General features: G+C 34.5%; 3 protein-coding genes and 1 long non-coding RNA gene across 4 annotated transcripts; 1 reads left to right on the top strand and 3 right to left on the bottom strand.

The window, feature by feature from the left end:
• Nucleotides 1–67,808: 67,808 nt before the first annotated feature.
• LOC149797860 (uncharacterized) lies at nucleotides 67,809–72,107 on the bottom strand. Its single transcript, XM_089962879.1, has 5 exons — nucleotides 71,928–72,107; nucleotides 70,798–70,933; nucleotides 70,187–70,331; nucleotides 69,659–69,832; nucleotides 67,809–68,871 (listed from the first exon to the last, which is right to left on the bottom strand). The coding sequence occupies exons 1-5, from the start codon at nucleotides 72,102–72,104 to the stop codon at nucleotides 68,163–68,165; spliced, it is 1,341 nt and encodes a 446-aa protein (XP_089819005.1). The 5' UTR covers nucleotides 72,105–72,107; the 3' UTR covers nucleotides 67,809–68,162.
• A 44,566-nt stretch (nucleotides 72,108–116,673) lies between these two features.
• LOC149797858 (uncharacterized) lies at nucleotides 116,674–454,917 on the top strand. Its single transcript, XM_089960811.1, has 29 exons — nucleotides 116,674–116,991; nucleotides 157,774–157,968; nucleotides 201,126–201,411; nucleotides 202,566–202,697; nucleotides 240,268–240,411; nucleotides 241,288–241,352; nucleotides 242,247–242,479; nucleotides 250,330–250,462; nucleotides 253,749–253,883; nucleotides 278,051–278,154; nucleotides 286,085–286,209; nucleotides 289,562–289,818; nucleotides 291,844–292,044; nucleotides 300,065–300,232; nucleotides 324,890–325,072; nucleotides 366,203–366,410; nucleotides 381,415–381,546; nucleotides 391,955–392,098; nucleotides 396,225–396,477; nucleotides 400,463–400,595; nucleotides 404,036–404,274; nucleotides 412,004–412,128; nucleotides 417,003–417,247; nucleotides 421,761–421,961; nucleotides 423,818–423,988; nucleotides 430,916–431,057; nucleotides 437,194–437,355; nucleotides 448,822–448,976; nucleotides 453,787–454,917. The coding sequence occupies exons 2-29, from the start codon at nucleotides 157,783–157,785 to the stop codon at nucleotides 454,360–454,362; spliced, it is 5,238 nt and encodes a 1,745-aa protein (XP_089816937.1). The 5' UTR covers nucleotides 116,674–116,991; nucleotides 157,774–157,782; the 3' UTR covers nucleotides 454,363–454,917.
• LOC149797859 (uncharacterized) lies at nucleotides 234,943–238,062 on the bottom strand. Its single transcript, XR_016421891.1, has 3 exons — nucleotides 237,802–238,062; nucleotides 237,016–237,160; nucleotides 234,943–235,230 (listed from the first exon to the last, which is right to left on the bottom strand). It is a non-coding gene; the product is annotated as an uncharacterized LOC149797859 (long non-coding RNA).
• A 9,960-nt stretch (nucleotides 454,918–464,877) lies between the features above and the next one.
• On the bottom strand, nucleotides 464,878–540,475 carry LOC149797857 (uncharacterized). Its single transcript, XM_089962878.1, has 10 exons — nucleotides 540,325–540,475; nucleotides 538,036–538,071; nucleotides 515,972–516,079; nucleotides 510,467–510,694; nucleotides 507,227–507,286; nucleotides 505,556–505,681; nucleotides 495,732–495,848; nucleotides 491,119–491,293; nucleotides 487,061–487,311; nucleotides 464,878–465,855 (listed from the first exon to the last, which is right to left on the bottom strand). Exons 2-9 carry the CDS (start codon nucleotides 538,046–538,048, stop codon nucleotides 487,119–487,121), a joined length of 1,020 nt encoding a protein of 339 aa, XP_089819004.1. The 5' UTR covers nucleotides 538,049–538,071; nucleotides 540,325–540,475; the 3' UTR covers nucleotides 464,878–465,855; nucleotides 487,061–487,118.
• Nucleotides 540,476–559,408: the final 18,933 nt, after the last annotated feature.

Below are 559,408 nucleotides of genomic sequence, written 5' to 3'. Positions count from 1 at the left end.
AATAAACGCCTCAGCGGGTAAAAAATATCTACTTGTATCCTGAACCTGTAATTCGATTCTCCCCTGCTGATTTGGTTGTCTTGCGTCATAGGAATAAAATTGATAATCACGTACCGATTCATCTTTGAGGACCGGTACATCCATGTCAAATGCTGGGTCGGACATGCGTTTAAACATTTTATTGTAATTATCATTTTTCCAAATGGTGATCTAAAATTATCATCGTCGACGAAGACCGCTTCCTGCTATTAAATTTGCTGTTATATTTCTTTCTGCTTCTTCAGATAATTCCGATAGTTTTTGATTTGCAGCCTGATTTATTATTTTACTGACATTTGCTGGCATAACCTCAGTACTTGGTAATTTTACTGGTTGTTGTTTTCGTCTTATTAATCGTGCTAGTCTATCTTTGATCGCTGAGAATGCCTTACCAGCAACATTGACAATGGCACCAGGAGCTTTTTCATGAACAGCCTCAATTGCCTTCATCCCTAATTGTTTTGCAATCGGTATTGCTTCTGGAGCCATCCTTCTAAATAGACCCTGAACAACATCACCAAGTCCATCTCCGTAAATTACTTTGTAATTTGGCAGTCGTGAGTTTACTACCCTGGCCATGATCGGTCCACGTTGAGCAGTGTGTATAATCATTTTTATATACTGATTAATTAATTGTTTAGTCGCTGTGATAATCATCAGCAATTTCATCAATAAGGGAACGATAAATGCTGCGATCCATAATACTGCCTTGAAATAATCTTCGACAAATATCAGATATTTCATTAGCAATTTCTGTTGAGTTATTTCTGGCACGTTTTCCCCCTATGAGAACTTCTGACCGTGACACATCATTGAGGATATTATTAGGACAAACAAAATTATTTCCCAAGCCACTGCCAGTAGCTCCTTCTTCTGTTGTTTTCTTAAATAGTCTTAAAGGTGATCTTTCTTCTGTTGTTTTCTTAAATAGTCTTGAGGGAGATACTTCTTCTTCCTCACTTATTGTTCTGAGAGATTGTGATATTTTTGATTCTTTTTGTGCAAGATACATGTCTATTTTTCTGCGATAATCATTATATACCTCATCATTGGAATAACTCTATCTTTATTATAATATATACGATATATCCATTTATACCAGATTTCGGGATTACTAATACGAGCGGAACTATATTCGAGTTTTAAAAGTCGTTCTTTTTTATCCTTACTTTCTGCTGCAAGCTTTGATAATGTATCAATATCCCTAATTTCTTTTATGAATCTGATACCCCCCTTGGTAAATTTATTGCTCAGCATAATCACTTCCCTTTCATCATGTTCCTCTTCTTCTGGTTTTATTAATTCACGATCTTTCATATCACCTATCTCAGTACGAAGTTTTCCAATACCTTCAAGTATTTCTTCACCAACAGGTGGAGGTTGAGCTGCAGCTATGTCAGTTGGAAGATCTCGTAAAATCCTTTTTGTTTTTTTAGTTCTCGCTGCTATTTTTCAGTCTGCACTGCAGTTTATTCTAATACTGGAAAAATACCCTTTTTTCTCTTCTCATCATCCTCAATATCTCCCCATATAGTTTTTTCGACAGCCGCTGAAGCTTTTTCAGTAGCTGTAGCGACGGGTTTAAATAGTTTTTCAATGTCTTCTTCGTACTCAACTTGTGCTTTTTGATGTTCTTGCAAGTTTTTTCTAAATGAATCTCTAACAGGAAGAAATTTTTTGATTGCTTCTAATCGTTCTCGAGCTATCCTTGCAGTATGAGATTCCAGATGTACCATTTTATTATAATATAATGATTTAATTATAGCAGCAGAGGGGCGCATGACCTCAAGTTGGTTCATTTTTTTTGTAATCTCATGAGTTTTCTAATTAACCGGAGTTCTCAAGCAAATGTTCAGCTCGAAATATTTTTAGTTAGAAGCCTTATTTCGGTTTTTGGACGCTCCCAAAGTCGGTCTGTTCGCCCCCTCTGCTGCTATCTCCCATACAGAAAAGAATTGAAAGTTGAATGTCAATTTTGTTTAAAGAAACTTGGCATTTTATGTTGCTGTGAAGTACGCCTAGATGCTGATGGACATGGCAGATGCTGTAAGAAATCCATTTTGCCATCATTTTTGCTGTTCATTGATGATGAGTGCAAATAAGAACATGTATAAAATATGCATGTGATTTAGATAGTTATAAAATGTGTCTTGTGTCAAATAATCCAACATTTTCTCGAATGCACGGTTATTTTACAAGGAATTAAATGAGGAGAAAATTTAGCAGTATTAGAATTATTGAACACAACCCCTATTTAGGAACTAAATTATACTGTGAGCACATGCATGTATATAGTGGATAAGGCATAACCATAAATACTCTTCAAAATGGTTTTAATTTATCTGTAATTCGGGTCCAAAATTGGTCTGTATTGGACCATGACCTTTATACAAATGATACCTATTTTTGTACATTCCTTCTCAAAATTCCATAACAATTTTCCATATATTTTGGGATTGTTTTCTTTTCGTTTTCTCTTTGCTTGTTGAATCATTTTTCTAAGTACATGTATATTTATCCAGAGTTTGTATTGATCTTATTTACCAACAGATTTTAAGTGGTTTTGTCTTTTCTGTCAGCCATGATGATACTCAACTCTTTATGTCTTCAAAAGTGCATGCTTATTAACAACTTCCAAAAACAAGTGCTTAAAATATCTTCATCATCAAAAATGTTTTATAATATTGCAGGTGAATTGCTCTCAATCCTTTAAGAAATTTTCATTATTGAGAGTTTTAAAAGACTTGTATGTAATAGATTTATGAACATTCTTTTCTCCTCATTGTTGTTATTATTTCTTCTGAGAAACCAATTTTTGGAACAGAAATTCTTGAAACATTTTCTCTAGTATTTGTACATTTTGGTCCATAAATATTTTTGAATTGGATGTTACCCTCATGGGTTCATTGATTAATTTCAAAATCTCAAAAGGTACAACAAAAAATACAATCAAGGTTTCTTTATTTGTTCATTTAGGAGGTCCCTTTCTGTGTCCCCTAGTATGTAAAATTCATCTTGATTTATTACTTGGTCTTGTTTTTCCATTATTACATATGCTTGCTTGGTAAAATGGTCAATTGTTAAGTTATGTAAGCCAGGTGATTAATATCATACTCACTTGGGCCCCTTGGTGATTTTTTCCTGGGGCCAAGTCACATGAGCAGTATCATACTGGTATGTGTATCTATAATTGTTGTCACTCCTTATATATGATGTTATCTCATTTTTGTTATTTGTATTCATGGCTGCAAATTGTACAGATTATCTTTTCTTGTTGGCATATGTGCATAGGCTCTGTTCTAAGATGTATTAAAGAACGCAAAATTTCCTTGGACATATAAATAGATGCTTATGTATGTCTTGACAGGTCTTAATAATTGAATTGTTAGTAAACATGTTTGCAAGATTTGGCCTTTTTGCCATTGGACAAATCGGTCTCATGGTATCTTTGAAGATTTAAGGTAATTCTTTATGGATGAATTAGGTTACATGAATAGGTATTTTGAAACATTAGAATGAGTAGTATGATCTGTTACATGGGGGTATGTTGTGAAACTGAGTTGTAATAGAAGCTGTATATAGGGGAGAGAACTGTGCAATCAATATTCATTCCTATTTTTTGTAGTTATTTGTATTTGTTGTGTTTATGTTGAAAAGTCAAGTTTGCAGACATGTTTTATGTTGTACTTAGATATTATTTAAGATGAAAAACATTTGTTTGGACTGTTCAGTGGAAATAGAAAGTGCTCATTTGTTGGACTATAATTTTATTCTGAAACTGTTATGAATTGTTCAAAGGCATTCTTGAGAATGCCCTTTTGACAATGTCATGATTCTTTACAGACTAGTACATTTCCAGTTTTGAAGTTTATATGAAACTTCTCATTCGTTTTTGCTTTTATATAACTCTTTGAGGTTTATTTTATTTTCACTTCATAATACTGTAAGTTCATTGCAGTTTCATTTTATAACACTGTTAATTAAATTATTTGTTAAAATTTGCAGAACATTTTGGTTTTGCTTTCTGTGGTTTAGTTTATGACCATAGAATTGTAAGAATACCTCTTTGGTCTTCATGTCATATGTAATTCTTGAATTAGGGCCAAATCTAAAGGTGTCTGAATTTTATGAAACTTTTACGGGGTATCTGCCGGTTGTAACTATTGGTTACCCAGATACCCAATCACACGGAAATCATATTACATGTGAAGCAGCTGAACTGCTTTGTTGTTGGTTCATTCATGTCAACTGCCAAGAGAGGTAGAAGCATAACAATTACTAATACATGTATGTGGGAAAAAAGCATAATCTGAGCCTACAAAAAGCAGTCTATATATTGCATGCCATAATGACAGAAATTTGTATGACAAACATATATTTCTTTTTGCTACTTCCCTGGGAGCTGTAGTTACAGTTCTTGCCAAAAATCAATTAAATCCATGTGTATTAGTAGTTAGTATGAGAGTAAAAGCACCAGACTGATAAATTATTTATGCATAACACTCATTTTAACTACATGACTAACTTTGCTGAATGGGCATGAAGTCCACAAATAATGAATGCTGTATTACACCTCTTCCAAATTATTCTTTCAAAAGTTGTAAAGCGATATTGATTTGTTCTTTTCCTGATGTATGATGTTTTTTAAGTTTGACAAAATCTCTCTCCTCTAAAATATTTCAGTTATATAACATCCATAAGTCACATCAATATAGCCTGTTTCTTGTAATATGCGACACTTGTTTTTCAGTTTAGATTGGTTACATATGTGTATCAAAATATAATGAATCTGTGACAAATTGTTTCACATTAAAGAAACCTGTCTGTTTTCTTAGAACTGTGTCATGTTTGGTTACTATAGATAAAATATAAGGAAGTTAGACTGGAGGTCTAACATTGGATAAATATACAGCAGCCAATAGTCGCCTGACATCAACCTCGAACCGTGATGATTATTATGTCTTGCTTGCTCCTGATGTCTTTGATCTGAACTGAGAAACATTTTTTAAAATTTGTTTTTACTGGGTACCTGGTTGCCCATTTGATTATCCATGTTGTTATCAATTGGTTAGTACCTGGGTACCTGCTGAAAGCTTTAGCCAAGTCTGATGGACATGGGGAGATACCAGAGATATTACTGTCTGCTTTAATGACAGCCTCTAAATACAAAGGATTATCTATCTATCTATCTAGCCTAGGAAAAATAATGTGAAGAAAATTAATAGACTACAGCTTCAGTAAGTGCAAATTTGTGTCTAAAGGTTGACATGTAAACTACAGATGTGGGCAATATTACAATTACTTTTCTTGTTTCATTTGATTTTAGGAAGATGTGAAAATTAATTTGAAAATTCTGTTTTGGATTATTTTCCAAATTGTTTCACATAATCAAATTAATAAGTTGAAAAATCTGTCATAAAAATGATGAACATATTTAAAAAAATATTTTTCCTTCACTTAGATCCCTTGCTGAAAAATAATAGCATAAGGTTTATGCTAAATGCTAGTTGTTTCTATAAATAGATTACTCTGTTATCAATGTTTTTACAGCTAGTTGCTTATCTGAAATGTAATAAACATTAACAAATTAGATGTATAAATCCAAGGTCAATAACAATTTTTTATAAATAATTAGCAATACAGAGATATGTTTATATTAATGTCACTGGAAAAAATTATAGTATTTTGAGTGAGTGTGTGTGTGTGTGTGTGATTTGGATTTTAATGTAGCTTTAAAAAATTTTCAGTCATATCGCTACAGTGTCTGCAGCGTGGCAATTCATAGTGATGTCTAGCACTGGGGCATCATGCTGCAGACATGTAGCATGATGTCCCACCCAGTCACATTATCCAGACCCCAGACCCACCAGTCCTGACACTAACCTTTTAATGCCGAGTGCCAAGCAAGGCAGCTGTTAGTACCATTTTTGTAAGTCTTTGGTATGGCTCGGTCAGGGATTGAACCTGTGACCTCATGCATCTGAGCAGTTCACAAAATAGAGTAAAGTCTCATATATGATACAAACAGCAGTGTGTAGGCATCAGAGGTCTGCTGCTATTGGCTTGTGTATGATGTTATTGGCCTAATTGGCAGACGTTATGATCTGGGATAGTACAGTTGTGGTTGATATTAAGTACATATAGTAGTATTTTGAACTCTGCTTGAGCCAGTAGTGTCCTTTGACTTCGTTTTGTTGATTTTGTGTTTCTTTATTATACACCTCTCCCTCAATAACTTGTGCACATCGGGGTCCAAAAGCACAGACTGCACTGTAAGCAATGGCACAAGTTACCGAGAGACTTCCAAAAAATCTGCTTGACATCCAGAGAATTGCAGGGTTGGGGAGGGCAGACTGGGCTGTTTAATGACTGAATCCTCGTTTTATAATTGTCAAGAATAAATGTCAATAACATGCTTTTCCTGATTAAGTTTTTCGTTATTCTGTATAAATTGCATTTATTTTCAAAATGTCTAACATATGGAAGATCGATAAGATGATTCCAACTGGTTTCAACAACACGCAAAAACATTAGTGTATTATGTCTCTGCTTTTCATTTTGTTGACTAGTCTGGTTACCTGACTGATGTTTAATAGTGTTTTGCAAAACAAGGAGTCTACAAGCAGGGAACCAGGCTAACTGTTGATACACTCCCAAACAAGATTCCTTTTTATCGAAAATGCACAAAATATATTTAGTGAGACAATCATCTATGTCAAACTTGAGTTTTGTATTGTTCAATAAGTAAAATATTGATGCTGTGATTTCAATGCAAGTAATAGTGAAACTTCTTATCATCCTTGAGGATATCCCAATGTGTGAATTCAGGAATTCTCTGAAACTCGTTTTCTGCACAATTATCTGTATCTGTGAAACGAAGCTCTTTATTGTACAAAGTACTCATTTTGCTTGGTTGCCTTGCTATCTTTAATTACAGTTATGATTGAGTAGGCTAATTTAAGATAGTTTATTAAGATAACATAATAACATTATTACTATGTTCAATTGATTGACTGAAATGAGTTACCTGACATACGACTGTATAACCTCTGGTTCTTAATAAAGCCTCTAGGATTTGTATGCCTTTTAGCTTTTTTATTCACTCTCCTTTATTTGATTCAAAAAGCATAATTAACATAATAATGGAAAAGAAGGCCTGCTTTTTATTTAGTGCAACAATACAACAAGTGCTTCTGCTAATCCAATGCCAAAACATGGTAGGCACTTATTTACGTTCTCAGAGAACGCTCGCAGACATAGCTGTTATAATTGATTGACATATTTTATGTTTAATTACAAGAGGACACATTGTTGCATTTATGATGATTACACTTAAAAGGCACTAAAAGAAAAACCTAGAACACAAATTTCAATTGATAATTATTTTTATTTAGTTTGTATTTATTAATTAGGCATGAGTGACATTTTCATGTATCAAAATTACTTTGAATATCGTTAATTGTGGTGTACTAAGAGTGTTGTTTGGAAGGAAAATATGACAAATTATATGACTTCTTAAAAAAAGTTAATATTTCATGAGGTTGATTAAAATTTTCAGGTCCTATCTACAGTTTTCGATGATAAAATTAGTGATATATCAAAGTTTCCGTTACCAATTTTGAATGTTAATTTCTTCAAGTTCAACAAATAGGGCTAAATTTTGGGGTATTTTTGGGTTTAAAAAATGCAGTCCACACCTGACCAGCAGGTTTGCAAGTTATCAGGACATGAGTTATCAAGCGTGTAGTGTAATTCCAAAGTTAATAGTATAGAAAAAAGTCTAGGAATCTGTCATTAAGAATCTGTTTCTGTATTCTAATATTTTATATGACTCTTACACATTATTGTTAATTCAAATGTTACATTCAAAGTCAGTTAAAGTGCGCCATTTGCACATGAAAAACGGCTGAAGATTTTCGGCTTTGAAAACAAGACAAATGTATTTATTTTGAAAGAACTATATTTGAACAATTAGAAAACACAAAAGGTAGCTCTTGAATAACAAATTCACACCAAGAAAAACATGAATATACATGTGGGGGTATTTTGGATGGTGAATTACGTTACTTCTTACTACTGTAATCATATCAAATCTATTTTATCGTAAAAAGAACCACAATTGCATATAAAACACATTTATATGATAGATATATGATTGATTTACCAAATAAAACATTTAAGAAACAATACACTAACCAACTCTAAAACATATCGGTCAACTCATTTATACTTAAACAATAAAAAGGAAAATAGACGCTTTTAAGAAAAAGTGGCTATTTTTCAATGTTGATACCCTTTTATTTTAAAGTCTAAAGACCATTTAATTAAATCTGTGCATTTGTTAACCATTTAAGATAATACTTAACAATTAATATGACTTGAAACTTTACCAAACAGATATTTATTAGACTTTACAGAAGTAGTACTGTTTGTAACGTAGTTCACAAAAGTCCATAAAATATATATCCTTGTTATTTATGTTTAAACTGGAACCATTGTAGAAAAAAAGAACTTTTGGGTTATGATTATTTTTTGTTACAATGATTTGCAATATCTTTGCAACTATATTAACACATAAAACATAAAATCTTTTAAAATGTTACATTAAATTCCCAACGCGAAGAAATATTCAAAAATCCCAAGTTTCACAAATGAAATTGTGCTGTTCACAACGGTTTGAACAAAGATAAACAATGGGCTATGATCATTTTACACCATTAAATGTTTTGGAACAAATGATTGTGTACTCAATACTGTTATATTGCTTGTATAAAACACAAATGATGCTGTAACGTAATTCACTAACGTTTTACTGCACATGGTCGCTTCAGTATATATCCTGTTGCATGTTCATGATGTACAGTCAAAGTCTGTCAAATAGATTTCTGACCTTCTCAAGGTCTCGTCCTGAGAATTTAAACATATTGCGGGTCTTTCCTTGCTTTATCGGCTCATCCAATGAGCACAATACGTCGGAACTTGGTATCCAAATCTGATCTGGTTTCGCAGGCCATTTGAAAGAGTTTTTTTCCAGCCACCATGAAATTAATATTATATTCCTGGTCGTCTTCGTCGTATTCTAAAACTTGTCCAACGTACCACCTGCTTTCATAAATCGCTGCTACGTATGTGTTGACTTGATAAAGTTCATCTGTGTTTATTTTATTGCATTCCATTAGTTCTGTAGCCTGCTGTTCACTTTCATCATGTCCTGTTGTTTGTTCAGCTTCTGAATTTTGGACTATGTTGGTTTCGCTCATCTGATGTACTGTCCATCCATCACATGCTGGTACTGGTTTACCGTCGACGAAACACTTATCACAAAAGCATGACGTATTCCTCACAGCAATGCTGCCTTCTCCAAGTGGAATAACTGCATGTACCTGTATAGTACCCTTCACTTGCTTTCCGACAAGATTCGAGAGTTCTTCATGGGCTTCTGTACATTGAGACTTTGGGACAAATATGTACTTAAGTGCGCTATTTTCCTGTGTTTTCCCCCATTGGAAAAAATCATCTGCTGACTGAATTATTGCCGAGTGTCTTTTGACGGCCATATCAGCTAGTCGTTTGGCAGTACCCCCGACCCCGTCACAGGGGCCTTTCCCATGTCCAGCTTCAAAGTATAACCAGGAAGCTTTAATACCGGGAAAGATCGTATCATGATGTGCTACTATAGAAAAAATCTGCTTGTTTCTATACTGTGACGTAGGCGAGTCCGTCATATAGTGAACCATTTCAACATTCTGTAATACAGCTTTCACTTCTTTTACAACATGCTTCATGATTGCAAAGACTGTCGATGAAGTGTGAGACAACTCATCAGATACTACTACTAGTGATTTATGCTTTACCTTTACCTCATCTTCTTTATCCTTGGTATAAATTACAACTGGATGCAACGTGACAGCATTCTTATCAAAATATGCTGACTGGATTTCTTCCGCAAACCCACAAGTATAATTTTCTGCGAAATCCATGTGACATATGGCATGTGTTGTCGGCAGTATGTCTTTCAAACGTCTTGACTGACCGTATTGTTCTTTGACTCTGTGAATACGTTTCCTAAATTCTGTCAGTTCTGATCTCAAAAGTGCAACAAAGTCTGTCTTACTTTTCTCCACTGATACTATTTGCATTCTTTTAAAGAACTTTCCGTTTTTCTCAACGTCTACCCTCTTCCATTCTGAAAACTTGATCTTTTCTTTGCTGATACTTTCTATTCCTTCGACGATTTCTTCGTCTGACCTTTGCTCAACGTAAACATCTGGATTTTCGGAGGTCGGAATGCCCAAACTTTTAAGTGCCTTTAACTTTAAAACCATGTTTTGGTGTCGTTGACATAAACATGTCTTTCTGTTGCTAAATTTGACAACGCTAATATGTTTAGGTCTCATTCTTCTAAATGTTGTCAAGCTTATCTTTGTGTCGCTGTTTTCCACTAAAAACTTTCTGTGCAAGTTATAAATATAATCATTCAATGTTCTTTTCTGTTGGTGTTCGTCTCCTCTATTGGCATCTTTCTTCCCTGGCAGACATGTGCTGTTATCATCCCTCTCCATAAACAGCCTAACTCTTGTCCTCATTGATTGTCGTTCAGCATTAAGTCGCTGTTTTTTAATGCTCTTTCCTACCCTTGCTTTAAGCAACTGTTTTCTATGTACTCCAAGCCTTCGGCTAATCTGCCTGCCCATTCTGTATCGGTGAATAAGTTTACCACATATAACTCCCAATGTTGTTCTTATTTTAGCTTTTCCTTTCAATCTCTGTGCTGCCTCTTCAGTGTCTCCAACTAAACAATTTTGAAAAAGGAGTTTTTGTCGTACTTTCTTTCTTGATCTTGGAGTCATATTGAGTTGATTTACTTCTGTAATAGCTCGACTTTTCGGTGTGGTAGTACTAGGAACACCTGTTTCAGTGTCAGTACTTGGTTGTGGAGTTCTAACTGTATCTACACGTGATGAAGATTTATTGAGTTTTCTATTCAATCGTTGTACTTTCTTTCTAAGTGTAGCATTTCTTGTGTTTAGTGTCTTAACTTTCATGTCTAAAGTCTTTATCTTCTTGTTTGCTCTTGATAGAGATTTATTTGTTCTCCTTTTACGCTTCTTTTCGTTGAAATTCATTTTGACAAAAAAAGGCTGTCCAGGGGTTGATGTGCTTGGTACTTCCCTATCTGTTGTTGAGTCACATGGTCCAGGTTCTTCGTTAGATCTCATTTCTGCTTCGTTCTGATCTTGCTGGCGGTGCTGTGTGCTTTATTTTCCCTTGACGATGTTTTCGCATGCATTGTCGTATCTTCTTCCGTCTTTTAGACAATGATCGATCAGAAAGTTCTGTTGTCGGTACATAATATCGTTTCACTCTTTGTACCTCCCTTTTTAGGTATTCTTCGCCTTCTTTTTCCTTTTTCCTCTCTCTGTATCTTTTTTGCCGTTCAGCATTGCTCATTCTAGTCATCTCCTGAAAGCAGTTAACGAAATATGCAAATCATTAGATGTTGGTGAATTACGTTACACAATACTAATAGTGAATTACGTTACACTAAACTGTGTGCCTTCACGTGACGTAAATACAAATGGAATCAATATTCCATGTTCACAGTTCTTCGGTATATTATATATTTTGTCGTTTTATAATGATTTTCGCTGACAATTGATGTTATATACTAAGTGTTCTTCTTGTTAAATAAATGTGTACTTACGAGTGATGGTAATGTTTACACCAGAAAATGTTTTAAATGTCTCCCGCTTGGCAACTTCCGTTTTTCAATAAACGCCCGTATGTTAGGCGGTGTCAGAAAATAATGTTTCCAGGTAATTTGTTCCTAGGAAATAGTTTTAAACCATGTTTACTGAATATACCGTAACGTAATTCACCACAACGTAATTCACGGACACAAGCATTTTCAAATATATGAGAAATGTTACAACAGCTAAAAGCAATGTTTATATGGCAATTATGGTTAACATAAGTGTGTTTATAACTCACAGTGTTTGACGCATATACCATATACTTATTATGAGGTAGGTACCGTAACGTAATTCACAATTAAATGCAAAAAATTAAAAATTGAAATCAAAGACTGGTTTTTAGGACAAAATTATTCCTACACCTTTAAATCATGATTTATAAATATTTCGAAGCATTAATGTACATATTTGTTCTGGTACCATTACTGTATTAATCAAATATGTTTGCAATACGGCTATCATAAAATTGTAACGTAATTCACAGCATTTTATGGGACACAAATAATTTGTTGTTTTTTTTTAAATTCCAAATATACTGACATAAAAACAGAGTGTTTTTATCAAAATTCAGACAATTCTCTATCATAGAAGACTTATTTCACTTATTTATTTCGCTACAAATTTTCTTGCCATGTAAATAAATTTAGTACCCCAAATTTGTGACACAATGGTTTTTACTGTGTAGGCTTCAAAATGAGTCCGTGTTGACCAATAAATGAGTCAAACAGAATGTTATTGTTATTTTTTCAACTCGTTATTGCCTAGGGGTTAACTTAAATGTCAAATTCCCATCAAAAATATACTATTGGTCATCCAAAAAACGTCTGTGACCCCGATATTTGTAATTGGCGCACTTTAACTGACTTTGAATGGTTAATAATAGTGTATTGTATGGTATGTTTCATACCTTTTAATTTGTAGCTCAGGGAAGTAGTCATACGTCTTCACTTGCTTTGGGTTGTTGATCCACCATTTTATAAATACACTATTGGCCTGCAGACAATGAATAGGTGACAGTTTACAATGTATGTAGGCAACAATGTGGCCAAGAGAGACTGTTTAGATTAAGAAATAAATCCAGATCATTTATCTGCATTTTTTCTTTTATTTTTTGTAAAGCAAAACTAAAACATCAGATTTTTCATGACATTATAAGTAATACCATTCAATAATCCCCTTCTTCAAATTATTTCTTTAAAATCTGCTGCATTTAATGTTATGTGTACATGTTACTAAAAAAGTTGATGAAACTGAAACAAATGAACAGTGATATTAATGAATATTGTACTTTTACTGGATTTTATTGTTGATTTCTTAACTATAATGTTTCTTTGTGATTTGTATTATTTTTCATGTTATGATCATATTTACCTGAGTACCAGTATACTTGAAATGTTAGAAAAGTTGAATATAGATAATAAATGCAATTAACTCAGTATGATCAAGGTAATTTAAATAAAAGAACTATTATGATTTGTTTCTTTTTTCTTTTCTACTTTTGCTGTAAAGCTCATTCCTCAATGCACCTCATATGTATTTAGCTGGTCACTCCCAACTATTCCAATTAGAGTTTGTGCTTAAGAATGTCACAAAACAAAATCAGCAACAGAGAGAGAACAAAATATAATCTACCATACAAATAGGAATTGGCATTTAACATGAATTTTGTTTAGAGAAACATAAAATGGTGTTTTGAGTATGAAACATTGTTAATTGGTTTATATCTTATAGATCTTGGAAGACTTTAATAATTAGCAGGAGACTGAATCTTAATAATGCCATTTTCTTAAGAACTTTTTGTTATCATCAGGATATAGTCAATTAGTTAATCAACACAGGATATTAAAAGTATTTTAAACTTCTATTTTTTTAAACACAATTTCAGACTATCATGAAAATATTTACGTCATAAACATGAGGTACAAAGTAAGTAAAGGCATAATTTTTCCTTCACTAATTAGCCCTTGAAACAAAATTCTATGATATGGTTTGAGCTAAATTCTAGTTGTTGTTATAAATAGAGTACTCTGTTATCCGTTCTCTACAGGTAGTTATTTACCTGAAATGGAACACACTAACCAATTAGCTATATTGTTTTGCAGGTAGATCCAAATACAACATTTATTTTTTAAAACTTAGCAATGGAGATACATGTTTATATTTTTTGCTAAATGCCATGGGGGGAAAAGAATATTATTTTGAAAATAGCTTAATTATATAATATTGTATTAAAAATGTAGTGTGGCTTATGAAATAATGTAAAGTCTAATTTATATTGGAAGTAGCAGAGCGGACACATCAGAGGTCAGCTGTTACTGGCTTGAGTATAATATTTAGGCTTTGTGACAGATATTAACATCTTAAATACATATCATAGAATCTTGAACTCTCCTTGAGCCAATAGTGTCCTTTGACTTCATTTTTGTTTTTTTAAATAATAAATGTACCTTCATATGGTCATGGTAATGAAAAAATACACATATCTCACCCAGGTGTTCCAGTTGTGATTTGCATTAAAGAATTTTGCCTCAAAACAGAAAGAGAACAAAAATCTCCCATACAAATCAAAATTGACATTTCAATATTAATTTTATTTAAAGAAATGTGGCATTTTATGTTGTTGTGATGTAGGCTCAGATGGTGATGGATGTGGCAGATTATCTCAGAAAAAAAATAAAATAATAATAATAATAATAATAGTGCTTTATCTATAAAGGGTGACTCATTAGTCAAGGACTATTCTCCCTTGAGACCCTCTTAAGGAGAGTATAACAATTCACATTATATGAAAATAGAAATGATTACTGTGTATTTTAACATGTTTAGTATTAAGATACTAAATTCCATTATCTATTAGAATATATACATGCTCATGATATCTCTTCTTAAATACTGTAATATTTTCAGCAGATTTTACATGTAGTGGAAGCTCGTTCCACAGAACTGTACCATAGTATCGGAAGCTCTTTTTAAATTGCTCTGTTCTTGGTTTTGATGCCAGAAGTTTTCCATGTGATATCGATCTCACCTGGTATTGTGTTGAAAAAGACCTGAATAAGTCCTGAAGATACTCTGGTGCAGTTCCATGTAGACATTTATATAAAAGAACTGCCTTGTGAAAATATATCCTGTTATATATTGTGAACCATTTGAGTTCTGTAAATAATGCTTTTGAAGGATGATCAACAGATGCATCTAAAATTACATGTGCTGCTCATTTCTGAAGTTTATAAATCCTGTCAAGCTCAGATTTAGCACAGTTAACCCATACATTTGAACAATAATCCATTGTTGGGAAGAATATCTGACCTGTAGTATAGATTGTGAGTTTCCATAGGTAAATATTTCTTGATTCTGCTGAGTAGAGCAATTTTGAATTACAGTGTTTTACAAAGCTTATTAATATGGTCATCCCATAATAACTTTTCATGTTTGACATTTTCTAACGGATGATTATGTATTGCAAGAGATAGTTTGGGGTTCCCTGACTTGTGTAGCTTTTGTGATGTCCCCAAAATCATACATTTTGTTTTTCCTTCATTAATTTCCATCCTACATGTATTTTGTTCCTCCCAGTGTTGGACTCTAATAAGGTCTGAGTTTAATCTCATTTGGACAACTTTGTTATCATGACTAGATGTATACATAGTTGCATCATCTACAAATAAATCTGTATGTGTGGATTCATTATGTAATGGTAGATCATTGATATAGATAAGGAAGAGGAAAGGGCCTAAACTGAGCCTTGATGGGTCCCTGAATGAATAATGCAAGTTTGAGAGCTAATATTGCCAATGCTTACTTGATGCATTTTATTTTATCTTCATTTTTCTGTTTGTGAAAAATGAGCGAAAGGAGATGTTTAAAATTTGCATATGTTTTAGAAAGTTATAATGAGTCTTGTGTCAGAAGATCAAACTTATTCTTGAATGTGGGGTTAGTTTTTGAGAACTTTGCAGAGGTGGAAATCAGACTAATTTTTACTATTTGAATAAATTACAGCCCTATTTAGGAACAAAATTAACTGTTAATATGACACTGTTTTATTATATGATGAGTATATATGTCACAGTTGAGATATAGTTGATATGACATATCCATAAGTAATACTTATCCATGCACTTTAATTTCTTGCTAATTAGTGGGCCAAAATGATGCCAATCTGCCATTAGGTTTGGTTTTTGTTACTAAAAACAGATTGTTCTATCATAACTTGCAAAATAACTTCTTTAGAGAAAGTTCCTTCAAAGAAATATATGATCAGAATTTAACCATAGGTGATTGAAAACACTGGGGTCCCAGGTGACAAGTAGTCTAAGGCGCTTACTTTACCAGCCATTGCCATCTGCCTGGGTTTGAGTCTCAGCCATGGCAAATGTGGGGATGTGAGTGGCTTATCAATAGTTTCCCATGAGTCAGTGTTTCTTCTTGGGGTTTTCGTGGGTTCTTCCTCCACAGTTACACTGGTTACCATGTATAGTCTACTGTTTGCTGAAAAATGATTTTAAGCCCATAAAAACAACAACAACAACAAAGTCCTGAAGACCTTTACCATTTATGCAAATGGGTTCCATTGTGCCATTGAATTCAGCCACTATTACTGAGTGTAGAAAAACATTTACAAAACTTTGTCTAAAATAACTGATAACAAAATTTGATTAAATTTCACACAAAGCATCCTGGCCTAGAGGTCCGACAAATGATGGTGGTGTGCCAGTAGAGGTGAATGAAACAACAAAACTTGAAGAGAACTTGTATTATTTTGTTTTCATTATATATGTAGTGAACTGCATCAGAGACATCTTATGCAGAGTACATCCTCCAGACCCAGAGTTCTTCTCCAACTAATTCTCATGCATTTTGCTATCAAGCAGATGTTAGCCAGGTGAGTGGTCTCAGGCTCACTTGTGTGTCTTGTTACTTTCTTTGCTTTTTTTTTTTGTTGCACCAAAATGCTATTATTTGGTTTGTATTGCCAAGTGTGCCTCCCCATCCACAGTAATATTGTTAAAGTCATATTATTTAAATCAGCATTGAATTTATTAATTTTTATCAAATGAGCAATATTATCTTTTTCAAACCAAAATAAAAGATTACCATGGTCAGTTTCTCAACTAGTCTTTTTTTGTGATGTAGCATACAGTGCAGACTAATACTGAAAAAATACAGATTATTATGCAGCTATAGGAAATTTGCAGGTGTCAGTATTTGGTGTTACTTATGATGTTGTAATGTATTCATGTGTGAAGTTTCAATATCTCATTATTTTGTTAAAGTTTTTCCATATGAAGAAAAAGAACTATTTAAGATATTGATTTGTCAAGGATTCTGGTTTTTTAAATCTGACTCTTACAACCATTGAGAAATCCACCCAGAAATAACAAATCCACACAGCTAAGAAGTGGGACTTTGACCAAAATATTTAAATTAGAAGTAAGTGTTCCATGTTTTTTCTTTGTATATACAGAGAATAATGACATGGATTCTGTTTGGACAGTGACTGATCCTGTGCCAACGCAGATTCCATATAGGCACAGATTCTGTGTCAGTGAGATTTTCTTCCAGACATGGGTTCATGGTGATGGGATGGTTTCTGTCACTGGCATCAGTGAATTTCCTGTGACACTGGGAATGTTTTGGACTATACCAACATGACAATGAAAGTTTAAAATATTCTATAACTGTGTTTTACATTTTAGATTCAGCTATATTCAACCTCTGAGGAAATTGTCAAGGAGATATAATATCCCAGAAGTCTATGCAGTATTTATCTTTTTAAATGTATGAATGAAAAGTAAATTGCAACAGTCTAGATCAGTGGATTAAACATGACTCAGCACATAAATTAAAGTGTCATTTGGTTTATCCTTTTTGTAAACTCTTTTTAACTATCTTTCTTTCATAATAATAACTCCTGCTATTGCCTCATTTATTGCTCTACTGGGGCCTTTAAAGTTGTTCGCTTTGCAGCAATATCTTACATATGGAACATGTTGCAATATCTATGTGACCTTGCGTGTGCATGTATCTATATTAGGCAAGTGAAAATGTGACTGAAATTTCATTGATATTTCATAAGTATTTCAGTGAAATCTCACAGAAAGTTTTGGTCAAAATATTAGTGTGACTTCTGAAATGTTAGGCAAGATGTCGTGAAAATATCACTAAAATTTTGGTGACATTTCACACATTTTTTGTGGAAAGTTTGATGTAATATCAGTAAAAGTTTTTCCATAACTTTGTTTTGTCTGAAATTTTGACAATTTTCACTGAAATTTGGTGAGATCTCACTAAAATTTCATTAACATTTTGTTGAGATTTCACTAAAAATTTTACCAAACCTTTTATTAAAATTGAATTAACAGTGAAATTGGACTGATAGTGAAATTTCAGAGTTACTACAGACATTTTTTACCGACATTTCAACAGGTTTCAAATGAACTAATGGTTACAAATTATACTCAGATTATCAATCACAATACTATTTTAATATAAGTGAAACATAAATATACTGCTGTTACAACACAAGATACAGAAGTTGCAATGTAGACTAGAGTTTTGAATGTTTAAATTGTGATGCTGTTGTGGTCGCTTGATGTTGAATGAGCCCTCAATCTGTAAACTGTGACTTTTTTTTATGATGCAGTTAGACTGAATTTCCTCAGAAATATAATACAACTAGAATATTTTGCAAACATAAACAGTAATATTTAATACCACTCATGTCATTGAAGGATGATTCTACTTGTGTGCCATGAAAACAGCTCCACAAACCATTATGACCATTATTAATAGACAAGGGTATCTAGCAAAAATACGATTACTTTCACAACAGTCATCTTTACATTATGCCTCCTTAAACTCTGGAAGGGAATCTATTTGAAATTGGCTCCGATTTCTTCTATTTCACACACTACTGTAGAGTTGGTAATAGTAGTTCGTAATCTTTATGGCAAAAATCACAAAATGCTAGTTTTTGTACAAATTTACCAAGTACATTTCATGATTGACTTTGCATTCAAGCCATTTTCATTTCCACACATTTTCTAGATTGTTATTCATGTTAATGTCTTACTAGAAAATTCAAAATCTGATGCTTAGCAAATGTGCTCATTCCCATCCGTTTCCATTATGCAAGGAGTCAATTTAGGCAAGTAAAAACTTTTGACTAATCTGAAAGGTCTTTACAGGGATCATCTGTTAAATAATATACAGAATGAATGCTATTATAAGGATAGTTGCCAAATTCGATCAGACTGACCATTATTTGAAACAGTGTTGGAGAAGAAAAGTCCATTTCAAGGCAAGTTGAACTCACATCGGGATACAAGAGGACATCTGCTTTAAAACAGTTAACAATCTTCACATCTGAGGGCAATTTTTAAACCCAGTTTAAGTTATAAGAAAGGAAACATTAGCAAGGATTTAGGATTTTTTTTTACAAATTGTCAAGGAATGGCTAAATTTGTAATTTATGTGCACTGTCAATGCACAGGGGATTAAATATGCAAGGAATATTCAAATTTAGTGACCTCATCAAAATGCACCCATGAACTCATTAACCCCTAGAGGTTTTTGTCGTTTTCACCTGAAATGCGAGTAGGAAACACATTTTGTGGGCTATTTCTGAATACATCCTAATACATCAACTTCCAAGTGATTTTCCATTAACCTAATTCCTAGTGGTGTTAGAAACATCATTTTTCATTGGCTCTTTCGCTCACTCATGAGCAGAAGGGTAAAAGTTGGAGTTCTTTTTTTTTTTTTCATTTTTGTATCGAGACCACTCTTTATTCCAAATGCCCATCTTATCCTACTTTATGCAAAGGTTCATCTGTTTGTGTGCAGTTCAGACTGTCTGTCTTAGATCTGAGACCAAAAAGTCTAAAAAATCAGGACACAAAATCGGATTCTGACCATGGGCGAATTTTAGGTGGAAAAAAATCGGGTCCAAAATTTAGGTTTTTCCCTCTGTATTGTAGTGCAACTAGAACTTCACAATTATTTGGTATCATTATAGATCTACATCTGCCTACTTTTCTATAATACCACCCACTTTAGTATATCATACATGATCTTGACACTACATAGCTTGGCAGTAGGCTACCACCTCCTGCCAAGTAAATGTGGTGCCAGGGGTTAATGAGTTTTAAAAAAATGTGGAACGATGAAATTGAGCAATAAAATTAGAGATATGAAAAATGGTAGATATGTTTTGCTGAAAATCATTTAAAATATATTAGAAGCAAAAAATAAATTACATTAAAATTAAATAAAGGTGAGTTTCTTATCAATGAGTATTGTTGCCCATTGATAATTTTTCAATAAATTTTAGTGAAATCTAAATAAAAAAATCTCATATATTTTCAGAACTTTGGTGAAATACAATTATTTTGGTGAAAGAATACTGAGATTTCACTGAAATTTCAGACACATTTTCACTTGGGAATTTGATGAAGAATTTCGGTTTTCCATGAAATATTGGAAAAGAATACAATCAGTGTTTGTCAAATTAAATTCTTCAGTTTATATTAGAATAAACCATTAAACTTTTCATTTGTTTTTCTTTCTCTTGTTGAATGCATTGGTATCTTCAATTTTTTTTAATTTGTTTAAAGACTGTGTGTGAAATTTTGTAAGCTTTACATCTGACTGCAAAAATTTAACCATGTGATCGTTGTACTTCAATGCATAAACTCCCTTCTTTCAGCAAATTTCCTAAGTTCATATTTCCAAGTCTAGATCAAGATGAAATTGCCTTTTCCCCTTTTAATTCTATGTCATGAGCAAGATTTCTGCACAAGAGGGGGAATCCTGTTTATGGTCAAGCACCAGGAATCCATTGCTTAAATTACGTGTCCTGCTTATGCAAAACTGGGTTTATGAACTTTTCTCCAAAATCCACATGGATTTCATGTATAAGCCATAGATGGGTAGATTCTTGTTCATGATTTCATATGGGTAATGAAAGAATCTGGAATTCTGTTCTTTGTGTAGTTTTAAACCAAGTATAACAATCAGTATCACAGAATATTTCTCTGTTTGATAAATGAGGTCTCTTGCTACAACACGTTTTCCTTCACTGATAACTCTTTTGATTTGTCTCCCTTACATTACAGTTTTGATTGGATATGAGTTATGATAACTTCTAAATGACTGGCTACTGCTATAAACAGAGTTACTGTGGTATCTCTGTTATGAAAGCCTCCAGCTTCTCAATGTTGATGTAAGAGACCTCAACAAATTAGCTGTATATTTTCAAAATAAATCTAAGTAAACTGTAAGCATATTTTAGTTGAAAATGGGTACTGAAGTTGCATTTTTATATTCTTTGCTAATTAAGTATCATAGAAGAAACAGAATTTTATTTTTAAAATAACCCAATTAAATAATATGGTTATAATAAGTTACTTATGAATTGATAAGAAATGTAAGGTCTGATTTATATTATTAGTTGCAAAATAAGGCTATTGGAGGTCTGTAGGTAATGGCTGACTCATGCAGTGAAAACATTTGTTGTGGATGGTGAGTGTTCAGAATTGTAGTGATTTGGTTGTCATGGAGTATATATGGTATTGGAAATAGTACTGTACATGGACTAAAAAAGTCAATAATGTCCCTTGGCTTTCTTATGCTCTTTTATTCTTTGTTTATTTGGAAGCTCCAACTGTTATTATTTATATATATATATGTATATATATATATATATATATATATATATATATATATATATATATATAAATTCAAAGCAAATAATTCTCCATAAGTCTTTCCCTGCTAAGTACCAAGCAAAAACAATCATTTACTCATTTTTTATTAAAAGTATTTTACAAAATACTTACAGAAAGTTGAGGTTTACCCAAATTTGTTAAGTAGAGAAGTGATGGACTCCTGTTCAGTCCATCGAATATGGCCATTATTGTTAACAAATTTAAAACCTTTAAATAATTTCTCCTGAAAAATGTTCAGCAGAATTTGACCATATTGGATGGAATAACCTTATGACAACCAGGTATAAAAATAGAGAAAGTTTGAAATGACTTCTCAAAATCTGATGAACAGAATTGGATGAAAATTTTGATCAAAAGCTTCCTGGCATAAAGGCCTTTCAGATTTATATGAATAATGTTGATCTGTTATCAAACATGGCTAGCAGTATTAAATATAGAGAAACCCCAAAATGGGTTCTTGACAATTGCTGAACAGAATTTAACAAAATGTGACAAAATTCATCATGGCAGTGTTCAAATTTCTAGATGATGTCACCATAAGGCCATTTGAGCTTAAGGTATGGCTATGTGTTTGCATCTTGCACGGGTCTGGTTTCATTCAGTGGGTGGCATTTATTTTCCATGTATATTTGTAATGTTAAAGTTGTTCTCATTAAAAAAATCAGGTGGACCAGTTTCCATCAACCTTTTTTTTAGAAAATGACCTATTATGAACGGCTAAAAAATTTACACAAAGATATCGGTTCATTTAAAAATATTGCCACCATTACTGAAATGTTTACATTTATGCTAAACTGAAACGTTTTTACATGTATATACAGGGCCTCTAAATTTCTTTAACTAAATTAACTATTATACTCACAGTACCTACCACTGAAGTGCAGGCAGTGTACATGTTACTGGCATCATAGTACATGTACAATGTTCTGTCAATAGGACAACATGCCATTTGTTTACTGTATTCCAGTACAGCTGGCTTGAAAAAAAAACGACACTGTTATATGCTGATTTAAGGCTTTTAGATTCAAAATTTGGTTCCTGATGTTTCTTTTTATGTATAAAATGCTAGGAATCCCAGGTGGCTGATTGGTCTGAAGCACTTGTGTTAACCATTCTATGCCATTTCACCTCTTTCTTTATGGGTTTCGGCCCCAGGCTTGGGCTTACCTGTAGCTTCCTATGGGTTGGTGGTTCTTACTGGGTTTCCCCGGGTTCTTCCTCCACAAGTTATACTGACTGCCATGTATAACATAGCGTGTACTGTAAAATGGCTTTAAGCCAGCAAGAACAACAACAGCAACAAGAAAATGATAATCATCAAGATTCTTGTGTATATGTTAATCAAGCAACAAGTCCCACTGTGGTCTTTGTACTATAAATAGATTTCACTTGATGTTGGTTTGCAAAATTGATGATCCATTATATTGCTACTGCATAATTTTGGACATAGTTTAACAAATTTAATCCCCAAAATCTATTGGACAGTCAAGATTCCATGATTATTCCTGCAAAGCTAATAGCATCCATTTGCTTTTATAGGAATTTTAGTTGTATTGGCAATTAGGATTTACCAAGTTGCCTAAGCACATCCTCTGACATAAAAGAAAGTTCCTAAAAGACTTTTAGCAAGACAGAATATCTGCATTTCAAAATGACTTTGAAAGTGTAAGAACTGTATGGCTATAAATATTTTTTCTATTTTCTTAAAGGTTGGTGCATTGAAAGTATTGGACACAAGCTGGACTTCAGCACAATCACACAAGTTGAGCTCAGTGGCCATTTAAGAAGTTTCTCCACTTAGGCCCAGTCTATAAACAAGGAATATAATAATAATTACTTGAAATATGTTCGCAGAGCCTTAAACAGGAATTTAAAAGACATTGGAAAAGAAACTGACTTTTTCAAAAAGAAAGAATTCATAAATGTTAATTCAGTGTTGGATTTTCTACCAGAAATATTTTGTTCATGAAAGACCATAAATGTTCACAAAACTTTGAGTTGCAGATGTAGTAATGAATAAAAACAACTTCCCAATTCAGTTTTAGAAAATATGGTTACTGTTCAGGTCAGGCTCTCTCTGTCAGCCCCTGACACCAAGTGAAAGGTGGTTTCACTTTGGATGAAAATCTGAACTCTGGTAAGTGTTAACGCTGTAAGTTTAAAGGGCCTTGGTAAGTGTTAATGTTGTTGCACCTGATAGAAAGGTTATTGCTATGTAAATAATTTTCATTACTGTATTTCCTTTATTTGGTAAAGGATTGCATCATCCTGTTCATATTTCCCAGTTGTTCATTGATAAAATCCATAATTTAAACATTGTTTTTGCTTGCAAAGTTCAGTTGGCACACACTCTATATCAGCTATCTGTATTATCTGAGATCGTGGTCATATGACATAGAAGAAAAGAACTGGCTAAAAATCAACAAAAATGTTGTTCTATTTTTTATATATAAAATGAAATGTGCAGAAACCAAGGGCAGCCAATGCCAAACATGTAAAATATAATGTTTCTCAATAAATGTAAATTTGACAGTCATCAACATGTTGTTGTGATTTTGTATGGGTTAGGTATTCTGGGACCTTGAGAAGCGGTTAATGTAAGAAAACTAGGTGCTACCTAAATTCAGATATTTTATTGTCAGAATATACTAATTAGACAAGACCGCTCCAGTGACCAAAGTGGTTGGAGCATCTGCCTTGGATGTGGGAGATTGCAGGTTTGAACTCTGGCTGAGTCATACCAAAGACTTATAAAAAAGGTACTAACAGCAACTTCACTACACACTCTGAGCATTAGGAGGTTAGTGTTAGGACGGGTCTGCCTGGTGTTAGGATAATGTGATTGGTTCGGACATGATGCTACATGTCTGGCATGATGTCCCAGTGCTTGCCATCACTATTAACTGCCACAGTGCAGACATCGTAGCGATATGAATGAAACATAAAAGCTATGTTAAAAATCTAAATCACACACACACAATGATCTGACAACAGTAGGAACAAAATTGGAATTATAAGGATTTATAGTGGCATGGTATTTATTAAGGTGTAAATTTTACCTATTCCCTCACAACAAACTTTAAGTTAACTTTTTAGGTAAAATTCACACTTTGATGTATACCCACTACCCAATATCATGACCATTTAATCCTATAATGCAGGGGTGCATAACCTGTTTTGACCAAGGGCCAGATTGCATTTTCTAAGACCACTTGAAGTCTGCAAACACTCATTTCTTTGGTATAATTTCTTTGATATAATTACTGTTGACAAGCCAGATTTCTGTGTTGTTTTAATTTGCACTGAGGGCCAGACAGAACACATTTGCGGGCTAGATATGGCCCATGAGCTGGGGGTTGTGCACCCCTGCTTTAATGAATATGGTAGTGAGATGTTACAGATTAAAAACCTTGGACAGAATACCTTTGATAAAGTTTCTTCATTATTTTCAGAGCTTATGGGATGACCTTTTGTCTACTGTGTGACCTCTGTGCATCTGCCAGAACAAGTTTGTTATAGTTACTTTGTAGAAAATACTTGTTACCTTTCTTTACTTCTCATCCTGTAAATCTTGGTATGGAGGACTTCAGTAATTAGCATGAGACTGAATGTTGATAAAGCCAATATCTTCAAATTTTTTAAAAATAATCTGGATATAGTAAATTAGTTAAATTCAACACAATATAAAGTTTGGGAGATAGTTTACTTTAGTGGTGTTCTTGCAATACATACTACATAAGCCTGCTTAGTGAAATGATCAACTGTTAAGTTATGTAAGTGAGGTGAGTAATATCATACCCACTTAGGCCTCTAGTTTAGTTTTTGAATTATGGCCAAGTCTGATAGACTAGGAGAGATCCAGGTCACAATGCTGGTTGTGTTAATGACTTCCTTTTTATACCAAGAATATATATATATAAAACTTCAAAAAGTTCAAACACAGCTGCTTGGATCATACTTAGAGTACCATGATCAGAGCACACCTCCCCGCTGCTCTGAACCCTACACTGGCTATCCATTTGATCCAGAATCAAACACACAATTTGTTCTCTGTGCTACGTTTCACTGACGGACTCTAGTCCAACATACCTATCTGACCTCATCCATGTGTACACACCAGCAAGATACTTATGCTCCTCTTCTGACAATCGTATACTCATTATTCTCACTATGAAAACAAAGTCATATGGACAGCGTTCTTTTGCATACCAGGACCCAGCAACATGGAATGAAATGCCAACTGAACTTAGGCACAAAGACACAGTGATCCCATTCAAGAGTGCTCTCAAAACTCACTTATTTTGACTGCAAAAACAAATTTAAAGACCTAATAATCTTTCCTACCTTAAATATTCTCAGCATGTTTTTTTTCTATGTTTTCTAATTTCATGGTGTTTGTGTTTGTAAACATATCATTATATAATTTTTTTATCTTATATGTGTTGTCTAATGTTGTAAAATGCTTCGAGCTTCTAAAGATTAGGCACTATACAAAGTCCTCATTATTACTATTATTATATATATATATATATATATATATATATATATATATATATATATATATATATATATATATACATACATACATACATACATATATATATATATATATATATATATATATATATATATATATATATATATATATATATATATATATATACACATACATACATACATATATATATATAGAGAGAGAGAGAGAGAGAACCATCCAACCATAATTTAAGAGCTGTAAGTAGTACAACCAACCATAATTCGATCGCTTCAAGCAGTACTGGTAATTGCCTAAGGTTTGGGGGCTGATTTATATCAGACTGGGTCTATACCACCCCAAATAAACAACATAGCTCCATATCTGCTGGATGATGACCTAGCAGAAGAAGGCAATTTCTTGTAGAACTTGTAGAAATAATGGTAACAGCATAATCTGGGTCTTTGCCAATTGCAGCTTCATTGCAAAGGTGCAGATGTGAAATTAGTATCAATTTATTTTAATGCAGTTATTGCCAATTGTGAAGTGACATCTTTTTCCATGTGCTAATGCATGTAAGACGAAATCTTACTTTATCCAGCAGTCTTCTGCAAAGAAACAGATATCGTCTTCATAGCCACTTTTGACTTATAATAATAATAATAATAATAATAATAATAAAGACTTTATTTAGAGAAGATGATTCAATTAGTTACAGAACTAATCTACCTTGAGGCCTTCTATCTGTTAATTACAATATATACAGTATATACAACATGATGTGAAGAATCTGGCTTGACATTAAGTAATTAAGTGATTTTAAAAGTCAAAGTATCAAGCCAGGATCACATGTACAGGTATCTGTGAACACATAAACATATAAAAAATATAAAATATCATGCTGCATTGAAAAATTAAACTGAAAATGATGCAAAATTACAGAACAGCAGGTGGTATTTATTGTACTAAGAACTGTTGAATTGTCTAAAGATTTTATCCATTTGAGACATTCTGAAAAAAAAAAGAAATGCTATGAGCTTACCATATGTCACAGGGAATGTTGTTCCATACCAGTGGACCAGTATATTGAAAACTTTTTTAAATTCCTTCTTTGGCCTCGGTATAATGTGATTTGTACTCCTTATGGATCTTAAATTTGGAGTACCATCAGCATCACTTTGGTAAAAGATATTGCTTAGATAGACAGGAATGGCTTTTCTGGACACTTTATACATCAATTTGGATTTTCTAAGAAATATTCTTTCATGTATTGTTAAGATCTTTATATTATTCACTGCATTATTCATTGCATCCTGGAAATTGTCTATACATGTACATTGATTTAGAATTAAATGGCAAGCCCTCTTTTGGAGTCTTAAAGTGTTGCTATGTTTGAATTAGAGGTATTACCCCAAATTACATTACAATATCCAGATATGGCTGAATATAACGTTTATAAAAGATGACCCTGTAGTGAAGAGGAATGTATGTTTTGATTTTCCTCAGTAACCAAAGATAAGAATTAACCTTTTTTGAAATGTGTTTGATATGAATAGACCAAGTAAGGTTGTTATCTAAGAATACATCAAGAATTTTATCCTGAGAGGTCATATTAAGGCTCACATTGTCAGATAGAACCTGGAGTTTGTCGCTATCTAGCTTTGCTCATTTTTGTTGAGTTGTAATTAGTAGGGCTTACATTTTTTCTGCATAGAGGTCAGTAGAAGAAATTGAAGTTCCAATCTTAAGAGGTAAGATGTTGATAAATAGAATGAATATTAGAGGTCCAAGAATAGAGCCCTGTGTTACTCCACAATTAATATTTTTACTTTGAGAAAGCTACCATTTAATCATACTTTTTTCACTCTTTCGGTTAAGTAAGAAGTAAACCAGTTTAGGGAGTTCTCACTGCATTGATAGAGTTTTAGTTTTTCAAGCAAAATTTCATGGTCTACCAGATCAAAAGCTTTATGAAAATCAACCATAATAGTGCCTACCATTTCTCCTTTTCTCTAAGGCTTTCAGCCATTTATCAATCAAAGATACAAGTGCAGTTTCACAGGAGTGATTCTGACGAAAGCCAGACTGGTTATCATGAATAAGATCATATGTGTTCAAATAGTTGAGAAAAGAATCATGTACATGTTTTTCTAGTAATTTGGAGAGACAAGGAAAGATAGAGATGGGTCTGTAGTTATTTACATCATCTTTTTTTCCTGCTTTATGCAATGGTGTAACCTTGGCAGTTTTCCATGTTTTTGGAAATTTATTAGACCTAATACTTTCATTGCAAATGAAAGCTCTCTACAATTGTAGGTGCAGCTACCTTTAGTAGCCTTGGTCCAATCATATCATGTCCTGTTATTATGAGGTTGGTATCTGTTACTTTTTTATTTTTTTTAAATATCGGAATGAGGTCCCCTTGGGAATATTGGTAACTAATAACAACAGTAATTTCAGCTTAATTATCAGAAAACATACATTGCCCCAAGGGGACTTCATAATTCATTGCCAACATAATCTTGTGAGTGATAAATCTGTAATAAAGAAAATATTGCAGACTTTTTACACTTCTTTTATTATAGGAAAACGATTTGAAATTTGATCAATAAAATTCTCACCAGTGTAGCTTAAAAGCTATAAATGACAGGATCTTGCAGAGGAGGAAATTAAACAATGTAAAGTTGCCAAGTCTGTTAGTGTTGAGTTCAGGTTATTGATCAGAACCCTTGTTAAGGAAGAAAATGGTTCAGACTATTAGGACCACCTATGTGACAATCGATATGAACTGAGTAAGAGTACAGGAAATTGTTGTAGTAATTGCAGCCATACATTATGACTTTGCATTTTTTTCATCTGCAAGCAGTTGGATCCTCAGGAATGTGCAGTGGACATAGGGTGTCTATTTTGCTTTGTGAGCAAGTTCACTGCAGTATGTATTGATTTGGAAAACTCATCAATCAATCATCCAACCAACCAACCAATGAATTAAATCAAATCTATTTATTTATTTATTCCTTATGAAGATTTGTAACAGGTGAAGGATGTTTCGATTTTTAAAAGCAATGCTTTCTGTGCATCTGAAGATGGTGTGATTAGTAGTTTATGAAGCCATCAATATGAACAGTGTTTGTAGTGCTATTAACTTGGAAGAGAGGGTGTAAAATGATGTTGTTAAACGTGTCTCTTCATAAATAAATCAAATTTCAAATTCACAGTGAATTTAGACCATGGAAAATTATTAGCAATTTTTAACCTGCTGTAGATTGGCCACTCTGTGTTTTGTGAAGGACTGAAGTGATCTCAAATACTGAAAAAATTCAGACATCAACATACCCTTTTCTTTCTGCAGTTGCTATAAAGAGGAATCTGTGCTCTTCAACTTGTGCAGATTTGATGAATTTTTTAATTCCCATTACAAGCTTTAGACAAATGAGACAAGGTATTTTATCCATAATTTTTTTAATGCCCATAACAAGCTGTTAGACAAATTGAGACAAGGTTTTTCATCCATATCCATGAATTTTTAAATGCTCGCTACAAGCTGTTAGACAAAGGGAGACAATTCATGAGTTTTTAAATGCCCATTACAAGCTGTTAGACAAATGGAGACCAGGTACTTCTTCCAGGAACTTTTAAATGTACATTACAAGAGGTTTAAACAAAGGGAGAAGGGGCACTTCATCAATTCTTTTTTGTATAACGGTCCTTACTTCCCAACAGATAGTCACCTATGATAAGCACAGTAAAATGCTACTCGGCTGATTGGTTTGCAATGATTATGGATTACTTCAAGCCTTAGCTGGTCACAAATAAAAGCTTAATTATAGCATATTTCACTGTGTGTAACGCATGTATCTGTCATATTTATAATCCAGTATCAATCAAACTTAATGTATGGGTATGATAATGGGTGAGACTGATGCATATTTATAAGGTGGCCTTCAAGACAATTGGTTATTGTAGTTACCACTCTGGAGGCCATATTTTTTTATCTGACTTTGATCACAGTTGGAGTAAGTACTTACCAGTATACAATTAAAACCTTGAGTAACTCTGTTCAGTATCATTTGAGATCCACATATGATGTCATGATACATCTAATTGGTTGAGCAATTTACCACTCTGTAGGTTACATTTGTGATCCAGTTTTGATAAAACTTGTATGCTTGTATCATGAAGATGACTGATGATTTTGATAATGGGCAAGATTCACACATACTAATTAGATGATCATGCATCTGATTTTACCCTTCTAGAAGCCATATTTATGATCAGATTTTTAACAAACTTTTATAAAAAGCTTTTATCCTTAAGATCTCAGATCAATTTGATAATGAACAAAGTCCATGCCTTTTAATGAGGTAATCATGTTTTTGATTGGTTGACCTTGCTGTCACTGTGGTAGCAGCAAATTAGCAGTTAGCATGTTACAACAAGGAAAATAACTCATGATCAGACCTATCAAAAACATTCATTATATGTTTCAAAAACATTCATTATATGTTTTAAAGAGAGTTCTCCCCCAAGACAAACATTTAAAGCTTAACACATTAACCCCTGGTGACGAGTTTACGTGGCAGGAGGTAGTAGCCTACTGCCGAGCTCTGTAGCATCAGGATCATATATGATACACTAGAGTGGGTGCTATTATAAAAAGTTAGACAGATGTAGCTCTACAATGATACCAAATAATCTGGAATTTCTAGTTGCACTACAAAATACTGAGGGAAAAACCTATCATATCTGATTATGCTTTACCCTGAACAACTTTCATTTTAATTACTGTCATCACCCCAGATATACAGTGCCTCCAATTTTCTGAGTGCTGGCCATAAAACAGAATTTAAAAAAAACAAAAACAACCTGAAACAAAATTTCCAGATTTTCTGAATGATATGAGATGGCATTTCATTTAATTGATAGGTAACAGTCTGAGGGCTAATGCTTGTTTAGATGTTTACTCCTGATATAAGTATTTACTGCACATGGCATATAAAGCATGATTCAGCTAACTTTACATGTGGTCTGCTGATCTTGGCTAGTTCATATTTACAGGAAGTTATTTCATACACAAATTATTTCAGTAATTATATAGTGTGTATATCTGTCCATCCTATAAGACTGTGCTCTTGAGTAATACTGATACAGTCATTTGTGAAAGGAATAAAATTGGGTCAAATTATTTCAATAATTATATAGTGTGTATATCTGTCCATCCTATAAGACTGTGCTCTTGAGTAATATTGATACAGTCATTTGTGAAAGTAATAAAATTGGGTCACATGACTGTGGTTCACATTTTGGTGAATGGGGAGGGGGAAAGTGAGTTTAGAAAAATCTAACCATTCAAATTTGTTTTAAAATGAAACCAGAAGAACTCTTATTTTCTTAGGTCTCTACAGACCAATGTGGCCAGTAAGTGCTCCTTTTCACTCCAGTTTCACTGTGTCACTGTATAAAGTTGGTTTGAAAGATGGAGACAAAACTAGATTTGACAAACATGCCATGCTGAAACAATCTGGAAAGAGTATTGTATTCTTTAATGGCTGCCTAGTCACAGTGGTATAAAGGTTAATGTCAAGGGCAGATAAAGCTGCCAAAGCTACCACACAGTCATCTGTTCCCAAATGTAAGAATCCATATACTTATACTTACTTATACTGACTTATTTCAAATTTTGTATCAATGAGCATGTTCACTGTATTTGGCAAAATATGTGGAATTGAAACAATGCAGATAAAATTAAGAATATTGACAACAAACTGATAGAGAATGTAATTGTCTACTGTTAATCAAGTTGCAGAGATGAAGTGGTTGTATGCCAATTGCACTTGTATGTTGACTTCTAAAGGGTAAACCTTGACCTAATATGTACCATGCCAATGTACACAGTACATTTCTTTTCAAATGTGTTGACTTAAAGACTGAGACAGAAATATTTTGATGTGAGCTGCTTGAAGAAATGTATAAAGTGTACTTCCTAAGAGAATATTGGACTTTTTGATGGAATGTTGTTGCCTGCATTCATTGCTCTACAAACATGCCCCAGCTACCAAGTACAGAGTATCAATTCAAAAGTGTTCTCCATGGTACAGCAGTATTAGGGACCAGCTTCACACAGCTAAAAGAGACTGTCGTAAAGCTGAGAGGCTCTGGCTTTCCACTTGACTCACTATTCATAAGCAGATCTATGAAGCCGCTAAGAAGAATGTCACAAATATAGTCCATGCAGTGAATTCAGCCCACTACACTACTAAGATCATGGAAAGTTCCAGCTGCATAGAGGTCTTCGAGATTACTAACAAGCTAATGTCAAGGAACAAATCTACACCACTTCCAACTACCTTCTCTCCAGTTGACCTTCTGGACATGTTTGCAAATTTCTTTTGTGACAAAGTACAAGCCATTAGAGATAAGCTTGACACGACAATTTCAATTGACTCATCATCACCATACAGTTGGGATACAGAATTTGAGCGGCAACCATTAGCAGCATTTGAACCTGTCTCTATGGATTTCGTACATACAATCCTGATGAAGAGTTCACCAAAGTCATGTGAACTTGATCCAATTCCAACATCACTGCTGCTTGAGTGCTTAGATCCAGTATTGCCTTCACTAACTGATGTTATTAATACCTCTCTCTCCTCCGGGGAATTCCGATCATTTTTCAATACTGCCATTGTAAAGACTCTGCTGAAGAAACCAACACTAGACCATAACGATTTAAAGAACTACCACCCTGTTTCTAATCTCCCATTCATATAAAAATTCTTAGAAAAGGTTTTTCTATCCCAGCTTGTATCTCATCTGAATTCAAACAGTCTTTTTAGCAATGTACAATCTGCATATCGCCCTTGCCACAGTACTGAAACTACTCTTCTAAAAGTAGTTAATGACATTCTGTCTGCGTTGGATAGTGGAAAGATTACAGTCCTCACCCTCCTTGATTTGTCTGCAGCATTTGACACAATAGACCATGACATATTACTTCATTGTGTCCAGCATGTATTTGGCATTCATGATACAGCCTTACTGTGGTTCAAGTCCTACTTGGTCAACAGGACACAAATTTTGTCTGTAAATGGAAAACACTCCAGCCCAGTTGATCTATGTTGTGGTGTTCCACAGGGGTCTGTTCTTGGACCTGTTCTCTTCATTCTGTACACTCAGTCGCTCTAAAGTGTCATATATCATCATCCAGTGTCTCACCAATTGTATGCTGATGACACCCAAATATACAAATCTAGCCACCCAACTGAAGTTGATGCTACCATCCAAGGTGTAGAGAGGTGCATTTCTGATGTGAAGTCATGGATGACGTGTAACAAGCTGCAGATGAATGATGATAAAATTGAGGCCATTCTGATCACAATACAAATACTTTCTCATTCACACCATATACCTCAAACAATAAATATCAGCAACACCAACATTAAATTCACGCTATCAGTACAAAACCTAGGTGTTACTCTGGACAGTACTCTCACATTGCACCAACATGTCATGAACATATGCAAGGTGGCATACCTTAAGCTGAGACGCTTCAGCGCCATTCGCAAATATCTTTCAGTTGATACCACAAAAAACACTTGTGTGATCATTAGTACTTTCAAGACTGGACTATTGTAACTCAATTCTGTCTGGTTCATCTCAATATCTACTCCAAAAACTTCAAAAAGTTCAAAACACTGCTGCTCGGATCATACTTAGAGTACCACGATCAGAGCACACCTCCCCGCTTCTCTGAACCCTACACTGGCTATCCATTCGATCCAGAATCAAACACAAAATTTGTTCTCTGTGCTATGTTTCACTGACGGACTCTAGTCCAACATACCTATCCAACTTCACCCATGTGTATACACCAGCAAGATACTTACGCTCCTCTTCTGATAATTGTATACTCATTATTCCCACTATGAAAACAAAGTCATATGGACAGCAATCTTTTGCGTACCAGGGCCCAGCAATTTGGAATGAATTGCCCACTGAACTTAGACACAAAGACACAGTGATCACATTCAAGCGTGCTCTCAAAACTCACTTATTTCGACTGCAAGAACAAACTTAAAGACCTAATAATGTTTCCTACCTTGAATATTCTCAGCATGTTTTTTATGTTTTCTAATTTCATGGTGTTTGTTTTTATAATCATATCATTATATATGTTTTTTATCTTATAGGTGTTGTTTGATGTTGTAAAGTGCTTAGAGCTTCTAAAGATTAGGTGCTATACAAAGTCCTCATTATTATTATTATTAGATAACACTAAAATATCTGTTGAGGATTTTGCATGTATTGCCTGTATCTTTTGTTTTAAATACAGTTTAAAGAAACTTTTACACTTTTATAATTTATCTTGTGGTACTTGACATTTACAATTACTTGGAAGGATTTATCTTCCTAAAATGCTATGCAATGCATTTATACATTTTTCCAACTATACCTTTAGTTGGCACCAGGTATCCACTATTGTGCTGAGGTGCTATAAAACATTACTACATCTATACATATTCACAACCTTCCATATGTTTGTTGCAAGATGATTGATATCAAGCCTACTTGGTTCACTTGTTTTAAAAGTTAAATACTTCCAGCTTTTCACAAGTGATCATCCTGAAGAATATTTCTTGGGCAGATGAGATTCTCTATAAGAGAATCTTCAGTATTACTTTGAAAATTTTGCCAATTTTTTTCAATTGCCTGCTTTGTGCAGGTTAAAAATTGGTTGATACGTAGACTGTAAATATTGCTTAACTTGTGTAGACTATATAAATTACCTGACTTGTGTAGACTCTAAAAATTGACGTGTGTAGATGTAAGGATGCAAATTTAGGTCGATCTATGAAGGGCACATTAATTTGGGCCAGAGAAAAATTAATTTGATTTACGGGGATGGGTGCTTGTTAAATCACTATATTGTAATGATTTATATTGTCTGTGTCGGGAGAGGAAGTGATTCTTAATTAAGACTTTATTTACTTAACCGTTCGACAACTAGAAAAGGGAAGGTTGCCTTTGATTTTATATTGGAACTGTCAGACTTGAAATTTTCCAGATTTGTTGTTTGGAATTCTGCAAGTCATGCTGATTTCAATTTTGGCACCTAGTTATAAAAAGCAGTAAATATATTTAATCCTGATTGGTTACACTAAATTAGGGGCATGGTTCCCACATGAAAATTCTTGCGGTTAAATTGCCCTCAGTCTGCAATTTTCCTGCAAGACTGAAAATATAATGGACTCCAAGAGTGAATTTGGAAGGAATTCTCTCGTAAAACATTGGTCAATGGGACCAGATGTCTGGAAAAGTCAGCAGACACAATTTTGGTGGTAGAAGCAAACAAAGCTTGAAAGCACAAGGTATTTGCATCAGTTTTGTGTAGTTCGTTGATACCAATATAATGATTTGCTTGAATTGTTTATATTTGGATAAATTTATTTGTTTAGATCCATAGATCAGTTCTCTTGAAATGAGTGTAACTGTGTTTGAGTTAATCTATCTGAATCTGTACAATGATCTTCTTTATATAAGCTTGACAAATTGTTTGAATTTGTCATCTCAATTGCTAAAGGAATCAAAGGATTTCATGCATTACTTTAGTTGATATCAGTTATAAGAATCTGTTTGAATTCACTGATCTTAGATGATTTTATGTATGCTAAAGACTTGAATGTGTGTATTTGCTGAAAATAATGTAGTTAAGCTACGTCATGAATTTCATTCATTCATTTGTGTAATTGAGACGAGAAAGAAACTGTTATGTCTCGTGTAATGTTAATAGGTATCAGTGATGAAATAGCCATTAGGAAGTACATTAATCTTGTGAAACTAGGTTTGTTTGTGGTCTGCCTTGTTTAGCTTGACCAGATAGCCTTTGGTCTCTTTGAATTCTGATATAACTATATCTGACATAATGAGAGGGGAGTAATGATCTGTTCACAGTAGGACAACTGACAGAAGATTTAGGTTGCTTCTCTGTTTATTTTGAAAGGGAAATTAGCTCAATGGACATATCCACTGAAATATCCAAAGACGTATACATTGAAGTATCCATGGATGTATCCACTGAAGTATCCTCTGACATATCCTCTCACCTCTGTCTGCGTGGGTTTGAGTCTTGGATTCGGCCAATGTGGGTATGTGAGAAAGCTTGCCAGTAGCTTCTCATGGGTCGGTTGTTCTTTCTGGGGTTTTCCCGGGTTCTTCCTCCACCATTAATACTGGCCGCCATATATACAGTAGCTTATTGTGTGCTGAAAAATGGCATTAAACCCCATAACAACAACAACAACAACTAACATATCCATGTACCTACTTATCCAAGTACAGTATCTACATATCTACGTGGGGGCCCCAAGTGGCCGAGTGGTCTAAAACACTCTCCGTTATGGATCACTGCCACCTCACCTCTGTCTGCATAGGTTCGAGTCTCGGATTCGGCCAATGTGGGTATGTGAGAATGCTTGCCAGTAGCTTCTCGAGGGTCGGTGGTTCTTTCTGGGGATTTCCCGGGTTCTTCCTCCACCATTAATACTGGCCGCCATGTATAGCCTACCGTGTGCTGAAAAATGGCATTAAACCCTACAACAACAACAACAACATATATACGTACTTACGTATCCACCTACCCACATAAAGTTTGGAGGCCGAAAAGGGGAAAGACAGTAGGGAGGTCGGAAAAGGGAAAAAGTGAAAAGGACCTAGAGGAACCACCATAGTGAAGTTGGAGTGGACCAAAATAAGCAGGTTATGAAGTTGTACAAGGCAATGACTTTGATCTTTGATTCTAAAACAGATTGGCTATTTATATGAATATATTTGTGTTTTAAATTTGGAGGAAAATTTATTTAAAAAAGAAGTGCATCTTCCTAATGTAATGTATTATCCCCATTGTTCTATATATCTGCTCAGATCTCTATTTATTCCATCTATAAGTATCACGCTTTATTTTAATATTTACTTGATCTGAGCAATAATACTGAGGGCAATCGCCCTCTAGATAGTGATAGCCAAATAAAGCAGACACCTTGTATGAAGGTACAACCTTACAACACCACCACCAGCAGCAAACGCTACAGCAGACAATAGAAGTTGCTTGACATATAGACTATATAAAGCATGAGATGTGTTGACTGAATAAAATGCCTGACATATGTAAACTGATTAAATTGCCTGATGTGTAGACTATAAATTGTCTGACATGTGTAGACTATATAAATTGCCTGACATGTGTTGACTGTATAAATTACCTGATGTGTAGTATACAGAAATTGCTTGACACGTGCTGAATATATATATATATATATATATATATATATATATATATATATATATATATATATATATATATATATTTTTGGCCTATGGAGGATATTTACTTTTGGTTCACCTTCTTGGGGATTTTGGCAAGATTTAAATAGCCATGACTATGTTGGCGTGCCAGTAAACCTAGTACACATGTACATACATAAACCCAGTACACATGTACATACATAAACCCAGTACACATGTACATACATAAACCCATTGTAGGGAATATATAGCAATGACACAATTTGCAATATATTGATTTTTATGTCTGTTTTCCAATGCAGATCTCCTGGATGCACCTGATTATATCACTAGCCTTGGCAGACAAGACTGCACAAGAAGCAGATGACATGTTGTTTCAAGCTTGATAAATTGGACTGAAGCAGTAAATTTCATATACTTTTTATCTGATAATCTGATATCAGACGTTTTTGTGTCAGGGTCACAAAGGTAAGATACAGAATATGTCCTGCATTTTTAGGATTCAACAATTTCAGTGGCACTTTTTTAAATTTTTTAAAATGAGGCCTTTACGATGATGCACCACCAAAAGAAATTCTTGGACATTTTTGAGGCAATGTGGTTTATATAAAAAATGTTGATCCAGTATTTTAAGGCTTTTGTACCTTTACCGTTATTTGATTTTGCGTACCTTTGACAGAGCTTTATAAGATCTTTATGGTTTATCTTATCTCTTGTTGCACTAGGTGTTTTGTTTATTTGAAAGAGCTTGTATTTCTGAAGTTTTTCCTTTTCTGCTATTCTTTATCTTTGTGTTTTTTGAACTTGTTATTTAATCAGCATCAAATAGTCAGTATTGTGTTGTTGTTGTTGTTGTTGTTGTGGGCTTAATACCATTTTCAGCTACATATGGTGGCTTATGTAACTGGTGGAGGAAGAACTCAGAAAACCTCTGGGAAGAACGACTGACAACTTTCTTGCATACCACATAGGCTGAGCTTAAGACTTTAACCCATGTGGACAGAGGTGAGATGGAAGTTATTGGTAATGGCAATTGCTGTACACTACTTGGCTGCCTGAGCCACCAGTATTGTGCTCACATAATGGTCAATATCCAGGGCCTAATTCATTGTTGCAGAAAATTATTCAGCAAAAATTCTCTGTTTGCTTGTTAAGTTGGTTTTGATGGCACTTTTAACACATTGTTGGCTGTATCATTGCTGAGGAAATGAAAGCCAAGTGTTGGGACACACAAAGGCAGCTGACTGGGGTTGGCCTGTCAAGTATTGAACCTGCTACCCTTTGATTATGAGTCTGATGCCCTATGCACTGAACTTCCTCATCTTCCAGTGAATATAGGAGAACAGTCAGGCTTTTCTCAGAAAATCCAGTCTGTAATAAGAACACAAATATTACTTCACATCTCCAAAGGAAGTATGAAGAGCTGCAAGATTGTGTCAGTTTAAGACTATGTCAAATTATTCCACTTGTCCAGTTGATTTTAAAGACAAAAACTTGGTGTATTTTTTTTACATCTCTGGTTATTATTGTGTGTGTTTGTGTGTGTGCATTTGTATTTGGTGTAAACCGAAGACATTCATGGGATTACACACCAACATATCGAGGACACACCTCCTACTGACGATGTCCTCAGTTGGAAAAATGGTAAAATCTTCCTTCTTCCAACTATTTTATCCTAGAATAACGATAAATGATTTGCAGAAAGGTCCCTGTTTACATGCTTGGTCCTTGTTCATGATTTTGGAGTGTATCTTTCTTGCAAAGCTGGTGATACACCCCCACCAAAACCATGTCCCTTGATGCCTAGTGGAAAGCTTGCAGAGAGATCTCCGCTATCAAATTACATGTTGCAAAAACGTATTGTCTCCCTTTAGATCCAAGCATCAGATACCAACTACTTAGCTAAACTATAAGAAGATAAGCTGGTGCATATAACAGTCCCTAGTATTTGTTATTATTTCATGCACATGAGACAATTGTGTTGGGAAACTCACGATACATTCATACCATGCATGTCCAATACAGGCAAATAAATCTACAACATATACGAAAGAGATACATCAAATGCTATTGAAAATATGCTTGAATTCATTGCAGAGTTGTTCTGAAATTGCCTAATTATCCAATCCATCTGTAAAGTTAAAATGTCCTGTTTGTGGCGAGATTTTACACACGTAAATATACTGAAAAGACATCCTCAATATCCAGTGTTTATTTTATGATATTAAATGAGCTGTATTCACCCCAATTTCATCATTTGCCTACTTAGTATTCAAACAGGAGAGAACAGATGTGAATCAAGTGAAAAATCCTGTTACGGTGAGATCGAATTATCGCTAACCAAATTTGGAAGTTACATGCACAGAACTTCAGTAAATATATAGAAAGATAAATATATTATACAACGGTCAAACACTTATCATCAAGATGATCAGTCCCAAAATGAAACATTTAATTACAGCAATAGGTTTTTCATTATCTTGCTCTTAAGACCTGTGATTACACGTGCAAGCAATGATAAACTGTTGAATGCATTCAGTGTTCTTTGAAATGTATATACTTGCTTCAGTTGGTGATTTGATGACTTTGCTTAACATATCATGAGTTATATTTGCATCGATAATTCTGTTGTAATGAAGTCTTACTAAAACAACACACAAAATGTAAAAACAAGGCATCAATCTATATTGTTTTCCCAAATTTAAAGAGGTTTTTAACAATAGCCAAAATGCTCAGGATGTTCTACATGACCAACTTGTATTTATAACTTAACGCATTATCCCCTGGAGGTTTTTGTAGTTTTTGCCTGAAATTTGAGTAGGAAACACATTTTGAAAGCTATTTCTGAATACATCCTAATACTACATCAGCTTCCAGGAGATTTTCCAATAACCTAATGCCTAGTTGTGTTAGAAACATCAATTTTCATTGGCTATTTCGCTCGTGCATGAGCAGAAGGGTATAAGTTGGATTTCTTTATTTTTGTTTCTTTTTTTTAATTATTTTTATATTTTTTTTGCTTAAGGGACCCATCATTTTCATATCGAGACCACTCTTTATTCCAAATGCCCATCTTATCCTACTTTTTGCAAAGGTTAATCTGTCTTTTTGCAGTTCATACCAGTCTGCCTTAGATCTGAGATCAAAAAGTCTAAAATCCAGACACAAAATCGAATTCTGACCACAGGCGTATTTTTGGTGGAAAAAAATCGGGTCCAAAAAAAGAGGTTTTTCCCTCTGTATTTTGTAGTGCAACTAGAAATTCCAGATTATCTGGTATCATTGTAGAGCTACATCTGTCTACCTTTTTACAATACCACCCACTCTAGAGTATCATACATGACCTTGATGCTACAGAGCTTGGCAGTAGGCTACTACCTCCTGCCATGTAAACTCATCGCCAGGGGTAATGAGTTAAAAGAATGTTTATTTAGAGCTGCATTAGACTGTAACATTCTTACTGTCTTTTTCAGTATGTTTTATACAGAAGGTGACGTGGGGAAAAAAAAAACTGTTTAAATCTTCAAATCAGCGATACAAAACACCTTTATGTGGTACCTTGAATTAGGAAATGTATAAACTAAGTGATTTGGAAGGTGAACCAAGCGAGTGTTGTACCATTAAAGTATATTCTTGTTCATTCATGGCTCCAAAACAATAAAACAGGATAAATTCTTTGTGAAAAGATATTAAAAAATTATCCCCATCCACTAACTCTATAAATACATGTACCCTCATAGAACTCTGTTCTTCACTTCTGCAATTACTGAACTTTCTAGCTATTTAGGAGGTTTCAGTTCAGTTAACATAGATAAATTGTTGTTGTTGTTATTGATGTTTTAGTCTATCATTATTCTTTGTGTTGAGGTTGAGATAAAACACTATACAGATTATAACAGAAATAATGTTGTAAGCATCAACGATTTATTTTACCAAAGTGACTTGAAAAATACAAAGTCTCTGTGAAATACACAATATGGGTAGCACAAACATTCGTTCTTTTTTTCAACATTACATCTGCACATGCCCGAGAGAGAGGGAGAGAGAGAGAGAGAGAGAGGGAGAGAAGATTATGCATGTATTATGCAACAAAGATATTCTCTATTTTGTCAAAAAGTGAATAGTCATTGCCGATAAGGCGAGTTTCCTGCCATAAATGCTCAAATCCAGAAAGATAGTATTGTGACAAGCTAGGGGTATTTGCTCGACCAAGCAGTGTCAAACCCTGGCACGATTCCACTAGAAGTCATAAGTTTCCCCAAATTTCCAAAGACTTCCATACAACTTCAGTTGTAAATTAGAAAGACTGACATGTCTGTTCTATACATAAATTTTTGGCTAATCAGTGCAAGACCACAGATCTCAAAACTTGCCAAATATCTATCAACCGCATATCTGCATGGTTTCTCTTCATCAACTTTCCGTACCATCAGCAGTTCATGCCATAAAAACTATATATAACTATCCCCTAACACAGGGAACTATTTTTACTGTGCCACCTTAGGCCAGTCAATTCACGGTTTCCAGGCACGTTTCACCAGTACAACTGCATCACATTTGCCACCATGGCAACATAAACGATAACTGCAGAGTCACTTCTTGTTTATTCCTTTGTGTAATTTACCGATCTCTTACTGTAAATACTGTTATATTTACCTAAACCAAATTCAGAGTTTTATAAGAAGAGTTTTTCTTTTTGTGGAGTCAAACTGGAATTCCATACCACCATATATAAAGTTATCTGACTCATGCCAAGCTTCTAAAAAAGCTATCTTAATCAACATCTACAGACCATTGATTTTTGTTTGATTTTATGTAATTCAGTACTACTGTTTAAAACAATGTACATTCATTCTATTCTACATGCCTGAAATATTTATTCTCTTTCTTTTGTTAAGTGTATATTTATTGTTTAATGTCATTTCATATGTTAATGTGATTAGTGGCACATTATTTTAGATGTATTTTTAGTATTTTTAACCCAAATGCTTTTTCTTGAACAAAGTATGAAGTTAATTTTGCTACCATTATATGGATCATCCTCCAATTTTCCGTGTGTGAACCCTATAAATTTTCAGACTGCAGTCTGTAATCATGGTCAGTGTACACTTTTTGCAAGACAGTAACAGCTACTTGTGCAGACTGTTGTTGGTTTACACTGACAGCAGGTTATATCCAACAAATGCAAATTATTTAGGTTCTTATTTAGAGTGTGTGTGTCCATCATAAAACAATGTATTCTTGAGTAATACTGAGAAAAGCTTTTCAGAGAAGGAAATAAAACTGGGTCATGCAAACATGGTTCACATTTTGTAAATGGAGGGGGATAAATGAGCTTTAGAAAGTCTTGATCACCCAATCCATTATTTCAGCATGAAGCTGTAAATACTTCTAGTTTGTTAGGTCTAATAGACAATGTAGCAGTCAAGTACTGCCTGACTTGTTTTTCACACACACACCCAAGTTTCACTACACATTTGTATAAGCTTGCATGTTAGTTACTCAGATGAGCAGCATCTGGCCCACTTAGCCATCTTGGTATCTTTCATACTGCCAAGAACTGGTCGAAGAAGCATAATTGTAAACAGTGTTATAAAGCTGACTTTTTGAATATCCCTTCCAGATGGCCTTTTACTGAAGAAAAACAATCCATTTTGGAGAGGAAACCTTTTAAGATGAAATAGAAGTGATTTGAGATGTGATCATTTGTACTGCTGAATCCAATGAACAACAATAAATTTTCCACCATGTTTAATTTGTAATGTGGCAGAATATTTGAACTGTTCCATTATTGTATAAATGATTATGGGCAGAATATTTGACACAATTGACAAATACATGTACATAAAAAAAATGGATGCCAAGTGGGTTTATTGTCTGGCCCATTGCTGGTACATTCATCAAAATTTTCTGTTGTTGATTTCTTCTAAATAAAACACAAAAAACACTGGACCTATTTCAACCAAACATGGCACAAAACATCCTGTTATGAAAGACTATTAAAATTTAATCAAATGGTGTTGCTCTGCCATAAAATACTTTAAATACAAAATCTTTAAGCGACCTTTTCTAATAAAAATCTCTTCAGAATTTGGCCAAATTTGACAGAAAGTACCCAGACATAATGGGCTTTTTAATTATGCAGATATTGCCAATTATTCATCAAATTTTATGGCCAAGACTGAAAATAGAAAACATTTAAATGACTTCTTCTGAAAATCAGCTGAACAGGATTTGACCAAACAGCTTAATAGAAAATTAACAGATTTTACGTAAAACATCCTGGTATAGAGTTTTCAAGCTGGATTGTCTTTTACAGAAGTCAAGTTAGTGTTGATTCTTTAAATTTTAGGAATTGTTCTGCAGACACCTGCTTTTACAATATTATCCAGGCATTTCAGTTTGGTAAAAAGTGCAATTGTAGTAATTGTCATCATTTGTCATGCAATATCTAGGGCCATTTTTATAATCTTGAAAACAGAAGCACTGTGAAAGACCAATTACAATCAGTCTGCAGGGCTTTTGTACTATATGAAATAATCACATCTTATCATTTACTGAATCTCTGTAGAACTGACAAGCTCTTGCATCATTACTAATTACTCAAATATTCATACACAGCAGCATCTCCTTGCCGACAGTCATAGTTCAAGCTTGGCTATTTCTAGAAGTTCAATGTAATGATCTGTATTTAGCTTACAGTATTTTTTCTCATGACAGTGCCAAAAGAAAGGGTTATTATCAGACAGATATTCTTTCTAAACATTTATGAACATTTTACAGAAACTGGGGGGGGGGGTCTAAATTATTGTCATGCTGGATACTTCATTGGATAAATATGGCAGTAGTTGACTTTAGAATGTTTACCTCATACTTTTATTGTAGTACACTTGATACTTGATGATGTTCATTCTGCCATAGCTATCTACACTGCCAAAGGTTGGGCAGTTAATGCTACCATAAATCATTCAGATTTCAGTTCTCTTATTTTTTTCAAGTAGAGGAAGAAGACTGTATGTTATCTGAGCTTGTTTTTAGCTAACTGCAGATGAAACTAACTTTACTGGCTGACCTATGAAATACTTGCTTATTGAATTCTTTTTAACCCTTTTCATTTTGAGGCACATTCAGACAGGCAGATGTATAGAACTGTCAATTTGTCCAGTCACTGGTGTATCAGTATGAGAGAATCCTTTGATGTTTGTCAATCTGACTTTACAAGTTTTTCCCAAAATATTTTAAAGTTATGCAACATTTTAAAAAGCATGATATTTTCTTTACATTAATATTTTTTTAATCACAATTTTCAGAGCCGTTAACTTTTTTTACATTTTATATATTTGGTAATTCATTCATTGCACTTTCAGAAGCTGGTTTTGTCTAGTCTGGCAAAATTCATTTTCCCTATTTTAATAGCTGCTATGTAAAGTGTACTTTAAACTAATTCAGGATGATTTTTTAACACAAGGGAGCAGTCATTTTAGTTAGCAGTGTGCTTAAATCATGTAAAATTTCCAAAAGTACAATATCCAAAGAAATATCATCCACATTACATTAATGTAGCATAGAGGTATGCCAACATTCTCTCCATTGTGCATGTTTTAAATGTGAACTGCTTCACCTTACATAAGTCACTCTGTCAAAAGTACATATTAACTGGTGAGCGCCCCCAATACCGTAAAAACTGAATTGTAGTTTGCTTTGATGAAAGCGACCTTACAAAATACCTGTCAACTTTCACGCGAAGAGGAAGAAGAAGAAAAAATCTCCACACCTACCTCCTGATTTTTGCAGAGAATTCCTGATTATTATATTATGTCTTCGATTTTCATTTCTTCTAAACAAGAAAAGCCCTACAAGTTATGTTGTATCACCTGTGAATTATTGTTGTGATGAAATAATTTTTTTAGTATAATGAATTTGCTTCTTCACTAAATAGAAGTTAAGTTTAAACATTATTCACATAAATTAATGCTTTTTTTTACCTCTACAATAGTATAAAAATTATAAAAAAAACCAGAACAAAAAATAAACCACAACAATAAAATTGTTCACAATTAATTTCAATCCCAAGAATGATCACTACGAATGCTGTAACTCCATTCCCATGTAAGAAACTTACGCAAGTCAACACCTGGCATTTTTATACCGTATACACCAATGTTAAACTGTTATAGTTACTGGTCAAAATGTCCTCTTATCACAAGCCATTTTCAGGGTTTTAATGATTAACTGGCCTGTATTGCTGTTGCAAAATGAAAGACAAATTCACCGACTATCAACATAGAAATCTGACAACCAAACATCAAACTTTCCATTGTGTGGAAAGTTATGTTTGTTCAGCTAAAACAAAACTAAAATTGATTAATGTTGATCTTAGTTTATCTCTATGACAATTTTTGCCTTTATTATTACCACTCTTCATGAATATGTAAATTATGATGGTTATGTGCCTTGTACAATTAAACGAGCGTACCTTTTTAAAATTATTACATCAATTTGTAGGATCGCTTATATCATTGAAAATAAGTAACTCGTGAGCGCGTGATTTAATGTAAATGAAAAAACTATTAAGGACTAGCTGAAATGTTATCTGAAAGAATGCAATTTGGTCGAAACAATGAATAAAGCAATATCTGCATCAATGTTTGGGAATAAGTAAGGATTTAAGTGACACTATGCATGCTTTGCACTGTGTAAGTACTGTACATTATAGTTCAGCATGGTCTCCCTGGTAAACTCAGCCAGCCCTTGAATTATGAAGTCTGTATTTACCTTTATTTAACTTCATGTTGGAGAAATCAGAAGATATGCACATGCAAAATAATAGCAAAATCAATCACAGAACTTTATAAGAGTTTAATAATTGTCGGGTAACAGAAAGTTACTTTTTTTTTTACATGCCTATGTCTTAGGACACGGAAAAAATTATTGTTTTGTGTCCCAAGATTTACAGCTATTAAAGTATTCAGCAAAAAGACCTAAAGACTGTCAAGTTTACACATTAGCCCGCAGATAAGCTGACCCCCTCCTCTTCCAGACCTTTATTTTTTCCTAAATTATTCTGCTTATACACAAGTATATATGGTATGTTACCTGTTTTCCTGTTCATCAATTCTGTTATCTTCATCTGATGTCTGAGGGGAAGTTGGTGGTTCATAGTCACTGTCTGACAAGTCATCTTTCACTGGTGACAAGAGTGGTTCCTCAAAACTGTTGGCTGATGCACTTTGTTGGAAAATGTTTTTAGCTGTTGGTGTGGTATCAAACTCAAGTAATTGGGATGGACTAGCTTGGAATGCATCGCTCATCACTGGTCTATTATCAATAAAATTGGTCTGCACTCCTAGATAAATGAAAATAGTTTATAAAAGGAGAACAATTTTACATACATAAATATAAGGTTTTTTTATGCAATTTTATCTACATAGGGAGTTTAAATATTGTGTTTCCAGTACAAAGATAATTTTAAGGTATTAAACTTAACTATGAATTTCCTGGTATACTACAAAGAACTTGACAAAAGAAATACTAGTCATGTGTCATCTAAATTCTTTAAAATAGTACTCGTTTAACAACAAAGCATACATTTAAGTTTGACTTACTAATAAATTGGATATATGGACATTGTTTATGGTCATCATACCATTAAGATCAGGCTTACTTCATGCTTTTTCCAAATGGCTTTGATTTCCTGTTTTCAACTACTACCGGGAAAAAATCATAGCCAAAAATGATTATCTGAAAGTATATGAGTACCTGTGCTTATCATCTTCACTGCAGTCTGAGTTGTAGATTTTGGCACCTTAATATAAGACTGGCATTTCTTAGACCACATTTTTATCTTTTTGTTGACTTGGCAACCAATGGATGCAGTCAGAGGCTTCACTTTATCAATTTCATATTCATCTACCTGATAAAGGTCAATTGCATGAATTTTATTAGTTTTAATACTGTACCTTGTTTGGGCAAGTTATTTTAGCATTTAGAAAGTTTAAGAAGATTATTTTTTTGATAAAGAAAATAGTTCCCAAATTTCCTATGATGAATTCAATAAAAGCCCCTATCCACCATAACAGAATGTGTTTGAAACGTATAAAAAATGCATTTTTAAATACCGACATTTTTTTCTCCTTATGATGAGCAAACCTATCCTTTTCTCCAAACGTTTAAGCTGTAGTTCTTCCTTTAATTTATTTCTAGAAATCTGACATGCATTTTGTTAAAACATATTGTTAGAATTGTTACTCTCGTAAAAATAGGGACACACACACACACACACATATATATATATATATATATATATATATATATATATATATATATATATATACATACATACATACATATACAATGAAACTAAATTTTATGTACCATATTTCATAATGTCAAATGAATTTTCTAATCCTTGATCCTGAGTTGTCTGTTTGTTGTGAACATTGTTCCTCATGTGCAGAAATAATCTAAAACAAAATGTACCTTATGAGAACATTCATCAGTAACTTATACTGATGGCTATTCACTGACTTCCTAAAAATAATTACAGTCACGATACGACTGAAAAATTGTTAAACATGACAACACCACCACCACCCAAAAATTCATAATACAATATTAAAAATTTCTACTGCATATTGTTTTCTAGAGATTTATATTAATTGGGGATGGAAATAAACCTCATTATGTTTGTAAATATCTATATGAAATCTGATTCACACATTTGTCCAACAATGAAATATATATCTCAGTTCATTTTAAATGTCGTGATTATCATGAAACCACCACCCCACTGCCTAAAATATCAATTTCCCTGACAAAATTTTCCATAATTTGATAAAAAATCACTGTCATCATTTGCTTCTTTAGTGCTATCCACCACTTTGATCTCTGCAAATTGCAATTCAGTTTTATAATCAGATTTTCTTTTAAACAGGTATTATAATCTTTGTTCATTGTGTCCAAGTCATGACGGTCTGCTGTTTCTGAAAATTAATCCCCCACAAAAATTATTACATTTTTTACAAATCAGAATCCATATCACTACCATCCCTTGCCGCTTCAGTACTGTCCACAAAATTGAGAAAAATAAGGTGTTACCTTTGCATACACGTGTTCATAGGGTTGTAAATCCCAAATTGGAATTATTCAGAGATTATTGAAGATGGTGAACTTCATGACATTTGTTGTCAGGACAGATGGATTCGTCCACACAAATATGGTGACTATGAGTAAGGAACTTTCATTTGGTTTTAAACATGAATAAGAATTGAAAATTTAGTGTTCAGAGATGACATTTTTAGCTCCCACTACTCCTTCTAAACTACATGGAGGACTGACATGAAATTTTACACATGCATTCATCTCCTTGTCTAGTTGGTCCTAAATGAAAATGTTATCACTAAATATTTAGGTCTGCCACTGTGGGGTCGTCATCTTGAAAATCTTGTTATCATTACTCCTCTTGAATGGATTATCATATCAACATGACGATTTCACTAACAGAATTCATGTAATGACTAGTTGGTTCTAAATGAAAATGGTGCTGTTCAGACATTCATTATGGCTGACAGTGGTCATCTTGAAAATCTTGTCACTACTTCTAATGAATCATCAAGTTGGCCATAAAATGGTACTCTTTGAACATCCAGTATCATCATCACCAAAGTCATCTTAAATATCTTGTTACTGCTACTCCATTTGAATGTATGGTCATAACAGTATTAGGTTTTCCATTAAAAGGGTTATATAATGTCCATGCCTACCAACAGCGATGGTTTTTTGGGGTGGGTTTGAGACTTGGAAAGTGTGCTTTGAGATCCAAAAAATGAGCAGTGCTACTGAACCCCAAAAATGATGTCAAACAATTGAGAAAAAGTTAATTTGCATAATTTAATCCTATAGAAAATTACTGTAAAGTCAAATGCGAAGAAAGGACCATAAAGGATATTTTCTTTGAAGCATTTAATAAACTTTCATATTGAAAATAATTGGTATTATTAGAGACTGACAATTTAATTTTGAGGGGATTTTCATCTAAATGGGATTTTCTTAAACTTTTTTTTCAATTAATATAATGGATTTAATTAGTTCTATTTGCTTACAAATGAGAGCAGAATATTTTGTATTGAGATCTCTGGAGGGCAGAAATTCTTTTTCTTCAAGAAAGCCCAGTCCCCAAAAATTAAATTGTCTGTCTCTTAGCATTGTCAGATATCATTACCACAAACATTATATACACACACTCGCAGAATCACAGATAATTAATAACCCAAGAACAGAAGGGTTTTTTTCTTTTGTGAAAATCCATTGAACACATGAAATTGCCATCTTAACTAGATGAAGGTGATGCAAGTGTCACTTGAATTCAACTTTGAACTGACCAGAGACCAGGTGTTATTTTTATTCAACTTGTGCAAAGATGTCATTGATTTTTCTCAGAACAAAGTTAAAAAAATGCTTGCCAGTAGCTTACCATAGGTCCATGCTTCTTCCTGGGGTCTTCCTCCATCAGATTTACTTCCCACCCTGTATAATGTATCATATGCTGAAAAATGGCTTTAATCTCCACAAAGCCAAAAACTGATGCTGTAAAACAAATCAAAATATTATTCAAATCCATTAATGTTTCTAAGAAAGAATGAAAAGACTCATAATTCACAACAGATTTATTCTGAGAACAATGACCAGAAGAAGCTGAAGATTGTTGCAGCAGCATAGAAGATTAATGATACAGAGAGCATGCCACTGTAGTTGTCATGTAATGCCAACAATATTGGCTATGAGATGAGCTTGCTGGTTGATGAAACTTTCTTCAGTTTGCATTGACAGTTGGTTGCTACGGGATTAATGCCATTTTTCAGCAAATGGTAGGCTATAAAAGGTGGCTTGTATATTTGGTGGAGGAAAATGCCAGGATAACCTGTGGAAGAATAACAAACCAGTGGGAAGCTGCTGGCAAGCTTTTTAATATACCCATGTTGACTGAGCCCGAGACTTGAACCCATGCAGACAGAGGCGAAATGTCAGTGATTTGTAAATGTGAGCACCTTAGACTACTCTGTCACCCAGGGTCCCTGCTTTGACAGCAACAGGTTTCTTGTCATTCTTAGAATAAATATGTAGGAAACTGTGTCTTTTTGTGTTTTTTTTAATTTGTTTACAAACATGACATGACTTCCATGTAATACTTTCAAACTATTTGCACAAGATTGGGATGTATTTTTTTTCATTGGTGACATTTGACTGTTAGACTGCTGATGTTATGGACATGCAGGTTGCAAGATATGAACAATAATGCAAAACACTGAGTATCAAGGGAAATCTTGTCAGCACTGTAGTTTTGTATTTTCTATCAACCAGTTAAAAACATAACGAGTGTTATACTTCCAATTTCTGAAACAATAAATCATCAATGTAAGGTAGTTTAAATTTGCTGGGCCCAGTAATAGGTGACTACCAAATGCCAATAGTGAATACTGTCAGTGAATTCTATCTTTTCCATAGGCAATGTTCTGTGACCCCATACCCCAAATTAAATGTTAAAATATTTAAAACGGAGAGGAAACTTGAACTGTTGTCAATCCATCCATCTGTCTGTCCAAAAATTCTCTTTTCCTAAACACCTTTAAATTCATCAGTCTTGGTACTTTAAGGTTAACCACATTATAGCCATCTTAAAGATGGTATGATGTTTGGGGTCCTTCCCCTGCAGTTCCTGGGAGGGTGTCATGCAATGGCATGCAATTATAGTGACATTTTTTAATGCTTTTTTTTCTACCAAGCTTCATATTAACATATGCAACAGGAGGACGTGCAAGATGTGCAATGGATTTCAAGAAATTACCCAAGGTCATGTCATGGAGGAGTGTCATGGAAGGGGTTGGGGGGAGCAAGCATTATAGAAAGCAAGATAGAAGTAGATCTTAAGTTCTGTCTTTGCCTGTTATTAATTTATATTTAATGGGTCTATTGAGAAACAATAATTGCATTCAATTTCAAATATTTTATACCATGAAATTAGATGATTTGCCAGCCCAAATCCAGCTTTGTGTCTGCAATAATCCCTTTCATAGATTGAAGATCTGCCTGAGTCACATTCATGTGCACTGTTTCCATATGTTCATTTAATTGAAGGGAAAAATTTACAGCAATAGAAATGACATCATGAAGCTATATGTGATGCATCATGCCACTATCGTTGATGCATAACAAATGGGATGACTAATAGAAAAGATTAATGCTTGAAGCAGTATTATTGGAATTCTGTTGATGAGAGCATTTGGAAGGTCAAATCTATTAGGAAATGGGAGCAGTGTAATTTAGGGGTAGTTTTTTTTTGAAAAAACGTAGGTCACAATTTTATGTGTGAAGTCAAGGTAGGGTGCAATTATAGATTTTTACAGCTAGGCTATGATATTCTGTGTAATAGCCTTTTAGAGGGATTGTTTTAGTAAGCAGTATTAATTGTGATTACAGTGCTTTCTACCCAGTGGTAATATTGGTTGCCCCCTAATGTTCCAGTCTCATTAGAATCCAGCTTCCATATATCTGATGTCTTTTGAATCTATGCAGCACTACTATACTGTGTTATGAAGGTTACTACATTAAAAAAATTAATAATACATACAATATTACCTGTTATATCTTCAACTTTTGCAGGTTAATGCCTATTGGATAATTGACTATAAAGCATGATTCAGTAATTGCTATCTTTGCTTGCTGTTTGCTTTTCATGATCACGTCATTGTTACAGCAAGTTACACAAGAACAAAATTGGCTTTTGCAACAGTTCACTTTTGGTAAATGTAGGGGGATACGGTTTTTAAAAAATATTAACCTAGTCCAATCCAAATTATTTTATGGCATGAAACCAGAAACACTTGTTGTTTGATAGGCCTAATAGACAGTGCAGCAGATGTCAAACTTTCATGTGGCAACTAAGTGCTTTCAAACTTTAATGTGGCAACTAAGGGCTTTCAAACTTTCATGTGGCAACTAGGTGCTATCAAACATTCATGTGGCAACTAAATGTTTTCATATTTTCATGTTGTAACTAAGTGTATTAAAACTTTCATGTGGCAACTAAAAGCTTTCAAACATATGGCAACTAAGTGCTTTCAGACTCATGTGGCACCTAAGTGCTTTCAAACTTTCATGTGGCAACTAAGTGCTTTCAAACATGTGGCAACTAAGTGCTTTCAGACTGTCATGTGACAACTAAGTGCTGTCAAACTTTTATGTGGCAACTAAGGGCTTTCAGACTGTCATGTGGCAACTAACCGCTGTCAAACTTTCATGTGGCAACTAAGTGCTTTCAGACTGTCATGTGACAACTAAGTGCTATCAAACTTTCATGTGGCAACTAAGTGCTGTTAAACTTTCGTATAGCAACCTTGAAATATACCAAACTAATTTCCGCTGCACAGTTTCACTATGAGTATAACATGTATGCCCTTTTCTTTCTTTTCCCCAGCCAAAAAATGATTTAAAAAAGTCCACCAATAGGACATGGCTCTTTGTTGGTACATGGATATTTTTTTACAATAATGTGGTGCCTTTCATTGAGAGAAGGAATTTTCTTAAAATTTCTTTTTTATTTTTAAATTTAAGAAAATGCACAAAAATTTATATCAAAAGTGAAAGGAAAAATGTAGGATGGTGATGCAGACTGAAACAGATTAATATATTGTAGTGATGTTTCTTTTGCCATTAGTGACAAATGGTTAGGGGTTGCATAATTTTTTATCACAACATTGCACTTGTCTTATATATTCTGAAACACTGACACACACACACATACATCTGCCCGTAAGTTGGGTCAAACTGCAAATAACAAAGACCTTTACCTACTGTATATAGGAGTTTAGACAGCAGAAATGGAATATGCCAACATGAATGTACATTTATCTTTTTTATTGACGTTAAATCTTCCTCTCTTTTAAGAATGTTAAATAATATTCTTTTAGCTGTTCTTGTCTTGTTATAAACTTGCTTTACTGCTGACAGGTTTTTACTCAGCAATACTAGAAGAAAGAGGATTACATTTCTCAGGATAGATTGTTTTGTTGAGACAAGGATATCTGTGGATATTGATTTTGTTTTATTCTAAAATCTGTTGCCACTTTGTGAATTTGTTCAGTTTGTAAAACAGCTTATTAATATCTCTCTTTTTTAATGAATACTGAAATTCTCTGGTTATATACATGTACTTGTGCTCAAAAGTAAGTCACTACCATGGCACCCATGTCACTTTTTAGAAATGGGGGGGGGTGGATTCCAAAATAACAACACCTCACCTTCTTAACAAAAATGCTTTAGCATTCAGAATGTGTGGTCATTTGATTAAAAGGAGTCAACAGTGTTGTTCATTTCAAAATTTATAATCCAGATGGTATGAACAATATTAATTGAAGTTAATACATTCTTTTAAAAGAATAGGGTAAGATATTATTTCTAAAGTGACATTCAGTTGAACTCTAAAATTAATCATTTATTTAAAAAATACTATTTAGCTGTTTTGGATGTTTTACATGCCTACTATAAGACATAGCATACACTGTTCTTACATGTGTCAGTCCATCGATTACCAGTTTCATTAATGCACAGTACCTAGACTTGTCCACCATTACAAAACTTTGTAGATGACTTACACTTGGGGCAAGGAAGAACTGTATCGATTTTGGAGCCCAAAGATGGATCACTGGAAGAAAATTAGTTTTTTGCACAATAATGCTGGTTCTACATTTCACACTTGGACCAGTCTGTATGAATGGCTTGAACGTGAAATAAGGAAGAATACTTTATTGATTTTGGGATCACAGGTCTTATAATTCTGGCCACTTACTGTAAGAAATAAAATCTGGATTTCTGGACAATAACATTATTTCTGTGTCAAATGTATTTATTAAAACTTGGTGAATATCCTACACTTGGGATAAGGAAGAAACATTTATTTGGGGGCAGAAAGTCAAAGGTCAAGGTCACTGACTAAGCTAACAGTGGTTTTGAGACAATGAATTTAGTTCTGTATCACACATCTGGACCAGTCTTAATGGATTGCTTGCACTTGGAAGAAAGGAAAACCCTATGGAATTCAGGGCCAGAATGCCAGAAGTCAAGGTCATTTTGACGGAATGAACAGAACTCATATGCACACAGTAGGATATGTTCTATAGTGCAGACCTTGACATGACTTTGTGGATGTCAGTAAAATGGTTTCTGCACAAATATTTTAGCTCTTGATAATGTACCCTCACCAAAGTTTGTAAACACCTTTCATCTTGGGTGAGAAAGAAACCTATTGATTTTGGAGTCAAAAGGACAAAGATCAGGGTCACTAAATGAAAGAAAACCATGATCCAGCATAGAAAACTATTAAACATGTGGATGGCATATAAAGTGCCATTCTTGTTTGATTGTGAATGTTTGGCTTTTGTTGGTTATAATAGTATTTTAAACACAATGGTAGCTATATCATGCTGAGGAAATGAGAGTTATGTGCCTTTCCCAAGGACAGACCAAGACATCCAGTCTGGACTGGCCTGAGTGGGTGTAGCAGTATTCTTTGACCCTTGGATGCTGCATCCATAACAGAAACACTGAAGACAGCCAGAAAGGCAGCACATGTGATTGAATCAGAGTAACTTGTGAATCACTGAGATACCATTTTATACATGTGGCTTAAATCTATTGATTACAAGGGGATGACCCCAGTGGCATTATACAATGAATAAAGTTGCCCCCTTTAACATACATGTGCAAAAATTTATACTACCTGAAATAATGACAGGGGGATATCTATAAACAAAAACGTTTTCACCATTTATGAATGAATGATCAATACATTATTTTAAAAGTAAATTATATAGAGGGTCTAAACATTTTTTTAAAGAGGGCGAAGGGCAGATGGCTGATGAATTGGTTGAGTACTAGAGATGGACAGCTAGGAAAATTTCTTTAGGGTACCTCAGGTCCAGGTACCTAGTTGGGTCCATTGTTTGTACTGGATAGTGCAAAACACAGCCTAGGGTTGGGTGACAGGGCTTGTAGCTGTTCATCCTATATATAACATTCCCTTGATAACTCACACCTTGATAACTTGCAGACATGCTTATAATGCGGTGAATGGCATCAATTCTGTTTTTATAAAGAAAATGTAAAAAAAATAATTGGCTCCTATGTGTTTAATGTGAAGAAAACCATGATCAGAACTCGCAAATGAAACTTTGGTAAAATTGCCCATTTTATCACAAAAAATAATGGTTTATGACTGAAATGTTAGAATCAAAATTTTTGAAATTATTAAGTTTTAATAACAGGGTTAGATGTGGACCTCGAAAACCTCAAAAAATATTAAATTTCATTTTCACCTTTTCAAACCTACAAGAAGCCTTAAAAACTAAAGAAAACCGAAATTTAAAGGAAAAAAAATAAAAATTGGAAAAAAATTATGAATGGCTCTAACCTGACCTACAGAATGCTTTTTTAGACATGGTGTTTCATTCGACATGCCTTGTGGTCAAAAAAATGTGCAGATTTCTTAGCACTTGCAGTTGCTTGTTTTTTAATTATTTATTTTCAAATTATCCTTATTTTCATTTTCTTTTTAGAAACAAAATCTAAGCAAACTTTATGAAATATTTAATAACCGTTATGATCACCATAAAGATAATCTTATAACTGGTTTGTGTCATGAACTGCATTTTTTTTTTAAAACCTTGAAGAAAAAAATAAAAAGACTCAAATTTTAAAACAATTTCACTTCTAACCCTGTAATAAGAAATCAGATGTTTTGTTAGATTTTATTGGAAAAATAATTTCTCAAAAAACTGTAAATAATAATATATAGTGAAATAGCAATCAATGAAAAATTCTGGTCAATGCTAACTGGTGGCAACATTGAAAAAAATGCTAACAGGTAGCAACACTGAAAGAAATAAACACCAATTAAATTGTCAGGTGAAATATGTGTTTTAGTCTTTTAATTCTGTTGCAATGTAACAGTATAATCAAAGCATGTTATCTTCTATTAAAACACGAAAAGAGTCAATCGACCATGACATTGATACCTGTCTGATAACTTAATTAAAGTGCCAGCTGTGTTTTGAGCCCCTGACTGGAGAAGTATTTGTTGCATTGTAAAAATTGAGTAAAAAAGATCTGTGTTGTTTTATCACATTAGGTATGTCTTAGTTGACACAAGGCTGGTACAATAAAGGCATGCAAATCCTATTTGCATAAGCTCTTGTGAATACTATTATGTCCCAAAACCATTCCAATTTATTTGAATACTATCATGTCCCAAAACCATTCCAATTTATTTGAATACTAACATGTCCCAAAACCATTCCAATTTATTTGACCAGTTGAACATGATTTCTAATATTATGTACTTAACATTGTTAAAGTATTGTTGGGAGGGAGGGATCTGCTTACCAAATCAGGCAGTGAAATGTTAAGTGATATTTGTTAAGTGTGTAATAACTACAAATACTATTGTTTTCATTTGTATTTATAATTTTTTTTTTATATAAAACCCATTTAATTCATGTTTGGTAATGATTAACCTTTGTGAATTTATTTATTATAATTAAATCTTTGTATTGATTGATCTTTCTAACTATCTAGTGACAGAAGAATCACAAAATGGTAACACAAGTTTTGATTTATCTTGAAATGATGTCAGTCTTTTTTTTCTTCAAAAAGAAACCTCTTGTAATTCTGAATGAACAATACAACAAACATATCTAATTCAGCACAAAAGCAGTGATATAATAATGTGTTTAGTGGTACACATGTTAAGTGTATGGAAACTATGTATAATAATGTTTTTAATGATCTCTTCCGTATAGTTTATCATGGAATTAAATATAATTTATGAAGAAAAACAAACTTTACATTTGTAAAGAGATATTTATTCACAGTTAATTTCAGTACAATTATAAAATGAGTATGTCACACCCTCACCCCACCCCCACCCTCATGATGTATCTTTCCTACAGACACATTATGCGATGGCAGATCAGGGTATGTGAGGTCTGCATTTGGATATAACAAGTGACCACATACGATACTTCAGGCTAATTTAAATGTAAAGAAGAAATACCAAATGAGTCATAGTGAGGTGGAAAGATAAATTGGGATAGAAAATCAAAAATGTGTATATAATCATCATAAGCCTGATAAACTGCTAATGAAAACTTGTTATTGCAGTCACACTGGTTCATCATTTCATTGTGGCTTGTAGTAATAAAAGCAACATCTTAATTAAGTTTTCTGATCAGCAAGATTAGTTTTCAAATCAATTAGGTGATATTTACCTCGTGATGTATTTACTATAATAATATATGCTTGTTGTAAAAGTCACACAGTTGTCACTGGACTTCAAACAAAGTTTGCCTTTTTGTCTTGAGGCTGAGACCCCCGTACGAAATAATTAGGCAGATTCCACCTGGAACTTAAGCAGAATCCAGGCGGAATCTGCCTAAAATGTTAAAAATCTGGTTAATACAAAGGCGGACATGGAAATTTGATAAGTCAAAGATGAATCCATCTAAGAGTCCGTCTAACTCTAAGATGGACTTTTGTCAAATTCCTGCTATAAATACATCTTTAGGCATAATTTTGGACTTGGTTGATTTTCTATCCACCATCTAGGTGGAATTAGGAACTTAGTCACTGGCATCTATTATATGAAAGGAGGAATCTGGACTTAGTTTATTTTCTAACCAACATCTAGGCAGAATGAAGAACTTAGTCATTTACATCAGTTAAAGAAGGCATAATTAGGACTTGGCTTTTGTGTTCTGTAAAGTTAAATGACCGAAAATATAGTGATATTTTGTGATTGTAATATCAATGACAGTTCAATAAAAATATCAATAAGATATAATAACATTTATTGTTTCTGGTACAATTTGAATGATTTTCAGCAGCATTTATATTTCCTGTTTCTGATAGCTGTAAATTTTTATTGTTTATTTTGGGCACAATTTATAACTTCTTTCCACAGCTTTCCTTGCTAAATTTCTTTTTCAAATTTCTTGTTGTTGTTGTTGTATATTTGTTTAATTTCAGTTGGATTTAACTGCCCTCAAACAAGTTTTCATCTTGTTTTCCGTTTTAAAACATAATTTCGCTTTTCTCCTGACCTGAATTTCCTCAATATGGACCCATTTTTTAATATCGTCTCCGAAACTTTTTTTTTTTAAAATAATGCTCTATCCGGTCCCATTCCACAACGAGCTTTCAAATACGTATTTGTTCCGTTTATTGTTTAACAGAGGATCGTTGTATAAAGTTTTCTGATTGGTCAAAATTTTGCAATTGCCCAATGAATCGTCGCGTAACAGAAACTGATGGGAAAGAGCATGTTTACTAAACATGGCGATTCGAATTTTCGAGCGGGACGAGAGATTGAATAACCATTTGAAAAAATGTGCGGCAGTGAGAATACCCTGAACACAAATTTGGTGGGAACATAACTGCTCAATCTGTATGAAAACTGAACGCCAGGACAAGCATTTTGCTTTTTGTGCCATAAAGAGCTTTACAGTAGCGGCTAACGTGCTAAATATGACAAGGAACTGAATCGTCAATCGGGATGATTTCGAAGTAATATACAACTCCAAACTGATTAACTTCAGAATTTAAGGAGGGACAACGTGTAGATCACTGGTGGGAATTGTTGCCAGATAACCATGTCTATCAAAGATAGTCATATCTTTGCGGAATTTTCTTGGCCGAAAAGTAGAATCTACTTTCAATCTCGTGAGGCATTATTGTATATATTATCAAAATATTCTTGGTGTGTTGGAATTCAGAGTAAACTAAGAGTTATTATATCATGATAAACGTTTGTCACTGCTGCTTTTGGAACAAGGACTAATTCGAGAGACCACAACAGCATCATAGTTTGTGCAATCAAAAATCCAGTCTACAGTACAAATGACATAAGACAGGCACCTAACTTAACTGCTTCTCATAATCAAATTGTCTCAAATGGATGCTTTTCTGTAATTTTGCATTATTTTCACGGCTGAATTTTTATATGCAGATTAATATTTTAAATTTTATATATGTTAAATGTGTTCACAGATGCCTGTGCATATGTTCCAGGCTTGATACTTTGATTTTTAAAACCACTTAATTATTTAGTGTCAGATACTTCATATCATGTTGTATTATACTGTATATGTTGTACATCAGATAGAAGGCCTCAAGGTAGATTAGTTATGTAACTAATTGAATTACCTTCTCTAAGTAAAGTCATTATTATTATAATTATTTTTATTAGTATTAACTCCCATTTCTCTTGCCTTGGATGTCATATAATTACAACAGCAGTATAATTGTTTCATGCACACTTAAATATCACCTTGGTTAATAAAGTCCTGTTTAATTCATATCCATTATTTCTTTGAAACCTGCTGAAATGTCTGAAACACTTAAAAAAAACTTCAGTAAAATACTATATAATGATCAAAATTTTAGTGAAAAAAATTTGAGACCTCAACATAATTTCAATGAAAGTTTTGGTCAAAATATGTGTGAAATCTCAACAAGCTTTAAAGTGAAATGAAAAATACTATGTGATGCCATGTTGGATTAGATTTTGTATGCAAGAAAGAAAATGGCATTGCCCCTTAGGACAAGTAAAACCTAAATCTTATTTGATAATGTCTGTCAAAATAAAATTTATGATCCATTTTAAATATTACTGTGAATATTTATCATTGATTCCCAATAATATCTAAAAATCATTAGACAGTTTAATACATAATAGAAATCTGAAGTATATTTTTTATGGTTTAGGCAGAAAATGCTTTAAAAAACCCGTCTGAAATCTGCCTTGACATTTTCATTATTGGATGGGGTTTCTGCAGGTATTTCCATGTAATTAGGCAGAAATAAAGATTCCACCTAGTAACAGTCATTTCAAGCAATATTCCACCCTGAATTTGCCTAAAAGTGATAATAAGGGGAATCTAGGCTAAATAAGCGGAATAAACAGATTCCGCCTAGTAGCGGGAATAAACACATTCCACCTAGTAGGTGGAATAAACTAATTCCGCCTAGTAGGTGGAATAAACTAATTCCACCTAGTAATAAACAGACTAATTTGCATATTTCAGGCTGTATTCCACCCTGAATCCGCCCTGAACCCACCTAAAATTTATAATAAGTGGAATCTAGGCTTTAAGGGAAATCTGCTTTAAAATTCCACCTGGAATCTGGTTAAAGTCAGGGCGGAAGTTTTCATACAGACCCGCAACAAAAACAGAGGATTTGGCAGTTTATCTGTTTGTTCATTTTTGTAGCTCTACTGCCCTTGGGAGCCAACAGGATTAGTATATGGTCCATTGCCTATCATCTTCTGATACCCATCTATCTGTTTGTGCAAGTTTGTGATAACCATTTCTCCTAAACTACTTGGAGGATTGCCATGAAAGTTTGCAAACACATTCATCCTGAATGAAAATGGTGCTGGTATGACCACAGATATGAACAATGAACATGTTGAAAATTGTCACTAGTTCTCCTGATTGGATGATCCTATCAAGATAGGTTCTTAACAAATGTCTTCTAATTGTATCTTCTTTGTCTTAAAATAAAAATGATACAGATGTTGCATCCAAAGTGACTGCATTTCTGGCTAATTTGCAAGCTCAATGCTGAAGAATATCCCAGATGGTTTCAATATTCAGCCCTTAAAGGGGCCCCAAGTGGCCGAGTGGTCTAAAGTGCTCTCCATTACGGATCACTGCCGTCTCACCTCTGTCTGTGTGGGTTCGAGTCTCGGATACTGCCAATGTGGGTATGTGAGAAAGCTTGCTGGTAGCTTCTTGTGGGTCGATGGTTCTTTCCGGTGTTTTCCCGGCTTCTTCCTCCACCATTAATACTGGCCATCATGTATAGCCTATCATGTGCTGGAAAATGGCATTAAACCCTACAACAACAACAACAGCCCTTAAAAAGAAGAAATGGTCTTTTTCCTGAATTTCTGGAAATTCTTTTTGGACATAATGCTTTTTATATTGAATTGTTTGATTCTTTGTTCATTATCACCTCTATATCTTGGATCCTATTTCACCTACATATCAAACTTAGTATGTGGATGCATTTCAAGAAAAGTAACTTATACATTTAATTATTAGGTCAATGTTGCTTATATTTCATGCTTAGGTGATTATAATATCAACAGCTATCCATTTGTTAGCTCACCCGGCTGTAGGACGAATCAAGCTTGTGGAATGATTGTGCATTACATATTGTCAGCTCTTCACCTTGATGTAAGACCAGTTAAGCTTGTGGAATGATTGTGCATTACATATTTTCAGCTGTTCACCTTGATGGAAGACCAGTTAAGCTTGTGGTATTATTGTGCATTACATATTGTCAGCTGTTCACCTTGATGGAAGACCAGTTAAGCTTGTGGTATTATTGTGCATTACAATTTGTCAGCTGTTCACCTTGATGGAAGACCAATTAAGCTAGTGGTATAATTGTACATTACATATTGTCAGCTGTTCATCTTGATCTAAGACCACTTAAGCTTGTGGTATTATTGTGCATTACATATTGTCAGCTGTTCACCTTTATGGAAGACCAATTAGGTTGTGGTATCATATCAGCTGTTCACCTGGCTGTAAGACCAGTTTAAAGTTTGGTCTAGTTGTGCATCACATATCATCAGTAAAGCAAAAAGGGTTAAATACCAAATTACAGCCAAGTAGATTACCCGAGAGATCAATGAGGCTAGGCACCTAAGAGATTATTTCTACAAGAAAAAAAGACATGAAAAACTATAAAACGTGGAGGAATAAAGCTAAGCACCTGATAGATAAGGCAAAAGAGAACTACTATAAATAGGCTATTGATGAAAGTAAGAGTACCAATATGTTGTGGAAGCATCTAAAAGAGCTGAACCCACCCAGGAACAGTTGTCTTCCCCCTAGACTTAAGCAAAATGATGATATAGCAACAAGACATTGTGGAAATGTTCAACAATTTCTTCATAAACATCTCCAGTAATAGTATTCAGAACCAGACTAACATCCCAATTGAACTTCATGCTCTTAGAGCCAACATTCCTGATGATTATTTTTCAACTAAGCTAATGTTAGTGAAGCTGATGTTTTTAATATGCTAATTAAGGTGAATGTTAATAAACCCTTTGGATTGGATGGTATTGGTCCACAAATTCTTAAAATTGCTGCACCAGTAATAACATATAATGAGTGGTAATTTTCCAGAAACATTGAAATGTGCAAAGGTTACACCTATCTTTAAGAAAAGAGAAAAGAAGGATCCAGGGAATTACAGATCAATATCAATTCTACCTGTATTGTCAAATTTATTTGAAAAGCATGTAGCCATTCAGGTCAATACATTTTTTGAAACTTACTCTCTAATTCATAAAGCACAATCATTATTTAGAAAGTACCACTCATGTCAAACAGAACTTACTAAATTAATTGATCTTTGGCTTAAGGAAATGGATAATGGACATATGACTGGAATTATTTTCCTCGACTTCAAGAAAGTCTTTGATCTTACTGATCATGAAATTCTGCTGCAAAAGTTGAACAGATTCAACAATCCTTTTTCAAACTGGTTTAGATCATACCTAAACCAAAAGTCTCAGCAAAGTATTGGCAATATTAGCTCTCAAACTTTCCCTATTCATTCAGTGGTCCCTCAAGGCTCAGTTTTAGGCCCTCAAGCTCTCCTCTTTTGTTTTCAGACAATGCAGCCTTGTATACATCTAGTTCTGATACTGAAGTTATCCAAATTAGATTAAACTCAGACCTTATTAGAGTCCAAAACTGGGCACAACAAAATAGGATGGAAATTAATGAAGGTAAAACAAAATGTATGATCTTGGGGACATCACAAAAGCTACACAAGTCAGGGAACCCAAAACTATCTCTTGCAATAAATAATCATCCGTTAGAAACTGTCAAACATGAAAAGCTGTAGGTGTGTCCGTAGAAAATAATTTATTATGGGATGATCATATTGATAAACTTTGTAAAACAATGTAATTCAAAATTACCAGCTCAGCAGAATTAAAAAATATTTACTTTTGGAAACTCGCACTCTATACTACAAGTCATATATAATTCCAACAATGGATTATTGTTCATGTGTATGGGGAAGCTGTGCTAAATCTGAGCTTGACAGGATTTATAAACTTCAGAATTGAGCAGCACACATAATTTTAGATGCATCTATTGATCATCCCTCAAAAGCATTATTTACAGAACTCAAATGGTTCCCAATATGACAGGATAGATTTTCATAAGGCATTCTTTTATATAAATGTCTACATGGAACTGCACCAGAGTATCTTCAGGCCTTTTTTAACACAATACCAGTTGTGACCAATATCACATGGAAACCTTCTAGCACCAAAACCAAGAACGGAGCAATTTAAACAAGAGCTTCCAATACTCTGGTACAGTTTTGTGGAACAATTAGCTTCCACTACATGTAAAATGTGCTGAAAATATTATAGTATTTAAGAAGAGATATCATGAGCATGTAATGTGTTTCTAATAGAAAATGAAATTTAGTACTTTAATACTAAACATGTTTAAATAAACAGTATTTATTGCTATCTATATAATGTGAATTGTTATACTCTCCTTAAGAGGTCCTCAAGGGAGAATAGTCCTTGACTAATGAGTCATCCTCTTTAAATAAAGCATTATTATTATTATTATTATTATTATTATTTTATTATTATTATTATTCCTTTGGAAGGCCTTTATTTATACTCCCCAAGCTGTGCATACAGCAAAATCAATGTTAAAGTACACAGACATCTTTGGATGAAATGAACCTAAAGATGTGATCCATTACAATCCTGATTGAATGTGGTACTGTTCGGTGATGTCACTACGAAAGCTTTGCATATTGATAAACAAATTTGTACTACCCTGTGTAGTGACAATTCACTAGCTGACATGATCTTTTCTTGACTTGAGTTTTGATACATTGCCACCATTGTAAAAGAATATAGTGATTGGTAATTTTCATCTGGAAGTTTCCTGATGACAATTAAGGTGCAGAGCATTCAGTAATCAGGATTTAATAGACTTTGGCTAAGAAAATTAGTGTTAAATTTTAAAAGAAGTTTTTTATTTAATTTAAAATGAGTAAATGTGCATAAATGACCCATGTGACTTTTACTATAATTTCAATCAGACTTGGAATATGGGTTTATATGATCAAAAGTTTGGTTAATGTGTTACCACTGTATCTGATCTGATTTGTAACAAACTTGGAATACATCGGTACACTTATATTATTACAGTCCCAAAGGAGCTTGATCATGGGTCCACATATTAATCATGCTTCTGTTTGAGCTTGTTATTACTTGGGTGGCAACCTTTCTTATCTGATTGTGATGAAATTTGGAATATGGGTTTGTGTCATTAGGATGTTCATAATGGGTGAGATCCATTCATACCAATGAGGTGATCTTTCATCTGAGTGGCTTTTGATTTTGCCTCTGGAATAAATTTGACATGATAGAAAGTTGCAGGATTGTTTCCCAGTGTTCTTACAATACTATGTTGGCTTGCTTATTGAAATATAGGCAGTTGTTAATTTATGTAAGACCGGTGAGCAATATCAGACCCACTTGTTATACTTGATATCCTGGAATCACTTGGTGTAATTTATATCCTGGACCCACATGGTATACTTGATATCCTGGACCCACTTGTGATACTTGATATCCTGGACTCACTTGGTGTAATTTATATCCTGGACCCACATGGTATACTTGATATCCCGGACCCACTTGTTATACTTGATATCCTGGAATCACTTGGTGTAATTTATATCCTGGACCCACATGGTATACTTGATATCCTGGACCCACTTGTTATACTTGATATCCTGGACTCACTTGGTGTAATTTATATCCTGGACCCACATGGTATACTTGATATCCTGGACCCACTTGTTTTACTTGCTAACCTGGACCCACTTGTTATACTTTTTTACTGGACAATATTTCATTTTCAATTATGAAAATTGGTATGTGGACACATAATATGGATAGTAATTCAGTGATTCAGAAACTAGGTCTCTGAAAATTTCACACTTTAGTGAACTGAATTTTTATCTTTCCATTCATTTCACCCTCAAAGCCTTGGACTCTGTTTCACCTACACTAGATAACATTAATAAATGGATGCATTTTAAACAGTGTAACTGAACTAGACCTATATATCATGTTTCAGTGAAGTGTTTTATTGTCAGCTTTTTGTTCATTATGATATCAATAATTTAGACCCTAATGATTTTTTTTCTCATGGGTATCAATTTACATAATGACATGAAGAATAACAGTTTTATAAGTACTTAAAATCGTGGTTTAAAGACAGGGTACTGTTGAATTGACATAAATTCATGGTTTAAGGATGAGGTGCTGTTGAATTGCCATAAATTCATGGTTTAAGGATGAAGTGATGTTGAATTGACAAATTCATGATTTAAGGATGAGGTGCTGTTGAATTGCCATAAATTCATGGTTTAAGGATGAAGTGATGTTGAATTGACATAAATTCATGGTTTAAGGATGAGGTGCTGTTGAATTGCCATAAATTCATGGTTTAAGGATGAAGTGATGTTGAATTGACAAATTCATGATTTAAGGATGAGTAGGCCGATAAATCAGCCCTTCACCCGTTACGATCTTGATGTTGGGGTTAGGGGCTGATTTCATGTATTCATTGAACTCTGCAATTATCAGCAGACACTTTTGGCTGCACAAATATGTGTATATTTCACACACTTACCGGTATTTTTCGCGGCTGTTGAGCTCCCGTCGGCTGAAGAGTTCATTTTGCGATATGTACAGCATATTTCCGAATCAAATCCTACGTTTGACAACTTGTAAATCCAAGCAGAATAACACAACCCTAAAATACCGTTGACATTTAAGTTTCGTGATCACCATACTACACAGAGCAACCAATCCGATGCGACTTCCGCTCGTTCGCTCATTCGAAACACTCGGTACGTTTGGTCATGTGACTCGGCTGTAGCAACGTGAATGTGACTATCACGTGATTCAAGCAGACTCCGAACAAGACAGGTAAGAAACATCCTTTGTAGTACCATTCTCGTACAGTTAAGTTAACGCGTGATTAGAACGAAATGAATGCAAAAAATTAGACAATGGCGGAAAATACATGCTCGCTTTGTGGTGTTCACCTGGGCGCAAATCGATCCAACAAAGTTCATTTACATGGAAAACTGAAGAGACAGACAGAAACAGCTCAAGATGTGCTACATGATCATTTGGGGCTAACATTTACTCCAGACAGAAGTGCATATATATGTTATGCTTGTTCTACTGTGATTAGCAAGGTGAAATGACAAACTTCCAAGTTATAAGGGTCCCAATAATGGTGCATTTAAATCCAATTTTAGAGATTCAAAACAAGAATATAAAAAAATTACAGCACTTGTTTACAAAAAGTGTTGCCACTTTTTCTTTATTTATTCTATAGTAGTGAAATTAATAATTAAATAATTAAATATTCACTTAATAATCAGTATGACACCCAACATTAGGAAAATCTCATTAAACAATGTTGACCCTAAATCATAATGCCTATGCAGATTCCATATCATAAACATCTCTCTCTCTCTCTCTCTCTCTCTCTCTCAATGTTATTTGTAACCTTTGACAGTAAATTTCAGATACATATATTTTTTTAGAAAAATAAACAGTAGTGAAAGGTATCAATTGATGCTTGAAAAGAAAGAAAGATAAAATGTTGATTAAAGTTTTGTATGGTTTTAAGAACTGCCCAATTCCTATAAAAACTATCAACACAATTGTGATATTTTAATAATTATTATTTAGATCAATAAATAAAGATAACAGACTTGAACTATAATATCTTGAATTAACTATTTGTAAATAATAAAAATATGTCATACAGTTTATTTAATTAATACTATAATTCAAATGAGATATTTTCATTTAGTTCTTTAACAGATAATTGTTATCTGTGATGGATGCCAATAAATTTTGATGCGTTTGGACAGGTAGTCTCTCATTAACATAAATAACAATATGCAATATATTGCTAACAAATGTATTGATGTATCTGTGACTGACTGTAAACCAAATATATATTTGTTATTTACAAGTACATGTAATATATAGTTTACATTAGGTTATTTAGCATAGAATGTGCTGATGTGTTATTGAATTTAATACAGTCCAAATCCACTGTAATATATGGGATTTTACAGCCATGATATGTTGACGTGTCATTTAAATAATGTCTGGGAAGTCTGGAATGGAAAGTGGAGCACATGGCTAGGCATTTTTTAAACATGTACTTCTAATCAGCTTTTTCTTAAATGTCAGCTTGTTTCCAACAGAATGATGTGTCAATGAATTATGTGCAGTCCACTTGTTAGTCACCAGTTCATGTAGTAAGCCTTGAATGTGATGATATGCCAATCAAATTTCTATGCATTTTTCATCTTCTGGTAGTTTCAGTGTTGTATAGCCCAGTATGTGCTGAAACATCAATGAGTTACATCAAAATCCACTTAAAATGGTAATATAATATATACATGTTACTGTACATGAGTACCGGTACATGCAATTTTTGTATGACTCATTGTTAGTATTTGTTTCCTGCATTACTATATATATATATATATATATATATATATATATATATATATCAGCAGATAACTTTAAACCAATCTTATGTAGTAATTTGTTCTAAATTAGGTTAGAGAGCCTTGAATACTGTAATGTTTCACTGAATTACACATAGTGCACATTCCAATCTGTTAATATGTATTTCAACCAGAACTCTACAACCGATCAATGACATTCACAGGTTTTCCCGCACATCCACATCTGTACATGCAGTTAACACAACACATACAGGCTTTACATTCACACCAATCACAATCCTCTTGAGTACACATTCTGGACGATGGTAAAGATGATTGGTCCATGTTGGAGAGAAGGAATTGTTCCAGCACACAACGTCTCAGACAGTCAGATGTGTTACAAAGCTTCTTCATATATTCATCTGAACAGCGGCTAAGAGACCTAGGAAATATGTAACATAATCCAAGTCCTTTACGCCCATCCCTAGAACATCTTCCAACTTCTTGCCAATAGGAGAGAACTGAATTTTCAACCCCCCAATGTACTACAACATCTATATCCTCAACCTGAATTCCTATACCAAAGGCAACGGTAGATATAAGAACTCGGATGGAACCCTGCAGCTTCACAAAATCTTGCAGAATTCTAGTCACTGATTCGTTATCTGTCCTGCTGTGGAACATCTCAACTAGACGATTATTGGAAGCTGACTGTTTATCCTTGTATGCATTCTCTGCCAAGTCTTCCATGAGCCACATAAAAATGTTCTGGCAATCCCTCATGCTTTGGCAATAGACAACTATCTTCTGGGACTTCTCCTTCCTGGACATGACATGATGTGGCAACCATGCAAGCACTTCCTCATACTTCTCTGAGCACTTCTCCATATGTATGTAGATATTAGGTCTGAAAGAGAAACACTTTTTTAATACTAGTGTTATGTTGCACAAGAAACAAATACAAGTCAGGACATTTTGTTTCACCTTACGTTTTATTCAATAATTTTTTGTGTCTGTTTAAATGCTCATATTTATCTGACAGAAAGCCCATGATCACTATTTATAATTTGTTGGAATTCATCACACGAAAACTGAACACTGCATTGCAAAAAGTGCAGTCACTTTAAGCAGACAGCAAATGGTTGATAAGAGAGGTGGCAAGTTTAGATAGGTAAAATATGTATGTAGAATGAAGAGAATGAAATTTGTACCTTGCTTGAATATAAGAGGTTTTCATCAGTGGAGAAGGGTGTGTGTATCACCACTATGGGAGTATGTGTTGAATATTATAGAAGTTATGCTATAACAACTTACATTTCCCCTATTTGTTTCAAACAAAACAAAACTAAATAATGTGTTAACCCTATTTCTACTCAAGTATCCCTTGATTCTTGCACTTACCACTGCTAGTAGTTGTTTGTATTTGTATGTCAGTTCTTTATCGGATAAAAGTTTAATAGCATGTGAATAGGTCGGTAAGATGTGCGTAATGTTATGAATATCCACAACCAATGTATAGTTTTACTGTGGTGTTGGGGTTTATTTCAGGCAAATACAGCTAGAGACAGGTTTGTACAATAATTTACATATTTCTTGAAATAGTAATAAACAGACAAACAAAATACTTAAAATATAAGTGAAAGTGAATGGTCATAAAAATCATAGAACAGATGTTAAATAAAAGAATGAGGTACCGGTCTGGAAGTCTGGCAATGGTATGTGTGTCCCCAGTAGGAAGTGCAAGTAGAGTCCTCAAATCCTTCTCCACTTTTTCTGTTGCTGTGGCAGTAAGGAGAAGAGATGGAATGTGTTGGAAATGAGTCACCAGCTCAGCCACTTTTCTATACTCCGGTCTAAAGTCAAGTCCCCTGTTATGGAATAATTAAACTTGCTATAAGAATGATTGTACTGAACTTGAAGTAAATGACCCAAGGCACTAAGAGCTACATGAGTACATGCAATTTTTGTATGATTCAGATTCAGAGGTAGTATTTGTTTACTGCATTATTATTTTCATAATGTCTCATTTGAATTTAGAGAGCTATTTTATCTGATTTGAAATACACACATCAAAGTCTTTAAATAACAGAATTTTACTGCATGGAAACAGGGACAATATTGTATTTAACTCCTATAAACGAAAGACAGACTCTGTGCCAGATGTTACACAGTATTCTATTATGTTGTACAATAAATTTTAGTATAAAGAATATAATAATCACCATTGTGAAATGCAGTGAGCCTCATCAAAAGCAAGGAGACATAGCTGTGACCACAAAGGTTCTTGATGTACAATCTGTAACCATTCCTTCTTCATGATAGCCTCTGGACTGGCCAGAATAACATCTACATTTCCATCTTTGATATCTGTAGAAATGTGAAATTTGATTACTATCCTTTTCCTACATTAACAGTTTTTACTTTATTATTGTGTAATAGATTTGTTCTACAACTTGTCTTTGTAAAAGAATAACAAAAATATAAAACAGGTTATGTTTAAGATAAATACAGATCTGAATGAAGAAACTACTTCTTGCACCAAAATAACTTAAGGTTTCTTGTATAAAGATAGTCTACCATTAGTGTATGATCACAATATCCCATGCTAAATATAACAGTTGATTTATTTCTTTCAATAATTATTTGTATTACCTTGATTGGTATGTAATAAGGACAAGAACAGAAATCAACACCATCATAAATCTCTTAGTATATTAGATACTTTGTGGAAAGTTATTAATTGGTTTGCATAAATTTTTGTGCCAAATTTTAATAAATCATTTTCTTTTACACACACTGTTTTATATATGCATGACTGTCAATGGAAAATTACCTTGAATGGATTCCTTTGGCATGTCTTTTATAATGCATTGGGCTTTGATGCTGTGTGTCTTCATTATTGCCTGTTGGTCTAACATCAAGGCCCGTAGTGGTGATATAACCAGCACTGTTTGGTGCTTACCGGTCAACTGAAGATCAAAAGAACAGAAAAACTATTATTTCATGCATGTTTAAAAAAATATTTTCTGAATTGTACTTATCATTTTTTTATACAATGTCACATTTAATATTTTTGGCTTCCATGCACCAGTAATAGCCTTATCACAATGACAATATACAGAAACTGTTATGTGATCATCTTTATATGTTGTCAATGTGTTCTTACTGAATGCATGTTTCATTATTTAAATTTTCTAGACAAAAACACATACTTGAATAATTTATTATATTCATTAATAAGAATAAAACAAAAGAATACTGTCATTTAACACTGCTATGAAGATTGATAAAGAATTTTCATGAATTGTGTGGTAATTATGTTTTATAATGTAGACAGGCATTCATAATTTATATGAATCAAAACATCCCATATTAGGTCTCCAAGAGAAACGGCATAATCAGTAAGATTCTGTCTAACATTCCATAAATCAGTGTATCCATCCAACACTTTCCAATGAATACTGGCAAGATTTAAATATCAAAACTATGAAAAGGACAAAAGAAATTATTATAACTTCATATTAATCCTATCAATCCAAAAAATGATAATGTCATACTGTCAATAATAATCATAATAATTTTATCAATGACTCCTGCTACATAATACTTTAGATCATCACAAATCTTGCTCCACAGCTTTTATGGTCACACTTAAATCCCCTTGTTTGAATACTGTGCAGTATATAGCTATATAACTTATATCTGTAAAATGCAATAATTATTACTTTTATGTATATTACTTCTTATAACTAAGATGTTCTTTTGTTACGCACTATGACATCTTTTTTGTACCACATGATGTATGGATATGTATCTTGGGTTAGTGGCCTAAAACACAAATAAATATTATTAGTATCACCAACACAGCTCGCCCAATCGATTATCACTATTCTCACATACAAATAACTCCTACCTCAATAAAGAGCAATGTCATTTTATCAACATTTCCTAAATTCACGTTACCTTTCTCTTGATGATAGGGAAAAGAGTATATATCAGGCTTTTCCCGAAGCCGGTGGGTAAAAAAGCAATAACATGCTTTCCCTCAACTAATTTTAATAATGCTTCTTGTTGTTCCACCTTTAATCTCACGTCACAGCCCAATTCGTCAAGAACACCCGCAATCATTTCGTCCATCATACTTTAGCGCTTTCCAGCATAACAACCGAGTCACATGACCAAACGTACCGAGTGTTTCGAATGAGCGAACGAGCGGAAGTCGCATCGGATTGGTTGCTCTGTATAGTATGGTGATCACGAAACTTAAATGTCAACGGTATTTTAGGGTTGTGTTATTCTGCTTGGATTTACAAGTTGTCAAACGTAGGATTTGATTCGGAAATATGCTGTACATATCGCAAAATGAACTCTTCAGCCGACGGGAGCTCAACAGCCGCGAAAAATACCGGTAAGTGTGTGAAATATACACATATTTGTGCAGCCAAAAGTGTCTGCTGATAATTGCAGAGTTCAATGAATACATGAAATCAGCCCCTAACCCCAACATCAAGATCGTAACGGGTGAAGGGCTGATTTATCGGCCTAAAGGATGAGGTGCTGTTGTTTTGACCTAAATTCATGATTTAAGGATGAGGTGCTGTTGAATTGCCATAAATTCATGGTTTAAGGATGAGGTGCTGTTGTTTTGACATAAATTCATGGTTTAAGGATGAGATGCTGTTGAATTGACATAAATTCATGGTTTATGGATGAGGTGCTGTTGAACTGACATAAATTCATGGTTTAAGGATGAGGTGCTGTTGAATTGACATAAATTCATGATTTATGGATGAAGTGCTGTTGAATTGACATAAATTCATGGTTTAAGGATGAGATGCTGTTGAATTGACATAAATTCATGGTTTAAGGATGAGGTGCTGTCGTTTTGACATAAATTCATGATTTAAGGATGAGGTGCTGTTGAATTGACATAAATTCATGGTTTAAGGATGAGGTGCTGTTGTTTTGACATAAATTCATGGTTTAAGGATGAGGTGCTGTTGAATTGACATAAATTCATAGTTTATGGATGAGGTGCTGTTGAACTGACATAAATTCATGATTTAAGGATGAGGTGCTGCTGAATTGACATATATTCATGATTTAAGGATGAGATGCTGTTGAATTGACATAAATTCATGGTTTAAGGATGAGGTGCTGTTGTTTTGACTTAAGGATCATTATTTGTTATGCCTTTAATTTATTGGTTTGTAAAAGGAACAAAATCCATGAAAACTGGCTTTCCTATGAATTTTTTTCACAGTATTTCACCTCACTTACAAAACTGGCATGTTTATGCATCTCAAGGAGGATAACTCAACCATGCCTAAAATAGGTCAGTGTGACCTAACTTTCATACTAGAGTGTACTTTTGGCTGGCTATCTGTTGCAACCTCAATATACTGTACCTTATTTCACCTACTCTCTTGTTAATTGATATGGATATGCTTTATGCATGTAGATGCTTCTCAGGAACATATGAATATATTTGTATACAGATATAGCCACTTTGTATTCAGACATAGCCAGCCTTCTCTAGACCAGTCTGTATACAGATATAGCCAGCTCCCTCCATACCAGTTTGTATTCAGACATAGTCAGCTATGTCTATATCAGTTTGCCTTCAGACATAGCAAGCCCTGTCTATATCATTTTGTATTCATAGTCACATCTATTATCAGTTTGTATTCAGACATAGAAAGCCCTGTCTATATCATTTTGTATTCAGACATAGCCAGCTCCATCTATACCAGTTTGTATTCAGACATTGCCAGCCCTGTGTAAATCAGTTTGTACTCAGACATAGCCAGCCCTGTCTATATCATTTTGTATTCAGACATAGCTACATCTATAGCAGTTTGTATTCAGACATTGCCAGTCATGTCCATATCATTTTGTATTCAGACATAGACAGCCCTGTCTATATTATTTTGTATTCATAGTTACGTCTAAATTATATTTTATCAGTTTGTATTCACACATAGCAAGCCCTGTCTATATCAGTTTGTATTCAGACATAGCCAGCTCCATGTATACCAGTCTGTATTCAGACATAGCCAGCCCTGTCTATACATGTATTAGTCTGTATTCAGGCATAGTCAGCTACATCCATAGCAGTTTGTATTCAGATTCAGACAAAGCCAGTCATGTCTATATCACTTTGCATTCAGACATAGTTATGTCTATATCAGTTTGTATTCAGACACAGCAAGCCCTGTCTATATCAGTTTGTATTCAGGCATAGCCAGCCCTGTCTATATCAGTTTGTATTCAGACATAGCCAGCCCTGTCTATATCAGTTTGTATTCAGGCATAGGCAGCCCTGTCTGTATCAATTTTTATCATATTTAGCCAGCCCTGTCTGTATCAGTTTGTATTCAGACATAGCCAGCCCTGTCTGTATCAATTTTTATACAGATTTAGCCAGCCCTGTCTGTATCAGTTTGTATTCAGACATAACCAGCACCCTCTATATGAGTTTGTGTTCAGGAAATTGATTTCATACAGAATGAAAGTAACTTGGCAATCAAGCATATATACGTGAATGATTGTGCCAATGTATTATTGATGTATATAGCTGCTAATGTCTTACACTGAGAGAAAAACTTGAACTTGATTTATTAGAAACACTGTGATTTATGGACACTTATGTCCTTGTAAATCCCTAGATCAGCAATTTCTGTTCTTTTGATTTGCCCCCAGATACAGCATATTTCATGGGTGATGTTTGCAAAACTACTCCTGTTATGATCAGCCTTCAATTATTATTATTATTACATTATTATTATTATTATTATTTAGTTATAGAAAGAAACATTTTAACAAAGTGCAGATATATTTAGGTGTATCAGTTAGGGTTTTCACATCCCACTTAACTCAGTGTCTGAGATATAATTTTGAGACATTATAAGTTCAGTGTCTTTCAAATGTATTTAATTGTATCTTGTACCTACAGTATTCCTATAGAAAAAATGGATTGTTTGGAGAGAGAAAGAGCAAGCAAGAGATGAACAAATAGTACTGTGACAGTCAGAAGATGCATTTGAAACAATGTTGCCATATTTTTCTTATACCCTTAAATTCATTAATCCATTAATGAAATCAATAATTTGTTGTCCTCTTATTGTTAGCTCATCTGGCCTTGAGATCAAGTGAACTTATGATATATAGCAGGGGTCTCAAACTCAAACCACCCTGAGGGCCACATGAGGGCATTTTTGATGGCCCAAGGGCTGCACCACCATTGTTATCTCTCATGATATCTTGTGATGTCAATCATTTTGCAGACCGCAGGATACAGCTTGGTGGGATGCATGTGACCCACAGGCCATGTGTTTGAGACCCCTGGTATATAGCCATTCATCATGTGTCTGAACTGCCTGTCAAGATTCAGCTAAACTTGGTACACAGCATACTGGTATAAGGCCTTTCAGGCTTTTATGATTCATGCTCCTCCACCATCAAAATTGGCTACAATTACTAAAATACAAAATGTTTAAATAAATCACTGAAGAGATTTTGGTTAAATTTGACAGAAGGCAACCTAGCATGAAGCCCTTTACAGTTCGTACAAATGGTGCCAAGGTACAAATGATGTCAGTGTACAAATGATGCCAATGTACAAATGGTGCCAATATGCCATCAAATATGGCTGCAGTACCAAAAACAGGAAAATGTCCATCATCCATAAATGAAATTGCCATTTCAGCTTCTTTCTTAAAACCAGTAGATCAGTTTCAAGTTGAGACCAGCTGCAAACAGTATAGACCCTGATATGCCATTGCATAATTTGCTGGCAGATCAAGGTCTGTGTTGTTTGTTAAACTGATTATTTCTAACTCAAGAGATCCAGATCTACCAGTGTAGCATGTGATGGCAGATCTGGGTCGATGCATTTTGCAGTTGGACTAAACTTATAATCAAGTAAATTATGGTAGTTGTAACCTAAACCCAAGTGTTCTTTAGCCTATATATTTTTGGAGGAATGGTGTCTCACCTGCTCCCCTGTGGCATAATTTAGAAACTTTGCCAAGTTGCTGGAGTAAATGAAGTAGGTCACTATCACCTATTCTTGCCCATAATGGATACTATGTTACAAGGTGAACATGCCAGTCAATAACATCAACTTCAGAGAAATAGAGCTAAATATACAAACTTAACATTGACACCTATGCCAATAACGGTGTTATTGGAAAAGTGATCACTGTTTCTTGTCAGGGCTTTAAAGATGAGGCAATAAATGCCATTTGCAACTAACTATATGCCAAAAGCCTTATTAAGCTTATCATTTATTGTAAGTTGCTTTTTTGCATGGAAAAATGTTAAGAAAGAATTGTTTGATTGATTCTGCTCTTAGACTTAAAAAAAGAAAGTTAGTTAATATACTATTAAATAATGCTCAGCAGGTGTATATTTTAAACTTTTAATGTGCAGTTTTGCTTGACACAAAAAGTGAAAGACAAGTCTAGCTTTTTGTCTTTAAAGAACATTGAGACTTTGTAAATTGTGTTTTTACTTTATATGATGTCATGACATGATCTTGCATGTGTGTGATATAAAAATATGACATGGCTTCTTTTATGTGGTGTTTAGTAGCACTTCAGCATACAAAAGGCTATATAATACTTGAGGCAAAGAGTCATATGGCTTACTTAGAGAGGTGCCACAGCATCTGACCTGACCTGATCTGGGTAGGATTCAAACTAGTAACCTTTTGCTTGCTAGACCAACATGCTAACTTGCTGAGTACTGAGTCACCAGATCTTTCCCAGTACTAAAGATAACAGTCCTAAAAATTTTGACATTTTCATAGAAGAACCAAGTGGTTAAGACTAGCTAAACACCTATCTTGTGTGGAATGAATTTTCTAAACTCTTTTGTGTATTGAATTACGTTTCTTGTGATAATCATTGATGTTAGTGTGAAAGAACTATTTTATGCTAGACTTCATTTCATGGAGGTAAATTAATCTGAATACAACAGACACTTGTTTATCAAAGCTTCCGTTTGTGTACATATATAATGGTTGATGATGGAAGCTTGATTGAATTATCAAGTTATGATTATACCAGGCCTGGCTGTCCTAAAACTTCTCAACTTGAGTGCATACTCAAGTGCATTTTTTGCCCTTCTCTGAAATTTGTATTAATTAATTAAATTATTCCTTACCATGTTACCAGATTATTTCAAAATGGATTTAATGCAAGTATTGCTTCATAATTTAGAGATTAAACTCGTGGAGAATTTTAGCCAATTACTTGTGGTTGAGACATTTTATGAATGTTGGACCAGATCTATGAGTTCCTGGGACATCTATAATAATAATAATAATAGTTAAAGCCTTCATATTATGAGGGTGAACAATTAGTACAAAAACTAATCTCCCTTGTAGCCCATTATTTGTAATTACATATGTACAGGCAAATATATAAAATACAGTTGGGAAACAAACATACAGAAAGGTATAATGGATATGTGTACACGTTAGTAACTTTGAAGTTTGGATTCAGCACACGGAGCATTGTGTACACCAGCATGCATGATTGAGAACTTTTTCATTCACACACACACACACACACAAACACACACACGAAGACCAAGAGACATTTTATATAATATATACATACACAAATATACCATAAAGTTGGCCATAACCAGTTTTAGACATTATTTGAATTACATCCATTTCAAACATCTGTCATGAAGGCATTGATGCTTCTTTGACATCTTTTTTGGTAAACAGTTCCAAATGATGGGATCCAAAGACAATCAAACTATTTTTATACAAATCAGTTTTGGGCTTTGGAAGATTTTGTTGTTGTTGTTGTTGTAGGGTTTAACGCCATATTTCAGCACACGATAGGCTATACATGGTGGCCAGTATTAATGGTGGAGGAAGAACCCGGAAAGAACCACCGACCCACGAGAAGCTACTGGCAAGCTTTCTCACATACCCACATTAGCCGAATCCGAGACTCGAATCCACACAGACAGAGGTGAGATGGCAGTGATCCGTAACGGAGAGCGCTTTAGACCACTTGGCCACTCGGGGCCCCGGCTTTGGAAGAAGAAAATCATTAAATGACATAGAGTGTATTAACAGAGTAGAAACTATTGATATAATTTTTGTCTTTTAATGAACATGTCATTTATATAGTGGAGCAATGAACCAATAGAGACTTCATTCATGAATTTAGCTTTTCTCAAATATATTCTTTCTTAGATAATCCTACTCTTCTAATCATTCATACATTCATAGACATTACACTGGTCAACAGTGAAATCATTACTGACTTGAAAAGGCCCTAATCTGTAGTATTTTGGTGTGCCGAACACGAATATAACCGTGAAAAATTTGTATTGGCTCTCGTTTTGAAGATATTCATATACCTCATTTTCTATGTTTCACTGTGTAAATTTCTCCAGTAGGACTGCAGCAACATCCGGAATAATGATGTAACATTGCATAATACCATCATGCTCACATCATCCACAGTTGATTGCATCATTTTCTGATGCAATGCAATACTAATGCCATGCGGCTGCTGAAGTAAGTTGACGTCAGCAGTGTACTATACATGTGTAGGCCTATTATACTAATGCCAGGCGGCTGCTGAAGCTGACGTAAGCAGTGTACTATATAAAGCCCAATCAGATAGGTTCAGCATTTAAAATATTTTAGACGTTGTGCGAGACAGTTCAAGCTACTGTTACATAAAACTTATTATTTTATCCATTTACGTACAATAAAGAACAGTAATGCCTCGAAAGTGTGTTAATACCGCGGACAATTTTTGCTATATTTGTGGGGAAGTGACATTTGCCAACCAGAAGAAAAGTATCAATTCTCAAGTGAAGAAGGCATATCATCTTTACTTCGGATGCAAGGTTGGTGACCAAGACAAGCCTTGGGCTCCGCATATATGCTGTGCTACATGTACAACACAGCTTTCACAGTGGTTGAATTGCAAAAGGTCATCAATGCCGTTTGCAGTCCCAATGGTGTGGAGAGAGCCAAGCAACCACCTAAATGACTGTTACTTCTGCTTGGTTCCTCCTCTTTCCGGCGGAATAACGAAGCGAAAGAAGTCGAGAATAGTCTACCCAAACATTCCGTCTGCATTGAGACCAGTTCCACATGGTGAGGGACTTCCTATTCCAGAACCTCCAGCAGAATATTCTCTTGATTCATCTGACGAAGACAAAGGTGAGTCGACCTGTTCTTCTCCTGGTCCATCAGCATGCAGTGATCCAGATTTTCACTGTGGTGCATCATCAACCCCACACAGAATAACACAGGAAGAACTAAATGACCTGATTCGTGATTTGGACTTATCAAAGAACAAGGCAGAATTGCTAGGATCAAGACTCCAACAATGGAATCTTCTAGAAGAAGATGTCACAATTACTGCATATCGAAAGCGCCACCAGCAATTGGAGCCTTTCTTCAGAAAGGAAAGTAATCTGATATTCTGTTCCGATATTGAGGGCCTCATGAATGCTTTAAAAATCACTCATGACCCACAAGAATGGAGACTATTTGTGGACTCTTCGAAACTGAGTCTCAAGGCTGTGCTTTTGCACAATGGAAACATTCTTCCATCTATTCCAGTAGCGTATGCTGTCCACATGAAAGAGACATACGATAACTTAAGGCAGCTACTGAATTCCATTGAGTATAACAAGTACAGCTGGCACCTCTGTGGTGATTTGAAGGTAGTTGCCCTTTTAATGGGACTGCAGCAAGGATATACAAAATACATGTGTTTCTTATGCGAGTGGGATAGCCGAGCAAGGGAAATGCACTACATGAGGAAGGAATGGACTCACAGGCAGAATGTAGCCATTGGAGAGAAGAATATCCAACACCCAGCTCTGGTTGAGGCTCAGAAAATCTTGCTACCACCCCTTCACATCAAACTAGGTTTGATGAAGAACTTCGTGAAAGCCATTGACCGGACTTTGCCAGCATTCCGATACCTGCATGAAAAATTCCCTCGACTCAGCGAAGCAAAGATTAAAGAGGGAGTTTTTGTGGGTCCTCAGATTCGAGAGCTTTTCAAAGATGACCGGTTCAACAACTTGCTGGAAGGTGACGCGAAACAAGCATGGAATGCTTTTCGCCTAGTTTCTACAAACTTCCTCGGAAATGTTAGGGCAGAAAACTATAAGGTACTAGTAGAAGACATGTTGATGAAGTATAAGAAACTTGGCTGCAATATGTCTCTAAAGATTCACTTCCTTCATTCCCATTTGGATTTCTTTCCTAGCAACTGTGGTATTGTTAGTGATGAACACGGCGAACGTTTTCATCAAGATATCGCAACAATGGAACAAAGATACCAGGGAAAATGGTCCACTACAATGCTGGCTGACTACTGCTGGACACTCCTCAGAGATGCTCCCGAACAGCTGTACAAGAGACAGGCGAAGAAATCTAAGATGTAGTCAATGACTTGATTTTTTATAGGTAGGCTATTACAGTTGACCTTTTACTATTGGAATGCATTTCGTTATGTAAACATTAATTTCTTGCAGATTACAAAAAAACTAGAGCCAATTTTGCAATTTGACTGTCATATTCATGTTCAGCACATAAAAATTGATAAGAATTGACTAATTTTATTTCAGTAACATGACTTTTGTAAAAATTTGTTGTCCAGTGTTATCAACTGTTAAACTTTCTGATCAGAAACTGATAAAGTTGGGTGTTCCACAAGGATCAGTTCTTGGACCATTACTCTTTCTGCTGTACATCAACAATTTACCATATCACAATGAGCTATCCACCACCACCATGTTCACAGATGATTCGACATTATATAATGTTGGATCAACAGACCATGAGATTAGCACTAAATTTAATAAAGATTTGGTAAAAATAAATAACTGGTGTGAACCACAGTGGTATGAAGATAAATGCAGTCAAATCAAAAGCCATGATCACAGGTAGTCGAGCAAGAGGAAAAGCTGAGAAAAATTATTTCAGAGTAATGATAAAAGAAATGTATATACAACAGTCTGAAAATGGAAAACTACTTGGCATTATGATAGACCAGATTTTGTGCTGGAAAATACAAATTGATAAAGTCATTAAAAAAGTGAATTCACTGCTTTATCTCATGAACAGAATAAAATCTTATCTCCCTCAAGAACAGTGAAAGATATTCTACAATGCATATATCATGCCACCTAGAATATGTTTGTTCTACCTGGGGTAATAGTGGTATATAAAATTAGGAAAGATTACTGAAATTTCAAAAAAGAGCAGCTAGATTTATTCTTCATGCTGATTTAGATACACCATCAACAAATCGTTTTAAAACCCTAAAGTGGCTTCCATTTCAGCAGAGAACTCAAATTCAGAAGGGTTTACTAGTCTATAAATTCTTACATGGTTTGCTCTTGATTTTCTTAAATGTAATTTTAAATTTGTTAAAAATGTAAACATGTATGAACTAAGATCCATCTCAAACAACGTTATATTTACTTAAACCAAATTCAGAGTTTTATAAGAAGAGTTTTGCTTTTTCTGGACTCAAACTATGGAATTCCATACCACCTTAAATAAAGTCAGCTGACACATGCCAAGGTTTTTAAAAAGCTTTTTAGTCAACATCTACAGAAACTATCATTTGTATGGTTTTGTTTAATTCAGTGCTACTACGTTTTAATACATTGTTATCATGTACTCACCTATAATGTTTTACATATGTTCACTACTACTATTTGTTTGAATCCTGTAGGTACCCATCTTTGAATCCTTGTACATATTTTATTGTAGCAGTTGATCAGTTGTTGAGTTTTTAAGAGCATCTGTTGTCTAAAGACACCTTATCTTGTAAAAAGTGTGCATTTTATATATATATATATATATATATATATATATATATATATATATATATATATATATATATATATATATATATATATTGTAATAGACTCAGGATTAACCAGTTCTGCACCATAATGGGGTTGCACCATAATGGGGTTGGGGTGGATTTTACTACTGTATGTGAATTCTCCATATGTTATTAGAGATGTTTCTTTTAAGATATTAGTGATGCATGTTTAGCTCATTGGACCTAGGGCAGTGCAGGAGCATGTAGTTGTGGCAAATTAGTTGCTTTGTGGTTACATGAATTTTTACGTATAACTGATCCCTATTTTCGATAATGCGCCACTTCATAGGCATGTTCTCAGACTTCCTGCGCTCCATGGAGTCAGATTATACTGAATTACTAGTTAGGTAATCCCATATTTATTATGTAGGTTGGAAATCTCTGTCAATACGTTTTAGCTATTACCATGTTGATCATTATATTACACTTCGCTTGTCAAGGTTTGACATTTTACATTCAGCACCGTTTCTTGCACAAATTACATGCTTGTGTTACCTCATTTAATACCATATGTGTTTTTCCATCATGTGGTTGCTTGATGTGAACATACGACACGTGTAGTAAATATGAAGTTTCAGGTTGTTCGTGTTTCGCGGTAAACGAACTTTTCGACGATCGAGTCAAGTTCTTATGGACGCCATCTTTGTTCGTTTGTGACCCATGACCTCGATGGTTAGATATTACAGGTATGTGATTCACATACATTTACACTTAGATGAAGTCACAGTGAACTTAATGCCGAAAGTAATATCTTAAATATACCGACTTTATATAAAAACTGTTAGATTTATTGAGTAATGTAATTTGTGTTGTGCATAGTAGCAACCTCCCCAGCAACCGCAATTATTTTAGTATCATTATACCCTGTCATTGGTTTGCCACAGTTTATCCATTCGAGAACTGTTGTTTTACTACTGAAAACTATATAGAAATATTAGGATACAGTGTTTTTGTCTCAGAGTTTTGTACAGAATAAGATATAAGATATGAGAATATTTTATATGTTGGAATATATTGAACCTTATTCATATGTGATCGATATCCCAAGATCTGCGATAGACTGAGGTTTGCCAGTTTGCCACATCTGATTCGTTGGCGGATTCGGTCTGCCATTTCTGATTGGTTCAGTACTGTCACGTGGTATAAAACCGAAGGTTATATATTGGAGTGGCAGACAGTACTTGTCAGATAACTACAGAGCGCGGTAACCTTCAAAACGATAATAACATCTGTGAAGTCCAATACTCCTTTTAGGTAATGACATATATAAATTGCTAAATAATAATAATAATAGTATAGGACTGACAAAGTAATAATAATACTCTGAATTATGTGGACATTAATTAGGTAAAAAGCTAGTAAAATAAGCAATACCTGGAATATTTAAACGTCCATGTTTTTAACAATATGCAGAGACAAGCATTCTGGAAAATTACGTAGAAATGTTGAGTAAGTAAATTAATCTTCAGAATTATCGTGCAGTTATCTCCCACCACATTGGTAACCTGGGTTAAACGAATACAAAGCAAATCTTCAACTCTCGTCTGTTAGGGTCACTCTATGATTTCCAATTATTATTTAATTTATTTAACATTGAAACGGACTATTATGTGCTGAGACATTTTATTGAAAAGATCCTGGAACAAGACATCGGAAATTAATGTCAGTATCAAATTGTTACAATACAAGAGTGCAAGCAACGAGTGTTTCAGGAGTATATTTGTCTTATTCCGAATGAATATTGTGTACTGGTAACAGTTTTCCAGTGTTTTAGCTATGTTACTTTCATTAAACATTTTTGGTTGACTTTACTGTTGAGTGGAATTTCTTCAATTAACCCTCCCTAGCAGAGAGGAATTTGAGGTCGCTTACAAATTGGTGTCAAGAAGTGGGATGCTCTATTTTTAACAGCATCCAGTGATTCGGACCCAACCTAGCTTCGATTTGTGGTGGAACTGTTTTTGTGAATATAGTTGAACCAGTTTATATTGGTTGTGTTGTTGCACTTTGAATTTGTTATATCTGAAATTTTCGAGCAGAGTTGTATTATGATCTGTAGTTGATAAAGGATAATGGCTTCTTCCCCTGACCCTGAGATCAGCTTTAATGGTGTACAAGAACAAGAACTGAATGAGTCTGGACAAGGTGATGCCGTCCATGACAGCCAAATAGATGATGAATTCACTGATACGGCTGAGAAAGAAGAATTGACTCCAGATGAGAGAGATGATTTTCATGACGCTGAAGAATATGATGATATGTTGAGAGGGCGCAAAGGACGGGATGGGCCACATTCAGAAAGACCAATCGTTATGATTGGTGGATATCCTGGTCCAGTGCCGGGACGATTTTATATGAAACCTGATCATTTCAGTGGAGATGAAGATTGGGATGAATATATATCACATTTTGAAAGTTGTGCAAAACTCGGTCGATGGAGTCTTGAAGAAAAAGTCCTTACACTGGCTGCTTGTCTCCGCGGTGTTGCAAGAACATTTTACGTCAGTCTCACCACAACGGAGAAGAGTTCTTATTCAACGCTCAGAGTAAATGGTTGGCACTTCTGGAATCAAGAGCACGCAAGAGCGACGAGTCCATTGTAGCATTGGGTGGTGATCTAAGACAGCTGGCCCAGAAGGCATATTCAAACTTAGACGCTAAGTCTCAAGAAATGCTTGCAATGAATCAGCTTTTCAGAATACTTCCATACGAGATGAAATGCCGTTGCATTGATAAGGAGTGTAAGACTGTAGCTGAAGCAGTCGAAGTTGTGCAGAGGTATGAATCTCTGCTAGGTGATGAAGTCACTAAAAAGAAATCCAGTGTTCGGTTGACCAATGGAAGTTCTAGCTCTGATTCTAAAAACATAGGCAGTATCCAGGATACTCTTCAACAAGTTGTTGAACGTCTTGACCGTCTAGAAAAGAAGGGATTGAATCCATCTGGCCCTGACAGATCTTTCTCAAACCATCAGCAAGGAAACAAAGCATGCTTCTTGTGCAAGTCTCCGGACCATTTAATCCGGAAGTGTCCCCTATACAACAAAAACAAGGCTGAAAATGGTGGTTATAGACGTGATCAAAGAAACCGAGATGTCGTGCCAAATGATAATAAGTTCAACCAACAAAAGCAGGGAAACGATTCTCCGTTAGCTGTCTAGGCCAACAGTTGACGGATCTTGATGGGCCTAGTCAAAACAAAGCTAAGGATTTGAGTACAGTTGATGTCAGAATTGGTCAAGTAGGTGACAAATTAAATAAATGGGACAATGGTCTTTATGCAGTTGGACATATCTGTGTAACTCAAACTCAGTTTCTTATTGATAGTGGTTCTACATCTACACTGTTGTCATACAGAGTCTTTAAGAAAATAGAAGCAGATAACAGACCTCAGTTGAAGGAACAAGCAATAACTGTACGAGATATCAATGGTAATCGTTTACACGTGTATGGTCTAATAGATGTAGACATTACAATGGATGAAAAGACATTCAACCATCAGTTTCTTATCTGTGATGTTACTGAAGAAGGTATCATAGGCCAAGACTTTCTCCTAAAATTTGTTGATAAAAATGACTATAAAGGTCTTAGACTCATAACTGGGAATGGTGACATAAGTTGTTGGATTGGTGGAGAAGCTGAAATGATAAGTCGAGTCACCGTAAGAAGGACGACACAACTGCAAGCAAACACCGTTACGTGGGTTCCAATTCATGTCCTAAAGTCAGAATTCCTAGCTGAAGATGGCATTTTAGAAGTGTCACACAGGGTTAGTGAGACGCAGAGAGTATGTCTGCTCAGTGGAATCATCAATACAAGAGCTGATGACAAATACATTCAAGTAATTAACTTTGGTGACTCTGAAATTATCTTAAATGTGAACACTGATATAGGCATCTGTGAGTCCTATTATGAACAGAATCAACCTATTCATAGATGTGCCAGCATAACAAATAAACCTGGCATCCCTGCAGTAGATCAGCTGCCAGACCATCTAAAATATATGTTTGAGAGAAGTTCTACTGAACTTGATCCAGATGAAAAAGAGGCCTTTGCAAAACTGTTGCTGAAATATCAAAATATATTTTCGAAGACTCCTGAAGATCTTGGCAAGACGGACAGAGTACAACATCGGATAAATACAGGACAAGCTCTGCCGGTACGACAACCTCCTAGGAGACAACCAATTGGCAAACGTGAAGCAGAGAAATCTGAACTGGAAAAGATGTTGCAGCTAGGTATCATTGAACCATCAAACAGTGCTTGGGCCTCGCCCATCGTCCTCGTCACCAAGAAGGATGGAAGTACTAGATTCTGTGTCGACTATAGGAAACTTAATCACCTAACTGTGAAGGACGCCTACCCTCTTCCTAGGGTTGATGACTGTTTAGACTCATTGTCTGGTTCAAAATGGTCTTGTAGTATGGATTTAAATTCTGGGTATTGGCAGATAGGCATGAGTCCTGAGGATAGAGAAAAGACAGCGTTTGCTACAAGTTTTGGCCTTTATCAGTTCCTGGTTATGCCCTTCGGGTTATCCAATGCACCATCTACTTTTGAACGTTTGATGGAAAGTGTTTTGAGAGGATTACAGTGGAGTGAATGCCTTCTTTACATGGATGATATAATAACCCCTGCATCAACCATCAGGCAATGCCTAGAAAGGCTAGAACACGTTTTTCAACGACTGCAAGAAGCGAATCTCAAGTTAAAACCTTCCAAATGTGTTTTCTTTAAAAGGAAAGTAAAGTTTCTTGGACACATCGTGTCTGAGGAAGGAGTTCAAACGGACCCTGACAAAATTGATGCAGTTTGTAACTGGCCCATCCCAAGAAATGTTAAACATGTTCGAAGCTTTTTGGGACTGTGCTCATACTACAGACGCTTTGTCAAAGACTTTGGAAAAATTGCACGCCCTTGCACAGGCTGTGTGAGAAACGAGTACCCTTTCTCTGGAACGAAGAGTGTCAAGAAGCCTTTGAAAGGTTGAAGCAGTTTCTGACGACTGCTCCTGTCCTAGCATATCCCTGTGCAAACAAACGTTTCATTCTGGACACTGATGCAAGCAACACTGCTGTTGGTGCAGTCCTGTCACAGGAGTATGATCAAACAGAAAGAGTCGTAGCTTATATGAGTAAGACTATGAATGTTCATGAGAGGTCATACTGTGTGACAAGGAAAGAATTACTTGCTGTTATTACGGCTCTAAGAAACTTTCATTCATATTTATATGGACAAGAAATATTTTTGAGAACGGATAATGCAGCTATTAGCTGGATTAAGAACTTGCGTAACCCTACTGGACAAGTTGCAAGGTGGCTTCAGGAACTGGGCACATACGATATCAGTGTATCACATCGCCCTGGACAGAAACATTCCAACGCTGATGCAATGTCGAGAAATCCATGTGTCACCTGTAGGAGGCAAGAGGAAGTTCAAAGAGACGTTGATTCAGATGAAGACAGTGAGCACAAAGTGATTGAATTTAAACCAGTGTCAACACAGTGTGAGGAAGAAACTGATAAGAAAGTGGGTTGTTCAGACACAACAGAGCAAGTTATATCCAGAGCTATTACAAGAAATCAAACTGCTGATAAAGAGTCTACTTTCTCCACAAACCAGGAGGTGCTCTGTGGATGGGAACCATCAGAGGTTAGAAATCGGCAGCTAGAGGACCCAAATATTGCACCGATAATGGTAGTCGTGGATGAAGGGTGCGCTCGTCCGGAATGGCAACGTATATCTGAAAATTCTTCCTCACTGAAAACCTTATGGCGACAATGGGATCGACTTGAGTTGCATGGTAGAATGCTATACAGAAGATGGTTTGATGACACCAAAGTTTGTTCCAAGCTGCAGCTGATAGTGCCAGAGGCACTCAAATGTGATATTCTCAAATACTTCCATGACATTCCAACTGCTGGTCATCTTTGTGCTCAAAAGGTATTGGGAATAATTAAACAGCACTTCTACTGGCCTGCAATGAAAAAGTATGTTGAAGATTACTGTAAGAGGTGTGACAAGTGTGCCGCACGTAAACCTTCCAATAAGCGGAATCGTGCACCCTTGGGACAATATCTAGTTGGTGAACCTATGGAAAAGGTTGCCCTTGATATCTTAGGACCACTTCCCTGTACAAAGAATGGTAACAAGTACATAATGACACTTTGTGACTGTTTCACAAAATGGACAGAGGCCATACCTCTACTAGATCAAGAAGCACTAACAGTAACCAAAGCCTTTGTCAACGAATTTGTCTGCAGGTTTGGCACTCCACTCCAGCTCCATTCAGATCAGGGTAGATGCTTCGAATCAAAGATTTTTCGCGGCATGTGTGACTTCTTGTCCATCAATAAAACAAGAACAACACCACTAAGACCTCAAGCAAATGGCCTTGTGGAAAGATTTAATAGAACACTTGCTACCATGCTTACAATGTATTGTGAAAAGGATCAAAATAACTGGGACTGGTATCTGCCGCAAGTGATGATGGCATACAGAGCATCGACACACTCAAGTACTTGCAAAAGCCCAAATTTGATGATGTTGGGTAGAGAAGTTACACTGCCGATGTTAGCTGTTATTGGGGAACCTGTCCATGAAAATGTTGTAAAGAGAATGCATGCCGATGATTACATTGAGGAACTGCAGGAGAAAATGAAACAAGCTCACAAACTTGCACGGAAATACCTAAAACAAAATGCTATTTACCAGAAAAGACATTATGATATAAAGGCAAAAGAAAGGTCATTTAAGGTGGGTCAACCTGTTTGGCTTCATGATCCTGTGCGTAAAGTAGGTGTATGCCAAAAGATGACATCACCCTGGAAGGGTCCCTACCTTATTATTAAGAAAATTGATGACATAACTTATATGGTGAAGAAATTTCAAAAACAACCAGCTAAAGCTTTGGTTGACTTTACTGTTGAGTGGAATTTCTTCAATTAACCCTCCCTAGCAGACAGGAATTAGAGGTCGCTTACAATATACAGTGTAACCCCGCTATAACTCGCCCCGATTTAACGCGAATTCGGATATAACGCGGTTGTGGCGTGGCTCCCGAAATTTCGTATATTCGCACATGAAAAAAATATTTTTTTCCCCAAAGTACATGAAATAGTATATAAATAAATTAGTATCATTATGGAGAGGAGATAGCGTATGGATTCCAGTTTAATATGATCGTGGCGTGGTTCCTGAAATAGGGTGTAAAACGTTTATTATCATTTTGGGGGAAGAGTTTGCGTATAAATTTTAATATAATACGATCGTGGCGTAGCTTCTGAAATTTAACAATATCACCAGGTTCTTAAAGTGCTATGCCAAAAATAAACATTATAAGAAATGTTACTTATTACTGATCCAGTAAAAAAAAAAAATCCGCCAGCATGTTTGCTGGGCTTGGTGGTGTTATTAGACGCAATCAGGTGACCAGTAAATAATGTCCGCTTTATTAGCTGGAAATTGAAAGGGTATGAAAAATATATAAAAGTAACTCGTGACGTTTGCAGGCCTACTACACTTAGTTCTCGGGTTTTACATGTGCATGGGGTTGGCTTATGAACTCATTATTAATTTCCTATTTTTTTATAAAAATATTTTACCGTTATGGAAAAGCAAGTTCACAAACGCAATTCGTTCTCTGCACTTTGCGCAAAAAAAGTGATTTTCATTTTGGGAAAGAGATCGTGTATGAATTTGAATACAATACGATGTATAATACGATTGTGGCATGGTTCCTGAAATTTTAAATACATGTACGTGTATTTTTCTCGTACCCGGAAAAAAATACTTTTTTTTAAAGTAAGAGAAATAGTGTGTAAAACGTTTGCTATCATTTTGCGGAAGAATTCGCTTATAAATTCAAATATAATAGAATCGTGGCTTGGCTTCTGAAATGTAACAATTTCACCAAGTTCTTGAAGTCTTATGCCAAAATAAACATTATCGGAAATGTTACTTATTACTGGTCCATGAGTAAAGCCAGTAAGTTGTCTTTGTGATTGTCTTCAATTAATTCTGTATACAATCATTGCTCAAACAATATCCGACATGTGTTTCTTCTTTAACTGCATACACAACCAATCAGCAGACAATGCGGTGGTTGATAAAAGATTCTCACAATTTAATTAACATCAAAAAACGAAAGCTGCCAACATGTTTGCTGGGCTTGGTGGTGTTATTAGACGCAATCAGTTGACCAGTAAATAATGCCCGCTTTATTAGCTGGAAATTGAAAAGGTATGAAATTGTACATGCGTTCAGCTTTACATTTTTCTTTAAAAAGTGACTCGTGACCAATGCAGGCCTACTGCACATAGTTTTCGGGTTTTACATGGGTATGGTGTTTGTTTATGAAGTCGTTATTAATATCCTATTTTTTATAAAAAAAATATTTTACCGTTATGGAAAAGCAAGTTCACAAACGCAAATCGTTCTCTGCACTTTGCGCCATGATTAGTATAGTAGTTATCACACGTTTCTTTCGATATTCACAAAATCTGAAGTAAAAGTTACATGTACGCTGAAAGCATGTGTTGATTTGTAATTATTCGGTTGTAGTAGTTCAAACGAATGTACAAGTGTTAATTATTGGAAATTTGCAATGGATAAATGTACACGGAAACGTTTTTCCGGGTTCTTCCTCCACCATTAATACTGGCCGCCATGTATAGCCTATCGTGTGCTGAAAAATGGCGTTAAACCCTACAACAATAACAATAACAATGTACACGGAAACGCATATGAGAAAATTTTAGCAGTATGAAATTTGTACAGACACCGTTCATATATCCTGTAACGTAATGAACCGTACACGTGCTTCGTCTTTCTTAACCTAATTTTGCTGTTAATTTTTACCATTGAATTCAGACACATAATGATGTGTGACAAAATTATTGAATAGTTTAAATATGTATGCAATTTTTGCAACGGAATTACACATTTTATGGATTAATTTCAAGCCCCGACGGTACGATATCAGACGGCAAGTAAACGGTGTTGATACTATGTTTATGCTATATATTAGACGTTGAATTCAGATACAATGATTAGGGGAGAAAAATATTGAATATTGTAAATATGTGTGCAATTTTTAAGTGGAATTGCATGCATTATAGATGAACTGAATGCCACGACTGCACGATAGTAACGGTTTTGATACCCTATTCATCATATACCGTAAACATGAATACATGTATATGTGCCAATGAGTTGTTCTCTCAAAAAAGTAGTACTGCAAAACCACGCATTAACGCGACCCCGATATTAACGCGATCCAATTTTGTGGACCCCAATTATCGCGTTATAGCGGGGTTCAACTGTAGTGCCGTTTTCATGATATTTGTGCTTGTTGCCTGTCTTCATCTTCGTTATTGTGTTCATTATGTATTGGCTGTTAAATTCGTATGTGTTTCTTCATCTCCTTAGTTTGGAAACGAGAACAATTCAACTTTTTCTCAGCTGTCTTGCTCCACTGTTTTTGAACAAACCGCCATCACATGATACTCGCCAGTCAACCCGTTATGCTACGATGGACCCTCATTAATTGCTTTAAATGATCACTCCTTGGCTCTCCACACTACACTGTGCTCTAGACTAAACGAACTGGGACTACATTCATCATTACCTAAATGTAAACAGAAGAGAAAAAAGAAACATTTCAAAGCTGGCTGGCGTAGAACAGGAAGAAGAATCCCAGTTATCTCCCTTATTTTGGCACAACCATTAAAAAAAATTTGTTAATTTAGATAACCTAATTCAAATCCCTACTAATTCATCAACCTTTGTGTAAACTATCCAAGAAATACTCTGCTCATTGCATTATCCAATGTCCAGTCAGTAGGACCACCGGAAAAGCGCACAGAAATAGTTAATTTTATCAACGACCAGAATGCTGGCATATTTTTCCTGACAGAAACATGGCTAAAAACATCAGATGATGAGAGCCCAAGTGTGCGGATCTAACATCCACTGATTACTCCATCAAGTCGTTCCCCCGTAATTCTCGCAGAGGTGCAATTGCTGTCATCACAAAGAACTCCATCATAAAATGTCTTAACTACACCACAACGTTCAATTTTGATCACACATCGTTTGAACTAGTCCAAACCACACTCACACTGGAGCAAAGGTCAGTCCATTTTTTTCTGCATATACCGCCCTCCTCCTAGTAGAAAAAAAAAACAAGCTGGCTGACTTTCTCTTTTTGGATCAGTTTCCGAATCTCCTGGACTATGGAATTTCGATAGGTGGCAAGCTGATTATTCTTGGAGATTTAAACTTTCACTTTGACTGTCCCGGAAACTCAAATACATCAAAACTCATAGATTCCAATAATATTTTCAACCTCAGTCAGTTAACCAAGCCACCCATAAACATGGTCACATTTTAGACTGGATTCTTCATAGACCTGATGATAACATTGTACGGTCCTCCCTGGTATCCCATGACCTTGCATCAGATCACCTCTGCATTATATGCCATCTTGACGTATCAGTCCCTAACCATCCACCTTTATCTGCTACTAAGAGAAACCTCCATATGATAAATAGAACCAAACTAATGCACGACATCCAAGCTAACCAAACAACTTGCTTACCTCCTACCGCAGAACAACTCTATAACTGTCTGCGTTCATTGCTTGACAAACACGCCCCAGCTATCAAGTGCAGAGTATCAATTCAAAAGTGTTCTCCATGGTATAGCATTGTTAGGAACCAGCTTCGCACTGCTAAAAGAGACCACCATAAAGCTGAGAGGCTCTGGCTTTCCACCAGACTCACTATTCATAAGCAGATCTATGAAGTTGCTAAGAAGAATGTCACAAATATAGTCCATACAGCAAAATCAGCCCACTACACTACTAAGATCATTGAAAGTTTCAGCTGCAAAGAGCTCTTCGAGATTACTAACAAGCTAATGTCAAGGAACAAATCTACACCACTTCCAACTACCTTCTCTCCAGTCGACCTTCTGGACATGTTTGCAAATTTCTTCCGTGACAAAGTACAAACCATTAGAGATAAGCTTGACATTACAATTTCAATTGACTTGTCGTCACCATACAGTTGGGATACAGAATTTGAGTGGCAACCATTAGCAGCATTTGAACCTGTCTTTATGGATTTCGTACATACAATCCCGATGAAGAGTTCACCAAAGTCATGTGAACTTGATCCAATTCCAACATCACTGCTGCTTGAGTGCTTAGATCCAGTATTGCCTTCACTAACTGATGTTATTAATACCTCTCTCTCATCAGGGGAATTCCCATTATTTTCCAATACTGCCATTGTAAAGCCTAGGCTGAAGAAAACAAAACTAGACCATAACGATTTAAAGAACTACCACCCAGTTTCTAATAAATCTTAGAAAAGGTTTTTCTATCCCAGCTTGTATCTCATCTAAATAGAAACAGTCTTTTTTGCAATGTACAATCTGCATATCACCCTTGCCACAGTGCTGAAACTACTCTTCTAAAAGTAATTAATGACAGTCTGTCTGTGTTGGATAGCGGAAAGATTACAGTCCTCACCCTCCTTGATTTGCCTGCAGCATTTGACACAATAGACCATGATATATTACTCATCGTCTCCAGCATGTATTTGGCATTTGGCATTCGCTGTGGTTCAAGTCCTACTTGGTCAACAGGACACAAATTGTATCTGCAAACGGAATACACTCCAGCCCAGTTGATCTATGTTGTGGTGTTCTACAGGGTTCTGTTCTTGAACCTGTTCTCTTCATTCTGTACACTCAGTCGCTCTAAAGTGTCATAGATCATCATCCGGTGTCTCACCAATTGTACGCTGATGACACCCAAATATACAAATCTAGCCACCCAACTGAAGTTGATGCTACCATCCAAGGTGTAGAGAGGTGCATTTCTGATGTGAAATCATGGATGACATATAGCAATCTGCAGATGAATGATGATAAAACTGAGGCCATTCTGATCACAACACAAAGACTTTCTCATTCACATCCTTTACCTCAAACAATAAATATCAGCAACGCCAACATTAAATTCACACTGTCAGTACGAAACCTAGATGTTAAACTGGACAGTAGTCTCACATTGCACCAACATGTCATGAACATATGCAAGGCTGCATATCTTGAGCTGAGATGCATCAGCTCAATTCGCAAATATCTTTCAGTTGATGCCACTAAAACACTTGTGTTTTCATTAGTACTTTCAAGACTGGGCTATTGTAACCCAATTCTGTCTGGTTCATCTCAATATCTACTCCAGAAACTTCAAAAAGTTCAAAACACAGCTGCTTAGATCATACTTAGAGTACCACGATCAGAGCACACCTCCCTGCTGCTCTGTACCCTACAGTGGCTATCCATTCGATCCAGAATCAAAAACAAAATTTGTTCTCTGTGCTAGGTTTTACTGTCGGACTCTAGTCCAACATACCTATCCGACTTCACCCATGTGTAGACACCAGCAAGATACTTACGCTCCTCTTCTGACAATTGTATACTCATTATTCCCACTATGAAAACAAAGTCAAATGGACAGCGTTCTTTTGCATACCAGGGCCCAGCAACATGGAATGAATTGCCCACTGAACTTAGACACAAAGACACAGTGATCACATTCAAGAGTGCTCTCAAAACGCACTTATTTCGACTGCAAGAACATGCTGAACTTAAAGACCTAATAATGTTTCCTACCTGAAATATTCTCAGCATATTTTTTATTTTTTAACGTTTTTCTAATTTCATGGTGTTTATTTATGTAATAATGTTATTATATGTTTTTTTATCTTATAGGTGTTGTCTAATGTTGTAAAGCGCTTAGAGCTTCTAAAGCTTAGGTGCTATACAAAGTCTTCATTATTATTATTATTATTATTTAATCCAGATTTTGTTGAATAACATGTTAACTCTGATTTTTCAAAAGAGTGTGCCTATTAAGGACAATTTAAAGAGTGAACACCAAGAATCTAAGGTATCATTGACATCATCAAACATTTGAATAATATCCATGGAACATATTTTACTTCCTGTTGGAATTTGTCATTAAAGTTTTTTAAACCATCTACATGAAATTTTATGGTGAGATGATTTGGAGATGAAAGCATTAGTCTGAGGAGAGTTTAAAAATGTGAGGTAATGATCACTCAGGCCAGTGGCATTGACCTCAATAAAAATGCGTTATTCAAGGAATTTGAATAAATATGGTCAATTAGAGTTTGTCTTTTTCCAACAAGAAAACCTAGTAGATTCCATAACATGCTGAATAATTTGTATGATGCTTGTTTTGTGTCCTCAGTTTTGTTTTTTTTGTTCTTTCAAGTAGGGGCTGTGTTATATTTCCAGTTTGATGCTAAGATAAGGTGTGAATTACATTAGAACAATCTTCCCCTGCGAAATAGAGTTCTTGAAATAATGAACAGTTCATGAACTTTATGAACTATTCTTGAACTGAACATGAAATGTTCTTCAAATCGGTTTTTTGGCTGTTCATGAACTACAGTTCTTAAACAGTTCATGAATAACTTTAAGAACAAATGAAGTACAATTCAAGAACAATAATACATCACAAGAGTTCAAGAACTGTTAAGAACAGTTAATGTACTAAAAGAATTTAAATAGTTCATAAAAAGCTTATGAATAGTTCTTGACAGAATTCTAGAACATGTTAAGAACAGTTAATGTACTAAAAGAATTTAAATAGTTCATAAAAAGCTCATGAATAGTTCTTGACAGAATTCTAGAACATGTCAAGAACAGTTAATGTACTAAAATGAATTTAAGTAGTTCTTACAAAGCTCATGAATAGTTCTTGACAGAATTCTAGAACATGTCAAGAACAGTTAATGTACTAAAATGAATTTAAATAGTTCATAAAAAAACTCAAGAATAGTTCTTGACAGAATTCTGGTCTATGTCAAGAACAGTTAAAGAACTAAAAGAATGGCAATTAAATTAAATTAAAGAGCTGAAATGTTTATGATAATATTTGGAAACAAATCAGGAATAGTTTAAGCACACAAAAGTTACAGCTGAAATAACTGAAAACTTCATATAAATTTATGTTCATTTGATTTTGAATACAGCACCATTCAATGAAAGAGACTATTTTTGTCATAAACTTAACCTTTTTAACTGCAAGATCACTCCCTGTTTTTAATATTACTTGAAATGTTATAGGCAATTATAAAACCAGAGGACTTCTGAAAAGATGACAACAGGAACAAGAATCTAATATGTAATTCTGTATGGCCTTAGAGTTAGCAAAATAATGAAATCAGAAAGTAATATTATATCCGTGCAACTCATGCTTTATGATTCTCACATACATGCAAAGTAACCCCTAGCACATGATACTGTATTATAATTACTATTTAAAGATGGAATGTCCATGATGAGTTGGCATTTTTACAATGTAAGTCTCTGCTGGTTGATTTGGTTGGGAGTTTGTTCGAATGAAGACTAAAGTGTCAACAAGTTTTCTTGCAGCAACTACATCAACAAATGGTGAGGCTTTTACTGAAAACAAATGTTTTCCACCTGTAAGTCTTGATAGTGACATGTTCAGTTCTCTTTCAAATCGATGAATAACAGCATAGACTTTGTTTTCTGACTCATCCAACACAAAATATCTAATAAATCTTATTTTACTGCTATCATAAAGCATAAAACTGCAAATTCGTTTTTGCATCCTTGAATTAAATCCGATGAATAAAATTTTGCACAATTGACGGTTACTCTGTCCACCTTTCTCACTTCTTATAAATTGATCACTTCAAGCTATTTTCAAATTTCATTATTAAGCTGATTCTGTTTAAAGATTTTTTTGTACCACAAACTGCACAATTATTTGCTTCATAGGTCACTTTCCAGCTGTACATTTTACCTTGATTCAACCCTTTTCTATGGATACAGTCTTGTGCTTGCCTGTATCTCATTGCTTGTTTCAATACAATGCCAGTTCCATGCACTGACTGCAGAAGCATGGAATTTGTCCTCAAATGGAAAACAGCTCCAAGCCCACAAGGGTCCCCAAAGCTTAACATAGGACACCAAATGAACACTGACATTATGGACATTAAGACCACTTGAACCATCTGCATACAGATTCTGGAATGTATCCAAAAGAGTTTCTGCTCTTTCTAGAGAAGATGGAGTTATCTTATCGCCAAGCCGGATATATATTTTTTCAGATAAACATGCCAGATTACTCATGTATTCCTCTTCTAGAAATCAGTTGAGGCAAGGAATGGCATACTATAAAAGCCATGCTTGTAATTCCGTTGCTTTAAAATGATTGTAATGTTTTTCAAGGTCACGTGGCAATCTTTCAAAGCTGCTTGGTGGTTTTATATTTTTCATTCTACTTGAAATAGCTTCAAGATCTTTACCAATAAAATACTTATTTTTCCTTTCTATTGGGAAAAACATTTATTTAGCAAAGTCTTGGTGATTCCAAGAAGGACTCCATGCATGTAATCTGACACATTTCCTTTAACAATGTCATATGACTGAAGTGATGCAAGACTTATGTTCCTTTAAATCCTTTGCAATGTTTTTCATCCCTTCCCACTTGCATATGTGAAATCACTAACTGGTGAATTCTATATTCATACTTGGATTCATTACTTCTATACAGATAACACCTTGCATTTCCTTTTCCTTGCTTTACAACCATTCTTGGATCTTCACAAGCAATTCAGGCTTCGGATCCATTCAAATATGTCATACAAAGCATATCTGGCTTTGCTCAGAGATCAGCAATCCCACAAACAACTGCTAGATTTACATTGATAAAACGCTCGTCATTTAGTTTAACATCCACTCCATTATTGTATAAATTGTTCATGTATTCACTAAAAACAGTCAGGTATTGACTAAATAGTGGCTTCCCCTTTCCTTGCCATATGCCTACAAGCAACATATTGTCATGGGCAAATCTTAATTTTGAACTCGATTCATTTATGGCCAGAAATACATTTTAGATGATGAGTATAAACTCACTCCATCAGTGTTAAAAATGGCTTTAAGATTGTTAGGATTTTTTGAAAGAAATCCTTGATCACTCAGTAACCCTCGATATGCTTTTCCATCGGTGTTTGATGTCCGTTTTGATGTCAGAACCTTTATTCTTGTATGAGAATGCTTTACATTTCTTGATGTCTTCCCATATTCCTGAAAATGTAAATATTAAAAATGTTAAAGGAAATTGAAATGCATTTTGTGCAGTCTGCTTATTTGTGTAGCATTCTAGAAAACCCCAAGTTAAACTTTTTCTAAATTTTTTTATTACCCCATCAGGTCATTTACAGATATGTTTCTTTTTCCTTGAATTAATGACTAATGGTCTATTGTTCAACAATTAATATATTAAAAGTTATTAGAATAATAACTACTTATAAAGCTACTATTAAAAAATTTGAAATTTTAATTTTGATGGACCATATTTACCTGCATTTTGCAGCAGGCTAATCAAATGTTTTTCTGTATCAGCCATCACAAAACACAGTTTTGGTTGCCAGCCTTTCTGTAGCTGTCTTGACTTTGGACCCTTATATTGAAGTCCTTCACAGTTCTCCATGCTACATCTGAGTTCATCATTATCTTCAGGGAAAATTGTATTGCATACAATGCAGTAGTGTACTTCTTTAATTGGACATTTATGAGAATAGGAAGGTATTTGTCCAAAGTCTAAAACAGATCCTGCTTTTATATTAGAAAACAGTCGCTTCATTGTATCAAGAATATCCTTGCAAGCACTTGATGATAAATTATTTCTTAAGAAACAAGACAGAATGGACAAAGCCTGCAATTCCAGCTCTGGCAATTTCACATTTTTATCTGCAGAACAGATATCAACATTTTCATTTTCATCCTCTCTTGATGGGAATTCATCGTCTTCAGTTTCATCTTCATCTAATAGGGATTCATCATCATCAAAGTCTGATGAGCTTAAGTCAGAGTCATCAGACAAGTCAACAGACACATTACTGCCCTCCGAGTCTGAATCTTGGCTTTCAGTATGAAGAGGTGAATACAATTTTTGTTACAGGTGACTGTTGGCTAGAAGGTGATGGTGAATTACCTCTGCTAATACATGTACTCAATTCTTTATCAAGACATTCAGATGAACAACCTTAAAGAAAAATAATAGAACTGAATATTTCTCTATTTTCTGAAGTTTTGTATTTTTATCAAAGATACAGGAAACTATCAACGCTGGTTTTTTATATCTAGTATGGTGAATTCTATATCACTATAGACAAAAAATCTTTTGAAAGAATTAAGAGCTTGACTATACATGTACCTTTAAACACGAAGGAAAATGACAACTAGAAATGGATTTTTAAAACATGTCTCCCCCACACCCATATATGTATAAAAAGGCAAAGGGTTATAAACCTGCCAAAAAATGATGTCTCAGCATGATAATATGACCATCTTCCAATGATGACAATTCACCATGCTAAATATCAAATCTATTCAATAAAAAAAATTTGGTCTAGGTGTTGTTGCAAGATTTTATGATGGATAGATGGACAGACATTACCAAAACAATATGTCTCCCCCTGGAAGGGAGACATAACTAACAACTGCTAACAGTATAATTCAAATGGATCATATTTTCAAAACAAGTTACTTGCCTATAAACCAAAACAGACAACTGAAAATGTTCTTAATTTAATTTCCACTTTCAAGCAGATTTGGAAATGACATGTACAAATGTACAGTATAAAGTATTATATTCTAAATATGTTGAACATTATACAGTATCATATCTGCATCAGAAGAATCTGTGGCTGGCAATAACACATCAGAATGTTCTGTGGCTTGAAATACAGGTTCAAAGTGATTTTCTTGTATTGCCAAAGTTTTTTTTCTACCTAGAAAGAGTTCAAACATGTCATCATCTTGGTACAGTTTTCTGCTTCTTGTTGGCGCTGACAATCCCCCAATAAATGAATGTACTTGTAAATTAATTGTGTGTTTAAACAAACAAACAATTAAACAACAACACTAAATACCAAATACATTTTTCATATTTTTTACATGTGATATAACATATAAGACTTTATGAAATTAAACATTTTTTACTTGAAGTTTCTTCTTTATATTTTTTAATTAATATGACAAATTTCTTTAAAGTAAAAATCACAAGACTGCTAATTTTTGAATTTACTTGAAATGAAGTGTCCTCAGTATTGCCCCAACTTCTGATTTGCATACTGCTTTTCCTTAAGCATCAATTGGGGAATTCCATAATTACAGTGTGATAGATTGAAAAATACAAAGTCCAAAATTATTGATTTGAACTGTTTTAGACTAAAAGGTCAATTTAGGGATGTTTTAGAAATAAATTGGACAATATAATATGGGCATCCTGCAATAATCATATTTGCATTTCAACCATGGACTTAGATTACTGTTTATAGTTTTTACACCCAAGTACAGGACAAATTGCCCGACTGATCCAGTTTTATTAGATTGATAATTTTCAAAATTACCGCACACATCATATCGGGAAACCAACACTTACTGAGGTTGTGGACTTTATGAAAATGAAGTGGAATATTTTGTTTTGATGCCAAACATCTCTTGCAAATCAAACATTTGTAATTTCCTTCTTCTGTTCTTTGAAAATTTGTTTTGCTGCTGGAGCAGCCCTGTACAACTTCGTCTGCCATGCAGATTTTTACAGTCTAGATCAAAGTGATACTTTAATTGCACGGTTAATATGAAACTATATTGGTTATTAGGAAAAGTCTATGTTGATTGATTGATTACTTGGATTTACATTGTGTGCACCCAGAAGGGCATGTGCAACGGGCTTATTCCTGCACAGTGGGATGCTAAATGTTCCTGGGGGAAGGAATTAGTGCCACATCCCCAGGCGTTTGTGTGCTCAAGGAGCACTGCTAATTTAGCCATCAGGTCGTAGGACTATATGTCTCTAACGACCTGAATGAAGGGCTTTCACAAGTGGGAATGGGCACAACACACACTCATGTTAACAAAGAGTTGATTTCAGTCCGTTAATGACTGTACCAGGTGTCGACCCAAGCATTATGTAATGCTCGTTGCGATTAGTCATAATGATGACATCACATCAGGACACCTAGCTTTAGGCAGGTGGAAAATCTTAAAAATTCTAGTACATAGTGTACGTTGTAGATGCCCTACAATTTTTTAATAACTAATATGTCTGAGCAACATATAAAACATTTGGTCAGTTAGGTCATAAAAGGTTTTAATTTTGAACCGGTGGATTGAAGAATCAAGTTAGTGTACATAATAGTTTTATCGAAATGGGATATCAAGCCAATATGGTTCCCTGGATAAGAGGCAATATTGATAGCCCTTAGAAGGGCTTTTTAAGCAGAAGTTTTTCTTCTACTTCTTTACATTTCCCTGCATGTCCTTTTTCCTCTCGGATAATTTTGGGGGAAATGGTAGCTGCATAGCATAAAAATGTAGTTAGCTGCTTCTACTAGCTGCTGGACTGGGTAGTTCTTGTAGGCCTCTTGATAGAATTGTGTAAGGATTCTGACACCATAGTGCCACTCACTATTCATTTATTTTTGCTTTATCTTAGGTAGGTAATTTTTTTTTAAATTCAGTTTTGCGACCGATCTTGAAACAAGTTTTGTTTGGTTTTTTTTCGAAAATTTCTATTCTTACATTTCTATAAAATTAAAATTGATTGTGAGAATTTGAATGAAGGTACTGTAATAATGCAAAATTGGCCATCTTGCAGCATTCGCAACATCGAGGTCAATCGTACGGGTCATATGTTACATCTCAGAAATAGCCGAGATAAATCCAAATAACAGTTGCTGAAGTGGTTGGTCAATTTGAAATCGAAATATTCCGCCAACGGACATCGTGCTTATTTGCTGAATATTAAAGGAAATGGATTCATTTGATAGAAGGTTGAAAATACTGTTTGCTGTTTTGGTATTACAGTGAAAGGAATTGGTCAATACAAAGCGTCACTACAATACTGAAGCCACGCTGTGATGAGTACAGAAAAGTCGATTTAGTAATGGCTAAATTTCAAGGGAAACCTTACATGCGGCTATCCTAGGAATTGAAGGTAAACTATTTTAAACCATTTCTTGTAAAATAGGCCTGACCATAGACTCGTTCATGATTGCTTAGGGCCTGTAGTTTTGGTTAGTAACATAACAAGATTTACCATCAAAATGAAAACGTCATAATCCTAAGTAAGTAATAATTGATTTTTTAAAAGTATTTTGCGTGAAAAGGTATTATTCAGTCATACAACAGCAGTAATCCTGAAATGGTCTCTTGAGCACAAAGGGTTCCAACTGGACTGGAACCCTTGCACCAATCCCCGTCCCCCCTTCCTCAGAAAATATCTTTAAAAAAAGAAGGTAAAAAGTATGAATTTTTGAGGCCAGATTATCACCCTTTTTTTGGAAAAGACTGGACAATTTTGGTATAATCCCCACCTTTTCCTGAAAGTTTCAATGGGTTCTTTTGTGCATTAGATATTTTTAAACTACAGTAAAAAGCAGTTATTGATAAATCTTTTGAGACTTGTATGTTATGTGTGGATTTTAAAGTAAAATATAGGCCACTTCTAAATTACATCTACATGGGACACACATTTCCATCTGCACAGCAAATTGTGGATACAAAACGTGAGACAGTCAACATTTTTTTAAAATGCATTTTGAAAATGTATAAAATTTTAAAATTGATTGAGTAAAAAAAAAATCATTTTCACTTCATGAGAGATACATTTTATAACCTCATGCATACAATCCAAATAAAAAAATAAAAGGTTACAATGTCATAAGATTCAGGACTAACAAACCAATAATCATCAACTAAAGTGAATTATGGTTTGTAACCATAAAATGACTGAAAGTGTTTTAACCAGAAACATCAATGGACTTCAGATTTTTTTTGGAGGCTAAAGTCATGTTGGAAATTCTTTTGAAGCAGCCAGATTTAACACCAGAGATGGTGATGAAAGAGATGGGGATAGAAAATATAGATCTAATCAAAGGTAAAATTTCCAAGGAATTTAAATTTAAGACAATTGCCAGTAAAATAAATGAACAAATAGATTTTTTTAAATCAAAGTTATCAATATACATTTGCCTCAGTAATATTATGAATACCTAAAAATTTGATGTAACATGTCAGACCCCCTTTTTAAATACAAATTAATTTTCAGTTTACTTATATGAACTTAAGAAGTCATTATACAGGTATATTAAAAATATTAAATGTTATTAACTTGATGATTATGAAACTTTGTAAATTGAACACAGATGATTTTGTTCAAAAAACAGTAACGGTTGACAATTTTCTTGATCATTTGGCAGGCATTTATACTTAATATATATATAGCCAAAGGGTAATCAAGACTTGTTTGTTGGTTTTCTTTTAAAGCTTGTGAAGTAAAAATGTATCATAACTTACCTTTAACTTTTGTCCATTGCAGTTGTTGAGCCAGCCAATAAAGCAGAGAATGCTCAGACAAACTGGTTCAAAAAATCATCCACCACTGTGGCTGAAGTGGCAACTTTCAAGGCTTCTGATCATGGTACAGCTGTAAGGAAAGCCAGAAGATCTCTTGATCAGGATGCAAAAACACCGAAGTCAGCTGGAAGAAAGGCTTTGGGTCATGGCATAAAAGTCATTGATGAAGATGTACAAACAAAGAGAAGCCTAACCAGAGCATAAATAACCTTCGGGACCTGGACAACTAGTGTTCCGATTATTGATTATAATCGATCATCAGTTGGTTGAGCAAACTAATAAGATAATCGATTGTGAAACTCCATAATCGATTATGTGTAAAGGGAGATTACTTTTTAGTTGTATGCAAAGGGAGACTACTTTTTAGTTGTATGCAAAGCACAAAGGTTAGAAAAACTCCCAGCCACTAAAGTTGACCTGAAAATTATTAATTCCCTTCACAACTACAAATATAAAACCATATGATATTTCATAGGTGCAAAATTTCATAATTAAGAACATATAGCCATTATTACATGATCAAGTTGTTAAATAGTTGAGTTAAATAAATTTAAACACATTTTGATGATTTGTTTCAGTTTTAAATGCAACATTATTTGTAGTATTTGTAAACAATGACAAACAAGAAAACCATGTCCTTCTACACTTAAAATTATAGACACATCACATATGCATGAAAGGATTTTGGGGGATTGTAGCAGTATTTCAGTTGCATATGACTTATCAGCCATAAAAAGTTGCGTTCATTTAACAAAGATGTAGAACAAAAATAACACACAACACAATAGACAAAAACGTAATATTATTATCAGGTTAAAGTATACATGTCATTAAAAGAGATTACTCCAGTACATTTACTAACATATTGAACTATTGATCAAAGATATAACTGAATAACAAACAAAAATTAAAATTTGCTCTTAGTAACCGATTATGATCGATTATCAGTTGGTTAAGTGGAACCAATTATCGATTATGAGTTTCTAACCAATTCCCATCACTACGGACAACTATATGCATGTTTCCGAAGAAAGCATGTCAGTTGTTCCAATTAGGTGAGAATTACATTTCTATTCAAATTGAGATACACAGCATAAATCTGCTGATTTGAAGGAAATCTAATGATTTCTTTTTCATAAAGAACATTATGTTGGCATTTAATCATATTTAAGTGCGGGTCAGATATGTTATATTTATCTAGGGGTTATTAAATTAGTGGCAATCTAGTTCATTTTCATTTTACTTCACAAAAAGAAGAACATTACAAGAATTCAAAGGGGGTATAGTACATTTGCTCATTATTATTAAAGATCAAGGAAAAAAAATATATAAAATCGAGCTTTCATTCTAATTATAATGAAAACGAAAATGTGTGTATTCATGGAAGTCAGTTTTCTACATATCAGCATGATATTTTTCAATTAATGCCAAATGTAAATAAAAAAAAGTTCATATCTGCTTCACTTAAATTTTGTTTAAAAAAAACAAGCAACAGGTCACTTTTAAGTAGAGTATGTTATTGTCTTGTAACAGCACATTATACTGTTGTTAAACAACAATTTTTACATGGTCATTTGCAGAACACTGAACAGCCAGTATAGATGTTGTATGTTTATTCTTCCATTTTTGGCAACTGTCCTTGTATGACCTTCACTTGTTTGATAAAAGACAGGAGATATTCAGTTCTTACTAAATCACTCACTCCTTTACTATAAATTGCAACAATTTTTAATGGATACAGTTTTTATTTTAAGTCAAAAGAGTGGTAAATTTGGTCTACATATCAATAATTTTTGGTGGAAAATATATATTGGTAAAAGAAGGGGTTGAATTTATCTAATTTTTTTAATCCTGATTTTACAGTAACCTAATGGACTATGATTCAATGAGGAAAATCAGTCTGGACTACAAGAAACTTTGGTGGGTGGGGTGTTGGGGTGGCAAAACATATCAACTCATGTAAGATTAGGACAAGAACTCCCACACAAAGAAAAACTGGAACGAAATCAGGTGCTTTGGAATGGTTATGATAAAGTTATCATTTCCTAATGATGCAGCACTTGTCATGAGATTGTCATAAGTGGGTGCATAATGCATCTGAACTACAATTTATGACTTTACAAAACATAGTCTTTTGTTTGCTTTTTAAAAAAATCCCTTCACCAATTAGATTTTATTTTACTCTTTTATTGCAACGTAAAAAAAAGTCTTCATTATCCCCACCATGCATAAAAGATTAATTGAAGTGCCTTTTTTCCACCAGGATAAAAAAAATGCAATAACTTGGAAAAGTTAAATGCCCTGATCTTTGACTAGGGGTGAAATGATTCATCGATATATCAGTGCATCGATTCTTTTGCCATATCAATACATGAAACTATACAAGAGGGGAAGAAGTGATACAAAACGATGTCTACCCTGGGCAAAAGTGTATCGTTTCACTCCTATCTTGGACACTCCATTATCTACCAGTTCATAATGGCAAAAAGTAAACACTTTAAAGATGTAAAAAAATTCTTCTCTTTTTTAGTACACTGAAGCACATACGAAAATTGGAAGATGAGGTGGAGGCCTTTAGAACTGAGCTAAGAAGTGTGAGAAAGGAACTAAAAAAATTTGCGGAGACATCTGAGGAATCGACCATGCAAGATTCAGATGCAAAAAGTCCTCAGGAAGAGGACAGTCAGCTGGATAATTATTTAAAGAAATTACAGCATTTGTCAGCCAATACTGAGAAAGAGATAAATGATATCATCAAGAGAGCAACCTTTACAATATTTACTCGATCTAATCAACTGCTTTCATACAGGGAAAAAAAACATGAAAAGTGGGGACACAGTGCAACCACGCTTGAATGATGTAAAATTTAAAATCCTTGAGCAGGTAGTTCTAACAAAATGTCCTACAATCACACAGACAGTGTTCATAAAAAAATTTGAAAATATCCAAAAGGTTGAAAGGCGTAAAGCGGTCAGTACACAATCAGAAAATGTTACAAAACAGGACAGTAAAGTTGTCTGAACAGCAACATTTTTTCCTACCAAGAAAATATCATTATTAAAGAAGTGAAAAATTTTTCTATGTTTGTTTTATGTTAGTTCAATCATTAATGGCATAACTGTGTTTAAGTATCTACTTTAGGTGTATTTATGAAAGGTTCAAAAGTTTTTATCTGGACTGTGATTCACTGTGACATAAATGAACAATTCTGGAATTATTCACTAACTCTTTTAGAACACATGTTCATGAAATATTAATAAAATGCACCTGAACATTTCATGAGCAGTTCATAAACATTAGATGGCCAAATTTTTAAGAATTTAATTTCAACAATTGTTTTAGAATATTAGTTCTTGAACAGTTCATGAACAATCCATGTTAAAATGTTCAATGAACTGTTCAAGAACTTGTGTTCTAGAACAATTCATGGATAATTCAAGAATTATTCATGAAATTTTCACAGGTTGGATGGTTTAGGGATTGCATGCTCTTTTGGTATAATGTTGATTGATGGGCACAGATCATAACAATAGCTGTAGCAATAGAAGTTTGTTTCCTTAATTTTAATAACTTCAGATGTGAGATTGTTTGACTGTCACTTCAATGATGTAATATGTGTTGAGAGATAGTGAATGGTTTCCATAAGACTAGCCATCTGTTGCTCAAGGGAAAGTTCAAAGCTCACCAAAGGGGATAGTGCTTGTATGGGGAACAATAAGGCAACAACAATTTGTTTGGTCATGGCAGGGGTTACTACTGTAATGCTTGTCATCTGAACTGGAGAGGAGGAAATTTTCTTGAAGAGGGAAAACTAATTTTGCCAGTTAATCTTTTGTACAGATTCATTGAAATTCTTGTAAAATATAGATCCCTCCATACTTTTTGTCCTGGTCTTGATATTTTAACAGTCTTACTAGATCATTCCCTGTACATGTATGGTCAGAGTTAATGTCTTTATTCATTACAGCTTGACCAAAATATTCCTGACCTAGCATCTTTAGAAAGAAATATAAGATGCAGGAAATAAAAAGATCAATATATCTACATCATTAGCAGTAGATTTGATATTAAAGAAAGTAATTTCAGTTTATTTAGTCTTTTCAATTTCAAAGGAAAAAATCCTGAAAAAGATCAGGTCTGGTTAAATTGTTAGCCTGGATGATACTAATCTGATAATCAAGGGGTACATGTTTTAAGCATTTTGGGATGGCCTGTGGTGCATCTTCTGCCCATCCATTAGTACAAGTCTGTTATTTATACTCTACCTAAACTCTAGTAGCATTTTCCTGAGACTTTACAAATACACATTCATCTTAAGGTCTTGTTAATCATAAATGAAAATGGTGCTGATCTATATAATGTTCATTATGGCCACCAGAAGCATCCATTTTTTGAAAATCTTATTATTGCTTCTCCTTCATAATGGAAAGTAATACTGGCATGGGTTTATCACCAGAAGACTTCTTATAATGTTTAGTTAGTCCTAAAATGAGAATGGTGCTGCCAGGATATCCATTATGTCCAGCAGAGTAGCCATCTTGAAAATCATCTCATCACTGCTCCATGTCAATGGATGGTTATATGAAGATGTAGTTTTTACTAAAAGACTTATCAGGGTGTCAAGCTGAATATGAATGAAAATGGTGCCAATTTGACAGTAATATGGCCACCATGGCAGCCATTTTGAAAATCTTGTTATCACTACTCCTAAATGGAAAGTCATATCAGTATGAGCTTATCACCAGAAGACTATTTATGATATCCAGTTGGTCCTCAGTGATAATAATGCAAATCTGACAAATGTGTCAGCCGTGGAAGCCATCATGAAAATCTCCTTTTCACAATTACTTTCATCTTAACAAGGGTGTTTTCACCTGAAGACTTCTTATGGTGTTATGTTGGTACCAGATGAAAATTATACTTATCTAATAACCAACATGACAGCAATCTTAAAAATCTTGTTATTGCTACTGCTCCAGAATGGATGATCACCTTGACTTTAGGTTTATACAAGCAGACTTATTGTGGTATTTAGTTGGTCCTCAATAAAAATGGTGACCTCCAGACACACAATATGACTGCCATAATAATAATAATGACCTTGCTTAAAGAGGGTAACACAATTAGCTAAGAACTAATCTACCTTGAGGCCCTCATACAAAAGAATTTAATTTAGCTGCATCTCTGAAGCCACTGGATATATTGGGTTTGGAAGAAGGAATTTAGAGTGGGCATTTCTAATCTCAACTGGAATACTATTCCAGAGCAGAGTTCCAGAGTACTGGAAACTTTTTTTAAAATACAACTGTAACTCCTTATTTGGTTTGGGAATTTTATACTGTTTGGTAGACATGGATCGCAGGTGGGGAGTATTACCAGGTAGCCTATACTGGAATAGTGATTGTAAATATTCAGGAGCACTATTATGGGATATCCTGTACATTAATTTGGCTTTTCTCAAACAGATTCGGTCTTTAATAGGTAATATTTGTAACCTGCCAGCTAAATTTTCCTTGCTTTCTTTCTGGATTGATATTAGCCCAAATGCTCTTTTTTGAAGATGCGCCAGCTTTGCTGTTTTTATCATTTGAATTACCCCATACTGTATTACAGTAGTCTAAATAGGGTTGTATGTAACTGTTATAAAATAGTTTTCTGTGCCTTTCAGGGAGAAAATGTCTTATCCTACTGAGAAGCCATAAACTTAAATTGACTTTTGTACTGATATGTTTGATATGTCCATGATAGGTTATTATCTACCAGAACACCAAGTAATCTATCATGACAGACCATTTGCATTTTTTTTTATCCTTCCATGTCAGACATTGTTGATCACTATCAAGATTTGTCCTTCTTTGCCATGTTGAGATAAGTAATATTTTAGTTTTACCAGTATTTACCACCATGCCATTGCATGTGCACCAGTTTTACAGTTTGTTTAGGGCATTCTGTAAAGAAATTTCGAGTTCATGCTTTGTGTTTTGGATGTCTGACAATGTTGTGTCATCTGCATAGAGATCTGTAGATGATATTGAGTCTCTTAGTAAAAGTGGTAGGTCATTAATAATCAAAAGAAATAGTAATGGACCTAGACTTGAGCCTTGTGGTACTCCATATCTAATTGTTCCAGGTTCAGACAGAACATTATTTATGTAAACATGTTGTATTCTCTCACTTAAGTAAGAAGCAAACCATCTAATTGTTCTTTCATCATGAACTTGTCACTAATTCTGCTAAATTGATGGTCATATTGACATGTGATTTTGACAATAAGTCTGCTAACGGTGTCTGGTTAGTTCTAAATGAAAATGGTATTAACCTCACATCCATTATGGCCACCACAGCAACTAATTTGAACATCTTATTACTCAAGAATATCAGAGATGGTTGAATCATTCTTTGTTTTAAAAGAAGAAATGGTCTTAACTTAAATTACTGAATTTTTTTTTAAATGGATGGGTGTCAGTTCTTTTGAGAGAATCTTGGTTATAGTATTTTTTTTGTGGTGGAATTGTGGTCCATTTGTAGATGTGAAGGGGGGAGCATTACAGGGACATTGTAAACTGTTTTAAAATAAATGAATGGGATCTTTAGAAATGATATTTTCAGAAACAAGAAAATTGGAATAAGAAAAAAGAGGTTTGCTCTTTGGTTTTAAAATATTTCATATTAAGAAAGGGAGCCATTTTGTGGTATCTAACAACTCTTTGGGGGAAAAAATTTTAAGGATATCTTCAAATTAAACAAAATTGGTAAGAGCTTCTTTGCTGTAGAAAGTTGTTTGGTCCCACGTTACTTTCAATACACCAGTTGATTTTGCTCAGGCTATGCAGTTGAAATCAACCCAAATGTTCAAGTTGATGTCTTTGTTGATTGATGAAGCTACTATCTTGGATGCATGCCTTATCAAAATGGACCTTGATATTTATGTTCAGTAACTTAGATAACCAATATTTTCTTGTTAATGTCAAAATCATCAGTAGGACTGTAATTAACTGAAATCAAAACATACTCTGCAATAATACTTAAAAGCAGTCTTCTTGAGGTTATTAGGTACTCATTTTTGGGAAATAAGTTGATTTCCACAGTGTGTGTGTGTCTGTGTGTGTGTGCATGTGTGTGTGTGTGTGTGTGTGTGTGTGTGTGTGCAGCTATAAATGCTGTAATGACATTTTGCATCCTTTTAATGATTGAAGTGAATGGTTAACAACATTATTGTTAATGTTCTTGTCTTTTTAAAAATCTACCACCGCTATGTTTTACACTTTCATTTTTTCATACACTATTGCTTTGATTATTGGGAAATTATAATTAAAATTTATCCTGTTTTATGTGTTGTCTGTTTTCTTTTTCTTTTCATATTGTGTTTTCTATTATGCTTGTGTTTTTTTTGACTGAAATAACTGATGAAACTTTGCCATGTGACTTATAGGTAGCTTGATGTTTCATGTAGGTTTGACTTTGCCATGTTACTTACAGGTAGCCTGATGTTGCATGCATAGGCATGACTTTGCCATATGACTTATGGGTAGCCTGATGTTGCATGCATAGGCATGACTTTGCCATGTGACTTATGGGTAGCCTGATGTTGCATGAATAAGCTTGACTTAGCCATGTGACTTATGAGTAGTCAGATGTTGCATGCATAAGCTTGACTTTGCCATGTAATTTATGGGTAGCCTAATGTTGCATGCATAGGCTCAACTTTGCCATGTGACTTATGGGTAGCCTGATGTTGCATGCATACACTTGACTTTGCCATGTAACTTATGGGTAGCCTGATGTTGCATGCATAAGCTTGACTTTGCCATGTGACTTATGGGTAGCCTGATGTTGCATGCATAGGCATGACTTTGCCATGTAACTTATGGGTAGCCTGATGTTGCATGCATAGGCTTGACTTTGCCATGTGACATGGGTAGCCTGATGTTGCATGCATAGGCTTGACTTTGCCATGTGACTTATGGGTAGCATGATATTGCATGCATAAGATTGATTTTGCCATGTGACTTATGGGTAGTCTGATGCTGCATGCATAGGCATGACTTTGCCATGTGACTTATGGGTAGCCTGATGTTGCATGCATAGGCTTGACTTTGCCATGTGACTTATGGATAGCCTGATATTGCATGCATAAGCTTGACTTTGCCATGTGACTTATGGGTAGCCTGATGTTGCATGCATGGGCTTGGAGTTTTTGTTCATATTGCTTGTTTGAAGACACTGAAGACAATTTTTTTGTTTTTGGACAGCAAGAAATTACATATTTGTTTGCATTTTGAAAACAGAAATAAATGGTAATGATTTAAGGTAATGGATATATTATAGGTGAAACTGGGTTTAATGGCTATTTTGTATGATGAAAATGGGTTTAATGGTTATTTATCAGATGAAAATGGGTTTATTAGTTATATATGTATCTCAGATGAAAATGGATCAAATGGTTTATTTTAGGTCGTTAACAATGAATGTAGTGATATTGACAAGATGGAACTGCAATTAATTAACCAACAATTTGACAGACTGAGCACAAATAGGTAATTGTTATTCCAATTACAGAAGTCTCATTTGTGTTTCAGATCTGCAGAATGTTGACTAAATAAGGACATAATTGACAAAGTTACATCTGACAGTTTGTTGTAAGGAGACAAATTTTAGTGGTTGATGTGTAAACTTCACTTAGTAATGAATCAAATGAGCAGGGGTGGGGGTGTTATAAGGGTACAATCAAACTTGTATTTTCAGTTAAAGTAATACAGAAATTTTACAAATTGTATACAAATCACACCAGAAACACATCCATCTCTTTTCAAACCTCCCCAACCCCAGGCAAAAACCCTGCCCAACCCCAAGCAGATACCTTCCCCAACCCAAAATAAAAGTTCATAATCTAAGCAATTCTTTATACCAGTAGGAATTGGTACAAAAAGTATGTGACAATTTTTAAGTTATATCAGTTATGATTTCTGAGCAAATATATTGTTTCAAGAAAGCATCAGACTTTAAGCAAACAGTGTTTATGGTGCAGTGTGTTTTATAAAGAAATTTTTTCATACTTGTCAGTTGTAAGGAAGTGGAACCAATATGGTACATTAGTTTGGGAAGAAGATCATTAATATTGGCAAACACCATTGGTCTAAACCATCATTCAGCCATTTTAATTCTTTGAGCTACAAAAGAATTTAGACACTGCATAAACTGAGGTTCATTTAGTATCTGCCAAGAAATTTTTAAAGAAATCACCATCATTCTTCCATGGCAAGTCAGTGCTTGTGAGAATTCCACTCCCACTTTTACAAACTTTAGAAACGTTTTTTCATAATTTCTAGAAGTTTAAATGAAATTTGTGTGCCCATGTTGATCCCCTTCTCCAATGTCCTTTCAACTTCTTGAGAAAGTTGCAAAGTGCCTCACCTCACCCCCTCCCCAGACATACAAATGCAGAAATGCTGTAATTCAGAATCAAGTTAAGTCTGAACAGTCATATCTCAATAGATGATTATGTCTGGAAATAATGCATGCAATCAGTGTCCTAGTATAAATTCCCTTATTCTATCAGAATCTGCTGGCAGACTTTGTTAGAGACTGAGTGTGAAAAAGTTTTGGAATAGCAGATGATTGGCTGTAGAACTCCTACCCCTACCCCCACCCTCATATCCTGAGGTTGAATTCTTTATCCTGAACAATGTAGAAGGAGCAGCATAAAATTACAAATGGCTATACACATGCAGAGTAGTATAATTACTACACAAAAACACACACAAAACCCCCAGGGATGAGAATCTAATAACTCTTGCTTGCTGTATGTTGGCTTCTGTTGTGATGTCTGTTGAAAGGTATTTGAAATGCTAATGTTGTATTGTTCTCTTGCATTAATTCATTATTTGAAAATGACTTATATTTTCTGTTAGGAAAATATCTCTTTACACATATTAGTTTCTATTCTTCAAAAGCTGCTATTAAACCACCACAATATAGCAGAAACCATTTTTCACAGACTGTATATGTGGGAGGTTGGGAAATGTTTATCTTCTTTTGTATGATTGAAATTCTTGTGATAACAGTCTTACACTGTTATCAAATAGCTGCATTATGTATGAAGCATTTGCAGCTGTCTATACAGTCTCCAGAGTCAGTTGCTTGTGTGTTTAGTGTAACACAAACATCTTATAAAAATTATATATGCATGAGATGTTCACCTACATAATGAAGTTTATAATACATTATCAGCTTAACTCTTAATTGTTTTTAGGTCACCTGGTTATATGGCCAAGTGAGTGCTGTATCTGTGATATGTCAAATTAGTTCAGTATTGAGCAAGAGTGATGTAATGTTGCATTTGATTGGTTAACCTTGTTACACAGGAAGCATTATTTCTAATCCGATGTTTATAAAATTTGGAATTTATGCTTATATTGTTATTTTTGATCTGACCTTTATTAAACATGGAATATATCCAAATACATACATGTGACAGAACCAGGATATCAGATCAGTTGATTAAAAAAGTTTGATCAGTAGACTGGCTACTAATCAGTATTATTTTTTATTGATGGAAACTGTCATTTTTAAGTGGAGAGTATATAAAACAAGTGCATCTTTTTGCCATAATATGTATTCTCTGATTTTAATAAAATACCAACTTTTGAACAAGAAACAGATTTCAGTGGCAAATATTACAATGATAAATTAATTAAAATGAATCAGGGTATTATCACTAAGATTATAATGAATCTGCAGTCTTAAACTAAGTAACAGATAGAAGCAAAACCAACAAATTTTGTAAAAAAATTAATAAATAATATATTTCTTCAAGTTACAAAGTGAAAATTTAAGAGAAATTACAGTATTGAGAATTAAATCCCAAATAAACTTAAAAGTTCTATTGCAAGGCCAACAGTAAAGAGTGTTTCGTATAAATTCCAATATTGAATGTGCTGATGTACCAGTAATCTTGAATAGGTTCATGTACCAACAGTCTTGATGTATCACAGTTATATTATACAGAATGTTTTTGAATGAATTCACCACAATCCCAAAATAGTTTTAGTCCAAAAGGTGAATATGCACATGGTAATTCCAGTGAATAATTGAAATAAATGATTTCTCTCAAGTTGTATCTGAACACAACATTAAATAATTTCACAGACTAAACTTAAAATGTGAATGAAAATTTTGTTTGCCCCACCCTTATGTAAACCTAAAACACAATAAAATGACCAGGGGATTCGGGTCTGAAGTTCGCTTCTAGAACATTAAAAGTTTGTAGATAAGGAAAGATATTGAACTTAAATATGAGCAAACAACTTTTATTTATAAACTTACACAAAAAAAGCTATGTACACACAAAAACTCTATCCTCAATCATCGACAAAGGTCAAGCACACAAAATAAATTAAATATGCATAACAAGATGAAAATGTATGAGTTGAATATCTTGCAGCTCACTGCAAAGATTTTTTTTAAAAAACTCACAAGCTATTAGTTCACGGGTAATGTTTGCTGCTTGATGACCAGTGATGACATCAGTTATGATCATCAAGTTTCACACTTCACAGGCTTGCAGTAATTTCCTGGTTAGATTTCCCTTGAATCATTCCGTATTCTTCAGAGAATGGAACATGTTCTCTCCAGTACAGGTATGTGGTTGTGTGGGAGTGATAGAACTTTTGATCCAGTCTCAAATAAGGCCTTCAGTGAGAGTGTGTTTGTTACAGAAGAATTGCTGTCCCTATGTGATGGTGTTGGCATAAGCTTGGTGATATCATTTAATTCCCAAAAACTCTTGAAATCAACTTTGTAGCACACAATGTTAACTCTGGATCTTTGCTACTTGCTTTCACCCACTTAAACACAGATTTCCAAGCATTGTTGAACTTGTTGGAATAGTTCTTAGCCATTGGTTTGTTTAGTATTGGAAGAAAGTATACATTTCACATGAATTGACCATCAGAGACTCCAGTACAAATTCCTCTTAAAATATCCTGGAAAACACAGTAGAATTAAACAAGACAGAAATATTTTATATAATATTTGCAAGATATTTGCCAAAATAATTTTCTGGTTCATCCCTTCTTCTTGTCTCACCTCTGCCAAAGGTTATCCAATTTTTAATGAAAGAGACAAATTGGACAAACTTTGATCTCTTTTTTATTACTTTTAGCACCTCCATAAATATCTCACTTTGGACTTGAACTTGCCAAATTCTAACAAGAAAGTAATCACTTTCGACCAGCTTTTTGTTTACACATGTTATTCATTGGTGGACAAATTATTTGTTTGCCAGGGTTTAATATTATATTCAGCAATGTTAAACGCACACTTTCAAAGAACCCAAGGAAATTATTCTGATAGTCTAAACCTATATACACACCAATAGTATAAATGTAATGCATTTGAACTTCTATACTGTTAATAATGGGCACATGAAACTCTGGTCACTGATAATCTGATTGTGCCAATTGATTTGGAATTTCAAGTACGGTCAGTTAAGTTACTGTTACATGTTTTCAAGTTTTAAGTGATAGAGGTACTGGTACCATGTTTTCAAGTTCAAAGTGATAAGAGATACTGATACCATGTTTTCATGGTATAATCAGTGATATATTGGTACAATGACAGGTACTCTAAATGAAAAAGAATTATTAGGACTGCAGGCTGTTGTCATATAATTTCACACTGCTTATTTATTCAGCATAAATCAAGAAACTATACAAAGAGTGAATACTGAATTAGTTAAAGACCTGTACTGTAGATTATATTATTCTCATTTGGCATAAAATTTTGTGTTTTTTTTCATCTTCAAATTACATTTAATTGGTTTCATATTTGTTACATATGTGGATTGGAGACTGGGAGGGATTCTTATTATTTCCATAAATGAATTTTTCTTAAGTTCATGACCTGTAGAAACCAAAATATCTATTAAAACTTGTCCCCACAAACATTCTGATTTTTTTTGTTGATATTTGGTATAAGTGAGGGACTCGTTTTTCAGTTCAAAAAGTTTGCCAAAATTGCATTTTTGCTTCAAGTCTATTTGCAGTACTAGATTGAAGCACTTTGTAGAAGGTGGCAAGTATAGTCAGAATAATTAACTTCAGAAAGCTGTCTGTACAGTGAGGAAAAGTTAGGATTAAGAGCTGTCACTGGAATTGCATGTTACAGTTTGGCACTGGGTCTAATACAGGGAGCAATACAGTACATGACTTAGCTACACTCCTTGTGTTAGCAAGTGTATGGCCAACAAAATTTGTTGCCTGTTGAATGTAGTGTTGAGCAGTGACTCTTGAGAAGTCTGCTGCATTTAATATTAGCATTGGAAGAATTATTCAAGATCCCTCAGATCCCAGTTGATTACTGTTTAGACAGAGACACTGCTGCATTTTAAACCAACAAAGAGCAAATACTTGCCAGTATCTCTATATATTTTAGTCTGCTTGTGAGAATTTACAAGAATGACTGTGATTTAACAATAGTCTGGCAAATGAATGGTTCTCAGTTCTTGTTCAAAGATTTTATTTCATTGATTTTATGGGTGCTACCAGCAAGTACATAACAAGTGCAGTTGCAGATGTCTGGATTATAATGAAATGAACCACTGATACTTTAGCTGTTTAACAGGTAATTAAGATATATCTGTTTTCATTTCTTCCTTCTTTTCTTATCTTTTTTACCAGGGGATGTGCATTGCTTCTTTGGTTAGAGTGCTGGCTTGGCAGTGGGTGGGCTGTGGGTTTGAATTCTACCCAGGTCAGCTGTCATTGTGTTTTTGGGCAATGCATTATATTCTACTGTCTCAGCACTAATAATATTTACTGTGCTGATCTACTGTTAAATACCAGCCATCCAACCAACAGATTTTTCATTATTTCTTTTTTTTTTGCTTGTGTGAAATCTTCATGCTTGTATTACATTTCACACTACAAGAAAACATGTCACCTCTGGGTTGTCAGCAGGAATGAGTATATATTAATTTTTATGCAAGCCTAATACAGAAGGTATTATTATCACACTCAGTGTCTGTTATCTTTCTGAAGTGTGTGTGGGAGAGCTCTCTTGTTTCTTAATGTGCTGAATCTTTTTTCTTTCTCTATTTTAATGTTTTTATTCTCAGTTTTGGAGCTGTTTTCATTTTGTCACCAGTATCACAATCAGCTGCCTGTTGCTTCATAAAGTGAGTGATGCTGTATTGTTTGTAACATTAGTATATTGTTTAAAAAAGACTCAAGTGTTAAGATAATTATATGCATAACATTATTTATCATTTTCCTACGTACCTCAAGTGTGGATAATTTTAATGAGGAGTATAGCTCACAGTAGTACGAAAGTACAGTATTTTTCTTCAGGCTGAGGCATGGGGTCTGACAAAATTGGGGAGTACATTATTTTTCACCCATCTGCGAGGCATGAGGTCTGACAAAATTAGCACAGTATTTTTCACCCATCTATGAGGCAAAAGGTCTGGCAAAATTAGAGTACAATACCTTTTCCCATCAATGTGGCATATAGTCTGACAAAATGTACAGTATTTTTTATCAGTCTATGAGGCATGATGTTTGATGCAATTACAGAGATTACAGTAGTTTTCACCAGCCTGAGAGGTTCAAAATCTAACAAAATTATATATAGTACAGTATTTTTTACCTATCTGTGAGTCAAGATGTCTGACAAAATTACAGCTAGTATAGTATTTTTAATTGGTCTAGGAGGTCTGACATATTCTTATAGATTTTAACCATGTGACTATTCCAGTGCTATAATCTATAGGAAGGGCATAGCATTGTCGATGTCACATATCATGTCTTGTCCTGTCACATCATGTTCCACCCATCAAAAAATGTTATTTCTATTAATTAGTTTTGGAATCACTGCATGGACTGAAGCCAAATTTAGTAAAGTTTCATTACCAAGACCAACATCAAGTTACATTTTCATCATTTTGCAACAAAATTTAAAAGATGGCATGAGTTTGACCTTTGAACTTTTCACTAATATGAATTATATTGGTGGGGCAATCTGTGTTATATCTCATTCATTCATTTGCAGTGATTTGAAATGGAAACAAATTGTTGGTCTAGTTAACACATTAACTCCTGGAGGTTTTTGTCATTTTCGTCTAAAATTCGAGGAGAAAACACATTTTGAAAGCTATTTCTGAATACATCCAAAAACACCAACTTCCAGGTGATCTTGCAATAACATACTGCTTAGTTGTGTTAGAAACATCATTTTTCATTGGCTATTTGGCTCACGCAAGAGCAGAAGGGTGCAAGTTGGAGTTCTTTTTTTTTTTTTGCTTAAGGGACCCATTATTTTCATATCGAGACCACTCTTTATTCCAAATGCCCATCTTATCCTACTTTTTACAAAGGTTCATCTGTCTGTTTATAATTCATACTGGTTTGCCTTAGATCTGAGACCAAAAAGTCTCAAATCCAGATACAAAATTGGATTCCAACCATGGGCGAATTTTGGGTAGAAAAAAATCGGGTCCAAAAAATGAGGTTTTTACCTCTGTATTTTGTAGTGCATCTAGAAATTCCAGATTATTTGGTATCATTGTAGAGCTACATCTGTCTACCTTTCTATAATACCACCCACTTAAGTGTATCATACATGACCTTGACGCTACAGAGCTTGACATTAGGCTACTACCTCCTACCACTTTCACTCGTCACCAGGGGTTAATGTGTTAACAAGGAATCACTAAATTTGTAATTTATGTGCATTATCAATGCACAAGTGATTAAATATGCAAGGAATATTCAAATTTGGTGACGTCATCAAAATGCACTCATTAACATGTTAACCCCTGGAGGTTTTTGTCATTTTCTTCTGAAATTCGAGTAGAAAACACATTTTGAAAGCTATTTCTGAATACATCCAAAAACACCAACTTCCAGGTGATCTTGCAATAACATACTGCCTAGTTGTGTTAGAAACATAGTTTTTCATTGGCTATTTGGCTCGTGCATGAGCAGAAGGGTGCAAGTTGGAGTTCTTTGTGTTTTTTTGTTTTCTTTTTTGCTTAACAGACCCATTATTTTCATATCAAGACCACTCTTTATTCCAAATGCCCATCTTAGCCTACTTTTTGCAAAGGTTCATCTGTCTTTTTGCAGTTCATACCAGTCTGCCTTAGATCTGAGACTAAAAAGTCTAAAATCTAGACACAAAATTTTGGGTAGAAAAAAATCGGGTCCAAAAAATGAGGTTTTTCCCCTCTGTATTTTGTAGTGCAACTAGAAATTCCAGATTATTTGGTATCATTGTAGAGCTACATCTGTCTACCTTTCTATAATACCACACACTTTAGTCTTACATGACCTTGGTGCTACAGATCTCAGCAGTAGGCTACTACTTCTTGCCACTTTAACTTGTCACAAGGGGTTAATGTGTTAACTTCAACAGACTTATTAAGTTAACATATCAAGTGGTATATAGAACGTGATCCCCCCAAAACACATCCCTGGGATTGTTCCTCACCCTGTAAGCTACCATATGTAATGCTGTGGTGTGTCTGATATAATTCTGAGACTATCATGAATACAGTAAGGCAGAAGTGTACAACATATGACCCACTGACACATTTTGTGTGGTCTCTGTCCTCACTTCATGTGTATTTAAACTTTAATTATAGACACAAATCTTTTGCAGTTTGGCATGTTTACCATATATACTCACTTATAAATCCATACCAGCTGCAAATAGCACAGACCTAGATCTGCCATATCGTAATGCACCAGCAGATCTGAGTTGGTGCAGTTTGTTATGAATAATTAGTAAAACAAATAAGATAGACCCTGATCTGTGGGTGCATTATGCTACAGCAGAGCAGAATATTTGTTTGCAGTTTACTCGACTTATAAGCAAATATATATGGTACTTCCAATCAAGGTTGATTCCTGTCTGCTTAAATGTCTGAGTTGTGCACCACTGATGGATCATGTGTCCAAATGTTTAATTGTATAAATTCTTTGTTTTCCATCTCTCCAGTTTTTGTATCCAAACAATAATTTTAGTTCCAGACCAGATACTGTGACAAAACTATACGGAAGTATTGCACTTGGGTTGAGACAGAAACCTATTGATTTTGGAGTCAAAATGTCAAAGATCAAGGTAACAGTGCTGCAAAGAAGGAAAATGATTTTCACACAGTTATTTTACTTCAAAACCACCTACCTTAAGTAAATTTTGTTGATAGATCGAGGGCATTTTGGGTTACGGAAATAAACTTAATCATCTTGGACAAACTTGGTGGATAGACTTGTGTATAGGGTAATAAAAAACTAATGTGTTTTGATTCAAATTACCAAAGGTCAAGGCTACTACAAAACAAAAATGTGGTTTCCAAGCAGTAACTTTAGCTTCAAAGCATTAACCTTGACTAGACTTAATGAATGACTTGTACTTGAGATAAGAAACAATCCCATTGATTTTGACCAGACTTAATGGATGACTTGTACTTGAGGTAAGAAACAATCCCACGGATTTTGAGGTGAAAATGCTGAAGTTCAATGTTACTGTGACTTGAGGAAGAAAAATTGTTTCAGTAACTTGACTTGTAGACAATGTTCCTTTAGCTAATTTGGTGGATGTCCTGCACATAGGGTATGAAAGACACCTGTGGGTTTGGGGATCAAAAGGACAAGGTCACTGTAAGTCAAGAACAAAACAATCAGAAAAAGGAAAATGGTTTCAAGACAACAAATATAGTTTCAGCTATGGAGCAAGAAAGAAACCTATTGATTTTGAGTTCTAAAGGTCAAAGATGCATGAAAGGCAAACAAAGAAAAAGTTTCTATAAAATATAGTGCAATTCACATAATGATACCAAACACTCCATGTCAGGATGGACATAAGTTAGATGCTGGGCTACACAGCTTAAAGCTTAAGGTGAAAATGACCCAGATAAAAACATATTGTATTCTACTCTGTCCTTTTTTCTTTAGATAATTCATAATAGGTTTGTTTTTTGGAGAGATCTGTTGCATGCAAGATTAAAAAAGTAAAGGTCATGGTCAATTATTGATTTAGTAGATGTTTTCCAGAATTGTTTGTGTCCAGTTAGTGCAAACATAACCTATTCAACATGAAATGGTCATATATATGTAGACTGCATTTCATTCGTTTTCAATATGCTAATGTTGTTTTATAAAGGATTGTTTTCTAATTCATAATTTATTCTTTATACCTTTTGCAGAATTTTAATATTGTTACTTCTATGTTATTTTCTGTTATTATACATTTAAATGGTACCATATAGCCAGTAGTGGGATAATATGCCTTTGAACTACACACACACACACACACACACACACACACACACACACACACACATCAGAGATAAACAATTTCAGCATAATTTATAAACTAGCTAAAATAATCAACAGAATGTGCAAATTTAATACTAAGTAATTAAGCCCAACCTTTGATTATTTCATGTAGTTGTTATTTTTATGAACATCACTCAGTCTTTTCCAGTCTGCTTAGAGCTATGAAAATGTGATGCATAGACTAATGGTTATCTCCACATGTGAGAAAATGTTACACTGTATATCAGGTATAGTTAATGAACCAGGATAAAATATTAGATATTGCTTTGATGAATATGGTGTTTAATGCCTGACTGGCACATAAAGCAATCACTGCATTCAATTTCCTGATATGCAATGTTGTAATATAACCAGTCTCAATTTAAAGGTGTACACAAAAGCATGGTAAACAACAGTTTTGGTTCTCTTTAACACAGGCAAAGAACCCCAAGTACATTCATAAAAGCAACATGCACTTTTATTTTCCAAGCCAGTTTACCATCATCCCAGGATGTATCCAGGAAGAACAGACATGGCTAAAATGCCATTTAAACTATACATACATACATACACACATGCATACATACATACATACATGCATACATGCATGCAAATATGTAAAACCAACAAAACGGGACGTGATTTTTACCATCAAAATGGAGACATCTTTATTTTAACAAATTTCAGTTAATAAAGATCAGCTTTACTATGCATTTGATATATACGTGTCTTTTATAATTGATTTGTGGTTAATTTCTAAGAAACAATGTACCAGAATTTTTACCATCAGAACAGGGACACACAAATATACACAGAGTGTCAGAAATTATACTGTCAAATCGTTGACATTCCATAAGAATGTATTTTGATTCTAATTGAGTATCAATTTCATCAAAGTACTGCAGTAATCTCATCTGACGCACATAGTTCTCTTCCATATTAACAAACTAAATTGAAATATTATGTTGAATGTTTACATTATGTTTGATGTATATGTAAGTAAAAATGTACATCAGGAGTTTTAAGAAACTGAATCGCCAGAGTTATGTGAATATAAAGAGAATGTGTTTCTTATTTGAAATGAAATAATCAAAGATCTGCATGCCTATCTTCAGTTAAGAGAATTTTATGGCAATTATACACTTTAGAATTTAAAGATACTAAAATAAATCATTTGTTACTAAACTTGGAGTATCCAAGGTGTGTCTGTAGTAGAGTTTGTATGGTACATTCTAGAGGGATGAATGTACATTTTAAACAAGCAACCAAATGATGCTAGTACAGTCCTGAAAATATCTTGTAGTAGTGTTAAGGGGATAGTTTGAATTTGTTCTGTTAAATTCCTTAAAATTGATCTTACATTACTTACCAACACTAATATAATTTCCTCTAGTTATGATATATATATATATATATATATATATATATATATATATACGAGAAATAAAAGAGATTTTGAAAAATGTATAATGATCATAGAATAAAATAATAATCAGTGAAAATATAAATTATGTCTATGTTTATTAATACATTAAAAAAAAATGTGAAGAATAATTAAGTAGGATTTTAATCTTTAATTTGGGGATAAGTGTATCACAAATGTACAAGAAGAAAAATTCCTTTGATTGTCAGTTGCCTTAAGATGGGATAAAGCATGCAGACCAGGTGACAGCATTGTATGGCATGTGTGCCAAAATTGGCACTCCAGACCATTTGGAAAGGCATTTATATTGTATATATCAAAAATGATAATTAAATTAAAGGGACAAATATGACTTGGTATGCAGGAGACCCTGAATTTGCTTAGTTCTCAGTTTTGTCCTCTTTCATTATTATTATTAGTGTTTAGGAAGTTACGCTAACTGTTGAATTATAAAAAAAATACAGGTTGTAGGGGTCACTTTTATACCAAAACATTTTGTAAGCATTCTTGCAAAAGCAAAGATATAATGCAACATAATCTGGATAGCCTACTTAACTGGCTGGCTGGGCAGATCAGAGGTAATTTATCTAGACAATATATTCACATTAAAATGATTATTTGTATTAGTGTACAAAGTACCTTGACAGAGTGAAAATATAATGTTTATTTAATGTTAAAATTGTGATTAAAATCAGTCATGTATTCTGATGTGTGATTGGTAAGCTTGTTAACACATTAGATGCTTCATTTCTACACAGACTTTGAGATAAAGGCTTCAATCATGATCATAGATTAGTTTGATGACATCAATGCATATTATTGATCTTATCTTGTATCTGAGTGGCTGACCTCATTACCAATTTCAAGATCATATTTCTGATCAGATTTTGATTAATCTGATGGTATCTAAGCGAATTTCATTAAGCTCTTGGACAAATTTGATAATGAGATCTAGACAGTATCATACTAGATGATTTGTCATCAGGTTATCTTAGCCTTTATCTCCTTGAAGGCTTGATATTTTAACAGAATTAGATAAAAACTGATATATTTCCTTATGTAATTACTATCTAGCACGAGTTTGATGAGCACCATCCATACATATTATGGAGGTGATTATGCATCCGATTGGCTGAGCTTGGTTGTGTTCTTCAGATATAATTTTTATCAGACTTCATACATTATGCTGATACCATCTATATCTGAGACAAGTTTGATAATGAATGAGATATATGCATAGGTGATTTGTCATCAGATTGGCTGAGGTTGTTTCCATGATAGATTTCTGATTAGATTTTGATTTGCACATAAACTTGGGCTACTATAAGACCTTGTATTAGTAGCAACATCCAGGTATTCTTGCCACTAAATTGCCGAGTTTGACACCACTAAATTGAAAGAGATTATAACAGTTTTTATCATCAATATCATGGACAAGTTTGATGATGAGCATAATTCTGCATATTCAAGAAGTGACCGTGCATCTGTTTGGTTGGAATTGTTGTAATTCAGATCTCAAATGCTGAATATATATTTGTTCAAGTTTGTATATCAGCTCTGATGTCATTAAGGTCTCATACTATTTTCATTATTAGATAGAACTATATGTATTAATTAAGCATTATCTAGCATATTTTGTGCTACCATTCTGGCATCTGTATTTCTGATAAAATTTGGATCCAACTTGGCTATCAGCCTGCATCATCAACATCTCAGATAAGTTGGACTGAAAATGATATCTTCCCATATAAACAAGGCAATTTTGGCAGGTTGTAACTGGCTGAGTATGTTGTCACTCCAGAGATTGTATTTCTGATAATATTTTAATCAGACTTGGCATGTATGTATGTATGTATGTATGTATGTATGCTATGATGTATGCACACATGCATATATGTATATGTGTGTATGTATACATGTATCTTTGTATATGTGTGTCTACATACACACACACACACACATGCACACACACACACACACATATATATATATATATAATCAATGATTAAGAGTGGGAAGCTGAGAATTGGTCCAGTGGTTTGCATGCTGGACTAGCTACTCTGACTTCTTTAATGAGCTTGATGAGCATACTTCAGGCCTAGTTGGGCCTCTTGTTACAAAATATATGGTGCCTTTTCTTTGATTTCTTCTCTAAATCAGTACATAAGGTAACAGTGCTGATGCAACACTATTGGAATGAAGTCTGACGTGTATTTAAATGTGGGTTGAAGCTAGAGACCTTCCTTAATCATGATTTATAAGATAGTATTGGATGCTGTGCCAATCTTACTCTTGGTAATTAGTTAATTAAGCAGGTAGGTTATCAAATATGTTGCTATATCATTGACAATGATTTGATTTTCACTGCAGTAAAATTGAACTGAGACTACACTATCTGGTTTTCATCTTGGTAGAAATTTAATCTTTTTTTCATACTCCAAGCATGTGCTTCACATTTACTCTTTCAACTACAGTCTACTTGTGCAGCTTGAGTTCACTTAAATTGATTATTAGAATCGTCAGAATAAAATCAAAACAAAAAGGATTGTTTTCACTATGTTATTTTTAAATTGCATTTTAAAGTGGAATCTTAAAAGAGTTGTACTTTTTTTTTAAATTATGAGTCTTTTAGAATTCTTAGAGAAGAATGTTGTAGGAAAATTGGATCTGATAGAAAAGGGTCTATTCTTGAACTGAAAACTTATGGGAGAAATTACCTCCTCATTGTGGGAAAAACTCTGCATTATTTTCTAAATTCATGCAGGGTGGGTTTACAAGGTAAGCAAAGGTAGGGTATGTTGATATATGTATTAATGATGGAACATATGTCCTGATGTTCATCTATGCCTATGTATGTGTTTTTCATTCCATTTCCATACAATAACTCTTGTTCTCCACCATCTACCATTACCAAACTGTGCAAGGAAGAGCTGGTCAATTCACTTGTGGCTCCAGAGGCTATAGGTTTACGGTCACAGGGGTTGAAAGAATAAACTCTTTTATCACTTGGTGCCTTTACTTGTATTTCAGATTCCTTGATTAGTTGGGGTAATAATGCCAAAGGTCAGCTCTCCTTTACATTTTGGTTTCTTCCTGGTCATCTTTGATTAAACTGTGTGCATGACTTGCATCAGAAACAGGGAAGTTATGTATTTGTTTTGAAGTTGTCAGAATTTAGGTTCACAGCTGGTAGTGAAAGAAGGAAAAACAATGTCTTAAAAAGACTGTGAAGTTCAGTATTACATTCCCTGACTGAACTTTGTAGATGACTTGCATTTGAGACAAGGAACTCTTGTTGTACTGACAAGTCTGTTTATGTCCTTGAAAGGTGGGTCTTTGTCCATTTTCAGAGTTGTGAATGAGGACCTTGTCCCCAGATGCAGAGAGGGACCCAAGGGAGAATACTTTTTTCAAGCTGTGAATGGTTATTTTATGGATTTTACATTAAATTTTTATATTATTTTCAGTGGACATTTTACAGAATTTTATCATCTTTATCTTTTGTATTTTATCTTGTAGTACTTCATGTTTGAATTTGTTCTGAAGAGTTTATCTTCCAAAAGTTTGTGTGTAAGTCACATTTACATTTTTACAGCCTACTTTTAAATAATACCATGTAGCCATTGGTGTGCTGATGTATCATTGGGAGTTAGTACATACATGCATGTTGAACCTCAAGCAGGGTGCATAACCTGGCAGTTGACCACATGCATGCATGCATTGTATGTATCTGTGATTTGCTGTGCCTTGGCACAGTAGTAGCTGTGTGGTGCAAATTGGGAGTGTGTCTAAAAATGTAAATGTGAATTATTGAGTGTGATGATTTCAACCCTGTGAGGAAAAGAACTCTTCATGTAAACTCATTAAAGCATTTGTTACACATATTTTCAATTTTTTTATTGGGGGTTGGCTATGACCCAAGTGGCAATGTGTGCTGTCTGAAAATTTCTTTATAATCTCCAAAACTGCAAACATTATAAACTTGTACCAGATAGTAAAATGATTTGCAATTAGGAATGGTAAATTGTGACCAGATACTGTCACAGATTTTCAAAGTCTCTACAAGTTCCATTTGATCTATTTTTGATTAAGTCAGAAACAAGGTCAGCAGAGTGGGTGTGTATGTTACAACAGCAGAATGAATGCTCATATGCAATGGTGTCTGCATATGGCTTGTGATATCATTTCTTCCTCCATATGCTACCCAGTATATTAAAGTCCACTTTGCATGAAACAGTGCAAACATTGGACCTTTGCTACTCACTTTGCATGAAACATACAATGCAAACTTTGGACCTGTGCTAATCTCTTCACATGAAACACACAGTCCAAACTGTGCTACTCACTTTGCATGACACATGCAATGCAAACTTGGGACCTATGCTAATTACTGCACATGAAACACACAGTCCAAACTCAGGACCTGTGCTACTCACTTTGCATGACACATGCAATGCAAACCTGGGACCTTTGCTACTCACCTTGTATGAAACACTTAATGCAAACTCTGAACCTTTTCTACTCACTTTGTATGAAACACACAATGTAAATTTGGGAGCTTTGCAACTTGCTTGCACACACTTGAACTTGGATTTCCAAGCATTGTTAAACTTGTTATAGTAATTCTTAGTTGGTGGGTTTTTTCTTTAGCTTTGCAAGGAATCACACTTTTTTGGCATTTTGACATGAATATACCAAAAGAAAAAGATAAAGTTTGCTCTTGAATATTCCTCCTAAACAATCAAAATACTTAATTAAATGTTTCTGCTGAAATAATTTTTTGGTCAGTCTCCTTTCTATCTTTCCTACACCAAAATTAAATTCCACAGACTTTTAATCAAAGATTCAAAAGCCATCAATGACCGAATTGATCAATGACCGCTTTGATATTTGTATTGCTTATAACACCCCAAAAGATTATTTTGCCCCTGGCTTTAAATGCTTCAAGTTACAACAATAGGGTTTAGAGTTTGTTTGTTATGTATGCATGTTTGCTGTTCCAGTCCCCAGTACAGTCTACCAGTCCTTCTGGCTGGTTTTTGTAGTATATGGATAGAATCCATTAAAAATAGTTTTTCCTTTCTTATTTAAAATTTAAAAAAAATTCCTTTCATTTTCAAAAGCAGTAGATTGTATTTATGAAATGGTATGTGTGGTAGATAACCTTTAAAATGGTATGTGTGGTAGATAACCTTTAAAATGGTATGTGTGGTAGATAACCTTTAAAATGGTATGTGTGGTAGATAACCTTTAAAATGGTATGTGTGGTAGATAACCTTTAAAATGGTATGTGTGGTAGATAACCTTTAAAATGGTATGTGTGGTAGATAACCTTTAAAATGGTATGTGTGGTAGATAACCTTTAAAATGGTATGTGTGGTAGATAACCTTTAAAATGGCACTTTTGTCCTATTGCTGGTAGAATCACATATATAGAATTATGGATCCCAGCTATCATGTTGTAACATGATTTCCCTGTAATTTGATTATATTGCTGCCTTGTATATCAGCAAGTTCCCAACAAATTGGAAGTTTGGTTTTCATTTGAAAAATCACCATGTGCAGTTTAACTGATGATTGTTCTAATGATCCAATTATGATATTGTAAGAAAAAGTTGAATTGCTTCTTACTGATACCAGTTCTATAAAAAGACAGAAGTAGCCTCCACTCTGTCATTACTGTATTTCATTTGCTTTAAAAGCTTTAAACCTTAAATTAAATGGTCTTCTAAATACATTGTAAAATTTCAGTAAAATTGGATTCAAAACAACAAAGTTATGTTCTAGAATTTGTAAATTGTATCATGATGCTCTACATGATCCAGCAGGAGATTGTCCTGGGCAGCATCCATTGGAACCTCTGCTATGTGATTGCAATAATTAAATTTCACTCTTTTGGCTGAGGTGTCTGTTAGAACCCTCCTGCCTAGAAAAAAAGGTAATACCTAAATCTGTTGTTCCACATACAGTTCTTGAAATTTATCTCTGCTTTGTATGATTACATAAATTTTGTTAATTATCAGACAGTTAACCAAAGGAAAGTTATTCCTTGATGAATGTAAACCTACTTACTTGGCTGTTACTAAATGTCATATTTCTACATATTAAAAAACTTCACAGCAAATCATTTTTGTGGATTTATTATTGCTGTGTTTTTATATTATTTCTTGCAAAGTTAATTTGTAGCTATCTATTTACTTAGATGCCATCCTCTTGTAAACTTCATGGGAACAGATAGATAAAAGATATAGATTTACAGTAAATGAAGGTAAAGTGTATCTTAAAATCTAATTTGCTTGGTCTAATTTTGAAATTCATCCAATAGTAAAAGACACCTGTGTCTGACTAACTATGATGTATGTCAGGGTCTTTGGGGAGGTCTTGTGAAGGATTTCCACTGCATGCATGATAAAGGTTTCAAAAATCAATAGTCCAAATCAGGATGATGGTCTTGGATTTTGATAGCATACATCTTGCTCAGATAAATTGTCTGCAGCTATCAGTCTGGTTTATCATTAGAGGAAAAAAATCTTTACAAGGGTGTAAATAAAATGCAAGGCAAAAGTTAGAGAAGGATGAAAATTTTGATTTACCATCAGAACTTGTGTCTGGACTTATATATTTTATACCCAGAAATTAGGATGGAACTTAAGTCTTATTTAAACTGACAGATCTTATGCTGCATTTTAAAACTTAAACTTCATGATATTGGAGTATTAATTCTGTTTAAACCTGAGAGATAAGCTTTGGTAAGATTCAAGAATTTGAGTCAATGAAGGACTTAGTCATTCCAGGCTTAATGCTTCAAGTCAGTTACAGTACATTTATTTATAAAATATTAATTTGTATGAAATACAGTGACCATTAGCAAAGAAAGTAATGCACAGTGACCCATTTGCAAAAAAGGTAGTGCACAGTGAGCCATTTTCAAAGAAAAGTGCACAGTGACCCATTTGCAAAGTTGTTGTTGTTGTAGTAGGGTTTAACACCATTTTTCAGCACACGATAGGCTATACATGGCGGCCAGTATTAATGGTGGAGGAAGAACCCGGGAAAACCCCGGAAAGAACCACCGACCCACAAGAAGCTACTGGCAAGCATTCTCACATACCCACATTGGCTGAATCCAAGACTCGAACCCACACAGACAGGTGCGATGGCAGTGATCCATAATGGAGAGCGCATTAGACCACTTGGCCACTTGGGGCCCCCCATTTGCAAAGAAAGAAGACATATTATTGCAAGCTATGGCTACAAATATGCTGTGCTGTTATTGCGGAAGTTTGTTAGGGTTTGCAACAATGGGGAACACCTGGATCTGACTTGTATTTTGTTTTATTATATAAGGTTTATGTTGTTCACTTGAAAAAGTATATTGAAGTAGATTAGACAGCACAGACCTGAAAAATATTGTGACTGAGTGACGTAAAGTCTAACAATCTCGTGACTTGCTGATCACACGTTGTTGAAAGACATAGTTGCAAAAGAAACTAAACTGCTAAAGTGTCACGAAGAACCAGTATGAGCAGTCATGACAGGTAGAGTCTTGCAGACTAATCCAGATACCAATCTAGATAGTGTCAGATGCACTTTGAAACAAAGCTAACTGCTCTGTAGTAATTATCTCTGATAGATGTTTTCACATAGGCGAAGTCAAGTCTGAATCAAGATAAATCGCTGATTTGAAACCTTTTTATCACCAGCTTATCTATTTTCTCATTATCCATGACCATTGAGAATATTGTCAGTTACGGCCTACTCAAGGTTTCATTAAACTTCTCCAAATTTATCCTCAGATTTTAATAAACTATATTGCTTATGATGCTTCAGGCATCATTATTTTTGTCGGAAGTAGATCCAGTGCAATGAATGCAGAATCACTTATAAAATTTAACCCATGGAATCCTTTTTAAATCTTGAAAAGAACCCATAATGAATGGGTTCATCTTATGCCAAAGGTCAAAGGTCCCTTCCAATGAGAATACCACTGTAAAGAAGCTTAGATACTGGATTGATCATGTAACCTGGAACTTTAAATAGATTGGCCGAATTACCAGTAGGTTACATCCCAGAGCTGGCAGGGAAAGGGGGACATAATCACACTTTTAAATTTCCTTAAATGAGCCATTTATTTTTATGACTGTATTTCAATCCCAAATGTCTGCTGAATGCTCTGTGAAATAAATCATTTTTATTATTTGAAAGCAATAAGAATCATATTCAGACATCTCAATTGGAGGAATTAATTGTATAATGTTAAGTGATACTAGGGCCTGGTGTGTTCGGTTATATCAATTTTCAAAATATGGGACAATATGATACAGGAAATGTATTGTACCAGTACCTTTGAGCTAAAACATGGCTGTGAAGTTCTTGATTTTGTGTGTTGTTTTAATGATTATGTATTGGAAACTGCCAGATTTTGGTGATCTGGAATCTTATAAAAAAAATTGAAATAAAGAATTTTAGTGCTGATGTCAAGCATATTAAAAACAGGGTCAGAGGTTTGGCATGTAGCAATTGAAGGACATAGTTCCAAAATTAAAGAACATTACAACTGCTCTGTATAGCACAACTTGCTACTTAATCTCTTAAATCAAGGAAATCTTGTCCAATTTTTTGTTATATTGGCAGTCTGTGATTACTGTTAGTACATTCACAGTTTCCTTCTTTCCTGCCTGCCTGCCTGCCTGCTTTATCTTCTTACTCTTTCTTCTTCTTCTTGTTTTTATGTGTTCTTCTATACAAGTCTTGAAGAGCGGAATTGTTTATTGTGACAAAGGAGCATATCAAAACCTCTTTAAAACTGTTGTACCATAATTTGAACTTTCACTTCACCTTGCATTAAGTACAAATAAGCTTATGGTGATGTTCATCACTGATTCACAATTTTAAGTAAATTCTTGAAAAACTGCTTGACCAGTTTGCACATAATTTTACAGGGAGCATTTGGCAAGAAGCCTTTCAGATTTCATTTGATGCCTATTCATCATCCAATATGGCTACCATTACTTAAATTAGAATAAAAGAAACAAATTTGAAACTGCTTCTCAGCTTCTTAACAGGGGAACTGATGGGTATGTGTAACTGTTAATAAAAAAATGGTTTTGGAAAATACTTAAAGGTAATATTATTCAAATCTGTCAGATATATAGCTTGTGAACTGCAAAAAAATTTTATCAGATTTGCTCAGGGCTTAGCAACAAGATCTCATACTGGCACTTGTCAATTCTTTCAAATCCAATTGTTTTTTCATAAATGTTATGTATCTCAAAATGTTAATTTATCAACTGTATATCTGTTGCAAACAGGGATAGGTTCCCTTTTTACTCAGAATGTTAATTTATCAACTGTATGTCTGTTGCAAACAGGGATAGGTTCCTTTTTACTCAGAATGTTAATTTATCAACTGTATGTCTGTTGCAAACAGGGATAGGTTCCCTATTTACTCAGAATGTTAATTTATCAACTGTTTGTCTGTTGCAAACAGGGATAGGTCCCCTTTTTTACTCAGAATGTTAATTTATCAACTGTATGTCTGTTGCAAACAGGGATAGGTCCCCTTTTTACTCAGAATGTTAATTTATCAACTATATGTCTGTTGCAAACAGGGATAGGTTCCCTTTTTACTCAGAATGTTAATATTTCAACTGTAAAACTATTGAAAGCTGGGGTAAGTTCCACACTACTGAACACATTCTCTCTCTCTCGTTCTTGCTGACAGTTGGGTTCTGTATTCTATGTGCTGAAACGTAACTTAATTTAAATAGTCATTTGATACTTCCTAACATAAGTAGTGTGCATTGACTATGACAAGTAAAATTATTGTGAGTAAATTGTTATGGGGCAAATTTGCTTTTCCTTCACCTTGGATTTGTACTGAATATAATAATATTTATACAGTATTAAATATAATGGTGTATTGTGATGTGTGTATGTGTGTGTGTGTGAATGAGTTTTACCTATTTACTGGGAGTCATGTGATAATTAATTAAGGATCACAGTGGAAAGAAAAGGTTTTATTCATTTACTTTTTGCTATATCCATTGTATCTTTGATATAAAAGCACATTGCAATTTTATTTGTTGTGTTGTTTATTAATCTATGATTAATAAATCATTAATGTCAACAGAATTTTGTCAATTTTACAAAGAGCATATAATGGCTTGAATAGGTCTTTAAACTTTTTTTAAACGATGCTGATCCACCATATATCTTCTCCATGGCTTTCAGTTTTATACTACTGATGCTGATTCACCATCAAATATTGTTGCTGTTGCTAAAATTAGAAAATTTGATGAGAGCATCATGACATTAAGAAATTTTAAATTTTTACAATGCTGCTTCACCATCAAATATGGCTACCATTATTAAAATGGAAAAACCTTTTAACAAATTGCCTAGTAGAATCTGGCCAAATTTAAAAGAAAACATTCTTGCATGAAGGTCTTTAAACTTTGTATAAACAATGCTAATCCACCAACAAATATTTTCAGGTACTTAAAAATAGAAAGAATTGTAAACAACAACTTGTCCAACACCAATCAGCTGACTTTACGGTAACCAAGTTTGACAGAAAGCATCTGGGCCTAAAGAGCTTTCACTTTTCTACACATGATAATAATCTGCCATCAGATATGGCAGACATTGCAAAACAAATAGTTGAAGCTAAAATGACTGTTTTCTTCTCCAAAAGAGACAATGATCAGAATCAGCTAAAGCATTCTGGCATCAAAAGCTTTCAGTTGCTTAAAATTGATGCCAAATCTGTCATCAGATCATCATTATTAATAAAGATTCTTTATTTAAAAAATGTCAAAACAACTAAAAATGTATTTTTAAAAAACACCAGCAGAATTTGACGTTTTGGTTATATTTAGAAATTGACACAATGAGCAAAATGAGATTGATGTCCTGTCTTAATTTTTTGTTTTAAATTACCAGTAGTTGAATATATTTTTTTGCCCCCCAAAAATGTTAACTTAATTTTTTAGTTACTAAAAAAGTAAAAAAATATTATTATAAATGGATAAACCATTGCAGCATGAATTAAAAAGCTGTACTGTTCAGCAACTAGTTTTAGCATGTATTTTTGTAAGTAAACAGATTGAGGATTACAGAAATTGCAAAGTCAACAGTGCCAGGGTTAAAAAACTAATGCAAAATACATATATAAATCTGTTAAGTCTTATCAGTTTTGCCAATTTTCACTTTTAACATAACAGAGTCAACTGTCAAAAATGTAAAACAAACCCTTTCATGTCTGTAACTGTTTTAAAAAGATAATATTCAATTGACGTCAGAACTTTGATACTGCACTCTTTGCTCTATATGCATGTACATGGATTTATCATGCAATAACTATATACGTGTCACAGGTGCTTGTATTTTATCTTGTGAGGAACAGAAATGGCAGATGTGCATCTGTAAAGGATTTGACATACTATCACATTGGAGCAAGGCTATAATAACATTAAAGGGCAGAAGAAAACTAATTCAATTCCCACAAACTGTAATGTTAATGTCTGGCCAAAATAGCATACATTTATGGTAGGATAGACAAATCTTGTTTACATCCTACAAATGGTCTTTGAGTTAACTTGAAAAATATGAAACCAGTTTGCTGCTCAGCCCATTGTTGAGACAGGTTCTATTGTAGGTATCCATTCTATCAAATTCAGCCTGGCAAGATTTCCCCATTGGTGAGAAAGGTTCCATTGTAGGCATATATCCATTCCATCAAATCCAGCCTGGCATAATTTCCCCATTTACATATTATTATTTAGTTATCATGTGTAGTGCACTCCCAGCCATTTAATGGCACTATCATCAGCAAGGTGCAGAGTATGCAGCAGTCCGATGGGGAACTTTGTCACTGGGCAGTTGTTCTGGTCTGCACTGTACACTGGTCTACACTGTATCAATGACATACATTAAATATAACATGTCATTTAAAGTATTGGTATAAAGCAAATTAATATACCAATACTATTGGTATATCATATTGTGAGCTGCCCGTGGCATTATATTATGAATATATAAACATTCTTTCAACTGCAGGCCTATAGATCAATGATGAATTTCTGCTTATTCATTAATCATAGATGACATATGAAAATAACGATAAAAAAGTAATAACAGTCCCTGTTTTCTAAATGAAATTAAAATGGTACACAATTTCATCAGAATCCTTTTTTTTCTCCCATTCCCCTCTCCCCTCTAGTGCATAAGAGACAAAAATCTGGAGTGAGAGAGAAAAACATATTGCGCTTGATGAAAATATTAAAACTGAACTTTTATCAAGTAACCTACAGTACTCTGGTTTGTCATGACAGTATGTTTAGGCTTTCCTTGGGATCTGTCTACAATGTTCATAATACCAATGATACATAGTTGCAATAGCCAGTCGACACACACTAGGCCTATATGTTAAATTTGTCAGTTACGAGGCACACATACTGTAGTGTATTTAATGCTTTGTTGTTGTTTCTTAAACCTAGAATAATGTTCTAAAAATCAATGATTAATTATTGAATATAAAAATGTCCAAATGGTCACCCAAACTCTCTCTCTCTCTCTCTCTCTCTTAAAAATCAATGATTAATTATTGAATATAAAAATGTCCAAATTGTCACCCAACCTCTCTCTCTCTCTGGATTATTGTAGTTAGATACAGGCAAAAACATTTTGCTTGTGTCATGCAATGATGTCTTTGCATCTATGAATGATGGTAAAGTTTAGTTAAACCATCCAAAGAAGAGAGAGAGATACAGAGAGAAAGAGAGAGAGAAATTTATAGTCTTTAGAAATGTTAATTAAAGCAGAATAATGACTTAGATAAACTGTCAATATATTAAAATATTTTAATTACCTCTTGTTGGTTTGTCATTTCGCTTACGTGAATGCCTGAGAGTTCAGGTTCAGTGTGCAAAAAGCTAACCATATTTGTAGTGCACAACTTTCTTCATCAAAACCATATTTCATGTTTAAATCATATGACTTGTATTGATTTAATAAATGTGAATAAAAATAGAAACTTGAAAAGAAAACAATCAACTTATCAATTTGCATATGTGATTATGAACAACAAGAAAAATTGTAGAACTACATTTTGTAGTGGACACACTCGCAGGGGTGTGAGGAGTTCATTCACTCTGTCCATACACAGTTGCCCAGGGCATATTGTAACTCCATTCAAAGTACAAATATGTATATCTCTATGTGATATAAAAAAATATGTCTATAGTATGTACACTGTATCAATGACATACCACTCGTATAAATTTACATTTCATATCTCATTGATACAGCATACATACTATATATATATATATATATATATATACACACATATTAGCACCTGTATTCTGGGGTCCCAACTGGCCAAATGGTCTAAAGTGCTCACTGCCATCTCATCTCTGTTCACAAGGGTTCGAGTCTTGATCTTGGCCTATGTGGATATGTGAGAAAGATTGCCATTAGCTTCCCATGGGTTGATGGTTCTTCCTGGGGTCTTTCTAGGTTCTTCCTCTGCCAGTTATACTAGCTGCTATGTATAGCCTATCATGTGCTGAAAAATGGTGTTAAGCCCACAATTCCTACAGCATCAAAGCACCTGTATCGACAGCCATAAGATGAAAATGGTTTGGGGTTCAAGCCTACTATTGAATAGAATGTACCCATACAGAAGCTACATGTACTAAAATTTATTCATTATTTCCGGTAATTCTTTTCAGCAAATCATCCTTTTAAATACGGTATTTAATATACCACTTCCCATAGATTGGTACTGTTGCTTATAAAATAATTAGTTGCCAGAGACCTAAAATCAAATTTTGCTTTCATAATAATTATTCATAGTCATAAACACTTTTCTGTGAAACCTACTGACATTAAAATAGTTCTCTTGCGAATACATTTTTGAAGTTGCCAGGTTATTTATTTTTTTATTTTGGAGCCTACTGTTTTGATAAATCAATAATATCTAAGAATTTTTAAAAAGAAGTGTTTTGGTTCATATGTGATTATAATGTGTATATTCCAAGATAAGTAAATTTTGATGCACTCTGCAACATGGCTCTGACAAAGGGAGGATATCCATGATTATTGCATAGTTGCTGAGTTGATTTAAAATACTAATCATTTTTTGCTGCTTTTCAAAACATTACTCCATGTCATTTGAAGTACATACATAAAATCAGATATCATCAGGCTTTCTTTAAAAGGGCATATCTGGCAGATGTTTGTATGAATGGAGTGCATGTAGTTTAAAAGGGCACATCTGGCAGATGTTTGTATGAATGGTCCATTTAGTTTAAAAGGGCACGTCTGGCAGATGTTTGTCTGAATGGAGTGCATGTAGTTTAAAAGGGCACGTCTGGCAGATGTTTATATGAATGGAGTGCATGTAGTTTAAAAGGGCACATCTGGCAGATGTTTGTATGAATGGAGTGCATGTAGTTTAAAAGGGCACATCTGGCAGATGTTTGTACGAATGGAGTGCATGTAGTTTAAAAGGGCACATCTGGCAGATGTTTGTATGAATGGTCCATGTAGTTTAAAAGGGCACATCTGGCAGATGTTTGTATGAATGGAGTGCATGTAGTTTAAAAGGGCACATCTGGCAGATGTTTATATGAATGGAGTGCATGTAGTTTAAAAGGGCACATCTGCCAGATGTTTATATGAATGGAGTGCATGTAGTTTAAAAGGGCACATCTGGCAGATGTTTGTATGAATGGAGTGCATGTAGTTTAAAAGGGCACATCTGGCAGATGTTTGTATGAATGGTCCATGTAGTTTAAAAGGGCATGTCTGGCAGATGTTTGTATGAATGGAGTGCATGTAGTTTAAAAGGGCACATCTGGCAGATGTTTATATGAATGGAGTGCATGTAGTTTAAAAGGGCATGTCGTCTGGCAGATGTTTATATGAATGGAGTGCATGTAGTTTAAAAGGGCACATCTGGCAGATGTTTATATGAATGGAGTGCATGTAGTTTAAAAGGGCACATCTGGCAGATGTTTATATGAATGGAGTGCATGTAGTTTAAAAGGGCACATCTGGCAGATGTTTGTATGAATGGTCCATGTAGTTTAAAAGGGCACATCTGGCAGATGTTTGTATGAATGGTCCATTTAGTTTAAAAGGGCACGTCTGGCAGATGTTTATATGAATGGAGTGCATGTAGTTTAAAAGGGCACGTCTGGCAGATGTTTGTATGAATGGAGTGCATGTAGTTTAAAAGGGCACGTCTGGCAGATGTTTATATGAATGGAGTACATGTAGTTTAAAAGGGCACATCTGGCAGATGTTTATATGAATGGAGTGCATGTAGTTTAAAAGGGCACATCTGGCAGATGTTTGTATGAATGGAGTGCATGTAGTTTAAAAGGGCACATCTGGCAGATGTTTGTATGAATGGTCCATGTAGTTTAAAAGGGCACATCTGGCAGATGTTTGTATGAATTGAGTGCATGTAGTTTAAAAGGGCACATCTGGCAGATGTTTATATGAATGGAGTGCATGTAGTTTAAAAGGGCACATCTGGCAGATGTTTGTATGAATGGAGTGCATGTAGTTTAAAAGGGCACGCCTGGCAGATGTTTGTATGAATGGAGTGCATGTAGTTTAAAAGGGCACATCTGGCAGATGTTTATATGAATGGAGTGCATGTAGTTTAAAAGGGCATAGAAAGGGGAAATAAATAAATCTTGGAACCCATACCTTCTTCACAGACTTCAGTTTGCACAATGTTTGAGAAACCAAGTGATCCCTTTTTCTGGGGTTATAGTAATATAAAGTTAAATACTTTGCAAATGATCAATCCACTTATAATAAAATGTAGCTGTCAAGAAAAATAGAATGAAATTGTGTAAAAATCTGCAAAATAATTATCATAAATGTATATCCATGTTACACATAAACATGATATAATGCTTAACAGATCATTTCAGGCAATTTTATTTTGTGGACCAGTTTTGTTTGGCCATGTGTACCAGGTTTGACAAAATAGACTGTGATGAATTTATTATCTTGTACAACTTTAGTATAAAGACTACATTTTTTAATCCATAATCTTTAATAACAGCAAGCATTTAGTTTCGAAAGTTGAGATGTGTTAATCATACATTCTTGTGCTTGAATTTATGACAGATTTTTAGAGACTCTTCTTATTAATAACACTGCTGTGAAATGCTTCTCACAGCTTTCTATTTTACTATCTCAGGATATCTGTTTTTAAAATCCAGCAGTACTAAAATTTGGTGTTCTAAGTAGAACATCTAAAATTTGTATAGCAGACTGCTTATTCATTTTCCATAGACCATAGTGTCAAAGTCTGACCAAAAAGGTAAGACTGACAAATTATGCTCAAATACTATGAATGTCCTATCAAAGAGGAAACTTTAAACATTATGAAAATGACATGTATGAGTCTTTGAGAAAAATTCCTTCATTAAATACCCATGATACAAAACCCAGACCTAGTGAGATCTCCCCGTTTACATCCAGTAGTACCTGTATTAAGATGAAAATGGTTTTAGGTTTAATTAGTCTACTATTGTGTACAAGTTACCTATATGTAGCTTCTAAAAACATATGTTGATTTTTTTGTGGAAATTATTTCCAGCTAACAGCAGCCATTATTCTTATAAACATGATATTAAATTACCACCATAGATAGGCTGGTTCCTTAGCTCATACAGCAATGTTGCCTGTGACCAATTGGGTCAAAATATCACATGTTAACTCGAAATAAATAAATAACTACTGTATGTCAGTGTAAATAGAAAGCAAATTGAATAGCTGATTGCTAATGTAAACAAAAAAGTCAGTGTTTGATTAGCATCACTGTGGCATTATTAGGAGTAATTAAGTCATTGATGAATTGATTTCATGACTTGCTTGACCTTTGTGAAAGTTGGTGTTCCAGATAGCAGCTGGCTGAGAATGCTGATAGATTTTCTTACATTTTATGGCTTCTTGGCATTTTGAGTGATAAAATTCCTAAATAAGAACAATTTTCATTTCAGTCTTTAATTTGTCTGCATTTACATTTGCTTATTTAAAATAAATAATCTTGCTATACCATGAGCAAATAACTCAACAATGTCTTGTATTACATAAATCAGTATATAATATGCCCTCCCAACTGTATACAATGCAGACAGATGCATCATTGTATAATATGCCTCCAAGTGTAAACATTCTAGACAGATGCATCATTGTATAATATGCCCCCATGTGTAAACATTCTAGACAGATGCATTAGTATTTAATTATACCCCATATACAAACATTCTAGGCAGATGCACCAATGTATAATATGCCCCAAGTGTAAGCATTCTAGACAGATGCATCAATGTTTAATATGCCCTCAAGTATAAACATTCTAGACAGATGCATCAGTGTATAATATTCCCCAAGTTTATATATTGTGGACAAATGCATCAGTGTATAATATGCCCCAAGTCTAAACATTCTAGACTGATACATCAGTATTTAATATGCCCCCAAGTGTATATATTGTAGACATATGCATCAGTGTATAATATGCCCCAAGTGTAAACATCCTTGACAGATACATCAGTGTTTAATATACCCAAGTGTAAACATTCTAGACAGATGCATCAATGTTTAATGTGCCCCAAGTGTAAACATTCTAGACAGATGCACTAATGTATAATATGCCCCAAGTGTAAACATTCTTGACAGATACATCAGTGTTTAATATGCCCAAATGTAAACATTCTAGACTGATACATCAGTGTATAATATGCCCCAAGTGTAAACGTTCTAGACATATGCATCGGTGTATAATATGCCCCCAGGTGTATATGTTGTAGACAGATGCATCAGTGTATGTGTCCCAAGTGCATATATTGTTGACAGATGCATCAGTGTATAATATGTCCCCAAGTGTAAACATAGACAGGTGCATCAGTGTATGATATGCCCCAAATGCATATATTGTGAACAGTTGCATCAGTGTATAATATGCCCCCAAGTATAAACATTATAGACCGATGCATCAGTGTATAATATGCCACAAGAGTATATTTTGTAGACAGATGCATCAGTGTATAAAATGCCCCAAGTGTTGTTGTTGTTGTTATAGGGTTTAATGCCATTTTCAGCACAATATAGGCTATATATGGCAAACATTATAAATGGTGGAGTAAGAACCTGGGAAAACCCCAGAAAGAACCACCGACCCATGAGAAGCTACCAGCAAGCTTTCTCAAATACCCACATTGGCCGAGCCCGAAACTGGAACCCACACAGACAGAGGTGAGATAGCAATGATCCATAACAGTGAACGCTTTAGACAACTCGGCCCCAAGTGTAAACATAATACACAGATATATCTGTGTATAATATGCCCCAAATGCATATATTGTCAACTGATCTATCAATATAATATGCCACAAGTGTAAACATTATAGACAGATGCATCAGTGTATAATATGCCCAAGTGTTTATATTGCAGACAGATGCATCAGTGTATAAAATTGTCCCAAGTGTATATATTGTAGACAGATGCATCAGTGTATAAAATTGCCCAAAGTGTACACAATGTAGAAAGTTAACTATTATTGCCAGACCACGAGCCTAATAAAATGGGTGGGTTATAATGTGCCCTTCAAGATTAATAATCTGAGATCTTTTGTGCACACCTGTCATAGGAGGACCAATCTTTTGGAACTTTCTGGGCCCCAGTAATAAAACTGTTCTGATCTGCAGCCAAACATAACTCTTGTGTATTTGGTGCCTTGGTTCAAAGTAATTGGTACATGTCGGACAGCTCCAGAGGGAACTATTGAGTGGTTCAAAAAAATCAGAGGACCTTTCAGGACAGAAAGCATTGATAAAAGTGAAGTGGGGTGTATTTACTGATTCACATACTGATACACTTATCTTATTTCACTGTCCCTAACCTTCCGGCTGCTGATCAGATAAATCTTGCTCAGTGCCTTTGTCATGAAGAATCTATGAAGATGAAATAACATTTTATACTGAATTGTATCATTGGTGATAAGAAGAATAATATTGGTGCAAAAAGATGACCATATCAAGCATTAAACTTACTTGAATATTATGTACAGTAGGGCTGAGCTAAAGGCTTGAAAGATTTATTAGAAGACTCCAATAAGGTTCACACTACTTTCCTTTAAAAATAATGATACATTATTTTAGTGGATTTCAGTTCTAAGTGGTGGAAGTAAATGAGATTCCTCAGCCATGCTGACAGATAGAATGATCAATCTGACTAATGGTATCAATCACTCAGCACTATTGTAAAATGAGCATTGTCTCCCCACTCCCACACTTTGGTTTTGACTAGATTTGTCTTTACAAGAGTATAATTTCACCCAGACTGAAAATGTATAGTTAATATAAACATTTGATGCAAAGATAAGTTTCATTTTCAAATGTATAACAAAAAATTGTCGCAGCAGCATACTTTTGCTAAACCACTTAAAGTAGACAATAACAATTGAATTTAAAGTACATATGCATGTTTGCATCCATATGTAAATAATCTGATTTTTATACCCATATTTAAATTTTATATACATACATGTATATATGTTTGAAATTTTGTAAACCTATTTACAGTAATTGACGCATGTTTTTCAAAAAAGACAAATCCAGTTTTTATCTGATTATCAACATTATGCTAAGTTATGTCAAAATGTACTCATGTTTTGGGGTGAGTTGCCAGAAGGTATTCTGAACAAAGTTTGTTGCTGACATTTTTCTCTCAGATCATTTCTAAAAATATTTTTGCTAAAAATGTGTCAAAATGAACCTGGATGATGAAAGTTAATAGTTTGGTTTCATTTTACTGCTGTTTAATGCTTCACTTGCATTGTTGTATAATTGAGAAATACATGTCACATTCCTACAGTTATGGCAAGATTGTTTATAAGCATATAAAGAAATAACATTATTAGATTTTCAGACTACTAGTCTAAGAGTTATTTTTGTATATTCTCCATAAGGCAGGATGTATTGTGTTGTGATGTTTTTGCACAGCAACTCTAGTTCTTCACCATCTACTTTTGCCAAATTTTTTGTGGATTACTTGTACTTGGAGTAAAGGAAGCCTATTGATTTTCATGTCAGAAGGTTGAAGGCCACGGACAGTGAAAGAAAAATGAACTTAGATTTAGTACAAAACATTAGTTCTGCATGACATACTTGGACCAAACTGAGTGGAAGGCTTGCACCTGGGGCATAATAATAATAATAATAATAATAATAATGCTTTATTTATAGAGGGTGACTCATTAGTCAAGGACTATTCTCCCTTGAGGCCCGCTAAGGAGAGTATAACAATGCACATTATATGAAGATAGCAATAATTACTATTTATTTTAACATGTTTAGCATTAAAATACTAAATTCCATTTTCTATTAGAAACACATACATGCTCATGATATCTCTTCTTAAATACTCTAATATTTTCAGCAGATTTTACATGTAGTGGAAGCTTGTTCCACATACTGTACTAGAGTATTGGAAGCTCTTTTTAAATTGTTCTGTTCTTCATTTTGGTACTAGAAGGTTTCCATGTGATATTGATCTCAACTGGTATTGTGTTGAAAAAGGCCTGAATAAGTCCTGAAGATACTTTGGTGCAATTCCATGTTGACATTTATATAAAAGAACTGCCTTGCGAAAATCTATCTTGTCATATATTGTGAACCATTTGGGTTCTGTAAATAATGCTTTTGAGGGATGATCAATAGATGCATCAAAAATAATGCATGCTGCTCGTTTCTGAAGTTTATAAATTCTGTCAAGCTCAGATTTAGTACAGTTTCCCTATACATTTGAACAATAATCCATTGTTGGAAGAATATATGACTTGTAGTATAGAATTTGAGTTTCCAGAAGTAAATATTTCTTGATTCTGCTGAGTAGGGCAATTTTGGATGACGGTGTTTTACAACGCTTATCAATATGGTCATTCCATAATAAATTATTATCTATGGTCACAACTATAAGCTTTTCATGTTTGACATTTTCTAATGGATGATTATTTATTGCAAGAATATGGTCATTCCATAATAAATTATTATCTATGGTCACAACTACAAGCTTCTCATGTTTGACATTTTCTAATGGATTATTATTTATTGCAAGAGGACTATAACTATTGTGATTTGAAAGTTAGAGGTCAAGGTCACTAACTGAAAAAGAATAATAGTTTTGGTACAAAAAAGCTCAGTTCTTGACAATAGTCTCACAAATCTTGTGAATTATTTATGCTTTAGGTAAGTAGAAGGCATATCCAGCTTGGGCCAAAACAGAAAAAGTCAAGGTCACTATGACTCAAAGAGGAAAAATGGTGTTTACATAAATCTTTAGTTCTAGACTGCATATCATGACTAAAATCTGTGGATGGCTTGCACATAAGTATTGAATACAGCTGTTGATTTTGTGGTCAGAAAGTCAGAGGTCAGTGTGATTATGGTTTAAAAAACAAATGGTATTTACAGAATGAATTTATTGTAGAGTAAGTTCCTACAAAACATTTAGTAATTGGCTTGCACATGGGTTAATAAAAATACTTGTGGTTTCTGATGTCTGAATGTCAAATGTCATGGTCTTGGCAAGTTCAAAAGAAAATATTGGTTTCTGCACAGAAGTTTTCTTGAAGACCACATCCTTTAACAAAAGGTCATGGGCATTCAGATTCATTTGTCAATAATCTCCACTGTTAACTATGCCCCACTAGTGCCTACTTGGAGGAATGTTAAGCATGGGTGTACAATATGCTGTTCACTGTACTGTTGTTCAGTTATTTTTCAATTTTGAACAATTTTGGATAAGGCCGATTAAGTTTGATATGCTTAGGAGCATTGACAAGTGGATGTCATGCTTTTTTTCTACTCAGCCTTTTTGGGCCTCTAGCAGGGGCATATGTGTTTTATGAGCAAAAATATAGTTTGTGATTATTTGGTAATAATTAATTCTTTGATTGTCTTGATTAGGAGCTCTTTATGATGTAACAGAAATTGAAGAAGCATTAGCCCATGCTCAATATACTTGTATTTGATTCTCTATCAAAGGAAGCACAGCATTCCTTGTCTGCACTTCCTTATTGTTTATTAATACCTCTGTAAAATGAGGTTCAAAATGTAAAGAATTTGCAGGCAGAGTGATTACTTGAACATTCATTGTCATTTGCTTACCTTTAGAAGATGTAAGGCAGTGGTAACCATTTCCATTTAGGCACACCCTAGTTTTTGAATCATTATTTACAAACCAAGAAGTTTTTAAACTTTGATTTGTCTATATTCATCACTAACATAATGATGATGCTGATGGACTTGTAGAAGATTTCCAAAATTTATTAAATTTATAGTACACTCCATCAGGTTAAGTTCCCTGAATTGCCTTAAATGATCTTGTAAACAAGTAAAACAAATTTTTACTTGGCTTTTACTCCAAACTAAAGTCAGCTTGTAATACATGTACTTGGATTTTTATAGTGTGTGTGTGTATATATATATATATATATATATATATATATATATATATATATATATATATAATGCTGGCTGATCTGGGTCTATTTAGTGACTTAGGAGTAATTAGTAGAATAATCAACACAAACCCTGATCTGCCAGCATATTTTGTGACTCTATTTACAAGTGAGTATAAGCAGTACTTTTAGTTTGGGGTAAGTTACAATTGCCTGCATTGTTGGCTGTATGTAACAACAACCTCAGTCACCTAAGCTTAGGACAGGTTTATTGGAAGCTTGATCTATTAGATTTTCTGCATCACCAGTTTTAGAAGAGAGAGTTGAAAATTGGGCTTTAGGGCATTGTATTTAGTACTATCACCTTTTTAATCTCTCATTCTGTCCATTCATTGACATTTCTTGTATCACAGATCTGCAAGCCTTGCATGTATGCAGTTGGGGATTTTTTTGCTTATTGCATGTAGATAAGCCTTTTAATGGTTTAATCTTTCAGGTTCCGATTTGATAGAACTATTGCCCTTTTTCTATCAATTGTAAATATCTACATTACACTGGATCATAGTAAATCATAGTTCAGGATATTGTTTTTATATATTCTGATGAATTTGGTGTTGACATTGTCTCATATACCTAGATGTGTTTTTATAAGGATTTTGCCTATTCAGTCCTATTTTGGATGGTGTTATGGCCCTTGAGAATCAATTAACATCTACACATGGAATGTTGCTTGTAACTGGCATAGCTAAAAAAAACATTCAACATATTCTGATACAGTTTGACATCTGGTCCTTTCTGGACAAATTTATATCCCATGTTGTGCATATTCTTGTCTTCACATAGAAACTTAGAATATTGCACATAGTCCATGAAAACCATTCAACACATTGTGGAATTTGATCAGAACATTGTCTCTGCAACCTAGTTGTGGTAAAGATTAAATAAAATGATGATAAATCAAGCAAAAACTAAATGTATGGTAATAGCCTCATCAAAGGAATTAACATTCCACTTCTGAGAAACTGCTAAATCTGACAATAAATGGGCAACTCACTGAAAAAGTGATGGTTGAAAATGACTTAAAGTGGGACAAACATTTTGACTACATCTGTAGATCTCTATCAAGTAAAATAACTTTATTAATTAAAATTAGGAAACTCCTTTCCATACAAGCCAGAAAAAAGTACTACAGTGCCTATATTTTGCTTGGTATTGATTATTGTTTGACAATATGAGGAAACTTCACCAAGAGTCAGTTAAAGAGTATAAACAAGATACAAAGGAGAGCAGCTTGCCTTATTCTGAATGTTCAGTTTGACACACCATCCAAGACTTTTTCATGAACTGAATGGCTTCAGATAAATGACAGAATAAACATTCGAAAGGCAGTACTTGTCAACAAATGTATAAATTGTAAATAGCCACTTGAAAACCCTAACCCAAACAATTTTGTTATAGTCTTAAATAGTTTGGAATGAAGATATTAAATTCTTTGCCCAGAGATAAGCCACTTCTGTTGAAAGACATAAAGTAAAATACCTCTAATACTTGAGACTTAATTGTTAATTCATTTCTATATGTCATTATATCTTGTAAAATCTCCTGTTTCTGTTCCAACTGTCTTGTCTTTGTGCATGTTAATGTTGTATCATCAGATCATTTCTTCTTCTTATTATTATTGCTTTTGTCTCATTTAGAGGAATCACATCTGAGAATGCTGCGTTTTTCTACCAGATATGCTGCCTCTGCATATAGCCTATCTTGTCCTGAAAAATGGCATGAAATCCCACAAAACCAAACCTTGGTTTCCTAACTTTGGTTTATAGCCTAGTCAAACAAACTCAAATGAACAGGAGATATTAAGATGCACCCTTCGCTTATAGTACTATTTAAGTATCACACTTTTTGTCTAGACATCAATACATGGAGGATGAGTGAAATAAGGTCAGACAGATCTTTCATTAGAAAATGTGCCAATTTATTTTATTTCAATGAAATTAATGCAGATTACTTTAAGTTAATTTAAAAACATAGGCCAGATAATGCACAGTAATTTTGCTTCCAAGTCAGAGTATTGATTCTTGATCACAAGGACATGCCAAAATAACATGTTATCTTAAAAAGTAACCTTTACTCAGAAATGAACATTGAAAAGATTGAACTCATTTCCTTATCTGAATTATGATATGGTAGGAGGGAAGAGCCAGTTAATACAATAAGTAAATTAATTACACCAGCAGTTTTTGTCTGAAGGAAAAAGAAGACATTAATTTTGTTTGACTTCTCATGCTTATCATATGTAGAGATAAGAGTGAAGCTTTGCAATACATCCAGAACTGATAGTGAAAAGTTTAAGTGAAAAAAGGGTCATAAATGCCAGAATTATTTGTGGTCAAATCCATATTCAGTAAGTTTCTTTAGGCATTTGAACAAGTGGCCTCTTAAGACAAGTGGCAACTTTTGCCAGTCCTTTTTTCCTATACAGAGGAATCTTGTTTACCATGTATACTTACTTATAAGTTGAATCCAATTCTAAACTGCACAGACCCAGATCTGCCATTGCATAAGGTGCCAGCAGATTTGGGTCTTGGCAGTTTGTAAGGAATAATCAGTAGAACAAACAATATAGACCCTGATCTGCTGGTACAATAAAGATTTTGGGGGTCCTTGTTTAAAATGATAACTAAAACTGGTTAAAAAGTGTTGTAATTATTTTTTACTGCAAAATTCTTGGATTGCAGTATTGATAATGTCAATAACTCCTCCCCCTTCCTCAAAAGCTACAAATTTAATTTTGCAAGTATATGTTTGTTCTCCACATAGAAAAAAATGCATGTAATAAAATCATTTAAATTTGATCCTGTCAAAAGCTGCTAGAAATTCAACATGTTTTATTTGCAGCCACAGTAATTGTAAGAACATTTAATAATTATATAACATTAACATCTATGGCTGTGTGGTCTTGGACATTCAGGTCTAAGAAAGAGGTAAACGGGAATCAGGCAGTAATGGGTGTCAGCATGCGCTAAGGCTAGGTTTTCATCAAAACAACATTTACAACAGAGTCCTAAGATCTACAGTGACAACAACATTACAGCAGCAACAACAACAACAACAACCCTTGGTTCTTATTGCAAGTGGCCACAGGTAAAAATAAGCCAAACTAAAGCTATTTAACTCCTATTAAAAAAACAATAAAAGCTTGTAAGACATACAGATGACTTGTAAAGATGTATATCTGACAAAAGTACTAGTTGATAATACTTTAAGGTTTTACATAAAATGTTTGATAATATTTTAAAATTGTTTGAGCATTCCTTTCATTTAGAGCACAATTGTTAAAAGCCTAATACACTGTATTAGGAAAACATGAATTGACTTACATTGTTTGGTTTTATTTGTTAATGGCATTTTCAGCATCGTATGGCCTATATCATGCCAAGGGAAGTGAAGCAAAGTCCCCTTCCCGAGGACACATTAAGACAGCCAACCTAGGCTAATCTGACAGGGTATTGAAAGTGTGACATTTGCATTACAAGTCTAGCATTCAACCAACTGTGCTACTGTGTCTTGACATTCATCTATTGATTATACCAATATCTTTTATTCAGCCATTGTTTCTATTTTAGATTTTCTTGATCGATTTACTGATAAACCTAACCAAGAACTGGATTTCCTGCGCCAGCAGGCTAATATCTGTTATGATAAATTGATGTCTGGATTCTTGGGAATTAAGATGGAAGGCAGACAGCATAAAACAATTATTGGGCAATCATGTTTCAATAACAGAAGAAAGTTTGGTTGGAACTTCCAAAACATATCTAAAAACTCAATTGTTACAAACAGATGACTTGCTTTAGCTGTGAATTTCATCCTGAGGGTGGATATGTTACTAAATTCATTTATTTACTGGGCATTGTTTCTCATACAGTGATGTCCAACTATAATGCTCTCAGTGGGAGAATAAAATTATGCCATGCTATAGGTGACGTCACCTTATACTGGAGTACATTAGATATAGGATTGGTATTACATACTATAATTGGATCAGAGACCATATGACATATACACAAATTTATTAGTGACAACTGTTATTTTTTCCATTTTTTTCATAACATGCTTCGAGTGTAGTATATTTATTGTAATGCTTTCTGTGATCACATAAATGTGAACTGGTCTAAGAAGGGCAAGAAAATTTTGTTGCTAATTTCAAGCAGCATGAATTAACAGACCTTTGATGTTATCATCAGAGTCAGTTGACTTTAGTGTTTAAAGTTTATCAATATGGCATATGGTGTATGTGATCGTAAGTAAATCTGAAAGAATTGAAGATGTTATTTAATTATATGGCTGGATTAATAAACAGCTCAGTTAGCTTAAAACAAATTACATTGGTTCTCTCCGAAAGTTGTTAAAGGGGATTATAATCTATACTCTGTGTGATCAAAATAATTCTGTGATGAGCAAAAGTAATTTACACAGGATTAAAGATTTTAGTTTTATTATTGCTGGATTACCAAAAGCTTAAGTGTCATAAAACACAGTCAGTTTGGCTGCAGTGTTTACATTTTTATTGGGATGTCTAAGCATGCATTATCTTCCAATGTTTCAATGCCCAGATCTAAGCACTCAAAATGTCACAAAATTCAATAATGGATCAAAACGGCACTATCAATGGCTGCATTCAAGTTCAAAGGACATGAATATGCATTCTGCCCATATCCCATAAAACTGATTCTAAAATCTGCTATGGTGGCCTGAATGACATGTGCAGGAAGCCCATCTTGTGAAAGCGTTGTTGCTGTAGGGTTTAACGCCATTTTTTAGCACAAGATAGGCTATACATGTCAGCCAGTATAAATGATGGAGGATGAACCTGGGAAAACCCCGGAAAGAACCACCGACCCACTAGAAGCAACTGGCAAGCTTTCTCAGATACTCACATTGGCCAAATCTGAGGCTTGAACCCATGCAGAGGCGAGACAGCAGTGATGTGTAACAGTGAGCACTTTAGACCAATCAGCCACGGGGGGGGGGGGGGGGGCGTGAAAGCATATTAACCATGACAACATATACGCCATCACTGGAATCTATGTTCACAGAATTTAGCCAAACTTAGTCTCTAGTTTATGGTAGCAAATCATTTATTTTAAGAAGAATATCCTTTCTTTTTCTAAGGCCTAAATTCCAGGCCATATATTTTGAAAATCTCCTGCTTTGTCTGTAGTTCACTTCTGTGTTGTGTCACATTATGATTACATTCTAAAGTAGGACCCATGGCCATATTTACCTTATACTATGGTACATTGTACATAGTATTACATAGGTGGTGCTATACAGTTTCGCATTTTGCATAGGTTTAAGATTTTAAAGAAAAAGAATTTCCCCGGTTTTCCTCACTGGTTATACTGGCTATTTAAAAAAAGACCCTGTATATCTTAGGTATAATTAAAAGAACCTTTAATTCCCTTTATTTTGATTTATAATTGATGGGTGTACTGTGGGTTATAGAGTATACAGCTTGGCCTTACTTCAAATGTGAACCTTTCAAAAAAGTGCTAGCTCTACTTGGTCATTTTCACTTCCTGAACTTCAGAGGTAAATTGTAAAAAAAAGAGCTGATAACATTTTTTACATTTTACATATTTGGTAATTCATTCATTGCACTTTCAGAAGCTGGTATTTTCTAGTCTGGCAAAATTCATTTTCCCTATTTTAATAGCTGCTATGTATAGTGTACTTTAGACTAATTCAGGCTGATTTTTTAACACAAGGGAGCAGTCATTTTATTTAGCAGTGTGCTTAAATCATGTAAAATTTCCAAAAGTACAATATCCAAAGAAATATCATCTACATTACATTACTGTAGCATATAGGTATGCCAACATTCTCTCCATTGTGCATGTTTTAAATGCAAACTACTTCACCTTACATACGTCACTCTTTCTAAAGTACATATTAATTGGTGAGCGCCCCCATACTGTAATGAGCTCCATGACTATATATACCTAATACTGAGGTACATTATACATAGTATTACATACTGTAGTGGAATCCATGACCTAATACTACCTAGTACAATGTACTTCAGTATTATACACCTAATACTACCTAATAATGAGGTACATTATACGTAGTATTAGTGCATAGTAATACATACTGTAATGGAAACCATAACCATATATGCCTTATACTGAGGTACATTGTACATAGTATTAGTACATGGTATCACATACTGTAATGAAAACCATGACCATATATGCCTTATACTGATGTACATTGTACATAGAATTACTACATGATATTACATACTGTAATTGAAACCATGACCTTATCTGCCTTATACTGAGGTACATTGTATATAGTATTAGTACACAGTATTATATACTGTAATGGAATCCATGACCATATCTCTCTTATATTAAAGTACATTGTACATAATATTGTACATTGTACATAGAATTAGTACATGATATTACATACTGTAATTGAAACCATGACCTTATCTGCCTTATACTGAGGTACATTGTATATAGTATTAGTACACAGTATTACATACTGTAATGGAATCCATGACCATATCTGTCTTATATTGAGGTACATTGTACATAATATCAGTACATAGTATTACATACTGTAATGGAATCCATGACCATATCTGTCTTATACTGAGGTACATTGTACATAGTATAAATACATAGTATTACATTATGTAATGGAATCCATGACCATATCTGTCTTATACAGATGTACAGTGTATATAGTATTAGTACATAATGTTACATACTGTTATGGAATCCATGACCATGTCTTTCTTATATAGAGGTACAGTGTATATAGCATTAGTACATAGTATTACATAACTGTAATGTGATCCATGACCATATCTACCTTGTACTGAGGTACATTGTACATAGTATTAGTACACAGTGTTACATACTGTAATGGAATCCATGATCATATCTGTCAGGTATATTGTAAATAGTATTACATACTGTAATGGAATCCATGACATCTGCCTTATACTGAGGTATATTTTAAATAGTATTATATAATATGGGATCCATGACCATATCTACCAAGTGTACAAGGGACTTTGTGATACTGCTGTAAGGGGACCCCAAGTGGCCGAGTGGTCTAAAGCGCTCACCGTTATGGATCACTGCCATCTCACCTCTGTCTGCGTGAGTTCGAGTCTCAGGCTCAGCTAACCTGGGTACGTGAGAAAGCCTGCCAGTAGCTTCTCGTGGGTTGGTGGTTCTTCCCGGGGTTTTCCAGGGTTCTTCCTCCACCAATTATACTGGCCGCCATGTATAGCCTATCTTGTGCTGAAAAATGGCATTAAACCATACAAAAGCAACAACAGTTATACTGCTGTACCTTATTAGACCTGTGGCAATAGATGCTTCCTGATAAGGTCACTAGCAGACAATATTTTACCCATTTTACCTGGACAATGGGTAACCTGGCAGTTTCCCCATATGTGATCAAAATTTACCATTTTTAACAAGGCACACTGAAGCAAAGTCAAGTTATAAATCACAATATAGATACTAACAGAAAGCTTTATTTGTGTTCCATTTATGCGTGTAATTTTCATAAAAGTATCTTGAAATTCAATGAATATATTTAAACCTCCAGACACCACATAAAGTCAATGGTAAATCTAACAGCTGACCATAAATATGGCAGCTGATGACATCATTCGGGAACTATCTATACAGTCTAGAATGCTCCATTGCTCTCTGTTGCTAAGTCTGTGCAGATACACGTGGCAAATCTAGGTTGTCATTTTTTAAAGGTCTGTTGCCAGTTCAAGTGATAGTGTTGACAGGAAGGACTCTGGCATTCAGCTCTTATTGGGGAAGCAGCAGAGGTATGGAACTTTGTCAGCTTGAACAGTCAGAATAACTTTGGAGAAACTGGTGGTAGAATTATCATTAGTAGGCAGGCCAGGTGACAGAACCAAAGCTCGACTAGGATGAGCGACTTACTGGAATTGACCTGTTACATTTTTTAAGCATCTGATGACTGCCACCTGTCTTATTTTATGGTATCACGGTACCAATTGTTTTTCCATATACCTCAATGCTAATGTTTTGTGAAATAAATATACTTTCTGTCCTACTTGGGCATGCATGTCACACACTGTCATATAGAACAATGCTAGATTGTCAATTTGACAATGACATAACCAGGTACTCCATTGCATTTAAGAGAGATAACTCTACTGGAACTAGACAGGGGTAAGAGTTATCTAGTCACAACAAGCACATTTTCAGCCATGTGTACCATATTTTAAAAAAATCATAAAAAATACAAAATATGATCAAGATAGAAATTAACACAAACTCACATGTTGCCAAGAGGCTCAACATTTTTTAAGCCAAACAGAAAGTACAACTCTTACATAATGCACCAATCACAGCTAGTGTTGTTCTTTAATTCTGAATACAATGTTCCATACACCTTAAGCTCCGCCCACCTGGACTTGCGCAATTGGTACCGTTATACCTATAGCAAACCTTAATTTTTCCAATAATCTGTGAAATAGTTCGGGACTGTATAAGTAACAAATATACTTAGTCTCACTTGTGAAAAACAATTTGATGAGGTACTAAGCTATGTGTTATATGAATGTGTATAGAAATGTTATTGAGCTGTTTGAACTATTGTTTTCATACTTTTGCTTCACTATCAAAATCATCTTTTGAAATAAAATGAATTCTTTCAACTATGAGTTGTATCTTATTCATATCAGCACTTATTGAACTTCACATAGGTGATATGGGATAAATCACATTATGTCATATTATGTAATAACTAGGTCAAAGGTCAATGTACCAAATAGTATGTACCTGTCCTACTTCAAAATGTACAATTCACCTAAAAGAAAGGAATTTATATTTGTTTGGTAGGTGCAGAACTTAACATCAGAGACAGGTGGACATGACCCAATCTTATTATAAAGTATAAGCTTTGACCACTTTACACTATCTGCAGATACAAGAGGTCACTAACCACCAGTCCTCACACAAAAGTCCACCTACCCATCCTCTTTGTAACACAGATAGTAAGCTTTCCTCCTTTGTAATGTGAATAAAATTGTTTCAATAAGCCAATCAGTCACCAAATATAGTAAATCGCAGCTTCTAAGTGGTTATGTTGGATTGGGGGTGAAATTAGGGGAATAAAATACAGAAAAATGCCAAATATAAACACTAAGTATAGCACATCAAATGGAGTTAAAAACAGGAGGAAAGTGTTTATCTAAAAGGGAGAGGTAGCTTATGATAAAGGAATTAAAGGAGGCAAAATCAGCAATGCGAAAAATGAGAAGTGAAAGTTTGATGACCTTACCTTGGACAAATATATGGGGCAGGGCCCAACAGGTCCAAGGACAGCCCAAAGGCAACTGTGCTATAACATCCCTTACAGGTACCCAAATTTCAAGTGAAGTTGTGTTCATTTCCATCTAATATAAAAGGGTGAATAATTTAGATAATATAGATACATATAATATAAAGTATATTTCTTCTACATAAGAATTTAAAAATAATTGGCATAAGATAGAGAGAAACTTATCTCAGATCCAAGCAGAACATACCTTATCAGTTTTTAAGCTTGTAAACTTTATTGTGAGAAATTATTAAATTGCTTCTACTTACATTTGCATCAAGATTGAGGGCTAATATAATACTTCACAAATCTTCTCTTTATTTTCATAACCAGTCACTGAAAAGGTGAGATTTTATTTCCTTGAAATGTTATGACTGGTGTAAGGGAGATAACTGAATGATATACATAAGGTGTGGTAACCTCTAATACATTATCCATGTAATTGTGGTAACCTCTAATACATTATCCATGTAATATAGATGAGTTCATCAACAACCTGTATTAACTTCATTGCAATTAAATTATCTCAAAATATATTACTGATAAAGTGAGAACCTAACATTTAGACTCCTATATTTAGTGGAGACCTCAAGAGTCATGTAATTTTAATTTCTAAGATGACGCAGCTCTTTCATATCACATAATTCACATTTTCTACAATGCCGGCATGTAGAGTGCAGCCTTCCATAACCATGCAGATATCATCTCATGCCAATTTGGATTCTTGCGATGGGATGCAAAGTTTCAAGAACAGTGTGGATTTCAATGGAATGAATACGCACTGTGTGACTAAAATGGTTATCATTCTGTAATGTTGGACCAAACATGGAAATTCCACAAGAGCAGCTTGACAGAAAGAAATAGGATTAATTGAAAGTCAATAGTAGATTATAATTGGGCTTATACAAATGCTGACTTAAGGAAACTGTTCTTGTTTGTTGGTATTCACTGCTTCTTCAACAAAAGGGAATGCAAGAGAACTGAACTAGGTACATGAACAATTTCAAAGCAGGAGAGTGTAAAAAAAAAAAAAAGGACAATTAGAGCAGGACAATTCAAATCAAAATGGGAAGGAATACCATATCCTTAATAAATTACCTAAAAATTACTCATGCCAGAATATCCCACATGGTACAAGTGATCTATGTACTTAGAGTGTTCTCTATCCTGGTTTATGGCATGCCTTACAAGAACAAGATAGCTGTTTTTGTACGCATGATTTTTCATCTTTTGCAGGTAAAATAGCCAATATTTGGCCAAAATCAACTATATTATGTTTACATAACTTATTTTATTGCATGCATTCCAATCTAGGAGGTAACATCACGTACATAAAGGCATCAGGTAACACAAGCCTATATCTATCATAGCTATAGTTATCAAAAGTCCCCATCCAAAGCCATCTTGTGCTATTTTCTGAAGATTTCATACATTTTATTCTTAAAGAACTTTCAATATTTGACCAAAAGTGTTCAGCACACATTTGTTTTCCTACATCAAACTAGTATAGTTCATAAATGCCGCCCACATGTATGTGTTTCTATGGATACACTGTGAGGCTATTCTTTCCTTTAGGTATCATGGTACCAATTGTTTTTCCAAATACCTCAATGCTAATGTTTTGTGAAATAAATATACTTTCTGTCCTACTTGGGCATGCATGTCACACACTGTCATATAGAACAATGCTAGATTGTCAATTTGACAATGACATAACCAGGTACTCCATTGCATTTAAGAGAGATAACTCTACTGGAACTAGACAGGGGTAAGAGTTATCTAGTCACAACAAGCACATTTTCAGCCATGTGTACCATATTTTAAAAAAATCATAAAAAATACAAAATATGATCTAGATAGAAATTAACACAAACTCACATGTTGCCAAGAGGCTCAACATTTTTTAAGCCAAACAGAAAGTACAACTCTTACATAATGCACCAATCACAGCTAGTGTTGTTCTTTAATTCTGAATACAATGTTCCATACACCTTAAGCTCCGCCCACCTGGACTTGTGCAATTGGTACCGTTATACCTTATGTCACTATTACATGGTTTCAAAAATCATGTATCTAGTTTGTTGTCTGACAGATGAATTTCTTTGACTATGTCTTCTAATTCAGCAATAAGAGGGAATATCAGTCAGTAGGGTTAGCCTTTCATTATGAGACAATATGCAGTAAATAACAGTTTAACTTCTTTTTGGATTAATGTTTTGCATAACTGATGAAGAATATTGTCATTGTCAGTTTTGGTTTAATCTTTTACTCAAACTTTATATTCAGAATTTTCATTTTTGGGAGTGACTATGTAAGGTACAAATAAATTACCAGTAATTTTGATTTTAAGGATGCCAACTTCAGTGTAGTGCCTAAATTAAAATAATTTAGTTAAGAAGATCTTGGCTTTTTCACAACCTTGTTGGAATTACCCTGGTAAGTGGAATAGTGTTTTGTCAATTTGATTAACAGGTTTTGCCAATAAGAAGTCAATGGATTTTAGTACGACTAAATGCATTACGTTATTTGTATTGTCGATTGAATGTTTGTGTCTCTGTTCCCATCATCATAGCAAGGATTGACTGTGAATACATTTTTCTTTTTACTTCAGTCATTATATATAATAGTCATATAATGATTATCATCATCCTTAACTTCCAAAGTAACTGTTTTATTAGTGTTAAACGTAGTTACTTAATTCACCATTATTATTATCATCCTATTTTTTTTCTCAATGTACTGGACAGAATTTTTTTTCAATGTTCAGGAGAGAAAAATGAAGATACCAGTGAGTGGAATAGGTGAAAAGCCAGCTAACCAGTCAGCTGCTTCAGCCTTTGAATACACCGAGGTTATGGAGACCAATGAAGAACTGGATGAAGATCAAATCCATGGCTCAGACATGGATATGGAGGTGGAAGGAACAGATGATGTGTTTGAAATTCCTAAACCAACACTACAGGTAGGACATAACAGATGATGTGTTTGAAATTCCTAAACCAACACTACAGGTAGGACGTAACAGATGATCTTAGAGCAGTAACGGTATATAATGAGATAATATATGTAGAAATAAAATATGAACTCTTCCTGATTCCCTAATTCTGTGAGTGTGGCTATACACTGATACAATAGTACTTGAAGGTAATGTATCATAATATATCTATTCCAATTTAGGTAAGGCTTCAAGAATTGCACCATTCTTTGTGAACTTATTTAAATTCCATTAATGTCAGTACTTCTGAATGTAAATATGGTCTTGCTAAATTGAAAAAATGTACCAAGTAACTTAATTCCAATTTTTTTTTAAGAGGACTGTTTAAATATTTATTTTATCCTGTTAATTTGTTGAAGTATAGATGATGTTGATAGTGAAATGTGGCACAGAAAAAAAAATGAAATTGACAAAAATTGGGTTTACTGCACATTTTACAATGCATGAAGTTGATGTACAAATAATGATGACATATATTTCTTGGAACTTTGGCCTAATTGTTACAGATATCTGATTTAATTCATATTTATTTTAATTGTTTGTCAGTTTTAAATTTTTTATTCTATTATATGCTATTATAATGTAAATTTATTCACTGGAGATGATATTTTTCCAGAAAATCAGTTGACCTGAATCATTTTTTCGTAAACAGCAGGTGTTGATCTAAGCTCAACCTTGTTAAATTTTAAAAAGCTTGTTGTTTTCACTCTTTCTGTGTTGCTGTTTATTCCAGCCTAAACATATAACATACTAAGTATCTTTCTAAAATGATTTGACCTAATATGTATCTTTCTAAAATGATTTGACCTAATATGTATCTTTCTAAAATGATTTGACCTAATATGTATCTTTCTAAAATGATTTGACCTAATATGTATCTTTATAAAATGATTTGACCTAACATGTATCTGTATAAAATGATTTTCAACACCACAACTTTCCAATAGTATGATATATATTCATATGAAAGTCAAATCCAAATGCAGACTGTACTGACCCAGATCTGCCATCACATAATGTACCAGCAGGTCTGGGTCTGTGTGCTTTGATAGAAGTAATCAGTAGAACAAATAACATAGACTTTGATCTGCTGGGTCTATGTTGTTGATGCACCATTTGCTTGCAAATGAAACCAGGTCTGTTTTAAAGGAACAAATCTGATAAGGGCTAAATTTGGCTCCCAATCATGTGAAACTTGTATAGATACAAGTGGACCCTCCCTCTTTCCAAAATATGTACTGTATTTAAGTCTTATAAAAGAAAATTGAGTATTAAACAACCAATGGTTTGCTCTTCTGTTATGGAACCTGTTTTTGTGGATTATAGACAGTATGGCTAACAAGCCCCTCTGATTGCCAAAATAGATGCACCTAAATTTCTGCATTGGCATACAGTATGCATAATAGTCAATGACAGTAAATATATCTTCTTTTTGCAAGATTGTTTAAATGATATGCATGTATATTTACATTAAGTACCATATTTCATGTAATTTTTCATACACAAAAAAAAATTATTATTAATTTCAGTGTACAAAAAATGATATGTAAAATAAATAATTATCATTTGGTGGTACTGACTGTGTACTAAAAATAAAGGGATCGTACCTGAACAAATTCTACAGAACACGTGTTGACATTGAGTGATTGAATACTTGGTCTTTTTTTTTAAAGGAGCAGAATACTCCAGAAAAAATATAATTTATGCCAGAAAGATGTCTAAAATTTGAAAACTGTAGTTCCAGGTCTTGAAAATATCTGGAACAAAAAATGTTTTGAAAAAGTCTGAAATTCTCATTATTACAGAAACCAGTAACATGACTGCTCTTTTGTGTTTTGGCCAGGTTTTAGTATGCAGATAAAATCTTTAAGTTAGATTAAATACTTTTTCATCTCTAAATTCTAAATACTTTATTTGCAATTTTTAAATCATTTTGCCTTTTCAGGTCAATAAACATGTCACATTGTTTGGTCAAGAAATGTTTATTTGCTTGGTCTAGAAAAGGCCTGAAACATTTTTTGTCTTCAATTGATGTCAGGAACCCAGGATAGATACTTATAAATCTATGGCTGCTTGGTCACTTTTCAGTGCAGAGTTCTGTGCTTTGGGTGCCTTGATAACAAATATTGCGTTTACACATATAACTTTTCTTTTTGTAGCCAGCATTCTGCTGCAACTATGCAACATCCGGTAAACCAACCTTGGTTCATTCAAACTTCAAACAATCAGGTACTCCCTTAAATGATTACTCAGTCCAAGAGTCATTGACCCTGAAAATGTGATACAACTGAGATTTCTTACAAAAAATTTAGGAATTTTTAAAGTGGTTTTTTGGGGGGGGTTGGGGTTGGCAAACCATTGGTTTAAAGTCATTTTAATTAATTTAAAGTTAAAAACTACTTGATGCAAATTTACCATTTAAACATATAAAAGGTTATTGTTTCTTTGTGGGTTTTTTTAAACTAGACACTTTCCATTCTATGTATGCTTTTTCTTTTTAATGCCATAGCTTAGCTATTACATGTGAAAAGATTTTTGCCACAATTTCTGTTTGGAAGGGGGAAGGGGTGGCAGCATTTTATATATGTGCAGTAGAACTTTGATTATCCAGAACATGATTAACCATCAGTCTCTGTTAACCATCAGGGCATTGTACATCAAAATATTAAAAACAGGTACACATTTGTAGATATTGTGATTTTTTGATGACCCAGTCTATTGTATAACACTTTTAATGTACATATTCTATTTTTCATCTATTCTCATATCTGTCATGGTCTTGGTCCCACACCCTGATGGATAATCAAAGTTCTACTGTACAGATGGGTCCTCTTTTTAGTAGTAAACTCGGGAATATAATTATGGACTTGTAACATTGGGTGTTCTTGGAGTGTGTCACACTTCAATTATGTCCTAACATTGTGTCTTCTTGGAGTGTCACACTTAAATTATGCCATAGCATTGGGTGTTCTTGAGTGTGTCATACTTTAATTATGCCCTAGCACTGGATGCTCTTGGAGTGTGTCACACTTCAATTATGCCATAGCACTGGGTGTTCTTGACCTGTGTCACTTTAATTATGCCATAGTGTTGGGTGTTCTTGGAGTGTCACACTTACATTATGCCAAAGCATTGGTTGTTCACACATTAATTATGCCCTAGCAGCACTGGATGTTCTTGGAACCTGTCCCACTTTAATCATGTCCTAGCACTGTGTGTTCTTGGTGTGTCACACTTTAATTATGCCATAGTGTTTGGTGTTCTTGGAGTGTGTCACTTTCTAGTGGGTTCAATGATTTGGTCACTTTGTCTTGTTTCAATCTAGTTTCTGGTTCTTTCTGAGGTTTTCCCAGGTTCTTCCTCCACCATTTATACTGGCCGGCATGTATAGCCTATCTTGTGTTGAAAAATGGCATTAAACCCTACAACAGTAACAACAATAATAATCATGTGTTCCTCATTTTTTAAGAGTGTTTTTTATGGTAATAAAGAATTTTAGCTAATAATAGAAAAAAAAAAGAAATTATTAACAACAAAAAGCATCATATTATGCAATAATAGTGCTTTTCAGAAAACATTAAAATAGCATTATCATTGCTTTTTCAGTACTGTTCTGTTTTGTAATGCGAAATAGTAAGTATAATTTGTCAGTGTGCAGAGTTAACTTTAGGTCAACACCTTATCATGAAAGACCCACACTTTTATTGATTTCTGGAAAATCAAAATTTTACCAGAAGGGTTGAAAACATGCTGCAGGATTAATACTAATTGTAATTGACATTGGGTTATTTGTAAAATATGTCACCTGGACATTTTCCCACATAGGGGATATAGAATTACCAGATGTTCTTAGAATCATATTGATTATGAAAATATAAAAGGGTCAATAATAGGTGAATTAAAGATGTACATGAGATATTGAGGAAACCTATGGAATCAATTTGAGGGATTTGGGCTACAAAGTTTAACAAAGATTCTGCAGCATCTTTAAACAATGGTTTGAGCAGTTGGCTGAATTATAAAATAAGAAACACAATGAAGAAGAACAGAACCAGAATGAACTGAATTGGAATGGGAAAAAAAACAACACAACATTATTATATGTATGCCCAATAATTAACAATTGTTTCCTTTTTTTTAATAACTTGTATCAGTGTTATGGCAAACTGAACTGCAGTACCCAATTCATTTTTAGCTGCAATGGTCATTGACCAGCAGAGCTTATGGAATGACCTCTTGTTTGTCATCCATCATCCGTCTGTCCATTACTACAAATTTTTTCTCACTACTTTTCAGAACTGCTTGGAGGCTTACCATAAAACTGTATACATGCATCCATCCCTAGATTAAGTTCATCCTGAATGAAAACAGTGCAACTCAGAAATACAGTTTGGCCACCAACATGTCCATCTTGAAAATCTTGTTTCCACTACTCCTTCAGAATCAATAGGCATATCAGTATGAGGTTTTAAACAAAAGACTTTTTATGTTGTCCACTATGGCAGCCATAATGAAAATCTTGTTATTGCTTCTCCTCTAGAATTGATGGTCATACTGACATAGAGTTTTCATCAAAAGACTTCGTATAATATATAGTTGGTCCTTAATGGAAATAGTTCCAAGCTTGTATCAAATATGGCTGCCATAATTGCCACCTTGAGAATTTTATGCACATTTTCTTCTGATATGATGGTCATATTGTTATGGGTTTTTCAGCAAAAGTCTTCTAATGATGCCAAATTTGACCTAAACAAAAATGGTACCAATATAGCTTAGAACAATAATATTGTTAAACATAGGATGATGAATGAACTGAGAAAGTGTCTAGTCAAATTGATGCTTATTTCCCACATTGTTTTGCTATATGCATGCAGATATTTACAAGATCATCTTCATCACCATCATCATGTTTTATTAGCAGTAGTAATAGCTGTGATAATAGTTGTAACAGTCGTAAACAAGGAATGATGAAAGACAGACGATTGTGATAATCCTCACGTATTCCGACCCTACCGTATTCCATTATCAATAAGCACTGCTAAATCAAGAATTCATTTTTGTATTAATTGTGATGTACATTGTCAGAACAACCATATGGCTATGCAGTGTTATTTACATGGTAATTAAACATGCTTAGCACTTTGGTTATCCAGTTGAAACTAGACTGAGGGCAAGAATGGAAGGAAGAGGTCAAATCAGTGAGGCTGCCAGTAGGGAAATTAGACTCTCTTTAGGGAAATGAAAATCTGTCCATGTGCTATTTAAGCCGTTGTCCATGCAGCAGATGTTATAAGTACAAGCAATCATATGCATTACTTGTTATTCGAACTCACCAATAAAGATAATGGGGGGTATATCATAGAATAGATTAGTAATAAAATGTTAATTATATCCCAGTCAAAACAGAACAAGCACTTAAAAGATAGTATCTGTATATATATGAATCGATTTAATGGAGTCCGTGACCTTCAAATTTACAATGGAAAATTAGAAGGTTTTTATATTTTATGTTTGTATGGTTATAACGAAACAATAAGACTAGTAGTTGACCAATGGTCTGTGGTCTTCACTTTAGCATGTACTGACATTAATTTCTGTTGAATAAGAAAACATCAAAGGGCTTGCAAACTCATTTTAAAATGCATGTGGTGTTTTGTTACGGTGATGGACTTAATAAGGAGAACTAATTAAGGATAATACTTAAATGTATGGTTTATGAAGTCCTTTGTCCATTTGTTTATAAACACCAGTAGATATTGACAATAAGAAAGCTTTTGCACATGGGTGCCTGCATGATTTTTTGCAGTGGAGGGGGTCAGGATTTTTGCAGGGGGGAGGTTGGTCCGTCACGGCCAGGGGAGTTGGTATAGTAAGCAGTCTGAAACTAAAGTTGATATTTACGAAGTGTTTTGAACTGACTCTTGTGACATATTTTCAGCTTCATTTGCATAATTAACTTGTCAGAATCTATATATATATATATTCATATATATTTACAGCATGATTTCGGGGAGGGGGATCATGTGATCCCCTTTGACCTATGCTGCAGGCACCCATGCTTATGCATCAATCATTGTATTTTCTCACCAACAATTAATTATTAATTTTTGTAAAAACAAAAGGGCAATATGGTATTTTCGATCCTTTTTGCAAACATAAATCTTCTTAGCATAAATTTATGTCCGATAAATTAATGGATTTTTCGAAAAATACAAAGTTATATGTATGAAAAATTATGATACATTAAAATAATTATTATTTTAATAACTGGATTGTGTACAAAAAATTAAAGAGAACAAAAAAAACATGATTGATATCTCTGACATATTTTCACTTTAATTTTAAAAAGTAATGCTTATGTTTATGTTTAACACTGACTTGCTTGTCAAAATCCTTCCATAATTGTCACAAAATAACAATTTATGTTTTTTTTTTTAAACATAAATAATCACAGGAAAGCTATGCTAACCATTTGCACATTAGTAAAAGCCAGATATTTCTACAGTGTATAATGAAGTACTGTACAGAATGTTCAGAACATCAATAAACAAAGAAGGGTCATGTCTGTATCCTCGGGGGAGACTTGCATTATATTTTATTACCAGTTGATAAAATTATTCCTTGTATTGATCAGTGATGATTCTTAGTTCTTAGACATTATTGGGAATCAATGATAAATATTTACAAAATTTTTTAAAATGGATTATCTTGACAGACATTATCAAATAAGATTTAGGTTTTTCTTGTCCTCATTTTCTTTCTTGCATACAAAGCCTAATCCATGATGGCATCACTTAAATCTTTTTCATTTTGCTGAAAAGTTTGGTGAGATTTCAAAAATACTTTTACCAAAACTTTCATTGAAATTGTGATGAGATGTCACTAAAATTTCACTTAAATATTTGTGAGGTTTCACAAAAAATTTGACTAAAACTTTTGTGAGATTTCACTACAATTTTGATCATTATATAGTATTTTACGGAAGTTTCAGTAGTTTTTCAGACATTTCAAATTAATAATGGTTATGAATTAAACAGGACTTTATTAACCAAGGTGATATTAAGTGTGAATGAAAACAAATGTACAGATGTTGTAATTATATGACATCCAAGGCAAGAGATATGGGAGTTAATAATAATAATAATAATAATAATAACAATAATAATAATGACTTTATTTAGAGAAGGTAACTCAATTAGCTACAGAACTAATCTACCTTGAGGCCTTCCATCTGTTATGTACAATATATACAGTATATACAACATGATGTGAAGAATCTGGCTTGACACTAAATAATTAAGTGATTTTAAAAATCAAAGTATCAAGCCAGGAACACATGCACAGGCATCTTTGAACACATATATAAAATATAAAATATTTATCTGCATTGAAAAATCAAACTGGAGATAATGCAAAATTACAGAAAAGCATCCATTTGAGACATGAAAAGAAGAAATGTTAGGAGCCTGCCTTATGTCACTTGTAGTGCAGAATTGATTTTTGATTAATGTACAAACTGTGATGCTGCTGTGGTCTCTTGAATTAGTCCTTGTTCCATAAGCAGCCGTGACAAACATTCATCATGATATAATTACTCTTATTTTACACTGAATTCTAACAAACCTAGAATATTTTGATAATCTACACAATAATGCCTCATGATATTGAAAGATGATTCTACGTGGGCCAAGAAAATTCCACAAAGATATGACTATCTTTGATAGACATGGGCATTTGGCAACAATTCCCACCAGTGATCTATATGTTGTCCCTCCTTAAATTCATTCTGGAAGTTAATCAGTCTTGAGTTATATAACTTGGAAATCATCCTGGTTCAATTCCTTGTCCTATTTAGCATGTTAGCTACTAAAGTAAAGCTCTTTATGGCAGAAAAAAGCAAAATGCTAGTCCTGGCATTCAGTTTTCATACAGATTGACCAATTACATTCTCATCGACTTTGCATTCAAGCTATTCTCAATGCCACACATTTTTCACATGGTTATTCAATCTTGTATCCCGCTCGAAAATTCGAATCGCCACATTTAGCAAGCATGCTCATTCCCATGAGTTTCCGTTATGCAATGATTCATTGGCAAATACAAAATTTTGACCAATCAGAAAGCTCTTTACAGCGATCATCTTTTAAATAATAAATGGAACAAATACTTATTAGAAAGCTCATTGCAGAATGGGACTGGTTAGAGCATTATTTGTAAAAAAGTTTTGGTGACGATATTAAATAAAGGGTCCGTATCGAGGAAAATCAGATTCAGATGTGAAAAGCAAAATTCTGATTTAAAAAGGAAAACAAGAAAACTTGTTTGAGAGCAGTTAAATCCAGTTTAAGTTAAACAAAAATACAACAACAACAACAACAACAAAATTTTAAAAAGAAATATAACAAGGAAAGATGTGGAAAGAAGTTATTGTGCCCAAAATAAACAATACAATTACAGCTATCAGAAACAGGAAATATAAATGCTGCTGAAAATCATTCAAATTGTACAAGAAACCAATTTTTTTAAAAATATTATATCTTATTGATATTTTTATTGAAATGTCAGTGATATTACAATCACAAAATATCACTATACACCACTCTCTCGATAACTCGCGCCCTGATAACTCGCGAACCCGCTTATAACGCGGGGTCATGCGTGGATTCCATTTTTTATACCAGAAAAATACCCCAAAAATGTATCCCTATCTGTTGAACTTGAAGAAACTCATGATCAAAATTGGTAATGGAAACTTTGACATATCGCTCGTTTTCTCATCGAAAACGGTAGATAGGACCTGGAAATTTTAATCAACATTATGTAATATAAAATTTAAAAACAGGCCATACAATTTGTTTACATTTTCTTTCCAAACGACATTCCTAGTATACCGCAATTAGAGATATGTAAGGAAATTTCGATCAATGAAAATGTCACTGACGCCGAGTGGAGGCAGTACTTTAATAAAGAAATACAAATTAAATAATTTTCTTTTCAATTGAAATTTGTGTTCTAGTTCTATCTTTTAGTTCCTTTTAAGTATAATCAGCATAAATGCAATGTGTCCTCTTGTAATTAAACGTAAAATGTGTCATTCTACCGTAACAGCTATGTCTGCGAGCGTTTCTCTGAGAACTTAATTAAGTGCCGACCGTGTTTTGATAACTGAATTGCGGAAGTATTTGTTGCAATCTTGCATTGAACTAAAAGCTGGCCTCCTTTGTATTATCACGTTAATTATGTCTTTTGAATCAAAGAAAGGAGGTGGAGTAAAAGAAAAGTTAAAAGGTACAAAAATCCTACAAACTTAAAATCTAGCATCCCCGGTCGAATGTGGGGTGAACTCACTTAATTTGATCAATCGAACACTGTTACAAATGTTATTGTGTATGTAACATAAACTACCTTGAAATAACCGACTCTTTCATAACTGTGATCAAAGATAGCAAGGCAGCCAAGCGAAATGAATACTTCGTAAAATAAAGAGCTTGATTTCACAGATATGGAGCATTGGGGGCAAGCAAGTTTTCAAGAATTCTTGAACTAGCACTTAGAGATATCCTCAAGGATGAAAAGAAGTTTCATTATTACTTCCAATGAAATTTCCACATCAATAATGTACTAATTTAACAATACAAAAATTGAGTTTCAACGTAGACGATTGTCTCACGAAATAAATGTCGCGTGTTTTTTTTGTTTTTTTAAAAAGGAATCTTGTTTGGTGGTGTATCAACAGTTAGTCTAGTTCCCTGCTCGGTGGACTCCCGATTTAGCAGGATACTATTAAACATTACTACAGGAACCAGACTCATCAAAACAACAAAAAGCAGTGACGTAATACACAGATTTTTCGCTTACATGTGATGGTTGTTGAAACCAGTTAGAACGATCTTTCACATGCTGGACATTTTGAAAATAATGTTATTTAAACAGAATAATGAACAACTTCATTAGAAAAAGCACGCTATTAAAAATTATTATCGACGTGATTGTAAAATGAGGATTCAGTCATTAAATAGCCCCACCCACCACCACCATGGTTTTCTTGATATCAAAGTGATTTTGTTTCAATTTTTGGAGGTCCCTCAGTAACTCGCGCCATCACTTATACTGCAGTCTATGTTTGTGGACCCTATTGTGCGCGAGTTATTGAGGGAGAGGTGTATTTTCAGAATTTTTGACAAACTCGCAGTGAAATTTGAATCACAAATTCCCACTGATATTTTCAGAAATGTTGGCAGTCAGTGAAATTTAAATGACAAACTTTCAATGATATTTTCAAAAATTTGGGTAATATCTCCTAAGATACCATAATTTTAGTGAAAAAGGACATTTGAGTGAATGTAAAAAAATGTCACTGTGATTTGGCTGAAATTTCATTCACATTTTCACTTGGGCATGATTTTTATAGAGCATATTTTAATAGGAAGCCAAAAATAAAATGTTTTAGAGTAACATCAAATCAAGCCCCAAATCCACCTTGCACCAACTTTTCTAAGTCCAAAGATTGATCTATGCTTGTACTACCAGATATTAATTTTCTGATCATGTTTACATTTTCTCTACTTTTTTGGTCATGTCTTTTTGTCTGTTTTTAAACATCTGTGAAAATAAATTAAAGAAAACTGACATGCATGTGTTTCTTCAAATTTATATGAGTATCTATTCACCCTTCCACATCAGCTACACTGATATATACATGTACTCGAACTCCCACCAACATTTCTATTTGAATCAGGTAGTTTAGGTTATTAATTCTTCAGAAGGTATTTTCAATGATGCTATAATACATGAGCCTGCTTTCCATATGGAATTTTCATTTGCTGTGAAGTACTTATGGAATTGATATGGAATAAACTGTCTGATTCCATAAGTTTTTCAGTCCATATCTCTCCCGTACGGATTCCTGAAGTATTCCATATGGAATCCATGAGAAATTTCTGTATGGGAGGACCTTATTTATTTTAATGAATGAGCTACGAATTTAAAAAAAAATTTCATTGTGCAGGATTTATTATTATTATTATTATAAGATGTGTGATAAAATGCAGACAACACTGCTTTTGATTTCTTGTGCTATTGAGTTGGTCCTTAATGGAAATGGTGCCACTTTCACATCCAGTATGGCCACCACAGCAACCATCTTGAAACTCTGATTACTGCTACTCCTGATGATTGGTGATATCAACATGGGATTTAACTAACCAACTTTGTATAATGTCTAGTTGGTCGTAAACTTATCAACAATAGTCAATGAATCCCAATGATTTTGCTGACAAAGTGTTGAAGGTCACAGGCCATTCTCTAACATTTTTCTTTTTACATCAGATTTGCATTACATTATTAAAAGTAGTTATACTCCAGAAAAAGGATAAAAAAAATTATAAAGTGTAAAGTAGAAATAATAATTTAATTACTCAAAATAGAAGTATAAAATGCTGTTACTTCCCCTTAGCTACAATTTCCCACCTATAGAGGATGCCAACTGGAAATATGACATACAATTATCACCACAAGACGAAGTACATACATCTTGTTGTTGAAAAATAAAACACTATAAACTATTGATAGGAAACATTTAGATGAAACTATTGAAAATGAATTTGCTGTTCATCTTTATATCGATGTGTGTGCATGACTAACTAGATTGTGTCACTTTCAAACTGTTCCATTGTTTCAATTTTTTTCTAAAATTCCAGTAATACAGGTAACAAAGGAATCAGCGATGGCTTCTCTATGCCAGACAACTTTATTAAAAAAATTTTTTGCACACTTAAAAGAATTCAAAGTCAGCTTACTGGGTTGGCTTGCTTTGTAATAAAATAACCTTTGTATTTGATATCCTGTTGGTAAGTTTAAGTAATGTGTTTATTGCTCACAGCCAGACGTGTTTATTCACCACCTGGGCTTCAGTTTGTTTGCAATATGTAATCATAATTGGTACAGGCAGGGCATTAATGCTTGCAGGGTAAATAGTATACACAGCAATAACTTGCTTTAATAATACTTTTGTAACCCATGCTAGCGTAAAGATTATCATTTGCACTCTCATTGAAAGTATTTTCAAATAATGGTTTTTATTTGCGAGATACTGTTGTATAGTTAAGCTGGATAGAACACAATCTTGGTCATTTTGCACCTTACACCATATCATGTGTGAATGGCAGGTTCCTTCAATTAGTCAGTTGTTATTCCCATCTCGTTTGTGATTTTGTTATCTGATATAAGTGATACACACTACAGTAAGGATGCATACACCAGCTGACATCCGTTACATATACAGAGTTCATGGATATATATGTTTCTTTAATAAATTTCACGCGATGGAAAAAAAGGAATAAATGGTAACAATCCAAGGTTAGTTTCTTTTATTTTATTTTCAAATAAGTGTTTTATTTATCTATTTTATTGCACTTTGCAGTTGGGGGGGGGGGGCACAAATTCAACACAAAATTATTTCATTTGTTAAGTCTTGGGACACATACCTTGATAAAAAAGAGTTTCACCATAAGTTCTGGGACAGGAAAAACAAAATATTTTATCCTGTCCCAATATATGGTGTATATATATATATATACAATTATATATATATATATATACATACATACATATATATATATATATATATATATATATATATATATATATATATATATATATATATATATATATATATTGAGAGAGAGAGATGACTGACTGATTCTAGAGACTTGTACACCTATAAATGATAAACGTTCTAGAGTAATACCTCATTTCTTTTTTTTAAACCCTTTTGAGTTCATTTTGGTCATAATAATGCTAAATGAAGAGTTTGATCAAAAAAAGTCTACACTCTGCATTTTCAAAAAGTATTATGATTATTTTAAACATTAATATTTTACATCTGCAGTAACATTACAGTGCTGTAATCCTTCATTTGATATATTTTACATATGGTCCTGAGTTTTGTACGGGATTTAGGAGGTCCAAACTTCTCGGATGATGGAAGGATTTTTTTTTCTTATATTTGACAGTCTTGGGGAAAATTGTCAGCACTGCTGTCTTTAACAAATTCAATTTCATCTGTGCACCAATGGGTTTCATCAACAAAGGAGGGTGTAGAAAGCAACTGTCCTCAAAAGTTTGTATGCACAAGCGGGATATTGCTGTTGGCATTAATGGTACAACTTTCCCATCCCTCACCCTATTCGATGCCACAACTTAATCCACTTTTTTTCTGGTAAACAGGGTCTTTTGATAAAAGAAAGAACCCTTTTGTCCATCATCACTCTTTTGGTTACATAAGTATACAACACTGTGCACCATATTTACTGTACAAAAGTATGATCATAAGATATATCGCATAGAAATTTATGTGGGGAAATTAAGAACCATGTATGGCTAGGTTGAATAGAAGAGATAAATGTATGTCATGTCCATTTTTGGCAAATGGAAATTTCTGATTATTTACAGAGATTGTTAAATAATGCTTTCATTTTAAAAAGCAGATTTTTAAGTATAATTAAACAATTTTTTGGTATACATACATAACAAATGCATTTTTTTATGACTATAATAATATCACACATTTCTACAATATATGTGGCCAGTGACCTTTAAGGATGTTTGGTTGTCATACTTGCTGTGATATATAACCTCTCATCATGTAGATCAAACATGTCATGACAGCACAAATACAATCGGTCTGCAGAACAAAAAATCTGAGGGTTTTAGTTTCTGATCTAACATGTATTAAGAACAGATGGGTTAAAATATCCATTAATAGTGTAATTACTAATAACTAATTTTTTTCTTGCTACAATTTATCTTCAAATGATGAAATTTGGAAATTCCTGTTTTTGTACATTAACACCAGTGGCAATTATGAGAGAGAGAGAGAGCAATATATACCAGAGCAAAACGTGCTATCACTGGATCATTACACAGAATATTTAATAACATTAGGTGAATTTCTAAATATGGAGAAATAATATTATCTCATGGGCTAGAGAACTTTTAATGTATACTCTATAGGGATTCAAACCCTGGTCTGTGGGTTACAGTGAGTGAAGGATAGGCAATGAGTGATTTGCCTACAGACCTAGGTTTGAATCTCCAGAAAGAATGTATTAAAAATTCTCTAACCTGTATGATAATATTATTTCTTCACATATATACATATATATCTATATATCACACATACACACACACCCACACACCCACACACACACACATATATATATATATATATATATATATATATATATATAATTTTCTGCTTTCAAGCATTTCACAGATTCTAAAATCTTTATCTTTCATTCATTAGCTTTTCTCAAGGCCATACAATATTGATAACTTTTTAATGCAATGGCCTTGACTGTTTGATTTCAGAGATCAGTTTAATGTAGTTTAACAATTGTGATTTCAGTTCAGAGTTTTTAACACTAATGCTGTTTGGTAGTGCTGATCTTTAATTAAAAGAGGTTATCTAAAAATAACATGAACCTCATATTAGTTCTAGTGAACTTCTGAATAAAATTTTGACCAAGCTTGCTCTCTGAGACATGATGCCAATCTGCCATTAAATGTTGTAATTCTCAATAATAAACTGATATGCCTATAATTCCTGATAATGAATATATATCCCAGGCTCCATTAAATGCAATTCTTGTAATTCTCAATGATAAATTGCTATGCCAGTCTGCCATTAAATATTAAAATTCTCAATAATAACCTGATAACCCAGTCTGCCATTAAATATTAAAATTCTCAATAGTAACCTGATATTACCAAGTCTGCCATTAAATATTAAAATTCTCAGTAGTAACCTGACATTACCAAGTCTGCCATTAAATATTTAAATTCTCAGTAATAACCTGATAACCCAGTTTACCATTAAATATCAAAATTCTCAATAGTAACCTAATAACCCAGTCTGCCATTAAATATTAAAATTCTCAATAGTAACCTGATGTTACCCAGTCTGCCACTATTTATCAAAATTCTCAATAATAACCTGATAACCCAGTTTACCATTAAATATCAAAATTCTCAATAGTAACCTAATAACCCAGTCTGCCATTAAATATTAAAATTCTCAATAGTAACCTGATGTTACCCAGTCTGCCACTATTTATCAAAATTCTCAATAATAACCTGATAACCCAGTCTGCCATTAAATATTAAAATTCTCAATAGTAACCTGATATTACCAAGTCTGCCATTAAATATTAAAATTCTCAATAATAACCTGATAACCCAGTTTACCATTAAATATCAAAATTCTCAATATTAACCTAATAACCCAGTCTGCCATTAAATATTAAAATTCTCAATAATAACCTGATAACCTAGTCTGCCATTAATTATTAAACTTCTCAGTTGTAAACTGATGTTAGCCAGTCTGTCATTAAATATTTAAATTCTTAATTATAACCTGATAACCCAGTTTACCATTAAATATCAAAATTCTCAATAATAACCTGATAACCCAATCTGCCATTAAATATTTAAAATCTCATTAATAACCTGATATTACCCAGTCAGCCAATTCAATATTTAAATTCTCAATAATAACCTGATAACCCAATCTGCCATTAAATATTTAAATTCTCAATAATAACCTGATGTTACCCAGTCTGCCATTAAATATTTAAATTCTCAATAATAGCCTGATAATTTACCCAGTCTGTCATTAAATATTTAAATTCTCAATAATAACCTGATAACCTAGTTTACCATTAAATATTTAAGTTCTCAATAATAACCTGATAACCTAGCCTGCCATTAAATATTTAAATTCTCAATAATAACCTGATAACCCAGACTGCCATTAAATGCAATACATATAATTCTCAATAATAGATTGATATGCTAGTCTGCCACTGAATACTGTAATTCTCAATAATAAACTTGTATGTCAGTCTCCCATTAAATGCTATACATATAATTGTCAATAATAAACTGACATGCCAGTCTCCCATTATATACTGTAATGATAAATCAATCCCCTACTTTTAGCAAGTTTGACACTGAATTTTAGGGTTTACTAATGTGTAATTACCTCAAAAGTTTATGCCTTGGTACCTTGGTCTTTTATTTTGGTTTAAAGAGGCAAAACTACTAGACATCTGGAACATGTTTAAATTGTATAGAGGGCAGGTGAGCAGTGAGATTTTTGCAGCACATCCTTGCCTCTCACACAACAACAATCTGCAACAAGTACTTATGGCAGTTAAAATTGATTAGAAGTTCAGCACCTCTGTATATGATGAATGAAGAGAGAGACTATATATATTGTTTTTAAGCAATAAATATACCTTAGTATTTTATCCCTAGTTAATACATTTTGTAGGAGTGCTTGTGCAGTCTGTAGGTGTCAGCATTGTTGACAATAGTTAAGACTAAGTATCTCTTCACAAAGTAATTGAGCAAAGCAACATTTTTAACTGTAAATGTGAAGAACAAAAGACTTTAATCATGTTCCCCAATCTGGTGTAGATTTTATAACTGTGTAGATAAAAGAAATGCATAATTTAGGGATTGAGAACTTCAATTTAAAATAATCTGTATTGCCAAATTACTTGATCATCTCTAGACAATTTGATTATTTTAATCTCTCAATCTCAGCTTTCATTTTCCCGCTAAAGATGTCAAAATATTAGAAGTTAGCCAGGTACCCATTGTTTCTAATGATTGGTTACCCGTGTACCCGATCAAAGGGAAATTATATTAAATGTGAACCTGAACTGCATTATTGTAAGTTCCCCATAAGGTGCCATAAGATGTTGTTCATCAGTCCATATCTATTTGTCTGTTTGCATACTGACTCAAGTTCTCCATCATATGCAGTTAACAAGCTTTGTGGGATGGCAAGAATTCAGGGAAAGGAAGAACCCTCTCTAATTTGTGGTCAAGAGGTCAGATGTGAAGGTCACTGAGTGAAAGAAGAAAAATGGTTTCCACACAACAACATTACTTCTAAATCACAGTCGTTGACCAAAATATGTGGATAGCTTGCACTTAAAATAAGGACAAAGCATAATGATTTTGTGGTCAAAAGTTCAGGGTCAGGTTGACTATGACTGAAAGAAGGACAGTGGTTTCTGCAGAGTAATATTTAAACTCTGCATAACAGACCAGTACCAATCTTGATTTTAGTTAAGGATTATTATTCCTATGAATTTTGGGGGTGAAAGATCAAGGTTATTGACTGGATGAAGAAAAATGGTTTTTGTACAATAACATTTGTACTGCATCACATATCTGTGGATGGCTAAGTGCACTTGGATGATAAAGAAAGCTAGATATTCAGAGGTGTAGAGGTAGATGTTGTGCTCATAGTAAGTAAGATAAGAAAGTAATTGTCTCTGCTCAGTAACTTTAATTCAGGAGAGCATACCTAGACCAAAGTCCAGGTCACTGATACCCATTGTCATGAACTATTAAAATTGGACTAGCATATAATGCACCATTTGCAGTACTCTTGTACCTGTAATTACCTTGGTATATTCAGATTCATACATGCAGCCCTCAATCATCTTTGTTAGACAGGCTCGGACAGACAGCCTTTAATCATCTTTGTATATTCAGACTCATATATGCAGCCTGTAATCTCCTTTGTATATTCAGATTCGTACATGCAACCTTTAATCACCTTTGTATATTCAGACTTGTACATGCAACCTTTAATCATCTTTATATATTCAGACTAATAGAGACAACCTTTAATCATCTTTGTATATTGAGACTCATACAGAGAACCTTTAATCACCTTTGTATATTCAGACTCATATATGCAGCCTTTAATCACCTTTGTATATTCAGACTTGTACATGCAACCTTTATTCATCTTTGTATATTCAGACTCATAGAGACAACCTTTAATCATCTTTGTATATTCAGACTCATACAGACAACCTTTAATCACCTTTGTATATTCAGACTCATATATGCAGCCTTTAATCACCTTTGTATATTCAGACTCGTACATGCAACCTTTAATCAACTTTGTATATTCAGATTTGTACATGCAACCTTTAATCACCTTTGTATATTCAGATTTGTACAGACAACCTTTAATCATCTTTATATATTCAGAATTTGTACTTGTAGCCCTTATTCACCTTTGTATATTCAGACTCATAATTGTAACCCTTAATCACCTTTGTATATTCAGACTTTAATCACCCTCATATATTTAGACTCATACAGGCAGTCTTTAATCACCTTTATATATTCTGACTTGTACATGCAGCCTTTAATCACCTTTGTATATTCAGACTCAATTCAGACTCATACCTGCAGCCCTAATAATTACCTTGGTCTATTCAGATTCATACATGGAGTCTTTAATTGTCTTTGTAATACAGGCTCATACAGACAGCATTTAATCACCTTTGTATATTCATACTGGTAGCCCTTAATCACCTTTGTATATTTTGACTTGGACATGCAACCTTTAACCACCTTTGTATATTCAGACTCATATATGTAGCCCTTAATCGCCTTTGTATATTTAGACTCACACATGCAACTTTTAACCACTTTTATATATTCAGACTCACACATGAAGCCCTTAATCACCTTTGATTATTCAGACTCGCACATGTAGCCCTTAATCACCTTTGTATATTCAGACTCGTACATGCAGCCTTAATCAGCTTTGTATATTCAGACTAGTACATGCAACATTTAATCACCTTTGTATATTCAGACTCATACATATAGCCCTTAGTCACCTTTGTATATTTAAGCTTGTACATGCATTCTTTTATCACACTGTATATTCATATTTGTACATGCAGCTTTTAATCACCTTTGTATATTCAGACTCCTACATGTAGCCCTTAATCAACTTTGTATATTTAGAATTATACATGCAACTTTTAACCACCTTTATATATTCAGACTCACACATGTAGCCCTTAATCACCTTTGTATATTCAGACTTGCACATGTAGCCCTTAATCACCTTTGTATATTCAGACTCATACATGCAGCCTTTAATCAACTTTTTATATTCAGACTCGTACATGCAATCTTTTATCACATTGTATATTCAGACTTGTACATGCAGCTGTTTAATCAGCTTTGTATATTTAGATTCATACATGCAACCTTTGTATATTCAGACTTGATTCAGACTCATACATGCAGCCTTTAATCAGCTTTGTTTATTCAGATTTGTACAGATATCCTTTAATTATCTTTGTATGTTCAGACTCATATATGCAGCCTTTAATCACCTTTGTATATTCAGACTTGTACATGCTTCATTTTATCACCTTGTATATTTAGACTCGTACATGCAGCCCTTGATCACCTTTGTTTATTCTGACTCATACATGCAGTCTTTAATCACTTTGTATATTTAGACTCATACATGCAACCTTTAATCACCTTTGTATATTCAGGCTTGTACAGACAGCCTTTAATCACCTTTGTATATTCAGGCTTGTACATGCAGCCTTTAATCACCTTTGTATATTCAGATTCATACATGCAACTTTTTAATCCCCGTTTCATTATTCAGGCTTGTACATGCAACATTTAATCAGCTTTGTATATTCAGATTCATACCTGCAACCTTTAATCACCTTTGTATAAATCAGGCTCAGACATGCAATCTTTAATCACCTTTGTATATTCAGACTCATACATGCAACTTTTAATCCCCTTTGTATATTCAGACTTGTACATGCAACTTTTAATCACCTTTGTGTATTCAGACTCATACATGCAACCTTTAATCACCTTTGTATATTCAGACTCGTACATGCAACTTTTAATCCCCTTTGTATATTCAGGCTTGTACATGCAATCTTTAATCAGCTTTGTATATTCAGATTCATACCTGCAACCTTTATTCGCCTTTGTATAAATCAGGCTTAGACATGCAACCTTTAATCACCTTTGTATATTTAGATTTGTACATGCAACCCTTAATCACATTTGTATATTAATGAATATACAAAGGTGATTAAGGTTTGCATGAAGAGAAGCCTCAACCTTTAATCACCTTTGTATGTTCAGGCTTGTACATGCAACCTTTAATCACATTTTGTAGTTATAGAAAGTCTTTATTTAATCATGATTCACACCTTGCAATGTTAAGTAAAGGGTCCAGCTTGCTTTGTCATATGCTGTGAAAGATATCACAAGTGCCTATCTGACATCACACATTTCAAGGGGAGGCTACTCAGAAGCAGCGGGGGGGGGGGCGAATCCGACATTTTGTCCAATCGTCATTTGGCTTAATTATTACTTTCTGCACTCAGCGGATCCGGTGTAGTCAGCGCCTGGTAAAAAAAAAACGACGACGGTCCATCCTACACGACGGTGACGTCATTTGGTTTAATACATTTTCTGCGAGCCGATCCCAGCGTCGTCAGCGTCCGGTAAACACAGCGACGACCGCGTCGATGTCATTTCCCCCCCTTGCTGCTAAGTGGTTATTTACAATGATCTTACAAACAGAGTGATTACTAACTCCTCCTCTTGTAGATCAATTAGGTTATTTGACTGATCGGTAAGTCTGAAATTAATTCTCGTTAAAAACCGATTATGGCATCGCATATAGACCGGATTAATCGGGCTCTCAACGATTAAGAATCCGGGAGGGGCTGTTGGTGAAAATGAATAAAGGATATACCCCTGCTGAGCTTGATTTGATTGCTTGGTATCTACCTGGTAACTCCCTTCGATAACATCACACACTAGATTGATTGCTATCACCGATGCGATATTTACGTTGTATGGAGCAATATGCCTACCACCATCTCCGTTATCGTGTCTGAGGATAATTGATGGACCGAGAAAATCATTAAGAGACTTTCTTAGTTCTGGCGCGTTGTATCCTGGAAACTTGAAATCGGGTAAATCGGCTTCTGTGATATTATACTCGGTTAGGAATTTTTGTTTATTACCATCGTTGTTATCGGATATTATTTTAACGATTCGCTCATTAATATATTCCATGTCTGATATAAGTTGATTTAACACCTCAACGTGTTTTCGTGCTTTTGTTTTCCGTAGTTGTTCTAGTTGCAATTGGTAATTACGATTAATCTCGATAAAAAAACTATCGATATCATTTAAAATAACTGTTAATATGACGATCGATTCAGGAGTTTTGTCATACCGAAAATACCACTGCATGGCATTCCTGTTTTGAAATATAAACCAACTGGGTAATAACGTGTTTTTCATAATAGACAATTTATCTTGATAACTGGGATTAATTTCATGATACGATTGCGCATTCGTGTGCAAGTCCACGGGGATTTCATTAGGTGGATTCTCGGGCCAACCTAGTATGGTTCTTATTGAACTGTTATAAATATCAACCATATACCCCGGTGTGCTTATTTCAATCGTCGACGATAACGTCGGTTCATGAACCGTAAGAGCGATTTTTGATTCTTTTCCTGTGATCGATTTTATCCTGCGTTGAAATTCTTTATTGATTTGTTCTACTTGGTATGACCCAGTTGGTATTGTAATCTCATTCCAGTCTGGGGTCCCATCGGGTTTATTTGTCCATGCAAAAACCAGCGAGTTATTAGGTTGTTGTCCGTTAAATGCTTTCGCTCGGATATTAGGCCAACTGTGATATATTCGCAATTTTGCCAGCGCTATTTCCTTTACTGGAATCGGAGAAGGGAAGTTTACACTGAATTCTGGCTTCGTTGATGTTATCGATATCATATTTGTTTGTACCGGAGTGGTGTTCTCCGCGATCCGTTGAAGTAATTGCAACCCTTCGGGGTTCAGCGACATTATTATTATTCGCTGTTTCTAGTGTTTAATTTCAACACCGAATATTAACAACCTGCTTGTTTTCAGGAGAATGTTTTAAGCCCATTGAAGTGGTTTCAGGAGAATGTTTTAAGCCCATTGAAGTGGTTTCAGGAGAATGTTTTAAGCCCATTGAAGTGGTTTCAGCGACGTGGTTTCCAGCTTCCAGTTGAAAATCCTCGATTTTTGACATCGCGTTGTCATACAACTGGACCATCGTGGAGAATTCAGCATCGGATATAAACGAATTATCTATCGCCAACGAGATCAACCCGGATAATTTCGAGTACGCGTCGGATACTATTTGATGTTTTACTGTATACTCGTTGAGTTTTTTCTGAGAACACGATGATATCTTTCTAGTGATTGCGTTGGCGACTCCAGCAATTGTTGTCGCCGCGGAGATAGCGATTGGAACAGCGATCGGGGCCATCATGGTCACCGTGGATAAAATAACACCGGTACCGGCTACTATACCCGACACCGAGTACACGACCGCGTCGATCGTGGTTATTTTTCGGCGGTATTTTTTTATTTTTACACGGTATTGTTCTGAAAGCGTTTTCAAATTCGCGGAGAATTCTTTTACGGTATTGAATCGATATTGATGTGACGTCGGTGATACCTCTGATTCAATTACCTTGGTGGTCATTTTTATTTTAAAAGAGCTAGTGTTTTTAATTACTTAGATCCGCTACAAATTCCACATACCATGTAATGTTTGCGCTGGTTAAATTCTTATCAACGGCTCTAATTGTAAACGGTTCAGTTGCGTCCTTGTCTATAATTGTTGATATTGTATTGTTAACCCCGGATGAACTCGACGATGTTATATTAAACTGCATCATTGAAACCAGTGTCAATCGATAAATACCCTTAACAGTTGCGGTGATTTTTACTGTATTCTGTGTAGGAGTCCAAGCGAATGATTCATGCCGAATCGTGTATACTGTGTTGATGGTGTTTTCATGAGGGATTTTTATTTTTGTCACCTCCGGTAGTCTGTCTTTAATCGCTGTAACATCAGTTTTGATTGTTCCTATTTCCTGTGTATGCGCGTCTATACTCCTTTTGTTCGCTATAATATTAACGCTGAATGCTTTTATGAGCACTTAATGCGCGTTTACAGCAAATTTGTTCTCTTTAACATCATCTTTGATTGTTTCTATTTCCTGTGTATGCGTTTCTATATCCCCTTTGTTCGCTTCAATATCAGTTTTGATTGTTTCTATTTCCTGTGTATGCGCGTCTACACTCCTTTTGTTCGCTGCAACATTAACGCTGAATGCTTTTATGAGCACTTCATGTGCGTTTACACTCTTTTTGATCGTTTCAACATCAGTTTTGATTGTTTCTATTTCCTGTGTATGCGCGTTTATATTATTTTTGTTCGCTGCAACATTAGTTTTGATTGTTCCTATTTCCTGTATATGAACGTATAACCCCGCTTTGATCGTTTCAACATCAGTTTTGATTGTTCCTATTTCCTGTCCATACGCAGTGATATCATTTATAGTTATTGTAATTTCATCCGGTCTGGTATTTTTTTTTACCAAAGAATTTATCAATGGTGTTATCAGCCCTGTTAAAATTTTTTTCGTAACGTGTAAAATTGGCCCGACAGCGTTGTAAACTCCGAAATAGTACTTTTTATCCCCACAAGATTCGGTTCGGTTACTGTCGGGGTTCCAAAAAAACTAGCAGTAGTGAGTTGTATATCGGTGACAGACTTTTGTATCCCCTCGAACTGATTTGCTTGCGCGTTAAATCTATCATACAAATTTTTTAACGAATCTGACATGGTTATATAATTGTCGCCAAGTGTACTTATTTTTCCATTTATCGTCAAGATGGATTCACCTGATTTAAGTCGTCCGTCATCGGTATACAACACGATAGTGTTCACGGCGGCATCACGCTGTCGTATTAAAACGTCATTCAGCGACACATTACTGGATTTCAGTTTACCCTGGCGGTCTTGAAATACAACTATTTCGCCCGGGTCAACACTGGTTAAATTTAACGTATGAGCGATTTCATCCTCGATTAGTTTTTTTATGTCATCGGTGGCGAGCGTTTCCGTGGATTCTTTCAGCGCCGAAACCGTTCGTCCCCAGATATCAATCATTATTATTGTAAAAAAAAAACAGTGTTTTTAATTAACCCGCCGGGCCTCTACGACCCCACTAGTGTATTCGTTTACAACCACATGAGGTGGTTTCCGCGATGATGAAATCGCCGCGAGTACGTTCAATACCTCACGGCCGCATATCGGTGGGTCACTTAATTGTTGTGTTGGCAGCGTGGAATAAAAAACCGGGGCTGAACACGCCCGGATATACCGCATGAACTCGTTTGGCGGGGCTAACCCGTATGAATCAAAATAGACGATCGCACGCGGATCAATTGCGTATGCAACCCAATGAGTTCCCGCTCCGGAGGATTTATCGAGGTTAATTATACCGGTTTCAATATTCCTTGGTTTTGTCGGTAATTGATCCCTCATAAAAACACCTCTGAAGTTTTTTTATCGCTAACGCGTTTGCGGCATCTATTAAATCAAAATTAGACATAGGAGTTAATAAACGGTTCCCGGTAGTCTTAGACCCTTCCCCGAGTACCATGAATACGGGGTTCCCGGTAGTCTTAGACCCTTTCCTGCTACGGGTCGTTTTTTTTTATAGCCTTTCCCGGTTGCCTTCTTCAATGCCATTCCCGCCGCGGTACCAACGGCTCCTAACGCCGCCGCCTTCGCCACTGCTGGGGCCGCCGCGGCAATCAACGCTGGAATCGCAGCTAACAACGGAAATATCCTACCGGTCTTTTCCATGTTTTTAATCGCTGCGGCTGAAAAATCTATTTGAACACCCTTTTTATTCTTCATCGCATCATTGAAATGTTTTATTTGACGCGCCGTTAACGATATCTTATGATTACCACCTGCCATCTGTGACGGCTTTAACGTTATTGTGGTTCCACATTGTTTAGCCGACTTTGATCGTAATTTCTTGACTTGACCGTCGGTCAACTCTACACCGACAACACTATACGACATTTTTATTGTAAACGCGTTTATGTTTTCAATTACATGTTTTCCACTGGTGCATCAACGATTCTCATTCGTCCACCAACACCTTCCAACAGCATTGATTTATCGCTGAGAATGACAGCAACCGCTCTATAATTAACACCACCCGGGTCTATACGAGCTCGGAAGTGTATATCAACGACGGACTGTCTCGTTAAATCAAGATGTTCCAACGAAATGTAATAAATCGGATACAGGTTTTTAAAATCAAGTTGTGATATTTGCAAACCGGTGTCGACGTTTTGATCACGACCCATATATGACAGCAATCGATGGTACACACGTGCGACATGGTTGTCGCCGTAATTAAGCTGTATATCCTCGGATGGTTCCTGTTGTCCGTTTATTCTCAGCGAAACCTCCCTGACTCCTAATTGATCAAATATCATATGACTGTGTTCTTGATTATTCAATCGATCCCTATTCTGTAACGCAACAAATATATGACGCGGGGCTGAAACGCCTTGTTTTGATGCCAGGTGCCATGTAAATGTATCGGCGACATTATCCTCTTTAGCATCAGTTGTTACCGCTAGCCAACTCAAGAACGATTTCCCCCCCTGTTCCATAAATGATAACAATCGTGCTTCCGTGGTAACTGATGGAGTTAACACCGGCATCCACAATGCTATTTTAGTTAAAATGACTTTACCGGCAGCGACACCAGCAGCATGCCATATTGCATTGTTATCATCGCCCCTTCGCGATAGCGCAATTGTATGCTTAGCCCCATAGATAACTTTTCTGACATTTCTACAAAATCCGAATATGTGATGGAGTGGAATCGCGCATGAAAACTGTCGGCGTTGTCCTTGCAACATCCCTAATCGTGTTGCAAAGCCTAGATTAAAATTATCGTTAGTACTTTTTATAACAGTAAATTCAGCGCCTGGTCTTGCTCTGCGGTCTGGGTTGGCTGCTTCAGCTTGATTAGGAACTGAAGTATCTCTTTCCGCCAGCACATTAATGTACTGAATATGATCAGCGTTATCAGTGGTATCCTTCGCGAACATCATAGATGGGCCCGCCGATCTTGTATAATCATCTGAGTATCTCGCTAGCCCGATTATCGTTGTTGCAACATCAACATCGTTTTCTATTGATTCAATTTCTCGTCCGTCAATAAGATATCTGGCGCTCTCAAATAACGCCATGATACCGTTGTTGACGAAGCCAACTCGAGTACGACCGTCATTTGGGTATGGTGCATTATCGGCAGCATTTGTTACAAGTTCTCCCTCAATTTCGATAAACGCTTCACACGGCAAAAATATTTACTGGTATCTTGGACTTGAAGTTCAATTCGCGATCGTAGATTCGGTTGCATTGCATGATAAGAATAATATTGATAATCACGGACAGAATCATCCCTGCGCACTGGGGCGTCCATATCAAACGCGGGATCAGCGGTTTGCGCAAACATTTTATTATTTATCATGTTGATGTTTAATTCATCAACGTCGTTTTCGTCGTAGGCCACTTCCCGCTATCGCGTTCATGAGCGCGTTGGTTGTTGCATCGGTGGATGACTGAGCCGCCAATGACTCTAGTTTTTCTTCCACGGCGTTATTTATTACTTTACTGACATTTGCAGGCATCACTGTCGTTGATGGCATCACCGGTGGTTTCTGTTTTCTTTTTCTCACGAACGACATTAGTTTGTCCTTTGCTGCAGAAAACGCCCTTCCGGCGACATCTCCAATAGCACTAATACCCTTATCACGAATAACATCAATGGCCTTCATTCCTAATTGTTTGGCTAACGGCGCCACTTTTGGAGCCATTCTTGTAAATAACCCCGCAATGGTGCTACCGAGACCGTCTCCGTACCACGCGCGGTATACGGGCAATCGTGAGTTTACCACGTAGACGCTGACTGGTTTATCATGGTTGTAGTGTATAATCATCTTTATTATAAAAAACACCAGTGTTTTCCAATTAGTGATTGATCACCTCCCCTCCCCACCACCGAATCATAAATTTTGTCAAAAACATCGATTTTCTCTAAATGATTTCCTGGGGTTTTCATCGGCGGTAAAAATCCACGGTTTTTGTCAATTTTTGTCAATTTTTGGTCGTTTTTTGTCGATTTTTGGTCGTTTTTGGTTGGTTTTTGCCGGTTTTTGGTAAAAAACATCGATTTTCTCTAAATGATTTCCTGGGGTTTTCACCCGTAAAAACCGACCAAAAACGACAAAAAAACGACCAAAAACGACCAAAAACTGACAAAAAACTGACAAAAAACGACAATTTTATAATTTTTTTAATCATCCACTAACTCGTCTATGAGCGTTCGATATACATTAATGTCCATGATACCACCGGCAAATAACCGCCTGCAAATATCAGCGGCCTCATTGATTATTTCCGGAGAGTTATTTCCGGCTCGTTTTCCTCCGATTAGTATTTCTAGCCGTGATATATCACTGAGAACAATACCAGGACAAGTAACGTCTTTACCAACAGAGTATCCTTTTCCGTGTTTTGGTCTTTCACTTTTTACTTTATTGTGGAATATTATATAATTATTATCACGCGGTGGTAATTCATTTTTATATTTACTTGCCAAATACACTATTCTTGTCCAGTCCTTTAACGACCTTATATTTTTCTCGTAGCCGCTATTGATATGCTCATCTCGTGTGTCCTTAGCAAAATTTGTAACAGTAAAATCAACTAATTCTTCGTAGCCGAGATTTCTAATTGTGTCTATTGTGCTCTTTTTAAGCACATTACGGGGTATATTCCCCTCTTTCTCTATTTCTTCCGGTATTTCTTCTTCTGGTTCTCTTGCGGTGGCGCCTAGTTCTTCTTCATCGGCTATTGTAACATAAGGTTCTTGTGGGTCCGTTATAGCGAGTGGTGGCGGCCTCCCTGTTGTAGCAACCGCTATTTTCGCAGGGAGTGTTTCCAGAGACTTTTTTGTTTGTTCGGTCTGAGCCGCTATCTTTTCAAGCGCACCGAGGACGGGCACAGTTGCCGCCGTAACATCTTTGGTCGCTTTAGTTACCGGAGCAAAGAGCTGTTCGCTTCCAACAGCAAAATCAGTTTGTAGTTGTTGCCGCGTTTGAAGTTGTTTTCGGACCCTGTCTCGTAACGGTATGAACTTTTTAAGCGCTACTAGCCGCTCTCTGGCTAGCCGAGTAGTAAGTGATTCGCCTACTATTATTGCAATTGCTCCGTAGTTTCTAATTTCCCGCCGAGTGTGGCGGGGGGGGGGGGATATATCCCAGGGGCTCCAGGGAGTTTTCGTCTATAATCCTTCTAATGTTTTTAATTTTATTAGAGATTTCTCGACGTCGTTCAAAAGCCTGTCCGAGTTTTTTTCGTACTGTCTCAACGGCAGTAAATAGTCCAATAAATGCATTTACGTCATTGCCATACAGGTTTTCATTGATCGTATATTGTAATCGCTTTATAAAAGAATACTCGCGTGGCAGGGTATATCGACCTTTCTTTGATTGCTCATTAATAATTTCATAATCGGACAATATTTTTTGGTTATCAAGCTTATCAGATAATTCAATTCCTTGATTTTTTAATTTTAAAATCTCGGTTAATATATTATTGATGTCTTCGATATTCATATTCTTATAAAACATCTTATTTCTAATATCAAAAAAAAAATTATTTTACAAAATGAACCCCGCGTATCAATCCCGAGGTGTCTTAACATTCGATGAAACATAAAACAGAATATTACAGTTGTTTGTAAAGACAATTTATTCCATCAGTTTTCTTCCGGAAGAAACAATTTATTAATTGTAATAGACTGTAGCGTTCACACTGTCGGTAACTTTGTCACTCGGTGATATACCATCACGAGTTATTCCCCTTTGATGTTACATATGAAAATCGAATTCTGCGCCCGGTCTTTTTTGAGATCGCTGAATTTTGTATTCCTTCTGCAACAAATTGTACTGCGGGCACACAAATATCAAAATATCTACTGGCTTCATTCATCGACTGAAAAGTTTTTTCTTCGTGCGTTATTGTATCAAATGACTTTACGGGTTTTGCTTTTTTTGAGTATTTACCGGTTCCGCCTTTTTTGGTATTCTGACTTTGCGAGATAGCTTGCAAGATTATAAGAGAATTATCAGTCTTATTATTATTAATATGATCAATCACAACCCCATTCTCGATTAATCCGTTAAATACTTCAAATACAATCCTGTGAACATAATAGCTTTTTCCTCCCGCAGTAAACATCAAATACCCGCGATTATTTACGGTACCAACCGGCTTCTTCAGTCTACAATTTCTAACAACGCCGTCGCGAGATGCCTCGTAATTAACGAGCACGGGATGCGGCTGAAATTCTTGGTTCATTTGTATAATAATACTACTTGTCTAATTCATTATTTGGTTTAATTATAAACCTTGCAATGTAGTCCTGAGGAGTTTTGATGACGAAGTCTGCGGTGGGGTTAATGACGGCGTTTTTTATTCGCTTGTCGTAATAACGTTTTAACTCTCTGTATCGCTTTCCGCCACAATTGATACATAATTGCGATTTTCCTCTTACACCAACGTGGCAAACCAAGCACGGTAGGGGGCCAAGAGAACCATTACGAACGCTTTGTAAATGATACCCGCAGAATTCACCTCTACATGATTTATTGCACGGGGTTGTCGACCCAATCATCAACCATTTGCAGTGATTCATTATACTATATTCTTTCATTTAAATACTTGTTTTAATTATATGGAGGAGTTCGAGAGATTAGCAGCAATTAAGCCCTGGAAAAATATTAAGTTCAATCTCGATAGAGTCCTCAAGGACGCACCAAAAGCGTTAATAAACGATAGAACCCTGTTGAATAAAATACGCGACTGTATCAATGAATTCAAGCGTGATGGTGCATCTCATAGTTGGTCAACATTTCGAATTGATGGTGTTGTTGATGCTACCATGAACGACAACCGCGCGGCAACGATAATATCACAACTTGGCTCCAGCAAGTATTTCTTCAGAGTAAAATTCATTGTCCGGGTGGAATCAGGTAATTGGATCATACGTGATAAATTTGAACCGGTTCTCAGCGACAAGAAAACAGTCATTGTTAGCCGCGACTCCAAGCCAGGGCTGTTAACCGGAATTGACAGACCATACTATGAACGAGCGTATCCTGAAACATCAGTTGTCTATGGAATATACCCGTTAAATAAGAAACCTGATATCGGAAAACTAGCGCCGATGAAACAGTCAACGGGGATAAATTGTGTAGCAGAACGAGTAATAGAGCATTTTACAAATGCGTGTCGAGGAAATAAACTGACCGATTTACGACGTAGCAAAATAAACCAATGGGAGGAGACAGTGCGCGAGCGAGGAGCAACCATCAGCGACATAGCGAAATTAGAAACGTCGCTGAGATTTCCAATAACCGTTACAACGATAACCGGTGAAGTATTATATGAATCAAAGTATAAATCAAATGGAGCCCCAATCAAAATTATTGATCATAACGAACACGCGTGGACGCCCGCGGTCACAATATTTCCACGGGATAGAACAGTAAAGTATATCCCGGGGGAATTCCTGGAAGAGGACGGTTTTCTCGCGGAGAGGAAACTATTTGATGCTATTGCCTACTTGTGTAAAAACGACCCCGTATCAGTGTGGTTACTTCGCAGCGCTGAAAACGACATGGATACCTTTGATCAGTTTGTAAGACCAAACGGTGAATTATATCGCACTGAAGCGTTTCACAACAAGATGAAAAAAACCGCCATGGAATTTGAAGAGCATGATGAACAACTGCTAACAAATTGTTTTACGATTCCATCGGTTGCGGCTCATGTTGCAGCAAGGAAAAATGCGTGGAGACCAACGCGCAAGGAATTTCTACCGGATGTACAATCCAGTTGTTTGGAATATTATCACGGTGGACTATGGAACACTGAATACAACCGCGACGCTATGATCTCGGTTGATATGGTTGCCTGTTATCCAGCGAGTTTTCTCGGGTATGGATCCGCCGCTGAGTATTTCAAACGATTTGGACACCCCAGACATGAAATGACTCGTGTTGCTATTAATGGACCACTGCCTGATTTTGATTTAACCGGATTCGCTCGCATAGTATCATTTGAATTCGCGGCAGGACTTCATCGCTGTTGTTATATTTGGATCGGTAGACACATGGCTGAAAAGAAGTGGCTGCCAATAGCGCTGCTACGGTATATGATTGATTGTAGCATGCTTGTATCGTTGATTGTCAGTGACGCGATTATATCATACCGGGCGCAGACTGAAGTCTGGTTACCAGAACCAGAGCGTCTAGATAGCATAATTGACGAGTCCAGAGCACACATTGATGCCAACGAGGAATATATCATCGAATGGTCCAAAAAGATATTCAACCAACGAAACCGCGAGGCAAAAGATCTCGGTAGAAGAATAATTGGTAAGTTCACACAAGGTGGAAAAAACTGCGACTACAAACGATATTGCTCACGGCTGATTATAGATGACGCAGAATATGATTTCGTAATCAAGGACGCAGTGGCAAAAAATAGATACGTGAACTGCAAAACAGCTTTCTTGTCCAATGGAACAAAGTTGGGTACAGTTGTTACCTACAGCGATGGAGACAGCCCGGCATATCCACATTTGAGGGCGTCTATGCTGGGTTACGCCGCTATCAATTTATTCTCGATGATAAATAGATTTCCCGACACCGCGGTTAGAGTAGCCGTTGATTCATTTTATATAGACGTAAAGTACAAGGGAAACTTAGCCGAGTTTACTAGTCCGGACGAGAGTTGGGGTATATGGAGAATTAAAAATGAAATACGACGCGATTATTCCCCGTCAGCAGATGTCACCGTTGAAAATAATTACTTACGCGGTGATAATTTATCAGAATGGTCTAATGCACCACCGTGTTCTGATCCAATTTGTAGATATAAAACAGTTTATTTAAGCGGCTGTGGCGGGTCAGGAAAGACGACTCGGGCAATTGAATTATTTCGAACGGGGGCAAGTATAATCGTGCTTACACCGACCCATAGACTAGCGCGAGAGATAAAACAACGAAATGTTGACGCCGTTACTTATCACAGCTTTTTTCGATACAGCGGCGGTGAGTGGACTCCTGATCGAATGGAGGAAAAATTTATTCCCGAGGTTATCATCTGGGATGAGATATGTACTGTTTCGTTAGATACTTTACAAATGTTTCTTGAGTGGTTGCTGCGCGCGAATACAGCGGTAATCATGTGTGGCGACCATGGCCAACCACCACCATTTGTCGGCGAGGGTCCACATGATTGGTTAAAGGGTTTTGTGGACTATTATGAAGAAACCGATACTGATTACCGAGCACTTGATGAACAACTGCGCGAGGTTAAAAAATTAATCAGATTACAGCCGGATAGAGTTCAATGTGAAATAATCCGCGAGGTGATTCCGGAAACGCCGTTAAATGAATTCTGGGAAACATGGAGACCAAACGATTTGATTGTAGCGAGTAGAAAGATAGTCAGAGACACACTTCAGCGGAAGTTGTTTACGTTGCATAAGGAAAAGTTTCCAACGCGCCCAGTGCCGTTATGTTATAGACCCGTGGACACACGGCGGCAGAACATTGAAGTTGAAATCCCGGGCCCGACAGCGTCAGGGACAAAAAAACAAATTCTCGTGCTGAATGATATCGTGCTCGTTGATATCAGCGTCGTCGAGGACGCGCTACGTGCTGATAAATCCCCGTGGACGCTAGGATACGCAACGACAATACATTCCTCGCAGGGACTGACTATCACGGATACAATTGTTTGGATAGTTGATAATCGCATCGAATGGTCAAATCTAGTCTATCTTGCAGTGTCCCGAGTACGGAGAATGAATCAGCTTCGAAGAATTGTTATTGACGAAGCCAGTGACAACGATGACATTATTGATGCTAGCGTCATTGATAGAAAACTCTCGGGTTACCGCCAACAGGATAAAAAAAAAACAGCGGCGTTTTGATATTGATGCCGAATTAATAATTGCGTTACGACAACAACAGAATAATCACTGCGCGAGTTGCAATTGTGTAATGCGCTGGCGTTATTCGGATAAAGACGCTCGCCAATTTACCGTGGACAGGATCGATAACAGTCTCGGTCATATCCGTGGTAATGTGAGGTTAACTTGTCTTGAGTGCAATAGACGCAACGGCGCTAGTTAAGGCCACGTGGGGGTAATTGAGTATCGTCAGGTATCACTTGTAGTTGCTCGCGTGTAAACCCCCGCTGTGGGGCAGTTGAATCCAGTCTATAGATCGGTGGTCTACCAGTTGATCGTGTTATCGTTGATATGTTATGTGTGGTAACACTCCAAATAGGATCAGTAGCTCTTTTTTTACCGCCTTCAAGCTCTCCTGGTTCATACAGATATCTAACAGTGACATCGCCGAGAATCAGCTTGGAAACGCTATCTATTTTTGATCTTCCGGGTATATACTTTTTTTAAATCGCGTCGCTGGGCTTCATGTTGATTGCTCGGGTAATCTCGTTATTTAACGCTGCAATTACGCCTGGTAATCTTTTAACCCATTCACGAGATCGTTTTTCCTGGATGAATTCTTTCGCGTATTGATATCCAAATAACCGTTCAGCAAGAGTCCGATTGAATCGTTCAACAATTGCCTGATCACGATGTAGCGCAGTATGACCTCGTCGTATCGCGACGCTATGATGTTTCAGCGTTGATAAAACAGCGCCGCGAAATTCATTGCCAGGATCAACTTGTAACAGATTTGGCCAGCGCAGAGGACCCCTTCGGTAAATCCGCTCAAACGCATCGGCTACTTCAGTTGCTGACTTTGTTTTTAACGGCTCCGCTTGTTTGTATCGACTCGCAACATCAACTACGGTTAGCGCGTATTTGTAACCGTTGTCATGCGGCAGAAATAGTATATCAGCCTGATGAACTTCATTGGGTACGCTGACATCAAAGCGCGAAAAGTTGATTTGTTTAGGCGGTGGTAGATAAATTTGCCATATAGCCTGTTTGGATAACCAATTAGCCGCAGTGGCCTTTGTTACCTTTGCAGCGCTTGCGAGTTTACCAATTGCGGCCTTTCCTTTCCAGTATCCTCTCGGAGAATAATAGATGGATTCCATGTTGTTATTATAAACGCTAGCGTTTTCAATTATCAGCGCGAGAAGCTCCGCTTCCAATCATTAATTTACCTTTCATAGCCGATTTTACCAACCATGAAGCCAATTTTTCTTTGAATGATTTATCAGGAATAGCATTTAACGCGTGAATTAATTTTACATCCGCGATATGACGCTGTTGCAGATCGCTACTTTTGTAGTAAGCAACATCATGAGCATGACACGCCTTATCGATAGCGTTTATTGGATACTCACCGGGTTTGGGCTGATTTTGATCATCGAGTCTGATATCTAATCGTGTTCCGGGGCCACAGTAGCTATATCCTGGGAGGTGCTTTTCTCCTGGATACTTTGCCCACGGTGTTCCGGGGAGTTTTGATAACTTGGCTGCAATATCAGCTCCTCGCTTTTTTTTAAAGCATCCCCGGGTCTAGCAGAAATAAATCTAAATTTCTTTGTACCGCATTGTACACACTTACCAGTAAGCGCCGATCTGTTATTTCTTGTTGTAACGGTTGTCATATCATTTGTGCCAGTACGCACTCTACACTTCACACAATATAAATCCATAATTTATATATATAGCGATATGAATATAATTGATTTTTCGGCGACTAAAACGAGAGAACCAGTTAGGCATGTTGCAGCGTTACCAAACTCGATCCGGATGATTATCATCGGACCATCTGGATCCGGCAAGACGCAATTGTTACTTAATTTAATAATGAGATGGATGAAGTGGGATAAGTTGTATTTAATCGCCCCTAGCGTAGATGATCAACGATGCTACGAGGTGTTGAAAGATTTCAACGAGAATGCATCAGCGTCGCTGAAAAAAATGTTATTGAGTTTATTACAGATATCAGTGATGCACCAGGTATTGATGATATTGATGGCGACGTTAATAATCTAGTCGTGTACGATGATGTTATGTTAGACAATCAAAAAACCCAGCTAGGATATTTTCCAGAGGCAGGCATAAAAACACCGACGTGATATATGTCACTCAACGATACACTCAGATTCCAAAAGTAATCAGAGACAACTGTAATATTCTTGCTGTATTCAACGGCGTTGATACACACACGCTACGAAATATTTGGCAGACATGGTGCGGCGGTGACATGGACTTTAATGGTTTTCGAAACTTTTTTAGTCATGCTCAGTCGACCCCACAAGGATTTGTAACGATAAATTTACATGATCCTCGGACACGATATCGTATCGGACTTGACCAAATATTCGGTTAGTTGTAAATAATTTTCATTGTAAATAGCCCCTTAGCAGCGGGGGGGGGGGGGGCAATGACATCAACGCGGTCGTCGCTGTGTTTACCGGACGCTAACAAAACTGGGATCGGCGCGCAGAACTAAATGACGTCACCGTCGTGTAGGATGGACCGTCGTCGTTTTTTTTTTTACCAGGCGCTGACTACACCGGATCCGCTGAGTGCAGAAAGTAATAATTAAGCCAAATGACGATTGGACAAAATGTCGGATTCGCCCCCCCTGCTGCTTCAGATGTACACTAACTACCACAGTGATAGGCAAGATGGCAGTGTACTGTAGTCAGTTATATGAAGCTGATATCTCTTTTATTGTTTGAGTAAAATATGTCATAGTTAAGAAATTATAAGAAACGATATTTCTACATCAAAATTTATCATCATCATCAAATTCCAAACATCCCCTTTAAACAAGTTCTATCTATGAAAACAAAGTCATATGGACAGCTTTCTTTTGCATACCAGGGCCCAGCAACGTGGAATGAATTGCCCACTGAACTTAGACACAAAGACACGGTGATCCCATTCAAGAGTGCTCTTAAAACTCACTTATTTTGACTGCAAGAACAAACTTAAAGACCTAATAATGTTTCCTACCTTAAATATTTTCAGCATGTTTTTTATGTTTTCTAATTTCATGGTGTTTGTTTTTGTAATCATATCATTATATATGTTTTTTATGTTATAGGTGTTTTCTAATGTTGTAAAGAGCTTAGAGCTTCTAAAGATTAGGCGCTATACAAAGTCCTCATTATTATTATTATTTGCATTGATATTGTTATGCAGCTGTATGTATCAGTCTGACTTTCCAATATAATATAGCATTACTGTGTTATGAATTTCACCTTTTACTAGAAGAAATGAAATGTTAGCAGGTATCTCCAGATGGTATATTTGAATTTTTATGCCATTTAAGATGGTGAAAAAAATAGTAAAAGTCCATTAGGTATGTCAAAGGTTATTAGAATTTTAATAAATTTAATCGCATGAAAATAAGAGAGCAAGCACAAGGGATCTTTATGAGATAATAGACAGAGCTATTTTGTTTCAGTACTTTCATTCCACAATATATTGTAAAATTATCAGTTTTGTTGGTTTATTTTGGACTATTTCCAGTAAAACAGTAAAAGTTCATGATAATATACATATCTTTTATAGTCATTACAATTTCATCATTTAGAAAATGTGAGTTCACTTGATTTAGTCTGAACATCATTTTTGTTGTCCCCAATAGTTGTTCATGAGAGACATAAAACACCCATGCAAAAACATAAAGAAACAAATGGCATCATAGTTTGAATATTAATTGACATCCATTTTGGTACATAGGGTGTGTGCTACTGTTCTATGCAAATAATTTATTTTTGTAACTAAATGTCACCCATTTCAAATCAAAATAATAGCATGTTAAAGCTTTGTCTGGGTGTTGAATAAATGTCCCTCCAACCTTGATATGTGGGCAGAATTTATAAGCAGTGAAGTTCTCATATGTCCAATTAGCATGAAAACCATCAAAAACTTCATCATCAGTATCTCCTAGGTGTATTTTGATCATCGTGTGCAGAATATTTTCCATGGAATATTTATAAAACCCCTGAAAATTATCATATTTTTGAAGGTTTTAGTTTCTTTTTCCATGGTTTTTGCAGGGGTTACATGATGTGTACGGTTGAATAATAATACCTTGGACAATATTCCATAGAAATTTTACAAATTTACCATGGAGGATTCTTAGAACCACCACAATAACTTGGAAAATGATTTGAAAATTCACACTGAAAATTTTTTGAGTTCTTTTTTCAACTTCTTAAAAGGTCTCAAAAATTACTTCAGAAAACCTCAGAAAATGAGCCATGATGATAGCATTCAAACATGGGGCATGAAATTGATGGTAGCATACAAACATGGGGCATGAAATAGGTGATAGCATTCAAACATGGAGCTTAAAATTAATGATAGCTTTCAAACATGGGGCTTGAAATTTATGATAGCACACAAACATGGGGCTTGAAATTAATGATAGCATTCAAACATGGGGCTCAAAATTAATGATAGCTTTCAAACATGGGGCTTGAAATTTATGATAGCACACAAACATGGGGCTTGAAATTGATGATAGCATACAAACAAGGGCATTGAAATCGATGATAGCATAAAAACATGGGGCATAAAACAGGTGATAGCATTTAAACATGGAGCTTGAAATTAATGATAGCTTTCAAACATGGGGCTTGAAATTGATGATAGCATTCAAACATAGTGCTTGAAATTGATGATATCATACAATTAAGGGGCATGAAATTGCTGATAGCATACAAACATGGGGCTTGAAATTGATGACAGCATACAAACATGGGGCTTGAAATTGATGATAGCATTCAATTAAGGGGCATGAAATTGCTGATAGCATACAAACATGGGGCTTGAAATTGATGATAGCATTCAATTAAGGGGCATGAAATTGCTGATAGCATACAAACATGGGGCTTGAAATTGATGATAGCATTCAATTAAGGGGCATGAAATTGCTGATAGCATACAAACATGGGGCTTGAAATTGATGATATCATACAATTAAGGGGCATGAAATTGATGATAGCATTCAATTAAGGGGCATGAAATTGCTGATAGCATACAAACATGGGGCTTGAAATTGATGATAGCATTCAGTTAAGGGGCATGAAATTGCTGATAGCATACAAACATGGGGCTTGAAATTGATGATAGCATTCAATTAAGGGGCATGAAATTGCTGATAGCATACAAACATGGGGCTTGAAATTGATGATATCATACAATTAAGGGGCTTGAAATTGATGACAGCATACATGCAAGAGGCTTTAAATTGATGATAGCATACACACATGGGAATTGAAATTGATGACAGCATACAAACATGGGGCTTGAAATTGATGATAGCATTCAAACATGGTGCTTGAAATTGATGATAGCATACAATTAAGGGGCATGAAATTGCTGATAGCATACAGACATGGGGCTTGACATTGATGATAGCATACAAACAAGGGCATTGAAATCGATGATAGCATAAAAACATGGGGCATAAAACAGGTGATAGCATACAAACATGGGGCTTGAAATTGATGATAGCATTCAAACATGGGGCTTGAAATTGATGATAGCATACAAACAAGGGCATTGAAATCGATGATAGCATAAAAACATGGGGCATAAAACAGGTGATAGCATACAAACATGGGGCTTGAAATTGATGATAGCATTCAAACATGGGGCTTGAAATTGATGATAGCATACAAACAAGGGCATTGAAATCGATGATAGCATAAAAACATGGGGCATAAAACAGGTGATAGCATTTAAACATGGAGCTTGAAATTGATGACAGCATACAAACATGGGGCTTGAAATTGATGATAGCATTCAATTAAGGGGCATGAAATTGCTGATAGCATACAGACATGGGGCTTGAAATTGATGATAGCATTCAAACATGGGGCTTGAAATTGATGATAGCATACAATTAAGGGGCATGAAATTGCTGATAGCATACAGACATGGGGCTTGACATTGATGATAGCATACAAACAAGGGGCTTGAAATTTATGATAGCATGCAAAGAGGGGGCTGGTAATTAATGATAGCATACAAACATGGAGCTTGAAATTGATGATAGCATAAAAACATGGAGCTTGAAAGTGGTGATATCATACACACAAGTGGCTTGAAATTGATGATAACATACACACAAGGGGCATGAAATTGATGATAGCATACACACATGGGGCTTGAAATTGATGATAGCATACACACAAGGGGCTTGAAATTGATGATAGCATACACACAAGGGGCTTGAAATTGATGATAGCATACACACAAGGGGCTTGAAATTGATGATAGCATACATGCAAGAGGCTTTAAATTGATGATAGCATACACACAAGGGGCTTGAAATTGATGATAGCATACATGCAAGAGGCTTTAAATTGATGATAGCATACACACATGGGAATTGAAATTGATGATAGCATACAGACATGGGGCTTGAAATTGATGATAGCATACACACAAGGGGCTTGAAATTGATGATAGCATACAGACATGGGGCTTGAAATTGATGATAGCATACACACAAGGGGCTTGAAACTGATGATAGCATACACACAAGGGGCTTGAAATTGATGATAGCATACACACATGAGGCTTGAAATTGATGATAGCAAAGTAGCAGTTTGCTTTTTTCTAGTGATATTCTGTATTTAAAACATGAAATATGCTAGTGGAAATTGAATACAACCTTTTGTTTGCTAGTTGAAAATATTAGAACTATAAGAATGCAACTAGTAATGATAAAATATTAATTTTGAGCCCAGACACAAGTTGTTTGTTTTTTGTTGCCAATATTTAATGACCGCTCTGGTGGCCTAAGTGGTTAGAGCGTCTGCTTCAGATATGGGAGGTTGCGAGTTCGAGCCCTGGCCAAGTCATAAGTGGTACTAGCAGCTGCCTCGCTAGGCACTCAGCTTTAAGAGGTTAGTTTTAGGACTGGTCAACCTGGTGTTAGGACATTGTGACTGGGGGGGACGTGATGCTAAATGTCTGCAGTATCATCAAGAGTGCTAGACATCACTATAAACTGCCACACTGCAGACATCGTAGAGATATGACTAAAAAAAATTTAAAGCTACATTAATAATCCAAATCACACACACACACATACACACACACACACCAGTATTTAATGTAAAAAAATTCCATCAACCAAATAGGAGAGCCATACTATTAAATCATAGAGATCTCAACACAGCTAGAGTCTATCTCTTGGCACTCTGTGAGAGGAGCTGTGCTAATCTATTAGCATCCATCTGTTTTTATAAATCCAGTTTTCCAAGTTTAATTACATGATCCAAAGCCACAAAAAGCTCTTGGGTATTGCAGTTTTAGAAAATTAAACTAAAAATAGAAAATGGAGTAATTTATCAATGGCTTAATTTAGAAACCAGCAGGTGATTTTGTAATGCCAGCACATCATGCATATGAAGAATCAAGGTTAGAACAGTATAGCCTTAAAATACTTCATGACATCCAAGTTTGATTTTGAATGCATATTAAATAATAATTTGAGTTATTAAATTTACTTGATTGATAGGAATTAGTATTTATAATGAAACCCATTTCCCCATTAACCAAAAGCACTAAAATTCACTATGAGAGAATTAATGAGTTTGATAATCAGTTATGGAAATCTGCTCAATTAATTAACCCTATTATATGTAAAGTGTATAATGTTATGCAAGTAAGACAGCTAATACTGAATTATATTGCAAGCAAGACTGTGTCATAGTAATGCATGGTGAATACAATGGGGATGTTTGCTTGTATCGAGTGATTAATATTTCATCAAGTGGATGAAAAACTTTGTATTTTCACGAGTGGCAAAGCCAGGAGTAAAATGACTTGGTCAGTAGAGAATCAGTCTCTCTGAGTGACTAAAGTTTCAAAATTAAGTCTATAAAATCTATAAAATAAATATATTTGTTTTATTGAAAAGAGGAAAGGTATTGATCATGCCAGGAATAGCACTCAAACTAAAAGGAGTGCATTTTGCAAGTTGCAATGCAGCCATTGCTCTAGAGAGGAAATACAGATGGTTGACAGATTATTTGAAGAGTTTATGGGTTGGTATGCTGCATGATAGCAGATCATTTCTCAAGGATTTTAAAAGATGATGGCTGCCAGACAGTTGATTGCTAGTTCATTGTTGCAGGTCAGACTAACTTCTTTTCAAGTTGTTTGTATTTTAGAATTGCAAGTTAACATATATTTGTTGGCTACCATTCACTAAAATGCTAATTACCATTCACTACATTCACAAAAATGGTCTGATTACCATTCACTATGTGATGATTACCATTCACTAAAATGGGCTAATTATCATTCACTATGTGATGATTACCATTCACTAAAATGGGCTAATTATCACTCACTATATGATGATTACCATTCACAAAACTGGGTTGATGAGCATTCACTAAAATATGCTGATTACCATTCAGTTTGTGCTCATTATCATTCACTAAAATGGGCTGATTATCATTCACTAAAATGGGCTGATTATCATTCACTAAAATGGGCTGATTATCATTCACTAAAATGGGCTGATTATCATTCACTAAAATGTGCTAATTACCATTCACTAAAATGGGCTGATTATCATTCACTAAAATGGGCTAATTATCATTCACTAAAATGGGCTGATTATCATTCACTAAAATGGGCTAATTACCATTCACTAAAATGAGCTAATTATCATTCACTAAAATATGCTGATTACCATTCACTTTGTGCTCATTATCATTCACTAAAATGGGCTGATTATCATTCACTAAAATGGGCTGATTACCATTCACTAAAATGGACTGATTATCATTCATTAAAATGGGCTGATTATCATTCACTAAAATGGGCTAATTACCATTCACTAAAATGGGCTGATTATCATTCACTAAAATGGGCTGATTATCATTCACTATGTGCTGATTATCATTCACTAAAATGTGCTGATTACCATTCACTAAAATGGGCTGATTATCATTCACTCTGTGCTGATTATCATTCATTAAAATGGGCTGATTATTTTTCACTAAAATGTGCTAATTACCATTCACTAAAATGGGCTGATTATCATTCACTAAAATGGGCTGATTACCATTCACTAAAATGGGCTGATTACCATTCACTAAAATGGACTGAATATCATTCACTAAAATGTGCTAATTACCATTCACTAAAATGGGCTGATTATCATTCACTAAAATGGGCTGATTACCATTCACTAAAATGGGCTGATTACCATTCACTAAAATGGACTGAATATCATTCACTAAAATGTGCTAATTACCATTCACTAAAATGGGCTGATTATCATTCACTAAAATGTGCTAATTACCATTCACTAAAATGGGCTGATTATCATTCACTAAAATGGGCTGATTACCATTCACTAAAATGGGCTGATTACCATTCACTAAAATGGACTGAATATCATTCACTAAAATGTGCTAATTACCATTCACTAAAATGGGCTGATTATCATTCACTAAAATGGGCTGATTACCATTCACTAAAATGGGCTGATTACCATTCACTAAAATGGACTGAATATCATTCACTAAAATGTGCTAATTACCATTCACTAAAATGGGCTGATTATCATTCACTAAAATGTGCTAATTACCATTCACTAAAATGGGCTGATTATCATTCACTAAAATGGGCTGATTACCATTCACTAAAATGGGCTGATTACCATTCACTAAAATGGACTGAATATCATTCACTAAAATGTGCTAATTACCATTCACTAAAATGGGCTGATTACCATTCACTAAAATGGGCTGATTACTATTCACTATGTGCTGATTATCATTCACTAAAATATTCTTATCTCTGCTCAAAATAAATGGATGGTTATATCAAATTGAGTTTTCATCAATAGGTTTCTTAGTTTGTTTTAAATAAAAATGGTGCTCATCATGTATCTAATATGTCTGCCATGATTGTTGTATTGGAAGTCTTGCTGTCACTACTCCCCTTGAGTGGAGTGTTACTTTGACATAGTTATTTTGGCCAAAAGACTAATGATTCCTGGCTGGTCCTAAATGCAATTGGTGCCAGCCAATCAGACATCCAGTTTGCATAGGAAAGCAGCTAATATGATAATCTTATTATCACTGAAGAATATAAGAAATAATTTCAACACTCAACTTTTGAAATGAAGAAATATTTCCTCTCTTGAATTTCTGGAAGTTCCTTTTTGCTCAGTAGAGCATCAGTCCTGTTTTATGTCATAATTATCATGATTGTCTTTTGTTGTAACAGGATCCAGAACTCTCTATCCTTGACAAGGATGATATATCAGAACAGAAGCCAATTCCACCCCCACGTAAGGATAGCTACATGGAACAGAAGCCAATCCCACCCCCACGTAAAGACAGCTGTATGCAGCGCCACCTGGTGGACAAAATCAGTACTTATGCAGAGGAGCCAGAAGAAGAACATCAGTACTGGGATAGGCAGTTTAAGTATCTTCTTGCCTGTGTGGCCTTTGTCAGTGGATTGGGTACAGTCCTCAAGTTTCCTGGTCTTGCTGTCCAGCACGGTGGAGGTAATAACAACAATAATCATCATTGTAATAATGTCTTCAAGGTGCCATATGGTCTAGAATGGGCTGCAAGGCTGAAATCATATTAGGTCTGCAACCAGGTAATTTCTGTAGTCCAGCAGACCAATGAATTTGTGACAATTTCTTATATAAAATTCTCCAGTATGAGCTGGCAGTACTTGATCTTTCAGCTCCCATATCAGTGTAAAATTGAGAGCAAACAAATAATCTTAGTGTCAAACTGGGAGTCAGATTAAAACTACTATTTTTTTCTTTGATTTTGATAAGTTTCAATATGTCATTCTATCCACCTGACAAATTCAGCTACACAGTAGTGACAGGTTATGTATTGCTGATATTAAAATGTCATTTTTTTTTGAGGGGGGACTAATTTTAATTATGCAGCACTTAACCATCGCTATTGCTGAATGCCCTCCTCCCACCCTGCTGTGATGTCCAATATTAAAAAAAATCATCATCTATGAAAAGGTAAATGTTCTGTTCATGGGCATGCAAGCTGCATGAGAGGAACATGTCTCATTGACAATTCTCCACTCTGTGCCATGATCTCTTTATACTGAATGGGTGAGAGTTTTCTGAGCAAAAAAGGAACAGCTGTGCAATGGGTAAGTATTTTAAGTTTTGATTTTTATCTTTTACTATTATTATTATTATTATTATTCCATTGCTGTTTAGAAATTTTCTTTGCAAATATCATCTGCAAAGGACATTTCTTAAAGGTAGTTTGATTAGACATGAATATCCCACAAGATATCAATGTGCTGATAAATTATTTTGCACTGTTGCCAGCGATATGATTGGTTGGAAGCCTAGTTGAATTGGCATGTGTTAGGGTTTGACTGTCATAGTATGAAAGGTTAATTTACATACTAGGTTACAGTTAAAAAGAGAAATAACATATATATGGAGTTGAGTGCTATTTAGACTAAGATCTACTGGCATATCAGTGTGTATAATGTTTTCTTCATGGCATAAGCAGAATTAATAGCATACACCCTGTTGTCATTGATCTTTATATAACAGTAGATCTTGGTCTATGCAGTTTGCATAGTGTATTAAATACAGACAAATATGATAAATAAATGGCTCTAAAAAAAACAAGTTGAATTGTATGTGTGATGCTTTTCTTCCTGCAGGTGCCTTCTTTGTAGCCTACATGGTGATGATGTTATTTTGTGGGTGTCCCATGGTATACCTGGAGACGACATTAGGACAGTATTCCACTGGTGGTCCAATTACGGTCTGGAAAGTTGTACTCCTCTTTAGAGGTACAGTTTAAGAATTTTCACTGTCCTTAGTAATTACCTTTGTTTGAAAGATTGTTTAGTGTGATCAAAATCAGATACCAAACTATGTAGATATGTATATGGTATACTGTTAGGATTGTTTAATGTGATCAAATCAGATACCAACACTATGTAGATATGTATATGGTATACTGTTAGGATTGTTTAGTGTGATCAAAATCAGATACCAACACTATGTAGATATGTATATGGTATACTGTTAGGATTGTTTAATGTGATCAAAATCAGATACCAAACTATGTAGATATGTATATGGTATACTGTTAGGATTGTTTAGTGTGATCAAAATCAGATACCAAACTATGTAGATATGTATATGGTATACTGTTAGGATTGTTTAGTGTGATCAAAATCAGATACCAAACTATGTAGATATGTATATGGTATACTGTTAGGATTGTTTAGTGTGATCAAAATCAGATACCAAACTATGTAGATATGTATATGGTATACTGTTAGGATCGTTTAGTGTGATCAAAATCAGATACCAAACTATGTAGATATGTATATGGTATACTGTTAGGATTGTTTAGTGTGATCAAAATCAGATACCAACACTATGTAGATATGTATATGGTATACTGTTAGGATTGTTTAGTGTGATCAAAATCAGATACCAAACTATGTAGATATGTATATGGTATACTGTTAGGATTGTTTAGTGTGATCAAAATCAGATACCAAACTATGTAGATATGTATATGGTATACTGTTAGGATTGTTTAGTGTGATCAAAATCAGATACCAAACTATGTAGATATGTATATGGTATACTGTTAGGATTGTTTAATGTGATCAAAATCAGATACCAAACTATGTAGATATGTATATGGTATACTGTTAGGATTGTTTAGTGTGATCAAATCAGATACCAAACTATGTAGATATGTATATGGTATACTGTTAGGATTGTTTAATGTGATCAAAATCAGATACCAAACTATGTAGATATGTATATGGTATACTGTTAGGATTGTTTAGTGTGATCAAAATCAGATACCAAACTATGTAGATATGTATATGGTATACTGTTAGGATTGTTTAGTGTGATCAAAATCAGATACCAACACTATGTAGATATGTATATGGTATACTGTTAGGATTGTTTAATGTGATCAAATCAGATACCAACACTATGTAGATATGTATATGGTATACTGTTAGGATTGTTTAGTGTGATCAAATCAGATACCAACACTATGTAGATGTGTATATGGTATACTGTTAGGATTGTTTAGTGTGATCAAAATCAGATACCAACACTATGTAGATATGTATATGGTATACTGTTAGGATTGTTTAATGTGATCAAATCAGATACCAACACTATGTAGATATGTATATGGTATACTGTTAGGATTGTTTAGTGTGATCAAATCAGATACCAACACTATGTAGATGTGTATATGGTATACTGTTAGGATCTGGAAGAGTGGCACTAGGCATAAGGTGCAAACGATTCAATAGTTGATTAATTCTGATTTTTGCAGGCCAATCCAAATCTCATTTCATACCCTATTTCTTCCCTGAGGTCAGATGCAATCATTTCAGTATTATACATTTCACAGCATTGTTTTGATTGGCTAATCATACACCATTTTAGTTTGTGTATTACATGCACTGCCGATCTCTTCCCCAAGTGCAATTGTTTTGACATTAAAAATTTGATAACACTGTTTGATTGGCTAATTAATTGATCATTCAGACATGACATTCAAAGAGTCTGGTAAAATGTTTCACTGATCACTTTTCCTGATAGAATGCACTGAAGTAAAACATTGTAGAAGTGAAACTATGAAGACATTTCTTGCCATGTCCACATTTTTCAAAGCATGCTTTTTGTAATAGTTCAAGTTGAAATAATATTGTGATCATAAAATATCTCATTACAAAGAGAAGCTGGTGATATGGAATACTGTCTTGAATGGCCATTGACAATGTCCATTTTGACATAAACCATCACTTTACAAAGAGACATTGATAAAAGAATACTGTCTTGAATGGCCATTGACAATGTCCAAGCAGCAGGGGGGGGCGAATCCGACATTTTGTCCAATCGTCATTTTGCTTTATTAATACTTTCTGCACTCAGCGGATCCGGTGTCGTCAGCGCCCGGTAAAAAAAAAACGACGTCGTCGTCGGTGGGTCGTCCAATCGTCATTTGGTTTAATTAATACTTTCTGCGCGTCGATCCCAGCGTCGTCAGCGTCCGGTAAACACAGCGACGACCGCGTCGATGTCATTGCCCCCCTGCTGCTAAGTGGTTATTTACAATGATCTTACAAACAGAGTGATTACTAACTCCTCCTCTTGTAGATCAATTAGGTTATTTGACTGATCGGTAAGTCTAAAATTAATTCTCGTTAAAAACCGATTATGGCATCGCATATAGACCGGATTAATCGGGCTCTCAACGATTAAGAATCCGGGAGGGGCTGTTGGTGAAAATGAATAAAGGATATACCCCTGTTGAGCTTGATTTGATTGCTTGGTATCTACCTGGTAACTCCCTTCGATAACATCACACACTAGATTGATTGCTATCACCGATGCGATATTTACGTTGTATGGAGCAATATGCCTACCACCATCTCCGTTATCGTGTCTGAGGATAATTGATGGACTGAAAAAATCATTAAGAGACTTTCTTAGTTCTGGCGCGTTGTATCCTGGAAACTTGAAATCGGGTAAATCGGCTTCTGTGATATTATACTCGGTTAGGAAATTTTGTTTATCATCATCGCTGTTATCGGATATCATTTTAACGAATCGTTCATTGATATATTCCATGTCTGATATAAGTTGATTTAACACCTCAACGTGTTTTTGTGCTTTTGTTTTCCGTAGTTGTTCTAGTTGCAATTGGTAATTACGATTAATCTCGATAAAAAAACTATCGATATCATTTAAATTAACTACTAATATGACGATCGATTCAGGAGTTTCCTTATACTGAAAATACCATTCAATGGTATTCCTGTCTTGAAATATAAACCCGCTGGGTAATAACGTGCTTTTCATAATAGACAACTTATCTCGATAACTGAGATTAATTTCATGATACGATTGCGCATTTGTGTTCAAGTCCGCGGGGATTTCATGAGGTGGATTCTTAGGCCAACCTAGTATGGTTCTTATTGAACTGTTATAAATATCAACCATATACCCCGGTGTGCTTATTTCAATCGTCGACGATAACGTCGGTTCATGAACCGTAATATCGGTTGAAATTCTTTATTGATTTGTTCTATTTGGTATGACCCAGTTGGTATTGTAACCTCCTTCCAGTCTGGGGTCCCATTGGGTTTATTTGTCCATGCAAAAACCAGCGAGTTATTAGGTTGTTGTCCGTTAAATGCATCCGCTCGGATATTAGGCCAACTGTGATATACTCGCAATTTTGCCAGCGCTATTTCCTTCACTGGAATCGGAGAAGGGAAGTTTACACTGAATTCTGGCTTCGTTGATGTTATCGATATCATACTTGTTTGTACCGGAGTGGTGTTCTCCGCGATCCGTTGAAGTAATTGAAACCCTTCGGGGTTCAGCGACATTATTATTATTCGCTGTTTCTAGTGTTTAATTTCAACACCGAATATTAACAACCTGCTTGTTTTCAGGAGAATGTTTTAAGCCCATTGAAGTGGTTTCAGCGACGTGGTTTCCAGCTTCCAGTTGAAAATCCTCGATTTTTGACATCGCGGAGTCATACAACTGGACCATCGTGGAGAATTCAACATCGGATATAAACGAATTATCTATCGCCAACGAGATCAACCCGGATAATTTCGAGTACGCGTCGGATACTATTTGATGTTTTACTGTATACTCGTTGAGTTTTTTCTGAGAACACGATGATATCTTTCTAGTGATTGCGTTGGTGACTCCAGCAATTGTTGTCGCCGCGGAGATAGCGATTGGAACAGCGATCGGGGCCATCATGGTCACCGTGGATAAAATAACACCGGTACCGGCTACTATACCCGACACCGAGTACACGACCGCGTCGATGGTGGTTATTTTTCGACGGTATTTTTTTATTTTTACACGGTATTGTTCGGAAAGCGTTTTCAAATTCGCGGAGAATTCTTTTACGGTATTGAATCGATATTGATGTGACGTCGGTGATACCTCTGATTCAATTATCTTGGTGGTCATTTTTATTTTAAAAGAGCTAGTGTTTTTAATTACTTAGATCCGCTACAAATTCCACATACCATGTAATGTTTGCCCTGGTTAAATTTCTATCAACGGCATAAATTGTAAACGGTTCAGTTGCGTCCTTGTCTATAATTGTTGATATTGTATTGTTAAACCCGGATGAACTCGACGATAATATATTAAACTGCATCATTGAAACCAGTGTCAATCGATAAATACCCTTAACAGTTGCGGTAATATTTACTATATTCTGTGTAAGAGTCCAAATGAATGATCCATGCCGAATCGTGTATACTGTGTTGATGGTGTTCTCGTGAGGGATTTTTATTTTTGTCATTTCCGGTATTCTGTCTTTGATATCTGTAACATCAGCTCTGATTGTTCCTATTTCCTGTGTATGCGCGTCTATATTCCCCTTAATCGCTGCAACATTAGTTTTGATTGTTTCTATTTCCCGTGTATTCTCGGTCATACTTTTTTTGTTCGCTGCAACATCAAGTTTGATTGTTCCTATTTCATATGTATGCACGTCTATACCCTTTTTGTTCGCTGCAACATCAGTTTTGATTATTCCTATTCCCCGCCAATACGCGTCTATATTTTTTTTGTTCGCTTCAATATCAGTTTTGATTGTTCCTATTTCCTGTGTATGCGCGTCTATATTTTTTTTTGTTCGCTGCAACATCAGTTTTGATTATTCCTATTTCCTGTGTATGCGCGTCTACATTATTTATGATCGTTGTAACATCAGTTTTGATTGTTTCTATTTTCCGTCCATGCGAGTCTACATTATTTATGATCGTTGCAACATTAGCGCCGATTATTTCTATTTCCCGTTCATGCACGTCTACACTCCTTTTGTTCGTTGCAACATCAGTTTTGATTGTTTCTATTTCCTGTCTATACGCAGTGATATCATTTATAGTTGTTGTAATTTCATCCAGCTTGGTATTTTTTTTACCAAAGAATTTATCAAAGTTGTCATCGATCCTGTTAACATTTTTTCGTAACGTGTAAAATTGGCCCGACAGCGTTGTAAACTCCGAAATAGTACTTTTTATCCTTTCAAGATTTGGTTCGGTTACCGTCGGGGTCCCAAAAAAACTAGCAGTAGTGAGTTGTATACCGGTGACAGACTTTTGTATCCCCTCGAACTGATTTGCTTGCGCGTTAAATTTATCATACAAATTTTTTAACGAATCCGACATGGTTATATAATTGTCGTCTAGTGTATTTATTTTTCCATTTATCGTCAAGATGGATTCACCTGATTTAAGTCGTCCGTCGCCGGTATATAGCGCGATAGTGTTCTCGGCGGCATTACGTTGTCGTATTAAAACGTCATCCAGCGACACATTACTGGATTTTAATTTACCCTGACGATCTTGAAATACAACTATTTCGCCCGGGTCAACACTGGTTAGATTTAACGTATCAGCGATTTCATCCTCAATTAGTTTTTTTATGTCATCGGTGGCGAGCGTTTCCGTGGATTCTTTCAGCGCCGAAACCGGTCGTCCCCAGATATCAATCATTATTATTGTAAAAAAACTCAGTGTTTTTAATTAACCCGCCGGGCCTCTACGACCCCACTAGTGTATTCGTTTACAACCACATGAGGTGGTTTCCACGATGATGAAATCGCCGCGAGTACGTTCAATACCTCACGGCCGCATATCGGTGGGTCACTTAATTGTTGTGTTGGCAGCGTGGAATAAAAAACCGGGGCTGAACACGCCCGGATATACCGCATGAACTCGTTTGGCGGGGCTAACCCGTATGAATCAAAATAGACGATCGCACGCGGATCAATTGCGTATGCAACCCAATGAGTTCCCGCTCCGGAGGATTTATCGAGGTTATACCGGTTTCAATATTCCTTGGTTTTGTCGGTAATTGATCCCTCATAAAAACACCTCTGAAGTTTTTTATCGCTAACGCGTTTGCGGCATCTATTAAATCAAAATTAGACATAGGAGTCATTAAACGGTTCCCGGTAGTCTTAGACCCTTCCCCGAGTACCATGAATACGGGGTTCCCGGTAGTCTTAGACCCTTTCCGGCTACGGGTCGTCCTCGTTTCTTTTTTTTATAGCCTTTCCCGGTTGCCTTCTTCAATGCCATTCCCGCCGCGGTACCAACGGCTCCTAACACCGCCGCCTTCGCCACTGCTGGGGCCGCCGCGGCAATCAACGCTGGAATCGCAGCTAACAGCGGAAATATCCTACCGGTCTTTTCCATGTTTTTAATCGCTGCGGCCGAAAAATCTATTTGAACACCCTTTTTATTCTTCATTGCATCATTGAAATGTTTTATTTGACGCGCCGTCAATGATATCTTATGACTACCACCTGCCATCTGTGACGGCTTTAACGTTATTGTGGTTCCACATTGTTTAGCCGACTTTGATCGTAATTTCTTGACTTGACCGTCGGTCAACTCTACACCGACAACACTATACGACATTTTTATTGTAAACGCGTTTATGTTTTCAATTACATGTTTTCCACTGGTGCATCAACGATTCTCATTCGTCCACCAACACCTTCCAACAGCATTGATTTATCGCTGAGAATGACAGCAACCGCTCTATAATCAACACCACCCGGGGCTATACGAGCTCGGAAGTGTATATCAACGACGGACTGTCTCGTTAAATCAAGATGTTCCAAAGAAAAGTAATAAATCGGATACAGGTTTTTAAAATCAAGTTGTGATATTTGCAAACCGGTGTCAACGTTTTGATCACGACCCATATATGACAGCATCCGATGGTACACGCCAGCAATATGGTTGTTGTCGTAATTAAGCTGTATATCCTCGGATGGTTCCTGTTGTCCGTTTATTCTCAGCGAAACCTCCCTGACTCCTAATCGATCAAATATCATATGACTGTGTTCTTGATTATTCAATCGATCCCTATTCTGTAGGGCTATGAATATATGACGCGGGGCTGAAACGCCTTGTTTTGATGCTAGGTGCCATGTAAATGTATCAGCGACATTATCCTCTTTAGCATCAGTTGTTACCGCTAGCCAACTTAACAACGATTTTCCCCCCTGTTCCATAAATGATAACAATCGTGCTTCCGTGGTAACTGATGGAGTTAACACCGGCATCCACAATGCTATTTTAGTTAAAACGACTTTACCTGCAGCGACACCAGCAGCACGCCATATTGCATTGTTATCATCGCCCCTTCGCGATAGCGCAATTGTATGCTTAGCCCCATAGATAACTTTTCTGACATTTCTGCAGAATCCAAATATGTGATGGAGTGGAATCGCGCATGAAAACTGTCGGCGTTGTCCTTGTAATGTTGCTACTCGTGTTGCAAACCCTAGATTAAAATTATCGTTAGTACTTTTTATAACAGTGAAATCAGCGCCTGGTTTTGCTCTGCGGTCTGGATTGGCTGCTTCAGCCTGTGGGTCAACTGCGGTATTTTCTTTCATCAGCACATTAATGTACTGAATATGATCAGCGTTATTAGTGGTATCCTTTGCGAACATCATAGATGGGCCCGCCGATCTTGTATAATCATCTGAGTATCTTGCTAGCCCAATTATCGTCGTTGCAATATCAACCTCGCGTTCTATTGATTCAATTTCTCGCCCGTCAATGAGATATCTAGCACTCTCAAATAACGCCATGATGCCGTTGTTGACAAAGCCAACTCGAACACGACCGTCATTTGCGTATGGTGCATTATCGGCAGCATTTGTTACAAGTTCTCCCTCAATTTCGATAAACGCTTCACACGGCAAAAAGTATTTACTGGTATCTTGGACTTGAAGTTCAATTCGCGATCGTAGGTCGGCTTGTGGTGGTTGATAGGAATAAAATTGATAATCACGGACAGAATCATCCCTGCGCACTGGGGCGTCCATATCAAACGCGGGATCAGCGGTTCGCGCAAACATTTTATTATTTATCATGTTGATGTTTTCAATTGCGAAACTCTTTGAGTGGAAAATCTACGATTTTCATCAACGTCGTTTTCGTCGTAAATTCTTTAAGCCACTTCCCGCTATCGCGTTCATGAGCGCGTTGGTTGTTGCATCGGTGGATGGCTTTGCCAGAGCCGCCAACGACTCTAGTTTTTCTTCCACGGCGTTATTTATTACTTTACTGACATTTGCAGGCATCACTGTCGTTGATGGCATCACCGGTGGTTTCTGTTTTTTTCTTCTCACCAACGACATTAGTTTGTCCTTTGCTGCAGAAAACGCCTTTCCGGCAACATCTCCAATAGCACTAATACCCCAATCACGAATAACATCAATGGCCTTCATTCCTAATTGTTTGGCTAACGGCGTCACTTTTGGAGCCATTCTTGTAAATAACCCCGCAATGGTGCTACCGAGACCGTCTCCGTACCACGCGCGGTATACAGGCAATCGTGAGTTTACCACGTAGACGCTGACTGGTTTATCATGGTTGTAGTGTATAATCATCTTTATTATAAAAACACCAGTGTTTTCCAATTAGTGATTGATCACCAGTGATTGGTCAATCGCTGTAATGACCGTGGTCCACGAGTTCGTCTATGAGCGTTCGATATACATTAATGTCCATGATACCACCGGCAAATAACCGCCTGCAAATATCAGCGGCCTCATTGATTATTTCCGGAGAGTTATTTCCGGCTCGTTTCCCTCCGATTAATACCTCCAGCCGTGATATATCACTGAGAACACTACCAGGACAAGTAACGCTAGCGTTGAAACCAGAAGAGTTTCCAACGGAGTATCCTTTTCCGTGCTTTGGTCTTTCACTTTTTACTTTATTGTGGAATATTATATAATTATTATCACGCGGTGGTAATAGATTTTTATGTTTACTTGCCAAATACACTATTCTTGTCCAGTCCTTTAACGACTTTATATTTTTCTCGTAATCGCTATTGATATACATATCTCGTGAATCCTTATCAAAATTTATGGCAGTAAAATTAACTAATCCTTCGTAGTCAAGATTTCTGATTGTGTCTATTGTGCTCTTTGTAAGTACTTTACAGGGTATATTCTCCTTTATCTCTATTTCTTCCGGTATTTCTTTCGGTATTTCTTCCGGTATTTCTTCTTCTGGTTCTCTTGCGGTGGCGCCTAGTTCTTCTTCATCGGCCATTGTAACATAAGGTTCTTGTGGGTCCGTTATAGCGAGTGGTGGCGGCCTCTCCCTCCGTTGGTGTGTTGTAGCAACCGCTATTTTCGCAGGAAGTGTTTCTAAAGACCTTTTTGTTTGTTCGGTCTGAGCCGCTATCTTTTCAAGCGCACCGAGGACGGGCACAGTTGCCGCCGTAACATCTTTGATCGCTTTAGTTACCGGGGCAAAGAGTTGTTCGCTTCCAACAGCAAAATCAGTTTGCATTTGTTGCCGCGTTTGAAGTTTCTCTCTCACTCTGTCTCGTAACGGTATAAACTTTTTAAGCGCTGCTAGTCTTTCACGTGCTAATCTCGTTGTAAGTGATTCACCTACCATTTATTATAAATAAAATTCTTCTAATTTTATAATACAAAACCCCAACACGTCATTGCAATTACCAGGTCAAAGTAAACTAGTGGTTAGATGATAACACCATGTCGCAGTAATCAGTACGCACATAGTTGTATAGGAAAATCCAGATTGATAAGAATTCTTGGAGGAGAAAATATACCTGCATACGTATATGGCAAAAAAAAAAGTTGTTTTAACGTTTTACTTGTACACACGAGTATAATCGGTGATTTCAATTGAGAGTTCTCTCCTCCACAGCGTCTTCGTCTAGAATCTTCCTGATGTTTTTAATTTTATTAGAGATTTCTCGACGCCGTTCAAAAGCCTGTCCGAGTTTTTTTCGTATTTTTTCAACGGTAGTAAACAATCCAATAAATGCATTTACGTCATTGCCATACAGGTTTTCATTGATCGTATATTGTAATCGCTTTATAAAAGAATACTCACGTGGCAAGGTATATCGACCTTTCTTTGATTGCTCGTTAATAATTTCATAATCGGACAATATTTTTTGGTTATCAAGCTTATCAGATAATACAATTCCTTGATTTTTTAATTTTGAAATCTCGGTTAATATATTATTGATGTCTTCGATATTCATATTCTTATAAACATCTTTATTTCTAAATAAAAAAAAAATTATTTTACAAAAATGAACCCTGCGTATCAATCCCGAGGTGTGTTAAGTATTAAACAGACAATTCGTCATGGCGACTTCGTCACGGTGACAAGGATTTATTTATATATGAAAATCGAATTCTGTGACCCGTCTTTTTTGAGATCGCTGTTTTAGTTATATTTTCTGCAACATCTCGAACTGAGGCTCTACAAATATCGAAATATTTTCCTGCCTCATTCATCGACTGAAATATTTTTTATTCGTGCCTTGATGTATCAAACGATTTGACACCCCTTGCTTGCTTTGAAAACTTACCAGTTTGGCCTTTTTTATTATTTTCACTCTGAGAGATGGCTTGCAGGTTTATAAGAGAATTATTTAGATAATCAGAATCAATGTGATCAATAACGAAACCATCCTCGATTGGCCCCTTAAACGCTTCATATACCACCCTGTGAACAAGATACTTCTTCTTTCCGGCACCAAACATCAAATACCCGTGATTATTTACGGTACCAACTGGTTTTTTTAGTCTGCGGTTTCGAACAACGCCGTCGCGAGATGCCTCGTAATTAACGAGCACAGGATGCGGCTGAAATTCTTGGTTCATTTGTATAATAATACTACTTGTCTAATTCATTATTTGGTTTAATTATAAACCTTGCAATGTAGTCCTGAGGAGTTTTGATGATTTTGTCCTTGACGGAGTCAGCGGTGGGGTCAATGACGGCATTTTTTATTCGTTTATCATAATAGCGTTTTAGTTCCCTGTATCGTTTTCCGCCACAATTGATACACAACTGTGATTTTCCTCTTACACCAACGTGGCAAACCAAGCACGGTAGGAGGCCAAGAGAACCATTACGAACGCTTTGTAAATGATACCCGCAGAATTCACCTCTACATGATTTATTGCACGGGGTTGTCGACCCAATCATCAACCATTTGCAGTGATTCATTATACTATATTCTTTCATTTAAATACTTGTTTTAATTATATGGAGGAGTTCGAGAGATTAGCAGCAATTAAGCCCTGGAAAAATATTAAGTTCAATCTCGATAGAGTCCTCAAGGACGCACCAAAAGCGTTAATAAACGATAGAACCCTGTTGAATAAAATACGCGACTGTATCAATGAATTCAAGCGTGATGGTGCATCTCATAGTTGGTCAACATTTCGAATTGATGGTGTTGTTGATGCTACCATGAACGACAACCGCGCAGCAACGATAATATCACAACTTGACGGTAAAAAGTATTTCTTCAGAGTAAAATTCATTGTCCGGGTGGAATCAGGTAATTGGATCATACGTGATAAATTTGAACCGGTTCTCAGCGACAAGAAAACAGTTATTGTTAGCCGCGACTCCAAGCCAGGGCTGTTAACCGGAGTTGACAGACCATACTATGAACGAGCGTATCCTGAAACAGCAGTTGTCTATGGAATATACCCGTTAAATAAGAAACCTGATATCGGAAAACTAGCGCCGATGAAACAGTCAACGGGGATAAATTGTGTAGCAGAACGAGTAATAGAGCATTTTACAAATGCGTGTCGAGGAAATAAACTGACCGATTTACGACGTAGCAAAATAAACCAATGGGAGGAGACAGTGCGCGAGCGAGGAGCAACCATCAGCGACATAGCGAAATTAGAAACGTCGCTGAGATTTCCAATAACCGTTACAACGATAACCGGTGAAGTATTATATGAATCAAAGTATAAATCAAATGGAGCCCCAATCAAAATTATTGATCATAACGAACACGCGTGGACGCCCGCGGTCACAATATTTCCACGGGATAGAACAGTAAAGTATATCCCGGGGGAATTCCTGGGAGAGGATGGTTTTCTCGCGGAGAGGAAACTATTTGATGCTATTGCTTGTTTGTGTAAAAACGACCCTGTGTCAGTGTGGTTACTTCGCAGCGCTGAAAACGACATGGATACCTTTGATCAGTTTGTAAGACCAAACGGTGAATTATATCGCACTGAAGCGTTTCACAACAAGATGAAAAAAACCGCCATGGAATTTGAAGAGCATGATGAACAACTGCTAACAAATTGTTTTACGATTCCATCGGTTGCGGCTCATGTTGCAGCAAGGAAAAATGCGTGGAGACCAACGCGCAAGGAATTTCTACCGGATGTACAATCCAGTTGTTTGGAATACTATCACGGTGGACTATGGAACACTGAATACAACCGCGACGCTATGATTTCCGTTGATATGGTTGCCTGTTATACAGCGAGTTTTCTCGGATATGGATCCGCCGCTGAGTACTTTAAACGATTTGGACACCCCAGACATGAAATGACTCGTGTTGCTATTAATGGACCACTGCCTGATTTTGATTTAACCGGATTCGCTCGCATAGTATCATTTGAATTCGCGGCAGGACTTCATCGCTGTTGTTATATTTGGATCGGTAGACACATGGCTGAAAAGAAGTGGCTGCCAATAGCGCTGCTACGGTATATGATTGATTGTAGCATGCTTGTATCGTTGATTGTCAGTGACGCGATTATATCATACCGGGCGCAGACTGAAGTCTGGTTACCAGAACCAGAGCGTCTAGATAGCATAATTGACGAATCCAAAAAACACATTGATGCCGACGAGGAATATATCATCGAATGGTCCAAAAAGATATTCAACCAACGAAACCGCGAGGCAAAAGATCTCGGTAGAAGAATAATCGGTAAGTTCACACAAGGTGGAAAAAACTGCGACTACAAACGATATTGCTCACGGCTGATTATAGATGACGCAGAATATGATTTCGTAATCAAGGACGCAGTGGCAAAAAATAGATACGTGAACTGCAAAACAGCTTTCTTGTCCAATGGAACAAAGTTGGGTACAGTTGTTACCTACAGCGATGGAGACAGCCCGGCATATCCACATTTGAGAGCGTCTATGCTGGGTTACGCCGCTATCAATTTATTCTCGATGATAAATAGATTTCCCGACACCGCGGTTAGAGTTGCGATTGATTCATTTTACATAGACGTAAAGTATAAGGGAAACATAGCCGAGTTTACTAGTCCGGACGAGAGTTGGGGCATATGGAGAATTAAAAATGAAATACGACGCGATTATTCCCCGTCAGCAGATGTCACCGTTGAAAATAATTACTTACGCGGTGATAATCTATCAGAATGGTCTAATGCACCACCGTGTTCTGATCCAATTTGTAGATATAAAACAGTTTATTTAAGCGGCTGTGGCGGGTCAGGAAAGACGACTCGGGCAATTGAATTATTTCGAACGGGGGCAAGTATAATCGTGCTTACACCGACCCATAGACTAGCGCGAGAGATAAAACAACGAAATGTTGACGCCGTTACTTATCACAGCTTTTTTCGATACAGCGGCGGTGAGTGGACTCCTGATCGAATGGGGGAAAAATTTATTCCTGAGGTTATCATCTGGGATGAGATATGTACTGTTTCGTTAGATGTTTTACAAATGTTTCTTGAGTGGTTGCTGCGCGCGAATACAGCGGTGATAATGTGCGGAGATCATGGCCAACCACCACCATTTGTCGGCGAGGGTCCACATGATTGGTTAAAGGGTTTTGTGGACTATTATGAAGAAACCGATACTGATTACCGAGCACTTGATGAACAACTGCGCGAGGTTAAAAAATTAATCAGATTACAGCCGGATAGAGTTCAATGTGAAATAATCCGCGAGGTGATTCCGGAAACGCCGTTAAATGAATTCTGGGAAACATGGAGACCAAACGATTTGATTGTAGCGAGTAGAAAGATAGTCAGAGACACACTTCAGCGGAAGTTGTTTGCGTTGCATAAGGAAAAGTTTCCAACGCGCCCAGTGCCGTTATGTTATAGACCCGCGAATACACGGCGGCAGAACATTGAAGTTGAAATCCCGGGCCCAACAGCGTCAGGGACAAAAAAACAAATTCTTGTGCTGAATGATATTGTGCTCGTTGATATCAGCGTCGTCGAGGACGCGCTACGTGCTGATTAATCCCCGTGGACGCTAGGATACGCAACGACAATACATTCCTCGCAGGGATTGACTATCACGGATACAATTGTTTGGATGGTTGATAATCGCATCGAATGGTCAAATCTAGTCTATCTTGCAGTGTCCCGAGTACGGAGAATGAATCAGCTTCGAAGAATTGTTATTGACGAAGCCAGTGACAACGATGACATTATTGATGCTAGCGTCATTGATAGAAAACTCTCGGGTTACCGCCAACAGGATTAAAAAAAAAACAGCGGCGTTTTGATATTGATGCCGAATTAATAATTGCGTTACGACAACAACAGAATAATCACTGCGCGAGTTGTAATTGCATGATACGTTGGCGTTATTCGGATAAAGACGCTCGCCAATTTACCGTGGACAGGATCGATAACAGTCTCGGTCATGTCAAAAACAATGTGAGGTTAACTTGTCTTGAGTGCAATAGACGCAACGGCGCTAGTTAAGACCACGCGGGGGCAGTTGAATCCAGTCTATAGATCGGTGGTCTACCAGTTGATCGTGTTATCGTTGATATGTTATGTGTGGTAACACTCCAAATAGGATCAGTAGCTCTTTTTTTACCGCCTTCAAGCTCTCCTGGTTCATACAGATATCTAACAGTGACATCGCCGAGAATCGGCTTGGAAACGCTATTTATTTTTGATCTTCCGGGTATATACTTTTTTTTAATCGCGTCGCTGGGCTTCATGTTGATTGCTCGGGTAATCTCGTTATTTAACGCTGCAATTACGCCTGGCAACCTTTTGACCCATTCACGAGATCGTTTTTCTTGGATGAATTCCTTCGCGTATTGATACCCAAATAACCGTTCAGCAAGAGTCCGATTGAATCGTTCAACAATTGCCTGATCACGATGTAGCGCAGTATGACCTCGTCGTATCGCGACGCTATGATGTTTCAGCGTTGATAAAACAGCGCCGCGAAATTCATTGCCAGGATCAACTTGTAATAGATTTGGCCAGCGCAGAGGACCCCTTCGGTAAATCCGCTCAAACGCATCGGCTACTTCAGTTGCTGACTTTGTTTTTAACGGCTCCGCTTGTTTGTATCGACTCGCAACATCAACTACGGTTAGCGCGTATTTGTAACCGTTGTCATGCGGCAGAAATAGTATATCAGCCTGATGAACTTCATTGGGTACGCTGACATCAAAGCGCGAAAAGTTGATTTGTTTAGGCGGTGGTAGATAAATTTGCCATATAGCCTGTTTGGATAACCAATTAGCCGCAGTGGCCTTTGTTACCTTTGCAGCGCTTGCGAGTTTACCAATTGCGGCCTTCCCCTTCCAGTATCCTCTCGGAGAATAATAGATGGATTCCATGTTGTTATTATAAACGCTAGCGTTTTCAATTACCAGCGCGAGAAGCTCCGCTTCCAATTATTAATTTACCTTTCATAGCAGATTTTACCAACCATGAAGCCAATTTTTCTTTGAGGGATTTATCAGGAATAGCATTTAACGCGTGAATTAATTTTACATCCGCGATATGACGCTGTTGCAAATCACCGCTACGATAAGCTATATCATGTATCCGACATGCTTCGTCGATAGCGTTTATTGGATACTCACCGGGTCGCGGCTGATTTTGATCATTGAGTCTGATATCTAATCGTGTTCCGGGGCCACAGTAGCTATATCCTGGGAGGTGCTTTTCTCCTGGATACTTTGCCCACGGTGTTCCGGGGAGTTTTGATAACTTGGCTGCAATATCACCTCCTCGCTTTTTTTTAAAACGTCTCCGGGTCTAGCAGAAATAAATCTAAATTTCTTTGTACCGCATTGTACACACTTACCAGTAAGTGCCGATCTGTTATTTCTTGTTGTAACGGTTGTCATATCATTTGTGCCAGTACGCACTCTACACTTCACACAATATAGATCCATAATTTATGTATAGAGATATGAATATAATTGATTTTTCGGCGACTAAAACGAGAGAACCAGTTAAGCATGTTGCAGCGTTACCAAACTCGATCCGGATGATTATCATCGGACCATCTGGATCCGGCAAGACGCAATTGTTACTTAATTTAATAATGAGATGGATGAAGTGGGATAAGTTGTATTTAATCGCCCCTAGCGTGGATGATCAACGATGCTACGAGGTGTTGAAAGATTTTAACGAGAATGCATCAGCGATCGCTGAAAAAAATGTTATTGAGTTTATTACAGATATCAATGATGCACCAGGTATTGATGATATTGATGGCGACGTTAACAATCTAGTCGTGTACGATGATGTTATGTTAGACAATCAAAAAAACCCAGCTAGGATATTTTCCAGAGGCAGGCATAAAAACACCGACGTGATATATGTCACTCAACAATACACTCAGATTCCAAAAGTAATCAGAGACAACTGTAATATTCTTGCTGTATTCAACGGCGTTGATACACACACGCTACGAAATATTTGGCAGACATGGTGCGGCGGTGACATGGACTTTAATGGTTTTCGAAACTTTTTTAGTCATGCTCAGTCGACCCCACATGGATTTGTAACAATAAATTTACATGATCCTCGGACACAATATCGTATCGGACTTGACCAAATATTCGGTTAGTTGTAAATAATTTTCATTATAAATAACTTCTTAGCAGCAGGGGGGGAAATGACATCGACGCGGTCGTCGCGCTTTTTTACCGGACGCTGACGACACTGGGATCGCTGAGTGCAGAAAGTATTAATTAAACCAAATGACGATTGGACGACCCCCCGACGACGACGTCGTTTTTTTTTTACCGGGCGCTGACGACACCGGATCCGCTGAGTGCAGAAAGTATTAATAAAGCAAAATGACGATTGGACAAAATGTCGGATTCGCCCCCACTGCTGCTGTCCATGTTGACATCAATCATCACTTTACAAAGAGACATTGATAAAAGAATACTGTCTTGAATGGCCATTGACAATGTCCATGTTGACATCAACCATCAGTTTACAAAGAGACATTAATAAAAGAATACTGTCTTGAATGGCCATTGACAATGTCCATGTTGAGATCAACCATCACTTTACAAAGAGACATTGATAAAAGAATACTGTCTTGAATGGCAATTGACGATGTCCATGTTGACATAAACCATCACTTTACAAAGACACATTGATACAAGAATACTGTCTTGAATGGCCATTGACAATGTCCATATCTACATAAAACATCACTTTACAAAGAGACATTGATACAAGAATACTGCCTGAATGGTCACTGACAGTGTCCATATTTACATAAAACATCACTTTGTAAAGACACATTGATGCAAAAACATTGTCTTGAATAGCATTGAAAATGTCCATGTTTACATAAAATATCACTTTACAAAGACACATTGATGCAAAAACATTCTCTGGAACAGCATTGAAAATGTCCATATTTCCATAAAACATCACTTTACAAAGACACATTGATGCAAAAACATTGTCTTCAATGGCCATTGACAATGTCCATATTTACATAAAACATCACTTTGCAAAGACACATTGATGCAAAAACATTGTCTTAAATAGAATTGAAAATATCCGTATTTACATAAAACATCACTTTACAAAGACACATTGATTCAAAAACATTCTCTTGAATAGACATTGACAATGTCTATATTTACATAAAATATCACTTTACAAAGACACGCTGATGCAAAAACATTGTCTTCAATCGACATTGACAATGTTCATATTTACATAAAACATCACTTTACAAAGACACATTGATGCATAAACACTGTTTGGAATAGCACTGAAAATGTCAATGTTTACATAAAACATCACTTTACAAAGACAGATTGATGCAAAAACATTGTATTCAATAGCATTGGAAATGTCCATGTTTACATAAAACATCACGTTGCAAAGACACATTGATGCAGAAACATTGTATTGAATAGCACTGAAAATGTCCATTTTACATAAAAGATCACTTTGCAAAGACACATTGATGCAAAAACATTGTATTGAATAGCATTCAAAATGTCCATGTTTACATAAAACATCACTTTACAAAGACACATTGATGCAAAAATATTGTATTGAATAGCATTGAAAATGTCCATGTTTACATAAAACATCACTTTACAAAGACACATTGATGGAAAAACATCTTCTTGAATGGCCATTGACAATGTCCATGTTTACATAAAACATCACTTTACAAAGACACATTGATGCAAAAACATTGTATTGAATAGCATTGAAAATGTTCATATTTACATAAAACATCACTTTGCAAAGACACATTGATGCATAAACATTGTATTGAATAGCATTAAAAATGTCCATATTTACATAAAACATCACTTTGCAAAGACACACTGATACAAAAACATTGTCTTAAATAGAATTGAAAATGTCCGTGTTTACATAAAACATCACTATACAAATTCACATTGATTCAAAACCATTGTCTTGCAAAGACATTGACAATGTCTATATTTACATAAAACATCACTTTACAAAGACACATTGATGCAAAAACATTGTCTTGAATCGCCATTGACAATGTTGATATTTACATAAAACATCACTTTGCAAAGACACATTGATGCAAAAACATTGTCTGGAATAGCACTGAAAATGTCAATATTTACATAAAACATCACTTTACAAAGACACATTGATGCACAAACATTGTATTGAATAGCATTGAAAATGTCAATGTTTACATAAAACATCACTTTACAAAGACACATTGATGCAAAAACATTGCATTAAATAGCATTGAAAATGTCCATGTTTACATAAAACATCACTTTACAAAGACACATTGATACAAAAACATTGTATTGAATAGCATTGAAAATGTCCATGTTTACATAAAACATCACTTTGCAAAAACTCATTGATGCATAAACATTGTTTGGAATAGCACTGAAAATGTCAATGTTTACATAAAACATCACTTTACAAAGACACATTGATGCAAAAACATTGTATTGAATAGCATCGAAAATGTCCATATTTACATGAAACATCACTTTGCAAAGACACATTGATGCAAAAACATTGTATTGAATAGCATTGAAAATGTCCATATTTACATAAAACATCACTTTGCAAAGACACACTGATACAAAAACATTGTCTTAAATAGAATTGAAAATGTCCGTGTTTACATAAAACATCACTATACAAATTCACATTGATTCAAAACCATTGTCTTGCAAAGACATTGACAATGTCTATATTTACATAAAACTTCACTTTACAAAGACACATTGATGCAAAAACATTGTCTTGAATCGCCATTGACAATGTTGATATTTACATAAAACATCACTTTGCAAAGACACATTGATGCAAAAACATTGTCTGGAATAGCACTGAAAATGTCAATATTTACATAAAACATCACTTTACAAAGACACATTGATGCAAAAACATTGTATTGAATAGCATTGAAAATGTCCATGTTTACAAAAAACATCACTTTGCAAAGACACATTGATGCAAAAACATTGTATTGAATAGCACTGAAAATGTCCATGTTTCCATAAAACATCACTTTACAAAGACACATTGATGCAAAAACATTGTATTGAATAGCATTGAAAATGTCCATATTTACATAAAACATCACTTTACAAAGAGACACTGATACAAGAATACTATCTTGAATGGCCATTGATAATGTCTGTATCTACATAAAACATCACTTTACAAAGAGACATTGATACAAGAAAACTGCCTGAATGGCCACTGACAATGTCAATATTTACATAAAACATCACTTTAGAAAGACACATTGATGCAAAAACATTGTATTGAATAGCATTGAAAATGTCCATATTTACATAAAACATCACTTTGCAAAGACACATTGATGCAAAAACATTGTTTTCAATGGCCATTGACAATGTCCATATTTACATAAAACATCACTTTGCAAAGACACATTGATGCAAAAACATTGTCTGGAATAGCACTGAAAATCTCAATGTTTACATAAAACATCACTTTACAAAGACACATTGATGCACAAACATTGTATTGAATAGCATTGAAAATGTCAATGTTTACATAAAACATCACTTTACAAAGACACATTGATGCAAAAACATTGTATTAAATAGCATTGAAAATGTCCATGTTTACATAAAACATCACTTTACAAAGACACATTGATACAAAAACATTGTATTAAATAGCATTGAAAATGTCCATTTTTACATAAAACATCACTTTACAAAGACTCATTGATGCATAAACATTGTTTGGAATAGCACTGAAAATGTCAATGTTTACATAAAACATCACTTTACAAAGACACATTGATGCAAAAACATTGTATTGAATAGCATTGAAAATGTCCATATTTACATGAAACATCACTTTGCAAAGACACATTGATGCAAAAACATTGTATTGAATAGCATTGAAAATGTCCATATTTACATAAAACATCACTTTACAAAGAGACACTGATACAAGAATACTATCTTGAATGGCCATTGACAATGTCCGTATCTACATAAAGCATCACTTTACAAAGAGACATTGATACAAGAAAACTGCCTGAATGGCCATTGACAATGTCAATATTTACATAAAACATCACTTTGCAAAGACACATTGATGCAAAACGTTGTATTGAATGGCCATTGAAAATGTCCATATTTACATAAAACATCACTTTGCAAAGACACATTGATGCAAAAACATTGTATTGAATGGCATTGAAAATGTCCATGTTTACATAAAACATCACTTTAGAAAGACACATTGATGCAAAAACATTGTATTGAATAGCATTGAAAATGTCCATATTTACATAAAACATCACTTTGCAAGGACACATTGATGCAAAAACATTGTATTGAATGGCCATTGACAATGTCCATATTTACATAAAACATCACTTTACAAAAACACATTGATGGAAAAACATTTTCTTCAGTGGCCATTGACAATGTCCATATTTACATAAAACATCACTCTGCAAAGACACATTGATTCAAAAACATTGTCTTGAATAGACATTGACAATGTCTATATTTACATAAAACATCACTTTATAAAGACACATTGATGGAAAAACATTGTCTTGAATGACCAATTACAATGTCCATATTTACACGAAACATCACTTTACAAAGACACATTGATGCTAAAACTTTGTCTTGAAAAGCATTGGAAATGTCGATATTTACATAAAACATCACTTTATAAAGACACGTTGATGCAAAAACATTGTCTTGAATCGCCATTGACAATGTTCATATTTACATGAAACATCACTTTGCAAAGACACATTGATGCAAAAACATTGTCTTGAATTCCACTGACAATGTCCATATTTACATAAAACATCACTTTACAAAGACACATTGATGTAAAAACATTGTCTTGAAAAGCCATTGACAGTGTCCATGTTTGCATAACATCACTTTACAAAGACACATTGATGGAAAAACATTGTCTTGAATGACCATTGACAATGTCTATATTTGCATAAAACATCAATTTACAAAGACACAATGATGCAAAATCATTGTCTTGAATGGCCATTGACAATGTTCAAATTTACATAAAAAATCACTTTACAAAGACACATTGATGCAAAAACATTGTCTTGAATAGCATTGGAAATGTCCATATTTACATAAAACATCGCTTTACAAAGAGACACTGATACAAGAATACTATCTTGAATGGCCATTGACAATGTCCATGTTTTCATAACATCATTTTACAAAGGCACATTGATGCAAAAACATTGTCTTGAATGGCCATTGACAATGTTCATATTTACATAAAAAATCACTTTACAAAGACACAATGATGCAAAATCATTGTCTTGAATGGCCATTGACAATGTTCATATTTACATAAAAAATCACTTTACAAAGACACATTGATGCAAAATCATTGTCTTGAATGGCCATTGACAATGTTCATATTTACATAAAAAATCACTTTACAAAGACACATTGATGCAAAAACATTGTCTTGAATAGCATTGGAAATGTCTATATTTACATAAAACATCACTTTACAAAGACACATTGATGCAAAAACATTGTCTTGAATGGCCATTGACAATGTCCATATTTACATAAAACATCACTTTACAAAGACACATTGATGCAAAAACATTGTCTTGAATAGCATTGGAAATGTCCATATTTACATAAAACATCGCTTTACAAAGAGACACTGATACAAGAATACTATCTTGAATGGCCATTGACAATATCCATATTTTCATGAAACATGACTTTACAAAGACACATTGATGCAAAAACATTGTCTTGAATAGCATTGGAAATGTCCATAATTTACATGAAACATTGCTTTACAAGGACACATTGATGCAAAAACATTGTCTTGAATTCCATTGACATTGTCCATATTTACATAAAACATCACTTTACAAAGACACATTGATGCAAAAACATTGTCTTGATTAGCCATTGACAATGTCCATATTTACATAAAACATCACTTTACAAAGACACATTGATGTAGAAACATTGTCTTGTATAGCCATTAACAATGTCCATAGTTACATAAAACATCACTTTACAAAGACACATTGATGTAGAAACATTGTCTTGAATAGCCATTGACAATGTCGATGTTTACATAAAACATCACTTTACAAAGACACATTGATGCAAAAATATTGTCTTGAATGACCATTGACAATGTCTATATTTACATAAAACATCACTTTACAAAGAGACACTGATACAAGAATACTATCTTGAATGGCCATTGACAATATCCATATTTTCATGAAACATGACTTTACAAAGACACATTGATGCAAAAACATTGTCTTGAATAGCATTGGAAATGTCCATAATTTACATGAAACATTGCTTTACAAGGACACATTGATGCAAAAACATTGTCTTGAATTCCATTGACATTGTCCATATTTACATAAAACATCACTTTACAAAGACACATTGATGCAAAAACATTGTCTTGATTAGCCATTGACAATGTCCATATTTACATAAAACATCACTTTACAAAGACACATTGATGTAGAAACATTGTCTTGTATAGCCATTAACAATGTCCATAGTTACATAAAACATCACTTTACAAAGACACATTGATGTAGAAACATTGTCTTGAATAGCCATTGACAATGTCGATGTTTACATAAAACATCACTTTACAAAGACACATTGATGGAAAAACATTGTCTTGAATGACCAATGACAATGTCTATATTTACATAAAACATCACTTTACAAAGACACATTGATGCAAAACCATTGTCTTGAATAGCATTGGAAATGTCCATATTTACATAAAACATCACTTTACAAAGACACATTGATGCAAAAACATTGTCTTGAGTTCCATTAACAATGTCCATATTTACATAAAACATCACTTTACAAAGACACATTGATGTAGAAACATTGTCTTGAATAGTCATTGACAATGTCCATATTTACATAAAACATCACTTTACAAGGAGACATTGATGCAAAAACATTGTGTTGAATGACCATTGACAAGGTCTATATTTACATAAAACATCACTTTACAAAGATGCATTGATGGAAAAACATTTTCTTGAATGGCCATTGACAATGTCCATATTTACATAAAACATCGCTTTACAAAGACACATTGATGCAAAAACATTGTCTTGAATTCCATTGACATTGTCCATATTTACATAAAACATCACTTTACAAAGACACATTGATGTAAAAACATTGTCTTGAAAAGCCATTGACAGTGTCCATGTTTGCATAACATCACTTTACAAAGACACATTGATGGAAAAACATTGTCTTGAATGACCATTGACATTGTCCATATTTACATAAAACATCACTTTACAAAGACACATTGACGTAAAAACATTGTCTTGAAAAGCCATTGACAGTGTCCATGTTTGCATAACATCACTTTACAAAGACATATTGATGGAAAAACATTGTCTTGAATGATCATTGACAATGTCTATATTTACATAAAACATCACTTTACAAAGACACATTGATGCAAAAACATTGTCTTGCATGGCCATTGACAATGTCCATATTTACATAAAAAATCACTTTGCAAAGACACATTGATGGAAAAACATTGTCTTGAATTCCACTGACAATGTCCATATTTACATAAAACATCACTTTACAAAGACACATTGATGTAAAAACATTGTCTTGAAAAGCCATTGACAGTGTCCATGTTTGCATAACATCACTTTACAAAGACACATTGATGGAAAAACATTGTCTTGAATGACCATTGACAATGTCCATATTTACATAAAACATCACTTTACAAAGACACATTGATGTAAAAACATTGTCTTGAAAAGCCATTGACAGTGTCCATGTTTGCATAAAAAATCACTTTACAAAGACACATTGATGCAAAAACATTGTCTTGAATTCCACTGACAATGTCCATATTTACATAAAACATCACTTTACAAAGACACATTGATGCAAAAACATTGTCTTGAATGGCCATTGACAATGTTCATATTTACATAAAAAATCACTTTACAAAGACACATTGATGCAAAAACATTGTCTTGAATAGCATTGGAAATGTCCATATTTACATAAAACATCACTTTACAAAGACACATTGATGTGAAAACATTGTCTTGAATAGCCATTGACAGTGTCCATGTTTTCATAACATCATTTTACAAAGACACATTGATGCAAAAACATTGTCTTGAATGACCAATTACAATGTCCATATTTACATGAAACATCACTTTACAAAGACACATTGATGCTAAAACATTGTCTTGAATAGCATTGGAAATGTTGATATTTACATAAAATATCGCTTTACAAAGAAACATTGATGCAAAAACATTGTCTTGAATTCCATTAACAATGTGCATATTTACATAAAACATCACTTTACAAAGACACATTGATGTAAAAACATTGTCTTGAATAGCCATTGACAATGTCCATGTTTACATAAAACATCACTTCACAAAGACATATTGATGTAAAAACATTGTCTTGAATGACCATTGACAAGGTCTATATTTACATAAAACATCACTTTACAAAGACACATTGATGCAAAAACATTGTCTTGCATGGCCATTGACAATGTCCATATTTACATAAAACATCACTTTACAAAGACATATTGATGTAAAAACATTGTCTTGAATGACCATTGACAAGGTCTATATTTACATAAAACATCACTTTGCAAAGTCACATTGATGCAAAAAGATTGTCTTGAATGACCATTGAGAATGTCTATATTTACATAAAACATCACTTTACAAAGACACATTGATGCAAAAACATTTACTGGAATAGCATTGAAAATGTCCATGTTTACATAAAACATCACTTTACAAAGACACATTGATGCAAAAACATTTACTGGAATAGCACTGAAAATGTCCATGTTTACATAAAACATCATTTTACAAAGACAAATTGATGTAAAAACATTGTGTTGAATGGCCATTGACAATGTCCATGTTTACATAAAACATCACTTCACAAAGACACATTGATGCAAAAACATTGTCTTTAATAGCCATTGAAAATGTCCCTGTTTACATAAAATATCATTTTGCAAAGACACATTGATGAAAATATATTGTCTTGAATGACCATTGACAATGTCCATAGTTACATAAAACATCACTTTACAAAGACACATGGATGAAAAAACATTGTCTTGAATAGCCATTGACAATGTCTATATTTACATAAAACATCACTTTACAAAGACACATTGATGCAAAAACATTGTCTGGAATAGCAGTGAAAATGTCTATGTTTACATAGAACATCACTTTACAAAGACACATTGATGCAAAAACATTGTCTTGAATGGCCATTGACAATGTCCATATTTACATAAAACATCACTTTACAAAGACACATTGATGCAAAAACATTGTCTGGAATAGCAGTGAAAATGTCTATGTTTACATAGAACATCACTTTACAAAGACACATTGATGCAAAAACATTGTCTTGAATGGCCATTGACAATGTCCATATTAACATAAAACATCACTTTAGAAAGACACATTGATGCAGAAACATTGTCTGGAGCAACATTGAAAATGTCCATGTGTACATAAGACATCACTTTACAAAGACACATAGATGCAAAAATATTGTCATGAATGGCCATTGACAATGTCTATATTTACATAAAACTTCACTTTACAAAAACACATTGATGCAAAAACATTGTCTTGAATCGCCATTGACAATGTCCATATTTACATAAAACATCATTTTACAAAGACACATTGATGCAAAAACATTGTCTGGAATAGCATTGAAAATGTCCATTTTTACATAAACATCACTTTACAAAGACATATTGATGCAAAAATATTGTCTTGAATGGCCATTGTCAATGTCTATGTTTACATAAAACATCACTTTAGAAAGACACATTGATGCAAATCATTGTCTTGAATGGCCATTGACAATGTTCCTATTTACATTAAACATCACTTTGCAAAGACACATTGATGCAAAACATTGTCTGGAATAGCATTGAAAATGTCTATATTTACATAAAACATCACTTTAGAAAGACACATTGATGCAAAAACATTGTCTTGAATGGCCATTGACAATGTTCCCATTTACATTAAACATCACTTTGCAAAGACACATTGATGCAAAACATTGTCTGGAATAGCATTGAAAATGTCTATATTTACATAAAACATCACTTTACAAAGACACATTGATGCAAAAACATTGTCTTCAATAGCATTGGAAATGTCCATATTTATATAAAACATCACTTTACAAAGACACAATGATGCAAAAACATTGTCTTGAATGGCCATTGACAATGTCCATATTTACATAAAACATCACTTTACAAAGACACATTGATGCAAAAACAGTCTGGAATAGCATTGAAATTGTCGATGTTTACATGAAGCATCACTTTACAAAGACACATTGATGTGAATACATTGTCTTGAATGGCCATTGACAATGTACATATTTACATAAAACATCACTTATAGCATTGAAAATGTACATGTTTACATAAAACATCACTTTACAAAGACACATTGATGGAAAAACATTGTCTTGAATGGCCATTGACAATGTCCATATCTACATAAAACATCAGTTTACAAAGACACATTGATGCAAAAACATTGTTTGGAATAGCATTGAAAATGTCCATGTGTACATAAAACATCACTTTACAAAGACACATTGATGGAAAACATTGTCTTGAATGGCCATTGACAATGTCCATGTGTACATGAAACATTATATTATATGGTCAGTAGAACGATTTGTTAATCACTTCATGTCTCCTATCAATCAGATCACTTTTCCAAATTTTGGAAACTTTATTATTAGTGGACACTTTTTTGACAGGTGTCATGGGGTACCTCAGATGCTTTAATCTATCCATAATTTATGTAAACCACTTGAATGATTAAGCTTTTGCATAGTCCAGAAATATCATCCAGCAAATGACACCCACTGAATGTGAAGAGGACAACCAACCTCATGAGTAGTCCAAACAATTGACACAGAAGTATAAAATATAAAATTCTGATAATGATAATAATAATAATAATAATAATGATTTTATTTAAAGAAGAACCTCATTTGGTCAACTGATGAATCTTCCATGAGGCATTCTATAATTAAAATTTGTACAAATATATATAATGCACAACTTTTTACAAGATGAGGTGTCTTTCAACAAGAAATGCTATTAAAAACTAGAGTTGATCTACAAAAAAATATGCCAAAGGTTTTAAGGATGACCAAGAATGTTTTAGACATGTGTCATGTGGTATGGAACTCTATCATCTGGCTCCAAAAAAGCAAAACACTTCTTATAAAACTCTGAATTTGGTTTAGGTAAATATAATTTGTTGTTCAAGATGGGTCTTAGTTCATGCATATGCACATTTTCAACAAATTCAAAGTTATGTTTAAGATAATCAGGAGCTAGTCCATCTATGGATTTATAGACAAGTAAACTCTTTTGAAACTGAGATCTCTGCTTCAGTGGAAGTCACCTTAGGGTTTTGAAATGATCTGTTGATGGTGCATCTTAATCATCATTAAGAATAACTTTGCTGTTCTTTTTGTATTTGCAAGAGTTGTTGCTGTTTTGGGTTTAATGCCATTTCCCAGTGCAAGATAGGCTGTACATGGTGGCCAGTATAACTGGTGGAGGAAGAACCTGGGAAAATCCAGTAAGAGCCACCAACCCACTGGAAGCAACTGGCAAGCTTTCTTGCATACCCACATTGGCTGAGCCCAGGAATTGAACCCATATAGACAGAGGTTGGTTGGCAGTGAAAGGTAAAGGTGAGTGCTATGGACCACTCAGCCACGTGGGAGCAGAATAATCTGTGCCTTTTATAATTTATTTTTTATGTATTGTATTAGTAACAGTTAACTACTAATACATATGCAATATTCCAAGATCTGCTTCAAGTTTTTAAGAAATGTAATAGTGCTATTTTTCATGCTATGGTACTATTTGTTAGCTGCACAAATGAAAATAAAATGCTTTTTCTACCATACAGTTACAAAATAGTTGTGTATTTTTTCTTCAGTTTTTCTGTATAAATTATTTAAATCCCCCAAAATACAAATCATTCAGATCATAATAAAAGCTGTACGGTGTTTGTCCCTATGTTCTCCCAAGGCTGCTTAGAAAGGCTGTTATATCAACAATTTCAATGCAATGAACAATAGGATAGCATTTTATGTTCATTTTTTATACTTGTCATTTTAGTTACTTGTGTTATAATTACTGCTGTTACTGATTAACAGAAAAGTCAGATTTGGCCTCTGTGATGCGGAAATGAATCGTTGAGAAACTGGACTAAGGGGGGGTAACTTGGCCTAAAGGGAGGTAACTTGTACTAAAGGCAGGGCTGGTAGGTGAATAAGAGTATGCATTTGCTCAATCATTTTAGATAAGTGAATGTATGTCTGTAAAGGTTTTATTTTTCAATAATTTACATAAATTTAGTAATAAATTTCTTTGTAAAATATCCCTATTTCTTTCCCTTTCCTTTTTATGAAAAGTAGTCCTACTTTGACCCTACTTTTTCACCCAGGGAAAGATTGTCATTATTGTTTAATGTTATTAGCAGGCTGAAACTGAGAAGTAGATGGTAGATTGCCAATTACTGTGCAACTGCAAAAGTGATGTTTGAAATAACTGTGAAAATTGATGGCAGAGATGGAAATGTAGATGGTAATTTATCCAGCAGGTTGGTCATGAGAAGACTGAAGTTGAATGAAATTATAATTCCTGATCTGCCTATATATTATGCTGCAGCAGACATGTGTCTCTGCTGTTTGTACACATGTGAGAAGTCCAGGTTGCCAGTGCAGGAGATCTATTTGTGTTTTCCAGTGCAGGAGAATGGCATTTCATATTTTTCTTGGTAGTTTGACCTCTCTGCAAATTACTTTCTTTCACCCAAATTTAAAAGTTGGTTTAGATTTTTGTGTGAGGAAAAAAAGAAAAGAAACTTGTTGAATAATTATATTAGCTTATTGGGGAAAAGAGAAGAATGAACATAGTACATGGTTGGGTCCAGTTACATCAAAAGTCTGTTTGTGGTGTTTTAGGTAGCTCCTGCATTTAAATGAGCAAATAATAACAGTTACTGCCCACTTGGCACTCAGCATTAAGAGGTTAGTGTTAGGACTGATTGGCCAGGTGTCAGGATAATGTGACTGGGTGGGACATCATGCTACATGTCTGCAGCATGGTGCCCCAGTGCTAGACATCAATATAAACTGCCACACTGCAGACATCATAGTGATATGACTGGAAAATTGTTAAAGCTATGTTAAAAAACCAAATCACACACACACACACACACACACACAACAGTTACTTCCCTTTTAAGCTCTTCTCATATTAGACCAGAATAGCTTAGGTGGCGCTTTACAGTTTCATATTTTACATAGGGTTAGGATTTTAAAGAAAAAGAATTTCCCTGGCTTTCCTCACTGGTTATACTGACTATTAAAAAAAGACTTTGTATATCTTAGGATAATTCAAAGAACCTTTAATTCCCTTTATTTTGGTATATGATTGATGGGTGTAATATAGGTTATAGAGTACAGAGCTTGGCCTTACTCCAGATGTGTACCTTTCAAAAAGTGCTAGCTCCACTTGGTCATTTTCACTTCCTGAACTTGAGAGGTAAATTGTATAAAAAAAAGAGCCGATAACTTTTTTTACATTTTATATATTTGGTAATTCATTCATTGCACTTTCAGAAGCTGGTATTGTCTAGTCTGGCAAAATTCATTTTCCCTATTTTAATAGCTGCTATGGATAGTGTACTTTATACTAATTCAGGCTTATTTTTTAGCACAAGGGAGCATTCATTTTAGTTAGCAGTGTGTTTAAATCATGTACAATTTCCAAAAGTACAATATCCAAAGAAATATCATCCACATTACATTAATGTAGCATAAAGGTATGCCAACATTCTCTCCATTGTGCATGTTTTAAATGCAAACAACTTCACCTTACATACATCACTCTCTCAAAAGTACATAATAACTGGTGAGCACCCCCTTACATGGTGGCTATATGTTTGTCTGTCCATTATTGCTACTATACATAAACTGCATCTTTTTGGCCATTTCCTGGAAATCATTTAGGTTATTTGATTAACATTTCTTTTGCATCAAGGCTACTCTACCTAAACTGCTTGTAGGTTTGCTATGAAACTTTACTCACACATTAATCCCATTGTCCAGTTTGTCCTAAATGAAAATTATGATACTGTCTAAGCCAGATTGGCTGCCACAGTGGCCATCTTTAAAATCTTGTTATCACAAGTTCTACTGAATGAATGTCCATATTGACATTTCTAATGATGTCTTCTTGGTCCTAAATGAAAATGCTGCCAATCTGACATTAGATATGGCCACCACAGCAGCTAATTTGAACATCTTGTTATTGTTTAGGAATTTCTGAGACGATTTCAACACTCAACTGCAGTTAAAAGGAGCAAATGGTCTTATCTTGAATGCTTGGAAATTCTTTGTGGCCAGTAGGGTGCAAGTCACTTTGTGTGACTGATCTTTCCTCTAGTCCAATCTTCAGCAATTAGTGAACATTTTGGTTATCACAAGTGAGCTTGAAGATGATACAGGAAAAAATAACACCTTTTAAGATTCATTTGATTAGCCTTAATGCAAAAGATTTCCATGAAATGGCAAAAGAAAGGTAGTTTATGCAGAGTATCCATAATGGACAAACAACTGGCCATAAGATGAACTCTTGTGGTTTATGACCAAAGAGCTGAAAAGGGTAATAACTCTAGATAACCTTTTCTTTTAAATACAGAAGCTATCTAAAACTAAATTTGCAGGAAGTACATTTTTCTGAATGAAAACTGCATAAATTGACATTTGATATAACGTGGCCATATTATATATGTAAGTAAAAAGAGTATAATATGAACATTCCCCCACACCAAAACTGCCTACCCTTCTGCACATGAGATTCTCACGTGAGATCTAACTCAGGTTAGTCTCATGTGCAATTTAACATGCAAATTAGGTAGAACTCACGTGAGCAAATAGATTCTAATAAGAAAATCACATGTGCAGGAATTATTAACAAGAGCAATATCTTGCTCACATGAGCCACACCTTGCTCACACGAGCCACACCTTGCTCACATGAGCCACACCTCGCTCACGTGAGCAAGATCTGCTCACGTGAGCCACACATCGCTCATGTGAGCAAGATTTTGCTCATGTGAGCAGCATCTTGCTCACATGAGCAAAAACAACAAAAAACAACTATAGTATTTAGTTTTTACTGAAAACAACAATTAAACAAAGATCAATATTCAAATCTAGTAATCATAATCATATAATTTGAGTTTGATTAGTGATTTTTTAATAAGGTAAGCAACTAGAGTATGTATGTATGTATGTACCTGTTATATTAATACATCACATTTATTCTAAACACTTTAAGGTCATATGGAAAGATACTGCTGGAAATTTGCTTCACATGAAGACCATTCTTCACTGTTCCAGAAAATTTGAAGCAAACAAAACGTGTAATTGACATTCCTGCTTCTGAATTCATTATTTGCCAGTCTGCAACAATATTTTCACTTGGAGATTGTTCTCTTTGAATCAATGCACTTCCTGTTGACCACTGAATTTAAGTTAGCAGGCTCAGTTTTGAACTGCTGAAAAATGAAACCTGAAATGGAAATGAAAAAGTTGGTAGAAGTTTTTTTTCTTCTGATCACAGCATTTGAGACATTATGTAAGGTTGATTTTTAAAGATTCATTTTGCAAGGTAAAGGCAAAATACATAATTGTAGTTTGGATTAGATGGCACTTTATCACACTGTGAAAATAGGAGCCAACTGTTTTCCCAAGGACACACTTACGCAGCCAACCCAGTCTGAAAATTCATCCTTTGGACTATGAGTCAAATAGCTCTACCAACAGAATTACCATAGTTAAGTAGCAAACATATAAACTGCACTGTTGATGAGATACCTGCAAGTCATGTTGCATATTCCAAATTTGACTACTTCTGGATAAAGATGCCAATGTGTACCCGGGTATTCTCCCTTAGATAATAACCTGGGTAATAAAACAAACAATTGGGTACGCGTTGAAAAAAAAGTGTTCACAGGGGCTCATATGGTTGCTTACAATTTACTTGTCATGCGTAGTCTGTATAATAATACAATCCTTTCTCAAGTGACCTATTTAAGAATCACCGCTGATATTTCAAGCCTGACCATCCTAACTTCATGCCTGTCCATGGTTCATGTGCCATTTTTCTCATGACTTAAAACACTCTTGTTTTCAGATCCTGGTGACATTATCTGGGTCAAATAAAATTAAGCACAATATGAATGTCTGGTTTAACATGGCTACTGTAACATGCACTTCTTATACCACCATGTTAGGACAAAAAATGAATGAAATGGACAACTATACAGACTGAAATATAAAGATAAAAAAAGTTTGCTACTTAATAACAGTTTTGAAAAAATCAAATAAAAATTAATGCATCTGTAACTTCTGCATGAATTTTACATCAAACAGTTCCAAGAAAACAGACAGGTTCTTGAATGTGAAACCATTTGCTCTAGATTCATTCTATTATGATACTATACACATAGCAGTCCAGCTTAAATAGAAAATAAATGGCACCAGATATCATTTTTGAAAAAAGAAGAAAAAACAACAAAAATAACCCGGGATGTATCAATGCAACTGATGGATGTTATGTAACTGAAAAATGTTAGAGAAAAGAGATTTTGTTAAACTTAAAAACATGTTGCACTGGACCGTCGTTATGGGATGAACCATGGCAGGTTGAGGATAATACAACAATCAACATTTATGGACTTTATGACGATTCGCGAAAGTTACTGTAGGCATGTACACTAGTCGAAATGACTGTTATGCACAAATAATTTATCAATTTCTTTTGTGTCTATTCTCATCCATACTACTAATCCACACGAGTTCAGCTGATTTGTGACAAAAATTATAACTGCATATACATTTTTCATACAGTTTTCTGTAATAATGGCATGTAATTTATACTCGTTGTGCTCAGATTATGATTTTTGCCACTTATATTAGTAATAATTATGCTTACAGCTCTTTTTGGGGTTGGAACATGTGAACCTACAACAAAGCAGTTCAGCTTCACATTTAATACAATTTCCTTTTGATTGTATACTCTGGTAACCAATCATTAGGAATGATGGGTACACATTAGAAATTTCCAAAATACTGACATCTCTACTTCTGGAACAGTGCTCTGGAAGATTTCTCCAAAACTTTTAGGATACATTTTTCCAAAATATGTACATTTGCAATATATATAGAAATTCAAAATCTGGTTTCCAATTTTTATTTTTAAAAAAAAAATGTATTGGGGGTCAAATTTTAGAGCCTGAAATGCATATGTTATCATGTGTATTACATCAAAAGATTTGAAGCGTCTTATACATACCCTTTACTGGAGTTGAAATTTCCTCTAGCATGGCAATGCAGTTTTGTCTGACTTCTTCCTGTTGCTGTCAATGTTTTGCACTTCTTTCAAATGATCGCTAACTTTGTTGTGTTCATTAAATTTTGTTACCTTCATGAAATTTAATCTGTAAAAAGATAAAAATTAGTATAATTGATCTTTTTTTTTAATCAATGCAGAACAGAAAGAATGCACTGAAATGAGAAAACGATTTGGTTGGCAAAAGAGTCCTAGTCTATAAGTGTATATAAGCATTAAGAAAAGCTGTAATCCTTATCCAATTAAATCTATTTTAAATTTACCAATCAAAATATTTGACAGACAGGGCAAATGGCTTTTAGGAATAAAATCGTGAATTAAGCTACTGCATTTGGTTCTCAATCGTGTATGCTTATCTTGATCCACCCAATCAGCAATAAAATAATACGAAGAACATTTATGTTTGTACATATTGTTTCAATCGGTAACGCAAGTGCTCCTCACTGAGGCGCCCGCATTATTATTGGGGGTGGGGGTAAGAGCCAGACATGGTTGCACAGTTGAATTGTGGAAGGCTTAAATATTCGATGATAGTGTGGTGTAGATATCATTTTTAGAAACAGGAGGCTGAATTATTATCTTTAAGTAAAATCTGAAACAAATCCTTGGCTCAATTTTAAACGACCATGCGAATTTATGCTTATGCTTATAATGTCGATGATTCAGGCTAACCACTTTGATCATTCTAAATGCGAAAATTGTAAAAAGAAATGAGTAAAAGTAACTTACATCTTTCTCGGCAAAGAACCGGTCTTTCATAATCCTTGAATCTTCCCTAACAGCACGTCGACGTCTTCTGTTTCGTACTGGACATTAACATCTTTAGATGTTGGTGTTGGTTTCTATATTTTAATAATGTCCACACTCTTGCTGTCAGAATATTGTTTTAAGAGCAAACATGTTGCAGGAGAATATTAAAACTTTCTTCATAAACAGCGTGGCCCTGTCTAAGAGAACATGGCCCGCGCGTAAATTTCTGTCTGTTCGGTTTAAAAGTGCTCTTCTACATGTACACTGTAGGTCAACATCCAGCATCTGTTGAGTTTATCTGAGGCGCCATAAAGGGTAAATTATTAGTAAACACGTTGTTGTACGCATATGGGCTTGTATCATTGATTACAATATAAAAGTCAGTCATACATTTAGTAAAAAAAATAATACTTTTATTATTTTGTACTACTGTATGACTGACATTTAAATTGTAAGCAAGGATGCGAGCCCTTCTGGTTTTACACTCCTTTGTACACATGTACTCGGGTATTTCTTAATGTTATATTTTATGTATCAAATAAATGCTATTTTATTATCTGATGTTTCATAAAAACTGAGCTATACGTGAATTCATATCATTAATAAGTTATTTAATATAGACCAAGTTAATTTTGATGTTTTTACAGTAGCTTGTGCCGAGCCATGCCCCATAGGACACTCTAATGGTTCTAACAAGCCGATTCTTCCACCGTGTACTCTGATAACCTGGGTCACAGGAAAGTTAACGGAAACGTCAGTGATTTGTTTTGTGATTATTTCAATGGGAAATTTCTTTTATGAACTTTGAAATGACACGATCAGAATATTTAAAAGGCTGCAAATAAGCAAAATTTTCCATTGCCAAGAATATACACGTGTAAAACAGTGCGAAACAGCTACACAACCAAACACGACTAGATTAGGCAGTTTCTTACGGATTTATTAAATTTTATGTACAGTACATGTTTTTTTTTTTACTGATAATGTACATATGCATAGGAAACGGGGTTGGGGTGAAACCTCCATAATAATTTGTCTAATACGTAACCTGTTCGACTGTTCAGTTGGCATTTGAATTTTGGCGGACACTAGACAAATGTTTAATGTTACCCCGCTTATTTCTTTGATGCCAGACATTCAACGTCGGTGGACAATATTTTATTAAACACGTTAATATTATTAATCCTGTATGGTTTCTGCGTGGATTAAACATAGGCCGTTTTATAGAATATGGGGAGGGGTGCGTCAAGCGTACGTACGCGGGGGGGGGGGGGGGTAAAAAATATGCATGCGTGGGGGGGGGGGGGTCAAGCTTTGCCAGATTTTTGCGTACGTACTAAATGGATGACCCCTAAGTCGAATTACACAATTCAGTAAGTATAAGATTGTATTAACTTTTTGTGCGAATATTAGGCATGGAAGAAAACGATATAATTTATGTAATTCTCCAATTTTGCTGGAAAATGACTTGAGAGTTTATTAGGCCAAAAGGACTGTGCATCAGTGTTTATTTTTTCCCCAGATATGTGGCTATGTATTTGTTTTACAGTTTTATAGTGGGGTTTTAGAAGTTTGTGAATAAAGGAGTTGCATCATATGTTTATGGAACATAGGATTCATTTTAGGGCAAAAGTTTTATTTCCTTTTTATATTTGTAATCTGTGTATTTTGGGGAGAGAAACATTTCACCTTTTTACGGATTACTTTATTAAACATTAACCACGATCAGTATGCAAGTTATTAACTCTATTCTTTGACAGCTGTTAAAGTTTAATGGGTAGTCTGGTTATACGAGACCTTAATTCTGAATTGTTTCGTTTTATGAACAGTGAAATGAACCCTAATATGTTCAAATACAAGGAGCCTGTTGGGTCAAAATAAGATTAAAACTCACTGTGAGAAAATAAGTTGAAGATGTTTTAAAATTTAAAAAATACAACAAAGCAACATGAACAAGTGCAAAATAGAAATGATGTCTATTTGACAATAATGGGGATGCTTGACATTCAACATTTACACAAAATATTTAAGTCCAGATTGCTCATGTGATAACTCACATGAGAAAATCCAACTTTGAATAAATTTGAAATAAGTGTTTAATCAGAATCAAAGTCCAAATTTCTCACGTGATAACTCACGTGAGAAATTAGAACTCTGCCTTATTTTCAAACATGGTTGTATGTAATGGAAAAGAATGTTTTCTAAGTTCTACTTTCTCATGTGAAAATTTAGATTCTCACGTGAGCAAAATCTGCTCACGTGAGAATCAGGTTAGTTTTTCCTTGGCTCACAAGATCTAACAAACTGCACACATGAGCCTGCAAAATCTACCCAATTTGCATACATTTCTAACAAGGTTCTCATGTGCAGGTTATGAGCAGCTCATGTGAACTGGTGAGATTTTTCTGTACGGGCCAACCTGAGAAATATTTTGATCTTTTGCAGGTTTGGGAACCTGCATGTTGGTGGTGTCGGTCTTCTTGTCTTTGTACTATGTCATGGAAGTGGTGTGGGCCATAGTTTACCTCAGCCTCTCGATTTTTGGCTGCATTCAGGGTAAAATGCCATGGATGAATTATACAACATCAGGTAAAATTGTTTTAATTTTCTTTTCAATTCTTCCTGACCAATAACTGAATGCGTTAGTTTCATATGGTGAAATTTTCTTTGGAGATAACTCCATATTTAGTTGACTTGTTTATAGAGGATGATGCTGATGAAGATCTTTAGGTAATTGAACTTGCATATCTAGCCTGTATTTAAAGACCTGTCCACAATTTATATGGTCAATTGTATATTTAGACTGTAAATAAAGAATATCTGTCTACAACTTGTATGGTCTGTTGTATATCTAGACTGTAAATAAAGAATATCTGTCTACAACTTAATGTACGGACTATTGAATATTTAGTCTGTATGTAAAGGGAACCTGTCCACAAATTGTATGATCTTCTGAGTGTCCATTATTGACAGGTTTCATCATACTTGAGAGAGATATCTGTCATTAGAAACACATGTGAAAAATCTGAAAACCAAGCCTGTTTTTTTGGTTTGTTTTTTATTTGGGGTGGGGGTGGGGTTGTGTTGGTTTTTTTTTTGCAATACTGGGACCAGTTTTTGGTTTTCAGTTCCAAACATAGGAGAATATTTAAATACCTTCTCCAAATTAACCAGAAAACAGAAGTTGACCAAATTCAGAAGGATTGTTTCAAATAAAGGAAATCTGTACAAGCACTGATTTCAATCTCCTGGTTGGCATCTGCCTCACAGGCACATACCAAAGCAGTTTGCCAGGAAATCTGGGTTATTAAGACTTTCTGAAAGTCTCTTAGTAATGGCAGCAATGTTGGTGAAAAATTTGTATCATTTGTGCAAAGTTAAAAGGTCTTATACTTACAGCTGTCTGTGAAATTTGAGCAATGTGGCCCTTTTTCATAAGTCACATAAAGGTTTTCCTATATTTAGTCACAACCAAGTTCTTTCTGGCTATTGGAAATTTAGGAAAGAAATTAAGGAACAACAGAAAGAAAGTTAGAATCAGGCTGTGATTCCACATTTTCCAGCTATTCCTCAAATATAGATTTTGTGTTGGTTATTGTTCTTGAAACAGTATTGGGATTTGTTTTCTTCTTGGCAGTAGAGAAAGCAGAAAGGACAAAGAATTTTAGACCGTAAGTGTGCTATGCATCCCGGTGAAGTTTTTACCGGTACGGTAAATTGTTTTCTTTTATTTTATGTTGGAGAAATAAGAAAAAACATGCAGAATGCAAAATAAATAATGACAAAACTTACAAATATAAACGCAGTCATATTAGTTTATGACAATTTATTGACATAGTAATTTAACATGAATTTGTACTTCTATGTGACCTGTTTTCAATTATGCTGATTATAGAGCAATGTCAATAGCATACCGGATACTGTAATCCATATATAAGTCGATGCAGTTTCAATGACACAATCCATATATAAGTCGATTCGGAGTATAAGACGAAGACTGAACTTTCAAGTCAAAAAGTATCAACTTATACGCCAGAAAATACGGTAGTATACCTGAGAATCTTTTTATTTCTAAGAAAACGGTTCAATGATTTTTTTTTTTCTTTGAGAAAATCTTCACAGGCCTTTGCATATGGAGTCGAATAGTTAACATGTGTTCTATTTATAGTGCGCTGCACTTTGTAACTATGCTCTATGAGGTAAAGGGTTAATGAATAAAACACAATTCTTCCAATTTAAGGTGTTATGACAGCAATGTGATTCATCATGCCTTAAGAATGTTAAGTGAAAAATTATACAAAATTAAGAAATATATTTAGACACATCCATTTGAGGAAGAGTTTGCAGGATTTCTTGTGAAACTGGCATTGTATGTTTTGACATTTTTCAAATATCCCTGTCAGAAAATGTATTTTTTCACTTAGACATATATGTCAAAGTTTGTTTTAATTGAGTTACTTTATTTATTAATTCATTTGATTGGTAACTGCTGTATTAATTCCTTTTTTGTTTGTTCAACCCTTTCAGGGGATGAAAACATGTATAATCTACCTCAGGTATACAACAGATCAGGAACTGAAGGTTTGACCATATCAAGTGTGAACTCCACTAACTTTGAACATTCCAGTTTGGATACCCCAGCTCACCACTACTTCTAGTAAGTTCAACTATCCTAGTAACTAGTATTACCTGCCCACACCATTTGGTAAGACATATAAACCATTTATGCTCACTTGAAAATCAAGTCCAGCTGCAAACAACATTGACCCTATAATTTTTGGCCACAGATCAGGGTATGTATAGATTGTTCTAATGAATACTCATGACAATACTGTACTGTATATACTAACTTATAAGATGATTCCAGCTGCAAATGCTTAGACCCAGATCTGCCATTACATAATGCACCAGTAGATATGCATCTGTGCAGTTTGTAAGAAGTAATCACTAGAACAAAATATATGGACTCTGATCTGCAAGAAAATTATGTGACAGCAGATCAGGATGTTTGTTTTTTTGCAGTTTACTTGTTAGCAAGTGTGTATGGTATACAGATCTGTCAGTGCAGTTTGCAGTGGGACTTTTAAATGAATATTTATGGTACCTGCTTGCATTCAGGAGAATGTTTTGGGTTTATTTGAGACACGAAAAGTGTGTTTTGTGTCCCTAACAGATGGGGCGGGGGCAGCGCATGCATACATGCCAACCATTATGCTTTTTGGTGTAATGATAATGTTTTTTCAACCTAATTACATCTTACGCCTGCATGTATTGGATTACCCATGTATATTGATGACCTTTTTTGGTACATTAAAAATGAAATAAAGAGAATGCAATAAAAGATTTGTTTGTTATTTTTAATATCATCTCTTTACTACTGTATAAGAATAGCATAAGAATACATTTGTCCTACAGAGACTTGCATGTAGTTTCCTTATTTTCAATTTTTAGCAGCTACATATAACACATATCCAAGAAAACTGATAGGTTTCTTCAATTTAAAAAGTTTATCACCAATTCGGTATATTTTGATAAGATATTTAGGAAGCATATAAGTCTGTACTTTAAAAAAAATTGCCAGATGTGAAGCAAAACAAGCTTTATCAATTTGACACATGTATGTTATATGGCTGAAAAATATTAGAGGAAATGGATCTTTAAACTTCAAAACATGTTGGATCAGAAAGATGACAACTTGAAAATGCTTTACAAATTTATAAAAAAAAGAATATGAGAATGAAGTAATACAGAAATCAGATTGAACACATTGTTGTGTTCATAGCAGAATTTGTGGACTTGACTCCACAATCATTCAGTGAAAGCTAGACATGGAGACTGGTTCATGTGAGTGTTAATAAATAATTTGCCAGTATGTTTTGTGTTTGTATTGTGGTACTAATCCAGATGGATTTTGCCTATTTGTGACAAGCATTTTAACCAGCTGCAGAGATTGTTATTAACAAAAATAAATAAACATTTTTTTTATACTATTATACTTTTTCCTGTAAGTTTGGCATTTACTATATAGATTACACTTTATATTCTCAGATTACACTTTTTATGCTCAGATTATGCTTTTTTGCTACTTTCATTAATAATTTCATTAATAATAATTACATTTAAGCCTCAAAAGGGGTTAGCATGTATGTATGTGCATGTGACCTAATCAGCAGCAATGTATAATTGAGAGTCAGTTACTGTATAACTTTTAAAATCGAATGTAAATTCAGATTTGAAAAAATAAGTATGTTTTCATTATATATTCTAATAAACATATAAATAGATTGTATATTTAGCATTGTCATATATCATCACCACACACACACACACACACACACACACACACACATGCGTACACATAATCACAACCACACATTAAATAGAAACTACACCAAATTTCTGTCTTGAAAATCCAATGGACAATTGAATAGTTTTAACTTGTAGTTACTGACTTTGCTGATCACAATAGTCAACTGGAGGATTTTAAGATGATACAGATGTCATTCATGCCCATCTTTACACTCTATAGAGACTGTATGGAACTGTTTCCTGTTGATCTTGTCAAATTTTTCTCTTGCAGGAAGTATTATTATGCTAACAGTGTCATGTACTATGTTGATAATGTTATATACTGTGTTGACAATGTCATATACCATGTTGACAATGTCATACTACGTTGACAATGTCGTATACAGTGTACATTATTTACAGGATCATATAATATGTTGACAATGTCATATTATGTTGAAAATGTCGCATACTGTGTTGACAGTATCATATACCATGTTGACAATGTCATACTATGTTGACAGTGTCATATATTATGTTCACAGTATCATATACTATGTTGACTGTGTCATACTATGTTGACAATGTCATATACTATGTGGACAATGTCATATTATGTTGACAATATCGTATACTCAAAATGAATAAATTGTCAGTATGATACTTACACTATATAAAACTCTCCTTGCATTTCATTTCCTCTGTTCAGCCTTCAGATGACTCTGAAACTGAAAATTAGAAGGTTTCAACAACGTGCAAAAAGTGGTCTTTGAAATAACAGAAAAATGGACAGTTTATTTGGAAAGATTGACAGTAATTGAGCTGCCAGCTGGTTGATAATGAGAAGGCTTTATGTTCATTACTCTAACTGCTGAAATAATCCAGTTTTGTGTATAGATTAAAATCGGACTGGAAAGAAATGTTGCATCTGATCATGAACTAATGAATAATCTGTAAGAAAAAAATGGCTTAAACATTCTCATTCAAGCCAACAAATTATAATAACTTTGTTTCTTCAGCAGTCATCTTTGTTTTATATAACTTCAAACAAATTGGGTTATTTCACTTGTGTACTTCATCAATGTAAATTAGCTTGATGGGCTCTCCCATGGCATTGCTGAAGGGACTAGCAAACAGAAAATCACTTTAGTCATTGCCAGTCAGCTAAGTAATCAATGGAATGGTGGTTGTTTATCTCTAACTGCTTTTACCTTGGAATTGCCACTATGATAATATATGTTTAGACTGCCTATAGATGAAGCTTTCCTTGAACTTTAAGTGTGAATCTTTGTGAATCATGCCCGTTTCCTGTTTGAAAGGTTACAGATATATACATCACCATGTCAAAAAAGCTTCTCTCGTATCATACAATTAACTGGAAATCATGTATTTGGGAGACAAAAAATGTGTTTTTGTGTGACATTTTGGGATCAGGATAATATGAACATACTATTTGCATTTCAATATGCCCAGTCTTTTGTCTACCTGTCTGCACTTCGATGCTTGCCTGATAAATTTGAAACCTTTTGATGAATCTTGGTATACCTACTAATCATCATTCAAAGATCCATCTTCCATATTAAGGTCAAAGCTCATTGTTTTATGTATTTCAATACACTTTATGTTTTGCTCTCTAATTTCCAGGTAACCTGAGATTAAGAGATGGAACTTGGTATACCTTGAACCCATTATTAGAATATGTCTTGCAAATAACATTGGTGGTCATATTTTCAAGGTCATGAGTCAGTATTTAAGTTTTCCATCACTTTTCATTCTGATCTATACCCTTAAAGCCATCTGAAATTCAAGGTTACAATATGGTATGCTTACACATCTTCACTAAAAGTGCGTCATGTTCCATAGGGTTTCTGTCTTCAGTGTCAAGGTCACAGCTTTCTGTTTCAAGTTTTTATAACACTTTTTTCAAATTGTGTAATTTTAGAGCATTTGAAATTCAATGACTAAAACGTTGTCTAATTATAATCATTATCATCAGAATGTGTTTTGAATACCACCTTGGTTTTTGTGTTTGAATAAAGGTCATGGTTCAATCTTCATTCACATTTTCCCTTCTGATATATAGCTTAAAAGATTTGTTTCTGTTAATTGGATTACAATGGGTGTATATGTACATTGTAACTACAAGATGTTTTCATCCACAATTTGATCCTTTATAATATTTAGGCATTCTTTTTACAACCTTGACAGATCCTTGAATTTGTGAGGTTGCCTCCAAATTATTGAGCTTTTGAAACAGTTGAGAAAAAAATCTTAAATAAGTTGATATTTTCCACAAACTCCTTGAACTTGTCTGATGGAGTACAGAATGTTTAAAATGAATATATCACTTTTAACATTAAAAATGTTTGTATTTTATGTATTTTCAAAAAATATAATAAAATGGGATAAAGTTGGGGGGATCAGTTGAAACACAAGTAATATTCCTTTATTGTTGTGACATGTATTTTTGTTCTGTTTTGAATTCAACTTTAATGTTAACCCATTGATGTGTCATACAGTGACAAAGTAACATAAAAAGTCAAATTTCCATATGGAAAAATATTCCTATAATACTGTTGGAATTGTTTATAAACTCCTTGAAAATCTACTCCTTGGAGTTGTTACCACACATCACTATTTGAAGTTCTCTTTTGTTTCTGCTTCTTTTTGAAAGCTGTTTGATGCATTATGGATGAACCATTTTGCACTTGTATTTTTTTTTAATGCCATCTTGTTTATGACAGTCAAGGATTTATCTTCAAGGTTAAGGTCACTAATCAATTGTTTCACCTTTTCTGCACTATTAGTCTGTAATTTGAGATATGACAATGAAATTCCCATATCTGCCCAGTAAGTTTACAGTGCTGTCACAAAGATTACACGCAGATTCCATCACTGTATACTGTTGATGACTTTATCATCTAGGCATGGTAAAAACCTCTATGAATTCTCTTTTTCTTTAAAGAATTGTAACTCAGCCAGGGATGGGGAAGTGAGAGAGTGGGGTATTTCAGTCACAATGATATGTTTTAGGTGGGAGCCTTCCAATCTAAATTTAAGAATTTGAAAGCTTTGGATAATTTTTTTGGTTGAAGATGTCAATAAATTGAAAAGAAAAATGTAATGCCTCAACAGAACAAATATGAAAGCAGAATTTTTTAGATAGTTAAGATTCCAAGAAATCAAGAATCATTTAGAAATTAATTTTTTGATTGCTTTCATGTGCTACTCTTAGTTGATTATCTTTCCTCAAGTAAGTGTCATTACATAGAAGTATGGAAAAAGTCCTTGTAACTAAATTGTCCCCAAGTAAGGGTCATTATGTAGAAATATGGGGAAAAGTTCCCTGTAACTGAGTGTCCTTTAAAAAACAGCTAAATAAGTTTTTAAAATCCAGCAGATTTGAACAGGTTGAGGATCATATTAGATTCATATTACCGTATAAAGAAAGAAAAGTATGTTTGTGTTGTAGGATTGAGAATGTCATTGTTAAATGATAGTCATAGATATTTAGCATATCTGGCCATAAACCATATATGGGTGTCATGAAAAAATGTAAGTACAGTAACTAATCTTGAGCAAGTCATGAAAGACATACCCTAACAGCAACAAATGTCATGGAAGAGCTACCCTTAGAGCAAAATGTCATGTAAGAGCTACCCTTAGAGCAAAAATGTCATGTAAGAGCTACTCTTAGAGCAAAAATGTCATGTAAGAGCTACCCTTAGAGCAAAAAAGTCATGTAAGAGCTACCCTTAGAGCAAAAATGTCATTAAAGAGCTACCCTTAGAGCAAAAATGTCATGAAAGAGCTACCCTTAGAGCAAAAATGTCATGAAAGAGCTACCCCTAGAGCAAAAATGTCATGAAAGAGCTACCCTTAGAGCAAAAATGTCATGAAAGAGCTACCCCTAGAGCAAAAATGTCATGTAAGAGCTACCTTTATAGCAAAAATGTCATTAAAGAGTGACCCTAACAGCAAACCATGTCATAGAAGAGTTACCCTAACAGCAACAATGTCATGAAATAGCTACATTAACAGCCAAAATGTCATGGAAGAGCTACCCTTAGAGCAAAAATGTCATGAAAAAGCTACCCTAACAGCAAAAATGTCATGAAAGATGTACCCTAACAGCAAAAATGTCATGAAGCAGCTACCATAATAGCAAAAATGTGATGGAAAAGCTACCCTAACAGCAAAAATGTCATGAAACAGCTTAAGTCCCCAAAATATGGAAAACTGCAAAAGTAACTCCTATTCACATATCTGGTTCTAAGGATGATGCTGATAACTACATACCAATTTCAATACTACCAAACTTGTCAAAATTGATTGAAAAACATGTCCATGACTCATTCATGTCATATTTAACTAAACACTTGCTGTTACACCCTAATCAATCAGGATTTAGACAGAAACATTCCTGTGAGACTGCCTTGATCTCCGTAACTGATAAATGGCTTCAAGCACTTGGCCAAGGTAGAATAATAGGATCTGTATTTGTAGATTTCAAGAAAGCTTTTGACATTGTGGATCATGAAATCCTTTTGAAGCAACTGAAAATCTACCAGTGTGATGAAAGAACAATTAGATGGTTTACTTCTTACTTAAGTGAGAGAACACAACATGTTTACATAAATAATGTTCTGTCTGAACCTGGAACAATTAGATATGGAGTACCACAAAGCTCAATTCTAGGTCCATTACTATTCATTTTATTTATTAATGTTGTTGTTGTTGTAGGGTTTAACGCCATTTTTCAGCACACGATAGGCTATACATGGCGGCCAGTATTAATGGTGGAGGAAGAACCCGGGAAAACCCCGGAAAGAACCACCGACCCACGAGAAGCTACTGGCAAGCTTTCTCACATACCTACATTGGCTGAATCCGAGACTCGAACCTACGCAGACAGAGGTGAGATGGCAGTGATCCGTAACGGAGAGCGCTTTAGACCACTCGGCCACTCGGGGCCCCTATTTATTAATGACCTACCACTTTTACTAAGAGACTCAATATCATCTACAGATCTCTATGCAGTTGACACAACATTGTCAGACATCCCAAAACACAAAGCATGAAGTCGAAATTTCTTTACAGAATGCCCTAAACAAACTGGAAAACTGGTGCACATGCAATGGCATGGTGGTAAATACTGATAAAACTAAAATATTACTTATCTCAACACGGCAAAGAAGGACAAATCTTGATAGTGATCAACTATGTCTGACATGGAAGGATACAAATTTGCAAATGGTCTGTCATGATAGACTACTTGGTATTCTGGTAGATAATAACCTATCATGGACTGAACATATCAAACATATCAGTAAAAAAGTCAATTCAAGTTTATAGCTTCTCAGTAAGATAAGACATTTTCTCCCTGAAAGGCACAGGAAACTATTTTATAACAGTTACATACAACCCTATTTGAACTACTGTAGTACAGTATGGGGTAATTCAAATAATAAAAACATAGCAAAGCTGGCACATCTTCAAAAAAGAGCATTTGGGCTAATATCAATCCAGAAAGAAAGCAAGGAAAATTTAACTGGTAGGTAAAAAATATTACCTATTAAAGACTGAATCTGTTTGAGAAAAGCCAAATTAATGTACAGGATATCCCATAATAGTGCTCTTGAATATTTACAATCACTATTCCAGTATAGGCTACCTGGTAATACTCCCCACCTGTGATCCATGTCTACCAAACAGTATAAAATTCCCAAACCAAATAAGGAGTTATTTAAAAAAAGTTTCCAATACTCTGGACTCTGCTCTGGAATATTATTCCATTTGAGATTAGAAATGCCCACTCTATTTCCTTCTTCCAAACCCAATGTATCCAGTGGCTTCAGAGATGCAGCTAAAATAAATAAATTCCTTTGTATGAGGGCCTCAAGGTAGATTAGTTTTTAGCTAATTGTGTTACCCTCTTTAAATAAGGTCATTATTATTATTATTATTATTACACTGACAGCAAAAATGTCATGAAACAGCTACACTGACAGAAAATATGTCATGAAACAGCTACACTGACAGCAAAAATGTCATGAGACAGCTACATAGACTTCAAAGATGTCATGAAACTGCTACACTTCGAGCAAAATGGGAAAGGCATAGAAAAATTAATATTCAGAATTCATGAAGTTTTTCTCTTGCATATGCAAATTACTTTCAGATTTCTAGACTTTAACTTTATGTTTAATTTTCTTACAGTACAGAAATTTTGCACTTATCTCATGGCTTGGAGCATATTGGACTGCCACAGTGGTACCTGGTCCTGAGCTTGCTTCTGGTTTGGGTCATTATTTTCTGCTGCCTTTTCCATGGGGCAAAGTCACTGGGAAAGGTAAAATTCTTTCTTGAGTTCTATTGATTATAATGATGGCTTCATTAAGTCAGATATAGGCTTGATGTTGATGTAGGTGAAACTGATTTTTGATAATTTATCAAATTCAGATGATTTAGTGAGGTATGTGTAGACAACAAGAATGTCAGCAATGGTTGGTCACACTGCTTCACTGATTTGACAGTGAATAAGTCCTCTAAAGATCTGAAAGCATTTTGTTTTTAAATACATCTTTAAATATCAGATTTTGCTCTTCAATCTATTTTTAGATGATACTACATGTGTACAAAAAAGGATAAAATAGTTCAAATTTATGTTGAACTTGACATACACTATGCTTGAAATTTTACAGGCAGGCCATTGTGCATCAAGTCCTATAGGTAACAGGTGTTCTATAGGACACACAGTACTAATGCTATGGAAAAATGTGAACCAACCCAGAAATGGGTGAACATAAAATATGGGTATATATGGGTTTGGCTGACCAGGATGAGTTAATAATGTAGGTTATGTTTTAGGAAAAAGAAACTTTTGAGAGCTTAGTTGTTAGTGAAAACAAATAGAGACATTGTTTTATTGATGGAATTCAGTCCTTTAACAGTCTTGAGTTTGGAACACTCATTACTGAAATTAGCACCTGACTCTTTGGTGCAGAACTGAAAGCACATGTTTCAAACACATACAGGTCCAAAAAATGCCACAGCTCATATCCTTTCCTCAACACAGAAGCTGACATCCAGGTTTCATCTATATTGATAAATATAGGTTTGATCATGAGCACTCAAAAATTTTAAGTTATTGAATTTTTAATATCACGGTGTTTACATAGGTTTACTATGGGAACTGAATTAGTACCATGAGTCCTTTATATAGCACACTGCATTGTGTGACTTGGGGACATGTATATCAAGAGCCTACAGAGCAATAGACTCTATGAGGTAGAGGGTTAAGTTTAATGATAATAATAATGATTTACTTATAAAGGGTGTCTCATTATTCAAGGACTATTCTGCCTTGAGGCCCTCTTAAGGAGAGTATAACAATATACATTATATGAAGATAGCAATAATTACCATTTATTTTAACATGTTTAGTATTACAATACTAAATTCCATTATCTATTAGAAACACATACATGCATGTGTGTGTGTGTGACTTGGATTTTTAATGTAGCTTTAACAATTTTTCAGTCATATCATTACAACGTCTGCAGTGTGGCAGTTTATAGTGATGTCTAGCACTGGGGCATCATGCCACAGGCATGTAGCATGATGTCCCACCTAGTCACACTATCCTGCCACCAGGCTGACCAGTCCTAACACTAACCTCTTAATGCTGAGCGCCAAGTGAGGCAGCTGTTAGTACCACTTTTGTAAGTCTTTGGTATGAGTCGGCCGAGGATCAAACCCACGACCTCCAACATCTGAGGCGGATGCTCTATCCTCTAGGCCATCGGAGAGGTTCACATACATGCTCATTATATCTCTTCTTAAATACTTTAATATTTTCAGCAGATTTTACATGCAGATTTATTTGTTTTCCCCACTTTACATTAACATAATCAGATAAATGAATGATATTTGGTAAATAGGGAATATTTTCTTTTTCTATGTAAATGCTCCATATATTTCATCATGTAGTAACAAAAAACTTGATATTTTAATGAGTTCTGAAGATGAGTTAAAATGCAATGTTTTTGGTACCACAAGATGAACTATATCCATTATTTATGTGGGAAAAGAAAATTTTCTTTTTAGTATATATCAGACTTGTTCCATAATTTTAGCTTTGAAGATTAAACTTGCTCTTCACCACAACACCCCACCCCCTCTCATAAATCTTTCATAGGCTGATGATATAAATATCAGTGACATAAGTGAGCTGTAGGTTTGAGATGACCTAATCTGTTGCAGTAATTTATGTTTGACATTTTGTAAACTAGTTCATCATGTCCTACCAGAAATCATGTCTGATTTAGTGACAGCAGGTTTATCCCTGTTGTCAAGGAAGTAAAGAACTTCATAGAGACACAAACGATATTATATCAGATTTCTTCAGCAAAATTTAATTTCCGTGTCTGAAATGTAATGCAGTTCTTATTTGTTCTAACTCATTCCTCATTTTGGTTGTTGCAAGTTTAACTTTTATAGGCACAGACAATCAAGTGTCGCATGGCATGATGAGAAATCTTACATTTTCACATGTGAAAATATAAGGAAATATTTTTCACATGTGAAAATGTAGGAATGAAAAAAAGTACATAAATTATTTGCCTGTAAGTTTTTATATTTTGCTAAGTATGTAATATACACATTTATTTTCACTAGAAGATGCTTAGAATCTATCCTTAAAGTCCAAGTCAGAATTGATTATCTTTAGGTTTGTTTTAATTCTGCTTTATATTTTGAAAGCTCTTTGAGGTTTAGAGGTGAAACACTTTAGCATTATGGTACACTTGTGCTCCGCAGATGGATGACATATTGTCTTTTGTTTCAGATTTACTAGTCAAATAATATAAGGGACCCAGGTAAGGTACTTTTAATATGGAATAGTCACCCATAGATGCGTTTAGAATTTTGTATTGTTTTCAGATGAACTCTTTGGGTAATCTGAGTACCCCAGCATATATTTTCAAAAAGTGCCTTCCCTGGGTACCATGTATGTTTAAATGGAATAACCCTGATAAGTTTTGTTACCCTCTTTGCTGCATTTTCACTTAAATGCCAAGGCAGGACAGTTTAGCTACTTTCTATGTGCATTAACTCTGCACCTATGTCACAAAGGCCACCTTAAGATTTAATTATTGTGAACCTCCTGCTGGCCTCCTTAGAGTAAGCCAGGAAATAAAATCACAGAATTTGCCTGTTGTACTTATTCTAAGAGAGGTTTTGACGGCCAGGTCACTCATTTTGCTTACCACTCCAGTGGCCCAGTGGTTAGAGCGTCCATCTTGGATGCATGAGGTCGGGGGTTTGAATCCCTGCCGAGCTGTGCCAAAGACTTCTAAAAATGGTACCTACAGCTACCTTGCTTGGTGCTCAGCATTAAGAGGTTAGTGTTAGGATTGGTTGGCCTGGTGTCAGGATAATGTGACTGGGTGAGACATCGTGCTACATGTCTGAAGCATGATGCCCCAGTGCTAGACATCACTATAAACTGCCACATTGCAGAGACATCATAGCAATAAGACTGAAATTTTTTTAAAGCTACATGTAAAAATCCAAATCACACACACACACATTTTGTGCTTCGTTTTTCTTTATAATTACACAGTTTAAAATTGCAGGTGGTGTGTGTAACTGCCATACTTCCATACCTTATACTGCCAGTGCTATTTGTATTTTCCTGTCTTTCACCTGGATCCCTGAATGGAATAAAATATTTTCTCAACCCACAGTGGCGTATGCTAGGTAATCTTCAGGTTAGCCGACTCATACATATTGCATACATTGATTTTCATTTGATGTGCACAGTATTTATTTTTTAAATACATTATAATTTTTCTTTACTCTTCTCTTGTACAACTGCAAATGTTGTTAAGATTTTATCTAAATTCTCACAAGTCAGATCCAACTGCATAGACCAGATTTGACATTGTATAATGCACCAACAGGTATGGGTTCATGCATTTTGTTATGACTAGTCATTATGCAGTGGCAGATCATGGTCTTTGTTTTCAGTGGACCTGACTTGCACATGATTATATATGGCATTGACTGCACATAATATAATTGCACATAGTGTAATTTTCTAACAAAATCTCAATAGGTAAGAAATAGCATAACACTCTTTTACAGTATGCTGGACCAACTATTGTTTAGAAGGAAAAGGAAATAATCTAATCCTTCTTGACTATAGGAATATGTACACTAATCTAATTGGCTGTAAGAATATGTAAATCTAATCCAAATTGACTATAAGAATATGTAAATCTTACATCCTAATTGACTATAAGAATATGTAAATCTTACATCCTAATTGACTATAAGAATATGTAAATCTTACATCCTAATTGACTATAAGAATATGTAAATCTAATCCAAATCGACTATAAGAATATGTAAATCTAATCCTAATCAACTATAAGAATATGTAAATCTCATCCTAATCAACTATAAGAATATGTAAATCTTACATCCTCATTGACTATAAGAATATGTAAATCTAATCCAAATCGACGATAAGAATATGTAAATCTAATCCTAATCGACTATAAGAATATGTAAATCTAATCCTAATCGACTATAAGAATATGTAAATCTAATCCTAATCAACTATAAGAATATGTAAATCTAATCCTAATCGACTATAAGAATATGTAAATCTAATCCTAATCGACTATAAGAATATATAAATCTAATCCAAATCGACTATAAGAATATGTAAATCTAATCCTAATCAACTATAACAATATGTAAATCTAATCCTAATCAACTATAAGAATATGTAAATCTAATCCAAATCGACTATAAGAATATGTAAATCTAATCCAAATTGACTATAAGAATATGTAAATCTAATCCTAATCAACTATAAGAATATGTAAATCTAATCCAAATTGACTATAAGAATATGTAAATCTAATCCTAATTGACTATAAAGAAATGTAAATTTAATCCAAATTCACTATAAGAATATGTAAATCTAATCCAAATTGACTATAAGAATATGTAAATCTAATACAATATAGACTATAAGAATATGTAAATCTAATCCTAATTAATTATAAGAATATATCTAATCTAAATAGACTATAAGATATGTAAATCAAATCCAAATTGACTATAAGAATATGTAAATCTAATCCAAACAGACTATAAGAACATGTAAATCTAATCCAAATAGACTATACGAATATGTAAATCTAATCCAGATTGACTATAAGAATATGTAAATCTAATCCAAATAGACTATAAGAACATGTAAATCTAATACAAATAGACTATAAAAATATGTAAATCTAATCCAAATCGACTATAAGAATATGTAAATCTAATTCAAATCGACTATAAGAATATGTAAATCTAATCCAAATAGACTATAAGAATATGTAAATCTAATCCTAATTGACTATAAGGAAATGTAAATCTAATCCAAATAGACTATAAAAATATATAAATCTAATCCAAATAGACTATAAGAATATGTGAATCTAATCCAAATCGACTATAAGAATACGTAAATCTAATCCAAAAAGACTATAAGAATATGTAAATCTAATCCAAATAGACTATAAGAATATGTAAATCTTACATCCTAATTGACTATAAGAATATGTAAATCTAATCCAAATGGACTATAAGAATATGTAAATCTAATCCAAATTGACTATAAGAATATGTAAATCTTAAATCCCAATCGACTATAAGAATATGTAAATCTAGTCCTAATTGGCTATAAGGAAATGTAAATTTAATCCAACTTCACTATAAGAATATGTAAATCTAATCGAAATAGACTATAAGAATATGTAAATCTAACCCAAATCGACTATAAGAATATGTAAATCTAATCCTAATAGACTATAAGAATATGTAAATCTTTTCATAATAGACTATAAGAATATGTAAATCTAATCCAAATTGACTATAAGAATATGTAAATCTTAAATCCCAATCGACTATAAGAATATGTAAATCTAATCCTAATTGGCTATAAGGAAATGTAAATTTAATCCAACTTCACTATAAGAGTATGTAAATCTAATCCAAATTGACTATAAGAATATGTAAATCTAATCCAAATTGACTATAAGAATATGTAAATCTTAAATCCTAATCGACTTAATAATATGTAAATCTAATCCTAATTGAATATAAGGAAATGTAAATTTAATCGAAATTCACTATAAGAATATGTAAATATAATCCTAATTCACTATAAGAATATGTAAATCTATTCCAAATAGACTATAAGAATATGTAAATCTAAACCTAATAGTCTATAAGAATATGTAAATCTAATCCAAATTGACTATAAGAATATGTAAATCTTAAATCCTAATCGACTATAAGAATATGTAAATCTAATCCTAATTGACTCTAAGAATATGTAAATCTAATCCAAATAGACTATAAGAATATGTAAATCTAATCCAAATAGATTATAAGAATATGTAAATCTAATCCTAATTGACTATAATGAAATGTAAATTTAATCCAAATTCACTATAAGAATATGTAAATCTAATCCAAATCGACTATAAGAATATGTAAATCTAATCCAAATTGACTATAAGAATATGTAAATCTTAAATCCTAATCGACTGTAAGAATATGTAAATCTAATCCTAATTGACTATAAGAATATGTAAATCTAATCCAAATAGACTATAAGAACATGTAAATCTAATCCAAATAGACTATAAAAATATGTAAATCTAATCCAAATCGACTATAAGAATATGTAAATCTAATCCAAATAGACTATAAGAATATGTAAATCTAATCCAAATAGGCTATTATAATATGTAAATCTAATCCTAATCGACTATAAGGAAATGTAAATCTAATCCAAACACACTATAAAAATATATAAATCTAATCCAAATAGACTATAAGAATATGTGAATCTAATCCAACTCGACTATAAGAATATGTAAATCTAATCCAAATAGACTATAAGAATATGTAAATCTAATCCAAATAGACTATAAGAATATGTAAATCTTACATCCTAATTGACTATAAGAATATGTAAATCTAATCCAAATGGACTATAAGAATATGTAAATCTAATCCAAATTGACTATAAGAATATGTAAATCTTAAATCCCAATCGACTTAAGAATATGTAAATCTAATCCTAATTGCCTATAAGGAAATGTAAATTTAATGCAAATTCACTATAAGAATATGTAAATCTAATCCTAATCGACTATAAGAATATGTAAATCTAATCCTAATTCACTATAAGAATATGTAAATCTAATCCAAATAGACTATAAGAATATGGAAATCTAATCCTAATTGACTATAAGAATATGTAAATCTAATACAAATTGAGTATAAGAATATGTAAATCTTAAATCCTAATCGACTATAAGAACATGTAAATCTAATTCTAATTGACTGTAAAGAAATGTAAATTTAATCCTAATTCACTATAAGGAAATTAAATCCAAATTCACTATGAGGAAATGTAAATTTAATCCAAATTCACTATAAGAATATGTAAATCTAATCCTAATGGACTATAAGAATATGTAAATCTAATTCAAATTGACTATAAGAATATGTAAATCTAATTCTAATTGACTGTAAAGAAATGTGAATTTAATCCAAACTGACTATAAGAATATGTAAATCTAATCCAAATCGACAAAAAGAATATGTAAATCTAATCCTAATCAACTATAAGAATATGTAAATCTAATCCTAATCGACTATAAGAATATGTAAATCTAATCCGAATCGACTATAAGAATATGTAAATCTAATCCTAATCGACTATAAGAATATGTAAATTTAATCCTAATCCACTATATGAATATGTAAATCTAATCCTAATCAGCTATAAGAATATGTAAATCTAATCCTAATCGACTATAAGAATATGTAAATCTTATCCAAATCGTCTATAAAAATATGTAAATCTAATCCTAATCAACTATAAGAATATGTAAATCTAATCCTAATCGACTATAAGAATATGTAAATCTAATCCAAATCGACTATAAGTATATGTAAATCTAATCCAAATCGACTATAAGAATATGTAAATCTAATCCTAATTAACTATAAGGAAATGTAAGTTTAATCCAAATTCACTATAAGAATATGTAAATCTAATCCTAATCAACTATAAGAGTATGTAAATCTAATCCAAATTGACTATAAGAATATGTAAATCTTAAATCCTAATCGACTTTAAAAGATTTAAATCTAATCCTAATTAACTATAAAGAAATGTAAATTTAATCCAAATTCAATATAAGAATATGTAAATCTAATCCAAATTGACTATAAGAATAGGTGAATCGCATCCTGATTGATTATAAGAATATATCTAATCTAAATAGACTATAATTTATGCAAATCAAATCCAAATTGACTATAAGATTACGCAAATCTAATCCAAACAGACTATAAGAACATGTAAATCTAATCCAAATAGACTATACGAATATGTAAATCTAATCCAGATTGACTATAAGAATATGTAAATCGAATCCAAATTGACTATAAGAATATGTAAATCTAATCCAAATAGTCTATAAGAACATGTAAATCTAATCCAAATAGACTATAAAAATATGTAAATCTAATCCAAATCGACTATAAGAATATGTAAATCTAATCCAAATAGACTATAAGAATATGTAAATCTAATCCTAATTGACTATAAGGAAATATAAATTTAATCCAAATAGACTATAAAAATATATAAATCTAATCCAAATAGAGTATAAGAATATGTGAATCTAATCCAAATCGACTATAAGAATACTTAAACCTAATCCAAATAGACTATAAGAATATATAAATCTAATCCAAATAGACTATAAGAATATGTAAATCTTACATCCTAATTGACTATAAGAATATGTAAATCTAATCCAAATTGACTATAAGAATATGTAAATCTTAAATCCCAATCGACTATAAGAATATGTAAATCTAATCCTAATTGACCATAAGGAAATGTAAATGTAATCCAAATTCACTATAAGAATATGTAAATCTGATCCAAATAGACTATAAGAATATGTAAATCTAATCCAAATCGACTATAAGAATATGTAAATCTAATCCTAATAGACTATAACAATATGGAAATCTAATCCAAATTGACTATAAGAATATGTAAATCTTAAATCCTAATCGACTTTAAGAATATGTAAATCTAATCCTAATTGACATTAAGAACATGTAAATCTTAAATCCTAATCGACTATAAGAATATGTAAATCTAATCCTGTTTGAATCTAAGAATATGTAAATCTAATCCAAATAGACTATAAGAATATGTAAATCTAATCCAAATTGACTATAAGAATATGTAAATCTTAAATCCTAATCGACTATTAGAATATGTAAATCTAATCCAAATTGACTATAAGAATATGTAAATCTAATCCAAATAGTCTATAAGAACATGTAAATCTAATCCAAATAGACTATAAAAATATGTAAATCTAATCCAAATCGACTATAAGAATATGTAAATCTAATCAAAATAGACTATAAGAATATGTAAATCTAATCCAAATAGACTATAAGAATATGTAAATCTAATCCTAATTGACTATAAGGAAATGTAAATTTAATCCAAATAGACTATAAAAATATATAAATCTAATCCAAATAGACTATAAGAATATGTGAATCTAATCCAAATCGACTATAAGAATACTTAAACCTAATCCAAATAGACTATAAGAATATATAAATCTAATCCAAATAGACTATAAGAATATGTAAATCTTACATCCTAATTGACTATAAGAATATGTAAATCTAATCCAAATGGACTATAAGAATATGTAAATCTAATCCAAATTGACTATAAGAATATGTAAATCTTAAATCCCAATCGACTATAAGAATATGTAAATCTAATTCTAATTGACTATAATGAAATGTAAATGTAATCCAAATTCACTATAAGAATATGTAAATCTGATCCAAATAGACTATAAGAATATGTAAATCTAATCCAAATCGACTATAAGAATATGTAAATCTAATCCTAATAGACTATAACAATATGGAAATCTAATCCAAATTGACTATAAGAATATGTAAATCTTAAATCCTAATCGACTTTAAGAATATGTAAATCTAATCCTAATTGACATTAAGAACATGTAAATCTTAAATCCTAATCGACTATAAGAATATGTAAATCTAATCCTGTTTGAATCTAAGAATATGTAAATCTAATCCAAATAGACTATAAGAATATGTAAATCTAATCCAAATAGACTATATCAATATTTAAATCTAATCCAAATAGACTATAAGAATATGTGAATCTAATCCAAATCGACTATAAGAATATGTAAATCTAATCCAAATTGACTATAAGAAAGCAGCAGGGGGGGCGAATCCGACATTTTGTCCAATCGTCATTTTGCTTTATTAATACTTTCTGCACTCAGCGGATCCGGTGTAGTCAGCGCCTGGTAAAAAAAAAACGACGTCGGTCCATCCTACGCGACGGTGACGTCATTTGGTTCTGCGCGCCGATCCCAGTTTTCTCAGCGTCCGGTAAACACAGCGACGACCGCGTCGATGTCATTTCCCCCCCTGCTGCTAAGAAGTTATTTACAATGATCTTACAAACAGAGTGATCACTAACTCCTCCTCTTGTAGATCAATTAGGTTATTTGACTGATCAGTAAGTCTGAAATTAATTCTCGTTAAAAACCGATTATGGCATCGCATATAGACCGGATTAATCGGGCTCTCAACGATTAAGAATCCGGGAGGGGCTGTTGGCGAAAATGAATAAAGGATATACCCCTGTTGAGCTTGATTTGATTGCTTGGTATCTACCTGGTAACTCCCTTCGATAACATCACACACTAGATTGATTGCTATCACCGATGCGATATTTACGTTGTATGGAGCAATATGCCTACCATCAACTCCGTTATCGTGTCTGAGGATAATTGATGGACCGAGAAAATCATTAAGAGACTTTCTTAGTTCTGGCGCGTTGTATCCTGGAAACTTGAAATCGGGTAAATCGGCTTCTGTGATATTATACTCGGTTAGGAATTTTTGTTTATTATCATCGCTGTTATCGGATATTATTTTAACGATTCGTTCGTTGATATATTCCATGTCTGATATAAGTTGATTTAACACCTCGACGTGTTTTCGTGCTTTTGTTTTCCGTAGTTGTTCTAGTTGCAATTGGTAATTATGATTAATTTCGGTAAAAACACTAGCGATATCATCTAAATTAACTGTTAATATGACGATCGATTCAGGGGTTTTGTCATATCGAAAAGACCACTGCATGACATTCCTGTTTTGAAATATAAACCAACTGGGTAATAACGTGTTTTTCATAATAGACAATTCATCTTGATAACTGGGATTAATTTCATGATACGATTGCGCATTCGTGTGCAAATACGCGGGGATTTCATTAGGTGGATTCTCGGGCCAACCTAGTATGGTTCTTATTGAACTGTTATAAATATCAACCATATACCCCGGTGTGCTTATTTCAATCGTCGATGATAACGTCGGTTCATGAACCGTAATATCGATTTTTGATTCTTTTCCTGTGATCGATTTTATCCTGCGTTGGAATTCTTTATTGATTTGTTCTACTTGGTATGACCCAGTTGGTATTGTAACCTCATTCCAGTCTGGGGTCCCATCGGGTTTATTTGTCCATGCAAAAACCAGCGAGTTATTAGGTTGTTGTCCGTTAAATGCTTCCGCTCGGATATTAGGCCAACTGTGATATACTCGCAATTTTGCCAGCGCTATTTCCTTCACTGGAATCGGAGAAGGGAAGTTTACACTGAATTCTGGCTTCGTTGATGTTATCGATATCATATTTGTTTGTACCGGAGTGGTGTTCTCCGCGATCCGTTGAAATAATTGCAACCATTCGGGGTTCAGCGACATTATTATTATTCGCTGTTTCTAGTGTTTAATTTCAACACCGAATATTAACAACCTGCTTGTTTTCAGGAGAATGTTTTAAGCCCATTGAAGTTGTTTCAGGAGAATGTTTTAAGCCCATTGAAGTTGTTTCAGGAGAATGTTTTAAGCCCATTGAAGTTGTTTCAGCGACGTGGTTTCCAGCTTCCAGTTGAAAATCCTCGATTTTTGACATCGCGGAGTCATACAACTGGACCATCGTGGAGAATTCAGCATCGGATATAAACGAATTATCTATCGCCAACGAGATCAACCCAGATAATTTCGAGTACGCGTCGGATACTATTTGATGTTTTACTGTATACTCGTTGAGTTTTTTCTGAGAACACGATGATATCTTTCTAGTGATTGCGTTGGCGACTCCAGCAATTGTTGTCGCCGCGGAGATAGCGATTGGAACAGCGATCGGGGCTATCATGGTTACCGTGGATAAAATAACACCGGTACCGGCTACTATACCCGACACCGAGTACACGACCGCGTCGATGGTGGTTATTTTTCGGCGGTATTTTTTTATTTTTATACGGTATTGTTCGGAAAGCGTTTTCAAATTCGCGAAGAATTCTTTTACGGTATTGAATCGATATTGATGTGACGTCGGTGATACCTCTGATTCAATTACCTTGGTGGTCATTTTTATTTTAAAAGAGCTAGTGTTTTTAATTACTTAGATCCGCTACAAATTCCACATACCATGTAATGTTTGCCCCGGTTAAATGTCTATCGACGGCATAAATTGTAAACAGTTCAGCTGCGTCCTTGTCTATAATTGTTGATATTGTATTGTTAAACCCGGATGAACTCGACGATAATATATTAAACTGCATCATTGAAACCAGTGTCAATCGATAAATACCCTTAACAGTTGCGGTGATTTTTACTGTATTCTGTGTAGGAGTCCAAGGGAATGTTCCATGATGAATCGTGTATACTGTGTTGATGGTGTTTTCATGAGGGATTTTTATTTTTGTCACCTCCGGTAGTCTGTCTTTAATCGCTGTAACATCAGTTTTGATTGTTCCTATTTCCTGTGTATGCGCGTCTATACCCTTTTTGTTCGCTGCAACATCAGTTTTGATTGTTTCTATTATCCGTTTATGCGCGTCTACATTATTTATGTTCGTTGCAACATTAGAGCTGATTTTTTCTATTATCAGTTTATGCGCGTCTACATTATTTATGATCGTTGCAACATCAGTTTTGATTGTTCCTATTTCCTGTCCATACGCAGTGATATCATTTATAGTTATTGTAATTTCATCCGGTCTGGTATTTTTTTTTACCAAAGAATTTATCAATGGTGTTATCAGCCCTGTTAAAATTTTTTCGTAACATGTAAAATTGGCCCGACAGCGTTGTAAACTCCGAAATAGTATTTTTTATCCCCACAAGATTCGGTTCGGTTACCGTCGGGGTTCCAAAAAAACTAGCAGTAGTGAGTTGTATATCGGTGACAGACTTTTGTATCCCCTCGAACTGATTTGCTTGCGCGTTAAATTTATCATACAAATTTTTTAACGAATCCGACATGGTTATATAATTGTCGCCAAGTGTACTTATTTTTCCATTTATCGTCAAGATGGATTCAACTGATTTAAGTCGTCCGTCATCGGTATACAACACGATAGTGTTCTCGGCGGTATCACGCTGTCGTATTAAAACGTCATTCAGCGACACATTACTGGATTTCAATTTACCCTGGCGGTCTTGAAATACAACTATTTCGCCCGGGTCAACACTGGTTAAATTTAACGTATGAGCGATTTCATCCTCGATTAGTTTTTTTATGTCATCGGTGGCGAGCGTTTCCGTGGGTTTTTTCAGCGCCGAAACCGGTCGTCCCCAGATATCAATCATTATTATTGTAAAAAAAAACTGTGTTTTTAATTAACCCGCCGGGCCTCTACGACCCCACTAGTGTATTCGTTTACAACCACATGAGGTGGTTTCCGCGATGATGAAATCGCCGCGAGTACGTTCAATACCTCACGGCCGCATATCGGTGGGTCACTTAATTGTTGTGTTGGCAGCGTGGAATAAAAAACCGGGGCTGAACACGCCCGGATATACCGCATGAACTCGTTTGGCGGGGCTAACCCGTATGAATCAAAATAGACGATCGCACGCGGATCAATTGCGTATGCAACCCAATGAGTTCCCGCTCCGGAGGATTTATCGAGGTTAATTATACCGGTTTCAATATTCCTTGGTTTTGTCGGTAATTGATCCCTCATAAAAATACCTCTGAAGTTTTTTATCGCTAACGCGTTTGCGGCATCTATTAAATCAAAATTAGACATAGGAGTTAATAAACGGTTCCCGGTAGTCTTAGACCCTTCCCCGAGTACCATGAATACGGGGTTCCCGGTAGTCTTAGACCCTTTCCTGCTACGGCTCGTTTTTTTTTATAGCCTTTCCCGGTTGCCTTCTTCAATGCCATTCCCGCCGCGGTACCAACGGCCCCCAACGCCGCCGCCTTCGCCACTGCTGGGGCCGCCGCGGCAATCAACGCTGGAATCGCAGCTAACAGCGGAAATATCCCACCGGTCTTTTCCATGTTTTTAATCGCTGCGGCCGAAAAATCTATTTGAACACCCTTTTTATTCTTCATCGCATCATTGAAATGTTTTATTTGACGCGCCGTCAACGATATCTTATGATTACCACCTGCCATCTGTGACGGCTTTAACGTTATTGTGGTTCCACATTGTTTAGCCGACTTTGATCGTAATTTCTTGACTTGACCATCGGTCAACTCTACACCGACAACACTATACGACATTTTTATTGTAAACGCGTTTATGTTTTCAATTACATGTTTTCCACTGGTGCATCAACGATTCTCATTCGTCCACCAACACCTTCCAACAGCATTGATTTATCGCTGAGAATGACAGCAACCGCTCTATAATCGGCAATAACACCGCGAGTTACATTAGCTCGGAAGTGTATATCAACGACGGATTGTCTTGTTAAATCAAGATGTTCCAGCGAAAAGTAATAAATCGGATATAGTTCTTTGAAATCATGTTGTGATATTTGCAAACCAGTGTCGACGTTTTGATCACGACTCATATACGACAGCAACCGATGGTACACGCGTGCAATATGGTTTTGACCGTAATTAAGTTGTATATCCTCAGATGGTTCCTGCTGGCCGTTTATTCTCAGCGAGACGTCAGTAACGCCTAATCGATCAAATATCATATGGCTGGATAGTTGATTATCAACTCTCGTCATATCCTGCAACGCAACAAATATATGACGCGGAGCCGAAATGCCTTGTTGTGATGCCAGGTTCCATGTAAATATACCATTGATATTTGATTGCTTAGTATCTGTTGTTGTTGTTAGCCAACTTAGTAATGATTTTCCTCCCTGCTCCATAAAGGATAGCAATCGTGCCTCTGTGGTAATGGATGGAGTCATTACTGGCATCCACAATAATATTTTAGTTAAAACGACTTTACCAGAGTCATTATTTGGATTCGCAAGATCCGCTGAAATTCTCCAAATTGCATTTCTATCATCACCTTTTCGCACAAGCACCACGGTATGCTTTGCTCCGTAGATAACTTTTCGCACGTTCCTACAAAATCCAAATATATGATGCAGTGGAATCGCGCATGAGAAAGATCTACGCGGCCCTGTTAACATTGATATGCGTGTTGCAGCTCCGATGTTAAAATTAGGATCGCTGTTTATAATCATATTCTCAACATCAGCGTTAGCGCTATCAGCATTATTTCTTGGTCGTCTTACCACAAATTGCGAGTTTCCAGCAGTGTTTCTAGTATCCTTTGCAAACATCATAGATGGACCCGCTGATCTTGTATAATCGTCGGAATATCTTGCTAGCCCGATTATTGTTGTAGCCACATCAACATCGCGTTCTATAGACTCGATCTCTCTTCCATCAATGAGATATTTTGCGCTCTCAAATAGCGCCATTACGCCATTATTGACTAAGCCAACTTTGGTACCATCTGGATACGGTGCTGGTACAGCAGGAGTATCGGCCTCTGTTACAAGTTCTTCTTCGATTTCAATAAACGCTTCACACGGTAAAAAATATTTACTGGTATCATGGACTTGAAGTTCAATTCACGATCGTATGTTGGGTTGTACTGCATGATAGGAATAAAATTGATAATTACGGACAGAATCATCCTTGTGCACTGGTGCGTCCATATCAAACGCCGGGTCAGCTGTTCGTTTAAACATTTTATTTAATAATACGCTGATGCATCTAAATCATCGTCGTCGTTTTAAACCACTTCCCGCTATTATGTTTGCGATGTCATCTTGATTATTGTTTACCAACGACGCTAGTTTTTCTTCCACGGCGTTATTTATTACTTTACTGACATTTGCAGGCATCACTGTCGTTGATGGCATCACCGGTGGTTTCTGTTTTCTTTTTCGTGAAAATCCTTTGGATTTTACCAACGACATTAGTTTGTCCTTTGCTGCAGAAAACGCCCTTCCGGCAACATCTCCAATAGCACTAATACCCTTATCACGAATAACATCAATAGCCTTCATTCCTAATTGTTTGGCTAACGGCGCCACTTTTGGAGCCATTCTTGTAAATAACCCCGCAATGGTGCTACCGAGACCGTCTTCGTACCACGCGCGGTATACGGGCAATCGTGAGTTTACCACGTAGACGCTGACTGGTTTATCATGGTTGTAGTGTATAATCATCTTTATTATAAAAAACACCAGTGTTTTCCAATTAGTGGTTGATCACTCCCCCTTCCCACCACCGAATCATAAATTTTGTCAAAAACATCGATTTTCTCTAAATGATTTCCTGGGGTTTTCATCGGCGGTAAAAATCCGCGTTTTTTGTCAATTTTTGTCGTTTTTTGTCGATTTTTGGTCGTTTTTGGTTGGTTTTTGCCGGTTTTTGGTAAAAAACATCGATTTTCTCTAAATCATTTCCTGGGGTTTCACCCGTAAAAACCAACCAAAAATTGACAAAAAACGACCAAAAAACGACCAAAAACTGACAAAAAACGACCAAAAACCGACAAAAAACGACCATTTTATAATTTGTTTAATCATCCACTAACTCGTCAATGAGCGTTCGATATGCATTAATGTCCATGATACCACCGGCAAATAACCGCCTGCAAATATCAGCGGCCTCATTGATTATTTCCGGAGAGTTATTTCCGGCTCGTTTTCCTCCGATTAGTATTTCTAGCCGTGATATATCACTGAGAACACTACCAGGACAAGTAACGTCTTTACCAACAGAGTATCCTTTTCCGTGTTTTGGTCTTTCACTTTTTACTTTATTGTGGAATATTATATAATTATTATCACGCGGTGGTAATTCATTTTTATGTTTATTTGCCAAATACACTATTCTTGTCCAATCCTTTAACGACCTTATATTTTTCTCGTAGCCGCTATTGATATGCTCATCTCGTGTGTCCTTATCAAAATTTGTAACAGTAAAATTAACTAATTCTTCGTAGCCGAGATTTCTAATTTTATCTATTGTGCTCTTTTTAAGAACATTACGGGGTATATTCCCCTCTTTCCGTATTTCTTCCGGTATTTCTTCCGGTATTTCCTCTGGTATTTCTTCTTCTGGTTCTCTTGCGGTGGCGCCTAGTTCTTCCTCGTCGGCCATTGTAACATATGGTTCTTGTGGGTCCGTTATAGCGAGTGGTGGCGGCCTCTGTGTTGTAGCAACCGCTATTTTCGCAGGGAGTGTTTCCAGAGACTTTTTTGTTTGCTCGGTCTGAGCCGCTATCTTTTCAAGCGCACCGAGGACGGGCACAGTTGCCGCCGTAACATCTTTGGTCGCTTTAGTTACCGGAGCAAAGAGCTGTTCGCTTCCAACAGCAAAATCAGTTTGTAGTTCTTGCCGCGTTTGAAGTTGTTTTCGGACCCTGTCTCGTAATGGTATGAACTTGTTAAGCGCTACTAGCCGCTCTCTGGCTAGCCGAGTAGTAAGTGATTCGCCTACCATTATTGCAATTGCTCCGTAATTTCTAATTTCCCGCCGAGTGTGGCGGGGGGGGGGATATGTCCCAGGGGCTCCAGGGAGTTTTCGTCTATAATCCTTCTAATGTTTTTTATTTTATTAGAGATTTCTCGACGTCGTTCAAAAGCCTGTCCGAGTTTTTTTCGTACTGTCTCAACGGCAGTAAATAGTCCAATAAATGCATTTACGTCGTTGCCATACAAGTTTTCATTGATCGTATATTGTAATCGCTTTATAAAAGAATACTCGCGTGGCAAGGTATATCGACCTTTCTTTGATTGCTCGTTAATAATTTCATAATCGGACAATATTTTTTGGTTATCAAGCTTATCAGATAATTCAATTCCTTGATTTTTTAATTTTGAAATCTCGGTTAATATATTATTGATGTCTTCGATATTCATATTCTTATAAAATATCTTATTTCTAATATCAAAAAAAAAATTATTTTACAAAATGAACCCCGCGTATCAATCCCGAGGTGTGTTAACATTCGATGAAACCGTAGGATAATTCGTTTTCTTCCGGTATTTCTTCCGGAAGAGACAATTTATTGTAGCGTTCGCACTGTCATGGCGACTTCATCAGCGCCATAGGCGCCGGTGACTTCGTCACGGTGACCTTGTCACTCGCTGATTTCTGTTACATATGAAAATCGAATTCTGTGACCCGTCTTTTTTGAGATCGCTGAATTCTGTATTCCTTCTGCAACAAATCGTATTGAGGCGATATAAATGTCAAAATATTTTCCTGCCTCATTCATCGACTGAAATATTTTTTCTTCGTGCGTTGTTGTATCAAATGACTTTACGCTTTTTGCTTTCTTTGAAAACTTACCAGTTTGGCCTTTTTTGGTATTCTGACTTTGCGAGATAGCTTGCAAGTTTATAAGAGAATTATCAGTCTTATTATTATTAATATGATCAATCACAAGCTCATTTTCGATTAATCCGTTGAATGCTTCAAATACAATCCTGTGAACATAATAGCTTTTTCCTCCCGCAGTAAATTGCAAGTATCCCTGATTATTTACGGTACCAACCGGCTTCTTCAGTCTACAATTTCTAACAACGCCGTTGCGAGATGCCTCGTAATTAACGAGCACGGGATGCGGCTGAAATTCTTGGTTCATTTGTATAATAATACTACTTGTCTAATTCATTATTTGGTTTAATTATAAACCTTGCAATGTAGTCCTGAGGAGTTTTGATGACGAAGTCTGCGGTGGGGTCAATGACGGCGTTTTTTATTCGCTTGTCGTAATAGCGTTTTAACTCTCTGTATCGCTTTCCGCCACAATTGATACACAACTGCGATTTTCCTCTTCCACCAACGTGACAAACCAAGCACGGTAGGGGGCCAAGAGAACCATTACGAACGCTTTGTAAATGATACCCGCAGAATTCACCTCTACATGATTTATTGCACGGGGTTGTCGACCCAATCATCAACCATTTACAGTGATTCATTATACTATATTCTTTCATTTAAATACTTGTTTTAATTATATGGAGGAGTTCGAGAGATTAGCAGCAATTAAGCCCTGGAAAAATATTAAGTTCAATCTCGATAGAGTCCTCAAGGACGCACCAAAAGCATTAATAAACGATAGAACCCTGTTGAATAAAATACGCGACTGTATCAATGAATTCAAGCGTGATGGTGCATCTCATAGTTGGTCAACATTTCAAATTGATGGTGTTGTTGATGCTACCATGAACGACAACCGCGCAGCAACGATAATATCACAACTTGACGGTAAAAGGTATTTCTTCAGAGTAAAATTCATTGTCCGGGTGGAATCAGGTAATTGGATCATACGTGATAAATTTGAACCGGTTATCAGCGACAAGAAAACAGTCATTGTTAGCCGCGACTCCAAGCCAGGGCTGTTAACCGGAATTGACAGACCATACTATGAACGAGCGTATCCCGAAACAGCAGTTGTCTATGGAATATACCCGTTAAATAAGAAACCTGATATCGGAAAACTAGCGCCGATGAAACAGTCAACGGGGATAAATTGTGTAGCAGAACGAGTAATAGAGCATTTTACAAATGCGTGTCGAGGAAACAAATTGACTGATTTACGACGTAGTAAAATAAACCAATGGGAGGAGACAGTGCGTGATCGAGGAGCAACCATCAGCGACATAGCGAAATTAGAAACGTCGCTGAGATTTCCAATAACCGTTACAACGATAACCGGTGAAGTATTATATGAATCAAAGTATAAATCAAATGGAGCCCCAATCAAAATTATTGATCATAACGAACACGCGTGGACGCCCGCGGTCACAATATTTCCACGGGATAGAACAGTAAAGTATATCCCGGGGGAATTCCTGGGAGAGGATGGTTTTCTCGCGGAGAGGAAACTATTTGATGCTATTGCCTGCTTGTGTAAAAGCGACCCTGTATCAGTGTGGTTACTTCGCAGCGCTGAAAACGACATGGATACCTTTGATCAGTTTGTAAGACCAAACGGTGAATTATATCGCACTGAAGCGTTTCACAACAAGATGAAAAAAACCGCCATGGAATTTGAAGAGCATGATGAACAACTGCTAACAAATTGTTTTACGATTCCATCGGTTGCGGCTCATGTTGCAGCAAGGAAAAATGCGTGGAGACCAACGCGCAAGGAATTTCTACCGGATGTACAATCCAGTTGTTTGGAATACTATCACGGTGGACTATGGAACACTGAATACAACCGCGACGCTATGATTTCCGTTGATATGGTTGCCTGTTATCCAGCGAGTTTTCTCGGGTATGGATCCGCCGCTGAGTATTTCAAACGATTTGGACACCCCAGACATGAAATGACTCGTGTTGCTATTAATGGACCACTGCCTGATTTTGATTTAACCGGATTCGCTCGCATAGTATCATTTGAATTCGCGGCAGGACTTCATCACTGTTGTTATATTTGGATCGGTAGACACATGGCTGAAAAGAAGTGGCTGCCAATAGCGCTGCTACGGTATATGATTGATTGTAGCATGCTTGTATCGTTGATTGTCAGTGACGCGATTATATCATACCGGGCGCAGACTGAAGTCTGGTTACCAGAACCAGAGCGTCTAGATAGCATAATTGACGAATCCAGAAAACACATTGATGCCGACGAGGAATATATCATCGAATGGTCCAAAAAGATATTCAACCAACGAAACCGTGAGGCAAAAGATCTCGGTAGAAGAATAATCGGTAAGTTCACACAAGGTGGAAAAAACTGCGACTACAAACGATATTGCTCATGGCTGATTATAGATGACGCAGAATATGATTTCGTAATCAAGGATGCAGTGGCAAAAAATAGATACGTGAACTGCAAAACAGCTTTCTTGTCCAATGGAACAAAGTTGGGTACAGTTGTTACTTACGCCGATGGAGACAGCCCCGCGTATCCGCATTTGAGGGCGTCTATGCTGGGTTACGCCGCTATCAATTTATTCTCGATGATAAATAGATTTCCCGACACCGCGGTTAGAGTAGCCGTTGATTCATTTTATATAGACGTAAAGTACAAGGGAAACTTAGCCGAGTTTACTAGTCCGGACGAGAGTTGGGGTATATGGAGAATTAAAAATGAAATACGACGCGATTATTCCCCGTCAGCAGATGTCACCGCTGAAAACAATTACTTACGCGGTGATAAATTATCAGAATGGTCTAATGCACCACCGTGTTCTGATCCAATTTGTAGACATAAAACAGTTTATTTAAGCGGCTGTGGAGGGTCAGGAAAGACGAATCGGGCAATTGAATTATTTCGAACGGGGGCAAGTATAATCGTGCTTACACCTACCCATAGACTAGCGCGAGAGATAAAACAACGAAATGTTGATGCCGTTACTTATCACAGCTTTTTTCGATACAGCGGCGGTGAGTGGACTCCTGATCGAATGGGGGAAAAATTTATTCCTGAGGTTATCATCTGGGATGAGATATGTACTGTTTCGTTAGATGTTTTACAAATGTTTCTTGAGTGGTTGCTGCGCGCGAATACAGCGGTAATCATGTGTGGCGACCATGGCCAACCACCACCATTTGTCGGCGAGGGTCCACATGATTGGTTAAAGGGTTTTGTGGACTATTATGAAGAAACCGATACTGATTACCGAGCACTTGATGAACAACTGCGCGAGGTTAAAAAATTAATCAGATTACAGCCGGATAGAGTTCAATGTGAAATAATCCGCGAGGTGATTCCGGAAACGCCGTTAAATGAATTCTGGGAAACATGGAGACCAAACGATTTGATTGTCGCGAGTAGAAAGATAGTCAGAGACACACTTCAGCGGAAGTTGTTTGCGTTGCATAAGGAAAAGTTTCCAACGCGCCCAGTGCCGTTATGTTATAGACCCGCGGATACACGGCGGCAGAACATTGAAGTTGAAATCCCGGGCCCGACAGCGTCAGGGACAAAAAAACAAATTCTTGTGTTGAATGATATTGTGCTCGTTGATATCAGCGTCGTCGAGGACGCGCTACGTGCTGATAAATCCCCGTGGACGCTAGGATACGCAACGACAATACATTCCTCGCAGGGATTGACTATCACGGATACAATTGTTTGGATGGTTGATAATCGCATCGAATGGTCAAATCTAGTCTATCTTGCAGTGTCCAGAGTACGGAGAATGAATCAGCTTCGAAGAATTGTTATTGACGAAGCCAGTGACAACGATGACATTATTGATGCTAGCGTCATTGATAGAAAACTCTCGGGTTACCGCCAACAGGATAAAAAAAAACAGCGGCGTTTTGATATTGATGCCGAATTAATAATTGCGTTACGACAACAACAGAATAATCACTGCGCGAGTTGCAATTGTGTAATGCGCTGGCGTTATTCGGATAAAGACGCTCGCCAATTTACCGTGGACAGGATCGATAACAGTCTCGGTCATGTCAAAAACAATGTGAGGTTAACTTGTCTTGAGTGCAATAGACGCAACGGCGCTAGTTAAGGCCACGTGGGGGTAATTGAGTATCATCAGGTATCACTTGTAGTTGCTCGCGAGTAAATCCGCGCTGAGGAGCAGTTGAATCCAGTCTATAGATCGGCGGTCTACCAGTTGATCGTGTTATCGTTGATATGTTATGTGTGGTAACACTCCAAATAGGATCAGTAGCTCTTTTTTTACCGCCTTCAAGCTCTCCTGGTTCATACAGATATCTAACAGTGACATCGCCGAGAATCGGCTTGGAAACGCTATCTATTTTTGATCTTCCGGGTATATACTTTTTTTTAATCGCGTCGCTGGGCTTCATGTTGATTGCTCGGGTAATCTCGTTATTTAACGCTGCAATTACGCCTGGCAACCTTTTGACCCATTCACGAGATCGTTTTTCCTGGATGAATTCTTTCGCGTATTGATATCCAAATAACCGTTCAGCAAGAGTCCGATTGAATCGTTCAACAATTGCCTGATCACGATGTAGCGCAGTATGACCTCGTCGTATCGCGACGCTATGATGTTTCAGCGTTGATAAAACAGCTCCGCGAAATTCATTGCCAGGATCAACTTGTAATAGATTTGGCCAGCGCAGAGGACCCCTTCGGTAAATCCGCTCAAACGCATCGGCTACTTCAGTTGCCGACTTTGTTTTTAACGGCTCTGCTTGTTTGTATCGACTCGCAACATCAACTATGGTTAGCGCGTATTTGTAACCGTTGTCATGCGGCAGAAATAGTATATCAGCTTGATGAACTTCATTGGGTACGCTGACATCAAAGCGCGAAAAGTTGATTTGTTTAGGTGGCGGTAGATAGATTTGCCATATAGCCTGTTTGGATAACCAATTAGCCGCAGTGGCCTTTGTTACCTTTGCAACGCTTGCGAGTTTACCAATTGCGGCCTTCCCCTTCCAGTATCCTCTCGGAGAATAATAGATGGATTCCATGTTGTTATTTTAAACGCTAGCGTTTTCAATTACCAGCGCGAGAAGCTCCGCTTCCAATCATTAATTTACCTTTCATAGCCGATTTTACCAACCATGAAGCCAATTTTTCTTTGAATGATTTATCAGGAATAGCATTTAACGCGTGAATTAATTTTACATCCGCGATATGACGCTGTTGCAGATCGCTACTTTTGTAGTAAGCAACATCATGAGCATGACACGCCTTATCGATAGCGTTTATTGGATACTCACCGGGTTTGGGCTGATTTTGATCATTGAGTCTGATATCTAATCGTGTTCCGGGGCCACAGTAGCTATATCCTGGGAGGTGCTTTTCTCCTGGATACTTTGCCCACGGTGTTCCGGGGAGTTTTGATAACTTGGCTGCAATATCAGCTCCTCGCTTTTTTTTAAAGCATCCCCGGGTCTAGCAGAAATAAATCTAAATTTCTTTGTACCGCATTGTACACACTTACCAGTAAGCGCCGATCTGTTATTTCTCGTTGTAACGGTTGTCATATCATTTGTGCCAGTACGCACTCTACACTTCACACAATATAGATCCATAATTTATGTATAGAGATATGAATATAATTGATTTTTCGGCGACTAAAACAAGAGAACCAGTTAAGCATGTTGCAGCGTTACCAAACTCGATCCGGATGATTATCATCGGACCATCTGGATCCGGCAAGACGCAATTATTACTTAATTTAATAATGAGATGGATGAAGTGGGATAAGTTGTATTTAATCGCCCCTAGCGTGGATGATCAACGATGCTACGAGGTGTTGAAAGATTTTAACGAGAATGCATCAGCGATCGCTGAAAAAAATGTTATTGAGTTTATTACAGATATCAATGATGCACCAGGTATTGATGATATTGATGGCGACGTTAACAATCTAGTCGTGTACGATGATGTTATGTTAGACAATCAAAAAAACCCAGCTAGGATATTTTCCAGAGGCAGGCATAAAAACACCGACGTGATATATGTCACTCAACGATACACTCAGATTCCAAAAGTAATCAGAGACAACTGTAATATTCTTGCTGTATACAACGGCGTTGATACACACACGCTACGAAATATCTGGCAAACTTGGTGCGGCGGTGACATGGACTTTAATGGTTTTCGAAACTTTTTTAGTCATGCTCAGTCGACCTCACATGGATTTGTAACGATAAATTTACATGATCCTCGGACACGATATCGTATCGGACTTGACCAAATATTCGGTTAGTTGTAAATAATTTTCATTGTAAATAACCACTTAGCAGCAGGGGGGGGAAATGACATCGACGCGGTCGTCGCTGTGTTTACCGGACGCTGACGACGCTGGGATCGGCGCGCAGAACCAAATGACGTCACCGTCGCGTAGGATGGACCGTCGTCGTTTTTTTTTTTACCAGGCGCTGACTACACCGGATCCGCTGAGTGCAGAAATATTAATTAAGCAAAATAACGATTGGACAAAATGTCGGATTCGCCCCCCCCGCTGCTAAGAATATGTAAATCTTAAATCCTAATCGACTTAATAGTATGTAAATCTAATCCTTATTGACTATAAGGAAATGTAAATTTAATCGAAATTCACTATAAGAATATGTAAATCTAATCCAAATTGACTATAAGAATATGTAAATCTAATCCAAATCGACTATAAGAATATGTAAATCTAATCCTAATAGACTATAAGAATATGTAAATCTAATCCAAATTGACTATAAGAATATGTAAATCTTAAATCCTAATCGACTATAAGAATATGTAAATCTAATCCTAATTGACTCTATGAATATGTAAATCTAATCCAAATAGACTATAAGAATATGTAAATCTAATCCAAATAGACTATAAGAATATGTAAATCTAATCCAAGTAGACTATAAGAATATGTAAATCTAATCCGAATTGACTATAAGGAAATGTAAATTTAATCCAAATTCACTATAAGAATATGTAAATCTAATCCAAATCGACTATAAGAATATGTAAATCTAATCCAAATTGACTATAAGAATATGTAAATCTTAAATCCTAATCGACTTTAAGAATATGTAAATCTTATCCTAATTGACTATAAGAATATGTTAACCTTAAATCCTAATCGACTATAATAATATGCATATCTAATCCTAATTGACTCTAAGAATATGTAAATCTAATCCAAATAGACTATAAAAATATGTAAATCTAATCCAAATGAACTATAAGAATATGTAAATCTAATCCTAATCAACTATAAGAATATGTAAATCTTACATCCTAATTGACTATAAGAATATTTAAATCTAATCCAAATCGACTATAAGAATATGTAAATCTAATGCTAATCAACTATAAGAATATGTAAATCTAATCCTAATCGACTATAGGAATCTGTAAATCTAATCCAAATCGACTATAAGAATATGTAAATCTAATCCTAATCGACTATAAGAATATGTAAATCTAATCCTAATCCACTATAAGAATATGTAAATCTAATCCTAATCAACTATAAGAATATGTAAATCTAATCCTAATCGACTATAAGAATAAGTAAATGTAATCTAAATCGTCTATAAGAATATGTAAATGTAATCCTAATCAACTATAAAAATATGTAAATCTAATCCTAATCGACTATAAGAATATGTAAATCTATTCCAAATCGACTATAAGAATATGTAAATCTAATCCAAATCGTCTATAAGTATATGTAAATCTAATCCTAATTGACTATAAGGAAATGTAAATTTAATCCAAATTCACTATAAGAATATGTAAATCTAAACCTAATCAACTATAAGAATATGTAAATCTAATCCAAATTGACTATAAGAATATGTAAATCTTAAATCTTAATCGACTATAAGAATATGTAAATCTAATCCTAATTGACTATAAAGAAATGTAAATTTAATCCATATCCAGTATAAGAATATGTAAGTCTAATCCAAATTGACTATAAGAATATGTAAATCTCATCCTAATTGATTATAGGAATATACCTAATCTAAATAGGCTATAAGATATGTAAATCAAATCCAAATTGACTATTAGAATACGTAAATCTAATCCAAACAGACTATAAGAACATGTAAATCTAATCCAAATAGACTATACGAATATGTAAATCTAATCCAAATTGACTATAAGAATATGTAAATCTAATCTAAATAGACTATAAGAACATGTAAATCTAATCCAAATAGACTATAAAAATATGTAAATCTAATCCAAATCGACTATAAGAATATGTAAATCTAATCCAAATAGACTATAAGAATATGTAAATCTAATCCAAATCGACTATAAGAATATGTAAATCTAATCCTAATAGACTATAACAATATGGAAATCTAATCCAAATTGACTATAAGAATATGTAAATCTTAAATCCTAATCGACTTTAAGAATATGTAAATCTAATCCTGATTGACATTAAGAACATGTAAATCTTAAATCCTAATCGACTATAAGAATATGTAAATCTAATCCTGTTTGAATCTAAGAATATGTAAATCTAATCCAAATAGACTATAAGAATATGTAAATCTAATCCAAATAGACTATAAGAATATGTAAATCTAATCGAAATAGACTATAAGAATATATAAATCAAATCTATATAGACTATAAGAATATGTAAATCTAATCCAAATAGACTATAAGAATACGTAAATCTAATCTAAATTGACTATAAGAATATGTATGGAGTATACTGATGATTGTTTGATTTAATGCCGTTTTAAAGGCTGAACACAAAACAACAGATTAAATCTACTTAGGTGATGCAACACTGGCTTTTGGGGTGTTTCCTTAATAATTTTAGTGAAAATATTGCATTTTGTTACATGGAATATATAATTTTCATTTTGGGCACTTAAATTTAAACATAAAATCAGAACAAATGTCAAGATATACATTCAAAAAGACAGTTTAACAAAATGAAAAAGATTTTTGATTTTCATTTAAGGGATTCTAGTTTGTTTTCACATGTACTTCATCAGCAAGGTTTGATTATTGCCTGAGTGTATTGTTAATTCTAGATTTGGGTTGATGCAGCAAAGCTGATGATATACTCCCTCGGTCTAGGGACTGGCTGTTTATCCACTCTAGCCAGCTATACACACTTCCATTCCCACTGTTTTAGGTAAGTTTAGAGCTGGCAGGATACTATCTTTGCAACCAGGCTTTAGCCTCAGATGTTTTTTTAGGAAGTTTAAATGGCATTAAGCTGTCATGGCAGCAGACACAAGGGAGACAAATCTAGGGGAAATATTTCAGGCACTTATTTTCCTTTTCACATATATTAGTTGATGGCCTCTGAGTGAAATCTTTAAATTCTTGCAGACTTTTGTTTTTGTTTTCAACATCTATTTATTTGATACATGCTTTCTGATTTATAAACGAAAGAATGGAAGCATTAGAATCAGAGCAGGAGAAAATTTGCATTTCTTTCATTCCTATTAATGTTTGGTGCATTTTGCCTATGTTAGAAGGTCATAGGGGATACACCTTCTGCATGTCCATAAATTCTAATGGTTTTATCATGAATTTCCATTATTTGATTGCCATATCGTTAATAGTATGAAAACTTGTATCCTCTTTGAGTCAAAATTGCTAGATCTTTCAGAGTGACTTGCAGATGACAATTGAATTCTTTTGCTATAAAATGTTTTGAAAGTATGAAATATGAATTAAATGGTTTTTTTTTTTAAAAAGTGCATTTCTGTGTTGGTTACAGTGTGAATTACTGAGGTTATTTGATCTGAGTTGGTTACATTGTGAACTACTGATCTTAATTTATAGATTAAATAAACTGTGTTGGTTGCATCATGAATTGATGAAGTTAATATAATCTTTGTTCGTCACATCATGAATTACTGAGGTTAATATAATCTTTGTTGGTTACATCATGAATTGCTAAGATTAATATAATCTTTGTTGGTTACATCATGAATTACTGAGGTTAATATATTCTTTGTTGGTTACACCATGAATTACTGAGGTTAATATAATCTTTGTTGGTTACATCATGAATTACTGAGGTTAATATATTCTTTGTTGGTTACACCATGAATTACTGAGGTTAATATAATCTTTGTTGGTTACATCATGAATTACTGAGGTTAATATAATCTTTGTTGGTTACGTCATGAATTGCTGAGGTTAATATAATCTTTGTTGGTTACACCATGAATTACTGAGGTTAATATAATCTTTGTTGGTTACATCATGAATTACTGAGGTTAATATAATCTTTGTTGGTTACATCATGAATTACTGAGGTTAATATAATCTTTGTTGGTTACATCATGAATTGCTAAGGTTAATATAATCTTTGTTGGTTACATCATGAATTACTGAGGTTAATATAATCTTTGTTCGTCACATCATGAATTGCTAAGGTTAATATAATCTTTGTTGGTTACATCATGAATTACTGAGGTTAATATAATCTTTGTTGGTTACATCATGAATTACTGAGGTTAATATAATCTTTGTTGGTTACATCATGAATTGCTAAGGTTAATATAATCTTTGTTGGTTACATCATGAATTACTGAGGTTAATATAATCTTTGTTGGTTACATCATGAATTACTGAGGTTAATATAATCTTTGTTGGTTACATCATGAATTGCTGAGGTTAATATAATCTTTGGTTACATCATGAAATGCAGAGGTTAACATAATCTGTGATGGCTGCATTATGACTAACTGAGGTCAATATAATCTTTGTTGGTTACATCATGGATTACTTAGAGATGTAATTTGTGTTGGTTTCAATATGAATTACTGAGGTTAATGTAATCTTTGTTACAATATGAATTGCTGTAGTTACTGAGGTTAATAAAATCTTTGTTGGTTACATCATGAATTATGGAGGTTAATATGTGTTGGTTGCAATATAAATTCCTGAGGTCAATGTAATTTGTGTTGGTTACATCATGAATTCCAGAGGTTAATATAATATCCTGGTTACAATATGAATTACTGAGGTTTATGTAATCTATGTTGGTTGCAATATGAATTACTGAGGTTAATATATTATTTGTTGGTTACATTAGTCATCCTATGATGGTTTTTTAAATTGTATCTGTGTTATAGACTGCTTATTTGGCCAGGTTACTATGTTAACTGGAGTTTTAAAAAGCTTGCACACTTGAACTAGTGACAACAGTCATCAGAATGTTCATCAGTATTGACACTGAAGTGATACTGACATTGTCAGTGCTTTGTTTGGGACATTGTCAGTGCTTTGTTTGGGACAGAGTCATCAGGACTAGTTGAAGTGATACTGACATTGTCAGTGCTTTGTTTGGGACAGAGTCATCAGGACTGTAGTTGAAGTGATATGGACATTGTCACTGCCTTATTTTGGACAGAGTCATCAGGACTGTTGTTGAAGTGATATTGACATTGTCAGTGCCTTGTTAGGGACAGTTGTTATCAATACTGGCAGTCAGTACATGGGAGGATGGATGATAGACAACATGAACCTTTTGCCAATTCAGTTGCAGTCTATGTGGTACATGTGTATTGGATCTTTTGAACTAGCTCCTGTCATGCTGGATCAATGGTAAAAATATTTACTTGGAGTTTATTGTATCATCTACTGCTCACTGGGCTTTTGGAGAATTGGTCAAGCCAAATGATTATTGTACCATCCACTTTCCACTATACTTTGGAGAGTTGGTCAAGCCAAGTAATTATTGTACTGTTCACTGCCCACTGGAATTTGGAGAGTTGGTCAAGCCAATTGATTATTGTAACATCCACTGCCCACTGGACTTTGGAGAGGTGGTCAGGCCATGCGATTATGGTACCATAAAGTCTATCTGAAGCCTGGTGACAGAAATTCCACTTGAATGCATCTTCTCTGGGAGAATAATTTGCTGTAGATTCGTCTGTTGTAGCAAGAATAGTTTTTTTTCTTCATCTAAATGTGCAGTTTAAAAACAACAAAATACTAATTAATTTGAATTTCAAAAAAATATATCAAACATTTGGATTTTGGAGGACCAACTCCACTGCTGTGTTTAGTTGTGAATTATGTCATTGAGTAATTCAGTAGTACTGTGAAATTGCCAACAGAATAGTAATGTAATCCTTGAATAATGGAGAATATTTGAGCAGGTCACAGTTTATTTGTGATGACATTATCTGAGATATTAAGTCAGCTTATGGCTATTTGATTACTTGGCAAAGTTTATAAATTAATAGAAAGAGTTTAATGCCCAAACTATTAATTCAGTGGATGGTTTCTATTGGACATGGTGGGTGTATTGGTAGGGATGAAAATGAATATTAACATTGCCACAAGGATGCACACCCTCTGACACACTTTAGCTAAAACAAAAACAGTTGCAGTATGCTGACTGACCACATGTTTGAGTCACTGATCCCAAATAATTTAATTAATGAAAACATTACCACTGAACTGCCCCAAAAAGGCAAGGGATGACCTATACTAAAAGCTTAGGGAACTATGGTTGGTGTATAAACCATGATTAAGCATAATAAACAAGCAACAATTTACACACAATAAAAGACTAGATTCATTTAACTTTAATTCATATATATAAAACATATGGTTTTAGGATACCAGCACTGCTGTTTTGTAATTTGTGAATTCTATCAGTGAGTAATTCAGAGGGAACTAAATTGGCATATAGTTGCGTATAAGATTCACAGTTTATCTTTGAACTCACCAACAAAATGGTGTAACCCTTGAATAAAGTGGAAGAGGTGGGCTAAACGTTGGCATCACATGGTAACTAGACAGAGCCCAAGGTTGGCATCACATAGTAACTAGATAGAGCCCAACGTTGGCATCACATGGTAACTAGACAGAGCCCAACGTTGGCATCACATAGTAACTAGATAGAGCCCAACATTGGCATCACATGGTAACTAGACAGAGCCCAATGTTGGCATCACATAGTAACTAGATAGAGCCCAACGTTGGCATCACATGGTAGCTAGATAGAGCCCAAGGTTGGCATCACATAGTAACTAGACAGAGCCCAACGTTGGCATCACATGGTAGCTAGATAGAGCCCAAGGTTGGCATCACATAGTAACTAGATAGAGCCCAATGTTGGCATCACATGGTAACTAGACAGAGTTTAGTGATGGCATCACATGGTAACTAGACAGAGCCCAAGGTTGGCATCACATGGTAACTAGATAGAGCCCAAGGTTGGCATCACATGGTAACTAGACAGAGCTTAGTGATGGCATCACATGGTAACTAGACAGAGCCCAAGGTTGGCATCACATGGTAACTAGATAGAGCCCAAGGTTGGCATCACATGATAACTAGACAGAGCCCAATGTTGATTTCACATGGTAACTAGACAGAGCCCATGGAGAATATGTCACAGGATAATTTTAAAGACTTAATCCAGGGGATTAAGTAAGCTTACGCCAATATACTGGCATGTACTTGCTTGGGAATTGTTTAAGTGAATAAAATGAGTATGATGCCCAAGAGAGTACTATAACATGTATCATTGATGATATTTCATGCAAATGGAAAAACTTAATCACCTTTCGGAGCCAGGACAGGGTCAACTTGATCTGCATGTTGCAAATGTTATTGGTATGCTGTGAATTTACCAATTATGTTTTTCACTGGTAGTGTTGCCATCTTTGAATATTATACATCTGGAAGACTCTGCAGAGTGTGCTTTCCCTACAAAATGATCATGAATAATTCATGAACTCCTCATGAAAGTTCATCAAAAGGTTCATGAAGTATTCATGAATGTACATGAACTGAAAATGGTCAGTTCATGAAATTATGAAATCATGAACTGTTCATGAGCCAACACTTCACAAACTGTTCTTGAACAGTTCATGAAATATTCATGAACTGAATTCATGAACAGTTCATAAAAGTTCACAAATTGGGTCATTATCATTCATGAACAAGTGCATGAACATATTTATGAACTATGATGGACAAAGTTTCTCGTGAATGATTTATGACTTCATGAACAGTTCCTATAAAAAAAATTGATTATCTGACAAAATTAAAAATGGTATTTAATGTCAGATACATTTCTAATATGCAACAAAGAACATGTAAACTGACAAGCGATATTCTTTTTGCACTCTTAGCAACACCTTTTGTATGTTTTGTAATTTTTCTTTGAAAAGTTTTCAAGAAATATTGGGGCAGTTGTGTTCAATCAACTGTTGAAGCATATTTCATCATCAAGGGCTGTCTTTCCACTGGGGTTTCTCCTGACTTGACCAATCTTTTTCGCAGAGACTGACCTGTCAGATAACTCTTTTGTGAAGATGTTCAAGGCCTATAATTTAATAAAATCCTGTCCATTGTCACTACTGAATGTCTCCATCTGCAACTAAAGCTGTTCCATCTGATTACTGTTTGAATCTTTAACACAGCAGTTTGAATCTTTAACACTTTAGAATAAAGTCATTTAAAGCTTTTATAGCAAATACGTTTTGTTCATGCTGGCCAGAAAATATTTTTCCACATTAATCCATAACTACTCAGGTTATGTACACAAGTATTGAATAAAAGATCTCTATGAACATTTATACAGTATCATATCATTCAAAAAAGGAAAAATATTCACCTTTATTTATATTTCACTAGCATTGTGAGAAGTTTGTATGATGAATTTTCATGAACATTTTATGAATATAATGATATAGAAATTGCATATACATTTTTAAGAAATATCTTGGTGGTGCATCAAAGTACTTGAATTGTTTGTGAACCAAGTTCATGATATTTGAGGAACTTCAAAGATATTATAATAGTTCATGAAAGTTCATCAGTGTGTTCATGAACTTCAAATACATGATTCATCAACAAAATTCTTGAAGTGTTCATGAACTTAGTTGAGGAACTTTCATGGATATTTGTTCATGAACTCAAATGATGAACTGATCGTGAACATTTAAAGAACATTCATGAATAGTTCATGATTGTTCATGAAGTCATGAATTTGTTTTTGTAGAAGTGAATCCATCAATATGAATCTCTATTGATTGGTTTCTTAAACCTGCATATTTATTGGTAAGCCATCCTTTACTGAAATTATACAACATCAAGGCATCAGTGTCATTACATCAAATAACAAGTCTGCTGTCTGGGATAAGTCCATATCATGTAAAGTATTTCTGTACTGGTTCCTTAGTAGCCTTCATTGCAAGTTTGGGCAATCAATTTGTATTGAATACTTTTCTGATGGACTTGCCATCCCTTGAAATCCCTGCCAGTACAATATATGTTCTTTCAGGAAGCAGACTAGATGAATTCAGTTTAAACTATTTGCAGACAAATGCTTCCTAGACAGGCTTTGTTTCATGGATATGTCAGGAAAAACAGCTGTAATTCTATGTTCATGAAACTGTTTGCTAAATAAGTCAAATGTCAACTGCAACATTTTCTCTAACATTCTGCTTTCATTAATTGTTTTAATGAATTTCTGTTGGTGCATTCATGGAAGACATCTTTGACCTCATTAGTATTCAGATTCTTCTTAATTGCATAAATACCAGCTCTTTACAGTATTTCACTTAATGAGCTGTTAGGAAAGCCATTTCATCAGTCATATAAACCAAATGCCAGTATTTGCAAATATGTAAAAGAATTTAGGTATGGGTAAATCAGCCAAACTGTATTTCAATCAAGAAGTTTTTGTTTTTTTTACTGTTTGCTGGCTTTATCAATCTACAGTATATTATGTTAGAACAACAGGTGGCAACTATATGTCCCTTTTTCATGAAAATGATTAATGAGGAAGGCCAAAAAGTCTGAAATAGCCATTATGTTGAAATTTTGCCATGATGAGCTCTCACACTTGCCACCCCTAAATGTTCAGTGCAGAAAAGCAGGTTGATAAAATAATCATTAACAACATGACAGTTTGTAATCTTTCAAATGGCATGGGTTGTGTAAATTTATGGAGGGGGATCTCCTTAACTAGGGGCTTTCCAATGTTTGATATCTATTTTATTGTTTGACCACCAATACATTTTTCATTCAGTGCATGATATGAAAGACCTGCCAACCCTTACAACTTTACAATTTTGCAGTGAAGGCTTCCTAAAATGACATGTAGATTATGGACTTACAGAGCAATAGCAAAAGATATAAAATGTGATCATTGTGATCAAATTTAGATATTGTCTTGTCCAGATTTAGTCTCTTTCCAGGTTTTAGACTTAATGTCAGGGAGCCAAACTTAGCAGGGAGCACCTCAGATATTTTAATCTACCCATGGTATTTTTGCCACACATGATCAAAATGTTGTATAGCATAGTTGGGAAATGTTATTCAGGAAGACAAAAAGTGGACACTCAGACTTGTAAAGTCAAAACAGTCAGTAAAGAAGTGTAAATAAACACAATTATTCAGATACATGTATTTGGCTTTGCTTGGAAAAAAACAGGAATGGTGACAATAGTATTTGTTGGACTTTATGTTGTGTTATTTTGAGTATTGCTTATGGTTGGAGAGATAATTTAACTCTTCCCCACAAAAAACAAAACGTAAAGATTACTTAGAATTGAGAGAACAAACAAGAAATAGAACTGGAATTCTTGTTAAGGCAGAAGTATAATTTTACAAATTTTTGCCTGTACATAATTTTTAATTCACTGCATCAGGTCATTCTAAATTTTTGAAAGTGCATGTTTTTGAAATCATGATGGCAGTACATGATATTTAAATAAGGTCATTATTATTATTATTATTACTACACATTAGTGAAAATTGGTATAACTTACAGAAGAATGTTGACTGCTTCACTGACAAGGTTACTTTTTTGTAGGCTTGGAGTCTGTAACTATCCCATGTGTGGGTTGAAATAAAATCCAAAAATATTTTTTAATGTGTAATCTGCATGATCAATTATATGTCTAAGTCTCTACAGAGAAACAATTACTACTGTTAAAATTAATGAAAGTTTGACCCAAAAAATATGGTGTATGCCTATTTGCAGGGCAAGTAAATCTGTATAGTCAGCTATATAGAAATATAATGAATGTCATCAAATATTTCCAATAATAATAGTTTGTTCCCTTTTATTTCAGGAACCTTTTATTAATTTGCTTTGCAAATATGCTTGGCTTAATGGTGTCTGGATTTTCAATGTATGCTGTCCTGGGAGTTTTTGCAAATATCACACAAACTTCTGTCCAGTCCTTAAAATTTACAGGTAAATTAATGCATTCAGGACTTCATGTCATTTAGCATAAGGGAAGAAAATGATAAATGGTAATAAATTTAAGATGTTAAGTTCTGGCTCTAATGGTTATTTACCAGAAGCTCTTATGAAATGGTCTTTTGTTTTTCATCTGGTTCTATCAACCATTAGCTCCAGTTTATTATCGCAGCTCCTCCTAATCTCTGAGAAGATTGCCATCAAATTTCACATCCACTATGGCCATCGTGGTGGCCATCGTGGAAATCGTTTATCACAACTACTGCTGAATGGATGTTCATAGTGACATAGGGTTTTCACTTAAAAATTCTTGTGATGCCTGGTTGATTCCAATGAAATGTACCAAACATCCAGTGTGGCCATCAAGGTGACCATCTTGAATATCTTGTTACTGCTAATCATCCTGAATGGATGCTTGTATTCACATGGAGTGTTTGCATAAAGCCATTCTATAAGATCAGATTTTTCCTAAATGAAAATGGTGCACTCAGACATACAGTATTACTACAATGGTTGCTTTATTGAACACCTTGTCATCTCTATTACTTTTGATAGGTGGTCATGCAGCATGGGATTTCCACTAAAAGACTTATGATTTTTAGATTGTCATAAATAAATTGGTGCTTATTGGTCATTGACCTAGGACATCAAATATATCTCAAAAATGTGTGCCAGGGAACTCACAAACCAGCTTATAATGTGGCGTCAGGTATGGAATTTTTAAAACATGAAAATTAAAAAAATTGTCCACTATTTTTGTTATATCTGAAGAAAATCATCATCAAAATTAGTAAATAAAATGATATATCATATATTTTGGTAAATTATCTTTCAACAACATTCTTAGCACACTGTAAATAATAGTATTTTTAAAAAAATTGATCAATGAAACTGTCATTAATGCCTATGATGGCAACTTTTTAATAAATAAATACCAGTTAAATAAGTATTTGACAGGTTTTATCTTTTAATTTGGTTTCAACGTAATCTTCATAAATGCCTTTTAGTATTCAAATGGAAAAAAATATCATTCTACCGTCACAGCTATATATGCGATCATTTCTTTGAGACCATGATTAAGTGCCAAACCATGTTTTGATCTCTGACTTGCATAAACGTTTGTTGTATAATTTAACTCAGTTAAAAGCAAACCTGCTTTGTAGTATCATGTTAATGACATCTTATGTATCAAATATCACAAGGGGGTGGAATATCATAAGGGGGTGGAATATCACAAGGGGGTGGAATATCATAAGGGGGTGGAATATCACAAGGGGGTGGAATATCATAAGGGGGTGGAATATCACAAGGGGGTGGAATATCATAAGGGGGTGGAATATCACAAGGGGGTGGAATATCACAAGGGGGTGGAATATCACAAGGGGGTGGAATATCACAAGGGGGTGGAATATCACAAGAGGGTGGAATATCACAAGGGGGTGGAATATCATAAGGGGGTGGAATATCACAAGGGGGTGGAATATAAAAAAAGTTAAAGGCATGCAAAATCTACCTGTTGAAGAGCTAGTGGTCATGGGCACAAGTCGGGTCAACTCATTTAAACTGCTCAATTGAACACTGTTATAAAATTATTATGTAAGTAATGTAATTAAACTACATGTACCTTAAATTAACCTCATTAACAAATGTAATCAAAGATAGCAAGGAAGCCAAGTGAAATGAGTACTCGGTGAATAAAAAGCTGTTTTGCAGTTTGTATTGAACCTGAAGTTCTTAAATTGGCAGAAATGTTATTAGGAAAACAAATTGTCTAAAAATCAAGTTTTGATGATATTGGTTTCAAAATAAATGCCCATAGGTTTTACACAAAAGGGAATCTTGTTTTGTTGTGAATCAACAATGACAAATCAGAGACATAATACACAATATTTTTACATACATGTTATGGTTATTGAAACCTCTTGGAGTAACTGTTAACAAGCTTTAAGAGTTTGTGTATCTAGAAAATTTAAATAATTAATGTAAAAAAGCAAACAACATCATTAGAAATGCTATTTATTGATATGTATTACCAACACTTAAAAAATGAGTATTTCACCATTGGTCCTAAATGAGATTGGTGCCCATTGGACATGTCCTCAGAAATCCAGTATGGACACCATTGTGCCATCTTAAAAATACTACAGTGTACTTCTAAACAGATGGCCATATTGACATGGGTTTTTCACTGAAGACAGCCTATGATTGTTTTGCTCTGTGTGGTTGGTCCTTTAATGAAATTGCTGCATGTTGGACATGCCTTCAGACATACAATAGTGTCCATCTTGAAACAATTGACTTGTGCTACAGTCATATCAAGGGAAAAATTGCCTGAGAACACTTAATAAATGATCTTAAAAGAACATGGACACATTGTTTTATTTAAACTGAGAAATACATAAAACAATTTGTGTGTCTCTTTGGCCAAAACCATGCAGATGCAAGTAATTTCAAATATGTTAATGCATGACTGCTAATTCATAGGGCCTGCTGACCTGTACCAATAATGTTAAATAAATTTTAATGCTTGTGGTTTTTATAGAGAAAGCTGGAAATAACTTTAAGTTTTACCAAGGAGGATGAGAATATTTCATTATACTAAGACAACATGCAGATAATAATCTTGTACCAACCAAAGTGATGATCAGCTAGAGGTGATCTTGTCCATTAAATTAGTCCCAAAACCTGTACTGATACTGATGGATGGTTTGAAGTTGCATCTGATTGGTTGCTGGACTGATATAACAGCCAATTGTAGCTTTGAAATTCTAAATGGTAATACAAGGTAGGTTTCTGTTATTCCATGTTGATTTACAAGTTGTCAGACATAAGATTTGATCCAGAAATGTTCTGTACATGTCGCTGGAAGGACCCTTCAACCAACTAACTTCAGTTACAAGAAATGCTGGTATCTAAAACATACATTGATGTGTCTTGGATGAATTTGTCTGCTCAATAGCATGATCTGGTGAGATCAGACTCAACCTATCTATCAATATCAGTACAGATTTGGGGATTGATTTATCAGACTAGAGTTGGTCATTATGAACAAAATCTTTTTAAATACAGGTACTTGCAACTATTAGTACTGAACAATCAAAAGTTTATTTTAGGGTCAAGTTTTGATGCGCTCTTTTTTTGTAATAAAGCTCCAAATAGCATGACTTGTATGCTACAGTTTTTATTATTAATTATCCATAGTTTTGATTATTGATATCCACTGTTTTTGTTATTATGTCCATAGTTATCTTTGTTGTTAAAATTTTTAAAAACAATTATGTGAACTAGGATAAGCATCTTACTAAATTGAGCTGGTGATGTTGTTTTTTTTTCATTTTCTTTTCAGAATATGAATTGGGATTTGCCATTTTTCCTTACATCATTTCCAAAATCTCACCCTTCCCAGGGTTCTCTCTTTTATTCTTTATGGTACTTATTCTACTTGGCATTGATGGTGAGCTAGTTCTGGTGCAGAACATAGTTGCTAGCATGGTAGACATACTGAAAGACAAAGGAATCAAGGTGACAAAACAAAAGCGGATAATTGTCCTTTTGTCAGTCTGCATCACGTTGTTTGCAATTGGAATGGTTTTGACTACAGAGGTGAGTCGATATAATGGAGAGAAAGAGAGAGAGATTCGTATAGCATGATTAGTTATTAGGCAAGCAGTAGGATGGGAAAAGTTGACAATAGTCTGATATTAATGATTTTCAAGAGTGTTCCTTTAGGCACTGGCTTCATTTGGAATGGAAAGTAAAGCAAGAAAAGTTAATGTTTCAGTGCACAAGATCAATAAAGCATTAGGTGTATGTATTGAGACTAGTATAATTTAATAAAAGTTTCCCAAAGAAAAAGAGATGAAATTGCTACTATGTGAATTCAGGTTCAGTCTACACTTTTAGGGACCCACATTAAGCTTTGGGGGCCCTTATGTAATCGCCTATTTTAACTTGGACAATCCATTCACACTTGTAACCACCATGGCCCTGAAACCCTTTTATTTAATTGAATACCATTGGGTGGATGGATTTCCAGTTACATGTAGATGTGCTGTGTAAAGGTTTTATATTTTTCAGATCCAATTTTGGCATTAAGGTCCTTTCTAATTTGGAAAAGTTATGCCACTTTACTATCAAATATGGCCAATGTTGATAAATAATTTAAATACTTTAAAGAAGTTCACACCAAAAAACTGCTCACAAAATTGTTTACAAATGCTTCTGGCTTGATATGTGTATTTCTAAAAATTGAAACTACTTTTAACTACTTCTCAAGAGCACCCAACAAAACAGAAAGCATCATGACACAATGGGCTTTCATGTTTTTGTAGAAAAGATGATAATCTACCATCAAATACTGCTATTGTTACTAAAAGTAGAAAAGCTTTTATTAACTTTTTCTCAAAAAGTCTTCAACAGATTTAGAACATGATTTGATAAAACACAGCTTAAGGTCTTTCAGATTTATACAAATGATGCTATTCTACTGTCATATATAACCATACTTACTAGAAATAGAAAAATGGTTCAACAACTTTATAAAAAACAACCGATAAACATAATTTGACCAACTTTTTCAGAAAGGGATCTTGGCATGAATGCCTTTCACTTTTGAACAAAAGATGTTGATGTTCCATGAATTAAAATGAAAAAGGATAGAAATATGAGACAAATTGTTTCAAAAAGCTTGCAATCAAAAGCATCTAAAAAGTTTTTTACAGATAGCATCTTACTGGATTTCTTGGCCAACTGCTTTTGCATTTAGTTATTATGTAGATGCCAGAAAGGTGACCAATCTCAGACCAACTGGGACCTCTCAACAGCTCAAAATTATCATGAAGCAAAGGATCAGGTAAACAAGTTCATGAAATGCCATATTATCAATAATGATTTGTAATACTCCATCAATCAATACAAGTGATGATAATGTGTCATTTTATCAAACACATTTAAATTAAGATTTTGTTAAAATTTGAATTTATCATCAGCTGAAAATTATAGTGAATGTTTTCAACTACAGATATTTTATGATGCAGCACAGTAATTAATAATAAGTATACAAAAGATTTACAGAAAATATGGTATTTCATCTTTTCCAACTAGTGGATTACAGACCTAGTGGCTGTCAGTGGGCCAGTTCTAGAGTATCTTTCCTCTCTAGTGGACTAGTGGCTGCCAGTGGGCCAGTTCTAGAGTATCTTTCCTCACTAGTGGACTTGTGGTTGTCAGTGGGCCAGTTTTAGTGCATCTTTCCCACTAGTGCTTTGAAAGGGATGCCAGTGGGACAGTTCTAGAGCATCTTTCCCACTAGTGCTTTGAAATGGCTACAAGTTGGCTAGTTTAAGAGCACATTTCTTATTAGTGCTTTGAAATTGTTTTGCCAATTTTAGAGCATCAGTGATGGACAGGAAATTAACTTTAGGTCTTGTTAAATAATATACACCATTAACAGAATTATTAAAAATCTGAATGGTTTGTTGGTGCTGATGATAATGAATGTGTTGGAGGCATTATTGTGAAGAAAACTTTAAAAGGATGAGAATAAAGTAATCATTCTTTGAAGATAAATGACCTTTACAGTTTGCTATGACTTTGTATACATTATTTTTCAACAATGATCATTTTCAGGGTGGTCTGTATGTGACAGAGTTCCTAAACAGTTATCTATGTGGGGTGTCAGTTATGGTTATACTGTTGCTTGAGTGCCTGGTTCTGATGTACCTTTATGGAGCCACAAAGTTTACCAACAACATAGCCGATATGACTGGTAACCATGACAGCCCATGGTGGAAGTGGAGCTGGAGATTTATCACACCCGCCATCCTGCTTGTATGTTTTTGTTTGGCTGTCATTTTAATATGTATGTATAATGACACACTTTCCTGACCTGTCTATATAGCACTGAGTGAAAGTAAGGTTTTAAAAAATATCAAAGGTCCAAACTACAAAATTCTTTATGAACTTAAACCATTACAAATGACAATAGAAGTTAAAATGTAAGGATATTAAAATTCATATAACTGTATATAAAATAAAATAAAAAGGTTAAAAAGATGAATTGCTTAAAAATGGGATTAAAATTTATTTTATAAACAACGGTCTATAAGAAAGTAGGATTTTCTGTTGTGGTGCATCATTAAACAGCTGCTTAATTAAATTGACATAAAAAATCTATCTCAGGGCGTGGAAATTGATAAATTTGATGAGATCTCACTTGTTAGACTAGGACAGCTTTGAGATTTGTACTACAACTGAGTAAAACAGACTTTAATGGCTCTGATACCTTCAAAATGGGTTTTAAAAATGTCATCTTTATTTAAACTGCATGAATCAGTTCTGGACCATTGTTTTATTAGTACAAAGCATACTTGTATTATCTCACACTGAGAGAAAATCTTACAGAATTTTAGGCAATTTAATGTCTTGTACACAGCATACCTGTATTATCTCACACTTTCAGAAAGCAATTTGATGCCTCATAGAAAGATTTATATCAAGTGTCAGATATGCAGAAGTAGGGTTAAAAGACAGCAATATGTTTCGAAAATCAAAGGTAAATTTTAAGAGATATATGTTTGAAGTGTTTTAGTTGAAACCCATCATCTCTAAAGTAATTGCCTTATTATTTTTCTGCAGTTTCATCTATTCATTCACATTCTGCTGCTGGCCAAAGCTTTCCAACCTTAACACAATTTGATGCCATTTAATAGGTGAAATATGTATGACATATAGAAGGTTTATTTTTTTGTCAGGTCTAGTTTTGAAGTGGATAAATCAACTCTTAATTAGCTTTGAACCATTCAACATATTAAGATGCAATTTGGTGTGTGAATTATCTCATCAGTCTAAATGTGCCTTTTATGCATTTTGTCCAATCAAGTCCTTAGTAGCTAATCTGGCTGTATCACAAGGGAGCTCAATGTATAGCCCAGCATCTGTTATGTGTCAATCAATAACTGCTCTGTAAAAATTTCTCTAAAGAACACAGGACCAGTTTTTGACAAAATTTGACACAGAGCATCAAGGCATGAAGAGTTTTGCTATTCATACAAATATTGCTAATATGCCAAATTCATACAAATATTGCCAATCTGCCAAATTCATACAATGATGCCAATCTGCCAAACTCATACATTGATGCCAATGTGCCACATTCATGGAAATTATGCCAGTCTGCCAAATTCACAGATATGATTCCAATCTGCAAATTCATATAAATTATGCCAATCTGCCATATTCATAGAAATGATGCCAATCGGCCAAATTCATACAATGGTGCCAATCTGCCAGTCATAGAAATGATGCCAATCTGACAAATTCACAGAAATGATGCCAATCTGTCAAATTCATAGAAATGATGCCAATCTGCCAAAGTAATACATTGGTGCTAATCTGCCAAATTCTTATAAATGATGCCAAGCTGCCAAATTCATACAAAATGATGCCAATCTGACAAATTTATACAATGGTGCTAATCTGCCAAATTCATAGAAATTATGCCAAGCTGCCATATTCTTTGAAATTATGCCAATCTGCTAAAATCATGCAAATAATGCCTTCAGTTATGGCAAATATTTCTGAAAGTAAAATCCCCACTGTTGCTTAAAATAGCCAACTCTTTAAACTGCTTCTCATATCAAAAAACTGCTGAACAGAATTTGATCAAGTTGGATAGAAGGTATGGAGGGCTTTCAGTGCAACTGATCTGCCACCAAACATGGTCACTGTTGCTTTAAATAGATATTTCTTATAATAACATAGTCCAAAAACTATCGAAAAGTATTTTATCATACTTTGACAGAAGCACTGTGGCATGAAGACATTTCAGATTTTGTTACCAGTGAAACCATCCCACTATCAATTATGCCCCATTGAGTAGAAGTTGACAGAACTTGATGGAAAGTATTCTTGATTGAATTGCTGTTAGTTTGTACAAAATATGCTGATTTTCCACTAAATGTGGCTGCTGTTTCTAAAGAAAGAAACCCTTAAATGATTTATTCAACCATTACTGAACAGTTTGACTGTATTTGGTAAAAGCATCCTGGCATGAAGATCTTTCAGAATTTTACAAACGTTGATGATTCACTGTTAGATGTTGTCATCATTGCTACAAAACAAAGTAAAGCTTGAAGTGATTTCTTCTCCAAACCCAGTGAATAGAATTTGACCAAGCTTGATGAATAGTTTCTAGGCATTAAGACATTTCAGTTCTATACATATAATACCTATCCACAGTCAAATTTACCTGCCATTAAGAAAGAGTGTAAAATCATTACAATACCTATCCACAGTCAAATTTACCTGCCATTAAGGAAAAGAAGAAACTTATTTAAATAACTACTGAACCAGAGTTGTCATCCTTGTTAGTCAACTTCATATCTTTATGCAAGATGTTGCTTATAATCAGCATAGAACAAGAACCATTCACCATATTCTGATGTGATCTGATATCAACATTACTTCATTGTGTCATGTGTACTCCATTTTAGACAGAGTTGTTGCCCTTGTAATTCAACTTCAAATCTTTATCATTTCTTCAAACAAATTCAAATCCCATGCCTCAAATAATGACCAAACTGCATGTCTGGCTTGCATTCAGAAAAGATATATGTTGATATTCAAGGCTGATAGATCAAAGGCAAGGTCATTGAAACTAAAAGAAGAAAAACAGTTATGCAAAATCATATATTCTTTCACCTTGACCAGAACGTGTTTATGGCTTGAATTTAAAACAAGGACAACATCTATAGATTTTGGATTCAAATGTCAAAATGTGTCCAACCCAAGAAGAGGATTTTACTTAACAGAAGTTTAATGATACAGTGTGCCACATATCTGATGTATAATCTACCATGTGTGGATCTCTTTCTTTTTTTAAAAAAAGGAAAGAACCATAGCTGGAGATCAATAATTTTAAATCAAATTATTTATAACTAATCTGAGTATTGTTCATCATCATTTTATACAGCTTCACTATATTGGCCACTGCAGTAATATAGTTACCACTGCAAGCTGGCCATATATTTTACTTCCAATAAGGCCTTAGTAGAAATAGTCCAATCTCAAAATAGTCAAACCTCAATAATAAGGCCATATTAGAAATAGTCAGACTTCTGTACATTGACACTGTAAACAATGGCAACATTTTAGGTCAGTGTCTAGTTTAGCAATGTTTTACTGTAAATGTATTGAACATCCATTACAGTTGCACGTTGACATTTCTTATTTAAATAAGGTAACTTAGGTTTCAGGCATTTTGTGTCAAGCCCACCATGGCTGAATTGTGACAATGTATAATCACTTTTTTATCTCTGTGGTACAGTATTTACATTTCTCTATCCATCTGCATTTAGATTAGGGGTGATATTTAATTTTTTAGATTAAAATGAATGATAAAATTGTTCACTTTGTAGTGAAATAAATGGCAGGCTTAGCAAAACTAATGAGCTATCTAAAGTACCATCTATACTCACTTATAAGTTGGATCCAACTGCAAACAACATGATCTGCTGCCATGTAATGCACAACCAGTTTAGGGTCTATGTTATTTGATCTACTGATTACTCCTAATAAACTGCATAGACCCAGAGTTTCTGGTGCATTATGAGATGGGTCTATGTAGTCTTGCAGTTGGATTTGACGTATAAGTGAGTACTTACAGTGTCCAATTTCTAAAAGGCTATAAGCATGGAAACTTGATTGTAAATTTAACAAGGTTTACTCAGCAAAATAAAATTGTGAGATCTGAATGTCACAAATTTAAATTTATTAAAAATAAAAAAAATTGAAAAAATCTAGGTACATGTATATGTTCTAGTGAATTCAGACAGAATTATTTTTGAAAAACATTTTGTTTTCATCCTATATTGATAGATGTGAAATTTGGAAAAGTCGAAGACATTAACTTTAAATCTTGATACTTTCAAATATAAGCCATGATATAAAATCTCTGACTCTGATTTATGTATCAAGCTTGATATTATTACAGATTTTGAACACACTATAATGAAGTAACACCAGATTCCATTAAATAATACTTATTTTCTCAGCTAAGATGAATTTTCCTTTTCTATATATGTCTGTCCCCTATTGTTAACCCTTTCATTGCTAAGTAACTTTGTAGGCATAGAGTCCTCAACACTAAGTAACTTTGTAGGCATAGAGTCCTCAATACTAACTTTGTAGGCATAGAGTCCTCAACACTAAGAAACTTTGTAGGCATAGAGTCCTCAACACTAAGCAACTTTGGAGTTGTAAAGCACAATGGCCTGTGAATTTTGAAATAAGATAACATTGTCAATTTTAAAGATATCTGGCTGGACTAGGTGTTGAAATCAAGGTTAAAAATAAAATTTTATGAATTCTTATGTTGTGTATTTAGGCTCAAATAAATGGTAACACAAGAAAGAGTGAAAACAACAAGCATTGAAAAATATTATAATTTATTTCCCTGGAAAAATTCTGTAAAAATGAAAACAATATGAACTTATTGTTTTAAGAATTAAATCCCAAAATAATCCAAGAATAATCCATGAATAAAATTTTAGAAGTCCTAATAATAAAATGTTCTAATGATTTCAAGTTCAAGTCCCAACGAAGAATCCAAGATGGAAGACGATGATGTATGCTGTAACCTGTAGTATGTTGAAGTCTACAGTTCCTTGTAGAAATAGACATATCACTCCGGTTTTGGAAATATGAATAATTTTTTTAAAAGAGCTGTCTTTGTTCAAGAATTTTGTATGAGCACACATATATTTTCAGAAAAAAAAGAATTAATCCTTTTTGAGTCCAAATAATTTGAAATAACTCCAAACGACGTGACAGTCACTTTCCAGTGTAAGAGCCCAACTGAAAATATTTCTCCAAAGCAAAGGTTATATCATATTCTAAAACGCAGTTTTGAAAATCCCCAAGTTGTGAAACTGAAAGAGGGGTCACATGATCATGTTTTTATCATGTACACCTAACATGACCCTGATGAAAACTAATCATTTTACTCATAGTAATAAAATTAAAAATTGTTTACATCTTAAACCATGTAATCCCATCATAACCTTGACAACAACCAATCATTTAAAAAAAAAGTAGAACTATTTACATGGCTGCTACTAATTTTGAATCAAGGTCAACATTTGCTGTTTATTAAAATGAATAGTCAAGGTCAAACTATTTTCTGGAAAAAGTATAAGTTCCTAACAAACTGAACTACATTATTTTGACATATAATGAAATTAAAAAAAAAAAAATAAAAAGATTTTAAAACTTACAAACAATTAAATCAGATACAAAAATTAAATCAAAAATACTTAACACTAATTCACTAAAATATGCATATCTATTACAACTGTTAAAATATAGGTGCAACCAGGTAACACAACAGGTAAAATACAAGTAATTATCTATTTACCTCTCAGAAAACTTAGAAAGTCCCCAAACCTTATTCAATTGACCCTAGATGTACTCATGAATAATTCCAGTAGCAACACTAGTTTTTCTTTTATGTATTTGACAGGTAGAAGCTTGTCAAATTCTCGTTAAAGTTAATCGTGAGTAAAACAATAAATAGTTGTTTTTCTTTTATCTTCATGTAAAATAAAACTGATAACACCAGTATAATAATTGAATTTATAGAAGAATCTATTATTTATAATGTCTGTACATGTAATCTTTATTCAGTTGTCACCTGCAGACTACACAGGTAGGTCTTCACTGTCAGTAATACATCTTTGTATGAAAGTCTACAAAACAGGTGCTCATGGTGTTAACAAACAGTGGAACATTGTATTTGCCACACATTAGTGTAGTTTTGGAGTGCCTGGATGGCTGGCCTTGTAGTTTATGTGCTTCTTCTTGCAGACTTCACACAGTCTGTCAGCACTCCCACTTGACACTTGCCAGTGTGCTTTCTCATCCAGTCTTTCTTCATCAATGTTCCATTGTCTAGGTCTTTTGAAGGTTCTTCTTACTTGCTGAATATTTTCGATCAGCTCATCTGCCACATCTATGCAAAATGACAACCAGTCTCTTGCCCTATTTCTCGGTGGATTATGATTGACAACTTTACCCTCCAAGACAAAGGCATTGTACAATGCACACTCTCTCAATTTTATCTCTATCCAACGACACCATCGCATGATTTTTCTTTTCTTTATTTAATCTTGTGCTCTGGTCTAACTTGTCCACACCTCCCATGTATTTGGCATAATCTGTCACTGTATGTGCACAAGGAAGTTGAGTTCTTGTTCCATCTTTATTCTGCTGCTCTGTAGTTTGATCTGCTACTGGTCAGTGACATGATGAAAGATAGTAGACAATACGATTAATGTCTTTCCAGTAGGATGCTAACAATGGCCCATTCATGAGCCAGTCTGATGTTCCTCTGCACATTCTTCTAGCATTTGATTGTACCAGGCCTTAGGATAATCTTTACGATTTGTTCTTATTGTTCCACACAGGTATGTTTTCTGTTGGTACAGGTAATCAGCCAGATGAGGGCCTGTATAGAAATTGTTGGTGTAAATCTCATAGCCCTTTATTTCACTTGGTTTGTTAAGAGCAATTACCACCTTAGATGACAGGCCAAGGCTTCCATTCACAACTTCTGCATTTTTTCAAACATAAACATCAAAATTATAACAATATGATGTCACAGCATCTGCCAGAACCCATATCTTTATTCCAAACATAACTGGCTTATCTTTCATGTATAGTTTCAAGCTCAATCTCCCTCTTAAAGGTACCATTGCTTTGTCAACTGTAACTTGTGTGTGAGGGACATATTCAGACTGGAATGCATGTCTTAAATGGTCTAACAAATATCTCACCTTGTGTAATTTGTCATTTGCAACACACCTGTCATCACTGAAGTGTCAGCAATATCTAATCTGAATTTGTTTTATCTTTGGACATAACTTGACCAATTTCAGATCCCAGAAGCCAGTGCTTATCACTTTCCGACCAATACAATTCATCCCTGTCAAATTTCATGGTGTCCATAATAATTAAAATTCCATAAAATGCTTTGATTTCATCCAAGATGAGATCTGTCCACACACCTGTATCACCTCTGGCACATTTGATTGTTGCAATCAAATTTGTTAGATGGACAATGCTTCCAAAAACTTCATCTTAATAGAATATTTGAAAATATTCCGAAGCTTTCCAAAGCCATCTAACACTCGGGTGGCTCCAACTCTCTCAGAAAACTGAAACAAATCTCTTTGGTTTTCCAACTTTGTCCAAACAAAATTACGTGGAGTGTACAATTCCTCCGGTTCAAAAACTTCAAAGTCCTCTTCATTATCATCATTGTCACCCACAAGCACATGCCATTGTCCCTCCAGATGTCTTCTCTTATTTTCCTCCAATGGTACTAGGTCAGAATTGGTAAAGTCCTCTGATAATTCAAAATCTGACACTTCACTCTCATCTAATCTATCTTTGAACTGCACCATTTTGGATACAAATTTAACCATTCGGAAAACTCATTAAAAGTGCCTACTTTCTTCAATATTTCTAGTTTTTCACAAGCTAAACTCACAAGATAATTTAAATATAATATCTATATTACAAGGAAGAAATTATTAGAGGTACCCTGAAATTTATATAGTCTGGAACTATTACGTTACAGAAGAACACTGTTCCAGACCGGTAAAGCGGTCCATAGTGTGTACGAACTTACTTCCCCTGGACCCGAAAACCATTCCATAGTGATGAAAAGGTTAAAGAGAAATTGGAAAATGAAGAGCCTTGACAAAATCTACAATTAGTTAACTTTCTTACATTTCAAGAAAAAAAAATTAATATATTACTTTGGGTCATACCATTTTATATTGGATTTCAGTGTCTGATAATAATTTCATCCTTGTCGACACGGCGACTAACATACAGAGAATATGATTATCCAGAGTGGACAGAAGCATTGGGATGGATCCTGACTTGTCTGCCATTAACTCTCATCCCTATAGAAATGTTGTTTGCCATCCAGGAAGAGACTGGACCATATATTATGGTGAGTTGTATTCTTGCATTTACAGATACATTGATAAATACAGAGTTGTTTTTATCACTTTGATGTCTGTATATGTGTACATCCATACATCTTTTTGTTTATACATCCAACCACAACCTTGATTAAGTTAAATGATAGCACTATGATATGCTAATTAAAGTTAAAATTAATAAATCCTCTGGATTGGATGGTATTGGTCCAAGAAGTCTTAAAATCGCTGCACCAGTAATAACAAAGTCATTAACACATATCATAAACTTAATATAATGAGTGGTAATTTTCCAGAAACACTGAAACATGCAAAGGTTACACCTATTTTTAAGAAAGGAGAAAAGGAGGATCCAGGGAATTACAGACCAATATAAATTCTACCTGTATTGTCAAAATTATTTGAAAAGCATCTAGCCATTGAGGTCTATATATTTTTTGAAACATACTCTCTATTTCATAAAGCACACTCAGGATTTAGAAAGTACCACTCATGACAAACAGAACTTATCAAATTAATTGCTCTTTGGCTGAAGTAAATGGATAATCATGACATATGACTGGGATTATTTTCCTTGGCTTCAAGAAATCCTTTGATCTTGTTGATCATGAATTTCTGCTGCAAAAGTTGAACTCTTACAGGTTCGACAATCCTTCTTTAAATTGGTTTAGATCATACCAAAACCAAAGGTCTCAACAAGTAAGCATTGGCAATATTAGCTCTCAAACTCACAATATTCATTCAGGGGTTTCTCAAGGCTCAGATTTAGGCCCTTTCCTCTTATCTATATCAATGATCTACCATTAAATAATGAATCCACAAATACAGGTTTGTTTGTAGACAATGCAACCTTGTATACATCTAGTTCTGATACTGAAGTTATCCAAATGTGATTAAACTCAGACCTTATTAGAGTCCAAAACTGGGCACAACAAAATAGGATGGAAATTAATGAAGGTAAAACAAAATGTATGATTTTGGGGACATGACAAGAGCTAACACAAGTCAGGGAACCCAGAACTATCTCTTGCAATAAATAATCATCTGTTAGAAAATGCCAAATATGAAAATCTTGTAGATAATAATTTATTATGGGATGACCATATTGATAAGCTTAGTAAAACACTGTCATCCAAAATTGCTCTACTCAGCAGAATCAAGAAATAATTACTTATGGAAACTCACAATCTATACTACAAGTCGTATATTCTTCCAACAATGGATTATTGTTCAGATGTATGGGGAACATGTGCTAAATCTGAGCTTGACAGGATTTATAAACTTCAGAAATGAGCAGCATGTAAAATTTTAGATGTATCTGTTGATCATCCCTCAAAAGCATTATTTACAGAATTCAAATGGTTCACAATATATGACAGAATATATTTTCACAAGGCAATTCTTTTGTATAAATGTGTGCATGGAACTCAACCAGAGTATCTTGAGGACTTTATTCAGGCCTTTTTCAACATGATAACAGTTGAGATCAATATCACATGGAAACCTTCTAGCACCAAAACCAAGAAGAGAGCAATTTAAAAAGAGCTTCCAATATTCTGGTACAGTTCTTTGGAACAAGCTTCCACTACATGTAAAATGTGCTGAAAATATTAGAGTATTTAAGAAGAGATATCATGAGCATGTACGTATTTCAAATAGATAAAGGAATTTAGTATTGCTATCTTCAGATAATGTGCATTGTTATACTCTCCTTAAGAGAGCCTCAGGGGAGAATAGTCCTTGACTAATGAGTGACCCTCTATAAAAAAAGCATTATTATTATTATTATTATGCCAGACATCCCAGACATTTGGCTGAAAGTCTTATTGAAATGACTTTTAAATTATGGACTTGCAGAATAACATAAAAAATTGTAAAAATATGATGATTGATCCAGATCTGGAGCTGGTCAGGGAATCATTTTAACTTTTAAAGTAGTACCTTGGAAGCTTTAAACTGCCAGTATTTTTCATGCAAAATACCAGCATGGTCAAGCTTGTGCTTGTAGCATTGTCTAAGATATTTCTCAAAAAGAACAATCCATCTGCAAGGGGTGACATGCAAGTCAGACCTGCATTTCAGGATAAATAAACAAGTCAAACTGGATAGATGGTTATACATAGAGAAAGAACAAATAAAAAGAAAAACAATATAGAATAAATATGCTTTTATTTATGGAGTTGAATGTGTACAAATAAATTGACACCTTTTTTATGGACTTAAATGTGTACAAATAAATTGACAACTTATTTATGGAGTTAAATGTGTACAGATAAATTGACAACATATTTATGGAGTTAAATGTATATAAATCAATCAACAACGTAGACTTTGTCCATCTTCATGCAATGAAATCCATAATGCTTAATATTTGGAATCCATTTATATTCCTTTCATTGACTTATATGTCATATATGGATAGAAAAATGGTAATCCAGAATGATGCAATTCACAATATCATGTACTTTGTCAATTCCAAAAGTATTATAATATTATAATAAAGTCCACACTTTCATGATTCACACTAGTATTGTCTGGTTCAAAGCCCAAGAATTCATCTTTATTGTCATTATTACCAAATAAAGTTCTGATTTTCTCCACTGTCATGTGGTTGTTGTAAACATCATCCAACTCAGGTGTTGTCTGATTATTTTGAAATCACTGAAGAGTTTGTCATCCTCCATCCCATCCATTGCATTGGAAATACCACATTTCTTAAATGATTTGACCACCATCTCATTTGGAATTCCTCCCACGCATTACACACCCACTGAGATACTAACCCAATCCCTAGATGCTTCACATTTCCTGCTTTTGTTAATTCTTTGGGCCCATCTGCAATCTACTTGTGCCACTGTTTATGCCTATTTGCCTTGGACAGCTTGTTTAGGCAAACATTCAATGGTTGTAGTACCAATGTAGTGCTGCCAGGGATCACAACTAGGCATGTTTTTGATGCCACAGCAGCTTATGTTTCGCAGACTGCATCACATTGCCTGAAACATGCTTCTCTAGAACCTACTCATTCAAACCAAATTCCCAATTTGCATAAGAGCTTTCAATTATTCAAATTTTTCTCATCTGTCTATAAAAAAGAACTGACTTTTTCTTACTCCAGTCATACACCTGTTTCCCAGATACACCAAATTCACATTCTGCAGGACTGTTGTTTTTCTCTGCAAAGTCTATAAAATGTAACTTAAATGGTCCATAGTGCACACTATGGTTTCTTTTCCCCATATTGGTTAAGGTACCTCAGTTTATCAATTCGAGATGTACGATATCTAAGTGACAAAGTACACTGTAATTGAAAGAACTCTGCCTATTCATAATTAGCTTTGTGTCTGTAGAGACACTTTGATCATACAGTCTTTGAAATCTCATCAAAGGATTGCAGTAAGTGAACAGGCATCAGTTGCATGGTATGATCAAAGGGACTCAGTATAGCACTTAAACAAGTATCAGATTCATGGCATGCTAAAAGGTGGGAAATAAAGCAGGGTTTTGCCATTTTCGCTTTAAATGCGAGTAGGAAACACATTTTTGGGGCTATTTCTGAATACATCCTAATAATTCCACTATGAAAACAAATTCATGACTTCATGAACAATCATGAACTGTTCATGAATGTTCATGAACATTCTTTCAATGTTCATGATCAGTTCATCATTTGAGTTCATGAACAAATATTCATGAAAATTCCTCAACTAAGTTCATGAACACTTCAAGAATTTTGATGAATCATATACTTGAAGTTCATGAAGACACTGATGAACTTTTATGAACTATTATAATATCTTTGAAGTTCCTGAAATATCATGAACTTGATTCATGAACAATTCAAGTACTTTGATGCACCACCAAGATATTTCTTAAAAATGTATATGCAATTTCTATATCATTATATTCATAAAATGTTCATGAAAATTCATTATACAACTTCTCACAGTATTAGTGAAATATAAATAAAGGTGATTATTTTTCCTTTTTTGAATGATATGATACTGTATAAATGTTCAGACATCTTTTATTCAATACTTGTGTATTTAACTTGAGTAGTTATGGATTAATATAGGAAAGTATTTTCTGGCCAGCATGAACAAAACGTATTTGCCATAAAAGCTTTCAATGACTTTATTCTAAAGTTTTTGTCCATTACTGTCATAAACTGCATATTCTTTTGACTTAGTCACTGGTTGCCAATTTGCCATAACAACCGAAACATGTAAACAATGATTATCTTGATTAGATGATTGTGAAAGAAAACGTGATATGGTTAATATATGTGCGAGATTTCAGCAGCTGAGCCTCCTTTTCTCCACAAATGAAAGAGCATGCAAACGGTTCTGCAACAAGTAAAAATCTTGAACAAAAACTGTAGACTCACATGGAATGGACAGATGAGAATATTTTCAAGTAGAAGTGCAGAGAAGCAATTATGAAGAATATGAAGGAAATGTTTTGGTGAGAGTAAAATTAGGCAGAAAAGTGTACACAGCCAGGATCATCAAAATTATGGTGAGTATCTTTTTCCTGCTCATTCATGATGATTTCAGCGGAAGTTAGATGGATAGTTTATTGGTTTTTATATGTCATCATATTAATTTTAACCAAACTAATGATACATTATTTTGTTCAGACCTAATTTAAACTTGCTCCTCTAATTTATTTTAAATCAGTAAACATTATCATACCCCCCCTTTTGATCTCAATACCAGACACGGTACTGCATTTACGATAGGAATTGAGATGTTTGATATTGTTTTCTTTTTCATGACATCATTATTTCTATGATCTGATAATTTGGTAATTTAAAACTAAAACAACTAACATAGCTAATGTGTCAAATTGTATACAATACAGGTGCAAATAACAATGCGATGAAACCAGAAGCAGCTATACGCAGCATGCAGAGTCGGACAAGTCTGAAGTTTTATCAATAGAAAATGGTGCACATTTTTGAAAGTACAAAATAACCATTATTGTACAATACACACACACACACACACACACACACACTCATATATATATATATATATATATATATATATATATATATACCCATAAATACATATATAATATATATATATGGTTATTTAGTGTAACAATGTTGTCCAAAAATTTTGTCATATTTTATTGATTAAAACTTCCAACTCCTGTGACTATACACCTACGGCTAGTCTGCTTCAGTTAAAATACAACTAGTGACAAAATTCTCCAATAATATAAATGCTCAGCAAGTTGTGTATTAAGTGTAAGGGATTAAATAATTTTGAGTTGGATCATAATTATTCCAGTAAATAAAGTGGGGTACAATAACAATGTGCTGAAAGCTGAAGACGATGTTGATCAGATCTGCAATTAACTAACTTTATCTTTCTTTCAGATCAGACAACAGAAAAGTAAAATTATTAGAGGATGAAGTTTGTAGGTTAAGGAGGAAAATTAGAAAACTGGAGGATCCTATGGCCAAGATGGAAGAGACATTAAATAGTGACTGCTGCAGCAATTTTAAAGATCCAAACACAGATCGGATGGAACAACTTAAGTTGCAGACGGACACATTCAGTATTGAAAATGGGCAGGATTTGATTAAATTATAGGCCCTGAACATCTCCACAAAAGAGTTATCTGACAGATCAGTCTCTGCAAAAAAGATTGGTCAAGTCAGGAGAAACCCCAGTGTTCTTTGCTGCATATTAGAAATTTATTTGAAATTAAATACCATATTTATATTGATATGTTGCATTATTTACTGTTTTAAGAACCCCACATCTAAGGTTATTTTATGATTTAGGATGAAATAGGTATTTTGTGAGTTTGTCAGATAATAAATTTTTTTTAATAGGAACTGTTCATGAAGTCATAAATCATTCATGAGAAACTTTGTCCATCATAGTTCATAAATATGTTCATGCACTTGTTCATGAATGATGATGACCCAATTTGTGAACTTTTATGAACTGTTCATGAATTCAGTTCATGAATATTTCAACCGTTCAAGAACAGTTTGTGAAGTGTTGATTCATGAACAGTTCATGAATTCATAATTTCATGAACTGACCACATTCATAGTCTCGTGTATTTTAACAGGTTTGTTCTCAATCAACTCTCATTATAAAATGGCTCATGGGAGCCATTAAAGTGTTATAAACAAGGTTACATTATAGAGAGGTATATTTGTGAAGGTTCATGAACCTTTTGATGAATTTTCATGAATGATTCATGAACCAGGTCAATGACTTTCAAGAGATTTCCAGTTAACCTAATGCACATTTGTGTTAGAAACATCATTTTTCATTGGCTATTTCACTCACACATGAGCAGAAGGTTAAAAATTGGAGTTCTTTTTATTTTGCTTAACAGACCCATCATCTTCATATCCAGACCACTTTTTATTCCAAACGCCCATCTTATCCTGCCTTTTGCAAAGGTTTTCCTGTCTATGTGCAGTTCAGACCAGTCTGCCTTAGATCTGAGGCCAAAAAGTCTACAATCCGGACACAAAATTGGATTCCAACCACATGTGAATTTTTGGTGGTAAAAAATTGGGTACAAATAATTAAGTTTGTCCATCCTTATTTTATAGTTCAGCTTGAAAATCCAGATTATTTAGTATCATTGTAGAGCTACACCTGTCTACCTTTTGATAATACCACCCACTTTAGTGTATCCTAAATGACCTTGACACTATGGAGCTTGGAAGTAGGCTACTACCTCCTGATGCATTAACAAGGTGCCAGGAGTTAATGAGTTAATAACTTTTTTTTAAATTGGTTGACTTGTAAGTGAGTATGTACAGTACATAATATTTTGTTACACCTTACTGAAAAAGGGGCCTAACTTGTCGAAAAATAGCAACTGTAAAGGTCTTGTTAGTATTGGCAGGTCTATTGTGGAAAAGTGTTATCCTTCCAGCAAAATACAAGGTGGAATTGACAAACAGGGAGTCTCGTGTATTTTAACAGGTTTGTTCTCAATCAACTCTCATTATAAAATGGCTCATGGGAGCCATTAAAGTGTTATAAACAAGGTTACATTATAGAGAGGTATATTTGTGAAGAAGTGAGTATAAGTAAGGCTATATTATACAGGGGTATATTTGTGATGAAGTGAGTGTAAGCAAGGGTACATTATGCAGGGGTGTTTGTGATGAAGTGAATATAAGCAAGGATACATTCTACAAGAGAATATTTGTGATAAAGTGGGTATAATTATAGGCTACTGCATTTGTATGGGAAAATATGAACATGTTTTTAGACTGGAAATACTGCACAACCTTGGGAGTGCAGTATATCCATTTGACAAGACAAGTTCATATTTTCCCATACAAATGCAGTAACCTTTTTATTATATGCTCATTTTTTGTTCTACCTAATGCTTAATTATTTTAACAAAATACACCATGAGAAACAAAATAACTGAATGTATTCTGCATTCTGAACTAAATGCACCAGCGCAGATTCATCATTACACAAGAACAACATTATAACTGCACACATAACTCCACCCAGATAAATTTGAACTTAGTCGCACAGTCGACATAACTTTTGAAAGAAATAGGCATGTCTAGTTAAAATTAACTTTGGAGTTATGTTGTGAATGAACTCGCATTGCAACAACTTTTCCATTTGATCTGGAATGAATAGATTTTGATATTTTTTTCTATTCTACAAAATTTCGTGATTATGGACTGGATTTATATGTGACAGTTCCACATGAAATACATCGGATTGAAGAAGTGAGGGAGAAGCGTGTTCACATCTGCAAATGTGTTTCTGTTTCTGTCATTGAATGTTTGAAATCATAATGTGGGAAAAATATGAAGTCTTTCAATTGCAATAATCAAAAAGACACTTTGGAATTTAATGCTTATTTCATTTAGTGCAGAAAGGAGGATGTAATTGCACTTATATTAGACATTACAGTACAATTTTGAAATGTGTAATCCAGATTGAGAACCTATGACATGGCTCATGTAATTTGGATTTGTAAAACTAAGAAAGTACATTTTGAGAAAATTCAGGATGTAAAACTGTAAGTATATTTTTTTGCCATTCTTATGACCTTGCATCAGATCACCTCTGCATTATATGCCATCTTGACGTATCAGTCCCTAACCCTCCACCTTTATCTGCTACTAAGAGAAACCTCCATATGATAAATAGAACCAAATTAATGCACGACATCCAAGCTAACTTAACAACTTGCTTACCTCCTACCACAGAACAACTCGATAACTGCCTGCGTTCATTGCTTGACAAACATGCCCCAGCTACCAGGTGCAGAGTATCAATTCAAAAGTGTTCTCCATGGTATAGCAGTGTTAGGGACCAGCTTCGCACTACTAAAAGAGACTGCCGTAAAGCTGAGAGGCCTTGGCTTTCCACCAGATTCACTATTCATAAGCAAATCTCTGAAGTCACTAAGAAGAATGTCACAAATATAGTCCATATACATTGCAGCAAAATCAGCCCACTACACTACTAATTAGATTACTAACAAGCTAATGTCAAGGAACAAATCAACACCACTTCCAACTACCTTCTCTCCAGTCATCCTTCTGGACATGTTTGCAGATTTCTTCCATGACAAAGTACAAACCATTAGAGATAAGCTTGACACCACAATTTCAATTGACTCATCATCACCATACAGTTGGGATACATTTTATCAAAAAAGTTAATTGAAATGTGTCAAAACAGCTGGCATGTGGCAGTCCACGAAACATCTGCTTTAGTTCATTCAGAAACAAATTTGATCAACCAAAATGTAAAGCACCTACTACATGAGTGTAGTCATGATTTGTTTACAAATTAAAAGTGCTGGCATCTGCATCCATTGTTTGTTTAAAATAGAAAGTAGTTCCTTTATGTATGTGAATGCAATACAGTATGTATATTTGAATGCGAGTTCAGTATCGGATAATACTGCATGATTTTGACAATGTAAAGTTAACGGAGAAAAAAATAAGCATATAATAAGTGTACATTATACAAGAGAATATTTGTGATAAAATCCTGATTGAACTGACTTTGGTATTGATGTCATTCATCAACCTACTAATCAGCATGCAGAATTTGAAAACACAACCATTTGATTGTGCCTGGAATAAGGCAGTTAGACTGTAAGCAGTGGAACAGTGTCAAAATGGACTGCTACGTATGCCTGGAATAAAGCGGTTAGACTCTAAGCAGTGGAACAGTGTCAAAATGGGCTGCTACCTATGCCTGAAATAAAGCAGTTAGACTCTAAGCAGTGGAACAGTGTCAAAATGGGCTGCTACCTATGCCCGAAATAAAGCAGTTAGACTCTAAGCAGTGGAACAGTGTCAAAATGGGCTGCTACCTATGCCCGGAATAAAGCAGTTAGACTCTAAGCAGTGGAACAGTGTCAAAATGGGCTGCTACCTATGCCCGGAATAAAGCAGTTAGACTCTAAGCAGTGGAACAGTGTCAAAATGGGCTGCTACCTATGCCCGGAATAAAGCAGTTAGACTCTAAGCAGTGGAACAGTGTCAAAATGGGCTGCTACCTATGCCTGGAATAAAGCAGTTAGACTCTAAGCAGTGGAACAGTGTCAAAATGGGCTGCTACCTATGCCTGGAATAAAGCAGTTAGACTCTAAGCAGTGGAACAGTGTCAAAATGGGCTGTTACCTATGCCTGGAAAAAGCAGTTAGACTCTAAGCAGTGGAACAGTGTCAATATGGGCAGTTACCTATAATGCCTGGAATAAAGCATTTAGACTGTTAGTTGTAGAACGATGTCAATATGGGATGCCAACAAGGCCAGTAATGTATTATCTTGACAATTATGCCTCCATGTACCATATCAGTGTGGTTTGAATAGAGACTCAGAGCACTAACTGGTATGGCAGTAAGATGTTGATTTCTAAATTATCCCACATCATCATGCATATCAGGATCAATGTTGTACATTGCAAGATCATGATCGACATAAACACTAATGATAGTGATGTTGGCACACGTGTTGACAGATCTTGGACCATGTTTGTGAAAATGAGCTGTTGCATTTAAAAAAGAGGGTGCACAGTATTATCCCCCTTTCAATATTACATCATTGTCACTGATAGATGGATATATGATGTGTTTGAGAGAGAGAGAGAGAGAGAGAGAAGAAAGTTATATAGGATTTTGACCAACATTTTTTGTACAGATGGTTTTATTTGTTTTTAACCTCCTGAGTAGGGGTGAAACAATTCCTTGATATATCAATGCATCAATACTTTTGCTTAAATGATATATGTATCGATACAAGAGATGGAGAATTGATAGTTACTATATGCATGTTATTTTAGTCTTCAGTAGTCATAAATAATTATTATTAGTTGCCTTGTTATTCTGTAAAATTATAATCCATCTGAAACAGCATTTGCAGTTGCAGGGACTCAAGTTTATTAGTGAAAACAAAACATTATTTGAGACTACCCATTCGATTTCTACAAGATAACATAAAATGACATGGTTCATAATCCCCCCCCCATTCCATGCTAATTATCTTAACCTATAAGTATGTTCAGCATATACTATACTTTCCAAACGTATTCCAAATGTATAATGAAGTACATTACTCATCATTTAATAACCACTTTCGGGGCCCAGAGAGGTCGAGTGGTCTAAAGCACTCTCCGTTATAGATCACTGCCATCTCACCTCTGTCTGCATGGGTTCAAATCATGGATTCGGCTAATGTGGGTATGTGAGAAAGCTTGCCAATAGCTTCGCATGGGTCAGTGGTTCCTTCTGGGGTTTTCCCGGGTTCTTCCTCCGCCATTAATACTATAGCCTATTGTGTGCTGAAAAATGGCATTAAACCCTACAACAACAACAACAATAACCACTTTCGTGCAAAGTTTCTACTTTGAATTGTATCTTGACTCCTTTGGTCGATTTGAAAGCTATGCTACTGGTTTGTTGCATGGTGAAATATGTTACACTGAATTCCCATTTGTGGTTATTGCTTGTTCCGATCCCGGTTAAACAATAACCACCAATCAGAAATCAATGTAGCTTATTCTCTGCATGACAAACAGGAAGTATTAGCAGAGCAAAAGAGTCTTCACAGGAAAGTCATTATATATGTCAAGTACTTATGCAGAGATGCTGTCAGGCAGTGACATTGCGTCAATAATACATAATTTGTACAAATTTGCATGCTTGGAGAACACTGTGAAATGCAAGAACTCCCACAAATTCGTTGATTCAAGGCCCACATATAAAAATGTGCTCGGCAAAGTATACAATTTTTATTTAACCGTTCTTGTCTGTTTGAAAGTATTGTTGTTATCTTCTCATCAATGAGAATAGCATGTTTATCTGTAGTTTGCATTCTGGAAATATGACCAGAATGTCAATGTACATGAAAGGGCACCATCTACCTTCCAAAGATGGAAAGAACATCAAGATTATATATGTTTTGATATGTATGATATCGCAGGCTGCATGTCATGAGTCATACTGATATGTGGCACAAGTGTATATCGTTTCACCTTTACTCCAAAGAGACTTTTATGTTTAGATCATTTTTCTAAGGTGACTTAGTGGAACCACAGTGATTTTCTTTCTAACTGGATTTTTTTTTTCTTTTACATCAATACAATGTTTTCTTTTACATCAATACAATGTTTACTTTTACATCAATACAATGTTTACATTTACATCAATACAATGTTTACTTTTACATCAATACAATGTTTACTTTTACATCAATACAATGTTTATTTTTACATCAATACAATGTTTACTTTTACATCAATACAATGTTTTCTTTTACATCAATACAATGTTTACTTTTACATCAATACAATGTTTAATTTTACATCAATACAATGTTTATGTTTACATCAATACAATGTTTTCTTTTACATCAATACAATGTCTTCTTTTACATCAATACAATGTTTACTTTTACATCAATACAATGTTTACTTTTACATCAATACAATGTTTACATCAATACAATGTTTACTTTTACATCAATACAATGTTTACATCAATACAATGTTTCCTTTTACATCAATACAATGTTTTCTTTTACATCAATGCAATGTTTACTTTTACATCAATACAATGTTTACTTTTACATCAATACAATGTTTACATTTACATCAATACAATGTTTTCTTTTACATCAATACAATGTTTACTTTTACATCAATACAATGTTTACTTTTACATCAATACAATGTTTTCTTTTACATCAATACAATGTTTACTTTTACATCAATACAATGTTTACTTTTACATCAATACAATGTTTTCTTTTACATCAATACAATGTTTTCTTTTACATCAATACAATGTTTTCTTTTACATCAATACAATGTTTTCTTTTACATCAATACAATGTTTACTTTTACATCAATACAATGTTTACTTTTACATCAATACAATGTTTACTTTTACATTTACATCAATACAATGTTTTCTTTTACATCAACACAATGTTTACTTTTACATCAATGCAATGTTTACTTTTACATCAATACAATGTTTACTTTTACATCAATACAATGTTTACTTTTACATTTACATCAATACAATGTTTACTTTTACATCAATACAATGTTTTCTTTTACATCAATACAATGTTTACTTCTACATCAATACAATGTTTACTTTTACATCAATACAATGTTTTCTTTTACATTTACATCAATACAATGTTTACTTTTACATCAATACAATGTTTACTTTTACATCAATACAATGTTTTCTTTTACATCAATACAATGTTTACTTTTACATCAATACAATGTTTTCTTTTACATCAATACAATGTTTTCTTTTACATCAATACAATGTTTACTTTTACATCAATACAATGTTTACTTTTACATCAATACAATGTTTACTTTTACATCAATACAATGTTTTCTTTTACATTTACATCAATACAATGTTTACTTTTACATCAATACAATGTTTACTTTTACATCAATACAATGTTTTCTTTTACATCAATACAATGTTTTCTTTTACATCAATACAATGTTTACTTTTACATCAATACAATGTTTACTTTTACATCAATACAATGTTTACTTTTACATTTACATCAATACAATGTTTTCTTTTACATCAACACAATGTTTACTTTTACATCAATACAATGTTTACTTTTACATTTACATCAATACAATGTTTACTTTTACATCAATACAATGTTTACTTTTACATCAATACAATGTTTTCTTTTACATTTACATCAACACAATGTTTTCTTTTACATCAATACAATGTTTGCTTTTACATCAACACAATGTTTACTTTTACATCAATACAATGTTTTCTTTTACATTTACATCAACACAACGTTTACTTTTACATCAATACAATGATTTCTTTTACATTTACATCAACACAATGTTTACTTTTACATCAATACAATGTTTACCTTTACATTTACATCAATACAATGTTTACTTTTACATCAATACAATGTTTTCTTTTACATTTACATCAACACAATGTTTTCTTTTACATCAATACAATGTTTACTTTTACATCAATACAATGTTTACTTTTACATCAGTACAATGTTTTCTTTTACATTTACATCAACACAATGTTTACTTTTACATCAATACAATGTTTACTTTTATGTCAATACAATGTTTACTTTTACATCAATACAATGTTTACTTTTACATCAATACAATGTTTTCTTTTACATTTACATCAATACAGTGTTTACTTTTACATCAATACAATGTTTTCTTTTACATTGACATCAATACAATGTTTACTTTTACATCAATACAATGTTTACTTTTACATCAATACAATGTTTTCTTTTACATTTACATCATCACAATGTTTTCTTTTACATCAATACAATGTTCACTTTTACATCAACACAATGTTTACATTTACATCAATACAATGTTTACTTTTACATCAATACAATGTTTACTTTTACATTTACATCAACACAATGTTTACTTTTACATTAATACAATGTTTACTTTTACATCAATACAATGTTTACATTTACATCAATACAATGTTTACTTTTACATTTACATCAATACAATGTTTACTTTTACATCAATACAATGTTTACTTTTACGTCAATACAATGTTTACATTTACATCAATACAATGTTTACTTTTACGTCAATACAATGTTTACTTTTACATTTACATCAACACAATGTTTACTTTTACATCAATACAATATTTACTTTTACATCAATGCAATGTTTACATTTACATCAATACAATGTTTACTTTTACATCAATACAATGTTTTCTTTTACATTTACATCAACACAATGTTTTCTTTTACATCAATACAATGTTTACTTTTACATCAATACAATGTTTACTTTTACATCAGTACAATGTTTTCTTTTACATTTACATCAACACAATGTTTACTTTTACATCAATACAATGTTTACTTTTACGTCAATACAATGTTTACTTTTACATCAATACAATGTTTACTTTTACATCAATACAATGTTTTCTTTTACATTTACATCAATACAATGTTTACTTTTACATCAATACAATGTTTTCTTTTACATTGACATCAATACAATGTTTACTTTTACATCAATACAATGTTTACTTTTACATCAATACAATGTTTTCTTTTACATTTACATCATCACAATGTTTTCTTTTACATCAATACAATGTTCACTTTTACATCAACACAATGTTTACATTTACATCAATACAATGTTTACTTTTACATCAATACAATGTTTACTTTTACATTTACATCAACACAATGTTTACTTTTACATTAATACAATGTTTACTTTTACATCAATACAATGTTTACATTTACATCAATACAATGTTTACTTTTACATTTACATCAATACAATGTTTACTTTTACATCAATACAATGTTTACTTTTACGTCAATACAATGTTTACATTTACATCAATACAATGTTTACTTTTACGTCAATACAATGTTTACTTTTACATTTACATCAACACAATGTTTACTTTTACATCAATACAATATTTACTTTTACATCAATGCAATGTTTACATTTACATCAATACAATGTTTACTTTTACATCAATACAATGTTTACTTTTACCTTCATACAATGTTTACTTTTACATCAACACAATGTTTACTTTTACATCAATACAATGTTTACTTTTACATTTACATCAATACAATGTTTACTTTTACATCAACACAATGTTTACTTTTACATCAATACAATGTTTACTTTTACATTTACATCAACACAATGTTTACTTTTACATCAATACAATGTTTACTTTTACATCAATACAATGTTTACATTTACATCAACACAATGTTTACATTTACATCAATACAATGTTTACTTTTACATCAAGACAATGTTTACTTTTACATCAATACAATGTTTACTTTTACATCAATACAATGTTTACTTTTACATCAATACAATGTTCACATTTACATCAACACAATGTTTTCTTTTACATCAATACAATGTTTACTTTTACATCAACACAATGTTTACATTTACATCAATACAATGTTTACTTTTACATTTACATCAATACAATGTTTACTTTTACATCAATACAATGTTTACCTTTACATTTACATCAATACAATGTTTACTTTTACATCAATACAATGTTTTCTTTTACATTTACATCAATACAATGTTTACTTTTACATCAATACAATGTTTACTTTTACATCAATACAATGTTTACCTTTACATTTACATCAATACAATGTTTACTTTTACATCAATACAATGTTTTCTTTTACATTTACATCAATACAATGTTTACTTTTACATCAATACAATGTTTTCGTTTACATTTACATCAATACAATGTTTACTTTTACATCAATACAATGTTTACTTTTACATCAATACAATGTTTTCTTTTACATTTACATCAACACAATGTTTTCTTTTACATCAATACAATGTTTACTTTTACATCAACACTATGTTTACATTTACATCAATACAATGTTTTCTTTTACATTTACATCAATACAATGTTACTTTTAGATCGATACAATGTTTACTTTTACATCAAGACAATGTTTACTTTTACATCAATACAGTGTTTACTTTTACATCAATACAATGTTTACTTTTACATGAATACAATGTTTACTTTTACATCAATACAATGTTTTCTTTTACATTGACATCAATACAATGTTTACTTTTACATCAATCCAATGTTCACTTTTACATCAATACAATGTTTTCTTTTACATTTACATCAACACAATGTTTTCTTTTACATCAATACAATGTTCACTTTTACATCAACACAATGTTTACATTTACATCAATACAATGTTTACTTTTACATCAATACAATGTTTACTTTTACATTTACATCAATACAATGTTTACTTTTACATTAATACAATGTTTACTTTTACATCAATATAATGTTTACATTTACATCAATGCAATGTTTACTTTTACATTTACATCAATATAATGTTTACTTTTACATCAATACAATGTTTACTTTTACATCAATACAATGTTTACATTTACATCAATACAATGTTTACTTTTACGTCAATACAATGTTTACTTTTACATTTACATCAACACAATGTTTACTTTTACATCAATACAATGTTTACTTTTACATCAATACAATGTTTACATTTACATCAATACAATGTTTACTTTTACATCAACACAATGTTTACATTTACATCAATACAATGTTTACTTTTACATCAAAACAATGTTTACTTTTACATCAATACAATGTTTACTTTTACATTTACATCAATACAATGTTTACTTTTACATCAATACAATGTTTACTTTTACATCAATACAATGTTTACATTTACATCAATACAATGTTTACTTTTACATCAATACAATGTTTACTTTTACATTTACATCAACACAATGTTTACTTTTACATCAATACAATGTTTACTTTTACATCAATTCAATGTTTACATTTACATCAACACAATGTTTACATTTACATCAATACAATGTTTACTTTTACATCAAGACAATGTTTACTTTTACATCAATACAATGTTTACTTTTACATCAACACAATGTTTACATTTACATCAATACAATGTTTACTTTTACATCAATACAATGTTTACTTTTACATGAACACAATGTTTACTTTTACATCAATACAATGTTTACTTTTACATTTACATCAATACAATGTTTACTTTTACATCAATACAATGTTTACTTTTACATCAATACAATGTTTACATTTACATCAATACAATGTTTACTTTTACATCAATACAATGTTTACTTTTACATTTACATCAACACAATGTTTACTTTTACATCAATACAATGTTTACTTTTACATCAATTCAATGTTTACATTTACATCAACACAATGTTTACATTTACATCAATACAATGTTTACTTTTACATCAATACAATGTTTACTTTTACATCAATACAATGTTTACTTTTACATCAATACAATGTTTACATTTACATCAACACAATGTTTTCTTTTACATCAATACAATGTTTACTTTTACATCAACACAATGTTTACATTTACATCAATACAATGTTTACTTTTACATTTACATCAATACAATGTTTACTTTTACATCAATACAATGTTTACCTTTACATTTACATCAATACAATGTTTACTTTTACATCAATACAATGTTTTCTTTTACATTTACATCAATACAATGTTTACTTTTACATGAATACAATGTTTACTTTTACATCAACACAATGTTTTCTCTTACATTTACATCAATACAATGTTTACTTTTACATTTACGTCAATACAATGTTTACTTTTACATCAATACAATGTTTACCTTTACATTTACATCAATACAATGTTTACTTTTACATCAATACAATGTTTTCTTTTACATTTACATCAATACAATGTTTACTTTTACATCAATACAATGTTTACTTTTACATCAATACAATGTTCACATTTACATCAACACAATGTTTTCTTTTACATCAATACAATGTTTACTTTTACATCAACACTATGTTTACATTTACATCAATACAATGTTTTCTTTTACATTTACATCAATACAATGTTTACTTTTAGATCGATACAATGTTTACTTTTACATCAAGGCAATGTTTACTTTTACATCAATACAATGTTTACTTTTACATCAATACAATGTTTACTTTTACATCAATACAATGTTTACTTTTACATCAATACAATGTTTACATCAATACAATGTTTACTTTTACATCAATACAATGTTTACTTTTACATCAATACAATGTTTGCTTTTACATCAATACAATGTTTACATCAATACAATGTTTACTTTTACATCAATGCAATGTTTTCTTTTACATCAATACAATGTTTACTTTTACATCAATGCAATGTTTTCTTTTACATCAATACAATGTTTACTTTTAATACAATACAATGTTTACTTTTACATCAATACAATGTTCACTTTTACATCAATACAATGTTTTCTTTTACATTTACATCAACACAATGTTTTCTTTTACATCAATACAATGTTCACTTTTACATCAACACAATGTTTACATTTACATCAATACAATGTTTACTTTTACATCAATACAATGTTTACTTTTACATTTACATCAATACAATGTTTACTTTTACATTAATACAATGTTTACTTTTACATCAATACAATGTTTACATTTACATCAATACAATGTTTACTTTTACATTTACATCAATACAATGTTTACTTTTACATCAATACAATGTTTACTTTTACATCAATACAATGTTTACATTTACATCAATACAGTGTTTACTTTTACGTCACTACAATGTTTACTTTTACATTTACATCAACACAATGTTTACTTTTACATCAATACAATGTTTACTTTTACATCAATACAATGTTTACATTTACATCAATACAATGTTTACTTTTACCTCAACACAATGTTTACATTTACATCAATACAATGTTTACTTTTACATCAATACAATGTTTACTTTTACATCAATACAATGTTTACTTTTACATCAACACAATGTTTACTTTTACATCAATCCAATGTTTACTTTTACATTTACATCAATACAATGTTTACTTTTACATCAATACAATGTTTACTTTTACATCAATACAATGTTTACATTTACATCAATACAATGTTTACTTTTACATCAATACAATGTTTACTTTTACATTTACATCAACACAATGTTTACTTTTACATCAATACAATGTTTACTTTTACATCAATACAATGTTTACATTTACATCAACACAATGTTTACATTTACATCAATACAATGTTTACTTTTACATCAATACAATGTTTACTTTTACATTTACATCAATACAATGTTTACTTTTACATTAATACAATGTTTACTTTTACATCAATACAATGTTTACATTTACATCAATACAATGTTTACTTTTACATTTACATCAATACAATGTTTACTTTTACATCAATACAATGTTTACTTTTACATCAATACAATGTTTACATTTACATCAATACAGTGTTTACTTTTACGTCACTACAATGTTTACTTTTACATTTACATCAACACAATGTTTACTTTTACATCAATACAATGTTTACTTTTACATCAATACAATGTTTACATTTACATCAATACAATGTTTACTTTTACCTCAACACAATGTTTACATTTACATCAATACAATGTTTACTTTTACATCAATACAATGTTTACTTTTACATCAATACAATGTTTACTTTTACATCAACACAATGTTTACTTTTACATCAATACAATGTTTACTTTTACATTTACATCAATACAATGTTTACTTTTACATCAATACAATGTTTACTTTTACATCAATACAATGTTTACATTTACATCAATACAATGTTTACTTTTACATCAATACAATGTTTACTTTTACATTTACATCAACACAATGTTTACTTTTACATCAATACAATGTTTACTTTTACATCAATACAATGTTTACATTTACATCAACACAATGTTTACATTTACATCAATACAATGTTTACTTTTACATCAAGACAATGTTTACTTTTACATCAATACAATGTTTACTTTTACATCAATACAATGTTTACTTTTACATCAATACAATGTTTACATTTACATCAACACAATGTTTTCTTTTACATCAATACAATGTTTACTTTTACATCAACACAATGTTTACATTTACATCAATACAATATTTACTTTTACATTTACATCAATACAATGTTTACTTTTACATCAATACAATGTTTACCTTTACATTTACATCAATACAATGTTTACTTTTACATCAAAAGAATGTTTTCTTTTACATTTACATCAATACAATGTTTACTTTTACATCAATACAATGTTTACTTTTACATCAATACAATGTTTTCTTTTACATTTACATCAATACAATGTTTACTTTTACATTTACATCAATACAATGTTTACTTTTACATCAATACAATGTTGACCTTTACATTTACATCAATACAATGTTTACTTTTACATCAATACAATGTTTTCTTTTACATTTACATCAATACAATGTTTACTTTTACATCAATACAATGTTTACTTTTACATCAATACAATGTTTTCTTTTACATTTACATCAATACAATGTTTACTTTTACATCAATACAATGTTTACTTTTACATCAATACAATGTTTTCTTTTACATTTACATCAACACAATGTTTTCTTTTACATCAATACAATGCTTACTTTTACATCAACACTATGTTTACATTTACATCAATACAATGTTTTCTTTTACATTTACATCAATACAATGTTTACTTTTAGATCGATACAATGTTTACTTTTACATCAATACAATGTTTACTTTTACATCAATACAATGTTTTCTTTTGCATCAATACAGTGTTTACTTTTACATCAATACAATGTTTACTTTTACATCAATACAATGTTTACATCAATACAATGTTTACTTGTACATCAATACAATGTTTACTTTTACATCAATACAATGTTTACTTTTACATCAATACAATGTTTACATCAATACAATGTTTACTTTTAAATCAATGCAATGTTTACTTTTACATCAATACAATGTTTACTTTTACATCAATGCAATGTTTTCTTTTACATCAATGCAATGTTTACTTTTACATCAATACAATGTTTTGCTTTTACATCAATACAATGTTTACTTTTACATCAATACAAAATGTTTTCTTTTTAAAGAATGCATTGGATAAATTCATTCAATTTGTTTTTCACCAATCAGATCAAGAATATATTTTTCAAGCTATTTGGGGGCCATAATTAATTTTTCTCAGAACATTCCTGGGACCCCTCCCCTCCTCTCCCTCCAGAACGTTTAATGGTCAGCCCTTTATAATTCTGTGACATTGTCTTTTTGGGGGATACATCCAAATCTTTTTGGACTTGGTCAGGTAAATTTTGTCATTGTCAGTTTTTTAAAAATCGTTGGACATCATAAACTGTACCCAAACATTAGAAGTGAAAATTAGACAAGTTATATAGGGAAGTTTGGACAACAGTACCATCCAATCCCTAGTGAGTGCAAAAACTGAGTGCTAATGATACTTGCATTACCTTCAAAACCCCTATTGAACTGTTATAAGCAGTAATGGCTACATCAAATTTTGCCATCCAATGGATTTTAAAGACAGAAACTTGATGCCTGTTTTCATTTAATATCAATGTGGTTGTGATTATGTGGGGATTTGCACATATGCATGTTTGACAATCCGAAGTCGACCACCAATATCATTCTTTGTAAGTTTATTGAATGCTTTGGAAGAAAAGCAGACAAGTTAATGGTTTATATTCAGATCTGAATTTCCAATCATTTTCTCTAGCTGGCTTATCTGAAAAGATAGCTTATTCTCAATCAGACAACATTGCTTTTTTTTCATGCTCATTGTCCCCCCCCATAAGACCTCAAAACACACTTTATGAGTCTAAAAAAAACAACAGTTTGCGAATTAATATGACAGGTATGTTTGAATAACGAATCAAATAAATGCTGTTGCTATTTCAAAACATCAGACACTGGCAGATAATCAGCTGTTCAGTCAGTATTGTGGGACCAATTAGATGCAACTTCATTCATTTGAAATGGTAATTTTGGTCATGTGACTCAAGCATCTGTGGGATTTGTAACGAATATCTTCTCATGTGACTGTTATCATGGTATAACAAATGTCAGATTGCATAAGGATGAAACAGTTTTACATTTTAACCCAAACTGATCAAAACACTGTGAATTAACAAATTCTTTTTTGTAAATGAATGTGTTGTTGAACTATTCATCACATTAGTAACATGACCCCCCACCCCAATTTTTACCAAATGTATTTTGGATTTTACATGTTTTACCTTTATGCTAAGAAGAATGTCACAAATATAGTCCATGCAGTGAAATCAGCCCACTACACTACTAAGATCATGGAAAGTTCCAGTTGCAAAGAGCTCTTCGAGATTACTAACAAGCTAATGTCAAGGAAGAAATCTACACCACTTCCAACTACCTTCTGTCCAGTTGACCTTTCAGACATGTTTGCAAATTTCTTCCGTGACAAAGTACAAACCATTAGAGATAAGCTTGATGCCACAATTTCAATTGGCTCATTGTCACCATACAGTTGGGATACAGAATTTGAGCAGCAACCATTAGCAGCATTTGAACCTGTCTCTATGGATTTCATAAATACAATCCTGATGAAGAGTGCACCAAAGTCATGTGAACTTGATCCAATTCCAACATCATTGCTGCTTGAGTGCTTAGATCCAGTATTGCCTTCACTAACTGATGTGATTAATACCTCTCTTTCATCAGGGGAAGTCTCATCATTTTTCAAAACTGCCATTGTAAAGCTTCTTCTGAAGAAACCAACACTAGACCATAATGATTTAAAGAACTACCGCCCAGTTTCTAATCTCTCATTCATATAAAAAATCTTAGGAAAGGTTGTTCTATCCCAGCTGGTATCTCATCTGAATTCAAACAGTCTTTTTAGAAATGTACAATCTGCATATCGCCCTTGCCGCAGTACTGAAACTACTCTTCCAAAAGTAATTAATGGCATTCTCTTTGCTTTGGATAGCAGAAAGATTACAGTCCTCACCCTCCTTGATTTGTCTGCAGCATTTGACACAATAGACCATGATAATTATTACTTCACCATCTCCAGCATGTATTTGGCATTCATGATACAGCCTTACTGTGGTTCAAGTCCTACTTGGTCAACAGGACACAAATTGTATCTGCAAATGGAATACACTCCAGCCCAGTTGATCTATGTTGTGGTGTTTCACAGAGGTCTGTTCTTGGACCTGTTCTCTTCATTCTGTACACTCAGCCGCTTTCCAGTGTCATAGATGATGATCCAGTGTCTCACCAATTGTATGCTGATGACACCCAAATATACAAATCTAGCCACCCAACTGAAGTTGATGCTACCATCCAAGGTGTAGAGAGATGCATTTCTGATGTGAAATCATGGATGAAATGTAACAAGCTGCAGATGAATGATGATAAAACTGAGGCCATTCTGATTACAACACAAAGATTTTCTCATTCACACCCTTTACCTCAAACAATAAATATCAGCAACACCAACATTAAATTCACACAATCAGTATGAAACCTAGGTGTTACTCTGGGCAGTACTCTCACATTGCACCAACATGTCATGAACATATGCAAGGCTGCTATCTTGAGCTGAGACGCATCAGCTCCATTCGCAAATAGCTTTCAGTTGATGCCATTAAAACACTTGTGTGTTCATTAGTATTTTATGCTCGGATCATACTTAGAGTACCACGATCAGAGCACACCTCCCCGCTGCTCAGACTGTACCCTACACTGGCTATCCATTCGATCCAGAATCAAACACAAAATTTGTTCTCTGTGCTACGTTTTACTGTCGGACTCTAGTCCAATATACCTATCCGACCTCACCCATGTGTACACACCAGCAAGATACTTACGCTCCTCTTCTGACAATCGTATACTCATTATTCCCATAATGAAAACAAAGTCATATGGACAGCATTCTTTTGCATACCAAGGCCCAGCAACGTGGAATGAATTGCCCACTGAACTTAAGACACAAAGGCACAGTGATCCCATTCAAGAAAGCTCTCAAAACTCACTTATTTCGACTGCAAGAACAAACTTAAAGACCTAATAATCCTGAAATATTCTCAGCATGTTTTTTATGTTTTCTAATTTCATGGTGTTTGTGTTTGTAATCATATCATTATATATGTTTTTTTATCTTATATGTGTTGTCTAATGTTGTAAAGCACTTAGAGCTTCTAAAGATTAGGTGCTATATAAAGTCCTCATTATTATTATTATTATTATTATTATTATATTTCGTTTTAAATATTGTTTGCATATTGTTTCCTATTTTTTATTTTTTATTTTTACCTTTCAACTTTTATCATTGATTACTGTACTTAATGTTTATGTCTCTTTGGAAGGTATTACCATCCTTGATTCTTAATCCCAATTCCTAATTTTTGCGTTTTTGAAGCTTCATTTATAATCAGCACCATATAGCCAGAATTGTGCTGACATGCCATTAATCACTACAACTGTTGAAACTTTTCTATTGTTTAATTAAATAAATGAGTGAAGTTTCATTCTGTTTTAACCAATTCTAAATTTCTTTTCAGAGAGTAAAGAATCTGCTAAGGACTCCTAGGTTCTGGGGGTCTGGAATCTCATTCAGTCATGAGCACAGCACTGTCCCTGAGTATGTGATCTGCCAACCAGACAACCATCGTCCTGCTTATGGTCTTGCAATGCTGACGGCCAACCTGTATATTCCAGACATTGCAAATCTAGCTGCTATGGAGGTCAGTCCTTGTACTATACAGTTTGTAACTTTCTGTACATTTTTAATCCTTTCATTTCAAGTAATTACAGGTGAAAATTTTTAATATCATTGATTTATTTACCCATAGTATGGTGGTCCTGAGTCGCCAAGTGGTCTAAAGTGCTCACCATTCTGGATCACTGCCATCTCACCTCTGTCTGTGTGGGTTCAAGTCTCAAGCTCAGCTAACGTGGGTACGTGAGAAAGCCTGTCAGTAGCTTCTCGTGGGTGTGTGGTTCTTCCCAGGGTTTTCCCAGGTTTTTCTCCATCAGTTATATAGGCTGCCATGTATAGCCTATATTGTGCTGAAAAGTGGCATTAAGCCCTACAACAACAACAAAAACAGTTTACTATGCAGAATTCTAATAATTTGAATTTTGTTTCTTTGTGTCAAAAATAGCAATACAAAAGTTAATTATAACTTTTAAGATCAATTATATATGAAAAAATAAAGTGTTTGACAAATGACAGACAGTAATTGAAAGCATGGTACTACTGATGTTGATGTTAACAGCTACATTCAAAGCATGGTACTGCCAGTGTTGAATCGTTAACAGCTACATTCAAAGCTCAGTACTACAAGTGTTAATGTTAACAGCTACTTTCAAAGCATGATACTACTAGTGTTGATGTTAACAGCTACATTCAATGCATGGTACTACAAGTGTTGACGTTAACAGCTACATTCAAAGCATGGTACTACCAGTGTTGATGTTAACAGTTACATTCAAAGCATGGTACTACCAGTGTTGATGTTAACAGCTACATTCAAAGCATGGTACTACTGATGTTGATGTTAACAGCTACATTCAAAGCATGGTACTGCTAGTGTTGATGTTAACAGCTACTTTCAAAGCATGATACTACTAGTGTTGATGTTAACAGCTACATTCAATGCATGGTACTACAAGTGTTGACGTTAACAGCTACATTCAAAGCATGGTACTACCAGTGTTGATGTTAACAGTTACATTCAAAGCATACTGCTAGTGTTGATGTTAACAGCTACATTCAAAGCATGGTACTGCCACTGTTGATTTTAACAGCTACATTCAAAGCTCAGTACTACAAGTGTTGATGTTAGCAGCTACATTCAAAGCATGGTACTACTAGTGTTGATGTTAACAGCTACATTCAAAGCATGGTACTGCTAGTGTTGATGTTAACAGTTACATTCAAAGCATGGTACTGCTAGTGTTGATGTTAACAGCTACATTCAAAGCATGGTACTGCCACTGTTGATTTTAACAGCTACATTCAAAGCTCAGTACTACAAGTGTTGATGTTAACAGCTACATTCAAAGCATGGTACTACTAGTGTTGATGTTAACAGCTACATTCAAAGCATGGTACTGCCAGTGTTGATCATGTTAACAGCTACATTCAAAGCATGATACTACTAGTGTTGATGTTAACAGCTACATTCAAAGCATGATACTATTAGTGTTGATGTTAACAGCTACATTCAAAGCATGGTACTACCAGTGTTGATGTTAACAGCTACATTCAAAGCATGGTACTACCAGTGTTGATGTTAACAGCTAAATTCAAAGCATGGTACTAATAGTGTTGATGTTAACAGCTAAATTCAAAGCATGGTACTACCAGTGTTGATGTTAACAGCTACATTCAAAGCATGGTACTACTAGTGTTGATGTTAACAGCTAAATTCAAAGCATTGTACTGCCAGTGTTGATGTTAACAGCTACATTCAAAGCATGGTACTGCCAGTGTTGATGTTAACAGCTACATTTAAAGCGTGGTACTGCCAGTGTTGATGTTAACAGCTACATTCAAAGCATGGTACTACCAGTGTTGATGTTAACAGTTACATTCAAAGCATGATACTGCTAGTGTTGATGTTAACAACTACATTCAAAGCATGGTACTGCCAGTGTTGATGTTAACAACTACATTTAAAGCATGGTACTACTAGTGTTGATGTTAACAGCTACATTCAAAGCATTGTACTGCCAGTGTTGATGTTAACACCTACATTCAAAGCATTGTACTGCCAGTGTTGATGTTAACAGCTACATTCAAAGCATGGTACTACTAGTGTTGATGTTAACAGCTACATTCAAAGCATGGTACTACTAGTGTTGATGTTAACACCTACATTCAAGGCTCAGTACTGCCAGTGTTGATTTTAACAGGTAATTCAAAGCTCAGTACTGCCAGTGTTGATTTTAACAACTATATTCAAAGCATGGTACTACTAGTGTTGATGTTAACAGCTACATTCAAAGCATGGTACTACTAGTGTTGATGTTAACAGCTACATTCAAAGCATGGTACTGCCAGTGTTGATGTTAACAGCTACATTCAAGGCTCAGTACTGCCAGTGTTGATTTTAACAGCTACTTTCAAAGCATGATACTACTAGTGTTGATGTTAACAGCTACATTCAAAGCATGGTACTACCAGTGTTGATGTTAACAGCTACATTCAAAGCATGGTACTGCCAGTGTTGATGTTAACAGCTACATTCAAGGCTCAGTACTGCCAGTGTTGATTTTAACAGCTACATTCAAAGCATGGTACAGCCAGTGTTGATTTTAACAGCTACATTCAAAGCATGGTATTGCCAGTGTTGATTTTGTTGTTGTTATTGTTATTGTGGGTTTAACGCTATTTTTCAGCACATGATAGGCTATCCATGGCGGCCAGTATCAATGGTGGAGGAAGAACCCGGGAAAACCCCGGGAAGAACCACCGACCCATGAGAAGCTACTGACAAGCTTTCTCACATACCCACATTGGCCGAATTCTAGACTCGAACCCACGCAGACAGAGGTGAGATGGCAGTGATCTGTTACAAACTGAGAGCACTTTAGACCACTCGGCCACTTGGGGCCCCCAGTGTTGATTTTAACAGCTACATTCAAAGCATGGTACTACTAGTGTTGATGTTAACAGCTACATTCAAAGCATGGTACTACTAGTGTTGATGTTAACAGCTACATTCAAAGCATGGTACTACTAGTGTTGATGTTAACAGCTACAGTGAAAATATGGTACTACTAGTGTTGATGTTAACAGCCACAGTCAAAGTATGGTACTAGTATTAACAACCATATTCAAAGCATGGTACTGCAAGTATTGGTATCAAAAGCAACATTCAGAGCAAGAGCCATTGTGGCAAAGTTGTTTATAACTTGCTGGACTCATGACCGAAAGAGTGAAGGTTCAAATCCTACCATGGGAAAGCCTGGGTCAGCTTCCTTGGTTTGTCCTTGGGCAAGGCACTTGACTCAGATTGCTTCAGCACTAATTAACCTACTTTTGTTACTGTGCAGTAAAGCATCAAACCAAAATATGTCAGGTTCATGACACAGTATAAATAGACCTTTATGGTTTTTTTAATTTATCTGCACTGCAGGGCCAATATTACTTAATAACATTAAAAATTGTCTATTTCAAATACAGTGGCATAAAAGGCAGATTATTGATATTTGATGTACTGCATGCACATGGCATTTAATTAAGTCTCTGTACTACATGCTGTGGCTACAAATACAAGGGATTTAATTTGTTTGAAGACTGCTGTTAGAGGTAGAGAGAGGCTGGTATTGAAAGGTATAAATCATGGAGTGGGTCAGTATTAAAATGAATGCTTGGTTGGTGGACATTTTAAGAGCAGCTTACTGATATACAGTACTAATATAAAGGTAGTTATTGTAGTGTTGAAGAAACCTAAAGGGATCAACTTTTGACCTTTACAGTTGCCAAAAGAGGTATGTACATCATGTTTGGGCTACATTTGCATTTTATAATTGAATTGTAATTCTTTCATAAGTTTGTATCATATATGCATGCTTCAAAGTCAAGTCAAGCTGCAAGCAACAAAGACCTGGATATGCCATAGCAAAATGCATGTGCAGATCAGGGTCTGTGTATTTTATTCTACTGATTACTCCTAACAAATCACACATATCCAGATTTGCCAGCATAGTATGCAATGGCAGATCAGGGTCTGTGTATTTTATTCTACTGATTACTCCTAACAAATCACACAGATCCAGATTTGCCAGCATAGTATGCAATGGCAGATCAGGGTCTGTGCAGTTTGCATGTGGACTTGACTTATAAGCGACTATAAATGGTATGTGCTGCCTAGAGTTTACAAATATTTAACATTCTACTTTTCCTCACACAGGGTGTTCCTCCTGAAATTATATCACATTTTCTGGATTTTCTCCAAACCACTATATTCTTTATTCTACTTCTTTCTTGTTTTCAGCAACAAATTACCATGCAGACAATTATTTTACCACACAATTAAATAATTTGTCAATCATCTGTTACAATATATCTAGTTAAAATACACAAGTAGTAGTGTTGTCTGCATCAGGCTTTACAGGTGGAAAATTGTCTGTCTTTTTTCTTCTGAATTATTTCATATAGTATTTAAAAGTGTTTGAATTATGGTCAAAGAATCAATTTGTAACAAATTGTTTGACAGAAAATTTCATAAATAATATTACTAAGCAAGTGAATTTATTAATTTGACAAAGTTAAAAATACTGTTATGTATGTTTATGTAGCATATCATCTACTGTAAACTGTAGGGCTATAAACATGTTGGCAGAGAAGTTTTGTTATTTTATTGGGTCCTGTCTATCTGCTCCATAATGATAATAATAATAATAATAATAATGACTTTATTTAAAGAGGCTGACACAATTAGGCCAATAAATCAGCCCTTCACTCATGATATTGATTTTTGGGTGAGTGCTAATATCACATATTCATTAAAAGCTGCAATTATCTGCATTCAAATTTGGCTGCACACATTGATGTATATTTTATACATTTACTGTTATTTCTCTTGGTTGTGCAGCTGAAGGGTTCTTTATGTGATTTCAACATCCGTATCAATAATCTGAATGTATGTGATTTCAACATCCTTATCAATAATCTGAATGTATGTGGTTTCAAAATCCATATCAATAATCTGAATGTATGTGATTTCAACATCCGTATCAATAATCTGAATGTATGTGATTTCAACATCCTTATCAATAATCTGAATGTATGTGATTTCAACATCCGTATCAATATTCTGAATGTATGTGATTTCAACATCCGTATCAATAATCTGAATGTATGTGGTTTCAAAATCCATATCAGTAATCTGAATGTATGTGATTTCAACATCCGTATCAATAATCTGAATGTATGTGGTTTCAAAATCCATATCAATAATCTAAATGTATGTGATTTCAACATCCTTATCAATAATCTGAATGTATGTGATTTCAACATCCGTATCAATAATCTGAATGTATGTGATTTCAACATCCTTATCAATATTCTGAATGTATGTGATTTCAACATCCGTATCAATAATCTGAATGTATGTGATTTCAACATCCTTATCAATAATCTGAATGTATGTGATTTCAACATCCTTATCAATATTCTCAATGTATGCTTACCACTTCCAACTACCTTCTCTCTAGTTGTCCTTCCGGACATGTTTGCAAATTTCTTCCATGACAAAGTACAAACCATTAGAGATAAGCTTGATCCCACAATTTCAATTGACTCATCGTCACCATACAGTTGGGATACAGAATTTGAGTGGCAACCATTAGCAGCATTTGAAACTGTCTCTATGGATTTTGTACATACAATCCTGATGAAGAGTACACCAAAGTCATGTGAACTTGATCCAATTCCAACATCAATGCTGCTTGAGTGCTTAGATCCAGTATTGCCTTCACTAACTGATCTTATTAATACCTCTCTCTCCTCCAGGGAATTCCCATAATTTTTCAAAACTGCCATTGTAAAGCCTCTGCTGAAGAAACCAACACTAGACCATAACGATTTAAAGAACTACCGCCCAGTTTCTAATCTCCCATTCATATCAAAAATCTTAGAAAAGGTTGTTCTATCCCAGCTTGTATCTCATCTAAATTCAAACAGTCTTTTTAGCAATGTATAATCTGCATATCGCCCTTACCACAGTACTGAAAGTACTCTTCTAAAAGTAATTAATGACATTCTCTCTGCATTGGATAGCGGAAAGATTACAGTCCTCACCCCCTTGATTTGTCTGCAGCATTTGACACAATAGACCATGATATATTACTTCACCATCTCCAGCATGTATTTGGCATTCATGATACAGCCTTACTGTGGTTCAAGTCCTACTTGGTCAACAGGACACAAATTGTATCTGCAAATGGAATACACTCCAACCCAGTTGATTTATGTTGTGGTGTTCCACAGGAGATTGTTCTTGGACCTGTTCTCTTCATTCTGTACACTCAGCCGCTCTCAAGTGTCATAGATGATGATCCAGTGTCTCACCAATTGTATGCTGATGACACCCAAATATACAAATCTTGCCACCCAACTGAAGTTGATGCTACCATCCAAGGTGTAGAGAGATGCATTTCTGATGTGAAATCATGGATGACATGTAACAAGCTGCAGATGAATGATGATAAAACTGAGGCCATTCTGATCACAACACAAAGACTTTCTCATTCACGTCCTTTACCTCAAACAATAAATATCAGCAATGCCAACATTAAATTCACACAATCAGTATGAAACCTAGGTGTTACTCTGGACAGTACTCTCACATTGCACCAACATGTCATGAACATATGCAAGGCAGCATATCTTGAGCCGAGACGCATCAGCTCAATTCGCAAATATCTTTCAGTTGATGCCACTAAAACACTCGTGTGTTCATTAGTACTTTCAAGATTGGACTATTGTAACTCAATTCTGTCTGGTTCATCTCAATATCTACTCCAGAAACTTCAAAAGTTCAAAACACAGCTGCTCGGATCATACTTAGAGTACCACGATCAGAGCACACCTCCCCGCTGCTCTGTACCCTACAATGGCTATCCATTCAATCCAGAATCAAACATAAAATTTGTTCTCTGTGCTACGTTTCACTGTCGGACTCTAGTCCAACATACCTATCCATCTCACCCATGTGTACACACCAGCAAGATATTTACGCTCCTCCTCTGACAATCGTATACTCATTATTCCCACTATGAAAACAAAGTCATATGGACAGCGTTCTTTTGCATACCAAGGCCCAGCAATGTGGAATGAATTGCCCACTGAAAGACACAAAGACGCAGTGATTCCATTCAAGAGGGCTCTCAAAACTTACTTATTTCGACTGCAAGAACAAATTTAAAGACCTATAGTTTCCTACCTGAAATATTCTCGGCATGTTTTTTATTTTTTAATGTTTTTTCTAATTTAATTTTTTTTGTTTTTGTAATAATATTATTATATGTTTTTTATCTTATAGGTGTTGTCTAATGTTGTAAAGTGCTTAGAGCTTCTGAAGATTAGGCACTTTACAAAGTCCTCATTATTATTATTATTACGTGATTTCAACGTCCTTATCAATAATCTGAATGTATGTGATTTCAACATCCTTATCAATAATCTGAATGTATGTGATTTCAACATCCTTATCAATAATCTGAATGTATGTGATTTCAACATCCTTATCAATAATCTGAATGTATGTGATTTCAACATCCTTATCAATAATCTGAATGTATGTGATTTCAACATCCGTATCAATATTCTGAATGTATGTGATTTCAACATCCTTATCAATAATCTGAATGTATGTGATTTCAACATCCGTATCAATATTCTGAATGTATGTGATTTCAACATCCTTATCAATAATCTGAATGTATGTGGTTTCAAAATCCATATCAATAATCTGAATGTATGTGATTTCAACATCCTTATCAATAATCTGAATGTATGTGATTTCAACATCCATATCAATAATCTGAATGTATGTGATTTCAACATCCATATCAATAATCTGAATGTATGTGATTTCAACATCCTTATCAATAATCTGAATGTATGTGATTTCAACATCCTTATCAATAATCTGAATGTATGTGATTTCAACATCCTTATCAATAATCTGAATGTATGTGATTTCAACATCCTTATCAATAATCTGAATGTATGTGATTTCAACATCCGTATCAATAATCTGAATGTATGTGATTTCAACATCCTTATCAATAATCTGAATGTATGTGATTTCAACATCCGTATCAATATTCTGAATGTATGTGATTTCAACATCCTTATCAATAATCTGAATGTATGTGGTTTCAAAATCCATATCAATAATCTGAATGTATGTGATTTCAACATCCGTATCAATAATCTGAATGTATGTGATTTCAACATCCTTATCAATAATCTGAATGTATGTGATTTCAACATCCGTATCAATATTCTGAATGTATGTGATTTCAACATCCGTATCAATAATCTGAATGTATGTGGTTTCAAAATCCATATCAATAATCTGAATGTATGTGATTTCAACATCCGTATCAATAATCTGAATGTATGTGGTTTCAAAATCCATATCAATAATCTGAATGTATGTGGTTTCAAAATCCATATCAATAATCTGAATGTATGTGATTTCAACATCCGTATCAATAATCTGAATGTATGTGGTTTCAAAATCCATATCAATAATCTGAATGTATGTGATTTCAACATCCGTATCAATAATCTGAATGTATGTGATTTCAACATCCTTATCAATAATCTGAATGTATGTGATTTCAACATCCGTATCAATATTCTGAATGTATGTGATTTCAACATCCGTATCAATAATCTGAATGTATGTGGTTTCAAAATCCATATCAATAATCTGAATGTATGTGATTTCAACATCCTTATCAATAATCTGAATGTATGTGATTTCAACATCCTTATCAATAATCTGAATGTATGTGATTTCAACATCCATATCAATAATCTGAATGTATGTGATTTCAACATCCGTATCAATAATCTGAATGTATGTGATTTCAAAATCCATATCAATAATCTGACTATCCTCAGCTACGTTGTTGGATTTTGGATGACCTAAGTGGGACACTTACCTTTATATGGTTTGTTTAAAACTTTCCACATAGAATTCTAATTGCATTTATTTTCTGGAGCTGCTTGTTAGTAATTCTTTTGTATCCAGTTGATCGTTATGGTTACTTTATTTCTGAATGTTTTGTATTGTGCTTGTTGACCAACAGAATTGAAATACAGGTTTTCATGGTAGCTGGAATGCCAGGTGTCAACCAATCAGGTTACAAGTCCAGTTTTACTCTATGTGTTTTCAAAGGTATATGTTTATTAGCCACCTATATAAAATGTTGGGTCTATATATTAAGAGAATCATTCACATCATCAAACATAGATACTATACTCCAAGTAATGTTACTGAGATCTTAGAGAAATTTGCCATCGTCATAATGCTTAAATGACCTATATGTTATGGTTTTATGAGTTTTGGATTTTAAAGCTGTTTTTAAGCTTGATTTTCTGGCAAGGAAAATAGGGAAGTGATGACTGAGACACATGTTTGATTTATTACAGTTTTTGAGTGGTCAATTTCTTATGTTGATTTTTCCCTGGGGAGGAAAATAGGGAAGTGATCACTGAGACATATCCTTGGAATATGTATATTTGTCACATTTTCTTCCATATTTGTATTGCTATGATCTGTTTCAGTTTTTGAGTGGTCAGTTTCTCATGTTGGTTTGTCCATTAATTGGATTAGACAAAACATCTCTATGTAATCGACCAATTTCTTTTAATTTGATTATTCACAAGATCTTTGTTGAAGTCACTGAAAATGTATACTTTGTTTCAGTCATCAGTCATTTTATCTAGTTGCCTTTTAATGCTCATTCCATTCAACCTTCACTGAAGGGGACCAAGATAGACAAATCCCACTAGGAATGGCTTTGTGTTTGTTTGATTTACCTGGATCCATTTTATTTTCTCATTTTCATCTGATTCTAGATCATTTCTCCTTTCAGCTGATATACCATTACTTACATAAATGAGAGCACTCCGCCCCATGAACCTTCTATCATGTATGAATGGTGCACCATAGCAACCATCAATGAACAACAAGTCATTTGCATTATTATCATTCAACTTTGTTTCTGTTAAACCCAAACTATGGATATTATTGACTTTAGATGATAATAATAAATTTTGTAGGTTTATCTTATTCAAACCTTGTATATTTATTATGTGAAGACCTTTTCCTTTAATTCATAATCTAGAATATGCTTACTTCCACCAGGACATTTTTAGTTTCTTGAAGCATGCATGTAGTCTTTGTTTGAACATTTACAAACACATAATATACTTCCACTTTCAACATATCCATCACAGTTGTCAGTTTGAGAGATAAAATGGTTAACTGCGGTCCCACTGGAAACAACATGGGCATAATCACTCAGTAGAGTTCCCAATGTTTGTCTTGAAACAGTAGAGAAATTATGTCTCATCAACAAGGCACTAATAGCCATAAGCTTAGCACCTGTTGCTTGGGTGAAACATTTCACATTGTTTCATATGTATTATGTCCATATTTAAAACAGTCCTGGAATTGAATTTTCATGGTATGTCAGCATGCATTCAAGTCATGCCCAGGCTCAAAGCAATTATCACACTTCTCTAGCTTGTCTGGTTTTCTAAAAGTTCTCTTTTGGTCACTGTCATATCTTTCACTACTGTATTTGCATCTGAGTACATGTTCATTTATTGCATGCAGAAACTGTGAAAATCACTTTTAATTTAAATGGGTTCTGTCCTTAACTATGAAGTGTTCAATCATAAACCCAGGCATCGTAACAGAAAACACATTTTCAATGTCAATCAGTTTGTGGTCCCATTCACTGTATAGGTGCTCAGTTATGGCATTCTGAACATCATTGTCAAACCTTGGAATAACTGTACAAATGAATACCTAACAAGCTGGGAAAAACATTATTCTATTTGTGCAGTCTCAAAGTTGTTATCAACATCATTACCTCCAACACTGATGACAATGTTATAAAATGGAGAAAGGTATGTTTCTCAGATGACATGAAGCATATGACCAGTTCCCATCCCAGATAATGACTTGACTTTGAACCAAGGTTTAAAACCTCTTTCACTGACATTTAATGATCTAGTCACCAATCAACATTTTTTTTCATGGAAATTTCCTGATGTTTTGGTCAGCTTAAGGCAGAGAATCCCAGATACTGGTATTGGAAGAGCCACTTGTTTCATTGTTAATATTAGAATAATGATGCTAACCATTGACAGCATATTTTTTGACTGTGTTATATCCATATTCATGTTATAATGGAGCGTGCTATAATGGAGTCACACTGTACATGTTTCATTGTAATGCTAAGCAATGCTAGGAATAAAATTGATTTGTTGGGGATAAATGGATGGTTAAAGAAACACACAGACAGATACACAGGAAACAAACATGTACATACATAAAGAACAATGAAACAATGGATTAAACTACCTAGTACCTCAAATTAAATATTTCTTTTACAATCAGATGTGTATGAAATTCAGTGCAAAAAAATGTAAACCTATCATATTGTGTTGAATTGTTCCCAGTCACATTTCTTTGCATCAACTCATCATTACTGTAGAGTTTAATCTGCATTATGATAATAATAGCATTTCATTAAATATTGCCCTGCTATTGGTAAAGCTTAGAACCATAAAGTACAATATTGATTTGTATTTAGATTCAACTGCACTAATGAATACTTCTGCAAGACATGGGAACAAAAAGTATTATCACCAGATGGACACAGAGATCACATACTTAAAGTTTGTCTCAAAGGATACATTGGAAATAATGTAGAAGTATTATCACTGAATGGATATCAGAGATCATGTAGTTGAGAACAATTGGTAAATGTGGGCATGATTGGCAAATGAATGAGAAGGAAAATAAACAAGCATTTGCAACCCAATTTTTAAAAAGGTACCTTTGGGATGATGGCATTTTTGATCATATAAAATAGGTATGTAGAATAGATAAGTTACTTTAGGATTCAGACAGTGAAAGCTTTTTCATTCATTCAGTGTTGTAAATTCTGAGGCTTGAAGTAACAGGTTTCATAAAAGTTAAGGAATTATCTGCAGTTTTGAGATGGGAGATAAACTATTACATTTGTTAATGGAAACAATGCAGTAAAAGTTTGAAGATTATTTTTAATTAAATTAGGAGGGCTGCGATGTCATTAAAAAATTCAAGATTTTTTGTTGGGAGGTTATCACATGTGCAATTTTATGTGCCATTTGATCATGATCTACCCTGTTAAAATCATGAGCTGAAAAAAACAGTTGAATTTCCTCCTTATCTATACTGTTTGCATTATACCTTAATCTATGTTGTTTACAAAGGACCATGACCTATACTGTTTCTACTTGATCCTAATCAACAGTTTCCGCTAGACCCTGCTCTGCATTATTTACACTTGACCTTCTTCTGCACTGTTTACACTAGACCCTGTTATGCACTGTTTGCACTAGACCCTGTTATGTACTGTTTACACTAGACCCTGTTATGCACTGTTTACACTAGACCCTGTTATGCACTGTTTGCACTAGACCCTTTTCTGTACTGTTTGCACTAGACCCTGTTCTGACTTGTTTATACTAGACCTTGTTCTGCACTGTTTTTCACTGGACCCTGTTCTGCACTGTATTTCACTAGACCCTGTTCTGCACTTTTTGCATTAGACCTTGTTCTGCACTATTTGCACTAAACCTTGATCTTCACTGTTTTCACTAGACTCTGATCTACACAGTTTTCACTAGAATCTGATCTACACTGTTTTCACTAGAATCTGTCGATCTTCACTGTTTTCACTAGAATCTGATCTTCACTGTTTTCACTAGAATCTGATCTACACTGCTTGCACTATAATCTGATTTAAACTGCAATATAATCTGATCTATACTGTTTTGCTAGCTGGATGTTTGTTGTTTGTAAGCTAATATGGTATATTTATATGGTTCACACTCTTGAAAATTGCTTGAATTTGAAGTCAGCTCCAAAAGATATTGGAAAAGTGCTGGGAAATGCTCAGCTGTCTGTGAAAAAGCTTGAATTTGGAACAAATGCATTATTTTAAAAACATTAATTTACTGACAAGAAAATTAGTGAAGGAAATAAAATACCATTATACTAAGTTAGAAAACCAATCTTCCTGGAATGTTCATTCCATATTGGTTGTTGTGGGTTTAACAACATTTATCACTACATGGTCACTGATGGTGGTCAGTATAAATAGTGGAGGAAAGAACCTGGGATAAACCCCAAAAGAACCACCAGCACATGAGAAGCTACAGGCACCTTTCTCACATACCTACATTGGCTAATCCTGAGACTCTAACCCATGCAAACAGAGTGAGATGGCAGTGTTTGGTAAAGTAAGTGTTTTTGATCACTCACCCACCTGAGGCCCCAATTCCATTTTGGATCATGTTGTGCTTAAAAGTATTGAGCCTTGTTTGGGGTTGTAATAATTGGTGTAAGTGAATTGATGCTGTGTTGAGTGGGCCTTTAAGGCTGATTCTAATCAGATATTGTGTGGGAAACATATTCTCAAATTGGAAGCACTATTCATGCTGTATTTATGACCAAGGCTCGGAAATAAAGAAAGAGCAATGTGTTATGTTTTTTGAAAGAGTTTGGGTCAATTATAGTTGGATCAATTATAGTAGAGATCTTCTAAAGTTATACCGATTGTGGGAACATTACCATCAATTTGCATGCCAATCATGGTAATCAAAATTAAAATGTCAATATGTTATGTTTCTGCCACTAAAATGAGTTTGAAACGATTAGAAAATTCCTTGTGGAATACAGCTTTATGTTTTATTTAGTTTAAATCACTGAAGAAACACTACAGAACTTGTGCCAAGTGCAGAATTTCCAGGAAGACCTGACTGTGCATTTGTCCTTTAGCTTTTACATCCTCATCAGTATAAATATTGACTTGCAGAATCACCTCTGTAGATAGTGAGTAAAAGTGATTTAAGTCTCATGGCAATGTGAAAAGCCTGAAATATCAATAGGAATAGGTTCGGAATATTATTTGCTTCAGCATATAAAGCTCGAGTAGAATCTCCAGCAAACAAAACTTGGCTGGGACCCAAACTAATATAGATAAAAGAAGCTTCAACAGTCATTCCTAAAGCTTGCTCAGGGCTACAGTGTCTTCACATTGGTCTTATTTAACAAATATTTTGGAGTTCTTGTTTAGGAATGAAATACTTTATTTTAAAATGTTAGATATTTTCACTATTCTTAAGTTTGAATGCAGTTAATTAATATATTTGTCCTTCAAAGTTCTTGTAAAGTGTTAGAATATGTTTTGAGCATGATTTACCTACCAGTAATAAAAGAAAAAATAATGTTCACCCACACTTAAACAACTTTCACCCAAATCTACTGTTTCAATAATTATAGCATTTCCTCTCAGTAAGGTAGTCACTGTATCAGGCAGGTTTGGTTAAATGTGTAACACAATCACACTGGAGTCCAGATCTGCAATTACATAATGTCACACATGTGGCAGAAAAGATGGTGCTGATCAGTAGATTTCCAAAATTTGGTTAGGAGTTATTACTTTAAATCAGGAAGAATATAGTGCCTGTATGTTTAGGTATCCCCAGAAAGGCATACAAAACAAAGATAAGAAACTAGCTATATAAGGGGTTTCACGGTTAGTATCTCCCCTTGAAAACACCAGAGGGCATCTCTGTGCAACTCACTTCCGGATAGTTCAATCAATTAAGATGGCAGATGTACATCAAGAAAATGTGACAGACTGCTCACATTATGCAAGCAGGATCGATATCTCACTATCTTAAAAAGAAATTCTATCAATATTTGATCAATTGTTTTTACATCTTTTTTTCCACTAACTTGTGCTGCTCCCAGCTTTCAAATAAATATTCTCTGCCTATTTCAGAACTTCATTATCCTTCCATTACTACCTTATGCTCTAATTTGTATTATTTGATTGTGTGAAAGTGTATCGCTGCGTAAAAAGTTCTTGCAGTTTATCTCGCTTGAAGATTAACGAAAATATATTTATTTTTTACAGCTTCAATCATTGCAGTTAATGAAGGTTAAACGAGAACGAGAAAAAAATTCTAACTTCTTAAGGTTCTTTTATTATTGATTTAGTCTGTTGCTTTTCTGTTAATGTTCATTATATTTTTCATGTAATAACTTGAGTTTTTTAAAAAATGCACAAATGTCAACCACGCTTGAAAAGACAGGCGTACCTACAAGTCTCCTTGATGATTATTTTAATTTTATTTCCTTGAACGGTTGGAAATTTTAGAGTATACAATTTGGAGAAATATCAATATGCATGTATAGGACATTTGTGGTTCTCACCTGTCTGCCTGTCTGTCTGTATATATGTCTGTCTCATTTCATCTGGTGCATGGGTATGTATATCCTCGAATGAATGTGTATTCGCATAAGTATATTACATAAACATATTTCTGGTTAAAAGCAAGTATAAAATGAATAAAATGATGCTAAGATAGAAAGAGTGACTGATAGATAAAGACAACAAATATGAATATTTGTGTGTATCCATTTATTATTGACTTGCAGAGCATGTTCTTACAAGCAGTCTCTTTTTTAAAGCATACTGTTTGCAATTTAACATCCGGTCACATGGACCAATACTGATTTGAAAGGCGAACCAACGTAATAGGACGGAATCTGTGAAATAAGTGATCTTTAAAACTTACATATTTGATGCAAGGAAAGTTAAACAGAATTAAACTAATTTTAAGAAGGCTGTTCTAGATGAATTTGCTGGTGGCAATCAGAGATGTTGTCTAAAGACCCCAGAAAATTTGAGAGTTATTACGTGTCAGCATAAGCAAAGAAAAATCATATGAAACAAAAAAAAACATCATTGGGAATGTTATTTAATTTGAATATTGTACGATATTTACACCCAAGTATGAATAAATATTCCGGCTGCATTAATTACACTCCTTTATCATTATGATAGCTAATGTAATTATTGCTTTGTTAAGTTCCTCTGAATACATTAAAGTACTGTGTTCCATTTAAAAAAAAAAAAAAAAAAAATTTTCTGGTTTAAAATATTCTGCATTACAAATCAGCTGGCATATCGAATTCGTGTTATAATTTTCTTATCGAACTTGTGTTATAACTTTCTTAACTCATGCTATAAACAAACTATTTGCCTTGCGAAAGTAACTGAGAAAGAAGGATATATCAACATATGAAGAATGCAAATTGTTGAGATTGTTTTCGTTAAAGTTATATAACCAAAAATGTGCAATAAATGTTTAAAATCGGAGAGTAAAGTGAAATGTTCTTACAAATGTATCTGAAATTATGGATAATGAATCTATATTATCAGGTATGGACAGTGTATTTAATTTAATTATGTGATATCATTTAAGTATGGAAAGTAAATATTATTTAATTATCTGATATAATGTAAGTATGGACACAGAATCTATTTATCTGATGTAATGTCTATAATTATTCTCCTAGTATGAACAAAAGATGTTTGACATATATAATTTAGTCATTGGTTTCACCATAATGATCTGTAGTATAGCTAAGATTCCTTCCTTTGTTGACTTCGCTAACCAAGTGTAGAACAGTGAACTATCTGGAACTGGAAATTTTGTGTGGGCATGCACATTGGAGCTAAGGGAGGTAATTTTAGGCACTACGATCAGTAACTCCACTGCAACTGTGAAACCCCTTATAGTGCGTGCTAAATTTAGGTATCCCCAGAAAGGCATGCAAAACCAAGATAAGAAACTAGATATATAGTGCTTGGTATGTTTAGGTATCCCCAGAAAGGCATACAATACAAAGATAAGAAAGTAGCTATATAAGATGCTTGCCATGGCATAAAAGTTGCCTCAATTTGGTTGCCTTTTATTATCTTGCATACATCAATGGGCCAGCTGAAAAAGTGTGGGGTGAGAGCTTCATGGAGGGAGCAGTAGCATTAGAAACACTCTTCTATTGAACTAACGGTAAGCATAGTCATATCACTGTTTCAAGGAAAATTGAGTGTCCCACTCAACTTTTTGTTCAAAGTTTTATTTTCTTTAACTTCACTCAGTTTGAGTTTGAATTCTAAGCTCTTTTAGATGGTGAGTACCACTCTGATGGCCAAGTGGTTAGAGCATCCACTTCAGAAGCGAGAGGTCATGGGTTTGAACCCCGGCCATGTCATACAAAAGACTTACAAAAATCATACTAACAGCTGCCTCGCCAAGTGCTCAGCATTAAGAGGTTAGTGTTAGGACTGGTCAGCCTGGTGTCAAGATAGTGTGACTGGGTGGGACATCATGCTACATGTCTGCGGCATGATGCCACAGTGCTAGACATCACTATAAACTGCCACACTGCAGACACAGTGCCTAGATAGAGTCAAGTTTCTCAGGTATTAATGGTATGCATCATGTTACAGTATTCAATCATTCTTTCCAATATCACATACTGTACAAAAGTATTCAAAGTGCCAATTAGACATGTTGTCCATGCACTTCAGCATGATTTATCTGCATTTTGTCAAGCTTTCTCAACAGAGCTTTTATGGGCTGGAGTGAATTGTATGATCAATAATATGGAAAAATTGACCAGAAGAGTACTTTTGTCTTTCAGAATTTAAGTACCATCAAGTATCATTTTTCACAAAGCCAAGAAAATTGATACCAGTGAAAATAAAGGATTAACAGAGGTAAACAGTCTGTAAAATTTCAATTAACGGTGGTAGCCAGTCTGTAAAATTTCAGTCTTATTCACACAAAAATAGTACATTCTGGTTCAGATTGATCAGGGCAGTGTTATGAGTCTATGCTCTCAAAGTAAGTAAAAGAAAAGAGTGAAAGACAACAAGCTTTGTAAAATTTAACAAATATATTTCAATATTAATAATCCAAGAATTACAGACACAGTTCCTAGTAATTTGATGTCCAGAATAAAATTCAGTAAAAATCAAGAAAAATTCTCCAAGCTGAAGTTGATGACATGTCTGTGGTAGCTATTAAAGTGTTGCTGTGTCAACAGTCTTTTGTTGAATCACAGAAATATAATTCTAGGTTTGAATGTACTATAAATTCCAGTGAAAGTCTCTATCCAAGAATTTTATCACAGCACTTTTGTATTTCCAGAGAAAATAATCACTTGAATTCAATAATTTAAAGAAAATAAAATTCAGCCCGTCTGGTCACAACATAATACAACTTGGAAGTGCTAGATGCTAAAGCATGAATGACCAAGTCCTCACAATTACAAGATTATATAGTTCTCTACTTGACCTCAGATCACAATTAGCATTGTCTTAAAAAAAAAATTACCAAATGGAAACTAACCTTCTAGAATGATCTTTACAAAATCAAAACCATAACCTGTAAAATTCACTTTCGAATCTCCCAAACTTTGACCCAAATCAGCATATTTACCTCTTTTATTAATAATAATCCTGATATTAAGCCCATACACAGAGAGAATAATTTAGCTATGAATTAGTTGTTTACAATGAATAAAATTTAAAACAGTCAATCATGTCAAGCAGAAATGAATTCAATTTTGGACAAGGTCAAGTCCAACATACAATGTTACATTGCAATAGCATGTAATGAAATTTTATAAAAAAATTAAACTAACAAACCAAGCAATTAAATTAAATATACATAGCATCAGTGATTTGGCAGTGCCCATACCTGGAACGCATTTAAGCTAAATTCATTAGGGCAATGAATTGGCAGTTCTCATACCTGAAACAAATTTAACTAAATTGATCAGGGCAGTGATTTGGAAGTGCTCTGTCCTGGAACACATTTAGCTCAAATTAATCAAGGTAGTGATTTGGTAGTGCTAATACCAGGAATGCAGTTAACCTGGAACACGTCGAACCCAAATTGATCAAGGCAGTGATTTGGCTGTGATCTATCCTGGAACACATTTAAGTTTGATATCGGGTAAGCCATTTGGTGATCGCCAAGTTGTGATTGAATGATGTCACATAATCTGGTTAAGTGTAACTGAGGTTTTTATGCAGATCATTGAAAGCAAACAAGGGGTGGCTATGTTTAGTTTTTGTTTATGTGCTAAAGCAAGAAATTGGACAGGATGTTGCTCTCTTTGTTTTTGCACTATCTAATTTGCATAGAAAAAAAACCTTATTTCTCATTGCCCAATGTCCATTCCAAAGATATGCTTTTGGTCAGGGCATGTAAAAAGTCCAGATATGTTCCGTTACATAACAGAATTAAGACAGTTTCTATGCAGGTAGTTTTGTTATGCAGTTAACATCTTTTAGGAATTTCTGTAATTAAATTTTTCATACAAATTAGTTTTATACCAGATATGAAAATTAATTTTCCTCATTGCATCTTTTCCCATATAATCATGTAACTTAAGAGGACTGTAAACACCTCAGCAACAAAGCACCCCAATAATAATTTTCTTATCTCTCAGGTTTTACATTCACAGCTTCTAAATAAGACTGTAGTAGGATAATTAGCCATTTGTGGTAGCATCATTTTAATTGCAGCTTCATTGGAAATTTTACAATTTCCATGTCAGTACTTAATTAAATCTCTCTGTTTTCATTGATTGTTTGGGATGACACAAGACTTTGATGGCAGATTTGAAAGTATGTTTGATGATATGTAAATGTCTCAGTTAGGTAAGTCAGTCACTGTAATTGCATGCATATTTGTGGGTATAAGTTTTCATTGTATTGTGAAAGAAATGTTTTTGTTGGTATTTAAATTAATTCATTTGGAAAGGGTTTCTGTTCATCCCTAAAGTTTCTTTCTTAAATTCTGTATCTTCCAATTTTAGCACATGTAATCGGCACCATAATAGCTCATGTTGTGCTCCTGTTACATTAACTCTATACATAATTAATGTATATATCAACTGTTTTCACAGGGGGAAAATTGTTTGGGGGGTGTTAAAATGTGGTTTTCAGTTTCATTTGAAACAATAAAAGCTTTTAATGGTTTATGTCCCAGATTTATAACCAAATGTTCTTCCCTCATCACCTATAAAATATTTACCCTTGAATGGAATGTCTCTATAGTCTTTGACAGAGTCCTTCCAGCCACTGAAGCACTAATAAGGGATATAGTCATTGTAGACAAAGTTTAATTGCTAGCTATTTTTACATTAGGGTTTTGCTAAAATGCAAGATATTTAACTGCAGATTTAGAAGCAACACCATCTGGGTATCTAGGTCTTTTATAATCTAACATTCATGCCATTAATATAGTCATTTAATTTGTATGAGAGCTAATGTTATAAATTTGATAAATTCTGTTGGCTTGTATGCGTACTATATATATATATTGTTATGACTGTTTGCTACGGTTCTTTCAGTCATAACATATTCTGGGTTTACCTGGTACTGGCTTGAGGTGAAATGAATGTAGCATTTTGATTGGGATGTTTATTTTGATATTTCTGTACAATAAAAGGTTAGAATGACAGTGGAGGTTATAGAGAAGAATGAAGAAATGTGTGCTATTTATGTTGTAAATAAATACAGAATAAATTATGTTTTACTTTTTATTGTGTTCTCTTATTTCCTTTTTCTAATACAAGATCACAATTACATTGACATACACAATAATAATGACCATACATTTACTATACAACATAAGCAAACAAGGTTGTTTCTTTAATACACAAGAAGCAACGTTTTTAGCATAAACTAAATTTGATAAAATGAAGATCATGTTTTATTTATACTCTCTGTACCCTTGGAGAACCTCAGATTTTACACAAACATAAACATCGGGGAACACTGGCACCATTACAAACCTAGCGGAACACATTCCAGGCACAACATTTGATTAAAATACACTGTAAACAATTAGTAAGGCAACATAAAATATCATCATCTAATAATACATAAGTATCTAACAGTTACTCCAAACATAGTGAAGAGTTTAAATAATCATCACAATGGATGAAATGAGTGTCGGTTGATCTCATTCAAAGCCAACATGTGCTTTCAACGAAGGACTGTCTCATTAGGCAACATGATCATTGGAAACAAGGTACATGTACACAACATTTTAAATAACTGTACTAAACATATAGATAAGATAAAATTGTGAGAGTGGCAGAGCAATATATATATATATATATATATATATATATATATATATATATATATATATATATATATATATCCAGGCACTGAGGATATGCAGAATTTTCTCCATTGATGAAACATTCCTAAAAAGGTCTGAAGAGCTATTTAAACATTTAATTTACCGAGGCTACAACAAAAGACCTAATTGCAGAGGCAACCCAAAGGGCTAAACAAACAAACCATGATGACCTACTAAAATGTGGAAAGAAGGAACAGGCTGATAGGATACCATTTATCCTGACCTACCATCCAGACAACCCCAAAGTAGGTAAAATTATCAGGAAACACTGCCCCATTGTGGAATCGTCGGACGTACTAAAAGTTAATCCTCCCGAACAAACCTGTAGTAGCCTACTGGAGACCAAAAAACATCAAGGACATCCTAGTCAGAGTGAAGCTAATGCCAATCACTAATAAAGACCACCCTTAGTCAATCTGGCCCCTGTGGCGATAAAAGTTGCAAAACCTGTCAACATATGATAGAGACCAGGACATTTTCTAGCACAGCGACTAAAGAAACACTAAACACACAGGGTCCAAACAAAATGTGCAAAACAAAGAATGTAATTTATCTCATTACATGTAAGATTTGTAGCCTTCAGTATGCCAGAGAAAATGAAAAGCTGCACAAAAGGATCAACCTTCATAGATCTGATTGGATGACAAAGAAACTTACAGAAGCCTGGTTGCAGAACACTTCTCCCCATGCCACACTTTCAGCGATATAACATTTATTGCAATTGCTCACAACCCCAACTGGAGTTCTGAAACCAGGAAAGAAAAGGAATCTGCCACCTTAGAACACTGAAACCAAGTGGTTTAAACCAAGAAGACTAGAAAAAGACAGCCATGCACAAATGAAATTATTTATTGCAGCCGACACATTTTCTTTTAAATAATTCTCTACATTTGCTTAATAGCCTATAATTACTACTATAACAATGAAATATCTGGGATATAATTTATGCTTACACAAATTTACATATGATAAAACAACAGAAATCATTATGCTCATCAATTTCCGGGTCAATAAAAATATTTTCTAGCATCTGCAACAAGCTGAAATAAACTAGTTGAAATATAATACATTTAAGGGATTATTTTCTTCAGAAACTGCCATGTAAAGTTTTGCAAACACAATGGTTTTGTGTTTTATTTGTTTGTGTTGTACATGTTTTCTATTTGCCTTAAGAGTCGAAGGTGCTTAGGCTAGTTAGATACTAGTTATGTACTGTTCATTGTCAGTTTATATATATATATATATATATATATATATATATATATATATATATATATATTATTTGAGAGCAGGAATGTTAATTGTTTTTAATCCCAGACCTCTCCAATCCAAAACTTAAATGGTTGATTACTAACTTGTATCACAATATTACCCATTTTATATGATATCATAATAAGAGTGCAATGTTTATAAGATCTGAAATCAGCAAATTCTGAATTTTAGTTATTGTTTACAGAGTTTATTAAAGACACATGCCTGATCGTGTGCTAAAGCCAAACTTACCGCAAATGGAAAATTCCATTTTATATTTACATTGACCATTCTTTTGTGTACTGTTGTTATCTATATATGTTATCTATATACATGTATATGTTGTTATCTATATATCTGTTAAATGTTTATTGATTGAAATGTACAAATACTGAGGATGCAGATCAGCATGGTCAAGATGATACACTGTTGCAGTAAATCTGAAATGGATTGATTTCAACTGGGGAGGCATCTCAGATCTTTACTTTATTGCAGTAAATTTGAAATGGATTGATTTCAACTGGGGAGGCATCTCAGATCTTTACTTTATTGCAGTGAATTTGAAATGGATTGATTTCAACTGGGGAGGCATCTCAGATCTTTACTTTATTGTTAGTTACTATTTTTGGCTGATGTCATTCTCACAGCAAATCTGCTGACAAACTGTACTGACAATATCTGATGACATCACTGTATGCTACACACAGACAAAAATATAGAACTTAACTGTCTTGTCAATAAATATGCTGACCAGATAGTCACTTAAGAGCTTTTTCACTGAATTCACCAGAGTTAGAAAAGCCAGTAATCTTAAACTGAATTATGAGAATAATATCAAATAATTTCTTTTTTCGTATTTTTATGAAAGTTACAAAAAAAAAACATAAGTATCTAAATGTATTTTTTTTTCTTACCTGGCTTCAAAAATCCCTGTATCCACCATACATCCATCCTTCACCCATCTTTTATCATCCATCAATCAGTCAAAGTTCCCTGTATCCATCATACATCCATCCTTCACCCATTCTTTTATCATCCATCAATCAATCAAAGTTCCCTGTATCCATCATACATCCATCCTTATAATAATAATAATAATAATGACCTTATTTAAAGAGGGTAACACAATTAACTAAGATCTAATCTACCTTGAGGCCCTCATACAAAGGAATTTATTTATTTTAGCTGCATCTCTGAAGCCACTGGATATACTGGGTTTGGAAGAAGGAAACAGAGTGGGCATTTCTAATCTCAACTGGAATACTTTATAATTCCAGAGCAGAGTTCCAGAGTACTGGAAACTTTTTTAAAATAACTCCTTATTTGGTTTGGGAATTATATACTGTTTGGTAGACATGGATTGCAGGTGGGGAGTATTACCAGGTAGCCTATACTGGAATAGTGATTGTAAATATTCAGGAGCACTATTATGGGATATCCTGTACATTAATTTGGCTTTTCTCAAACAGATTCAGTCTTTAATAGGTAATATTTTTAACCTACCAGTTAAATTTTCCTTGCTTTCTTTCTGGATTGATATTATCCCAAATGCTCTTTTTTGAAGATGTGCCAGCTTTGCTATGTTTTTATCATTTGAATTACCCCATACTGTATTACAGTAGTCTAAATAGGGTTGTATGTAACTGTTATAAATAGTTTTCTGTGCCTTTCAGGGAGAAAATGTCTTATCCTACTGAGAAGTCATAAACTTGAATTGACTTTTTTACTGATATGTTTGATATGTTCAGTCCATGATAGGTTATTATCTACCAGAACACCAAGTAGTCTATCATGACAGACCATTTGCAAATTTTTATCCTTCCATGTCAGACATAGTTCATCACTATCAAGATTTGTCCTTCTTTGCCGTGTTGAGATAAGTAATATTTTAGTTTTACCAGTATTTACCACCATGCCATTGCATGTACACCAGTTTTCCAGTTTGTTTAGGGCATTCTGTAAAGAAATTTCGAGTTCATGCTTTGTGTTTTGGATGTCTGACAATGTTGTGTCATCTGCATAGAGATCTGTAGATGATATTGAGTCTCTTAGTAAAAGTGGTAGGTCATTAATAAATAAAATGAATAGTAATGGACCTAGAATTGAGCCTTGTGGTACTCCATATCTAATTGTTCCAGGTTCAGACAGAAAATTATTTATGTAAACATGTTGTGTTCTCTCACTTAAGTGAGAAGTAAACCATCTAATTGTTCTTTCATCACACTGGTAGATTTTCAGTTTCTTCAAAAGGATTTCATGATCCACCATGTCAAAAGCTTTCCTGAAATCTACAAATACAGATCCTATTATTCTACCTTGGTCAAGTACTTGAAGCCATTTATCAGTTAGGGAGATCAAGGGAGTCTCACAGGAATGTTTCTTTCTAAAGCCTGATTGATTAGGGTGTAACAGCAAGTGTTTAGTTAAATATGACATGAATGAGTCATGGACATGTTTTTCAATCAATTTTGACAAGTTTGGTAATACTGAGATTGGTCGGTAGTTATCAGCATCATCCTTAGAACCAGATTTGTGAATAGGAGTTACTTTTGCAGTTTTCCATATTTTGGGGACAGATGAGGTTGCAATACTTAAATTAATTATGAATGTTATGCTATCTACAATAGCAGAGACAGAAGATTTAATGAGTCGTGGACCAATCTGATCAAGTCCTGTAGCTTTCTTGGTATCAGTTCACTGAGAAATTTGTTAACAAAGTTTTTTGATACTGGTGGGATAGAGAAACATACTTCCTTAGAGATTTTGCTGCTGCAAAACTTTTTCAGTTCATTAAAGTAGTTTTCTATCACTGGTTCATTTAACTTTGTGGTAATGTTGGTGAAAAAATCATTGAAAACATTTGCAATGTTGGTGTCATCAGTGACTATGGTGTCATTTACCAGAAGTGAGTGAATTTTATTTGTCTGTTTTTTGTGCGTTCCTCCAGTGAGTTCATTTAAGACTTTCCAAATTGAGTTTTGTGTTGCTCTTTTTGTTTTCAAGGAATGACTCATAACATGTTTTTTTTAGGTATTTTAACCATACTTGTTATTTTATTTCTCCATACTTTATATTGTGCATGGTTTCCCATTGCCTTGAACTGGTCTCATGTTTTCATAGCATTTAGGATTTCAGTAGTAAGCCAGTTAGGTTGAATTTCAGTCTTTACTCGATGTACTTTCAGTGGTGCATGCTTAGATGCTACACCCATGAATGTCAGTCCACACCCTCATGGCTTCATCTATGTCATCCAAATTTTGGATCATATTCCATGGAACATTGAGAAATTGTTCTTCATTAAAAAATTTGAACGATCTTTAAGTGATCGTTTTGTATGTATTTTTCTTATTTTTCTTGCATTTAACCTTTCTTGTCAAAAAAGTAGGATAGTGGTCACTAAGACCAACATTCGGTACATTAAAAGAAGCCACGTTGTCTGGTAGGTTGGTATAAATGTGATCAATAAGAGTGCTAGATTTTTCTGCTACCCTTGTGGGCTCATTTACCAGCTAGTCTAGGCCTATTGATTCAATAAATTCCATCCATTTGTTCCTTATTTGAGTATTGAGAAGGTCCTTATTTATATCTCCGAGTATATATGTTTCTTTCTCCTGTGCAAGAACATTTTCCATTTGTTTCAAAAAGTATCATTCCAAATTGCTTTGAAGGAAGGTGGCCTATAAATGAAACCAACTAGGAATGATTCGCATTAATTTGAACAACTTCCACCCAGATACTCTCAATTTCATGTGACTCCAAGTCAAGTCGCCTTTCTACATTTACATCTTCCATAATGTAATGCAACAACACCCCCCCCCCCCCGATGTCTCTCTGTCTCTACATAATGGTTTATTGTAGCCTTGACAGTGAAATAGATCATCATTGTGGTTAGCATTTAGTTTGGTTTCATTGAGTCCTAAAACATGTATATTATTTTCCTTGGAAGACAACATTAACTTAATCTGGCCTATTTTTCCCACTATACCTTGTACATTTAAGTGACCTATGTTAAAACCTTTTGTATTTAGTTTCATATCAATTATATGTATGTCATCATGCAATTGGGCACTCACTGAGATTGTATCCATACTACTTTTATCATTCCAACATCCTATTTCTATATTTAAATGTTCATATATATTAGCATCTTCAAAGTCACATACAAACCCTGAAAATCCATTTATGTTTGCATCTACAATAGTATCTATTGAATAGTTTAAGAGTCGAGAGTCTCACTAGGTACATTTAGATTTGCTGTAAATGAAGCATTGAAACAGTACTCTTCATTATAGTGCCTGAAAATGGGGACATACATGTTAATATTTCTCAGTAGTTGGGAGGTTCCTTTTCTACTTAAATGAATTTTGGTAGAGACTAAGGTTGACATCTTGGTTCTGAAGAAAGAAAGACGTGTATTGTGGAATGTACTGTAGGTTGAAGTCTTCACATAGGCCAATTATCAGATCATTGATTTCTTTGGCCTTGGTGTCCACACGAGGAGGTAGTATTGATATCATTATTTTACATGTATTTGGGCTGCAATACCTAGCAGCATACAATAAACTTTCAAAATCTGTTCTGATTTGATTTAGTGACCTTCCCTCACAGGCATCATTTCCACCTACTAAAATAATAATTTGGTTGTATTTGGTTAGGTCACTGTTCATTATTCTGTCCATGATGTTGTTGATTTTTGCAATTCTTAGAGTCTGTACATCTGTTTTAAAAAGTCTCCTTGGTATTATACTTTTCAATATTGAGGAGCCAATTATTTGAGTCCTATCTTTTCTGGCTTGTGATGTCATGTGTTGGACTCTGGATTGTATTTCAGACACATATCTTGGAGGATGGAGTGCTGAAATTGGTTGTGTGAGTTGATTTTGACACATTTGTCTGAGCACTGGGAAATGCATTAGTTAGTGAAGGCAACATACTTATCTGAGTTGAGGGCCATGGGTGTACACTTATTGCTGTTGCAGGTGTGACACATGACTGAGAGGTGGGTACTGTTGTTTGCAATGCAGGATTACTTTGGGTATCAGTTTTTATTTGCATGGTCATTTTACATTTTCTTTTGGCTGGTACTGGGATTATCTGTGTCTGAGCATCTGATACTGTTGATATTTGGAAGTGTGTCTGAATTGCTGTTTCACATGATGTTACTTGGTCATTAACATTAAATAGTTACATTATAATAACATGTAATGGAATAAAAAATAACAATTAAAATAAATCAAATATAAATTAAATCAAATATACATAACAGTATATAATTAATTATATCTGGAAATAATTTGTATCAGACTTTTAAATAAATAGGCAAAAATGTTAGATTGTGTTCTTACTGTACCACATAAGAATGGTTAGTGAAACGGTCAACTGTTAGGTAATGTAAGCAAGGTGAATAATATCAGGCCATCTTTGGTCTCTTTTTTTTGTAGTATTGGGTGCTATATTGTTCACATCCCTTCCCAAACAGGATTTGTATTGGCTTAGCATTTACTTGATATTGCCTTTGACAGACATCCCAATATTTCCAAGCAAACTTCAGCTAAGAATTTATTATTACAAAATGGTCGCTTATGAACTTGAGATCCCATTATTTTCAAACACTGCTTGATTGCAGAAAAATTATGTTATTGAGTCATAATTGAGCTGATTGTAAGTTACATTTATTGAGTTCTTGCCAGAATATTTTAAGAGTGTGAAAGTCTAAAGTTTTGTTGAGGTATGGATCGATTGTGTGCTTTTCCCCAAAGACATGTATCATCAATCCAGGTGCTCAGGCTACCAGACTGGTTATTGGTATTGCTTCTTAAGTACAGTACCAAGTATGAAGACCAGTCTAGCATCACATTGTGCCAAGATGTCTGCAACATGAGATTGCTATAAAATTTAAGAGAAAAATAATAAGGCTCATCTGCCCTATTTGATAAAGTTAAAAAAATTTTATTGTAATAAATATTTACTTATTATTTGGTTGTTCACACTTGGAACACTGTACAAACATCATCATTAATATTCTATGCTTCTGCTTCAGCCCATTCACCCCACCTTACATCACCCCACTCCAATCTTACCTTTGTGGTAAATTTTACGATTGGAACTTGCTAAATATCCAGAAATCTACTGACAATTTGGGTAATTTTCAATGTTCTGGGCATACTTGACAGGTATTGGATTAAATGTACAGTCCCTAATCAGATTCCATTGAAAGTAGATGTTAGGGCAGCAACCAGAGATGAATGGATTTAATATATTTTTAATAATCATTCCTAATTTTTATTATCAAGAGGTATATAATTTTGAATTTTTTTTCAATCAGAACTTACCACAATCCTTTTCTAAAAATACTTTATTCCTACTGGTATATGCAGTTAAACAGTAAAGTTGGCCTTTTTTTCTGTTTTAAATTAGTCACATGCAAATTTATATGAATTTATGCAGTTATACATGTTTATTGTGATAATCCTTTGGCATCATATGTGGCCATATGACTAATTCAGTTGTTATGGGAGAGTCGACAAATTCAGTCTTAAATATGTTTTTAATTTCAAAATATTGTTCATTCCTTACAGTAAGGGTCACAATTAAACCTTGACAAATGTAAATTTTGTTTTGGAAAAAAGCTGGAAAAGATGGGAAGTTTCAGTTTTGAAAAGTACGAGAACCCTTTTATGATCAATAATGTATAGCAGACATGTAGAAGACCTGTAATGACACAGTGTTCCTTAAACGCCGTCATTTATTTATACAGTATATCAATATATGATAGGTGAAGTGTACATAAGACACCTTATAGTCTTAAAGAAAAAACAATAGAGAAATATCCTACAAAAATGTTCAACTATTCAACTAGTATATGATAATTAAATGGTACAGGTTTATATCTTTGACAATCCTTATGTCACCCTCCCCTGGATGAGGTTAGTTGAGGTAGGCCTTTTGAGAAGCATACAGTATCTATGAGGCGAATCACCAGTTCAACTGAATGACAGATTTGACAAGGTCAAATATCCGACATGCACAAGAGGCAGAATTGCTAGTACTAGTGAGTGACAGAAGATCTGACATGCACTATCTATGAGGTAGATTCGCCAATACAACTGAATGACCTGTTTGTCAAGGTAGAGTTGTCGATGTTTGAGGTGGACTCATGATGCATTAGTGGCAAATACTGTTTGGAAAAGATGTGGCATGTGTAGTCTGTTAGTCTGGGTGCCATCTCCAGAGAAAGTGAAATTAGTTTGCTAATGGAATGTTAACAAGAAGATGTAAAGATGGAGGGTAAGCCAAATGTAATAGAACTGGTGGGGCAACTAAAGCCAGTCTACTCTCCACCATGGTCACTTGAAAATGACAGACGCTATCTGGTTTTTCAGTTCTGACACCCTTTCCTGTCTCTGATTGGCTGATAGCTGAAACCCACATTGTGGGCATCTTCTGAACAGACCTTGCCTCCCAGGCATGGTAGAAAATCCTTATTTGTGTACACATCATTTAAATACATTAAATACCTACTGTTAATAAACAGATAACCAGTCCAATCTAATGTTTTACTGATAAGTATAGAATGTCACTGAAGAAAAGGGTTGGGAAGATGTTAACCAGCTTGAGAGGGAAATTGTTTTTGTTGTCTGTGTCACCATGATCTGAGTGACTTAAACAAGAATGTGCTAATTAATGGAATTAAAACATTACTGATTATTGCTCTGTCTACTAAAAAATGAGGGGCTGGGTTAAGAAATTCTTAAAGAAATTATAATTAAGTCAGAAAAACAAAATCTCTTTTTGGCATAAAAAATACAGATTTTTTTGTATGAATTACCGTAATTATAAATTATCACATCACACAAACAAAACACTATCATCATCAAATCAACTCACTCTAAAGCAAGGTCAATATTAGTAGGAATCAGTTGGAATGTTTTTCCTAACATTGTATCATAAACTGAACTTTTAAGGTTACAAAAATGTGAAACTGTAGAAAGAATTATTATGTAAGAAAGTGTATGCTGCATGTATCAGTGAGTCCGCTGGATGCATTCCAGTTCAGTTTGCCACAATTTTTATTACTACAATTTGTGCAAGAGAACTACTTTGCACTGGCTGAAAAACTGTTTGAGTCAAATACTTGCAACGAGGTTATTGCAATTTAACTGCAAGTTTTTTGCAAAAGTAAGCAAGAAACCTTGCAGATTTTTAAGGAATCCTGGTTATTTAGACAACCAATTAAAAGTAAGCAAGAAACCTTGCAGATTTTTAAGGAATGCTGGTTATTTAGACAACCAATTAAAAGTAAGCAAGAAACCTTGCAGATTTTTAAGGAATCCTGGTTATTTAGACAACCAATTAAAAGTAAGCAAGAAACCTTGCAGATTTTTAAGGAATCCTGGTTATTTAGACAACCAATTAAAAGTAAGCAAGAAACCTTGCAGATTTTTAAGGAATGCTGGTTATTTAGACAACCAATTAAAAGTAAGCAAGAAACCTTGCAGATTTTTAAGGAATGCTGGTTATTTAGACAACCAATTAAAAGTAAGCAAGAAACCTTGCAGATTTTTAAGGAATCCTGGTTATTTAGACAACCAATTAAAAGTAAGCAAGAAACCTTGCAGATTTTTAAGGAATGCTGGTTATTTAGACAACCAATTAAAAGTAAGCAAGAAACCTTGCAGATTTTTAAGGAATGCTGGTTATTTAGACAACCAATTAAAAGTAAGCAAGAAACCTTGCAGATTGTTAAGGAATGCTGGTTATTTAGACAACCAATTAAAAGTAAGCAAGAAACCTTGCAGATTGTTAAGGAATGCTAGTTATTTAGACAACCAATTGCATTAAACAAAAATATCATTATACAGATTATTAAAACGATGCTACAAAATCAGTTCACATTGTTATTATTTCAATAACAATCCCCCTGATATACTTGCTGTTTCAATTCCTCATTAAGAAAATTACACAAATGATAAAATCAATTTGATGTATTTATTATTTCATACCAAAGCCATTAAAATAATGAGAAATGCTAGAAAGAATGTAGTGATTACTGCATTTATCCATGATGAGAGCTGGACAAAGTTTGTAAATGAGCACGCTAACTGGAAAATTGAACTTGCTGATGGGATATTTTCTTGAAACTGTGTTATATTGTTTTTATAAATAGTTCAGTTTGCTTTCTTTCAGACTGTTTTGCACATTCAAATCTTGTATTAAGAATTAACATTATCAAAAAGATGTCTGATAATACAGGTAGATATGAGGAAGAAAAAAAGAAATGAAGGGTTTCATTTGATAGCTATACGTTGCATTGATAAAATGAATTATTAAGATGTGCATGCAGATAGATAACAGACTGATCAGTCAGACATTAACAATAATGAAAGCTTGGAAATGAGAGTGGTTTTGTAATGACTTATTTATTTTACAAACCTTAATAATTTAAGAATACTATTTTTCATCCTTTTAATTAAATAGACCTGTGTATCCTGCCAGTGTCCACTGGTATTGGAAAATGTTTTTGTAGATTGTGTGAGACGGAAGTGCTTTAAAGTGAACTCACTGAGGCAAATTTAAGATGATGTATTGCCTGAGACTTTTTTGTGTGCAGTTCTTCATTTTTACAGTTTCAGAGTTTTGTATTAAATGGCACCATATAACCATTATTTTGCTGAGGTGCCATTAAATGTTGCTACCTACCTACCTTTATAACTTACATACATCCATCCATTCATCCATCCATCCTTCCTTCCATCCATCCATCCATCCATACAGACAGACATACATACATTTGCTGAACAGTACATGTCAGTCCTCCATAATAAACAGTAGATGATAAACACTGTGATGTTTTGGTACATCTATTGTGCTTTTATAAAAGTCACCAGGGCTCAAAATTACTAATGAGCCACTTTTATTTCCAAATTGTCACAGAATAAGGCAAGAAATAAATTGGTTTCACCTTAGAATTATTTGATCATTTTCATCGTACATGTGTACAATGTTACCTTGGGTGGATAATTGTTTTTCTAGGTAAGCAACTGCACTAGCATGTATCTCATCATAGATCACTTGTGGCGAGAGTTACTAAAAGCAAGGGTCTTTTACCCTGACTAATACTCACTCTCCTGTAGATTTAAGGCAAGTTCCATTTCTAACTGACACACTGGTCTTTGGATCTTGTCAAGGAGTGAATGTTCTCCATTTGTGTTCTCCAGCCTTAGGGGTAAGTGTTACATTTGTATTTTATTTGATATGTGAAGCATATTCAGTTTTTAATGTCATATCGTGAAATGATGCCTTTACTACTATGCAGATTTTAAATATTGTGAACTTTTTAATTACAAGTTACTATTAGAGTTTAATTTAGTAGCATGTATCTTCTGAACCTATTATTCTATCCAGTTTGGTTTATTGTAGCTGTTTAGGGCTGTTGGAAGCTGTTTAGGGCTGACTGTGCTGTCTAGGGCTGTCTGTACATATGTTTATACTTACGTCTGTATGCATGGTGGATCCATGAAGGGTGGGCATGGCCAATACAAGTGTGCCAACCCAATTTAGGAGAACTGTGTGTTGTCGGTGCATATGTGCGTGTGAGTATCTCAAGCTATCTGTGTGGCAGTCTGTGTCGATATGGGAGATGATGTAACCATCAAGGCCATACAAAGACAAAACTGCTAGTTTGTAAACTTGTGCACAAGGTGGATCCATGAAAGGTGTATGGCCAATACAAGTGATGGCCAACCCAAGAATTCGGGAGAACTGTGTGGTTTGTCAGTGGATACATTTGCAAGTTTTACAAATATTTATGAATCATACTGCTGTACAAATGACTGAGTCATGTTTGTTTCAATTGGTTGTTGTTTCAATTGAGTACAATTGAGTCATTTTGATTACATAAGATTATTTGAATCTTTTATTTGATTACATGAGATTATGTGAATCTCTTTCATTCCAGAAGATTATTTGAATCTCACTTTCATTGGATCTTTATTTTCATTCCAGGAGATTCATTGAATCTCACTTTCATCACAAAAGATTATTTCAATCTCATTCATACATGAGAATACATGAATCATTTTTAGTTTACCAATCTGTGAATAATTGGATATAGTATTTGAATGAGACGTATGTTTGGAGCGTGAAAGAATCACTGTATTTGTAGTATATATGTATATTTATTAATTCATTTTATAAATTTTCATCTTTCATCACATTGTGTTTTGTTGTCATTCAATCCAAGGATCCATTCAGGTCTATCCTGTTACACAAATGCATTGTATGAGTTATGTCTTGAATACTAATCTCTTGTTTCACCTTAAAATCAATAACCTCCATCTAAACAACCTTTTATGAGGCGAGTTTTGAGAATTCGCTAGCTCAGCACAATTTAATAGACCTGAATGTTTGCCAGGCAGTTAATTTCATCAGCATCATTTTTTATTGAGGCACCTACTCGTCAACTACCTGTGGCTGTTTTAGGAGTTGAAAGTTGATGAATCTCTATACTTACAAATATTACAATTTAAATGTAACTGATGGCAAATGATTTAACACTTGTTTGCTAATTAAGTCTGGAATAATTGTCAGTTAAATGTTTGTGAGGTTTTTTTAAAAACATTGTTCACTTTTTGGATAAATTTAATTACCTTTATTTTCAAAATAAATGACTTCTCAAAGATCATTAAAAATATTACTTCAAAATCTTGAGGCAGATATGACATTTACCTATGAAAACTTTGTGTATTACATAGCTGCTATTTGCATTTGAATGTGAATATGTTCGAGTGTTAATAATTGATTCACAACAAAACATGATTTCCTTATTTCTAAAACTAGGGACATTTAATTCATGAAACAATAACTGTCAACATCAAAGAGTTATTTTGTATTGTTCTCTTTGTTAAATATTCATGCCACAGTTTAATTGCAAATAATAGTGACGATTTTGTTTGGTCATCCTTGAACAAAACCTCAGGAATTTCAAGTTTACTACAAAATGTTGGAACTCACAATTCCATAATGACCATATCTGTGAAACAAAACTTTTCATGTACTGAATACTCCTTGTGCTCACGTCTAATGCCATCATTGATCACATCTGCAAATTTGTTACAATAAACTGCTGGTTAATGTTTGATCCATGTACTTTAATTATGCTTCATGCACATATTTAGAACAGTGTGCAATTAGTCAATTGAAATGAGCTGACCTGACACACTATTATGGCTGCTAGCATATACATGTACATGGGTAGGATTTGCATGCCTTTTAACATTTGAGTTAGAACTTAGAATTGTTTTTCATAAAATGTGTCAAAAATGTATGATTTCTTATTAAAGGTGGTGAATTTCATCAAGATGATCTGATTTTTCAGGCACTACTGTTTTTGATCAAATAAGCAATATACTCCAAATTTTCATTCCACTCAAATTTTATTTGATTTGATACTGAAGATGTAATTGAGATGATAATACAAAGCAAGTCTACTTGTTATTTATTGCAACAATACAACAAATACTTCCTCGGATAGAAGATCAGAACACTGGCGACACTGAATTAGGTTCTCAGAAACACTTGCAGACATAGCTATAATGGTAGATTAACACTTTTCACATTTAAATATATGAGGGCATATAACATTTATTATGATTACACTGAAACCATATTTAATGATTACACTAAAAAATGAATTTCACTTTACAAAATGTATTTAATTGGTATATGTTACTGAAAGTGTTGCCACTGAGGAGGCATTATTAACATTTTCATGGATTGAAATCTTGTCAATAATTGTTATTACAGTTTACTGAGAGTTTAAATTTTTATACAAAACTGAACAAAATATGACTTCTTATTAAAAGTTGAAAATTTCATGGATGTTCAATAATATTTCAGGAAGTAACTTTTGTTTTCAGTGATAAAATGAGTAATACAGCAACATTCATTTATTAGTTTGAAAAAGAAAAGGGATCCACACAAGGCCCTGCATTATAAGCAGGTCTGTGAGCTATCTGGGGAGAGGCATAAATACGAAATAAAATTACAGAAATATCCACTGTGGCAAGTTAATAGAGATTTAAACTTGCAGATCATTAAATGTTATGAACTGTACATGTACTCTCTCCCCATCTCTCTCAGAACTTTATATTGGTAGAGCTGAAATTTTGAACTTGTTCTGGGTCACACATACTCATCAATTTGCAAACAGTTTACACCATGTTCTGCCATTGTTTAACTCATTTGGTCCTATAGGTTTTTGTCATTTTCACCTGAAATTCGAGTGGGAAAGACATTTGGGGGGCTATTTCTGAACACATTGTAATACATCGGCTTTCAACAGATTTTCCACAAGACTAAAGCCTAGTTGAGACTAATGTCTAGTTGTATTATAAAATAGAAACATCATTTTCCATTGGTTATTTTGCTTTCACATAACCAGAAGGGTAAAAGTTGAAGTTCTTTTTTTTCTTTCTTTTTTTTTTGCTTAACGGACCCATTATTTTCTTATGGAGACCACTCTTTATTCCAAATGCCCACCTTATCCTAGTTTTTGCAAAGGTTCACCTGTCCATGTGCAGTTCAGACCAGTCTGCCTTAGATCTCAGTCCAAAAGGTCTAAAATCCAGACACAAAATCGCATTCCAACCACGAGCAAATTTAAGTGAAAAAAAAACGGGTCCAAAAAATGAGGTTTTTCCCTCTGTATTTTGTAGTGCAACTAGAACTTCCAGATTATTTAGTATCATTTTAGAGCTATATCTGTCTATTTTTTTTGTAATACCACCCATGTTGGTGTGTTTTAAATGACCTTAATGCTGCAGAGCTTGGAAATAGGGTACATATATGCAGCTTCATTACGCCTACAGACGGGATTGGGGCCGAATCAGTTAATCAAGTTTATGGAAATTTATTAGAAATTGTCAAAGAATGGCTCTTTTTGTAACTTATGTGCAATACTGATGCACAAATGAAGAAATAAGTAATACTCAAATTTGGTGATGTCACCAAAATTCTCTCATTAACTCATTTGGCCCCAGAGGTTTTTGTCATTTTTGCCTGAAATGCACATAGGAAAGACATTTGGGGGGCTATTTCTGAATACATCATAATACATCGGCTTTCAACAGATTTTCCATGAGACTAATGCCTAGTTGTATTAGAAACATGTTCCATTGGTTATTTTGCTTGTGCATGAGCAGAAGGGTAAAAGTTGAAGTTCTTTTTTTTCTTTCTTTTTTTTTTTGCTTAACGGACCCATTATTTTCTTATGGAGACCACTCTTTATTCCAAATGCCCACCTTATCCTAGTTTTTGCAAAGGTTCACCTGTCCATGTGCAGTTCAGACCAGTCTGCCTTAGATCTCAGTCCAAAAGGTCTAAAATCCAGACACAAAATCGCATTCCAACCACGAGCAAATTTAAGTGGAAAAAAAACGGGTCCAAAAAATGAGGTTTTTCCCTCTGTATTTTGTAGTGCAACTAGAACTTCCAGATTATTTAGTATCATTTTAGAGCTATATCTATTTTTTTTGTAATACCACCCATGTTGGTGTATTTTAAATGACCTTAATGCTGCAGAGCTTGGAAATAGGGTACATATATGCAGCTTCATTACGCCTACAGACGGGATTGGGGCCGAATCAGTTAATCAAGTTTATGGAAATTTCTTAGAAATTGTCAAAGAATGGCTCTTTTTGTAACTTATGTGCAATACTGATGCACAAATGAAGAAATAAGTAATACTCAAATTTGGTGATGTCACCAAAATTTTCTCATTAACTCATTTGGCCCCAGAGGTTTTTGTCATTTTTGCCTGAAATGCGCATAGGAAAGACATTTGGGGGGCTATTTCTGAATACATCATAATACATCGGCTTTCAACAGATTTTCCATGAGACTAATGCCTAGTTGTATTAGAAACATGTTCCATTGGTTATTTTGCTTGTGCATGAGCAGAAGGGTAAAAGTTGAAGTTCTTTTTTTTCTTTCTTTTTTTTTTGCTTAACGGACCCATTATTTTCTTATGGAGACCACTCTTTATTCCAAATGCCCACCTTATCCTAGTTTTTGCAAAGGTTCACCTGTCCATGTGCAGTTCAGACCAGTCTGCCTTAGATCTCAGTCCAAAAGGTCTAAAATCCAGACACAAAATCGCATTCCAACCATGAGCAAATTTAAGTGGAAAAAAAACGGGTCCAAAAAATGAGGTTTTTCTCTCTGTATTTTGTAGTGCAACTAGAACTTCCAGATTATTTAGTATCATTTTAGAGCTATATCTGTCTATTTTTTTTGTAATACCACCCATGTTGGTGTATTTTAAATGACCTTAATGCTGCAGAGCTTGGAAATAGGGTACATATATGCAGCTTCATTACGCCTACAGACGGGATTGGGGCCGAATCAGTTAATCAAGTTTATGGAAATTTCTTAGAAATTGTCAAAGAATGGCTCTTTTTGTAACTTATGTGCAATACTGATGCACAAATGATGAAATAAGTAATACTCAAATTTGGTGATGTCACCAAAATTCTCTCATTAACTCCTTTGGCCCCAGAGGTTTTTGTCATTTTTGCCTGAAATGCGCGTAGGAAAGACATTTGGGGGGCTATTTCTGAATACATCATAATACATCGGCTTTCAACAGATTTTCCATGAGACTAATGCCTAGTTGTATTAGAAACATGTTCCATTGGTTATTTTGCTTGTGCATGAGCAGAAGGGTAAAAGTTGGAGTTCTTTTTTTCCCTTTTTTTTCTTGCTTAACAGACCCATTATTTTCTTATGGAGACTGCTCTTTATTCCAAATGCCCACCTTATCCTAGTTTTTGCAAAGGTTCACCTGTCCATGTGCAGTTCAGACCAGTCTGCCTTAGATCTCAGTCCAAAAGGTCTAAAAATCCGGACACTAAATCGCATTCTGACCACAAGCGAATTTTGGGTGGAAAAAAACGGTCCAAAAAATGAGGTTTTTCCCTCTGTATTTTGTAGTGTAACTAGAACTTCCAGATTATTTGGTATCATTTTAGAGCTATATCTATTTGTTTTTGTAATACCCCACGTAGGTGTATCTTAAATGAACTTGATGCTGCAGAGCTCGGAAATAGGGTACAGCCTCATCATGCCTACAGATGGGATTGGAGCCGAATCAGTTAAAGGAAAAGTTAAATCTGGATCCACACTATTCAGTTTAAAGACAAATCACACTGTTGTCTTTTGTGCATTCTAAAAATTTACAACATAAAATGATGTCATACTTCATATGTCATGTACCTATTGTAGGCTTTTCTTGACTTAAGTATTATTTGCTATGGCAAGCAGACTGTTTTCATCTTTTTGTTACAAACAGAAATAGATGGCTAAATAATGAGCAAAAATGCCCCAAAAAACCAGACAAATTTAAACTGCATTGGAAAAAAGTTACTTGCTAAGAACAATGCCTGGAATTTATAAAAACATTGTGCACATACTCTGGTTAAACTCTAAATGCTGATGTTTCATTTTCTAAAGTTCAAGAACTGACCAGGCAGTTGTTGCAGATTTATTTTGAATTATAGCATTAAGCTAATTTCCTGGGTGTACTTAATTGGGTGATACAATCTGATGTTGAGTATGATAGACACTTTAATGTATTACCCACAATCTGTAGTTAAGAAATTAGTATTATTCATTTTATGAGGATAATGTACTTGCTATAATGAATGCACATTTACGTTCATGAACAGTGTCCTCATTACCTGTATGTACGGGGGCCCAGAGTGGCCGAATGGTCTAAAGCGCTCACCATTATGGATCACTGCCATCTCACCTGTGTCTGCGTGGGTTCAAGTCCTGGGTTCAGCCAATGTGGGTATGTGAGAAAGCTTGCCAGTAGCTTCTTGTGGGTTGGTGGTTCTCTCCAGGGTTTATCCGGGTTCTTCCTCCACCATTAATACTGGCTGCCATGTATAGCCTACCCTGTGCTGAAAAATGGTGCTAAACCCTACAACAACATATATGTACATAATGTACAGGATTAACTCACTTTGTCAGTAATGAGAGCTTTGCACCTTGGAGGCTTGCAAAGTGAGAAAGACATAAGGTGGGGTATGAATGGATAAACCAATAATTGGACAGATCTGTATTTGAGGATGAATATCATAAATTTATCAGTACATGGGGTAATTTATACTATTTATTATCTTTGAGAATTTTTATTGAACACTATTCTTGTGAAAAATTATATGTACAGTTGATCTCATTGTTCTTGCATGGTGGCAATAAATATTAAATTTAACAAAGATTTTTCAAAATGCTGTTGCGTGTGTGTGGAATATAAACACAAGTAATTAATTTGCTGTGCAGAATAGAAGAGAAAATTATCAATACTCATTATTTTTGTTAGCTTCAGTTTGTTTCAATACAACTTTGTAATACAAGATTTATTACATGCACCTGGTGATGCAAAGTCAAATAAATAAGGCAAACAAAAAGTTCAATGATTTGCTAAATATTATTAGTCATTATTGATTAGTATAGTTAAGAAGACAAACATTATGACAATGCAAATATAAAATGATCATGAAAACTTAATAGGAAAGAAATACCATTTGCAATCTTACATAATTATGATCTGGGCAAGAAGTATGAATAAAAAAAGAATGATTTTTTTAACATTGCAACTTATACAAAACATTCATTTGTTCAATATAATTTAAATATAATTGTTAATTAAATCCTAGACATCAAGTCGAGAATAAACTTCATTGTTTTGGATTTGATACAAAAAATTGATTTGACACTCAAAATATGTTTGTGTGTAACGCTATCTACATCACAGCTTAAAATAGTATTGATATTATATCTGTAAGGAGAGATAACTCTACACTCACATAATGGCAGTCATTTACCATATTTTGTGGAAGTGTTTCTCATGAAGACGAGTAAAATACTAATATTATGATTATTTTGCAACTAGGTGTCATCTCACTTTATTGTAGATTGTGTCATACTGTGCTTTATGGAATATCTCATCAAACCCAAAATCTACAGAAGCAAGATACATTGGATTTTTTTCTTTGTAAATGACCATAATGACCATCACTGTTGTCCTTTAAATAAAAGAAACATTCAACTTGGTTAATATTTATTGATATTGCTTTATTCAACCTTCTTTACTTGATTTATATGAAAAATGTCATCAAACACAAATAATCAAAACTTGCATTTATAAATGTCAAATGCTTGAGGCACAGTTCCTGTAACTAAATGTTAAACACAAAAAATCAATACTTGCATTTATAAATGTCTTGTGCTTTAAGTTACTGTCTCATGTAACCATATGTTAAACACAAGCAACCAATACTTGCATTTATAACTGTCATGTGCTTAAGGCACTGTCTCATATAATCAAATGTTAAACACAAACAAATGACACTTGCATTTATTAATGTTAAATGCTTAAGTCACAGTTTGATGTAACCAAACGTAAACACGAACAACTGATACTGTCTCATGTAACCAACTGTAAAACACAAACAATTATGATATTTGCATTTATAAATGTGTTCCTAAATTGCTTGGTAAAACCATGACAACCATGACAAACTTATGTATTTGTATTTCCAACCAAAAATACCAAAGCTGACTCACATATGTCATTGCTAAAGTATCATAGAACTGGTAAAAATTATTTAACTTGTATATGAAATTTTAAGTCAGATTGTAGGATGGTTTTAGTAAATATAACAAGTTGTATTACACTTTGCTAACAATTAATGGAATGTGATATTTATTATTACAGAAGCAGCAAGAGGTAGCGGAAATGACTGGGGGATACATGTCTGATTTGATGACAGTGTCAAGCACAGACAGCGAGGATGATGATGAAGAAAATGGTGACAGAGGGAACTGGCGAAGGAAAGTTGAATTCATTCTGTCTTGTTTGGGATATGTTGTAGGGCTGGGGAATATCTGGAGATTTCCATTTTTGGTCTACAGAAATGGTGGAGGTAAAGAGATCTTCAGTTACATACTTTCTACAACAACATCAACAACAACAAAATTTTCTGGCTTTAAACCTTTACATATTTCTACGGTTCCTCTTAAAATTGTCTTCTCTTTTCATATCCTTAAATGAAATTGTCTTGAAGATCCAAGCAGGCCCCATGATTCCAAAACACCTAGTGCAAAACTTTTAAATAAAAAAAATAGTTTCTGTTGTCCCTTAAAATTATACCAGAATTAAAAAAATATCAAATTTATCAAAACTTTAATATATTTTTATACCTGGGAATTTTCAGTAAAATTAAGAAACATTGAGTGGATTAGCGATTTAGGTCATCTAAGCACAAATTCATATATTGTATTTGAACACTAACTTTGGTCAAGTATTTATCTGGCTATAGAACCTTGATATTAAATGAATTTTGCTTGAGCAAAAAACTAATAATTGAATTAAAATTCTGTTGAAGGATACCTATATACCGTATTGACCACATATGTTGGGACACAATTAAACAATTCTTTTTTTCCTGTCCCAGAACTTACGATGAAAGTTTTTTCACCTCTGTCATATGTCCCAAGACTTAAAAAAACAAAATAAATCTGTGTTGAATTTATGCCCTCCCCAATGCATGTTGCAGTAAAATAGATAAACAAGACACTTATTGGATTAAAAAAATAAAGAAACAAACCTTGTACTGTTATCATTTATTCCTTTTTTTCATCACGTGCATCACAATATATCTATGAACCCCATATATGTAAAGTAGGCATCAATACTGTAGCATTTATTGCTATGTCCAATAACAAACAACACATTGTTCATTGATATGAACATTGAGAAACAAATCATGTTTAGTTGTACTCAAAGATTTGAATATGTTATTCAGCTGAAAATTGGATCCAACAAAATAGCAAATGAGAGGGAAATAATCAACCTATTGCTTGAAGATAACTGCCATTAACACATGACACAGTGTTAGGTGCAAAATAACCAAGATTAAATTATATCCAGGTACACTATATGACAATATCTCCTAAATAAAAATAATTATTTGAAAATCTTTTTCCTAGCATGGGTTATTAAACGTATTATTAAAGCAAGTTATTGCTGTGTATACTATTTACCCACAGATGTCAGTGCCCATTTGTATTAATTATAACTTCAGATGCCAAGCAAGGTGGTGAATAAACAACTACTGTAGCAGCAAGCAGTAAACTCATAGTTTGAACTTACCAACAGGACATCGAAGATAAAGGTTATTTATATTACAAAGCAGACCAACTTTGGATACTTTTAAGCTAATTCTTCTCTCTCAAAATGATATCAATACAAAGGTTATTTTGTTACAAAGCATGCTAACCCCAGATGCTGACTTTGGACTTTGGATTCCTTTAAGTGTGCTGGATTTTTTAATTATTTTTTTTACAAAGTCAGCCGAAATATGCAAGCTAACTTTGGTTCCTTTTCACCAGTATTCACAGGAATTGTGAAAATAAATTTAAATAATGGAACAATTTTTAAAGTGTTAAAGTGACAAAATGTAGTGCTTAGTGCATGGACATTGATGATTCAGCATTGCCCAGCAGATTTTGAGAAAATAAAATCATTTGATGAATTCATGAAGGCCAGAAGAGAAGATAATTTCTCCAATATGGATGAAATTCTAGTGTAATTTGATCTCATTTCTGGATGGACTGATGATAAGATAGGGGTTAAAAGTGTATGAATTATGATGTCTGGTGCAGATTTTTAAACCTCTGACTTTTAATATAGTCCTTGCAGTTTCCACCTTCGGATATATGTTGCCTCTAACAATAATTTTTCATGGCATGAGAAAGCTGAAAATTGTTCATGCAATGAAAGGATGGATACATATTGATGTGTACAACCAAAGGCTAAGGGTCATACTGGACATGGAAGCCATAGTCAGCATCTTGTTTACAATATATCCACTACATTCCCAGACAGTTTTGTGGGGCAGGTTTGAGACTCAAAAAGTGTGTTTTGAGGTCTCAAGAGGGGTTGGTAGGGATCATTGCATCTTTTCATATGTCTGTAGAAAATAATTAGAATGAAAATAATTGTTTCCTTTGTTACCATTAATACACTTAGAAAAATACAGTTTCTAGACTAAACATGGTCAAATATCATCACCACACATTTACACTTATGTTTAGGTGCTTAATAAATGCAAGTAAAGAGTGAAGACAATAAGCTTTGAAAAATTTAATAAATATTTCTCCCTAGTAAAACAAGGTAAAATTGAGAAAAAGACCTTAGTTTTACAAATCCAATCCAAAAATAATCTAAAAATTAAAATAAAGAAGTCCTGGAAATAAAAAGTCCTAAATGAATCTGAGTTGGAGTCCTGATAAAACAAATCAAAGATGGAGGACAGTGATGTATGCAGTGGTCAGTGTTGTCCTGATGTGTCAACAATTCCTTGTTAAACCACAGAAAATAATCCAGTTTTGAATTCCAAATAAAATTTCAATAAATGTCTTTGTCCAAGAATTCTGTATGAGCACTTAAATAGTCCCAAGGAAAAGAATTAATAATTCCATAAAATAGAATTTCAGGTCAAACTAGTCACAGCAAAACACCTTAAAGTGTTAATGGTTTATAGTCCAACTGACTAAATTCTCTGTGGAAAAAGGTTATACACTAATTTAAGATGCAAAACAGATTCCCGTATGAGGAAGGGTCACATGATCATGTTTCTAGAACCACATAGAAGCTCTACATGCCTGTTATCACATTTCATTCTATGAATCTTATACTTAGAAAGAAAAAAATAAATTTTAAAAAGTTTCTAAATCAAGATCAGGATCTAGGTCATCAATTACATACAGTTTCTATTATTAGGTGTTTATGAGAAAAACAGGTCAAACTTGTTACAAGATGAAGCCGGGTTGTGACTGGATTAGTGAAGACACCCAAAGCAGCTGCATTAATAAGATGTTTATTTATAAATGAAAATTAAATATTAACAAATCTGACACCATTATAAACAAAAAGATAAGGAAAATTATAAAGTTCCTAACATGGAACTATCAACAACAAGTAACTCGATGAGAAAACTCAAACATGAATTTAATGAATGGAATTTTAAACAAACGTGACTTTCGTCCTATCACCGATCAACAAATAAAAGTATATGATCTACACCCTAATATAAACAAGGTCTTATTAAATACCAAGGGATATAGGGATATGTATGAATTTATGAATCTATCGCTCATATAATGATAATGAAATGGGAATGCACGAAATTATGAATCTATCGCTCATATAACAATAATGAAATGGGAATGCATGAAATTATGAATCTATTGCTCATATAATGATACTGAAATGGAATGCATGTAATTTTGCTCAGATAGCAATAGTGGAAATAACAATGACATGGAACACATAATATATATATATATATATATATAACTATCGTGGTGCCCATTTGACGTCCAAGATGTACTTCCGGTTCCACTCACTCTAGTCAATGGTCAAAGAAAGCACCCACGCATGATCCGCCCCTCTCACTCTGCTGAAGGATCCCTCGAGAGCTCTCACATTCTACACAGACCTGATGGTCGTGAAGCCTTGGTCCCTCGCATTGAGAACACCAGTACACTCTTCCGAACCAACGTCACCAGACAGCGTACATGTCACAAAAAACCACACAGAGTTCTATGACTCCACATCACCAAACCATATATAAGGCAGCTAAAATTATATCAACTAAACATTGTAGTTCGTATGACATGGTTAAGTACTTCTGCATTGATATATGTTGCGCATGCACACACATGAATTCATTACCCATTACATTAATTGTTCAATGCATGCAGCATATAATTAAATTCAATTTGTCTGTTCAGTTACAGCAAATAGCTAACTCAAACCAGACTATAGTATTTCTAATATCATGGTGTTGTATAACCTAGGTATTGACTCTCTGTAGAATTTAGAATAAATTCTAAAACATCTAATATATGAAACAATTCTGTCATATAAAATGAATAGTAATAAAGAATACAAACTTAAATTTCAAAACCTCTACAGCTGGAGATTTGCTCCCTTAAAGAGGTAAGCTTCCTGACAAGACTCATCGTAGTGTAATTTGTTTATAGAGAATTTGCTCTATATGTATACAGCTGTGACAGATATGCACAGCTAGGTACATAGGTGTTCACTGCAGGCAATTTGCACATGCAGCATGGGTTGAGTTGCTCTCAGTATTTCGAAATAACTAGAGCCAAAAAAAATAAACCACCCTCTGGTGACACTGTATGTGACAATGAAACCCGAGTACATTTTTGATCACATATACATATTGATATAAATCATACACAATTTCGTAACAAAACTAATTTCTGGAAAATATCAAATCCAGTAATTAAATTTACATTACAATATCATATAATGGAATTAAAAAAATTAAAACTAAGAATCAAACAATTAAATTAAATCAAAATGAAATAAAATATTCAAAACAACACATAATTGCAATAGATGGTTTTTAGACCATGGAACTACTTTTGATTACCCTATTAATAGTACAAGTTTGTCAAGCCCTTCTGGCCTTTTGGTTTAAATTTCTTGAGGCTGGCATTTTATTTCTTCAAGGAATTGCCATATTCTTGCAAGGCTGTCACCTGATTCAGACAATTCCTAGATATGAAGTACTAATTGAAAAAGACCAGAATAATCATACTGTCAATACATAATTCAACTGAGAATCAAACCATTCTTTCTTTCTTATCACTTTTCAGGACTGATACCATCAGTTCTGTTTACCATTGTCATTCTTTTGGCTCAATGGGCACATGGATGCAAAAGGGGTATGCCTCTTATTGTCTGTCATGCTGCAAAGATAACTTAGTAGGAAATATTCTTGCACAATTAGGTCATTGTAATCACTTATCACCAAATGATAGTATATTTGCATAAAGAAAAAGAAAAGCAAACACTAGAATGGCAACCAGTATCCTTGGCTGTAAAAGGAAACACCAAAACATCATGAAGGTGTTTTTTATTTGCAAGTCAGGCAATATTACAACCTGGCTTACATAACCCACTTCTGACTGACATTGATGAGTGAATGTACCAGGCAGATCAAAATCCAATAGATATAAATTTTGTTGACATGGTAATCAGAAGATATGATTTGCACACAAATTATCTGGGCAATGAGAAAAGCTATTATGTTGTAATGTCCTGTTATTTGGATTAATGACTACCTGTACACTGTTGTGCTAAAATTAAGATGACAATTGTAACATGGACAAGATGAAAAATCACACACATTTTTTCATTCTTTGTCTCATAAATTATGAGAGTTCTGACTCATAAAAATGGGTGATAATTCTCCACATAAAAATGATGCCTCAGTTACTGAAGAGTGTCACTGTCAATGAAAACAACAACTGCAAAATATATTCAGTGGTATTTAGTATCACACTCACATCAGCTACCTGTGTAAAAAATGAACTTGTTTCCTTTGCAACATGTTCCAGAGTGATAAGTAGGCAGATTAGGCATAAGTTATTTATGAGTGACACACACCATATGTTACGTGATGTTGTACTTTGGTGCTTTTTGAGGGTAAAAAAATGCATTTAGATTTATTCCCAAGGTGCGATTCTGTATCTACTCAGCTCAGTATGAAGTATTATTTTCAACTGAGCCAGTTTTTGCTTAATTAGGACAAGTGAACAGGCGCTTTTCCTGACGCTTGAAAATAGTGATATTCTTTCCACTTCTGTCCACTACTTTTCTTTTGATGGGAGGGAGCTATGGTATTTCAGTTGGTAACGAGTCAAAGTCCTAATTCAACAGTTGTGGGTTTGAGGCACGATTGAATTGACTGCTTTGGTTTGTCCTTGGTAAAGGTGCTTAGCTTCTGTTTCCTTGGCATCATATTGCTAACAGTTTGTTAAAAGTGTCATTAAAAAGCAGCAACAACAATTATAATGGATGGATATATGAGTATCATGGATACATTGATTTTTATGTTAGAAAGTCCTCAGTGAAAAGAATAAAGAGAGAGCTTTTCATTAGGTATTCAAATTTGTTTCCACATGGACAGGTTCTCTTTTATAGACAGATCTCTACTGTAGATTGTATGGATCATGCATCAGGTAAGTTTGCCAGTACGTATTAAAACATGCCATTTACAATTAGGAATATTCTGGATTGTCTCATTTAACATCAGCAATATTTGCAGTGTATATAAGAACATTCCATTATCATGATAGGAAAGTGGTTGAACAGGACTATCTAATTTAATATACACCACTCCCTCAATAACTCGGGCCCTGATAACTCACGAACCCACTTATAATGCGGGTTCAGGTGTGGATCCCATTTTTTAAACCAGAAAATACCCCCAAAATTGATACCTATTTGTTGAACTTGAAGAAAATTGCATTCAGAATTGGTAACGGAAACATGGATGTATCACTCGTTTTTTATCATCGAAAATGGTAGATAGGACCTGGAAATTTTAATCAACACTCTGAAATATCAAATTTAAAAATAGGTCATACAATTGTTTTACATTTTCTTTCCAAATGACATTCCTAATACACCGCAATTAACGATATGTAAGAAGTTTTGATTAATGAAAATGTCACTTACACCGAGTGGAGGCAGTACTTTAATAAATAAATACAAATTAAATAATTTTTTTATCAAATGAAATTTGTATTCTGGTTTTATCTTTTAGTTCCTTTTAAGTGTAATCATCATAAATGCAACGTATCCTCTTGTAATTAAACATAAAATGCATCAATCTACCATAACAGCTATGTCTGCAAGCATTTCTCTGAGAACCTAATTAATGCTGACCGTGTTTTGAAAACTGACTTGCAGAAGTATTTCTTGCATTGTTGCACTGAATTAAAATCTGGCTTCCTTTGTATTATCACATTAATGATGTATTTTGAATCAAATAAAGGAGATGGAATAAAAGAAAATCCTACAAACTTAAAATCTAGCAGCCCCGGTTGTATGTTAGGTGAACTCACTTCATCTCATCAATCAAACACTTATAAATGTTATTGTGTATTTAACATAAACTACCTTAAATTAACTCTTTCATAACTGTGATCAAAGATAACAAGGCATGCATATGCATGCATATAGCGCAGCCAAGTGAAATTTATACTTCATAAAATAAAGAGCTTGATTTCACAGATACGGACCATTGTGGGCAAGCAAGTTTCAGAGAATTCTTAAACTTGCAGTTATAGATATCACCAAGAATGATAAGAAGTTTTATTATTACTTCCAATTAAATCAAGGCATCAATATTGTACTAACTGAACAATGCAAAAATTGAGTTTTGACGTGGACGACTGTCTCACGAAATAAATGTCGCATGTTTGGTGGTGTATCAACAGTTAGTCTAGTTCCCTGCTCTATGGACTCCCACTTTGTTGGATGCTATAAACTCCACTACGGGAACCAGACTGATCAAGAACACAAAAAAGCAGTGATGTAATACACAGATTTTTCACGTACATGTGATGGCTGTTGAAACCAGTTCAAACAATCTTTCATATGTTGGACATTTTGAAAATAAAACAGAATAATGAACAACTTCATTAGAAAAAGCATGTTATTAAAAATTATTATTGACGAGATTGTAAAATGAGTATTCATTCGTTAAACAGCCCAGTTCCCTAACCCTGCTCCCCCATGGTTTTCTCGATGTCAAAGCAATATTTTTCTTCAATTTTTGGAGTTCCCTCAGTAACTCGTGCCTCACTTATAGTACGGTCTATGTTTGTGGACCCCATTGTGCGCGAATTATCGAGGGAGAGGTGTAATGGGTCTGTAATGCTACATATCAGAACATTCCATTTACCCTGAGGGAAGCCAGGTGGACATGCAGGACTATCTCATTAGCATCAGGAGTGTTTTATATTCCATTCATTTTCATGGAAAATTGGTAGTCACCATGGACTTGTCTCGCTGACTGTGAGGGATATTTTATATTGAATATTAGAACACTCCAGTTACTATGTGGGAAGGCAGGTAGTTATGCTGGACTGTCTCATTCTACATCAGGGGTGTTTGACAGTATATATTAGATTGGTCAAACTACAGGCCCACAGGCCAAATGTGGCCTATGGTTCATTTGTTTGTGGCCTGCACTTATACAAAGAAGCAACTTTCATAAATATAATATAATTACTTTAATAAGTGTCATATATGGCACACACTTTGGTCAATGTGGCCCATCATGTTGAAAATTTTGGACCACCCTGTACTAGAACATTCCATTTACAGTGAGGGGGAAGGTAGGTGGTTACCATGGATTGTCTCGATGAATGTGAGGGATGTTTGAAGTAAATACCAGGTCAATCCATTGGTCATGGTAGACTGTCTTATTCAAAATAAAGAATGTTAGTACATATCAGAACATTCCATTTCCAAAGAGGAAAAACAGATCAGAACCTGTTGGAACATCACATTTTACATCTGGAAGCATAAAGAGGGTCACAATATATCAATTACTTTACTGGTCTTAGTTGGTTTTAAGTGAAAATGTTTCTGATCCAATATGGCCCCACCTCAGCCCTCTTGAAAATCTTGTTATTGTTAATCCTCTTGAATGGAAAGTTACACTGGCATGCAGGTTTTCACCTGAAGACATTAATGTTGACATGGGTCCAAATAAAAATGGTTCATCATGGACATTCAATATCACCACAACAGTGACCATGTTGTAAATTATTTTCTTGCTGCTTCTATTGAATGGATGGTCTTATTGATATTGGTTCATAATAAAAGGGTTCTTGCAATGTCTCATCAGTCCTAAATGATAGTGGTGCCAGTGTGACATCCAATATGGCCACCAAAACTGCCATCTTGTAAATTTTGTTACCACTTATCTTGTACATAAGATTTTCACCAAAAGACTTTTTATGTCTATATGGTCCTAAATGAAAATGATTCTGCTTTGAATGGAAGATCATAGTGTCGTGGGGTTTTCACCAGTAGATTTTACATGATGTTATATTGGTCCTACATGAAAATAGTTTTACTTTGACATTCTTGACAGGGTACTCAATGAAAATGGGTCCAGTGTAACATCTAGTATTGCCACCATGGCTGCCATCTTGAAAATATTCTTATTTCTACTCTTCCTAAATGTAACCATACTAACATGGGGTTTTCACCATAACACTATTAATATTATCTAGCTGTTCCTGAATGGAAATGGTGCAGATCTGACCTCTTATATGGCTGCCACAATCAATGTTTTGAAAGTCTTGTCACTAGTTCACTTGAAAGGATGGTCATATGAACATGGAGTTTTCAGCAGACATCAGTAATGTGTTAAATGTGCCATTAAACACCAAAAACATCCTTTATGTGTATATTAGTATCATGGATACTTTCATTTCTGAATGTGACAGTTCACAATGAAAAGAATGAACACCTGAGGACTTCATTAGGTATTAGGTATTCAAAATATTTATTGATACAGACAGATTCTCTTTTAATACAGAAACCTTTCTTGCAGGTTTTATTTTCAATTTTACCATACGTTGAAGTAGATTGTGTAAGTAATTTTGGAATGACTTATTTAGCATCAGGTAAAATGGGCAGTACATATTAGAAAGCACTATTTACGTGAGGAATCTCTTGAACTGTCTCATTTCACATCAGAGAAGTTTAACAGTGAATTACTAATTATTCTATTTACTATAAAGGCAAAGCTGGGGATTATCTAGGACAATCTCATTTTACATAAGGGGTGTTTCTTAATGAATATTATCAGAATTTTTTTTATAATAAAATTCGACCATGCCAGTGGCCCAGTGGTTAGAGTGCCTACTGATGTGGGAGGTCACTGGTTCAAACCTGAGCCAAGTCATACCAAAGACTTTTTAAAAAATGGTACTTAGAGCTGCCTTGCTTGGTGCTCAGCATTAGGAGGTCAATGTTAGGACTGGTTGGCCTGGTATCAGGATAATGTGACAGGGTGGGACATCATGCTACATGTGTGCAGCATGATACCCCAGTGCTAGACATCACTATAAGCTGCCACACTGCAGACATAATAGCGATATGACCGAAAAATTGTTAAAGCTACATTAAAATACATTATAAATCCAAGCAACACACACAAACTCATAATGAATATCAGAATATTATTAATTTACAAGGAATGTGCCAGGTAGTTGTGCTGGATTGACTGTATCATTGTCAGAGTTGTTTGACAGCGTATTCTGGAACATTCCATTTACAGTGCAGGAAAGTAGTGGATTATCTTGAACTGTCTTATCTGACATAAGGGGTGTTATCAAGTATGAGAATATTCCATTTACTATATGTTAAGCAGGTAGATATGCTTGATTGTCTCATTTTAGATCAGGGGTGTTTCATTGTGCATAACAGAACATTTCATTTCCCATGAGGAAAAACAGATTAGAGCATTTTGGAACATACCATTTTACCTCAAGAAAAATAAAGATGGGCAGATCCTAATGGAACATTTCATTTACTTTATTGGTCTTTCTTTTTATTGTGCATTTATTTCCAAGTTTGAAATCTTCCTTCAAAGAAAGGATTATCTTCATCAAGGGTGTGTTTTAGTTGGTGTGATAATAAAATGAACATGGGGTTTTCACAAAAGGACTTTTTAGAATCACAACCACACTGACATTGAATAAAAAAAATAACCAAGTTTTAAAAATCTGTTTGATGGCAAATGTAGGCTCAGTTAGAGGCAATCTTTACTGATCTCAATGATTCAGATTGGGGTTTGAAGGTATTGCAAGTGTCATTAAAATGTTCATCTTTGCACTGATTAGAGACTGGGCAATGGTTAGAGACTGGACACTCTGTCAACCAAGAGTTCTTACATCTTGCTTTGCTGGTATTTGATTGCATCATTGATATATTATAGCTTCCTGAATGACAGGAAATGCCATTTTGACGTTTACATTATTCACGCCTGAACACCATCCCCATGATTGATTTAAGCATACTTTGCTTTGTATATATGGAGTAAAATAAGACTTAAAAGAAACTATTCACAAACTAACCAATAATTATAGGTTATGCTCATTTTCTTATTCTACCTAATGCTTAATTTTATTAACAAAATACACTACAAGAAACAAATAACTGAATGTATGGCATATTCCAAACTAAATAATAATAATAATAATAATGAGGACTTTGCATGGCGCCTAATCTTTAGAAGCTCTAAGCACTTTACATTAGACAATACCTATAAAATAAAAAACATATAATAATATTATTACAAAAACAAACACCATGAAATTAGAAAAACATTAAAAAATAAAAACCATGCTGAGAATATTTCAGGTAGGAAACATTATTAGGTCTTTAATTTTTTTCTTGCAGTCGAAATAAGTGAGTTTTGAGAGCCCTCTTGAATGTGATCACTGTGTCTTTGTGTCTAAGTTCAGTGGTCAATTCATTCCACATTGCTGGGCCCTGGTATGCAAAAGAATGTTGTCCATATGACTTCGTTTTCATAGTGGGAATAATGAGCATACGATTGTCAGAAGAGGAGCATTAGTATCTTGCTGGTGTGTACACATGGGTGAGGTTGCATAGGTATGTTGGACTAGAGTCTGTCTGTGAAACATAGCACAGAGAACAAATTTTGTGTTTGATTCTAGATTGAATGGATAGCCAGTGTAGGGTACAGAGCAGCGGGGAGGTGTGCTCTGATTGTGGTACTCTAAGTATGATCTGAGCAGCTGTGTTTTGAACTTTTTGAAGTTTCTGGAGTAGATATTGAGATGAACCAGACAGAATTGAGTTACAATAGTCCAGTCTTGAAAGTACTAATGAACACACAAGTGTTTTTTGTGGCATCAGCTGAAAGATATTTGTGAATTGAGCTGATGCATCTCAGTTCAAGATATGCAGCCTTGCATATGTTCATGACATGTTGGTGCAATGTGAGAGTACTGTCCAGAGTAACACCTAGGTTTCATACTGATTGTGTGAATTTAATGTTGGCATTGCTGATATTTATTGTTTGAGGTAAAGGATGTGAATGAGAAAGTCTTTGTGTTGTGATCAGAAATACCAAGCGCAGATTCATCATTATACAACAGCAACATTATTATTGCACACATAACTCCGCCCAGATAAAATTGAACTTAGTCCCACGCTAAACATAAGTTTTGAAAGAAAATGGCATATCTGGTTAAAATTTAAATTTGGAATCATATTGTGAATGAATGCACATTGCAACAACTTTTCCATTTGATATGGAATTTCGTGATTATGGACTGGATTTAAATGTGACACTTCCACATGAAATACATAGATTGAAGAAGCGAGGGACAAGTGTGTTGACATCTGCAAATGTGTTTCTGTTTCTGTCACTGAATGTTTGAAATCATAATGTTGGAAAAATACAAAGTCTTTCAATTGCAATTATCAAAAAGATTCTATGGAATTTAATGCTTATTTCATTTTGAGTGCAGTAAGGAGGATGCAACTACACTTTTATTTTAAATTACAGTACAATTTTGAAATGTGTAATCAAGATTGAGAACCTATGACATGGCTCATGTAATTCAAATTTGCAGAACTAAGAATTAAAGTACATTTTGAGGAAATTCAGGATGTAAAACTAAGTATAATTTTTTGCCATTCTTATTACCAGCTAAAGAAGACAGTTTATCCCTTGTCACTTGTATATTCTTTGTAAGGACCTTTCTGGCATCAACTGTATAGCTAACCTAAATCCAAAACATTTTATCAAAAACGTTAACGTGGAATTTGGCAGTCCATGAAACATCTGTTTTACTTCATTCAGAAACAAACTTAATCAACCAGAACATAAAGTGCCTACTATGTGAGTGTACATGATAGTGGAAAGATTACAGTCCTCACCCTCCTTGATTTGTCTGCAGCATTTGACACAATAGACCATGATATATTACTTCACCATCTCCAGCATGTATTTGGCATTCATGATACAGCCTTACTGTGGTTCAAGTCCTACTTGGTCAACAGGACACAAATTGTGCCTGCAAATGGAATACACTCCAGCCCAGTTAATCTATGTTATGGTGTTCCACAGGGGTCTGTTCTTGGACCTGTTCTCTTCATTCTATACACTCAGCTGCTCTCAAGTGTCATAGATCATCATCCAGTGTCTCACCAATTGTACACTGATGACACCCAAATATACAAATATAGCCACCCAACTGAAGTTGATGCTACCATCCAAGGTGTAGAGAGGTGCATTTCTGATGTGAAATTATGGATGACATGTAACAAGCTGCAGATGAATGATGATAAAACTGAGGCCATTCTGATCACAATACAAAGACTTTCTCATTCACACCCTTTACCTCAAACAATAAATATCAGCAATGCCAACATTAAATTCACACAGTCAGTACGAAACCTAGGTGTTACTCAGGACAGTACTCTCACATTGCACCAACATGTCATGAACATATGTAAGGCTGCATATCTTGAGCTGAGACACATCAGCTCCATTCGCAAATATCTTTCAGTTGATGCCACTAAAACACTTGTGTGTTCATTAGTACTTTCAAGACTGGACTATTGTAACTCAATTCTGTCTGGTTCATCTCAATATCTACTCCAGAAACTTCAAAAAGTTCAAAACACAGCTGCTCGGATCATACTTAGAGTACCACAATCAGAGCACACCTCCCTGCTGCTCTGTACCCTACAGTGGCTATCCATTCGATCCAGAATCAAACACAAAATTTGTTCTCTGTGCTATGTTTCACTGACAGACTCTAGTCCAACATATCTATGCGACCTCACCCTAGTCCAACATACCTATGCGACCTCACCCATGTGTACACACCAGCAAGATACTAATGCTCCTCTTCTGACAATCGTATGCTCATTATTCCCACTATGAAAATGAAGTCATATGGACAACATTCTTTTGCATACCAGGGCCCAGCAACGTGTAATGAATTGCCCACTGAACTTAGACACAAAGACACAGTGATTCCATTCAAGAGTACTCTTAAAACTCACTTATTTCGACTGCAAGAACAAACTTAAAGACCTAATAATGTTTCCTACCTTAAATATTTCAGCATGTTTTTTTATGTTTTCTAATTTCATGGTGTTTGTTTCTTGTAATCTTATCATTATATATGTTTTTTATGTTATAGGTATTGTCTGATGTAAAGCGCTTAGAGCTTCTAAAGATTAGGCGCTATACAAAGTCCTCATTATTATTATTATTATTTGTTTACAAATCAAAAGTGCTGGTGTTTACATCCATTGTTTGTTTACAATAGAAAGTAGTTCCTTTATGCACATGAATGCATTATGAAGGTGTGCAATATCATAAAATATTGAACAATTCTGACAATGTAAAGTTAACAGAGAATAAAATGAGCATATACTAATCTTTAATGGCTTAAACATTCTTAGTCACGGCAATAATGTATAATAACTCTTGTTCTTCTACATGCATATCTTTGATTTGTCTGTAACATTTTCTATATGAATTATTGGATTGTTCCACTTTGTGAACTTTACCTGTGCAAATTATCATAATGGGCTCATTCACATCAGTTTTTAAAGGAAATAACACAGTACCTTAGCTAGTGTCAGCCAGTTTAGTAATACATGAATACCTGACCACCTTGCCTTTTAATTGTCTTGGTGAAAATTAGCTGTTTAAACTGCCTCAAGAATAGTTTTATAATCTGTAAGCAGTGCTTTTTTACTGTTTGTACATGCTATGGACATTTATTGAGGTGGAGTTGGAGGGGTCTCCAAAGATTACTAAAAACTGCTTTTTGAAATTTGGCCTTATCAGGGATTTGGGAGTAAAAAAATTCTTTACATGTCATGTTGTGTTCTGGCAAGTGTGTGTACCAATTAGACCAGCATAGGTAGTTAGTTGCTGTCAATAATTGACTGATTCAGAGTTTATTATACATGTCTTTGGTTAATTTGATTAATATCTATTAATAAAATAATTTTGTTGGTTCCAGGGACATTCTTTGTTGCCTACCTTGTGATGCTGTTATTCTGTGGAATTCCCCTAGTGTATATGGAGATGGCATTTGGGCAGTTTGGCAGTCTTGGACCAATCACCATCTGGAAGGCTGTACCACTCTTCAAAGGTATTGGATAGGGCCTGTGGTGCAACCAACAGTATCATATAATCTTGCTTTTCAGACAACTTTTTTAATTGAATATTTTATTCATACGGTCACCATACATGTGTGACATACAAACATATTTTGATAAATCTGTGATTAATATTTGAAACTAGATGTTTGCAATTTGTACAAATACTGTAAATTCAAATATTTTTTTAATGTTTTCATGCCACTGTTCCCATCTTTATTTGTTATGCACTGTATTCATCAGTTTCATTACCATATTGATTATACAATTCAGTGTGACCCAGCTATAACACGATAGTTGGGGTCCATAGAACTTGACTTTGTTATAAATTAAACAGTGTTGTAACCAGCTAAGTCAGTTAGCTGATGAACATGATGCATTTTCCTAAATTATAGTGTGTGTAGGTGTGTGTGTGTGTGTAGTAAAAGCAGGTGCAAAGATACGTGATTTAGAGCAAATGAAGACGAACTAGTCTGAAAACATTTGTATATACACAACTTTGTGTAGTACAATCTATATTCGATTAAGTACTGTAACTGTATATAATAAACCCATGAATTGGATTATAGTTTACATGTTATAAACCTTATATATGTCTCACATCCCATTAGAAAACACAACACATATATATTTAACAAAATGGTAGTCCATTTTTTATCTATATTCAATTGTCACTTAAAAACTAAATTCATTTGTTGCAAGTAACACTTGGCTATAGCTGTTTACATGCTACATGTACATGTACTTAAATTGGCCTTGATTTTGGTCAGCTGGAAACAGAAACCTCTTGCTGAGGTGACCCAGGGGATGAGGCTATTGATATGGAAATGAAAGCATGAACAAATTAAAATGTTTAACATACATTACAAGATACCCCATCTTCAATTAACTTGATGGTGTTTTATGTTGCCATATGTAGCTGCCATAAGCATTATTTTTTTCCCTGCAAAAATGAACTTTTCACAGTACAATAAGAGTGTTCCAGTCACTTTGGTAAATGCAACAATCTAACAGGTTTCATTGCTCTTATTTAAATTTGGAGTTTACTTCCTTTGATGAAAGGTTATTTGTTTTTATTGAAGATTGTAGTCGGCTTTCTTTGATGAATTGTGCATGTGTTATTGAAGTTACTGGTAAAGGATAGATTTGGAGGACAAAACAATGGTCTGTTTCTTATTGTGGCAGCAACATCAATTATTTGTAGAACAGCAAGACTGATTTTTGTTTTCATTTGCTTATTATTTATAGAGAAGGATCAGTGTTTCAAAGGTGATCAATTTTCTTTGAAGTTTAAGCAAAACTATTTTTTCTGGGTACATTTTAAAACAAAAGGAATTAGCTGTCGTTTGGTTGATCGTAGCAGTTACTTTTCCTGCTTTTAAAAGTTGGTCGATTGTAGCTAGGCCCGGAAGCATATATAGACCAACAAGTAGTTCCCTGGGTTTTTTGGGGGGGTAGGGGTTTTTAATGGTTTTTTGTAACATTTCTGGTGACGAAATGATACCGCCTTTTACACATGCGTCAGAATTTTATTTTTAAAGGCCAACAGATGATGAATACACAGTTGTTCTGTTCTGTTCTGACAGGTATTACAGAAAATATGTTTTCTGAAAGATTTAATTCAGTGAGTGAAAAGAAGAGGAATTTTACTTATCATCCACACACAGAGGTCAGTCAAAATATATTGAGTGGCTGCAATAATCTGACGATATTTTGTTTGAAAGATTCATTACAAGATAGTACCATGTCCAATTCATCCCCACTATCACAAATGTTTAAGAAAAATGCAGAGATCTTATGTACAGCATACACATGTCGCAATAAGCAGATTATGATATAACAATGCACTGTTGAGGTGGTTAGTCATTGTGAACAATGAATTTATTTATCTAACAATTAAAATACATACATTCCAGTGCATTTTATATCAAGCTTGCGGCTTCCATCCCACACCAAATCTGCCATCCCTTCTGCACATGAGATTCTCACATGAGATCTAATTCAGGTTAGTCTCATGTGCAATTTAACATGCAAATCAAGTAGAACTCATATTCTAATAAGAAAATCACATGTGCAGGAATTGTTAACAAGAGCAAGATCTTGCTCATGTGAGCAAGTCTGCTAATGTGAAAATGGCATGCTTATAAGCAAGATCTGCTCACATGAGCAAGATTTTGCTCATGTGAGTGACATCTTGCTCACATGGGCAAAAACAACAGAAAACAACTATAGTATTTAGTTTTTATTGAATACATACATCTTTTACATGAATTAAACAGTAAGATCAGTATTAAAATCTAGTAAATTTGTAAATAATAATCATATTTGAGTTCCATTAGTGATCTTTTAATAAAGTATCTCACACGAGAAAAAAGAAAACTAGTGTATATATGTATGTATGTATGTATGTATGTACCTGTTATATTTAATACATTTATTCTACAAACTTTAAGGTCATAATGAAATATACTGCTGGAAATTTGCTTCACAAGAAGACCCTTCTTCACTGTTCCAGAAAATTCAAAGCAAACAAAATGTGTAATTGACATTCCTGCTTCTGAATTTCATCATATGCCTGTCTGCAAAAATATTTTCACTTGGAGATTGTTCTCTTTGAATCAATGCACTTCCTGTTGACCACTGAATTTAAGTTAGTAGGCTTAGTTTTGAACTGTTGAAAAATGAAGCCTGAAATGGAAACGAAAAAGTTGGTAGAAGTTTTTTTTCTGATCACAGCATTTGAGGCATTCTGTAAGGTGGATTTTTTAAGATTCATTTGACAAGGTAAAGGCAAAATATATAACTGTAGTTTGGATTAGATGGCCCTTTTAACACAGTGTCTATCTCACACTGTGAAAATAAGAACCAACTATTTACCTAAGGACACACTTACACAGCCGACCCAGTCTGAAAATTCATCCTTTGGACTATGAGTCAAATTGCTCTACCAATAGAGCTACCATAGTTCAGTAGCAAACATATAAACTGCACTATTGATGAGATACTTGCAAGTCACATCACATATTCCAAATCTGACTACTTCTGGATAAAGATGCCATTGGGTACCTGGGTATTCTCCCATTGATAATAACCTGGGTAATAAAATAGAACAATTGGGTACCCGTTAAAAAAAGTGTTCCAAGTTCAGATCGAGACAGACTAATGATTACAATTTGAGGCTTGTGTTGTGTACGCATTTATTCATCACAGGGGCTCATATGTTTGCTTTTTTACAATTTACTTGTCATACATGTTCTATATAATAATACAATCCCTTCTTGAGTGACCTATTTAAGAATCACTGCTGATATTTCAAGCTTGACCATCCTAACTTCATGCCTGTCCATGGTTCATGTGCCGATTTTCTCATGACTTAATATACTCTTGTTTTCAGATCCTGGTGACATTAGCTGGGTCAAATAAAATTAAGCACAATATGAATGTCTGGTTTAATTTGGCTACCGTAACATGCACTTCTTATACCATGTAATACAAAAAATGAACAAAATGGACAACTATACAGACTGAAATGTTTAAATATAAAGGATAAAAAAGTTTGCTACTTAATAAGTTTTTAAAAAATTGAATAAAAATTCATGTATGTAAATGTTGTAACTTCTGCATGAATTTTACATCAAACAGTTTCAAGAAAACAGACGGGTTCTTGAATGTGAAACCATTTGCCCTAGATTCATTCTATTATGATACTACACACATAGCAGTCCAGCTTAAATTGAAAATAAATGGTGCCAGATATCTTTTTTTTAAACTAAGAAAAAAGCAACAAAACAAAAAAAAAACTGGATTTATCAATGCAACTGATTCATGTTACATGACTGAAAAATGTTAGAGAAGAGGGATTTTGTTAAACTTAAAAACAAGTTCTACCGGACCGTCATTATGGGACGAACGATGGCAGGTCGATGATAATACAACAATCATCATTTATGGACTTTAAGACAATTCGCGAAAGTTACTGTAGACATGTACACTAGTTGAAGTGACTGCTATGCACAAATAATTTATCAATTTCTTTTGTGTCTCTTCTCATCCTTACTACTAATCCACATGAGTTTAGCTGATTTGTGATAGAAAAAATTTAATTGCATATACATTTTTCATAGTTTTCTGTAATAATGGCATGTAATACATACTCTTTTTTGTGCTCAGATTATGCTTTTTGCCACTTATATTAGTAATAATTATGCTTTCAGCTCTTTTTGGGGTTAGAACATGTGAACCTACAACAAAGCAGTTCAGCTTCACATTTAATACAATTTCCTTTTGATCGTATACTCTGGTAACTGATTGTTAGGAATGATGGGTACACATTAGAAATTTCCCCAAAAGTTGACATCTCTACTTCTGGAACAGTCCTCAGGGAGATTTCTCAAAACTTTTAGGATACATTTTTCCAAAATATGTACATTTACAATATATTATAAAGAAATTCAAAATCTGGTTTCCAGTTTTTATATTTTTAATAAAATATGTATATGGGGGTCAAATTTTAGAGTCTGAAATGCATATGTATCATGTGTATTACATCAAAAAATTTGAAGCGTCTTATACATACCCTTTACTGGAGTCAGTATAAAACAGTACTTTTATTATTTTATACTAATGTTTGACTGACATTTAAATTGTAAGCAACAATATGAGCCCATGTGGTTTGACTCTCCTTTATATATATTTACTCAGGTATTTCTTAATGTTATATTTTATATATCAACTAAATGATATTTTATTATCAGATGTTTCATAAAAACTGAGCTATAAGTGAATTCATGTCATTGATAAGTTAATTAATATAGATGTAGTTAATTTTGATGTTTTTACAGTAGCTTGTGCTGAGCCATGCCCCATAGGACACTCTAATGGTTCTAACAAGCTGATTCTTCCACCGTGTGCTCTGATAACCTGGGTCACAGAAAAGTTAACGGAAATGTCAGTGATTTATTTTGTGATTATTTCAATAGGAAACTTCTCATAAACTTTGAAATGACACGATCAGAACATTTAAAAGGCTGCAAATAAGCAAGATATTCCATTGCCAAGAATATACACATGCAAAATAGTGCGAAACAGCTACATAACCAAACATGACAGGATTAGGCAGTTTTTTCGGATTTATTAAATTTTATGTACAGTACATATCGTTCAATAGCAATGATAATTTAGTGTTAGCATTAGTGAATCCACTGACAGCTAATAGAGAAGCTGGATTTGCATATCCATACAATAATGTCACTGAAAAAAAGACTAACGGAGCCCATTGTTACCAGTAATAAGGGGCTGTCCATTTAGTATGTAAGCATGGAGGGGTGAGGGGATTGACCCAAATAAATAGATTTTGTTAAATTATTATTATTTTTTTAAATTTTTTATACTTTTTATACTGATAATGTACATACGCATAGGAAACAGTGTGGGTTGAAACCTCGATAATAATTTGTCTAATACATAACCTGTTCGACTGGGTTCAGTCGGTGTTTGAGTTTTAGCAGACACTAGACAAACTATTTAATGTTACGCAGCTAATTTCTTTGGTACCAGACATTCAACGTCAGTGGACAATATTTTATTAAACACGTTAATATTATTCATCCTTTATGGTTTCTGCATGAATTAAATATAGGCCATTCTATAGAATTTGGAGGGGGGCGTCAAGCGTAATTTCATGGTACTTCTGAATTTCTTCACTCCAAACCCAAGTTACATATACAAGTTTAAACAGTCAACAATGTGTGTGTGTGTGGGTGGGGGAATTGCGAGATGGTATATTTTGTTGCTAGTAAGGAAAATAAATCACAATTTTGTATATTGGCAAAGCCCAGGATGATCCCTGAATAAACTTTTTAATAGTTTTCTTACTTTTACGAAGATAAAACTCTTGTTAAGTACGAGATAAATACATGTATATGAAATTGCAGGAGCCACGGCATGATCTTCTTACAATAGAATTCTCTATTCCCAGAAAATGATAATAAACTTTTTAGATGTTACTTTTCATACTTTTAAGAAAGAAGGAGAAAAGTACATGTATATGAAATTTCAGGAGCAATGCCACAATGGTGTTATATCTGAATTTGTGTTATAATGGAGCATGCTATATTTGGGTTACACTGTACTTAACATCAACATTTTCAGTAATTTGAAAATATTAAATTAAGTGTTCCTTAATTCAAAGTGAAGTGTTGTTTCAGTGTTTGCTGTGGTTGTTTACTTGTAGGTATATTGGTTTGATTATCATGCAGGTCAGAACAACCAATATGTTGTACTGTCTTCTTGTATTTAATGCTATATAAACACAGTGTTGGAATTAAAGTTTGATTGGATTTGTATTTGCCTTTTTATAAACCAGATTCAATTCCCAGGTGACATTTCTTAAGTTAACTATTGGTGCATATGGGACAAATAGTTTTGGCATGTCATTTAATGGCAAACAATAATTACATTTTTCTGTCTGAAATTGTCTTTAAAGATTACATACAATGAAGAAAACATGTGAATGACAAGTTAAACTGTACAGTGTGCTACCACTGCCAATTTGCTGAAAGTTGAAGCCCTTTTTTTTCCATATTTTTATTACAAAACACTGGTAGTTCATTTGTTTGGTTTATTGCTTAGTTGGTTGATTTATGGTACTTGAAGCACATTATTGGTTACATCATGAAAAGGAAATGTGAGCTAAGTCTCATTCTCAGAGATGTGGAGGCAGCTGGCCATTCTTTGACCCATATTTCATGAGCCCTACACTGTGCCACATATGATAATGAATGTTCCATTTGACTTAATTAAAGTCTATATATTTTGTTATTTAACAAGTATTACATGTTGTATTTTGTAATAAAGTATGGAGTATTTTTTGTGGTTGGATACAATTTTCCGTGAGAGTTTTCAGTATTGGGCATTTTGTTTGCTAGTATGTATAGTACCATATATACCTGATAGATTGAAAGTGGAATCCAACTAAAAATGTATGGGTCTCTGAAGTTTATGTGGGGTAAAACAAACATTATAAACCCTGATCTTCTGGTTAATTTTGCAATGGCAGATCAGCATCTATGTTGTTTTCAGTTAATTTTGCAATGGCAAATCAACATCTATGTTGTTTTCAGTTAAATATATGATATTTGGAATATTATTGGTTAATAATCATGATGTATCACAAATATTGGAGAAATGGTATTATTTGCTACACCAACTGGCTATGATTTATTTTTCTGTTTTGTATATATTATATGGGCGCCTGCTTCTTGAATTTTGCGCAGAATTACAGCTGATCATAACAAACACGTTATTTCAGCAAAAAGACAGCCTGAAAACTAACTCGATGCATCCTAGATCAAAACATGGCACCTAATCGATTACTTCATAGCATGCCAGAGGGAATTAAAAGATGTCCTTCATACCAGAGTGATGCACAGTGCAGAGTGCCACACAGACCATCGTCTTGTCTGATGCAAGCTCGACTTCCACTTCAAGCCCAGGCCCAGACAACAAGGAGGTACCCTGAAAAGGAAGCTCCAGATCAAAAACCTGTTGTCTGAAGACGTCAGGGCAGATTTTCAAGAGAGCCTGCAGTCTAGACTTGAAGAACTTAATTTTCCGCAAGATCTATCTCTGGAAGAGATGTGGAATCACATCAAGGCTGCCATTCTGCAAACCTGAGAAGAAATCCTTGGATTCACCACTAAGAGAAACAAAGACTGGTTTGATGAAAACAACCAAGAAATCCAAGAACTGCTTGCCAAAAAGAGATCAGCGTACCAAACCCATCTCGCACAACCATCCAGTCCACAGAAGAAAGCAGCCTTCCACCTTATCTGCAGCTCCCTCCAGTGCAGTCTAGATCAAAACATGACATGAATGAAGTTGCCTTGAGTTGAAGAGGTTGCCATCAGTCCGAAATTGGATATAGGTGCCCTCTTCATCATTAAGCTTGACTGGCCTCCTAAATTCCTTACTATGATCATCCAACTACATGAAGACCAGCTTGGTCAGGTCAGAAACAAAACAACCTGTCAGAGACCTTCTCCATTGCAAATGGCGTGAAACAGGGCTGCGTTTTAGCCCCCACACTGTTCTCAATCTTCTTCAGCATGATGCTCCAAAAAGCAACAGAAGACCTTGATGATGAAGAGGGCATCTATATCTGATTTTGGACTGATGGCAACCTCTTCAACTTAAGGCAACTTCATGCCCACACCAAGACCTTGTAAAAACTTTTTAGAGAACTTCTCTTTGCAGACGAATCACCCTTGCTGCCCTCACAGAAGCTGCCTTACATCACATAGCATCCTGCTTTGCAGAAGCTTGCCAGCTCTTTGATCTTGAGGTCAACCTAAAGAAAACTGAGGTACTTCACCAGCCTGCTCCCATGGAAGCATACCGACCACCAAGCATCTTCACTGACCAGATAGAGATGAACGTAGTCCACCAGTTCACTTACCTGGGCTGTTTGAAAAGACAACAGACTGGCCAAGGCAAACAGCACCTTCGGCAGACTCTATAAATGAGTCTGGCTCAATGTCAGTCTCAAGAGAGATACAAAGATCATCATCTACAGAGCTGTCATACTAACCACCCTCCTATATGGCGCCAAATCCTGGGTCAACTACAGCTGCCATCTCCACCTCCTTGAACGCTTCCATCAGCGCTGCCTCTGCACCATCCTCAACATCCACTGGAGTGACTTCGTCATCAACATTGAAGTCCTCAAACAAGCAGGGATCACCAGTGTTGAGGCCATGCTCATGAAGATATAGCTTCACTGGGCAGGGCACGTGTCCAGGATGGAGTATCATTGCCTGCCAAAGATTGCACTGTATGGTGAGCTGTCAACTGGCCACCGTGATAGAGGGGCACCTCAAAAGAGATATAAAGACACCTTGAAAAAGACCCTCACCACCTGTGGCATCGATCACCACCAATGGGCATCACAAGCTGCTGACTGTGAAAGCTTGCGACGTACAGTTCACCAGGACAGTGGCACGTTTGAACAGAACAGACAGGTTATCTTGGAGAAAAAACGATGGTGAAGAAAAAACTGGGAACCATCAGCAGCACCCACCACAACCCAGACATTCCCTTGCAGCCTCTGTGGATGGACATACCTCTCATGTATAGGGTTCATCAGCCACCAGCGCGTGTGCAATAGACATGGACATACTCCTTCCAGGATTTTTTTCTTCTCACAATCTATTTCTAAAATTATTAAAATCCTAAAATACATTTTCCCCAGTTAAAATTCTTATTATGTGATAATACCACCAATAAACAATCCCAACATTAACAAATAATCTCTCTCTTTCTCTCCATCTCTCCATTTGGGCCAAATATTTCTTCTGGAAAAGAAAGGACTATATCTATTGTCTAGATAGTGTATCAGTGTGCCTGGCAAGTTCACTGCTGGTCAGAATGGTTTAGGTAAATTAGGTTGCATTATTTTCTTGCTTGCCAGTACAGAACACTCTTGTGATAATGTTTCAGTGTTTTCCTTTAAAGATATAGAATTTTGGATGTATTTATGGTTATTAAAATATTGATAATGATTGTGTCATGATACAGAGATTGTCTTTGAGAGCAGAATGTACATGTATCACCAAAAGTAAACAAATCGGTTCATATTATCTTGACTCTGAGAATCTGAATGGTAATCCATATTTTCCTTCAAAAATGTTTGAACTAATATTGTATTTACAATGACTAAACAGGAAGATGAACCAGATCACTTAGACTGGTTTGAGAATTTAATTATGGAATACTATTATTTGTAATGTTACTGTAGGTATGGAAACCGAACTGACTACATCCTGCATGAGGTTATCAAAGGGAAATCTGCCATTTATTAAAACTGAAATGACAATTATTTTGTGAAACCTGCATCTATCACAAGTAAATGTTCATCCCACTTGCATGGGATTTTCACCAATAGACTGCGAAAGATGTATACTTTTACCCAAATGAAAATGGTGCCAAGCTGATATATCCACTATGTGTACTGCAGCAGCTAGTTTGAAAATCTTGTTATTACTGAAGAACATCAGAGATGTTTTCAACATTTGACACTTAATAGGAAGAAATGGTTTATCTTGAATTCAAGGAAATTATTTTTACCCAGTAGATTGTCAGTCCCTTCAAAGGACTCTTGTTTTCTTATTATTGTTTCTGTTGTACATTTAGGACATAATATTTCTGATAGTGATACATACTCATAATCAAAGTAAAATGCTTATTGCCTTTGTACAAGATCAAAGTATTTGCTTTTGAAATTAAATGTTAATCTTACAACTTTGACAGAAAAGGGAAGTGACTTTGATATGATGGTATGATACCAAGTATATTGGAAGCCACATCTGAGTTCAGTATGTGTATCCTGGTTATACTGTGTTACAGGTATTGGATATTGCATGGTGATCTCCACATCCATGGTGTCTTACTACTACAACATGATAAATAGCTGGGCCCTACATTTCCTGTTTTCTTCATTTTATGCCACACTGCCATGGACCACATGTGACAACCAATGGAACACGGATAGTGAGTATTCATTGCTTCATCAGTTAATCACTATATTTCTGTTGTCTTTATACCATGTATACTCACATATAATTCAGTTCCAAACTGTACTGTCCTAGACTTGACATCACATAATTTGCCAGCAGTTATGAGTCTATGCAGCTTTCTAATCAATAGAACAATGTAGACCCTGATCTGCTGGCACATTGTGCAACATCAGATATGAGTCTATGCAGCTTTCTAATCAAAAGAACAATGTAGACCCTGATCTGCTGGCACATTGTGCAACAGCAGATATGAGTCTGCATTGTTTGCAGTTGGACCTGATTTGCATACAGGCTTAGATGGTAATGCACCTAGTGAGCTTGTGGTATGGTCCTGCATCTATCATCTGTCTGTCTGCCTGTATGTCTGTTTGTCAAAAAAAAGTGTGAACCCTCAAGAGGCTTCATTTCTGATAAGACTTGGTTTGAGGGCTACATTTATGCATGTTAAGGAATTCATCTTCCATCTGATTGACTGAGCTTGTGCATACTCTGGAGGCCATATTTCTGATTAGATATGGATCAAGCCTGGTATGTACATTATGTCATCAAGACCTTGGATGACTTCAGTTACAAGTGACATTCATGCATTCAGTACCATATAGTTATATATGTGCTGATGTGCCATTTTACCCCTAATACTGTACATGCATACTATTCAGGTGATCTTGTGGCTGATTGACTTATGAACACTAAGGACCATATTTTTGGTCAGATTTTGATCAGACTTGGTATGTAAACTTGTATCATCAATATTTCTGAAGAATTTGATTATGAGCAATATCCACTGATATTAATGAGGTGGTTTTGCATTTGATTGGTAGAGCCTGTGAGCACTCCAGAGACCTTATTTCTGAAAAGATTGTGATCAGACTTGATATATTAGCATATCTCATTGTGCTCTTAGATGAAGTTGATGCATATTAATAAGGTGATCATGCATCTGATTGACAGAGCTTGTTCCACTTTTGCAGCCTTATTTCTGTTCAGATTTTGTATCAGGCTTGATGTGTCAGAGCTCATTTTATCAAGATTTTGGATGAGATAGATATATTGTTCAATGTCAAGAGATTTTATTCTGGTATCTTTCCATATTGAAACCACATACACAAATGCATGCAATTATTACCAAGTTTTATTAGGTTTCACCCAAAGACCAGGGGAGTTTATAGTTTAATCCTGTCTGTCTGCAGTTGTAAGTCATGCTTTCCTCAACAATTGCTTATTATCACTCTGATGTATTCATTGTGATCCAATTTCAATTAAACTTGGACTATAAGGTAAGTCCACTAATGAGCAAGATACATGCATATTAATGAGGTGATTTTGCATATTAGTGAGGTGATCTCACATTTCTTATCCAATTTTGATCAAACTTGGAATAAATGTTTATATCATTAAGATCTTGGACGAGTTCAATAATGAGCTAAATCCATGCATATTAATTAGATGATCCTGCATCTGACTGACTGAGCTAACTCTGAAGGCTGTATTTGTGATTCAATTTTAATTCAAATTGTAATATATGTTTGTTGGAGCTTGTTACCAGTCTGGATGCCATCTTATCTGATTTGGATGAAATATGAAGATCTTGGATGGGTTCATTAATGAGTGAGATGCATATTAAGGAGGTAATCATGCATCAGATGTACTGGTCTTGTTTCCTTTTTGGCAGCCATATTTCTAATTTGATAGATAATGAGCTATATCCATGAATATTAGTTAGGTTGATATTGTAAGATAGTTACTTAGCATGTGTTATTGCACCAGTATGTAAATGGTCAACTGATTAATAAACCATGTGAGTGATATCTGACCAACCTGGGCCACTTGTTTAAGAAAAGCAAGGAAAGTAACCTATGATAAGGTCTATTTAGAATCACAAGACTGGCTAATGAAGATTTCTTCTCCTTACAGAGAAAATTAAATATTAAAAAAATAATAAAATTTTTAATGCAAGATGCCATACATTTTTTCCAGTAGACCATATTACAAAAAATATTATTGAATTATTAAAAACAACTGGTGGAGGAAGATGTTTCACCTGAGGAAAAGACTGTGTGGGAATTCAGTAATAATGCAGTATAACCTCTAGGGAAAGAACTGAAAGTTAGTTAATATTGTTGTTGTCTCTGATGCAAACCAATGAACATACCAAAGTATCAGAATTTCTTTACATATTTACTGATGTGCAAGAAATTTTTTGCTTTAATAAGAATTTATTTCTTGTAAAACTATGTGTTGATATATTGTCCACTTGAAGGGGACATACCAGTCAGCTACTTAACAGACAGATAAAACCAGACGTTTTTCTCAGAGCAATACAACTTGTATTAGGTCATCATATACATGCTATACACTCCATCATAGGTTAGTAACAAACATCAGTCATGTGACTACACTGAGAAACTGAATGAATCTACTATGCTCTGTTTCAAATTATGCTACATTAATTTTATTCATCACTATGTTCCAGTTTATAAATGTATTTGCAAAGAATTATTGCTAAAAACTGTACCACACTTAAAATTCTTTAATATTTTCCAGCAAAGTTTATATTTTTGGTTAAATAGAGTTTGATTAAATTGAGTTTTATGTGAATTATTTTACATTTTCAATGTATTCTGTATTTTAACTTAACAAAAGCAAAACAAAACTAATAGCTCAATATGTATTTCTCCTGAAATGCTTCCAAATATAACTACTGTGAGCATTAGGAAACCCCTGATATCAAATTAAAATATTCCTAAGACATTCTGTAGCCAGTACAAGCTAGTTGTATGGTGGGTCTTGACACAGAACCAAGAATCCAATGTCATATCCACTGAACTGCTGCAGCCTGCAAGCTCCCTTGAGTGGGATCTCAGTGGTTTCCAAATTATAACTTTCATGGCAAGGCCCCAGTGGGATAAGGACTCACCTAGGGATCCATATTATATTGACTACAGATTTACTGACTTTTTAATGCCAAGTAAGTGTATATACTTTAAGGGTGGGAAGTGACCAATCTTCCAGTTGACTAGTATAATCCCTGAAGGAGTTCAATCTTCCAGTGAACTAGTACAATCCCAGAAAGAAGTTAAGTCTTCCAGTAGAGTAGTGCAATCCTCGAAGGAGTTTATCTTCTAGGTGACTAGTTAACAAGTACCAATCTCTGAATTAGTTCAATCTTCCCGTTTATAAGTACCAATCCCTGAAGGAGTTCAGTCTTCCCGTTTATAAGTACCAATCCCTGAAGGAGTTCAGTCTTCCCGTTTATAAGTACCAATCCCTGAAGGAGTTCAGTCTTCCCGTTTATAAGTACCAATCCCTGAAGGAGTTCAGTCTTCCCGTTTATAAGTACCAATCCCTGAAGGAGTTCAGTCTTCCCGTTTATAAGTACCAATCCCTGAAGGAGTTCAGTCTTCCCGTTTATAAGTACCAATCCCTGAAGGAGTTCAGTCTTCCCGTTTATAAGTACCAATCCCTGAAGGAGTTCAGTCTTCCAGTTGACTAGTACAATGCCTGAAGGAGTTCAATCTCCCAGTTGACTAGTACCAATCCCTGTCTGAGCTCAGTGGACTTATTGAAGTTTTGATTTATTTACTGGAAATACTTCAGCATCATTAGAGAGAAGGTATAAAGTCTTCATTGAGTCTTGTTTTTAGAGCTCCTGTAACCAAGTCATGAAACCCAAGAAGGGGTGGAACTTTTGTAGTTCTTGTTGTTGTAAAAAAAAATAGAAAAAGACTATTTGAGCAACTTATTCTTTTTTGACATTGTATTCAATAAATTTTGGCTTACCTTTGTTGTTTATGCCACTGCTAAACCACTTATTGTATTGTGTGCTTGGAGTTTGACATTACTGAAAGAAAATGGTTCACATAAATATGGTGATCTCAGAGAGATAATGCAGTTGTAGATACTTGCAGATGTATTCAGTAACATTTACTATCGTTATGGATTGATATGATTGGTGAATATACACAGCTGATGGAATATTTCATGACCACTTGAACACACATACTGAAATTATGCTTTTTATTTTTATCTTGAATTATTCATACACTTGAAGAAAAAAAAGTGTTTAATAAAAATACTTCATTTGATATTTGACCTTTCAGGATGCCAGGTGAACAAATACCACATTTCCAACTGTTCATGGATCAACACTACATACATTCACCATCCTGATTTTTTGAACCATACTTGTTATGAAGTACTGGAAGGCTGTACAAATCCTGGCAACAACACACAGATGTATGAATTAACTAATGTGTCAAAATGCATTCATGCCCTGATGGAGATGTTCGGAGAGGATTCATACATCAAGGAAACTTTGCCCACACTGCGGTCACCTAGCGAGGAATACTTCTAGTATGTTAGCAAGATGAATTTCAGAATTTAAATTTCTTTTTTTTTCAATGACCTGATCACAGCTGAGATGCAAGTTGATTTATTTCAGCCTTTGGGTAGTATGTAAGTGTTCAGAATTCTTGCCCATTGCAAATATTGATAGTCTCAGGGGTTGAAAAATCATGAAAAATCCACTCACCCACTAATGGGCAAGTACTAAAAGTTCTACTTACTCAGAATAAAGTTTTCTTCAATCAGCTGTAACAGAAATATACAGGTTGACATTGTTAATTACCTAAATTTGTTCATGTTAATAGTTGTTTTTTGGAACCATTATTAAAAATTGAAAATTGAGACAATTCTGCTCTCCATTTGATAAGAGTTTATTACTGTTGAAGAATCAAAGCATAGCACTTGTATGAACTTTATCAAAACATATGGTAACAAATGTCCAATAGAAAATAGAGACTTTCACTGAGCAAGGTCAGCAATATTCTTGACAGAACATCCTTTTCATCAAAGTGGCCAGCACTGAATCAGGATTCACCTGATTGGGTGAGTAATTGGAAAATTCACTCCACTGCTAGAAAGTTTCACTCACCACTCCAAGTCAACCAATTGAATTTTCAACTCCCAACCCCCAAGTTGGAAGTAATTATTTTTACAGCAATAATGAGGATTACCACATAAAGAAAATGCACACATTTTCAAAACAAATTTACACAAAATCTGATCTGAACACATTTGTACTTAATTGCACAGGAATTTAATGTTTTTTCCAAAAGCAGTGCATAGTAAAAAATAATTTATGTCATAATACATGTAACTTTAAATTCAATGTGACATTATTATCTATATGATATTTAATATCACATTCCAAATTTAAATTCATGTTTAACCTCAGATGTTTAAGTGGTTCATTTTATCATTACAAGCTAGCAAAACAAAATATCATATCATTAGCAGAAAGGTTGATCTTTGTAATTGTTCCAATACATCAATTTTTGTATTATTGACAGAATTAAAAACTATAACAGGTTAATGAGTTCTTTAAACTTTGAAATGATTTTTTTTATGGGCTATAATTGCTTTTTTAACACCTTTAATTTCACTTATAACACAATACTTGGCTATATCATGCAGAGGAAATGGGAGCAAAGTGCCTTGGCCAAGGATGCATCGAGGCAGCCAACCCAGTTTAACCTGGATGTGTATTGAACCCAGGACCCTTGGATTACAAATCTGATGCTCTACCAACTTTCTAGTGTGGATAAATTGCCACCTATGCCAAAAATTCCTAAACTCTCAGAAAAACTCATTGTCAGTGGGTAAAAAGAGATAGGTGTAGCACTGAAAGAGAATTAGATATGAAGCATAAGGTTAACCAAGTCCATTTTGACATTAATAAGGTTAACCAAGTCCATTTTGACATTAATAAGGTTAACCAAGTCCATTTTGACATTAATAAGGTTAACCAAGTCCATTTGGACATTAATAAGGTTAACCAAGTCCATTTTGACATTAATAAGGTTAACCAAGTCCATTTGGACATAAATAAGGTTAACCAAGTCCATTTGGACATTAATTAGGTCAACCAAGTCCATTTGGACATTAATAAGGTTAACCAAGTCCATTTTGACATTAATAAGGTTAACCAAGTCCATTTTGACATTAATAAGGTTAACCAAGTCCATTTTGACATTAATAAGGTTAGCCAAGTCCATTTGGACATTAATAAGGTCAACCAAGTCCATTTGGACATTAATAAGGTTAACCAAGTCCATCTGGACATTAATAAGGTCAACCAAGTCCATTTGGAGATTAATAAGGTTAACCAAGTCCATTTTGACATTAATAAGGTTAACCAAGTCCATTTTGACATTAATAAGGTTAACCAAGTCCATTTGGACATTAATAAGGTTAACCAAGTCCATTTGGACATTAATAAGGTCAACCAAGTCCATTTGGACATAAATAAGGTTAACCAAGTCCATTTGGACATTAATAAGGTCAACCAAGTCCATTTGGACATTAATAAGGTTAACCAAGTCCATTTGGACATTAATAAGGTTAACCATGTCCATTTTGACATTAATAAGGTTAACCAAGTCCATTTGGACATTAATAAGGTCAACCAAGTCCATTTGGACATTAATAAGGTTAACCAAGTCCATCTGGACATTAATAAAGTTAACCAAGTCCATTTTGATATTAACTTTCTTTCAACAGGTACAGAGTTTTGGCCCCAGTTTTTTGCTGAAAACTTAATGGCATCATGTTAGGGACATCTCTGTCCTATTGATGCATTTCTAGTTTGTGCATTGCAAAAATATTAAAATTGAACTGATGTTTAAATTAAAACTAGGTAATTATCATTTTATGTAGAGCAAAATTCAGGTTTGTATGAGAAAATGTTTAATACATGCATTGTAAGAAAATACATGTTATATGAGTATATTTCATTCTTCCTCTCAATTCAGCCAGTCTATTCAATATTACCAATATGCAACACAAGTCAAACTATATGAATACAGAGTTGCTGCCTTGTGTCCTTGAGAAAGGCATTTGGTACCTATTTTCTTGGCATGATGTAGCCAATAATATGTTAAAAGTGCTTTGTACACCAAACAAATAAAACTGGTCATATAGATGGACAGGTTTTGTTGGGTCATATTAACTCATTTTTTGAGTTGGGGGCAGTCATATAGATAGATGACTATTTGTTGGGTCTTTAAATGGGTGGTTTGTAACAACCACAGAATCCATAACAATTTGTATCCCACTATACATAGTGAATTTACAGTACCATATTTGGTATGTACAATGTTCACTTTTTATGCATATTTTTCTAATTTTCAGGAGGAAGTGCACAATTTATAGTAGAATGATGAAGAAAAAAATTGATTTTGGCCATATTTACCAAACGTCAACAGTCCCTTTTCTTGACTGCTTATGTTAATAAACTTGTTTTATTTCAAAACATTGTCTAACTTTTCTTCTGTGACTTAACCTGAAATATACAGGAGAGAAAGTATTTGATATTCCATTGTGTCCTCACAATGATCAGTGCTTCATTGACTTTGAATGGCATTTTTAAAAATAAATATATGCTGGCTAAAACTTGGACATGTCCAACATATAAATATTATACTGAACCTGAACTCTGACACTTTGACACAGCATCTTGTGTGTGTGTGTGTGTGATTTGCATTTTTAACATAGATTTAACAATTTTTCAGTCATATCGCTATGATGTCTGCAGTGTGGCAGTTTATAGTGATGTCTTGCACTGGGGCATCATGCTGCAGACATGTAGCATGATGTCCCACCCAGTCACATTATCCTGACACCAGGCAGACCAGTCCTAACACTAACCTCTTAATGCTGAGCGCCAAGCAAGGCAGCTGTTAGCACCATTTTTGTAAGTCTTTGGTATGACTTGGCCGGGGATTGAACCCATGACCTCCCGCATCCAAGACAGATGCTCTAACCACTAGGCCACCGGAGTGGTGCATGTTGTGTTTGATCTTGAATCTGAATGAATATTGTCAGACAAAATATCAGGATGGGCAGTGCAAGAAACTCCAACACCGAGACACAAGACATCATAGTGTTATGCACTGACAGAAAAAGAAAAGAGAACAGTTAAATACTGTTTTATTAAAGGCCAGTCAAAACATCATGTAACAAACATTGATCAGTGCCCTTTTCAAAATTTGCAAAATGTTGCTTCATAACAAAAATGATAAAGATTTTGAAATATACATACTGAACGATCGATTTAAGTTCTTCAGGGTGAGTGTTATACATTAGTGTATGTTGTACATGCCAAAATATAGTATTTGCTTTCTTTATAATTGTTTTCGATATAATAAGTTGTTTTGAAATGTTTGAAGTTGTAACATGTTATTATGTTTATGATTTGTATTCTTTGAGTTGAATCACACAATAGAAATTGTGAAACTCCAATAGAACCAGATTATTGAATCACTGTTTAATTTTTCAGCATGTACGTGTTGAAAAGGTCTGAAAGTATAACTGCCCTTGGTCCTGTTGACTGGCAGCTGGCACTCTATTTCCTCCTCAGCTGGGTTATTGTTTTCATCTGTCTCGTAAGGGGAATCTACTCTGCTGGGAAGGTAGAATGCATGTATAAACATATTTGCTAATCTTGTTTTTACTCACATCAAAATGTTTCTGGTCACACTTCTACTAGGTCACATGACACAAAATTTTTTAAAAGTGTAACGAGGGATGGAGCCCACTGCTTGTGCAGTAGAGGTCATTACACAAAATATTATAATATGATATTTATTTTCAATGCACATTTTCTTATCTGAACCATTGCTAATGTAGACAGCTGCAAAACCAACATGTTTATCTCTGCATATTTGACTATATTCACTTCGGTTTATGTGTAATTAACTGATTCATATGGAAAATAGCTGTTTTGTTAATATATTCCAGTTATTGCTCATAATTAGTTTCAGACAAATGTCTGATTCTTGAGAAAACAAGCTTTCTTCGACTACTTTGGCGAAACTGTTTTGATCTTGTAAGAGAAAGACTAAAGATTAGTGGCTTCCTTTATCTCACTGCTAACCATATTCCATGTTATTGTAATCTATCATCATTAAAATGTATCTCACTGCTAACCCTATTCAATTTTATTGTCATATATCATCAGTAAAATGTATCTCACTGCTAACCCTATTCAATTTTATTGTCATGTATCATCAGTAAAATGTATCTCACTGCTAACCATATTTCATGTTATTGTCATATTAAAATGTATCCACTGCTAACCAGACTGCTTCAGTGGCCTAGTGGTTAAAGCATCCGCCTCAGATGCAGGAGGTCACAGGTTCAAACCCCGGATGGGTTATACCAAAGACTTATAAAAGAATTTGTTACTAACGGCTGCCTCGCTTGGTGCTCAGATTTAAGAGATTAGTTTAATGACTGGTCAGCCTAGTGTCAGAATAATGTGGCTAGGTGGGACATCATGCTACATGTCTGCAGCCCCAGTGCTAGACATCACTATAAACTGCCACACTGCAGCCATAATAGTGATATGACTGAAAAATCATTCAAGCTACGTTAAAAATCCAAATCACACACCCACACCCATTGCTGACCACATTCCACATTATTGTTGTATCATTAAAATGTGTCTCATTACTAACCATATTCAACTTTATTGTCATATATCATTAAAATTTATCACACAGCTAACAATATTCAACTTTATTGTTGTACATCACCGTTAAAACGTATGGTATGCACATCAGTAGGGGTCCAGTTTTTAAGGTCAGGGTCTTAGCTCAGTATTCCAAATTATCCATTACACTTTCCTTTCTCTTCTATAATGTGAAACCCATTTGAAACTATGGAATGAAACTTGTTGTTTATTTGTACATCATTGGTTAGAAGCCATGTCATGAAGCACAGTTGAAGTCCTATCTTCAAGGTCAAGGTAACAGCTCTCTATTTAGATTTTTCCTTGCTCCACACCAGAACCAATGAGCTGAGAACCGTCACAGTGGTAGTTCAGTTTAAAGTGTATCAGACATGTAATCCATGGCTCTTTGGTTCAATACCCTCTCAAGCCAGCTCATGTTGGCTGTTCCTGTTTCCTTGGGAAAAGCACTTAGATCCCATTTCCTCAAATATTGTTTGAGCTTTGTCAGCTTTAGGGATGAAACTTTATATATTTAGATATTATCAAAATGAATCTCATGTATCATAACATTTTCCCTTTAAACTTTCTTTATTCTACAATTTAAGAGTAGTTGATATTAATCATTATTAGTATGTGAGTTGCATACAGCATTGAGGGTCATATCTTCAAAGTCACTGTCATTATTTTTAATACTTCTTTGTTTGTTTCCTTTATGTTATAAGAACATCATAACCATTTGAGAATAAGTAATGAAAATTGCTATATATATCCTGTATCACATTGGGGGTCTTATCTTCCAAGTCAAGGTTGTAGGTCAATATTTTAGATTTCATTTGCATATTACCATCCATTCTATAACTGGTATTCATACATTGTCAATAAGTGTTACATTTGACACATCATCTTCAAGGTCAAGGTCTTGTATCAGTTTCATGGTTGCTTTTGTTTCTGCATTTTTTCTTAAAACCAGATTGAAGTTTAGGAATGAACTATGACACACTTGTATCTTCCTGATTTATGACATATATCATTTGTATTACAAAGTTTATTTTCAATGTTAAGTCCACTGCTCAGCATTTTTCTCCCTTTTCTGCACTTTTACTAGCACCATATTAGGCAGGACACATATTATAAATTTCTCTATGAATTTAGGGTGATTTTTATTGATAAACTGGCCATTTCCTTCAAACTCCTGTCTTCAGGTGTTTAATTTTATTGTTACCATATATCATGCTATTCAAAAGTATTTTAAGCTGAATGGATGAATTAGAGATATATACCATGAGAATTGCCTTGATTGCTACTTAAGCATATTTACATGATGAATTCCATGCAAGCTGATTTTTTCTTTAACTGTATATAATAATAGGGAAGTTTTACATGGTCACCCTGGAGCAAAAATTCATCTTCATAATGAGTAACTCTATCCAGTTCATTCTAAACATATGTCCATAGTCGTTTCATCTCTAAGCACATGTCCATATTCATTGCAATTGTACTCAGTCCATCTAAGCATACCAGGGTTATGTCCATATTTATTATAATTGTACTCAGTTCCGTCTAAGCATATTTCCATATTCATTGTAAGTGTACAAAGTTCTGCCTAAGCACATGTCCATATTCACTGATGTGTACACAGTTCTGTCTAAGCATATGTCCATATTCATTGTAAATGTACACAGTTCTGTCTAAGCATATGTCCATATTCATTGTAATTGTACACAGTTCTGTCTAAGCATGTGTCCATATTCATCGTAATTGTACACAGTTCCATCTAAGCATGTGTCCATATTCATTGTAACTGTACATAGTTCCATCTATATTTAAGCATATGTCCACATTCATTGTAATTGTACTCAGTTTTGTCTAAGCACATGTCTATATTCATTGTAATGGTACATAGTTCTGTCTAAGCCAATGTCTATATTCACTGATAGTGTACACAGTACCGTCTAAGCACATGTCCATATTAATTGTAATTAGTACACAGTTCTGTCTAAGCACATGTCCATATTCATTGTAATTGTACATTGTTCTGTCTAAGCACATGTCCATATTCATTGTAATTTGTACACAGTTCTCTCTAAGCACATGTCCATATTCATTGTAATTGTACACTGTTCCATCTAAGCACATGTCCATATTCAATGATGGTGTACACAGTTCCATCTAAATATATGCTCATAGTCATTATAATTGTACACACTGTCAGTTTAATTGTATTGTTTTTGCACATTTTAGCACAATAAATGTTAAAATTACTTGTTCATTTCTTATTTGTATTTACATGTATACATGTATTATTGTAGTGAAAAAAGTACACCATGATGATTACAAAGTATCATAATTCAGAATATGATGTAACAATGACATGTAATATTATATTGTACATTACAGATAGCGTACTTTGTGGTTATAGTTCCATTTGTCATCTTGATCATCTTATTGATCTTTGCAATGATGGTTGATGGACACTTAGAAGGGATCAAGTTCTTTGTGACACCTGACTGGAATCGACTGTGGTCTCCTGGCATGTGGTTAGATGCTGCGAGCCAAGTTTTCTTCTCACTGTCAGTGATGTCAGGGGGACTTACTACGCTGGCAAGCTACAGCAAATTTCACAATAATATATGCAGGTTTGTGAGTCTGTAACTTTGTCAGATTGTTTGGAATGTTAATTGTTGAGCTCTTGTTATGGTGAAGCAAGACTTTGCATCCACTGTTCTGATGGCAGCAGTGATGTCAACATTTTGTTATGGTTTTGGTGATAGATTTTTGTTTACATATATTTCCTAAACTTCCTGATAGATTCTCATGCTTGGCATGAATTATTATGAAGCCAAGAAAAAAATATCCATTGACATGCTCACTTGCTCTGTTGTCCTTGGGTCATAGAAAATTTGCACTAAAGTTTTTATTAAAGTTTGTCATTTGTACATATTTTCAAAACTCTGTGAAATAGATTTTTGTCATCCCAAATCATTATGAAGCAAAGACAATACTGCAAAGTGCTTGCTTCTTTGACCTTTGGATCTATGTCAGATTTGTGTTAATGTTGTAGTAAAAAATTATTTTGCTTATTATTTCAAAACCCACGCATGGATATTTTTCATACATGGGATGAATCATTATAAAGCCAAGACAAGTCATACTATGACATGCATGCTTGCCATTTTGACCTTGGTTTCAAAGTCATATTCATGAAAAATGTGTTGTAGTGTAGGTCCAAGTTTTTTCATTCTTTTATTTTCTAAAGCCCTTAATAGATTTTCTTCCTATTTGGGAAGAATTATTATGAAGCAAAATCAATTTTGCCACATATTTACTTAATCTTTTGACCCTGGGATCAAGGTCATGTTTTGTAGTAATGCTTTGATCACTGGCTTGACATGTAAGTCTTGGCCTTCTTCTTTTGTATCAGTGTATTTTCATAGGAAATTCACTCTGTTGAGCCTTTGCATGACATATTTGTCACAGTTGCTTTATTAGAAGACCTGTGTATGCTTGAGTTCTTAGTTAATTTTCCCCTTCATTTCATTATATTACCATGCTGTTGTAGCCACTCCCCAAGACATGCTCTGGGAGGGGAGAAAAAAGGGATGGCAGCACCAAATTATCTACTACATTCCTCCTTTGCCTTGTCATCCCAATTTCCAAACTAATTTTGCACAGAAAAAGAAGTTAATAGTTCTCAGAATTTGTTCTTATGATGTACTGAAGTGGTAATAACTTTGTCAAGGTTCAGAACCAGACCTGGGCTTATGTTTTTAGAGTCCAATGGTAAATGTTTGAGGCATAATCTGGAACCGGATGTTAATAGTGTGTCACGTTTGTTGGCTGAGACACAATTTGTCATTTTGAGCAATACAGTCTAAAACCAGATGTCAATAGTGTGACGATGTGTGTTGTTTTGTAGTGACAAAGTGTGTCATTGTGTCAGGTATACTATTTCGACATCTAAATGGCACAGCCACTACAAAATGGATGGAAATTTGTAATTTCACAATGATACAAAGATGCAGCATTAAAGATGAACAGTTTCATCACACAGGTGACGAAAAATTATGAACTTACATGAGTATTACCTTAATCCTGGAGAAAAATGGATACAATTGCTTTTTTCTCTCTCAGAATTCTGAATGTTAAAACAATTTACAATCCCATCATGTTCACACTGGGCTTTTCCCAGATGATGAATATTTAAACCATTTTTATATGATTTACATATTATATCAAATTACTTTTCTTTTGTACAAGGGTCATATATTGAAAACTGTTACTACAGTTACTATTATTTGCATTGGAGACAGAGGTACAATTTCCAACATGAGGGGAATTTAAATAATAAAAGGAGATTATAAATTATCTCAAACATTAATGATATGTGCAAATGCACTTTATAAGAATATAAGTTGACAGGTAGTCAGGATCATATCAATATATCCATTATTAACATAGTAAAGAAAATTTTCTTTTTATTACATACCAAACTTTCTCCAGAATTGAAGTTTAGAAGACTACACTCACTCTTTGGCACCACACATTCATCCCCACCCCTTTTTGTAAATTCGCATCCCTTTCATAGGCTGATCATATACAATATAGATGACTTAAGCAAGAGGGAAGATTGGGTTGACCTAATATGTCACAGCAAATTACATTTTTATCATTTGGAATACTATTTGACCCTATCTGAAAACAATGCAAATCCAATTCAGCAATGCATCACAGTGTGTTTATCATTGTTGCCAAGGAAGTAAGGTGAAATAACTTCAGAGAGATGCAAATCTGTCTGGTCAAATTTCTTTATCAATGATTAATTTCTATGACTGTAATGTAAGGCAGTTTCTATTTTTTCTAACTCACAAAGTACACATTTTCGTTTCTGCAAGTACAAATTTGGTAGGCACACACAATCGAGCATTGCTTGGCATGATGGGAAATCTTTTATTTTCACATGTGAAAATATAAGGATATATTGTTTACATGTGAAAATATAGGTGTAGTAGCGCCTTTCTGATGTCACTGCGCTATGGGGAATTAGTCACAAACAAGAGGGTTTCTACTTTTTCTACCTTTAATGAAGTATGTTGCCCCTAGTTCTTCATGCTGACTCCCTGCACTATGTTTGACCTGGTTATTTAAACAATCCTAAAGGACGTCAGAGAAAACATTCCATGAAGACCTATTCTAAACTAATATTCTGGTCTGATTGTGTTAGGTGCAGACCCTTTATCTAACTCTAATCTACATATCAAAATACACAGAATCTAAATTTTGTAATCCAAAATAAAGCCGTATATGTAATCTCCATACACACTCTTTTCCCACTGATGCTGTGTGTTAGAATTTACAAAAATATTATTTTGAATATGAAATTACTTGTAAACTTTATCCTTTTGAGCAAATTACTTCAGAATTAAACTATAACTACCCAACTCTATTTTAAGCACCTTATACCTACTAAAAGAGATTCAAATTTCCCTTCAAATGGTCACTAATTTTAATGTTTAAGCATTAAGGCAAACTTGCTATAATTGATTTTAATTAGCTTTACAAACACATCTTCCAACTGTCCTACTGACTCCTTTGTTTCAATTTCTCTGGACTGTAACTTGACACCATAGCATTTGAATAGCTGCTTGTAACCTAGTATTGACCCCAAATCTCTGCCTCTAAATCTAACAGTGACTGTAGAGGACACACGGTACTAATTATATGGAAGAACTGTGAAGCAGTCTAGAAATGGGTGAAGAAATAATAGAGTATTTACAGGTTTGGTGGTCCATAATTGGTTAATAATGAAAATTAAAATTTTAGGAAAAATATCTTTTGAGAGCTTATCCTATATGTAATGTAAAAAAAATATTGACAAATTTCTACTGATGCAATTTTAGCATTTTTACAGGCTTGACTCAGGAGTACTCAATACTGAAAGTAGCACCTGATTCATTTGGTGCAGAATCAATAACACATGTTTCATGCACATGTATGTAAACAAATTGCCGCGGGTCATATGGTGTTCTCCACACATAAGCTTGCACCAAGGTTAGATGTGCACGAAAAATTATAGGTGTCATTATCAGCACCCATAAATTTTAAGTTATTGAATTTTGAATATGATAGTGTTTCCATATGTTTACCATTGGAGTGGAATTAGTACCGTGAGTCCTATATGCGACCTATACCATAATAGGAGTTTGTTGTTTCCATGGTTACCACGTGCATACAGGGTATCAATTTGGTGGTTTTTACATATGACAATCATAATGGAGTCTTTTTTATCATGGTTTGCATGTGATTTTGGAGAAAAATTCTATACAAAAGACAGATGGGGATGGTTTTATACACTGGAGAGTGGAAGCAGATAGCTCAGGCCATAGGGAAAAGAGCATAGTATGGCCTGATGGCAGAATTTCATATGATGGTACCCATAGATTGGCCTATATGGTTAAATACCATTTAATACATGCAACAATTCCCCAAAAGGGGTGGGGGGGTGGGGGAGATTTTATATGTAAGCCACTTATTTCACAATCACTTATGTATCAGTACTGATCATTTAACTTTAGAGACACACTCAGCAGATCAAAGCAGAGAACATTGTAAAAATAAGGACTGTGCACAAAACTGCACATGCTGCATTGCCTCAACTTGTAAATTGAATTATTATATGTCGAGTCACATTGAATATCAATTATACCGGTCTTATTTCTTATCCTAGAATTAAACTCCTTGACACCTATTCTATGTTCAGCATGTTTCTCATATTGGTACATTATATTTTTGGGCAAACAGTATTGGAACTTTTCTGCATTCCTTTTGTTAAGGGAGCAGGGAGGGATATTTTCACTTAAAATAATAGTTTTCAACCCTTCAGTCCCAATATAAGTCTGCAAAAGTCCTATCTGTATTGCATTCTTTACACAGGCAGTTTTTCTTCCCCAACCTCTCTTCATACAGTTGAAACATTCTTGATGTATAACTGCATGGTGAACATACTGCTCTCTCCCACCAAACCAGATCTCTTTTTTCTTCATGTACCAAATCCCATGATAGAAAACCTTCATACTCAGGGTGTTGCAACTTGTGGTCTCTGAACACATTATTCCAAATCTCAGCATTTGATTACTGCGTGCACTAAGCGATATGTGTTTTGTTCACCATATATGTTGTTGTGAATAAATGAAAACAAGCTTCATGTCAGAAATATGGTTTTATATTTGAAACAAAAGCTATTTATAAAACCTACATTGCTCTGTTCTTACCATCAAGTAATAGTAAGGAATCATTTAGCTGTAAATTAGAGCTTGCTATTTGGTTTGCCAAATCAAGGTGTATTACCTCCCCTTTGACTGTAATTGAGTGATTGCAATGTTTGCTTTGTTTCTCTTTTGTTCAATAATGTATGCATTTTTTCAGCTTTATATTAAAAAGTAATTAATTTAACACTGCTTATAGTGGAAAGTAGCCACAGTAATGATTTTGAGACTTTTTCTTAACTTTTTATGAGCTTTGGGTAAATGTAGGTATATATTTATGTATTAGACAACTTCAATATGCAATTCAATTCTATTACTTAAATTTAACAAGTAGTGTATTCAGTGACAATTTTTATCAGTGTCTGCATATTGCATAGAGACATGAACTTGTCTTGGCATAGCAAAGTTTTTCACACATTTCTCCACCTCCAGCATACTTAATAGCTTGAGTCATAACAGTTTGTGCATACACTTTCTGTCTCCAACATCAATGTCAGCATTATAGGAACTTTGGATAGCTTTTTCAAATTTGTCTCTTGATGTCCTTATGTAACATACCTCATGTTGATGTGTTATTTGGGTTGATACACATTCCCCCCTCCCCACCCCTTGTTGTGGGGAACATTACCAGGCTTGAAGAAGTTACTCTGTCTATTCTTTGCTTATTCACCCTTCCCCATAGTTTTATACTAAAAAGTAGCACTATGTTATTTAATTATTCAGTTTAATAAAGCTTATGGAACTCTTCCTTGGCTTTTATACCTTTTTATTAACATTTGGGGGTCATGAATCACATGTGATGATAGTTTAAATAAGTTTGGAATATCAGCATCTCTTGATGCTTCATGGGTGTGTGTATTTGTTTTAGTCACAAAAGGGCAATGGCCTCTTATCATTTTGACCTGTCATGTAGCACACTTATTTGTTTTGTTTGATTGATGTGAATAGGGATGCACTGTATCTTATTTCTGTGAGAGTCAGCAAGAAAAGAAATGCAATTTTGAAATTTAAAACATTTAAAACTTGTCTTATAGCCAGTGAGAGATAAAAATACAATGCGTCATGTAATTTGATACCCTGTGATGTCATACTTGCTGATGTCAGCATGCTTGTGTTTCTTTTGTGTAGCATGCATGCCATAGAAAGATAACATGAAGATACAAAGGCAGAAAACAATTATTTTAATAACAAGAATAAGCCATTAATAAGTACAATACAACACAGCAACATGTAATGCGGATGCAATTTAACTAGATATTGGTATTACATATAATGCTATTGCACTATTATCCATGCACAAGCATGGCCAATTCTTTCTTACAATTATGCTCTAATATCAAGGAGTAAAATACAACTTTTCAAAAAATATTAAATCTGGTTATAGGACACACGGTACTAATTATACGGAAGAACTGTGAAGCAGTCTAGAAATGGGTGAAGAAATAATAGAGTATTTACAGGTTTGGTGGTCCATAATTGGTTAATAATGAAAATTAAAATTTTAGGAAAAATATCTTTTGAGAGCTTATCCTATATGTAATGTAAAAAAAATATTGACAAATTTCTACTGATGCAATTTTAGCATTTTTACAGGCTTGACTCAGGAGTACTCAATACTGAAAGTAGCACTTGATTCATTTGGTGCAGAATCAATAACACGTGTTTCATGCACATGTATGTAAACAAATTGCCGCGGGTCATATGGTGTTCTCCACACATAAGCTTGCACCAAGGTTAGATGTGCACGAAAAATTATAGGTGTCATTATCAGCACCCATAAATTTTAAGTTATTGAATTTTGAATATGATAGTGTTTCCATATGTTTACCATTGGAGTGGAATTAGTACCGTGAGTCCTAGAGTTACTCCCAAATCTCTGCCTCTAAATCTAACAGTGACTGTAGAGTTACTCCTCTATCATAGACATACTGTTATTAAATTTATGTAGAGAATTTAGAAAATTTATACACAAATATATCTTTCCTTCTAAAACTAATATAAATACCATAGCACCTGAAATAACTAAATTTAGCCCTATAATATAGGAATGAAAACAATATGAAAATTATTTCAAGATGTCTCTGAATTTTACACTTAAGTGTGTGTGTGTATGTATATGACTTTATATTTATATATTTATATATATATATATATATATATATATATATATATATATATATATATATATATATATATATATGACACATGATTGTGAACATGTGGTGGCTGCCATCTTTGTTTAGTCACTGGAGTCTAAAGAGATGATGTAAGAGTCCCTCTTTATCTTTGTCTTCATATGGATAATAAAGATAGATAAGTTTATCATATGCAGTCCTCAGCACCTTTGATTTTTGTCGATCATTGGTTTTGCTGTATGACTCACTAAATCTGCATGTAAGCTAAGCTACATTATGTGTGAACATTACAGAAAAGTAGATTAAGCAGTTAGAAGTTGCAGCAAAATCACAACATAGTCAACATGATATTTTCTTTTCCAATGTTTGTAAAAATACATGATCTTTTAACGATTGGCAGAGATGAAATATATGCAGTATTTACAGAGATTTTTTTCTTTTTATTAAATTCTAAACTTGCTGCAGAATTGATGCTTTTGGGATTATAATCACTTGCAGCACAACACCACACTCTCTTTTCATAAATTCCTCTCACTAAATTCATAGGCTGATGATATAAATATCAATGACTTTAGAGAGAAGTAGGAATGTTGCAGTAAACTCCATTTTTGACAGTTTGTAAACTGTTGAATCATATTTGACCACAAAGCATATCTGATTCAGCACTACATCACAGCAGGCTTATCCTTGTTGTCAAGGAGGTAGGGGAAATAACTACAGTCAGATTTCTTCACCATAAATTATTTTCCATGTCTGAAATATAATGCAGTTTCTTTTTTTTCCACCTCTCAAATTTCTCATTTGTGTTGCCACTTTTAAAAAATATTTACCATAAAATTATTTTTGTAATGACTCAAATCAGCACTATTCAGCAGAAAATGTGTTAATTTCATGATTTATAATTTAAGTGAAAAATAATGAATGTGCTATAGATCTCATGTATTGTTTTTTCATAATTTTTTTTTTAGAGATGCCATATTGATTTGCCTGATAGATACACTGATGAGTACACTGGCTGGATTTACTGTATTTGCCACCATCGGTATACTTGCTCATGAGCTAAACACTAAAGTGGAGAATGTAATTGAGTCAGGTGAGCTAAACTGAGTTGAGATTTTTCTGTTTACTTTATTATCCTGCCTTCTTTATTTGCCTCCACTCTCAGAGCACATGGATTTGGTCCTGTCACTCCATACACCCATCCATCCATCAACTCATTCCCAGAAGCTTGTTAGAAACACTGCACAGGATTAAATGAACATGGAAATTTGACTAGCAAATTTGTATAACAAAGCAAATGTTCTTATTCTTCAGGCTGTTGTGGCAATTTGTCCAATTTTCTTTTTTTAGTGTTCAGGACTTAAGTTTTGTTTTTTTACTACAACCCTCCTAGCATTTATAATTAATTAACAGTAATCACTTTAGGTAGACAAATAGTGTTTGTATGGATGACCTTATTGGATTTTGTAATCCATTATAATTTTTCCCATTTGTTACAAGGTTTTGAGATGTTTTACTAATTTGTCTGCAGTAGGGCATTGTTAGACAAACACAAAGTCATATGGCTGTTGGGTCAAATGGTATAGTCCTACATCAATCATTACTAATTTCAACTTCTTGAGAACCATTGGAACAATTTAAGAAATACTTGGCAGAGAGCAACATTGCATAGAGATCTTTCAGATATATACAAAAGATGCCAATCAAAAAATGGCCACCATTACTAAATCACAATTATTAAATATATAAATACCTAGCAGTGGCTTCTTCTCAAAAACCAGTCAGTAGATTTTAATCAAATTGGACAGAAAACATCATGGAATAAAGGGTTTTCAGAATTTTTACAAATGATGCTGATTGGATAATAAATATGGCCACTGTTACATTATAGAAAAAAAACAACCTTAAATGACTTCTTAAAAACCAATCTTCAGAATTTAATAGAATGCATAATAGATTAAAGGGTTTTCAATCTTGTACAAATAATACAGTCTGCCATCAAATATGACCATCATTACTTAAGATAGAAAAACCACTTTATAACTTCTAAAAAATGCATCAACCTAATCTTACTGAAAACATTCAAACTTGGAGGCTTGTGTGTGTGTGTGATTTGGATTTTTAACTTAATTATATCGTTATGATGTCTGCACTGTGGCAGTTCATGGTGATGTCTAGCATTGGAGCATTATGCCACAAACATCTAGCATCATGACCCACACAGGCATATTATCCTGACACCAAGTCAACCAGTCCTAATACTAACCTCCTAATGCTAAGCACCATGTCAGGCAGCTACTGGTATCATATTTATAAGTTTTATGACTCGGCCAGTGTTCAAACCCGCGACCTACCATTTCTGAGGCAGATGCTTTAACCTCTTAGGCAAATTTAAAGGCCTTTATGATTGAAACAAATGATGTTGATCCACAATCAAATATGGTCACTATTGCTAAAAATAGAAAAACATGTAAACAATTTTATTCCCCAAAATACAGTCAACAAGCGGCCCCGAGTGGCTGCACTCATCGTTATGGATCATTGCCATCTCACCTCTGTCTTTGTGGGTTCGAGTCTCAAGTTCAGCCAATGTGGGTATGTGAGAAAGCATGCCACTAGCTTCTTGATGGTCGGTGGTTCTTTTCATGGTTTTCCCAGGTTCTTTCTCAACCATTGATACTGGCTGCCATGTATAGCTTATCTTTTGCTGAAAAATGGCATTAAACCCTACAACAACAACAATCAATAAAACTGGATCAACCTCAACAGAAAGCATCCTGGTATAAAAGCCTTTCCGTACTGAAAAAAAATGATGTTGATGTGCCTTCAAAGATAAAGACACAAACAATAAGAGTTGAACATTGACACTGTTGTTTTCATAACATGCAGCAAAGAACATTTGAAGAATTTCTTTTAGAAATTATCCCACTGACCCAGATATCTTGGTCAACTGTTCTTGCATTTGACCTTTAGGCAGATATCAGTCAGTTGAGCTATTGGAGCCATACTTTGGCCTCTTGTTTTTTTGGGGGGAGATTAAACCTGTGTCTTTTTAATCCAGATTGCAAATTATGTTAATTCCAATTTCTGGGTTGATTATATGACTGGACAGAGAAGTCAACCCTGGACAAATCGAGAGATTTGCAAAATTTGGTCCAGAGTTTTACTTCAAACAAGGGCATATTTTAAATAAGAATCATGAATGTTTCATTGTGGCACATGTCTTTAACTTTCTTGTCCAAATTAGGACCCAAATCTTGGGGCACTATGTGATTTGCACTCCTCTGTTTTGGTCCATTTGTCTGAGAACTTTTGTGTGGTTTCTGACTAAGAGGACATTATTTTAACTTGTTTGAAAAATAATCTGCTACTATAAATGGGAGATTATGTTTGGTTATTGAGTTGGCAAACAGTGTCTCAGCACTTATATCTTAATCCACATTTGATGAAAATTTTGCAAACATGGATTTCAGTGAAATTCCCATCACTACCATCATTAAATTTTGTATATTTCGGTTTCATGGATTTTTGCATTTTATCATTGGGAGATAACACATGCTTAGACATCTTGAAAACTTTAAACACTGAAGCCAAGCCAATCCTGTTTTAGCTGATTGAGCTCTTTATTAATCCAACAATAATAATCCTTTCTGGATTCCCAATCACATATAATCCATACTGACACACTTCAAACACTAAAGCCAACCAACCCTGCTGAAAGAATCAGAGTGATGTTAATTGTTTCATTAAGCTGGCCAGCTTAATTCAGTCATGTGATCATGGGCAGCATTACCATAAATATACTAAAATGAGAGCAAAATGGAAAAAAAAGGAAAAAAAATAATTTTCAATAATAATTTTTGCATATTTGGAAGATTTCAGTGCGTGATGGGAGGAACAGGAGACACCTCAAAAGGAAATCCCTCCTTTTTGGGCAGTTCTCATGTATGAATGTCTGTTTGTCAGTCTAAGATTCTAGGTCAAGGCTTGGATTAAGGTTTGCATTTCTAGGGCACTATTACAGGTAGAATCACTTAAGGTTGTATTTAGATGTGTCATGCAGGTTACTATACCTTTCACTGAAAATAAGGTTTATGTGAGCTATATTTTGTTGTTCATTGATTTCAGTAAACCTTTACATTTTGGGTCATTTATTAAGGCACTATACCCAATGCATAACTTGGTATGTAAATGCACAATGAAAAGATTTACAGGGATTACCTTCACATTGTGTTCAAGTCCTCTTGGTTATGGTAAGCATTTAGGCCATTTTCTCAGACACTGTTCCTTGTACAACCACACCAGCTGGTATTTAGATATGCAAATCTGTGGTTCAGAGGAATCCAAAAATTACAATGTTTGATGCCACAAGAATAAATATTAATTTCCTCTATTCATGGTTTCTAATCTGGATGTCTGCTAGGTATCAACATTGGGTTTGTTTTTATGGTCAATTTCTCATCACCAGTAGCCTTAGAGTTACACAGTGTGGCATTTAGATGTATTCTGCCTGGTTATTTGCCTTTCAGTGAAATTAAAATCCATTTAAGCTATATTTTACACTTCAGTTATTTAGAGATGGGTCATTTTCTCTGGCACTACAGTCCTACCTGTTTATGTTGACATCCTCGGGCCTGAGGAGATATTGTTGACATAGGCAGATGTTGAGATAAGGGTTGGAGTGGTGTCTGAAAAAAAGATACAAGTTAAATTCATCAGTAAGGGGTGACCTGATGTCAGTGAGTAGCATTTACACTTCGAGAAAGCAAACAATGGAAATTTTGAGTACATGAAGACAAAACCAGTGTGAAATACACTTGTATATTGACAAGTTACATTTTGGTTACATTTGTAAATCCACAATAAAATATTGCATCGGTCACTTCCTGATATGAAAAACATTCACTACGATATTCAATGCCTAGATTTTGGTCAGTCTGTTCCCATCTTATTGAGGATACCAGGGGGATGGGGCTATTCACAAGGAAATGAAAACCTGTCAACAGGTTGGTTTAAACAGTGTATTTAGTTACAGAAGCCATTATGAAAAGTACATAAAAGCAAACAAGAGATATACGGCTGATATGATTACCGGCAATGAAGGCATAATATTGTATACATTGACACATGCTAAATAAAGTTAAAAAGGAAACTTTCACAGCACAATAAACTTGTTTTAATCACCGATCACTTTGGAAAATGTAAGAATCAATCAGATTTTATTGCTTTTATTTAAGTTGCTGCAAGAGGCCAACTTTATAGGTCCAAACAAAAGCCTGTTTTTTTATCCAACAGCAACATTAAACCCTGGTGGCATGATCAACTAATTGTTGAATAAAGTACATGTTGGAACTGGCCACTTGCTGACATAAATGATTAGGTGGGAAAATTAAAGCCTGGCGGCAAGATCAACTAATTGTTGAACAAAGTATGGGTCAGAACTGGCAGCTTGTCGACATAAATGATTAGAAAACAAAGGATTTGTTCAAGCTGGGACCGATGGCTTCTGTCGACATGTATGTTTATTTTTTATCTCAACATCGACATAAGCATGACAATTTTGGTAGTAATAGTAGACCAAGGGATGGGGACTGTTTTTTTGTTGAAATAGGTGGCTTGTCGACATAAGTGACGTTGGTACAAGTGGGCAGGACTGAATTGCCTCTCATTTTCATTTTGATCTAAGAAGCTTTTAAATCCTGAACTGATGACTTAATTGTAAAGAATAATGATATGTTTTTTTCTTCTATTTCTCAATATAGACACACAAAAAAGATTTAACAAAATTTGTTAAATTAAAAATAACAAAATTGATCTTTACATTTTGGTGTAACAGGAAAATAATTACTGAATAAACACACACACACACACACACATATATATATATATATATATATATATATATATATATATATATATATATATATATATATAGTGTTATCTGATACCTTTATTTTTACTTTGCAGCCACAGCTCTTGTTTTCATAGTATTACCAGCAGCAATACAGCATTTCAACCTACCCCAACTATGGTCGGTACTATTTTTCATCATGATTCTACTTATGGGCATGAGCTCTCAGCTGATGATGGTGGAGACAGTGGTAACAGCCATCATTGATGAGAAAGTTCACATTCTGCGGAAGTGGCGTATAATGGTGCTTCTCTGTGTGTGCTGTATCTTCTATCTGCTTGGGCTGCCACAAACCACTCAGGTGGGTAAGGCCTAGTAGCCATTTATCTTCCACAAGCCACACAGGTGACTAAGGATAGGTACCACAAGTCTCACAGGTGAATAAGGATGGGTACTATAAGACATACAGGTGGGTAAGGACAGGTACCACAAGCCACATAGGTGGGTAAGGAGAGGTACCACAAGCTACACGGGCATGAAAAGCAAATGTTATGCAACAGCATTGGGTAAGCATTGCATAATTAAAATTAGTTTTACATCCCCACCCATCCCACAACTACATTTTTATTGCTACTGAATTTTGGATCTAAGCATACTATAACCAATTAATGTGAGATTTCACATAAAATGTACCATATCTGAATATGATATTTACATAAAGAAAACACCCATCATCACAGTACAATGTTTTTAATATAACCTATATTAACACGGTATTTACATAAAGAAAACACCCATCGTCACAGTACAATGTTTATAATATAACCTACATTAACATGGTACAGTATTTACATAAAGAAAACACCTATCATCACAGTACAATGTTTATAATATAACCTACATTAACACGGTATTTACATAAAGAAAACACCCATCATCACAGTACAACATTTATAATATAACCTACATTAACACGGTATTTACATAAAGAAAACACCCATCATCACAGTACAACATTTATAATACAACCTACATTAACATGGTACAGTATTTACATAAAGAAAACACCCATCATCACAGTACAACGTTTATAATATAACCTACATTAACATGGTACAGTATTTACATAAAGAAAACACCTATCATCACAGTACAGTGTTTATAATATAACCTACATTAACATGGTACAGTATTTACATAAAGAAAACACCTATCATCACAGTACAACGTTTATAATATAACCTACATTAACATGGTATCTACATAAAGAAAACAGCCATCATCACAGTGCAACATTTATAATATAGCCTACATTAACACAGTATTTACATAAAGAAAACACCCATCATCACAGTACAACGTTTATAATATAACCTACATTAACACTGTATTTACATAAAGAAAACACTCATCATCACAGTACAATGTTTATAATATAACCTATATTAACATGGTACAGTATTTACATAAAGAAAACACCTATCATCACAGTACAATGTTTATAATATAACCTACATTAACATGGTACAGTATTAACATAAAGAAAACACCTATCATCACAGTACAACGTTTATAATATAACCTACATTAACACGGTATTTACATAAAGAAAACACCCATCATCACAGTACAATGTTTATAATATAACCTACATTAACACGGTATTTACATAAAGAAAACACCTATCATCACAGTACAACGTTTATAATATAACCTATATTAACACAGTATTTACATAAAGAAAACACCCATTATCACAGTACAACGTTTATAATATAACCTACATTAACATGGTACAGTATTTACATAAAGAAAACACCTATCATCACAGTACAACGTTTATAATATAACCTACATTAACATGGTATTTACATAAAGAAAAAGGGGCCCCCAAGTGGTCTAAAGTGCTCACCGTACCGAATCACTGCCATCTCATCTCTGTCTGCATGAGTTCGAGTCTCAGGCTCAGCTAGCGTGGGTACATGCGAAAGCCTGCCAGTAGCTTCTCCTGGGCCGGTGGTTCTTCCTTGTGTTTTCCAGGTTCTTCCTCCACCAGTTATACTGGCTGCCATGTAAAGCCTATCTTGTGCTGAAAAATGGCATTAAACCCTAGAACAACAACAGCAACAACAACAACATAAAGAAAACACCCATTATCACAGTACATTGTTTATAATATACCCTACATTAACATGGAATTTACATTAAAAAAATACCCATCATCACAGTGTAGTGTTTATAATGTAATAATGTACCCAATTATAAAGTAGACTCACTTAAAAACACCTGATCATTGACTGCAGATCACAGATGACCATTTAATACATAATTTTGATACAAGAATTTCATGGGAGGAATTAGGAATAGCCATTAATAGCAGGCAGCTGCTAAAATATGACTATCACAGCAGGCTTTGTTACCTAGCAGGTGTTTAAGGAAATCGTACACTGTTACCATTAGAAACTAATCTCAAGGTCAGAGGTCACAAAGTAGAGAAATATATTTCACTATTTTGTGTGAGAACTGAAGGTATTTTATTTACTAGCTGTATAAAATTATTATTCATGTACACTTCATGAAGTATTTTTCTATTTTTTTATGGGCTACTTTAATGTTGTTTATTATTTTATTTCATAAATCTGTCACCAATATTTGTGGAATTGTGCAATACATGTTTTGTCTAAGTACTACAAATATAACAAAATACACTCCTAAGTTGAACTTTAGTTGCATCCTTGGGTAGCTTATTTTTGCATACAGCAAGGCATTATAGGTATAATGTTATAAGTAATCAAGTATATTACGTATCAGAGAGAGAAAGTGTTTAACAAACTTTAACATTTTCATTTCAGTAACACTTTTATATGATTAGCCTTGGGGTACATTTTCAGTGAAGAGCCATCCATACTTTTTTCATTTCTCTGTTTCCATCTGATAATTTTTGAGTTCTTGTTGTAATACAATAGGATGATTCTTAGAGCAGAAACACATTTCTACATGCAAGCTTAGAGTTTTGATTTCCAAAGTGCCAGAGATGCTCATTTTCTGTTAGGTCTGTGTTTATTTGTGTTTGGAAATTTTCATTGTGATTTTTATAGGAAATCCGTACTTTCATGGTATACTTTTCTCATTTAAAAACGTAAGGGATGCGGTCTTCACCATTTTATATATCAAGTAAAATATCTCTTATTTTCATCTGATGGGGTTCAAAATAATGAGATTTAGGAATTTGCACACATTGTTTGGAGAGAGATTGGTGTGTTTCTAAAAAATGTAATCATGGAAAGATAAGTTAATCTATTTACCAATTCATTTTCTCTAATCTGTTGATAGTTATAGTGGCTACAGAAGTGAATGGGTCCATCAATGACCCCAGCCTTAGTCTAAAACTCTTTGTGCTACCGTAAAAGATTAATGGAATTTAAGGTCAAGGTCCCTGGTGAGAATGGGAGGATTTGTCACATTATATGAGTGATAAGTTGTTAGATGTCTACCCATCAGTGCTTAAGTTACCTTTAGAACCTTCATAATTTTATCATTTTGCAGAGAAAATGGATTTTCATCATCAGAAGATGCCTTTGTCATATGAAAATTACATTTGGTTGGCTGGTTGTTATGGGTTTAATGCCATGATAGGCTATATGGCAGCCAGTATACTTACTGGAGAAAAAACTTGGAAAAACCCACAGGAAGAAACACTGACCCACAAGAAGCTACTTGCAAGCTTCCTCACACACCCACATTGGCCAATCCCATGACTCGAACCCTTACACACACAGAGGTGAGATGTCAGTGATCTGTAAAGGCAAGTGCCTTAGACCACTTGGCTACCTGGGGGTCTTAAACCACTTGGCTACCTGGGGGCCTTAAACCACTTGGCTACCTGGAGGCCTTAAACCACTTGGCTACCTGGAGGCCTTAAACCACTTGGCTACCTGGGGGCCCAAAATTAGACTTGAATTTAGACAGTCTTCAGTCAGCTAAGATACAGTTTTGCTATTTTCTCTGAAAGTTTGTTTTGTATGACTTTAATTTGAACAAAATGGAAAGTACCAGATCAAGTAAAGAGTAGAGGATACAGTCCATTTTTTCTCATTAATAATGTTTCCCCAGATGCCCCTTTTAAATATTTGTGAAATCTCACCAAACTTGTCAGTGAAATGAAAAAGACTTAATTGATGCCATCATGGATTAGGTTTTGTATGCAAGAAAGAAAATGAGGACAAGAGAAACTTAAATCTTATTTGTTAATGTCTGTCAAAATAAAATTTATGATCCATTTTAAGAATTATCATGAATATTTATCATTGATTCCCAATAATGTCTAAGAATCATTAGGCAGTTTAATAGAAATCTGAAGCAGATTTTATATGGTTTAGGCAGAAAGCACTTAAAAAACCGTCTGAAATCCGCCTTAAGTACACCTGGATAATTTTGTATGGGATGAACTATAATTACCAAATTCCATATGAACTATTTATAAATTCTGTATGGTGTATTTGCAATTCCATATGGACTATTCACAAATTCCATATGAACTATTGCCAGATTCCATATGGATTATTCACAAATTCCATATGGAATTTTAATTTTATTCCATATGGACAACCTACAGATCCCATGGACTAATTTGCATACTCCATGAGATTTTCCAAACAGAGTACGTACTAAGGAATCCATAACATTTCCATATGGATACACTGTAATCCATAAGAGTGGTTCAGCTATAGAATAAAAATGTCCATATGGATATTTCTGTAAAAGTTCGTATATATTCAATATCCAATCCATATGGCAAATTTTGTACAGGTTTACCCTTTTTGATGATATATGGGATAGTATAATTTTTTTATATATTTTTCTTGCACTTTCAGGCAGGTATATACATACTTCAGCTTGTTGATGAGTATGCAGCAACCATTCCTCTCATAGTAAATGGCATATTCATGTGTCTTTCCCTAGCCTGGATTTACAAGATTCGGCATTTTTGCTCAGACATACAACATATGACTGGCTTCCCAGTTAGCTCATGGTGGAAAGTTGTGTGGTACTTTGTTACGCCAATAATTATCATTGTAAGTTATGGCAATAATAATAATAATAATAATAATAATAACTACACTGTTAATAGCATAACATATGTACTCGCTCTCACTTAAATGTTGAGTCAAAGTGCAAGCTGCACAGATCCAGCTCTGCCATTACATAATGCACTGACAGATCAGGGTCTATTTAGTAATCATACAAAATAGACACTGATTTGTGAGCACATTATGTGACAACAGATAAGGGTCTATGTTGTTTTCTGTTAGACTCAACTTGTAAGCATATCTATCTATCTATCTCTCTATCTCTCTCTCTCTCTCTCTCTCTCTCTATATATATATTTATATATATATATATATATATATATATATATATATATATATATATTTTAGATTAGGTCCAATGTGTTCATATTAAGTGTTCACTAAATATTGGTCGATTTTGGTTTTCAGGTTTTAGGTGTTTAATGTAAGAGTTTTTTTTTAAAAAGTATGGGATTAGTAAAATGAAACCTGGTTTGTTCTGTGTCACAGGTGTCATGGTTTTTTAGTGCATTATTATGTTACAGAGAGAAACAATACAAACAGCATATGAAAAATGCTGGAAAAATTGCAGTGATATAGAGGGGTTAGAAAGAGAGCGAGCTTTGTGGTCCATCGTGATTCCATCTTTGTATCATTATTTTTATATTATTAGTTTTTAATTGATACACAGGACAAAATATACTGAAGCAATACGATTTGTTCCTTATACATATTCAACTGTAATTACATGCAGTAGCATTTTAATGCAGTCTTTTGATTCCTACATCACAGGCAAAATCTCACAGGCAAAATCTGCCAATCAGCTACAACATAACATAGATTCTAGTGGATCAACCCACTCAACAGTCATGTATGAACTATGATGTACAATCTTTACTCCAAGTCTTGAGATATAAATGTTTTTGTCTCTGAACAATTTATAGTTGTGGTTTGTAATTTTATTCTTGATCCTAATTTTCAGACATAGTAAAACCAGTTCAAGTTTGCATGATGTAACAGAAAAGTAACTTGAGAAATCCAGTATCTGAAAAACAAAAATGAAGATGATATACACTATCTATAAAAGCCTGACAAGAGTTGACTATATTTGATTGTCAACCATTGTTTTACATGTATATCTTGTCGAAAAATGTCATGAAATTGTCATTTCTTAAGTTGGATATCACATGTAGTTTTGGGGTTTTATTTAAGTTAATATCAATTAATGGATGTAAAAAAAGATGATTTTTTTGGGGTTGTGGTGAGAAATTCCATTTTCAGATTAATAATTTTCCTGTAGATATAGCACAACAGTTAAAGAAAATAATGAATAAATTGACACAGCTGATATGCATAAACTTAAATTGCTGCTATTTTTTAAATGAATATGGAAAATATTTGAATACATCCTATGCAAGCACTTTCATAATGCTTCCATTTAGGATCATCAGTTCTTCGTGCGCTATCCTCTGTGTAAAATGCCTTATAAAAGTATACTGACTGCATTCACTGCATCATCTGATATACAACATTAAACTTTCCAAGAAAGACAACAAAATGCCAGTTTAGTTGATTTCAAAATTTATGTAACATTCTCCTTTATATTCACCCACATTTAGAAATTGGTAAATGCCATTCTAATCTGTGGAACTAACATGCCACTTCTCCGTCCAGACAGATTATGTTTTGTATATTTATATGTTAATATTTGTTCAGACTTGTTAATTTTTATGTGGGAGAGATTGTCTCATCACCAAGTTAATAATATATCTTAAATAACTGGGTCATGTAATGGCGATATAATACATTCCTAATTAACTCCACCACTTTTAATTGATTATCCAGCTATTACATTTTTGCAGTTATTGCTGGTACTTCATGCTGTTGGCTTCAAGTCTCTATCTACCATGGAACCTGAACATTTTCCCCACTGGATAGATGCTTTGGGCATATTCCTGTGTCTGCTTCCACTGTGTCCTATTCCAATCTGTGCCATCATTAAGATTATCCAAAATGATGGAACATTCCTACAGGTATGAAAATTATTGAGTGCTCAGTATTAAACATTTTTAGTTATAAGAAAGTCCAGACAATTTTCAGTCTGCTTCTGTGGTGGAACAGTTCATTATATTACTGTTAATGAACCAGTGCTCAGTGTTTACAGAATTTAGAAAACATTATAACTTTTCAGACAGAATGTAAACTGACCTAATAAAATATATTGCAGAAAATAACCTTTTAATTTTTTCCTCTCCAAAAAGAATGATTGTCCTTCAATATGAAGTGCACCATTATTGCACAGTTCTATATATATATATATATATATATATATATATATATATATATATATATATATATATATATATATACAGTGTGACCCCGCTATAACACGGTAGTTGGGAGCCATAAAACCCGACTGCGTTTTATACCGAACCGTGTTATATGCAACCAAGTCAGCTGAAGAAAATGATGTACCCCCAAAAAAATTGTGTGGGGGGTGTGTGAGTAATAAATGCGGGCAGTAAAATACGTGCTTCGTCAGCACAGTTACCATCTTAAATTGATGCATATTAAATGAGAAATACACCTGTAGTGAAAACAGAGAAGACATAATATAATAGTTTACTTTATTTAGAGAACCATGAATTGGTACATATATGTGAATCCTGTTTATATATAAATGTCTATGTATAGCATGAAAACAGAGTATCAACCCTGTGCACTCACCTGCAAACCTCATGATATACATTGAATCCACAATACAAGTGATTCCATCGAAAATATGCACACACACACAGCTTTAAAATATTCATTAATTTTGTAACAGGTCATATTGGTCTGAATTCAGTGGAAAAACATAGCACAATCACGTAATGAATGATGAAGCACATTTACTTTAAAGTACATTACAAGTTGGTAAAAGTTAGTTTGCGTTTTAAGCTGCCAATGGTAGCGTTCGTAAGCATGAACTTTTTCCCTACAAAAAAGAAACTTTCACAGCACAGTTAACATGTTCCAGTCACGTTAGAAAATGCAAAAATCCATCAGATTCCATCACTTTTATTTATGTTTGGTACTGACTTCCTTTGAAGAAAATGTCTTTGCTGTTACTGAAAGATTGTACTTGGCTTTCTTTGATGAAGGGTGCATGCGCTATTGAAGTCACCGCTAAAGGACAGCTTTGGAGAACCAAACAAATGCCCATTTCTTAATGTGGTGGCAACATCAAATAATTGTATTGCATGATTGAGACTGGTATTTTTTCCATTTGCTAAGTACGTTTTCATAACAGTCAGTGCTTCAAAGGTAATCTGTCCTTTGAAATTTCAGCAAACTATTTTATCTGGGTACATTTTTAATAAGGAATTGGCCATCATTTATATTTATCTAGTTACTGTCCCTCAATGCCTACTGAATAAACCAATAAGTAAGATGTATTTTTTTTTTACATTTGTGGTAGCAGCGTGATGCTACCTTCCATGCATGTGTTTGAAAACTAAGAAAGGGTCAACGGACGATAGAGACACATGTATTCTGATAACAGTATTATTACAGAAAACGTGAGTGCTCTGAAGGATTTAATTTTGAGTGAAAAGAAGAGGAATTTTACTTACCATCCACATACAAATGTCAGTCTTTGTAAATATATTAATTACTAGCAAGCAGCCGAAAATCCGATGAAAGATAGATTATGAGACAATGCCTCGTCCGGTTGATCTCCATTACCAGACATGTCAACAACAAAACAGCGGATATTTCACAACATACAGAACTCATGCTAGATATCAAGATAAGTGGATTATGATATAACAATGCACTGTTTAGATGGTTTGTCAGTATGGACAAAGAATTTGTTTATGTAACAATAGATAAATTTCAGTGCATTTTATATCCAATTTGCAGCTTCCTTTCATGGGGCCTCTGAATTTCTGCACTCCAAACAAATGATTGTATATAAAAGTTTAAACAGCCAACAATGTCACCAGTAAATAAAAAAAGCCATATGGTATGTTTTGCAGCCAATAAGGAAAAACAATCCAAGTTTGCGACATTGGCAAAGACCTATGTGATCCCAGAATAAACTTTTTATATGTTTTTTCTTCTTCTTCTTACTTTTAAGAAGAAAAAATTACTTTTTCATGTATGAGAAAGATACATATAAAATTTCAGAAGCCAAGCTACGTTCGTCTTGTATTATTCATACACGATCTCTTCCCCAAAATGATAAGCAACTTTTTATGTTTTTTTCATACATTTTAGGAAATTTTTTTTGTGCACAAGAAAAATACATGTATATGAAATTTCAGGAGCCATGCCATGACCGCATTATATCTGAATTTGCGTTATAACGGAGCTCGCTTTTGCGGGGTCAAACTATATATATATATATATATATATATATATATATATATATATATATATATATATATATATATATTGGTGAGGTTTTTAATCCTATTTTGGGGAGATTAATATAGTTTTAAACCTAAGACAGCTTCACTTGTACCATGGTACACTTGTGGTGTACCAAAACATTGATGCATTGAGGGACCATGGTACTGATTTAACAATATGTACCTTTGTAAACGCTCAACTGCAAACAGTGTAAACCATGCAGATCTGGGGTCAGAGTTTGTGTTGTTAACTTGAAACTGTAAGTTGAACAGCAAGAACACAGGAGATCTGCTGACATATCAAGGTCTGTTCAATACACTTGAAATCAAAGGTAGACTTGGCAGTCTTAACCTTGCTGATCTGCTGTCAGACATTGTGCTGGCAGATCAAGGTCTGTACTGTTAACTTGAATTATTAGTAGAATCAGTAACATAGACCCTAGTGATCTGATCTCTGCTGGGAGATCAAGGTATACATTGGTGACTTGAATTGTTAATAGAGCTAGTGATATAGACCCTAGTGATCTGATCTCTGTGCTGCCAGATCCAGTTATTCAATGCTAACTTGAATTATTAATAGAATTAGTGACTTAGACCCTAGTAGTCTGATTTCTGCTGGCAGATCATGCTATACACTGTTCACTTGAATTATTATAGAATTAGTGAAATATACCCTAATGATTTGATCTCTTTGCTGGCAGACCAAGGTATACACTGTCGACTTGAATATTATAGAATTGGTAACATAGATTCTAATGATCTGAGCTCAGACAATATGCTGGCAGACCAAGGGCTAATACTGTACATTTTTAAAATCAAGAGTAGAACTAGCAGTATATACAATGCTGATCTGCTGTCATGCAATGTGCTGGCAAATCAGTGTCTACCCTGTTATCTTGGAATCAGAACTACACCACTCCCTCATTTTAGTATGCCTGGACAACTCTTGAACCTGCTTATAACCCAAATATAGGTGTATGTTGCAGAATGTGAATAGAATCAAAATAAAAATTGGTAACTAAATCCATAATATATAACTTGTTTTATTGTAAACAAAATAATGAAATAATTGTCAATTTAGAACCAATCATGAAATTTTAAACTTTTAAAATGTTAGATATTCTCAATGCACTGTAAATATCAATATGAAACAAATGTCTGATAAATTAAAAGTTTGGTAATGTCTACTGGTGGCAACATTTTAAGACATGAATACTAATTAAAGACACGGCAAAATGAAATTCATTTTCCAGTTTTATTTAACCAAAAGAACTTAACTAATTCGGCCCTGATCCCATCTGTACACATGATCTGGTTTCTGCATTCAGTGGCCAATCCCACCTGTACTCATGGTTTGTTTACTGCATGCAATGGATAATCCCACCTGTACTCATGGTTTGTTTACTGCATGCAATGGATAATCCCACCTGTACTCATGGTTTGTTTACTGCATGCAATGGATAATCCCATCTCCAGTAAATGTGTGTTATAAATGTTTTTTTTTACAAGAATCAGACCAATATTAAACCAATCAGAAATGATTTTACTTTTAAGATGAGGATGTTGACAGCGATGATCATAGAGTTCTTGTGGATAAACATTGCACATAATTTTGTAACTAGTGTATAAATAAGTTGTGAAAGACTTGGACAAATAGGAAAAAAATACATCACTGTGTAGACAAATTCATTTTGAATAATTGGTGAAAATTTTATGGATTTTTGTTGGATATAAGAAGAGAAATTAAGGTAAGAGTGAATGCATGTGCACGATGTTTTCAAAAATTTTCAAACAGGTATAAATTTTGGGGAACAAGCAGCTAGACACAGCTTAGTGCTTCTGGGGCACTGCAGCTGAGATACTGATAACAGTGCTGGGGCTGAATGAGTTAATTATGGGACAGCTTCTTGTCCAATGTCCATCTGTCCAATTTTGATAAGTTTGTTATTGCTACTACACTGCTCTTCCTGAATGGATAGTCATAAGGGATTTTTCATTAAAAGATTTTTTTTAATGTTTTGTTTTTGTTCAGAATGAAAATTGTGCCATTATCTACTACAGCAGCATTTTAAGAATCTTGGTATCACTGAACAATATGTCCAGTCGGCCTTAAATGCCAATTTGATAACCACTATGAGTGCTAAACCAGCCATCTTGTAAATCTTGTCACTACTCCTCCTAGATGGAAAATCATGTTGACATTGGGTTTTAAGCAAGATGTCTTAAGATGTCTAGTTGGTACTGAATGAAAAGGATGCTCAACTGATGGCCATCATGACAGCCACCTTGAAAATCTTTGCTTTTGATACTTCTTCTAGTAAATGGAAAGTCATATTGATATGGGATCTCCACCAGAAGAATAATTGTAATTTCAAGTTGGTCCTAAATGAAAATGCATCTGATCTGACCTCAAATTTGGCAGCCATCCCAACAATCTTCTTGCTACTTCTGCTAAATGGAAACTCATAATGACATGAGGTTTTCACCAGATGACTTCCTATGTTATCTAGTTTGGTCCTGAATGAAATGATGTCAATCTGACATCCAGCATCCAGTACCATGCAAGCATTCTTGAAAACATTTTATTACTCTAGGTCTCAAAATATGTAGCAAAAACAAGTTGAATCAATAATTTAGGTAAAATCAATGGGCAATTTATTTTTCTACAATGCAAAGTGAAAATTCAAGAGACGCTTACAACATTGTGAAGTAGCATTGTGAAATCAATCCTAGATATTCCTAAATGTCCTAATATAAGTCCAAAAATATAGAATGTTCTGAATGAATTCCAAGTCTTGAATGTCCTGATGTAACACAATGATCCAATCCAGAATGTCTTTGAATGAGATCACAACAATTCAAAGTACAGTGTTAAAAATCCAGAAATGAATGAGCCCTTTGGTAATTCTAATGATTATTTAAAATAAATAATTCCTCTCAAATTATATCTGAATAAAGCTGTAATTCATTACCCAAATGGATTCCCACAGCTGTAATACATTACCCAAATGGATTCCCACAGCTGTAATTCATTACCCAAATGGGTTCCCACAGCTGTAATTTCTGACCAAAATGGATTTGCACAGATGGACCTAAAGATAGAATGAGGACTTTGTTTACCAAATCCCTATTAATACACATTTTTACTTGACTCTTTGGTGTCTCCTAGTAGATGCATAATTATGCAAAGACAGATGTGACATCTGCACATGTACAGTGTAATGTCGCATTAATGATTTGCACATCAGGATGCATATAAACAGTAGTGTTATTAATCTCAAATAAATGTGAATACAGTAAAAACTGTTACGAGCAACCACCTGTCATTTCCAACCACAATTGTAATGCATGAGTCGATTTTATTATATAAACACTCTGTTATGAGCAACCACCTGCTGAATGCGACCAGCGACCATAATGTCTTGGCAAAATACGTTTTTTGACACTGCTATGAATTACCGCATTGCAAAAAAAACAGATCAACACCACTGACCTAGACTTACTCCTTTGCAAACACAAAAGCTTAGGATACATGTAGTATGCAAAGTGCACATTAAATAACACTACAGTTGTACAACCATATAGCGAGATAAACACCACTAACCTTCATTTAATACTTTGTAACAACAACCGCATGAATAGTAAAGATTGTTCTTATAAGGTATTCTTAAAAAAATTGGCTAAGGTATTTTTTAAAAATTGGCTAGCTGCCAGTTTTATGAAATTATAAGTCCAGCGTATGATGTCATTTGTAAACTGCAGTAAACCAGACTAAAGTACATGTCACTAACTGCCATTGTAGTGCTGAAGTCATGTGACTAGCAAGTATTAAGATTAACCATTTTTCGATCAAAGGGAGTAATGATGGACATACACACTCAGTTTCGAAGTTTGTAGTTTTTTCTTTATCTTTGTGAAAACCCACACAGTGCTGGTAGTCCTAATGTCCCAGTGAGAAATGTTTTGAAAGGGCTTTAGTGTAGGGTTGAGTACATCATTTGTCTTTCTAGTTAATCCATAATGCCTGGGGGGGGGGATGAGCTATTTGTCCTTAATACTAGGAAGTGAAAATCATTTCCGGATTCTTTTTTTATATTTCTGTTTTACAGTGTTTCACCATGCCACCATATGTTTACCTGGGTGCAGATGGTCGCAACCTTTGTTTATCGAGCTATAACGCTGATGATTTAAACTTTGTCTCAAAATAAATGTATTCATTTGATGTTCAAATATTAATTTGATTCACATTGTTTGAAAATGTATATCTTTATTATATAAAGTTATTTTGAGAGGAATGCATGCAATATTTAACAAGATTTATGAATGAATGATATGATACATGTACAGTGAGTATGGGTATGTTTTCTTCCTCAACAATGTTATTGATCCTGGAAACCAGTCCATTTTCACACACCTCTTTCAAGAGATCACCTGTCTTAGAGACCGCTTTTGATTGGTAGAAGGGCAGTCTCTGAAGGAGCAGTCTCATAACAGGTTTTACTGTATATAGAGAATTAGAGAAAACTGATAATGCTCCTTAAAAATATGTATCCGCTATACTTTCAGAGGGTAAAGAAAGCATGTGAATCAGAGCCCAGCTGGGGTCCAGCCCATATAAAACACTGGAAAAATGTGGAGTACTACCCTGCTGTAAACACTCACACACTGGCTGTAGACATAGAGCATTCCCCACTTCATACTGTGACAGGTAGGTCTCTGTGAATACTCATTGTAGACATAAAGTATTCCCCACCAAATACTGTGACAGGTAGGTCTCTGTGAATACTCATTGTAGATATTGAGTGTTCAACACTTCATACCATGACAGGTAGGTCTCTGTGAAGAATCAGATATTGTAGATATTGAGCATTCCCCACTTCATACTGTGACAGGTAAGTCTCTGTGAATACTCTTTGTAGATATTGAGCATTCCCCACTTCATACCATGACAGGTAGGTATCTGTGAATACTCATTGTAGATATTGAGTATTCCCCACTTCATACTGTGACAGGTAGGTCTCTGTGAATACTCATTGTAGACATAAAGTATTCCCCACTTCATACTGTGACAGGTAGGTCTCTGTGAATACTCATTGTAGATATTGAGTATTCCCCACTTCATACCATGACAGGTAGGTCTCTGTGAAGAATCAGATATTGTAGATATTGAGCATTCCCCACTTCATACTGTGACAAGTAGGTCTCTCTGAATAATAAGACACTGACTGTAGATATTGAGTATTCCCCACTTCATACCATGACAGGCTCTGTGAATAATCAGACATTGTAGATATTGAGCATTCCCCACTTCATACCATGACAGATAGGTCTCTGTGAATTATCAGACATTGTAGACATAGAGTATTCCCCACTTCATACTGTGACAGGTAGGTCTCTGTAAATACTCATTGTAGATATTGAGCATTCCCCACTTCATACTGTGACAGGTAGGTCTCTGTGAATACTCATTGTAGACATAGAGCATTCCCCACTTCATACTGTGAGAGGTAGGTCTCTGTGAATACTCATTGTAGATATTGAGTATTCCCCACTTCATACTGTGACAGGTAGGTCTCTGTGAATAATCAGACACTGACTGTAGATATTGAATATTCCCCACTTCATACCATGACAGATAGGTCTGTGAATTATTAGACAATGTAGATACTGAGTATTCCCCACTTCATACCATGACAGGTAGATCTCTGTGAATTATCAGATATTGTAGATATTGAGTATTCCCCACTTCATATCGTGACAGGCATGTCTCTGTGAATAATCAGACAATGTATATATTGAGTATTCCCCACTTCATACTGTGACAGGTAGGTCTCTGTGAATAATCAGACATTGTAGATATTGAGTATTCCCCACTTCATACTGTGACAGGTAGGTCTCTGTGAATACTCATTGTAGATATTGAGTATTCCCCACTTCATACTGTGACAGGTAGGTCTCTGTGAATAATCAGACAATGTATATATTGAGTATTCCCCACTTCATACCATGACAGGTAGGTCTCTGTGACTAATCAGACATTGTAGATATTGAGTATTCCCCACTTCATACAGTGACAGGTAGGTCTCTGTAAATACCATATTTCATGTAATTTTTTATACACAAAAAAATATTATTGTGTGTGTGAGAGACAGAGAGAGATATGAAACAAAATTTTGTCAGTATACAAGACTGTGTTTATTCAGGGTGGTTTTTATTTGTAGCTTTTGCAAAGAGAAAAAAAGACTATTTTCAGTTACCTGATGATTGTGATAATCCTCATGTATTATGATTCTACTATATTCCATTATCAATAAGCACTGCTAAATCAACAATTCATTCTTGTATTAATTGTGATGTACATTGTCACAACAACCATATGGCTATGCAGTGTTTTTACATGGTAATTAAACATGCTTAGTGCTTTGGTTATCCAGTTGAAACCAGATTGATGGCAAGAATCAAAATAATAGGTCAAATCAGCAAGGCTGCCAGCAGGGAAATGAGGCTCTCTTTAGGGAAATAAAAATCTGTCAATGTGCTGTTGAAGCTGTTGTCCATGCAGCAGATGTTATACGTACAAGCAATCATACACATTACTTGTTATTCAAACTTGCCAGTATAAAACATAGTTTGGTATATCGTAGAATAGATTTGCAATAAAATGTTAATTATATCCAAGTCAAAACAAAACAAGCACTTAAAAGATAGTGTATGTATATATACGAATTGATTTAATGGAGTCTGTGACTTTCAAATTTACAATGGAAAATTACAAGGTTTTTATATTTTATGTTTGTATGACTATAATGAAACAATAAGACTAGTTGACCAATAGTCGGTGGTCTTCACTTTAGCATGTACTCAGATGTAATTTTTGTTGGATAAGAAGACATCAAAGGGCTTCCAAACTCATTTTAAAATGCATGTGGTGTTTTGTCATGGTGACAGACTTAATAAGGAGAACTAATTAACAATAATACTTAAAGGTTTGGTCTGTGAAGTCCTTTGTCTATTTGTTAATAAACACAAGTAGATATTGTAATGACAATAAGAGAGCTTATGCACATGGGGGCCTGCAGGATTTTGGCAGGGGAGGGTCAGTCAGTCATGGCCAGGAGAGTTAGTATAGTAAGCAGTCTGAAACTAAAGCTGATTTTTACTAAGCATTTTGAACTGAATCTTGTGACATTTTCAGCTTCATTTGCATGATTAAATTTGTTGAAATGTATACATTAATAATTTTTGCAAACAGAAATCTTAGTATAAATTTTATGTCCAATAAATCAATGGATTTTTTCGAAAAATACAAAGTGATATGTACAAAAAATTATGATACATTTAAATAATTATTATTTTGATAACTGAATTGTGTACGAAAAATTAAAGGGTATGAAAAAATACATGAAATATGGTACTCAAACATTTAGATATTAAGCATTCTGCACTTCATACTTGGACAGGTATGTCTCTGTGAATACTCGAATACTGACTGTAGATATTGGGAATTCCCCACTTCATACTGTGACAGGTAGGTCTTGATGAATACTCGAACACTGATTGCAGATATTGAGTATTCCCCACTTCATACTGTGACAGGTAGGTCTCTGTGAATAATCAGACATTGTAGATATTGCGCATTCTCTATATTTTACTGTGACAGGTACGCCGGTCTCAGTAAATACTCAAACATTTTAGATATGGAGCATTCCCTACTTGCTACTGTGACAGATGGATTGATCTCTGAATACTCACACATTGTAGACATTGTATTCACAACTTTATACTGTGACAGGTCTGTCTTTTCTTTTCTATGACAAGATGTGAATACACAGAGGCAAAAGACAGGGTGCATTTCCCAATTGATACTGCAACAGTTAATCCATCTCTCCATCCAGGTGCTTTCAAGATGGAGCATTCCCTACTTCATGCTGTGACAACTCTCTCTCTGTGCATATCTGATGAAGATTTTGAAGATTTATTGCATTTTCTCTTTCACAGCATATTAACGTAATGGTCAAAGTAATGTTTGACATGATATTTACATATCAATGATACACACACATATACAGACATCATACACTCCTTCAGGGTACAGCAACTGAATTTGATTTGAGATAAATTCTTTTTTAACTCCACTGGTCATGAACCAGGAGAGCTTATTGTATGGTTTGTTGTCTGTTGTCCATCCATCCATTACCACAAATGTATTATTGATAGACCTCATAAACTACTTAGAGGCATGCTACAGTGGCCATCTTGAAATCTTGTCTGCTACTCCTCCTGAATGGATGGATAATCATATCAGAATGGGGTTTTCACTGAAAAACTTCATTTCCTGTTTTATTGGTCATAAATGAAATTATGCCAGTCAGATTTCTAATATGGCCGCCATAATAACCTTCTTGAAAATCTTATCATTACTTCTAGTGACTGGCTGTTCTATCAATGTTGAGCTTTCACCAAGATTTTTATGGTGTCAAGTTGATACTAAATTGAAATGGTGCCAGTCTGGTATCCAATAAAGCCACTGTGGCTGCCATCTTGAACATTTTTAGCCTTTACTTCCAATATGTAAAGTCATTTCAAGATGGGGTTTCAACCAGAAGACTTTTTATGATGTCTTGTTGGACTTAGATGAAAATAGTGCAAACCCAACGTCCATTGTCTACCACAGCAGCTACCAGTAATTCAAAAAGTGTTTTAGCTAGTGAACATCAGTTCCTTCAAGGGACTCCTGTCTTTTTTTTTCAACCATTGTTCTTTCTGATTCTTCTAAAGGGCAAATAAAAGTGATGCCACAGATTCCACACAAACTGTATGTGCCCTTTTTCATGCTTCATATATAAATTTGTGTAAGAAATAATGTATATAATCCTTGTAAAAAAATATACACATCTCCCTCAATAACTTGCAAGCTACAGAGTGCATAAAGATGAACAACGTGTAGGCAAGAAGCCCTAGCTGCTGAGTGCGTCTCAAATTTTGGTTAATAGTTGGGGAAAGAGTTTGTGGTGCTCGTAATATTCGTTGATAGGCAAGAAATATAATCTTCATTGTCCATGCACAAATATTCATCTAATCAGTGTCAGTATTTATTGACATTAGATCCAAAGAAGTCAAAAAAGGTTGATAAATAGATGACATTCTTTACATAGATAAAGTTGACAAGCAGTACTCAATAATTTGTATATTAGTAAAGTTGCATTTGATTCCCTTTAAGTCATAACACATTTACCCATTTAAAGCAGACACCAATGAACTAAAGCTAAAATTATGCTCATGAACTACTAGAATAAAACCCATCAAGTTTGCAGTGGTTAATACCTCAAGATAGAGAAATTTGCTGTCACCTAATCAAAAGCACATGACAATGACCAAGTACAACCCTACAATGCATGTAATAATAAAGCAGTGGGCACATGGCATTTGCATAATCCCTGAACACTACGTCCAGATCAAACAAAAAAAGGATCCATATGAAGATCAAATAGCAAAAAAAATTACATTTGTTTGAACTTGCAATTTTAGTTTCAAATGTACCACTGAAAATGTTAAAAATCTATCTATGAATAAGGCACAGGCTATAATTTGGGATCTGTCTCCAGTGTGTGATTTGACATGAAATTAGACTGACCCAATGCATGTAGATAACAGTGATATAGTAGGCATCTTTCCTTTATTATAAATGGTAGAGACAATTGATTTGTTAATGAGCTTCTATAACCTTTACATTTGCAACAGTTGTAAAAAAAATCCAGCTTGGCCATTGAATAGTTGTGACAGTTAAATGGCTTTATTTTAAATCACAGATCAAAGATGGCAGGTGACAGTTATAATGATTAGATTAAAACTGAATTAAAATTATTTCACGAGTTTCACTTGACAAGAGTTCTTTAATTGGTTTTACTTTCTAGTGTTGCCACTGTTAGTCAATTCTATAAATTTTCACTGATCAAAATTGTGGCATGCATTGTGTTGTTGAGAAAATATATTTGTTAAAGATAGTCTAATAAAATATATGAATTCTTTTTTAAAATGTGTGAATTTCATGATGTCAGTTAAAAAGTAAAGTGCACCAACCTTTCTAGTGACAAAATGACTGATATATTAAGTTTTCAGTTCCCAATTTTGACAGTGATTTTTAAATTTTGAGCAAATAGGATCTTGTTTTCAAAATGAAAGAAGAAAAAGGGATACATAGTTTTAGTGTCCATGTTTTAAGTGAGTTTGCAATTTATCAATGTTCACTAAAAGAATGAGCAGTGTAGAGAGAAATTACAGATTTGACCTTTGATTCCTCCAAGAGGTCATTGTGACAGTGCTAATATACTTCTCTGGTACCAGTGTTGTGACTTGACTGAGTTGTGAGAAAGCATATTCTGGTACCAATGTTGTACCTTCATTAAGTTGTGAGAGAACATATTCTAATACCAATTTTGTACCTTGATTGAGTTGTGAGAGAACATATTCTGATACCAATTTTGTACCTTGATTGAGTTGACAGAGAACATATTCTGATACCAATTTTGTACCTTCACTGAGTTGTGAGAGAACATCTTCTGGTACCAATGTTGTACCTTGGGTAAGTTGTGAGAGAACATGTTCCTCTAAAATGATCAGGAATTTGTCCAATTCAGACAGGCACTGGCAGTTTTGGGTAGATTCACTGGGATTGACCAAATTTGCAGTAGTTCAGCATCTTGACAGTGGAGACAGTGCAAGGTACATCATTAATACTGTACAACTAATGGTTTATATCCAAAATGTTTCATATTACAGCTTCAGAGGTTTAAAAATTACCCAATTTTGTATTGTAATGACATGATGTTTTATCTTTGTTTTAGACCGCATAGATTTCTCCACCTCCAGGGTAGATGTCCCCCATTTATCCCAGACCAACCTTCTTCCAAAGGTCCTGCAGATGTCCCCTAAAAAGCCCCAGACCATGAGGCAGAAAGCCATTCTGAACTATGCATACAGCAACCCACAGTGCAGCCATTCTACAGGTCAGATTCAAGAAAATCCAGCCCATTATCATAATATATCCCATACGAAATTTTCCACATGGATTGGATATTGAATCCATACATACTTTTACAGAAATATCCATATGGACATTTTTATTCTATAGCTAAACCACTCTTATGGATTTCATTGTATCCATATGGAAATGTTATGGATTCCTTATGTACTCCATATGGAAAATCTCATGGAATATGCAAATTATTCCATGAGATCTGTAGCTTGTCCATATGGAATAAAATTAAAATTCTATATGGAATTTGGCAATAATCCATATGGAATTTGTGAATACACATGTAATCCATATGGAATTTTGCAATAGTCCATATGGAATTTGTGAATAGTCCATAAGGAACTGGGAAATATACCATATGGAATTTGTAAATGGTCCATCCTGTACGAAATTTTCCAGGTGTACTTAAAGCAGATTTCAGATGGACTTTTTAAGCGCTTTCTGCCTAAACCATACATATCTGCTTCAGATTTCTATTAAGCTGCCTAATGATTTTTAGACATTATTGGGAATCAATGATAAATATTCACAATAATTTTTAAAATGGATTATTTTGACAGACATTAACAAATAAGATTTAGGTTTTTCTTGTCCTCGTTTTCTTTCTTGCATACAAAATCTAATCCATGATGGCATCGCTTAAGTCTTTTTCATTTCACTGAAAAGTTTGGTGAGATTTCACAAATATTTCGACCAAAACTTTCATTGAAAATATGGTGAGATCTCACTAAAATTTCACTGAAATATCTGTGAGGTTTCACAAAAAATTTGACTAAAACTTTTGTGAGATTTCACTAAAATTTTGATCATTATTTAATATTTTACTGAAGTTTCAGTAGTTTTTCAGACATTTCAAAAGGTTTCAAATTAATAATGGATATGAATTAAACAGGACTTTATTAACCAAGGTGATATTAAGTGTGCATGAAAAAAATATACAGATGTTGTAATTATAATAATAATGACTTTATTTAGAGAAGGTAACTTAATTAGTTACAGAACTGATCTACCTTGAGGCTTTCTATCTGTTATGTACAATATATATGTATATACAGTATGATGTGAAGAATCTGGCTTGACACTAAATAATTAAGTAATTTTAAAAATCAAAGTATCAAGCCTGGAATATATGCTTAGGCATCTGTGGACACATAAACATATATAAAATATAAAATATTAATCTGCATCGAAAAATTCATTTGTGAAAATAATGCAAAATTACAGAAAAGCATCCATTTGAGACATGAAATGAAGAAATGCTAGGAACCTGTCTTATGTCACTTATACTGCAGACTTGATTTTTGATTAATGTACAAACTATGATGCTGTTGTGGTCTCTTGAATTAGTCCTTGTTCCATAAGCAGCCGTGACAAACATTTATCATGATATAATTACTCTTATTTTACACTGAATTCTAACACACCTAGAATATTTTGATAATATACACAGTGATGCCTCACGATATTGAAAGATGATTCTACGTGGGCCAAGAAAATTCCACAAAGATATGATGATCTTTGATAGACATGGGCATTTGGCAACAATTCCCACCAGTGATCTATATGTTGTCCCTCCTTAAATTCATTCTGGAAGTTAATCAGTTTTAAGTTATATAACTTGGAAATCATCCTGGTTCAATTTCTTGTCATATTTAGCATGTTAGCCACTATTGTGAAGCTCTTTATGGCACAAAAAGCAAAATGCTAGTCCTGGCATTCAGTTTTCATACCTTTTTTTGGGGCACCAGACAGATGCCCCCCATTTCCAAAAAAAATATAAAAAGTATTTTATTTTTGTGTTTCCCCCTCAGATATGTTGTATGTTCTATTTAAACAGAATTTTGAATAAAAAATTTAAATTTAAATTTTTGATGGGGTATTTATTTTTCCCTAGTGTTATCTAAAGGGTCGTTTGTCCGTACCTGGTTTTATTCCCCTTGCTCAAAGTCCCTTCCCTTGAAAATTGTGTGACCTTTGCTAGAGGTTGCCTAAGTCTCAGTGTTTGCTATGTGTATTAGTGCTATATTGTGTGTATGCTATATTTTCGTATAAATCAAGTTTTTTCCCAGTTGTCTTATTTCAATTCTTTGGATTTAGAATCCATTTTAATATATTTTGTTATTTTCCGTTAATTTATTTTCAATTTAGAATTTTGGCGACCGGAACGGTGCAATATATTAGGTTATGAAAACAAATTCTATTGTTTTATTCGAGTGTTAATCTGTGTCATTCCTCGCAAAAAGTGCTAGAATTAGAAATAGGTAGGCTGTGCTCGATTCAAGATCCACACTTTTCTTTATTCTCATTGTATTTCTCCTGAATCGAGTTAGGCCTCCTTTCATTATTTTATTAAATTATTTCTTTAAAAATATCCAAAATTGTTTGTATAACTACAGGATTGTAGATTGGTCAACCATACAGTATGGGAGCTGCATGGTTTGAGATAAAGAAGGGGTCAGTGGGGTATTTACTGTCTTATTCTCAGTTTGTATTTGTGTTTCTGTTTTGTCTGTTTATGTTCTATATGGGGTGTTTTTCCAAGACTCTTTCATAGGCCTGTCCACTTCGCGTAGCGCCATGTGATGTAGCCCCATGATGTCATCGCCTTGTACTTTCCCCATAAAGATTCCCTGTGGATTCCCTGTAGTTTCATATTTTTAGATTTAGTAAATTTTCAAATTATGTGTATGAGTTTTAGTACAAAACAAAAACAAAAAATTAAAAAATTTAAAAGCTTGATATTGGGTCCTGTTGTTTGGTGGGGCTCATGTCTTGGTTGGGGAATGAGTTGGAGGCTCTGGCCTGTGCACTGACAGTATCACACCCCTAATGGGTAGCCAACCAAAGCTCTCTCTCCCATCCCCCTCCCCTTTATGTTCCCTCCTCTCCCCCATATACCAATTTCTTAACAAGTTATTTCATAGTTATCTACCTATCACGATTATTTGCCCACTGGCCCTCATTGTTCCAACAATGTTTTGCATATTTCCCAATTAACTTTAGTCTTTCTTCTTTTCTTTTTTCACATTGCATCATGGTATGGTATTTACTGAAAGGGGTGTTTTTACACAGTGGACATTTTGGCAATACTCTGATCATGTGCCGTCTCACTTCCACCTCTCCTGTCAACCATGCATTGTGCATATATTTGAAGCAGAGGCTTTGAATTTTACGTGATCCTAATTTGTTCCAGTGCCCCCAGGCTCTTTCCCAATTTACCCTTAAATTTTCTTGTTCTACTTTACTCCTACTTTTTTGGTGTTTTATCTTCTCTTATTCATTGATATGTGTCTTTTTCATCCTTTTCCCACAAGTCTGTTTTATCATGATATTTAATTAGTAATTCTTTAATATGCCTGAACTTTCTAGGTATTTCTAATTTTTTTATTAATTTATTATTTTGATATATTTCCCTCCTATTCCTCATCGTAAAACCGTACCAGTATATATATATATATATATATATATATATATATATATATATATATATATATATATCCCTTCCCATGGTAGATTGGGTTTAGATTTTAATCTTTTAAATCTATTTAAAATGTTGGCATATTTAATTAAAATGAGGGTAGGTAATGCTAATCCCCTCTTTCTCTCGCTCTATATAATGTTTCTTTATTTATGTAGTGGGTTTTATAGTCCCATATATAATTAATAATATAATTATCTATTTTTTGTTAAGTGGTATTTTCTATTTCTGTAGATTTTAAAATATAGTTTATGTTAGAGTACATGTATGTTTTGGCCACCTGGGCCTGTTCCATTATACATAGTGGCATTAGTGCCCATATATTCACATTTTCTTCGATTTTCTTTTTCATGTTTTTACAGTTTTCCTGTTCATCTCTTCTCTCAAAGTAGACTCCTAATGCCTTAACTCAGTCCTCGATTAGATGGGGGGGGGGGGGCACAGTATGGGGTGATTGCCCAACCAGTTCCCTATCTTTAATATTCTGTTTTTTCATGGTTGATTTTAGACCCTGAAGCCTTACCAAGTTTTTAGAATTCCTTTTCCAAGTGTTTGAAGGAATTTGGGTCTTTTATAAAGTTAGTACAATCATCTGCATGTTGTAGCATCTTAATTTCATCCTTTATATTTAGAACTTTAATACCTTCAATTTTACTGTTCAGTCTTATACTTAGGACCTCAATTGCTATTACATATAATAGCATAGATAGTGGGCATCCTTACCTCACTGATCTTTGTATGTCAAATTTTCCTGTGTTCGCTCCATTGACCTGTACTCTTGAGGTTATTTTGTTGTACAGGATTTTAGTCCACTTTTGAAAGTTATTTCCAAATCCAAATTTTTCTAAGACTTCTTGCATATAGTTATGTTCTAATCTGTCAAATGCTTTTTCTTGGTCAAAAAGTACCATAGCACCTTTTAGCTGACATTCCTGTATATAATCTATAATTGTTTTAATACTTAAAATGTTATTCTGAATGTCCCTCTCCTTGGCCCCACATGTTTGATTTATGTTTATGATTTTATTCATTCCATTTTTAATTCTTTCTGCTAAAATTTTACTTAATAACTTGTAGTCTGTATTCAGGAGGGAGATGGGCCTCCAATTTTTTAGATCTTCCGTATCCCTCTTCCCTTTGTATATTAGTGTTATAATCCCTTCCCTCATGCTTTCTGTCATAGTATCATTTCTCAAATGAATATTGTTGTATAACCATTTTAGAATGGGTGACAACTCACCACTTAATTTCATATAAAAACCCACGGTGATCCATCTTTACCTGGTGATTTTCTTTTAGTTAAGTTATTTATACTATTTAAAATTTCTTCTCTTGAGATGAAATCATCACACAAGTTCTCATGTTCTGATAATATCATCTTGCAATCTATTCCTTGTAGGTACTCCTCTATTGTGTTATTATTAACATGTTGCAAGGTATACAACTTACTATATAATTCTTCAATATGTTTTAAAATTTTCTTTCTGTCGGATACCGTTCCTTCATTAATTTTTTAAGTTTCAATACATTTTTCACCCCCCCTTAACTCCTCTCTTTTATATAGGCCCTCCACTTTTTTATATATTGTGGTAAATTTTCCAGCCCTTATCTCTCTCCCTTTGTTTTCTTCATCTAATATCTGATTTAATTTCCCTTTAAGTATATTTTCTCTCTCATTTGTATTAATTTTTTCTAGCTGTCATATTATCGTGTCTTTTTCCATTTTTTGTTTTTCCTCCCTTATTTTTGAATATGAAATAGCTTTTTTTTAAATAAAGTTTTTAATTTATCCCATTTATTTAAAATATCTATGTTTCCCTTATCTATAATTTTTTTTTATTTCTACTTTAATTTCTTCGATAAAATCTTTCTCATCCAAAATCTTGTTATTCAGTTTCCAGTTCCCTTTACCCCATTTATGTTTATTTTTCAATTCTATTTCTAAATATACTAACTTGTGATCTGAAACCTTAAAATCTGTAATACCTGCTTCTTTATATATCTTTTTTTCTTAGGAGGTACAATAGAATTTATCTAATCTAATCCCTTTGTATATTTTGTACTCATATGTGTATTTCCTCCTAAGTAAATTTAATTTCCTATATACATCTACCATTTTGTGTTTGTTTAGGAAAAATTCCATCTCTGGTTTAAACCTTACATCATTTGTAGTTAATTCCCTTACTCTATCTATATTTTCCCCATCCCAATTAAAATCTCCCCCTAAAATTAAATTTTCCATGGTATATTTTTAAATGTATTTTGATAAGTTTTCTAAAAATTGCTGTTTGTGGTATTTATTAGCCGGTATGTATACATTTAAAAGGTGGACAGCTTCTATTATAATGTGGATCATTCTCCCTTTAAAAAAATCCCCTTCATTTTCCCTTTTCCAGTTTACTCCCCTTTTATTTTTAATAAATGTTGCTACCCTTACTCTTAACGTCTTTCCCCTTAAAATCATTTAAAATCAGTATACTATTCATTTTTTCCTCACATGACACCAGTAACTCTTTAGTGAATCCATTATGTGTTTCTTGTATAAATAGAATGTTGTTATTGGTTTCATTACATAATTTAATTAATTTATCTTTATTAATCCCATTTACATTTATAGATGAAACACGGAAGTTTTTTCCTTCCATTTTTCATTTTCCTTCCAGGTTGCTGCATTTTGGTTATATAGTGATTATTATTTAAAATATAGTTATGAATATATAGTATGTATGTTAATTAATTTGATAATTTATTTGTTTTTGTTTGAGGGGGCACTGGATGCCCCCGGTATTACTATATGCTGGTGTAACTTCCTCCATTGTATTCTCTTCTGTCCTCTCTATACTCGTTTGGTCTGTGGTATTTTCTGTGTACATTTCCATTTCATTTTCGTGTTCCGTCAGTTTTGAGTCAGTTTCATTTCCCTCCTTGATTTCATAAATTGACTGTGGACTTTCTTGTTCTGTGTCACTATTGCCTCTCTCCTGGGATGAACCCGACCTGGAGAAGGCTTTCCTTTTTTCAGTCTCAGTTTTGATAAGGGAGTAGAAGTCAGGTGATTCATGCTCACTTCTGACTCCTCACCTTCCGTTTTTCCCTTTTCGACTCTCAGGGAGTTTTCCTCCTCTTGTAGGTGAGAGAACCTATTAGTCAGTGTAATTGGGTTTCCCTTGTAGGGAGTTTTTAGTTTCCCTGTTTTATTGGGACTTAAGATTTTCTCCCATTCTGGGGTTGGTGAATTGTCCCTTATTTCTGTTACATCTATTTCTGGTAAGTTCACGAGTTTGTTGTTTACTGAGATATCAGTTTTGTCTCCCCCTCATTTCTTATTTCCTGTAATAATCTACTTAATTGTGTGTTAAAGTCACTGTTGGGTATTGGTTGATTGCTAGTTGTTGTTGTTGTTTGTGCCTGCTGGTTTGTGCAGTCCTTGGGGGTTATGCCCTGTCTGCTGACATTTAGGGCACTTCCTGTAGTTCTCACACTCCTGGAACCAGCTTTTCAGCCTAAATCCCATTACATAAAAGAATGTTGGAATTTTTGGGGCATCTTCTTTTGCCACAGTGAGGATTCGTACACCTGTCTTAATGTTCCTGAATCCCCATACTGTGGCCATTTTTGCTTTCTTAACTTTGGTTTTTAGTTTCCACTCAGCTTTGTTGATAACTTCTATGGTCTCTACTTCCAGAGGATTGGCCTGAGATGGAGACATATATTGTCTTGGCCTCTATCTCTCTGGCTAGAGGTTCAGTTTTGTATATATTTGCCTTAATAATATTCAACCTTATTTCAATTTCGGCTGCCTCTATCAAGGGTGTGTCAAAGTCCTTAGGATAAATGATGTACTTGTTATACCCTGCATTCTGCAGGCCATCTACTTTGTCTACATCAATCCCCATTACTTTAAGGGCAGTCAGAACTTCAGCTTGCCTAGGCACGCTGGCTACATTTCCAAAATCTATTGTTTGACACCCCGGATGGTGGAATGCCATGAGCACTCTATCCTCTACTTTAGTCTTAAAGTATGTACTTAGCTTGGTTCCCCACGACTGCACATAGTTAGGCAAGATTTCTGTTTCTAATTCCATTTGCACTGAGATAATTTCAATAATTCCACTAATTGTCCTAGCTATGGAATGGTCTCACACCACTATCAAACAGTAGCTACTAATTCACTAGGTAATTACTCACAAAAAGGCGGTGAGCACTATTCTAGATTTTGTGCAGTTTGATCTGCACACACCTCAGATATAAAAAATAGTTCAAAATCCAATGGGATTAGGTAAACATTAATGAAAATGCAAATTGAAATTTGAAAAATTGAAACAAATTAAGGTTCCCTATTGGGACCAAAAAAAAAAACAACAAATGAAAACAAATGTTGGATCTAGTGCAGTTGCTCTAGATAAAATGTGTAATACCTTTCTGTAGGTGAGTTACTATCAGTTGGTATTCCAAGTTTGCTTTAGAGCACACAAAAAGTACGTTTGCTCACCTCGATGACCTGGCCAGGTTTTCATACAGACTGACCAATTACCTTCCCATTGAATTTGCATTCAAGCTATTCTCATTGCTGCACATTTTTCAAATGGTTATTCAATCTTGTATCCTGCTCAAAAATTTGAATCACCATGTTTAGCATTCCCATCAGTTTCCGTTATGCAATGATTCATTGGGCAAGTACAAAATTTTGACCAATCAGAAAGCTCTTTACAGCGATCATCCTTTAAATAATAAACAGGACAAATACTTATTAGAAAGCTCATTGCGGAATGGGACCAGATAGAGCATTATTTAAAAAAATGTTTTGAAAACGATATTAAAAATAGGGTCCGTATTGAGGAAAATCAGATTCAGGTCAGGAGAAAAGTGAAATTCTGATTTAAAGCAGAAAACAAGAAAACTTGTTTGAGGGCAGTTAAATCCAGTTTAAGTTAAAAAAAATACAACAACAACAACAAAGTTTGATAAACAAATATAATAAGGAATGATGTGGAAAGAAGTTATTGTGCCCAAAGTAAACAATACAATTACAGCTATCAGAAACAGGCAATATAAATGCTGCTGAAAATCATTCAAATTGTGCAAGAAACAAAAAATAAATTTGATTATATCTTACTGATATTTTTTACTAAAATGTCAGTGATATTACAATCACAAAATATCACTATATTTTCAGAACTTTTTGATAAACTCTCAGTGAAATTTCAATCATAAATTCCCACTGATATTTTCAGAAATGTTGACAGAGTCAGTGAAATTTCAATCAGAAAATGTCACTGATATTTTCGGTAATTTTGGTAAAATCTCCTAAAATACCATAATTTTAGTGACAAAAGACATTTGAGTGAATGTCAAAAAATGTTCACTGTGATTTTGCTGAAATATCAGTCACATTTTCACTAGGGTATGATTTGTTTAGAGCATATTTTAATAGGAAGCCACAAAAACTATTTTTAGAGTAAACATGAGATCAAGCCCAAAATCCACCCTGCACCAAACTTTCTAAGTTCAAAGATTGATCTATGCTTGTACTACCAGATATTAATTTTCTGATCATGTTTACATTTTCTCTACTTTTTTGGTTATGTCTGTTTTTAAACATCTGTGGAAATAAAGAAAACTGACATGCATGTGTTTCTTCAAATTTATGAGTATATATTCATCCTTCCACATTAGCTACACTGATATATACATGTACTCGAACTCCCACCAATATTTCTTTTTGAATCAGATAGTTTAGGTTATTAATTCTCCAGAGAGTATTTTTCATGATGCTATATAATACATGAGCCTGATTTCCATATGGAAAAAAGTGCTTATGGATTAAAGTTGCAACTTTATTCCATATGGAATTTTCACTTGCTGCGAAGTACTTATGGAATTGATATGGAATAAATTGTCTGATTCCATAAGTTTTTCAGTCCATATCTCTTCCATGTGGATTCCTGAAGTATTCCATATGGAATCCATGAGAAATTTCTGTACGGGAATTGTTAATCAGTAATGAATTATATAAGAATGAAGTAAACCAAAGTCCTTCCAAAACATGACATAAGAAAAGGATCTGTTAAATTCATTCTTGTAGTATGTCATGGTAATTGTTAGGTTAATATTTATTCAAGCCATTTTATGAAAGAAAGGATTATTAAAACTATGTTAAAAATCCAAATCTGTGTTGCTATAGGGTTTTCACTAAAAGGCTTCTTTATGATATCTAGTTTGTCCTTGGTGAAGGATTGTACAGATCTTATACCCTATTTGGTTACCACAGATAACACCTTGGAAATCTTGTTATTGCTTCTGCTCCTAATGGGTTTGTCATAATGCTCCTGTAGGTTTTAATACAAAGATTTCTTATATGCTGTTGTTCATTCTAAATGAAATTGGTACCGATCAGACATTATTCATTGGAATTACTCAGTGCTCACTGACTTTGGATTAACACATTATTTTGAAATTGTTGTGAAGTCATTCAAAGACATTTTGGATTGCATCATTGTGATACATAAGGACATAAACAACTATTGAAATTCAGTCAGAAAATTCTGTTTTGTACTTGTGATAGTTCAACATTTAGGATTTTGGGGGATTTTTAATTCACAAAACTGTCTTTTAAATTTTTACTTTGTATTAAAGAGAAATAAATTGTTTTGTTAGTTTAATTTTTTTCTTTCTGTTATATAATTTTGTACCTAGAGTCAGAATAGGATTGTTGAATCAACTTGAAGTTTGCACTGAAAGATTTATCACGTCTAATTGATCTTATATCAAAATGATTCAAATATGACCTCTATCATGGCTACCAGATCTTTGTTAATACCTCTTCTTCTGCATGAATGGTCACAGAAACAGGATATTCACTAAAGGACTTCTTGCCACGTCTGGTTGGTCACTTAAAGACTATGCATGACGTGTCATTTGTCCTACATGAAAACAGTGATTATTAGACTTGAGATGTGGTCACGTAGGAGGCAGCCTTGAAGCCTTGACAAAAATCCTTTATATTGCACATAGGTAGAAGTATTTAATTCATATATGTAAGAAAATGTGTTTTTTTATATTCAAGTATCTGAAGTTTTATCAGAAATAGTTTCAGTAACCTGCAGTTAAATTAAAAAAAGAATGTCCCAGAAGAACTGGACATACTGTGGATTCAGGGAAACTCTTTTCAACTTTAAAGTGTCAGTCCCTTGAAAAGATGTTTGTTATTAGATTTTATTTATCATTTGGAATTTTCATATTTTTCACATTTTACTATTTGTAAAAGCAGTCTGATCATTAATAGTCTGCCATTGTTATAATGTGTTTAACTGGGGTCATAAAAACAATGATGTCTTGTGTTACAAGTGTGCCTTCATTACAAAATGGTTCATGAGAGCCATCAAAATGATGATGTCATGTGTTACAAGTGTGCCATCATTTTAACATGGTTTGTGAGAGCCATAAAAATGATGATGTCCTGTGTTACAAGTATGCCTTCATTACAAAATGGTTCTCATTAGAGCCATCAAAATGACAATGTCATGTGTTACAAGTGTGCCATCTGAAACCTTCCAGTAAACCTGTTCCATATTGTTTTACATAATATTGAAATGTATCAAACAACATTATCAATGGTTCTCATCAGCCAACCAAAATCAAGTGAAATAATGAAGTAGCAGTGATAGAACAAAAGACATTAAGATTAGGTTTGAAACTATACATGTATTACATTAGGGCACTACTTGCTTAAGGGCTTTACATGGGGACAACATTATACTGAGGGGCTGTATATGAGGGACAGAAGTATTCTAAGGGGCTTTATGTGAATGACAGCAGTATGCTAAGGGTCTTTATATGAGGGACAGAAGTATGTATACTATGTATAGGGGTTTTACATGAGGAGCAGCATTATGCTAAGGGGCTTAAAATATTTTAAGAAATCACTATTTCTACTAAAGACAAATCTGACTATTGCAGCTTCCATTGACAAGTTACATCATCGGGCTGGTGAGAGCAGGTTACACAGTGACCATAACATTCTGATTGTGACTAAGAAGAACCACAAGGTGGAGACGAGGAATGTGGCAACCCAGACTGGCTTTAGTAGCACTAGTAGGATCACAAGGGGTCACGTAAGTATAAATATCCAGAACACAGAATAGAAAATCTCTGCTGATCACATTTTCAACCTCCATTTATTAAAGGAGGGAGTTTTTAATACAGAAGAAATTTAATAAAATTAACAAAATCAGGACTACCAACTATGACATAATTCATTTGGATGATTTGTTTGGTGCAGTTTTTGAAAAATTAATATGACTCCCACATTCAAATATTCTAGAATAGAATGACAGAAAGTAGCAAGAATAGATTGTTCTAGTGAGCATTATGGATTCTTTGTCATTGGATATTAAAAAATGTCAGATCTGATCATTGACATGATCTATGGATTAGTATATTGCACAGATGTAATGATTTGATAATATTTCAGTCAAGCTTCCTTTCTGCAAAATAGCTATAGGTGGCTCTAGTGGGAACTCTAGTTTACTAGACAGTAGACTGCCATCCAATTCATTATTATCATACAGGTCAAATCAGTCATTGAAACAGTCTCAGTGGACTTGTTGAAATCCAGGACGTTTTGTCTACCCTCTGCAAGGTTTGGCAAAATATTGACACTCAGGACTGTTGCAACTCTTCTTAGGGATAGGAATTAATGATTGATTACTTAGTGAAGGAGAAATTTGTATACACAGTTTATGTGATGAGAGAAACACTGCTAATTAGCTTGTTAGATGCATGAAATACATGCAGATTAGCATTGTGCTGTTTTTATCTAAAATACAAAGTGTATGTAAATTATGCATTTAAGAGAGTATATAAGCATGTGTAATTGAACATTTTTCACATATCAAGATTGTGTCATCTTTAAATAAAGACAGAAGATTCTTTGGCATTTTAAGACACGTGGTCCATTAGTACACATTTGTTATTGCTTCTAGACTACTTAGGCCATTTAGAGACACCCTACACTATGGTTGGTCCTATATGAAAATGTCCATTAGATTTTGAAAATTTTGCTCTCAGTATTACTACAAAATGGATAGTTATATTGACATGGGGTTTTCACTAAAAAGCTTGTATAATTGGTAATGGTGCCAATGTAACATCCAGTATAGGGGGCGCTCACCAGTTATTATGTACTTTTGAGAGAGTGATATATGAAAGGTAAAGTTGTTTACATTTAAAACATGCACAGCGGAGATAATGTTGGCATACCTCAATACTACTAATATGGAAAATGAATTTTGTCAGACTAGACAATACCAGCTTCTGAAAGTGCAATGAATGAATTATCAAATATATAAAATGTAAAAAAAATTGTTATTGGCTCTTTTTTTTTACAATTTACCTCAGAAGTTCAGGAAGTGAAAATGACCAAGTGGAGCTAGCAATTTTTGAAATGGTGCACATCTGGAGTAAGGCAAAGTGGTATAATCCATAATCCATATTACACCCATCAATTATACACCAAAATAAAGGCAATTAAAGGTTCTTTGAACAATACCTAAGATATACATGGCCTTTTTTAAATAGCCAGTATAAGCAGTGAGGAAACATGGAGAAATTATTTTTCTTTAAAATTCTCACCCAGTGCTAAATACAAAACTGTAGATCACCACCTTAAAACAAATATGAAAATGTATGCAATTATTTTTCTTTTTTTCATGTCATTATGTATGATGTTCTGAACTAAATGGTACATTAATATTGATTGTATGCATGAAAATAAGCTAATTATGCTTATTTTGCTCTTACTTACATAATATGTCTTGAAGCATGTTTAGTGACCTTAATTATGGAGAAATAAGAAGTCTTGAGAAATTCTTTTTAAAATTCTAACCTGATGCAAATTATAAAGCACCACCATAGCTGCAATAATAGCTATTTTGAAATTATTATCACTCCTCTTTTTGAACAACAGATGGTCATACTGATATGGAGTTTTTGCCAAAGACTAGCTGGGTCCTCCAGAAAAGGTGCCTGTCTGACAGCCAGTATGGCTGCCATGGTGACCATTTTTAATATGTTGTTATTCTTACTTCTTCTGAATGGATGGTTGTTTGAAAATGCATCATATGCACTGATAATAAGTACGAGTAACTGACAGAAATCCATATATTGCAAAATGTCTTTCAATACACACCTTGCATAATTCATATGCCATCTTGTACTTCTAGACAATTTGGAACAATTCTCTTAAAGCACAAATTTGTCATAGTGTCTATCATTTTTAATCATAATGAAATAAACAGTAATTCAGAAATGAATGTGTACAACTAATATTCCTTGCTTTATAAAAGAACTTTTGTGAAAATTTACATGGAGTAACTCCTTTCTGCTTCAAAGGGTCAAATATAGCACAGATGTATGAATTATTTTCAAAATATTAGAAAGATCCTTTTTCAGTAATTAATTGTGCTTTATTGATTTTAAATGCTTCTCAACTCATTATTTTGTGTTGTCCATATGTCCTGGTGTTTAATTTAAACTCTTCCAATCACACTCTAGTCTTGAAAGTGCAGATGGAGTTCCAAATGATGCAGATCCTTTATTGTTTGAAAGTCATGTCAAGAAGTACCTATTTTAATGTTTTTTGAATAACCAGTATATTTGAACACGAGGTCATGTAGAATTATTACTTTAAAGATCATATGGTGAAACAATCTTTAAATATCACATAATAGATGTACTGCTCTCAGCTCTTGATGTTACATGAAAATGTGTACAGTCCTCCAGCCCTCTATATCAAATAGCACATGTACAGCTTTCCAGCTCTCTAGCTCTTTATGTAACATAACACATATATAGTTCTCCAGCTCTCTAGGTCTTTATGTCACATAACACATATATAGTTCTCCAGCTCTCTAGGTCTTTATGTCACATAACACATATATAGTTCTCCAGCTCTCTAGGTCTTTATGCCACATAACACATATATAGTTCTCCAGCTCTCTAGGACTTTATGTCACATAACACATATATAGTTCTCCAGCTCTCTGTATCACATTACACATGTCTAGCTCACCAGCTCTTAATATCACATAACATATGTGTAGTTCTCCAGTTTTTTATGTAACATAACACATGTATAGTTCTCCAGCTCTATATGTCACAAAACATATGTGTAGTTTTCCAGTTCTTTATGTAACATAACACATGTATACTTAGTTCTCCAGCTCTATGTCACATAACATATGTGTAGCTCTCAAGTTGTTCATGTCACATAACACTTGTACAGCTCTCAAACTCTCTTGCTTTTTATGACATATCATGTGTATGTTTTCCAGTTCTCTATTTCACATAATACATGAATAACTGTCAAGCTCTTATCTTTAAATAGTGTTGGTATAATATCACCAGTCTTGAAAGACTAACTTTTCTGTCAAAACGTATGGTCTCTGAAGAAACATAACAGGTCACATCAGTAGTCTGTCATTAGTGAACTTGTGTAATAAGAAGGTAGTCTCTCAGGATAGCTTGTCTATCATGGAAGTGGCCTTGCATGACAAGTTTTACTTTCTTATCCCTATGCTAATGAACTTGGCAGGATATAGTGTTTCACATGTGCATTATGTATTTTGTACATTCATGCATTTGTTTGTACATTCATTTGTTTCATCTTCAATATCTTGGACCTAATTTCACCTACTCATGGATGCATCTCCATGAAAGTAACTCAATCATGCCAATAGTAGGTAACTGTGGCCTAATTTTTTTCATGCTTTTAGTTACTTTTGCATTTTAAGCTGTTCATTCATTATACATTCATTTTCTTGTGCCCACACTCATACCAAATTAGGTCACATACCCAGATTTCACCTTCAGATGGTGAGAGATGATGTGCATGCGTGCATTTACATGAGATGAATGTGAGTAATAGCACATGGTGCCAGAGATGGTATAAAAACTAGTTCAGTGGTGCTTTTTTGAATGTTATTTCTTGATTATAAATGGCATTAAAATGAAAGTGTAAATGAAAATGACATAAGTGAGTGTTACCTTTATTGGAGTTTCTCAAAAACTTCACACAGTTTCAACATTTAACAGGAAAAGAAAATAAAAGAACAGGAGAAATAGAGCTGTTTTGTTGCACCCTTGACATCTTGGACCCTATTTCACCAATGCTCATGAAAATTGCAATGTAGATGCATGTTAAAGAAAGTTAAATCTACTGTACCAAAACTTTGTTACTGTGACCTAATTTTCCAGCAAAAGTGAGATAAGTTTTCAGCTATATGTTCATTATATGGATCTTGAATTCCATTTCAGCATACTTACAATGCATCACCAGTAGTGTAACTGAACCACACAAAAAGTTGATCATTGTGTCCTAATTTTCACACTTTAAGGATATTTTTTTATTTTTAGCTCTTTGTCTGTTTCATCCTTATTTTGAACTCTTTTGTCACTCGCACTTATGAAAATGTATGTGGATGCATATCAAGGAGAGTAACTCAATCATACCCACTTAGTTATAGTGACCTAATTTGTGTGCTGTAGGGTTGTTATTATTTCCCTCTTTGCCAGTGTATACATTTTGTCAGCTACTACACATGTGCTCTTGTTGGCAATGTGATTCATGTTTACAAGAAAGCACATAATGTGTTTACATTTAGGACCAATTTTTCTCAGAAAATATGTGCTTACTATTGTAAATGAAGCCCTTTAGTGGCAACTATTGCCTGTGAAACTTAGCATGCTGATTTATTTTTCAGAATTTTCAAAAATGTCAACACCACTATCAGAGTTATTTGAAAAAAATAAGGAATAATGGCTGCACATTTTTGTTCTTTTAGATTTCCTTACTGTTCATTATCTGTTACAGGCTGTTATGCTGTATTTAGAATTATCTATGCTTTATACCTTTTTTGTTCATAGGCAATAAAATCAACTAGTTCTGCAGAACCGAGTCCTCTCAGTTCCGAAAACAGCATGTTGACTGGACTGGAGGAGAGAAAGTCATCTAGTGCTCGAGAATTGAGAACAATTAGTGCAGAAGACTCAGTTTTATTACACCCATTTATGTGCGATTCTGCCTCAAGTGACAGAGAGACATTGGGGTCATTCAACAAAGATATCAAAACAACATCAGAAACAGGGCATTCAAGATCAAGTATAAAAAGAAGGTCACGACTACCTAGTACTGAGGTCAGATGGTTGAATAGTACAGTGGAAAAACCAAGATCTCCAAGGTCCCCAAGGTCAAAAGTTAAAAGGTCATGTAGCTCATCTGGGGACAGAAGGGCTAGATCTAGTCCAAGAGAAAATAGGACTAGAGCTAAGTTTCTGAGGTCATCCAGTACAGAAGAAAGGTCAAGGACTGATGGCAATCAGGTTCAGAGGTCAGTGAGTGCAGAGGAAACAAACATAAATACTGAAACAAAACTGCATGTGACAGATTTAAACAGGTTTCATTCTCCTGCTGTATTGAATGTGGAAATAACACAGTTTTAACTCTGACCTTTGTTCACAGATATCTGAGAACACTGTATGAGTTATTACTGATTAGAATTAATTCTAATTAAAATTTTTGCAACATTGTGTTCATGGAGGAAACCATTGTTATCCCCACCTACCCACCCATGCCCTGTTACCTGGCCATGTGATGTTCTCTTGCAGAACTATTTTAATAAGTAAAAATTACTATATTTTATGAAACATGCTATGATAGACTAGTTGCAGCAGTCTATACCATCTATTTGCAAACTCATGTTTGTGATGTCATATATGGATGACCCTCCAAGTAACTTGCACCTGAGTATGTAACCAGGTGTGCAATACACACATCACTTCCAAGAGAAAAATATGGGAGTGTGGGAAAAATATAATTGGTCAAGTTACTGTGACAGTTCAAACACAAGTGTATGGCAAGGTGTATTCCAAAAAATTTACAGGTTTGGCCTATCCGGTGTGTTGCATACCTTCTATTTTCATTTTTATTCTTTGGAATAAATCTCAGATATAACAGACCACTGAATCAAGCTACATTTCATGAACTGAGGTGATGCAAATTGTTCTGCAATTGATAGAAACAAAGGTGCAAATTAAATATGTTACAAAATAAATAAAAATTTGCCAGGATGTGAGTGAAAAGCAAAACACAAATTGGCATCAGAAACTCTAAATTCATCAAAGGTAGATATAAGCTAAGAATGAGTCTGGGTTATTAAATACTACTCTATGTCTATCTTTTCATGTTGCTTTTTATTATATGCAATTGAAAGTTGAACATCATCTGCAGATATGTTTGGACATATTATGGACATTTACAAATATGTTAGAAATCACTATGGTCATCTACAGTTATGTTAGAAATCACTATGATCATCTACAGTTATGTTAGAAATCACTGTGATCATCTACAGTTATGTTAGAAATCACTATGATCATCTACAGTTATGTTAGAAATCACTATGATCATCTACAGTTATGTTAGAAATCTCTATGATCATCTACTGTTATGTTAGATATCACTGTGATCATCTACAGTTATGTTAGATATCACTATGATCATCTACAGTTATTTTAAAAATCACTATGATCATCTACAGAAATGTTAGAAATAATTATAGTCATCTACAGAAATGTTAGAAATAATTATGGTCATAAACAGAAATGTTAGATATAATTATGGTCATGTACAGAAATGTTAGAAATAATTATGGTCATCTACAGAAATGTTAGAAATAATTATGGTCATAAACAGAAATGTTAGAAATAATTATGGTCATGTACAGAAATGTTAGATATAATTATGGTCATGTACAGAAATGTTAGATATAATTATAGTCATCTACAGAAATGTTAGATATAATTATGGTCATGTACAGAAATGTTAGATATAATTATGGTCATGTACAGAAATGTTAGATATAATTATGGTCATGTACAGAAATGTTAGATATAATTATGGTCATCTACAGAAATGTTAGATATAATTATGGTCATGTACAGAAATGTTAGATATAATTATGGTCATGTACAGAAATGTTAGATATAATTATGGTCATGTACAGAAATGTTAGAAATAATTATGGTCATAAACAGAAATGTTAGAAATCATTATGGTCATAAACAGAAATGTTAGATATCATTATGGTCATAAACAGAAATGTTAGAAGTAATTATGGTCATCTACAGAAATGTTAGATATCATTATGGTCATAAACAGAAATGTTAGAAATCATTATGGTCATCAACAGAAATGTTAGAAATCATTATGGTCATCAACAGAAATGTTAGAAATCATTATGGTCATCAACAGAAATGTTAGAAATCATTATGGTCATCAACAGAAATGTTAGAAATCATTGTGGTCATCAACAGAAATGTTAGAAATCATTACGGTCATCAACAGAAATGTTAGAAATCATTGTGGTCATCAACAGAAATGTTAGAAATCATTGTGGTCATCAACAGACATGTTAGAAATCATTATGGTGATCAACAGAAATGTTAGAAATAATTATGGTCATCTACAGAAATGTTAGAAATAATTATGGTCATCTACAGAAATGTTAGAAATAATTATGGTCATCTACAGAAATGTTAGAAATAATTATTGTCATAAACAGAAATGTTAGAAATAATTATGGTCATAAACAGAAATGTTAGAAATAATTATGGTCATGAACAGAAATGTTAGAAATAATTATGCTCATGAACAGAAATGTTAGAAATAATGATGGTCATCTACAGAAATGTTAGAAATAATTATGGTCATAAACAGAAATGTTAGATATAATTATGGTCATCTACAGAAATGTTATAAATAATTATGGTCATAAACAGAAATGTTAGATATCATTATGGTCATAAACAGAAATGTTAGAAATAATTATGGTCATCTACAGAAATGTTAGATATAATTATGGTCATGAACAGAAATGTTAGAAATAATTATGGTCATCTACAGAAATGTTAGAAATAATTATGGTCATAAACAGAAATGTTAGAAATCATTACGGTCATCTACAGAAATGTTAGATATAATTATGGTCATAAACAGAAATATAGAAATCATTATGGTCATAAACAGAAATGTTAGAAATAATTATGGTCATAAACAGAAATGTTAGATATAATTATGGTCATAAACAGAAATGTTAGAAATAATTATGGTCATCTACAGAAATGTTAGATATAATTATGGTCATAAACAGAAATATAGAAATCATTATGGTCATAAACAGAAATGTTAGAAATCATTATGGTCATGAACAGAAATGTTAGAAATAATTATGGTCATAAACAGAAATGTTAGAAATCATTATGGTCATAAACAGAAATGTTAGAAATCATTATGGTCATAAACAGAAATGTTAGAAATCATTATGGTCATAAACAGAAATGTTAGAAATCATTATGGTCATAAACAGAAATGTTAGAAATAATTATGGTCATGTACAGAAATGTTAGAAATAATTATGGTCATCTACAGAAATGTTAGAAATAATTATGGTCATAAACAGAAATGTTAGAAATAATTATGGTCATAAACAGAAATGTTAGAAATAATTATGGTCATAAACAGAAATGTTAGATATAATTATGGTCATAAACAGAAATGTTAGAAATAATTATGGTCATCTACAGAAATGTTACATATAATTATGGTCATGAACAGAAATGTTAGAAATAATTATGGTCATAAACAGAAATGTTAGAAATCATTATGGTCATAAACAGAAATGTTAGAAATCATTATGGTCATCAACAGAAATGTTAGAAATCATTGTGGTCATCAACAGAAATGTTAGAAATCATTACAGTCATCAACAGAAATGTTAGAAATCATTATGGTCATCAACAGAAATGTTAGAAATCATTGTGGTCATCAACAGACATGTTAGAAATCATTATGGTCATCAACAGAAATGTTAGAAATCATTATGGTCATCTACAGACATGTTAGAAATCATTGTGGTCATCAACAGAAATGTTAGAAATCAGTATGGTCATCAACAGAAATGTTAGAAATCATTGTGGTCATCAACAGAAATGTTAGAAATCATTGTGGTCATCAGCAGAAATGTTAGAAATCATTATGGTCATCAACAGACATGTTAGAAATCATTATGGTCATCAACAGACATGTTAAAAATCATTATGGTCATCAACAGACATGTTAGAAATCATTGTGGTCATCAACAGACATGTTAGAAATCATTATGGTCATCAACAGAAATGTTAGAAATCATTGTGGTCATCAATGGAAATGTTAGAAATCACTATGGTCATCTACAGACATGTTAGAAATCATTGTGGTCATCTACAGACATGTTAGAAATAATTATGGTCATCTACAGAAATGTTAGAAATAATTATGGTCATCTACAGAAATTTTAGAAATAATTATAGTCATCTACAGAAATGTTAGAAATAATTATGGTCATCTACAGAAATTTTAGAAATAATTATGGTCATCTACAGGAATGTTAGAAATAATTATGGTCATGTACCGACATGTTAGAAATCATTATGGTCATCAACAGAAATGTTAGAAATCATTGTGGTCATCAACAGAAATGCTAGAAATAATTATGGTCATCTACAGACATGTTAGAAATCATTATGATCACCAACAGAAATTTTAGAAATAATTATGGTCATATACAGAAATAATAGAAATAATTACGGTCATCTACAGACATTTTATAAATCTTTATGGTCATCTACAGAAATGTTAGATATCATTATGGTCATCTACAGCAATGTAGATATCATTATTGTCATGTACAGAAATGTTAGAAATAATTATGGTCATGTACCGACATGTTAGAAATCATTATGGTCATCTTCATAAATGTTATAAATCATTATCGTCATCTTCAGACATGTTAGATATCATTATGGTCATGTACAGAAATATAGAAATCATTATGGTCATAAACAGAAATGTTAGAAATAATTATGGTCATCTACAGAAATGTTAGAAATAATTATGGTCATAAACAGAAATGTTAGATATCATTATGGTCATCTACAGAAATGTTAGAAATAATTATAGTAATCTTCAGAAATGTTAGAAATCATTATGGTCATAAACAGAAATGTTAGAAATCATTATGGTCATAAACAGAAATGTTAGAAATCATTATGGTCATCAACAGAAATGTTAGAAATCATTGTGGTCATCAACAGAAATGTTAGAAATCATTATGGTCATCAACAGAAATGTTAGAAATCATTGTAGTCATCAACACACATGTTAGAAATCATTATGGTCATCAACAGACATGTTAGAAATCATTATGGTCATCAACAGAAATGTTAGAAATCATTATGGTCATCTACAGACATGTTAGAAATCATTATGGTCATCAACAGAAATGTTAGAAATCAGTATGGTCATCAACAGAAATGTTAGAAATCATTGTGGTCATCAACAGACATGTTAGAAATCATTATGGTCATCAACAAAATGTTAGAAATCATTGTGGTCATCAATGGAAATGTTAGAAATCATTATGGTCATCAACAGACATGTTAGAAATCATTTTGGTCATCAACAGAAATGTTAGAAATCATTGTGGTCATCAACAGAAATGTTAGAAATCAGTATGGTCATCAACAGACATGTTAGAAATCATTATGGTCATCAACAGACATGTTAGAAATCATTATGGTCATCAACAGACATGTTAGAAATCATTGTGGTCATCAACAGACATGTTAGAAATCATTATGGTCATCAACAGAAATGTTAGAAATCATTGTGGTCATCAATGGAAATGTTAGAAATCACTATGGTTATCTACAGACATGTTAGAAATCATTGTGGTCATCTACAGACATGTTAGAAATAATTATAGTTATCTACAGAAATGTTAGAAATCATTATGGTCATCTACAGAAATTTTAGAAATAATTATAGTCATCTACAGAAATGTTAGAAATAATTATGGTCATCTACAGAAATTTTAGAAATAATTATGGTCATCTACAGAAATGTTAGAAATAATTATGGTCATGTACCGACATGTTAGAAATCATTATGGTCATAAACAGAAATGTTAGAAATCATTATGGTCATCAACAGAAATGCTAGAAATAATTATGGTCATCTACAGACATGTTAGAAATCATTATGATCATCAACAGAAATTTTAGAAATAATTATGGTCATATACAGAAATAATAGAAATAATTACGATCATCTACAGACATTTTATAAATCATTATGGTCATCTACAGAAATGTTAGATATCATTATGGTCATCTACAGCAATGTAGATATCATTATTGTCATGTACAGAAATGTTAGAAATAATTATGGTCATGTACCGACATGTTAGAAATCATTATGGTCATCTACAGAAATGTTAGAAATCATTATGGTCATCTACAGAAATATAGAAATCATTATGGTCATCTTCATAAATGTTATAAATCATTGTGGTCATCTTCAGACATGTTAGATATTATTATGGTCATGTACAGAAATATAGAAATCATTATGGTCATGTACAGACATGTTAGAAATTATTATGGTCATCTACAGACATTTTATAAATCATTATGGTCATCTACAGACATTTTAAAAATCATTATGGTCATTTACAGACATTTTATAAATCATTATGGTCATCTACAGAAATGTTAGAAATAATGGTTGTCATTTATATTTAGAAACCTCACCTAAAAGTCAGGTCCAGCTGATGTAGACCCAAACTTGCCAGCACATATTGCACAGGCAGATCAGGGTTGTTGCTTGTTTTGCTGATTAATCCTAACAAACTGCATAGATAGAGGTCTGCTGGCAAAGACAGATCTGGGTCTGTGTTGTTTTCGGTTAGATTTGATTTTTATGATATCATTACTGCTTTGTACTTACCTTACGTTGTCTGAATTTTTGTTCTGATGATAAACTATTGGGTTACATATGAAATAACATTTAATTTGGTGTATAATATACCTACTTCATCACAAACATACCCCTGTATTATGTACTGACTTTATTACACGCATATCACCATATAATGCACACTTGCTTATAACATATTTATAGCTGCCATAAACCATCTTATAATGAAGACTGATTGAGAACAAATTTCTTTAAATATGAAAGATTCCTTGTTTGTCAAAACCCTGCAGGGGTGGGGTGTGTGTGCTAGAAGTAGAATTATGTTTTAAAGATTTAGTTTAATCTTGGGCATGGACAGACAGACAGATGGACAGGGAATCACAGGTGTGAAAGTATTCGCTATGTTGAGCATTATGATCATCACTTACAGACCTGTTAGAGATTATGATGTCATAAATGAGTTAGAAATCACAATCATCATGTACAAACATGCTAGACATCAGATGTGTTAGAAATCATTGTCATCTATACCATCATCTGACTGACAGCATCTCATAGGTGTCAACCCTTGAGATGAAACTGTGTAAGCTAGACCAATAAAAACCTTACAAAGACCAAAAACAACATACATAAAAAATGTATTCATACATTATATAAGATCAGCAGTTTTAAAATAACAAATGCTATATATTACTTTAATGTCTTTACTGCATATTTTATAAAAAGCATGGGAAGATCCTCACTTGGATACATCAACAATGAACAATGCCAGGGAAGACTTTAATCCAATCAGCCTGAAACTTGCCATGACCTCGGTCAGTGTCTTCAAGCTTGCATTTCTTTGAGTTAGGCTCAGCTGTTTGATAGATGGAATATTTCAACTAGATGAAAGAAATTACAAAAATAATTTAAAAATTTAAAAATCTGAGTGTGCTAAGAAACTTCCACTCACTGGTCGAACAATCCAAGAAAAAGCAACAAATTTGTCAGTTGAAATGGGATAAGATGACTTTACCGCAAATAACAGATGGTTACACAGATTTCAAGTCCGACACATATTAAATATTCTGTTAATAGTGGAAAATCGGCTGATGTTAATAATGAAGTTGTCGAAGATTGGAACAAAGGACTGAATGATATATGCAGTGGATATGTCATCCCCCTCTAGAAAGACCACCCTCATTATAAGGCCACTTCCCTAGAGGTGGCCTTATAAAAGGGGAACTACTGTAATAAGTATAAATAATAAAATAATGTATAAAATAAGAAAACATACTACACAGGTAGTTAGTCAATATTAGAAATCTGAGTAAGTGTCAAATTTCAGAGCAATAAACAACAAGATCTTAACACACAGGAGTTGAACTATGAAATGAAACTCATTTCATTATCAGATAAAAGAAAAGCATGGTTTTGAGTACAATTTGATTGGTTGTTTCGGGCCACCCTGATCTCGTTGAATTCTTGTTATAAAAAAGATTATGTCCTGAGTCCTGAATGCACACAAACAAACAAACAAAAAAATGTATTAAAAAAAATGATACAAAAGAAATGTACAAAACAGTTGTATGGCCATACACTGATGACAATGGAATTTTTGTTACAAATTACAGGTAAACCTAACAAGTTGACACCTATGGCATCTACATGTGTGTTAGAAATCATTGTCATCTATACAATCATCTGATAGCATCTACAGTATGTTAGAAATCATTGTTATCAGCAGCTGTATTTGAAACTTACATTATGTGCAAGTGAATACAAATCATATGTAGTTGTGTATACAATGTAATTGTTCAGTAATTATGATCAAAACATGTTGTCTATATATACTATGATTCCTTGTTTTTGAAGTACTATAAAGGCAGGAGGCTGTGTGTCATGCATATACATTTTAGGTTGGACCAGGAGATCACATTATTATACTACAAGGATAATATCTGTGAACAATACATTGCCAAGTAGGGTTCTATATGATCATGGGGAGGCGATAAATGCTATATGGCCATTTTGCTGCTTGGAGCTGTGATACATTGTTTTGTATAGTTTCTGGTTATATACACTTGTCATTTTTTGTATGACTGTTTAAGATAATCATTCACTATTTTTATTCTTAATTTATTTAAATTTTAATTCATTTCAGTATGTATTGAAGTGAAATTTTTGTATGTACTTGAATTGACTAACACATTTTGTATAGATATCAATTGTACAGTTTTTACACACTTGTCAAAAAGGCAGTAGTATTTTGCTGTAATTTCCATCTGTTTTCTGTTTTCTACCATTTCCAAACTTTGTAAATAATTTGCATTGTAGCAATTTTTAAGTTAAAAGGTACAAGGTCAGGGCTCTTTTGGCTGAAGAAGAAAATTTTCATCCACAAAATTACATCACAGATGTTGATTTAATTTTTACTAGCTATGAGTTAGTGGCCTTTTGAGGGTGGGGACATTACCATCATAAGTTTGCACTGGACTAAATGGTGCCATGGCCAAGCATCATCCTTGGCGGCCACCCAATTGGAAAAAAATGGTGATTACCCATGTCACCCACCCCTTACACCAGCCCCAGGCGGGAGCAGACGTGAAGATCATTGTGACTGCAAAATGAAAAAATTGTTTCTGCAAATAAATTTCAGGTCTTGACCATGTGCTGTCTCCAAATTTTGTGGATGGCTTACAACGTGGGTAAGAAGTCTAATGATTTTGTTGTAGGAAGATCAAAGATGGAGGTCACTGAGACTCAAAGAAGACAAATGACATTTGCATACAGTGGCAGGTCTTTCATAAAGTCACCCATTCTGCAGCAGGAAAGTGAATTCTCATGAGGGGGATCAAACATATATACAAGTAATAACTACACAAAAAGTATGAAAGGTACAACTAATTTATAAATATTTAATCTTTTCATTTGAGAAACACAGGAACGTTATGAAATCAATGGGATAAAACTTGTATCAATGTTATTTTTTAAAAATTATGAATTATCATCAGTGGTGGCACAAATTCATCTTGTCAGTAAAATCTGGGCAAATCTTTGATGTTGGTAGTTATTACACATGATGACTGTTGTTTTGAGATAGATATTCCTTTTTTCTGTGATGGGCTTTTGTCATTTTGACAGTGATTGGTGGTTATAATAGCCAGTAATTGCCAATGTGATAAAAGCTAACATCTAAGGGGTACACAGTAGTAAGGATAATTAGATTACTTTTGTAAGGATTTAAATGTATTTATCAATATGTTGAAACAGACATTAATATGTTGAATTTAGAGATCAAGAAATATTCATGAAATTTCAGTTATGTGGCCAGTCACTTGGAGTAAATTTTACAGTTTTGGTACTAATACATCAGACACAGGTCACATCAGAGGGGTGGCCATCTTGTCTTGTCTTGTTTGAGGGGTACTTCTGAACACTGTACCAACTTTAATTTTAGATAACACACCTTGATGAAAGTTTTGGAGGGCTTGCACAAAAAATATGGAAGAGACCTTCTGATGTTTGGGTCAAATGGTCAAAGGCCAGAATCATTGTGACTCTAAGAATAACATAAACGTTTGTTCTAGAACAAGTTTCTAGATCAGACTTTGTGGATTGCTTGCACTTAGGGCAATACAGACTCCTTTGGGGTCTGAAGAATGGTTTCCAAAAAGAAAATAATGGTTTCTGTTGTTCAACACCAAAAATATCTTTGCCAAGGGCTCCAGTCATTCAGAGCAACAATTCCATACTAATGCACACACGGTACTGTTGAACAAAGATCGGCCTGTGTATACTGTTGTTTTCATCTTTATTAACAGCAAGATAAGGAGGTTTCTGATTTGACTCTACCTGAAAATCTCATTTTCAAAGTTGTTATGAATTTCTATTACAAATAATTGCAATTCAAATGAGATATCCCAAGAACTAAAAGCTCCCTGATGTAGAGATGATGGTGTAAGGAATTTATGAGAGTAATGGAAGCAATCAACCTGTGCAAATTTTTCACCTATTATTAACATGATCAATAATAAATGCAGAGAGAAAACAAAATGACAATTTTTCAAAAGAATTATTTAAATTCTGTGCATTAGAGATAATAAATGACACTCTTAGAATTATTTTTTTACATGGGTGACAACTCTGCCTCCTTCAGATGTAACCCTTTATTTCCTAACATAATATTTCACAATGTTCAACTTGATGTTTGCTACTCATATTTCTCTGTTATAATCTCTAAAACAAAGGTTAATGAAGGAATGCTGCTCATTATAATTCTCATGTAAGAACAAAATATGCTTGAAACCCACCCATTTAGCCACTTGTTTTCCCAAAACTGTTAATCAAAATTATACCATCCATTATTATATGCTCACTTTTTTCCCCGTTAACTTTACATTGTCAGAATCATGCAGTATTACCTGATATTGAACCCGGGCGCCAATACACATATAGCATTCACGTGCATAAAGGAACTACTTTCTATTGTAAACAAACAATGGATGCTGATGCCAGCACTTTTGATTTGTAAACAAATCATGTACACTTGCGTAAGAGGCGCTTTACATTGTGGTTGTTTAAATTTGTTTCTGAATGAATTAAAACAGATGTTTCATGGACTGCCACATACCAGCTGATTTGGCACATTCCATGTTGATACAATGTTTCACATTTAGGCTAGCTACAGTATATTACAGACGCAAGATAAGGTCCTTACAAATAACATACAACTGACAAGTCATATACTGTCTTCTTTAGCTGGTGATAAGAATGGCAAAAAAAAATATACTTATAGTTTTACATCCTGAATTTCCTCAAAATGTACTTTCTTAGTTCTGCAAATCTGAATTACATGAGCCATGTCATAGGTTCTCAATCTGGATTACACATTTCAAAATTGTACTGTAATTTTGATGATAAGTGCAATTACATCCTCCTTACTGCACTCAAAATGAAATAAGCATTAAATTCCATAGCGTCTTTTTGATAATTGCAGTTGAAAGACTTCATATTTTTCCCACATTATGATTTCAAACATTCAATGACAGAAACAGAAACACATCTGCAGATGTCAACACGCTTCTCCCTAGCTTCTTCAATCCCATGTATTTTCATGTGGAATTGTCACATACAAATCCAGTCCATAATCACGAAATTTCCTAGAATTGAGAAAATACCAAAATCTATTCATTCCAGATCAAATGGAAAAGTTTTTGCAATGCACATTCATTCACAATATGACTCCAAATTTAAATTTTAACTAGACATGCCATTTTCTTTCAAAAGTTATGTCGAGCGCACTACTAAGTTCAAATTTATCTGGGCGGAGTTATTGCACAGTAATATTGTTGTGTAATGATAAATATGCACTTGTGTATTTAGTTTGGAGTATGGCATACATTCATTAACGTTGTTTCTTGTAGTGTATTTTGTTTATATAATTAAGCCTTAGATAGAATAAAAAATGAGCATATAATAAAAAGGTTACTGCATTTGTAAGGGAAAATATGAACTCTTTTTTTCAGAAGGATATACTGCACTCCCAAGGTCATGCAGTATTCCATCCCAAAAACTTGTTCATATTTTCCCATACAAACACAGTAACCTATAATTACTATATTGCTCCCTTGCCTATTCCATGGTCACTGTTTATGGACATTTAATACTTTTTAAACTTTTTATTCTACTTGAAATAGTAAATGTGTATTTATATAATGAGATTATTCTGCATTCCGACTGTGATTCTTTAGAGTACTTTGAAGTGAATATCATAAATGTTTGTTACTTAAGTGAATTTTAATAAATATTTGTCTCTGGTATTATAATAATAATGATAATAATAATAATGATGATTATCTATCTTTATTTCATTTGTCTTTAATTATCATTGTTAAAAGGTCAGAAACAAATTATATTTTAATTTTGTATATATATATTTACTGTTTTGTTTAGCTAGTGTGACATGCACAATTTGGCAGTTTTTTGTAACAATGGGATTTGATTTTTTTGGCTTTATTTTGCAGCTGCAAATATGTTGTTTTCAAGATTTAAAGTGGTAAATTATGACAATATATTTTCATCATCTGACACTGCTTAATCTCTCAAGAAAAATTCCACAAGTAAAAATGTCTGCTATTCAGTATTGATAATAAAAGTAATATATATGTAGTAACATAATAGTTGTACATATAAATGTAATATAATAAGTTTATATTATGGTAAAAACCTTACAATTGGACCACAGAGGAACTGAAAAAGTTGTTCAGAATTGGGAAATGGTCTTATTTCATTTCATTTATATGCTATTTTACTAAGTAATTGGGGGCCCCGAGTGGCCGAGTGGTCTAAAGCGCTGAACGTTCCGGATCACTGCCATCTCACCTATGTCTGCGTGGGTTCGAGTCCAAGGCTCGGCTAGCATGGGTACATGGTAAAGCCTGCCAGTAGCTTCTTGTGGGTCGGTGGTTCTTCCCTGGGTTTTCCAGGGTTCTTCCTCCACCAGTTATACTGGCTGCCATGTATAGCCTATCTTGTGCTGAAAAATGGCGTTAAACCCTAGAACAATAACAACAACTAAGTAATTGTGAATGACCTAGTAAGGTTGCAATATTGGGTAATGGTCTTACTTCAAGGGCAGTGACAATAATGTATAGTTATAGTAAGGGCAAAGATAGATAAATAGCCCCACTAGCCCAGAAGACAAAAAGCATTGTTAGACAAGTGAAATTTCATGTACAAAGTACAATTTGTACATGAAAAAACAGAAGAAATTGATTATTTTGGACCATATTCTTTCTATTCTTACCAGCCTACTGGAGCAGCATGCGAATTTTTGCTTCCTCTATTGTCCATTGTTGATGTAAATATTGGTCTTTCTTAACCTTTAAAACTGACCAAGATGAAGCAAGGCTCAGTAGGTTAGGTTAATGAGTTTACAAAACATCATATTCACCAGAACAATAGTCAGGAATTTTCCCTTCTTGATGCTGTTTGAAATGTTGTTTAACCCAAAGCCTCTAGAATTGTTTCATTACATGATTTAGTCCATTACTGTAATTTATTGCTAATTCAGAGTAGTTAAGGATGTCTCAGCTGCAATGACATGACATAAACAAGATGCTAATATTATTATTTGCCTGGCTTGCATAACCTAAAAGCTGGCCATATTTGCTACACCTGCTAATGGAGTATTTAAGAAAATGAACATATATTATCTCCATGACCTAACATGTAAATTGTATGCATTTTACCATGGTCTGTTAATAATTGTTTCCAAAAGATAAAGGTATAATTGATATGCATTGATCTTGCTAGTGTTGACATGCTCAATGATAATTATAATGTATTGAGCTAGTTCTATAATAATTTGATGAAAAATAAAGTCTCTATTGATACAAGAACCTCAACTGGATGCAAGATCACCTTATGAGAATCAATCATATGCAAGTTCATCTTATTAGCATTCATGATCTCACTATAGAATCAGTAAAAGACCATGACCACATCATCCAGGGTTGAGCAAAATCAGATCAAAATGGTCTCAGAATGGTAACAGCCGCAGTGAATTGAATCAAAATGGTCTCAGAATGGTAACAGCCGCAGTGAATTGAATCAAAATGGTCTCAGAATGGTAACAGCCGCAGTGAATTGAATCAAAATGGTCTCAGAATGGTAACAGCCGCAGTGAATTGAATCAAAATGGTCTCAGAATGGTAACAGCCGCAGTGAATTGAATCAAAATGGTCTCAGAATGGTAACAGCCACAGTGAATTGAATCAAAATGGTCTCAGAATGGTAACAGCTGCAGTGAATTGAATCAAAATGGTCTCAGAATGGTAACAGCCACAGTGAATTGAATCAAAATGGTCTCAGAATGGTAACAGCTGCAGTGAATTGAATCAAAATGGTCTCAGAATGGTAACAGCCGCAGTGAATTGAATCAAAATGGTCTCAGAATGGTAACAGCCGCAGTGAATTGAATCAAAATGGTCTCAGAATGGTAACAGCCGCAGTGAATCAGATTGCCTGTCTCAGAATAGTAACAACCACGGTGAAAAAGATCAAAATGGTCTTAGAATGGTATGAACCACAGCGAATTAGATACAAATGGTCTCAGAATGGTAAGAACCACAATGAAACAGGTCAGAATGGCCCCAGAGTGGTAAGAACCTCAGTGAATTAGATAAAAATAGTCTCAGAATGGTAACAACCCAGTGAATCAGATCAAAATGGTCTAACAGTGGTAACATCCTCAGTGAAACATCAGAATGGTCTCAGTATGGTAGTAGATTAGAGTGGTAATAACATCAGTAAATTAGATAAAAATGGTCTGAGAGGGACAACAACCAGTGTGACTCAGATCAAAATGTTATCAAATGGGTAACAACCACAGTAAATCAGATCGAGGATTAATTCATAGAGAGGCTTGGACTATCCTCATAACCAAACTCATCCAAAGTCTTGATACAAGACTACAGAGTGGATCTCCCTCATTAAAAATGTTTTCCCAGATAATGACAATACAAGCTTGTATTTTGAATTTGATCAGAATCGGACTAGAAACGTGGCTTCCAGAGTGATAGCAAGTTAGCCAAGTATGATCACCTGATTAATATGTATTGATCTCACTCTTAACCCTTTACCTCATGCAAGCGTCTTTGGATGCCTCTACTCCATTCACATGGAAGCGCCTTTTGACGCCTCTACTCCATTCGCATGGAAGTGCCTTTTGATGCTTGCTGTAAACATCTGCCATTTTGAGCTTGTTTTCCTAACGCCAACTTCGGGGAAAACCCCCTATTAGATACTACATTCATTTTATGACAATTACATCAGATCACATGGTCACTGTTTATGCACTGGTCGATATCTGCTATTTAAAGTAACTGGGTCATAATCTCCACTCTCCAAAATGGCGGATTTCATTCAGTACTTACGAAGTTTTCAAGATTAGAATCACAACTATGAAAGATTCAATGACTTAGGTAAAGGCTCTGATATTGATGTAGGCAGCATTTAGTTTTTATAAATTATCAAATTCAGATGACTTAGTGATGTAGACGCAGATGAAAAACTTGTAAATTTCGAGTATGAGAAATGGCAGCTACTGTTGGTCACGCGGCCTCACTGACATGACGGTGAATGAGTTCTCTCAAGATTTTAAAGCACATAAAAAATTCTTTCATGAAAAATAATTACACAGCTATAACAATCAGACTTTACACTTAAAGTTTTCCACAATAATAGATGTGTATCATAAATGTATATTGGTTAAAATTGCTGTTAAACATAACATACACTACATTGCTTAACAGTTAACAGGTAGGCCTACGTGTATGGATCGAATAGTTAACAGGTGTTCTATTCATAGCGCGCTGCACTTTGTAACTATGCTCTATGAGGTAAAGGTTTCAAGTTTGATCAAAACTGAACCAGAAATATAGAAATATAGTGGTAATAAACATTTACCCAATCATATGCATGGTCACAATAGTAATATGGATGGATATCAATATTATTTATCTTAACCAGGATCTAACAAGATAAGACAACAATTGGATCAAAAATACATTCTCTGATGTGTTAACAAGTTTGGCCAATCAGGAAAGATCACCTTATTAATATGCATGCATCTCAGTAATCATCAAACTCATCTGAGATCTTTTTTAAATAATATCATATCCAAAGTTTAATTAAAATTGGACTAGAAAATATGACCTCCAGACTGTTAATAAGTTCAGCCAGTCAGATGTAAGATCACCTCATCATTAAGAATGGATCTTGCTCAATGAACTTATCTAAGATGCAAACAAGCTTACATTCCAAGTTTTATCAAAATGAGGCTTCCATACTGGTAATATGTTTTGTCAGTCAGGTGCAAGAACACCTCATTAATATACATGGATCTCGATCTTTCTCAGATTTCATCCAAGTTCTTCATGCTACATATATACCAAACTTTATCAAAATCAAATCTCTATTATGGCCTCCAAAAGTGGTATAAATATCAGCCAACCAGATGCAAGATCACCTCATTAACACATAAGGATTTAGCTGAAATCCTGAAACCCTGATGATGTCAGGTTATTTTTCAAGTTTATCCAATCAGAAATATGGCCTTCAAGAGAGGTTACAAGTTCAACCAAATAGATGCAAGATCACCATTTGATAAGCATTTATATTGCTTATAATTAATTTCTCCAAGATCTTGATAAGTTCATAAGCAAAACTACTGAAGATCAAAACATAACTAAACTGTAATATTTGTCAAATCCCATATAAGTGCAACTTGTTCAGAATGTAGACAGTTAGCCACTAGATTCCAGTTTTGAAGTCTGTCCATCATTTAGATATATGTAGTCTCATTTCATGTGTGAAGTAAAACAAAGCCCAACAGCCGCAGTGGCACAGATTACTGCCAGTGTGTCAACAACTGGATAATAGGCAGTCGGTGACCCTAGCTAAAGTAACAGTTTTCAGTAATTTCTTTTGTTACTTACTGGCACTGGTTGTGTGAGTTTGCTGATTGCCCATGTCTGATATTGTATACCTAAATGATCCTCATTCAGTTGACTCTGAACTTGAAACAAGGCACATACCCTCATCTTTGGCATTATTACCAGCACTGACCAGCATAAGAATAATTATGGAATAACTTTCTCACAATTTTACTGCCTAGTAAAATATTATATAATTGTGTGAATTTGCACAAAAGCACAAAAGCATATGTTGAAATAAATTTAATGTAATCACTTTCATTATAAATATTATTTAGAAACAAAATCAGTATATTCATAAAACATAAAGTAAGTAATAATCAATATACAAAATTGTTGTAATTAAGGGGATATAACTGATGTCTTTGAAGATGAAATTTGAGAACTGACACCCCTCAAAACTGAAACTTTTATTTAGTAGTTTTCGGTCATGGGATGTTTCCATGTATTCCAAGTTTTATCAAAATTGGGTCCAAAATATGACCTCTACACTGGTAAAAATTAGTTGTTGATCGATGGACACTGCATACACTATGATCTTACTTGGCCGTGTGACCTGATGAACTAGTAATGTTGTTTTAAAGTTAACTTTGTGATAGGATGAAATGATGAAATATAACAGATCTCATATCATATAAACAAAACATATTTCTGAAGAAGTATTTGGTAAGAGGTTTTATTGTGAACATTTGAAAAATAGTCAAAGACAATTGTTTTAATTGGCATAGATGAGTGTGGTATACTACGTATACTAATTTTGAAATTTTGTCTCATTTTGGTGGGTGTTTTGTTTTGCCAAACTATTAATTGAAAATAGTTTGCTAATAATTACAAATAATGTCATGGATAATTGTATGAATGTATATCACACTGCTGCCTCATTGTGCTAATAATTACATAAAGGTCATGGATTATTTCATAAATGCATATCACACTGCTGCTTCATTTTGCTAATAATTACATAAAGGTATTGGATAATTGTATGAATGTATATCACACTGCTGTCTCATTGTGCTAATAATGACATAAAGTCATGGATTATTTCATAAATGCATATCACACTGTAACTGATTATTATGATTTAAATATTACATTTATTGATTTCTGAAAAAATAAATATCTGAAGATAGTAGTGCTTGTTGTTTTGTGCAGAATGATAAAATATCTCTTATCTCTTGTCATATCAGTCCCTCTCTCTTTCTTCTCTCCACACCACCCCCACAGAACTTTTTTTTGCACACCAGTCAAGATGAGTTAGGGAGAAAAAAATGATGTGTGCTGTTAACACAGATGGCAGTTAGGCTTTTTTTGAAGAGCCTGTCTTTGTTAAAATATTTTCAACATAATGGATTCATGTTCATACCCAGTTAGCAAAGCTCTGAATGTTTTTACATTTTAAACCATAAAGTGATTAACAAATAAACATTAATTGCCTTTGGAACATGTATATAAATGTAAATATAAAATAGTATAAAGTAAAATATTTGGAACTCACATTAAAATAGTGACAAATAAAATTCTTAGTGTATCAAAGCTCTCTAGCAAGTTCTTTTGTGAGGAAAACAAAATTTGCATGGATTATTTGCATGCAAGATACTTCTTTCACATTTTTTTTACACTGCATAGGGTCAATGAACTCTGCTTTGTAACTTGGGTATATTGGCTGGCATGAAGCCCAGAATTTATAAAGTGACATAGAAAATCAATTAGCCAGACAGATCTTTTGTAGAAAATGTTGAGCTCTTTCTTAGAAAGATAAGAAAATTTAATTGCCTCTAGATAAATAAAGATGGCAGCATTACCCACTCATAGCATTTTTGAAAGAGCCAGTTTGATTGATGGTCTATTACTTCCTTTATCTCAGACTGCTCCGATGGCCTAGAGTTTAGAGTGCCCTCAGATGCAGGAGGTCACAGGTCAAAAACCCAGCCAGGTCATACCAAAGATTTATATAAATGGTACTAACAGCTGCCTTGCAAGGTGCTCAGCATTAAGAGGTTAGTGTTAGGACTGGTCGGCCTTGTGTCAGGATAATGTGACTGGGTGGGACATCATGTTACATGTCTGCAACATGATGCCCAAGTGCTAGACATCACTATAAACTGCCACACTGCAGATATCATAGCGATATGACTGAAATATTGTTAAAGCTACATTAAAAATCCAAATAATTGACACACACACTTCCTTTATCTCCTTATAGCATCTACAATCATGCAGTCAGGAGGGGAGAAGTTTGTATCAAATGCAATCAATTCCATCAAAATTGCTCAATGTAATTTTTCACTAGCATGGCCATTGACCTTAAATATGTCCTAGAGGGCAGGGATGATGATGTTCAGTTCATCGGCTCTGTGTATTAGAGCAGTGTTTCCCAAAGTGTGATACTTGTACCAGCATTGGTATGCAAAAGGGTTTCAGGAGTTACGTGGTAAATAAATCACTAAAATTCGCACTTAAAAAAAGTATTATGGCACTGGGAGAAGGGGCATGCTGATAAGATGGATGTCCCAAAAGGGGGGATACGCAAATGTTATAAGTTTAGGACACTTTATTAGAGCATGATAACATGTAAAATAATGCACTTAATAAAAAACCTGAGACATTTAAATGAAATAAATGTTTATTATGAATATAGAAGTAATGTTAGAAAATTATAACATTTGTAGTGTTCAATAGAAAGAAAAAGAGGCTACAAATCATATCTATTTAGAAATAATAACTTAAACTCAAGAAGAGATGAGAAATGGAAGTTCACAGTAACAAAAAGTATGTACATAGCATCTATATGTAAGAAAACTGACTTAAAATATTTTTTAAATAAAAGATTAATAACTTGATCCCATACAATAATCTTTGTAGTAATTGCTAGTTTCAATTATTTCTTGACACAAATGTTTTAGCAGAGATGCAAACCATTCCAAAGTTGGCAGAATCATTCCTATTTTTTTACATTAGATTATGCCAAAATGATTACTTCCATCGGATTTCGATTTCTGGAGCAGGTTTAAAAAAAAACATCAGTGCCAAACCACAACCTGAACACTGTATAAACTAGATCAATGAAATTCTTTAAATGACTGATTAATAACTTTTTAGTGAAAGCCTTACTTAAGCACTTGTATCACAAAAATTATAATTAAAGGAAAATTTCAACAGATGAGGATTATTTCTTGATGAAAATGACATGCTACAAAAATTCTGTGTAGGACATGCAGGGCATCAATACTGGGCAAATATGCCATGTGGCGGGAAGGAAAAGTGTGAAGCACATTTCAACTGCAAGAGTATTTTAAGGTTCAGTATTAAATAAAATGTTAGATACAAATGTAAAGTATTTTTATATTTATCTTCATATTCCAATTTTGTAACGCTGATATTCCTATTTAACATTGGTAGAGGTTACATCTCTGCTTTAGCACTGTAAAGGGTTTCTTTAAACAGATAAATTTATTTTTAAAATATTTATTAAAACAACTATGCTCCATCATTCATAAATGAAAATAGCAAGAGTACAAATTTTGAAATATGTGTATTACATGTAATAAATTTCAGCACATTAAAAAGAAGAACATAAAGTCTTCAATATCGCCTCACCCTTTAGAAATATCTGCTGGGAGACAATATAATTTATCAAAGATTTTAAATATAGGAAGTTTGTATATATATTCATAAAGTACTTGTATATTGGGAAGTGACCTGGCATCCTTAGTGTACTACTGAAGCAAGTCTGAATAGTGGAGGAATGGATCAAGAGACATATGGATAAATACCAAAAAAAATTGAAAATGAGGAATTTGGGGTAACAAAATGCACATAAAAACTGTACCTTGTTTTATAGAGATATCCTAAATAGTGTGGGTATTATACTCCAGAAATGAAAGTGGCACTGATGGATGGGTGGATGGATGGATGAACAGACAAATGAAACATTAATATTAGTGAAACTGAGGAACTGTTACTAGCAGCAACAAAAATCAGGTCTAGACCACTAGTCAATATGTGAAGTCTAGACCACTAGTTAATATGTGAAGTCTAGACCACTAGTCAATATGTGAAGTCTAGACCACTAGTCAATATGTGAAGTCATGACCACTAGTTAATATGTGAAGTCTAGACCACTAGTCAATATGTGAGCTAAGTTTCACAAAGATATCTTTAATGGTATTGAAGTAACGCTAAGGAAAATGTGATACAAGAACGGATGGATGGAACCCAAAGTTTCTGAACTAAACTTTTCAAAAATTAATAGTTTGTCCTGACTTCATTTTAAACAATGATGTACACCCGTGGCATAACAAAGTATAATATCTTGATTATGATCTATTAGGCTGCCAACTGTACTGAAAAAGATCCTTAAAAAACGTGAGTTTACCATAGATTCAAACTACATTTTTCTCACCATCAGGATGTAAAGAGTGTCTATGCTTGACTACGTAAATGTGTCTATGCTTGACTAGATAAAATGTATTAATGTTTAACAAGGTAATGTGTCTATGCTTGACTAGGTATAGTGTATCAATGCTTTACAAGGTTAAGTATATTGATGTTTAGAAAGCTAATTTATTTTCCATTTAACAAGGTAAAGTGTGTCTATGCTTTGGAAAGTAATGTGTCTATGCCTAATAATATAATGTATCTATGGTTAACAACGTAATGTGTCTATACTTAATACTGTAACGTGTCTATACTTAACAAGGTAAAGTGTGTCTTTGCTTAACAAGGTAATGTGTCTATACTTAATAATGTAATGTGTCTGTGCTTAACAAGATAAAGTCTGTCTATGCTTAACAAGGTAATGTGTCTATACTTAATAATGTAATGTGTCTATGCTTAACAAGATAAAGCATGTGTATGCTTAACAAGGTAATGTGTCTGCTTAACACTGTAATATGTCTATGCTCAACACAGTAATGTGTGTATGCTTAACAAAGTAGAGTGTCTATGCTTAACATGGTTGTGTGTCAATGTTTAACAAGGCAAAGTGTGTCTATGCTTTACAAAATAATGTATGTACTCAACAAGGTAAATTGAGTCAATGCTTAACATGACTATACGGAAACATACATTTTTTAAATAAACTTTGTACTGATCAAAAAGCATAATTAAATGATGACTGAAAATGCTTAGAAAAATGTTTTCACATAAATACCTTTATTTTAAATATAATTCATGCTTTATGACATGTCTAAACAGGAATATACTTCATAAAGCTATGATTATCAATATATTACAGGACATTTTTAATACAAGCTTATAAAATTGAGTAAAACTTAATAAAGTCAAGAACAGAACATTTCAATCCAAATAAATGTTTATATTTATCTGACTTTTCCTTGAATTACAGCTACATCCATTAATTTGACTTTTATTTTGAAAAGCACCAGAACTGATCACCCAAAGTGATAAATAAGGTGCTTACAGAATCCAAACATCAGATCTATGAAACATCCCAACACTACCAAATGTGCATCAAGGAACAAATATTTATGACTTAAAAATTTATCTGATATTTTTATTTATCTTGAGTTGCAAAAAATCACTAATTTACCAATCCATAACGTGAATTGATCACCCAGGAAGTAAGAACTCCATTCTTTTGTTAAGTCGACCTAGGTAAGAGATTTACATATCGATCCCTTTGGCATCTGTGTACATATCTGTACATTGTTTCATCTACACCCTAGATTATGGCTAATGTTTCAGCATTTTTGCATTGAGCTGAACATTACAGTTCATTACTTTGCTGGATGATAAGGGAATCTTGTATCCAATGTATTACTGGTGTCAACCAAATTTATGACCCAATAACATATTATCTTGTGGGCAAAGCTACAAAAGTATCATATATACTCATGTAGAGGACAGGTCCAACACAAATGACACTGACCCTGATTGGCAATCACATAATGCAAAGGCATACCAGGGTCTATGTTATTTGTTCTAATGATTACTCCCAAAAAACTGCATAGACCAAAATATGTTAGTGCATTTTGTTGTGGCAGATTTGGGTCATTGCAGCTTTAGTTGGACTCGACTTAAAAGCAAGTATTAAAATCCACATTACAGAAAGCATCACACAAGTATTCTAAAATTAAACAAATGTGGTCACTAAGTGTGGCCATGAAAGTAAAATGTCTTTTCTTGACTTTTTTGAGGAGTGCAGGAGGTGCAAAACCACCAAAAATGTATACCCAAAATATAATGAATCCAGAGTAAAACAAAGTCTCACTTGTATTCTGATAATAAATGTGGTTAACAATTAGGTTTCACTATAAAATCAATGTCTATGCATCCACATGTACATAATTCATTTGGTTCCTTTATAAATAAATAAACCTTTATCAGCAAATTATTCTGCGTGCATTCAAAATCATATCAAATTTCTAGATCACAAATTTATAATTTCAATAATTATCGAGAACAAAGAGATTAACTCTTTCATAATAAAGTCAGACAAAAACAAATGTGACCTTTATTAAAGATTTTATAGTGAATTTCCAACTGCATTCATGAGTACAGCATGATTACAAGCTTCAATGCATGCTAATAATTAAGTTAAAAAGTCTGAATGCTACTCTAGATTTTGCAATTCATTATTTTAAGAAAAGCATTTTCACTTTTGACCTATAGACTATCCCATCCACAGGGAAGCTCTGTCAATGCTGTTAAACTTTAGTGCTTTGAAGGAAGCAAAAGCTACAACCACTTTAAAAATTAAACTGACCATAAAAGGTGAAACAAGTAGTTTACCCCTTGCCTTGACCTTTAACTTTTGGATTTGTCATACACAAAGATGTTTACTGCTCACTGATAAACTCGTCTGCAAATTCTTATGATAATCCTATCCAGACACAGAAAAATGAGATTAAGGCACTTTGATTACTGGTATTTGGCAAATTTACCTATAAATCCCTACATTTATTCCATGTCCTGAAAAACTTCAGTATCAGTCTGATGACAATTTTTATACTGAAACAGGAAAAAACAAAACCAGATTAAAAACAGTAACAAATTACTAATATGACCTTGACCTTTGACCTTTTAAATGGTTCATGCCTAAGGATACTTCTTGCACCTGATAAGATGCAAATAAATACTGATGATACACTACTGCAAAAGCTAGAGATCTTGCCTTCAAAAAAATTTAAGGAAATTTGATGCTGGCTATGAAGACTGACATTATGACTACATAGTGTTGCCTTTGGAGAACTTTGTTGCAGGTAAAACTAAATGGGCAGAAATGATTTTCATTAGAGACAGACAGTGTTTGACCTGTTTTCAAAAGTGTGTGTTGCGCCTTAAATATCTTACACCTTTATTTCAAATCAGTACAATTATTTCCTGATGGGATTTCAATTCCTTCAAAGCCTCTGGCATACTATCTACTCTTCTGTTTCTAAGAACAGTTTGTGTTTCTAATAATAGATACTTGTCTATATTAAGCTACATTGGCCTTTCGGAGCTGAAATTCTGTTTAGTGTAAAATATACCATATTCGTCAAATACCATGATGTTAGTACTATTACTGATACTGGATTCATCGGAACAAAAATAAAACATTCCCTTTATTGCAGTCATACATCAAGGTATACACACAAGATGTACAAAAAACCAGTCACTGTACAGATTCTGCAATTCCAAGGAAAAACAATGTATTCTCAAAATTTCTTTCTTTAAAAATGATGCATATTAACCACCAAGCCACCTTACTCTTCCTTGCAAGAAGAAAATATGGTAGCTATTGTATTAAACTGTCAAGTTTTCACAACCTTCCAGTGGGTTACAAGGATACTTGGCCCTCTCATGACACCTAATCTTACATGAAAATATTCTGATCAACTAAAAGGCTTAATATGAAAGAAAATTTCAAGAAGTATTCCCCATCTGCAGTAACATTTGTTAAATGAAATAGGACCATTATTGTCTGTAAAAAGATCTTATGGTGGAGGTGCTAGGTCCACTTTATCCTGAGTAAAGTTTTATGGTGGAGGTGCCAGGTGTTCTGAGTGAGTTTTGTAGAGGGCCCAGGGCTCATATTAACAGTAAAGTTTTACAATGGAGGGAGCATAGCCTGTATTCTCAGTAAAGTTTTGTGATGGAGGTGTTGGGATCCTTATACTCAGCAAATTTATTTTATTAAGAGCCAGGCCTCACATTCTTAGTAAATTTATATTATTAAGAGGCCAGGCCTCACATTCTTAGTAAATTTATATTATTAAGAGGCCAGGCCTCACATTCTTAGTAAATTTATATTATTAAGAGGCCAGGCCTCACATTCTCAGTAAATTTTGTAGTATTTTGCAGTTGGTTATCAATACTTGTAATTATTATTCATGTCAAAGAAATGTGGAAAACAAGTGTAATTCTATTTTCTATCCAGTGTTTGTTTCTAATAAATTGGAAGACTGAAATTTTTGCAGTAATTTCAAACAATCAATACAAATGGAAGAAATACGGATGCAATGGTCTATTTCTGAACTGTGATACTTTCTGACTTCTTATTCTCAAAATGTTTTGAGCATGAAACTTGAGCTCAAAATCAAGCTTAAGTTCATTCTCAGACTAAATATAATTTTCAGACTCAAGATCATTCTCAGACTCAAGAACATTTTCAGACTCGATCATTCTCAGACTCAAGATCATTCTCAGACTCAAGATCATGCTCAGACTCAAGATCATGCTCGGACTTATGATCATTCTCAGACTCAAGATCATGCTCAGACTTAATAACAGAGTGAAAGATATGAGTTATCAAGATACAGAGTGAATGTTTTGAGCTATCAAGATACAGAGTGAATGATTTGAGCTATCAAGACAGAGTGAATGATGTGAGCTACCAAAATACAGAGTGAATGATGAGTTATCAAGATACAGAGTGAATGATAGGAGCTACCAAGATGCATAGTGAGTATTTTGAGCTATCAAGACACAGAGTGAATGATATGAGCTATCAAGATACAGAAGAGTGAATGTTTTGAGCTTTCAAGATACAGAGTTAATGATAGTCTCACTATAAGGCACTATACTCTATGGCTCCTACACACAGAAAGAGTATAAACTGTATAGTTCACCCCCATTTATCACACTGCCACTAGAATGGCACATAGGACTATTAAAATTAAAAGTGTTCTAAATACTAAATATTAACTTTGTACTAATGGACTGAGTGATAGATTCACACTGCCACTAGAATGGCACATAGCACTATTATAATTTAAAAGCTATTTTGAGACAATATATGTGTACAAGCAGATGCACATACATCTTGATACCTCAAATATCATGTGTTTAAATCAGTGGTCACTGATGTTACAGGTGAGTAACCTCAATTTTACAATTACATGGTTAAGGGATCAATTAAAAACTGATTATGAATGTTCTGGTTTTCTTTTTGGAAACTAACAGAAAATATATTGTTCTAGCACTGGTAGTTTACAAAATAATTTTACCTATTTTAAATTCAAATAATGAAATCTAGGTATGCCTATTAGTTGGAATTAATGGCAGTGTATAATTTCTGCTGTTTGAAGTTGTGTGTCCCCAAATAAATGTACATAGTGTAATGAACAAGAGGGGAAAATAAGCCTTAATTAAAATCAAGTTATAATAGTAAAAAAAATAATTCTGGATTATTCAGGAATAAGATTTATCAAGGACATCAGTAAAGAAAACTCTTATCTAAATATCAGAATAGCCCTTGCTGTGTCTACATTTAAAATAAATCATGCCATTATCTCTTGTACAACTAAAAGTTTAGGGAACTCCCCCACCCCATTTGAAAAAAGGGGGTAATTGTCTAAATAAGGAGTGATTTAATGATTAAGAAAGGCGTGTGTAAGTCTGATTTGGATTTTTAACTTAGCTTAACAATTTTTCAGTCATATTGCTATGATATCTGCAGTGTGGCAGTGCATAGTGATGTCTAGTACTGAGGCATCATGTTGCAGACATGTAGCATGATGTCCCACCCAGTCACATTATCCTGAAACCAGGCTGACCAGTCCCAACACTAACCTCTTAATGCTGGGTGCCAAACAAGGCAGCTGTTAGTACCATTTTTGTAAGTCTTTGGTATGACTCAGCCAGGGAACGAACCTGCGACCTCCTGCATCCGAGACAGATGTTCTAATCACTAGGCCACCGGAGCAATATTAAGAAAGGCAGACTTCAAAATGTGTGAAATTGTACACATTTTTGTTGATTTTGGGGGGCATTTTTTTAAACAGAAATTAGTGAGATACCTGGAGAGGTGAATTCTAGAATATATCCTGCTCATATCAGACCTATGATTCCTTTCTTGAAACTATTTTTGTCTTCAATGAATATGAAAGGACATCTAGAACATTCCCTTGCTTGCCACAATAAAAACCTGCTTTTGTTGTTATTAATGCCATTTAAAATTAAATATTGTGTGTAAAATATGCAAAATATACAGACATCCCCCGGTCAACATGAGCATAATTAGTATCCTTTTTTGCCAAATGTATCGTATTGTTCCTAGTTTTGTAATAATTGTCTTGAATGCACAATTTAATTACCTGAAATATTCATAAAGTTGATTGTTTGCAGATCTGGGAAATTTGTTTGAAAATGTTTCATTTAATCCCTTAAAATGTCAATAACAAAGAGAAAAGCTGTAAGTTAAATATTAAATGCATGCCAATTTTGCGACTTTACAAAAATCACATTTTTATTTGTAGTTAAAACTGTGCATTAGGATTATACTGCTTCCATGGATGGATCACAAGATTATATAGTTTCCATGGACAGATCATTCATCATTGGATGTGGTTTGTAGCAACCATAAAGTCAATGAAAGTCTGAACTCCGTTGAAAAATAATGATTTTACCATATTGAATAAGCTTTAAAAAATGCTCATAAATGCTGCTAATTATAATGTCATCTTTTTTTAAACCCGAAACTTTTGATGTCGGTGAAAAATAAAAAACTAGACAAATCTGAAAAGATCTGCATTCCCTAAGTATAAAATTGCATATGCAGGATTTTTGTTGTGAAGATGAATAGAAATTGCAATATTTACATCTTGTGAATTAAACAGAAAATCAAATGTATACTTTCTGTAATCTAACAACACACATACACACAAAATCATTACCCCAAAATGCATTCCAAATGAGTCATATGTAAAAGTGAAAGCACATAACTGTTACAAAATTTGGTACAAGTTGAAAAGAGTGCGCGAGTACAAATTAATTAAGAGTGCATGTAAACAGATCAAAGACTGACAGAGTGGAAAAGGTGAAGCATAATGTTTATCATGTGCAATCATTATGACACATGTTTAAAATAGGTATAACGTGATTATGTAAAAAATCATGTACAATCATTATGACACAATGTTTAAAATGGGTATAAGATGATTATGTAAAAAAATTGTAAACAGATTTTGTATAAAAAGATTTTGTAACCTTATGACAATTTTCTCAAAGTAGCTTTTATTATAGCTTCATAAAATAATTCTGATTCAATGGGACTCAAAATCTTGGACATCTGAGACAGAATAAAAATCACATGAACTAGAATGCATTAAACAGCTATATAAACTTTGGATAATTGTGTTGGTTTTGGAGGTCTGAGTGTATTTCCAGTCAAAAACATGGAATCTGCTAACATTGCATTGTAGTGTATATAGTGGTCATATAACACAGACCAAAATAATTAATTAGCAAAAATTTTGTTTTGAGCCTGCTTGAAATCAATAAGTAGACAATTGTAATCTTTCCTGGATCCCTGACATAACAATTAAAATTAAAATATAGACATAACAATTAAAACATATAGACATTACAATTAAAACATCTTTTCTCTTTCATAAATGACAAGTGAGGCAAAAACCAGTGTTTTCACATAGATACTGGAAAAACAGCCATTCTACATGGCTCTGTCAAATGATCCCCAAATATGGCCAGCTAAACATTTCCTTAATATCTCTGGTCCAATGATCACATAACATAAACCAATTAATGATGGAAAAATATGATACTGGTCAAATTGCAGTTGACTTCAAGCAGGTCACAGGTCTATATTGTAATTTGTTGTGTACAGCCAGTATGTTACACACTTCCATGCCATCCATGTTGGTAAATTCCATGATTTTGAAAGAGAATGTGTGTGAACCTCCCAACCTGATATCACTAGCCAAATGTCTGTCATGGGGTAAAAAGATCAGAGAAAACTCAGATCCAGTGAAACTTGAAAACAACCAATTTCAACATTTTAAAAACAAAAAAAAAGAAAATATCAAAACAAGAAATATGATTTGAGGACATGGATTTCAAAAACTAATGTGATATATCTAAAGACAATTAAGAATGCAGCAGCATATTTCGAAGTGAAACAAAAACTAAATCTATCAGCCTTGCACAGAACCAAGTGACAACTAAACTTGATCTCTGTCATCAATTCAAAGGTCCCTACTAAATTTATTTTCAATTCATGAAGTCCTTCAAAAATTCACAAACTGAATCAAAATTCATGATAAATGGGCTTAACAGACATGGATAGCAGACAGACTATGTTTGGAACATAAAAATTATGAAAAACAATGATGACAATTAATCAGAAATATACATTTACTTATTATATCCAAAATATGTCAAATTCCATTAAGTTTTAAATAGGTGCAACTATGTTTTGATACTACGACAACAACATAATGCATAAGAAGCTCTTCACATAAGAGTGATTACTGGAATAAAATTATTATTCTTGTGAGAATAACAATAGTAAGAGCTGTTCCATTTAAACATACATGGTACCCAGGGAAGGTAGTATTTTAAAAATATATGCCCGGGTACTTTGATTCACAGAGTTCCTATTAAAATGATAATTCTAAATTGCATCTATGGGTGAGTACTTCACTTTATAAGTGCCTTCCCTGGGTCCTATGTATGTTTTAATGGTACAGCCCTAAACTACCATTATCTATATTTAATTTATATCATGTACCCAACTTTCGTTATGATTGAGGGATGTGCCTACCTGATTTTTGTCATGTTGCTAAGAAGTAAACAAGGTTTTTACTTGAATTAAGTTCAAGACCTGACCTTATAAACCAGTTAGTGAATTTTTTCATTAGAATTATATTAGTTTCTGTTGCATCATAGATCAGGTGACAATTTTATATAATTAGAGGTTTTGTAGACAGTCTTCATTCCTGTTTTATATCAATCTTTGGGAACTTATAATCAGAGTTGATGGATGTTTTCATATATAATTTTATAGGAATCATTTATTTAAATAAATCATTGGAATTGCAAGGTGCTCATTGACTTTTTGGACTAAAACACTAATTTGGGATTATAGAGGACTCATTCAAAGACATTTTGGATTACACCATTGTAGTACATCAGGACAAAGAAGAATATGGAAATTCATGATTAGTTGGGATTTAATTCACAATACTGTGTCTCTTAAATTTTCAATTTGTGACTTAGAGAAATAAATTGTTTGTTGAACTTTACTAAAATTGTCGGTTTCATTTTCTTTCTGTTACTTAATTTAAGACCTAGAGTCATAACACTAAAATATTGTAAACAATGATTTTTCAAAACATAATGTATGTTGCTGGGTGAGACACTAAAACATAGTTCTTGACTCAAGTACAATATTCATGTGGTTTTTGTTACCCTAAAGCCTATTACCTTGTTTGAGAACCATCAAGAACCTTGTTCCCAGACTGAGAACCCACACCAATTTTGAGGCAGGAGTAGACAAGAACAAAGATGGCAGAACACACTGAGCATTGAGGTGTCATATTTTTTCCAAGATCAACTCAAGCTGTTACGGCAAGCATGCTCAGGAACAAGTGAGAGCATACAAAGTGTTCTTGGTGTTTGGGCAAAATACCTGAAACGGATACCCAAGGATGACTAATGTCTTGCTTGTTCTTTGAATCCTCCTTGCATATATATTTTAAGAAAATTAACAAAATAATCTTAATGATGCCACTGCATAAAGTGCAAGGAGAAAGTTCCATTTATGACTTGCAGTCTTTTAAAGCAACAAAAAATGACCTTGTAAGTCTTCTCAATGTGATCGTAATGAGGCCAGAAATGGTAAGTATCAAGATACATAGTGAATGTTTTGAGCTATCAAGACACAGAGTGAATGATATGAGCTACCACAGTGAATATTCTGAGCTATCAAGATACAGAGTGAATGATATGAGCTATCAAGATACAGAAGAGTGAATGTTTTGAGCTATCAAGACACAGAGTAAATGATTTAAGCTATCAAGACACAGAGTGATTGATATGAGCTACCAAGATGCATAGTGAATGTTTTGAGCTATCAAGACACAGAGTGAATGATCTGAGCTATCAAGACAAAGAGTGAATGATAAGAGCTACCAAGATGCATAGTGAATGTTTTGAGCTATCAAGACACAGAGTAAATGATCTGAGCTATCAAGACACAGAGTGATTGATATGAGCTACCAAGATGCATAGTGAATGTTTTGAGCTATCAAGACACAGTGAATGATCTGAGCTATCAAGATACAGAGTGAATGATGAGTTATCAAGATAAAGAGTGAATGATTTGAGCTATCAAGACACAGAGTGAATGATATGAGCTACCATAGTGAATATTCTGAGCTATCAAGACACAGAGTGAAAGATATGAGTTATCAAGATACAGAGTGATTGTTTTGAGCTATCAAGATACAGAGTGAATGATTTGAGCTATCAAGATACAGAGTGAATGATTTGAGCTATCAAGACACAGAGTGAATGATGTGAGCTACCAAGATGCATAGTGAATATTTTGAGCTATCAAGACACAGTGAATGATATGAGCTATGAAGATACAGCGTGAATGATATGAGCTATCAAGATACAGAGTGAATGATGAGTTATCAAGACAAAGAGTGAATGATATGAGCTACCAAGATGCATAGTGAATATTTTGAGCTATCAAGACACAGAGTGAATGATATGAGCTATCAAGATACAGAAAAGTGAATGTTTTGAGCTTTCAAGATACAGAGTTAATGATAGTCTCACTATAAGGCACTATACTCTATGGCTCCGACACACAGGATTAGAAAGAGTATAAACTGTATAGTTCACCCCCATTTATCACACTGCCACTAGAATGGCACATAGCACTATTAAAATTAAAAGTGTTCTAAATACCAAATATTAACTTTGCACTAATGGACTAAGTGATAGATTCTAAATATCCTACATCTGTACACAACAAATTTATATCAGTAATGTCTGATAAGACTGGTTGACCTTTAGTGACCAAGAATATGGCAGCTAAGTGTCTTTCCAATGGATATACTAAGGCAGCCAACCTGTGCTGACCAGGGTCTGTTCTAGGACATCCAATTAATTACAAAACTAATCCTAATTACTGGAAACAAAAATGTTACTAAAAAAATCAACAGAATAATGAGGCCTTCAAGCCCTACCTTTATTGCAATATTAAATTCGTCTCTTATTCATAAAATTTGCCCTTTCTTAAAAAATAGATGGAGGAATCCCCCCCCCTCAAAAAATGTTCAGCTTAGAATAGACCCTGGCTAACTCCTTGAATCTACAAGGATAAATGGTACTGAAACCTATTTAGTTCTTGAGTTACAAAATATGTGGAGAAAACCTACACTGTTTAGTATAAGCAGAACCATTTTTGTGTTAGTCAATTTATTTTATATTGTTTTAAACTTTACCATGATAATAAATAGCTAAAGTGTGAGATTTACTGTGAGCATTGCTGTGTCACATGGATAAGCATGGTGAGGTACAGCAGTCACTTTTCTTCTGGTGGCAGCCCTGGTCACATCAACAATGCTTAAGTTTTAAAACTCAGAAAATACGGCTATACTGACAAGCTTACATATATAAATGAGTCACCGGCTTCCACAGAATTTGTTTCTATACTTGATACTCTGGGGTCACAAATTGTAATAGCGACTGCATACTGGACAATCACTGTGGAATGACTGTATATGCCGCATTATGTCCACTCTTCTATTATGATGCTGTGAGAAGTAATGAACTATGTCCTGCATGGATTGTCCATTTGACTTCATGGTTTCTAAAACTTTCCTCATAGGGCCATGACCCACGATGCCTCTGTGGTGATACCTGGAAAGAAAAACAAGTTAATGTATAAAAGTTGTTGATATGGCTGCACAAGAAAGCTACAGTAATACTTTGCACTGAATTTTGCATTATTTTTTTAACATACCTTTAACAATCTGAGTCATTTTGCTACAATGTCTGCAATGTTGCAGTTTATAGTGATGTCTAGCACTGGGGCATCATGCTGCAGATATGTGGCATCATGTCTCACCCAGTCACATTATCCTGACACCAGGCCAACCAGTCCTAACACTAACCTATTAATGCTGAGCATCAAGTGAAGCAGCTGCTAGTTCCTTTTTTATAAGTCAACTGAGGTATGAACCCTCAACCTCCCACATCTGAGGTAGATGCTCTAACCACTTAGGCAACTGGAGTGGTTACCAATATTTTGGACCTTACAGTGTTATAGAAAGTGCCAAAGAATTGCCTATGCAACAATAGAGAATGAAATATTGAAAACAAAAATGATCTCCTGAATGGTTTTATGTAGATGCTCTACAGGTCAAAACTGGTCAAGATCCATTTGTATTGCTGACTGTCTTCTATTATTTATTTAATCACAAGTCAAAATTTCATGGTAGACTGGTTATTTCAAATTCATTCAAGATATTGCTGAAGTAAGCTAAAATACAAATTTTGATTAAAATTTTGTCCTATTTTCAAATTATTGTTTTATAAAGCAATTATGGAGTAAAACAACCCTAAATATGTGTTTTGTTCCAATCTTGTGGAAAGAACAAGTATAACATGAAATACATGGAGGTCATCTGCCAGAGATGTATCCCTATGACACATAAAATATGTTCTTTTCCCTGACTGACAACAGCACATGTATACAGATTTTTATAAAGTTATTGCTATCTTTTGTTACACTTTCAATGTGTTCTTATATCAACACTACCAATGAATTTAAAGCAACAAGTGTTTATAAAAGTTAAATAGAGTAAATTTAAAAATGTATGCTACTGGCCCTGGTACATGTATGATATTATCGTTGATACCAATGTTTCCTAGTAAAATATGCTCCTCAAGAACACTTACCCAAGAATTACTACTACTACCTCGCAAAACCACCATCCCAGATAATACTTTTAGTTAAAGGGAGCTAAAAGTTGTCTGCTGACCCTGGTGGCAGTTGGGAAGAATGATCTCCCCTTGATATAAGAATTGGCACCAAAATCAGTGAACTTCTCAGTTACTACTGGAGCGTAAGGCATATTCTCTATGGACATAACAGCATGGAGGTTGGGAGGGTGTATGTGTATTATGACTGAGTAAATATTCTCAAAGAAACACATTTTACTAGGAAAAATTGGTTTCTTCTTTACATATGTTACCCAATCAAAATACCAGGGGAGAATAGATAAGAGGTGAAGGGAGGTGCATCCCCTTACCATGGAGACACCATCTCCGGTCCTTAAGGTATGTGAGACAGCTTCTAGGTAACCCATCTGGAGGGGATTCCATCACTCAGGGAGTGGATTCAAATTGAGAGAAAAAAATCCCTCAAATCCAGTGGAAGTCATGAAGCCGCTTCTTAAGCTGTCAATTGACCTAAAGTCAGATCTAGCGAACTGCAAATATAGGTCCTACCAGATCAAACTGGGCTTTTGGGATGACAGATCTCTGAGATAAAAGCTAAAGAATGTGTATTCTGATCTCTATCTCACAGCCTGAAAAATGATGGTTAGAGAACAGTTTTGGTCAAATGCGAGGCTGGAGGCAGCTACCCTAACCTTGTGAGCCAAAATGCAATAAGTTCACTGAGCTGGGGTTATTTCTTGATATGCTGAGTGAATGACCCACTTAATCCAGGATATATTCTGTATTGATATATCCTCCTGTTTTTTTCTTAAGGTAAAACTAGGCATGATCTCCTCGATGCAGCAGCTCTGTTGTATTAAAACACTTCAAAGCCTGAACTGGGCCTTGCAGGTGGCCTTAAACTGATGCTTCCAGTTCCAGACTAGACAGAGGTTTCATCACAAAAGTTTGTTTAACAATGGAAGGAAGCCTGTTCATGGCAATGAAAGAGGATGCCATCATGAGCAAAACTTGCTGGAACATCATGTAATTTGGGTCTGCTGATAGGGCATGTATTACACTAATACAATGAGGAAGTTGGTCCTGCTGGTGAGCCAGAGATGCCCCTGATAGCAGTTCAAAAGGTGTCTTGTTCAGCCAGGTTAATACCCAAGATAGGTTCCACGTGGTAAGAGGTCTAATGGTTTTGGCTGTGTATACTCAAAGTTTGAAGAGAAGGTTGGACAAATCCATGTTTTGTATATCCTCTCTTCTGTGATGACAAAAGGTATCAGCAATCGAAGAGCGGTAAACTTTTCATTTACTCAGAGCTAACTTTCTCTCTTCAAAGAGCCAGAGGAGGAAATTAGCTATCTGTGGTATAGATGCCTAGAGATGTATGATGTGTCCTTTTGTGCACCACTGGGTGAAAACATGCCATTTGCCTTCGCATGCTTTCAGACTGGAGAGCCATCTTGTTTGAGTGATTCTCTGCATGATTGGTTGTGAGAATCATTTAATTCTAGAGCCTGTTTAATATGATCCAGACATGCAGATTCACTACCTCTGGGAGTGGATGAAACAGCTGCCACTGTGGTTGTTTGAGTAGATGATGGAGAATCCGAATTTTCAGCTGCAAGATTGATGAGGTGATTGATCCATGACTTCTTCCCTTTGAGTGTGCAATGAGGATCAGAGGAAACATTGGTTTGCTTGCTTTCTGCTTTTGGTAGTAGTGGTGTTGTAGAATGGGCAAATCCATCAAGGCCATTCAAATCAATCGATAGGATGTCAACTGCCCAGGCTTTTGGGTTGGGGACTGGACAAAAAAGGTTGGGTATTTGTTATTCTGTTCTGTCACAAACAAGTTCACCAATGATCGGTCCCATTGGGTACATATCTGAATGAAAACTGAGGGATGGAGAGTCTATTCCATCTGTATTAATTGATTGTTCTGGGACAAAGAATTGGCTAGTACATTTAGGTGTCGTGGGATATGACAAATGTGTACATGGATTTGTTGTTGACAACACCACTGAATAAAGTCTCACATCAGGACACAAATGTTAGGGGACTTGGTTCCTCCCTGTCATCAGAGATAAATCACCACTGTAGAGTCGTTGATCAGTGTGTTTTATCCACTTTGGTTTGTGTCAACTGTGGCTTTTGATTGGTGGAACTTCAATATTGTGGCTTTTCAGAGATTTGGGTCTTATGTGTGGCCCATGTTTCCTTTTGTTGACTTTATCATAATATCCCTGTATTGACATTATGGTTGCAGGGAAGGGAAATTGGTGTCCTTGGTGGCTAGTTTGTGGACTTCTTCAATCTGGCCATTAAACTGAAGGTTAGAGGATAAAGGCTGTGCTTATAGCTTGGCCTTATTGTGATTGTTAGGGAAAGCGGAGGTAGAGCAATGAGTCACGTTTCACTAAATGTAAACTGTAGCTGCAGTTACATACGCCAAAATGCCATGCTTGAGACTGACTCACCCTGAGAACTTGGAGTGGGAGAGGATAAGCTACACTCTGCTTGTAAGAAGATAGCCATAGAGATGAAGTTCAACATATCACCCGCAGCAATGATTGGGTGCAGTGACTGCTGATGTTATAAGGTATTGGGTCCAACACATGAGATTTTGGAAATACTATGTGAACAACAAAAAGATGACAAGCAATTATACTCTGATCAGGCTTGGCAGTCTGACATTTTATTCTATGACTTCAATTTTACAAAACACCATCATGTTGTAGGGTTTCAGCCAGAAGAATATTATATACTTACTCAAAATTTTCAAGGTCACATCTTGCTATATGAGCAGCTCCCAAGCCAAGGCCCATCCAGCACTTGCTTTCACCATGAGTGGTCGGATCCCCGAGCTTCACTAAATCTGTAATTTGCTGATAGGAGTGATATTGATTAAACCACTGGTCTAATGACAAGGTGCAACCATCAGATGCTGGAAAAGAGTTTAGAAAAGTGAGCATAAGTTCTTGTCAAACCTGCATTAAGCAGTCATCTCATTTTAGTGAACTCTTTGGTGACCTACTTTAATACAGAGTCTTTTCCTCCATAAATTGACTGCAGGGACCTTGAGTGATTGTTTAAGAGGTGACCTTTTGACTGTATATGTTGGCTTAAACAGTGCTGAATATATCAATGTATTCAGTGCTAATAATGTATGGAAAATGCCTGTTCAACAAGTGCAATAAATGCTGTGAATGCCTCTTTCCCTACCTCTCTTCATCCCTCTACAATACTAAATGTTACTGGTTTTCATGTAAATTCACAAAACCCAGTGGAATAATTTCCCCATAATGTAAACTGGTACAACATATATACATATACTCTGACTCTAGATTCACCCCACTGGGCTGCAAGGAGTGGTCAGTGGGTAAAATACACACAAATATGATCAATTACAACCAGAATACTTTGAAATGAAAATCTCTTAGAATCAATTAACAACCATTTTTCAGTCATCAAAGACAACATCAGATATACAATATATACTGGCCCCAACATCCATATCCTGCGCCTCTCTACAACTTAGCTCCCAGGTCATTACATGAAAAAATTTAGATCTATATACCATATCCAAAATGAACCAAACTCTCTCTGTATATATGTATGTGTGTGCGCACACACACACACATGCACACACATACACAGAGCACAAAATAATCAATTCTGATAAAAGTGCTTTGGGTCTGATTAGCAAGTCTTTGTCTTGCTCTGAAATAAAAGTAATATAATTGAAATTAAAAAACCTGATGGAAATATAGTTAAAAAGGCTTCAGCTTCAAAAAGATAAAGATGAAAGACAAATGCATTTTCAGAAAGAAGGAAGAGAGAGACAAATGCAAATGCAGTTGCAGAAAGAGGAAAGGGAGAGAGATAGAGAAGATAGGTAAATGCAAATGAAAAAAGAGATGGAAATACAGAAAGAATAAGAAAGGGAAATGCAAGATAGATTAAAGAAGTTTTAGAATTAGCATGTTGAAAGCACTTTCTCCCCCTTTACATTCAAGTTTTGATGTTACCAGAAATATTAGGTTAGTACCCACTTTTAAAGAAAAATCACTTCAATACTTTCCTCATCATGAGAAAATTGATGAAAACTGAAATGGCCAAGAGAACATTGGTCTCAATTATTGACAAAGCTCATGAAGTCTACACTTTACTCACAGTACAACAAGGTGATAATTATGACGTGGTTAAGGACTGTATCTTAAAGGATTATGAGTTGGTACTTGAGGCATATCGACAAAGGTTTAGAAACTGTAAAATAGAAACTAGACAGACCCATGTCAAACTTGCAAGAGAAAAAGAACAACTGTTTGATAGATGGTGCTAAGCCAAGAAGGTTGTTCAAGATTATGATAATTTCAGACAATTACTATTAGTTGAAGAGTTATAGAATTATGTCCATTGTGACCTATTTTGATGAGCAAAAGGCCAAAACTTTAGAAAATGCTGCTCATACAGTGGACGATTATTCCTTGACTCACAAAGTTTCATTTGTCAATATGTCTTCCTCTCAGCAGTGTTTTTTAATTAAAAATCCATATCAATCTTGTACGAATACTTACAAATCTTGACTTTTAGGAATCAAACTTCTGATAAGACTGATCAGAAATTATTGTCTCTTCCTACATGCACTTATTGCAAGAAGAAATGGCACATTATTTCTGATTGCTACAGACTGAAAAGTAAGCAACAGAATAAATATGCCAAATAAAGAATATGAATAAATAAAGGTTCCAACTGCCCTTATTTCTAAAAGGTCAAAGTCACTGTCATGTGTTAAAAGCAATACATCTGTTGTGTCAAGCAAACCCCAGTCTGATTTTATCATGAAGAATTATGAGCCATTCATGTCAAAAGGTTCTGTATCACTTGTTGGTGATTCAGCAAAGCCTATCTCTATTAAAATATTATGGGACATGGAAATTTCTCAGAGTTGTTTATTTTCATGTACTTTGCCATCATATGAAATGTCTTCTACTGAAAGTGAACTTATTCAGGGAGTAGAGTGCAACTTTGCTAATGTTTCTCTCCCTTTTGTAAACTTTGTCTGACAGTTGGAACAGCATTATCTTTATCCATTCATTTATTAATAGGCGATGACCTAGCTGTAGATAAGGATGTAGTTAGTCTGCTTTAAAAGGTTCATCCTATCGAGATTAAAATCCCTGATTTATACTCAGCTTGTGCAGTTACTAGAGCTATGGCAAAGAAAGTTCTTGAGAATGATGCTGATCAGGAAAGAATATTTGACACATTTACTTGACACATTTTTTTGTCAGGCTTTTGATAAGGTCACTTTTGCTCAATGTATTGATCAAGCAAGAGGTATTGATTACGGTGACCCTATTCTTGTTACTCTTTATCCTAGTTAGGGTGACAAAAGACAATCACTCATTGTAGAATAGAAACAAGATCCTGAGATCTCCTGCTTGGTTCAGAGGGCTATTAGCAAAACTGAAGCTATAAAAGTAGCAACTGGTTATTTTGCAAAAAGAAGGGGTCGTTATGAGAAAATGGAAACAACCTGAGGTACTTGCTGACGATGAGTGGTCAGTGAGCTATCAATATGGTCCATAAGTCATAACAGGAAATTTTTAGTCTAGCCCATGAAACTCTTTTGCCTGGTCATTTAGGAGTCAATAAAACTTTATACAAGATCCTGAATCATTTTTGTGGCTGAAAATTAAGCGATGTCTGTAAATACTAAAGATATTGTCATACTTGTCAGACTGTAGGATAACTCAGAAGATGCCTAAGGATCATCTACAACCTATTCAAGCATTTGACAAATGATTTAGCAGAAAAATGGTAGGCTGTCTCTTTCCTAAAACAAGTCAGACAACCAATACTTGTTGACCATTATGTATGCATCCACAATTTACAACAGCAATTCCTTTGAGGAATATTAAAACTAAAACCACAGTGAAAGGTTTGATAGATAAAGTTGTTTTACAAATTTAGCCTTCCCAAATCTGTCCAATCTGATCAAGGTCAAATTTTATGTCTGGAATTTTCCAGCAAGTTATGCATTAGGTATCCAACAGTTTCAGTCTTTTGCATATCACCTTGAAAGTCAAGGGCATTCATTTGCTGTTGTTTGCTGTTAGTGAATCAGTTCAAGAATCATTAGGTTTTTGTTCTTTTGAACAAGTGCTTGGACATACTGTCCATGGAGCACTGAAGTTACTAAAACAGAACTTCTTTCAAATGAAGATTCAGAAATTAATCTTCTTGACTATGTCTCTGATTTCAATATAAGCTCATTAAGTAACAATAACTAATCTCCACTCTACTCAGTCAAAAATGATATTTAAGAGTTTTCAACCTGGTGACAGAGTTCTGGCTCTCTTGCCCTTGTCCCCCCCCTCCTCTTCAGGCTAAGTATCATGGTCCTTATATAGTTGAAATGAAAATAAGTGACTTAAATTATATCATTACCACTCTTGAAAGACAAAAACAGAAACAACTTTGCCATATAGATATGTTAAAGGAGTAGGTTGACAAAGAGCCCTGTTAATCATTCAGTCAAATTAGCTGTACCTGTCCCACATAGTGAGGACTTTGGTGATAGCATGCAATTGGACTTTTGTGACTTTGGTGTAACCAATCTTCAGAATGCAGAAATATTGAATAATCCAGACCCGATACTTTCGCATCATTCTGTGGCCACATGAAAAGAGTGAACTAAAACAACTATGTGTGAACATCAGCACTAATATTACTTGTCATTTCTATGGCAACCAAAATAAATCTATAACTATCTATCATTTTCAGTATGATTAGTATTGGTTCCTTATTAATGAACTATAAATAAGTGAATGGAATTATATTTTATATGGAGACCATTTGTGAATAATAACACTAAGAAATACTACATCATCTAAATATTGTAACATACAGATAGACATGTTTGAAAATAAAGTTTTAATTATCTAGCATAGGCGTAAAAGTAATGAACTGAGTAAATAATTGATGTAGTAAAAAAAACAGTCCATGTACACATTCTGAAAAAGGGCTGTTCCATTTAAACATACATGGTACCCAGAGAAGGCAGTTCAGATCAAAATGATAAGAAAATTATAAACTGCATCTATGGGCGAGTTCCCCACTTTAAAAATGCCTTCCCTGGGTCCCATGTATGTTTTGATGGAACAGACCTAACTATATTTGATGAGAAAGTATGCATTATATTTTTTTATCAAACAAATACATTTCCACCCTTTCTCAAATAAAAATATCCTATAAAATACCCTCTGAAGCAGAGATTTGTAAATAGCCTGCTCAGTAAATTTGTCACACTTAATTTGCTATTTACACTTAGCAAAATTTTAAGATGGATGGATGTATGTATGAGCATATGTTCATACCCTGCCTGGCTTGCAGCCGTGTTTGGTAAGCAGGTGGTTCTTGGGGTGCATGCTGCCTTGGTGAAGAAACTTCTGTAGGTCCATTCAACTGATTATGAATGGGATGCAAGTGTGGACCTAAAAAGAAAAGAAAAAAAAAACACTTGATGATTTAAAAAATCAAAATAAATTCTTGTTAATCAGAGTTCCTTATATCCCACTGTTGTATTAATGCAGAATGGATAGGGACCAAGTGTATACAATTCTTTTGGGAAAATTCTAATTAAACAAGACACCGGATTATGCAAAGACTGCTCACCTATCTGGCATCAGCCTAATATACATGAAATCACTGAATAATCACTCAAGAAATCTGGGTTAGTAAGAAGCTTTCTGTACATTTTTTATAGTTATGTTGGCTGGTTATGAAATGTATTCATAGAACCAAAGAAAATGCCAAACTTTAACAATGTGAGACAGATAGATGCACTGACACAGAATAACCCTCTGTATCCTATCATGATGGATTATGCAGTTTCTCAGGCCAAAATATCTTTTTGTAATATGTTAGATCAACTTCATTATATATTAAAAAAATTAAAAACCTTCACACTAGGATATTTTCTATCAAGTTGGGTCAAATTCTGCTAAGTAGTCTTTTTCAGAATGTTATTTAGAGATTTCCTATTTTAGTTGCTGTTGTTGTTGTTGTTGTAGGGTTTAACGCCATTTTTCAGCACATGATAGGCTATACATGGCGGCCAGTATTAATGGTGGAGGAAGAACCTGGGAAAACCCCGGAAAGAACCAACGACCCATGAGAAGCTACTGGCAAGCTTTCTCACATACCCACACTGGCTGAATCTGAGACTCGAACCCATGCAGACAGAGGTGATATGGCAGTGATCCGTAATGGAAAGCGCGTTATACCACTTGGCCACTCGGGGCCCCTCCTATTTTAGTAACAGTGGTTGCATTGGATGGATGATCTCTTTCATTTCGGACAACTTACAAGTCCTTTATACATGGATACTTTCTGTCAAAATACATCAATTATATTAATTTTGTTATTTTAGCAATGGCTGCATCAAGGGTACAACCGAATTCAGGGTTGCATCTAGGATTTGATAAATGTGGGTACTTGCCCCCACTGAATCTGAAAAAAGGGGGGGGGGGGCAATGTAGCCGGGGGTGGAGGGAGCCTTCCAGTATGGTGTAAAAAAAAATCAATGTATTCAAAAAGAGCAATAGCAAGTATAAAAAGTGCATTAAATGCATATCATGTCTTCTGTATATTATAGTATAACACTTAAAACTGAAATCAAAGTCTTGTGTTTTCTAATAACAATATTATATCTATACACTAACCATTAAAGAATCAAACCATAGACTGCAAATAGTGTCACTCTTCTGGACAATCTTAAAAAAGTTTCATGTACTTCCTGCATGTCACATGCTCAATTCTGATTGGTTGCAAATCCATACTAAGAAAGATCAGAAGAGCACCTATTTTCCCTTCATGGATGACAAATAATAATTTTTAAGGAAAAGTCCAAAGCTCAAAATGAATTAGGTTAAATATATATATACAGTTTCTATAACAGTTAAGTTTTTACTGGAACATATATACATCTGCATCCAGACAGACTGTAATTGTGACTGCATTATTCTGTAAATTTGATCACTATTTCCTAAATAGCCTCCAGTCCTTCCTCATCCTCCACTCTACCAATGCCTTGTTAAAGTTGAAGTCTCTCACAGGAGGTTCTTCAACGAAATCATCATGAGTCTGTTGAGAACCCTTTCTCCTAGATGACTTCTTCCTGCAGTTTTGTTTCAATTTTGATTGCTGAATCCTTTCTCACAGTCAGCAGTTTGGTGTGGCATAACCATGCCCACTGATGCCGATATGAAGAAGATTTGGAAATGTGTCTGCATGATGTTGATGTACAATCACACAAAGTCAACACATTTTGTCTCTAGGGTACATTTCTCTTTTAATGATAGTCTTAGGAAGAGGCCACTGTCAAAACATGTCTTGGGTCACACATAAATGACCATCTTCTTGGTAGTTGAAATATCTTTACTCTCATCAATTAAGATCCTAATGAATGGACTACATCGTACTTTCTGCATTAACTCAGATTCTATCACTTGCTATGCAATCCTGGAAAAAAATTAAGCTCAATGTTAAATTAAAGTATTAAAGTATTATCAGTATTATTATTATTTTATTATTAAAGTATTTGAAAAATGTAAAACAAATATATTATTAAAAAAACCCAAAGTAAAATGACCAAAATCAGATGCAAACTGTGCAAGAACCTTAACCTAAGACCATGGAGTGTCTAAGGATGATGTCACGTGATAATTCGTTCATTTTAAGAAACCCCATCAAGGTGTTAAATGCTAAAGTAATATGGAACTACAGTCTCTCTCTGTTAAAGTCATTCAATTATAGTAATGAAGGAAGCGATTATGCCTGTCTGTATATGATGATTTTAAAAAAAAAAAAACATTGGTTTTATATACATCACTGATGGGTCCCTACATATGCACAGTTGTGATATAAGCAGATCAGGGTCAATGTCATTTGCTGCAATGATCATCAGAGCAAATAATAATAATAACTCGTTTACTAAAGCATTATATAATTTTCAAGCAGTGGGATTTGTCTGACTACTGTACTGTATCACGATGTTGACAGCTACTCCTTATATGCCCAGGAAATTATTCAAACAGTGACTGTATCATCATTTCAAACAACGGAAAACTTGTTACAGTGATACTGAAATGTGACCTGTCTGGACAGGAAAGAATTTCATGACAAAAGAAACAGGTACGAATAATCCAGATCGATTAAAAAAGTAAAACATTATCCACCATTAAATGTTGACAGTAAGTTACGACAACTAGCTACCGAATTCAATTTCATTGGGCATTCACGATGCCAGGTGTTATTTTTAGTAACACAGTGATTCCTCAAGATATGCACTGATTGGAACCTAACTGATCATGTTTTAGTTGCTTGTTAGTAATCGCCACTTTTCCATCTAAATTTCAAGAACAAATGTAAATAAAATAAAAGAACTTACCTGAAATTCCTCTACAGAAGCCCTTGACAAATATGTTGCATTTTCTTCAACTCTCATGCTGCCAGCAGCATCACCCAGAAAGTCAACAAAATCCAACAGCGAGCCATATTTGAGAGAAGCAATATTCTCCTTCGCCAAGTAATAGGCAACTGACATAGCATGAATAAGTGATTTAGATTTCTTGCTGATAGCTGCCATGCATGTAGTTTTAAGATTTTCACTTAGTTTCAAATTCTTAATTGCCTGTTTGTGAGCTTGTAATTCACCATGTCTGTCAAGGGTTGATGTCCTGAAATTAGCATTTCCAAGTGTGAAAGAATTTTTTTGCCAGTTTTTACACACCAGCTGCAAAGCATCTCATTTTTTTTCATTCATTTCCAACCATGGTCGATTTTGTTTCCAGTCTGAATTGAAAGAGTACTTTTTTTTTCTTAGCGTCAGATGGACAATTATTTTCATCGCTGCCATCTTTAAGCACATCATCACTAGCATCGTCCAATAATGGATTAGCCTGAGGAAGTGTTTGTTTGCTGTCATTGTGCCTATTGACAGAAACTTCTGCACCCTGACTGTTATTAGAAGAGTTACTGCTAAAATAATGAAAAAGTGTCCAAGTTTTAACTTATTTAGCAATTTAACACATTGTCCCACCAAGCCAGCCTCTGTATCAAACATGCTCTTCTGACCTTTGTTTTTAACCAATCAGAATTGAGTACATGACACACAGAAATACGTGACATATTTAGAACTATACAAGTAGAACATATTCTCCGAGAGTGAAAACTGGGAATTTTACAGCAAAATAAAATAAAATAATGCATTCTTAAAATTAAAAAAAGTGCACAATTCTTATTTTTTGCATGATTTTACCTGCATAGAATTGGAAATCTTGCAGGAAATCTTAAACTGGGGTGGGGGGAAAATTTGCATGATAGTGTATCCTAGATGCAACTCTGCAAATTAATGACCTTTATGCCAAGTTGCTTTCTGTCAAGTTTGGGTTTTTGGAAAGATGTTTGAATCTGCTTTCCTACTTTTAGTTACACAGTGAATCAATATCGTTTGTATAAATTTTAAGGTCTTCAAGCCAGCACTCTTTTTTGTCAAATCTGGTCAAAAATTATCTTGATAGTTTTTGAGAAAAGATCGCTTCAAATCTAGCTGAAATAAAAAATATAAAAGATGCCTGATGACAAAACAATGCATCATGGACAGTAAATGCCAGATGCAGTGACATAACTTCAAGCTCCATTGGTCTTCTGGCCTGTTGATCTAAGAGGAATTTTAAAAAAAATATGTTCACTTCTAGTGCTTTTCTCCATATATTAGTGTTAGAAGAATAAGCAAACATTTTACCCTTTGACCTTTGATTTCCATGAAACTGGTATGTTCCGTCTCTGTTCAAATTGTAAATGTTATTAGTGACATCTCAGAAATAAATGTGCCAAATTTCATGTTCACCATAACAGTAGTTGTTATACTGAACAAATGCAATGTGCATTTTCAAAATAGCTCACTTTTCTTCATGGAGAAAGGGCTTGGCTTGCATGGGATTTATCTACTAATGAATACTCTTCTGCAGGGAAAAAACATAATAATTATTTAAAAGGACCGTTTTGATACTTGCAAGTTAAATGTTTCAGCTATACAACTAAAATTATATTGTACAACAATAATACCTATGTGGCCAATCGGGGCTAATGTACAAATATTATATACACTTAAGAAAGTGACAGGTGTAAGGTGACGTTGTTTGCATTTGCAACATGCACAATGGAGAGAACTGCAAGCTCCAATTGGTCATTTTCACTTTCTGGACTTCAAAAGTGAAGTGTAAAGAAAATAAGCTGAGAACTTTTTTATTTTATTTTATATATTTTGTCATTCATTTATTGCACTTTCAGAAGCTGCTATTGTCTAGTCTGGAGAACTCATTTTCCCTCTTAATAGCTGCTAAAGATAGTGTTCTTCAGATAAATTCAGGCTGACAATTTGAGCATAAACGAGCAAACATATTGGTTCATTGTGTACTTAGATCATATTCAATTTCCACAAGTATAATATCTAAAGAAATCTGAGCAACTGATAGTAACATAGAAGTAGGCCAACATTCTCTCCACTGTGCATGTTGCAAATGCAAACAACTTCACCTTACACCTGTCACTCTCTAAGAAACCCATACTGTCTGTAAAGTGACCCTTGAAATCTGACTACATGAGATGCTTGAAATCTGACTAAATCAGATGCTTGAAACTTGTCTGTAAAAGATGCTTGAATTTGGCAACACCAGATTCTTGACATCTGATTACTTCAGATGCTTGAAATCTGACTACATCAGATGCTTGAAATGTGACTACATCAGATTCTTGAAATCTGACTACATCAAATGCTGGAAAATTGACTTCAGATGCTTGAAATCTGACTACATCAGATACCTAAAATTTAATTACAAGCAACTATGTTTTAATTTTAATGAATCATCAAGACATACAAGTGAACAGACAACAGTAAATAAGCATTTTTATTATCACTTCTTGTTCTTGTGAAAGCTTAAAATCTTATCAACCAAAATAGGAACTAAATGCTTTCAGACTGGTGTATAAAAACAATTACTAACTGCAGTGTAAACCAAACCTTAAACTTATGATTTACAAAGGGAGTGTATGTACATATACATTAAAGACTAAAGAAGCAGGATTCTATGAAACTTATTTTTAATCTTCAACAGTATAAAAAGCCCAAATGTATTTTTACTATACAATTCTGCTGCATGATTAGCAATTTATTTGGTGTGAAAGTATTAACCTTGCTAACTGTGATGCAGCCATTGGCTCCCCCTTACTTGTGTAGCAGTCCAACAACTATGGCCATTTTGGTCTAATATAATTTCAGCCAATAATCCCCAGTTAGACTGATTAATCCATATTTCCATGCCTTTATTCTTTCACAGGTTTAAGAAGACGCCACTGTAGCTCTAATAGTGTGTGTGTGTGATTAGGATTTTTAATGTAGCATTAAAAAATTTTCAGTCATATCGCTACGACGTCAGCAGTGAGGCAGTTTATAGTGATGTACAGCACTGGGGCATCATGCCGCAGACATGTACAATGATGTCCCACCCAGTCACATTATCCTGACACCAGGGCGACCAGTCTTAACACTAACCTTTTAACGCTGAGCGCCAAGCGAGGCAGCTGTTAGTACCATTTTTGTAAGTCTTTGGTATGACTCGGCCGGGGATCGAACCCACAACCTCCTGCTTCCGAGACGGACGCTCTAATCACTAGGCCACTGGAGCAGTCTGTAATAGTAGAGCACTGGATCCATAATCCAAGGGTTGTAAGTTCAATGTCTGCCCAGGTCAGCCCATGTCAGCTGCCTTTGTGTTCTTTGGACATGCACTTCCTCAGCATGATATAGCCGATAATGTATTAAAAGTGGCATTAAAATCTACAATAAACTTACAAGAAAAAAAAGAAAACTTTATTTTGCAGTTGATTGCAAGTTCTGACCATAAATAGGCACATACAGTATGTTCTTTTTCATTACAATAATCACTCAAACAATGGACAGTCAACTTTTTTTGGCAATGACCTACATTTAGGAGTAAAATTATGCCTTACTTTTGGATAATGCAACTCAAGATTGATACTACTGATACATTTCTAGAACATGGTAGAAACAAACTGTACCAGAAACATATGTTTATGATTAATATTTACTGTTGCACAAAAAGAATGTAATACTGATGCATAGTACTCCCTCAATATAACACTGTTCATGAAAGCCATAGAGTATTTATAGGTTACTGCATTTGTATGGGAAAATACGAACGAGTTTTGGGATGGAATACTGCATGACCTTTGGAGTGCAGTATATCGATACGACAAAACGAGTTCATATTTTCCCATACAAATGTAGTAACCTTTTTATTATATGCTCATTTGTTTTATTGTACCTAAGGTTTGATTATATAAACAAAATACACTACAAGAAACAATGTAAATTAATGAATGCCGTATTCCAAACTAAATACACAAGCGCAGATTTGTCATTACACAATGACATCATTATTAATGCGCACATAATTCCACCCAGATAAATTTGAACTTAGTCGCGTGCTCGACATAACTTTCGAAAGAAAATGTTGTGTCTTGTTAAAATTGAAATTTGCAGTCATACTGTGAATGAATGCGCATTGCAACAACTTTTCCATTTGATCTGGAATGAATATATTTTGGTATTTTGTTTCTGATTTTGGTCTGGGTTCATCTGTACAATTTATACATGAAATACATCGGACTGAAGTGGCATGGGAGAAACGTGTTTACATCTGCAAATGTGTTTCTGTTTCTGTCATTGAATGTTTGAAATCATAATGTGGGAAAAATATGAAGTCTTTCAATTGCAATTATCAAAAAGTTGCTATGGAATTTAATGTGTATTTCATTTTGAATGCAGTAAGGAGGATGCAATTGCACTTATCATTGAAATTACAGCAGAATTTTGAAATGTGTAATCCAGATTGAAAACCTATGACATGGCTCATGTAATTCAGATTTGCAGAATTAAGAAAATACATTTCGAGGAAATTCAGGATGTAAAACTGTAAGTATATTTTATTTTGCCATTCCTATCACCAGCTAAAGAAGAGAGTATATGACTTGTCAGTTGTATGTTATTTGTAAGGACATTATCGTGCGTCTGTTAAATAATGTAGCTAGCCTAAATCCGTAACATGTGCCAAAAGCAGCTGGTATGTGGCAGTCCAAGAAACATATGTTTTAGTTCATTCAGAACAAATTTAAACAACCACAACATAAAGAGCCTCTTACGCGAGTATACATGATTTGTGTACAAAATCAAAAGTGCTGGCATCTGCATCCATTATTTGTTTACAATAGAAAGTAGTTCCTTTATGCACGTGAATGCTACATGTGTATTGTCGCGCGAGTTCAGTATTGGTAATATTGTATGATTCTGACAATGTACAGTTAATGAGGAAAAAAATGAGCATATAAAAAACTGCCTTATAATGAGACTCCCTCAGTATAACACTTTCCACTGCAGCCGTAGAGTAGACTTTCTTTAGTCTATGGAAGCCTTAGAGTATACTGCCTTACAATGAAGTTCACAATAGTAATCTTACTACTAATTAATGAAACAGAATCCATGACCATTCTTTGCCTTATAACAGGAGTTTTGTTCTAATAAAAGGTCTTACAGTGAGGTAGTGATTATTAAAGCTTTCTCTATATCTGAACTTGAACCAGGGCAGTATGTATACCATCCTGAGTTAAGGCATCAGTAACAGTGAAACAAGTGTGTGTGTGTGATTTGGATTTTTAATGTAGTTTTAATGCCTCTTCAGTGATATCACTATGATGTCTGCAGTGTAGCAGTTTATAGTGATGTCTAGCACTAGGCCATCATGCTACAGACATGTAGCATCATGTCCCATTCAGACACATTATCCTGACACCAGGCCAACCAGTCCTAATGCTAACCTCTTAATGCTGAGCACCAAGTAGGGCAGCTGATAGTATATTTTTATAAGTCTTTGGAAATGACTCGGCTGAGTGTAAAGGTCTTGTAGAGTACCTTAGGTTGGGGTGGGGTGCTCCCAGTATTATCATTAATTATTACAGAAGACCCACCCTGGCTCGTTTTTGTTAGAAACTGAAGTAGTGATAGAGATGCAAAGCTCCGAGCCCCCAGTCAGCGATGATGACAGCTAAATTACTCAATATACAAAAGGTGAAATTCAAATACACAACAAATTTAATGCCGTTCAATAACAGATAGTCAGTCCTTCCTCAAATGAAATTCAATATTCAAAACCCTATCACTCGTCTTTCACCCGACCAAGTGACGGCTTATTTCATCATCTGACTTAGTGTGATAGATTTTCCTCCTGTCCTGTGTTTCTACTCATCTGTAGTATTTCTTGACTGGTACCCAGTACCTCCTCTTCAGTCCAACAACCATGTCCTTCACCCTTCCTCCACTTCCGTTCTCTCGTCTCCCAGAGACTCGGGACCAACTGTACCAGGGTATTTCCCTTCTCTGTCTCCTACAGCTCCTCCAGTCCCTGAAAGCTTCCTGTCCAAAGCTCCTTTGTAATTCCCAGAATAACAACGTTTCCTGCCAATTTATAACTTCCTTATATAATTCCCACAAGATGGTTTAGTGACTACTGACGTTTAGTTTCAAGACACTAGATTTAAACTTGCAATTCCAATGGTGGCCACGCCTTGCTCAATTCCGAGTGGATGTCGATTCACCCATGGTCTACATAATTAGCAGACATTGCCCCCTCCCCAGCAGTCTGTCAAGGGTGGATTTACGAACCCCACTTGATGTTCCTTTGAGCCCAACACCAGCAATTCATGCCACTTACCTGTGAATCGCACGCAGCCAAATAAGGAGCCAGTAAAAGTTCCTTTGGCCATGTTATATGCAACTGGTTTCCCACCTGTCCTTTTGATGTCAGCTTAAACTATAGTAACATAAGCCGGCCAGCCAGCTGTGTACACAAAGCTTTGACACTCATTGTTCGCAAGGCTGACACTCGCAACATTTATGAAGTGAATAATTAGCCTCAGGGTCTAGCATATATATGTTGCAATCTGGCTATTGGTCCTTACTGAGGTTTGAACCTGTGACCTCCCCGCATATGAGGTGGACAATCTAACCACTAGGCCACCAGAGCAGTTAACAGTGAAACAAGACTAAAAAGAAAATTCATACCTGGTGTGTGCTGCCTTTGCCTAAGATTGTACGGTGCTTCCCGCAGGTATGGCTGTACTTCAACCTGAGGTCTCTGACCAACAGCTCCTTGAGGGTCAAGTCTTGTTGTAACAGGAACAGGCATTGCTGTAAAACACAAATTTTTTTAAACTCTGTGGATGGATGTGAGTGGAATAACTATTTAAACTAGAAATGTGTCCATATATCACAGCTAACCCCACAAATATGGTGCATTTGACAAAAGCTTGGTTTAGTGGGCAAGGTCAAATAAAGATAACTAAACTGTTTTAAGAAAATGGTGAAAATTTAACTTGAACTAGGTGTGCATAATATAAATTCCCATATCAAATTTAATCTGATTCCACCAATTCCTTTGAAATTTGATTTGAATCCATCAAGTCCCTTAGAATTTGATTTGAATACACTAAGTCCTTTGAAGTTTGATTTGAATCCACCAAGTCCTTTGAGAGTTGATTTAAATCTACCAAGTATTTTGATATTTGATTAAATCCACCAAGTCCTTGGAAATTTGATCTGAATCAACAAAGTCCTTGGAAATTTGATCTGAATCAACAAAGTCCTTGGAAATGTGAGTAGAACTAGTGACAAACAGTATGGTGGAAATAAAAATGGCCATCTAATAATGTCCCCCCACCTTCCACCCCATGATATAGTTCAAGCTTAAAAACATGTAGATACTTGGTCTTTCGGAGTCATATAAATCCAATAAAAAAATGCTGATATATGCTGAATCTTGAACACAAAGCATAATAGGCACTGACAACAACAGTGACACCAGGAACTGATACTACATATACCTCATGCTTATGCTTATAAGTTGGTTTCAACTGTAAAGAACACAGACCCTGACACAGATCATGGTCTAGGCTGCTTGTTCTACTGATTACTCACAGCAAAAACTCCACAGAGCCAGAACGGCCAGTACATTATGTGATTGCAGATCTGGGTCTATGCAGTTTGCAGTTGGATCCATCTTATAAGTGAGTATAATACAGTACCTTTACAAAGAGGACAATAAAAAACCCTGTTCCATACCGTCCAAATTTCTAGTCTCTGAAGGGGGAATGGTTTCAGATTCAAATGGGGAGTTTGTGGTCACTGTGCATAATACAGATAATTATTTTTAAAGAATGAATTAAATGTTGATGTGATGTTAACATTGTAATTTTTATTCCTAACTGCCTACATGTTTATTATGCAGGCATTTTATATTTTATAATTATATTATTATGATTAATTAACCAATTAAATGAAATAAAAATGTTATGACCTATACTTAATAACAGAAAATGTCAATGCAAATATGCTATTATTAAATCAAGCTAATTTGTTACTATGACATTGGAATCACACTTCCCTCTTCTATATTAAATTGCTGTATTTTGTATTTATGTTATTATCATTTATATTTTATTTTATTGAACGAGAAAGACCCCAGTTTTAGTATAAATATATTTCCAGATTTTTCTTCATGGTGCTCCACTTTCTGGGTCAATGTTTAGAACTGTTTTCTTGACCATAAATGACTAAAGGCTTCAGTTACCCCCCCCCCCATACTTTCCTTTCATTTCACAGGATGGATAACGTTTGTTGTGTAATATTTGGACTCTCCTCTGTGGATAATAAGATTTAATACCCAAAAATATTTACCCAATCTCTGCTTCACTAAAGTTTCATCATTTTCAGGGTCTGGACATTGGTCATCTGGACCTAAAATACAGTAAACCTCTGATCACTCAAATATCTATCTCTCAAATACTCAACAGTACTCCAAGGACCTGCTCAGTCCTGGCGTAAATCATTCTCTTTTCCACAATCAGAAAATGAAAAAAATAAACTGAAAACACAAACCAATAATTGAAGCCCACAGTGTTTAAGTATTTTTAAGTTTAAATTTACATGACAGGAAAATTTATTTTCAAACAAAAGTCTATAGCAAAGCATGGAAAAAAACAATTTTTCAGAGTAAATTATGTTTCTTAGAGAATACTTAACCAATCATAATAGGGGCCCCGAGTGGCCGAGTGGTCTAAAGCGCTCTCCGTCACAGATCACTGTCATCTCACCTCTGTCTGAGTGGGTTCGAGTCCAGGATTCGGCCAGTGTGGGTATGTGAGAAAGCTTGCCAGTAGCTTCTCATGGGTCGGTGGTTCTTCCCGGGTTCTTCCTCCACCATTAATACTGGCCGCCATACATAGCCTATCGTGTGCTGAAAAATGGCGTTAAACCCTACAACAACAACAACAACAACCAATCATAATACCTTTGGAGAGCTACTACTACCTTGCAAATCCAGCCCTCCCAGGTACTACTTTTAGGTAAAGGGAGCTAAACGTTGTCTGCCAACCTATGTGGCAGTCAGGCAGAGTGATCTCCCCTTATGTATAAGACTTTTCCAGAAAAACCTAAGAACACCTCAGTTAATACTGAAGCGGAAGGCACACTCTCAATGGATGTAACTGCAAGGAGGACAGGAGGGAAGTATGTGTATTATGATTGGGTAAGTATTCTCGAAGAAACATTTTACTAGGAAAAATTGATTTCTTCTTTAAATATGTGACCCAGTCATAATACCTAAGGAGAACAGGTAAGAGGTGGATGGAGGTACTTTCCCTTACCTTGGAGATACCATCTCCAGTCCCCTAAAGTATGTGAGACAGCTTCTAGGTAATGTGACTGGAGGGGACTCCATCTTTCAGGGCACAGCTGCAAACACGGAAAAATATCCCCTCTGCAAATCCAGCAGAATTCATGAAGAGATGTCTTAAGAAGCTGTCGATCGACCTGGAATGGTGACCTGTTCAGCTGCGGATACAGGTCCTACCAGATCTAACTGCGCCAACTGGGATGACAGATCTCAGAGATAAAGGTTAGAGAATGTGGATTCCAATCTCCATCCCACAGCTTGAATGACATCAGTTAGCAAATAGTTCCAGTCTAATGCTAGGTTGGTGGGAACTGCTCTAACCTCATGAGCCAAAATGCGTAATAAGTTCATTTGAGCTGGGGTTATTCCCCCATATACTGAGCGAATAACCCAATTAATTCAGGATAAGATAGTTGCTCTTGATATATTCTCCTGTCCTTTGATGAGAAGTAGAAAGAGGTGAGATCTCCCTTGACACAAAGGCTCTGTCATCCACGTGCCACTGATGCAACACATTTATGGTTAGAATGAACTATGTTGCATAGAATAAATCACAGGTACAACACATTTATGGTTAAAATGAACTACGTCGCATAGAACACAGGTACAACACATTTATGGTTAGAATGAGCTATGTTGTATAGAATAAAACATGAATACAACACATTTATGATTAGAGTGAACTATGTTGCATAGAACAAAACACAGATGCAACACATTTATGGTTAGAATGAACTAATCTGCATAGAACAAAACACAGGTACAAAACATTTATGGTTAGAATGAACTATTTTGCATAGTACAAAACACAGGTACAAAACATTTATGGTTAGAATAAACTATGTAGCACAGAATAAAACACAGGTACAACACATTTATGGTTAGAATGAACTATGCTGCATAGAATAAAACACAGGTAAAACACATTTATGGTTAGAATGAACTATGCTGCAAAGAATAAAACAGAGGTACAACACATTTATGGCTAGAATGAACTATGATGCATAGAATAAAACACGGGTACAACACATTTATAGTAAGTATTAACTATACTGAATGGTATAAAACACAGGTACTACACATTTTTGGATAGCATGAAGTGAAACTGCAAACCTGGAGAAATGTTACACATAAATAATTAACAGGTATATGAAAAATTCAGAATACACTTAAATAATTTTGGATCTCCTAAAAAACTTTCATAAACTTGTTTTTTTACTCTATGTTGATGAATTGATTGAATTATTTACTGAAAAAACCTATAATGCTATCAAATATGATAGGATGCCACACTGGTAATATTCAAATATGATACGGTGCCACACTGGTAGTATTCAAATATGATAGGGTGCCACACTGATAATATTTAAATATGACAGGGTGCCATACTGGCAATATTCAAATATGATAGGGTGCCACACTGTTAATATTCAAATATGATAGGGTGCCACACTGTTAATATTCAAATATGATAGGGTGCCACAGTGGTAATATTCACTTAAGATACACATCATGCATATCACAAATAATTTAACATAAAATTGGATCATTTAAAATTTGATTTTGTTAAAACAAATCCGCCCAACAGACAAAGTCCAAAACGTTTTTAAACAACTTTTTAAATTTGAAAAATTCCTATAATGGCCTGAAAATCAAATCAGATCATCTGTCTATGCGTACAAACAATTTGTCTAATTTGAGTGTTTTTTGCGCAGTTGTGCTTATGAGGTTTGCACTCAGAAGACATAAATCCAAAAATGTCTGGAATTTTTTTATAATAATCCGATTATCTACATATGCATAATAATATACTTAACAAATTTCATTTGTCTATACTGAGTGGTTTTTTGGTGATATCTTACTAACAAACTTCTCCAGGTGGACTGACAAACTGATGGAACCAAATCAAGATGTCCCCTCTAAGGATGCAGGACTGACAAACTGATGGAACCAAATCAAGATATCCCCTCTAAGGATGCAGGACTGACAAACTGATGGAACCAGATCAAGATGTCCCCGCTAAGGATGCAGGACTGACAAACTGATGGAACCAGATCAAAATGTCCCCGCTATGGATGCAGGACTGACAAACTGATGGAACCTGATCAAGATGTCCCCGCTAAGCATTGCAGAAGAAGCATACAATCATAATGCATTGACCATTTCTACCATAAAAGTGAAATAAATGTCTTGCTGTACCAGCTTTAGAAAAAGAGACTGACAGCAAAGATTACATACTGTACCTGTTACAACTACAATTTCAAACTTTCCAACTTCACAAATCGATCCATTGCAGGTCGCCTCCCATTTATATAGGCCTGCATGCTTCGACCTTTCTGCTGACTGAATTCTGTAGCAAAACGGATACTCCTTCTGTAGATCACCTGATAATCCAGTATTTGGTGGCTGTATCACAAAACTCTTCACAGCTTTACCACGCTTCCCCATAGCCACAATAAAACATTCCCTTCCTGGAATGAGGAATTGAAATACTTTAAAAAGGCTCCACTGCATAAGATATAAGCATAAAAAACTAGATCTAGACTGCTTATAAAACATATATCCATGCCTTTCACTGTTTTGTTCCTACCTCTATTTGTGCAAATGAGAGTGAGATATATCAAGTGGGCAGTTTTTCTTTCATATCTGAATTCTGTTTTTATAAACCAAGTAAGTATATGTACACCAGAGGTCTCACTAGGATTTTAAAACTAGGAGTCCAGGACTCCTATTTTGGGAAAAACTGGAGTCTCACCAGCAAAAGTTGCAGTCCCCTACCAGAAGCATATTGGGCATACAGAAGTAGCCAGATTTCCAGATGAGAAGAACCAGTGGTTGCTATTGAGTTTAATTTTCTAACTTTTTTACACCATGTCGGGTAATTCTGTGCAATGATACATTATTTCTGTAAACATTGGATCACACGTTATTTTCAAAAGTCCAATTTTTATCAAGAAAGAATGACCATTCTTTAATTTAGGAAAGTGATATTCATAAAGTGTACACAAATATCCCACATTTCTACTCTAAATGCATATGAAAATGTGATTTTATAAACGTCAACATGAAGAACCATTCCATGACCTTCTTGAACTTGTAACCCTGAAAAACCTATTTTGTTTGTATCTTTTAGAATCATACAAATAAATACTATATTTAAAAGATGGAAATGATTACCTTAGAACAATGCTGCATCTTAATCCAAGTTTCTAATTTTGCAAGTTCTCCCACACATACTTTATCGTCTGCTACCCAACATGTCAACTTGCTGCTATAAAGAGATTCTCAAGAAATTCCCAGGCATATAGTCTGTTACTAATTTCTTTAGTAATTTTCCCCCATGAACAAAACGCTGTAAACACATTACATCCTATTCACTGTTGCTTATCTTCCACATATTAAAAGCTTATTTTTATAAAATGTTGAACTTTTACAAATTTTTAACAGACTGGTTAAGTTTGCTTAATATCTCTTGCAATTTAGTGGCATTGTTATGTTGAATGTATTAAAACCAGCAATAAATCTGACCCAATTACTTGACTGAAATGCTGCCAGAAAGAGTCCACAGTAATGTATTTAATTTCCATAGCCCTATGTATAAACATTACATCTTTTCAAAGCCATACAAAGAATAGACCAACATATTGTGAGTCATGAAAACACAGGGGTGGTATCCCGTGGATCCAAAATTAATATTATTTTTAAAAGAATATTCTGGTGACAGTTGCCTCTTTTCAAATGGTAAGCATTGCAGTATTTTATTTTTAGCAATCGGTTGAATTCGATACAGGTTTTGTGCTAGTATTGGAGAAGGAAACCTTTGATGCACAGAAAAGCCTGACAGCAGTGTAGCTCTTGTTTGTCCATTAGAGTGAGAGTGAATTACATCAGGCCAAGGAAAGGTCTTATTCCAAGCACTTAACTAGGCATCACACACTTTTCTTCTGTTCCATGCAAACTATTAGTTCTAGCAACTTCAGCACTCATTTGAATCTCATTACACTCTTCGTCAATTTGCCACTTAACCCCAATATAGTTATTCAAATTTACAAACAGCATTTTGTCAAACTCGCAACATGTCTTAATTTCGCGGTCACATGCACCACTTATTCTGCTACATTTAGAAACGAAAACAATAATGAAAGCTAAAGTTGTTCATTTGATGTACTCTTAAACACATGTTACTGGGTCTTTATACCACGGAATTCAGTAATTGTAGCTATCAGCACGTTTTCCCACCATTCAGCAGCTAGTCAAAGTCTTTGAACTTGCTGCAGCTATTGCATCATGTTCTTCTGATGTACTCTTACAATGACAACATGCATATCTAGGGGTCTTTCAACACTGATCAACACATTTTCCCACTCAGCAGGTGGTTGAAGCAGGACTGGCAAGCCCTTGAATTTGCTGTCCAGCAAGTGCGTGTGTACAGAGAACTCCTGCTTAAGGGATTTTCTGTGTCCAAGATAACAAAATTGCGTCCAAATATGCGTGATTAAGCATTTCCGAGACCTTTGTACACAGTTATAGGGAGGAATCTCAACAGACCTGAGTTACTGTCCACAGGTTACATTCCCATCCAAAAACCAGCTGAAACCCATGGTATGTGTGTGTGTGTGTGGGGTGGGTGGGTAGGGAAGGGGGGTATCATATTTCTAAAACTCTAAGGACCACTCCCAATCAAAGTCTCAAGTCTCTTTCTTAAGCAGTGAATAAGCAATTGCATGACAAACAAAACTTCTGAAATATCAATATATTGTATATGTAGGCCGTGAAGCAAGATAATGTCTCTAAGGCATACAATTGACAAAGAGGTTTTAAGTACTCAGAAATTAGCAATCTTTTCTGAATATAATGTAGTTAATTTCATGCAAATATCATATATATTAAGAAAGATGCCATAGTTTTGATTTACCATACAATAACCTTATGACTTTAAAATCTGGTCAATCAAACTTATAAAACTGTTTTGCATATCTACATACCACCCCAACCAATTACATGTACTACATACCACCTCCAATCAATTATATGTACTACATACCACCTCCCAAGCAATTACATGTACTACATACCACCCCCAACCAATTAAACATACTACATACAACCCCCAATCAATTACATGACTATATACCACATCCAATCAATTACATGTACTACATAGCACCCACAATCAATTACGTCTACTACATACCACCCCCAATAATATTACATGTACTACATACCACCCCAATCATATTTCATGTATTACATACCACATCCAATAATATCACATGTACCTCATACCACCCCAATCATATTTTATTGTACTACATATCACCCCCAATCATATAACATGTACTAAATACCCCTGCAAACAATTACATCTACTACATACCACCCCCAATCAATTACATGTACTTCGTATAACCACCAGTCATATAACATGTACTGTATACCACCCCAATCATATTTTATGTACTACATATCACCCCCAATCATATTACATGTACTAAATACCACCCCCTATCAATTACATCTACTACATACCACTCCCAATAATACTACATGTAATACATGCCACCGCAATCATATTTCATGCACTACATACCACATCCAATAATAAAGCATGTTCTAAATACCACCCCCAATCATATTTCATGTACTAAATGCCACCCCCAATCATATTAGGCAACAACAACAAAATAAGTGTTTCCTATTGCACCAGTTTTAAAATTAAGGTAGGTAGGTAGGGATTTTTTAAAAACATTACATATATTAAAATAGTATATATATAATTTACTAATAGCTTCAAGTACTACCGACTTAATTAGATGCTCAAATCAATATCAGGAATTTATTTTATTTTAACTGATTCAAATATTTTTTACCCTGGGGGAAAATGTGCTAGAGTCAGCAATGTAATACAGGGACAGTCAGCTGACTGAAAGCACAGATATTTAGAGGAGAGGGATGGCATTAATCCACATACCATCCCCAAAACATATCACATGTACAAGGTTTTAAGTTGCAAGCCTGAATAGTGTCATATTCATAGTGTATGCACACATATACATGCATGCCCAGAGAGAACGTATCACGTAATACCATATTGAAAAACAATGAGATAATAATTTCAAGGAATCATGTCAGATTAAGATAAACTAAAGCCATTAGCAATTAGTGCACCATGATGGGTACAGCTAGCTACCATTTACTCAACAGGGCTATTAAAGAGGAACTATCAAAACTGAAGAGGGTGAATGCTACAATGATGAACAAAAACTGTAATATTCTAACCAAGTTCTACCAGGACATGTTGAATGGCTCTTGAGCTTTGATAACTGTAAGAAACATTCCATGTTTCCATGCGAAAACAATGATTTACTTGACAAGGGCCATAACTCAGTTCAAAATGGAGTAGATGAGACTAAATCCTTAGATACTACTGCAAGCTATGAAACCGTGTTCATACGAAATGGTATCAGAATAGGCTGAATTATTTAGTGATGCTGGTTAACAAGTAAAATACCTAGTGATGATTTTAAATTAACTGTCAAAAGCCATAAGTCTATACAAAATGCCACTGATGAGTTAAGTCTATGACATAATGTACATGTAAACACCAGACTGCATCAGAATATGTTGACTGGTTCCTGAGCTATGCTGGCTACAAGGATTTGCTGTAGTTGAGATTCAAAACTGATGGAATAGAGGCAGAACTGGACCCAAAAAGATTAAAAATTAAAAAGGCAAATCTATATGTAATTGACAATTGACTTAACCAGATAATATCAATTATATGCAAGTGTTACAGAAATTTGGTGGTTACAAGAAGTGTGAACAGACAGACAAAGGGACAGATTGAACAAGTGATTCCTAGAAGAATTCTGCATTTCAATGTGTGGTCCTAAATATGACTGAGAAAGTAAACTGACTTGAACTGCAAACAATATAGACCATGATCTACTGTAGCATCATGTACCTGCAGATCAGGGTCTCTGTTGTTTGTTCTAGTGATTAATCCTAACAAACAGCATACACCCAGATCTGTTAGCACATTATGCAATGGCAGATCTAGGTGTTGGTTCCAACTTATAAGCAATTGTCCACAAAAACTCATAAGCAAGTAGAAAAATAAAGCCAAGACGTATTCCTATATAAAACAGCAGAAAACTGAAGCTAAGAAATACTGAAGAATGTAATATTTTATTTGAGATTTCCGCAGTTTCAAGTTTGCCAGGGACACTGGCAAATTAAACGTTTCAGCCAGGAATGAACAGTCCTTCTAGTGATGCCAATTATTTGAGTGACTGAAATTTTGAGTTATCAAAGTTTTACTGTATATATTATACAGAAGCTATAGACGTGTTTTATTCCAAGTCAGATGAAACAATAAATATAATATGCCATAAAAATATGCTGAAGTTGATAAATATTCACACGACTCTCAATTTTCACATTTTTATTTCATCACAATGATTTATGTTTTTATCAACCATTAGTACCGGTAATTATAATTTTAATGTCAGCGACCTTTTTGGGTCAAATGTGTCATTTTCAGTGTACATGATTTTTAAAATCTAGCATTTTAAGATAAAGTAACAACATTAAAATATTTACCTATGAAGTAAGTATTGTTTTGAACTGATTATGAAGATTTTGTACCAATACTCATGTTGCAGCAACAAAAGTAAATATAAACAGAAAACAAAAACAAAACTGTATACTGCTAGTAAGTTCAGAAATTTCAGACTTGGGGACATTACCTTGTTGCACACAGAAAACATCTTTTAGTTTTTCTTTCACAGTATAATCTTTTCCCTTTACTCTCACTTGCACCACATGACCATTAGTTTCACCAGTTATTTGTAGCACTGAAAATAAAGTAAGATCTATCACAAGAACTCATATATCTTCTGTATGAAAGTAAACATTGGTGATGGCCAGGTGTACAACCAAACAAAAATAGTGTATTTGAATTCTAGCAAATTCAAAACATGGAATTTTGAAGAGAAGAACAGGGCTCTTCTACATACCCAGCAAAGTGTACATCAATCATTATGCATTTTTTATTTTTAAGAACTGATAAATATATGGAAATATGGAAATTGAATAAACTTTGTGATACTTGCACAGCTTTTGTGGACAATAGGTGTCCTGCCTACAAACCATGCTATGATATACCTGGTCCTCCGTTTATCATTTGCAAAAATATAACATACAATTGTAACATTGTTACCTGAGCTCTCTTTAGGCACTTCTAGACCATCCTGGTAATATTATTGCCAGAGCTCATGTGAAGCACTTCCAAAGCATTGTAGACCTTTTATAACATTGCTGCCAGAGCTCTCTTTAAGCATTCCGAGACCACTCTGGTGGCCTAGTGGTTAGAGCAGAGGTGGGCAAACTTTCCAGTGCAAGTGCCGCATACACAAATTTACACCTTGTCACGGGCCGCATAGTTCAATAAGTAAAATAATTAATATTTGAAATAGCAAAAACAAAAGGTTTTTCTAAATAACATCATAATTCATTTTCAGTTGTTAATATGTTGTTAATATTTGAAAACTTAAACTTCAAAAGAAGCACATTTATTTGATAAACAGTAACATAAACAGAATCAGTGCAAATGATGACTTGTTCCTAGGCTGCATGAAAACCCTTGGCAGGCTGCATGCTGCCCGCGGGCTGTAGTTTGCCCATCCCTGGGTTAGAGCATCCACCTTGGAAACCGGAGGTCTTGGGTTCAAACCCCGGCTGAGTCAACCAAAGACTTACAAAAAATGGTACTAACAGCTGACTCGCTAGGCACTCAGCATTAAGAGGTAAGTGTTAGGACTGGTCGGCCTGGTGTCAGGATAATGTGACTGGGTGGGACATCATGTTACATGTCTGCGGCATGATGCCCCAGTGCTAGATATCACTATAAACTGCTACACTGCTGACATCGTAGCAATAAGACTGAAAAATTGTTAAAGCTACGTTTAAAAAAAATTCAAATCCACTCTTTAAGCACTTCCAGGGCATCCTAGACCTTTGTAACATTGTTGCCAGAGCTCTCTTTAAGCACTTCCTATGTATCATAGACCTTTGTAACATTGTTGCCAGTGCTCTTTTTAAGCACTTCCAATGCATCCTAGACCTTTGTAGCATTGATGCCTGAGTTCTCTTTAAGCACTTCCAGTACATCCTAGACCTTTGTATTATTGTTGCTGAAGTTTTCTTTAAATACTTAGTGCATCCTGGATCGACAAATGCTAACCTAAAACTATTATTGTTCTAAGACTGTGAATCTAGTGGATCCTCCATAACTGCTCCTGGACCCTCAGTTTTCTAAAACTGTGAATTCTCTGCTTTAACATTTTCCCTTACCCAAAGTTGTATTCAATGACTAGACATTATCTCACATACCATGGCCATGCCTCTTGCTTTAATGTCAAAGGCATGGCACAAGAAAATATAAATAACTGACTTTTATCCATGTTCTGAACAAATATTTTAATAAAATTTTAGCATGTCTTGACGTATTCAGCCATACCCACTGCCTCAAAGTTAAGGTCTCAAGAAGGGAAATATGAGTTAATGGCTTGTTTCCAGATCCAGACTGCTCCATTTTAACCTTCAGATATTCTGAGTAGCCAGGTCCACACTTTATCAGACAATACAAAATTTCCAAACTTAAAGGTCAAGGTCTTACATAAGGAAAAGGTCATAAGACAAGAATATCATGTGCCTTTTGTGGTACTCTTTCTAAATACATGATGTTTTAAAATTCTTTTCATAAAAATATTTTTCTTGCCAACTTAACTATGTTGCTTGTTTTTAGTTGTCTCTCATATACAACACAGATGTCAGTCTCATGCTTGATTTGAATGCCTTTTCCCTCCGTACAATATAAATGTTAGTCACCTTGTAGTCTAGAATACTATGCCTCTCATGTACAACATAAAAGTCAGTCAATTGATGGTCTAAAATGCCATGTCTCCCATGTACAACATAAAAGTCATTTACCTGGTAAACTAGAATGTCATATATCCAATGTACACCTGATAATATAGAATACTGACTCCCCTGTACAGCATAAATGCCAGCCACCCAATAATCTAGAAAACTGTCTACCTTGTACAGTATACATGCCAGTCAACTAATAATCTAGAATACTGTCTCCCCCATACAGTATAATGCCAGTCACCCAATAATCTAGAATACTGTCTCCCCTGTACAGTATAAATACCAGCCACCCAATAATCTAGATTACTGTTTCCATAATATAGCATACAATGCCAGCCACCCAATAATCTAGATTACTGTCTCCCTTGTACAGTATACATGCCAGTTGCCTAATAATCTAGAATACTGTCTCCCCTGTACAGTATAAATGCCAGTCACCCAATAATCTAGAATACTGTCTCCCCTGTACAGTATAAATACCAGCCACCCAATAATCTATAATACTGTCCCCCCTGTACAGTATAAATGCCAGTCACCCAATAATCTAGAATACTGTCTCCCCTGTACGGTATAAATGACAGCCACCCAATAGTCTATAATACTGTCTCCCCTGTACAGTATAAATGCCAGTCAGACTCACCCATCCCCTGTACAGTATAAATAACAGTCACCCAATAATCCAGAATACTGTCTCCCCTGTACAGTATAAATGCTAGTCACCCAATAATCTATAATACTGTCTCCCCTGCACAGTATAAATACCAGTCACCCAATAATCTATAATACTGTTTCCTCTGTACAGTATAAATGCCAGCCACCCAATAATCTAGAATACTGTCTCCTTTGTACAGTATAAATGCTAGTCACCCAATAATCTAGAATACTGTCTCCTCTGTACAGTATAAATGCCAGCCACCCAATAATCTAGAATACTGTCTCCCCTGCACAGTATAAATACCAGTCATCCAATAATCTAGAATACTGTCTCCTCTGTACAGTATAAATGCCAGCCACCCAATAATCTAGAATACTGTCTCCTCTGTACAGTATAAATGTCAGCCACTCAATAATCTAGAATACTGTCTCCTCTGTACAGTATAAATGCCAGCCACCCAATAATCTAGAACACTGTCTCCCCTGTACATTACAAATGCCAGTCACCCAATAATCCTTATTATTATATGCTCATCTTTTTCTCTGTTAACTTTACATTGTTAGAATCATTCAGTATGTTATGATACTGCACACCTTCATATTGCATTCACATGCATAAAGGAACTACTTTCTATTGTAAACAAACAATGGACGCAGACACCATCACTTTTGATTTGCAAACGAATCATATACACTTGCATAGTAGGTGCTTTACATTTTGGTTGATCAAATTTGTTTCTGAATGAAGTAAAGCAGATGTTATGTGGACTGCCACATACCAGCTGCTTTGGCACATTCTGTGTTAACTTTTTTGATACAATGTTTCAGATTTAGGCTAGCTATACAGTAGATGCAACAAAGGGTCCTTACAAATAACATACAAGTGACAAGGCATAAACTGTCTTCTTTAGCTGGTAATAAGAATGGCAAAAAAATATACTTGTAACAGTTTTACATCCTGAATTTCCTCAAAATGTACTTTCTTAGTTCTGCAAATCTGAATTACATGAGCCATGTCATAGGTTCTCAATCTTTATTACACATTTTGAAATTGTACTGTAATTTTGAATATAAGTGCAATTACATCCGCCTTACTGCATGCAAAATGATTCAAATAAGCATTAAATTCCATAGTGTCTTTTTGATAATTGTAATTAAAGACTTGATATTTTTCCCACATTATGATTTCAAACATTCAATGACAGAAACAGAAACACATTTGCAGATGTGAACACGCTTCTCCCTCGCTTCTTTAATCCCATGTATTTCATGTGTAATTGTCACATTTAAATCCAGTCCATAGTCACGAAATTTTGTAGAATCGAAAAAAATACCAAAATCTATTCATTCCAGATCAAATGGAAAAGTTGCTGTAATGCACATTCATTCACAATATGACTGCAAATTTCAATTTTAACTAGACATGCAGCAGCAGAGAGGGTGAACAGACCAAATTACCTGAGCAAAACCCTTGTGTTTAGACCAAAAAAAATCCGTGCTCGTTCATATAGGTCATACCACGTCTACAATTATTGTTTGTCCCAAACAAGATTGTAGACGAACCCTCTCTGCTGCTATTCATGTTGCAAAAGAAATTTTTACCACCATATCAAGTTTGATGAATATTTCTCAACGCGTTCTCCTCATCTGTTTCATCTTTATTTGTTCTATGTTTCAAGTAATATTCAAGTTCTGATGGTGGTTTTGGATTTATGTTCTTTCTTTTTCTGTAATAGTTCATCAAACTTCTGTATTGATCTCCACCGCAATTTTTGCAAATCTGATATAATCCTCTAACGCTGTTGTTACATCCAACACAACTTCGTGAACCAGCATGAGGATTTTTCTTTAAAATATAATTATGTTTTTTACAATATTCTCCACGGCACCTTTTGTTGCATTTATTTGTTGTTCCTTGAATTAACCACGCACAGTTGTTCATTATATTAATGATATCTGTTTAATTAAATTTATTAATTTATCCAAATATTTTATCAAGACCCACACGATATCTTGTTCTAGGATCGTGCAAATTTATTGTTATAAATCCATGTGGAGTAGCTTGCACTTGTGAAAAGAAATTTCTGAATTTAATTATATCCATGTCACTGCTGCACCAAGTTTGATGAATATTTTGCAGTGTGTGTGTGTCTACGCCATTAAACACAACTAAAATATTACAATTGTCCCTGATTATTTTTGGTATTTGTGTATATTGTTGAGTAACATAGATAACATCTGTATTTTTATGTCTGCTGCGAGAAAATATCCTGGCTGGATTTGATTGTTTATCTAGCATCACATCATCATATACTACTAAATTATTAATAAATCCGTCTAAAACATCATTGGACGGTGCTTCATCAATATCTGTTATAAACTCTATGACATCATTATCTTCGTCCAGTAATCTTGCATTTTCATTAAAATCTTTTAATACTTCATAACATCGTTGATCATCAGCGGACGGTGCTACCAAATACAATTTATCCCATTTCAACCATCTCATTATCAGATTAAGTAATAACTGCGTCTTACCCGATCCAGATGGTCCTATGATAATCATTCTGATGGAATTAGGTAGCGCAGGATGATGCTTAACAGGTTCTCGCTGCCGAGTTGCTGAGAAATCAATTATATCCATATATATTATAACATGAATTTATATTGCTTACGCTGTAGAGTTAAAACTCCGACTACTGATTTAGCTACAGTTATAACAAAAAATAAAAAAATAGCATATGGTGGAAAATGTTCTGTATGCGGTAGAAAGAAATTTTCGTTTTTACCTAATAAGCACGGTGGTGATGTTGCTAATTTGATGTCAAAGTTTCCAGGTGCTCCATGGGCTAAATACCCAGGAGAAAAACATCTACCAGGATATAATTATTGTGGTCCTGGTACTCAACTCGATATCAGGCTCGATAATCAGGATCAACCAAAACCAGGCGAGGAACCAGTAAACGCTATTGATCGAGCTTGTCATATTCATGATGTGGTTTATAAAAATAAAGATCTACAACATAGGCATATTGCAGATGTGAAATTAATTCACGCGTTAAATTCCATAAAAAATAAAAATATCAGAGAATCATTAGCTAGTTGGTTAGTAAGAGCTGTGATGAAAAGTAAATTAGCATTTGGGGCTGGTAATTAATAATGGAATTAATTTATTATTCACCAAGAGGATATTGAAGAGGCAAAGCAGCAATTGGTAAACTCGCTGATGCAGCAGCAGTTAAACATTCTACTGCTAGCACATGGTTATCCAAACAGGCAATATGGCAAATTTATCTACCACCACCGAAACGAATTCAGTACGCATATTTCGATGTTAGTGTTCCTAATGAAGTTCATCAAGCTGATATTCTGTTTTTACCACACGATACTGTGCGTGGAAAAACGTACAAGTATGAGTTAACTGTAGTTGATGTTGCAAGTAGATATAAAGAGGCAGAGCCGCTATCAACGAAAACATCATCTGAAGTAGCCGATGCGTTTGAACGAATTTATCAACGAGGTGGTGGACCACAAATTGGTCTACGATGGCCACAGCTGCTACAGGTTGATCCTGGTAAGGAATTTCTTGGTCCAGTATCATCGTTGATGAAACGACATAATACCAAAATACGACGAGGTCATACTGCAATTCACCGTGATCAGGCAATTGTTGAGCGATTTAATTGAACACTCGCTGAGTGGTTATTTGGATATCAATATGCGAAGGAATTTATTCAAGATAAAAGATCTCGCGAATGGGTTGCAAGATTACCAAGCGTGATAGCTGCATTAAATAGCGAGATCACACGAACAACCAACATGAAACCCATTAGCGCAGTCACAAAAAAAAATATATACCAACACAACGAAAAGGTACTGAAAAACAAAAAATATTGGGCGATGTTACAGTTAGATATTTATATGAACCGGGTGAACTTGAATGTGGTAGCGCGAGAGCGACTGATCCTATTTGGAGTGTTACCACACACAAAATATCCACCGTGACAAGATCGCCAGGTAGACCTGCAATCTACAGATTAGATTCGGCTGCTCCTCAACGTGGATTTGTACGTGAACAACTACAAATAATTCCCACGGATACACAATTACCACCGCGATCACTTAACTAGCACTAGTGGCAGCACCCAAGGCGCTGGCGCCTCTACGTCGATTACAGTCAAGACAGGTCAACATGGTATTTTCTCGTGCATGACCGCGACTATTATCTTTTCTGTCTACGGTAAATTGTCTTGAATCATTACTCGAATACCGCCATAACATTATACAATTGCAACTTGCGCAATGATTATTCTGCTGCTGTTTTAACTCAATAATAAATTCAGCATCAAGATCAAAGTCGCGTTTATTTTTTTTTATCAGATTGTTTGTATCCGATTAATTTTTTTCTTATTATATCATCATCAATGACGTTAAATTTTTTAACGATTTCAGGAATTATAATTCTACGTAATTGAGATATATTTCTGACCCTCGATACCGCTAAATAGACTAAATTTGACCACTCGATGTGATCGTCTACAATCCAGACTCGTGTGTCAGAAATAGTTAATCCCTGAGACGAGTGGATCGCCATAGCCCATCTCAACACCCATGGAGATTTGAAAGCGCGTAATGCATCTTCGACCACACTGATATCAACGGCGACAATATCATTTAATACGAGATTTTGATTCTCAGTCTGTCCTGGAATATCAACATTAATATTCTGTTTTCGTGTATCTGATGGTCTATAACACAACGGTACAGGTAATTCTGAATATTTTTCTTTATGCAGCTGAAATAACTGCTGTTGTAAATCGTCTCTGATTATTTTTCTGCTTGCTACGATCAAATCGTTGGGTCTCCATAAATTTAAAAAATCACTCATTGAGGTCTCTGAGATTACTCCGCGTATTATTTCACACTGAATTTTGTTTGATTGTAATCTGATTAATTTTTTAAATTTCTTTAAATTTGCATCGAGAGCTCTATGATCATCATCTATTTCTTCGTAATAATCAACGAAATCTTTTAACCAATCATGTGGAGATGGTCCAACAAAAGGCGGCGGTTGACCATGATCGCCACACATTATTATAGCGGTATTTTTCGTCAACAACCAATCGAGAAACACTTTTAATGTATCCAATGACACCGTGCATATTTCGTCCCAAATAATTATTTTAGGTATAAATTTTTCTCCCATTCGTTCACGAGTCCATGTATCCCCGCGTCACCGAAAGAAACTATGATACGTGCACGATTGTGCTTGCCGTTGTTTCATCTCGCGTGCAAGTCTATGTGTGGGTGTCAGCACGATCATATCTGAATTTCTAAAAACGTTAATCGCTCGAGTCGTCTTGCCGCATCCACCAGGTCCAATGAGATATACTGTCTTATATCTAGTTATTGGATCACTCAACGATGGCGCTTTCGACATTTCTGATATTTTATTACACTTACGATAAAAATGTCTCATCGGAACATCTGCTGATTCTGTATAATTGTGTAATATTTCCTTTTTTATTCTCCACGAACTCCATCGTTCATCATTACTTGTAAATTTCATAACAGACTCTAAATATTTACTCGAAATATAAAACGAATCTGTTGCGACTCTGACTGCGGTCTCAGGAAATCTATTAATCATCGATAATAAATTTATAGAAACATAAACCAACATGGAAGATCTTAGAAGAGTATACTGTGGGGAGATATCATTTATATAACTAACGATCGTACCCAATTTTGTTCCGTCGGATAAATAAACACTTTCTCGATTTACAAATATATTTCTCGCTGTTGTATCAGCAATTATAAAATCGTAGTCGGCATCATCTAAAATTAATCGTGTGTGATGTCTTTTATGATTACATGCACCACCCTGAGTAAATTTACCTATAATTTTTCTGCCGAGATCTTTTGCGGTTTTAAGTTTAATCTCGAGAATTTTAGGAGCTTCTTTGATAATATCATCTTCGGAAACATCAGGACATTTTTCCTTAAACTCCCTAATAACTTCATCAGCACTGATAGAATCTGACATGGGCAACCAAACTTCGGTCTGAGCATGATATGATATAACTGCCTCACTAACCACCAACGATGTCAGTGCCACACAATCTAGCATATATCGTAATAAAACTATAGGCGCCCAATGTTTTTCACAAAAATGTCTACCAAACCAAACATAACAAATCTTGTGAAGATTTTCCTTAAGCTCGAATGATTCAACACAAGCGAATCCAGTCAGATCAAAATCAGGTAATGGTCCATTAATTGCCACTCGCGTCATCTCGTTTGTAGGGTGACCGAATCTTTTAAAGTATACAGAACAATCTCCGTATCCTAGAAAACTTCCTGGATAACATGCAACCATATCAACTGAAATAACATCGTTGTAATTATACTTGGTATTCCACAATCCGCCATGTCCGTATTCGACGCAACTTGCGCGTACGTCCTCGAGTAAATCAAATCGTGTTGGTTTCCATGAATTTCTTTCTCTAGCGAAATGAGCCGCAACAGATGGAACGGTAAAGCAATTAGTTAGTAATTTGTCAGTATTTTCCGCGGAGTGCTTGCACTCTAAAAACTTCTCCGCGAGATTTTTCATCTTGTCGTGGAGAGATTCTGTTCGATATATTTCACCGTTTGGTCTAACAAACTGATCAAATCCACCTTCCTCATTACTTTTAAATAACCATACCGATACAGGATCGTTTTTACTTATTTCGTTGATAAAATCAAACATATCTGCCCCAGAATTATCTGGGGGGTAAAATCTAATAGTTCGATTACGTGGAAATATTGTTACTGCGCTGGTCCATGCGTGCGCGTTATGATCAATAATATTTATTGAAGCTCCTTTCGATTGATATTTTGATTCGTACAGTACTTCTCCCGTTATTGTCGCTACGGTTATTGGAAATTTTAATATTTTTCCTAACTCAGCAACATCTTTTATTGTAGCACCGATATCCTTAACTGAATCAGCCCACGAGTTTATTTTTTTACGTCTTAAATCAGTTAATCCATTTCCACGCATTGCGTTTGTAAAGGGTTATATTACTCGCTCGGCTACACAATTTAACCTTGAAAATTTCATGGGTGTCAGTTTATCAACGTTGGGTTTTTTATTTATCTCATAGATTCCATAAATAACCGCTGTTACAGGATACGCTCGCTCATAATACGGTTTGTCAATACCAGTCAATAGACCTGGTCTGGAATTTTTACTTAATATGGCAATTTTATTATTGCCAAGGACAGGATCATATTTGTCATGGATAATCCAACTACCTGTTTCTGTTAATACAATAAATTTTACTCTGAAGAAATATTTTTGATTGCCCTTATACTCAGCGATGTAGTTAATGATAGTTGCCGCTCGCTTGTCATTCATTGTGGCGTCCTTGACAGTATTGCGTATAATCTTGAACGTTGACCATGTATGAGATGCACCATCCGTGTAAAATTCTTTCTTGGCGTCGTGAATTTTATTGATCAAACTTTTATTTTTCGGATCAACCAAATCTCGTACTGGTAAATCAGAAGATAGTCTGTCGAGGTTGAATTTATATTTAACAGGCCTAGTTTGGGATAATCTCTCAAACTCATTCATATAATTAAAACAAATATTTAAATAAAGAAAATTATATATATACAATGTCTCAATGCAAATGGTTGATGATCGGCTCAGTAAATCGATGCAACAAATCCTGCAGAAAGGAATTTTGTTGGATGCACTTACAAAGTATACGACGAGGAAGTCTAGAACCAATACCGTGTCTGCGATGTGGTATTGGAGTGCGAGGAAAAACAGAATTATGTGGAAAGTGCGGTGGAAAACGGTTCAGAGAACTTAAAAGATATTGTGACAAAAAAATTAATAATAGTGAAAACGCTATAAAATCCGTGGAGGATTATATATCAAGATTTCAGACAAATGATTTGAACAAATAATATTATTGCATATATGGAGCAAAATATATTTGTCCCACATCCTCTCATCCAGAATTACGAATCAGATCGTAATGGCATGATCAGACACTGTAGGTTGAGGAGACCAGTTGGTCATGTCATTAATTCTGGTTATCTAGGGTTCACATATGAGGAAGGAAAGAAAAGCTATCTCTGTCATAGATTTGTCTATGAATGTCATAATGGGATGATCAATGACGGTCCTGTTATTGATCATGTTGACGGGGATCCTCAGACCAACTCCTTATCCAACCTTCGTGTTGTCACACAAAGCGTGAACTCTGCATGTGGTAATACTGGAAGATGTAAAACAATCGGAAAGAGGGCGGTAAATTCCACAAACACAGAATCTGGCGAAGTAATTATATTTCGTTCGATATGTTCTGCTGCGAAATACTTTGATATTAATCCATCTTCAGCACAAAGAGTAGCTGAAAATATAACCAGATCTGCTTTCTCAAAAAAATATAAGCAGAAAATCACCTTTCAGTACTGTTAACTATCATCACCACCTCGAATTATATTTATTTTTTTGGGTCAGAAATTGTCATTATTATACTACTTATTTTTTGACTCATGAAAGGGCGGTAATTTATGGTCATAATCATATACAACATCCAAGGTCTGTGATGCCTGGTGGATAGAGTATGCATTACAGATTTCTAACTTACAGTTCGTGTATTTTTCTGCCCTATTAGAACAGCGCAACACATAGACATTACATCTAACCTACAAAAAACCGACATGTATATTCCAGCCTACTGAGTACAGAATCCAGCGTCTAGTCTGTATCGTGTGGCGGGTTAATTTTAGATCCAATGTACAATGTACTGACTCATAGATCCACGATAGTGTTTGGAATTAAAAATCAGTTGCATTTTCCTTGTTCAGTGCAGAAATATAATGCGAGATTGTGTATGTATGTGTGATTATTTATTTATCGAGTAAACTCCCTTTGACAAGTCTAGCAATTAGATGATCTAGACCGGATGTTCTATCATACATGGCGTGGTATAGTAAATAGGAAATTCCTTAATTTAGCTTTGTTTGGTGAAAATATATCATGTAAACGTATTAATTGAATTCAGAAATGTATTTTGAGTAAATATATTCGAAATTAGTTCCTTTTCAATGATTATTAGCTATATATTAACTTTCGAAACATATGTTTGTAACCAGATTTGATAGCTCAATCGGTATCGTATTGGACTGTGACGCTCGAGGTCCAGGATCGAATCCCCATGGCTGACAACATGTCGGTGGTTTGCGCATAATTGCAATTTTTATAATAATTGGGGGCTCCGCCAGATCCCCCTGCTCAACAAAACTCAACCACGTATCAACCGGTGGTTGATACATATTTTCGTATCACCCACGGGCTTGATTATTGTGGGTGGGTTTTTGCTGAGCGTATATGTTTGTGCCGTCCTTTATTCAATTATTCATTGTATATATTTCATTTCATACTTAATGAACTTGCTAAAAAACTCGTTTCATAATATATGTTTGTAATGTCCTTCATTCATTGTACATACCCATTTCATTGTACATACCCATTTCATTGATACTTAACGAACTTGCTAAAAAACTCGTTTCATAATATATGTTTGTCATTTATTCATTGTATATACCCATTTCATTGTACATACCCATTTCATTGTATATATCCATTTCATTGTATATCTTCACCAAACACACCCTCTTGGGCCTCTAGACCGTTGTTTGACGGGTTAGGGGCTCTCATAGCGGGGTAGTGTTTCGTGTACCTGTACCTTGAGCTCGCTAAAGACTCGATAGGGGTTCAGGGATAAAAATTTTTTTATTTTAAAGATTTATATATTATATAATGAACATGATAATATCAAAGACATTATTTCTGCTATTAAAAAACTAGAAGAAAACGGAATTAATATATCTGATGAACTAAATCCTGAAAAAATAATATCTGATTTTGAAACGTTAGAAGAACTTAAAAATGAAAATAAGTATGTTCTATCTTCTCAATATAAGTTCATAAAGCGGATTCAGGCAGCTATGTTTCAGTCACTGGCTATGGTGAACGATGGTCAAGTAAATGAATTTATTCCTCTTTCTGTTGCAATAGAAAAGATCAGGTCGGGATTATCCAGCGAATAAGAAACAAAAAAAACAATCAGTACCCGCATAAGATACTTAAGAAAAATTATGTCAGCGTGTAATGACTGAGTAGTAGTATAATTTCCCTCACTGTATATCACATCAGAATTAATTTACATAAAAAAATAAAATATTTCAGAATAATAACAAAATATTTTTTGGAAAACTGATTGATTTCTATACTTTTAAGTACCAACCACCCCATCAGAATTAGCAAACTGATTGATTTGTATACTTTTAAGTGGCAATCACCCCATCAGAATTAGCATACTAATTAATTTGTATACTTTTGAGTAGCAACCACCCCATCAGATTGATTCACAAAAAAATAAAATATTTCAGAATAATAATAAAAATATTTCAGAATAATAATACAATATTTTTTTTGCAGTATTTTTTGGAAAACTGATTAATTTGTATAATTTTCAGTACCAATTACCCCATTAGAATTAGCAAACTGATTGATTTGTATAATTTTCAGTACCAATTACCCCATCAGAATTAGCACACTGATTGATTTGTGTAATTTTCAGTACCAACCACCCCATCAGATTGTACAAAATTGATTAATTTATCCCATCAGTGATTATATTTATTTATTCTGAAATATTATTTTTTTAAGTTGATCGAGTTTAATACAGGAGTGTGTATAATTTAGAATCTGATCTCTCTACAGATGATCTCGATAATATGTTCTCGGCAGAGCTCATCTAACTGTTCTCGCTTCCGTATTCATCAATAACTAAATTAACGCTAAATTGCTCTGTGTTTTGAAAACACTGTTCTGATAGCGTTTTTCAAGTGTATAAAAAACAATCACGTGCTGGTACATTATATAACATTTACTGGATTAATTAAGATTTCACATACAGATTTATCACAAGCTCTTCTCCACGCATGTCAATTAAGTGATTAAGGTGGTCTGTGAGCTTGACACCGCAGATTAGTTGGTTCTTGCACGATTAAACTTCCAGGGGGAACTTGTGGTGTAAATGTATATAAAATATATCCTTGTTGAGCCTGATTTGATTTTCTGAGGTCTATTTGATAGCTACCATCAACTACGTCACAAACCAGATTGACCACAATCGTGCTGGTTATATTAACGATTCCCAGAGAAACGTGCCTGCCGCCGCCGTGTGGATCATTATTATGTCTGAGAACAGTTGGAGGTGGTGTTAGTTTTTTCCACGCATCGAGTATTTTAGGAAAATATTCATCAATGACATCATTGACAGATTTTCTCTGAGCGTCCGGGTCATAATCGGGAAATTTGAACGTCGGTATATCAGATTCCTTGCTTTTATATTTATCAATTAAAAACTTTTTTGGAGCAGGAGATGATTTTAAAATTATGTCTATAATTTTGTTGTGAGTGCGTTCCATAGCTTCTGCAATATAATTCAGAATTTCTATTTGTTTGATAATTTCCCCTCTTGTCTCGTGAGATGTTATATCGAAAAGATACTCAGTGAGACGTTCACGTAGTTTATTTAGTTGATCTTTATGATCAAGATTGGAAACGTCAATGTGGACAGGGGTTTTATCTTCTGGTAAAGCTGAAAATATGTCACCACCATAACCAATTAAATCATCCAAACTATCATCCCAAGTTCGAGGTCTACGCCACCACCGCCAAAGATCTCTCATTGTAACTTCGTGACGAGAGCTACTTGTTGACGTAAAATCATATTTTTTCGGTTCTGGTGGTCCTTCATACACCAGGGGAACATCCGGCCAACCTAATACGGATCTTATCGTGGATTGATAGATATCAACGGCATAATCAGGAGAATGTATCTCAACCGTCGAGGACAGCGTTGGTTCATGAATGTTAATTGATATTTTTGCTTCTTTTCCGGTTATTGATTTTATTCTACGTTGAAATTCCTCATTGATTTGTTCGATCTCATAACTACCAGTGGGTATTCCAACATCTATCCAGTCAGGAGTACCATCTGGTTTGTTCTTGTTAGCAAATACAAGCAAATTATTTGCTGGTGTACCATTAAATGATTTTGATCTGATATTTGGCCAGCTGTAATATACCCGTAATTGAGCTAATGCTATTTGTTTTACTGGAATTGCAGTAGGAAAATTAATACTAAATTCAGGATTAGTTGAACTTACCGAGATCATCGATATCTTTGGCGTTGTTGTGTTAGTCACGATCTGCTGGAGTAATTCTGTCATTATTAGTATTTATGTCTTTAATACCGATACCTTCGTCGTATATTTTAGTCATCATTGAAAACTCGACATCAGATATAATTCCATCACTGATACTCGCTGATAACAACGAAGATAACTTTGAGTATGCGACTGTCGCTGTATGCAATCTTATCATGTAATCGGATAATTTTTCATTCATGCAGGTGCATATTTTTTTGTGATGATATTGAGCACACCTGCAATTGTTGTTGCTGCTGAAATACAAATAGTTACGGCTGCTGGTGCCATCATTGTCACTGCTGATAATATAACACTGGTTCCAGCAACAACAGCAGATACTGAATAAACGATCATGTCCACGATAACTAATCATCGTCGATATTTTTGTACTTTTACTGTATATTGTTCGACTTGATCTTTTAGCGCCGCCTGCCATTCACGCGCTTGATTGTATCTGTGTTGTGCACCATCCATATATTTTTATGCAGTAACCAATTGAGGTGTTTCAGCTACAAATTCCAAACACCACCAATAAGATGTTGCAGTTAATTTCTTATCATCTGCTTCCAGGATAAAAATTTCTTCGGTTCCGCTATTTAATATAACAGATACAACTCCGGAAAACCTATCCGTTGAATGATGCCATGGATACGTTGTAAATATCTCAAATCCCGCACCACTAAACACAGACAGCCTGTACACGCCAGTGACTGTTGCGGTATATTTTATGGTTTTATTTTGCTGCGACCATGTTGCGAATCCCGATGATACAGTGTATACGATGTTTGTGATATGCCCAGGAGTTATTCCGGCTGGAATTTTAATCAAATTGGTTTTATTAACGATATCAGGAATCCCCACTACGACGTTTGCTGTGTTTGTTTGATCGTGTCGATGTTTGTCTTGATATCAGAAAGTTTCATGTCAATGACAAACGGAGTGCCGAAGAATTCTTCTGTGGTTCTTTGATGGTTTCTGCGAAATCTTGCAAAAGCACCAACGTAAACGTCATACTTGGCCCGCAGCATGGATAATTTACTATCTACGTTGTCGACGTATTTTTTTGTTGCTTCATCTTCGTCGGATGTTGGATCTCTTAAAACTACTATTTTATTTCCGTTCATGCTGAGTTCACCCGTCATTGTGTCACCGGTATTTTTCACGCGATTAGCAACGCTTCTTGCAATTTCATCTCTGATGGTTGTAAATGATACACTTGAATCTCTGATTCTACCACCGTCAGTAAAAACAGGAATATTATCTGTAGCTGCACCAAGTACTCGTCGAACTATATCATTCCATCTGTTATTGCTCGTTTTTAGTTTACCATATCGATCTTGAAAAATAACGACCTCATCTGGGTCAACTTCAGCCAGGCTCATGATATCAGCGAGTTCATCTTTAGTCGCATACTTTGACAGATCAACATCGCCGGATTTTCTCTTAACGCGGAAAGATCTTCTTCCGTAAATATCAACCATTATATTTTAAGATCTATTTAAAACGCTTTATGCGCAACGAATCGGTTGCTTGCATAATCATGTACAACTTTATGTGGCAGTTTGGATGATTTTGATATAGCGTCGAGTACATTAATTACTTCACGGCCGCATATTGGCGGATCTGTCATTGTTTGTGTGGGTAGCGTTGAATACCAAACTTTACAACCAGAGGTTCTTGCGTGGAGTGGTGCGACATACTTGATAAATTCAGCAGGTGGAGCTAACCCGTATGAATCAAAATAAACGATTCCACGTGGATCAACCGCGTATGATACCCAATGAGTACTGGGTCCTGAAGTCGAGTCTAGATTAATAATACTTGTTTCGAGTTTGTTTGGTTGTTTTGGTAATTGATCTCGCATAAAAACACCTCTAAAGGCTTTTATTTTTAATCATTTAGCAGCATCAAGTAAATCAAAATTTGATGCTGGAACATCTAACGTGGGAGCCTCAGACCGCTTCCCCAGCGAGATCCCGGTAATATTAGACCGCGTCCCTTTTTTTTGTACCCATTTCCTGTTGCTTTCTTTAGAGCCATTCCAGCAGCTGTGCCAACAGCACCTAACGCGGCTGCCTTTGCTATGGCTGGAGCGGCAGCAGCTATTAACGCTGGAATAGCCACAAGAAGTGGAAATATACCACTCGTTTTAACCATGTCTTTGATAGCGCTCGGAGAAAGACGTAATTGAACTCCAGTTTTTGATTCTAGGGCTTTATTGAAATGTTTAATCTGATTATTTGTCAACGATAATTTGTTTGGACCACCACCCATCTGATCTCGTTTTAGTGATATTTTAGTTCCGCATTTGCTGGTGGTTTTTGATTGAAGCTTTTTGACCTGACCGGGAGTCAGAGTAACATTAACATGACTATACCACATTTTTATATGAATAATATTTTTCTGAATAATTAAAGATTTTCCACTGGTGCATCAATGACTCTCATTCGACCACTACCACCTTCAAGTAACATGGCTTTATCGCTGAGTATGACCGCGATTGCTCTATAATTAGCACCACCTGTATTCCATGTAGCTTTAAGATGTACATCAACGACAGATTGTTTTGACAGATCAAGATGTTCCAGTGAAAAATAATAAATCGGATACAAAGTTCTGAAATCATATTGTGATATTTGCAAACCGGTATCAACATTTTGATCACGTCCCATGAATGACATTAAATGATGTTATGCACGTCCTATACGATTCTGTTCATAATTTAGTTGTATATTTTCTGTTGGTTCTTGTTGTCCGTTTATCCGTAAAGAAATATCTGTGATACCTAGTTTATCAAATATCATATGAGAGTGAACTTGTGAGCCTAATCGATTAGTTTCCTGAAATGCAACAAAAATATGTCGCGGTGCAGAAACACCCTGTTGTGATGCTATATGCCATGTAAACTGACCATTAACGTTAGTTTGCATACTATCTGTGCTTGTTGTTAACCATGACAATAAGGATTTACCACCAGTGTCCATGAAAGAAATTAATTTTTGTTTTACTGCGATCGTTGGAGTCATTACCGGCATCCACAGTGAAAGTTTAGACAATATTACTTTACCAGCATCACCAACAGGTCTCCACAGAGCATCGTTATCATCACCTTTTTGCACAAGAACAACCGTGTGTCTAGCTCCAAAAATAACCTTTCTAAAATTTCTACAAAATCCAAAAATATGCGATAGTGGAATTGCACAAGAAAATCTTCTATTGTCTCCTAGTAACATATTTTTACGTGCTGCAAATCCCAAGTTGAAATTTTCGCTAGAACCATGAACCACTGGCCACACATCAGCATCAGTGTTATTGGCAAAATTTCTTGGTCGTCTTATATTATACGGATCGCTTTCAGGGTTATTGGAGTTATCTTTCACAAACATCATTGTAGGACCTGCTGATCTTGTATAATCATCAGAATATCTTGCTAATCCTATTATTGTTGTAGCAATGTCTACATCTTTCTGAATCGATTCAATATTTGTTCCATCGATCATATAAGTGGCGCTATCAAACAACGCCATAATCCCATTGTTGACAAAACCAACTTTTACTGCACCTCCGTAATTGGTATCATCCGTTTTTACAACTGTACCTTCTACCTCAAGAAAAGCCTCAGCGGGTAAAAAGTATCTACTTGTATCATGAACTTGTAGTTCAATTCTTCCACGTTGATCTGGTATTCGTGCCTCATAAGAATAAAACTGATAATCACGCACCGATTCATCTTTAAGGACAGGTGTCTCCATATCAAATGCTTCATCGGATTCACGTTTAAACATTTTATTATAATTATTTTCGTCTAACACAAAAACCGTGTTTGGAAACTCCACTTCCTGATATCATGCTTGAAATATTATTTCCTGATTCACTGAGTCTTTGATTTGCTATCAAATTTGATGTTATATTTCTTTCTGCCTCTTTAGATAATTCCGCTAGTTTTTGATTTGCAGCCTGATTTATTATTTTACTTACGTCTGCGGGCATAATTTCAGTACTTGCCAGTTTCACTGGTGGTTGTTGTTTTCGTCGCAATAATCGTGCTAGTCTTTCTTTGATTGCCGAAAACGCCTTACCAGCAACATTGACAATTGCTCCAGGAGCTTTTTCACGAACAATATCGATAGCTTTCATCGATATTTGTTTTGCAACGGGTGCTGCTTTTGGAGCTATCCTTGTGAATAATCCCCGCACAACATCACCAAGTCCATCTCCGTAAGTAGCTCTGTAGATTGGTAATTGTGAGTTCGCCGCTCTGACCTGTACAGGTTTACGATGATTATTATGTATGATCATCTTTTTTAATTTACCATTTATCTAACAATTAGTCATCAACAAGTTCATCGATAAGTTCTCGGTAAACTCCGATATCCATGATACCACCTTGAAATAATCGCCGACAAATATCAGCTGCTTCATTAATTATTTCTGGTGAATTATTTCCGGCACGTTTTCTTCCTATGAGAACTTCTAACCGTGACATGTCATTGAGGATATTATTAGGACAAATAAAATTATTTCCTTCTGATGTAGTCAGGAACCCACTTCCTACAGCGCTTGGAGGATCATCGTCAGGATCTCTTTCTTTACCCAGTGAACGTAATTTCTCCTGTTGTTTAGTTTCTATATCTCTAAATATTTCTTCTTCTTGCTTCCATTTTTCTTCTGCTTTTTGCTTCATTTCCTTTGCCATCTGCTTCCTTTTCTCTCTAGATGGTTTTAACATCAATTGCTGTTGTTCTATTTGTTGTAAAGGTGGAGGAAGTTGATACTGGGCGAGTTGTTCTTGTTCTAGTTGTTTCAGTCTCTCTCCATGAAGTTTTTTTATTTCTTTATTAAGATTTTTATATTCTTGACCTTTAGCTTGTTTTTTGTTGTAATATACGCGATATATATATTTAATAAGATTATCATCATTTACTTTTTCATAATGGGGTTTTAAAATACTAGATTTATTAAATAGTATATTTAATATTGCTTCGGGTAATTTTTCTCTTTTAGTATTTCTAATTTCTTCAACAACCCCCTTCCTAAATTTTGCAATCAATTCTAAGTTTTTTTCTACTAGTTCGGGTTCAGGTGCATGTTCTTTTTGCACGTCGGCGACTTCAGTACGAAGTTTTCCAATACTTTCAAGTATTTCTTTGCCGACAGGTGGAGGTTGAGCCGCAGCTATTTCCCTGGCTATGCCAGGTGGAAGATCTCGTAAAATCTTCTTTGTCTGTTTAGTTCTTCTTGCTATTTTTTCAGTTTGTTCTGCTGTTTGTTTTGATACCGGAAGAAGATCTTCTTTGATGACAGCTGTAACCTTTTCAGTAGCTGCAGTGACGGGTTTAAACAGTTTTTTAGTTTCTTCTTCGTACTCAACTTGTGCTTCTTGCTGCGCTTGTAGATTTTTTCTAAATGAGTCTCTGACAGGAAGAAATTTTTTAATTGCTTCTAATCGTTCTTGTGCCATTCTTGCAGTATGAGATTCTGGATATACCATTATTTTAAATATAACAATTTTTTAATTGATATCAGCAGAAGGGGTGTAAATTTAATTAAACAGATATCATTAATATAATGAACAACTGTGCGTGGTTAATTCAAGGAACAACAAATAAATGCAACAAAAGGTGCCATGGAGAATATTATAAAAAACATAATTATATTTTAAAGAAAAATCCTCATGCTGGTTCACGAAGTTGTGTTGGATGTAACAACGGCGTTAGAGGATTATATCAGATTTGCAAAAATTGCAGTGGAGATCGATACAGAAATTTGATGAACTATTAGAAAAAGAAAGAACATAAATCCAAAACCACCATCAGAACTTGAATATTACTTGAAACATAGAACAAATAAAGATGAAACAGATGAGGAGAACGCGTTGAGAAATATTCATCAAACTTGATATGGTGGTAAAAATTTCTTTTGCAACATGAATAGCAGCAGAGAGGGTTCGTCTACAATCTTGTTTGGGACAAACAATAATTGTAGACGTGGTATGACCTATATGAACGAGCACGGATTTTTTTGGTCTAAACACAAGGGTTTTGCTCGGGTAATTTGGTCTGTTCACCCTCTCTGCTGCTCATGCCATTTTCTTTTGAAAGTTATGTGGGGCACACGACTAAGTTCAAATTTATCTGGGCGGAGTTATGTGCGCAGTAATGATGTTGTTTTTGTGTAATGATGAATCTGCGCTTGTGTATTTAGTTTGGAATATGGCATACATTCAGTTACTTTGTTTCTTGTAGTGTATTTTGTTAATATAATTAAGCATTAGGTAGAAGAAGAAAATGAGCATATAATAAAAAGGTTACTGCATTTGTATGGGAAAATATGAACTCATTTTGTCGTATGGATATACTGCACTCCAAAGGTCATGCAGGATTTACATCCGAAAAACTCGTTCACATTTTCTCAAACAACTGCACTAACCTATAAATACTGTCTCCCCTGCACAGTATAAATGCCAGTCACACTCACCCATCCCCTGTACAGTATAAAAACCAGTCACCCAATAATCTAGAATACTGTCTCCCCTGTTCAGTATAAATACCAACCACTCAATAATCTAGAATACTGTCTCTCCTGTACAGCATAATTGTCAGCCACCCAATAATCTAGAATACTGACTCCCCTGTACAGTATAAATGCATCACCCAATAATCTATAATATTGTCTCCCCTGCACCGTATAAATGCCAGTCAGACTCACCCATCCCCTGTATAAATGCCAGTTACCTGATGGTCTAAAATGCCAGTCTAATTAACATAGGGAACTTTGATTCTAAGAGTAGTGGGTTCATATCCACATAAAGGTGATGTTTTTGTCAAGCTTTAGCATTACATACAAAAAACAGAGTTCCACAATATATATATTAAGAACAACAACAGCCTGGGTTCTCATTAAAAAAAAGAATAATGAGAAAAGATGGTCTTACAACTTTGTGCCATAGCCTGTCAGTTTCAGTGAAGACCTGGAATAGAAAAAAATTATACACTGAAAAGAAATAAAAAGATACCATGAAACATTCAATTTGTTCCTGCCAATGGATCATAATTCTACTTATGGAGTTGAGACAGGAACTCCTAGCATATTATTATACAAAACATTTGACATGTGGTAAAATTCTTACCAAAGTTGAAGCGGAATAAAGGTGTGAGTGTGTGTGTGTGTCTGTGTATGTGCATGCATTTGGTTGGGTGTGAATGTGTAAACAAATAGGCAATGGATCTCTTGGATGGAACCTCAGGTGAGAGGACAAAGCCTTCAAAAGTTCCTACATTGTAAACATCTCAAGAGCATAATTTTAACCATCTAAGTGCAAAGAAAACTTACTGTAGGCAACATCTGATTGTTTTGCGCTCATTTGTGTGTGTGGGGGGGGTGCCAAGACTTGGCTCCACTCACCACTCCCTATCTGCCCCTTTAAAAGCACTGCATCTTGACATTGTTAACAATGATGTTGCTGTCAAAAGTGATACCTCTGTCTTGCCATGCATGAGCATGACACAAATTAATTTGTACCTTCAACACTCATGAGAAAAATAATCCCTAGAGCTGTCTCCAGGACTCCAGAAATTTTCTACAAGTGTTCATTGAGGAGAAGATGGTGGTTCATCTTTCTTAAAATTCTGACCAACTATCAAAGTTTTTCACTGATAAATGCACAGTTCTCTCTCTCTATAAATGCAGTTCACCCTCTCTATAAATGCACAGTTCTTCCTCTCTATAAATGCTGTTCATGGGAGCCAAATAAGTGGACTAATTAATAGGTATGGTTGTCTTATACTGGAGCCACATTAATGGAAATATTTTAAATGTTGAAACAAATTGTACCATTACTGGCCAAAGCTGATAATAAAGAACATAATGTACTGATATATAAAAACACAATGTAGTTTGTGACAAGATATCACCAGGTGTGTTTGTTCATTTCCAGTTGTATTGAGACTGTTGTGCACAAAAATATCTTAAAAGATAAAGTGAAGCAGCATTTGGCAGAAAAGGTAAGATGCAAAAGATGTCATGTCAAGGACCAGGAAAAAAACTGTTGATGTTATTTTTGGCCATGAAGGTGTAGTCTAAAGGATTATATCCATCAACATTTGAATCCAAAGTTGATGATCTGTACACTTATTTTCAAATATATCATGTCCTCCATAAACTTTTGAACACAGGTGGAAATATTTGACTGGGAATTATGTTGCATTTCCTTTTCAGAAATTAGCCTGTGGCTGGACTGTACTTATTAATACAAAACACTATTGTAATATGTGGTATCTTGTAGTTAATTAATGCACATACAAACACCATTGTGGTATCTTGTGCTTGTTTTTGTTGTAGGGTTTAACGCCATTTTTTCAGCACAAGATTGAATATACATGGCGGTCAGTATAAATGGTGAACTGACGGTCCTACAGGGAGCGCGGTGGGGGTTGCGAAGTAGAATTTTAACCCACACATCCCGTAAATAGTAAAAGTAAATGTCGTATGTTAAATATTTTAAGTTGATTTAATTGTATAGCGTCCTATGTTACGAGACTAACTCACCCCAAATTCAGGATCAGTAATGTTGTCGATGACAGTTATAAGTTCTTATTAAATTGTGACTAGTCAATAAAGTCTATCTTTCAAAGTAAACTGTGTTACTTCGGTGATAACATTTTCTATGTCTGTGCTATGTAAATTGAAACTACACCTTACACCTTTTCACAGGTATAATACTATTTACTATATAGTACGAATTTTACATGAAAATGTGTACATTTACTGTATCTTAGCTAGTCAATACATGTCTACAAGATCTCTAAAATATGTTCCTCTTCTTGACTGAATCTTTATCTTAAATATGTAATAAAGGAAAAAGATTATACCTAGAATATACCTCTTTCATGGGCCGTGATCGCCATGTTTGCGTTCAAGACCGAGTATTTAATTTTCCCAGGTTCTGGGCTGGGATTTTGGAGACAAAAACAAAATTTCCTGCTCTCAAATAGCTGTGAAAAAAAATAACAACTATCCTTGCTCCGATTTATAGCAAAAATAACTCGTTATATCCCCATTATAGTAGTTGAAAAATGAAATGCTGAGGTAAAATAAAATATATATATATATATATATATATATATATATATATATATATATATATATATATATATATATATCCAAGCTATCCCTCATACGCATGCACACTGCAACCAAATTTGCGTTTATAAACGGGACTTACGTCACCGACTCTGTTCCGTTACGAGTTACCTCGTCTTGTTCTTCCGCAAAATTTAAAAGATTAAGGATATGTCAGTTAAATAAACACGAAAATGAGCCATTCAGCTTGATAAAAAAAAATACCTCAATTTCGCGAAAATATAAACAGACACTAGTTTTGTAGCTATTAATAGCATTCAGGGATTTCCAAGGTTCAGTCTAAAACCCATGTCTAAACTTTCTGCAACCCAACCTCCTCCATCTATAACCCAAAATAAGGAAGTGCCACCTCGAAGAATCACCCCCTTTGTTGCATTATATTTTGGATTGATATATTACCTCATCTAAACTCTATCTGTATGAAACAAATCAGCACAAAAAATTACCTGCATTTATGACTAAATCATGTCTCCTCGTGGACAGGGTACTAACATGAGCATATAGTGTTAATGGAGCAAGCCGGGTGTGAATCACACCCGGCGCTCTTTTAGCCTAATAATAACACTTTAAACATATTCCTTGCATATAATCCAATAAATAGAGTAGTCCTCTTATTTAATACCGGAAGTATCGAAAATCATTGTAGAAATAGTTGCAAAATCTCGTTTACTTTTTTCAGCCGATATTTTCGTTTAGATCGTCCGCCATGTTATTTCAAATAATGATTACTTCCGTTCTCAGCCTCGTCTGTTTGTGTGCCATATTAGGACATTGACGCCTTATTTGGAAATGTAAACAAATCGTAGTAAAAATTTGGCGCCGTTTGGGTCAGAAAATCTGCGCATTAAAAGTAAATACGGTTTATCGGCAACTTTGAAATTCAACCAAGAAGCGATTATTCGCACTTGATTGATAATAATATAGCGTAAAATATCCAAAATATGTTCTGGCAAGCCTTACGTAGAAAAGGGGTCACGGCGAGAGTCTCGCGTTGTCTGTCATGGTGGACAGGATAAGGTTAGAGTAACCATACCAATTTATTTTATCGTGTAAGGGCTTAATAAAGTCAAAATAAGCCAAACTTCTTTCACAACATGATTATACTTATGTAGTTGATTTCTACACTGTTTGTTTTTCTGACTTTAGTGATGATTTTTTTTGCTCCATTACATGATATGGGATCAGTTCGTAGCCTCAACCACAACAAATCAAGTTGAGGCTACGATAATGTAGCTACTCATGAGTTAGTACAAATATGGTTTCTGGTTGAAAAATCCATTAATGGCGCTTCGATTAAAAAAAATGAATCAATTCGTTGTCGTCGCCCTCCCTGCTGCTCAATTAAAAAATTTTATCAAGACCAACTCGATACTGTGTTCGAGGATCATGTAAATTTATTGTTATAAATCCGTGTGGGGTTATTTTAGCACGACTAAAGAAATTTTTTAATTTATTTATGTCCATATCACCGCAGCACCAGGTCTGATGAATATTTCGTAACCTGTGAGTATCAACTCCGTTAAAGACAGAAAGAATATTACAGTTATCCCTGATCACTTTAGGAATTTGTGTATATCGCTGGGTTACATAAATTATATCTGTGTTTTTGTGTCTACCTCTGGAAAATATTCTGGCAGGATTTGATTATTTATCCAACATTACGTCATCGTAAACAACTAAATTGTTAATTGACCCATCAATACCATCAATACTTGGCGCTTCATTGATGTCAGTTATAAATTCAACAACATCATCTCCGCTCTCATTTAACGATTTTGCGCTTTCATTATAATCTTTTATTACATCATAACAACGCTGATCGTCTGCAGATGGAGCTACCAAATACAACTTATCCCATTTCATCCACTTCATTATTAAATTAAGTAACAACTGCGTCTTGCCACTTCCAGATGGACCTATAATAATCATACGAACAGAATTTGGTAGCGCTGCGTGATGCTTAACTGGTTCTCGTTTCCTTGTTGCAGAAAAGTCAGTGATTTCCATATAGAAAATATATAAAAAGAATATGGATTTATATTGTGTGAAATGCAGGGCGCGCACGCCAACAAGTGATCTAACAACCATTACAACAAAAAATAATAGATCTGCAGTTACGGGCAAGTGTGAATGATGCGGTACAAAGAAATTTAAATTTATTTCCACTGGCAAGTCAGGTGAAAAACCAAAACCAAAGCCAAAACCAAAACCAAAACCAAAGTCAAAGCCAAAGTCAAAACCAAAACCAAAGTCAAAGCCAAAATCAAGTAAAAAAAAAAGCAACACGGGGGTGACATCGCAGCAAAATTAACAAAACTACCCGGGACTCCGTGGGCTAAATACCCAGGAGAAAAACATCTTCCAGGATATAGTTACTGCGGCCCTGGAACCCGACTTGATATCAGACTTGATGACCAGGATCAACCAAAACCAGGTGAGTATCCGATAAACGCTATTGATAGGGCGTGTCATGCTCATGATGTAGCTTATAAAAGTAAAGATCTGCAGCATAGACATCTCGCAGATGTGAAATTAATTCACGCGCTAAATTCCATCACTGATAAATCTCTCAAGGAAAAATTAGCTAGTTGGTTAATAAAATCAGCAATGAAAGGTAAATTAGCGTTAGGTGCTGGTAATTAATTATAAATGGAGTCGATTTATTATTCCCCAAAAGGATATTGGAGGGGTAGCGCAGAAATTAGTAAACTCGCTGAAGCAGCAAAAGTTACGCGCGTTACTGCTAAAAATTGGTTATCCAAACAGGCAATATGGCAAATTTACTAACCACCGCCTAAACAAATTCACTTTGCACATTTTGATGTTAGTATTCCTAATGAAGTTCACCAGGCTGATATATTATTTCTGCCACATGATACCATTAAAATCCGAAGACGTCAAATAACATATAAATACGCGTTAACTGTAGTTGATGTTGCAAGTAGATACAAAGATGCGGAACCGTTAACGACTAAAACAGCATCTGAAGTAGCCGATGCGTTTAAACGAATTTATCAACGAGGTCCTCTACAATGGCCACAGTTGTTACAAGTTGATCCTGGCAAAGAATTTCAGGATGCAGTATCATCGCTGATAAAGCAATATAATGTCAACATCAGACGAGGGCATTCTGAGATTCATCGTGATCAGGCAATTGTTGAGCGACTTAATCGAACTCTTGCTGAGCGGTTATTTGGATATCAATACGCGAAGGAATTCATTCAGGATAAGAGATCACGCGAATGGGTTGCAAGATTACCAGGTGTGATAGCTGCATTAAATAATGAAATTACTCGAACAACCAATATGAAACCCATTAACGCAATTACCAAAAAACATATACCACAACGACGTGATTTTTTAGCACAACCAATACTGGGTGATGTCACTGTGAGATATTTATATGAACCAGGTGAACTTGAAGGTGGTAAAAAAAGAGCGACTGATCCTATTTGGAGCATCACTACACACAAGATATCTAACATAACTAGATCTACTGGTAGACCAGCAATCTACAGGTTGGATTTAACTGCTCTTCAACGTGGGTTTACACGTGAACAACTACAAGTAATTCCCGAACACACACAATTACCGCCTACATCACTTAACTAGCACCACGACTTCGATTACACTCAAGACAGGTCAGCATCACATTTTCGCGTGTATGACCAATAGTGTTATCCTTTCTATCTACGGTGAATTGTCTCGGATTATTACTCGAATACTGCCACAACATCATACAATTACAGCTCGCACAATGATTATTCTGCTGTTGCTTCAGTGTCATGATAAATTCAACATCAAGGTCAAATTCTCGATTATTTTTTGTCACTCTGTTTATAACCAGCTAATTTTTTTCTTATTATATCACTGTTGTTTTCATTATTAATTTCATCAGCCATTGACTCATCCAAAACAATTCTCCGCAGTTGAGATATTCTTGTGACTCTGGACACAGCCAAGTAAACTAAGTTTGACCACTCGATGCGATCATCAATGATCCAAACAACTGTATAAGAGATAGTGAGTCCTCGAGAGGAATGTATCGTCATTGCGTATCCTAGCGTCCACGGGAATTTCACGGGCGCAGTGCATCTTCAACAACATTGACATCAACTGCGGCAATATCATTTAATACGAGATTCTGCTTCCTCCCTGACTGTCCTGGTATATCAACGTCAATATTCTGTAACCGCGAATCAGCTGGTCTATAACACAATGGCACTGGCAGTGTTGGAAATTTTTTCTGGTGTAATTGAAATAACTGTTGGTGAAGTGTGTCTCTGACTATCTTTCTACTTGCCACTATCAAGTCGTTTGGTCTCCACGTTTTCCAAAAGTCGCTCATTGAAGTCTCTGAAATCACCTTGCGCATTATTTCACATTGAATTTTATTCGGTTGTAGTCTGATTAATTTCTTAAACTCGTTAAATTCTGCATCAAGCGCTCTATAATCATCAGTTATCTCCTCGTAATAATCAACAAAATCTTTTAACCACAAATGTGGGGATGGTCCAACAAACGGAGGTGGCTGACCGTGATCGCCACACATTATCACAGCTGTATTTTTTGTTAATAACCAATCGAGAAATATTTTTAATGTTTCTAACGGTACCGTACATATTTCATCCCAAATTATAATCCTTGGAATATATTTCTCTCCCATTCGATCAGGGGTCCATGTGTCGCCCTTGTATCTGAAAAAGCTGTGATAAGTGCATGAGTTAACCCTCTCGTTGTTTCATCTCTCGCGCGAGTCTGTGTGTAGGTGTTAACACGATCATATCCGAATTCCGAAATAATTCAATCGCTCGAGTCGTCTTACGAGACCCTCCCGGCCCATTGAGATAAACAGTCTTGTGTCTGGACACTGGATCGTACACAGATAGTGCAGTCGACATTTCTGATAATTCTGATTTATAATAACTATCTTTGAGCTCAACATCTGCGGACTCACAATAATCATACACCATTTCTTTTTTCATTCTCCACGAACCCCACGATTCATCATCAGTTGTAAAACGAGTTACCAAATTCAGGTGTTTCTTGTTGATGTAAAATGAGTCCGTTGCAACTCTAACTGCAGTGTCAGGGAATATATTTATCATCGATAGCAAATTTATAGAAACATAAGCTAGCATTGAAGATCTTAAATGAGTATACTGAGGTGACTCGCCATCAGTATAACTTACAATTGTACCCAGTCGAGTTCCATCAGATAAATAAGCTTTTTCTCGACTTACAAATATACCTCTCGCAGTTGCATCAGCGACCACAAATTTATACTCTGCGGGATCCACAATCAGTCTTGCATAATGTCGTTTATGATCATATGCACCACCCTGAGTAAATTTACCAATTATTCTTCTACCAAGATCCTTCGCGTTTCTTTTCTCTTCGAGGTTGGCGATTATTGTATCGTAATCATCACTTTCTCAATCAACCAGTTCAGGTGTTGGTAACCAAACTTCAGTCTGTGTCCGATATGATATAATTGCCTCACTGACCGTCAGCGATATCAGTATTTTACAGTCAAGCATATATCGTAACAACACTATTGGTGCCCAGCGCTTTTCCCTAAAATGCCAACTAAACCAAGCATAACAAATAACATGAAGACCCATAGCCATTTCTTTCGAATGAAACTACACGAGCGAATCCTGTTAGGTCAAAATCGGGTAATGATCCATTAATAGCCACCCGCGTCATCGAGTTTGTGGGGTGTCCAAATCTTTTAAAGTATCCAGAGCATTCTCTCATCCCGAGAAAGCCTCCTGGATAACACGCAATCATATCAACTGATATCATTTCCTTGTAATTATACTTGGTATTCCACAACCCGCCGTGTCCGTATTCGCAACAACTTAATTGTATATCCTCGAGAAAGTCACTTCGGGTTGGCTTCCACGAATTTTTTCTCTGGCAGCATGGGCTACAACTGATGGAACAGTGAAACAATTAGTTAGTAATCGGTCAGTATCTTTTGAATATCTCTGAGCAAGTTTTCTTATTGCTTCATGAAGAGATTCTTTACGGTATATTTCACCGTTAACGCGTACAAACTGATCATATATTTCATTATCTGAACTCGAAAATAACCACACTGACACAGGATCGTTTTCACCTATCTGTTTAATAAAATCAAACATGACTCTTTCAGAGTTCTTTCCTTCGGAATTTTCCGAAGACAGGTAAAATCTCACAGTTCGATTTCGTGGAAATATTGTGACTGCACTGGTCCAAGCGTGAGCGTTATGATCAATGATATTTATTGGAGCTCCGTTCCGATCATATTTCGATTTGTATAATACTTCCCCTGTTATTGTTGCTACGGTTATGGGGAATCTTAATGCCTTTGTAACTCGGCAACATCGTTTATTGTAGCTCCTGTATCCTTAACCGATTCAGCCCATTTGTTTATTTTTTCACGTCGTAACGCCGTTAGACCGTTTCCGCGCATTGCATTTGTGAAATGTTATGTTACTCGTTCAGCTACACAATTCAGCTTTGAAAATTTCATAGGGGCAAGATCATTAATGTTGTTTTTTTATCGGATAAATTCCTTAAATGACCGCGGTCACAGGATACGCTCGAGCGTAATATGGTTTATCAATCCCAGTCAGCATTCCTGGTTTGGAATCTTTACTTAACAGAGCAGTTTTTCCATTAGCAAAGGACAGGGTCACGTTTGTCACTAATAATCCACGTATCGGAATCCGCCTGCATAATAAACTTTACTCTGAAAAAATATTTCTGATTGAGGTAATCGATAATTGGTTTCGCTCGTGCATCACTCATTGTAGCGTCCTTGACATCGTTGTCGTGTATAATTTTGAATGTAGACCACACGTGAGATGCTCCATCATTACAAAATTCGTCTTTGGCATCTCTGATAATATCAAAAAGGCCAGTCAGGGCTTGCCTCCGCGAATCAGGGGTTAGTCTGTCAAGATCAAATCTAGAAGCTTTCCAAGGCTTGATTCTGGATAATCTCTCAAACTCTTCCATATTATATTTAAGACAAACATTTAAATAAGAAATATTATATATATAATGCCTAATCAGTGCAAGTGGCTTAAATTGGGATCTGTAACTCCTTGTAACAAATCCTGCAGAAAAGCTTTCGGAAAAGGGGTTTAGGACCAATACCGTGTCTGCATTGTGGTATTGGAGTCAGGGGTAAAACACAGTTATACGCAAGTTGCGGGGGGAAAAGATACCTTGAACTTGAAAGTTATTATAAAAGAAAAATAACAATAATGCGTTGAAATGTGAACGCGATTATATAACTAAGTTCTCAGACAAATATAAATTAGACAAATTACATTATTATATAAAATGAACCAGGAATTTGTCCCACACCCTATCATCAATAATTATGAAGCAAATCTTAATGGTGAAATTAGAAATTGCAGGTTGAAAAAGCTAGTTGGTTTTGTTACTAATACTGGCTATCTAATGTTTAGTGTTGGAAAGAAAAATTATCACTGTCATCGTTTCGTATTTGAGGTTTATCACGGAGAGATCGAAGACGGTCTTGTGATCGATCAAATAGATAAAAATAAACTTAATAATTCTTTATCCAATCTGAGAATTGTGACACAAAGTCAGAATTGTAAATTTGGAAACGTTGGAGGTCACGATAAAAACGCCAAGGCAGTTGTATCTATAAATCTAAAGACAAACGAAGAAAAAATATTTTGTTCGATGTATGCAGCTAGCAAGTATTTTGATATTTGCAGCGCTTCGGTACGGAGAGTAGCAGAAAATATAACCAAATCCGCCCTGTCTAAAAACTATAATCAAATGATTGTTTTTCATTATTGTTGGATTGTGTACTTCAATCCGAGGGGTTTTATATAAATTTAAGGGAGATAACTCCGTTAAGCATGTGTCATGCAATTAGTTCCCTCCCCTTGACTTTCAGAAGATTTCGATGTCATTACCTTTTGCGGGTAATTATCCTGAAAAGTAGAACTAAATTCAAGTATTATTTTGCAACAACCAAAAAAGTCAAATGGTATACAGTTAACTGTAACGAATCGTATACACACTACAACAGGTAAACGGTTCTCCGTGTTACCTAACACGGAAACACACTACAACAGGTAAACGGTTCTCCGTGCTACCTAACACGGAAGTAAATATCTCCAATTACCTCCCTTGACAAAGTCGAGGTGACAAAGCCAAGGTTGACAAAGTCAAGGATCGGCAGGCGTAATCGTTTATTTACAATTTTTTCACAAACAATATACTTGTTTTACTGAATTCGTTTGGTTTCTTAGTTCAGCTGTATTTTTTCTGCGATTATATTTAAGATAAGAAATAGGAAAAACCGCGTGAGCCATTTTTGAGTTTCCAAGTATCAGTCAGTTTATATACTATAGCGTCCGAATTATATACTGGCGTTTCGAAACCCCAATAAGTTGCACACCTTCCGCGTTATGACCCCGCGTGGTGACATTTTACACCTCGCGGGATTGATTCGGGGGAGGGTGTGCAATCTGTTGAGCGTAGAATATAACCCCGTTATATGTCTGTACTGTCCTTACACTACCCGTCAAACCTGCTAAAATGTCATAGGCAATTTAGAGGGGGCAGGTCAATAGTGTATATATGTCTGTGCTGTCCTACACTACCCGTCAAACCTGCCAAAATGCCAAAATGTCATAAGGCAATTTGGAGGGGGCACGGTCAATAGTGTAAAAAAAACCCCACCATTTCTGGACTTGCTAGGATGTTATAAGACAGCTTAGGAGTTCACATAAATGGTGTACAATTTTTTTCTTCTTTTAAATATATAATTATATAAATAATGAATTACGAAAATATCAATGATATAATTTCTGCTATTAAAAAATTAGAAGTAAACGAATTTCATATATTTGATGAATTAAATCCTAAAAAATCATGTCTGATTTCGAAGCACTATATGAGGCTAAATTGGAAGGTCGGTATATTTTACCTGCTCAGTATAAATTTATAAAGAAAATCCAGACAGCGTTACATAAATCACTAGCTACAATAGAAGAACAGCAACTAGATGAATTTGTCCCTCTCTGCCGTGCAATTGAAAAAATTAGGTCAGCATTATCTGAAGAATACGAATAAAAAAAACATAATTAATATTCGTGCAAGACAGTTGAGAAAAAAGATCGAGAGTTAGATCCTCTTGATTTCTTGGAAATGAAGTCAGGTACGTGGAAATGAAATTGAAAGTAGAATGTCAGTCTCGCACTGACTAAAAAAAATATATTTTTTACCCACATCAATCTGACCTGCATCAATTTTTTTTACCCACATCAATCTGACCCACATGATTTCTTTTACCCACATCAATCTGACCCACATCAATCAATCTGATGAGTTATTTTCACTTGTATGATCTGCAGCTGTTTCACTTGTATCAATCTGATTTGCATCTGCAGAGTTAAATAATATTTCCTTAAGCCGATCAAATTTAATGCAGGAATGCGTGTAATTTAAAATCTGATCTCTGTCACATGTGTTTACACAAATACGTTTTTGCCGCAGTTCATCTAACTGTCCCTGCGTTAATAAAAAGTCTTCATTACCGAATATATCAATAACTAAATCAACTGTGCTGACCGGGGACTGCATAAACACCTCTTTGATGTAGTTTTCAAGTGTTTGCTTGTCGTGAATAAAAACATTCACGTGCTGGTACATTATATTATACTCGTTTGATTAATTGGAAATCAGGGTCTGTCAAGAAAAAATAAAATTCTTTGCAGGTATATTTTTTTACTGAATTCGCATGATTTTTTCAGGTATATTACCCTTTCGAATTAGCAAATCGGACGATTTTGATGATTCTGTCAGGCATATTACCCTGCAGAATTAGCAAATCGGATGATTTTCATGATTTTGACAGGCATATTTCCCTTCAGAATTAGCAAATCGGACGATGTGTACAAAATATATATAAATAAAATATTTTTACTGTTGCTCGTGCACAAAAATTAAATTATTATACTTGCTTGTGAATTTCAGTCGATTTTTATGATTTTGTCAGGCATATTACCCTTTCGAATTAGCAAATCGGACGATTTTCATGATTCTGTCAGCATATTGCTCTTCAGAATTGAGAAATTTGACAGTTTTTCAGTAAAAAATAAATTTCTTATAATTCTGAGCAACAGTAAAAAAAATATCCACGCTGAGTGTCAGGATTTTTTTTTGAATGAGATTTTTAGGATGGAAATCTTTAGGATCTTACAAGTAGATTAATATGCAGTGTTTCATGCCTTAAATCCAGAAGGTGGCCAGATTGGTCTGTTAGTTTGAAATTTATTCTTGATAACAGTGGATTATAACACTGCAAATAAACCTGATTGATCGGCTCTTGCACAATCAGATATCCAGGTGGTTCTTTCTGGGTGAATGAGTAAAGAACAAATCCTTGCTGAGCTTGATTTGATACTGTCGTGTCTGTGCTGTAGCTGCCATCGATTACATCACACATAAGACTGACTGCGACCACAGGGGTTATATTTACGATTTCCGGGGAAACATGTCTTCCTGTCCCTTCTGGGTCATTGTTGTGCCGGAGAATAGTTGCCGGTGGTAGTGTTTTTCTCCACGCAGCGAGTATATCATCGAAGAACCCATCAATTAGATCGCTGACTGATTTTTTTAGTTCGTCTGCGTTATACCCGGGAAATGTAAAATTCGGCAGCGTAGCTTCTGTTAAAATTCGTTCTTTATAGATACCCTTGTCAGTAATCATCTTATTGACGATTTGCAGGTTAATATATTCCATGTCGGATACAAGCTGATTTAATACCTCAATTCGCGTAATAATTTCTCCGCGTAAAGTTATATCAGAAAGATGTTCATAAAAACTCTGGCGGAGTTTTTCTTGTTGTATTTTGTGTTCTTGATTAATGATTTTAAAATATTCAATGATTTGACTTAACGTAATGACTCCCTTTTCTTCAGCTAAGGGAGTTGGCTTAGGAACAAACCTCCAGTTCATATTATTTTCGTCAAAGAATAAAAACCTATCGATCCACTTTGAATTTTTTTATATCAAGTAAATGTTGTTTGTACGATGGTTCAGTTTCGTGGTATGAAGTCTTATCCGTGACATAATCAGACTTTTTCGGTTCTGATGGTATCGGTGGTGCTTCAGGTGGAATTTCAGGCCATCCTAACACTGTTCTGATCGAGCTCTGATACATATCTACGGCGTAGTCTGGGGTGCTTATTTCGATCGCAGAAGACAGGGTTGGTTCATGAACGGTTATTGCTATCTTGGATTCTTTTCCATGTGATATTTTTTATTCGCCGTTGTAATTCCTCATTGATTTCTTGGATTTGATAAGACCCGGTTGGTATCCCAATGACGTTCCAGTCTGGTGTACCATCTTTTTTATTTTTATTTGCAAACACAAACGGATTATTCGCTGGTAATCCACCAAATGATTTTGATCTGATATTAGGCCAACTGTGATATACTCGTAATTGTGCTAGTGCGATTTCTTTTTGTATTTTCGACTATCTGTTGAAGTAATTCCGTCATTATTTATCTTTGTTGTTTTTAAATAGCGGGTGCAGTCTTCGTATATCTTAACCATTAACGCGAATTCGGAATCTGATATTGTTGTATCGTCGATGCTTGATGATATCAACGACGATAATTTTGAGTATGCGGCTGTGGCTGTGTTTAGTTGTATGACATAATCGTGCAATTTTGTGCTCGTGCACGAGGATATTTTTTTTGCGATTATATTAAAAACCCCTGCGATTGCAGTTGATGAAGAGACTCATATCGTTACTGCGATTGTTACTGGTGTTAGTGCTGATAATACTACTCCGGTGGATGCAACTAACGCGGATACTGAGTATACTAACGCATCCAGGATGACTGCTCGTCGTTTATATTTTTTTACTTTTAGGTTGTATTTGTCGATGAGGGTTTTTAACTCTGATTGCCATTTGCGCACTTGATCATATCTATATTGTTGCGCATCTAATGTTGTCGTTGATGCTGTCAGGGTCATTTATTGTCTTACGCAGTAAACAATTGAGATGTTTCAGCTACAAATTCCAAACACCACCAGTAAGATATTGCGTTTAACGTCTTATCGTCTGCTTCCAGTATAAACTCTTCTTCGGTTCCGCTATTTATTATTACAGTTACAACCCCGGAAAACTTATCGGTGGAATGTCGCCAGGGATATTTTGTGAAAATCTAAAATTTTGCAGCACTGAACACAGACAGTCTATACACACCAGTAACTGTTGCGATGTGTTTGATAGTATTATTTTGTTTAGACCATGTTGCAAATCCAGATGATACCGTGCATACTATGTTGATAATAGGCCCGGGAGTAACTCCAGGTGGGATTTTAATCAAACTGGTTTTATTAACGATCTCAGGAATCCCACTTACGATATCTTGCTGTGTTTGTTTGATCGTGTCAATGTTGGTTTTGATATCAGAAAGATTTATGTCAACGGTGAGCGGAGTGCCGAAGAATCCCTCTGCGGTTTCATTAATTTTTTGAAAGTTTCTACGAAGTCTTGAAAACGCGTTTACGTGAATGTCATACTCGGCCCGCAGCGTGGATAATTTATTGTCTACGTTGTCGACGTATAATTTGTTTGCGGCGTCGTTGTCAAATTTTGGAGTTGTTACAGCTACTATTTTGTTCCCGTTCATGTTGAGTTCACCTGTCATTGTGTCACCAGTATTTTTTAGGCGATTAGTCACACTTGCTGCGATTTGATCTCTGATGGTTGTAAACGATATACTTGAGTCTCTGATTTTTCCGCTGTCAGTAAACACAGGGATGTTGTCCAGGACAGCTCCAAGAACCCTGCGAACTATGTCATTCCATTTGATATTACTGGTTTTTGCTTGCCATATCGGTCCTGAAAAATAACAACCTCATCTGGGTCTATCCCGGATAACGATAAAAGATTGTCAATTTCATCTTTGGTCGCATATTTTGATAAATCTACATCACCGCGTTTTTTTATCTTTGCTTCGATGAGAGATCTTCCGTAAATATCTACCATTATTCTCTTAAGGATTGTTTAAATCGACCCGCCGTATACTCGTGCACGACTTTGTGAGGCGGTTTGGTTGATTTTGATATCGCGTCAAGCACATTTAATACCTCACGGCCACATATTGGTGGATCGGTTAGTGTTTGTGTTGGTAACGTTGAATACCAAATTGGAATTGGAATTGGAGTACTTTGCACTCTACGTGCGTACTTGAGGAATTCAACTGGCGGTGCTAACCCATACGAATCGAAATAGATAATTCCACGTGGATCGATCGCGTAAGCAACCCAGTGAGTTCCTGGACCATCACTGTTATCGAGATTAATAATTCCAGTTTCTGGATTATTCGGTTGTTGCAGTAATTGATCTCGCAAAAAACACCTTTGAAATTTTTTATATTTAATTGTTTAGCAGCATCGAGTAAATCAAAATTTGACATCGGTGTGTGCAATACTTCGTATTGTGTCAAAACCGTTTTGGGTACCATGAAGGCGGAGTTCCTGGAAGTCTGAGACCCCGTCCTTTTTTGTATCCTTTTCCAGTTGCTTTCTTTAATGCCATCCCAGCAGCTGTTCCAACAGCTTCTAACGCGGCTGCTTTTGCGACAGCTGGGGCAGCAGCAGCTATCAGCGCTGGTATTGCTGCGAGAAGTGGAAATATACCACCTGTTTTAACTATATCCTTGATCGCTTTTGGAGCGAAATCAAGTTGAACTCCGGTTTTTGCTTGCTTTGCTTTATTGAAATGTGTTAGTTGGGTTTTAGTCAGCGATAACTTGTTTGGACCACCATTAACAATGTGATCGATTTTTAGTGTTATCGTTGCTCCACATACACTCGCGTCTTTGATTGTAATTTCTTTACCTGACCAGAGGTCAAAGTAACATTAACGTGACTATATGACATTTTATAATAAACGCGATTGATCTAATTGTCTACATGTTTTCTACTGGTGCATCAATGATCCTCATTCGGCCACTAATACCTTCAAGTAACATTGTTTTATCACTGAGTATAACAGCAATTGCTCTGTAAGGACCATACACAATTGGCGGACGATCCGCGACTTTTGGAAATGTACGAACACGAGCTCGGAAGTGGATATCAACAACAGACTGCTTGGATAACTCGAGATGCTCCAGCGAAAAGTAATAAATCGGGTACAACTTTGTAAAATCAAGCTGTGATATTTGCGTCCCAGTATCTATATTTGTGTTACGCGACAAGAATGTCAGCCAGCGATGATATGCGCGCGCCGCATGATTATTTGTAAAACTTAATGATATATCTTCGGATGGTTCTTGTTGTCCGTTTTTTCTCAACGAAACCTCGGTAACGTCGAGTTTGTCAAATATCATCAGAGACCATTCCTGATTATTCGTCCGACGAATATCTTGCAACGCAATAAAAATATGTCGTGGCGCAGAAACACCCTGCTGTGATGCTATATGCCAAGTAAATATATCTCTGACGGAACTTTGGGCGGCGTCTGTGGTTACTGTTACGTGGTTACTGTTAACCACGATAGCAATAATTTACCACCTTGATTCATAAAAGAAAGTAATCACGGCTCTTCTGTGATCGATGGAGTTAATACCGGCATCCACAGTGAACGTTTTGTTATTTTTACTTGGCCGGCATGGCCAGCTCTTCGCCAAATCGCATCATTGTCGTCGTTTTTTCTGTAAAGCACAACTGTGCGTTTAACTCCAAAGATGACCTTTCTAACATCCCTGCAAAATCCAAAGATGTGAGTTAGTGGAATCGCACATGAAAAACTTTTATTATCTCCTGACAACATTTCTCGGCGTGTTGCAAATCCTAAGTTGTAAGTCGCGCTAACATCTTTTATAATATCAAAATCAGCACCTGGTCTAACTTCATGTTCAAAATCAGCTGGTTGTGGATTGCTTGCAGTATTTTGTGGTGTTCGCAAATTAATATATTGAATATGATCGGCGTTGTCGGTAATATCTTTAGCAAACATCATTGATGGACCAGCCGATCTTATAAAATCGTCAGAGTATCTTGCTAGACCAATTATTGTTGTAGCAACATCGACATCATTCTGAATCGATTCGATATTTTTTCCATCAATCATGTAGGTGGCGCTATTAAACAATGCCATGATCCCGTTGTTGACAAAACCAACTCGGTCATTGACACCGTAGTTATTACCATCCGCCCTTACAAGTTCACCTTCTACTTCAATAAACGCCTCACAAGGTAGGAAATATCTACTTGTATCATGAACCTGAAGTTCGATACGCCCTCGTTCTTCCGGTTTAACTGCATTATAGGAATAAAATTGATAATCACGCACTGAGTAATCTCGCTCGACCGGCTCAACTATGTTAAATGCTGGGTCGGATATGCGTTTGAACATTTTATAATATTGCGTAAATTTTCAAATGATGATTATCGTCGTCGCACACGAAGTCCACTTCCTGCTATCAAATTCGCTGTTATATTTTTTGTGCATCAGATTCCTGGTTTATTAACGCTGCTAGTCTCTGATTTGCAGCTTGATTTATCACCTTAGTAACATCCACCGGCATAATTTCGGTACTCGGTAATTTCACCGGTGGTTTTCGTCTTATTAATCGTTCTAGTCTTTCTTTGATTGCCGAGAGCGCCTTACCAGCAGCGCTAACAATTGCACCAGGAGCTTTTTCGGCAACCACGTTAATGGCTTTCATCGATAACTGTTTTGCAAGAGGACCAAATTTCGGTGCTAACCCTGCAAATAATGTTTGAGTCACATCGCCAAGTCCGTCTCCGTAAGCTGCTCTATAGATTGGTAATCGTGAGTTTACTGCTCTGATCTGCATAGGCGTGTGTCTGTTATATATGACCATGTTATGCTATTTACTATTGTTTAATCGCTGTAATCATCAACGAGTTCATCAACGAGTTCTCGGTAAATACTAGCATCTATGACACCACCTTCAAACAATCGCCGACAGATATCAGCTGCTTCATTAATTATTTCTGTGAGTTGTTTCCAGCTCGTTTTCCTCCTATGAGAACTTCTAACCGCAAAACGTCGTTGAAAATACTATCAGGGCAGGGAATAAAACCACTTCCCAAACCACTGCCAGTAGCACCGGGTGTTTTTTTTGTAGATTGTTGTCGTTTTTTTCGACACTTTGCATAAATGACAAGTAATTGGGATTGTTTAGGTCAAAATGTATTTTTTTAGCGGTAAAATATACTGCAGTAGGCCAATCCTCAGGTGTTACTTTTTCAACATATTCAGGTTCCAAATATTCTTTTCTAGAATTATATCTCGTAGCAGCAATATCGACTAAAACGCCCAGTGGTGCAAGTGTAATATTTTCTCGAGGGATTGTCCTAAACATTTCTGCAGGATATGATGGTAATTCAAACTTGAGTTGAGATTGTTGTTGTTTTGTTTGCTGCTGAGGCGAAGAAGGTAGATATAAAAGAGAATCATCTCGATCTTCTTCAGGTGTAGGAGAAGGCTCATGGTGCGGAACAACAATAAGAGATCGTTCTTTTTTCTCCTCCTTTTCTTTTCTCTTTCGTTCTCGCGTTTATCGTTGCCGTTCCTTCTTTTCTGCCAGCGATGTTCGTCGATGTTCTCGTTTCTTTTCTACTTCTTTTAGCCTTTGTTCTTTTTCTTCTTCTTGTCGTTCTTTTTGATTCCTATCATAATTCGTTATCTCCTGCGAATAAATTTTATAATCAGTACTCTCACTGTCTATTTGATCATCACCTCGATTTATTTTATACAACCAATCAGTCCACGTTTTTTTACCTACTTTAATATGTTCGGGTTTTAAAATATTGCCTCTGGTATTAAATCTTTCGACAGCAAACTCACCAAACTTGACTATATCCCGGTGGATTTTTGTCTTATAAGTTTGAATTTCTTTTAGACCCGCTTCAGTAAATTTCTCCCTAAAATCAACTCCCTTTTTTCCCTTTTTTGGTTCTCCAACAGCACCTTCAGGTTGAGGCTGGACCGCAGCCACTGTTTCAGCAGTTTCTTTTAATACTTGAATAAGACTTTCTTGTTTCTCACCTGGTTCCTTTTTAGGTCCCCTGATAGCAGTTAAAACTTCTCCAGTAACCGCGGTAATAGGTTTAAACAACTGTTCCGTTTCCGCTGCGTACTCAACTTGTGCTTCCTGCCGCGATTGCACATTCTTTTTGAACTCTTTTTTTACAGGGATATATTTTTTAAGTGCTTCTTCTCGCTCTCTAGGTAGTCTAGCTGTGTAAGATTCCGAATACACCATTATTTGGTATAGCAATTTTTAATTCATAGCAGCAGGGAGGGCGACGACAACAAATTGGTTCATTTTTTGTAATCGAAGCGCCATTAATGGATTTTTCAACCAGAAACCATATTTGTACTAACTCAGGAGGACCTCCCAAGGAGGTTTCTCCCTCCGAGAATTCCTCTTGAAACGTAGTCGACGTTATTTCCGGTTGAAACCCCTTTTTTTGGAGGGTTTATTTCGACATTTGGAACCTTCTAAATTTTGAAGGATTCGCCCTCCCTGCTGCTCCATAGGTGTAAGGTTTTTGTAGTATGATAATATGAAATTTTGATTACTGATCTAAGTCAAAGCCCCGTCCCCCACACCCATAACGCTGGCCTCATAGCATATGCGAACGTGAAAGAGAATTTTCGTATGGGGTTAAAAGTTACCAACAAAACTCCTATTATCACACGCCTTTTGGTGAATTAAGATTCCAAATGACGTGGTTTTAAATGACATGAAATGAATTTAAGAACAAAACGGAGTTATTAATTCAGATTCCAATTGACGGGGATTAAAATGAAGTGATTTGAAATACAAAACAGAATGATGAATTCAGATTCCAAATGATATAATATCGAATAAAATGATTTGAAGAAACAAAACGAAACGAAGAATTGTGATTCAAATTAAATGCCATCATAATAAAAAAGTCTGTAACAACATACTTTATATCAGATAAAATGAAATTTAAGAAAATGGATGATGCACACAAACCAATGTGAGTTTTCAACTGATACTCAAATTGAAATAACAGAATGATATCAAAGTTGTCTAAATTAAAACATGATTTGAGATATAATAAAATTGCTTGCCATAAAAGGAAAACATTTCAATAAAGAAAAGATTATAATGTAAATGAATCCAATATAAAAATAAAACTTGTTTACTGTTATCATGATATGACGGGAAAGGACGTGGTACAAAGTGTATGGAAGGTAAACCGTTTAACAAAGTCTCGCTGGGACTAGAATTACAATTTAAGGTCAAACTGCAAGCATTTAGAGAAAACCCAAACACACACAAATTGACGCCTCCATCATTGACATGGTGTGAGGATGCCCGCCGATACGTTTTTGGGCAGATGACACACAGACAGCAAAGATTCAATATGTCTATGCTAAGAGAAATATATAAGGTAATTTGTTTCTTTTCGTAAGACAAATACAATAAATATATATTTTAATCAGCAGAAAGTAACCGTATCCACGTTACAGAATAAGCATGTATTTTTGTTTAAAACAGTTTTTTCTTTTATATCTTTTACTGCGCCAGCTTTACAAGCACTTGGGATAATGGAGAAATCCTGCCAGTCATTAAATATTCATTTATGCAAATATGCAAATGACTTTGGTTGAAACGATGGTTTTCATTGAACATTGTGGTTTTAAAAAAAAATGACATTGACTTTGAGACTTGTGCTACTAGAAATTTAGTATTATGTTATCAGACCGGTAGTGTATATACTTTAACCGTTACTAATAATTCATTGTACGTTTCATTTCAGCGCTGGTAATTTCATTTTATTTTGTTTACTATTACAATTTTTAAAGTACTGTTTGAAATTAGACCGCCATTGGTGGCTGTATGAATTGTTTACTAGTCATTTAAAGAGTGATATATTAATTTCATGATTTTTATATTATTATTTGGCAGCATAAAATTGATTTTTCAACACACTTTGATGCAGTTCACTAAGCTCTATAACTGTTAAAAATTTCACCAAAATGTTTCCAAAAGTGAAGAAAAAAATTTGCTGCAATTTTACTGCAGAAAAAAATGTTTTTCCTTTTCTTGATGAGATCCACACCTAAATCTATGAACATAACAATTCCTA

Source organism: Sinohyriopsis cumingii, chromosome 6 (genome assembly GCF_028554795.1).
Source record: "Sinohyriopsis cumingii isolate HCF-2022 chromosome 6, ASM2855479v2, whole genome shotgun sequence".
NCBI classification, from domain to species: Eukaryota; Metazoa; Mollusca; class Bivalvia; order Unionida; family Unionidae; genus Sinohyriopsis; species Sinohyriopsis cumingii.
The sequence above is the reverse complement of the archived record's forward strand: the minus strand, read 5'-3'. Positions and strand labels throughout refer to the sequence as shown.

What these genes read in the sequence shown, in the direction of transcription:
- LOC149797860 (XM_089962879.1), bottom strand. Translation starts at nt 72,104, where the DNA reads ATGATGGACGAAATGATTGCGGGTGTTCTTGACGAATTGGGCTGTGAC. An exon ending in TCCCTATCATCAAGAGAAAG is followed by an intron (nt 70,934 to 71,927) that starts GTAACGTGAATT and finishes TTTGATCTTCAG; the next exon opens with TTGACCGGTAAGCACCAAAC. An exon ending in GCCAAAGGAATCCATTCAAG is followed by an intron (nt 70,332 to 70,797) that starts GTAATTTTCCAT and finishes ACATTTCTACAG; the next exon opens with ATATCAAAGATGGAAATGTA.
- LOC149797858 (XM_089960811.1), top strand. Translation starts at nt 157,783, where the DNA reads ATGAAGATACCAGTGAGTGGAATAGGTGAAAAGCCAGCTAACCAGTCA. An exon ending in GGGCAAAGTCACTGGGAAAG is followed by an intron (nt 250,463 to 253,748) that starts GTAAAATTCTTT and finishes TTAAAATTGCAG; the next exon opens with GTGGTGTGTGTAACTGCCAT. An exon ending in GTAGGATCACAAGGGGTCAC is followed by an intron (nt 448,977 to 453,786) that starts GTAAGTATAAAT and finishes TTTTGTTCATAG; the next exon opens with GCAATAAAATCAACTAGTTC.
- LOC149797857 (XM_089962878.1), bottom strand. An exon ending in TGTTTTCTGTGTGCAACAAG is followed by an intron (nt 510,695 to 515,971) that starts GTAATGTCCCCA and finishes TCCTCATTCCAG; the next exon opens with GAAGGGAATGTTTTATTGTG. An exon ending in ACGGCTGCAAGCCAGGCAGG is followed by an intron (nt 491,294 to 495,731) that starts GTATGAACATAT and finishes ACTCTTTTCCAG; the next exon opens with CATCTGATGGTTGCACCTTG.